Source organism: Thalassophryne amazonica, chromosome 8 (genome assembly GCF_902500255.1).
Source record: "Thalassophryne amazonica chromosome 8, fThaAma1.1, whole genome shotgun sequence".
Lineage (NCBI taxonomy): Eukaryota > Metazoa > Chordata > Actinopteri > Batrachoidiformes > Batrachoididae > Thalassophryne > Thalassophryne amazonica.
This window is the reverse complement of record NC_047110.1, coordinates 41429212-42005927: the sequence shown is the minus strand read 5'-3', so window position 1 is coordinate 42005927 and position 576716 is coordinate 41429212. Positions and strand designations below refer to the sequence as shown.

General features: G+C 41.2%; 5 protein-coding genes and 1 long non-coding RNA gene across 18 annotated transcripts; 1 reads left to right on the top strand and 5 right to left on the bottom strand.

Moving 5' to 3' along the window:
* Positions 1–65804: 65804 nt before the first annotated feature.
* On the bottom strand, positions 65805–112546 carry parvg (parvin, gamma). The gene is made up of 13 exons (XM_034176064.1): positions 112391–112546; positions 109470–109549; positions 105198–105262; positions 104570–104672; positions 101780–101923; positions 100417–100532; positions 100267–100322; positions 100133–100167; positions 99964–100025; positions 95517–95585; positions 95303–95404; positions 88647–88719; positions 65805–66176 (listed from the first exon to the last, which is right to left on the bottom strand). Exons 2-13 carry the CDS (start codon positions 109525–109527, stop codon positions 66097–66099), a joined length of 963 nt encoding a protein of 320 aa, XP_034031955.1. The 5' UTR covers positions 109528–109549; positions 112391–112546; the 3' UTR covers positions 65805–66096.
* A 21781-nt stretch (positions 112547–134327) lies between these two features.
* On the bottom strand, positions 134328–179460 carry parvb (parvin, beta). Of its 4 annotated transcripts, none has more exons than XM_034176060.1 (13): positions 179294–179460; positions 155316–155405; positions 150747–150817; positions 150547–150649; positions 148537–148677; positions 146585–146700; positions 146338–146396; positions 142650–142669; positions 142492–142553; positions 142316–142384; positions 141992–142093; positions 140799–140871; positions 134328–134968 (listed from the first exon to the last, which is right to left on the bottom strand). In XM_034176060.1, exons 1-13 carry the CDS (start codon positions 179406–179408, stop codon positions 134892–134894), a joined length of 1098 nt encoding a protein of 365 aa, XP_034031951.1. In that variant the 5' UTR covers positions 179409–179460; the 3' UTR covers positions 134328–134891. The 4 variants fall into 4 exon arrangements, with proteins under 4 accessions (XP_034031951.1, XP_034031952.1, XP_034031953.1 ...); XM_034176061.1 differs by lacking the exon at positions 179294–179460 and adding an exon at positions 164456–164617; XM_034176062.1 differs by lacking the exon at positions 179294–179460 and having other exon boundaries at positions 150547–150662; positions 155316–155385.
* On the bottom strand, positions 177936–248024 carry hdac10 (histone deacetylase 10). 2 transcript variants are annotated; one of them, XR_004562167.1, is made up of 22 exons: positions 247884–248024; positions 234198–234332; positions 233988–234084; positions 233284–233381; positions 225599–225703; positions 221760–221828; positions 221548–221674; positions 211773–211838; positions 211639–211698; positions 210879–210968; positions 210666–210772; positions 205883–205950; positions 205466–205709; positions 205246–205336; positions 204826–204911; positions 204250–204306; positions 204049–204127; positions 193121–193309; positions 192673–192832; positions 191047–191118; positions 186115–186122; positions 177936–177946 (listed from the first exon to the last, which is right to left on the bottom strand). XR_004562167.1 is itself a non-coding variant. In XM_034176059.1 (20 exons), the coding sequence occupies exons 1-20, from the start codon at positions 247940–247942 to the stop codon at positions 191093–191095; spliced, it is 2013 nt and encodes a 670-aa protein (XP_034031950.1). In that variant the 5' UTR covers positions 247943–248024; the 3' UTR covers positions 190049–191092. The 2 variants fall into 2 exon arrangements, 1 of the variants encoding a protein (XP_034031950.1); XM_034176059.1 differs by lacking the exons at positions 177936–177946; positions 186115–186122 and having other exon boundaries at positions 190049–191118.
* Positions 248025–251885: 3861 nt separating this feature from the next.
* pus7 (pseudouridine synthase 7) lies at positions 251886–292284 on the bottom strand. 5 transcript variants are annotated; one of them, XM_034176054.1, is made up of 18 exons: positions 292183–292278; positions 281589–281693; positions 277149–277451; positions 276982–277066; positions 276601–276717; positions 272708–272852; positions 265004–265021; positions 264545–264656; positions 264340–264417; positions 264014–264142; positions 261040–261165; positions 260886–260947; positions 260641–260801; positions 258375–258501; positions 255930–256031; positions 254017–254146; positions 253846–253937; positions 251886–252368 (listed from the first exon to the last, which is right to left on the bottom strand). In XM_034176054.1, the coding sequence occupies exons 3-18, from the start codon at positions 277439–277441 to the stop codon at positions 252232–252234; spliced, it is 1914 nt and encodes a 637-aa protein (XP_034031945.1). In that variant the 5' UTR covers positions 277442–277451; positions 281589–281693; positions 292183–292278; the 3' UTR covers positions 251886–252231. The 5 variants fall into 5 exon arrangements, with proteins under 5 accessions (XP_034031945.1, XP_034031944.1, XP_034031946.1 ...); XM_034176053.1 differs by lacking the exon at positions 281589–281693 and having other exon boundaries at positions 292183–292284; XM_034176055.1 differs by lacking the exon at positions 281589–281693 and having other exon boundaries at positions 260641–260798; positions 292183–292284.
* Positions 265027–268573, bottom strand: LOC117515485. Its single transcript, XR_004562166.1, has 2 exons — positions 267053–268573; positions 265027–266459 (listed from the first exon to the last, which is right to left on the bottom strand). It is a non-coding gene; the product is annotated as an uncharacterized LOC117515485 (long non-coding RNA).
* Positions 292285–309691: 17407 nt separating the features above from the next.
* On the top strand, positions 309692–570849 carry srpk2 (SRSF protein kinase 2). Of its 5 annotated transcripts, none has more exons than XM_034176049.1 (16): positions 309692–309855; positions 310064–310130; positions 486081–486232; positions 498729–498837; positions 499524–499611; positions 504246–504333; positions 504415–504521; positions 512797–512962; positions 526319–526344; positions 529946–530270; positions 537436–538323; positions 547107–547207; positions 547708–547815; positions 552685–552754; positions 566651–566743; positions 568720–570849. In XM_034176049.1, exons 1-16 carry the CDS (start codon positions 309840–309842, stop codon positions 568902–568904), a joined length of 2589 nt encoding a protein of 862 aa, XP_034031940.1. In that variant the 5' UTR covers positions 309692–309839; the 3' UTR covers positions 568905–570849. The 5 variants fall into 5 exon arrangements, with proteins under 5 accessions (XP_034031940.1, XP_034031939.1, XP_034031943.1 ...); XM_034176048.1 differs by having other exon boundaries at positions 526319–526359; XM_034176052.1 differs by lacking the exon at positions 566651–566743 and adding an exon at positions 566264–566355 and having other exon boundaries at positions 568720–568859.
* Positions 570850–576716: the final 5867 nt, after the last annotated feature.

The window sequence follows — 576716 nt, the reverse complement described above, 5'->3', positions numbered from 1 at the left end:
GATGCAATATTCATTTTTTCCCCAGTACATCATTCATACGCAAGGATAGACTTTTTTCTTCTCGACAGCAAGATCCTTCCTACAGTCAGGGACTGCCAATATAAAAACATTGTCATTTCTGGTCATAGCCCGGTACAGCTGGACAAAAGCTTTCACGGATGCCCTGGACCCTGATGCACCTGGCAGTTTGACCCCCTGTTGCTAACCAAAAACTCATTTAAAAAATTCTTTTCACAACAAATAGATATGTTCCTGGAAATTAATATCACTCTGGAGGTATAACTAACCACCGTCTGGGAGGGTCTTAAAGCGTACCTTTGAGGCCAGATCATAACATACTCAGCGTACCAGGGGAAGAAACTTAAACAATGATTAACAGACCTGTCACATAATACAGCAGAAACAGATCATTTATACGCCAGTTCTCCAATACCGGAGCTCTATAAGAAGAAATTATGGTTAAAAACAGAATTTGATAACCTATCTATTAAGCAAACTGAACTGACATTTTCCAAATCAAACATTCTATGAACATGAAGAGAAAGCTGGAAAACTATTAGCTCACCAAATCAGACAATCTAAAGCCACAAATACTATCCCTGAAGTAATCATGTCAACAGGGGTAAAATCCACCAACCCTGATGACAGTTCAAACAATTCTACTCCAATCTTTATAGCTCAGAATCAAACGGAGATCCATCTCAAATCAGCAACTTTCTGGACAGCTTGGTTGTTCCAGAAATAACACCAGAGGATCAAGTGCATATGGACAGAGACATGTTAACAGCAGAGGTGACACAGGCAATAAAATCCATGCAGAGTAACAAAGCACCCAGCCCGGATGGTTTCCCTATTGAAGTATATAAAGAGTTCACAACGAAATTGGCACCAATACTTAAATCATTATATCAAGAGATATTTGACCAACAGAGATTGCCGCAGACTATGACACAGGCAACTATTTCAGTTTTATTAAAAAAGGACAAAGACCCCACCTTATGTAGCTCATATTGTCCGGTAAGCCTACTGAATTGTGATTATAAAATCCTGACGAAGATCCTAGCTACGCACATTGAAACCGTCCTTCCTAATGATATTAATCCTGATCAAACCAGTTTTATACCGGGCAGACAATCCTTGTATAATATGCGGCGTCTAATCAACATTGTGAAGATGACAGTGCTACCCCGATTTCTCTATCTCTTTCAGATGATTCCAGTATTCATACCAAATCTAACATTTCAACAGCTAGATAGGGTAATTGCATCATTTATTTGGAATAATTTGAACCCCAGAATAAAGAAAATATATTTAGAGGTGCCCAAAGAGTCAGGGGGTCTTGGACTGTCAAGCTTTATTTTCTATTACTGGTCTGCAAACATGCAGACCAGTAATTGGGTATTTACATATAAAAATAAACAGGGCATGGAATGGGCAGAAATGGAATTACTGAGTAACCCACTACCAATACTCACCTCCCCACTGCCATATAGTCATAAGATAGAAATAAGAAATCCAGTGGTTAAAGAGTCACTAAAAATTTGGCTCCAGTTCAGGAGACATTTTGGATTAAAACAGGCCAGTTGTTTTTTTACAGTATCAAATAATCCCTTCTTCCCCCCGTTTGTATTGGATAATGCATTTCAACATTGGCATGGAAAGTGATTGACATTTAACAGTGACTTGTTTACTTACTTACTTACTTACTTACTTGTTTGAGACACTCAGGAAAGACCACAATTTATGCAACACTCATTTCTTTAGATATCTCCATGTACGTAGTTTCACTAAGCGTTCCCCTCGTTTCCTTACCTACCACCTAAAAGCCAATTAGACAGCATTTTAGAGCCCTTTGAGAAGAAATGGGTTTCAGTGATATACACTTTGATAAGGGGTTTAAATCAGATATCCTGGGAGAAAACTAAAACTGAATGGGAGAGTGATTTGGGGGGTGGTGCTGTCAGAGGAGGTGTGGAGGGACAGCCTTTCTCGAGTACACACCTCTTCATTATGTGTACACCATGGATTAATTCAATTAAAGGTGATCCATCGTCTCCACTACTCAAAGGACAAACTTGCCAGAATTTTTCTCACTAAAAACTCTGCTGAGATGCGGTAACACCCCAGCTTCAGTGGGACATGTTTTGGGCCTGCCCCTCTATAAACAGTTACTGGGGCAGTAGTTTTTAGGTCTTCTCTCATATGTGCAAAAAGACCATAGTTCCAGAAATCCACACAGCCATTTTCGGCATAGCTCCCCCGAACTGTAACGTCACAAACTTACAGGTGAATGCTTTGGCATTTGCTTCATTACTTGCTCGCACTGAATCTTTTTAACTGGAAGGCAAAGAAACCCCCATCGTTTCTACAGTGGTTAAAGGAGATGCTTTCCTTTCTGCCTCTGGAAATGCTCAGATAGAAGACAAGCAAAAGAAGCAAGGACTTTTCTGTGACCTGGAGTTCTTTTATGGACTACATCAAACTTTTCCCTTTACAATAAGTACTCTGCTCATTTAGAGGCAATTGCCCTATTTCTCAGAATTTCCAAGAATTTATGTGAAATAATGTTGTATTTAAAAATAAAAAACAAACACAGACCGACTGTAAAAAGAATGCCCAGTTTTGTGGCCCCCCTTTTTTTCCTAAGCCTCGGGGGGGATTGGTATTTACATTTGTATTTTTTGTTGCTGTTCAAGAGTCAAGCTTCAAGGTTCTTTTATTTGTCCCCAAGGGGAAATTTGTCTTGGACACACAGGCAGCCACATAAAATATGAGGTCTATTAGAAAAGAAACCGACCTTTTTATTTTTTCAAAAACTATATGGATTTGAATCACGTGTGATTACGTCAGACAAGCTTGAACCCTCGTGCGTATGCGTGAGTTTTTTCACGCCTGTCGGTTGCGTCATTCGCCTGTGGGCAGGCTTTGAGTGAGCACTGGTCCACCCCCCTCGTCGGAATTCCTTTGTCTGACTTCTTCCTGAGAGACTGGCGCTTTGCTTGATCAAATTTTTTTCTGAAACTGTAAGGCACATCCAAGTGGACACCATTCGAGAAATTCAGACGGTTTTCGGTGAATATTTTAACGGCTGATGAGAGATTATGGACTGTTACTGTCGCTTTAAGGACTGCCCACGGAGCCGGACGGCGCGCCGCGCCCTTAGCTGCCATCGTCAGCCTGTTTCGAGTTGAAAATTTCCAAATTTAAGCCTCTGTTAACCCAGGACGTCGTGAGAGAACAGAGAAGTTTCAGAAGAGTTCGGGATCAGCAGTTTATCCGGATATTCCACTGTTAAAGGAGATTTTGTATTGAAAGACGTGCGGACGGATTCGCGCGTCTCCACCCAGCCGCTCATCGCGCGGCGCCACAGCAAAACACCTCCGTTGGAAGCATTACAGGACAAGTTTGAACATGCCCAGCTGTTAAACAATTTCTTGGATAGTCACTCAACTGAAAGCCATCGAAAACCGCCTGAATCTTACGAATGGTTATCAACACGGAGGTGTTTTTCTCTGTGATGGAAGATGGTTTTTCTCCAGATGGAAGCAGCTCATATTGAGGGTAAAGAACATGGGAGGGGTCAGAGGTTATTTTCCTCGCCTGTTTAATAACAGCCTCCTCAAATATCTGCTGTAATGATGGATACTCTCTTACTCCCATCACTTTATGTGCCGTGCGCACCAGCCGAATCAGTTCTGATTTAGTTTTGACTGACAGATTACCAAACCACACAGACATTCCATACCTAATAACACTTTCAACAACAGCCTGATAAAAAATAAGCATAATTTTCTGTTCAACACCAAACACTCTCAGTCTGCGCAGGAAGTACAATCTTTGTTGAACCCGGCTGCAGACTGAGGTCACATGGACGTTCCACAGGAGGCTGGAGTCAATGTAAACACCCAAGTATTTGTAAGAATGGACCTGGGTGACCTCAGTGCTGTCAATACAGAGTGGGGTGTGGTCTCCCACATGTCCTGGGTCAAAAACAACCTCCTCAGTTTTCTTGACGTTGACAGTGAGATGATGGACTTTACACCACTGCACAAAGTTCTCCACCTCTGATGTGTACACTGATGTATCCGTGTTTGTGTCCATGAGTCCTCAGATGGCTGTGTCATCAGAGAATCTGATGATGGAAGTGCTGGAGTGTCTGCTGATGCAGTCGTTGGTATAGCGGGTGAACAAAACTGGCGAGCTGACACAGTCCTGTGGTGCTCCAGTTTTGATGCATTTTAATTCTGATAATGTATGGTTCACTCTGACCTGTTGAGTCCTGTTGGTTAGAAAAGAGTGATACCATCTGATGATATATGGCTTAACAGACCACTGAACGAGCTTATTGAGAAGGATGTGTAGCAGTAAGGTGTTTAATGCAGAGCTAAAGTCAATGAACAGAAGTCTGGCATAGGCCCTGGGATTTTCCAGATGTTGTAGGATCAGGTGCACTACTGTCAGAACTGCATCATCCGTGCTACGGTTGTCTCTGTAGGCAAACTGAAGTGTGTCTAGGTGGCACTCAGTATTCAACTTAAGCTCTGTCACCATCAACTTCTCAAAGCACTTCATTACATTAGATGTTAATGTAATGGTCTGTAATCATTGTTTTCTCTGGAGGCAGATGTTTTAGGAACTGGGATGATGGTTGCCTTTTTCCACAAAGATGGAACAATGTGGGAGTCAGCTGACCTCTGGAAGACAGGAACCCAGGCTGGTGAAAGTTCGGCCTCGCTTGTCTTCAAAAGGAAGGCTGAAATACCATCAGGGCCCATTGTTTTATTTGCTTTAACATTCTTAAAAAGCCATGTGACTTTTCCAGTAGTGATGTTAATTTGTGGCACGTCCTCAACTGTTAAATTTCTCAAGATGTTATGACAATCAGATGAGAAATTATGTAAATCATAACTCAAATAAAATATAAAGTCATTTGCCATTTTATTCTCATCTATTGAGTGTAAGGATTTCTTACTGGGAGTCATATCTGTAATGGCTTTCATCGTGTCCCACATTCGCCTTGTGTCCCTAGTTCTGAAGTCCCGTTCAATTGAGTCTGTATATTGTTGTGTGTGTGTGTGTGTGTGTGTGTGTGTGTGTGTGTGTGTGTGTGTGTGTGTGTGTGTGTGTGTGTGTGTGTGTGTGTGTTATTAAGTTAATGTTTCAGTTCTTGCTGAATAGATCTCATTTTTACAAAGTCCTTATTATTAAAAGCAATCCTGTTAAGTTTTATGCAGTCTTTGGCATCTTTTGTGATGTAGACTTTGTTGTTAGGATACAATTTTATTGTCTTTTGGGGTATCACAGCATCAACACAGAAACTGATGTAAGATGTTATAATGTCTGTGGTTTTACTTAGGTCAGGTTCGTGGAAAACCTCCCAATCTGTACTTAAGTAGCACCCCTTTAAAGTTTCAATGCTGTCATATATCCACAGTTTAACCATTTTAATCAAGGATTTAGTCCTTTTAAGGGCAGTATGATATATGGGATTAGCTGCACAATGTTGTGGTCAGACATGGACATGCCTATTTCGGCTTTCAGTGTTTACCAGTCGAGTGAGTATAAGAGAACTTGTGGAGAGCTGGATATGTCCAAACCTGTCCTCTAACACTCCGAAACGGAGGTGTTCCTTTGTCTCGGTTCATCAGCAAATTGGTCGTGACGCGCGAAACCTCCGCGCGGCTTTCCATGACAAAATCTCTTGTTAAAAGTGAAATCTGCCGGAAAATGGCTGATGTCCAGCTCTTGTGATAACCAGAGAAAGAGCACACGACGGTCTCGTATCCACAGAGCCATCAGCTTAGAAATGATCCAGTGGTTTGTGCCGCGACGTCGCAGCTCGGAGCGCAGCGCAGCGCACCGACCGTCCTTAAAGGGGTCCTTAAAGCTGTAGTTAAAGTCCTTATTCTCTGTGAAGCCCGTACAATTTTCACCAAAAGCCAGATAACTTTTTCGAATGGTTTCCAGGTGCCAGTCTCTAACAGCTTCTGAAAAAATTCTGATGGAAAAAAAGTCCTTTTCATTCCGCCATTTCCAGACAATGAAAATCCGACGAGGGGGCGGGACCACTCCTTCCACAAGGCATGCTCACAGGTGAATGATGTCACCGACAGGCGTGGAAAAACTCACGCATGCGCACGAGGGTTCAAGCATGTCTGACGTAAAAACATATGAATGAAATCCATATAGTTTAAAAAATAAATAAAAAGGACCGTTACTTTATGGACACACCACGTATAGTGCCAAATCACAACAAACAGTTGCCCCAAGGGGCTTTATATTGTAAGGCAAAAGCCATACAATAATTACAGAAAAACCCCAACGGTCAAAACGACCCCCTATGAGCAAGCACTTGGCCACAGTGGGAAGGAAAAACTCCCTTTTAACAGGAAGAAACCTCCAGCAGAACCAGGCTCAGGGAGGGGCAGTCTTCTGCTGGGACTGGTTGGGGCTGAGGGGAGAGAATCAGGAAAAAGACATGCAGTGGAAGAGAGCAGAGATCAATCACTAATGATTAAATGCATACAGAGCAAAAAGAAGTGAATAAAAAGAACCACTCAGTGCATCATGGGAACCCCCCAGCAGTATAAGTCTATAGCAGCATAACTAAGGGATGGTTCAGGGTCATCTCTCATGTTAATAAATAAGTAAATTCCCTGCTGATTAGGATGAAATTCATTCATAAATTCCCGCAACTATACCAAACTACAAAAACGTCATATAATCATTGCTCATTGAACTTCGTCATCATCAAATTGCTTACTGTGATATGTCCTGTTATTTAACTCCTGCCTGAGTTAAATAAATGTTTTAAACATGTGAAGTTGTCTGCGATTTTGTATGCTTTTACAGAGGGGGCCAGACTTGACATGTGGAACTTACGACTGGAAGATTAGAGACTGATTTTAATATTTCTTGTTGACTGACCCTAAAATTATAGATATTATAACCTTGTTATAATATCATTCAGTCATAGGTGGTGCCCCCAGTATTCGAGGTAAAATTATCCACAAGTGATCATTTCAATTATCATACGAGGTCTGTTAGAAAAGTGTCCGACCTTTTAATTTTTTTCAAAAACCTGATTGATTTGAATCACATGTGCTTGCATGAGCCAACCTTGAACCTTCGTGTGCATGCGTGAATTTTTTCACGCCTGTCAATTGCATCATTTGCTTGTAAGCAGCCTTTGTGTGAGGACGGGTGTTGTCTCTTGTCGTTTTTTCTTTGCAAGGAAAATGGCGGAATGACTGGAGCAGCGCAACTGCATCAGATTTTGCCAGAAACTGGGCGACAGCCAGGTGGAAACCATTGGGATTATTCAGATGGCTTTCGGTGATGATCCTATGGGCATCACACAGATTAAGGAGTGGTACAACCAGTTTAAAGACGTCCGCACAACAGTGGAGAGCGAGCCGCGCTCCGGGCGACCATCAACATGCTGAAATGACCAGATCATTTCCAAAGTGGACGCTGTGATGATGTGGGACCGTCGTGTGACTATCTGAGAAATTGTGGAAGAGGTGGACATCAGCACTTTTTCGGCATATTCCACTGTGACAGAAGATTTTGCCATGAAAAGAGTTGCAGCGAAATTCATGCCGATGGCTTTGGCACGAAGCTCATGGCAGAGCAAAAGCGCCACCGTGTTGAAGCCTCACAGGACATGTTGTGACATGCCCAGCTCTTCCACAATTTCTCGGATAGTCACACGACTGAAAAGCCACCGAAAGCCATCTGAATCTTCTGAATTGCATGGAAGATTTGCACGCAGAACACATTATCATTTATAGGTATATAAATGTATTCATATAAATGTATATATATAAATGTAAATGTATGGTTTTCTTCAGGGTGTATAAAGCCATATTCATTGGTGAACAACTTGATAACTGATAATGTCCTAAAACACATATTCTTCCTGGTCCTGCTACATTAGATTACAAAGTTCTAAATTTGCAACAACAAAAAATGTAACACTCAAACTCACAATTTTACAAGAACATTTCGTGGGTGGGGGTCAAGAAGCCACAAAACTTCATTTGACACCACAGATGCCACCACTTGCTGAGTGCTATGACATTTTTCATTTCTATGAATTTGAGTTAGAGCAAATTCATCTCATATGTGACAGAAAAAGAAAGGAGGTATCAGAGAAAACTGTCAAATGGGGCAGGGCATTATATCCAACCCATGCACATAAATCCAAAACTGTATCCACAAAAGTGTTATACAGTGATGCCTTTTCAATGTTTCAATGTCTCAATAATGTGTGGCAAATCTTTTGGACTCTGTCTAAGGTCTATTTGCTGTTGAGAAGGGACCCATGTGAGAGCTGGTCTCTGGCTGTACAGATTTATTATCTTCACTCTTCAGCGGCAGGCTGTGGGCAATAACTTCAATTTCCTTTAAACCGCAGTGCACAGGCAAGCAAAAGATTCTTGGTTTTCCTGGTTTCCTGAATTTTGACAAGAAAATGGGCCTGCACAGACACAGTATGCATAGAAAAATAATGTTGTTGCTATGACAGCTGGTTATTGTTAATATTGCATCATTTTAAACCTGTTTGCATCTGCCGTGTATGTAGAGTGTTGATAGCCATGCATGGCTGTGCATGTAAGATGCTGTTTCAATCTTTGAGAAAGAAAGGGCAGAGAGGGTGCAGGTTTTCTTTGCAACCACCCACTCCAGCAGGTGATTTCACTGATTAACTGATTCCATCTGCTCAAAGTGATGTTAATCAGTGAAATCACCTGCTGGAGTGGGTGGTTGCAAAGAAAACCTGCACCTTCTCCACCCTTTCTGGAACAAGTTGAATACCCTTGGTCTAGTTCTTCAGTGAGCATGAATCAAAAGCCTGGCCCAACATTTGATTAGCTGGTCCATAATGTCAGCTCGAGCCTGTCACAAATCATCACTTAAAGCCTTTTGTTTCTCCAGACCTTCTCTTACAGCAACAACAGAGTTTGCAGAGACCCAAGTACCTGAAGTGGACTGTGTTATTTAACTATGTAACAACTGCAGAGACACTGCAAACGTTAGCCGCAACTATGAGTAATAATCATTCATTACTTCAGCAGGCTTCTGTTAATCTTTTCAAACATTGTAATAATAATAGTAATAAGATAAGTCCCTTCGGCTGCTCCCTTGTTTGCATTCGGGTTCGCCACAGCAAATCCAAGGTGGATCTGCATGTTGAATTGGCACAGGTTTTACACCGAATGCCCTTCTTGACACAACTCCACATTACATGGATAAATGTGGCAGGGCTGGGATTTGAACCCGGAGCCTTCTGAACTGAAACCAAGCGCATTAACCACTTGGCCACCACCCCTGCTGTAATAATAAAAATACATTTGGTTTGCGCTTTAATAAAACTGTAAATGCATCACAACAATAAATTAAATAAAAGCCACCTTGTTTTCACTTGAGGTCACCACTGCAGATCCAAGATGGATCTACATATGGTCCTACTCAGACCCAGTGTAGGACCATATGTACATTGTCAGTGTTAATTTAACACTGGTGATTTTGTTGTGTGGGTTTGAACCAGGAACATTTAGCACTGAAAACAAGTACACTTAAACACTTGGCCACCAGCTCTGCCCTCAACAACGAATCCTCTATGAGAATAAGCAGTTGAGAACCTGGGAATCTTCAGTCTAGACTTGAAGACCTCCACTGAAGTTGACTGTCTTATCTCAACTGGTAGGCAATTCCATAGCCATGTTGCATGAACAGAAAATACCTTACCTGTCTGTGAACAGCCTGGAACCCATAATTTATCACTTGAACTTTTTACAGAGCGCTCATATCCTGATAGGTAAGAACTGATTCAGTTTTCAAGGTCATGGGTCATTGGGCAAAATCAGGAAACATATTAGAATACTGGAAAAAACCCTATTCTTTAACACCGACCAAATTTTCAAAAATAACTGTCAAAATACATCAAATTTCTTTCATATTTGAAAGCATTATGTAGGATGGTATTCTTTATCACCTGACAAAGTTTGATCCAGATCTGTTCTGAATTACAGATTTTGCGGCCATTTAATTTTAACATTGAAAATCCCATTTAAGGTATATTTTACATTATATCTTAATCAAACATACCACAATCACTCTCATATTTGAAAGTGAGGTGCAGACTGGCACTCACTATCGCCTGACAAAGTTTGATCTGGATCTGATCAGGATTGTGGATTTTGTGCACATTCAAATTTAATATTGAAAAGCACATGTGGTGTACAGTTTGCATTATATCTCAATCAAAAGTGCCTCAATCACTCTCATTTTCTGTTATGGATTTACCTACACCGCCAAAATTAGATGGAGGTTCCAATTTTATGCCTGTTTGTCTGTCTTCCAGGTATTAATCGGAAACCAAGTGCCGAAAAGCAATGACAAATTGCGCACAGCAGAGATAACCAAAAAAACTGACACCACAAAAAAAAAAAACTTTGATTCAATGGAATGAACTAAATAAATACTCCTGACGTTTGATCACATCTACAGTGCATCTATAAAGTATTCACAGCACTTCACTTTTTCCACATTTTATGTTACAGTCTTATTCCAAAATAGTTGAAATTAATTTTTTCCTCAAACGCCTATGCATAATACCCCTTAATGACAATTTGTATAACTGAGCTCTTTGGAAATTTATTGAAATAAATAACAATTAAATAAGTATTCACAGTGTTTGCCATGGAGCTCAAAATTGAGTTCAGGTGCATCCTGTTTCCACTGATCATCCTTGAGATGTTTCTACAGCTTAATTGGAGTCCACCTGGGGTCAATTTAGTTGATTAGACATGATTTGGAAAGGCTCACACCTGTCTATATATAGGTCCCACAGTTGACAGCACAAACCAAGCATGAAGTCAAAGGAATTGTCTGTAGGCCTCTGAGACAGGATTGTCTCAAGGAACAAATCTGGGGAAGGGTATAGAAACATTTCTGCTCATTTGAAGGTCCCAATGAGCACAGTGGCGTCCATCATTTGTATAGGGAAGAAGTTCAGATCCACCAGGACTCTTCCTAGAGCTGAGTGTTTAACCTGAGCAATCAGGGGAGAAGGGCCTTTATCAGCGAGATGACCAAGAACCCAGTGGTGGGCACACTTCCGATAATCCGATAACAGATAATTATCGAAGATAATGTTTTCATTATCAGATTATCTTTTTAGATAAATTTAAAAACCATCATCGGACTAATTACCGTCCAATAACTTTTAGACCGATAACGTACTAAACTAAGCTGAACAGTGAAAAACATTTTTAAAACTGTTAAAGCTGTTGAGACCTACCTGTTAAAAGTTTCCTAATAAGCATGTTGTTCTACTCTCTACAATCAGAAACCACTCTATCATCTGTAAGCAAAGGAGAACTGGTGACCAAAAAAAAAGTCATTTCCTTTAACACCATACTAACATAGTCGCAATGTCACCAAGTCATCCAGAGGCATACATGTTTAACTTATGGTTCAAATTTTAACCACTCATTTTAGACAAATTATTTAAAATTATTGTCATGTCTGAAGTTTATAAAGTGAAAATATCAGATATATGTTTTTGTTTTAAAGTAATGTGCTAATTTTTAAGGTTTTGTGAGCACATGCTGTGCCAGGCAGCAATGCATTATGGGTAGCATAGGGTAATCTCAGACGTTCATGACAGGACAAATGCATTTCAGACACTCTGTTCAGGGTCCACAGATAACAGCATTAAACTCTAGTGCCTAAAACTCTCATGAATATATTCTCTGGGTTTATAGACGTTAGTGTATTTGCGTTTGTTAAATTCCACGCATCTTAAATGTAGCAGACATGGATTATCTGGAATTTTGTTTGACATTTTTTCAAGGCCGCTACTGCCATCTACTGGCCAGGAGTGTTCATGGCAGTATTAAACGTCTGCGTACATGGCTGCTCTCAAAGTGTTGGTATTGTCCATTGTCCAGGCACTTTTTGTGTGCATATATGTTAACTTTGTATTCTAAAACTACGGTTAGAAGTAATTCCGACTCCTTATGGGTCCACACGAACGAGGTTGGCGCCATGTTTTTAGTTTTTGTGGAAGTGACGACAAGAGAATAAGGCTCCTGATTGGATAGAATTTTAATCAGTACCGCCACCCAAAGGTTTGGCAGACTAATTACAACACATTTATACGGTTCGATGTGGATGGATTTTTTTTTTAAACGACGTAGTGTGGATGAAGTTTTTTCCCCAAACTGAAAGGGTAAGATATTCGGTTTTACAAATACCCGACAACGTGTGTACATGGCCTTATGTCTGTGAAAGGCACTATATAAATAGATTTACTTACTTACTTACTAATATTGAGTGCACGTTTTACAACATCATAAAAGTTTTAAAACATGCAATTGCGATGACACTTCCAGGGCTCCGTAAAAATGCCTGTTTTTACAAATAAAAATGGAATATTTTACAAAAGCACATTTATCTTTAAACCAACACACGTCACATTAACGTATTGGTTTACATAATGGATTACTGAACCAATCACTGTTTAGCACTTTTACCCAGAATGCTTTGCGGTCTGTGTTTGTTACAAAACCTCAGTATTAGTGCCTTATTCAACATTAAAAGATATATGTTATATTTTAACTTTGTACAAATGACAGAATTGACATTAATGGAGTTATTCTATCAGTATTTTCAAAAAACCATAAGTTAGTATGACTTTATTTTTCAAGACCTCCGCCTGACCGGAGTGTTGAAATTGGTAGAGAGCTGGCTTTATCGCTGTGCTTGGTGTGAGCGTTGTTGTAAACAAGAGCTTCCAGCAGGGACAGAATGTTGAAAGAAAAATGATTATGATTAGTAAAGAGTTGATTTTGTGGGTGCTGTCAGGATTTGTCTGTGCTGCTTCCTGCAGGGGGCAGCATGGTCAAACATTCTTGCTTATTCTTTAGATCTTTTACTGCTTTTGATGCTTTCAAAAGCGAGTGTTAAAAATCAATTTCAGCTCTTTAGTAACTGCAAGTGTCCCATAGAAAACACCGGAATTTATCGGTTATCGACTATCTGTAACTTCCGATACATTTTTGGGTGGTTTATCGGTTTATCTTTATCAAAGATAACTTTTCAGTTATCTTATTATCTGTTATCAAAGTTAATTTTTTGGTTATCTGTGCCCACCACTGGTGGTCACTGTTTCAGAGCTCCAGCATTCCTCTGTGGAGAGAGAAGAACCTTCCAGAAGGACAACCATCTCTGCAGCAATCCACTAATCAGGCCTGTATGGTTGAGTGGCCAGATGGAAGCCTCTCTTTAGTAAAAGGCACATGGCACCTGGCTTGGAGTTTGCCAAAAGGGACCAGAAGGACTCTCAGACCATGAGAAAGAAAATTCTCTGGTCTGATGAGACAAAGATTGAAGTCCTTGGCGTGAATGCCAGGCATCATGTTTAGAGGAAACCAGGCACCATTCCTACAGTGAAGCATGGTGGTGGCAGCATCAGGCTGTGTGGATGTTTTTCAGTGGCAGGAACTGGGAGACTACTCAGGATTGAGGGAAAGATGACTGCAGCAATGCACAGAGACATCCTGGATGAAAACCTGCTCCAGAGCGCTCTGAATACTTTATGAATAGACTGTAATTTAGCTTATGAAAAGTCACATCTAACAGGACTTTGACCATGAATTTTTTTTTTCCTAGGTAAAAATTTGTGGAATTAAAATCTGGTGCTGGAGGAGATTTATGTTGTATGAGCACGGTGCTCTAATTTTCTTACAACACACATAGCAATCAAGCCATCTGTGATTGTCATGATCAAGTTGGTATGTATGTTTCAACTAAATCAGTCATGTAGATTGGCACACAACTATTCAGTGTCTTGTTACACAAATATTGAATGTTTATGAGTTCAATGGTACAAACATTTCACTGAATTAAATATTTGTTCCATTGAAAGAATGAAAAAACATTCATTATTTGTTTTATGTAACGGCGAAAATCCTTGTTATTTGATATTTTATTAATATATAAACAACAGAAAAGGGACTTACATTTTGTGTTCGTCACTGGTGCTTTGACGTCAACAGTCAAACACAAATTTTAAATAGGAGTCCAAAATTGTTCTCAGTCAAATTCAAAAAACAGTTAGATAGTTCAAAAATAATTCTGACAATGTAGTCCGTGATGCCGTGCACTGACTTCGTGTACTTCCAAAAAAAAAAAAGACTGTGGTCTCCTCAGACCAGCGAAAAATCACGACAGAAATTTGTCCAGCTTTTCATCCTAATTGAATCCTCATCATGCCTCCAGACAGTTTACAGCGTGGTGGATTTGTTTTTTGTTTTTTTTGTCTTTTATTTTTTGTTTGTTTGTTGTTGTTTTTTTGCGTTAGAAGAATTAGCACCGTCAATTAGCTCCTTCAAATTGTCATCTGTCAGCAAAACAAAGTCCACCATGTTTATCTAAACGCCACCCCTGGTACTGTGAGCATGTGCAGTAGTCGGGGCGTGCATTAGCACATTTCATATAATTGCACGCTAAAAAGAACTTTTTCACCGTAAATGAAACACAATGGCAAATGGTACAAATAATTCACATCATGTGACATACAAGCCACCAATCAAATGACAAGATCCACTCAGCCGTTATATAATAGTCAATAATAGCAAGCCCTTGAAGTCGGCCATTGTCCAAATAGATGTGTAGCAGATTGCTCTCCGATGTGATTTTTGACTCCTCCTTGTCACTCCCCTCCGGCGATCTCCAGCATCAAAGGCAGACTCTCTAACCACAAGGCTAAAACCCAGGCTATGACCTTGTGGCCAGAGAATCCTTTTACCTGTGACTACTATTACACAGCTCCTGCTGGCCTCTGTCACACATTTCAAAATTTTACCTGAAGATCTGTTAATGTTCTCACCTAGCATTAGCTTAACTGTGAATGAATGTTTTTGTACATATGCAACTTACTGACAATGTCCATGTGCACACAGTGCAAACTGTCAGAAGCGCACTAACTTGCACAAGGATATGCAGTCCAAGTAAAATCTGAGAGGAGCACTTACAAGTAATACAGAGACTGAGGAGAGTCCATTATTATTTTTAAATGAGAGAGATTTATGTTTTCATGAATAGTTTATAAGTGCTTACTGGTCATGTAAAAGTGCCTTGTGGCTGGAGGGTCTCCAGTTTAATCCCCACATCGAGAGGATAAATCTGGGTCAGAGAAAGAAGAAAGCAGCATTTGTCTTATTGCAGACAATTGAGTGTGGATAAGCTGCGCCTGGAAATGACAACACAGCACACACTACAACTTCCCCTGGCTAAAAATAAAAAGAAACTCAGCTACGTCTGTTTTCATCCATCAGTCAGGCAGATTGTCCATTCATAGCTTGTATAATCTATTCAGAACTTCAACTATTAAACTTAAAGTGGTAGGTCAAGGTCAAACTTGGTTAATGGTCTTTGAACATCAATTTAAAATTACAGCAATGATCCCTGAATGTTCCAGGGCTACATTCATAAATAGTTTTAATGAATGAGAGAAAACTACATGCAAATGCTCCCTTAGTATTAAAATATAATGCTATTGTAACACAAATAGACAAGTCAAATAACATTATTACAACTTCCATGTATTAAAGGAAGGGGGTGTCCCACCTCCACTGCTGGAATTCCAACATACTACAAGATTCAGATTCTTTATTGTCATTGTAACAAGTACAACGAAAGGTGAGCTGCAAGCCTTTCAGTGCCAATATAAACCTGAGTGAACCATATGTAGACTTAAAAGGTCTGGGGAAGAAAAAAAAATTTACATAAAATTTAACAGAGTGAAAAAGTGTGTTCAATGTGCAAATAAAAAAAGAAAAAATTCTAAGTACGTAGTAAGTAGCAAGAAAGAGATTGTAGTTAAAAAAGAGAAAAATATGTACAAAACTGTGGATATTTCAGTGGCAGTCGATACTGCACATAAGCAATTATTGCACTCATTTCAAGTGTGGCATGTGACCTGGCTATTTGGTTCCAGTGGCATTCATAGCTCTAACAGCAGTTTCGTTTTTCAATTGATTTGTTGACTTTTGTTTGTGTATACACCAAAGAGCAATTTGGAGAAATTGGCCTTCTTGGAGTCCCTGAATGGAGTCCTGTATATGTCTCCAGTGGGGGACTCCATTGTTCTATTAGTGGACTTCACACGTAGGCAATGACAGAGACACCTGTCAATGCATGATTGGGAAGAACGGCCTCCCTGATCTAAACCTGGAGTAATCGTTTGTTATTGGACTTCTGTGCTAGTCATGGACTGTCCATAAGGAACACCATGTTTGAACATAAGGTGCTCATAATTGCACATGGTACTAGAGCACCCTATGTTCTGGACATTCGTGTGAAGAGAGGGGCAGATCTGCCAACTGATCACCATCTGGTGGTGAGTTGGATCAGGGGGTGGGGAAGGACTTTGAACAGAGATAGTAAGCCCAAACAGATAGTGCGGGTGAATTGGAAACATCTGGAGGAGCCCACTGTCCAACAGATCTTCAACTCACACCTCCGGCGGACCATTTCTGGAATCCCTGTGGAGGTTGGGGGCATTGAACTAGAATGGGCAATGTTCAAAGCTTCCATTGCTAAAGCTACAGCGGGGAACTGTGGTCTGAAGGCCTTAGGTGCCTCAAGAGGCAGCAGCCCACGAACACCATGGACACCGGACACCGGTGGTCAGGGAAGCCGTACGACTGAAGGACTCCTTCTGGGATATGTTATCTCGGAGGACTTCTGAGCCAGTTGCAGGGTACCTACAGGCCCAAAGGGCAGCAGGCTCTGCTGTGGGGGAGGCAAAGCAGCAGGTGTGGGAGGAGTTTGGAGTAACCATGGAGAAGGACTTTTGGTTGGCACCAAGGTGCTTCTGGCAGACCGTGAGGCACCTCAAGAGAGGAAAATGGAGAACCATCCAAGCTGTCTACAGTAAGGATGAGACTCTGTTGACTCAACTGAGGAGGTAATCAGATGCTGTAAGGGACACTGAGGAACTCTGCATCAGACTTGAGCGCCCTCTATAGTAGGGGCAGAGATGGAAGCTGATGGGGGATCATCATCAATTTCCCTGGTGGAAGTTACTGAAGAAGTCAAACAACTCCACAGTGGCGAAGCCCCGGGGGTTGATGAGATTCATCCAGAAATGCTGAAGGCTCTCGGTGTGGAGGGACTGTCTTGGATGAGACGTCTCTTCGATATTGCGTGGGTGGTGGTCCCCAGATTTAAAAAGGGGGACCAGAGAGTGTGTGCCAACTACAGGGACATCACACTACTCAGCCTCTGTGGTAAAATCTACTCCAGGGAGCCGGAAAGGATGGTTCAGCCGATAGTCAAACCTGTGATTGAAGAGGTACAATGCGGGTTCCATCAAGGCTGTGGAACAACTGACCAGCTCTTCACTCTCACAAGGATCCTGGAGAGTGCCTGGGAGTATGCCCATACAGTCTAAATGTGTTTTGTAGACTTGGAGAAGATGTATGATCAAGTACACCGGGAGATACTGTGGGAGGTGCTGTCGGAGTATGGAGTGAGGGGGTCCCTTCTCAGGGCCATCCAATCTCTTTACTCACAAAGTGAGAGCTGTGTTCAGGTTATCAGTAGTAAGTTGGAGTTCCGGTGGGAGTTGGCCTCCGCCAGGGCTGCGCCTGGTCAGTAATCCTGTTTGTGATATTAATGGAGAGGATATCAAGGCGTCATCGAGGGAGGAGGATCTTCAGTTTGGTGGCCTTAGGGTCTCATCACAGCTTTTTGCTGATGATGTGTTCCTGTTGGCTTCATCAGCCTGTGACCTCCAGCACTCACTGGATCGGTTTTCAGAGTGTGAAGCGGCTGGGATGAGGATCAGCACCTCTATATCTGTGGCCATGGTTCTCAGCAGGAAACCGATGGATTGCCTAGTCCAGGTAGGGAATGAGGTCTTGCCCCAAGTGAAGGAGTTCAAGTACGTCAGGGTCTTGTTCATGAGTGAGTGGACAATGGTGCATAAGATTGGCTGGAGAATCGGTGCAGCAGGGGCAGTGTTGCATGCGCTCTACCGTACAACTGTGATGAAAAGGGAGCTGAGCCTAAAGGATGGTGTTGGCTGCAGTAAGAGCCATGAAGGTCCTCCAGTGTGGGTAGCGGGCACCCAGTGATGTTCTCTGCCATTTTGGTAACCCTCTGAAGCTCTGTTCTGTTTGCCACCGTGTAGCTGGCAAGCCACGTACAGAGGCAGTATGTGAGGATAAAAGACATGCGCAATCATGAGTAACCATGGAGAAGGACTTTCAGTCCGGCACCAAGGTGCTTCTGGTGGACTGTGAGGCACCTCTGGAGAGGAAAATGGGGATGTTATTTTTCCTGAGGATTCTCAGGAAGTTGAGTCTTTGCTGTCCCTTCTTTACCAAATGTGTGGTGTTCCTATCCTAGGTCAGTCTATTCTGCAGATGTCGTTGAAGAAGCTGTGGGGGATACAGCCTTATCGTTTTGAGCCTTATTTAGACGACAATGACAAAACTTTGGAGGAAGACCTTCAGTCTGACAACAGTGACGATGTTAGCAGAGTTCGGAACACAGAATGGTGATTATTAAAAAAATAATTAATTAATGTGTGCTGATTTCAGCATGCGGATGGAGATGATAAGCTAATGTTTTGTGTGTTTTTATTGCCAGCTATTTGGTCATAATCAACTGATAAGGCCTCATAAAAAATGTTAGTTTACCATCCTTGATATCAGAAAAAAGTGATTGAGGACGTGCAGATTTTTTATTTATGATTTTTTTTTTCTTAGAAACAGGTACACATTTCAACCCTGAAAAATGATACACAGCACCTGTGAGGGACTGAAAATAGCAGCTATATTTAAATAAATGTTGTTTCCTTCTTGAATACGTGACAAATATACTAGGGCAGCCACATCAGCTGTTCCACTGTCAATGAAAGTGGCCAAAAACAATTTAAAAAATTGATGCTGGCCAATTGTGGCATGCGGGCGAGGATGATAAACTAATGTTTTTTTTTATTATTATTATTTTTATTTTAATGGGGTCTAATAAGAAGGTAAGCTTGCAATCTACTTACTGCGTGTTTAGATCCACAGCTGTCAAACTTCTGGTTCCAGATGAAGCCTCACCCTGTTGAGTCTCGGGACGAGGGCGTGGAAAAATAGTCAGCACAGTTGGTGGCAGCAATATTTTAGGATGCTGAACATAAAACCAAGTTCTTGCCTCTTCGATGGGACAGTGTCAAAACAGCTGTCTTCAAAATGTGCAGAGCACAGGATGGATGAGTCGCTGGGTGACCCACTTATCTCTTGTGTGGTGAACTTCTTTTATAAACTCAATCCGATGCACGTGCTGTTTGAACAAAAGCCTGCAACACATTGAGTCGGCATAACTCCAGAAATGAAGCACTTACACACAGAAATATGTCTGATCCTAGTGATCTATCCAACTTTCGACCTATTTCCAAATTACCATTTTTGTCAAAAGTGTTGGAGAAAATTGTTTATAATCAACTGAAAGCATTTTTAGATGAGCATGAGATCCCTGAGGTCTTTCAATCTGGTTTTAACAATTTTCAGACTACTGAGTCAGCTTTGATGAGGATTTTTAATGACATGCTGTTGTCTACTGATTCTGGTCACACTGTTGTTTTGGTGTTGTTGGATCTGACCGTTGCGTTCGATACAGTGGATCATGAGATCCTTCTGGATCGCCTTAAGCATGTGGTCGGCATTCAGGGCTATGCTCTAGGACCCTACTTAACAGATAGGAGTTTTTGTGTAAGACTTGGAGATTTTGTTTCCTCCACAGCTCCCCTGTCATGTGGTGTGCCTCAGGGGTCCATACTTGGTCCACTTCTTTTTTCACTGCATTTGCTTCCGCTGGGATCAGTTTTTTGTTAGATTTGGGGTGTCATTTTACCTTTATGCTGATGACAGTCAAATCCGTGTGCCCCTAAAGCATGAGAATGCTTTCGGTGCCAATCAACATTAAAGACTGGATGTCTGCAAACTTTCTACTCTAATGAAAAGAAAACTGAAATTCTCCTGGTCGGGCCAAGTAAATCAGGTAGTTGTGGTTCAATAAACCTTGGACCATTGACAGAATGCATTAAATCTACTGTTTGCAACCTTGGTGTGAGAATGGATGAAGATTTTGAACTTGATAAACAAATCAGTGCTGTTGTGAAGGCAAGTTTCTTTCACTTGAAGCAGCAAGCTAAGATAAAGTCCTCACTTTCAAGGCATCATTTTGAGATTTTAATCCATGCTTTGTCATGACTCAGCTGGACTACTGTAATGCACTGTATGCTGGTATTTGGTCCTGGGTACAACCTAAAACTGCATCCGGCAGTGAGGTCTCTGTTTGGGAGTTCAGAGATTTGAGGAGAATTGGTGCTACCTCTTAATCACTGTTGTGCTTGGGTCGCCATTAGGCAAGGCGTAGCACCCACCAGCCTCCCTGTGTCAAGGGCTACTGACACACTGTTTTTGCTGGTGGTATATAAATCCCAAACTCATGGACAGCAAACAAAGTCCTCAACGGTGGAGCAGGCGGAGAAGGTGTTTCAACAACACCAAACGGCTGTGAAAGCAGAAGAAGGCTGCAGCAGAACCTCGACCCCAATCGTCTGCTTTCCCCAGCCATTGGAACCAGTTGTGGAACTGTCAAGAACCGTGGGCATGACGGAGTGCAACGTCATCCCCACACTAAACAAACACACACACAGGCATCTCCTTGCTTAGGCAATTGTTTCATTGCCATCTGCCTTCTATTCCAAGTCTTTCAGTGAATGGGAATGAGCAACGGGGGCAGGATTGTGAGTCTGGGAGCCCTTAGTTTCAGACCCGGCACGGAAGTGGCTGGTGCTTGATCAGTCGTCTGACTCCTCGGACAAAGCAGGAGGATCTTTCGGCAGCTACACCTGTGACTGAGCAGCCCTTTTTAGGACCCGCTCTGCTCACCCTGAATAGGGAGAGGGCTAGAAAAGGTGCGCTAAACATAGCCTGCTTCAATTTCGCCTGTTTGGGTAACCGCGCCCAGAGGGTCACCACTATGCAGTCAGAACAATGAGAAGATTCTGAAAATTCGCACGTGGAACATGCGCACCCTAATGGACACCACCAACACAGACCGGCCAGAAAGAACCGCGCTGGTCTTGAGAGAGCTCGCCAGGTATAACTTAGACATCGCCGCCCTGAGCGAAACAAGAAGACCAGGAGATGGTCAGCTGAGGGAAAAGCTGGGAGGATACACATTCTTCTGGAAAGGACTCCCCGAAGAAGAACCCCGGATCCACGGTGTCTGCTTCGCTATCAACAACCCCAAGCTGACTGAACTCCCGCTTGGGGTCAACGAACGACTGCTGGACAGATCATCGGCTCATCTGCTCCAAACTCAGGCTAAACATCAGGAAGAGAAGACCTGGATGCAAAACTGCCAGGAAGTACAATGTTGCGAAGCTACAGGATGACTCAATCAGGCAGGAATTCCAGCAATGGCTCGCTCAGGAGCTGCCTGTGCAGTTTTCAGCCCCCGTTTCCACCTACTGGGAAGAACTCAAGACGTCCATCAGCGCCACATGCCAGAACTCCCTTGGCTATGACCAGAAGAAACAACAGGACTGGTTCGACAGCAACAACTACACACTGCAACAACTAGTGGACCAAAAGTGCAAAGCCTTCCTGGAGTTCAAGAAAGATCCCAAGTCCAATGCAAAGAGGGCTCTACACCAACAGAAGAAGGCAGACATTCAGCGGAAAACCCGAAATCTGAAGAACAAATGGTGGACAGACAAAGCCACTGAAATTCTGTGGCATCCCTGCTGAGGTCTTCAAACTGGGCGGACCACTCCTGCAAATGCAGCTGGACCAGCTCATCGTGAAGATCTGGGTCAACAAGGAGGTCCCGGAGGACCTGAGAGTTGCGGTCATCGTGATGATCTACAAGAAGAAAGGGGACAGGGCAGACTGCGGAAACTACCGTGGCATCTCACTGCTGTCAATCGCGGGAAAAGTCCTAGCCCGAATTTCCAACAACCGTTTAAGACCAGTGGCAGAGACCTTTCTTCCAGAAAGTCAAACTGGTGTCAGGACTGGTGATGGTTTGACACATGAAGCAGGAGAAGACCAATGCAGACTCACAGGCATGGTTGGCTTAGATTGATAAAAAGCTTTATCAGAAAACCAGGCATAGGATTCGGTACACAGGTAGTCAAACTTACTGGCAGAGGTATCAGACATGATGCAGGCTGGATCAGGGCCCAGAAACAAGCAAAGTTCATACAACCGGCGTCGAGGAGTAATATAGGCAAAACAGAGGCAGAGTCAAAAAACAGGCTGAGTACAGGGCAACGGCGAGGTGGAGATCTGAATATACAAGCAAGGTCAAAAAACAGAAGAGCAAAACAGGACGAGAACAAAAGGCGAGAATTGAGCAGAGTCAACAATCGGGCCATGAGCAATGGAACTGTGAGGGTTTTAAAGAGCAGCAAACTAATCAGGTTGATGTGAAGCAGGTGTGTGGAAAGAGGTGTGGTGTAGTGAACAAAGAGGAGAGAAGAAAGGCAAGAGTGTGCGAGAGGGCAAAACAAAGCGGTGCAAAACAAGAGAAGTGAGTGACAGAAAAACTAACTAAGAAACATGACGTTCAAAAATGAATGTGAACAAAAACAAAAGGGGCAAACTAAAGAACTACCGTAACAAATCAAAAAGGGGAAAACCAGAAAACTAATGATTAAAACTAAAACTAGAATGGAACTGTAACTGAACGGTACAGAAAAGTGAATACAATGAAATGGCAAAACAAATTATCATTAATCCGCAAATAAACAAAACCCAGTGAACACAGAATAATGCAATGAATAAAACAAGATAACTGATAAACAGAAAATGCAATGAATAACAAATGGAACATAAGCTGATGAGCAACACCAAAGATAAATAATAACAAAAACCTGTGACTAAACATTATACAACAAATGTGATAAACAGGACTAAAGTAACTTAAAAGACCCAGAGTGACCAAATACAAACTACACAATAAATGATAAAGAATGAACCGGTGACAAAAGTGTAACACAAGAAAAAGCAACAAATAACTGAATGACTGCAAACTAAATGATGAGGTGCTGAATGAAAACAGTGACTAAATAATAAACAAAACAAAACAATAAACAGAACCAAACTGAGACTAACATGATAAAGTATGAACTAATGAAAAGTAAAACCAGAAAATCACAAAAGAAATATGCCAAGGGCTAAGACCTAAAACCTGAGCCGGGGCTGAGCATGACAACTGGCTTTCGTCCATCGTGAGGAACCTCGGACATGATCTTCACAGTCCGACAACTACAGGAAAAGTGCCGCGAACAACACCTCCCACTGTACCTGGCATTTATCGACCTCACGAAAGCCTTCGACAGCATCTCCCGCCCGCTTCTCTGGAAGATCCTAGCCAAGTTTGGCTGTCCAGAAAAGTTCATCAAGGTTGTACAATCCTTCATGATGACATGACAGCATCCGTGCAAGCCAACGGAGAAAGATCAGACACTTTCAGAGTCAAACAGGGCTGTGTCATCGCCCCCACCCTCTTTGTCATCTTCATGGCCACCATCCTCCACCTGACTAAAGACAGACTATCACCGGCAATCAAGATCAGATACCGGAAGGATGAGAAGGTCTTCAATCTGAGCCGACTTCGATCCAAGAACCTGACCAAGACAACATCTCTCTGTAACTTTGAGTATGCAGATGACAACAGCGTCGCATCACACACGGAAGCAGGACTCCAGACCACCCTCGAAGCCTTCGAGTTTGTTTACACAAAGCTTGGCCTTCACATCAAGCTGAAGAAAACGCAGGTTCTCCAGCAACCGCGCCCAAACGATGCCAATCCACAACCTCCAACCATCGTACTCCAGGGCCAAACCCTCAAAAATGTCGACCACTTTCCCTACCTTGGCAGCCACGTGTCGTCCAAGGCAGACATCAATGCAGCGATTCAGCACCATCTTCAGTGCGCTGATGCAGCCTACGGTAGACTACGCACTCGCGTCTTTCAGAACCAAGACCTCCAAACTGAGACCAAGATCAGAGTCTACAGGGCTATTGTCATCCCAAGTCTTCTGTACAGCTCGGAAACATGGACCACCTACCGTCGCCACATCAAAGCGCTGGAACGCTTCCACCAACTCTGCCTGAGAGGCATCCTCCACATCAACTGGGAGGACTACAGAACAAATGTCAGCATCCTTGAAGATGCCAAACTGTCTAGCATTGAATCTCTTGTCATCAAAAGCCAACTTCGCTGTACAGGCCACATAGTCTGGATGAATGAGAACCGGCTGCCAAAATAAGTCTTCTACTGCAGCCAAAGATCGGCCAAAATGGAGATCCACCATTCACCTTGGCACTCAGGCCTTCGAAGAGGCTAGGATCTCCTACACAAAAGAGAAAAGAAGAAGAAGAAAAAAGCGACTTCAAGACTCCAACAGGCAGAAACTCCCACCAACTACCACCTGTCCAACCCGCGGGAGGCAGTGTGCTATGCGACTGGGACTCCTAAGTCACCTAAGAGTCCATGCCAACAACTAGGAGACCATCATCCTTGGCAACGAGGGATAGCCACAACAACGCCGGTATTAGTCAGGCCTCACTTGCACGGCTGCAGCTGGTTCAGAATGCTGCAGCCCATCTTTTGACTGGATCCTGGAAGTGTGACCATATTTCACCTGTTCTTTCTTCCCTTCACCGGCTGGCAGTTCGTTATCGTATTGATTTAAAAATGTTATTGTTTGTTTTTAAATGTGTCAATGATCTTTCCCCACGGCATCTGTCTGACCTGCTTGTGTCTTATTCCCCATCACGTTCTCTTAGGTCATGAGATCAAGCTCTGCTTGTAGTTCCTCAGACCAAGCTAAAACTTAGAGGTGATAGAGCTTTTTCTGTTGTTGGTCCCAGATTGTGGAATGACCTGCCTCTCTGCATTAGGCAGGCGGCGTCACCTCTAGTCTTTAAATCTTGCCTGAAAACATATTTGTTTTCATTGGCTTTTGACTAGAGGGTTGATGATTTTACTGTTTTAAAAACTTATATTGTTGCCATTGTTATTTACCATGTGATTATTTATTTATTATTTATTTATTTATATCTTTGTACAGCACTTTGGTCAACCTTGTTGTTTTTAAATGTGCTCTATAAATAAACTGGACTGGACTGGACTGGACTGATCGCTAACAAAACAAATGGGACTGTTAAGATAATGGTTCTTGTGCTGATGTCACTTCCTCCTTCTTCTCCAATTTCATGACTCACCCGGATGTTCCTGTTCTTTAGTGACGCGCGGTTCAGAATCCAAATATTCATCTCTTCAGTAACCGTACACTGGGAAAGCATTCATTTCAAACTGTTGTTTAATTTTAGTCTTAAATACTCAAAAAACATTACATAATGTGTCACCTACACTTTAAACTCATATGTGCTGGATCATGCAGAGAGAAGTACCAAAAGATGAGAACAAATTTAAGCAGCCGCAGTGTTGTTGTCTTGCTAGGAGTGGCAGCGACAAGCTGACTCACGGCCTGCCAACATGGAGCGATATCAAAGCGGTACTCCTGTGACTGTCAGTCTGCTCTTTCATCTTTCTGTCTTACATTTCTGGAGGAATATGGGCAGCGGAAACCAATGACTGTCCTACCAAACCAGCTTCTTTCTGGATTTCAGGCCAACGTTTCTTATAAAAAAAAATCATAAAATTGTACCAGTTAGCTGCCTTCACAGAAGACTTTTTGAAAGCCGAGTGGGAGGTTCTCTTAATGTTTTATCACAACCTTTCACCTGTCAATCAAATCATCAATGAACAATTAGTCAGTTAATTGGATTTTCACATGTGTGCACCTGAACAAAGCAGGGCTGCTCGGCACTGAAAAGGAACTTTTATTTCAGTGCACTTCATGTGCACGTTTTTACTGTGGCACTCACGTGCACGAACATTTTCTCATGAAAGTGTATGTGTGAAAAAAGAGACTTTAAATGGAAAATAATCTCCAATTATTCTGTTATTCCATTTGAGGATTGGCTCCTTCTCAATTCAGTTTAAGAAAATCTATTACATCCAGGACTGAGAAAATACACGGCTCATAACTATTAATGTCCACAACAATGTAAACTGTTCGGAGAACCACCGTGCAGTCCCCAAAAATAGGAGTTAATAAACACCCAAATGGATGTTAAGTGGCTCTGACTGTAAGAGACTGGCACGTTCAGAGATGTTTCATCACACATAGAGCCACCCACGCTCCGCCCCTTTATGCATTAATGAGTTCAGTGTTAGCTTCTGTGAACATGGTGCCGTAGCCCAGACACTGGCTTCATTTGGGCTCTTCCAGGTCTCTATAGAAAACCAATGAGTGACCCCATGCAGGCACCATCCATTATATATACGTACACTCTACGAAGATGACCCGAAACGGTGCTATTGGGCAGCGCAGTCTCGTTTAAGGGTGGGCGCTAAAGGGTTAAAATATGATGCATATGATGCAATAATTGTACATCTGGGGACAAAAATGAGGCATATGATGCAATAATCCTACATCCGGGGACAGTCCTTGTCTGTCCCCATAAGAGACATGGCACTTTGTCTTAGTTTTTGGGCAAATTACACATCAAACAAAGTGAAAATGCAAAGAAAAAGTGACGATGCGGTGGAAAGTGGACATGCGTTGTGGTTTGTTTATGACCTGGAGCTCAAATATGTCGAGGTGGTTGTGCAGGCGAGAGAGCACAGCTACTCTGTCAAGGTGTGTAGGCTAACACTTACCGCCACAACCTCTCACATTTGCCTCGTCTTCCCTTCTCTACTGGGAACCGAAAAAACTGCACTTTTCGCGACTGCTTCTGTGATTGCAGCCGAAAACAAAACAGTACACCATTTTTCTATGAGAAGTGGTGCTGTGTTTATGTTGCGCAACGGCAGGCTGTTCCCGGAAATGGTCAAATCCCGCAATATCACGTAGGGGTTCAAACGAGACTGCACTGCCCTATTGCTTGCAAGAGTGGACATAGCTGGCAGGTCAGAGGTACAGCTGGAAGGCTGGCTGGGATGCACATAAACAGGCAGGTAATGGCAGAGTGTTGTGGAACACAAAGAAAGTGGAGCTGGAAAAGCAGGATTAAGAGTGTGGGTGCAGGACGAACCCATAGCAGGAAAGCCAGGCAGATGAAAAAAACTTGAGGCTGGTCAAGCAGAACTGCAGGAAGGCTGAAACAACAAACTGGCAACGTGTGGGCGAAAATCTGGAGGTGATACACTGCAGGGTGGTGAGTAATCTGGCAGGTGTGAAGATTAGGGTAATCAGCAGCTGCTGGGTTGATGAGTAGATAAATTCCAAGTGTGCGAGTTCAGAGAGCTGTGAGATGGGAAGAGGAATGCCACGCCCACAGCACAGACAGACACATGCACACAGAGAGACAGACAGGGGAAATGGAAACACCACAAACACAAGGAAATAAATCAAAGGCACAGCTGGAACCAAGACAGGATGTGCTTCAGAAAGTGTTTGAAATAAATCTTCAAAGTCATTGCATGCTACAATACGTCTAACTTCTACAGTATGCATACTTAGCACTTAGCACAGTTGGTAATGACAAGTACTTAAATACTAATATTTGTCAATTACAATATCGGGATAGTCATAAAGAAGTGAACAAGTATGAATTCTAGTCAAAAACCAGTAATTTTAAGTTGGCTGATCTATACAGTGGCAACATTTCCAAACTAAGACAACAACTGTACAAAACATTTACAACTACAAAAACACCTGCAACAAATCAACAACAGATAGTTGCACCAAAGAATGTCTTGATAATTTTTAAAAATGCTTGCAAGCATACATATTTACACATGTAACCTACAGGACATAGAACATTTATATTTGACTAGCCGATTACCCGCCCCAGGGTGGATTGGATGGACACTTGAATGAAAACTTCATATTCACCAACAAAGCTATCACCTCCCACCTCTCCTGGATTCCAGAGAACTGTTAGGGCATGAATAAAACTTCCTCAAGAACAGACAGCTGTTATTATTACTACTACTACAATGCCACTCACTCACTCATCTTTAACCATTTACTCCAATTAAGGGTCACAGGGGGCTGGATTCTATCCCAGCAGTCATAGGGCGTGAGATGGGTACACCCTGGACAGGACGCCAGTCTGTTGCAGGGCCACATAAAGACAAACAAACACATTCACACCTGCATGCACACCTATGGACAATTTAAAGATTCTGATTCACCTAACCTGCATGTCTTTGGATGTGGGAGGAAGCCGGAGCACCCGGAGAGAACCCATGCAAACACGGGGAGAACATGCAAATTCCACACAGAAAGGCCGATTCCCTTATCGATACCTTTTGTGAATTTTTTGTGTACTAAAAGTAGGCTTTACAGGTTTTCTATGTCAGCGGGTCAAAGAGGTTTTTCTTATCGTGCACCCGCTCTGTGGAACGGTCTTCCTGTGACCGTGAGACAGTTGGAGTCCGTGGACATTTTTAGGTCAAGACTTAAAGCCTATTTTTATTCTATTTATTATGAGTAGTTTTTATTTTGTTATCTGTTTTAGTCTTTTACTCCTGTTTTTAATTATGTATTAGAATTTTTAATTTTGTATTTATTTATTTAAATTTTTTATGTTGAACTGTTCTATGTGAGGCACCTTGAGACGGCTTTTGTTGTGATTTGGCGCTTTATAAGCCGATTAAATTGAACTGAAATTGAACAACATTTTATTGATTCTGTGTAGGCTCTCAGTTGTCCAGGTGGTTTCCATAGCAGAGAAGCTTGAATCTTCGACTGGACTGGGTTGCTTGACGTGAGGACGTTTTGCTTCAAATCACAGAAGCTTCCTCAGCTAAATTTTTATTATATTAATTTATTATTATTTTTGTTATATCAGATGTCAGGAAAACTGTAATGAACACTACATAGGTGAGACTAAGCAACCTTTAAACAAGAGGCTATACCAGCACTGCAGAGAGGTCGCCAGTGGACCTCAGTCTGCAGTTCATCTCCACCTGAAAGACACTAACCACACGTTTGAGGACAAGGAAGTTAAAATCTTAGCCAGAGAGAAGAAATGGTTTGAGAGAGGAATCAAGGAAGCATTCTTTGTAAAACAGTTGAAACCCAGCCTTAATCGGGGGCGGGTCTCAGACACGATTTGTCCCCTGTTTACAATGGGGTACTCAGGTCAAAGCAGTTTCAGTCTTTTGTTCATGGTAATGAGTCATTCACGTCATCAGGAGAGTCGTCAAGGGAACCATCAGGGGAGTCTTCCATCCCATCATTAGGAGAGTGCTAACTAGAGCACAATAGGTGCTAATTAGAGCTATTGTTTAGTCACTAGCCTATAGCAGTCGGCCTCTCAGTAGGAGGGGTCTGGTTAGGTTAAAAACACCAGCTTTTGTTGGCTTCTGGTTTATTCTTCTCCACAAGAGTCAAGACAGAAGTCAGACTACCAGAGCAAGAATTTTAGCTGAGGAAGCTTCTGTGATTTGAAGCGAAACGTCCTCACGTCAAGCAACCCAGTCCAGTCGAAGATTCAAGCTTCTCTACAACATTTTATTGAATCTTAAAGTAAATAAATACGAAATTGGTCACTGGATCCTTAAACTCTGGACATAATAAACTCTACATGGTGGATCCTTGATCTCTGGACATAAATAAAAAAAAAAACAAAATCTGTAGTTTTTGTCAAAAGCATTTCCTTTCAGACATTATTGGCATGAATATCTTTCCATACATCTGAGCTGAGCTCTTGCAGCTGGCTATGCGGCACATTAGGATGTAATTCATAAAGAATGCAGGACGTCTCATTTTGGGAGGAAAAAAATGTTTTAGTCTATTGTAGTTTATTGTCTGTATTACAGCGTTTGTAAGAGGTGTCATTTTATTCAAAGCGGCGATTCATTTTGAAGTTATTAATTCTGAGCGGACTCTGTCTTGGTAGACAGCCACGCAGCATTTGGAGCTGTGCCAACGGAACGGAGGACGATTCTCGTTTCTTGACTGCACCAAGACAAAAGTCCCAGTTAGTGACTTTAATCCACACAAAAGTGACTTTACTGGCTTTGAGAGGAGTTAAGAAGCGGACTTGCTGTTTCTGAAGAGCAGGGAATTAAAGAACCAACTAGCTAGTGGATCGAAGCATTGCTTCAATGGTTCACGGTACAAAGTGTAGTTGCACTGCAGAAACACTGCAGGGTCTGTGATCAGTGTAGAGGAATGATCATTTTCCTGACAAACACCCTCAAAAACAACGGCTGCTCTGAAGGACCGATAAGGGAATCGTTAAGCAAAAAGGCTATTGATATCGGTGAATCAAATAATTTCTTAACGATACTCCAAAAGAACCGGTTCTTGATACCCAACCCTAATGAGGACTATCACTTGCATTGTGAGGAAGCATCAGCTTGGGCATTTTGGCCACATGGGTAGATGCCTGAGTGTGGATGGATGGATGCTTGATTACATCACTGAATCTTTGATTTCCATTTCAAGAGCTGACATTCACAACTTGTTAAAAAAAAATCACATCCATAGCTGAACAACACTTGAGACATTGTGAAGTCAAAGAGTTGAGATAAATGAAAATATACAAGAACAGACACAGAAAGGATGGCAGGCCTCAACTAGTCGCTGCACATCAGCTGCCGTTCACATGCCTCAAACACCACAGCAACTCAGACATCCACATTTGTCACTACATTGTTAGGGTCCCCAACAAGCTCTGAATTTTACTTTCACTCAGCCCTTATTTGACCTGATCATTATCGACTGCACCCTGACACTGCCAGTAACTCCATCTGCCTGCTCCTCCTTCCTGCATGTTCTTCCCTTCTGCACTTAAGAAATCAATTGCTACCATCTATCTCCATTTAGAAGCCATTGTCTGGATATCCACATCCTGCTGTTGCTGAGGAGCCTGAGCTGCATCCTGCCAACATTTATCTATTAAAACTCCATTAGGCCTCTTCTCTCCTATGACTGGACTACACAGACCGGATCTTCTGCAGCACTTACACAACATTAAGATCCATCTGAGGAGGGTATTAATGTTGCTGATTCACTGTGTTCTTTTAACTTAGTGTTCAAGTCATCACTGAGTGGTGAACCACACCAAATTTCTGCTATGAACAATAAAAATACAGTATCCCCTATCAGTGTATAGGCACAACATAGTGCCAGGCCAAAGCTGAGGCTTGCTGGAGCTGAAAAAGTCAAAAAGTACACTTTTGAAGTGGAAAAATAATGGGAGCAAGCCAAATGCTACTATGGGCAACTCTGTTTTCTGTTTTGTTGCTATAGGCAGTGAAAGAATTATAAATAAATTGAAATAATTTGTTATCTTATAGCCTGTTTGCCCATCTTCCAATCAAATACATACATATTATTATTATTATTATTATTACTACTACTACTACGATGACTACTACTACTTCTCCTTCTTATTCTTTTGACTGCTAACACCACAGCAAATTATCTGTCTCTATCTCACCTGTCACCTTTTGTTTTCCACTTCTGTTTTTGCCTATGAGCTCCATCCACAATATCCTTCTTCCAATATACCTCACATCCCTCTTCTGTGCATTGCTGCAGTATCTCAGCATCCCCTCTCTAACTTTGTCCCCAGACTGTCCCTCTGATATGCTCATTCCTTATCCTGTTCATCCTCCTTACCACAGTGAAAATCTCAGCATCTTCATGCCAGGTGTTTTTTATCATTACCACTTCTTCCAAGCCACACCACATAGCTGTGAAAATACATCTGCTGATGCTACAGGACACATCTTCAGTGATGTTCCTGGAATCATTGAGTGTTTTGAGTGCTTCAACATCATACATCGGTTTTCCTCATCCAGGTGACCCAGGTTGTGGCTGATCAGACACCAACTTACTAAGCCATAGCCTTCTTCGCCATAGCCATCTGCCGCTTTGGTGGTATTGCAGATGACTGCTGTCTTCCTCACTCCATCAATGCCTAACAGACTGAAGGCTCTGGACAGGGATCGGGCTGCAAAGACCCTACATCTATTGGGAGACACCTAGCTCTCCATTCAATTTGTTGACACTCACTGACCAGTCTCTCGTACTTGGCGAGCTTCCTCTCAAATGCCTCCTCCAGGCAGTCTTCCCAAGGGACTGTAAGCTCCAACAGGACCACTTGTTTTGTGGACTCAGACCAGAGCACGACATCTGGTCTTAAGGTGGTGGTCACTATATGGTTGGAGAACTTGACTTGCTGCTCCAAGTCCACCAACAACTACCAGGCCTTGCTGTGTCCAGGATACTTGCAGATGTTATTGCAGCTAGTCTGGGCTGTTGTCCAGCTCTGATGAAGGTGATGGACTGCTTGGAGGGGTAGGAGTGCTTCGCCCACTCAACTCCTGCGGCACTGGCTTCAGCAAAGGCCTTCAGCACTTGGTCATACTTCCACCTGTACCTTCCCTTTCCCAGTGCCTTTGAGCAGCAACTCAGAAGGTGATCTAGGGTTCCACGCTTGGAGCACAGTGGACATGCTGCTGACTCCACTTTGCCCCATATGTGAAGGTTTGATCGCCTGGGAAGCACATTGTATACTGCCTGGATGAGAAACTTGATCCAATGTGACTCTGCCTTACACAGTTCCACCTATGTCACCTTCCTCTCTTACAGAACAATTCACAAAAGGAATATACAGGAAATGGTGTTGGTGCACAGGACAGGAGGGTCTTCAGCACAAATACCACACACATCTCTGGATGGAGCTGCACCTTAAACAGAGAGAAAAAACAGAATCAGGCATCAGAAAGACAAGAAATACAGTATAATTTGCCAGCATTAAACAACAAGAAAAACAGGAAATACTAAGGTGATGGCTGGCCACTACCCTAAGCTTCACTAAAAGACGCAGAATTTAGGTAAAGTTCAGGCCGCAGCATGCTGCGTTTCCTAATAAAATGAATTAAAATAGTAAAAAGAGCAGAACGATACTATGCCAGTATGCTAGCCATAAGAAAGGGAAAATAAGTGCATCTTAAGTCTGGACTTGAAAGTCTCCACAGAATCTGACTGTTTTATTGACGCGGTGAGATCATTCCACAGAACAGGGGCATGATAAGAGAAAGCTCTAAGACACGCAGACTTCTTCTTCACCCTAGGGACACAAAGTAGTCCTGCACCCTGAGAACGCAAAGCCCAGGCCGGTACGTAAGGTTTAATTAGGTCAACTAGGTAGGGAGGTGCCACATCAGGTGGACATCATTCTGAAAATCGGTGAGCGTGCTGTAGGCTTTATAATTATGATTTTTAAAACTGTATTATTATTGGGAACAGTGGGGGAATTTCCACAGTCTAGTCACATGGATAATAGCAGAATAATAAGAGCTGCACACTTTTTGTGCAAACGCGCCATTTGTCTTCAGCTGCAAGTAGCCACTTCAGTGAGATACCTACTGTCACTCGTTTGCATGTTTGGTCACTAATTCGCATCTCCAACTGCTCTGCAACAGTTGTACCCACTGAAATAGGACCCTAAGGACTGAGCAAGTTGTTATGAAGTCTGTCTTTTTAAATAATGACAGTGTTGTAGTGAAGCAGTAGAGGAAAGTACTCAAGTCACTAAAACCAAGCCTAAAAGAAAGAATTTGGCTTTAAAACAAAACCTAAAAAAAAAAAAAAAAAAGCCCCAAACTAAACCACGTCCTACAGTTGTTCACCAAATGTATTTTTCATGTTCATAATCTTACTTTGTGCAGCTCCCATTTTGCTGGAGTCCCCCCCCAATTGGTAGCTCAGCCAGTGATATCATGATGAAATCAGTAAAAATCTTTAGGATGGCTAATTTAAAGGGCATATCTCACTCCAATCCACACTATCTTTTAAAAAATGAATCATTACTTCCAACTCTTTAACTTGTGTGAGTCCTGATGTAGGTGATAAAAACAAAATTAGCCATACAGCGTCCAAAAAAAACGCAGAGCTATTTTCATCCATAAATGTGACCTAAGGTGCTGTTACCTGCTTGTAGTTCACTCCACCTGTGTTCAGTTCATGACTTACTACAGTACACAGAGTCAATCTGGGTTATTTTTCTTTCTCCAAATGTAATATGGCATTAATATGTATATGGCTTTGTCTTCCACATCAAATTGTTGTACGAGGTCTGTCAGAAAAGTATCCGACCTTATTATTTTTTTTCAAAAACCATATGGATTTGAATCACGTGTGATTACATCAGACATGCTTGAACTCTCGTGGGCATGCGAGAGTTTTTTCACGCCTGTCGGTTACATCATTCGCCTGTGGGCAGTCTTTGAGTGAGGAGTGGCCCACCCTCTCATTGTTTTTTCATTGTTTAGGAATGGCTCAGAGACTGCTGCTTTGTTTGATCAAACTTTTTTCAAAAACTGTAAGGCACAACTGAGTGGACACCATTCGATAAATTCAGCTGGTTTTCGGTAAAAATTTTAATGGCTGATGAGAGATTTTGGTCTGTAAGTGTCGCTTTAAGGACGGCCCACGGCGCCTGACGGCGATCTGCGCTCCGAGACGGCGTCGTCTCGCTGTTTCAAGCTGAAAACTTCCACACTTCAGGCTCTGTTCACCCAGGTCGTCGTCAGAAAACAGAGAAGTTTCAGAAGAGGTCGGCATGAGGAGTTTATGCGGACATTCCACTGTTAAAGGAGATTTTGTAATGAAAGAACGTGCGGGCAGATTCGCATGTCAGGCCGGACCCAACCGCGGGGGGTCGCGACAGGAAAAACACCTCCATTGGAAGCCTTAACGGACAAGTTGGAACATGCCCAGCTGTTAAACAATTTCTCAGATACTCACTTTTTGAAAGCCATCAAAAGCCGCCTGAATTTTACAAATGGTTTTCAACACGGAGGTGTTTTTCCTGTTGCGGCGCAGACGGATTTGCGGCGTCGTCACGGAACCGACTCGGCGAATTTGCCCGCACGTTCTTTCATTACAAAATCTCCTTTAACAGTGGAATGTCCGCATAAACTCCTCATGCCGACTTCTTCTGAAACTTCTCTGTTGTCTGACGACGACCTGGGTGAACAGAGCCTGAAATGTGGAAGTTTTCAGCTTGAAACAGCCAGACGGACACCACCTCCGACCACGCCGCGCCGATCCGCTTTGTGAGCTGTCCTTAAAGCGAAAGAAACTCCACAATCTCTCATCAGCCGTTAAACTTTTCAGCTGAATTTCTCGAATAGTGTCCACTCGGATATCCTTCACAGGTCCTGAAAAAATTTTGATAAAGCAACGCGCGCCGTCTCCAGCAGCGTCTCAGACAAAGGATTTCAGCCGAGAGAGCTGGACCAGTGTTCACTCAAAGCCTGCGCACAGGCAAATGACGTCATCGACACGCGTGAAAAAACTCACGCATGCGCACGAGGGTTCAAGCATGTATGGTGTAATCACACGTATTTCAAATCCATATAGTTTTTTTTTTTATAAAACTGCTGGTTAGTTTTCTAATAGACCTCGTATTTTGCGATCAGCAAATGTCTGTCTCCACCTCTTTGTAATCCACAGTGTATTCACAAAAAAAAAACTAAACAAAGGAACAAACATTGCATGTGTCTCAATAAGACAGAATAATAATGACTACATACCATGAAAGTGTAAGATTGAGTGTAATGGTATGCTTCAGTGTCTCAAACATGGATGCTCGCAATAGTCAATGTAACATTTTCCATAGTATGAGCATACATAAACTTCACAGTTTAGTGTCAATGTCTGTTGTTGTCAATGTCTGTTGTTTGACTATAGTCCAAGTCTGGGTGTCCATGACAACTGCTACAGAAAATTTCAGGCATATTCTACCTTGAACATGGCTCCAGAAATGACGGCCATAATTTTTGCCTAAAAAAAAGGCAGACCCCATGCACACTAAATTGGCCATATCTCAGAAACTACTTGGCCTACAGGCCTCAATCTTCAGATTTGTTGTTCTGAATAGTCTGGGAATATTTGGTTAAAATTTGAAGGAAATCTGAAACAAAGTGTGTGAGGCCCTCGTTGAAATGACATGGAATGACCCAAGTGGTGTCTCTGATTTCACTCCTGAGTCAGGTAGAACTGTTGTTCCACTGTGTTGCACTGTGTTTTCTCCACAGAAGAACAACGTCCCACCATCAGTCTTCTTCTCTAGACCCAGTAGCGTTTTTAACAGTGGTCACTCGTCGCCACCTTTCTGTCCAACTCCCTGACCACAGTTCCTCACATAGCATCTTTGCGCAAACACACTTGTTTCCATGCTTTCAGGAAACATACTTTGTTGAAAATTTACTCCTGGCCACATGAAAGGAAAGGACAAAATCTGTGGTTTGATCCATGTTTTGAAGACCATTCTCACATTGTGCTGGGCTTCATTTCTGCCTGTCCGAGATGCACCACACACACACACACACACACACACACATATATATATATACACATATATATATGTGTATATATATATGCTTATATATATATATATCTTGCTTGCCTCTATTGGTGGTTGGCTCTCACTGTGGTATTGTATCACTTCCTGTTCCGGAGCACAGCGGTGTTTTTCTGTATCTGTTAGCTGTTTAATCTGCGCAGTTAGATTGATCTAGATTACGATTTGTTTCCCAGTGTAATCTTTACGTGCCTTAACTAAAGCACTCCTGCTGAATCACCTCTAAATTATTTACACATTATTCACTTTGCGTGTTTTTAGGAATCCGCTAGCTTAGCGTAGCTACTAGCTCTTAGCCGATTTAGCATGGCGGCTTCTCCTGTCTCTCCCGCACTTTTCTGCTCTGGGTGTGAAATGTTTAGTTATTCCTCGGCCTCCTTTAGCAGTAACGGTACTTGTAATAAGTGTAGCTTATTCATAGCTTTGGAGGCCAGGCTGGGCGAATTGGAGACTCGGCTCCGCACCTTGGAAAATTCTACAGCTAGCCAGGCCCCTGTAGTCGGTGCAGACCAAGGTAGCTTAGCCGCCGTTAGTTACCCCCTGGCAGATCCCGAGCAGCCGGGAAAGCAGCCCGACTGGGTGACTGTGAGGAGGAAGCATAGTTCTAAACAGAAGCCCCGTGTACACCGCCAACCCGTTCACAATTATAACCGTTTTTCCCCACTCGACGACACACCCGCCGAGGATCAAACTCTGGTTATTGGCGACTCTGTTTTGCGAAATGTGAAGTTAGCGACACCAGCAACCATAGTCAATTGTCTTCCGGGGGCCAGAGCAGGCGACATTGAAGGAAATTTGAAACTGCTGGCTAAGGCTAAGCGTAAATTTGGTAAGATTGTAATTCACGTCGGCAGTAATGACACCCGGTTACGCCAATCGGAGGTCACTAAAATTAACATTAAATCGGTGTGTAACTTTGCAAAAACAATGTCGGACTCTGTAGTTTTCTCTGGGCCCCTCCCCAATCAGACCGGGAGTGACATGTTTAGCCGCATGTTCTCCCTGAATTGCTGGCTGGCTGAGTGGTGTCCAAAAAATGAGGTGGGCTTCTGGGGAAAACCTGGTCTTGTTAGGAGAGACGGCATCCATCCCACTTTGGATGGAGCAGCTCTCATTTCTAGAAATCTGGCCAATTTTCTTAAATCCTCCAAACCGTGACTATCCAGGGTTGGGACCAGGAAGCAGAGTTGTAGTCTTACACACCTCTCTGCAGCTTCTCTCCCCCTGCCATCCCCTCATTACCCCATCCCCGTAGAGACGGTGCCTGCTCCCAGACCACCAATAACCAGCAAAAATCTATTTAAGCATAAAAATTCAAAAAGAAAAAATAATATAGCACCTTCAACTGCACCACAGACTAAAACAGTTAAATGTGGTCTATTAAACATTAGGTCTCTCTCTTCTAAGTCCCTGTTGGTAAATGATATAATAATTGATCAACATATTGATTTATTCTGCCTTACAGAAACCTGGTTACAGCAGGATGAATATGTTAGTTTAAATGAGTCAACACCCCCGAGTCACACTAACTGTCAGAATGCTCGTAGCACAGGCCGAGGCGGAGGATTAGCAGCAATCTTCCATTCCAGCTTATTAATTAATCAAAAACCCAGACAGAGCTTTAATTCATTTGAAAGCTTGACTCTTAGTCTTGTCCATCCAAATTGGAAGTCCCAAAAACCAGTTTTATTTGTTATTATCTATCGTCCACCTGGTCGTTACTGTGAGTTTCTCTGTGAATTTTCAGACCTTTTGTCTGACTTAGTGCTTAGCTCAGATAAGATAATTATAGTGGGCGATTTTAACATCCACACAGATGCTGAGAATGACAGCCTCAACACTGCATTTAATCTATTATTAGACTCTATTGGCTTTGCTCAAAAAGTAAATGAGTCCACCCACCACTTTAATCATATCTTAGATCTTGTTCTGACTTATGGTATGGAAATAGAAGACTTAACAGTATTCCCTGAAAACTCCCTTCTGTCTGATCATTTCTTAATAACATTTACATTTACTCTGATGGACTACCCAGCAGTGGGGAATAAGTTTCATTACACTAGAAGTCTTTCAGAAAGCGCTGTAACTAGGTTTAAGGATATGATTCCTTCTTTATGTTCTCTAATGCCATATACCAACACAGTGCAGAGTAGCTACCTAAACTCTGTAAGTGAGATAGAGTATCTTGTCAATAGTTTTACATCCTCATTGAAGACAACTTTGGATGCTGTAGCTCCTCTGAAAAAGAGAGCTTTAAATCAGAAGTGCCTGACTCCGTGGTATAACTCACAAACTCGTAGCTTAAAGCAGATAACCCGTAAGTTGGAGAGGAAATGGCGTCTCACTAATTTAGAAGATCTTCACTTAGCCTGGAAAAAGAGTCTGTTGCTCTATAAAAAATTGAATCACTAATTGAAGAAAATAAGAACAACCCCAGGTTTCTTTTCAGCACTGTAGCCAGGCTGACAAAGAGTCAGAGCTCTATTGAGCTGAGTATTCCATTAACTTTAACTAGTAATGACTTCATGACTTTCTTTGCTAACAAAATTTTAACTATTAGAGAAAAAATTACTCATAACCATCCCAAAGACATATCGTTATCTTTGGCTGCTTTCAGTGATGTCGGTATTTGGTTAGACTCTTTCTCTCCGATTGTTCTGTCTGAGTTATTTTCATTAGTTACTTCATCCAAACCATCAACATGTTTATTAGACCCCATTCCTACCAGGCTGCTCAAGGAAGCCCTACCATTATTTAATGCTTCGATCTTAAATATGATCAATTTATCTTTGTTAGTTGGCTATGTACCACAGGCTTTTATGGTGGCAGTAATTAAACCATTACTTAAAAAGCCATCACTTGACCCAGCTATCTTAGCTAATTATAGGCCAATCTCCAACCTTCCTTTTCTCTCAAAAATTCTTGAAAGGGTAGTTGTAAAACAGCTAACTGATCATCTGCAGAGGAATGGTCTATTTGAAGAGTTTCAGTCAGGTTTAAGAATTCATCATAGTACAGAAACAGCATTAGTGAAGGTTACAAATGATCTTCTTATGGCCTCGGACAGTGGACTCATCTCTGTGCTTGTTCTGTTAGACCTCAGTGCTGCTTTTGATACTGTTGACCATAAAATTTTATTACAGAGATTAGAGCATGCCATAGGTATTAAAGGCACTGCGCTGCGGTGGTTTGAATCATATTTGTCTAATAGATTACAATTTGTTCATGTAAATGGGGAATCTTCTTCACAGACTAAAGTTAATTATGGAGTTCCACAAGGTTCTGTGCTAGGACCAATTTTATTCACTTTATACATGCTTCCCTTAGGTAGTATTATTAGACGTTATTGCTTAAATTTTCATTGTTACGCAGATGATACCCAGCTTTATCTATCCATGAAGCCAGAGGACACACACCAATTAGCTAAACTGCAGGATTGTCTTACAGACATAAAGACATGGATGACCTCTAATTTCCTGCTTTTAAACTCAGATAAAACTGAAGTTATTGTACTTGGCCCCACAAATCTTAGAAACATGGTGTCTAACCAGATCCTTACTCTGGATGGCATTACCCTGACCTCTAGTAATACTGTGAGAAATCTTGGAGTCATTTTTGATCAGGATATGTCATTCAAAGCGCATATTAAACAAATATGTAGGACTGCTTTTTTGTATTTACGCAATATCTCTAAAATCAGAAAGGTCTTGTCTCAGAGTGATGCTGAAAAACTAATTCATGCATTTATTTCCTCTAGGCTGGACTATTGTAATTCATTATTATCAGGTTGTCCTAAAAGTTCCCTAAAAAGCCTTCAGTTAATTCAAAATGCTGCAGCTAGAGTACTGACGGGGACTAGAAGGAGAGAGCATATCTCACCCATATTGGCCTCTCTTCATTGGCTTCCTGTTAATTCTAGAATAGAATTTAAAATTCTTCTTCTTACTTATAAGGTTTTGAATAATCAGGTCCCATCTTATCTTAGGGACCTCGTAGTACCATATCACCCCAATAGAGCGCTTCGCTCTCAGACTGCAGGCTTACTTGTAGTTCCTAGGGTTTGTAAGAGTAGAATGGGAGGCAGAGCCTTCAGCTTTCAGGCTCCTCTCCTGTGGAACCAGCTTCCAATTCAGATCAGGGAGACAGACACCCTCTCTACTTTTAAGATTAGGCTTAAAACTTTCCTTTTTGCTAAAGCTTATAGTTAGGGCTGGATCAGGTGACCCTGAACCATCCCTTAGTTATGCTGCTATAGACGTAGACTGCTGGGGGGTTCCCATGATGCACTGTTTCTTTCTCTTTTTTCTCTGTATGCACCACTCTGCATTTAATCATTAGTGATCGATCTCTGCTCCCCTCCACAGCATGTCTTTTTCCTGGTTCTCTCCCTCAGCCCCAACCAGTCCCAGCAGAAGACTGCCCCTCCCTGAGCCTGGTTCTGCTGGAGGTTTCTTCCTGTTAAAAGGGAGTTTTTCCTTCCCACTGTAGCCAAGTGCTTGCTCACAGGGGGTCGTTTTGACCGTTGGGGTTTTACATAATTATTGTATGGCCTTGCCTTACAATATGAGGCGCCTTGGGGCAGCTGTTTGTTGTGATTTGGCGCTATATAAAAAAAATTGATTGATTGATTGATAGATTATATATATATATATATATATATATATATATATATATATATATATATATGCCCTCCTGTGGGTTCACCACCCGCAGAGGGGGCCATGGGGGTCGGGTGCAGAGAGGATTGGGTGGTGGTCGAGGGCGGGTGGCCCGGCGGCCCGGTCCATGCTCACAGCCCCTGGCTGTTGGGACGTGGAATGTCACCTCGCTGGGGAGGAAGGAACCTGAGCTTGTGCGGGAGGTTGAGAGATACCGACTAGAGATAGTCGGGCTCACCTCCACGCACAGCTTGGGCTCTGGTACCCAACTCCTGGAGAGGGACTGTACGCTTCATTTTTCTGGCGTTGCCCACGGGGAGAGGCGGAGAGCTGGGGTTGCATTGCTTATTGCTCCCCAGCTCAATCGCCATGTGTTGGAGTTCACTCCAGTGAACGAGAGGGTCGCGTCCCTATGCCTTCGGGTCGGGGACAGGTCTCTCACCGTTGTCTCGGCCTACAGGCCGAGCAGCAATGCTGAATACCCGACCTTATTGGAGTCCCTGGGAGGGGTACTAGATAGCGCTCCGACTGGGGACTCCATTGTTCTCCTGGGGGATATCAATGCCCACGTGAGTGGCGACAGTGAGACCTGGAGTGGGGTGATCGGGAAGCACGGCCTCCCCAATCTGAACCCAAGTGGTGTTCAGTTGTTTCAGTTGACTTCTGTGCTAGTCACAGTTTGTCCATCACGAACACCATGTTCGAGCACAAGGGTGTCCATGAGTGCACATGGCACCAGGACACCCTGAGCCGGAGGCCGATGATCGACTTTGTAGTCGTATCATCTGACCTTCGGCCACGTGTCTCGGACACTCGAGTGAAGAGAGGGGCAGAGCTGTCAACCGATCATCACCTGGTAGTGAGTTGGATCCGCTAGGAGGGGAGAAAGCCGGTCAGACCTGGCAGGCCCAAACGTATCGTGAGGGTCTGCTGGGAATGACTGGCGGTCTTCAACTCCCACCTCCAGGAGAGCTTCTCCCAGATCCCGGGGGAGGTTGGAGACATGGAGTCCGAGTGGACCATGTTCTCCACCTCCATTGTCGATGCGGCCGCTCATAGCTGTGGTCACAAGGTCTCTGGTGCCTGTCGTGGTGGCAATCCCCGAACCCGGTGGTGGACGCCGGACATAAGGAATGCTGTCAAGCTGAAGAAGGAGTCCTACTTATCTTTGTTGGTAGGTGGGACCCCGGAGGCAGCTGACAGGTACCGGCAGGCCAAGCATGCCGCAGCCCGTGCGGTCGCAGAGGCAAAAACTCGGGTCTGGGAGGAGTTCGGGGAGGCCATGGAGGAGGACTATCGGTCGGCCTTGAAGAGATTCTGGCAATCCGTCCGCCAGCAATGTTTATGGTGCGGGTGGGGAGCTGTTGACCCTGACTGGGGATGTTGTCAGGCAGTGTAAGGAATACTTCGAGGATCTCCTCAATCCCATCGTCACTTCTTCCGAAGAGGAAGCAGAGACTGGGAACTCAGAGGCGGACTCATCCATTACGCAGGCCAAAGTACTGGAGAGGAGAATTCGACCGATGGTCGAACCTCGGATTCAGGAGGAGCAGTGTGGTTTTCGTCCTGGTCACGGCACACTGGACCAGCTCTACATGCTCCATCGGGTGCTCAAGGGTTCATGGGAGTTCACCCAACCAGTCCACATCTGGAGAAGGCGTCTGACCGTGTCCCTCGTGGCACCCTGTGGGGGGTGCTCCGGGAGTATGGGGTCCAGGGTCCTTTGCTAAGGGCTAACCGGTCCCTGTACAACTGCAGCAGGAGCTTGGTTCGCATTGCCGGTAGTAAATCAAACCTATTTCCAGTGCATGTTGGCCTCCGCCAGGGTTGCCCTTTGTCACCGGTTCTGTTCATTATTTTTATGGACAGAATTTCTAGGCGCAGCCAGGGTGTAGAGGGGGTCTGGTTTGGGAACCACAGAATCTCGTCTCTGCTGTTTGCGGACGATGTGGTTCTGTTGGCTTTGTCAAATCAGGACCTTCAGCGTGCACTGGGGCGGTTTGCAGCCGAGTGTGAAGCATCTGGGATGAAAATCAGCACCTCCAAATCCGAGGCCATGATTCTCGACCGGAAAAAGGTGCTTTGCCCTCTTCAGGTCGGTGGAGTGTCCTTGCCTCAAGTGGAGGAGTTTAAGTATCTCGGTGTCTTGTTCACGAGTGAGGGACGGATGGAGCGTGAGATCGATAGACAGATCCGTGCAGCATCTGCAGTGATGCGGTCGCTGTATCGGACCGTCGTGGTGAAGAGAGAGCTGAGTAGGGGGGCAAAGCTCTCGATTTACCGATGGATCTACGTTCCGATCCTCACCTATGGTCATGAGATTTGGCTCAAGACCGAAAGAACGAGATTGCGAGTACAAGCAGCCGAGATGAGTTTCCTCTGCAGGGTGGCTGGGCGCTCCCTTAGAGATAGGGTGAGGAGCTCGGTCACTCTGGAGGAGCTCGGAGTCGAGCCGCTGCTCCTCCACATCGAAAGGAGTCAGTTGAAGTGGCTCGGGCATCTTTTCTGGATGCCCCCTGGACGCCTCGCCGCAGAGGTGTTCCGGGCACGTCCCATTTGGGGAGGAGGCCCTGGGGAAGACCCAGGACACGCTGGAGGGACTACATCTCTCGGCTGGCTTGGGAACGCCTTGGGGTTCCCCCGGAGGAGCTGGGGGAGGTGTGTGTGGATCAGGAGGTCTGGGCGGCTTTGCTTGAGCTGCTGCCCCCGCGACCCGACTCAGGATAAAGCGGAAGAAAATGGATGGATGGATATATATATATACAAGGTCTATTAGAAAAGTATCCGGCCTTATTATTTTTTTCAAAAACCATATGGATTTGAATCACGTGTGATTACATCAGACATGCTTGAACCCTCGTGGGCATGCAAGAGTTTTTTCACGCATGTCGGTTACGTCATTCGCCTGTGGTCAGTCTTTGAGTGAGGAGTTGTCCACCCGCTCGTCGATTTTTTTCATTGTTTAGGAATGGCTCAGACTGTTGCTTTGTTTGATAAAAATTTTTTCAAAACTGTAAGGCACAACTGAGTGGACACCATTCAATAAATTCAGCTGGTTTTCGGTAAAAATTTTAACGGCTGATGAGAGATTTTGGTCTGGTAGTGTCGCTTTAAGGATGGTCCACGGCGCCTGACGGCGATCTGCGCTTCGAGGCGGCAGCGTCTCGCCGTTTCAAGTTGAAAACTTCCACATTTCAGGCTCTGTTGACGCAGTAAGTCGTCAGAGAACAGAGAACTTTCAGAAGAAGTCGGCATGAGGAGTTTATTCGGACATTCCATTGTTAACGGTCATTTTGTAATGAAAGAACGTGCGGGCAGAGTCGCATGTCGGGCCGGACCCGACCGCGGGGGGTCGCGGCAGGAAAAACACCTCCGTTGGAAATCTTAACGGGCAAGTTGGAACATGCCCAAGCTGTTAAACAATTTCTCAGTTACTCACTTGTTGAAAGCCATTAAAAGCCGCCTGAATTCTACAAATGGTTTTCAACACGGAGGTGTTTTTCCTGTCGCGGCGCACACAGATTTGCCGAGTCGTCACGGAAACGACTCGGCGAATTTGCGCGTACGTCTTTCATTAAAAAATGTCCTTAAACAGTGGAATGTCCGCATAAATTCCTCATGCCAGCCTCTTCTGAATCTTCTCTGTTCTCTCACGATGTCCTGGGTGAATTAAGCCTTAAATTAGGATGTTTTGAGCTCGAAACAGGCCGACGACAGCGCCTGGAAGCGCTACAGGAGGTCCCGCTCTGTGGGAAGTCCTTACACCGACAGAAACACCCCATAATCTCTCATCACCCGTTAAACTTTTCACAGAAAACCAGCTTAATTTCTCAAATAGTGTCCACTCGGATATTCCTCACAGGTCCAGAAAAAATTTTAATAAAGCAACGCGCGCCGTCTCGAGCAGCGTGTGAAACAAAAGAATTCAGCCGAGAGGGCGGGACCACATCTCACTCAAGGCCTGCCCACAGGGAAATGACGTCACCGACACGCGTGAAAAAACTCACGCATGCGCACGAGGGTTCAAGCATGATTGGTGTAATCGCCATATAGTTAAAAAAAAAAATAAAAAGGTCGGTTTATTATCTAAGAGACCTCGTATATATATATATATATATATATATATATATATATATATATATATATATATATATATAGGTACACATCAACTATGAGAGAAAAATGTGAAAAAAAAAAAACAGGAAATCACATTGTAGGATTTTTAAAGAATTTATTTGTAAATTATGGTGGAAAATAAGGATTTGTCCAATAACAAAAGTTCAACTCAATACAACCCCAATTCCAATGAAGTTGGGATATTGTGTAAAATATAAATAACAACAGAATACGATTCGCAAATGTTATTCAACCTGTATTCACTTGAATACACCACAGAGACAAGATATTTAATGTTCAAACTGATAAACTTTATTGTTTTTGTGCAAATATTTGCTCATTTTGAAATGGATGCCTGCAACATGTTTCAAAAAAGCTGGGACAGTTGTATGTTTACCACTGTGTTACATCACCTTTCCTTCTAACAACACTCAGTAAGCGTTTGGGAACTGAGAACACTAATTGTTGAAGCTTTGTAGGTGGAATTCTTTCCCATTCTTGCTTGATGTGCAACTTCAATTGTTCAACAGTCCAGGGTCTCTGTTGTCATATTTTGAGCTTCATAATGCATCGCATTTTCAATGGGCGACAGGTCTGGTCTGCAGGCAGGCCAGTCTAGTACCTGCAATCTTTTACTACGAAGTCATGCTGTGAATGTGGCTTGGCATTGTCTTGCCGAAATAAGCAGAGACGTCCCTGAAAAAGACGCTGCTTGGATGGCAGCATGTGCTGCTCCAAAACCTGGATGTTGCTTTCAGAATTGATGGTGTCATCATAGATGTGTAAGTTGCCCATGTCATGGGCACTAACACACCCCCATACCATCACAGATGCTGGCATTTGAACTTTGCGCTGGTAACAATCTGGATGGTCTTTTTCCTCTTTGTCCGGAAGACACAACATCCATGATTTCCAAAAACATTTGAAAAATGGACTCATCAGACCACAGCACACTTTTCCACTTTGTGTCTGTCCATTGCAAAGAGCTCGGGCCCAGAGAAGGCAGCGGCGTTTCTGGATGTTGTTGATGTATGGCTTTCGCTTTGCATGGGAGTTTTAACTTGCAGCTGCAGATGTAGCGGCGAACTTTGTTAATTGACAATGGTTTTCTGAAGTGTTCCTGAGCCCACACGGTAAGATCCTTTACACAATGATGTCGGTTTTTAATGCAGTGCCGCCTGAGGAATCGAAGCTCACGAGCATTCAGTGTTGGTTTTCGGCCTTGCCGCTTACGTGTAGAAAGTTCTCCAGATTCTCTGAATCTTCTGATTATAATATGGACTGTAGATGATGGAATCCCTAAATTCCTTGCAACTGAACATTGAGAAACATCATACATGGAGTCCCAGTCCGAGGGAGATTGACAGTCATGTTTAGCTTCTTCCATTTTCTAATAATTGCTCCAACAGTTGATCTTTTTTCACCAAGCTGCTTGGCAATTCCCCCTTGGCCCTTTCCTGCCTTGTGGAGGTCTACAATTTTGTCTCTGGTGTCTTTGGACAGCTCTTTGTTCTTAGCCATGTTAGTAGTTGGAGTCTTACTGATTGTGTGGGATGGACAGGTGTCTTTATGCAGCTAAAGACCTCAAATAGGTGCTTCTAATTTGAAATAATAAGTGGAGTGGAGGTGGACGTTTTAGAGGCGGACTAGCAGGTCTTTGAGGGCCAGAATTTTTGCTGATTGGCAGGTGTTGAAATACTTATTTGCAGCAGTAACATGCAAATTCATTATTAAAAAAATCATACATTGTGATTTCTGGATTTTTTTTTTTTTTTTTGGATTATGTCTCTCACAGTGGACATGCACCTAAGATGAAAATTTCTTTCAGACCCCTCCATGATTTCTAAGTGAGAGAACTTGCAAAATTCCAGGGTGTTCAAATACTTATTTTCCTCACTGTATGTGTGTGTGTGTATATATATATATATATATATATATATATATATATATATATATATATATATATATGAGGAAAATAAGTATTTGAACACCCTGCGATTTTGCAAGTTCTCCCAAATTTTCATCTTAGGTGCATGCCCACTGTGAGAGACATAATCTAAAAAAAAAAAAAATCCGGAAATCACAATGTATGATTTTTTTAATAATTTATTTGTATGTTACTGCTGCAAATAAGTATTTGATCCCCTAACAACCAGCAAGAATTCTGGCTCACACAGACCTGTTAATTTTTCTTTAAGAAGCCCTCTTATTCTGCACTCTTTACCTGTATTAATTGCACCTGTTTGAACTTGTTACCTGCATAAAAGACACCTGTTCACATACTCAATCAATCACACTCCAACCTGTCCACCATAGCCAAGACCAAAGAGCTGTCTAAGGACACCAGGGACAAAACTGTAGACCTGCACAAGGCTGGGATGGACTACAGGACAACAGGCAAGCATCTTGGTAGAAGACAACAACTGTTATGATTATTTACTAGAAAGTGGAAGAAACACAAGATGACTGTCAATCTCCCTCGGTCTGGGATTCCATGCAAGATCTCACTTTGTGGGGTAACGATGATTCTGTGAAAGCTCAGAACTACACAGGAGGGCCTGGTCAATGACCTGAAGAGAGCTGGGACCACAGTCACAAAGATTACATTAGTAACACATGATGCTGTCATGGTTTAAAATCCTGCAGGGCAGCAAGGTCCCCCTGCTCAAGCTAGCACATGTCCAGGCCCGTTTGAAGTTCACCAGTGACCATCTGGATGATCCAGAGGAGGCTTGAGAGAAGGCCATGTGATCAGATGAGACCAGAACAGAGTTTTTTGGAATCAACTCCACTTACCATGTTTAGAGGATGAGAACAAGCCCAAGAAAACCATCCCAACAGTGAAGCATGGGGGTGGAAACATCATACTCTGGGGGTACTCTTCTGCAAAGGGGACAGGACGACTGCACCGTATTGAAGGGAGGATGGATGGGGTCATGTATTGCAAGATTTTGGCAAACAACCTCCTTCCCTCAGTAAGGGCATTGAAGATGGGTCATGACAATGACCCCAAACACACAGCCAGGGCAACTAAGGAGGGGCTCCGTAACAAGCATTTCAAGGTCCTGGAGTGGCCTGGCCAGTCTCAAGACCTGAACTCATTAGAAAATCTTTGGAGGGAGCTGAAACTCCAAACCTGAAAGATTTAGAGAAGATCTGTATGGAGGAGTGGACCAAAATCCCTGCTGCAGTGTGTGCAAACCTGGTGAAAAACTACAGGAAACATTTGACCTCTGTAATTGCAAACAAAGGGTACTGTACCAAATATTAACATTGATTTTCACAGGTGTTGAAATACTTATTTGCAGCAGTAACATACAAATAAATTATTAAAAAATCATACATTGTGATTTCCGGATTTTTTTTTTTTAGATTATGTCTCTCACAGTGGACATCCACCTAAAATGAAAATTTCAGACCCCTCCGTGATTTCTAAGTGGGAGAACTTGCAAAATCACAGGGTGTTCAAATACTTATTTTCCTCACTGTAGTACACCATACTGTACTGCACTGCCATTATCTTCAGCCAAACAAATCATGGGTTTCACAATGACACCCCCTTAACAGAATAGAAAATATCACCAAATTTAGACTGTTTCAAAATCTGGAAAAATTTCTCAGTTGAAAAAAGAACATTATGTACATATTACCAGGGTTCACCCCCCCCCCACTCATGCGTCTCCTGTTTTCAAAGTCAAACGCAGAGCTTTTTGGAAACACGAAGCCTTTCAACTGTAAAATAAACTACATTTCTGAATGTATCTTCAGATACAGACACAGAAGGACCTCTGGAGGACTTTCATGGTGGGGTTCATTTTTTCCCCCTTCAGCTCAGAGCGGAGCAGAGATGTTGTTTCCAGCTGCTCCCATTCACAGCTCTGTGCCCACAGAAAGCGCTGACTCTCTGATCTCTGCTGTCTGCGATTTGATATGAAGAAAATGAAGAAATATATTTCTCATTACTTTAATTATTGGTTTAAAATTGCAAATCTATGATGCTATAAGCTTGAAATATGATCAAATTGGTACATTTTTGGCAACATTTCAGTTCATTTATCAGAAATTCTGTGCTGGGCGGCACAGCCAATTTTAACCTGAGAGCCGGGCAAAAATTTGCAGTATCGGGCGGAGCTGCCCAGCGCCGCCCACCGTGGCTAGAACCCTGCATACTACAATGTTCACACCACCTTCCAAAAAAGAGAGGGAGAGAGAGAGAGAGAGAGAGAGAGGTGGTGTGTGTGTGTGTGTGTGTGTGTGTGTGTGTGTGTGTGTGTGTGTGTGTGTGTGTGTGTGTGTGTGTGTGTGTGTGTGTGTGAGAGGGAGAGAGAGAGAGTGTGTGTGTGTGTGTGTGTGTGTGTGTGTGTGTGTGTGTGTGTGTGTGTGTGTGTGTGTGTGTGTGTGTGTGTGTGTGAGAGGGAGAGAGAGAGAGTGTGTGTGTGTGTGTGTGTGTGTGTGTGAGAGAGAGGCCAAAATCAAGAGGAACGACTCACCTTAAAGAGGCGAAGAGCTGCCAAACAGTCAAATCCACATCTGTGACTCGACCCAGAAAACCTTTCTCTAAATCCTCCCACCTTGTCTCTGTTACAACAGTTGTCCTGCTTCAAACTATACAGCGAAGCAGTTTGCACATTTTTTTTTCTTGCAGACCTGAGTGCAATGTGCGATCACACGCCTCCGTAAAAAACAAACTCAAAACTCAAACAGACTTGGCTCCATTTGTAAGAAGTGAGGCTGGGAGTTTGTTTTAGTTGACGTTGTGCTGCTTCTTTTCCACCTACCAAACTCCGAGCCGCCTATGTGAGCGCAGCCAACGTGTAGCAGTTTTGTGGTTGCCCCTCATCTCCCAAAAACTGTGTCCCAAAGTTCTTCAACTTACTCCAGTAAAACACACGGAGACAAAAAATAAATAACCCAAACATCAGTGGGGTTTTTGTTTCCGCCAAAAACAGCAGCCTTTTCAGGGGAGACCCAAGCCATTAAATTTCGCAATGCTGATTATTTATTATTTTTCCTTAGCAACCATACACAATTGGTCCACATCTGGGAGGGCGGTGCCCGAGCGCCCCCTATGGGCGCAAAGGGGACAGGACGACTGCACCGTATTGAAGGGAGGATGGATGGGGTCATGTATTGCAAGATTTTGGCAAACAACCTCCTTCCCTCAGTAAGAGCATTGAAGATGGGTCATGGCTGGGTCTTCCAGCATGACAATGACCCCAAACACACAGCCAGGGCAACTAAGGAGGGGCTCCGTAACAAGCATTTCAAGGTCCTGGAGTGGCCTGGCCAGTCTCAAGACCTGAACTCAATAGAAAATCTTTGGAGGGAGCTGAAACTCCAAACCTGAAAGATCTGGAGAAGATCTGTATGGATGCGTGGACCAAAATCCCTGCTGCAGTGTGTGCATACCTGGTGAAAAACTACAGGAAACGTTTGACCTCTGTAATTGCAAACAAAGGCTACTGTACCAAATATTAACATTGATTTTCACAGGTGTTGAAATACTTATTTACAGCAGTAACATACAAATAAATTATTAAAAAATCATACATTGTGATTTCCGGATATTTTTTTTTTTTTTAGATTATGTCTCTCACAGTGGACATGCACCTAAGATGAAAATTTCAGACCCCTCCATGAATTCTAAGTGGGAGAACTTGCAAAATCGCAGGGTGTTTAAATACTTATTTTCCTCACTGTATATATATATAATAACTTAATAACTCCCTCCTCAGCTTACAAAGAGTAGAGGTGGTGAAGGTAGATGAGTTTAAATCCTTGGGGTTAACTGTCCAAAGTAACGCAGAGTGTGGTAGAGAGGTAAAGAAGAGAGTGCAGGCAGGATGGAGTGGGTGGAGAAAGGTCGCAGGAGTGATTTGTGGTAGAAGAATATCTGCAAGAGTGAAGGGCAAAGTTTACAACACAGTAGTGAGACCAGCTACATTGTACGGCTTCGAGATGGTGCCACTCACAAAAAAAACAGGAGGCAGAGCTGAAGCAAAATTTTCAGAGTGACAAGGGATGGACAGGATTGATGAACATATCAGAGGGACAGCACCGGTGGGACCTTTTGGAGACAAAGTCAGAGAGGCAAGATTGAGATGGTTTGGACATGTGAAGAGGAGGGACCCAGGGTATATAGGGAGAAGGATGCTGAAGATGGAGCCACCAGGCAGGAGGAGAAGAGGGAGGCCAAAGAGGACAGGGTGGAAGTTACAGAGGACAGGGTGAGATGGAAACAATTGATTTGCTGTGGCAACTCCTAATGGGAGCAGCCGAAAGAAGAAGATGGATAAAAGACAACACACAAAATGCGTCACATTGTTACAAAGAACTTTCATTCTCCTATATTCACTTGAAAGTTTTAAAGATCTTAGTATATAAATTACGGCCCATTTCATTTCAAGTTTTTGTTTGACAGCCTTTGAAAAATAACTCTAACAGGTTGTGTATCTGTTTTGAAAATATACTTTGTCTAGAATTACAGCTGAAATGAATGAATGTTCAGTTGATGTTGGTTAATAAAATGGTTTTAGGCATTTATCAACGTAAAACTGCAAAACCTGGTCTCAAATATGAAGATTCACTTATTTTTTGTGTTTGTTTGTTTATTCATTCATACATCTGTTCATTCTTCCATTATAACCTGAGTATATTTATACTTTGAATTACTTGACATAAAAAAAGTTATTCAAAGTTTAATTGAAATGGGCATTTTTTTTCTACATAAAACATAATGTATTGATTCACCATAATAAACATTTGAAAGAGTCTTGGCAATTTATATTATGTCTTATTTAAAGGATGAATGAATACATCAGTGATATAAGATAATATGGTGATACAGTTTTCCGAGTGGTGGTTGTGTTGCTGCTATTTATTCTAAACAGAAACTCAGTGAAAGCCTGCAAGTGGTTTAGTTTCAATGATAATCTTTGTTGGGCTGTTGTCAGAGTGATTCCTTCTCTTCAGTGTTTGAGGGTAAAAACAAAGCAAATTCCTGACCACCTGCTCACGAAGCAGAGCCATGATTGTGTTCTTTTGAAAGACAGGAAATCATATACACGCTCTGATGGTCATCAGACCAGGATGTGTTCCCACAGAGTCGAGCATGAAGTAAATGAGTCTAGACAGGCTGCTTTCCTTTTACCTCCACAGCCAAGGTCAGCACTCGTTCACAGGTGGGTAGATGAAGTATATTGCCCAAAGACACAAACAAGTAGGAACCAAAACCAGTTCTACATACTGGTAGCCCAACCCCTTTTCCCGTCTAAGATTCATGTTTTGGTGACAATTTTGGATTCCACCATGAATATTTGGCTGGAGGTCAGTTTTTAATTTTTGAAAACATCTTGATTGTGTATTGGGGTCATGTCGGAACCGAAAAAAAAGTTGGTTTAGTTTAGTTCTGGTTTCTTTTGGTCAGACACTTTCTGTCTTTTAACCTGTTGTATATTATGGACGATATATATATGGACGGTTTATTAAGGACATAATAAAATCCATCCATCCATCCATCATCTACCGCTTAGTCCAATTAAGGGTCGCGGGGGGGCTGGAGCCTATCCCAGCAGTCATAGGGTGTGAGGGGGGGTACACCCAGGACAGGACACCAGTCTGTCGCAGGGCCACAAACAGACAAACAAGCACAGACACACCCACACGCACACCTAAGGACAATTTAAAGATTCCAATCCACCTAACCCGCATGCCTTTGGATGTGGGAGGAAACTGGAGCACCCGGAGGAAACACATGCAAACACGGGGAGAACATGCAAACTCCACACAGAAAGGCCCCGGGAATTGAACCCACGACCTTCTCGCTGTGAACAACAACAGTGCTAACCACTAAGCCACCGTGCCGCCCCACATAATAAAATCATCAGCGTTTATTTATTTGTTTGTCTGTAACAGGATTACATCAAAACTACTGCACAGATTTTGATGAAATCATCACCACAGATAGATATTAGGCCATGAAGACTACATTAATTTTTGAAGGTGATACAGATCCCGATTCTGGACCAAGATTTCTATGTATATATGCTTTGAAGGATTACGTCAAAACTACTTACGTCATAACTGCTTTACAGATTCTCACCAAATTTGCACCACAGATAGATGTTAGGGCATGGAAGACTTCACTGAATATTGGAGGTGATCCGGATCCGGATTGCTGGACGTCAAAAATCTCGGATTGCTCTTGTTCAGAAAGTGTTTATCCTGAAATTGTGTAAATTTAAACCGGTACATTACTTAGAAGGTACCTTGAGTAAATGTGGGTTACATGAATGTAACTGTAGACGTATGTAGGTGTGAGAGCTGCAAATCTCTGTAGAGTGTGATAGATATCATGAGATGTGTGATAATTAAATAAATGTGAATTACATCAGAGTCACACAGCATCCAATTTAGTGTTTCCTGTCAGATGATAATACACAGGCCTAACTGCTGAGGACACCCTTCTCTAAAAGATACAATGTGTTCTCAAAGTGCACACATCCACCCACTTGCACCTTTTACCTTCTGTAATATGATCTACAGAAATGACCTCAGATTATGTCAGTCTTGTGTGAACACAAACATTTATGCCAAAGTAGTTTTTTACCATTTATTAAAAAAAAAAGGGAGGCACAGGATGCATTTGAGAAACACTAGTGTGCATGCAAAATAGTCCACAGTGCAGATGAAAACATCCAGACACTCCTGTTTTTGTATGTCTAACAGGTGGCCGTGTCATGTGTGCAGTATGATTGATTAATAAATCCTTTATTGCATAAGTTATTCAGGTGTCAGAGTGCTTTATATGGGGAGGTGGAGTGAAATCCTCAATAATTTGCAGATTGTGCACTCCTTTTAGCTTTGCCTTAAAACAAAATCCAGACACGTCTGTTTGATGTCTACACCTCCAAGATAATGAACCAACATTGTTCCATCACAAACCTGATGCTGAAGTAGGTGTGTGGGTCTGGGAGCATGCAGTGCTGCCAACCATTACCACATCCATCACGCTATGGAACCATCTTGGGTTCTGGATTGCAGCCAGCCAAGAAGACCACTTGGCCATCCCTGCCTCCCAAAAGCATCCATCTAGCTGCTGAACCCAGATGAGAAGTGATACATGGGTGTACCCTGTACAAAACAAAATGTACCTTGTGTGCACACACAAACATTTCAAGTGTGCTATATAGTAAAACAAGGTCCCATTATATATTTTATTCTCTCCATCACTCCCGAGTGCTGCATGAATTACAGATGGGACCACAAACTGCTGAGCAGCTCCTGCCCACCTCCTTTGCTGCACAGAGTAGACTGTGGAGGTGAACAAAATTATGTTGATGCTGTTATGCTGTGGTTTTTCTGCAATATGCTTCTGAATTATGTTGATGCATCTATGATATGATGCGCCTCCCACAGAGCAGATAGATGAGTAGGCATCAGGTTAATGGTTATAAGGCCTCGTGAGAACAGAGGCCGATTCTTGAAGCACAAGAATGTGGTGTATGCCGGCTTGGGTTACTGAACTCCACAACCCAAACATCCAATCTATGCAAGCATTCAACAAACTCTGACATAGTGCGAGGCCACATCCCTGACAAATGCCAAAATTCACTGGGAAAATGCCAGTGTCACTGCCCTCATTATATAGCATGCAGTGCTTTAATTAATCAATAAATTTTTGTCTTTCAGCTGCCACTCATGACAGCCCAACGTGGCCTCATTAAACATTTGTCACTTTTTTGTAAGCCTACAAGATGGTAATGACTGTTTCAAAAAGGGTTCTGCTTTAAAGAAGGGCTAGAGGGCTCAGAGAAAAACACTGAATACTTCATAAGGCCTCACATGGCAATCAGTAACTGCCACTGGCTGCTGGAGGTTGTCACACCAGATCCAGTACAGGATCCCCTTCCTGATGCAACTCCAGTTCTACACGGAGAAATGCAAATTCTCAAGATGTCTAAAATCAACATAGGCTACAAAGAAGCTCTGTCAGTATTTACACTCCCATTCAGTGACTACTTCTTGGGCCATGAAACTAGGACGCATGAATCTCTGAATGACAAGTAACTGGGACTGAATCCTGTTAATGACCCTTACAAGTTCTTTGTCCTGTACAGAGAGCAGTGTAGTACAATTTCAATTTATTGACTTTATATAGCTCCAAATCACAACAAAGCTGCCTCGAGGTGCCTCACACAAGTAAAGTCTAACCTTACCAACCCCTAGAGCAAGCACACAGGTGACAGTGGTAAGGAAAAACTCCCTCTGATGATTTGAGGAAGAAACCTCAAGCAGACCAGACTCAAAGGGGTGACCCTCTGCTTAGGCCATTCTAACAGTTACAAAATTTTGCAAAGTTTTATAAAACAGAACGTAACAACAAAACAGAACATAACAACAAAAGATGATTTTGATGGAAAGTTTATGCAGGCATCCAGTCACAAGCAGGGGTCATCCATCATGCCGTTCAGTGGGTCTGTTCCCGCGGCACAATCTGTTCCACATCCGTTTCAGAAATTATGTGTCAAATCTCGCACATGATGTCATGAAATCACCAGTGTTAAGCTAACACTGACAGTGTTAATTTAAGGTAAAATTCATCAGCATTAAGCAACAGGAAAGCAGAGAAAATACTAAGTTGATCGGTGGCCGCTAGCCTTAAGTTTCACTAACAGACCCAGAATTTAGATTAAGTTGAGGCCAAGACCCACTCTGTTTATTAATAAAATGAATTTTAAAGGATAGGAAGCACAGTACCATGCTATGCCAGTATATGCTAGCTATATGAGATGGAAAATAAATGCGTCTTAAGTCTGGATTTGAAGGTCTCTACAGAATCTCACTGTTTTATTGATGCTGGGAGATCATTCCACAGATAAGAGTAAGCTCTGTGACCCGCAGACTTTTTATTCACCCTAGGGACACAAAGTAGTTCTGCACCCTGAGAACACAGAGCACGGGCCAGCACATAGGGTTTAATTAGGCCAGCTAAGTAGGGAGGTGCTAGTCCATGAAAAATTTCATAGGTTAGTAACAGAACATTAAAATCTGATCTCACTTGGACAGGAAGCAAATGAAGAGATGGCAAAATGGGTGTAATGTGGTCAAACTTTCTGCTTTCTGTCAAAAGTCTGGCAGCAGCATTTTGAACCAATTGGAGAGACTTAATGCTGGAATGTGGTAAACCAGAAAATAGGACATTGCAGTAGTCCAATCTGGAAGAGACAAACGCATGAATCAGGGTCTCTGCAAAGGTAATACATGGTGACATTCCCAAATTTATACACCCACCTAATTTTGTTTAAAGAATTATTGCACAGTTTCTGTAAATCCTATAAACTTCATTTCACTTCTCAAATATCACTGTTTGTCTGCTATATGATATATTTAACTTAAATTGCTGATCCAAACAACCAATGATTTATAAAGGAAAATCATGGAAATCATCAGGGGTGCCCAAACTTTTACATACAACTGTACCCCTACAATTATTGCAATCCAGGTGATCACTATTTCCTTTGTCAAAGAGGGACAAGAAGGCTTTTCTTCCAGCCTGTTGGTCTTTTTTTTTGTTTGTTTGTTTGTTTTTTGTTGTTGTTGTTTTTTTTAACTATGAGGTCTGTCCATAAAGTATAGGTCCTTTTTATTTTTTCAAAAACTATATGGATTTCATTCATATGTTTTTACGTCAGACATGCTTGAACCCTCATGCGCATGCGTGAGTTTTTCCACGCCTGTCGGTGACGTCATTCGCCTGTGAGCACTCCTTGTAGGAGGAGTCGTCCAGCCCCTCGTCGGAATTCCTTTGTCTGAGAAGTTGCTGAGAGACTGGTGCTTTGTTTGATCAAAATTTTTTCTAAACCTGTGAGACACATCGAAGTGGACACGGTTTGAAAAATTAATCTGGTTTTCGGTGAAAATTTTAACAGCTGATGAGAGATTTTGAGGTGATACTGTCGCTTTAAGGACTTCCCACACAGTGGGACGTCGTGCAGCGCTCCCAGGCGCCGTCGTCAGCCTGTTTCAAGCTGAAAACCTCCACATTTCAGGCTCTATTGATCCAGGACATTGTGAGAGAACAGAGAAGTTTCAGAAGAAGTCGGTTTCAGCATTTTATCCGGATATTCCACGGCGGCACAGGAAAAACACCTCCGTGTTGATAACCATTTGTAAAATCCAGGCGGCTTTTGATGGCTTTCAGTGGAGTGAGTATATGAGAAATTGTTTAACAGCTGGACATGTTCCAACTTGTCCTTAAGGCTTCCAACGGAGGTGTTTTTCCTGTGATGGAGCGTCGCAGCGGCTGCGAGCCGACGCTGCAATCCGCCCGCACTTCTTTCATTAAAAAAATCTCCTTTAACAGTGGAATATCCGGATAAAATGCTGAAACCGACTTCTTCTGAAACTTCTCTGTTCTCTCACGACGTCCTGGATCAATAGAGCCTGAAATGTGGAGGTTTTCAGCTTGAAACAGGCTGACGACGGCACCTGAGACCGCTGCACGACATCCCACTGCGTGGGAAGTCCTTAAAGCGACAGTATCACCTCAAAATCTCTCATCAGCCGTTAAAATTTTCACCGAAAACCAGCTTAATTTTTCGAACCGTGTCCACTTCGATGTGTCTCACAGGTTTAGAAAAAATTTTGATCAAACAAAGCGCCAGTCTCTCAGCAACTTCTCAGACAAAGGAATTCCGACGAGGGGCTGGACGACTCCTCCCACAAGGAGTGCTCACAGGCGAATGACGTCACCGACAGGCGTGGAAAAACTCACGCATGCACACGAGGGTTCAAGCATGTCTGACGTAAAAACATATGAATGAAATCCATATAGTTTTTGAAAAAAATAAAAAGGACCTATACTTTATGGACAGACCTCGTATGCCTTAGAGTATTTTTGAATCACCTCTTTGATCCCCATAACCAAAGGAAAGACTTCAGTTGTGCTAAAACTCTCTTCATTGCTCATGCTTGAGCAGCTTGTTTACTATGATTAGTTTTTGTGTTCCTGGCAAATATCAGGAGGGTTAATATTGCATTGGATGGTATGAGGCAGTACACCGTCATCTGGTTTCATGTGTAAAATTAGACAGATAATCTGTTTTGTTGTTTTCAGTGTATGAAGGTCGGCTGAAAGGTTTTGTCTCCAACATGATTATTTCAAGATTTTGAAGTGACTGTTAGGAGAATACCCACAACCCGATCCTGGGTAAGCGGATGAAGGTAAGTGAGTGAGTGTTATGAGAATAATCCTTTACTAATTGATTATCACTCCAGCAAACGGGTTTTTCCTGCAATTACAGGTGCAGATTCACCGTCAACATCACATACATTGTTGCTAAAAAAATGGTGACAATGCTTGTGTAATTAAATTATTTATTTAAAGGTGCATAACACCTTTAAATTAAATGAATAATTTAATTAGGCAGACATCCGTGTTGCACCAGCGTTGCTTTTCTCTACATGTTTCGTCCTGACCTGGGTGCACCAGATTTTTTCGGCTTGGTCACATCGATGTCTGTTTGAAACAACATGCTGTTATTGAATTCCTCATGGTGCAGGGATGTGCACATTTATCGATAAATGAGTGCCGTTTATGGCAACGCCTGTGTGGATGTCAGTGCAGTCAGGAGGTACACAGGAAGTTTGAAGGATGAAAGTCCAGTCACGATGAGTCTGCATGACCAGACCCGTAGCACACACCCCATAACAGGCACAGAAATACAGCATCAAGTGTGGGTGCGATGACATCATCCTCACAGAATTTATAGAACATGGCAACTGTCACTTCTGACCAATATGTGGACACTTTACAAAAGCTGTGCACACACTTGAAGTGGGTTCATCCTGGAAAAGATGTAATTCTTCAGTATGACAATGCTCATATACACACACACACACACACCTAAAAGTTGACAAACTCAGGATGCATTGCAGCTTCTCAAATCTGGGCACACTCACCATACAGTCTGGATCTTGTGCCCTCTGACTTTTTCAGCTTTCTCCCAAGCTGAAGGGACACCTGAAGGGACACTGTTCCACTAATGATGCCGAGGTGCAAGCAGCTGTGCATCGCTGGTGCCAAAAGAATACACCCAATTTCTTCACTGATGGGATGCACAAATCTGTCTAGTGTTGGCACCAGTGTGGGGAAAGGAAACGTGTGTTATGTTGTAACTGAGGAAGGTTTGAATGCACAATGCAGGCAATCATGAGGTAAGTGGTAGGTGCAAACACACAGGTGATTTATTGTCCAAACTGTGATCAAACCTCCTAACAAGAACAAAAACAAGGCGTGACAAAAGGGTCCAAATAAACACACAAGCAAGGTTCAAATAGAGTCACTGGAAAAATGAGTCGGTAGTTAAGGGAGTATGTGGGTACAAACAGATAAGCAGGTAAATTTGGAAAGCAGCAATATGAAACATCTGGCAAACAGGAACAGAGGTGTGGCTTAAATGCAAAATTAACTCATGAGTGAATGAAAGGCAGATGTGTGCAAATGTCAACAGACTACCTGAAGGTGGCAAAAATAAACAGCATAAGAAGTTGAGAAAAGGATAAAACATAAATGGGCCTTTCAGATTGCACTCTTCATCAGAGTCAAATAACGGCTCCCTTTGCGTCTGACGCGTCGGATGCGTCTGACACGTTGTGTCGGATGCAGCAAGGGGGCAGAGATTTCTATGTCACACTGGCTTTTCCAAAGCCCAAAAAAAGCAGAGCAATTGCCATCTTGGTTTTGTGTCTGCCAGAACCACAAAAAAGCTGGAAAAAACAACAGTAGAATGAGTCACCCATCACACTGCTGGGAGAAGCTTTTTTTCAGCAACTTTTGGGAGTGACACCAGGCCAAGGGAGGACTGATCAGACGGTGGGATCAATCGAACTGCAACGGAGGGCAGAACCACACAGAGCAGCCAGGGTTCAGGCCACATTCCTGGGCAGAGCAAGACACCTCAGCCAGGGTGACAGAGCAGACCCACTCAATCTGAAATTCCTCACATTTGGATATATACAAACACCCAGTTTGACCAACGGAGCTTAGGTCTGCAAATTTGTCTGAGGTGAGAATAATTTAAAAATAAAACATGGCGTTACTGCACTGTTGAAGGTTTAATGCTCGGCTGACGTTAGCTTAGCATCAAAATTTGCTGTGCAGACAACCTAAATACAGGCATATTTTAAAACTTCCAGTGTTGGAGCTGAACACTAAATCCTGAAGTCCAGACAGAAGAAGCAAACATCTCTTCATCTCTTCAAAATGGGAGAAAAATGTCTTCAAAACTCCACCAGAGGTTAAAGCTACAGAGGAGACCATCACCTGTTTAAATGTCCCAAGAGTCCAGCTCACCTGTCATCTCTGCAAACCAACACCTGCTGCTACACTTCTAAATAAAACAAGGGCTCTTTAAACAGCAGCTATTTTATTATTTTGAAAAGCTGTTTCCTTTTATGTGCTAACATTAAATCAATGAATCATTAAACATGTCCATGAAGTCAAAGTTCAGTCAAAAAGACAATTGCACAGGTAGAACAAGCCCCGCCCCTATTGTGCATAATTTTAAAACATTCACAATCACTGGTCAAATTCACATTTTAGAAATTACTCTGTCCTGATCACAGCATTAAAAGTAATCACATACTCTGAGGGCATAATTAAAAGTTGAAATGACTCAGTTAAAAAAAATGATTCCACCATGAGGCTTATGTCACACTGAGAAATCCTAATTAACAAGCACACTGCAGTCATTGTTACATCATCTCCTGTTGCATTTATAATAAATATTTGTATTTATTTACAGTGTCGCTTTCCCTAGTTGAAATGCAGATATGAATATCTACCAGACTTAAAAATGTACACATTAATTTCTATGCTATTTTATTTGTCTAACAATAAATGTGCACGGTTCCTTATCATGTTAATCAAGAAAACAGCTTATGTGAAACAACAGGTAAGTATGGTTTTAATTCACAGATGAAGAGAAGTTTTTAAATAATCTTTTATTTTAATTTTTTAGTATATTAGTAACAAGTGTTCTAATGTAAGAAACCTTTTTACAGTAATCAGAAATTAAGTTTGAGGTTAAAAAAACATTTGCAAGGATTTTCTTCAGAACACTGCTGTGTATAAATGGGCAGTTCTGTGACACATTTCTCCACTGCAGTCTTCCGTGTTTTGGCCTGATGCCTCATTTCTACTGGACAGCGTGAAGCTATGTCACAATGTGCAACGGTGAAAATTGGATTGGGTTGAACTTTGAGCATGGAAGCTTGACGACAAGCAGCAATGCGCGCTCCCAGCAGAGCGTCGCATCAGCTCGGCTTTTGACACAGAAGAAATGCTCAAAGAAGGCACGACGATCTCGCCAGGAAGTGAGGGGAGAGGTGCAACTTATAAAGGGGGAGTGATAAGCAGTAAATGGAGGACAGGGGTGGTTTGTTTGCCTCTTACCGCCTCTGCTTCCAATTTTCTGAGAAATCACAATTGCATTTCCGAGCAGAGGAGGTCATCAACTGTCAGCAGGAAGAGGAGCAGAGGAAAAATTTTAACATTGTTTATTGAGAAATGGCAGGATCAATGGCACTGTTGGATGGGCTGTTGAATGGGACTTTCACTGTTGCTATAGCAACAGTGAAAGTTCCATTCTTATTTCATGTAGGGATTGGGGGGGGGGGGGGGCATCCAGAAAATTACACTTTATTGAACTTGACTGACATCCAGACTTTGATGTTTTTCCAGTGCACATAGTGAAACCTGTGTATCTGCCCACGTGTGAGCAAAACAACTCAAAGTTTTAGTCCAGTTTGGACCAAGGCTTTGAACCAGTTCAAGGAACAAAATCCAAAGCAGAAACTTTTTTAATGTTCTAGAACATAAATGTTTATTTGAAATAATGGTTTTGTTTTAGGGGTTTTTCAAATAGCAACTACAATGTTCACTCTCCTCTTATGCTTAAATTCAGGTCATAACGGAGTTCATAACTCAGTCAGCACCAACATATGGGATCAGATAACCCACCCTTTTTCAAAATATATTTTTGGGAAAATTACTGCCTGAAGACCAAATGCTGCCATGCTACTCTGTACGCATCTGATCTCCTCAGGTCTTAGAAGTTAAGCAGAGTAGGCCCTGATTAGTACTTGGCTGAGAGGCTGCAAAGGAACATCAGGAGCTGTGAAGAGGTTTCTCCAAGTAGAACTGTGATTGCATCAGGAAGAGTATCTGATGTAAAACTCTACTGAAAAGTAGTTGGGACAGCTAAAAAAAAAAAGCAACAAAAAAATTAATAAATAGGGTAAACTAGGGCACAAAGTTACACGGGGACAATTGTTACTGCACAGTATCCAGATGCCACATGTGTGCATCATTTCTAATTTTAGCCCTTATAGATGCTGGACCTGTACACAGTAGTGATGGAAATGTAACAGTGCACATGCACTAGGGCTAAAACTAGAAACAATGCACACACGCAGTGTCTGAATAGTGTACAGTAACAATTTGCCCTGTGTAACTTTGTGCCAGTTTACCCTAAATGAAACTTCCTGAAGACCAAATCATGTTTCTTCGAAAGAAAATGAATTCATTTGAAAATATTGCAAATAAAAGCACACTGAAAGACTTATAAAAAGCAGTTTACTCTGCATGAAGCAGTCATGCAAAAAAAAAAAAAAAAAAGTGGTGCAATAAAAACATTGCAAGCTGGGCTCTTTTCACTTCTCATATCATAATGTCATCAGTCAGTTCTCTGTATGTAGAGCTTTATGTGTATGCTCCTGGGACCTTTCAGATAGGTAAATGACCAAATGGTCCCCAGAGATTACTGTGAAGGCACAAGGAAAGTGACTACTGGGATTTTACTGTTTTGATGGTCATAAATAAACAGAATGAGGAGTTGTTCTATAATGTGCAATAACCAACAGAGTTCCTGTTGTGGTCTCTTGGTTGAGGAGGAGAAAGACAGAAGTAAAAAGTGCACTACATCACATGGTGTGATTCTGCTGCTCGCTTTATAAATATACCCTAATGTAGTTTGTGTCAGGGTTTCCCCCGGATCCTGGTTTGAATTCTTTTAACCAGTTGTCATGTGTTAGTTATTCCACCAGAGGGCACCCTCTGTTGTTTCTCACACCTGGAGCAGATGAGTGACTGATGAAGGATAAGACTATTTAAACCCTGATTTTCTGATCAGTAGTTGCCAGATACTTGCGTTGCAGTTTGCATTGTGTGTTCCTTGAGATTGCATATTCCATGCTCCTTGATCTAGCCACGCCAGGTTCTTCACAATCCAGGACCCAGATCGTTTCCAGGAGAACCAAGCCTGATTGCCTCTCTGTGACCTTGAGCGCGTCTTCCTGCCGCCCCCATGCACTTAAGACGTCGGAGCTTCCTGCAGCTAAACCTTGGTAACCTGGCCAACTCTCTAATTCCCTTATTAAGGCAAAATGTCTTTCCTGGTGTTCCAGAATATTCCTGTGCGGCTCCCACGCTGCCCTTGTCCTTGGTTCTGGCTACCTGCACAGCAACATCACTTTGGAACTCCTCAGCTCTCTGTTCAGAGTGCGGGTCTGCTACACGCCAGTTAAGTTCCTTGTCGTCTCAGTGGGATCCTGGTCTCACTTGTTCCTGTCTGTGACTGTGCTATGATAAAGAACTGTTCCAAGAATGTTTCATAAGAACTGCATGAACTTCGATATCAAACTGTATTGAGTCCAGCTGTCCAAGTCCTACTTAACTGGAACTGTGTCACAACACGCAGCACTTGATCTCTGACCTCTGGATACAAATTAGGAACTGTGGATACAATTTATGAACTGTGAACAATTCCTGAAGTGTGAACCTTATTTCCTGAGAAGAGAACATTATTTTCAAGCCTTTGAAGAATCCTGTGTTAGCCTTTTGTGAACAGTGACTGTTTGGTGGCTTCATTGTTACGAGTGCATTCACTCACCGTCTGTGTCTTCATTCCCCTAGGTCCTGGTCTTGGAGGCGAGCATTCCTCCTGGTCCCTGAACCACTTTCCTCAGTTTATCTTCAAGACTAGCTCAGGATACTGTAACTCCATATTTCCACAGCCAGGAGGATGTGTATATGTATTTTTTTTATTCGTGTGTAAACTTTCTTTCGTACGTTTTTTTTCATTGTCGGCTGTGGTGTATGATTATATTGTTCTCATTACCATGTGAGTATATTTGTTGTGAAAACCATCATAAGATATTTTTAATTATGGGTTGATTGGTTTTCACGTGAGGGCAATTGTTAATTACTGCTAGTACTTCGACAGGTGTTTTTTGCCTTGTGCGTTGTCTGAGGAAGGGCAGTCTGCCCGAAACATCACGTCTTTATTATTATTAAAGCTTTTTTGCATGGGAGCGCTGTGGTGGCGCGGATCATTCTATTTTTGGTATAATTTCTTTTGATCCAGCACGCCTTTCATGTTTTTTGGATGTGCGTGTCCTCTCTGTATCACATTTATAAAACAGCATCATATTTTCAGATGTAATTTTCCAAGAAAAAAACACTATCTTATATTTGGTCCAGTACAGCAGTTAACTCACTCCAATCAAACTAAACAATGTCCCCAGTGTAGCATAGTAAATTCCTTCGGCTTATTCCTTTGTTCACTTGGGGTCACCACAGCAGATCCAAGATGGATCTGCTTAATTATTTGCCACAGGTTCTATGCCAGATGCCCTTCAATGACGTAACTCCACTTTACGTGGAGAATTGGCAGAAGAGCCTTTGAACTGGGAAATTTCTGCTCTGGAAACAAGCGCACTGACTCCTTGCCATTACTCACAGACAATAGACTCAAATATAGCCTCAAGCAAATGACATTTTTATAATGTCTGAAGGGTACATATTGTTATGTCACACAGCCTTATATTCAACATTATTAACTGGTATTTCATTTGGTTCTAAGTGGTGTTGGAACAATAATTTTAAGATTGAACCAAAAACTGAGAATGTTAGAATACAGATTCTCCTCAGATCAAACTGAGTGAAAAGATAGTGGAGTTTGAAAGGTCAGATTTTAACAAATTTGGCAGAATAACTGAGCATAAGCCAAGGAAAAATTTGTTAAAAATTGAGGTCACAGGCAACATTCTACATTTGTACACAATGCTTAGGAGATACTTAGAATGGCTATTCCAAGGAACTGGTTAAAGATGTACTATTGGTTACTATTAAATATTAATATGAAGTCATGCGTTACATTTCCATTGGTCACATGTCCTTTGAGCTTGGGTGACCTTGAAAGGTCAAACTCAAGGTCATAACTCTTGAACTCAAACATCTTGGCATCTTGATTAAACAAGATTGAAGGGCTATGTGTTAGTCAACAATCATTTTTTAATTTTTGGTTAAAATGGAGCAAATTTCAAGGCCACACAGAAACAGATTATATCACAAATAATTCATTTGCATGCCTGCAAATGTCAAAAGTAATGGGGGTATTTTTTTTGGTCTTGTTATAAATTTAATGTGAACCATTTTTTAATAGAGACAGAGACATGTCCTCTGTTATCTATGCTGACTTTAAACTTTAATTGTCCTTATACTGTCAACAAGATGTCTGCAGGCAACAGCATATTACTTTTTAATCAGCTATGCACAGTTCCTCATGAGTTGTTAAAGCGCCGATGTTCATTTTCCCTCACATACTTTAAAACAGCTTGGATGAGAGCATTGGTGAAATGTCTAAAATGCTGTCAGCTGTGCCATTCAAATAATTGGATGTGCAGGATTTGCAAGAGTTCGCAGACAGGAAGAATCAAAGTTTGGTCCAAGACTCCACTTATCTTCAGCTTTGGCTCTATTTCACACTCCCCTTGTGCTTCTTGAACAGTGCATACAGGACCTTCAAGGTGGCAGCAACATCCTGAGAGATGATATCTGTCACAGGATTCACACAGAGACATTTAGTTATAAAGCACCATCAGTACCCTCCAAACCACTGCAGCAGTCACAAAACGAGCGCACTTTTACTGACGTTAGGTCATAATGTTCACACGGTCCATCTTAATGGGTGAAAGGTCAAGAGGATAAAAAAAACATGAGGCTGTAATTTAATCAGTGTCTCCACGGAGAGATGAGATTCAAGTCAATTTGGCATTTTGTGTAATGCACTAACATGACATGAAGACCATCTTCTCCACTAGCTGAGTTAATTAAAGCGCACATTGTGATACGCTTTTAGACCGTTATTGCTGGGATTCCTCATTCCATCATCCATCACAGTTATTATAATGACAATTAAACAAACACTAGTAAGAAATTAAATTAGCCATTTTCTCCTGGCTTAGATGAATTGTGCCAGCTCTTATACTCACTACTGTATCATGCAGAAAATTCACCTTTTTTTTGCAACTTTTAGTATTCGTGCAAAGTCATTTAAGGTCCAGAGTGTCACATAATGGATCTCCAGTGAAATGAAAGTCAATGTGCGCCATTGATTGTTTCACATATTGAGGCTGCTGTAAGACCCCGTGTTCCCAAACACCAGACTGCAACGTGACTATAAATGACTTCAATTCAAGAACCAGATCTGGCTGATAGTTGTAGAAGTTGAGGTACCCCATATGGCAAAGTGATTCTGAAGTTCAATCCCTTTGCAACTGAACTGTTTCATCAGCAACACACGCACTGTCACTAACAGAAGAAGCCTTCATCGAAAATATGAATAAAAATTGGAAGGACAGTTAGAGAGTGCAGAGTTTTCAAACAGTCCTCTGTCATTTTTCTTTTATCTCTTTCTTTTTCGATGAGCGTTATTCCTTTGATCTTTTTTCTAAAATTTTAGAAGCTGATTGCTTTAAACCTGATCCTGGTGTCACTCATCTTTGATTATTGATCTTAAATCTTTGATCCTGATAGCTGACCTTTGATCTTGGACTCTAAAAATTAACTGCTGTCTCAATGAGAAAAAGTAATGTAACAATTTGCATAGGATTTTTAAAATGTTTTTTCAACTTAACTAGTTATTTCAGCTTAACTAGAGTAGTCTTGCAACATTAACTCAGTTGAAAGTTATAATAACTAAGTTGAAATAACTTACAAAAATCTATGCAAATTGTTACATAAATTTTTCTCGATGAGACAGCAGTTCCTTTTTTAGAGTGTGATTGTTGACCACTGATTGTGATCACTGATCTTTGAGCATAACTTCAGCTCTGTATTGCTGAACTTTGGTCCTGAGCTTTGATCCGGATAGCTAGATTTTGATTCTGATCAGTGATGTTTGCTCTTTGAACCATGGCCAAGCAGTTACGACTACAAGGTAATTTGTCTTTTTTTAATCATGACCTTTTGACCATAGGCTTGTAGGTTAAATGTACTATAAATGATTTTCTACCATTTGATGTCACACTTTTGCCACACTTCAAGATGTAAACAAAGCTTTCCTCATCAGCCACTCCTTCTCAACCCTGCCTCCTCCACACTGACTCACCTGAACAGCAGTTGGAGCTGTGTTGTATCTTTATCGAGGAGGAATAATGGACAGTTTGGTGGATTACTTAAGTGCAGAGAGTTGCCTGTCTTTGAACGGGTAAATGTGAATTTGTGTGATATTTCAGAAAGGAATTAATTTATAACCTCACCAAAGTAATTTTTTTAAGATCACATCATCAACTTGACTGTTGTTTGACGCTGAGATTTGAACAAGCGCATTTGTGCACATGCATGCGTGTCTCCGTGGTGAATCCAGCTTAATCCATCTCCGAGAGGTGGGTTGAAAGCTGGACAGAAAACAATCTGGCTTAAATTTAATTTGCACCATTCAGTTTCAGAAAAAAAAAAAATATATATATATATATATCCGGATTGCAAACCCCAGTCTGAATGAGGTCATACACACTGGAGTAATGCTCACTAAAAAAAAAAAAAATGGTGAGAATGCAGAATAGAACCATGACAATCTGAAAGGAATATGAAAGGAGCGCCATTTAAAACATGCTCATCAATCAACGAAGCACTGACACACAGGACAGTGAAGGAACAATGTGGGAAGTAGCAACATGTGGAATCCTTAAAAATGATCACATCAAAAATCCAAAATATAAAGGAAATAATATTAAACTAACTTCACTGAAGGGATGCAAAAGAAAACAACAAAAGCACTTGGTGGAAAAGGCAGAAACATGAAAGAATACCATAAAAGTGACAGACGGAGCACGTGAAACTGAAATTAAAACTAAAGAGACACCAGCACACTGCTCCAAGTGCACAATATAGATAGAGGGAATACAGGAGGCGCAGAGGAATAAACACTGACACAAGGAAAGATGCAAGAGAGATTAAAGGACCACAAGACCAAGAAGCGAAATCACAAGATGCTCTGAGGAAACGGACACAGTCAAAAAGCTGTTCACAGCAAATAGGGGCAAGAAGATGGAGGGAGAATGAAGCAAGACATGAAAACATCCATACACCCTATGTGAACGTGTGCATGAGCGCAGATCATGACATGGTGTTGGACATCACCAAGCTGTTCCAGATGTGCAGATGAGCACTTTGCATGACAGTTACTGTTACTTCTCTATTTTGTCTTTTTTTTGGGGGGGGGGGGGGGGGGTGCAGAAGAACTGCTGACAATGGACTTGGTGAACATTTGAGATTCTGAGTAAATATGGCTCCACTGTCTTGGTCAGAGTTTGGTTTGGGCATTGTTAAGATTCAGAGCAGCTCACTTTAATAGTCTGTTTTTGCTACTTGTTGTTTGCACAATTATGGTTTTATTCAATTCCAAGGTCGGTATTCAATTCAGAAACTTACACCTTTTGTCAGTCATCATTGCTGATGTGTACATAACAAATTGGGGGCTTGTCCGGGAACACCCTAAACCATTGAGTCATTTATTGCCAAATGTTTGAACATGTGGAAACGCCACATGTTTGGCTATTATTTTTTTAGAACATATCTTTATTGTTATTCAAACCCTCATCATGTCACAAATTACAGTTTTTTGTTTCTTTTTTCCTCCCAACAACTCCAAAACATACCCCGCAGCACAGTCTTCAGTACATATAATATCCCCAAAGGACAAATACAAATACAAAAAAAAAAATGAGAGAAGCAGAAAAAGTAAAAAATTACAGACAACCAAGGCTCCCATACAAATTCAGTCATCATTTTGTGGCTTGGGAAGTGTCCCCCAAAATATGTTAGCTATCCTAGGTCCAACATAATCAAAGAATGGAGTCCATTTGTCATAAAATATTCCAATTTTACCTTTAACCCAGTATGTCAGGTAGTCCATGGGCAGCATATTGAATATATTCTTATGCCATTCTGAAAGTGTTGGTGGTTTATTTGAGATCCATTTAGCAATATGCTCTTGCGTGCAGCGTATGTTAACATGTACAGCAATTTTCTTCTGAGAGTCCCTTTGATTTTGCGTGTGGCATTCCCAGAAGAAGACATACTGCGTCCAGGCCCATGTCTTCATTAAAAACTACATTTAACTTTGAGACTACTTTTACCCAGAAATCTTGAATGTGGCCACAGATCCATATAGTACTCGTATGTATATAACTGCCAACCTCCTTAGTACACTTAACACACATTTCTGACCTTTTAGGGTCCATTTTATGTAAAATTTGAGGTGAAATCTGAAGATGGTGTAATATCCTGAATTGCAGTTCCTTTGATTGGTTACATATAGATATATTACAGGCATGTTCCCAGATACCAGTCTCTGTAGCTTCATCTATCTCTACTCCAAGATCTTGAGCCCACATTTTCAGGATTGTGTCCTTTACTTTAAAGGACTTATAAAGGGCCTCATAGCAGCGTCTTACTAAAAACCTGTTGCTACATGTTTTTAAAGTAGCTGTTCAGTTGATGACATATCCAAAGTAAATGTACACCCAGTGTGATTCTGAATGAAACTTCTGACTTGCAGAAACCTAAAAAAAATGTGTTCAAGGTAGATTACATTTTAATCTTAACTGATCAAACAACATCATTTTATCACCTTCAAATCCTAACTGATCAAACAACATCATTTTATCACCTTCAAATATATCTTTCAAAGTTTTAATACCTGCATTCTCCCCAAAATAAAACCCATTATCTACCAACCCTGGTGGAAAGTCTGCATTTCTTCATATTGGGGTAATTGGTGAGAGCACATTAGTTCTCTTTTCCCATTTTTTAATCATATCCCAAGCCTTTAAAGTAGATTTAATAATCAAATTATCATCTGAAACCCCTCAATCCTTCTTGTTCAGAATGAAAGGGAGACTAGCCAATGCTAAAGGCTTGCCCATATGCTTCAATATCTAGCCATAGAGAGTCTGGGTCATTCCGTATTCAGTCTACCAGATACAGCATTTGAGAAGCTAACTGATAAAATTTAATATTAGGGACTGCCATTCCTCCCTGATGTAATGGTAATTGCAATTTTACAAATTTAAGTTGTTGTCTCTTATGGTTCCAGATAAATGTTTGTAGCCAACTGTTTACTGTCTTAATTGTATTATTATTTAATAGGACTGGAATCATTTGAAATTTGTAAAGTAATCTGGGCAAAATATTCATTTTAATCAGAGAGACTCTCCCCAGCATTGAGAGTGGTAGAGAGGTCCATCTCTCTAAGTCATCATGAATGCGTTTAAGCAACGGTAGGAAATTGGTTTTATACATGTTTTGAAGCACAGGTGTAATATAAATACCCAAATAGACAAAACCTTGTGTAACCCATCTGAAAGGTGACAGCCCAGGGGGTAAAGTATGATGTACTTGGCTCAATGGCATCACCAATGATTTATTAAAATTTATTTTATATCCGGAGAATTCACTAAATTGATTAATAACATTAAGGACTGAGACAATAGATATCTCTGGTTTTGTAATAAACAGTAAAACATCATCCGCATACAAGGAAATTCTGTGCTGTTTTTTGATTAATTGATATTCCATATATATTAGGATGAGTTCTAATGGCTTCTGCTAATGTTTGGCTAATTTGTGCAAATGTTTTCCTTTTAACTACTATTTGAATTGCTACTTGCTATTTGACCTGAAAACAGATCCACAGCAATGGATGAGTTCTTGGCATCACCAACCATAGAGGTTTTGAAGTCAACTAAAAGAAGTAAAAGCTGCCATGCAGAAGACAAGGTTGGCTAGGGAAATAGCTGAATATTATGTTGATGCAGATTTGTTTGGTGTAGAAGATCTGGTGCAGTTTCCAGTAGAGAATACATCATCAGAAATGGAACTCAAGGTAAAACTTCTGGAATTGGAAAAGCAGAAATTAGACTTAGAAAGGGAGAAATAAAAGGAAAAATTAAAGTTAGAAATGAAAAGAGAGGAAAAACAAAGACAATCTGAATTAGTCAAAATAGAAAAAGAGAGACAGAGAGAGAGCACAGATGTGGTTTGAATTACAGAAAATAGAAAAAGAGAAAGAAAAAGAAGCTGAACTGAAGAGGTTGGAGTTAGTGAAACAGACACAGAAAATTGAATCTGGAAAGATGTTCTGTGCTAGTTAAGAAGTATAGCTTGTGCCTCCATTTACTGAGGAAGAAGGTAAGTATTTCCAGCACTTTGAGAAAGTAGCTGAAAGCCTTCAATAGCCAAAGAAATACTGGCCTTTGATGTTGCAAAGTGTCATTAAGGGAAAAGCCCAACAAGCTTATTCTGCTTTGTCAGTAGATGATTGTTCTGATTCTGAAATTGTTAAACGAAGTATTCTGAGAGTGTATAAACTAGTTCCAGAGGCATACCGGCAGAAATTCAGAAGTCTCAGGAGAGCTGATAAACAGACTCATGTTGAATGTGCTTATGAGAAGAAGTTTTGTTTTGAGTGCTGGTGTACATCCATGGACATCAAGGATAATTTCAACTTAGTAAAAGAAATGATTTAGGTGGAGGAATTTAAGAATTGTGTCAAGGATGATATTAAAACTTGTCTTGGTGAGAAACAAGCACTGACCTTGGAATAAACTGCCAAGTTTGCAGATGAAAAAAATGAAAACCTGGTATGATCATAAGGCTAGATGCCATAATTTCAAGCCAGGAGATAAAGTTCTTGTGTTGTTCCCTTCGCAGACTAATCCTTTGCAGGCTAGATTTCATGGTCCCTATGAGATTTTGACAAAACACAATGATCTCAATTACATTGTGAAGACTCCGGATAAAAGAAAGTCTAAACAGTTGTGTCACATTAATATGCTGAAGCCTTGTCATGATATGAATGTTAGTGTTGCAGCAGTCAGTGGAGCTCTTCCTGCAGCTGAAACTGCTGAAGCTGAGGATGAGTTTCAAGGTGATGAACCTAGCGTTAAGGCTGAAGTTCTGTCATGTAAACTGGCAAATTCTGAACTGCTGAAACATTTGGATGTCAAATTACAGCACTTAGAACCTTGGCAGAGAGATCAGATTGAGAAATTAATCAAGAAATGTGAAGATTTATTTCCTGATGTTCCAAAAAGAGTTTCTATAGCCTCTCATGATGTTGATGTTGGTGATGCCAAGCCAATAAAATAGCATCCATACCAGATGAACCCAGAAAAGAAAGAAATCATCGAGACAGAGACTGCATATATGCTAGAACATAATATTATCAAACTGTCCCGCTCAGATTGGAGTTCTCCATGTGTATTTGTTCCAAAATCCAATGGAAGCCCAAGATTCTGTACAGCTTACAGGCAGGTCGATGCTGTAACGAAAACCGATGTGTTTCTAATATCTAGGAATGAGGATTGTTTTGATAGACTAGGGCAGGCCAAATATCTGACCAAGATAGACCTACTGAAGGGTTATTGGTGCATCTCTGCTTTTTTTACATCGTCTGGTTTGTACCAAAATGAAGTCCTACCTTTTGGTATGAAAAACTCCCCAGCTACGTTTCAATGGATAATACAGGCTGTTATTGCTGGACTGCCAAACCCAGGTGCATACATCGTTGACCTGATCACCTGGAGCAACTCCTGAGAAGAGCATCTTCAAGATGTTAAGACTTTGTTTCAATGCTTGCCTCAGGCTAACCTGACTGTTAACTTGAGCAAGAGTGAGTTCCGTTGTGCTACTGTCACCTACCTTGGGTATGTCATTGGCCAAAGTAAAGTGGAACCTGTGGGTGCAAAGGTTCAAGCCATCCTAGACTTTCCCATTCCTAATGGCAAGAAAGGTTTGTGCCGGTTTTTGGGAATGACTGGGTACTACCAGAAGTTCTGTAAGAACTTTGCTGACAGCTCTCAGCCTTACAAATCAGTAAAATTTAATTGGGATAACAGGTGCCAAAGAGCCTTCATCTGCTTGAAGTCTCTGCTTTGTCATTTTCCAGTTCTCAAGTGTCCTGACTTCAGTAAGCCATTCTGCAGTCAACGCGTGCGACCAAGCTTGTGGATCTGTGTTGTTGCAACGAAGTGACTCTGATGATATTGACCATCCTGTGGCATACCAACATCAGAAGAACTATTCTACAATTGAGAAGAAGTTGTTAGCCGTATTTTTGGCCCTACAACACTTTGAGGTTTATGTTTGTGCAGGGCAAAAACCCACTGTTGTGTACACTGATCATAACCCATTGGTGTTCTTGAGCAAGATGAAAAATAAAAATCCAAGACTGTTAAACTGGAGTTTGATTTTGCAGGACTTTGACTTAGTAATCCAGCATGTGAAGGGCAAGGACAATGTCACTGCTGATTATTCGTCACATGTTTAAATGGTGTGTGTTTGAGGCATGTCATATTATGTAATATATGAAATTTACCCGTAATTTTTTTTTAATGTAGTATGTTTGATCATATTGTATATAACAATGGTAAGAAAAATCACAATGAAAATTTTGCCCCTTGTGGTTCAAACTTTTTCCCTCTTGGAAGGGAGGTGTGAGGTGGCAGAATTCTAACACAAGGTGGAGCTCAACATTATATGCTAGTGATTGGTATAGCTTCCCCTGTGTTGATCTGTGTAATTGTCCTTCCTGTTAAGGATGTGGAATGTTCCAGACTGACTGCCTATATAAGGAGCAGGTGTGGTGATGAGTGGGTTGTGGCAGTCATCAGACAAGAGAGAATTCAACTTGCATCAACTATCTTCCACCACACCTGGGGAGAGCCATGTTGGATTGTCTTGGCTGGAGCACTGTTTGATTCAAGAAAAGGACTGCTGCCAAATGACTTGGTGAACATTTGACATTCTGAGTAAATATGGCTCCAATGACTTGATCAGAGTTTGGTTTAGGCACTGTTAAGAGTCACAGCAGCTCACCTTAATAGTCTGTTTTTGCTGCTTGTTGTTTGTACAATTATGGATGTATTAAATTTCAAGGTCGATATTTAATTCAGAAACTTACACCTTTTTTTCAGCTGTAAATGGGTTTCCTTTTGTAATATAGATGGTAGTGATGTGATGTACTATTGTGTGCCTGCACAAGGTGTTATATTCTAAAAACTGACTGGATGCTTTTTGCCTTTCCTGCCCTGCTCGACCTGGTCTGTGCAGAGTGACACAGCTTCCATTAAAAATTAACTAGGCCTGTTTTTTAGCGGAGCAAAATGGAAAGCCTCTTTTGGGACTGTTTTGAAATGTGGTACAGTTAGCCTGGTAGAATCACAAATGGCCATCATTCTGGGGGCTCCATTGTTGGTATCCCCAATAGAATCAAGGGGTAACTCATGTACTACTGCTGTTTTTATTGTAAAGTTAAAGGCAAATTGTTATAGTCCTGTCATGTGGGTCAAACATGAACATGTAACCATCAAACATTCTGGCTACTATGAGGGGAAATAAACCTGAAGGTAAATGTCAGGTCAGTTCTTGGAGCATGTGCTAATGCCATGCTTTGCCATATCTACCAGACTACAAAGCCACCTAGGTAGCTACCTGGACCATCCATACCTCTCGACAGTAACCACCTATCTACTGCAGCCATATGAAAACACGAGCATCCCTTTGGCCGATTCCAGGCCATGAGGTCCTCGATACTGAAAGCAACTGCTTGCTGGAGCGCATGGCCAAAATGTTGCACCTGATATTCCCTCATAATGCAAGTGAGACTCCGTATGTTAGTCTTCCTAAGTAGCCATTCTTGTGACACAAAGTTATTCCAGTAGTTCCTAAAGATGTAAGGGTGAAGGAAACATTAAAGGGCCAAAAAATAAAGGAGAAATAATTTGTATGGTTCCATTTCATTGAATGCGTCCAATCCTGTCTGGTCTGCAGGGGGAAGTTATAATGAGGCAACACTGTACAAGTTAACGCACTTGGAGATGAAGCATCCTCTTAACAAGCTTGTGGATTATATGGAGGGGCGGCAGAAGGGAGTTCTCAAGTCTACAGCTTCTTTTAACATTGTTGCTTTGCCGATAAATCATGTTTTAAAAGCAAAGGGGCCTTTTATATCTGTGAGTTAATTCTTCCTTGTGCAGTACTTTGTAGCAGAAAAAGGTCACAGCGATGTTGAGTTGTAGGAGGATGAATTTATGTGTGTGTTGCTTGAAGTTGCTTTGCATTTTGTCCTGATGCTTTAAATTAAATTAGGCACACAGCAGCACAAGTGTTGATCCTGGCTAAAAGATCAACTATGAACATGTGAAAAATAAGGCCTTCAACAGAAACTCACAAATGGATATTCACTGGCATATCTGAAAGTATTGTCTGACTGACACCATGAAGACTGTTTAGTTGATTATATGTTGGAAAATGTTATACGTTAAATGTATTCCTGGGGCCAGAGCTCCCGACATTGCCTCTCATCTCAGGTGCTGATGCTGCAGAAGGGTAGACAGACAAAGGAACATGACACTAGATATAGCCTCATACTTATTCACTTCAATGCCAATGATGTCAGGATGAAGCACTCCGAGGTCACAAAAATGCACATAGAGAGGACTTGTGACCTTGCCAGAAAGATGTGTCAGCATCAACAGTCTCTGGCCCCCTCCCCTCCTGGGGCAATGATGAGGTGTTGAGCAGGCTGACATCGTTAAATAGGTGGCTGGGGCAATTTTGTAGACAGCAAGGCTTTAGTTTTATTGATAGATGGCCTTCATTTTGGGGCCGCCGTGGCTTGTTGATGCCAGATGGCCTTCACCCTACTGGGGAAGGTGCTGCCATCTTGTCTGTGAACATAGATAGAGCTCTACAGGGAGGCTAACATTAGGACTTTACAGCAGGCCACGGAGCAGGTGATTAGAGACCCTGCAAGGCTTATGACAAATGTGGCTATGGAATACATTAGCTTAGCAGGGAAATTAATGCAGAAAATCCACTACAGTGATAGTGCAGTTTATGTGGCAGGGAGGAAAATTCGTACAGTTGAGACTCTGGCCTGTGTCCACAGACATGTCCATAAAAATCATAGAGGGATATGCTTTGCAAACTTAATACCTATTACTACAATGGATGATGTTGAAAGTGAGGCTGGCCCGCTGGCTGTTCCAGCAATATCAAATATTTTGTGTTTGCTACCTACAACCCACGTGGAATGTCTCAAACCTAAACCTACTTCCAGCATCTTATATATGCTACTCTGGAACAGTCCAACTATCAACCCCACTGAGGTCCTTAGTCTGGGTCTTATTAACATAAGATCACTGTCCTCAAAATCACTGTTGATTAATGATCTAATTATGCATAGCCACTTAGATATGACTGGGTTATGTGAAACCTGGCTTAAACCTATAGCTGTCCTCCCCTTAAATGACGCCTGCCCACCAGCATACACATTTAGTCATGCCCCTCGTGATGCGAAGCAAGGTGGGGGTGTTGCTCTTATTTATAAATCTAGGTTTAGTTTATTAGCTGTTGGGATCATAAATATAATTCGTTTGAACATCTGATTTTCTGCTCTGCCCATGATGCTATGTATTGCCAAGGTCACAAGAATAAATTTCAGCCGAATTACTTTGTCACTGTATATAGGCCACCTGGCCCATACTCTGAATTCTTAGATTGTTTTGGTGACTTTATCTCTAACTTGTCAACTACTGTAAATAACATTCCGATTGTTGTTGACTTGTCCCCTCTGCAGATCATTTATGGAAAGTATGGATTTATTAGGATTCCAGCAATACATTCAGGATTAGTGGAAATACCTTGGCTTTGGTTCTCGCATGTGGTATTGCTGTCACAAATATTGACATCATGCCCCTTGCATCAGTGGTTTCTGATCACTCACTTATTAGGTTTACAGTTTCACTGACGTGTGTAGTGGAACAACCACCTTATTTTTCATTGCGGTGACACATCAACTCCTCAACTATGACTGAAGTCAAAGCTAGACTACCCGATAGTTTATTTTCATGTTTGGAAAATGCCCAATCAGTAGACAGTCTTGTCGACAGCACTCAAAACTACACTCGACATGATTGCGCCACCAATATGAAAACCACACCCCCCAAAACACCTTGTCACCTTGGTTCACTGATTACTTGTGTGACCTCAAGCATAAGTCTCGAGGTCTAGAATGAAAATTGTATTTTCGTTCAATTCAAAGTATTCCACCTAGCGTGGCGCAATGCTATCTTAGACTATAAACATACACTACTGGCTACAAAGTTGGCCTCTTACTCTGATTTGATCAACAAAAACAAGCATAACTCAAAGTTCTTGTTTTGTTTGACACGGTGGCAACGCTTATTCGTGGACAACCACCTATAAGTCACTCTCCTTTTAAAGCACAAGATTTCTTGGATTACTTCAAGAAGAAAATAAATGACATTAGGTTAAACATATCCCAGTATGCCTGAACCCAGCCACTACACTCTGCTATTGAGGTGGGTGCTATCATTGAGGTTTTACCTAGATTTACAGAATTTAATAGTATCTCTGACAAAACTTGCAACGTCTACAAAAAGCACAACCTGCTTATTTGATCCGATATCAACAAAACTGTTTAAGGACCTGTGGCCCACTCTTGGGATGACTGTGCTGGAAATTATTAATCTCTCATTAGCCTCTGGATCTGTTCCTAAATGTTTCAAATCTGCAGTGATTAAACCATTTCTTAAGAAATTTAATCTTGACCCTAGTATATTGAAAAACTATAGGCCAATATCAAATCTGTCATTCTGCTCTAAAATTCTGTTAAAGGTGGTTCACAGCAGCTTGTGGACTGTCTTACTGAGATTAATCTTTTTGAGCCACTGCAGTCTGCTTTTAGAAAATATCATTCCACAGAGATGGCTCTCACTAAAGTGGTGCATGATCTTCTGCTTGCCATGGATTTGGACACCGCTACAGTTCTGGTGCTCATCAGAGGGAGTTTTTCCTTACCACTGTCGCCTGTGTGCTTGCTCTAAGGGTTGGTAAGGCTAGACCTTACTTGTGTGAAGCACCTTGAGGCAACTTTGTTGTGATTTGGCACAATATAAATGAAAATAAATTGAAAATGAACTATAAAAGCATGTTGAAGGGGAAGACCTTTAAAAGCATTTGAGAAAATCCAGGACTTTTGTGAAAAAATAATTTACCAGTAATTACTGTACCTTTACAGTTCAATACTGTTGGCTTTTCATATTAAATATCTTCAGAGTGCCACAATTACACTCAGTAAAAATACAAGCACAAGACTTGATTTGTTTCTCATTTTTCAAAAACTGAAGTAAAAAGATATAAGATTTCTTCACCGCACACAAATTCTGCTCTCAAATTTTCTTCACAAATTTGTTACCTCCACCACAGAAATAATGTTTTCATTGGCATTTGTCTGTTTGTTTGACTTTTAGCAGGATAACTCAAAAAGTAATCAAAACATTTTAATGAAATTTGGTAAGATGATATAGAGGCCGATCAAGGATTTTGTAAATGTGTCTCGGTCATGCTTCCCTAGTGGCCTGAATCTTCATCTTAATCCAGGAAAATGTCAAACACAGACATTCCTACTCCTTGCTCAGCTTCTCAAGTGCTGGAATCAGGGAATTAGATGGTTCTACAAATATCACAGCTACTGTCTGCTGAGTCAAGGTCATTAAAGTTTTCCTCACCAGTAAAGGTGACCAAGTTGCTGATTTTCACAACACTACCTAACACCCAGTCCACAGAGGCATTGAATGGTGTAGGGGCCAGAACACATCCCTGATGAACACCAGTTTTCACTGGGAAAAATTGAGTGCGTCCCTGCACCGTACAGCACTCACTGTAGCTGTGTATAGACTGGCTATGATGTCCAACAACATCTTGGTGAACCCATCAATTCATAGAATGTCCCTGAGAGCAGTCCGGTCAAACCAATCAAACACTTCTTAGAAATCATTATAGGTAGCAAGGAAGTACTTCCAAAACACATTTGTAAACAATATTTGGAGCTGTAAAGTATATGACCCCATATTGTAGTTCAATGTCTAATACAGGCCTTTATTCAAGATAAACTTAACATTTGAAAGTAGTATTTTATTGTAGTCATTCCAAGGCACACCTTTGCAATAACTATGCTACTTAAACAGCATCTTGTTATGCCACACCTGTTACACAAATGGATTACCTTGACAAAAGTGAAGTGCTCTCTGAAATGAATATTAATGTATTTGTGAAGAAAATTCCAGGGAAATCATTTTTTAGAAGCCTGTGATTTTTTTAATTTTCAATTCATGAAAAACAGGAGCAAAAATAAGTGATGTATTTTTTGAATGTATGTCTATGCTTGTAAAAACTAAACAAGTGTAGTGAGCCCTTCTGGAAATAAGCTTAGAGATTTTGTTGGCTACCCACATTAAATCTGACACACATAGTGCGAAGTTTGGTTGAATACGGCAGAACAGTGCAAAACAGTTCAAATTAGCCCACCACAAAATATCGTGGCAACGGGCAGGCATGCATGATGCCAGTGTGAGGGTTCGTGCACGTAACGGTGTCTTTTGAGCAGGAACACAGTGCGATGTGGAATAAATAAAACATAAAAACCAGCTGGTGCCTGTGGAACCACATCGTGCTGCTGATGTGGAATAAATCAATAAATTAAAACCATCTGGTACCTGTGGAACCACATCGCGCTGCTGATGTGGAATAAATCAAAAATTAAAACCATCTGGTATCTGTGGAACCACATCGCGCTGCTGATGTGGAATAAAAACAAAAAATTCATACCACCCACAGGATTCGTACCTGCACTTTACTGATTCCCAGCCTGAAACTTTACCACTGAGTTACTGTCACTGACTTGTACAGTGCAGGGAAAATGCTTGAAATCAACAAAGAGATGGACATATTTTTAAAAAATAAACCCATACACCATAAAAAAACGCAGCATTTTATATTGAAACCCTCTTATCAAGCAGACAATACAAATATGATCCGTCTGTTCCTCTGGAGATGACCCATGGTCACAGACATACAGTCATGAAATGGCATGAATAAGAAGCAGTTTGCTCTTCTCATGTCCACATCTGCTAGTGTGTGTCCAGCCGGCAACGCACGCATGTCCTGCCTGACGCGTGTCTTGTGGATGTCGCGCCGCAGCACATACCACATCATGTGAAACAGAGCTCACGTGGGTGATGTGACAGTCAGATTGCTCACTGCGTGTTGTGATCTTACAGTCCGTTTCAGCCTGGGGACAGCCTATCAGTGGGCTGCAGCAAGGGAGCGCATGCATGCTCACTGCAGTCCATAGCATATTATATCACCACAGCTATATATGCTATGGATATATGTTTTTATTTATGTCCATGAAAATTCAGTAAGTTATATCTTATATATTATATTCCAGTTCTAAGGTGGAACTATGCTAGTATACTAAGGTATATCTAAAAAGGAAGAGTAAAATAGAAGAGTAGAAAAGAGTAGAGTAGAGCCACTTAGGTGCCTGGTCTTAGACAAATTTCACTGCCACCACGACAGTGATTGTCTGCAGACCGTTGTCGTGCCAAGAGTACAAATAGCCACACATTTTCTAAGTGCCAAATGAGCGGTGTTAGATGTTCGTGCATGTCAGCTGGAATTTGGCCGACACCTGCCGTGAGAGGGATCGATGGGTTCGCACATCGCACACTCTGTCTTTCAGCCGGTGGTGTGCGCAAATAGTTGTAGCAATTCCTGCTTCAACTAAACTTCGCGCTATGTGTGAAGGGGTCCTTAAGGTTACACCTTACTTGTGTGAAGTACTTTGAGGCAGCTTTGTTTGGCACTATATACATGAAATAAATTGAAATAATTTTAAATATGTAAAGACCATCTATACCAGAACTATTGTCTCCAAATGTAAAGGGGGCAGTGGTGGGCACAGTTCTGCTAATCCGCTAAGTATCAAAGCTAATGTTTTAATTATCAGATTAGGTTTTCAGATAACTTTTAAAACCATCAGCGGATCAATTAGCTTCTGATAAATTTAGATCCGATCATTTTTAGACCACTAACATATTTTTGTAAGCATAGTGAACAAAGCTTAACAGTTAAAACCATTTGTGAAGTCTGAAGTCAAAGAATTTAGTACCTACCTGTTAAATGTTTCCAAGCAGACAGACAGCTCTATCCTCTGCAGACAGAGGAGAGCTGGTTACAAGAGAGAAAAGAACAGAAAAAGAAAAAAGATAATTTCTCTTTACACTATAATGACTTGCCAGCATATCACGCAAGTTATCAACAGGCATACAGTTTTAACTTATGATTAAAATTTTAACCAAACTAATTCCAGACAAGTTATTTAGATTAACGTCTTGTCTGGCATTTTAAAAAGTGAAAATATCAGCTATATGTTTTAAAGTAATGCATTCATTTTGAAGGTTTTAGTGTTTGGACCACACATGCTGCAGTGCATTATGGGTAAAGTTTCACAACAGGAGAAATGCAATGAGGCACTCTGATCAGGGTACATTTTAACCGCTGCACACAGACAACAGAATTACACTCTTTGTATATTGTGCCTAAAACTCTTGTGAATATATTCTCTGGGTTTATAGATGTTGTTATTGTCAGGGCGGGTGGCGACCCAACCCCAGGTGCGGTAGAACCAGAAATGCAAACTCCCAGACTAAGCTTTGGTGTAAGAGAAAACATGGTCTTTAATTCAGGCTCAGGTACAGTACACGTGGTCAGTCAGCGGAGCAAAGGTACAAGTAGGGTTAGGCTGAGACGCAGTCATGGACGAGCAGGGTTCAGTGGCACGAGCAAACATAGCCATCCGGGAAGAGGCAAGAGGCATGGGTGAGGTAACACAGAGCAATAGTTCAATACATGGCTTGGCAAAAACAGGACTGATAAACGGGCACTGGAAAGTGTACAAAGACAACAATCTGGCAGGGAAGTGAAGGACTGTGAGGTTTAAATGCAGGTGTACTAATCAGGGTGTGAGAGAAAAGATCCAGAAAGGGGTGTGGCTGGTGGACAAAGATAGTGTACTGCAAGATGGTAAGGAAGGGAGTGCACAAAGTGGAGTGATGTAATACACAAAGATGCATGAGCAGGTCCAAAGAGCATGAGCGAATGGAAACACAAACCAGACTGACTCAAAGTGTGAGAAGAGGGCACAGAACTGGTGAAGTGACATGACGGGACAACACAAACAGAGATGCGAGAGGGACGAAGGCCTGATGGCAGGTGCAGGGCGTGGAGTGAACCTAATCAAACAGGAATAAGGACAAACTGAGAAGAAACCTAAAACAGAATATAATACTACAATGAACAGGAACTAGACCCGAGCAATGAACATGAGAATTAATCAGAGAATAATAATAAACAAAAAACAAAACAAGACTGGACCTGACTTATGACTGAAATATACCAACAGATGACAAAACAAACAAAGACTAATAATTAACAGAAAACAAAACCCGATACTTAAGCATAACTGATAACACAAATGAGAACAGCAAAATAAACAAGTGAGAAACTAATGAACAATAAATTAAAATACAGCTGACAGAATGAAACTAGAACGGACCTGAACTATGGTCGAAGTATAAAAATAACAAAGAAACAAAGTGGCAAAGCAAAATAGAACATAGAATAAACACATGATGAAAATAAACAACTAATAAATCAAAGCAGGAACAGATGAGGCAAAGAAAGGGGCAAAATAGGGATCAAAGCCTAAATCAGGGCCGGGCATGACAGTTATTGTGTTTGTTTTATGTAAACATGACAGAAGCTCAGGTTTATTAAAGGTTTTCAGGGTCTATACTGTCATCTACTGGCCAGTAGATGGCAGTACTGGCCAGTTGCTGCAGTCTAAACAGCATAGAGGATCCACATGATGACAATTGTAAATGAACATTATACAACAAAAATGTACATTTTTTTTATGCTTTTCATCATGTTAATAAGAGGCTGCAGCAACTCTCTAGAGCACAAAGGTTTATGGGATATGGCCAATACTGCCATGAACACTGCAATCTATTGGCCAGTAGGTGGCAGTAGAGGCCCTGAAAACTTTTAATAAACCTGAGATTGTGGCATCTTTACTAGGATAGAGTAGGGTAGAGGATAGAGAACACCACTACAGTGGGGCCAAAAAGTATTTAGTCAGTCCCTGATTGTGCAGGTTCTCCTACATGTAATTTTCATCATAGGTACACTTCAACTATGAGAGACAAAATGAGGAAAAAAAAAAATCCAGGAAATCACATTGTAGGATTTTTATATAATGTATTTGTAAATTATGGTGGAAAATAAGTATTTGGTCAATAACAAAAGTTCAACTCAATACTTTGTAACATAATCTTTGTTGGCAATGACAGAGGTCAAACATTTCCTGTAAGACTTCACCACGTTTGCACACACTGTAGCTGGTATTTTGGCCCATTCCTCCATGCAGATCTCCTCTAGAACAGTGATGTTTTGGGACTGTCGCTGGGCAACATGGACTTTCAACTCCCTCCACAAATTTTCTATGGGGTTGAGGTCTGGAGACTGGTTTGGCCACTCCAGGACCTTGAAATGCTTTTTACGGAGCCACTCCTTCATTGCCTGAGCAGTTGTTTGGGATCATTGTCATGCTGGAAGACCCAGCCACGTTGCATCTTCAATGCTCTCACTTATGGAAGAAGGTTTTGGCTTAAAGTCTCATGATACATGGCCCCATTCATTCTTCCCTTAACACAGATCAGTCGTCCTGTCCCCTTTGCAGAAAAATAGCCCCAAAGTATCATCTTTCCACCCCCATGCTTTACAGTAGATATGGTGTTCTTGGGATGCAACTCAGCATTCGTCTTCCTCCAAACATGACGAGTTGAGTTTTTACTAAAAAGTTCTATTTTGGTTTCATCGGACCACATTATATTCTCCCAGTCCTCTTCTGGATCATCCATATGCTCTCTGGCAAACTTCAGACGGGCCTGGACATGTACTGGCTTTAACAGGGGGACACGCCTGGCACTGCAGGATTTGAGTCCCTCTCTGCATAGTGTGTAGCCTTTGTTACTTTGGTCCCAGCTCTCTGCAGGTCATTCATCAGGTCCCTCCATGTAGTTCTGGGATTTTTGTTCTCCGTTCTCATGATCATTTTGACCCCATGGGATGACATCTTGCGTGGATCCCCAGATCGAGGGAGATTATCAATGGTCATGTATGTCTTCCATTTTCTTACAGTTGCTCCCACAGTTGATTTATGCACTCCAACCTGCTTGACTATTGTAGACTCACTCTTCCCAGCCTGGTGCACATCTACAGTTTTCTTCCTGGTGTCCTTCAACAGCTCTTTGGTCTTGGCCATGGTTGAGTTTGGAGTCTGACTGAGGATGTGGACAGGTGTCTTTTATACAGACGAGTTCAAACAGGTGCCATTAATACAGGTAACAGGTGGAGGACAGAAGAGCTTCTTGAAGAAGTTACAGGTCTGTGAGAGCCAGAAATCTTGCTTGTTTGTGGGTGACCAAATACTACTTTTCCACTGTAATTTACAAATAAATTCTTTAAAAATCCTACAATGTGATTTCCTGGATTTTTTTTTTTTCTCTCATTTTGTCTCTCATAGTTGAAGTGTATCTATGATGAAATTACAGGCCTCTCTCATCTTTCTAAGTAGAACTTGCACAATCAGGGACTGACTAAATACTTTTTAGCCCCACTGTATCTGTATCTGTACTCAGAGTGGGCCTAAACTGGAAGTGGGCGTGGTTTAACCGGAAACGGATGGGGCTTAAATCGGTACATTATTTTAAGCCTGAAATTGATTCGGATTGATCAGAAGTTGTTTATCGCGGGAGTTACCTTCTAAAAATAACCCGCAATAGGCGAAATCCGCGAAGTAGTCAGCATTATTTTTTTACAATTACTATAGATGTTTTAAGGCTGTAAAACCCCTCACTACACACTTTATACACTTTTCTCAAACAGGCATTAACATTTTCTCACTTTTCTGTCCTATGTAAACACTCTCTTTTTTCTTCTGGGCAAGAAGATTATAAACAGACACACGCAGAACACAATGGGCGTGCTCTCCCTTCACTCAATGCTTCCGGGGGTACGGATGCGGGACCCGCAAAGAATCCAAGTCGTGGTCACGGAGCTCTGTGGCTGCGGTTACCGAGACCATGCAGTGGGCGCTGTGGATTTTTCCTCAAGAAGTCTATCCTTGCGGGCTGCCGGAGCGCTCTGCATCCAAACAGCGAGCGTAGTCTCTGGACCTGTTGCCAGAGTTGTCCGCAGCTCCGCACAACAGACAGGGGGGCGGTGTGAGTGGCCTGCTGCGGCGTTGACCAAGCCCGCAGACTCAGTAAGTGCATCGGAGGCAGTAACAGCAATCGCAGTGATGCCGACCGGTGCCGTGACCGGCCCGCCTGATAAGGATGCAGAACACAATGCGCTGTTAAAAAAAAAAAAAAGAAGCATGCAAAATTGCACTAAAAAAATCTGCGAAACTGTGAGGCCACGAAAGGTGAACTGCGTTATAGCGAGGGACCACTGTATTTGAAAACTATTTACAGAACAGCCTCAAAATTGTGATTCAAATCAATGATTTTGTTCACAAAAGTAAGAGAACTGTTTACAGAACAAGTTTTTTGTATGAACTCAGAATATGAATATTCTTAAGTGTATGAATGAATATTTACAGAACAGCCACAGAATTGAGATTCAATGTTATTGATCACAATAGTAAAGGAACTATTTTACAGAACAAGTTTTTATAAACTCAGAACATGAATATTCTTAAGTGTATGAAGGAATAACAACAGCCTCAGAATTGACATTCAATGTAGTAGGAAATTATGAACTACTAAGTATGCATGAACAAGAGTTGTCATACTCAACACAACTTTCTTTTTTTTGTTATTATTATTCTTTATTTTTATTTAAACTGTGATTTTTTTTTCAATTATTTATTTATTTTTACTATCTAACGTTCTTGGCATTTTTTTCCACGCAAAGTTAAACAATGTTGATTAAGGTGTCTGTGCATGTGTGTCTGTGTGCATCTGTGTGTGTGACTGAGTGAGAGGGGGAGAGAGAGGTTGTTCTGAGACTGTTTATTTTTTTAATGATCTGTGTGAACTTGGTGATTCATGCAAACAACCAGTGATGGCAAACAGGGAAATAATATTTCAGCCTTGTTCACTGTAGTCTTCTCAAAAGCACCACATTCAGTATGAGCAAAGTTTTCCAACTGCCTTTATGTCACCAGCCAAACGAAGAGCAAACAAATGGTTAAAAGACAAAAAAAAAAAAAAGAAAAAACGACCAGAGTGGAGGTGATGACTGACACAACACGAGTTGTTTTCAGCTCTGTCAAATGCACAGCGCACGTTAAGAAACAAGTTCACGAAGTAACTTTAAATCTCATACAAACAAAAACAGAGGCGAATTGAAGACACCTAAGGAGTACTAAGAGAGCAACGTGAGGTAGAGTCAAGCCAAGCACAGCTCCTGTCTGTGTGTGTGCAAGAGTGAGGTCCGGGTGCAGAGTATTGCAGAGTATTGACGAGTTTTACTGGTATCATGCTCGTGCTTGTCAAAAATGCTTTATCCATACCAGATACTCATCTGAAATGAGTATCCAGCTCAGCCCTAATGTTTACATAAAACAAACACAATAACATCATCTATAAACCCAGAGAATATATTCACGAGAGTTTTAGGCATAATATACAAAGAGTTTAATACTGTTGTCCGTGTGCAGCCTCATCAAAGCGTCTCAATGCATTTCTAAACTAAAACATAGTTTTAGCTGATATTTTCACTTTATAAAACCCAGATGTGACGTTAATTTAAATAACTTGTCTGGAATTAGTTTGGTCAAAAATTTAACCAGAAGTTAAAACTATTCGCCCGTTGATGACTTGTGTGATATGCTGGCAAGTCATTATGGTGTAAACAGAAATGATCTTTATTTTTCCTCGTCCTCTGTCACGCGGTTTCTTTTGCTGAGAGAAAGCTAATCTGACACAGAAGTGATGGCTTGTTGTGTTAATAGCTCCTAGTGTACAGAAATCAATACTGAAACGTATTGATTTTGATTTATCTGTAACTTCTGCTAAATGTTTGACAATAAAGTTTAGCTTTATAAAAGATATCTTTTCAGTTATCAGATTAACTGTTATCAAAGCTAACTTTTTGGTTAACTGTGCCCGCCACTGAGAGGGGGCATAGTCAGGAACAGTTCTTTTCAATAAAATAAACATGTATGGAAAAATGTCTTTTCTTTGAGACTAGAATTTATTTCTGCAGTTACTGTTCTAAGAATGCATTATTTGAACTTGTAGTATATAAAGTATTTATTTATTTATTTATTTATTTATTTATTTATTTTGGCTACCAAATTCAACATGTGTTTTTGAAACATTTGCCAATCAATGTTAGTTTGTTTTTAAAGAAAGTGCCAAAAAAATGTACCTTTTAAGTCATGAACATGGGTTTGTTGAGGTGATAACCAGGAGCTGCAGGTTGAAACTGACCAATGCAATGATTTTCAAAATGAGTTTTTAGAGTGCAGAGATACAATCATAATATTTCTGATGGCCGTGTGATGTACAGTAACGGTGCTCATGAATACAGATTGAATATCTTTCTCTCGGCAAACATTCCGTATCCGTAACAGCAGCAGTGAGGTTAAATCCCCGTGTCTATCAGCGGACACCCGAGTGACGTTGTCCTCTTGAGTCTGTCTCCCTCAGTGCTCCTGTCTAAATGAATGATGATGACCTCTGACTGAACCAATCATCCACAGTGATACCCATCCAGACAGGAAACACGCTCATTCATATTCCACAGCAATTCCATCTTTCCCAACAAACTGCTGTCAAACCCCTGCAGCCTCCACTGATCAGCTGAGATTAATCAGCCATCGCTGTTCCCAACCACACAGCACTCTAATTTTGGCACATCCCAATGATCCAGATAAATGGAGTAGATACCGGCTATCATCTCCATTAGTTTGACACCGCAAATGTTCCATGTAGAGTGTTAATCTGCTGCAGTCGCTGTTTTGTGCAGCGTGTCTGTGGGTAAAAATGTTACCAACAAGCAAATAAATGTCCTCACCTTGTGGTTCGACACTGGACAATTGACAGCCGGCCTCATTAAGGAGATCCAATGCCAGGGTCACATTATGGATCTGCAGTTAAGACAGATACCAAATCAATGCAACTGCACTGCAAAAAAGGGGCGTCTAAAAACAAGATAAAAACACTAATTCTGAGGGAAATGATTTTGCTGTATGGACAGATAATTATATTTGACAAGATGTCTTGAATTAAGATGATTAAATCTAGAAATAGATTAATAAATAAATAAAAGATCTTCTGCTGACTGTCAGGTCCTCAGAGTCTGTGGGACAGTTTAAGTCCAGACTGAAAACCCATCTCTTCTCCCTGGCTTTCAACACTGGCTAAGTGGTATATGCTTTGCTCTGCTATTTTGCTCTGTATTTTTAGATTTATTTATTTATTTTTTATTCATTTCCTTTGTTAATATTTTACACTTTTGTACTGCTATTATTGTGAAACACTTTGGTCAGCTGCAGCTGTGTTTTAAATGTGATATATAAATAAATTTGAATTGAATACAAATAAGCATGTCCAACACTTAAAATAAGAAATTAATCCTTAAACCAAGAGAAATTATCTAACCCTTCTAAATCTAAAGTTTTTTTTAAATCTTGGTAAGAACCAAATAATTTACAGTGTAATCATTTGTTTTAAGGGTTAATTTCTTATTTTAAGTGTTTGGCATGCTTATTTCTAGATTTGACAATCAACTTAACAGTCATCTGTAAATCAAACAAGCTGTGATAAAAAGCACGAATAACTTGTTCAAGAATTTTAAAGATATGGCCATACGCTTAAAGTGATGCACATTAATCAAATACACAGCATCTGGGAGAGAGATCTCGATCTCTCTCTTTGTCTGTGGTCCCTCAGTCACATTAATCTGTTAACTCCTTCCTGGGATCAGCCTCCTGTCTGTAGTTGTTGAATCCTCATTTCTTGAGTCAGCTGCTCTCCACTTTCACTTCCCATCAACTGTCTTTTTCAGATAAAGATTTTCCTTAAACATTGTGTCCATTAATGTCATTAGTAATCAACAATTAATGAATACTGGTACTAAGTGTTTTACAAACACATTTTTGAAGAATATTGTCTAATTACACTGGTCAACAAAATTTTTCTTGCATGGAGATTTTCAGCGGATTTTGGGCAATTTGGCAATGCTAAATCTGAATCTACTGTTAGTTTTTGCCAATCACGTTTTTGAGATATGAAAACATATTTCTTGTATCAAACACTGAAGCAAAAGCTGCAGTCTCGCACACCTCTTTGGCACCATAAATGACATTACGGCTCTCGTTCACATTTCGCAAACCTGGTTTAACAACTATGCTTTTGAATCTGCTTTTGTGCATGATTAGTGATGCAAAACATAGAGCATAATGGAATGGAGGAAGATGGAGCCTGTGTGTTTGGCATGCCGTCAGCCCTGTCGCTCGTCGAGTTTTTTGCTATTTGTTGCTGTGTTTTTGCTCTGTATGTTCTGCCGGGACACTTCAGCCTTGCTTGTGTATGGTCGCCAGTCTCTCTTGGACATTAATGGTCTTTATGAGCCGCTGCTGTCGTCTGGCCCCGGGCGGGGGGGGCCCCGGGCGGGGGGGGGCCCCGGGCGGGGGGCGCCCCGCCCCCGCCCCGCCCCCGCCCTGCTCTGCCACCTGTGCTCGCGGACGTCCCGCTCCACCTGCTCCGTTTTCCTTGCGTTCCTCTCCGGAGGAGGCGCTTTAGAAGGCGCGGAAAGCGGAGCGGTCTGTTGGTGAAACTTAAGTTTTACCTGGCAGCCTTCACTAGAGGGTCTGATCCTCGCCGCCTCTGTGATGGACGATATTTTTGGGCGTGGGAGCGCGCGCTGCGCACGAGAGGCTGCTGGATTCGTCCTGTTCCTGAACTGATGACCGGACCAGCTCCGCTAAAGCTGTGCCCGTTTGTGCCGCAGCTTCCCGCTGCTGCCTCTCGCCGGGCTGCGGAGTTTTTACGCCGGTACTGTCGTCTGCAGGCTCTCAGACGCGGTGTTTCACCTGAGCTCCTCCGGCCGTTGAAACACGCTGCGTCACTGGCTGCTGAGGAGCTGAACTTCCGCATGACCTCATTAAAACCTGCTGATCCCACCGAGATCCTTAGTTTGGGTCTCATTAACATCAGATCATTGTCTCTGAAGTCATTGCTGGTGAATGACTTAATTGTGGATCATCGTCTGGATATGCTTGGATTATGTGAAACCTGGATTAAATCCACAGCTGTCCTTCCTCTGAATGAGGCCTGCCCACCAGAGTACACTTTTAGTAACGTTTCACGTGATGTGAGGAAAGGCGGGGGTGTTGCTTTTATTTATAAATCCAGGTTTACTTTAGTAACTGTTGGGTGTCAGAAATATAATTCATTTGAGCGTCTGATTCTCTGCTATGCCCATGATGCTAAGTACTCTCAAGGTCATAAAACTGGAAATCAGCTATGTTACATTGTCACTGTCTACAGGCCTCCTGGCCCATATTCTGATTTTTTAGATGAATTTGGCACGTTCATCTCTAGTCTTTCAACTAGTGTAGACAACATTTTGATTATTGGTGACTTTAACATTCATATAAATAAGCTCTCTGATCCCCTCCGTAAATCATTTATGGAAATCATGGATGCATTAGGATTTCAGGAGTTCGTTCATGGTTCAACACATATCAGTGGTAATACTCTGGATTTGGTTCTTGCACGTGGCCTTGCTGTCACAAATATCGACATCCTGCCTCTTGCATCAGCGGTCTGACCACTCGCTTATTAGGTTTACAATTACGCTGCCGCGTTTAGTGGAGCAACAACCTTGCCTATCATTGCGGCGACAAATTAAACCTTCAACTTTGACTGAACTCGAAGCAAGACTACCTGAAATCCTAACTTCAAGCTTGATGAAATTTCAGTCAGTAGACAGTCTTGCAGATAGCCTGAATTTAGTGCTAAAAACCACACTTGATAAGATTGCGCCTCCTCTATTAAAGCCACGCCTTCCCAAAGCACAGACACCCTGGTTCAATTGTTATTTGCATGACCTTAGGAAGAAGGCTAGAGGGTTGGAACGGAAATGGCATAGTTCCAAACTAGAGGTGTTTCACCTTGCGTGGCGTGAAGCTATTTTAGATTATAAGCATGCTTTATTGGCTACGAAGCAGGCGTATTCTGAATTGATCAACAAAAACAAGCATAACTCAAAGTTCTTGTTTGATACGGTGGCATTTCCTATTCATGGACAGCCACCTGTTGGTCGTTCTCCTTTTTCAGCACAGGACTTTCTGGACTATTTCGAAAAGAAAATAGAAGATATTAGGTTGAGCACATCTCAGCATATTTTGGTTGAATCATTGTATCCAGCTACTGAGCTGGGGACTACTACTGAGGTGCTACCTAGATTCACAGAATTTAACAGTATCTCACAAGGTGTGCTGACGAAACTCGTGATGTCTACTAGAAGCACAACTTGTTTATTTGATCCTATACCAACAAAATTGTTTAAGGATCTTTGGCCCATTCTTGGGCCGACTGTGCTGGAAATTAACCTTTCTTTAAACTCTGGATCTGTTCCAAATTGTTTTAAATCTGCAGTGGTTAAACCACTACTCAAGAAATCTAATCTTGATCCTGGTGAATTGAAAAATTATAGGCCGATATCAAATCTATCATTCTGCTCTAAAATTCTGGAAAAGGTGGTTTCACGGCAGCTTGTGGACTATCTTACTGAGAATGACCTTTTTGAGCCACTGCAGTCTGCTTTTAGAAGACATCAATCCACAGAAACAGCACTTATTAAAGTAGTTAATGATCTTCTGCGAGCAATGGACTCAGATACTACTACAGCATTGGTGTTGTTGGATCTCAGTGCTGCGTTTGACACAGTTGATCATCATATTCTATTTGATAGGCTAGAAAAGTGTTTCAGGATTACTGGAACTGCTCTTGTGTGGCTGACGTCTTATCTGTCTGGTCGTTCCCATTGTGTTTTGTGCAATGACACTACCTCTGACTTTAAGGGCATGAATTTCGGGGTTCCGCAGGGATCCGTTCTGGGTCCCTTGCTTTTTTCCCTGTATATGGCACCCCTTGGGAACATTTTGCGGCGTTTCGGGGTTGCTTTTCATTGTTATGCTGATGATACTCAGTTGTATATGCCGATAGCTGCTGGAAATCCTGTCCACATAAAATCTTTACAGGACTGTCTTGCAGCAGTGAGAAGTTGGATGTCTAGCAACTTTCTACTTTTGAACTCTGATAAGACTGAAATGATGGTTCTTGGCCCAGCAAGACATCGGCACCAATTTGATCAGCTGGCGCTTAGCCTAGGTTCATGTGTTATACATCCTACTGACAAAGTGAGGAACCTTGGGGTAATCTTTGATCCTACGTTGTCCTTTGACCTCCACATTAGGGACATTACGAGGACTGCTTTCTTTCATCTGAGAAATATAGCAAAGATTCGCCCCATCCTGTCTATGGCTGATGCTGAGACTCTGATTCACGCATGTCTCTTCTAGATTGGATTATTGTAATGCTTTATTTTCTGGTCTGCCGCAGTCTAGCATTCGAGGACATAAGTTGGTACAGAATGCTGCTGCCAGAATTTTGACACAAAGTAGAAGGTTTGACCACATTACTCCCATTCTGGCATCCCTTCATTGGCTACCGGTTTCTGCCAGATTGGATTTTAAAGTTTTATTGTTGGTTTATAAAATTGTTCATGGACTGGCGCCTTCCTACTTGGCGGACTTGGTTAAGCCCTACGTACCTGCGAGGCCTTTGCGTTCGCAGGGCGCAGGGCTTCTGTGTGTTCCAAGGATGAACAAAAAGTCTGTGGGGTATAGAGCCTTCTCCTACCGTGGTCCGGCTCTTTGGAATGATCTACCTGCTGTTATTCGGCAGTCTGACACGGTGGAGATTTTTAAATCAAGACTGAAGACCCACTTTTTTAGACTGTCTTATCATTAATTTTTTAATCTGTTTGTGTTTGCTTTGTAATTTCTTTTTATTCTACTGTGTTTTATCTTTTAACTGTGCTTTTCTTGCTTTTAATTTTGAATTTAGATTAATTTGTGTTGTGAATTATGTGAAGCGCCTTGGTGCGACTTTGTCGTGATTTGGCGCTATATAAATTAATAAATTAAATTAAATTAAAACCTATGAATGAATGAGCAACTTTTGCGTAATCCATTAAGAAATCAGTTCTCAATATCCATGCAAGAATTTTTTTTGTTTGTTTGTTTGTTTTGACCAGTGTTATCATTACAGTCAAAGTCACAAAAAATATTGACATGCTAGAATTTTTATCCATATCACACACCCCTAATATGAATCAGTTTGGAGAACATGTAGTTGATGAGTGGAGCATGGACCAAAAAAAGCCATGAAATTATGATGCACATTTAGATGCAAGAGAAAGGCAATAAGGCGTGTTCCTATACGAGTTTAATCCTAAGATTTAGGAAAGCCAAACATGAATTCATTCATTCATGTTCTTGAACTCACTTATATTTTACTTTAATTAAGGGTTATGGGGTCCTGGAGCCTATCCCAGCAGTCATTGGACGAGAGGCAGGATACACCCTGAACAGGCTGCCAGGTTACTGCAGGGCCAAAAGCCAAACATGTACCCTGTGAGGCAATGAATGAGTGTTATCTTCTCCAGATGGTTAAGATAACTCAAAAACTAAACATGCTCTCATATAGTTACTCACTATATGAAATGGCTATATATATATTGAGGATGACCCAATTACATGTTGGTGAACTGAGATGCACCAAATCAATCCAGAGAGACATTTTGCTCAAAAGACAAATCTGAACTTCATACAACTATTCATTTTCTGTACCTGCTTATTCCAATTAAGGGTCACAGGGAAGCAGGAGGATATTACCAGCGGTCAGTGGGTGAGACGACGCCAGTCCATCACACATTCATTCACATCTATGATCAATTTAAAGTTTCCAATTCATCAAATCTGTATGTTTTTGGAAGTGGGAGGAAGCTTGAGTCCCCGGAGGGAACTGACACAAACACAGGGAGGAACATGCAAACTCCACACAGAAAGGATCAGGTGGAATCAATCCCACGACCTTTTCAGTGTGAGGCAACAGTGCTACTCACTAAACCACTGTGCCTCCCAGTGCTCATTATCATAACATGCATAATGGAAATTAGTGGTTGAAGTCACATGTGGCTTGAAATGAGTTTGTCTTTCTTTCTTTTCCAAGTCCGAGGTCACCGCTGCTTGTAATTATGCATCTCCCTTTACTATCTTCGGGAATATATTTTAATCCTAATATAAATATGAACATACACATTAGAAAGAAAGCATTGTTTCATATTAATTTACATTCTGTAAATGTAAATATTAGGAGTGCAGTTTTTTACCAACAATAAATGTGAAAATGTGCTGTGTGTCTCATACCAATGACTGACAGATTCACACATGATATCAGCAAAGAATTAGCAAGTGACGTTGGTAAGATCTCCTTTGGCGTGTGGATTGTTTAAATACGCACAGCATCATCTGTGAGCATATTCCTTAGTAATCAAGGGGGAAAACCTTCCTAATATTAATACTGGGAGAGTGTGTGTGTGCTTCTGTGAATTATAAGAACACTTCATCATAAATTTGGAACATGTTGAACACGTACCATCTCAGAGTGATTGGATGGGGTCAGATTGAATTCATAGAGAGGGATGAAGAAGCCCTCCAACTGTCCAATCAGCAGCAGCAGAATCACACCATCAGCAAACTACACAGAAAGGACACAGTCTCAAGATGCAGCCTCAAGGAAAATAATAGGGTTTTGTGTTGGGTTTTTTTCTGTTTTAACATACTTCACAGCTGTGTTAATGTTTTCATACCTGTTTATCCACGTCAGTCACCTGTAAACCCAATTTGGACATGTTCTGATTGATGAAGTGTGAAATGGCCTGAAAAATGAAAGCTAACAGATTAATGCTTGACAAACATAAAACCTAATCTTGGTGACACATTTACCAGTCACACTTCTTCAAAGTTTGACAAAAGTTGCAGTGTCAAAATAAAGTGTTGTAGTGTTTTTCAGCGTGTGTCATGGAATTAATCATTATTTTGAATACTTTGAACTCTTCAAATAAGGATAATACCAATTCCCCAAAGATATTTACACCTGTGTTCGATTCCCAGTCACATTGCCTGTCCTGTCCACCCAGGCTGTAAATGGGTACCGGGTTTGGTACCAGGTTTGGCATCCCATCCAGGAGGAGTCATAGACTCTCGTGGAATCTGGGGATAAGCACGGGTACGAATGGCCTCAGGGCCTATATCAGGCTTTTTCCTACATCGTGGCATTTTGACTGTTCACAGAAGTGGTATAATTAATTAAACAAGTGCTTGAGCAGTTGATTCACAGAAAAATTATCTATTATCTAACGATATTTTTTATCAGTGGGCAGAAAAAAATTCCAAAATTTCCGCTTCCCCAAATATTTCATCCTTTCGTTTTTTAGTATTTAAAATAAAACTGATTTTGAGCAATTAAAAAGCTATTATAAATCAAGGTAAGTCTGTATTAAAATGGTTTTAAATTTATTTAAGGTATTTTAAATAGCTTTAAATCTTATTGTTACTTTGATGAAAATAAAACCAATAATCTGGGTAAATTAGAGAACAGAGATTATCTTTCGTCGGGTTGTTTTGAATTGCTGTACAGCAAGTGGAAAGTGTTTGAAGTGTAATGGTTTGAACCAGTGTTCAAAGTCATAGTAGACCAATGGAAAGCCCATGGGAACAGAGAATACCTTATTTTGTCACAGCCACAGTTTGGTGTCTCTGTGTTATTCTGTTTCTGGTGTTATTCTCTTTGTGGTGTTGTTATTATTATTCTCTGCTATTCTCCCCCGTGGTAAACAGTCTCTGCCACTTTGACAATTTCTTTCATGCAAACTTCTTGCAGGTAAACCTCCTGTTTCTTGCCTTCTGGGTTCACATTTCTCCACAATTCCGTATTTGTTCACCTGCTGTTAGGTTTGTGCCCTGATTGTTTAGGTTTGCCCTGCACTCTTGCTTTTATATTCCAGTGTTTTGTTTTATTCAGTGTTTTTGACTCTGTTACAGGCCTTTTGCTGTCAGTTCAAGTGTTTGACTGCTGTCTTGGATTTGTTCACTTGGTGTGATGAATCTCTATGTACTGGCCTACTGCTTGCATTTTGGATAACCTGATGGCTGTTCTCTTAAAAAGGCTTATTTTATAGGACTGATCATAAGTCTCACTGTACTGACCAACTGCTTGAACTTTGGAGAATCCTTATGCTGTTTCTCTCAGAAACACTTTTGCCTCTTGGCAGTGGTGGGCACAGCTAACCAGAAAGTTAGCTTTGATAATCAACTAATTGAAAAGTTATCTTTTTTATAGCTAAACCAATAAAGTACCTAAAAACTTATCGGAAGCTACAGATAACCGATAACTTTCAATTTTGTCTTAAATACGCGCTTAGCTACTAAGAAGCTGATTTTGAGTTTAAACACAGCCAAAGCTTCTAACAAAACCAAAGGGGATCACAAACCTAAGCAGCCAATGAGCCAGCACTTCTGTCTTTGTGTGATCGGCCCCCTGAGGTAGAACAGCATCATTTACCTTGACAAGATACAGTGGTCCAGCGATGAGGCAGAGGTCTTGAAATGGAAAGCAGGTTTGAATTATGGTTTTGCTTTATAAATAAAATTATTCTGGATAGAATGACTGCATTAATGTAAACTCTTAAAATGTACAAAGTCATATATAACACATATCTGTTAATTAAAAAAAATGCACTAATTCTGAAGATTTGAACATTAACACACAGATGCCCAAAGGGGATTATGGGTAAACTAAGCCTCCTCTCATACTGATTGGTTGATTCATTCATTCTATGTAAAAACCAACACAAGCGAATCAATGTAACGTGTTGGTGTTTACAAATAAATGTGCTTTTGTAAAATATGTTGTTTTTTCATTTGTATAAAAAAAGAAAGAAATTTTCAAGATCCCGCTAGACAGCACCTAAGCGCACACGTGATGACATCACAACTCCATCCGGTTAGGGAGACAAGGTTTCTTTCAATAACAAGAACTGTCAAAAAACTTTCTCGTGTGTGGTTGGAATTGTGTGGCGATAGGAATCGCCATTTCAATGCTTGAATAATGATGTCAGTCACACAAAGAAATCAAATAATAGTGAAAACATGTTCGGTGCAGTGTCATAACGCAACAATCAGTCACTCCGTGAGGCGTCATAACATCCGATCAGTTAGCAGCTTGGTGCAGTGTCATAACAGATCAATCAGTCGCTCCGTGAGGCGTCATAACATCCGATTGGTTAGCGGCTCAGTGCAGTGTCATAACAGATCAATCAGTCACTCCGTGAGGCATCATAACATCAAGATAATTAGGCCGATATCAGACCCGATCTTCCCCTTCCGACAATCTTAAGGACGCCCCGACAATCGTGATGACGCTAAATATAATCTTATCAGATATTCCTGCCATGTGTGGTGTGTTAAGAAGGACGTGGGGAGCTAAATGTGACATGCAGCCAATCAGAAAGCGAGGTGGTTGACCTCGGAATGTTCGTGTGTGTTGTTTTTACCGTGTGGCTGACACCACACACTGTACACCTAAACCTGTCAGATCTATGATTTTTTTTTTTTATCTCCATGTGTGTGGTCTCTCAGATTTTGGAAACCTACAGATAATTTTAAAGTCCTGCAGTCAACAACACTGTGATATAACCGGTCGCCAGTAGATGGCACTGTTCTATGCATTTTGATGCCAATTATATCACACAGCCTGAATCACAATTTAACATACTTTTCAGGTTTTGGAGAAGCAACCTGGGCTGCTTCTGGCATTTTTACATAAAACAAACACAATAACGTCTACAAACCCAGAGAATATATTCACGAGAGTTTTAGGCACAATACACAAAGAGTTTAATGCTGTTGTCCGTGTGGAGCCTGATCAGAGCGTCTCAAATGCATTTCTCCTGTCATGAACTTTTACCCAGAATGCACTGCGCACACACCATGTCTACACTAAAACCTTTAAAGTTAGTCCAATACTTTAAAACTGAAACAAATAGCTGATATTTTCACTTTATAAAACTTCAGAGGTGACGTTAATTTAAATAACTTGTCCGAAATTAGTTTGGTTAAAATTTTAACCGTAAGTTAAAACTGTATACCTCTGGATGACTTAGGTGATATTGCCAGCATATCATTATGAGGTCAAAAGGAAATGCAGTTTTTTCTTTCATATGACCAGTTCTTCTTTGCCTGTAGAGGATAGAGCGGTTTCTTCTACAAGCAGCTCTCATCTGTTTGCAGAGGGTAGAACTACACATCAGCTACAAAACATGTAACAGGTAGGTGCTCAACTGAATTTCAATTTTAGAAGTGTTTGTAGCTGTTCTCTGTTTGTAGAGGACAGAACTGTGCATCTACTACAAAAAGCTACATCTAAATGTTAGCAGACTAAGAATTATCAGACCAAAACTTATCGGAATATAATCGGTCCAAGGATGGTTTTCAAAGTTATCTGCAAAGCTAATCCAATAATGAAAACATTATCTTCGATAATTAGAGGTTAGTGGATTAGTGTAACTGTGCCCACCACTGCCTATTGGACTGATCACCCATGTGCCTGGCCTCTGCCTCTTTCACAACTAAGCCTGTTTGCCTGCCAATTCAAACTGGGTCCTTAATACCCACTGGGATAATAAATTTGTTTTTAATCAAACTCTCGTTGTGGTTCTCTGTGTTTTGGTCCTCTGTCTAAATAAATTACAATTATCCGCAAGTACTGTGATGAAAATGTTCATGTGGAGCCTGATCAGAGCATCTCAAATGCATTTCTCCTGTCATGAACTTAATACCCACTGGGATAATAAATTTGTTTTTAATCAAACTCTCGTTGTGGTTCTCTGCATTTTGGTCCTCTGTCTCAATAAATTACAATTGTCCGCAAGTACTGTGATGAAGTTGTCCGTGTGGTGCCTGGTCAGAGCGTCTCAAATGCATTTCTCCTGTCGTGAACTTTTACCCAGAATGCACTGCGCACACACCATACAATTGTCCGCAAGTACTATGATGAAGATTTCTATTTGTTTTCTGAAACTAGGATGGGCTTTTTATTTTATCTCATTCTTGAATAAAACTGAGTGATCATAAAAGGAATGGAACATATTACACAATAAGAAAAATAATCATGTCAGTGAGCTCTGTCGTAATGTAAGTATAGCAAAAGACGTGCGCTGCAGGAGGTTTGTAAGACTACATGACAAACTGCTTTACCTTCTTCACCGTGTTGACCTTGTGAGGCTCGAGCTTTAGAAGTCGCTCAATGGGATCATCTCCTGGTGTCCGTAGAGATAAAAAAAAGTGTGTTAACTGGATGTTATGATGGTGTTTGGATGACATTTAAACTGTCACATCAGCTCAATTGGCATGCACTCATACTCACTGTCGGGATCACTGAGGGAACCTGCACCTCCAACACTGAATTAAGAAAAACAACAAAAAACAACATATGAGGAAAAAGCTGAAGTTTTCTCACAGAGGCAGCTTGAAATCACACTGGAGAAAAGGAGCGCAGACCTTTTTTCTGTTAGGACCTCTATCTGTACATTTGATTTGAGTCCTTCTCTGGTGACCTGGATACAAATCAAAAAGGGGCAATGATTTCAGAAGTTGTGATCAGGAGAAATTTCAGGCAGAGAAGACACAAAAGATGAAGATGAAACTCACCTCCACAACTATAACTTCAACCGTCACATCCTGAGGCAAATACACTTCAGGCTGAAAACATCTCACCATGGCAACCAGCAGATGAACAGTGGCTAGAAGGTCTTTGTCATGGATGACTAGCACAAAAATAGAAAATAATTTGATGGAACCAATAACCTTAAAACTGCAAATATATATATATATATATATATATATATATATATATATATATATATGTGTGTGTGTGTGTGTGTGTGTGTGTGTATATAGATAGATTTTTTTTTTTTGTCCCATAATATCAGCAGTTTGATTTCTTCTGAAATTCCTCATAATTGTTGTAAAGGAGGGTACACACCAGGGAGACTAGTGGAGACTCCAATCAACCATGGGTTTGTGGCTGTTCAGCACCTATCACTCAAAAAATTTGCCTTTAAACACATTAACTACACAGAAGGTCATCAAGCATGTGGGTCATTCCATCCCAAGTCACACAGGGGCTCCCAGGTCACCCCACAGCACTGTTCCACCTCTTTAATCTGTTCTTCCTATTACAAAGTTAGGATGAAATGACAAATATTAGGCCTGTATCTTGAAAACTTTTGAAGGTACAGCCTTAGGGATTTTTTTGTTAATTTTTTACATATTGCAAAAACGGTGCTTTGTACCAACTTGAGACATTAATAACTAGCATCCTATTGGCTCTATAGCTTTGAAAGTACCCATCCTAGGCTAACTTTTGGTATAGAAGTGGGAAAATAGAGAAAACTTTGCTGTATCCTGTGTGATTTGCCTTTAATAAATCAAATCTTTGTTATGGAATTCACCCCAAGTAAATAAGTTCTGTCAGTTTATTTTTGCAACATGTTTCAAAAATAAACTGACATTATAATGCTTGGATTTCAGTAGAAACTACATTGTCAGTTTTGTGAAATTTAAAAGTGCGTACTGCTTTAAAAAAACATACTGTCACTTGTGAAAGGGTGAGAGATGTTTCAACATCACTACAATTTCTGTAATTAGACAATGAAATGCATAACTAAGGATAAACACATGGTTTGTTTATAACATAACACCATACTTCATCACAAACAACATTTTGGATGTCTTGTTTGCACATTTATAACATTGTCACTCTTACATAGTGTCTAATGTGACTGGACTACAAAGTAAGCAGCCATCTTCTACCAAAGGTAGAGGACACACTGATCCAACTTTTGCTATCAACTCAAGACAAGGCCAGATGGCTGATCATCTGCTCGGTGTGCACCTTCCTGAACATCTCATGGCAGCTTTTAAATACCATCAAATCATGCTGCATTTCTAAATCTGTGCTACAACACATTTCATCTCTTGTTGCTGAAGCAGAGTATTCTGTGTGACTCACGTTTTACATTCCACTTGGTATTGTTGGTGCCCTGCAGGCCAAGTCTCTTGTCCAGTTCCTCTAGGATGACCTCCAGCTTGTGGATCTGACCAGCACTGGTCAATACTATGTCTTCCACAGACAGCTGCACACCAGCCAACCTGGCTGGGGAGGAAATTGCAACCTGTCTCAGCAGAATCCGACACAGCAGGCTGGCACCTCTTACACTGGCTCCATGCTTAATGGCCCTGCGGTACACCTCGACCCTGTGTCAGAGACAACCCTCACTGCTGGAAGGGCACCCATTCAATTTTCATTTTTGGGCAATACTACGGTAACAGAATTACAATCTGAGCTAATCTGTCATGGTTAGATGCCATATGTCCAGATTTTGCTGCTGTTGTAATTCCGTTGCCATAGAATTGCCCTTTTATTAACACGTCACTACACCTGCCTCGCATCATCGTATTATATAACGGCTGAGTAGCTGCTTATCATTTGACTGGTGGTTTGTATGTCATGTGACATGGATTATTCGTACCATTTGGCGTTGTGTTTCATTTACCGTGCAATATTTCTTTTTTAGCGTGCAATATTGGTGTTATATGAAATGTGCTATTGCACGCCCCAACCACAGCTCATGCTCACACTACCGGGGGTGCCGTTTAGCTAAACATAGCAGAGTTTGCTTTGCTGACGGATGACGATTTGAAGGAGCTAATTGATGCTGCTAATTCTTCTAACAAAAAAAAAAACAAATCTACTATGCTGTAAGCCGTCTGGAGGCATGAAGAGCTGGACAAAGTTCTGAAGTGATTATTTGCTGGACCGAAGAACTACACAAAGTCTTTTTTTTTTTCTTTCTTTCTCTTTTTTTTTTTTTTTTTTTTTTTTTGGGAAGTACACAAAGTCAGAGCACAGTATCATGGACTACATTATCGCAATTTTGGCCTCCAATTTAAAGTTTGTGTTGTACTGTTAAGCACCAGAGGAACACCAAAATGTAAGTCCCTTTTCTCACTCACTCACTCACTCACTCACTCACTCACTCACTCACTCACTCACTCACCTTCAACCACTTAGCTGGGATCGGGTCACGGGGCAACAGCTCCAGCAGGGGACCCCAGACTTCCCTTTCCTGGGCCACACTGACCACCTCTGTCTGAGGGATCCTGAGGCATTCCCGGGCCAGTGTGAAGATATAGTCTCTCCACCTCATCCTTGGTCTTCCCCAGGGTCTCCATTCAGGTGGATGTGCCTGGAACACTTCTCTAGGGCCCACCTCAGCTGGCTCCTTTCAATGCAAAGGAGCAGCGGCTCTACTCTGAGTTCCCCACGGATGACTGAGCTTCTCACCCTATCTCTAAGGGAGACACCAGCCACCCACCTAAGGAAGCCCATTTTGGCTGCTTGTACCCGTGATCTAGTTCTTTCAGTCATGACCCAACCCTCATGACCATAGGTGAGAGTAGGAACAAAGATTGACCAGTAGATCGAGAGCTTCGCCTTTTGGCTCAGCTCCCTTTTCATCACAACAGTATGGTAGAGCAAACGCAACACCGCCGCTGCTGCGCAAATTCTCCGGCCAATCTCACGCTCCATTGTCCCCTCACTTGTGAACAAGACCCCGAGGTACTTCAACTCCTTCACTTGGGGCAAGACTGCATTCCCTAGCCGGAGTAGGCAATCCATTGGTTTCCTGCTGAGAACCATGGCCTCAGATTTAGAGGTGCTGATCCTCATCCCAGCCGCTTCACACTCGGCTGCAAACTGATCCAGTGAGTGTTGGAGTTCACAGGCTGATGAAGCCAACAGGACCACATCATTTGCAAAAAGCAGTAATGAGACCCTGAGCCCACCAAACTGGAAACCCTCCTCCCACAGACTACACCTCGACTACACCTGTTTGTGATAGTCCATGACTATCACAAACAGTATTGGTGACAAGATGCAGCCCATGCGAAGGCCAAACTCCACTGGAAACGAATCCGACTTACTACTGAGCACCTGGACACAGTTCTTGCTTTGCGAGTACAGAGATTGGATGGCCCTGAGAAGGGACCCCCTCACTCCATACTTCCGCAGCACCTCCCACAGTATCACCTGGGGTACCCATTCATACACCTTCTCCAAGTCCAGAAAACACATTTAGACTGGAAAGGCATACTCCCAGGCCCCCTCCAGGATCCTTGTGAGAGTGGAGAGCTGGTTGGTTGTTCCATGACCAGGACAGAACCCACATTTTTCCTCTTCCATCAGAGGTTCGACTATCGGCTGAACCCTCCTTTTCAGCACCCTGGAGAAGACTTTACCAGAGAGGCTGAGTAGTGTGATGCCCTTGTAGCTGGCACACACTCTCTGGTCTCTGTTTTTAAAGATGGACACCACCACCCCAGTTTGCCACAGTGCCTAAGGAGTCCCTTTTCTGTTGTTTATAAATTAATAAAATATCAAATGAGAAGGATCTATTTTAGACATTATATATATATATATATATATATATATATATATATATATATATATATATATATATATATATATAATGTTTTTTATTCTTTCAATGGAACAAATATTTAATTAATTATGGAATGTTCCATCTTTCACCTCATGAAATATTTGTACCATTGTACTCATAAAAACGTTCATTATTTGTATATTAATGAGTGAGAATATTATTGTTTCCTCCCACAATAGTCTTTCCCAAAAACTAATGTTATAACATATCAGTATAAGCAGCAATTCTGCAGTAAAAAAATAAAATATTCATATCTATTAGGTGTGTAAGTTGAGTGTGCACTCAGTGAATCTCACCCAGCAGATGATGAAGCACCAGTCCATCAAACAGATCCTCCTGCAGACTCTGAACCACAATGTTCTCTGGTTTCAAAATGCTATTGATCCAATGAATCAAAGCCTGCAATTGATCACACATTCAGCTACTTCAGATGCTTTCATTTTCAAGCGTACTTTTTCTTAATCAGCTCCTCAAAGAGAAACAATGATACAAAAATAGATGGAAATTTATCACACATTCCATGCACTCCCTAAATTGTTTGCGCCGATTTTTCACATAAAACATGTCAGTTTGATTTCGCAGCAGTAGTTCATCCATTCATTCAGTGTTACTATGAGACACTTATGTTCCATCTTTTCCTCTCAAAGCTGTTTTAACATGTGCTCCAGCACACTGGTTGGTCCTCGTCAAGGCTCTCTGATCTGTTTCCCGTCACCTTGGATAATTCTCTTCATTAAAATTTTACTGATGCATCCACCTCTCTCTTCCGGCATCAGATATTATTCATGCACTTCACTAATGTATTTTTGGTGTCGCGTTTATCTCCAGCCCACTGAAGACAAAGGGGAACCATATATCTGTGGTAGTCCAGAATAGATTTCAGTGATAAATGATGAATGGAATTAAAGTAAAGTAATTTCTTACCTCCTTTAGCTTTTCAAATTTCGGGTCTTGTAGAGATTTTCCGTGAATGACCTTCGTCTTCTCCCCTGTGTTTATTGGAAAAAGGTCTACATGGGTCAGTTTGGATTTTTTGTTGTTGTTGTTTGTTTAATATATTATAACATCTCAAGTTAACAGTATTACAGTGTGTGCTTCATAGCTATCTCATGTTTTCTTGCACTTAAATATTTCATTTATTATCTCCATCTAGTTATGAGTTTAACATCCCCCTTGATGACAATTGGATCTGAGTAATTACATTTTAGGACTGATCGAGATTAACATTCAGACCAACAAATGCATGATTTTTTTTTTCAATTGTATTGTAGGGCATCTTACAAAAAAACAGTTTTCCTTAAGATTGCATGAAAATGTTGGATTAAATAGTAATGCATGGTGGGTCTGTGTAAACGGGCAAAGCAAAAAATTACAAATGAATTGTTTTGTTTTGTTAAATAAGGTGTTTTGGGCCTTGGTGACTTTTTTATTTTTTACTTTTTCTTTCAGCTAATGGTGAAAGAATCTAGAGATCCACAAAGGGTCGAGAGATCCACACTGGGATTTGATATAATTTTTATACCAGATCCCATAATTTTGACAAGCACAAAGTTTGGCCACTTTACACCAATTTTGACCTCCCTTCATTGGCTTCCTATCTATATGCGGTCTGATTTTAAGGTTCTGTTACTAACTTGTAAAATTATTCAGGGATTAGCGCCTCCCTACCTTGTCCTATTTACACCCTGTGTACTGCCCTGTTCTCGCCATTCTCAGGGCACAGAACCTCTTTGTGTACCTAAGGTAAATAAAAAAAAGAAGTCAGCAGGCCACAGGGCCTTCTTTTATCATGCCTTGTGGAATGATTTCCCCGCGGGCATAAAACAGTCAAATTCCGTAGACATATGCTAGTCCAAATTTGAGATGTATCTTTTCTCCCCCTTGTATGGCTAGTATACCAGTGTAGTGTGGAACTTTCCTTCCTCTTCTTTGAATTCATATTATTAGGAATGGAACAGGTCTCAGCCTCACTACATCTAAATTCTGGGTCTGTCAGAGAAGCACAGTGCTAGCTGCCAGCAACCACCTTAGTAATTCTCTCTGCTTTCCTGTTGATTTACTGCAGGTGAATTAATGCCTTAGATGTACTTATTTCTGGTCATCTGAGTCTGCTCCAGTGGCAGCTGGCCCATAGGGGGCGCTCGGGCACTGCCCTCCCAGATGTGGACCAATTGTGTATGGTTGCTAAGGAAAAATAATAAATAATCAGCATTGCGAAATTTAATGGCTTGGGTCACCCCTGAAAAGGCTGCTGTTTTTGGCGGAAACAAAAACCCCACTGATGTTTGGGTTATTTATTTTTTGTCTCCGTGTGTTTTACTGGAGTAAGTTGAAGAACTTTGGGACACAGTTTTTGGGAGATGAGGGGCAACCACAAAACTGCTACACGTTGGCTGCGCTCACATAGGCGGCTCGGAGTTTGGTAGGTGGAAAAGAAGCAGCACAACGTCAACTAAAACAAACTCCCAGCCTCACTTCTTACAAATGGAGCCAAGTCTGTTTGAGTTTTGAGTTTGTTTTTTACAGAGGCGTGTGATCGCACATTGCACTCAGGTCTGCAAGAAAAAAAAGTGCAAACTGCTTCGCTGTATAGTTTGAAGCAGGACAACTGTTGTAACAGAGACAAGGTGGGAGGATTTAGAGAAAGGTTTTCTGGGTCGAGTCACAGATGTGGATTTGACTGTTTGGCAGCTCTTCGCCTCTTTAAGGTGAATCGTTCCTCTTGATTTTGGCCTCTCTCTCACACACACACACACACACACACACACACTCTCTCTCTCTCCCTCTCACAAACACACACACACACACACACACACACACACACCACCCCTCTCTCTCTCTTTCTCTCCCTCTCTTTTTTGGAAGGTGGTGTGAACATTGTAGTATGCAGGGTTCTAGCCACGGTGGGCGGCGCTGGGCAGCTCCGCCCGATACTGCAAATTTTTGCCCGGCTCTCAGGTTAAAATTGGCTGTGCCGCCCAGCACAGAATTTCTGATAAATGAACTGAAATGTTGCCAAAAATGTACCAATTTGATCATATTTCAAGCTTATAGCATCATAGATTTGCAATTTTAAACCAATAATTAAAGTAATGAGAAATATATTTCTTCATTTTCTTCATATCAAATCGCAGACAGCAGAGATCAGAGAGTCAGCGCTTTCTGTGGGCACAGAGCCGTGAATGGGAGCAGCTGGAAACAACATCTCTGCTCCGCTCTGAGCTGAAGGGGGAAAAAATTAACCCCACCATGAAAGTCCTCCAGAGGTCCTTCTGTGTCTGTATCTGAAGATACATTCAGAAATGTAGTTTATTTTACAGTTGAAAGGCTTCGTGTTTCCAAAAAGCTCTGCGTTTGACTTTGAAAACAGGAGACGCATGGGTGGGGGGGGGTGAACCCTGGTAATATGTACTTAATGTTCTTTTTTCAACTGAGAAATTTTTCCAGATTTTGAAACAGTCTAAATTTGGTGATATTTTCTATTCTGTTAAGGGGGTGTCATTGTGAAACCCATGATTTGTTTGGCTGAAGATAATGGCAGTGCAGTACAGTATGGTGTACTACAGTGAGGAAAATAAGTATTTGAACACCCTGTGATTTCGCAAGTTCTCCCACTTAGAAATCACGGAGGGGTCTGAAATTTTCATTTTAGGTGCATGTCCACTGTGAGAGACATAATCTAAAAAAAAAATCCGGAAATCACAATGTATGATTTTTTAATAATTTATTTGTATGTTACTGCTGCAAATAAGTATTTCAACACCTGTGAAAATCAATGTTAATATTTGGTACAGTACCCTTTGTTTGCAATTACAAAGGTCAAATGTTTCTTGTAGTTTTTCATCAGGTTTGCACACACTGCAGCAGGGATTTTGGCCCACTCCTCCATACAGATCTTCTCTAAATCTTTCAGGTTTGGAGTTTCAGCTCCCTCCAAAGATTTTCTAATGAGTTCAGGTCTTGAGACTGGCCAGGCCACTCCAGGACCTTGAAATGCTTCTTACGGAGCCCCTCCTTAGTTGCCCTGGCTGTGTGTTTGGGGTCATTGTCATGCTGGAAGACCCAGCCATGACCCATCTTCAATGCCCTTACTGAGGGAAGGAGGTTGTTTGCCAAAATCTTGCAATACATGACCCCATCCATCCTCCCTTCAGTACGGTGCAGTCGTCCTGTCCCCTTTGCAGAAGAGCACCCCCAGAGTATGATGTTTCCACCCCCATGCTTCACTGTTGGGATGGTTTTCTTGGGCTTGTTCTCATCCTCTAAACATGGTAAGTGGAGTTGATTCCAAAAAACTCTATTCTGGTCTCATCTGATCACATGGCCTTCTCTCATGCCTCCTCTGGATCATCCAGATGGTCACTGGTGAACTTCAAACGGGCCTGGACATGTGCTGGCTTGAGCAGGGGGACCTTGCTGCCCTGCAGGATTTTAAACCATGACAGCATCATGTGTTACTAATGTAATCTTTGTGACTGTGGTCCCAGCTCTCTTCAGGTCATTGACCAGGTCCTCCTGTGTAGTTCTGAGCTTTCACAGAATCATCGTTACCCCACAAAGTGAGATCTTGCATGGAATCCCAGACCGAGGGAGATTGACAGTCATCTTGTGTTTCTTCCACTTTCTAGTAAATAATCATAACAGTTGTTGTCTTCTACCAAGCTGCTTGCCTGTTGTCCTGTAGTCCATCCCAGCCTTGTGCAGGTCTACAGTTTTGTCCCTGGTGTCCTTAGACAGCTCTTTGATCTTGGTGGACAGGTTGGAGTGTGATTGATTGATTGAGTGTGTGAACAGGTGTCTTTTATACAGGTAACAAGTTCAAACAGGTGCAATTAATACAGGTAAAGGGTGCAGAATAAGAGGGCATCTTAAAGAAAAATTAACAGGTCTGTGTGAGCCAGAATTCTTGCTGGTTGGCAGGTGTTCAAATACTTATTTGCAGCAGTAAATATCAGTAAAAATCATACATTGTGATTTCCGGATGTTTTTTTTTTTTAGATTATGTGTTTCACAGTGGACATGCACCTAAGATGAAAATTTCAGACCCCTCCATGATTTCTAAGTGGGAGAACTTGCAAAATCGAAGGGTGTTCAAATACTTATTTTCCTCACTGTATAAGATATACAAAAAGACTACGTGATTGATATGATTTGATTTATCAATTACATTTACCAACTCATTGAATCCATACATACCTGGAAAAATATCAATGCCCACAGTCTCTTTGTGATACTCAAAGACGTCAGGCTCCATAGTGCCTCCAAAAGGTCAAATACTGAAAACAAAACGAGTCAGAGTTTTAAAATGGTGATAAATCTACAAAAAGCTAATTTGGCTCTGAAGGCTGCTTACTCCTTTTTCATTTTGGTAATACAGATACGGCCTGCAATATGGGATTTGGAAGCACAAGCTGGTGTAAGGGGATGTGATCATCTAAAGGCTAAACTGGCGGGTTTGTGGCTAAATTCAATTCGAGAATTTAATGCACAGTTAAGCACATCGTGAGTGAGTGAGTGAGTGAGTTTGAAAGAACTTGCCAAAATTACACTGTTTTGTGTCAACAGGCTAGTTATTTCAGACAATTTTAAACATAACCTGCTGACATCTTTTTCACTTTAGGAAAATTCTATTTTGAGAATAATGAGAACAGGACGTGTGTGCGGCTGTAAACTGTCTCCCAAATAAGAAGAGAAGCAGACATTTGGTATTAAATGTTAATAATAACATTTTAAATTCTGACATGGTATTAAATATGACAGATTTGCATCTTATTTTTGTTTGTGGACCATTTATGTCTATATATTTGTTCTATTACTCTTCTCAGATCGATCATTGCCAAAACTGTGTGCATGTAAAGGTAATTCTGAAAGGTCGCAGGGGTTAAAGGTTACCAAGTACAAGCCCACCATACCATATTCATATATGAGTTTGGATGACACGGGTATGAAGCAGAGTCTTTGTACTAGTCATATGCAGAGAGGTTAAAATCAAAGCACATTCAAATGCAAAAGGTGCAAATACTTGTACAAAGCTTTTTTGAATTCTCTGATACTAAAGTCAGAAGTGTGGTCAGAAAATAACTCCAAGATTCCAGTCTTAGTTCCAAGCTGTGATATTTCATTTGCCATTTGATGTGATCTGACATGGCAGGACTGATGATGTGCAGAAAGTTTAATGGTGCTTCATCAGCTGAGACTTGCTGAAAGCAGCAATCCCTGTTGCACTTTCCACAAAAAAATAAAAAAGTCAGCTTGCTTCTGAAGGACAAAAAGAATGTTGGGAACTTGATAACTATTGAAAACAGGTTAAGACGGGACAATCAAAACTGTAATTATTATAAATTATGTTATATTTAGTGATGATTAGTTAAGAAACAGAAACTATACATTTTTAATTACAGAGACAAAATCTTTCATTATTAATCTGAGTTTACTGTAGGTCAGTAGGTAGGCATGCATGGTATTGGAAAAAAAACTGATATTGTAATATTTTTTGTGAGATATAATCAAGTAAAAAAAAAAAGAATTTGCACACATAACCTGAATGGTTCTGTTTGGAAAGAATGACTCATTAAAGAATGATTAGGGTGAATTTGTAGGGAAATGCATCTGCACAGAAGAATGTTTTGAAAAAGTTGAAAGATTCTGCTTTTGGTCAACACCAACCTTTCTGTACCCAATCTAACCACATGCAAAATATACTGAATTTTTTTTTAAGCCATTTTGCTTCTGTTTCGCTTATTTTCAGCATGTTTCTGCATTATAATAGAGCTAATTATAGATAATAGAGCTAAGTGGAGAGTTTCAGTCAAATACGACACAGTTCTTCTGTTCCAACATTTCACAATGTTGTTCATCTCTCCAGTTAGGAGACACCACAGCCTCCATGTCTCCATGTCACCCTGTCTTCTGCATCTTCTGGTGTCATATCAACCACCTGCACATCCTCCATCACCACATCCATAAAACTCCTCTTTGGCCACCCACTGCACCTCCTGCCTGGTTGCTTCATCCTCAGCATCCTTCTCCCTATATACCCTGTGTCCCTTCTCTGCACATGTCCATACTATCTCAATCTCACTTCTCTGACTTTGTCTCCACATGTTCTCCTGTGCTGTCCCTCTGAAATGTCCATTTCTAATCCTGTCCATCCTTGTCACCCCCCATCCCACCCAACAAAAAATAAAATTGTAGCATCTTCAGCACTGCCAGCCTCCTGTCTTTTTGCTAGTGCCAGTGTCTCTAAGTTGTATAATACAGTTGGTCTCGCCATTGTCCAGTAATTCTCTCAATCTTACAGATACTTTTTTGTCATAAATCACTCCTGTCACCTTTCTCCACCCTGCCTGTACGCTCTTTACCTCTTTTCCACACTCTCCATTACCTCTTCTACCATACCTCATTTGTAGATTAGTCATGGAAAATGAGAACAATGGGAGTATTTTTAATCAAGTAACCAAAATGTTATGTGACTTGTTTAATTTGCCTTACTTGACATCAGAAGTAAATGGACTGCATTTATATAGTGCTTTTCCATCTGCATCAGATGCTCAAAGCGCTTTACAATAATGCCTCACATTCACTCCAATGTGAAGTCCAATAGTCCCACAGTGTGACTATTGTGCGTGGGCATTTCATGATGAAATGATTTATTTTTCACCCCCATCAGTAAGTAATGAAACTACTTTTCAGTGTAGAAGATAAATGCTTTCTCCAGCAGTATCACATTTCTGAGAAGTCATTGTTAACTTTCAAAATGTGCTGCTTGAGATGTTCTTGGCACAGAAAAGGACGTAGCTGAACTGGTCAAACAGCTGTCAAAGTAAAAAAAGATGTTTTCGTTTCCTCAGTTTCATTTTTTAACACAAGAGCAACTCTGCAAAGATTTGCAGGGCTGCACTTCTCCCTCTGAACACTTTCAATCAAATGGTCCCAAACAAAGCCGAGCAACGTAAACATTCTGACAAGACGGATGTGACCTGGAACACATCAAAATATTGTTTGCTGGAGTGAGAGAAGTGCTTCAGCGAGCGACTTTCTGTGCGTGGCTTCCTTTTCCTGAGGTTGACAGCAAGATTCAAACAAGGCCACATAAACAAAAGTCTGACTACTCTTACCTGGAGTGCAGTTCCACAGAACAGAGTGGTTTCTGCACAACTGAAGTCCTTCACTGATCTCTGAAACTGGCACAGCAGTAAGATAAGCAGCAGAGGTGCGCTCAGTACCTGACTTCAAATGCTGGCTTTAAATGATAAAAGTCAGAGCGTCGAAAGGGAAGAGAAGCACAAATAAGAGGATGTGACGAATGAGGTTGCACTTCCTCATTTTGCCTTGAAAAAATATACCAGAGGACAGTGTTTTCTGATGTTGGCATTTCACACTTTAAGCGAAGGCGTGCAGGAAGAATTGGGCACAAATGCATTGTTTAGAAAGCACACTACAGGAGGCGCTGGAGAACGTGATACTCAAAGGCCTGAGCCACTCAGTCTCCACTCGCTCACACGTCTCCATCTGTGACCCCTGTTTGTCTGCTCCGCAGCTCTCGGCAATCTCCAGCAAATAGAGACGATGAAAACAACATGCTCTGTGTGCGCGCCTGTCACACCGAAGGAAAGAAGAACCACCCATCAGCCAGACAAAGGGGCAATATCTGACTATACAAGGTTACCATAGCAACAAAGGAAAGAGACAAGAAACTAAAGGCTCAAAAATAAACCCGTAATTCCTTTTGCTCAACCCAAATTGTAGGAATTGGGGGTGTTTCAAAGCCAATCTCACTGCCGAGCCACAGCAAATCACACAGGTACGAGGTAAAATAAAAATCTCATTCGGGTTGATTTCAAACTTTTATTTCTGGATAGACTCAAATAATGAAAATAAAGTCCATCTCGTCACAGGCTGAATTGATTCGTCCACTCTCAATAGCTCAGCCCGGGTGAAAAACGCATGAGTAGTTAAACAGTGTAAGTACATCGTAGTGTTCGCCGTGTGTGACAGCGGGGTGAGAGGAGCTGTGAGAGGTCACCGTCTGGAAGGCTGGACACAAAGGTAGTGTGACCGGGTCTCTCCAGGGACAGCACTAAAAGCAGGAAGCAAAAGTGACATTAAGACAGAATTGTTTTGAGCACAGCTAAAGAACCTTTAAAGGACATATCTGACTTCAATCAACACTTTCTTTTAAAAAAATTATATACCAGATTATGAATCTTTACTTCCAACTCTTTAACTTGTGCACGTCCTGATGTATCTGATAAAAAATAAAATTAGCCATACAGCATCTGGAAAATGCAAAGATTCGGCTATTTTTAAGCATATAAGTGACGTAACCTTAGGTGCTGACTGTTCTCTGTCTGAAGGTCACTCCACCTGTGTCCACTTCATGATTTATTCCAGTACACACAGTCAATCTGGGTTGCTTTTTTGTTGTTCTAACACAGGGGTGGCCAAGTTCGGTCCTGGAGAGCTACCTTCCTGACACTCTTAGTTGTCTCCCTGCTCCATGTCTCCCTGCTCCAACAGGTGTGTTGGAGCAGGGAGACAACTAAGAGTGTCAGGAAGGTAGCTCTCCAGGACCGAACTTGGCCACCCTGTTAACATATCTTTAATATGGCTTTAATTTGGCTTTCAAATCAACATCTTGTAGTCTGCGATCAACATATGTCCATTTCAACCTCTTTGTAACTCGCGGTGTATTCAGAAACAAACAATCAAAGATCACATACATCTCAGTAAGACTGAATAATAATGATGACATACCATGAAAGTGGTGTCTCTGATTTCACTCCTGCTGATTTCACACACAGAGTCATGTTGAATTATTGTCCCACTGTGGTGGGCTGTCTTTTGTCCACAAGAAACACTGTTCCTCCGCCATAAGCCGGTGTCGCCAACCAAACAGCCCCACCCCCACTCCCCCAAAAAATTGGTTTGCCATGCCATCACTGCGCATGCTGATTGAGTCTCTGAGTCTGACTCTCTACACCCAAAGTGATCAAAGGGAATAATGTGATTATTAACCATCAGTAAAGTAAAATCTCTTGAATCATTCTAAAGTCAGTTTTACAAGCCCATTTTACGAGGTGATAATCAGTGAGTTGCTACTAACGCTCTGAATTACGTAGGCGCCACATCACGTCAGAGTCAGACGTGCTGGTGTCGTGCTCTAATCGCTTCCCCCATCTTTTATTATGAAATATGGTAATGCTGAATTTATGTAGAAATGATTGTTGTACAAAAGCTTCAGCTATTTGTCGATGAGATAGATGATGCCTGGAGTGCAGTTTTAAGCAGGTGATTATCGGTGAACCGCAGCTGACGCTCAGAAATTACGCTGCTGAGCTCCAAAATGATGGATACGCAATGAAGGCAAGGCGGACCAATTTTTAGGGGGGACCATTCGGTTGGTGATACCACCTCCAGGTAGCTTAGCTTAGCTATCAGTTTAGCTCAGCTTGACCAATAACACAAACATTGAAGCTGGTCAAGGTCCGGCTCTCTTATTAAGCTCAGCCACTTGCCGTAACATTCTGTCCAATCCTGTGATCACAGAAGTGACTTCCTCAGCGAAACTGGCCGGTGTCCCGCACGTAGCAGCTTAGCTTAGCATGGTGTGCTGCAACGCCACAGCAAAAACTACAAACACGGTCGGTTCCACACTTTCGGGAGAGGAAACACACATTTTTAAGAATTTTCTCCTGGCCACACGAACGGAAAGGATAAAATCAGTGGTTAAATCCATGTTTTGAAGACCATTCTCACACTGCGCTGGGCTTCACTTCTGCCATTTGTCCGAAACATACTATTAAAAAAACCTCTCACTTTCATCCTCAAAGTATTATCTTTGGAAAATCTGTCCACCTAATAAGCAGCACTAGTCATGCTAGTGCATCTTCGTAAAAATACACTGTTTTTCCCCCTTCATTTCAAAAGAGGTCCTCAAAGGGGTATTACCATACATGATGTCATCAAAGTCCAGTTTTATGAGAGAACTAGCTGAGTTACCCGTTCTACGCACAGGTAATAAAGAAGAATTTTAGCCATGTCATTGTATATTTCATATCACTTTAGTTAAGGTGTTGTAAGTTGCATTGCATTGTGTGTATGTTTTGTTTTATTTTGTTTTGTTTTATTTTATTGCAAAGTTCTTTCCTTGAACCGAATAAACTTGAACTTTTCATTATTAATTTTTATAGAGCAATTTGTGACATTCATGAGACTCAAGTGAATGATGATAAAAAGGTGATAGCATGTCATATCACTGCAATGATCTGGCATGTTGTACACAGCCGGTACATTTTAACTGAAAAAGAAAACATGCTTTAACTGGCACGTGCTTCATTTTGTGTGTTTATTATATACATGTTTCTCATATATTATGTGAAAGCTAGTGAGAAAAAAATACTTCTAAAACTGAAAACACTGTTTTTGGAACCTAATAACACCTCTGAACTTATTTACAAGACATTTCACGGACGTGGCATGGTGATGTCACAGGCTGGTAGCTAGCTGTAAAACTCTGTTTCGTTTGTGTGTAAATATAACCTCATTGTTATATATTATGTAAAAGCTAGTGAGAAATCAACACTTCTAAAACTGATAATGCTGTTTTAGTAACCTGATAAGACACCTGGAGTCATTTACAAGACATTTTGCTGACGTTAGCATGCAATTCTGCTAACTCAAGCTAACTTCCTATTAAGTTAGCCAAAATCTCCTGTATAATTTCCTGTATTGCCTATTGTGTCGGTGGCATGGCCCAAGCAGAGGGTCACCCCTTTGAGTCTGGTCTGCGTGAGGTTTCTTTCTCAAATCATCAGAGGGAGTTTTTCCTTACTACTGTCGCCTGTGTGCTTACTCTAGGGGTTAGTAAGGTTAGACCTTACTTGTGTGAAGTGCCTTGAGGCAACTTTGTTGTGATTTGGCACTATATAAATGAAAATAAATTGAAATTGGAGTTAAATTTGTCTCATTAATACATGCAAATGCACAGAGGGTGATCTACAAATATTCCTTGATTTGCACAGCTTCCGCTCTTATCAAAGGTTCATGTACTCACAGACACATGCCCTCCTGCAGATGCCATTAAAAAGTAAATATTGTTTATGATTGATTGATAGAGAGGCTTCACTGAGTATGTACAAATTGTACATAATCCAATAGGATCTTAATAATTCGTTTAACAACTGAAAATTACAAAGAAGACAATGCTGCCATGGGTATTTTAGCATTGCGTTATATTTTAAGTTTTAAAAATAATTTTCATTGGCACAATATAATTTTATTCCTTATCATTTAAATAAGGGATTCATAATATTATACTGCCAATATGATGAAAATTTGAGCTGTCTAGAAATGATTTATAATTTCTCCCCCTGAAGCGAACAGATGGCCATGACTTACATTTGGTAGCGATCCGAGGGGCTTCCCCCATCTGTGCGAGGGATGCTGGGAAGGACATAACAAACAAAATAAACCAAGCTAGCAGAAAATGCTCTGAAACAGCTCATTTCTGGATAAATCTATTTCACTTGAATTTTGAAAAGGTTAGAGGGCAATAAACAAATCTGAAAGCAGTGTTTTGTAACCAGATAACACCTCTGAAGTGATTTGCAAAACATCTTACGGATATTAGCGCGGACATGCTGCGATCACAACTCAAGCAAGTGGGTCAGGTCAAGGTCACAGGTAATATCAAAACCTCACACATGCACATAGATGTCCTACTGTAGTTAGTCTGCACAATGCCATAAGAAGAAAAATATTCCCTTTGGAATTCCCCCAGGTAAATATGTTCTCGTCCTTAAATGCGGTGTCATTTTGCAACATATTACAAAAATAAACCTACATTTTAATGCTTAGATTTCTGTAAAAACTAAATTTAGTCAGTTTTGTGAAATTTCAAAGGCTGTACAGGTTTTTAGTGGAATATCTTGGGAAAATCCAGAGAATACTCTGAGGGCTTTAAGGGTTAATTAGCTGGTTATCTTCTTCTTCCTAATGTCTTGAGTAAATTCTAAATTAATAATGCACCGATTAAATTGTCCCAAGAGCAAAAATGATGAGTGCACCCCCACCACACCAAAAAAATAAATAATAATAATAGAGCCTAGCTTTTAATTTTCCAGAATGATCCTTTAATTGTCAGCAGAACTCACAGATTCACACCCAAATATGCTTCTTTTTGTCATGTGTGAGTAAAAATGGTGAGTCAAGCAAATGTTAACTGTGTTTTTGTCATTAAGAATAATTTCTATCATGGTTGGACAACAACTCAATGTTTAATCATAGTTTAAATTAGAAATCAATCACAGATATAAATAGTTGAGATGTCCAGTTCAGGTTCTTCAACCCCAGATAGAGATTCAAATGATTTAATACTGAGTGTTTGCAAATATTACATTCCAATCCAATGCATATATTTTTATTGATATTACACTTGCAAAGGCCTTTAAAAAAAGAAAAAGAAATATATTCCTCTTATCATTAACGCTTAGTGCAGCACTGTAGAAATAAAAGTAGAACACTCAGAGTAATAGAGTACCTCAGGGTCTTGTTCACAAGTGAGGGGACAATGGAGCGTGAGATTGGCTGGAGAATTGGTGCAGCAGGGGCGGTGTTCCATTTGCTCTACAGTACTATTGTGATAAAAAGGGAGCTGAACCAAAATGTGAAGCTCTCGATCTACTGGTCAATCTTTGGTCGTACTCTCACTATGGTCATGAGGGTTGGGTCATGACCGAAACTAGATTGCGGGTACAAGCAGCCGAAATGGGCCTCCTTAGGAGGGTGGCTGGTGTCTCCCTTAGAGATAAGGTGAGAAGCTCGGTCATCTGGGGGGGAGCTCGGAGTAGAGCCGTTGCTCCTTCACATTGAAAGGAGCCAGCTGAGGTGGTTCAGGCATCTGGTAAGGATGCCCCCTGGGCACCTCCCTAGGGAGGTGTTTCAGACATGTCCATCTGGAGGAGACCCCGAGGAAGACCTAGGTAGAGAGATTATATCTCCACACTGGCCTTGAAATGCCTCAGGATCCCCCCAGTCAGAGGTGGTCAGGAAAGGGAGGTTTGGGGTCCCCTGCTGGAGCTGTTGCCCTAAGCAGCTGAAGATGAAATGAGATGAGATGGCTCTTATCATTTCCACTTAGTGCAGCATTGTAGTAATAAAAGTAGAACATTCAGAGTAATACTGATTGAATGGCATGGATGAAAGACTGTGGCTGTTACGTTAAAAATTTAGTCATCTTCATTATCTCTCAGCACTCATTTGGCAAGAGATGAGGTATCTTTGGAAGTGGGAGGAAGACAGAGGACCTAGAGGGAACCCATGCAAACTCCACACAGAAAGGACCAGGTTGAAAGTGAACCTGGGACCTTTTTGCTGTGAGAAACCAGTGCTACGAGGGCTGTCAATAAAGTAACGGTCCTTTTTATTTTTTTCAAAAACTATATGGATTTCATTCATATGTTTTTACGTCAGACATGCTTGAACCCTCGTGCGCATGCGTGAGTTTTTCCACGCCTGTCGGTGACGTCATTCGCCTGTGAGCACTCCTTGTGGGAGGAGTCGTCCAGCCCCTCGTCGGAATTCCTTTGTCTGAGAAGTTGCTGAGAGACTGGCGCGTTGTTTGATCAAAATTTTTTCTAAACCTGTGAGACACATCGAAGTGGACACGGTTCGAAAAATTAAGCTGGTTTTCAGTGAAAATTTTAACAGCTGATGAGAGATTTTGAGGTGATTCTGTCGCTTTAAGGACTTTTCACGGTGCGAGACGTCGCGCAGCGCTCTCAGGCACCGTCGTCAGCCTGTTCAAGCTGAAAACCTCCACATTTCAGGCTCTATTGATCCAGGACGTCGTGAGAGAACAGAGAAGTTTCAGAAGAAGTCGGTTTCAGCATTTTATCCGGATATTCCACTGTTAAAGGAGATTTTTTTAATGAAAGACGTGTGGACGGATCCGCGTGTCGGGACGCAGCCGACGCGGTGCGGCGGCACAGGAAAAACACCTCCGTGTTGATAACCATTTGTAAAATCCAGGCGGCTTTTGATGGCTTTCAGTGGACTGAGTATATGAGAAATTGTTTAACAGCTGGACATGTTCCAACTTGTCCTTAAGGCTTTCAACAGAGGTGTTTTTCCTGTGGCGGAGCGTCGCGGCGGCTGCGTCCCGACGCGCGGACCCGTCCGCACGTCTTTCATTAAAAAAATCTCCTTTAACAGTGGAATATCCGGATAAAATGCTGAAACCGACTTCTTCTGAAACTTCTCTGTTCTCTCACGACGTCCTGGATCAATAGAGCCTGAAATGTGGAGGTTTTCAGCTTGAACAGGCTGAAGACGGCGGCTGAGAGCGCTGCGTGATGTCTCGCACCGTGGGAAGTCCTTAAAGCAACAGTATCACCTCAAAATCTCTCATCAGCCGTTAAAATTTTCACTGAAAACCAGCTTAATTTTTCGAACCGTGTCCACTTCGATGTGTCTCACAGGTTTAGAAAAAATTTTGATCAAACAACGCGCCAGTCTCTCAGCAACTTCTCAGACAAAGGAATTCCGACGAGGGGCTGGACGACTCCTCCCACAAGGAGTGCTCACAGGCGAATGACGTCACCGACAGGCGTGGAAAAACTCACGCATGCGCACGAGGGTTCAAGCATGTCTGACGTAAAAACATATGAATGAAATCCATATAGTTTTTGAAAAAAATAAAAAGGACCGTAACTTTATTGACAGCCCTCGTATCCACTAAATCACTGTGCTGCCCACAGTTGACAATGATATTGGTGAAATTAACACTTTATTCATAGGTCGGCTGGACTACTGTTGCACCTGTTACAAGTCTATGCCAGCCAAGAGAAAACTTGGATTTAGATGCAACTGTAGGTATTTAGAGTGCAAATGGCAACATTTTTGTTTGAGACCATCAGTGTAAAATAATTCCAGTTTAACAGCACATGATTTCTTGTCATTTTTGGACACTGGAATCGAGCAGATCAGGAAATAAAGCAGGTAAAATAAGTATTAAACACATTGGCCCTTTTCTCAGTAAATATATTTTTAAAGTTGCTAATGATGTGAAATTTTCACCAGATGTCAGTACCAACCCAAGTAATCTATACATACAAAGAAACCTAAACAAATAAGTACAGAAAGTAAGTTATGTTTAATAAAATGGAATTATAAAGGGGAAAAGTATTCAACACACTTCCTGAAATTTATGTAATACTTCATACAAAAGCCTTTGTTGGTAATGACAGCTTCAAGACGCCTCCTGTAAGGAGAAACGAGTCACATTGCATTGTTCAGGTGTGATTTTGGCCCATCTTTCCACACAAACAGTCTTCAAACCTTGAAGGTTCCATGGACCTCTTCTATGAACTCTGACCTTTACTTCTTTCCATAGATTTTCTATTAGATTCAACTCATTTGATTGGTTGAGCCATTCTAGCAACTTTATTTTCATTCTCTGAAACCAATTAAGAGTTTCCCTGACTGTGTGTTTGGGATCATTACTTACTGAAATGACCACCCTCATTTCATCTTCATTATCCTGGTAGACAGCAGCAGATTTTTATCAAGAATGTCCTTCAGTGATATTTGCTATTGCCGGATAGTGAAAAACAACTCCACACCATGATGTTCCCACCTCCAAACTTCATTGTTGGTATGGTGTTTTTGGGGTGATGTGCAGTGCCATTTGACCTCCAAACATGGTGTGTGGCATCCAGAGTTCAATTTTGGTCTCATCTGACCAGGCCAGTATTTCACAGGCTTGTCCAAATGTTGCGCACCAAACTTTAAATTAGCTACAACATGCTTTTTATTCAGCAATGCAGTTTTGCGTGGTGAGCGTGCATACAGGCCATGGTGCTTGAGCACATTACTTATTTTCTTGGAAACTATTATACCTGCTGATTCCAGGTCTTTCTGAAGCTCTTCACATGTAGTCCTTGGCTATTGGACAATTCTTCTGATAATTCTTTTCACTCATCTGTCAGAAATCCTGTGATGTCACCATAATCCTGGTCATGGCCGGATTATGGTGAAATTATGTTGTTTCCACTTCCGGATTATGGCCCCACAGTGCTCACTAGAACATTCATAAGCTTAGAAAGCCTTCTGTAACCGATGCCATCAGTATGTTTTGCAACAATAAGGTTGCAAAGATCACTCTTGACACAAAAGCCAGTGCATTTTGACTGTTGGTCCAAGGCCAGATAAATATGGAGGGTTAAGTCAGGAAGGTCATCTGGTGTAAATTTAAATCAAGCATGCTGATCACAAATTGAATTTCCATACTGTCAAGGCCCGGATTTACAACAGTCACCACTACTATGGTACTGCTGTCTAGCAGGCTGGCAGTGGGAACTGTGCTACTGCTGGCCAAAGAATAGGGACATAAGGAAGATAGAAATGTGGAGGGGAGCATTGGAACTTTGACTGTATGCATTGTGAGGGAGATAGCAAGCTACATTTTTTTCTAAATCATTTTGTTGAATTTACACCATCAGAAATGTTTATATTCTCATAGAATACAGTAAAATATAGTGACAGGTTTGGACATTTTTCTTCTCCCTTAGATTTTCCATTAAGAAACCTCTGGTTAAAATTAAGAAAAAACTAAGAAATCACATGTACGTAAGTATTTAGCCTTTACCATGAAGCTCAAAATTGAGCTCAGGTGCATCCAGTTTCCACTGATCATCTTTGAAATGTTTCTACAACTTAATTGGAGTCCACCTGGTGTCAACTGAGTTGACTGGACATGAATGGGAAAGCCACATACAGTACATGTCTACATGTATGGTCCCAAAATTGACAGTGCATGTCAGAGCACAAACTAAGTATGAAGTAAAAGGAATTGTCTGTAGACCTCCAAGACACGATTATCTAGAAGAACAAATCTGGGGAAGGGTACAGAAACATTTCTGCTGCTTTGACGGTCCCAGTAAACACAGTGGCCTCGTCATCTGTAAATGGAAGAAGTTCAGATCCACCAGGACTTTTCCTAGAGCTGGATACCCATCTAAACTGAGCGATCTGGGGAGAAGGTCCATAGTCAAGGAGGTGGCCAAGAACCTGACGGTCACTCTGTCAAAGCTCCAGCATTCCTATGTGGAGAGAGGAGGACCTACCAGAAGGACAACCATCTCTGCAGCAATCCACCAAACAGGTCTGTATGATAGAGTGGCCAGACAAAAGGCACTCCTTAGTAAAAGGTACATGGCAGCCCACCTGGGGTTTGCCAAAAGGCACCTTAATGACTCTCCAACCATGAGAAACAACATTCTCTGGTCTGATGAGAAAAGACTGAACTCTTTGGTGCAAATGCCAAGCATCATGTTTGGAAGAAAACAGGCACCATCCCTGCAGTGAAGCAAGGTGGTGGCAGCATCATGCTGTGGGGATGTTTTTCAGCGGCAGGAACTGGGAGACTAGTCAGGATTGAGGGAAACATGAATGCAGCAATGTACAGAGACATCCTGGATGAAAACCTGCTCCAGAGCGCTCTTGACCTCAGAATGGGGCAACAGTTCATCTTTCAGCAGGACAATGACCCTAAGGGCCCCTTCACACATAGCACGAATAAGTACAAATCAGGGTGAATCACAGCAAAACAGCCGAAAGAGCGAACCACAAAAACATCAAGCCAACGTCGGGAGGGACACACAGTCGGGCAGGTGTGAATGATCCCACCACAACGGTTTTGTGCACATTCGTGCGCATGCACAAACACAGTGCGAGCAGCTGGAACATGTTGCACCATATCGTGCTGCTGCTGTGGAGAAACAAAATGAAAACCACACACCATATAAAACACTGCAACTTCCAATATTTAATCCCTCTTATCGAACAGACAATACAAGTATGATCTCTCTGTGCCTCTATATATGACCCATTGTCAGAGACGTATAGTCATGAAATGACATGAATGAAGCAGTGCACTGTCATTATGTCTTATTATGTCCAGCCAGGTATATAAATAATTACTACAATCACCGGACACTAATAGATTAGATATTGGTGTATAATTAGTGAAAATCACTGGGTTGATATAAATAATAAATCAAAGGGGACCCAATACAGTACCCTGTGGTTAAATAACCCTGGTTAAATAAAAAATAAATGCCACTTGCGGGATTCGAACCTTCAATTTACAAAAGCTCTGATTAACAGATGGGAACTTTACCACTAAATGCCTACAATTAACAAAGAAATAAACGTATTTAAAAAAAAAAAAAAAAAGACAAATTAGACAATGTATATAAAAGGAAGTTTTCATTGTCTTTAATTATGGTGAAAAAAGCACCATAATAACTGACAAAACGGTGTTTGTTACAGCATATTTTTGGTGATACGTGACTGAAAGTGCTGTATTTGTCACACTGTTGGCTTGTCATAGTCCTGCAGTGCACTGCTCACAGGACATGCATGTTGGGCCAGGCCCGCACACGTGTCCAGCCTGACGCACATGTCCTGTCAGACAGACGTGACATTCAGATCGCCTGCTGCATGTTCGCATGATCTGATGGTCTGTTTCACCTGAGACAGCCTGTCAAAGTGTGCACTGTGTGCTCGCTTGCTCCAGCCCATCGCAAAAGCTATGTATGTTTTATGTAATTCCACGTGACGACAGCAAGCATACACACACGCATCACGGTGGATAGTTGTAAGGTCATGTCCTTCAAAACACGATATGTGTTCTACAGCTGTGACGTCCAGGACCGGACATCTCAACAGCTGCTGCTGTTGGCAGCCACCCACGCCCCCTTGTCTGTTCAGCGCACAGACCAAGATGTCACTTTCTGTTTTTGTGTTATGTGATCATTATGTTTTGGTTATTTCCGCATGTAATTGTGTATGTACTTATTGTAGTAATTATTTCTATACCTGTCCTGGCTGTGGTCTCTGTGTTTTTAATGTGACACGTCGTGTGGACTGACCCGTCATTTGCAGCTGTCACTGAGTCTCTGGCCAGCGATTAGCTGAGAGGCCCCTCGCTATGCTGTGTGCGCTCTGGCCGGTCCCCATCTATACATACATATCAGCATTTCATGCAAGTGTGCCCCCTGAAACACACACACGCCACGTGTTGTGGGGGAGGAGCGGGGGGAGCGCAAGACATGTGTGATACACATGCACACCAGATGTGTTGAGGGGGGAGCTGACACTCTGGCACGCCACATGTGTTGCACCAGTTGTGAGGGCACTTAAGACAAATTTCACAGCCAGCTTCAAAGTGGTCACTTGCTCACGATTTACATCCTGACTACGCGAATGGCCACACATTTCCTAAGTGCTCCACGAGTGGTGTTGGATGTTCGTGTGTGGTACCTGGAATCTGGCTGACACCTGCCAAGAGAGGGATCGAACTGGTACTCACAGGCACTCTCTTTCGGCCGCTTGTGTTCGCAGGTGGTTGTGGTGACAGGTGTACGAGGCGTTAGAGGTGGCTCTGATTTTTCACAAATGGCATGCAATTCCTCCTTCGTGGGCTAGTCAGCTTCAATCGTGCTATGTGTGAAGTTGCCCTAAGCACACAGCCATGATATCAAAGGAGTGGCTTCAGGGCAACTCTGTGAGTGTCCTTGAGTGGTCCAGCCAGAGCCCAGACCTGAATCCAACTGAACATCTCTGGAGATATCTGAAAATGGCTGTACACCAACACTCCCCATCCAACCTGATGGCGCTTGAGAGGTGCTGCAAAGAGGAATGGGCAATGCGCCAAGCTTGTGACATCATATTCAAGAAGACTTGAGGCTGTAATTGCTGCCAAATGTACATCAACAAAGTATTGAACAAAGGGTGTGAATACTTATGTACACGTGATTTCTTAGTTTTTTATTTTTCATAAATTTGCAAAAATACCCCCCCCCCCCAAAAAAAAAAAACCTTTGCTCATGTTGTCATTATGGGGTGTTGTGAGTAAAATTTTGAAGGGAACATTAATTTACTCCATTTTGGAATAAGGTTGTATGTATCGTAACAAAATGTGTAAAAAGCGAAGCGCTGTGAATACTTTCCAGAATGCACTGTGGGCCCTGGTGGAGGTATGTGCTCTGAGCACTTTTAGTTCTGAAGGGGAAAACTTAGTGTTGACTCTGGCCTGCCATTACTAATTACTGTCCATCTGTACAAACGTAATGTTATCCTGAAAAGGAAAGTTGAAGAGGAGATCTGAATTATATTGCTTGATTAGCTCATTTTCCACCAAATAAGTCTCCCTCTTTTGGGCATGTAGTTACAAAGGACCTTGATTTATTCTCATTGGCAGAGGTGGTATAACCAAATGGTTGAGGCACTTGGTGTGGAAGGGTCCCGGTTCAAATCCCACCCCTGCCACATTTCTCTATATAATGTGGAGTTGTGTCAAGAAGGGCATCCGGCATAATACTTGTGCCAAATTAACATGCAGGTCCACCTTGGATCTGCTGTGGCAACCCTAAGTGAAAACAAGAGAACAGCTGAAGGGACTTATTCACCTGTGCACACAGACCCTGGTGTGATCACTCAGCGGATGGGAGACCTGCTCATTGATTAACTGTTTGATCTTCACCACTGTCTATCCACATGAAGTTTGCTGCTTAAGAAAACCTTTTTTCCTCATTACTTGGAACTGAGTCCTTTCTTTGTAACAACCCTACCATCATCACGCCACACAAACTGCACTCGCTAAAGTGGCAATTGAACATCTGCTAGACATACATTAAGATTCTACACAAGCTTTCATCGGGTATTAGTACAGCATTTGCCATTCTAAATCTTTTTTATATTGTTGGAGAAACTTAGATTTGTTTTGCTTGGTTTCTCTGGCCAGGTGCTCTTTTGGTTGTGATCACATTTATCTGACAGTTCTTGGTGATGAAGTAGTTTGTGTGCATGCTTCCAAAGTAGAGGTTCTGGTTTCAAAACCACCTGTGTCCATTCTTCCTGTAAAGTGGAGTTGCATCAGGAAGGGCATCCATCTTAAAACTCCTGGCAAATCAAAATGCAGGTCCATGTTGGATCTGCTGTGGCGACCCCAAGTGAAAAAGGTAGAAGCCAAAAGTATAATGTGAATAATAATGTGTATTATGAATATGATATTTTCCAGAGTATAAATCATGTTTTTTGTTTTTATATGCTGGTGCGACTTATGTACTGAAAATTCACAAGTTTGTTATGAATAATAGCAATTACATTGAGTGTTCATATAGAACTTTCCAAAGAATCAAAGCACTAAACAAAATAAACTCCAATAATGAAAGAATAAATGGCATTAATAAAAAATTAATCCAGGCAGGTGGCCCGCAGCAGCCGTGAACTTCGCAGGCCTAACCTCCACTCACTGCGTGTGCATGGGTGGGAAGAATGTTTTTATTTTATTTCATTCATGTAACTTCATTAATTTCTTGTTTACTTTCATGGGCATGGTTCATGAACAAAAAGGAACATAAGGACGATAATTCTTGTATTCTCTGCTCATTATAAACAGAATTAAATATTAACAGACAAAAAGAAATCCATTTGTTTCCTCAATTCCAACATGGACACATCCCAGCATCAAGTCATCAAGCATCAATTAAACATGGTTACCAGTAACATGATTGTCTTACATTTCAACGGTACATTCATTGTCCTTATAATGTTCTATAGACTATCATGATTTTGCCTTTACACATTTTCTTCAATTTATAAACATTTGTACAACATTTAATTGCTTCCACGCTGCTGTGAGAGCGCATGTCAGTGCAGATGCGGTAACACCTGTCACCGTGGTCACACTGTGTTTGTGCACATGCACACAATCATGCACAAATCCATCACCGCGGGATCTGCCGCATTCTCTATGGTCGCACGGCATCCGTACACGGCTGTCCGACCATCTGTCCCTCCCAACCACTTCATGAGGTTTGGCGTTTTCCCTCATTCAGCCTGATTCAGCCTGATTTATGCTTATTCGTGCTAAGTGTGAAGCGGCCATAAGATACAACCCCTGTCAATAATTGTGGAATCACCGGCCTCGGAGGATGTTCATTCAGTTGTTTAATTTTGTAGAAAAAAAAGCAGATCACAGACATGACACAAAACTAAAGTCATTTCAAATGGCAACTTTCTGGCTTTAAGAAACACTATAAGAAATCAAGAAAAAGGGCTAAGGAAAAGCAATCGTGGACTGTAGATGACTGGATGAAAGTCATATTCAGTGATGAATCTCGAATCTGCATTGGGCAAGGTGATGATGCTGGAACATTTGTTTGGTGCCGTTCCAATGAGATTTATAAAGATGACTGCCTGAAGAGAACATGTAAATTTCCACAGTCATTGATGATATGGGGCTGCATATCAGGTAAAGGCACTGGGGAGATGCCTGTCATTACATCATCAATAAATGCACAAGTTTATGTTGATATTTTGGACACTTTTCTTATCCCATCAATTGAAAGGATGTTTGGGGATGATGAAATCATTTTTCAAGATGATAATGCATCTTGCCAGAGCAAAAACTGTGAAAACATTCCTTGCAAAAAGACACATAGGGTCAATGTCATGGCCTGCAAATAGTCCGGATCTTAATCCAATTGAAAATCTTTGGTGGAAGTTGAAGAAAATGGTCCATGACAAGGCTCCAACCTGCAAAGCTGATCTGGCAACAGCAATCAGAGAAAGTTGGAGCCAGATTGATGAAGAGTACTGTTTGTCACTCATTAAGTCCATGCCTCAGAGACTGCAAGCTGTTATAAAAGCCAGAGGTGGTGCAACAAAATACTAGTGATGTGTTGGAGTGTTCTTTTGCTTTTCATGATTCCATCATTTTTTCCTCAGAATTGAGTGATTCCATATTTTTTTCCCTCTGCTTGGTCTAAAAAAGCAACCGTTACTGACTGCCACAATTTTTTTTCCTGATTTCTTAGTGTTTCTTAAAGCCAGAAAGTTGCCATTTGAAATGACTTTAGTTTTGTGTCATGTCTGTGATCTGCTTTTTTTCTACAAAATTAAACAACTGAATGAACATCCTCCGAGGCCGGTGATTCCATAATTTTTGCCAGGGGTTGTACTGCACTGACGTTTGAGCAAAAGGTACCCATTTTCAGTTGTTGAAGACATACCATTTTGAAAGCTTGTCAACATAGTGAAGCCCAAATAAGACATTCCATTGTGTACACATGGCAGTGTCTTCCTGCAGTGTGTACAGTTGTATAAATGTTTGGGCAGCCTCTGTCAAATTAGAATGTATTTTTGATGCATCAAAGTAAAAAAATCAGGCTTTTTTGAAATAAAAATGTATGCTCTTTCATTAAACCTCTTGTATGTTCTAATTTGAATATATTGTTGCTGCATGTTTTTCATTAATTAATTTTGACAAATTCCGAATCAGTGGTGGGCAAAGTTCCACTAATCTGTTAACCGCTAATTAGCAAAGCTAACTGTTTTGTTAGCGGTTTCGTTTTTCAGCTAATTTTTAAAACCATCAGCGGGCCACTTAGCTTCCGCTAAATTTAGTTCCGCTAAGTTTGAGACCATTAACATTTATTCCTGGCATAATGAATGAACTTAATGGTCAAAATCATACGTTAGTCCATATCTGTTGCATGTTTTCTAATAGACCGCTGTGAGCTCAGTCTTCCCCCAGTGGAAAACAGCAGCCGGCTACTGTTACCAAAAAAAGAAGTAATTTACTTTTCACATGCAACAAGACAGGCAGACAGTGGGCAAGAGACATGAAAAGCAAAGTACTTTTCACTCATGGCTTTACTTATAAACAACTAATTCCGACAGTTTATCAACATTAACGGTAACTGCCATTTTTACAGAGAGAAAATATCACACATATCTTGCGCTAAATGCACTAAATTCTGAAGGTTTGAGTTTTAACAGACACATGTGCCAAAAGACATTATGGGAAATTCAAATGTCTCTTTCAATTATTCCCCCCCGCCTTCAAAATGCAAAGAACACTGCCATCTACTGGATGGGAGTGTGAATAGCGATCAACGCTGGTTGCGATTTCACTTCACAAACAGAATTTCCAGTTGTGCAAATGCCTTTTTTTACAAATGAAAAAATGACAAATTTTCAAATGCACATTTATTTGTAGAAACCAACACACATGTTACAGTAACTTGTGTGTTGGTTTTTAAAAATAAATAAACCAACCAACCAGTGAAGGAGACTCATTTTTCCCATAAAGGGGCAGGGTGCATAAAGACAGAAGCTCTGGCTTGTTTTTTGTTTGGGGTTTGTGATCGCTTTGATTTTAGGCAGAAGCCTCGGCAGTGCTTAAACTCGAAACTGGCTTATCAGTAGCCGACAGTGTACCGAATCAGTAGTAAAAGTTAGCGGTTAGCTGTAACTTCCGCAAATTTTTTTCTTAGTTTAGTGTTATAAAAGTAAACTTTTCAGTTAGCGGATTAGTGGTTATCAAAGCTAACTTTTTTGATTAGATGTGCCCATCACTGCTCAGAATATACAACCTCCCCTCCTCCCCACAGATCTTTGGCACCCTTATAAGGGGAGCTCAGACCCCAAGTTGGGATCCAAGGGGGTTAAACTGATCCCCCAACTCCAGGTCTTACAATTATTGTGTCCACTACAATTATATGATTTGCCAAATACAACTGGCTGGAAAAGTCATGATGTAGTGTTTATATTAAGGGGCATGTACTGATGTATTCTACATTTTGTGATTTACATTTTCTTGTATTTACATATTGTTAACAGAGGTTACAGAGATGAAAAATCATGCTTCTTAAATTAAAAAAAAAAATTAAATACATAATTTTCCAAGACGCACCAAAACTTTTGCATGCAACTTTAAAACAAAGAAGGCCCTCCAAAAAGCTGAAAGTCACGATAGCTACAGATTGCTAGACGTTTATCCAAAATATCACAGTCCAAATTGTCAGCTGCCAGTGGGATAAAGTGAGTTTTTCCTCCAAATGTGCACAATGTGTCATTCACATACTGGCCAAAATATTGCTGAAGAAGTGGAACTTTCTGTGACTTCATACCAAATCATCATTTGCAAATGTTTTACAGGTTTCTGGGACAGGGTTTATTTTATGGTAAGGTAAAGGTTTTGTGTCTTGGCAAATAAAGTACCAGCAGATTGGAAATATAGATAAAGACAAAATTATTAGCCTGCCTATTAAGCTTGACATTTTCTTTAAAATTTTCACAAGTGCTTTTTTAACAGAGCAAGAAATTTACAACACTATTTCTAAACATCCTAGTTTTTTGGATGCTTATATTATTTTAATTTTCACATAGAAACAAAATAATTTCGCAAAAAAAACAAAACTACCAGGGTCAAAATTAGTAGCCCCCTGATGTTAATAGTTAACTATGTGTCCTTTTTGCTGTATTTTTGCTGCAGTCATTTGTTGTAGTTTTCAACAAGTCTCAGACATGTCTCCTGAGGAATCCCAGCCCAATCTTCTTTGGCGAATTTTTCAACCTCCTCCAGATTTGATGGTTTTCTGCCATGGACCTTGGATTTAAGTTAACCCCAAAGATGTTCAGTGGGATTCAAGTCAGGGTTTGTATTATGTGTCGGACGCAGCCCGGAGAACCGACCAGCGTTTGAAGGACCCAGTATGAAATAAGCAGAGCACGGTACAACGACGATCTCACCCGTCTGGTCACAAGGTCGAGTCTCTGGCAAATACACACTGTGTACTCCAGACTTAAATGCCACCATGCTCCAATCCGTGTAGATGCACCACAGCTGTGAGTCCTGACGAGCCGCACCTGATCAGCCTCAGGTGATCAGGGTGAGGTCCTGATAAACTCAGCTACACAGCCACTCAGTCCCAAATGCGCACCACCTGGAAGGAAAACCAAAAGACAGAAACAGAAGACAAACAAAAGCCAGCCAGGCACGCCAGCCACAACAGTTTGTGCAGGGCAGTCAATAACATTCACTTTGGTCTTCTGGAGGTGGTTCTTCACAAGGAGCGACGTATGTTTTGGGTCATTGTCATGTTGGAAGACAAAGTGAGGACCCAGACCCAGTTTTGCTGCTGACTGCTTAAGGCTTTTTTACAAAATCTTCCCATATTCTTCTTTCTTCATGATTTCATCCACCTTTAGGGCCCCTTCACACATAACATGATTGAAGCCGACTAGTGCACAAAGGAGGAATTGCATGCCAATCGTAAAAAAACTGAGCCATCTCTAACGCGTTGTACACCTGTCGCTATAACCATTCACACACACAAACGGCCGAGAGACAGCGAATGCCCTGTGAGCGCCTGTTCCATTCCTTCTCTCGGCATATGTTGGCCAAATTCCAGGTGTCACACAGGAACATCCAATACCACTCACGGAGCACTTAGGAATTGTGGTGCTATTCGCGCAGTCAGCACGAAAACAGAGAGCAGGTGATCACTATCAAGCTGGCTGTGAAAATTGTCTTAAGTGCCTCATGATTGTGGCATAGCCAAGCAACACACATGTGGCATGCCAGAGTGTCGGCTCCCCCTTCAACACATGTGGCGTGTGTGTGTGTTGCACGTGTGCGCGTGTGTCGTGCTCCCCCCGGCCCACCCAACACGTGTAGTATGTGTGTGTTTTGCACCCCTCCAACATGTGGTGTGCGGGGGGGGAGCAACAGTTGCATGAAATTCTTTTAAGTATGTACAGCCATGATCACATACACATGAGGGCTGGCCTACCGCGTCTGAGCGCACACAGCACAGCGACGCCTGACAGCTGACCACCACACACTGACAGCTGGAAATGACAGCTCAGTGCACATGACCTGTTATCAAATACGGAAACCACAGCCAGCCCAGGTATATAAATGATTACTACAATAACTACATACACAATTACATAACAAATAACTAAAAAGTAATCACAGAGTAAAGAAAAGGAGCGTGACACTTTGTTCTGTGGGATGATCGAAAAAAGTGGGCTTGTCCACACAAGCCGCTGCTGTTGGAATCTTTGCACCTGGACCTCACAGCTGGAGAACATGTACCATGTTTTGAAGGACATAACAACTCTACGCCGTGAGGCATGTCCATGTGCTTGCTGTCCTCACATAGAAATATATAAAACATGTCACCTTTGCCACGGGCTGGAGCGGCTGTTCAGCGTACACACTGGCAGGTTGCTCTATGTGAAAAGGACCATCTTGTCATGGATACACTAAGCTGAATGTCACGTCACCCACGTGAGCTCTGGTCCACATGACATGGTGTCTCTCCTCCGGCGCGCTGCTTGTGGACACGCGCCGGTCAGCAGATGTGGACATGATAAGCACGCACTTCTTCATTCAAGTCATTTCATGACTGTACGTCTATGACCATGGGCCATGTACAGAAGAACAGAAGGGATCATACTTGTATTGTCCGCTCAATAAGAGGGATTCAGTAAATTGCAGTGTCTTTTTATGGTGTGTGGTTTTTATTTTTTCCACCACAGCAGCAACGTCCGCAGACAAAGGGAGTGCATTGTCCCCCTGCGACCTGGAGCCGCGAGGCACATGTCACTGAGGGATTTCCCAACACTGTAATAATTAAAACACATATCACATTTGCAAAGCGGTCACCAGTGGAACACACTGGACACGCCATGCCGGCTGATGCGTTCATGACGCAAGAGCCGACTCTTCATGATACGGGAGCCCAGCTGATGTCTTCATGAGAGAAGCACATCAGGTAATTAATGTAAAACATAAAAGGGAGAACAGTAATCATCACCACATCATTTCATTACTTCCTGGTGTACGTCGAGATGGAGACTAACTCTGCTCTTTATAACAGGAATTAAGTATTATAAATTGTGGTGTTGTATTAATTTTTTGCTCCGCTGCTGTGTGCGTGACTTTCCAAGTGCTCACACTGTGTTTCTGCACGCAAACACAAGCATGCACAATACAGTCGCAGCGGTATCGTGCATGCCTGTCCGAACATGCGTCCCTCCCGACAGCAGGTGGAATGTTTCGTGGTTCCCCATTTCGTTTTTGGTTTGCGGATTTTCTTCCAGTTTCTGTGTCTTTTGTGTTATGTGTGAAGGGGCCCTTAGGAGATTCCCAGTTCCAGAGTCACAGAAGCATCCCCACAGCATAATGCTACCACCACCGCGTTTCACTGTGGGGACTGTGTTCTTTGGCCTAAACACCTTTCCCTTCTTACTCCAAACATAAGCAATGTCTCTATGGCCAAAAATCTCTAGTTTCTTTTCATCTGACCAAAAGAAAAGCTTTCACTTGGTATAATCTCTCTCTACATTGTTTTTGGCATACTTCAGTCTGGACTGAAGGTGTCTCTACTGCAGAAGTGAAGTTTTTCTTGGTCTGCACCCTCGCAGTCCATTCCTGTCCAGGGCTCGAGTGATTGTCTTCTTTGAGACTACAATTCCTGACTTGGCTAATTTATTCACTAGTGTCTTGGCAGTTGTTCTGGGGTTTTCAGACACATCTCTCACTAGTTTTCTTTCCAGAATCTTTCGCTTCCTACCTCTCCCAGGCCTGTTCTGTACTGTGTGGCTCTCTTTGAATTTCTTGATACTTCTCACTCCAGTTCTTGACACTTGGCAACACTGTGATAACTGCTCCTGCTGTTTTGTGAGCATCAGCAATCCTTTTTCTCAAGTTTAAACTGATTTCTTTTGATGCTTTCTCAAGCGATAGCTCAAACCCTTACTGAAGTTTTCATACTGTGTGTACACTGGAAGAAAACCCTCAGTAGTTTAAACTTTGTTTTACAAGCTTTGTGCATTACAAAGTGAACTTACATCATTGCACAGCAGTAGTTTGTGCTGTGATTCAACAAAAAGGTCAGTTCTTAAGGGGGCTAATTATTTTGACCCTGGTGGTTTGTTTGGTTTTTGTAAAATAATTTTGTTTCTGTGCAAAAGTAAAAATGTTTAGAAATGCTGCATTGAAAATTTCCTTCCTCTGTTAAAAAAGCAAAAAAATTTTGAAGAAAATCTTAAATTTCATCAGGGTGGCCAAATAAATTTGTCCTTATCTGTAACTTAATTTGAATTCTAATTTTGTTTTTTAGACTAAAACGTACAGAAAAGGAAAAACACACATATTAAACATTTGCTGTCTGAAGAGGCATCAATAAGAACTCAAAGATACAGTTCATCTTCACTGGCAAAAGTATCAAAAACCTATCAGATCATGTAGATTATCACACTGAACCAGGGGATGCATTTTTATAACCCTCGCAGTAAAATACTGAATAAACTCCAGTTTTCAGTTAATAAAGGCAAGAATATTAAAATGCTTTTTGAATAAACAAAATACATTGTATAACCTGCAGCATTTTCAGACCTGTTAAATATTCTGCACTCAACTGTGACACATAAACAGCTCATCCATTTTTCCCAGTGTTAAAATTCTGCCTCATTCATTTTCCAGTGACGGCTGTGTATTCAAATGCAGGCTAAAGGTCGCAGAATATTCTGGGTTGCAGTTAACCTGCAAGGAAAGAATAGATAAATACTGACATTTGGGGAAGATTAAATACTAACATTCAGAGCTTTGTCAGGCACCTCCCCCTTGATCTTTTTCAGTCCCACATAATGATGTATTGCAGTCCCAGCTGGTCTCCGCAGTGTCCAGACTGTAATGTGTCACATCAACACAGAAGCAGGACACTACGTGTCAGAGCTGGAAAGAGGCAGAAATCACTCAGAGTTTTTGTAGTTGGTGAACAGGTTGTAGAGGACTCGGAGGGTGGACTTGAGGTTCAGGTTTACGACATCTGGAAAATAAATAAATAATGGGACCACAGATCAATACAACTCGATGGCTGAAGTTCAAGCTGCTGGATGAAAGCACAGTAATAAAATGTGGGCAAAAACTAAAAAAGAAGCTGTGAACTGGCAAATCTCCAGCACAGGTCTGGTTAAAAATCTGCAATGTTCCTGTCTTCACACTTTAATTTTAAACTGAGACAAAGAATACAGTAATAAAATTGTAAGTCCTACCAATCTCAAATGTCAAAGCAAAAATAAAGGTCAACTGGTACCTGGCAGGTTCCTTGGAGTCCGTGGTAAGGTTGTGTTAAATATAAATACAGTCTATTAGACAAAATATGATTTTACACTCACTTTCCCTGTGATTTCATTCATATGCAAAGCAGGTCACTGTTGCTATGGTGAGTTCCCCATACTGGGACTACCCATGTGGCACATTTGGTTAGTCTGCCATCCCCCGTCCTCCAGTGGGATGAACCATGTGCCATGTTTTGTTCACAAGGGACTAAAGGACTTGGAAATAAACTGGCAAATGTTTGGAAGCACTGACATAATGGAGACACATAGCAGCATCATTTCACACCCGACCAATCTCATAACTACAAGCTAAGATAAATCTCATTTGGTATCAAGCAGGTGCCTTGGGATCACTTGTAGGCTGTCAAATTTTTGTGTGCCTAGCTCAAGTAACAGTTTCTATGAGCCAAAATGATATATTTTCCCTCAATGATCCCAAGATCTAATTTGCATATCATAATACATTAGACCCTATTGATCTCAAAACAACAAGCCTTGGATGGTTTACGTGAGTGATGTCTGCCATTGTCTTCTGTCTCCCTCTAGTGTTCTGTGGTATGTTTCTAGTTTTGGATGCATTTTATAAGTAATTCCATCCATCCATCCATTTTCTCTACCTGCTTACTCCAATTAAGGGTCACGGGGGGCTGGAGCCTATTCCAGCAGTTAAGTGATTTCAGCGTTGGCTAATTTATAGAGTTCTCTGTTCTAGTATTTATCGTTAAATACCTATTGAGTTGTGGTTTTTAAGTGTATATTTAGTGTTTGATAAGTTCTGGTTATCCATTTTGTCTCTCATAGTTGAAGTGTACCTACGTTGAAAATTACTCTCTCATCTTTCTAAGTAGTAGAACTTGCACAATCAGGGACTGAATAAATACTTTTTTTCCCCACTGTATGACTGTGCATCAGTTCTGGGTTGTGACAATTTAGTGTGCCTCGCTCTAATAATATACAGTTTGAGGGAAAAAATGTGATGTTTGCACTCACTGACCCCATGAGCTAATTAATAAGGAAATTCAGTCACTGTTGCTATGGTGATCATTCTCCCACACTGGGGCCTACCCATGTGCCAAATTTGGTTACATTGGTCCCAAGGGCATCGTAGACACAGAGACAAATATTCTGATACTTTGACAGACAGAGGAGATAGTTAAGAGGGGCTTTAGCAATAACAAGTAGTGATTCCAATCATGGCAAGTAATATTTAAACCAAATAATCCAGGGGGTGGGTTGGTTACTCAGGAAAACGTTGAATGGAGGGTGAGGATTTTTCATTGCAATATTGTGGATGAGAAGCCTTTCCTTTTCAGTCCATTCACAAAGTAAGTCTTGTTTGTCTGATTCACACTTTTTTAAAGTGAAAACAGTCACATTCTCTTAATATCATGGCTTTGTTTTATTATTTCTGACCATATGTTAAAAATAATCAAATTTTGTGGTCATTTTAAGCTTCATTGCAAAATTGCAGCTCAAACATTTTTTAATGACCTCTCAAGGGCCGACTACAGTACCTTAACAGCCCACCAGGTTGGCTGTAACCCACACTTTGGGCATCATGGCACTGTGGATAAGTTGTTAAATTCTGCTTATTTATTTATTTATTTGGTTTTAGAACTTCTTTTGACATTTTACCTTTGATTGTACAAAATTAATGGAGAACTGATGGACAACAAAGAAATGCAAGAACTGTGTCCCAATCCCCAAAACAAATCACAGACATTGCACAAAATGTCTGTGAACATGTATGTGATCAGTGTCTGAAATCGAACTCCAACACTTTACAACCCTTAATGTGCACATAGTTTTTTGTGTAGCTTTGTGCTACATGAGGTCACCATCATCAATTCAGTATTTTCATCCATTAAAGCAAGACTTCCATCTGCTGGATATCTTTTAATATGACTGTGGAGCACCAACCTTTCAGAGCATTAAAATGCTCTGAAAGGTTGGTGAAAGGATCGTATGAGTCCAACACACTCATACCATCAGGCTCAGTAAGATTTTTTTTTTTTTCCTGGTTATCTTTTATTTGATCTTGTAAGAATTTAAAGTGTAGGTGACACCAAAAAATGTGCACAAATCACAAATCACTGAAAATGATGAAATGTTGATAATTTAAAAAACTCCTGAACAATAAAAGTCGATGATAAATGCACGGGTGAAGGATAAACAGCTGTCTGAAGCCTGCGCTCTATTTCAGCCCTCAGCTGCAGCCATATGGTTGCTGAGTCATCACAAGACCAGGACCTGCTGATTCAAGCCCAAATCAATTGTAAATACGGCGGAGGTCGAGCTGACGATTTGTTTTTCTAGTGTGGAGCTTTTTTTTAAGTTTAGTATGAAGCTGTTTCTGAGGAAGTTGTGGGAACACAGTCTTATGGTTTTGAGCTTTATTTAGACCACAATGAGGGAGACTAAACCTGGGAGGAAAACCTTCAGTCTGACAACAGCGACGATATTGGCAGAGCTCAGAACACAGAATGGTGATTATAGAATAAATAAATAAATAAATAATGCAAGCGATTTTGGCATGAAAGCAGAGGTGATAAACTGTTTTTTTGCCAGCTCTTTGGTCATAATCAACCGATTAAAAACAGTTAAAAACAACATTCTTGAATAGTTAGTGTACTGTATGTTAACAGCGTAATATGTTATTATTAAATATTAAAACCATTCACACAAGGAGTAAATATATAGTCTTACTTGTCCGTTTCAGTGAGCTCATCTTTAGTCTGATGAAAACGTATCCACCTTTACAAAACGACATCTGAAAATAATTTAATTCCCTATGTCCTGGCTAAAGAAAAGTCCATTTGTCACAAGTTGGGTGCCAGGTTACAGCGCCGGCTGTAATCCGTTGATGGATCAAGTCTCTGCTGTGGATGAATCCTCCTCTTGTTCCACTGAGGGCCGCTTTGTGCCGCAAGTTGAAAGACTCAAGTGCTCGTAACATCTCAGTCTGCACGTGACGAAATTATCCCATGATCCCATGGGTGGCACCAAGGGGGTGCTAGGGGGTGGTAGAGCTCCCCCTGGATTTGTCATAGCACCCCCAAGAAAATAATTCCTCATTTATTATTTTAATTTAATTTCCATACCATGTTTTTAAGGCCTTGTCCACATTGAAACTAAATTTCTGCGATACAATCTTTTCCTTTGTCATTTTCAAAAAGTGTTCCATTCAAGAAATATCTCCGTTCTCACAGATCCAGTGAAACAGCATGAAAATGCTGTAGTACATATGCCAGCCCTGTATGTGGCGCTGTAAAGCTTCAACAAAAATGGATGACGTGGGGCTAACAACAAAAGATAAAACTTTAGAAGATGGCTCACAGATTAAAAAAAGTCTTTTAATCTGACCTGTTGCCAGGATTCTTCATCACAGATGAAAACTGTTCTCCACATGACACCCTTGTTTTGGAAGATGACATCCTGAAATGCGTTAATTCGTTATGATGGAAGTTAGGGGTTTTTTTTTTAAGGTTTTTTGGTTTGTTTTTTTGAAGAGTTTTTAAAGAAGCCCCTCAGCATCTGTCTGCTCTGGGTGACTTTCTCAGCTGGTGGACGCCAACACTTTGTCCCACCACCAACAAGAAGAAAAAAAATAATATGCTAAATTAGACTGTTAAATTTCACCATGAACATGTTACAGAGGCAGGGTGATGACATCAACTTTTCAGTTTTCCACAGTAAGACACTTATGACATTTTCAGATTTATGTGATTAGATAAATATTCCACTCATAAAAGAAAATAAACATTCATTCACAAAACTGATTGTTTTACACAAGATGAGTGTAATGTGATGTTCAATGACATCACCTTCAACAATGATATCAATAATAATCAATAATAATAAATAATAATAATAATAATAAATTTCATTTATAATGCACCTTTCATTAATAAAAAATCTTAAAGTGCTACAGGGAAAAAATAAAACCAAGTATAAATAAGAGAATAAAAAATAAAATTTTGAGATAAAAACAGTCACCAGAATATAATAAATCCAAAATAAAATAATAAAATAGAATAAAAAGACTAAGATACAACAGATTCAAATTATTGAGAACTGTGATAGGCCTGTCTAAACAGGTATGTCTCGAGGATTTTTAAAAAGCTTCCACAGTTTCTGGAGCACTCTGGTGGTCATGGAGGAAGTTCCAAATATGAGGGGCAGCTGAACAGAAGGCCCTGTTTCCCATGGTGTGACGTTTGGTGCGAGGGGGACAGAGAAGATTAGGGTTGTATGAACGGAGGGAATGGGAGGATGTGTGGACAGTGAGGAGGTGTTTGAGGTATGTGGGGGCATTGCCATGGATGCATTGGTGGGTGATGAGAGCAATCTTAAAATGGATTCTGTAGGTGATGGGGAGCCAGTGAAGGTTATGGGGTATAGGTTTAATGTGTTCCTGTTGTATTGAAGCCTTTGAAGGCTTTTCCAGAGATCCCAAGGAGCAGGGAGTTACAGTAGTCAAGCCTAGAGGAGACAAAGGAATGGACGAGTTTTTCCAGCATCAATGATGACGTTGTACTGCAGTGAGTGTAGTTTCAAGTTGCTGAAATGGTTCAGTTTTTGCTGCCCGAATATCCATGAGTGAAATTAGAAAAAGTGAAGTCTGTGTTACTTAAAGAACTACCTGAGGAGCAGCAAAAAGCACAGACAAACCAGTGACCAGTGTCACTCCTGGCAATTACCCCACAAAGAACACGGCCTGTGGACAGCAATCAAATCATTGATGCTTTTGCTCTTAACCACAACAGGCACATTGTGCTGTTATGAACATATCAATGGTAGGTGAAAGATTTTCTCTGTCTGTCTTTAGCATTTTTCTCCTGAGGCTATAGGCTACATTTGTAGGTCTGTGAATATTTGTACTGAACAGTAGCCTAGGTCTGTGTGTATGATTTTGTTCATTCTGTATGTCATTAGTGACTGTCGGAGATCAGAATGTGGCGATGTGTATGCACGTCTGTGAATGTGACAAAGGTGTAGTAGAGAGCTGTCGCGTCACATGAGCCCATAGCACCTCATAAAAATACCAAGCTGCCCCATAGCACCTGCAGAAAAAAAATCTCCGGAGCCGCCACTGCATGATCCATGAAACAATAAAATAATGTGAAAATACTCAGTTTTGCCACCATGTCAAGTGGAGAAGCTGCAGGCACCGTGCGTGCGCGCTCATCAATATAAGTGTTACACCTGCCAATCAAAAGGATTCAGTGCAACTCTGACCTGAACCACTCAGTGGAAACGAGGCTGTCAATAGCCTGTAAAAATCCATAAATTATTGGGACTATTAAGATAATGGTTCTGGCGCTGATGCCACTTCCTCCTCCTTCTCCAATGTTGGGAGTCACCTGGAAGGTCCTGGTTTTTAGTGGTGCGCAGTTCAAAATACGAATATTTATCTCTTCAGTAACTGCGCACCAAGAAAGGATCAATTTCAAACTGTTGGTTAATTTTAGTCGTAAATACTCAAAAAAAATTACATATCGTGTCACCTACACGTTAATATCTGCAATGATAATATACCTTCTGGTCTGGCTTTGGGTTTCTTCAAACCTCCGTCTTGCATCAGTTCGAAAGCCAAGGCCACATTGTGGACCTGACGGGAAGCCAAACAGAAAACTCAGAATTCTGTTAAAAACCAGGGCTTTGAACCAGAATTTTTTCCTAACTGGTTTGTTCTAAACAGAAACGGTATTTTAAGATTTCTGGTTTTGGGTTCCACCTCAAAATCGACATTACAAAACTAATTGGAACAAAAAATATTCTCGAACAAGTTAATAATGTTCCATGTCAGCTGTGGGACACTGCCAACACTGTACATGCTAGACCTCTATATGGCGCTGTAACATTCCCACAAACAAACAGAGAAGATAATACAGCATATTGTAGCAGGCAGCAGAAGCAATAACTTTTAAAAACGGGACACTGATTAAAATAAAGCCTTTTAAGAGAACGAGGGGCCGAGCTGATCACCTGAAATATATTTCTTGTGTATTTAAAGTGAGGCAGTGTTTCTTGTATTTTTAAAAGACACGGCACTGTGTTGCTCTGTCTCACAGAGAAACCCACTGCTGCCCATCAATTGGCTCAGCAGCAAAAGATACAGTCCTCATGTGACCATAGTAATAATGACCCCTAACCCTAACCATAACCACAACAAGGCTGCACTGCGTATGAATGTTTAATATGCCCATGTAGGAATAGCCACTTCCTAAAACCATTTATACAGTGAGTAAATAATAAAGTCTTAATCTGACCTGTTGTCATTTCAGTCAGATTCATCATCACAGCATGCATTTCTCAGTGTGAAACAGGATGGCAGTGCTCTGTACTGACAACAATATGCAAAATGAACGACAGGTGGAGTGAACGTCACCGAGCCTTTTTCTGTCAAGTTTATTGGGGTTTTGCAAACCGATACGGTGCATTACCACCGCCAGCTGTTTGGGTGTAGCGCATTAATGGAATCTGACATCCTCACCGGGTAAACAGAAACCTTTTCAAGAATGAAATAAATAACAGCATTAACCATTAACATTATTTTTAATAAACAGTTCCGTTCCGGAACATAAAAAATACACCGATTTTGGTTTTGTTTTCATTCCTAGCAAAATACCAAATGTTTCTGGCTTTCATTTTCATTCCATGAACTGGTTCAGAGCCTTGTTAAAAACCCACCTACAAGAGCAAGTTCTTCTTTCAAAAGAACTAATCACCTTCTGTTCAAAGCTCTCAGGGGTGAGGAAGAAGTTGTACAGAGGAACAAAGTAGTCTTCCAGCAGACCCATCAACAATACCAGGTACACACCATCAGCAAACTGGAGACAAACACACAAGCAGCACACTGCATGAAGACATATCTCCTTAATCTGCATAATTAGAGTGGATTATCTCCCTTTGAAAATTATACTCAATGAATTAGTGCACAGAGGATAAGATTAGTCAGTCATTACATAACAAGAATCCTTTGAATAATGTTAATTAATAATTGGAGCCTTCAGTGACAGTTTGAACAGTAAAGCAAATTTGTCAATCCCAACCTGAGATTCCAGCTCAGTAACCTCCAGGTTCAGCTTGTTCAGGTGTTTGTTCACAAACGTGATGAGAGACTGAAATCAATATGAATAACATACACTTGAATGTCTCATCTTGAAAGGATGATTTAAAAAATAATGAAGTGGCTGTTTTATTTATGTGCATGTAAGGATTGAGGTACCGTTTTTACGACACTGAGCTTGTCAGGAGCGTGATCCAGCAAAGTGTCAAATGCGTCCCTCTCTTCAATAAACCATATACAGTTCAAAGTTTGTGACTTGAGGGCATAAGTAATAAAAATTCATGAAAAAAATACATATGATTTATGGTTGTACTCACCAAATCTACCCATCATCATTCTGAAAAATAAAAACATTAGATTTAAAAACATTAATATGTACAAATGAATGTGTCAAACGGTTAATCAGCTGTCAGCTTTAAAAATAAATTTTCTTTCAGTAACACATAATTTATTGGTCTCCTGTAATTTGTACAACCCCAATTCCAATGACGTTGGGACGTGGTGTAAAACATAAATAAAAACAGAATACAATGATTTGCAAATCCTCTTCAACCTATATTCAATTGAATACACCACAAAGACAAGATATTTAATGTTCAAACTGATAAACTTGATTGTTTTTGTGCAAATATTTGCTCATTTTGAAATGGATGCCTGCAACACGTTTCAAAAAAGCTGGGACAGTGGTATGTTTACCACTGTGTTACATCACCTTTCCTTCTAAGAACACTCAATAAGTGTTTGGGAACTGAGGACACTAATTGTTGTAGCTCTGTAGGTGGAATTCTTTCCCCTTCTTGCTTGATATACAACTTCAGTTGTTCAACAGTTCGGGGTCTCCATTGTCGTATTTTGCGCTTAATAATGTGCCACACATTTTCAATGGGTGACAGTTCTGGACTGCAGGCAGGCCAGTCTAGTACCCGCACTCTTTTACTATGAAGCCACGCTGTTGTAACACGTACAGAATGTGGCTTGGCATTGTCTTGCTGAAATAAGCAGGGACGTCCCTGAAAAAGACGTTGCTTGGATGGCAGCATGTGTTGCTCCAAAACCTGGATGTACCTTTCAGCTTTGATGGTGACATCACAGATGTGTAAGTTGTCCATGCCATGGGCATTAACACACCCCCATACCATCACAGATGCTGGCTTTTGAACTTTGTGCTGGTAATAATCTGGATGGCCTTTTTCCTCTTTTGTCCGGAGGACACGACGTGCATGATTTCCAAAAACAATCTGAAATGAGGACTCATCAGACCACAGCACAATTTTCCACTTTGCATCTGTCCATTTCAAATGAGCTCAGGCCCAGAGAAGGTGGCAGCATTTCTGAATGTTGTTGATGTATTGTTTTCGCTTTGCATGGTAGAGTTTTAACTTGCATTTGTAGATGTTGCGACAAACTGTGTTAACTGACAATGGTTTGCTGAAGTGTTCCTGAGCCCACGCGGTAAGATCCTTTACACAATGATCTTGGTTTTTAATGCAGTGCCGCCTGAGGGATCGAAGGTCACGGGCATTCAATGTTGGTTTTTGGGCTTGCCGCTTAAGTGTAGAAAGTTCTCCAGATTCTCTGAATCTTCTGATTATATTATGGACTGTAGATGATGGAATCCCTAAATTCCTTGCAATTGAATGTTGAGAAACATTGTTCTTATACTGTTGGACTATTTTTTCACACCCCATCTTTGCTTGTGAACAGCTGAGCCTTTTGGGGATGCTCCTTTTATATCCAATCATGACACTCACCTGTTTCCAATTAGGTGTTCTTTGAGCATTCATCAACTTCCCCAGTCTTTTGTTGCCCCGTCCCAACTTTTTTGAAATGTGTTGCAGGCATCCATTTCAAAATGAGCAAATATTTGTACAAAAACAAAAAAGTTAATCAGTTTGAGCATTAAATATCTTGTCTTTGTGGTGTATTCAATTGAATATTGGTTGAAGAGGATTTGCAAATCATTGTATTTTGTTTTTATTTACATTTCACACAACGTCCCAACTTCATTGGAATTGGGGTTGTCAGATTGGGTTGTGGTCAATCAGGTTTTTGTATTCATTTTAGTATTGAGTGATAATCAGCTACTGTCATTGTGTTGTACCTGTCAGAACACTTACAACTGTATTTGTTTTAAACAAGGTTTGTAACTTGATAATTGTTTGATATGCATGCCTTCATTTTGCACCCTTTAAATGGTAGGGCCCCATCACACTTAGCAAGAATCAAGCTGAATCAAAACGGAATGTAAAAAAAAAAGCAATTCGTGCCACAACTGGGGGAGAATAAGAATTGTGAAGGACAGCTGCCCGAATACCCAGACTGCGCTCCTCCCTGCCCCGACTGATTCAGGCATACGCGCCTCTGAACGCAGTACAAATGTTGGTGGAACACATTACCCATACAGCTGTCATAATGCAGTGAGAATATGACAAATGCACATACATTGCTGTGACAATGAGGTCTGATTGTGGGTGGAGGAAATATTTTCCCGCAGCACTTGAGGTGTGTTCAGGCACAGTCGAAACATTTGGCCAGGATCCCAAAAGGTGGATCATTTCGAACTGCCCTTTGAATGCTATCAGAATGCTTCGAACGCCATTTTCATGCCGTACAAATATTTAGATTGCAGTCAGACTGCAGTCTGACCGCTGTTCGATATTTTTTTGCCACCTTGACTGCACCTCCACTGTTTTGCACATGTGCAAAACATTCAGGGAGGTCACATGAATCTGCCCGATTGTTTAGACTGCTCTCAGAATGCTGTCTGACGTCCTTGAATGCACCGCGACACTTCTGGAATGTCGGTCGAACTTTCATTCGGACAAAATTTGGTCTCATTCGGATAAATTGACAACTTCAGAAGATACTGTCATTGGCCAACAAGACCCTGAACTGGAGCCCGTTTGTAGCTCTGTGGAGCGGATGTTCGTGTTGAGGCTATACAGGGTTGCTTTGTGCCATTAATAAGTGCAGTTTTCTTTTCATTGCGCGCACTGTTATGAACCTGTTATCACTTTTCAAACTGCCTAACAGATTACTACAAGCCAAAGACATGGACTTGTTACTGCATTGACTAGAGCTCTCAAGTTGAGATACGCTCAAGAGTTATTTTCCGCCGAATCTCGTCTTGCAGGTCATAGCAGTGAAATGTTTCAGAATGTCATGCATTAGCATGAGAGTGACAACATGTTGAGTCTCACACTGAATGCTTGAGACTCGAAAGGACCGCTTTTAAGAGTGAGTCTCACTCTGAATGAGTGAGACTTGAGAGCTCTGAGTGACACTTGTGATCAGTGTTTCTGACTGCGTGAGACACAGCGCACAGAAAAGGAATTTTCTTCACCGTGGGATCTCTGCGGCCCCAGTCCAAGCAAGATAAGATGCACAATTAACAACAGTCTGCGTTATGGAGAGGACACTGACACAGGAGGACTGGAGAGACCTGCCTCTACTCAAAGTAGGTTCAAAATGTATGTGTGCAGTTGTGTCTGTATATGTGTAATGGCAATGACTGCTTTGAAATGCATCCGCCGTGATGCATACTCAGAGATGCAGCTGCTGGTTTTTGTGTTTGCAACAGCACAAATATTTGTGGGTTGTCCTGGTAAAGAACCGACGCTGGTTTGCACTAGAAGGACAACTTTATTACAGCTTATTCGCTCTCTGAAGCCCGACTGACCGCTCTGCAAACGGTAGCTCGCTTATGTAGTTTGAGCGCCCTCTAGCATCATACATCTGACACCACATCTATCACAGAGTGGTTTGATATGTAATATATTGTTTTAAATTATATATATTATTCCTGATCTGGTCATATTCGCTGTTGGTTATGTTTAATGTGATGATTAGTGTGTGTAAATGCTGCACGAATATAGTGTAGGATTATAAAACAATATGTAGCATATGTAGACTACTGTATGTTAAAATTGTCCCACCATGGATTTCATATGCCCCCCCGACCCCTAAAACTGAGGTCTGGTGACGGGTCTGCGTATCAGTTCTCACTCTGTTGTGCTCGTCAGCTCTTTGGTTACCACAGATGTCTGCAGGATGCCCTCTCGTTTCTGCACAAACAAATTCAAAGTTTTGTGGAGTTACTGAACATTAACCATGACTGAAATAGTTAAGGTGTACAATACAAACCCCAAACATGAGTGATGATATTAGAGTTTGCCTCAAACACATGCATCCTGCAGCTGCAGATCCACACATTATGATGTTATGTGTTACCAGTGTGGAACGTACACCATACCTTGACCACTACCACCTGCACACAGACATGCTCAGGGAGCCTGACGGCAGCCTGAAAGTGCATGGCGAGAGCCACCAGCAGATAGACGATCGGCACCAAGTTCTTTGAATGAATGGCTGGAACAGTGAACCACGACACTATTAGCACTTTGATCCACACGACTACCACAATGATGTAATGCACAGTAATTATCAGAGAAGAAAGAAATATTTCAATACCATACAGTCATTGAACCAAGTCTGGCATTAGCGCCAAAGAGAAATCCTTAATCATTACTTGAGAAAATATGCGTGATGATAATTCTTTCCACGTGAAATGACTGATGTTATGGCCCCTTCACACATAAAACGACATTGGGCGAAAAAGCAGAAACCAGCCGAAAACTCGCAAATAACAAATGAAATGGGAACTGCAAAACATTCCACCTGCTGTCAGGAGGGACACACAGTTGGATAAACGTGAACGATACACGGCAACGGTTTCGTGAACGCAAGTGCGCGCGCACGAACATAGTGCCAGCACCTGGAACGTGTGACACCACATTGCGCCACTTCTGTTGGGGGGGGGAACACACACACACACACACCAAATAAAAAACACCACAATTTCTAATATTTAATACCTCTTATTGAGCGGACAATATAAATATGATCCTTCTGTTCCTCTATATATGACCCATGTTCATAGATGTACAGTCACAAAATGATATGAATGAAGCCATGCACTTTTATCATGTCCACATCTGCTGGCCTCGCCTGTCCAGCGAGCAGTGCGCCGAAGGACACTACATCATGTGGACCATAGCTGACGTGGGTGACGTGACATTCAGATCACCAGCTGAGTGTAAATATGATTAGATGGTCCTTTTCACAGGGCACAGGTTGCCGATGTGCGCGGTGACACGGTCAATCCAGCCAGTTGCAAAGGCGAAATGTGTTTTTATGTATTTCCACGTCAGGACAGCATACACGCACCTCCTCACGATGGAGTATTGTAAGATTATGTCCTTTAAAACACGGTATGTGTTCTCCAGCTGTGACTTACGAGTCCACAGATCCCAACAGCAGCAGCTGGAGCAGACACGCCCACCTTATCGAACAAACCCAGCTCAAAGAAAAAAGATCTCACTCTATGTTCCTTTGTTATATAATTATTTATTTTATGAATCTGTTATGTAATTATGTATGTAGTTATTGTTGTATGTATTTATTTAATTGTCCTGTTCTCTGTGGTTTTAATTTAACACGTGTGCACTGAGCTGCTGTCAGCTGGAACTGATGAGAGTATGAAAGTCTTCCCACACCATATACACTGAGTGGCGTGTGGCTCCTGTTGTTGATGGCACAACATATGTCCTCCAGCTGAGTTGCGAGTACACAGCGGTCAGCTGTTCCTTACTTCCTACATGTCCTTCCTACATTACAGCCATCCAGATGCGTGCTGCGCTGGACAGCAATTGCACTGCAGCCACCTCGCACCTGATAATGTTCAATCATGGCATGGGGGAGGGGGGACGACACCCTCCTCATGACATCTGTGTTGCGGGGGGGAGCTTGCATGATGTGTGTTGCTTGGTAACGGAGCACACGTGGGGCACATGGAAAATGTGCTGCCGTTTGCACAGCCATGTCGAAAGAGGTCAACTGCTCTCTACTCTCGTGCTGGCATTGCAAATAGCCCTGCCTCTTCTAAGTACCCCGCGAGTAGTGTTGGATGCTCGTGGGTGGCACCTGGACTCCAGCCGACTCCGGCCGAGAGTGGGTCGAATGGTCATTCGTCTGACAAGCGAATGTAGAGTGTATGTGCATTGACCGAATGAATGTGGTGACTGCTGTACGAGGCGTCCGAGTGCGGTTACGATTTCCCATGAGTGCCATTTGACTCCTCATATGTGCGACATTCTGCCTCAATCGTGTTATGTGTGAAGGGGCCTTTAAGAATGTTGAACTCACAGTCCACACTCCACTCGATGGCCCAACCGTGAGGTCTCAGCAGCTCATTGACGGCCTCCAGGACTGTCTGGAGTTTCTGCTTCTGGCCAATCTCTGACTGCGTCACCTCTGCAACATTCAGCTTCCGGCCTGAGAGCTTTTCTGTCAGCAAGAAAGAGAAGAGATAAAAATGCAGAATTCTGGTTTGTGACAACTGAGTGATGCACCAGTGAAGTCCACTGTATTATACAACCACAAAGGATAGGAAGCTCATCTGAGTTAGGAGGATCCTTCAGAAGTACGATTTGACAAGCAGCACCTGACAAAGATCCTCAAATAAGTGCAAATCTACTGTAAATGTTTTTGCTCACAAATCGCAGTCATATATCAGTGTAACAGAATGTGGTAAAAGCAATGTTTTCAATCCCTGGAAAAGTGTAAGATTTGAAGTTTTTATGTTTGTTTGAGCAGTGCTTGCATGGACTGGGTGTTCGGGAGGGTTGCGAAAGCCAGCAGATTCGGTGCTTCTTTTTTTGGAGAGGACAGTCACTTGTGATCTTTGCAAAATCAAATGATTACTTGGCTGCAGCATTTGAGAGGCTGAGCAACCAAGTTGTGTCTAGGTTTGTGATTGTTCTGGATCAAGACTAAGATCCAGACTTTTAATGATTGCCTGGACTCAGCCATCAAAAGTAGATTCATTTACTTATCTGTCAGTGACATTCATATCTCTGTGTCCTTGGCCTTTGAGATTGACAGACACCTGAGAAGAGCTTATAAACTCAAAAATTTGCTGGGCAATAGTTTTGGTAACTCTAATATTGCTGAGACTTGGAGGCTAGCCAGTGATCTAAGGCAAATAGTAGTCTTTAGTACTCAGTCTTGCCATATGATCCTTTGGCACCACTGGAATGACTTTGTGTCAAACAAATGGATATTTAGCGAGACTAGGAAGAGGAGGACCGCTTAATGTTTGAGGGAACATTAGCTACAACACTGACCATGTGGTGTCCTTCTGTGGGCATGATCCATCACACAGGTACCGCAGCAGTGAGGACCCCACAGCCTCTGTAGAAGGCCAAGGAAATGCCCACTCTCACCTGGCTGCAGCAGATAGATGGTTATTTTCAAGAGGTGGGAATAGTGTAGAGCGTTGTCTGCCTGTGTGGTTGCCATCCAGGACCCAGTAACATGATGTTGTGGATGTGGCATTGTGTGGCACCTGATCTGACCTTTATTTATTTATTTATTGTATCGGGCAAACCATCAGTGAGGGAAACTGATACAATGATCACGAAAAGTAAAAGTGCAGCGGCTTCACTCTAAAATGACAAATAAAGAAGACAGCAATCTCTTGAGAAAATAAATACTTCCTGAGTATTATTAAAAGCATGTGGACTCTAATCTGTTGTAAAAATCGGCTGCAGCATTCATCAAAGAAATGGAAAATCCTGACTAAATCCACTGTGTAGGTTTTGTGAAATGCCTTCCTGAATTTGATTTTGTACAAGAAAGATTAACATTTGCAAACATACAGTTATAATTAAGTAAGAGCACATAACTCTATTCTCTATTCCTTTAAATGAACTAAATATATTTGATCAGTATATAAGCTGTTTTGTATTCCTTTAAAAATGATCTACACCACACACTGCATTTTTAGCTTGGTACGCTATGATTGCAATAACATGTAATAAACATAAGGGGGTGCCATTTCTATACCCTACTGGGATGTATAGAAAAATGAGTGAAAACACAACATGGATTTGTGCTGCACAAACCATTGTTGTACATAGCAAGATTGTGAATCTTTATCCAGTTATCATATCTGGTTTATTTTTTTCTCTTTGTAAAACTTTGAAACTCTGAATGAAACACATTTTGGGTGAATTTTGTTGTCATGATTTAAGTGTTTGTTATAATTGTAATGATTGTGTATGCCAAATAGAGTCATGTGTGATAATTAAATGTTCCTATCAACACATGAGTTTTGTACATAAAAATGTGGTGCAGACAAAACCATTTTTTCACCAAATAACTTCTGGAGCACTTGTCCATCATAACAGTCCTCCTCCAGGTCTTTAACGATGATCCTCTCCTCTTCCAGCTCACTGTTAATCCAGTCAATCAGGACCTGGACACACATCCTAATACAATCACACCTTTCTTCTTCTTTTCTTACTGCTGTGATGTTTTAACATCTCTGATGTGGAAACCTGGAACCAGATTACCTTCAGAAGATCTTTGAATTTTGGATCTTCCCGTGATGTTGGGTCCAGCATGTTCCTCTCAGCATTTTCTTCTGGAAAACAAAAACGGGGACAAAAAGATTTGGAGTTTATGGTGACTGTGACACTGAATTAAAATTTGCCTGTCTGTCTATATGGTTGGACACAGACATGCATTTTATTAAATCACAGACATACAAACAGGCTGACACACAATTTTCTATCTTCCACGGACGTGTCAGATGTGATTCAGAGGGCATGACAGTAAAGGCAGCTCCAACTCCACCTACTTTCAGTTCCTGTTCCTCTACTGTCACATTAGTCAACTTGTGTTACAATCACCACGCATAACAGCTTCATGGTGGAGTCGAACAGGAAAGGATTTTCCTAAAAATGTGAAACTTCCTCTGCAGCTTAAACCAACTACAGTTTGTGCCAGAAGGCACATGGGAGACTCTAGCCTGGGTGTGATCTGTTTTTGTCGATAAGAGTCTTTCTCTGCTCCACTCCAACATGAAACTGGATACAGTGAGGTAAAAAAGTATTTAGTCAACTCCTGATTGTGCCAGTTCTCCACCTTAGAAAGATGAGAAAGGTCTGTAATTTCCAACATATGTACACTTCAACTATGAGAGACAAAATGAGAAAAAAAATCCAGAAAATCACACTGTAGGATTTTTAAAGAATTTATTTGTAAATTATGGTGGAAAATAAGTATTTGGTCAATAACAAACAAGCAAGATTTCTGGCTCTCACAGACCTGTAACTTCTTCTTTAAGAAGTTCTTCTGTCATCCATCTGTTACTTGTATTAATGGCACCTGTTTGAACTCGTTATCTGTATAAAAGACACCTGTCCACATCCTCAGTCAGACTCCAAACTCAACCATGGCCAAGACCAAAGAGCTGTTGAAGGACACCAGGAAGAAAACTGTAGATGTGCACCAGGCTGGGAAGAGTGAATCTACAATAGTCAAGCAAGTTGATGTGAATAAATCAACTGTGAGAGCAACTGTAAGAAAATGGAAGACATACAAGACCATTGATAATCTCCCTCGATCTGGGGCTCCACGCAAGATGTCATCCCGTGGGGTCAAAATGATCATGAGAACGGTGAACAAAAATCCCAGAACTACACGGAGGGACCTCATGAATGACCTGCAGAGAGCTGGGACCAAAGTAACAAAGGCTACACACTATGCAGAGAGGGACTCAAATCCTGCAGTGCCAGTACATGTCCAGGCCCATCTGAAGTTTGCCAGAGAGCATATAGATGATCCAGAATAGGACTGGGAGAATATCATGTGGTCAGATGAAACCAAAATAGAACATTTTGGTAAAAACTCAACTCGTCGTGTTTGGAGGAAGAAGAATGCTGAGGTGCATCCCAAGAACACCATATCTACTATCTATTTGGGGCTGTTTTTCTGCAAAGGGGACAGGATGACTGATCCATGTTAAGGGAAGAATGAATGGGGCCATGTATCGTGAGATTTTAAGCCAAAACCTGCTTCCATCAGTGAGAGCATTGAAGATGCAACGTGACTGGGTCTTCCAGCATGACAATGATCCCAAACACACCGCTCGGGCAACGAAGGAGTGCCTCTGTTTAAAGCATTTCAAGGTCCTGGAGTGGCCTAGCCAGTCTTCAGACCTCAACCCCATATAAAATTTATTGAGGGAGTTGAAAGTCCGTGTTGCCCGGCGACAGCCCAAAACATCATTGCTCTAGAGGAGATCTGCATGGAGGAATGGGCCAAAATACCAGGTACAGTGTGTGCAAACCTGGTGAAGACGTTTGACCTCTGTCATTGCCAACAAAGATTATGTTACAAAGTACTGAGTTGAACTTTTGTTATTGACCAAATACTTGTTTTCCACCATAATTTACAAATAAATTCTTTAAAAATCCTACAATGTGATTTCCTGGATTTTTTTGTCTCTCATAGTTGAAGTGTACCCATGTTGAAAACTACAGGCCTCTCTCATCTTTCTAAGTAGGAGAACTTGCACAATCAGGGACTGACTAAATACTTTTTGCCCCACTGTAACTGGTGATGCAACAGATAAAAGCTGCGCTTTGCAATTTCTCATCCACAGAAGCTTGCAACTCCTTCAGTTATATGTGTCTTGGTGGCTTCCCTCACTCACCTCCTTCCAGCACAGTCACTCAGTTTATGAGAAGGTCCAACTCCAAACAGATTTACCATACCATACAGTACCATACAGTTTGTGTTTCTTAAATGACATCCAAGACAGGTTCAGTGACTTTGAATCCAGGTATCCATTCTCATACTGGCTGTAAAAGTGATGATTTACTGTACAGTCATCAAATGTCTCTGATAATGGTGGCACATGTACATTTGTTTTTCTGTATTTTTATTTCAAAATCTGAAACATTTTGTTTTGTTGCTGCTCAGTAGCCTTGGTTAGTTTTAAATGGTCCGATTATACAAAATGTGTTAATTTACAATTATTTCTGAACATATTTTAAATTCAGTATTTAAAATAGAGTATATGCATGGCAATAATTCTGATCAGGGTTGGAGGTTTACAACTGCTGGTGAAGTACCATTCGTATGATGAACAAGAGCAATCAGATTTGTGACGTCCGCCAATCCGGATCCAAACCAAACGGTCTCCCCTAAAAATCAGTCCACCCTCCCTTCACTGTGCATGCATCATTTGCCGCAGTTCACCAATTATCACCTCGTTTTTGTTTAAAACTGCACTCCAGCTATCTCAGCGACAGATATCTGAAGCTTTGGTACAACAATCATTTCCACATAAATTCAGCATTATTTCATCATAAAAGACGGAGGAAGCGATCAGAGCGCCGCAGCTACATGAGCTGCGAGCTGATGCATTCACTGCACATCAGTCATTTCAAAACGTCACAGAGTTTCGCCTCGTTTCTGCTTAAAACTGACTTAAGAATGATTAAGAGGTTTTCCTTGTCATCTGATGGTTAATAATCCCATTAATCCATTTAATCGTTTTGGGTGAAGAGACTGTCTCAGATGAGCTGCTGAGCTCCAAAATAACACATGTGCGGTAGGTAGGGCGGACCATTCGGTCTGCTGCACCTCCAAAATTCAGTGGAGTCTTCCATGCTCTAATATCTATCTGTGGTGTAACTTTGGCGAGAATACGTGAAGCAGTTTTGATGTCATCCTTCAAAGCCTATATAAAAAGAAACTCGATCCATAATCCAGATCCGGATCACCTCCCAAATTTAATGGTGTCTTTCATGCCCTAATATGTATCTATGGTGCACATTTGGTGAAAATCTTGCTAACAGACAGACAGACAAATAAATAAACGCTAATGATTTTATTACGTCCTTGGTGGATGTAATAATATCTGATAATTTCCAAAAAACTCATTTCATTAGTATTCAACAACAAACTAAATCTGTCAGTAAGTTCATACCTTAGAACACGGGATGCTGTCTTCACGACCATCCCGACTGCAATACACACATATTACACACACGGGGGCATGTAATAAATGTCTGGAGAAGAGCTGTGAAATCTGTTTGTTACTGACAATTTCAACTCAGTTGCCGATCTACATGCACGCTACAGAGAGGCAAATAAGTATTTGATCCACTGTCGATTTTGCAAGTTTTCCCACATACAAAGAATGGAGAGGTCTGTAATTTTTATCATAGGTGCACTTCAACTGTGAGAGACAGAATCTAAAAATAAAAAAACCCAGAAAATCACATTGTATGATTTTTAAATGATTTGCATTATATTGCATGAAATTTGTATTTGATACAATAGAAAAACAGACCTTAATATTTGGTACAGAGACCTTTGTTTGCAATTACAGAGGTCAGATGTGTCCTGTTGTTCTTGACCAAGTCTGCACACTGCAGCAGGGATTTTGGTCCACTCCTCCATACAGATCTTCTCCAGATCTTTCAGGTTTCGAGTTTCACCTCCCTCCAAAGATTTTCTATTTTCTATTGAGTCCTGGAATGGCCAGGCCATCTTTTGTTTCATACGCCAACAGTTTTTGTCTTCTCATCAAGCTGCTTCCCTATTGTCCTGTAGCCCATCCGTCTTGTGCAGGTCTACAATTTTGTCCCTTGTGTCTTTAGACAGCTTTCTGGTCTTGGCTATGGTGGATAGTTTGGAGTATGATTGTGTGGACATGTGTGTTTTATATAGGAAATGAGTGCAGAATAGGAGGGCTTCTTAAAGAAAAACTAACAGGTCTGTGTGAGCCAGAATTCTTGCTCGTTGGTAGATGATCAAATACTCATTCATGCAATAAAATCCTAATTAATTATTTAAAAATCATACAATGCGATTTTCTGAAGTTTTTTAGGTTCTGTCTCTCACAGTTGAAGTGTACCTACGATAGAAATTACAGACCTCTCCATTCTTTGTAGGTGGGAAAACTTCGACAAAATTGACAGTGGATCAAATACTTGTTTGCCTCACTGTATGTATGTGTGTGTGTGTGTGTGTGTGTGTGTGTGTGTGTGTGTGTGTGTGTGTGTGTGTGTGTGTGTGTGTGTGTGTGTGTGTGTGTGTGTGTGTGTGTGTGTGTGTGTGTGTACCCATCACTGTGTCCTCAGGATGGATGTCTGTTCCTGAGGGAAGCATGGGAGCATTGATGGCATTCCTCCCCTCCTCCTGGAGATCACTCACTAAAGTCACGACAAAAATAAAATAATAATTGTACATTGGCTTTCCACAATCTCAAAGTCATGTGCATGCAGGGATGTAAGGATTTTATAAAAAAAAAAAAAAATGCTCTCTATATGCTATATCAGATCCCTGTTTTATTTTGGAGAACGGATACAAAGATTAAACAAAGCATTGACTGACTGGGGATTTTTTTTTTTTTTTTTTTTTTTTTTACAAAAACAGGAATCTCATTTTGAGATCCAAAGATCAACAACAGAAGTGTCAGGTGAAGGCTGGATTTTAAATTTATTTCAACAAAGAGGGACTTTGAAGTTGTTCGCTCCTAGTTATTTCAGGCTTTGGTGAAAGAGAACAAATGCATCAAACACAAAGGCAACAAAATTAAAGACTTACATCATGTTCGTAGACTGAACACCTACCGGCTGGTGACAAATTAAAGGAAAATCCTGAATAAAAAGAATAACTGGAGAAAGGCAAACAATAATCCCATCTGTTTGAGTATGAAAATGAAGTGGACCATAGCTTCGGCCTACAGTTACCAAATTGCAGCTGCAACCAACATGTATCGGAGATTTTGGACTGATGCTATAGACAGTGCTCTCAACCACCAATGTCAAAACAGCAAATGAGGGAACACCGTCTGGAAGAATGGTGGTTCAATCCCTGCAATAGACGTCTTGATTTGAAGAATCAATTCAAAGTTATATTTAAGCTGTTCTGGCTGTACCTGGTGAGTTAGTACCTTCCCAGGACACTTTGGGCCTGATTTACTAAGATGCCATTTAACATGTCCTAAATTGTGTGCATTTGTGCAGTGGGATGGAGAGAATGTATTGTGGATGATACACTAAAAATAACTGCAGATATGTAGTGTAGCGGATCTTTCAATGGTGATACAAGCACCAAATTTGGCACAAATACATCTTAGACATTACCCTTTTGAAAAGGCAGGGTGTCCACTTGAATTTTCAATAAGCGGCCGGGTAGGTATCAATTGAAGAATTACACAGGAGTCAAAATCAAAACATGCTCCAATCATATTGAAAACTACACCATATTATTTGTCTGATCACAGAGATTCCTAAAAGGTATAGTTTGGACTATCTGTAACTGAATGTTATGGAGTTATGGGGTAAAAACAGCAAGAATGGTGACAAAGGTCAATTTCAGTTTGTACAGGGGTCAAAAGTTAAAGTTGCTCTAATGTGGAAAAAAAATAATGCAAATTATTAGTTGCGCTCAGTGAGACCAGATTTTCCAGTGAAGGAAAGCTCAAGGAGATTGGCTATCTCTCCAACATATATGCTTGGCTCTAATGATCTCATCAAAGAGCCATTTTATGATCTCCTCCACCAAACCATCTACAAAGTTCCCCAAAAAGGCAAACTCTTGCTCCTTGGGGATTTCAATGCCCATGTTGGCCCTGTCAAAGGCCTCTGGAACAGTGTGATTGGAAAGAAATGAATTGGAAACTGCAACGTCAATGGTCTTCTCCTTCTTGGTCTATGTGCCGAGCAGGAGTAACTTGTGACAAACACCACCTTCAGGCTTCCAAACCGCTTCAAGACCACATGGCAGCACCCTGTTCTAACCATTGGCATGTACTCAACTACATCATTACTCATCTACGAGACCAGCAAGATATCCTCATCACTCAAACGCTCCCTGGAGGTGATGACTGTTGGACGGATCACCGCCTTCTCATCAGTCGACTCCAAATCTGCATCAGACACAAACCGAAGACAGCGCACTCTTTCCTAGCCGGAGGACATTTGCTATACCCACCTTGAAAGACAAGTTCATGCGTGCTGCCAATGAACAAGGCGCCTCTGAATGCCTTCACTCCATCCCACCAAACACCAATTCAATGGATGATGAATGGCAAATTCTCCGATCTGTCATCACAGATGTTGCTGAGCAAACCATCGGCTATACCTCTACGAAAATTCAAGATTGATCGAGAAATTAATGATCTAATTGATGCCAAGCGCAAAGCACAAATAGAACACGAAAAACACCCGTCATCCCAGCCAAAAAGATTAAGACTAAAACTGCTCAAGAAGCAATGCCAAATCAGATTATGTGAGATACAAAACCAATGGTGGCAAAACAAACCTGACAAGCTGCAAGATTATGCAGATATCCAAAACCTGAGCCAAAGAGAAATGCTCCTCTGCAGGACCCCTCTGATCAGCTGATAACTTCAGTTTTCTTACTGAAGAATCTGAAATCCTTGAATGTTGGAGAGAACAATTCCACTCACTACTCATCCATGAGTCAACAGCAGATGATCTTCTTTGATCTGTCCCGCAACACTCTCAGCAGCCATGGATGTCGATGCCTCGGTCATTCCAAGAGCTTCTAACAGCAATGAAGCAAATGAAATCCAACAAAGCACCGGGCCCTGATAATATTCCTTTTGAACTCCTCAAACATGGAGGATCCAACTTGAAGTCACAGCTCTGTCTCCTTATCAACATATCTTGGAAGCAAAACGTGCTGAGTGATCTGAAAATGCAATTGTCATCAAACGCTTCAAAAAGGGTGAGTGAAACATCTGTGGACATTACAGAGGAATATCACTTCTCTCTATTGCTGCAAAGATTTTCACCAGAATTCTGCTTAACCAACTCCAAACTATAGCAGAAAAAGTCTTGCTTGAATCTCAATGCGGCTTCCGAGCTTCACGAGGTAACATGATGACATGATCTTCTGCATCAGGCAGTTGCAAGTAAAGGAAACCCCTTTCCATGCTATTCTACGATCTGGAGAAGGCTTTTGACAGCGTTCCAAGACCCGCAATGTGGAGTGTCCTGCATCGCTTCAGCTTCCTTGAACACTGTTTTTTTCATTCAAGCCCTCCACCATATAATGGTAGGTCGAGTCTCTCACCAAAACATGTCTGAAGAATGCCTGATCACTGGTGGCCTCAAACAAGGATGTGTACTTGCTCCAACCTTGTTCTCCATCTACCTTGCTGCTATGCTCTATGAAATACCTGCTGAAAACCCTGGGATCAACATCAACTACCGTTTGGATGGTGGTATTTTCAATCTTGCACATTTTCGCTAAGGAGACTTGTTCAAAAGACCAGAATCACTGAACTCCAGTATGCAGATGGCTGCCCCAACCCAGAATGAAGATGAGACTCAAGTATCCATCAGTAACTTGATCAGGGCATACACCCATTTCAGACTTAAAATGAAGATAAAGTGGACAAAGGTTCTCATCCAAATGATCCCTGGCAAATCTGTGTCAAACTTGGGATGCACAGATCCACATTTTTCACTTCCAATTCAATCCTGATGCCTAAATTTGCATATCTGCCGATACCGATACTATTCCGTTAAAAAAGCTCTGTTTGCGTTAATATTATTAGAATCATTATTGTTGATTTTATATGAGTATATTTTATATCCCCAGTTATACAGCTTCATGATGAAGTGGTATAGAGGAAGATTTTCTTAAAAAGAAGACCTGAATATTCAGCTACAATTTGCCAGAAGGTACATCTAAGATGCAAGCCTAGATTTGATGTTTTAGAATTAAGTACTTTTATGTATTTTGTGGTGGTTTCGTGGCATTTTGGAAATGCAGAAATGTGCTCCTTACTCAAAATGGCACATGTACACACTCTTCTTCAACCGCTTAGTCCAATATGGCACATGTACTCGTACACAATTTTTGGGGCACCCCTTTGAAAAAAATCAAATCAAAATCAATCAAATCTTGAATGATGAGAAATGGTAGGTCTTGAAAAAAGCATAGACTTTATAGAGAAAAGACAGCACTCTCTCTGTCTCTCTCTCTCCCGCTGTCTCTCTCCAAGAAATTAGAAATGTAAAAGAATGAAATAAATCTGATTAATGGTATACATGTTTATGTACATGTAAACAGGGCCACTGCTGGGTCAATGGCTGAAGTTTAATCTCTTGAACACCAGATGGCACACCCGCCCAGAGTACATGCACCATTTTAAAGGAGCGCATTTCCAAAATGTCACAAAAAAACACCAAAAAATAAATAAACATACTTAATTTACTCCTATTTGGAGTCAGTCTGGGTAAATTGTCGCACCCTTCCTCCTGGCTCCATCACTCTTTCTGCCCCCAGTTAAAAAATCTTCATGCTCTTTAATCTGGTGCTTTTTCAAATGTTTAAGTTCCCTGTATTGTAGGTCATGACAGAGCTTCCACCTCTCAGTAGAACGGCTTTGCAAACATTGCACATTGTTGTCTTGCTTTGCGGTGTTTGTAGTATAAAATATTTCCAATCATCAGACGTGTTGTGATGAAAAGTTGGTCAGCGACAGTCAGTGCTCTGCAATACCTACCTGCTAGCTGGCTGCAAGCTGCAGAAGATGGCAAAGAAGGTATAGTTTGAACAATCTATGAGTAAATGTTATGGAGATATGGAGTAAAAACAGTAAAAATGGTGACAGAGATCAGTATCAAGTTGTACAGGGGTCAAAAGTTAAAGATGCTGCAACTTTGGTAAAACAAGATGCAAATTGTTGGTTGAGCTAATAGTGTTTTTAAAAGGAATCTGTTGCATAGCTATCACATTATGGGATAACAGATGTCAAATGTCATAGAATCCAATTGACAAAATTGTGAAACTTTGAATGTTACTGAAAAGTAACTTAAAGGCTAAATAAATCAACAAAATAATTCAATGCTTCAAAATCATCAAAACACTAATTGAAAGAAATAATTCAGAAAACAATTTGTGAAACTTCATATACAATAATGTTTGTAACACTACATTAGTGACATTTAGTGTACAGTGGGAACTGCATCACTGAATTTCTAACTACGGCCCTGATACAACCTCATAAATCTCAGGGGGATAAAAGACAGCCAATACTCTGGTAAAGTGATGTAAAAGGTATTTTCTCTTATGTGTAGTGAGGCAAGAAAACAACCCACACAAATATTGTGTAACAAAGAAATGGAGATGAGATTTTGACCCGGAAATGAAGCTCCTCCGCTGAACCCAACTGTCACTGATAACAGTATCATTGAAAAATGTCCAGCTGTCTTTAGACAGCATTTACTGCACACACGCTGACAGCAGACTTTCCCTTCTGCTGAGCTTATCTCCGCTGCCAGTTCCTCTGTGGAAACCTCGTCAGTCAGTCAAACTCCACTCTATTATTTGAAAGTAATAGTCAGATCATCAACATTATCATTAAGCCAAGAGAGACAGCAGTAACAGTAGTTGTGTACTGGCTGTCTGACATTCTGGAAGAACCCCGGTAGACCACTGCATCAGCTGTATCAGCTGGGCCAGACGACAGTACAAAACAACAGCAGCAATGAAAACCGGACAACAAGAAAGAAAATCCATTAACGCCTTTACCGACCCTAGTTGTCATTTTATAGGTCCCTCTGTGCATTCCTGTCATTTTGGGTGTGCATGAGAACAGACCAACAGTCTTCAAGAAGCAGTAAGATGGGCATTAAATTACAGGCTCAGCTACATGTTCAGTTTAAACTTTACTAGTGTCAGACTTGAATACAAGGACTCTGACTCAATCCCACTGGATGGACTTTGTGTAAAACAAACGGGTACTTAGGAAGACTCACGTTCATTGTGAGGAAGTATCAGCTAATACATTTTCAACTTTGGCCATGAGACCACTGCAACTGGAACACCCATATTTCACCTGGTTGTGGCATAAAAATGTCAACTTCCGGCAGGTGAGCATGTACAATTTGTCTGAAAGATTGGTTGATATCCAGGAATCAAGACGTTTCCATAGTGTGGCGGATGCAGCAATGCCAGTGGTGTGCACAGCTAACCAAAAAGTTAGCTTTGATAACCGTTAATCTGCTAACTGAATAGTTAACTTTTATAAAGCTAAACCGATAAATCCCTAAAACATTTAGCAGAATTACAGATAAAAGCTAAACTGATAACTTTCAGTACTGACTTCAATACATGGCAGCTACTAACACAACGAGTCAGCGCTTCTGTCTCAGATTGGCCTTCTCTCACAAAAAAGACCTGAGATCAGAGAGAACGGAGAGAGAGAAAAAAAGATAATTTCTCTTTATACCATACAGACCTGCCGGTCATTTCACTGGAGTCTTGCACAGGCAGACAGTTTTGACTTTTGGTTCTAATTTTAAACAAACTAATTGCAGACAGGTTATTGAAATTAACATCACGCCTGTCTTTTCACAAAGTGAAAATATCAGCTATATGTTTTAGTTTTAACGTAATGCACTAATTTAAAAGGTTTTAGCATTTAGACACACATGCCACATTGCATTATGGGTACATTAGTTTCCTGAAGTCAGTGGTTGGCTAGTCGGTATAACACACAGAGTTACTGAAACGCGTGGTGGGTTTTACAAATAAATCTGTATTTGTAAATATGTCACTTTTTTCATTTGTAAAAACAATAAAAGGCATTTTGAAAACTGAAAATTCTGTTTGTTAAGTCCTTCATTACTTTTAGCGAATGTGTGGCTGCTCACACTGCCCTGAACACATACATGTACTGCCATCTACTGGCAGTAGATAGCAGTGGAGGATTATAGCCACTGGTGAAATATAATATCACCAGAACACAAGTGGCCAATTGGTTAATGTGCTTGGTTTCAGTGCAGAGGGTTCCGGGTTCAAATCCCACCCCTGCCACATTTCTCCATGTAATGTGGAGTTGCGTCAGGAAGGGCATCCGGCGTAAAACCTATGCCAATTCAACATGCAGATGCACCTTGTATTTGCTGTGGCGACCCCGAGTGCAAACAAGGGAGCAGCCGAAGGGACTTACCTTTTTACAACATCAGAAAGAAAGAGTATTAAAAAATTGAGAAGTACCAATGACTGAAGGAGCAACTGGAGCAGATGTGGAAGGTAAAGTCCAAAGTGGTCCCAGTAGTAATAGGAGCACTAGTAGCTGTAACCCCAAGATTGGGAGAGTGGCTACAGTAGATTCCAGGAACAACATCAGAGGTTTCTGTCCAGAAAAATACAGTCCTAGCTAAATTACTGCGCCAAACTCTCAAACACACATACCACTCTCCCCTTTTTGACTAGGCGTGGTTTTGGTCAATGGTTGGCTTTGGTGGGGTATTAAAAATTATGACCAGATTACTGCCTCAGTAAAGGTTGAATGTTAAGATTAGAGTTGATTGGAGCTAGTGTGAGCTAAGCTATGATATCTCCTAGCATGTTAACGTTGCTAACATAAATTACATGAAAATTTTACTTTGCGGAAATACTGGAGCACACACTTCTTAACCACATACGTTGTATTATTAGATATTTGTAATAAAATGCTCAGAAAGGAAGTGTTCAATCTAATATCAGCTGTTAGCATCGCGTTATGTGAGGCTATCAATTCTAAAAGATTAGATTTTTTTTCAAGATGTGAATGATGAAATCCAAAATTGCTTTAAGTCACTCACCTGCTGTCTGACAATAAACTTAAGACTATTAGGAAACAGCACAAGTTTGATAGTTTTAGCCCAATCATACAGCAGTTCCAAAAGACCAACTTTATACAAATGTTGACTATAAAACTTGGTTTCTGTTTTAAAAAAACTTAAATGACAGTATTTTTTTTTTTTATGATGAAGATAAAAGGCAAATGTTTGTTGGCTGGTTGGTTGGAATGCTGGTGGCGTAGTGACCACTTGTCGCTGTAAAAGACCCACTTTGATTGAACATGAATGGCAGCTGGCCGCTTTGCCTCTGCCTCTTATAGGCAATGTGACCAGGGGGTGATGAGGGTCCCAGCCATGCTCGACAGCTTTGCAAACAATGCCACTAAACGCTGGACAAAGTATGTAATGAGTGACTTCATTTCCAACAGCCAATGATTTTACATTATAAAATGATTTTGTTATTGTGCAATTAAAATTTCTTCCTAAATAAATGTATTTATTTAGGAAGAAATTTTTATTCTGCACTTAAAATATAGAGATGCCAATCATTCTGACCAGGACTGTAACTCTGTCTGTACACAAATAGCTTCTAGATTATTGATACAATCGCAAACCCAGACACTGCAATTCCTCACACAGGCAGCTCATCAAGGAGCCAGTAAAAAAAGTTTTTCTTTGTTTGTCTGCCACCTCTTGACTTTTGTCTAAAATCATGCAGTGCTTCAATTTCCACTTCACATGGTACTGATTATTGCCCAATAATTGCCCAACAACCTGTGCAAAACTAGTGATTATAACATTTTGCAATATAAATATTGTATTTTTTGAGCAAGAAGCAACACTTACAATTAAGCTGAAATTGAGACAGAAGATTCAAGGCAAGAAGACCTAAAAGCTAAGGATCGCATACTGTTACTCACGAACAAAATGGTTTTGTTTGTGTTTTCACCTCCGAATGCACAGTCGGTACTTCAGGGATTTCTTTCCATAATGGGCCTGTTGCTTTTACCATGCTGCACTTCAATCATGATTCAATCTGTAGGGGCAGATATGCTATTTTTGAAGAACTAAAGCAAAGATGAGAGACAGAGAAAAACTGCACTTTTTTCACACTAAATGATGTCAAGTGTATTTTATTTTTGAAATCCAGGCAGAATGACAATTTCGTTGGGGTCCAGTGGATATAAAATCACAACTTGAAAGTGTAGAAAAGCTCCCCACTGATTTGTGATCTAACTCGTCTTTCCTGTAATAACCGAGTAGTAGCTGGAGGCAGCGAGCCGCTGAAACTCTGCGTCTGAGGGCAAATCAGCAGTGTGCTTCGTAATTACACTGCCGGCTCGCTGCATTTCATCATAATTATGCTACTTCCTCTCTGCGTCTGTGTGCACATCTGACTGTACACGGATGGAAAAACCGTATGACATTTACTGCTTCAGCCTGTATGACCATTAAAATACACAAATGAGAAGAGTTTGACACTAACATATTTCATTGCAACTCCTCACAGAACATGAAATCGCGTGTCAGAAATGCTCAGCAGAGCACACGATTGGCCTGTGCGCACACCTGTGTGAACTCTTGGCCAGGATGTGTTTCATCTTTTATATTTACATGTTCCTCAACCCTGAATATCAAAGCTAAATTACCTTGTTTCTTCTTTTTGGTCCCACACAGCAGCCCTGCCATGTCCCTAAGGGAATCGAGCAAAGGTCCAAAATGCAGGCGTGTAAGTACAGCGTGCGCTGTGTGTGTGTGATTTGCAGTCAGTAGTGTTGAGCAGTAGCAGGGGCATTGTGATGTGTTTATTTCTGTCACAACCCTCCACCCCACCTCTGCAGTCCAGTTACCAGAGAGTGCTGGCACTGGGGACGGAACAGGGCGGGGGGGGCGCTAAAGCCATGCACCTCCCACAGCACTATCCTCTGGGCTCGTGCACTGTGATCACATATACATTTTCTAATCCAACACTTAGACACAATGTGGTGATCCAATTTAGGTTATGTGGAGATGAACTGTCATCTCATTTCCTTATTACTGCATGAAGTGCAGCATTTTCACCTTCCATATATATATATATATATATATATATATATATATATATATATATATATATATATATATATAGTAAAAACTCAATTTGCAGCAGTACAGTAATTTGGCATCGCACACTTGTTTTGCCTTTCAGTCCACTGGTGTAATATACTCCTGTTAAGACATTTACACTAATCCAATAAGAAAACAGTCTGCAAACAAGAAGATTTTGTTTTTGCGCAGAAGGAGACGATGCTTCATCCAACTGCTCAGGGTTACTTCAGACTGAAATGCGATCCGAGTTTAATTAGCACACAGCAACAACAGCAGCATCACACAGACAAAATCAGCTGTAACCTTGTTGGTGCCTCTGATCCTGAGGTGGAGGGGTGGGGGGGATTACTGTCACACAAGAGGAAGATATAAATAATGCTGCAGTATGGAGAAGACTGGACCTTAAATATAGCTCTGGTTATTTTCACCAAGTTGGGCACCAGAGAGTAATAAGTCTGAGCAGACAAGAGACGACAGCCTCAGTGTGTGTGTGTGTGTGTGTGTGTGTGTGTGTGTGTGTGTGTGTGTGTGTGTGTGTGTGTGTGTTTGGGGGGGGGGGGGGGCACAGGAGGCCTTCAACAGACAGCAACGCTGGCAATAATATCATAACTTTAACACAGTCATAGGCCAGCAACTCAAGCAGATTTTACACTTATATGCCATTACAGCAAAATTAAATCCAGAATCAACACCCCCCCACACACACATATATATAGTGAGGAAAATAAGTATTTGAACACCCTGCGATTTTGCAAGTTCTCCCACTTAGAAATCATGGAGGGGTCTGAAATTTTCATCTTAGGTGCATGTCCACTGTGACAGACATAATCTAAAAAAAATCCGGAAATCACAATGTATGATTTTTTTTTTAATAATTTATTTGTATGTTACTGCTGCAAATAAGTATTTGAACACCTACCAACCAGCAAGAATTCTGGCTCACACAGACCTTTTAATTTTTATTTAAGAAGCCCTCTTATTCTGCACTCTTTACCTGTATTAATTGCACCTGTTTGAACTTGTTACCTGTATAAAAGACACCTGTTCACACACTCAGTCAATCACACTCCAACCTGTCCACCATAGCCAAGACCAAAGAGTTGTCTAAGGACACCAGGGACAAAACTGTAGACCTGCACAAGGCTGGGATGGACTACAGGACAACAGGCAAGCAGCTTGGTAGAAGACAACAACTGTTATGATAATTTATTAGAAAGTGGAAGAAACACAAGATGACTGTCAATCTCCCTCGGTCTGGGATTCCATGCAAGATCTCACTTTGTGGGGTAACGATGATTCTGAGAAAGCTCATAACTACACAGGAGGACCTGGTCAATGACCTGAAGAGAGCTGGGACCACAGTCACAAAGATTACATTAGTAACACATGATGCTGTCATGGTTTAAAATCCTGCAGGGCAGCAAGGTCCCCCTGCTCAAGCCAGCACATGTCCAGGCCCGTTTGAAGTTCACCAGTGACCATCTGGATGATCCAGAGGAGGCATGAGAGAAGGTCATGTGGTCAGATGAGACCAGAATAGAGTTTTTTGGAATCAACTCCACTTACCATGTTTAGAGGATGAGAAGAACCCCAAGAAAACCATCCCAACCGTGAAGCATGGGGGTGGAAACATCATACTCTGGGGGTGCTCTTCTGCAAAGGGGACAGGATGACTGCACCATATTGAAGGGAGGATGGATGGGGTCATGTATTGCAAGATTTTGGCAAACAACCTCCTTCCCTCAGTAAGAGCATTGAAGATGGGTCATGGCTGGGTCTTCCAGCATGACAATGACCCCAAACACACAGCCAGGGCAACTAAGGAGGGGCTCCGTAAGAAGCATTTCAAGGTCCTGGAGTGGCCTGGCCAGTCTCCAGACCTGAACTCAATAGAAAATCTTTGGAGGGAGCTGAAATCCAAACCTGAAAGATTTGGAGAAGATCTGTATGGAGGAGTGGACCAAAATCCCTGCTGCAGTGTGTGCAAACCTGGTGAAAAACTACAGGAAACGTTTGACCTCTGTAATTGCAAACAAAGGCTACTGTACCAAATATTAACATTGATTTTCACAGGTGTTGAAATACTTATTTGCAACAGTAACATACAAATAAATTATTAAAAAATCATACATTGTTATTTCCGGATTTTTTTTTTTTTTTGATTATGTCTCTCACAGTGGACATGCACCTAAGATGAAAATTTCAGACCTCTCCATGATTTTTAAGTGGGAGAACTTACAAAATCACAGGTTGTTCAAATACTTATTTTCCTCACTGTGTATATATATATATATATATATATATATATATATATGTACACACAACCCCAATTCCAATGAAGTTGGGACATTGTGTAAAATGTAAATAAAAACAGAATACAATGATTTGCAAATCCTCTTCAATCTATATTCAATTGAATACACCACACAAAGACAAGATATTTAATGTTCAAATTGATAAACTTTATTGTTTTCGTGCAAACATTTGCTCATTTTGAAATGGATGCCTGCAATACATTTCAAAAAAGTTGGAACGGGGCAACAAAAGACTGGGAAAGTTGATGAATGCTCAAAGAACACCTGTTTGGAAACAGGTGAGTGTCATGATTGGGTATAAAAGGAGCATCCCCAAAAGGCTCAGCCATTCACAAGCAAAGATAGGGTGAGGGTCACCACTTTGTGAACAACTGCGTGAAAAAACAGTCCAACAGTTTAAGAACAATGTTTCTCGATGTTCAATTGCAAGGGATTTAGGGATTCAGAGAATCTGGAGAACTTTGTACATGTAAGCGGCAAGGCCGAAAACCAACATTGAATGCCCGTGACCTTCGATCCCTCAGGCAGCACTGCATTAAAAACCGACATCATTGTGTACAGGATCTTACCGCGTGGGCTCAGGAACACTTCAGAAAACCATTGTCAGTTAACACAGGTCGTTGCTACATCTACAAGTGCAAGTTAAAACTCTACCATGCAAAGCGAAAGCCATACATCAACAACATCCAGAAACACCGCCGCCTTCTCTGGGCCCAAGCTCATTTGAAGTGTACAGACGCAAAGTGGAAAAGTGTGCTGTGGTCTGATGAGTCCACAATTCAAATTGTTTTTGGAAATCATGGACGTCATGTCTTCTGGACAAAAGAGGAAAAAGACCATCCAGACTGTTACCAGCGCAAAGTTCAAAAGCCAGCATCTGTGATGGTATGGGGGTGTGTTAGTGACCATGGCATGAGCAACTTCCACGTCTGTGATGGCACCATCAATGCTGAAAGGTAAATCCAGGTTTTGGAGCAACACATGCTGCCATCTAAGCAACGTCTTTTTCAGGGACGTCACTGCTTATTTCAGCTTTGTGGTGTATTCAACTGAATATAGGTTGAAGAGGATTTGCAAATCATTGTATTCTGTTTTTATTTACATTTTACACAACATCCCAACTACATTGGAATTGGGGTTGTGTGTGTGTGTATATATATATATATATATATATATATATATATATATATATATATATATATATATATATATATATATATATATATATATATATATATATATATATATATATATACGAGGTCTGTCCAAAAAGTATCAGACCTTTTTAATTTTTTCAAAAACCATATGGATTTGAATCATGTGTGCTTGCATGAGCCAACCTTGAACCTTCAAGCGCATGCGTGATTTTTTTCATGCCCGTCAGTTGCATCATTCGCCTGTGAGCAGGCTTTGTGTGAGCACTGGTCCTCCCCTCTCGTTGGATTTTCATTGCGAGGTGGAACGATTTGGAGCTTTGCTGCATCAAATCTTTCCAGAAACTGTGAGAGACAGCCAGGTGGAAACCATTCGGAAGATTCAGACGGTTTTCGGTGACGATCCTATGGGCATCACACAAATTAAGGAGTGTTACAACCAGTTTAAAGATGGCGCACAATGGCGGAGCGTGCGCCGCGCTCGGAGCGGCCATCGACAGGCTGAAACGACCAGATCATTTCCAAAGTGAATGCTGTGTTGATCCGGGACGTCGTCTGACTACCAGAGAAATTGCAGAAGAGATGGACATCAGCACTTTTTCGGCACATTCCACTGTTACAGGAGATTTTGTAATGAAAGACATGCAGAAGTTGGAAGTCTCACAGGACATGTTGTGACATGTCCAGCTCTTACACAATTCCTCGGATACTCACTCAACTGAAAAGCCACCGAAAGCCGTTTCAATCTTCCGAATGGTTTCCACCTGGCTGTCTCTCACAGTTTCTGGAAAAATTTGATTCAGCGCTGCTCCAATCGTTCAGACATTTTCCTCGAAATGAAAATCCAACGAGGGGGGAGGGCAAGTGCTCACTCAAAGCCTGCTCACAGGCGAATGACGCAACCGACAGGCGTGAAAAAACTCACACATGCACACGAAGGTTCAAGGTTGGCTCATGCAAGCACACGTGATTCAAATCCATAAGGTTTTTGAAAAAAATAAAAAGGTCTGATACTTTTTGGACAGACCTCGGATATATATATATATATTGGTCCCAAGTGAAAAGATGATCCCAAAACATCTAAAAATAGTCTCGGTTGTAAAATCCTGGAGTGACGAAGAATTTCAAGACAAATGTAAGATTTTGTGGACATTTTGAATTGATATTCAGTGCTGAATTAAACTGATGATGGTATTTTTAACAAGACAAAATAAAAGAAAACACACACACACAAAAACATCTAATCTCTGTGTCTTACTGATATTTGTTAAGACACAAAACATATCAAAAATAGCCTATTATCATACTATTATATATTCCTATCATCAGCTTCCATGCCTTTTGGACAGTTAATGTGTTTTACTGAATGTCGGAACTCTTCACTCAGCTCAGAAAAAAACTATAAACTGTCAGAGTTGGGTACCACTCAAGACTGGAAAAGGACCCCAAATGCAAAGTAGCCAAGATGCAGGTTGTAAGTGCAACAAGGTATTAATAAGTCCAAAAAAGGGTAAAGGCACAATAAATCAGGATGTCAAAAATCCAAGAAAGAGAAACTTTAGAAATACTAGAAATGTCTATAAACAAAGCTAGAGTAACAAAACGAAAAAAAAAAATCCAAAAAGGCAGACGGGGTGTTAAATACAACAAAAGGCGACTGTCAAAAATGTGACTGAAGTAACTTACAAACTGAAGAAGAACAAGTGGAGGCTGACAGGACACGTGGCAGAGAACTCTGGAAAGACATACAATTGACCAGCAACAAGCAGAAACTAAGACGTGACTTATATAACAGACAAATTACATACAGGTGTGAATAATGACCGGTGTTCTGTCGAGATGTGCGATCTTGTCGAACTGTGCGTCTCATCGCACAAATCGACAGTTCTGCGTCCCGACAATATTGTGCTGTAAATGCAGCGTGCACATGCAAATTTTAACTTTTTAAAATTGAAAAGACTCTTATTGCTGTTGTATTTGCATTCCTCAGTCGCTCGGTCGGGGAGTTCAACGCGGTAAAGAGAGGCATGTCGACCCGACGGGGGGAGGTGTGGAGCGGGGAAGGTGTGAAAGTCTAGGTCAGGGGTGGGTAACTTATTCCAGAAAGGGCCAAGAGGGTGCAGGTTTTCTTTGCAGCCACTGACTCCACCAGGAGATTTCACTGATTAATATCACTTTGAGCAGATGGAATCAGTTAATCAGTGAAATCACCTGGTGGAATCAGTGGCTGCAAAGAAAACCTGCACCCTCTTGGCCCTTTCTGGAACAAGTTGCCCACCCCTGGTCTAGGTAGAGAGAACTGCGCATGTGCGTGCATGCGAAGCTCACACAGACGGAGCAGGAAGGCAGACGCGATCACCAGTCATGCTGCTGACAGCCGGGACACGCCCACACGCTCTCAAACACACAGAACCCCAGAGTGACTGGTTTACAACTCAAAATCATGACATGTAACTGAAAATGAACCTAATTGGAGTTTGTGCACGTTCACATAAAAGGGGCAGGTTGCAGCACACGTCACCATTTTTCAATGATGGCGCGGTCACCTTACGTTACCGAAGAAGAATGCACGATTATTATGCGGAGCTACGAGGAATTTAAATTAATGTTAAGGGGGAAATCGAACACATCGTCTGCCAATAAAGCAAGACAGGCTTGTTGGCAACGTATTGCTGATCGGGTAAATGCGTACGTACAATTCAATTGTTCCCCAAATCTGTTACAGATGATTAACCTGTGGAATGTCTAATGTGTAAAAAAATGTGCTTCTTTCATTAATTACGCCCAGATGCAACACGATTCAGAAGTATAGGCCTACTAATAAATGTTAGGTTAATTTAATGTTTCCTAAATAGGCTACCTTGACTGTATGATTGCTATTCTTAATCCTGTCAATATGTCAGATGCACTAGCAGTGACACACGCACCTGGCAGCAGGTGAAGATGAAATATAAAAACATCCTTCAGAACGGTAGGTTTATATTCATAGCTTGATAAGCCCCACTTCGCCTAATTAATGGACATGCATTAGACCTATTTTGATATTAGTAATTACCCGCGATTGCATAAAACCCTTCTTTGATTTGCATTGCAGATAAATGGCCAGGGAAAACGACAAATGCATCCAACAGTTTAGATAGAGCAAGTACTACCTTGCGAATCATACGACATACAGTATTCTTGCTCAGATGTTCAGCATCACCGATGGAATACATAAATTGTCCACTGGCAAAATAGGCACAAGGCACATTATCTGCTCGATCGTCAGGGCATTGCTACACTGTAAAAATGACTTGTTTTTACAGGAAAACGCTGGCAGCTGTGGTTACCAGGGAATTCCTGTAAAACATACAGCAGCACAGTAGATAACATTACAGACATAATATGTATATGGATTTACAGTGAATGAACCACAGCTGACTCACATTAAAAGAACTGTTAAATCTACAATCAAGAGCTCTCTGTTTTTGTACATTTAACTGCTGTATTTTTTACAGGACTTCCCTGGTAACCACAGCTGCCACTGTTTTCCTGTAAAAACAACAGTCTTTTTTTACAGTGTACAATGGGTGATGTTACAGACTTCTGGCCCGATCAGCTGACAAAGATAACGAATTCCCTCGGCTGAGAATCTATATCTTTCATAGAGAATATCGTCCGGGTATGTCAGCGGATTCTGGCGGTCTTTAAAAACCCTCGCCCTGCGAAGAGAGCCCCTCACAATTTGTGCCCCAATATCAAACGGATCATCCAGGTAGGCCGGCATTGTCTTCGGAGTGATTGAAGGTGGATGGACAGTACTTATAAAGGGAGTGGTTAAGCGAAAACCTCAAGCTAACCGAGAACATAACCTGCTCGGAGCAGGTTTGGCACACAGCATAAATTGCCATGGCAGCATACCTCGATCAAAACCTATCCACCTTTCGTAGTACGGGTTAACCGGGAAGTTACTCCACACGTCATCAACTTACTCCCGAAGTTACCCTGATAAGCCAGTAACCCCGCTTCATAGTACAGGCCCCACGTGGGAAGAACTAGACAAGAACAGACAGCAGGTGAGAAAGACACCAGATAAAATACACACTAAGAGATAACAAAAAACTCACAATGAGAAAATAATCTAAGAAGCCATGGATGCGAGAAATAACCCAAGAGCTATATAACACAGAAAGCCCTAAATCTCAAACATGGAAGTAAAATGGACAGCAGACACAGAAAACATGCATGACACACACACACACACACACACACACACACACACACACACACACACACACACACACACACACACACACACACACACACACACACACACACACACACACACACACAGGACAGGTGTGACACATGAATAAAAACCCCAGAACCAGCGGACATCATGACATAAACATGTGACAAAATCTTCATCCTCACAGTTCTTATCAAGAAAGAACAATTTTAACTGTTTTTTTCTGCACAGTGTGCAGCTGACTAATGGACTTGTGCCTTGTCAGAGACAAACAGGCTTCCCGTCAGCTTATCAGAAAAGAAAAGCACAGACATGGACATGTGCTTTTTTAAATAAAACATCTTACATGTTTTGTTTTTTTTTACTTTGTCTTGATCCAAACAAAATGGATCATCTTCGTTCCTGCTCTCACCTACGGTTATGAGGGTTGGGTCATAACTGAAAGAAGTAGATAGCGGGTACAAGCGGCTTCTTCAGGAGGGTGGGTGGTGTCTGTCTCCCTTAGAGATAGGGTGAGAAGCTCAGTCATTCGTGAGGAGCTCGGCGTAGAACTGCTGCTCCTTCACGTTGAAAGGAGCCAGCTGAGGTGGTTTGGACATCTGGTAAGAATGCCCCCTGGCATGTCCAAGTGGGAGGAGACCCCGGGGAAGACCGAGGACTAGGTGGAGAGATTATATCACCACACTGGCCTGGGAATGCTTCAGAATCCACCCCAGTCAGAACTGGTTAATGTGGCCCAGGAAAGGGACGTTTGGTGTTCCCTGCTGGAGCTGTTGCCCCCGCGACCTGATCCCAGATAAGCGGTTGAAGGTGTATGTATGTACGAGGTCTGTCCAAAAAGTAACGGACCTTTTTATTTTTTTCAAAAACTATATGGATTTGAATCACATGTGATTGCATCAGCCAAGCTTGAACCTTCGTGCGCATGCGTGAGTTTTTTCACGCCTGTCGGTTGCGTCATTCGCCTGTGGGCAGGCTTGAGTGAGCACTGGTCCACCCCCCTCGTTGGATTTTCATTGTCAGGGAAATGTCTGAATAATTTGGAGCTTTGCTGCATCAAATTTTTCCAGAAACTGTGAGAGACAGCCAGGTGGACACCATTCGTTAAATTCAGATGGCTTTCAGGGACGATTTTATGGGGATCACACAGATTGAAGAGTGTTACAGCCGGTTTAAAGACCGCCCACAGCGGCTGGGAGCACGCCGCGTTCCGAGCGGCGATCGACAGGCTCAAACGACCAGATCATTTCCAAACTGAACGCTGTGTTGATCCGGGACGTCGTCTGACTACCACAGAAATGGCAGAAGACGTGGACATCAAGACTTTTACGGCACATTCCACTGTTACAGGAGTTTCTGTCATGGAAAGAGGAACGGAGGAATGCGCCACCGTGCCGCGAATGGCGCGGCACAAAACCACCTCCGTGTTGGTCTCACAAGACGGCTTTCGGACGGCTTTCAGACGGCTTTCGGTGGCTTTTCAGTCGTGTGACTATCCGAGAAATTGTGGATTAGTTGGACATGCCAGAACATGTCCTGTGAGGCTTCATCATGGCGTTACTTTGCGCCATGCGGCTCCGTCCCGATGCAGTGGCGCATTCCTCCGCTCCTCTTTCCATGACAAAAACTCCTGTAACAGTGGAATGTGCCGAAAAAGTCTTGATGTCCACGTCTTCTGCCATTTCTATGGTAGTCAGACGACGTCCCGGATCAACACAGCATTCAGTTTGGAAATGATCTGGTCGTTTGAGCCTGTCGATCGCCGCTCGGAACGCGGCGCTCTCAGCCGCTGTGGGCAGTCTTTAAACCGGCTGTAACACTCCTTAATCTGTGTGATCCCCATAAAATCGTCCCTGAAAGCCATCTGAATTTAGCGAATGGTGTCCACCTGGCTGTCTCTCACAGTTTCTGAAAAAATTTGATGCAGCAAAGCTCCAAATTATTCAGACATTTCAGAAACAATGAAAATCCGACGAGGGGGGTGGACCAGTGCTCACTCAAAGGCTGCCCACAGGCGAATGACGCAACCGACAGGCGTGAAAAACTCACGCATGTGCACGAAGGTTCAAACTTGGCTGATGCAATCACACGTGATTCAAATCCATATAGTTTTTGAAAAAAAATAAAAAGGTCTGTTACTTTTTGGACAGACCTCGTATGTATGTATGTATGTATGTATGTGACATTGGGGCAACACGGTGGCTTAGTACTTAGCACTGTTGGATGGGATCATTTCCCACCTGGTCCTTTCTGTGTGGAGTTTGCATGTTCTCCCCATGTTTGCGTGGGTTCCCAGCAGGTGCTCCGGTTTCCTTCCACAACCAAAGACATGCAGGTTAGGTGAATTGGAAACTTTAAATTGTCCATAGGTGTGTGTGCAGGTGTGAATGTGTTTGTCTATATGTGGCCCTGCGACAGAGGGCATCCGCCTCATGCCCTATGAATGCTGGGATAGGCTCTAGCCCCTGGGACCCTTAATTGGAGTAAGCGGTTGATGATGAATGACTGAGTGAGTGATGTATTATTGGATTAAAACTAATCTCTAGGGTCTGGTCTCTTATTTTTATATCTATTTGTTCACTCACTCCATTTTACATTAGGATGAATTTAAAAAGTTAATCACATGTACCTTCCAAAACACTCTCAGGCCAAGGATCATGCATTTGATCATAAAGATCAAAGTCCTCAGTGCTGATTGCTTAAAAAAATTGTAAATGAACTCACCAACAGATATGCTTCTGTGCTCACAACCATCACACTGAGGGACCTAAAGAGCATGTGTGTTCACGTGCGTGTCCCCAACCCTGTGTGTGCGTGGCCTTCGCTGTATGATTACTGAACGCCAAATATTCAAGGAGAACATAACTGAGAAAAGCTTATCACACAACGATCTCATGTGAGCCCACAGGGTGTTGGCCATGACTGACCTTTTCTGGATCAAATTATGGAGCATTCAAATGTCAGTACTTGTCCACTCTACTCTGCTCCATCGTACCAACTCATCTGGAGCTGCTGATCCTTCAGGACCGATCTCTTGTTCAGTCATGTGACTGTCTTCTTGGCCAATCACAAGAATCTGTTGTGTGGGCCGCTGAAGAGGAGGTACTGCTGGCCCACCACCACCAGAGGGCGCCCTGCCTGGAGTGCGGGCTCCAGGCACCAGAGGGCGCTACCGCATCATGGGAGTAATCTGGGTGACAGCTGTCACCCATCACCAAACACAGCTGTTTCTACTCAGCACCGAGGTATATCAGGAGGACGGCGTCTCCACCTCAGTGCCGAGATATCGCCTAAGACCAAGGTAACATTCTCTGCAGCATATTCTGCGATTGACAAACTTGTTAAACCTTTCAGGACTGGTGACTACTGAGACCCTCCTTCTTTGGATAAGTACTCACCTTCCTGCTGAACTTTGCCAAGAGGTGGAGGCGGCTTCTCCCCTCTCTGTACTGGGTGCGTTCATCCACTCCTGTGTGTTCTTGCTCTCTCCTGCCAGCAGTACCGGATCCGACGAGCGGAGGCAGTGGCCACCTGGGAATTCGGGACTTGGCGGTTCCAGTATTTCCAGGGTTTGGTGGCAGTGGAGATCTGGGTGGTTCCGGTTCGACTGAGACGGACGTCTCCTATCTTCGAGCCTGCCCACACGACACCAGCGGATTCGACCCTAAACATTGTGTTTGTTATACTACTCGTGCTTGTTTCAGTAGTAAATCTTGTTTTTTACTTCCTCCATTGTCCATTCATTGCGCCCCCTGTTGTGGGTCCGTGATTCCTACACTTTCACAACAGAATCAATTAGCTGACCATATTGATCCTTGTGTGGCTCTTCACTGCATGTTTCACAGAGAGACAGATTACATTTAAAATTTCAAGCATTATCGCAATCAGGGTAAATCATATTAATTTGACCAGATGTAAGTGAGGGAGGACATGCAGGTGGATGGAGTGACGGAGGAAGACACAGAGGACAGGGTGAGATGGAAACAATTAATCTGCTGTGGCGACCCCTAACAGGAGCAGCCACAATGTAAATGCTAACATACAAATTAATTATGATCAGTGAACCAAACTCAGTTTTCATCAACATGTTATGAACACTCATTTTTAATAAGTAAGCATTAACTTGAGATTGGAAGACATGCTTTACTTGATGTGTATCCCATTTAAGCCAAATTAGAAAAAAAAAAATTTTCGTACCCAGTGTGCTTTGGACATTCTTTCAGACATGCGCAGATCTGCCTCATTTACTTTGCACATTTCCGCCCACACACATCCATGGTGAGCCCATGTTTGGACTACCAGTGCTCTCTTCAACCTGTTTTTCACTCATTGTCAGCGCTGTGGGATTACTTGGGCTTGCCACCCTGATTTGATAAGTAAATATTTTACTATTTGTTAGACTACATAGAACACTGACATCTACTGGATGGGAGTGTGAATAGCGTCCAACAGACGGTCACTATTCATTGCGCTGAATCCCACTTAACAAACTGAACTTTCAGTTTTGCAAATGCCTTTATTTACAAATAAAAAATGACATATTTACAAATACACATTTATTTGTAAAAACCAACACACGTGTTACAGTAACTCGTGTGTTGGTTTTTACAAATAAATAAACAAACAAACCAGTGATGAGCAGAGGCTCATTTTTCCATAATGCCTTTTGACATCTGTGTGTGTTAAGGCTCAAACATTGAGAATTAGTGCATTACTTTAAAAGTAAAACATATGTGCGACATTTTTCACTTTGTATAAATGACAGAGTTGATGTTAATTTGATAAACTGTCTGGAATTAGTTGGGTTATAAATCAAAACCATAAGTCAAAACTGCTTTGCATTAAATGTCTTCTGTGAAATGCCTGTACTGTTCCATGTTGAAAGTAAATGACTTCCTTACAGCAGTGGGCAGTGCACTCAAAAAAATTGTTTGTGTTGGGTTTGTGATCACTTTGTTTTTACTCAGAACCGTTGGAGGTGCTTAGAATTATCTTACATCGAGAATACTGGATGCTCACAGTAAATAAGTTACTGTAATCTCATTTATTTAAGTCCTGCAACCTCAAAATAAACAAGTTACTATAATCTAGTTATTTAAGTTTATTTGACTACTGCTAAATCAAAATGAACAAGTTACTATAATCCAATTATTTAAATTAATTTGAGTACTGCACTTACAATAATGAAGTTAATCAAATCTGATTCATTTGAGTCAACATAAATTGCATTTTTAAGGCAGCAAGTTTGCATGTTTTCTTAGTAAAGTCAACTTATTATATTTTACAGTGCAAAAGAAGAAGAGGAAGAAGAAGGAAGTGTTTACACCACTGACAGCTTTGTGCTTTTCTGCAGATCTGTCTATTTGTCAAGTCAGGTCTGGCAGCACGCACTGGTGCCATGTTTCGCCACATCCACCACACTATGGACGCACCTTGGCCCCGCATGGATCTACTTGTACTTTCATGTAGTTTGTTTTTTCTTCTTCTTCTTCTTTAACTGCATGATTGTTCATTTGGGCCTCCTGATTCAATAATTAGAAAACTCTGAGCTTATTTATTGAATTTAATGGGGCGTTTAAACAATTACTACATCTGCACTCCTGCTAGTGGGGAATTACAAACACATGGAGAAGGGATTTTGCAGCTGTCACTTCAGCAAAATGCTACTGGCCTGGATTTCTGGATGGGTGTTGGAGCATTTAGAATCTAGTTTTGGCAAACACTGAGAAAACATTTAAAAACAACAACAATTCCAGATGCTTTTGTGTGGAATGGGCAAACAGCAGGGGAACCCTCTTGTACTTTAACTTGTTCAGTTTGTGTTTCAAGCCGCTCTGCTCATTAACAGCATCTATTTATGATCATGACCTCATGCAGAATGACTGTGGAGTAGAGGTGGGCGGATCGATCCTAATATCGATAATATCTATACCAACGCTTGTATTGATATTGAACGATCTTTGTGTAAAAAGATCGATACTCAAGCTTTTTTCTCTCCCGCACACACTGACTGCTGTGCACGCAGATTCATCAAAGTCACTCTCTGTCTGTAAGAGCAGCGCTGCGCTGTGTCACACAATACGGAGCAGCGCACCCTTGTGTTATGGTTTGTCAGCCCTCTACCTCAGGTGATTTTGTTTTAAATTGTGTTGAGTGAAATTTTTTAAACAAAAATGTTGATTGTGATAATATTTTGTTGTCACGTACGTTTGGCGAAATTCTATCCTAGGTCTTTTGGATCCTCTGGATCTATGAAACTTAAATATGAAAACGTATCGGTATCGATATCGGCAATACTGGGCCTGTATTTACTTGGTATTGGATCAATACCAAAATTCCCGGTATCACCCACCTCTACTGTGGAGTTCTTCTGAGGCTTGGCTTTCATCTACTCATTCTCTTGTGGCCAAATTCAAAGAAACCTGCTGAATTTATTCCAATAAAATTAAATGGCTAAACAGACCTAAAATATAAAATGACAGCAAAGTGACTTGAAATAAAAACACCTTTTAAAAAAAGATCAAATTAATGTTTTTTATGTGTAGCGTTTACACACACAACACAAAAACTGCCCCGTTAAAGAACAGCATCACGTGACTGCAGCACCATGGACAGAAACAAACAAGCGCGCGCGCACACATTTCATTAAAATCTCATTCACAACTAGTAAAATAAAATAAAGATGTTTTAGCACATGATTACCTTCTTTTGACTTTTTCTTCCGGACCAGTGTTCCTCCTAATTTTCCGAGAAAAGACTCGTCCTTCTTCATTTTTGAGGACTGTAGGGGGGCAGACGTGGTCGCAGTCCCGGACATTTGTTTTGGATTAATTTTGTCTAATGTCTCCCTCAGTGAAAGATGGTGTCTTAATGTTTTTGGATGAGGAAACAAACAAACAAAAAAGGACAAAGCAGCCGTTACTGTTCACAGCCGAACAGCTAAACGTGTTTTTTATCTGCTTCACTCTTCACTGACCGCACGCACCACAGCGCCACCACATGGCAGCAAATAAATCAGCAGATTCAATCGCACGCTCTGCACACCACAATATAAATGTACAAGTAAATATACATATGTCTGTCATGGTGTGTTTGAATGTGTATGACGTCATTATATGACGTTTGTATGACTTATTTAAGTCTTGTTTTTTCAGACTGTTTTCCTTGACCTCAACTTTTTAACCAAATTACACCAAAATCTAATCAGTCATCAAGTTACATTCCTACCAAGTTTGAAGGAAATTTGTACAGCCATTTCTGAGTTATTTGTTGAGTTTTGAAATTTGAAGGTGATGGTCAAGTGGTGGTGTTACAATCAGATGATCCTTGGTTCAAATCTTCTAGGTAGGGTCCTTGGATAAGGTCCTTAATCCCCAAGTTGTTCCCAGTGTGCAGTGATCTGAGTACCTTCCATGACAACACCCTGACATCAGTGTGTGAATGGGTGGATGTGAGACATCACTGTAAAGCACTTTGACCATAAAAGCACTATATAAATGAAGTCCTTTTACCTTGTCAGTGAAAACACAACACAATGCAACAATGTTAAAACAAGTATTTTTGTTGTTTTATCATATCCATGATAGTAGGGTCGCAGTTTACATTTTTTTATTTAACAATTTGACCCTTAATCATTTAGTAGGAACCATTTCTGAAAACAGGATTGTATGTGTGTGTGTGTGTGTGTGTGGAAATTGAAATCTGCATCTCCATAAAGTTGGTCAGCAGCAGGAATCATGAAGTGCTCTACAACTTCCTGGTAGACGGCTGCGTTGACCTTGGACCTCAGAAAACACAATGGCCCAACACCAGCAGATGCCATGGCACGCCAAACCATCACTGACTGTGGAAACTTTACACTGGACCTTAAGCACTGTGGATTCTGTGCCTCTCCTCTCTTCCTCCAGACTCTGGGACCTTGATTTCCAAAGGAAATGCAAATTTTAGTTTCATCAGAGAACATAACGTTGGACCACTCAGCAGCAGTCCAGTCCTTTTTGTCTTTAGCCCAGGCAAGAGGGTCAAGTCAGCAATCTTCCCCATGATTGTGTCGCCTACAGAACTTCTTCTTCTTCTGTGAGTTTTATTGGTGGCGGCTTGCAATCTCAGTGGACTACCGCCATCTACTGGACTGAGGTGTGATCACTTAAAAAAAAAAAGCAACCCTAAAGTCTCCTCGCAAGTTGAGTTCTTTTCAGAAAATCTATAACTGCTTTGGCTGTGGACTGAGCACCAGGTAAACTAAGTAAGTGGCGTAATGAAACAGAGGCCTACAGAACTAGACTGAGAGACCAGTTAAAGGCCTTTGCAGGTGTTTTGAGTTAATTAGCTGATTACAGTGCACCACCAGGTGTCTTCAATATTGAACCTTTTCACAATATTCTAATTTTCTGAGATACTGAATTTGGGGTTTTCATTAGTTGTCAGTTCTAATCATCAAAAATAAAAGAAATAAACACTTGAAATATATCAGTCTGTGTGTAATAAATGGATACAATACAAAAGTTTCACTTTTTGGATGGAATTACTGAAATAAATCAACTTTTTCACGATATTCTAATTATATGACCATCACCTGTATAAAACACAAAATGTGTTTGGGATTATTTTCTTAAATTATTTCACCACTTAATTAATTGACAGTAATCACTGTATATGGCAATGGTAGGTCCATGACCTATACGGGATTTAGGCGCTCCCGCCATCACGAGCCTCCTAGCTCCCTGCCCCCGTGCCTCCAAGGAAGGTTCTTTAGCCAGAGGCTAGGAGAAGGTCACTCTGATGTAAAACCTACAGCCTGGTGGTCGCCACAGCCATCTCAGCTTGTCTGTGCCACTGTGGAGTGCCACCTTGCCTAAAGAGTGGAATTGGTGTGCGCGAGCTGATCCCCACTTTAAGCAACAAGCGCAGGCGGGAAGGAAAGCCCTGCAGCGATGGGAAGAGGCGAAAACAGCAGGTGCATGATGGCACTGGGAGCTGCAGTCTCGATCCTGCATGCAGGCGGCTCAGGAGCTATGGTCGTTTGATTGCTGACCCGAGACAACAGCATCATCCGGCAGGGCCCTGGGTGACCAAGCAGCCCTGTTTAGGGATAGCCCTGCTTGCTCCACATGGAGACAGACCTAGAAAAGGTGGTCTAAACATGGCTTGTCTCACTAGACCCGGTTGGCTCACCGCTGCCAACGGGCATCACTACACGCGGTGCGAAAAGAAAAACAAAGAACCTGAAAATTGCGTGCTGGAATGTACGCACAATGATGGACTCAGACAATAGCGATCGTCCTCGAAGACGCTCAGCCTTAGTCGCCAAAGAGCTAGCAAGGCTTGACATAGACATTGCTGCACTCAGCGAGGTGCGCTTTGCAGACCAAGGGTCACTCACCGAGGAAGGTACAGGCTACACACTGTTCTGGTCAGGGAAGGCTAAAGAAGATCGTCGACTCTCAGGGGTCGGGTTCATGATTAAGAGCGCCATAGCACATAGGTTACACAGTTTGCCAGTTGGACATTCTGACCGACTCATGTCACTCCGGCTCCCCATCAACAACAAGGATTTTGCCACTATTGTTAGTGTGTATGCCCCAACCATGCAGGCCGACATCGGAGTTAAGGAGGCTTTCTATAGCGATCTGCACAACCTTCTACAGCGCGTCGACACCCAGGACAAGCTCCTCATAATGGGAGATTTCAACACCAGAGTGGGCCGCGACTCTGATGTATGGAAGGACGTGCTAGGGAAACACGGCATAGGCAACTGTAACGACAATGGCCGCCTGCTGCTGGAGTTCTGCTCTGCACATGACTTGACAATCACCAACAGCCTGTTCCAACAGAAAGAGATTCAAAGCAACCTGGAGACACCCACGCTCCAAACACTGGCACCTTCTGGACTACGTTCTGACGCGACAGCGTGATAGAAGAGACGTACTACCTACCAGGGTGATGCCTAGCGCGAATTGCTATACGGATCATCGCTTGGTCAGTTCCAAGATTGCTTTCACTTTCAAGCCCCCTCCTAAGAAGAAAGGCCCACAGTTTAAGAAGCTACAAGTCCACAAGCTGCAAGACATAGACACAAAAATGGAGTTCCAGGCCAAACTAGAGGAGAGACTGGGTGGAGAAGAAGGCCTGCCTGACGACCCTGAACGACAGTGGATGAGATTAAAGACCATCCTTCAGGAGACGGCAGCAGAAGTAGTGGGCTTCTCAGCCAGGAAAAATAAAGACTGGTTTGATGAGTCTGATGCACAGATCCAGGAACTACTAGAAAAGAAACGTGCATGCCACAAGACTTTTTTAGCTAAACCTGATGATCACTCTGCCAAGACAGCTTACAGAAATGCCTGCTCCACACTGCAAAGCAAACTCCGCATACTGCAGAACGACTGGTGGCTAGCTTTTGCGGAGAAGACACAACAACATGCCGATGCCGGAGACATGCGCTCCTTTTATGAAGCCCTTAAGACCATCCATGGGCCAGCACATCAAGTGCAAGCACCCCTGCGCTCCTCAGACGGCTCCACCCTTCTGACGGACAAGGAAACCATTATGCAGCGTTGGTCAAAACACTGTGGCATTGAACAGGTCCCTCCTCCCTTTAGAGGGGGAGACCATGATAAACGTTTGAAAAAAAGAGAGGCCTACTGGATTGAAACATTACAAACTTTGGCACCTAAGGGACTTAATGATGAACTGATTCTAAATCCGGGCACGACCCACTGGGAGGAGGCCCCGGGGAAGACCCAGGACAAGCTGGAGGGACTACATCTCTCGGCTGGCTTGGGAACGCCTTGGGGTTCCCCCAGAGGAGCTGGAGGAGGTGTGTGTAGATCGGGAGGTCTGGGCGGCTTTGCTTGAGCTGCTGCCCCCGCGACCCGACTCCGGATAAAGCGGAAGAAAATGGATGGATGGACATTTTTCTATTATAGTCCTATGGTACATGCTCTATTTCCTCTGTCTAGTTTATTTATTGAGGCAGGTCTCTTGACAAGTGTGTATGTGTATATATATATATATATGTGTGTGTGTATATATATATATGTGTATGTATATTGAGCTGTCTTATATATCCATGTCTTTAAGGTATGTAATACATTTCATTGTGGTATATAGGTATATCTATTTTGTATACATTATTGTATGAGTTTTATGGATGTGTATATTAAAAAGGTTATGTTTTTTTCTATGACAACATCCTGTGACGTAATCAGCCACACCCTATTTAAAATGGCTTTTCATTCATGGAAATGATTTGCCTGATGATGGCCTTTGGCCGAAACATTGCTTGATTACATTCACCTTTGTGATGCAAGTGAGGCAGTGTGCGAGTTTTTTGTTTTCTTGTTTAGTAGCCTTTGTGCCTTCTCTTACGCACCTGTCGTTAAGGGATGTGCCAAATGATTTCTTTTTTTTTCCAAGTTTATTAAAAAACAAAGAAACGTAAGAAATCACATGTACATAAGAATTTACACATTTTGCTCAATACTTTGTTGATGCACCTTTGGCAGCAATTAAAAGTCTCAAGTCTTCTTGAATACGATGTCATCACAAGCTTGGTGCACCTATCTTTGGCCAGTTTTGCCTGTTCCTCTTTGCAGCACCTCTCAAGTTCCATCAGGCTGGATGGGGAGTGTTGGTGCCCAACCAGTTGCAGATCTCTCCAGAGATGTTCAATCTGATTCAGGTCTGGGCTCTTGCTGGGTCACTCAAGGACATTCACAGAGTTGTCCTGAAGCCACTCCTTTGACATCTTGGCTGTGTGCTTAGGGTCACTGTACCACAGTGTGGGAGCAATAACAGAAAAAGCCCTGTCCCCCCTGAGCTTTCTCTTCGACCTAGTCACTTGCAGGAGCAGCTGGTCAGCTGACCTGAGAGACTGACTACGTACATAAGGCTAAAGAAGCCCAGAGAGGAACAATGGAGCTAGACCACAGAGGGACTTAAAAACAAACAGAATTTTAAAATGAACCCTAAAATGAACTGGCAACCAGTGAAGTGTGGCCAGGACAGGAGTCATATGCTCCCTCTTATGAGCCTCCATCAAAAGCTGGGCTGCAGTATTCTGTACCAACTGCAGTTGGGAGAGAAGTGCCTAATTTACTCCCACATACAACGAATTGCAGTAATTCAGACGAGATGACACAAAAGCATGAATAACCAACTCTTAATGTTGCCTGGAAAGAAAAGGTTTCACTGTTGCCAAATACCTCAAATGATAAAAACCAGATTTCACCACTGCTGCAACTGTCCTGCTGAAAGATGAACCGTCACGCCAGTCTGAGGTCAAGAGCACTCTGGAGCAGGTTTTCATCCAGGATGTCTCTGTACATTGCTGCATTCATGTTTCCCTCAATCCTGACTAGTCTCCCAGTTGCTGCCACTGAAAAACATCCCCACAGCATGATGCTGCCACCACGTTTCACTGTAGGGATGGTGCCTGGTTTCCTCCAAACATGACACTTGGCATTCACGCAAGAGATCAATCTTTGTCTCATCAGACCAGAGAATTTTATTTCTCTTAGTATGAGAAATTTGACCATAGCTGTGAGTGAATGTGTCTGTCTGTAAGTGGCCCAGTGATGGACTGACGGCCTGTCCAAGGTGTCACCTGCATCTTGTCCAAATACTGCTTGGAGTAAGCGGTACAGGAAATGAATAAAAACAGTCTGTAGAAATGATCTCAGGTTATGTTAATCCTGTGCAAATAAACACTTGTTTATTTTCCATCATGTCTGCAGAAAAATAAAAACATCAAAAAAGTGAAAGTTTCCCATTGTTTATGTGACGGCATCTGGAGGACAACCCAGTAGCAGCAGGGATTTAACATTTGCACTTGGATGCTATCCACGTATAATTTCTGTATCAATCTGTTTACACGCACTATGACCAGTCTCTGAAACCATGTGATCTGCCATAAATATTAGAGATCCTGTGGTAAACTGCATTGCTCCATATGACTAATCCCACACGAATAGGGCAAAGGTTTTTCATCCAGGTTTTAACATTAATTGTATTTGCAATTAAGTTTTTGTAATTACTAAAAAAAAAAAAAAGTTTGCTGTTGTACAAAAAGTAACCAATGACATCTCGCGTTTTAACTTGCAGTTTCAGCAATGCGCTTCCGTGCATGTGAGGAAAAGTTTAACAAGCACGGCTGGCTCTGCTGCACCTCCACCCCTACACCCAATTTTTCTCAGTGGATTCACACTTATCTCAGAAATGGCCCAGAAATCCAGAAAAAGTCAGAAATCCGACAATCTGTGGATGATTTTCATCCCTGTTGGTCTGCTTGAAGTTTCTTCTTCAGTGTCACCAGAGGGAGTTGTTCCTTACTACTGTCACCTGTGTGCTTGCTCGAAGGACTGGCTGGGTTCGACCTTACCTGTGTGAAGCTCCTTGAAGGACATTTTGCACGTTTTTTAATGTCCCAGTTAGCAACACATCAAAGTATTCATGATTATAAGTCTCTCCATGCACATCGCTCATAATTAGGATACTGGTTTAATGCTGCTGTGAACATGGACGTGGACTGTCTCCACCATGCTGTTTTTCAGACTGTCTGGACACGCAGATGTACGAGGGCTGTCAATAAAGTAACGGTCCTTTTTATTTTATTCAAAAACTATATGGATTTCATTCATGTTTTTACGTCAGACATGCTTGAACCCTCGTGCGCATGCGTGTGTTTTTCCACGCCTGTCGGTGACGTCATTCGCCTGTGAGCACTCCTTGTGGGAGGAGTCGTCCAGCCCCTCGTCGGAATTCCTTTGTCTGAGAAGTTGCTTAGAGACTGGCGCGTTGTTTGATCAAAATTTTTTCTAAACCTGTGAGACACATCGAAGTGGACACGGTTCGAAAAATTAAGCTGGTTTTCAGTGAAAATTTTAACGGCTGATGACAGATTTTGAGGTGATTCTGTCGCTTTAAGGACTTCCCACGGTGCGAGACGTCGTGCAGCGCTCTCAGCCGCCGTCGTCAGCCTGTTCAAGCTGAAAACCTCCACATTTCAGGCTCTATTGATCCAGGACGTCGTGAGAGAACAGAGAAGTTTCAGAAGAAGTCGGTTTCAGCATTTTATCCGGATATTCCACTGTTAAAGGAGATTTTTTTAATGAAAGACGTGCGGACGGATCCGCGCGTCGGGACGCAGCCGACGCGGTGCGGTGGCACAGGAAAAACACCTCCGTGTTAACCATTTTTAAAATCCAGGCGGCTTTTGATGGCTTTCAGTGGAGTGAGTATATGAGAAATTGTTTAACAGGCAGGACATGTTCCAACTTGTCCTTAAGGCTTTCAACAGAGGTGTTTTTCCTGTGGCGGAGCGTCGCGGCGGCTGCGTCCCGACGCGCGGACCCGTCCGCACGTCTTTCATTAAAAAAATCTCCTTTAACAGTGGAATATCCGGATAAAATGCTGAAACCGACTTCTTCTGAAACTTCTCTGTTCTCTCACGACGTCCTGGATCAATAGAACCTGAAATGTGGAGGTTTTCAGCTTGAACAGGCTGACGACGGCGGCTGAGAGCGCTGAGCGACGTCTTGCACCGTGGGAAGTCCTTAAAGCGACAGAATCACCTCAAAATCTCTCATCAGCCGTTAAAATTTTCACTGAAAACCAGCTTAATTTTTCGAACCGTGTCCACTTCGATGTGTCTCACAGGTTTAGAAAAAATTTTGATCAAACAAAGCGCCAGTCTCTCAGCAACTTCTCAGACAAAGGAATTCCGACGAGGGGCTGGACGACTCCTCCCACAAGGAGTGCTCACAGGCGAATGATGTCACCGACAGGCGTGGAAAAACTCACACATGCGCACGAGGGTTCAAGCATGTCTGACGCAAAAACATATGAATGAAATCCATATAGTTTTTGAAAAAAATAAAAAGGACCGTTACTTTATTGACAGCCCTCGTATGTCTCATATTGTAAAAACTCAGAAGACACTATTTTCAGAAGATAATGGACTCTATATAACATGCCACAATCATAACAGAATTTCAGCTGAAGGCAGAGCTGCATTGGATTTTATGCACGTGCGTGATTAGAACCTGAAGGCAAGTGGACCTGGAAATTATTCTCTAGCCAGCTATCCATACCTGAGGACTAGTTGAACTTGTAAATGATCTGTGGCAGACAAGCCAAGTGAGGACTAGTGGACCCTTCCCTTGGATGGCGATTGTGCGCGGGGCTTCTTTAATGTTGTGGAATTTTTATTTGGAAATCTTAACAACACGGTGAGTGGCATGTTAATTTTTTTCATTTTTTGCTTTGTGTTCCCTTCAATTGAGCTTTCAATGAAAGTAAAATTTTTATTTTACTTTGAGACTAGACAATTTTACTTTATGACTAATGGCCATGCAGGTGCACTAAACCTTCTCAGGGCTGCTGCTTTTACCGTGACTGCATAAAAATTAACAGTTTTCACTTAAAAACGAGTCATCATAACTAGAGCTGCCATAAATGACTATTTTGACAGTCGACTAGTCAACGATTATCTTTGCGATTAGTCGACTAGTCGGATCATACATAAATTACAGCTTATCGCATTTTATCAATACTATTCTCGATTCCGCTTATCAATCCAATTCCTTATCGATTCCCTTATCAATACTTCCTGTGAATTTTCTGTGTGCTACTCTCGTTTCTTTCTAGCAACAAGACAGGAGTCCCTGTTAGTCACTTTAATCCGCACAAAAGTGACTCACGATTGACATATTTTAATGGCTCAGAGAGGATAAGAAGCGGAGATGCCGCTTCTGAAGAGGAGCGAAGCAAAGCTCCAACAAAGCAGTGGATCGAAGCACTGCTTCATTGGTTCAAGGTTCAAAGCAAATGACTCGTCGACTACTAAATTAGTTGTTGATGGTTTTAATAGTTGATGTAGTCATGACTAGTCAACTAGCCGTGGCAGCCCTAATCATAACACGACAGCACACTTATGTAAACTTTGGAATTAATCTGTGCCTCAGTTCTTAATGTTAGCAGCTACATTCCATTCAGGCGTGGGCAGGGAATGCTTCTAACAGTCACGTCAACGCTGTTGGAAACTCAGAAGTACTTTTTGGAAGTCCCCGTAGTCGTTTGTTGCGAATGCCGTATACTTTGAAACCGGTCATGGAAGTGCACAAAGTAATCGCGGTGGATCATCAGATGGTCACTAACAGCCTAAATCTTTATTGTTACAATTTCAGTGTGAGATGTCCTTTAAGGCAGCTTTGTTGTGATTTTGCACTATATAAAACTAAATAAACTGAAATTGAATTGAGTGAGGTCACTGGTGAAGTATGCGGGTCAACGCGGCAGCGAGTGGAGGGTAGGGGTAGCACAATGTGAGGAATTTGCTATTGACATTGGGGTGTCAGGGGTGTTGCTAATAGAGGGAAATGGTGAAGCAGAGTAGTCAAATCTGTGCTCTGGTGGAAGGGGCGAAGGAGAAGTGTCACTGTCAAACCTGTTAAAAAACTGATACAGCTCATTTGCCCAGTCCTGGTCTCCAGATACTGAGCCCCTCCCACTATCTTTAGAGTGGCCTGAGATGGTTTTCAGACCTCTCCAGATTTGTCTGACGTTACTCCCTGCATGGTGCTCCTCCAGTTTTCTCCACGTGGGGCCCCTTAAGCTCTGGTCCCACCGAATAATGAAGGATGAATAATGAGCCACGTAGCATGTTTTTTCTTTGGTACGAGTCCAGTTGTTCAACAATCGTGGGAGAATAGTGGCTCTGAGAGGCTCTTAGAGGCAGAATATTTGGCTAACGAAGCTCATCTCTGAGCGTGACGCTAATTTCAAGAAGTTCAAAATTTAGCAACAACAGCATGGTGCAGTTTGTGTACGGGGTACTACGAGGACAAATGAAGATTTTAGAGGCACTAAATTACTCAATTGTATGTTTACTGGCAGTCCGGTGTACATGAAAGTAAGCACAACTTATCTATACTTTTATTTCAAGGTGTTATTAGCAGCCAGTCTGCTCTCTGTAAGCCTGATCTTGTCAGATCTCAGATGCTAAGCAGTGTGGGTCCTGATTAGTACTTGGACCTCTTCGGAACACCAGGGGCTGTATGTGCTTCTTCAGGTAAAGCTGGAGTTGCATCAGGAAGGGCATCTGGTATAGAAGTTGTGCCAAATATCAATGTGAATCTGAATGCATCCATTGTGGCGACTCTGACCAAAACTGGAGCAGCCGAACATTACCAACATTAGCTCAAATTCTTAAATTCCTGGCAGTACCAACTAATACAGCAATGACTAAAAGCAATTAGTTTTAATAGGATCTGTGACATTGCAAGAGACTACTGAAGGGAGTGAACATGATGGACCAAGATGCCACGTAGCAGCACAAACCACAGTTAGTATAACACATGAACAGTCACACAAAAGATGAACACAAATTCAGTTTTTTTTGTTTTTTTTTTAGATTTAAGCTACATTAGGAGGGGAAGTTGAGTCAGTTCAATTAAATTCAGCTTTATTCATGCAACACCAAATCACACACACACACACACACACACATACATACACATCACCCCAAGACACTTCACAAGAGCAAGGTCCAACATTAGCAAACCACATTCAGGGGTGTGTCCACCCAGTCTGGCCACCACAATAAAACAAATTAAAACAATTAACATCAGTAAAAACAAGGTGTGAGAACTTTGTTACACAAACAAAATAAAAATATTGCAGCTAGCAACCAAACTAGTCTGTCAGAATATCCATTCAATTAACACCCTCAGACAGCAGTGAGTTATTGATCAAAATGGTAATTGTAACATTACACACCGATCAGCCGTAGCATTGTGACCACCTACTTAATGGTATCTGGGTCCTTCTTTTGCCACCAAATCAACCTCAACCCATCAAGGTATGGGCTTCACTAGATCATTCCATCTGTGCCAACATTAATTTTCTCAGCAATCTGAGCTATAAGAGCTTTTCTGTCGGATCGGTCAACATGGGCCAGCATTCGCTCTTTACAGGCACCACTGAACCTTGGCTGCCCATGACCATGATGCAGATTCACCAGTTTTACCTTGATTGGACCACTTATGGTCAATACCACTACAGACCAGGAATGACACAAAAGAGCTGCTTTTTGAAAATGCTCTGTCCCAGTCATCTACCCATCACAACTTGATACTTGTCAAAATTACTCAATTCTCGATGCATCCTCATTTTTCCTGCTTCCAACACATTAGCCTGCTGCTGAATGTATCCCATCCACTGACAGGTGCCACTGTAATGAGACAATCAATGCTATTCTTTTCACTTGTCAGCGGTCACAATGTTATAGGTGGTTGGTGTAGAGATAGATTGTAATGGTGTGACATAAATTAACATTTCCCAAAGAATACAAACAGAAATAAATACAAACAGAACTGATTCTTAAGATTGTTTCAATAGTCTCATTTGCTTCACTTGTAATTTACCATGCCAAAATTTCTGATAAACATCTGATAAACCAATAAGAGGGTTATTCTGCTGACCCCTCTAACAGGAACATATTCAGTTGTCTCCTCCACTTTCTTGTGCTATGAAGGAGGAAAAAAGTAAACTTTATGTCAGAAGAGTTTTAATTATTAAATAAGTGATGTTATATTCACAATTTCTGCAGCCTAATCTAGGTCAACACTCATCTTAAAAAAACACATTTTAAAATATATACCCAAAATAGTACATAAACACTGAGTAGACAACATTTAAAAAAAAGATAAAAATCACATACAGTTGCAAGTATATGTTTACATACACCTCAGCTAAAAATATTTCAATCTGTTTTGATAACTACACATTTCAATTTACCAAAAAATATGTGCCTTAGACAGTCAGAATGTGAACTTTATTTCCATATAAAGTATTTCTTCAAGGCAGCACAGTGGCTGCCTTGAAGAAGGTCATGGGTCACAGCGAGAAGGTCATGGGTTTGATTCCCACCTGTGGCCTTTCTGTGTGGAGTTTGTGTGTTCTCCCAGTGTTTGCGTGGGTTCCCTCCTGGTGCTGTTCCCACTTGCTCCCACATCCAAAGACGCGCAGGTTAGGTTGATTGGAAACTTTAAATTGCCCTTAGGTGTGTACGGGTGTGAATGTGTTTGTCTATATGTGGCCCTGTAACAGACTGGCGTCCTGTCCTGGGTGTACCCCGCCTCACGCTCTATGACTGCTGGGATAGGCTCCAGCCCTCCGCAACCCTTAATTGGACTTAGCAGTTGAAGATGAGTGTGTTTCTTCAATATGTCAGATATTTAGTGGGTCACCAATTAACACTGAACAAAATATAAATGCACACTTTTGGTTTTGCTCCCATTTTTCATGAGCTGAACTCAAAGATTTAAAACATTTTCTATATACACAAAGGACCTATTTCACTCAAATATTGTTCACAAATCTGTCTAAATCTGTGTTAGTGAGAACTTCTCTTTTGCAGGGAAAATCCATCTCACCTCACAGGTGTGGCATATCAAGATGCTGATTAGACAGCATGATTATTGCACAGGTGCCTTATGACCCGGTCACACGGCATACGCCGATCCCTGAACGAAGGGAAAAAGTAAAAAAAATAAAAATAAAAATAAAAAAATATCACAGTTCATTGAGAAAAGGTGGACAAACGAGCTTTATCACAGAATAGCCTGCAAATCAAGAGCGCAAAGGGACGAAAGAGCAACTAAACGAAACCAAAGCTAATGTTGATCTAGACGCTTTAAATGAAACGCACCTCCATACCTCAGCAGCTGTTGTGGCCCCCACCAAAAATAAATAAATCATTTTTGCTTAAACCAAATTTTTTTTTTTTTTCTTCATGTTTTGCAAGACCTGCATTCACCTTTTGTGAGACCCACATTCACATTTTGGGAGATAGTTTTTCAACATTCACATTTTGCAATTAACAGCTTGCAAATAATTCACGATTTGCAGCTGATTCACATTTTGGGGGTTAACAACTTTCATCTAAAGGACTAAAAATTCTGTCACTGTGTAAATACTTGTAGACCTGACTGTATGTCTGATTTCTCTGTGACCTTAAAAGCTCTGACGATGTTATATATTTTATAAACAAACACTGGATGGAGTTATTTTGCATTCACCTGTATTCTGCAGTAGCTTCCAGTCAGCCTGAAGCCGGAGTCTAAGTCTCTCCAGAGTCTTCACATCCTCTGGTTCAGGAGCATGAAGCTGCCCCAGAGAGGGTGCAGGGCTCCCCAGAAGAGAGGAGGCTGTAGGTCCAACACATGCTTTCTCATCTTCCTGCAAAATGAATAAATAGAATCTGATGCTCAAGAAGGCCATCCTGCTACTAAATTCTCTCAAAAATAAAGCCAGGAACATAGTTATACATTCACAATAAATGCCGTTGTTGTCCTTTCGGCTGTTCTTGTGTGTTTGAGGTCGCCACAGTGGATACAGCGAGATCTGCATTGGTATTTGGCACAAGTTTTACGCCGGATGCCCTTCCTGACGCAACTCCAGTTCATAATAAATAGTGTACATAAACAGTGAGTTTTGTATTTTATGATGCTACTTCAGCCTTCTCACCTGCATCAGCACCAATGTGTGTCCTTGTGCCAGGCCATGCAGCAGACCACATAGTTGGAGCCACAAGCTGTCACAAATATCACAACCTGGTGTCTGAGCCAAAAGAACCAAGCTGGGGTTGTACTCATAACCAAGAGGCAGGATGATGCTCAGTACTGTGTGTATGAACCCCGCCACATCGCTGAAACCCTGTGGGAATATATACACATCACCAACATTATGCATTAGGCTGTTTTTGGTGCAGCCTGCTTTTTGTTGTTGCACACACCGTTTTGTTCTCATTGGTCACTGCCACTGTTATTGTTTGTCTAATGGTTCTTTTGTGTGTTGACCCCTTAAATCAAAGGGCAGCACCAAATCTTTTCTGCAATATTTTAAAAATATAACCTTAATGGTGTGAGTCAGCTATGCCTTACAGTGCATCCGGGAAGTATTCACGGTGCTTCACTTTTTCCACATTTTGTTATGTTACAGCCTTATTCCAAATGGATAAAACAATTTTTTTTTGTCTCAAAATTCTGCTCACAATACCCCATAATGACAACATGAAAAAAAAGTTTTTTTTGAAATTTGTGCATATTTATTTAAAAAAAAACTAAACAAAACACATGCATCACACGTACATAAGTATTTCAACCCTTTCCCCAATACTTTGTTGATGCACCTTTGGCAGCCTTTACAGCCTCAAGCATTCTTGAATATAATGCCACAGAATTGGTGCACCTATGTTCGGGCAGTTTTGCCCATTCGTCTTTGCAGCACCTCTCGAGCTCCATCAGGTTGGATGGGGAGTGTCGGTGTACAGCCATTTTCAGATCTCTCCAGAGATGTTCAATCAGATTCAGGTCTGGGCTCTGGCTGGGCCACTCAAGGACATTCACAGAGTTGTCCTGAAGCCACTCCTTTGATATCTTGGCTGTGTGCTTAGGGTCATTGTCCTGATGAAAGATGAACCGTCGCACCAGTCTGACACAATCCTGACTAGTTTCCTAAATCAGAATCGTACTGATTGCCAAGTAAGTTCTCACATACAAGGAATTTGATCTGGTGTTATTGGTGCATAAACAACAATAAAAAGAAAAGAGGAAAAAAAAATGCTATTATTAGAAGTAGTTGGTGCATAAACAACAATAAAAAGAAAAGAAAAAAATACTTCTGTAAGAAGTAAAGGAGACAAATAGACAGGCAAAACTATGTTCCCTGTCAAATAAATATAACATAGTGGGATGGGGCTCTGCAAAGGCATGCAGATGTACAGTACCTTTTCAGTGCAGTCGCCACAATGGCGACTGGGGAGTCACACAAGGTGATGAGGTTGGCCAGGACTGGGTTCTTTCTGAAGGACCAACAACCATCAATCTCCAGATTGTTCTGTTTGCAAGAGAACACCAGGTGATCGATCTCCCGTGTGTAGACAGACTAGTCCCCATCAGAGATGAGTCTGATGAGGGTTGTATCGTCCGCAAATTTCAGGAGCTTTAAAGACTGGTGGCTGGAAGTGCAGCTGTTGGTGTACAGGGAGAAGATTAGAGGGAAAAGAACACAGCCTTGGGGGATCTAGTACTGATGGACCATGTGCTGGAGACGTGCCCTCCCAGCTTCACATGCTGCTTCCTGTTGGACAGGAAGTCAGTGATCCACGTGCAGGTAGAGTCGGGCATGCCAAGCTGAGAGAGATTATCCTGGCGTCAGGCCAGGATGATCATACTGAAAGCAAAGCAGAAGTCCACAAACAGAATCCTGCAGTATGTTCCTGGTGAGCCCAGATACTGGAGGATGAGGTGGAGGGCCGTGTTGTTGTCGTCTACCGAGCTGTTGGCTCTGTAGGCGAACTGCAGGGGATCCAGGTGAGGGTCAGAGACAGCCTTGAGGTGAGGACAAGGCGCTTGAAGGTCTTCATCACTACAGAAAGTCAGGGCGATGGGTCTGTAGCGATTAAATCCTGAAGTTTTGTTTGTTATTAGGGAATGGGGATGATGGTGGAGACCTTGAAAGCATGCTGGGCACCTGGCATGTCTCCAGTGTGGTGTTCTGTGAACACCAGGGACAGTTGGTTTGCAGTTCCTCAATATGGATGGGAGGACACAGTTAGGTCCAGTTGTGTTGCGTGGGTTTTGTCTTGAAGAGCCTGTTGACATCTCTCTCATGAATGGAGAGAGGCGTATTGGAGAGGAGGTGCTGGTGGGTTGACGCTGATGGTTGTCATTGGGGATGGTAGTAAGATTGTCGGTTCCTGATGCTGAAAAAAAATCCCCAGCTGCCACCACCATGTTTCACTGTAGGGATGGTGCCTGGTTTTCTCCAAACATGATGCTCGGCATTCACACCAAAAAGTTCAATCGTTGTCTCATCAGACCAGAGAATTTTTTTGTCGTGATCTGAGCGTCCTTCAGGTGCCTTTTGGCAAACTCCAGGCAGGTCGCCATGTACCTTTTAATAAGGAGTAGCTTCCGTCTGGCCACTCTACCATACAGGCCTGAGGGGTGAATTGCTGCAGATATGGTTGTCATTCTGGAAGGTTCTCCTCTCTCCCCAGAGGAATGCTTGAGCTCTGACAGAGTGACCACTGGGTTCTTGGTCAGAGTCATATCCCCGACTAAACATAGTCAGGGATATGACTCTGGTTTATAAAGTGCAGGTTAGGCCCTTCTCCCTCGGTTGCTCATTTTAGACGGGCGGCCAGCTCAAGGAAGAGCCCTGTTGGATCCGAACGTCTTCCATTTATGGATGATGGAGGCCACTCTGCTCACTGGGACCTTTAAAGCAGCAGAAATATTTCTGTACCCTTTGCAAGATTTGTGCCTTGAGACAATCCTGTCTCAGAGGGCTACAGACAATTCCTTTGACTTCTTGCTTGGTTTGTGCTCTGACATGCGGTTGTGGGATCTTATATGTAGACAGGTGTGTGCCTTTCCAAATCATGTCCAATTAACTGAATTTACCCCAGGTGGACTCTAATTAAGCTGTAGAACATTAAATATCTTGTCTTTGTGGTGTATCCAATTGCATATAGGTTGAAGAGGATTTGCAAATCATTGTATTCTGTTTTTATTTACATTTTACACAACATCCCAACTTCACTGGAATTGCGGTTGTACATGTGATTACCTATTTTGTTTTTATTATTTTTAATAAATTAGCAGAAATCTAAAAAAAAAAAAACTTTTTCACATTGTCATTATGGGGTATTGTGTGTAGAATTTTGAGGAAAAAATTAATTCAATCCATTTTGGAATAAGGCTGTAACATAACAAAAATGTGGAAAAAGTGAAGGACTGTGAATACTTTCCAGATGCACTGTATGTTGTATAAAGTGACATATGCAAACAAGGGGATTTAAAAATTCTGAAAGAAAAAATAGAGTGGAGACACATAAATCCAAAATGGCTGTGAAGATGGCTGCCATTATGAAATGAAAATACTCAGAAATGTTCTGTCCATAATTTTAGTGTCGATATACAGTTGTATGCAAAAGTTTGGGTATTGCAAAAGTTTGGCAAAAGTTTGATAATTTTCATGATTTTCCTTTATAAATCATTGGTTCTCTGGATCAGAAATTTCAGTTAAATATATCATATAACAGATGAACACACTGATATTTGAGAAGTGAAATGAAGTTACTAGTATTTACAGAAAGTGTGCAATAATTATTTAAACTAAATGAGGCAGGTGCATAAATTTGGGCACCCTTGTCATTTTATTGATTTGAATACATTTAGCACTAATTATTGGAACACAAAATTGGTTTGGTAAGCTCATTGACCCTTGACCTCCTTACACAGGTGAATCCAATCATGAGAAAGGGTATTTAAGATGGCCATTTGCAAATGTTTTCCCTCTTTGCATCTCTTCTAATGAGTGGCAACATGGGGGCCTCTAAACAACTCTCAAATGACCTGAAAACAAAGATTGTTCAACATCATGGTTTAGGGGAAGGATACAAAAAGCTATCTCAGAGATTTCAGCTGTCAGTTTCCACTGTGAGGAACACAGTGAGGAAATGGAAGACCGCAGGCACAGTACTAGCAGGGTTCTCAGCAGGATTTTTTCTCAGCGTAATGTATGGAAAAATCACCTTAAGAAGCCGGGGCTTTGGGGACTGCTTAGGCTTTGACCCTGCTGAAGCTTTTGCTTTATGGGCTTATAAAGGGCCTTCTTTGGTGTTTTTTTTAAACTTCAAAATGTAATCAGAAATTAATCTTGAAGTTAAAAAAAAAACATTTGTAAGAATTTTCTATAGTGAACTGCGGGGTATAAATTAGCTCCTGTGCAGTGACACACATTTCTACACTCTTCCATGTTTTGGTGTGATGCCTCTTTCTTTTGGCTTTAAAGTAAGGCTGTAACAAAGATTTAAAAAACAAAACAAAACCACAAACGGCTTTACTTAACAAAATTTGGCCCTCAAAATGCAGACAACCGTGTTTCAGAGGGATATAAATGTAAAATGTTACTTTGGTCCCGGCCTCTCCTATAATACTCATGCCTGGAGAGCTGCTGCATGGCTGTGCTCAGACTGGAGCACTGAGACTCACTGGGCTAAGTTATAATTTTGGGGAAAAACAGCTTTTTTTCAGATGAGGTTGTAGTTTGTCTGTTTTACAACATTTGGAAAGATGTGTCATTTGATTTAAAATGGTGATTTGCTTTGAAGTTACTGACTGCAGAATGATACGTCTTTCCACCTCAGCAGAGAGCCGCAGCAAATCCCGCAACACACACAGACACGGAGCAGAGGATGTTATTATTATTATTTTCATGAAGGACACTAGCTTTAGTTTAGGATCCAAAGAGGCGGGAGATATTAAATGTTTCAGTCCAAGGCAGAGAACCACGTCATTAACTGCACCACAAAAAAGGCATGTTAATGACGAACAAATAAAAACTATCCATGGAGGGGGGGGCAGGGGCAATTCTCGCAGAAGAAGAGTCCTGTTTAGAGACTTTCTTTAATCAGCAGAAAAGGCAGAAATGGCTTTGGTACAGGCTGATGAATAAATTATGGATGCGCTGCTTCTATATAGGAACCAGTGGTCCACAATCAACATAAATTATGTTCCCTTTACACACCTTCCAAAACAATGTAACGGCCCAAATGCAGTGTAATTTTTTTTATTATAACAGCGTTAACTGGTGAGAACCCTGACTAGTTAAGGCCCGAAGTGGCAGGCCAAGAAAATCTCAGATAAGCTGAAGTAAAGGATGGTGAGAACAGCCATAGTCAACCCACAGACCTGCTCCAAAGACCTACAACATGAGCTTGCTGCAGATAGTGTCTTTGTGCATCGTTCAACTATACAGCGCACTTTGCCCAAAGAGATGCTGTATGATGCTGTAATGCAGAGGAAGCCTTTTCTGCGTACACACCACAAACACAGTCGCTTGAGGTATGCTACAGCACATTTGGACAAGCCAGCTTCATTTTGGAATAAGTTGCTGTTGTCTGCTGAAACTAAAACTGAGTTATTTGGACATAAAAAGGGGTGGTATGCATGGCTGAAAAAGAATTCCAAGCATTCCAAGAAAAACGCTTGCTACCTACAGTAAAATTTGGAGGTGGTTCCATCATGCTGTGTAGCTGTGTGGCCAGTGCAGGTACTGGGAATCTTGTTAAAGTTGAGAGTCACATGGATTCCAGTCAACAGATTCTTGAGAACAATGTTCATGAATCAGTGCAAAGATGAAGTTGTGCCGGGGCTAGATCTTTCAACAAGGCAATGACCCTAAACACTGCTCAAAATCTACTCAGGCATTCATGCAGAGGAACAAGTACAATGTTCTGGAATGGCCATCTCAGTCCCCAGACCTGAATCCAGACTCTCATTTGAAGCATTGAGAGGCTATTTCTGCAAAAGGAGGATCTACTAAATATTGATATATTGTTTCTGTTGGGGTGCCCAACTTTATGCACCTGCCTAATTTTATTTAAAGAATTATTGCACACTTTCTGTAAATCCTATAAACTTCATTTCACTTCTCAAATATCACTATGTTTGTCTGCTATATGATATTTAACTGAAATTGCTGATCCAAACAACCAATAATTTATAAAGGAAAATCATGGCAATCATCAGGGGTGCCCAAACGTTTACATACAACTATATTTTTGATATCTCAAGTCTTTGTTAGAGGTAGTCAACTGTTCTGATTTCCTCAGTCGAAAAACAAAACGTCACATGCAAAGCAACAGAAATTCCCGTCCTTTAGTGCCCACTTTATTTCTATATCCCGTGCAGCCTTGCAGGAGGTGAATCAATAAGGCACTACACATCTTCCTCAGTACTGCATATCTCAACAACCTATATCAAGGTAATTTTGAGGGTCACAGTCAAAACAAAATGTGAGGTGCAGAAATACAGACCACCATTTTTGATATCTAACTACTGCATTTGTATCTGTAGCCATTTGGGAAAAGTCAAATTAACAAGCTTTTGTGACAGACTGACAGTTAGGAAAGAGAGACCCAGGTATCTCCTGTGACGTGTTGCAACAGAAGGTGAGAAGTGTTTTAAGCAGTGATGGTTTTTAAAACACACAATGTTCTGTGCAAACAGTTTAAGGATAATTTTACTTAGTTTTAGGCTTTTCTGTGCAATAAGGACCTGACTCATGGATACATTTACTTAAGGCCCTGACGATTTTGCCAGCGTATGCCAACCATATTAAAAAATGCTGGCGTATGTCTAATAAGTTATGGGTAAGGTTTTTATAAGTTAAGAGCACGTTGAAGCACACTGAAGCTTGCTGATATACGTCCTAATACACCGAGCTCCTCAAAAATTTGGGGGCATTTTCTGTCAAATGTATTTGATCCATTATCAAAATGTAATAGTGCGCACTGCAAAAACTATTAAAATATGAGAAGAAAGAGTGAAAACAGAAAAGTGACAAATCACAGCCTTCTGTGGTGTCTGATTTAACAGGCTGCTTCCCGTGTCTGAGCATGGTTTGAAAAAGATAAACAGTCGGGCTATTAATCATGGAAAAGACTCCGGTCCCACATTACTTGAAACTGTGTGTCAGTGCTGAACTTTTATTCTGTACCTCTGTTACTGTGCATGTTCAGACTGCTCAGGTTTTTAATGGAAATACATTGCAATCAGATGGGACATTTTATCCGATGTGAGCGAAAATCCATTATACAAAATCTGTTATATACGGCCTTTATTACATGTAAAACAATACAAAGACATTGGGACTTTTTTTGTCTGGTGACTGCAAATATCTGGTTTATACGATGACGATTTAGGTGAATTTTACTATACATGGGACTGAACACCTCGCAAAGCTTTGACTATGAATTAACTTCCATCCCACATGGCTGACTTTATTTTCCCAAATTTTCGGATCTGTTCGGATCTGAAGGAAATCTGTACATCTTGAACCCCTCGTTGTGTCTATTTGTGCATCCAAATGCACAACAACCAAGCATTTTCAGTGAATAAATAAATAAGCTGGATTTACGAGGTCTGTCCAAAAGGTATTGGACCTTTTTATTTTTTGCAAAAACCATATGGATTTGAATCACGTGTGATTGCATCAGCCAAGCTTGAACCTTCATGCGCATGCGTGAGTTTTTTTCACCCCTGTCGGTTGCATCATTCGCCTGTGAGCAGGCTTTGTGTGAGCAGTGGTCCACCCCTCTCGTCGGATTTTTATTGCGAATAAATGTCTGAACGATTTGGAGCTTTGCTGCATCAAATTTTTCCAGAAACTGTGAGAGACCTCCAGGTGGACACCATTCGGAAAATTTAGATGGCTTTCAGCGACGATTTTATGGGGATTACACAGATTAAGGAGTGCTCCAGCCGGTTTAAAGACCGCCCATAGCGTCTGAGAGCGCGGCGTGCTCCGAGCGCCGATCGACAGGCTCAAACCCCGCTGAAACAACCAGATAATTTCCAACGTGAAGGCTTTGTTGATCCGGGATGTCGTCTGACTTCCACAAAAATGGCAGAAGGCGTGGACATCAGCACTTTTTCGGCACATTCTACTGTTACAGGAGTTTTTTTCATGGAAAGCGAAGCAGAGGATTGCGCCACCATGCCGCTCATGGCGCGGGACAAAACCACCTCCGTGTTGGTCTCACAGGACGGCTTTCAGGTGGCTTTCAGATGGCTTCCGGTTGCTTTTCAGTCGTGTGAGTATCCGAGAAATTGTGCATGAGCTGGACATGCCCCAACATGTCCTGTGAGGCTTCATCACGGTGTTGCTTTGCGCCATGCGGCTCCGCTCCTCTTTCCATGACAAAAACTGCTGTAACAGTGGAATGTGCCGTACATTTCTAAACTGGACACTGTCTTGATCCGGTATGTCGTCTAACTAGCACAGGAATTGCGGAAGACGTGGACATCAGCACTTTTTCGGCACATTGAGACAAACGTGCATACATAAAAGCTTATGCCTGCTAATTGATTAAGAATTGTTTGCATTTAGGTCAAGAAAAAGTGGTCCGATTTAAAGCTGGCCACCAAAAAACATGTTGCGGCACTTAAGCGCAGCATTAGGCAGACTGGGGGAGGCCAACGAGACCCCAGCCTGACCCTGACAGAGACGGAGGAAAAATAGCTGCGTGGGCTTTTTAAAATTAATTTTGTTTAATCCATTTTAAGAATCCGTTTTGATCTGTTCTGAATATGTGGCTGCTTATGCTTGGATGACAGCTGAGGTTTGTTTCATAATTATTTTCAGACTCAGACAGATTTTGTAGTGCTGCGCCGCAGATCCACAGACTCAGATTTGCGTACACGAGCTCAGACCAGATGTGAGCTCTGTCGTGAGATTCGTCTTAGCCTCCGCTCATGTCTAAATTGATAAATACCGAAGTTTGCATAAAAATGGTCGAACGCACGTTTTCTGCTGTACATTCGTTTGATAAATGAGGCCCAGTGCGTATAGGATTACAGCTGACGGTGCCAATGTGATCTATTAAATATTAGCTTATTGTTCTGATTGTCACATCTGGGACATATTTGAGGGACTTTGCATACTTTTTTGGGGGGAAGTTACATGCATTTGTCACAGTGTTACCCATGGATTCAGTGATGTCTGTGCATTTACACAAAGGATGTATGTCCGCATTAAAAGGCGCTGCTCCCCACGGCGTTCTACATGAGCGATTTGCAGAGTACTCAGTGCGCAAGCAGCAAACAATGTAACAACAGTCTACTGGTTGCAACGTTATACATCCATCACCACTGTGAGCACCGGTTTCACACTAGGACATAAGCAGATTTTTTAGTCACTATAGTAACTAGTTGGGTGCCAAAAATCAGCAATGGGAGACTGCTGTCACTCTGTTCCACACACTAATCTAGTGCATGCACACACAGAGTGAGATGTTATGTGGCCCAAAAGTTTATTTGGTGGGGAAAACTATTTTATGATTATGCATACAAATTTTGGAATGAATGGGACAGAATGTATAGAAAATGTTAATCAATAATACAATATACAGAATCCACAGTGTTTAAAGTGGCTCTGTTGTAAAAAGCCTGACTGATAGATGGCTAAAAGTTCATGGGGCATGGAAACATGATTATGCTGATCAATTCTGGAATGTAATGAAGGGGAAGGACACAGACAAATGCACGCATGCTAGGCATGTGGCGATTAATCGAAATGAATCAGTATCTAGATACAATCGTGTGCGATGCGAGTGCATCGATTCATTCAGTGTGCATTGATTCAATTGACATGTTACATCGCTTGCTGCCTGCTTGCATCAATTTTTTCTGAGGCACATTGAATGCACCACAGACAGGAGCCAGAAACCACATTTCTACCACAATAAACATGATGACATCTATTGTATTGTTACAAGTATTATTATTACTGCTTATCCTTGTACACGCTGTTTGATGCACATCTTCCTCCACTCGCACTCATCTTGTGTTTTTTTTTTTAAGAGCTGACGTAACGTGAATTTCTCCACTGTGAGATCAATAAAGTCTTATATCTTATCAACAGCCTTTTTGCTTAATGATTCCCTTATCGCCTCTTTCCAAACATTATAATCCAAACAAACTACAACCAACCAAAACCATTTTTTTTCACCCCAAAATGAGACATCCTGTGTTTTTTATGAATTACATCCTGGCGTGCAGTGCAGGCGGCTGCGGAGTCTGTGGAGTTACATTTGTCTCATTAATATCTGAAAGGAAAAGGTTTTGACAAAAACTAGAATTGTGTTTATTTCTATTTCTGTCCAGAGATCAAGGATTCATCATGTTCATCAAGGATCCAGTGGCCATGTACAGATTGTATTGATTTTTATTTATATCCAGAGATCAAGGATCCAGTGACTAATTTCATATTTATTCACTTTAAGACTCAATAAAATGTTGACATAGAAAACCTGTAAAGCCTACTTTTAGTACATAGAAAATTCACAACAGGTATTGATTTATAAGGGAATGGCTCAAGAATCGGATCCATAAGCAGAATCGATAATGGCATCGATATTGAAAAAATCTTAATACCAAACCCTAATATCGCAGCAAATCGCATCACATTGTGAAGAATTGAATCACCATCAAATACATATCAAATTGGGAACAGGGGTGAATTGTATCGGACTGTATCGTCAGTATCGTCATGTATCACTATATGTATCATATTGCCGGTAGTGTATCGAGGTGCGTATCAAATCGTTGTCAGTGATGAGATTCACATGCCTAATGCACGCACAAAGGGCAATTTTATATCCCCGGTGCTGGTGTGGCTGGCAAGGGATATGTTTTCTTCACAGACAGGAATCCCAACCTGTAGCAGTAGAGTAATATGTAATATGTAGAAAAGAACTTTGAACCCATGATGATCACTTAATAAAAGTATCAAACTAATCCTGAATTAGCAATCAGCACTACATGCAAACACAGAAAATGAGAAGCAACAAAAACGTTTTATGCTACAATAATGTATAGTACCTTTCTCAGACACACAGGAATGTGATATTTGGATTTTTGTTCCTCTGACTCCTTGCTGATCTGCACCAGGAGCGTTGTCCTAAAGGAGGACAGATTTTTGTTACAGTTTCATTCTGTAATGGTCAAACTGCTTTGTTCAAAGAGACAAGCTAGCTATGTTTCAACATAAATTTAAATTCAGAGAACCCAAATGATAATCACCAGTCTTCTGTGATGTAAGCTGGGGGCACACAGTCTCCAACATAGATGACCAAAACCCTGTGTGAAGAGAAAACTTTAGTAATTTTGTGACAATACACACACCAAGTTTGCAGCTGGCATACACAGATCAGCCACTCCAATAATTTGAATTATTCTTCTACAGTATACCTGTTAGGGGGTGCTTGACTTCAGTGCAAAAGGTTCCCGGTTCAAACCCCACCCTCGCCTATGTAATGTGGAGTTGTGTCAGGAAAGGCATCTGGTGTAAAACTTGCACCAAATCAACATGCAAATTCACCTTGGGTTTGTTATGGGGACCCCAAGTGAAAAACAAGGGAGCAGCTGAAGGGACTTACCACTACAGTACACCTGTTGAGAGCTGACCAAAGTTCATTCATTAGAAAGTTCTTGATTCTACTGGAAATTACAAAGTGTCATATAGCTACATCTATAATAAAAGTAACATGCTATGAAGTAAAGCACAACTGTACAAGTCACTTTATCCCTTATTTCTTGGCAATAATATAAATGCACACAACAATTCAAAATATATATATACAACATAAAATGCTTTACCGGCTGGCGAGTGCAGCTGTAGCATATTGAGCAATCAATATTGTGGATTTGGGCACATCATGAACCAAGGCCAAAGCATTCCCAATCTAAGATTCAGAAATTAAATATAACTGTATTACATCAAATCAGAAAATCAGTATTTCCTAATTCTGGTCCTCTCGACCAAAAGTGCTGCATGTTTACCATTTGTGTCTGAACTAGCCAGACCAGATCAGCCCAATCAGATGTGTTCAGCCAATCAACAGCTGGATGAACAGAACAATTCTAATTTGACTCATCATGTCCAATGATAGGAGGGAGAAATGGAAAATGTGCAGTGCTTTGGGTCCCGAGGACCAGGACTGGGAAACACCGCATTAAATCTTTTGCAGTGCAAGTAGTATATTCACAGGCACATCACACAATAGATTAATACTTTACCTCATTTTTTTCCATTTTTTTAACAATTGCAGCAAGACTGCAAACAACCTGGAGGACATCACTGTCATCCGGCTCTTTGAGGAAGGTCTCACTTATAAGGAGAAAAACATTAGAATTGAATTACATGTGGTCACGCCTCTTCCGAAATCATACAACTGTTGTGTCAGAAAAAACAAAATACAGAGGTTGTGCAAACAAACAATTGGCAGATGCTCTCTACCTGAGTATGCTGACTGTGACTGCATCAGGATCATCTGTTGTGCTGAAGCGTTCGCACCCATCCGGGCAGGTCATACCATCAGGGAGCACTAAAGCAGTCTGAGTAAGAGGACTGAAACGTTTCTGAAGCTCTGGCCACACCTTTTCCTGTGTGCTCACTGACTCTTCTGTGTCTTTGGCATTCTCCAGCTGTTCTCCACTTAATTTAATGTGACTGGTGCTTAGTGGGAAGGTTGGTAAATCAGCTACAAAAAGAAAATTAAAAATTTAAACTAAAACACAGTATCAAGTATTTTCAGCCCTGCAGCCCAATCCCGGATAAGCGGTTGAAGGTGAGTGAGTGTTCCCAGCAGTGTCTTTGGTTGAGTATGAGGGTTAGTTAAGGAAAGGCTCAAATAGATTTAAATGGATTAAATACCTGCATGTTTGAGGCTGGACCAATACGGCCGAAGAACTGATCGGACACACTGTATGGACTCAAGTGCACTGAGAGAGTGAGAGAGACAGCATTGCAATTATGGTTGTAAAAGTAAGTTTCATTTGGTTATTTTTTATAATTTGTCTAAATGTCAAATTGTCAATTTCAATTTTCAATTTATTTCATTTATATAGTACCAAATCACAACAAAGTTGCCTCAAGGAGCTTCACACAAGTAAGGTCTAGAGCAAGCACACAAGCAACAGTGGTAAGGAAAAACTCCCTCTGATGATTTTGAGGAAGAAACCTCAAGCAGACCAGACTCAAAGGGGTGACCCTCTGCTTGAGCCATGCTGCAACACAATTTACAAAACAATTTAGAAAATGTGGATATACAGGAAATTTTGCAGGTACACAGGAGGGGAGGCTTGTAAAAGTAGACACCACTCCCATATCTGGATGGAGCGGCACCTCAAACAGAGACAGAGAGAGACAGAGAGAGAGAGAGAGAGAAAAAACAGAATCAGGCATCGGAAAGACAACAAATACAGTATCATCTGTCGGCATAAGCAACAAGAAAAACAGAAGAAATACTAAGGTGATCGCTGGCCACTAACCCTAAACTTCACTAAAAGACCCAGAATTTAGATAAAGTTGAGGCCGCGGCCCGCTCTGTTTCCTAATAAAAAGAATTTAAAAGGGTAAAAAGCACAGTAACATACTATAGTATGCTAGCCATATGAAAGGGAAAATAAGTGCATCTTATGTAAGTCTGGACTTGAAAGTCTCTACAGAACCTGACTTTTATTGATGCAGGGAGATCATAACACAGAACAGGGACATAGTGAGAGAAAGCTCTATGACCTGCAGACTTTTTATTCACCCGAGGGACACATAGTAGACCTGCACCCTGAGAAAGAAGAGCCCGGGCCAGTACGTAGGTTTTATTAGATCACCTAAGTAGGGAGGTGCTAGCCCATGAACAAATTTATAGGTTAGTAGCAGAACCTTAAAATCCGATCTCGCAGGGAAGGACACCAGTGAAGAGATGCCAAAATGGGTGGAATGTGGTCAAACTTTCTACTTCCTGTCAAAAGTCTGGCAGCAGCATTTTGAACCAATTAGAGACCTCTAATGCTGGACTGCAGCAAACCAGAAAATAGAACACTGCAGTAGTCCAATCTAGAAGAGACAAACGCATCTCAGCATCCGCAATAGACAGGATGGGACGAATCCTCACCATGTTTCACAGGTGGAAGAAAGCAGTCCTCATAATATCTCTAACGTGGAGGTCAAAGGACAATGTAGGATCAAAAATTACCCCAAGGTTCCTCACTTTTTCAGTGTGATTATGACACTAAGCGTTAGCTTAGCAATAAAATAGTTTTTTTTAAAGGTAGTGTAAGCACCATTGCCTCTCAGCGAGACTGCTTTGGTGGCTGCTGTCCGCTTGCGCGTTTTGACGGATTATGAGCAAATCCAATGACTTGCAAGAAAACCTCTGACTTCAGTCCACTGTCTTAATAGCACTGTGTTAGTTTCTAACACTTCAGTTGGTGCTGTTGGTTCTGCTCCTGTGTTCTTTGCTAACATCTGTGCTGCACACAGCTGCTTTGAGTTTCATACTAAATGCTAAAAGCAAAATGCTGAGACATGAGTAGTACAACTCTGTGATTGTCGTTGGCCTGCTTCTGGTTGTGCCACGTCATGTCATTTTTCACAGTTATTGCTATAAATGCATGATCTGAAATCATGTGGTCAAAGCAGCTGCTCTGCTATTGAGCTTGCAGAGCTGACATCATGCCATTGTTGTGTTGGGTAATTTACCCGCTGGTGCCATGAATGTTGGTTTCTGAGCTGGAAGCCTGTCTGTTCCACAGAGCACTTCAGGGCTCTATGGTCTGTACTAGCGTTTCTGCAGTGGTTGCATACATTCCCATCTTTAATGCTTAGACTTCCTTTTCACTTGTAACAGACACCTAAAAGCTCCCAGAGTTATTGAAGGGAGATGACTTGTCATAACGCTCATAAGATTTGCTGTCGACAGCATTGGCAGACATGAGACTTGGTCATTTCATGATCCAACAACAATTTACTTAACTGAAAGGCATACCAACGTTTTAGTGTTTTGCAGTGGTATCTTTAATCAATTTTTTTGTGACACTGTACTTTAAATCAAATTATTCAAGTTAAACTGATTAAAACACAGTGATCCACTTAAATAATCCATCTCTCGCTGTTTTTCTCATCATTCAAGATAAAGCAATTAAGCAATTTTCGCTGGCTCCGTTTTCCCAAAGAGATATCAATGAAATCTAAGAAATCTACATTTTGACATCTTATACACAAATGGATCATCATCCTTTTTAGATATCAATGTGAACAAAACTAAAGCGATGTTAATTGATTTTAGGAAAAAGCAGGATGACATTTCTCCTGTAGTTATTAATGGACTGGCTGTGGAAGTTGTACAGAACTATAAATACCTTGGAACCTGTACTGACAGTGGATTAACCTTTGAGCACCAGATTGACCAGGTATGTAAGAAAGCTCACCAGCGCATGCATTTTTACCGTAAACTCAGGCATTTTAATGTGGACAGTACTGTTATGAAGATGTTTTATTGAATCTGTTCTTACCTTTTCTTTTATCTGTTGGTATGGATTTTTAAATCTGAAAAACAAAAACCGTCTGGATCGTATTGTAAATGAGTGCAACAAGACTGCTGGCGTTTTCTTAAATGACTCGCCATCTATATATATAAAAACATTAATTAAGGTTGATCTTGGACAATTCCAGTCACCCCCTGTACCCTGAGTTCACAATGCTTCCATCTGGTCATAGATTTATGTCTAAGAAATGTAAGACCAATAGGTCTAAGAACTCTTTTATTCCCACTGTTATTAGATTTTTAAATACTATCACATGAGTGGTTTTTAACTAGGTTTTCTTATTACTGAGTTATTATGTTTACTGTGTGGTGAGTTTTTATGCCATATTTTAGATCATGTTATGTTTATGTATGTCCAAATGTGTTCTACTGCTGGATGCACAACAATTTGCCCCTGGGGGGCTAATAAAGTCTACTTGATATTTGGATATATTACTGCAAATAACACCTCTCTCTGTTGATTAACAGAATTTAAAAGAGAACGCCTGTTTTAAAGTAGTTTAAATGTATTTGAAGTGTTTTAAAAACTGTTCAAATCAGGGTTCCACTGTTTAATTAAATCAAGTCAAGCAAAACATGTTTTTCGCTGATAAAAACAAAACAAAGACCAAATCCTGACATTTGAAAAACGGTAACAAATCCAAACATTACATTTGTCAGTTTACTTTGTTGTGGAAATGTAACAATTACTAAGAGAGCTAAGTTTGTCTTTATTTTCCTGTGTTTTCCTTTTTTAATATATGTTGGAATGTGGGATAGGCACATTCAGCACTCTAGTCAAACCTGTCCAATGTTTAACTGCATATGCTTAAAATTAAAAGAAAACAGCCCATCCTTAAGGAGACAGCCAGGATTCAAGTAAAATTCAGACAGTGTCTTCTCTAACAGTTATTCTGGCCGCAGTTGACCCTCACTGGCCATAATGCCACTGCAAAGTATTGTACACGTGTTGCAGTTACTTTTGTCTCATTTTGTCCCTGTGTACTTTTGCTAACGTCACATAATTTGATGCAAACGTTGTGAAACACTTGGATCTTCATAGTCTGATTCGAAGCTTTCTTTCTTTCTTAGTTTATTTGAATAGGGACAAGTATGTTCCATGAGTCATGTTACATACTACAACATTTTAGCAAGTGCTAATTCGCAATGTCCGTCCCTAGATGGTCTTGCATAAAACAAAACAGAAACAAAAAACAAAAACAATAAAATACATTACAACACAAAGTTAATAAGCAGTCAGTAATGGTCACACTTCTGACCTCTGATTAAAAAGTCCTGGAGTTTATGTTTGAAGAATCAACACTTTACAGGCGGACTAAGCTACGTTTAGCTAGCAACTGATAATGTTAGATATCAAGGTGAAACATGAGATAATGAAACGAGATAATTCACTGTGTTTGCAGACATCTGTGCTTTAAACTTTGTTGGCAACCAGTGGTTTTTCTCTTCTGAAGCACTCTTCAAAGCTTTGATTTGAAGCAACTATCAAAACAAGAAGCAGTCCAAACTACCTAGTTATTCAATGATAATGTTAAATCAAGGTAATCAGACATATGTGCTTTAAACTGTGCTACTAAGCAGCTGAACAATTTTGTCAATCGCTGTTTTCAAGCATTTCCATGGTTCAGTGACATTAACTTAACAGAGTAATAATACTAGACTGAAGGGCAACCTGAACATGTTATAGTGGTTGTATGCCTGTGATTGTTAAATACATTGATTATTAGTCTCATCCGACAGATGAGTTTCATAGTGAGTGAGTGATTAAGACAGGAAGGACAGAGAGAGGAGAGTGCTGAAATACAGTTAAATGCTTCATATTGTTGGTTATAATACAAATGTTTCTAAAACAATATGCACATAAAGACAACAAAAACTACACTCAAAATGTACCACAAGCCACCACATACCACCCGTTTTTTTTTTAAGTTTATGGGAGTCCATACCCCCGGGCCAGGAACCCCCCCCAAAAAAAATTCACCCTGATTTACAGCCATCTACTAATTTCAAATTGCTACCTATTATGTGATGTGTGGAACACCCTGTCAGAGTTGATCTTGGAAGACACACACATGATGGAATTGTAATTTGCGATTTTACAGTGACACAGACCTTTTACAGGCGCCGCTCAGGTTTTCAGGTCGAGGAGCAGGATCTCCCAACAAAGTCTGGACCGTTTCACACACAGACTGAGCAAGGCTAGTCAAGTTATATCCTCCCTACAAAACAGGCACAATGCAAACTGAATGAAGAATGTGTTGTCTGCTCATGTGTTTGTGGTCATGTGAGAGAGCATGTCGTGCATTCTGACAGTGACTCACTGACCTCAAGGACAACACACAGTTTACCTCCTGCAAGGTGCATCAGGAGGTGAGTGAGGTGTGCAAAGACATCTGGTGTGGCACACATTTGACCCTGGGGCAGTGGTGGAGAAGAGGAGAGGGACACAGTGACCTTCATTACTTTATTTCAGGAAACAAAGGGCCTAACATCATAAATGCACTGGCACTTTCAGCAAAGTTGAAAACGCACTTTAACAACTGTTAGGCCCTGTGCCCATATAGTGTTGTTCTCTTCTGAGTGTCACCATCTTATTTTAAATTCTCTCAATGACAATGGGGTACATGCAGCCACTTTGAGAAAAAACTGCCGTACCCAGTGTCTTTTTTCAGAGCGGACCTTTGTTTGTGCGGCTGCCGCTCAGAGTGCTTCTAAGGTGAACATCTCTCAACTTTTCAGAGGCGCTGTGTTGTCACTGTATCACTTTTTCAGGAAAATGGAAAGAGAGGATGAGTTTTGATTTGTCACACAAAATCTATCTCAATAGAGTCAAATATATCATCTTTGACAGCAGATTGGACAGATGCTCGTTTCTGGCTAGGTGGATGAGTACGTTTTCTCACCATACATAATAAACTACCCGTTTGCTGTTTATTGCTCTCAAATAAACAAATGTCAAGAGAAACACTGAAAATGCTGAAAGTGCTGGGAAGTGTTTTTAGGTACTCCCTCAGAAGTTTTCTGCCAAAAAAACAAACAAAAAAAACAAACAAAAAAACAACAACAAAAAAAGTTTTTTCAGTACCTCTGGATCCCCGATGGCTGAATCAAAGCCTCCACATACCAAGACCAGGTCTGGGCAAAACTGTAACAAACAAGCAGAGTTCACTGATATCTGCAATAACACTATCTAAAACCAGAATCTAAACTGCTACTCACCTCATATGCAACTGGCAAGAGGACATGACAAAACACAGCAAGATAATCACTGTTCTTCATTCCCACCTAGACACACATGTAAATAAAAAAAATTCAGCCAGTCATCCACTCATTTTCTCAATCAGAATCAATCAATTTTTTTCAATCAGAATGCTTAGAATGCTGTACGAATATTTAGAATGCAGTCAGATTGCAGTGAGACTGCACTTCAACCACCATCCGATATTTTTCCACCTCAAACGCACCTCGACAGTTGAGTGCATGTGCTCTACATTCGGGCTGGCTGCATGACTGTGCCCAACTGTTTAGACTACTCTCTGAATGCTGCCTGACATTTTCAAATGCACCTCGAAACTTCCCAAACGTGGGTGGAATTTACAGTCAGATGGCATTCAGGCTCATTCGGCCTCTAGTGTGACAGCGGTATTAGCAAAGTTACACATCATGAAAATCCAGTAAAAAATATTCATCTGTCCCCAACAGTACGTCTATTATGTGCACAACAGGAAAAGTATCAGACCTGCATTCTTCAAAATTCAATTGTACAAACAGAGAAACTTAACCGCAAACAGAGTTTGATAAACTATTACATTAAGCTTGATTTATCAATTAAAATGATTAAAGGAAGTCATGTTTCTAGTGTAATATTTAGCATTCGAAAAGGAAAAACAGTCATATAGCTGACATCCATTTTAGAATTAAAGGCAATGAAACAACAGAAGCACAAGTTAGTTATTGTGAGATATTGTACCAATAATAAAGATGCTCATCAACAATAACTTCCTGACATGCGTCCGTCTGCGGGAGACGATTGTGTAGCGTCCAGTTTGTTTGTTGTTTTTTTTTTTAATCATTTTATCTGTTTGTATTTTTTACTCTTTTTGTCTTTTCTTTAGGGCCCCTTCATGCATAACACGATTTAAGCCGACTAGCGTACAAAGGATGAATTGCATGCCATTCGTGAAAAATCAGAGCTGCCTCCAACACCTCGTACACCTGTCACTACAACTATTTGTGCACACCAGTGGCTGAAAAACAGAGTGTGCCCTGTGAGAGCCCATTCGATCCCTCTCGTGGCAGGTGTGGGCCAAACTCCAGGTGACACACACAAACATTCAACACCGCTCACTTGACACTTAGAAAATGTGTGGCCATCCGCACTGTTAGCACGAAAACAGTGAGCAGACGATCACTTGTCCAAGAGCCCCCACGAGTGTGGCGTTGCAAAAAGCAACACACATGGTGCATTGGTCTCACACGTGTGTCACACTTGCATTAAATGCTTTTATATAACGGCTGAGCGGATCCTTGTCATTTGACTGTGCTTTGTATGTCACATAACATGGATTAATTCATCCCATTTGTGTTACATTGCATTTAGAGTGCGGCTTGGGTCCATTTAGAGTGCAAATTTGGTTCCATACCTTTGGTACTATTGCACTCTGCACACACGCACATGTACACACACCCGTGATCCTTTTTTGGTAGTACACACTCGCACTAGCGCCGACCAGGTTGCGTGTGTGTGCGTGCACGCGGGGGGGGAGACAATGACTCTACCGAGACATAATTTGATTGAGCTAACTGACGCTGCTAATTCTTGTAACACACACACACACACACAACAAATCCACTGTGCTATCTGGAGGCTGTTAGCAGGAATAAAGAATGAAAAACTGGACTCATTTCTGACGTGACTTTTTTTTTTCGCTGCACTGAGGATGTATACAGTCTTTTTTGGTACACGCAAGCACAAGCGCCAACAACGACAATGCGGGGGACAACGACATGATGATTTGATTGAGCTAACTGACGCTGTTAATTCTTGTAACACACACACACAAAATCCACTCCGCTGTAAGCCATCGAGATGCATGAAGACCTGTTCACATGAAACGCTGACATGGTTTTTGGCTGGGCTGAGGAACTACACAAAGTGTTTTTTTTGTTTTGTTTTTTTTGTTTTTTACATATGTTTATTAATTTTCTTTTTACACAAACAAAAACAGAACCAAATATATAACAACAACAACACCCCAGCTCAAAATCAAAAAACCAAACTCATAATAAAAAAAAAAAAAAAAAAAAAAATCATGGACATTCCACTATTGGTAAAATAACCTTTGTACATCACAGAAAGCCCCGCGAAAAAATAGCTGCCAGATCCAGACCAACATACCGCAAATAAGGGTCCCATATTTTATAGAACGCATCTTCCCTATTATGTAGCTTACTCGTTAGGAAGTCCAATGAAATGTATTCAAGAACAGTCCGCTGCCACTGTGTTCTTGATGGGGCTTTGTCTATAATCCAGTTTGAGAGGACACATTTCCTAGCACAAAAAGTAAGCATCATGTAAAGTTGTCTTTCACATTTCTTCTTAATGTTGTTATTTGTCATTCCCAGCAACATATACAATGGGTTACATTCAGTAATAATAGAAAGGATTTTGTCCAATTCACCTTTTATACTAAACCAAAATTGTTGTATTTTCCTACAGGACCAAAGACAGTGAGTGAGGTTACCCACCTCTGTTTTACACTTAGGGCAGAGCGGAGAAAGGTCTGAATTAAATCTGTGACGCTGAGGAGATATATGAACACGATGCAAAATCTTAAGTTGCATTGCTTTTACCCTATTACAAACACTCAAAGACCCTGCGTTCTCCCAAGTTTCATTCCAGGCCTCGTCACTGATCACCAAAGCTAACTCCCTCTCCCATGTCCCCTTCAAATGAGCCAAATCTGAGCCTTCATATTCTCTCAATAAACCATAGCAAATCTTAACAGAGCATTTACGTTTAGGCTGAAATAGTTGTTTTTCACAATCAGTAACAGTTTGGTTGGCAAGTATAGTTGTGTTCTTTAGGATATTGGCCTCTCTTCATTGGCTTCCTGTTAATTCTAGAATAGAATTTAAAATTCTTCTTCTTACTTATAAGGTTTTGAATAATCAGGTCCCATCTTATCTTAGGGACCTCGTAGTACCATATCACCCCAATAGAGCGCTTCGCTCTCAGACTGCAGGCTTACTTGTAGTTCCTAGGGTTTGTAAGAGTAGAATGGGAGGCAGAGCCTTCAGCTTTCAGGCTCCTCTCCTGTGGAACCAGCTCCCAATTCAGATCAGGGAGACAGACACCCTCTCTACTTTTAAGATTAGGCTTAAAACTTTCCTTTTTGCTAAAGTTTATAGTTAGGGCTGGATCAGGTGACCCTGAACCATCCCTTAGTTATGCTGCTATAGACGTAGACTGCTGGGGGGTTCCCATGATGCACTGTTTCTTTCTCTTTTTGCTCTGTATGCACCACTCTGCATTTAATCATTAGTGATCGATCTCTGCTCCCCTCCACAGCATGTCTTTTTCCTGGTTCTCTCCCTCAGCCCCAACCAGTCCCAACAGAAGACTGCCCCTCCCTGAGCCTGGTTCTGCTGCAGGTTTCTTCCTGTTAAAAGGGAGTTTTTCCTTCCCACTGTAGCCAAGTGCTTGCTCACAGGGGGTCGTTTTGACCGTTGGGGTTTTACATAATTATTGTATGGCCTTGCCTTACAATATAAAGCGCCCTGGGGCAACTGTTTGTTGTGATTTGGCGCTATATAAAAAAAAAATTGATTGAAATTGATTGATTGATATAATCTCTCACTTGCAGGTACCGAAAAAAGTCACGTCTGTGAATTCCGTATTTATTTACTAACTGATCGAAGGACATTAGGTTTGATCTGTCCATCAAATCAGTGTTTTTTTTAATGGAAGTCCGAAGTCAGTGCACAGCATCAATAGACGACACGCTACAATTTGGACTTTAGCAGCAGTGGAACACCAAAATGTAAGTCCCTTTTCTGTTGTTTATAAATTAATAAAATGTCAACGATCTATTTTAGCTGTTATATGAAACAAATAATGAATGTTTTTACATTCTTTCAATGGAACAAATATTTAATTTGGTGAAAGCTGGAACAAACCATTCAACTCGGCTTCGCCTCATTGAATGGTATGTTCCAGCTTTCACCTCATGAAATATTCATACCACTGAACTCAAACATTCATTATTTGTATAATATGTATGTACACACATGAACACGTGAGGCCGGACAGCCATGTCAGAGCGCACACAGCACAGCGAGCCGCGTGTCAGCTGTCACAGCACACTGGCATCTGGATGATGGCTCAGTGCACACAACGTGTCACGTTAAAAACAGACACCACAGCCAGGACAGGTATATTAATTAGTACTACACTACCTACATACACAATTACATAACAAAAAACTAAAAGAAAACAATCACATAACACAGAAACAGAGTGACACACTGGTGTATGCGCTGAACTGACAGGGGCATGTCCACTGACAGCAGCAGCTGTTGAGGTCTCGGGTTCATTGCTGTTGCGACAGGCTGCAGCGAGTGAGAGCATGGCGCCCACATTGACAGGCTGCCCAGGTGAAACGGACCGTCAGATCATAACACACAGCGGGCAATCTGAATGTCACGTCACCCACGTAAGCTCTGCTCAACATGACGCAGTGTCTGTCCTGTGGTGCGCCGTCCACAGGACACGCATGTCCGGCCAGACATGCGCACGGGACTGGCTGGACACGCCGGACTAGCAGATGTGGACATGATAAGAGAGCACTACTTCATTCATGTCATTCTATGACTGTACGTCTGTGACCATGGGTCATCTACAGAGGAACAGATGGTTCATACTTGTATTGTTCGCTCAATGAGAGGGATTCAATAAAATGCAGTGATTTTTATGATGTGTAGTTTTATTTTTTTTTTATACGTTTATCTCCTTGCTGATTTCAGACATTTTATGCACCTTTTATGAGACAGCGATGGTAGCGCAGTGGTAAAGGTTCTGTCTGTTAATCAGAGCTTTTGTAAATTGCAGGTTCGAATCCTGTGGATAACGTGTATTTTTTTTGTTCCATAGCAGCTGCGCGATGTGGTTCCACACTCCAGCTGCTCGCACTGTATTCTTGCTGCGACGGTTTTGTGCACAAAACCGTTTTGTAAGGGATCGTTCATGCCTGCCCGACCGTGTGTCCCTCCCGAGGTCGGCTTGTGTTTTCACCAAGAATGGTGAACATGCTGCTCATGTTTGTGTGTTCCAAGACCTTTGTGTTGGGCACCTTGTCCTGCCATCTGATGTGCAGAATTTGTCTAAGGCACCTCAGATGGTAACTGTTGAGCTTTTTCTCATGTCTGGTGTAGGTGGTCCATGCCTCGCTACCATAGAGGAGTGTGCTGAGCATGCAGGTATGGTAGATGTGCAGTTTTCACTTCTCAGTGAAGCTGGAGTTATCTCAGACTCTGTGGCTTAGTCTTGCCATAACTGCTGTGGCCTTCGCAATCCTGCTGTTCATCTCTGCATCAATGGAGAGTGAGTTAGTGATGGTTGACCCAAGGTATGTGAAGTGATCCATGACTTCCAGGCTGTACCCATCAATTTCAATGATAGGGGGAGCAACTGTGCCCCGCGCCATGACATTTGTGTTCTTCAGATGGATGGTTAGTCCGAACTCCTTGCAGGCATGAGAGAGGCAACTATCAAGCTGCTGCAGACTCTCTTCGGAGTGCGATGCCAAGGCTGCATCGTCGGCAAAGAGCATCTCACGGATGAGTACCTACACAACCTTGGTCTTGGCGTGAAGTTCGGCGATGCTGAATAGCTTGCCGTTGGCCCTGGTGTGAATGTACACTCCCTCTCTGCAATTCTTCTAGGTGTACTGGAGGAGCATGGAGAAGAAGATTCCAAACAGCGTCGGCACAAGAACACAGCCCTGTTTCACCCCACTGCGAACAATAATTTAATGAGTAATGAAAATAAGAACTTCTGTCTGTGGTGCTGAATGAGAACAAGGATTCCACTGTTTTACAGAATATTTTAAAATACTTCATTGTTGAATTAAATTGCAAATCATGGAAAAGTACAAACAAAATGCTAGTCTCTCAGCAAGGTTGTTTTTGTTTTAAGCAGGCTGCGTGAGGACGGCACTGTGGCATTTCTTCCACTTAGTGATTTTTACGGCAACTGCATCAAAATTAATGCAGTCATCTCATCGCTATAAAATCAAGTTACATGACACAAAATCACACTTGTGTAACTCTAACTATTAAGACTGGTGCAGGATTGGTATAAATTGGTATATTGAAAAATACTACTCAGCTGGCCATATTTATTCAGGCAGTGATGTACCTCTAATGTAGGAATATTTTGTGATTGATTTTGATTTTAGAGTGGATTTTTTTTTAATGCCTGTAAGGCTGCCTCATTTAGCCTCTTTCATTTCTTCTGAAAATAATATTTTAAAAAAGTAATTCTTGCAAAAGAAGCAATCATCAAAAGTGCAACGGAGAGTGCAGCTCTCAGAGGCTTGATGACTAGCAATCTTTCAATATAACTGGGGTTATGAAAATGTTTAATCTTTAAGATGTACCATAGCAGATGTGTTTTTATGCACTTGGTAAAACATTATCTTTGGACTAATATGTTTGACCAACAATCTACTGCAGTGACTTCGCAAATTAGACTTGACGTGTGTCTTGTTTCTTGTATTACAATGTTAAATTTTTTATTTAATGTATGGTATGTACTGAATGATTTGTATAGTTTCATATTTAAGTTATAATGTCAAACCAATTCGATGCGCACCTCGATACACTACCAGCGACACAATACATATAGTGATACGAGTCACCCCTATTCCTGATTTGATATGTGTTTGATGGCGATTCAATTCCTCACAATGCAATAGAATGCGATTTGGTGCGATACAATTAGGCATGGGTATTGATTAAAGGATTATTAGTGTCAGATCTGTACGGAGAAATATCAGACTCAAGTGTCCGTGGGAAAAACACTGATGTCTGATATCCCCGTACAGACCGAGCAAGAGGTTAATAATTTTATTATATATATATATATATATATATATATATATATATATATATATATATATATATATATATATATATATACACAAATTTACAGTATGGCCCGAATACGCTGCTGACGGTGTTCAGCTCGATCACTTTATTCACCATGAAGAACTTGCTAACAGGTGGTCCGGTCATTAACTGGTAAGCTTTCAATCAGTGTGTTGTTTACAATGCTGTTTAGATGTTTATGGAGTACGCTCGTGTCCGACTTGGGTTTTCTAATCGTGTTGCGGACCGACTGTCAAGGTAACCGGTCCAGATACGGGAAAATATCCGACCACTAATCAGCCAATCAGAGAGCGAGTAGCGTCGGATCATACAGAAACTGCAGCTTATTGCATTTTATCGAAATCGATTCCAATATCAATTCCGCTTATTGATCCGATTCTTTATCGATTCCCTTATCAATACCTCTTGTGAATTTTCTGTGTACTAAAAGTAGGCTTTACAGGTTTTCTATGTCAACAACATTTTATTGAGTGTTAAAGTAAATAAAATAAAATAAAAATCAATAAAATCTGTACATTGTCACTGGATCCTTGATGTACAAGATGGATCCTTGATCTCCGGACAGAAATAGGAATAAACAAAATCTGTAGTTTTTGTCAAAAGCATTTCCTTTCAGATATTAATGACACAAATGTAACTCCACAGACCATGAGCTGAGCTTTTGCAGCCAGCTGCGCTGTATGTCTGGATGTATAATTCATAAAAAACGGAAGACGTCTCCATTTTGCAGATGAGAGTTCGTATCAGTTTCTGTCAGTGTGTGCATAATGTCTGGAGTTGCCTTGACAACATCAGACTGTCGGGGAGGGCAGAAAATAAGAGGGTAGACAAATGGTTCACCAAGGCCACAGAAATTCTTCTGGAGGAAAACAGCAGGGCGTTTTGACCTTCGGAGGCTGATAAGCCTGCCATGTTTACAGTTGAGCAGAGAAACACCTTTGCAGGTCCTCTGACTGACCAAATCCAATTTATGAGTATTCCCTGGTCTCTGGCATCTTCCTTTGCAAGGCGTACATTTGCTCTGAGATGTTATCCAATTTACATCTGAGTTCAAGGGTTAACGCAGTCTGAGAATGTACTGCCTTGCCCAACTCATTAATCATGGTGGTCTTGTGATGGGTCGTGGTTCTGGTAGCAGTCGTCTTGCCAATTCTCTGGTGGGTCAGGGTAGCACAGGGGTGGCCATGTTAGGTTCTCGAAAGCTACCTTCCTGACACTCTTAGTTGTCTCCCTGCTCCAACACACCTGAATCCAATGAAAGGCTCATTAAAAGTCTGCTAACGAGGCTTTCATTGGATTCAGGTGTGTTGGAGCAGGGAAACAACTAAGAGTGTCAGGAAGGTGGCTCTCGAGGACTGAACTTGGCCACCCCTGGTACCAGCCCTCCCACAATAAAACCAAATATAAATAAATCTTCAACATCCTCCACAGAGAGAACATATCCCCCAGGGTAGGTTCCATCTGGGCATGTAGGGTCCCCCAACCCTGATTTCCTTGTTGAAAAAAAAAAATGGTGTCAATAGTGTTCAGACACCAGCTGATCAATTCCATGGTTAATCCAAGCATAGTTTGAAGAATACACAGTCCAGTGAAGTTGGGACTTGGAGCAGAGATAGAGAGAGGAGGAGATGCGACCGCCCTCGCCGGAGTCCCAAGCTGAAAACCTGGATGTACCTTTCAGCATTGATGGTGCCATCACAGATGTGTAAATTACCCATGCCATGGACACCAACACACCCCCATACCATCACAGATGCTGGTTTTTTAACTTTGCGCTGGTAACAATCTGGATGGTCTTTTTCCTCTTTTGTCCGGAAGGACACAACGTCCATGATTTCCAAAAACAATTTGAAATGTGGACTCATCAGACCACAGCACACTTTTGCACTTTGCGTCTGTCCATTTCAAATGAGCTCAGGCCCGAGAAGGTGGCGGGATTTCTGGATGTTATTGATGTATGGCTTTTGCTTCGCATGGTAGAGCTTTAACTTGCACTTGTAGATGTAGAAACGAACTGTGTTAACTGACAATGGTTTTCTGAAGTGTTCCTGAGCCCACACGGTAAGATCCATTACACAATGATGTTGGTTTTTAATACAGTGCCGCCTGAGGGATCAAAGGTTACGGGCATTCAATGTTGGTTTTCGGTCTTGCTGCTTACGTGTAGAAAGTTCTCCAGATTCTCTGAATCTTCTGATTATATTATGGGCCATATATGATGGAATCCCTAAATTCCTTGCAACTGAACGTTGAGAAACATTGTTCTTAAACTGCTGGACTATTTTTTCACGCAGTTGTTCACAGAGTGGTGATCCTCACCCCATCTTTGGTTATGAATGGCTGAGGCTTTTAAGGATGCTCCTTTTATATCCAATCATGACACTCACCTGTTTCCGCTTAACCTGTTCACCTGTGGAATGTTCTAAACAGGTGTTCTTTGAGCATTCATCAACTTTCCCAGTCTTTTGTTGCCCCTGTCCCAGCTTTTTTAAAATGTGTTGCAGGCATCCATTTCAAAATGAGCAAATATTTGCACAAAAACAAAAAAGTCTATCATTTTGGACATTAAATATCTTGTCTTTGTGGTGTATTCAATTGAAAATAGGTTGAAGAGGATTTGCAAACCATTGTATTCTGTTTTTATCTACATTTCACACAACGTCCCAACTTCATTGGAATTGGGGTTGTAGATACTGATTCATGTCGAATAATCTCCACGACTACAGTAAATCAATCACAAATGACGTATTAACAGCAAGACACCAAAAAAAAAAAAAAAACTTAATAATGATATTGTGTATTTCTGTGGACTTCAATGATTTACCTTGTTCCATGGTAAGTTAATATTAAATCCAGTCCCCTGGTCCTTTCCAAAAACGTCATAATCTGATTCTCTCAGTTCGGGCCAGAATTGTTGGTGCTCAAAACGATGCCAGGAGAAGTAGAGCACACTGGGAAATGCAGAACTCAATTGAACATGTGAGGAAGTCAGATAAGCATCTACAAAACAGAGTCTTTCCCTGAAAAAAAACTCACTCTGGATTATCTTCAAAGCAGTACTGGACCCCTTGGCCATGATGTATGTCCCAGTCAACAATTAACACCCTGAACAATACAAAAACAAATGTTAGGTAACTAGTGTAACAGACACCGTGTACAGTGGGGAAAATAAGTATTTGACCCCCTGTCAGTTTTGCAGGTTTTCCCACCTACAAAGAATGGAGAGGTCTGTAATTTTTATTGTAGGTACACTTCAACTGTGAGACAGAACAATACAATGTGATTTTCTGGATTTTTTTTTTTTTAGATTCTGTCTCTCACAGTTGATGTGTACCTATGATAAAAATTACAGACCTCTTGATTCTTTGTAGGTGGGAAAACCTGCAAAACTGACAGGGGGTCAAATACCTATTTTCCCCACTGTAAGTAATTAGCAGTTTTGGGCACAGTTCAGTTAATTAGTTAACTGCTCATTCGCGAAGCTAAATTATTCATTTGCAGATTTGCTGTTCAGCAAACTTTGAAAACCATTAGCGGACCAGTTAAGTTCTACAACATTCTTTCTGGTAACTTTAACTCAGTTAACATTTTTAAAATAAAGTTTAATGGTCAGACATGCCTTTAAACCATAAAATCATACATCTTTGTTCCTATTGGAGTTTATACACCAATCCAATAAGCAAAACTGACATATCATGAAAAAGCAACAATTTGAGAAGAAGCAACAAGAGGTCAAGCCAGAATAAATACATTCATTAGAATATTACAATTACTGTCCTTTTGCATTTATATTTCTTAATATTTCTCATTACGTCTGCCAAGGGCGTAATAAAATGACCTGCGTTTATTTGTCTGTCTGTCAACAAGATTACGTCAAAACTACTGCCGGAATTTTGACAAAATTTTCACCAACGATAGATATTAGGTCACGGAAGAACCCATTAAATTTTGGAGTTGATCCAGATCCAGATACTGGATCAAGTTTCACTTTATATAGGCTTTGAAGGATTACGTCAAAACTACTTCACAGATTCTCACCATTTTTTCACCAATGATACATATTAGGCCATAGAAGACTCCATTAAATTTTGGAGGTAATGTGGATCCGGATCCAGATTCTGGATCAAGTTTGACTTTATGCTGTCTTTGAAGGATTATGTCAAAACTACTTCCCAGATTCTCACCAAAGTTTCACCACGGATATATATAAGGCCATGGAAGACTCCACTGAATGTTGGAGGTGATGCAGATCCAGATCCGGATCCTGGATCATGATTCAATTTACATAGACTTTGAAGGATTATGTTAAAACTACTTCACAGACTCTCACCTAATTTTCACTATGGATACATATTAAGCCATGGAAGACTCCATTAAATGTTGGAGGTGATCCGAATCCAGATTCTAGATCAAGATTTCACTTTATATACGCTTTGAAGGATTACGTCAAAACTACTTCACAGATTCTTACCAAATTTGCATCACAGATTAGAGCATGGAAGACTCCACTGAATTTTGGAAGTGATCCAGATCTGGATTGGAGGATGTCAGAAATCTCTGATTGCTCTTGTTTGTTTAATACTTTCTGCACTGTGTTGAAATTAAACTGCCATTTCTTTTCATTTTATTATTCCACTCATCTTGATTATCAACTGATCTTGGCATCCTAAATCTTTCTGGGAACCTCCATATTTACGATTCGACCATAGAGATTAATAATTACTTGAGAGGACATCATCATTCACTGAAGCAAACATTAACGTGGAGCTTGGGCTGCCATCTTGGGAGAGAGACTGAATAACGTTCCACAACTTAATCAAGTCAACATGTGAACAGGAGATTTTCCTCACTTTCTTTCTCTCTGCTCGGAGCAATTACAATGGAAAAGAAAAACCATAATTTCCCCTTTACATTTTAGTGGAAGGCCCAGCCATTTGGTAGGAAAGGCACACGCAAAGCCACTCTGATCTCCAAGCTGTGATCGCTTTGTCTAGTGTGCATGAATGGGAGATTTTCCTTACTTTACTTCTCTCTACTCCTGAACATTAGGCTGTTTTGACACCTCTGGCTGGTGGAAAAAAGTCTTCCCCTTTACCATTGCTGTAAATGCATGACATTAACGTGCATTAACCCCCCCAACATGGGTCCAGATGTCACTTAAATTGAGAAGAGAGGAAAAAAAAGTCTCCAAGGGCCCAATACTGCATCCGAGTGGACATCAGGAGGAAGTGTCAGGTGTGTGACGTTCCAGCACAAGTCAGAGAAGTCTTGCTTTGGACAGGAATTGTTTATCTAATTTGTGTGGTATATTATTGTTTTTTAAATAGTTGTACAAAAAAAAAAAAAAGTCTGAAACATTCCCTGCATTTTAATGTAAATAGTTGTATACGTTGTTTCCTACATTTGAACATATGGTTTTGAAATTTACAATTTATATTTGCATTTTAAGTACTAAAAATGGTTTATATTTGTGGTTTCCACAGTAAAAAAAAAAATATATATATATATATATATATATACACACTGAAAGAAAACCCTCCTCTATACCACTTCATCCTGAAGCTGTATAATTGGGGATACAAAATGCAAAAATGCACAATGCACAATTTCACCAATCACAGCCACAGAAGCCTGTAACTTTTTCTGGGTTGTCTGGATGTCTTTGTGGCTTTCCTCACTCTACTCCATCTTGTACAGTCACTCAGTTTTTGAGAACTGACTACTCCACACAGATTTACCATAGAGTGCCATACTGTTTGTATTTCTTCATAACAAATGTAAATAAAGTTCAAGACATATTCAGTGACTTGAAAATGTTCATGTATCCATCCCCTGACTTGTCTGAAGAAAACTGGCAATTAAACTGATTATTTACAGGTATTATACCAAAGGGGCTGATTACGTATGCAACCCATCATCTTGGATTTTATATTTTTAATTAATTTATATCAAGTTGTAGAGATTTACTTTAACTTTGAGTCTAAGAAGGATAATTTTAGAATTTTTTATTTTGAGAAGCCTGATTTACTTTGTGAGTTTGAAATGCTATAAACAAATTAAAATGTGTGAAATACCAAGGGGCTGAATACTTTTGCAAGCCACTGTAAATGCAGTATGTCAGAATGAAAGAAAAACTGTAATGTCACATCGCTGAGGTTGTGCTCAAACAAATTATACCAAACAAGGTAAAGTAAACCATTTTAAGATAAATTATGAAGGGAAAACCAAAAGTAGTCAAAAATGGCCAATTATACCCTGGACTCCAGGGGGTTAAATGACAATTGCAGCCCAAAAATCTAAGTTCTTTAAACTTTCTCTCTAAACTTAAGTAAAATCTCATTTGTGGACAACAGTTTGCTGGTGCGCTATGCTGGTATTATGTTTGTTACTTAAACAATGCGCCAAACACATCTTGGTGGAATGTGTTGATCAGATTGTTCAAGTAATTGAAACGGCCACCAGATGGCTAGTTTTGTGTGAGAAATTTATCTGATGGTTACTGACATGAGTTGTGGAGCTTGGTGTTGCTGTCAGTACAGCAGTGGGTCGCAAACTCATGACAATCCCTCACCCAAAATGGTAGATGAAAATATCGCAGAAAGGCACTCCTGTCCCCTATAGTCATGAATGTCAGTTCTTTAGATGTTTTTCAGGATTTTACAGTCAAAAAAGAAGCCAAAGGTAAATTCATGTCAAAGTTTGCAGGCAGTGGTAGCTTCAGCTAAATATTTCAATCAGTTTATCAGTTTAGCATTATTACAGTTAAATTTCCAGTTAGAAGATCAGTGGTTATCAGTGCTAACTTTTAGGTTAGCTGTGCCCTCCACTGGTAATTACATACTTTCAGTGTTCCAAGAAGAAGCTGGATATATTACCTGTTAAGCCCATATTTTTGCTTGGCATAATGAGCTGCAATGGCAACGTTATTGAACACACAGTAACCGCAGGCAGCACTGCGCATGCTGTGATGTCCTGGTGGTCTGTCAACAATAAAGAAGTGGCACAATCCATGTTATCATAACTGATACTGGACAATAAATGTATTTTATTTTCAGTGTCAAGTTCATTTCACATCACTTAGGGCCCCTTCACACATAGTACGAAAGTGGTTGAATTGTGCATGAAGCAGGAAACGTATGCAATTCTTGTAAAATCGGAGCTGTCTCTAACGCATTGTACACCTGTTGCTACAACTATTTGCACACACCTGCGGCTGAAAGACAGACTATGTCCTGTATGAGCCCATTCGATCCCTCTCGCGGCAGATATTGGCCAAATTCCAGGTGATACACAGGAACATCTAAGACCGCTCGCTTAGCACTTAGAAAATGTGTAACCATTCGCACTGTTAGCACAAAAATAGTCAGCAGACATTCACTTTCGAGCTGGCTGTGAAATTTGTCTAAGTGCCCTCGCGAGTGTGGCGTTGCAAAACAGCAACGCACATGTGGCATGCCAGAGTGTCAGCTCCCCCCCACAACACATGTGCCATGCGTGTGAATTGTGAGTGTTTTGTGCTCCCGCCATGCACAAGACATGTTGTGGATGGGTGGGGAATAACTAAATACCAGTAAAAATAACTAAAAAGAAATAACATAACACAGAGTGACATGTTGGTATGTGCACTGAACTGACAGGGGTTGTGTCCACCGAGATCTCTGGCTCTGGATGTCACGGCTGGGGGACACGTACAGTGTTTGGACAAACATGAACTTACAACTGTCCACTGTGATGCCCATGTCTGCTTGTTGTACTCATGTGGCCATACATAAAAACATATATTGCTGTTGCGACAGGCTGCAGCAAGCACGCACATTGACAGGCTGTCCCAGGTGAAATGGACGGTCAGATCATCACACTCAGCGGGCGGTCTGAATGTCATGTCATAACCTACCATCTCTGGTTCTCCAGACCAGGCACCTAAGTGGCTCTACTCTACTCTTTTCTATTCTCCTATTTTACTCTTCCTTTTTAGATATACCTTTATATACTAACATAGTTCCACCTTAGAATTGGAATATAATATATAACATATACCTTACTGAATTTTCATGTCACCCACGTGAGCTCTGTTCTACATGATGCAGTATCTGTCCTGCGGTGTGCCATCCACAGGACATGCGTCAGGCCAGACACACGCAGGGGGCTGGCTGGACACGCCGGGTTCAGCAAATGTGGACATGATAAGAGAGCACTGCATCATTCATGTCATTACATGACTGTACGTCTGTGACCATGAATCATCTACAGAGGAACAGACAGTTCATACTTGTATTGTGTGCTCAGTAAGAGGGATACAATAAAATGCAGTGTTGTTTTTATTTATTTATTTATTTTTAATACGTTTATCTCCTTGTTGATTTCAGGCACTTTTCTGCACCTTTTATAGGACAGCAATGATAGCGCATTGGTAAAGTTTCTGGCTGGTAATCAGGGCTTTTGTAAATTGCAGGTTTGAATCCCATGGGTGGCATGTATTTTCGTTTTGTCACAGCAGCTGAGCAATGTCATTCCACAACCTGCTTGCATGAAACCAGCAGGATCGTTCACGCCTGCCTGACCACGTGTCCCTCCCGACGTTGGCTCAATGTTTTCATGGTTCGCTCATACGAGCTGTTTCGCCGTGATTTGTGCTTATTCGTAGTCATGTTTCCCTTTGGTTAGTCATTCTTCTTACAGTGGCTCAGTAATTCACTCACTCGCATCAAAATTCAAAAAGTATAGTGTGTACTGTGGTGTAAAATGTCATAAAGACAACATTTACATATTACTCAAGCTTTGTATGTATAAGCAAATACTTGTCGAGCTTGTTTGAGTAATATAAATAAAGACTCATTCTTAACAACAGACATCCTCATATAAAGTATATATAAATTCATATTTCAGCAGAATTAATCACAAATTTACAGATATGAAACTACATCCAAACTTATTTACAGTCCTTAGCAGATGAAAGGCTGTTTTCATGTAGAACACAATCAGGATGTTCCAATAATGTGTATTTACCACTGAGCAAAGGCCACCTTAAGCAATCAAGTTCACGGCTCAGAATTCTTATTTTGCCAGCCTTTAAAAAGTTCAGCCAAATTAAATTTTAACTCATCTGCTGCTGTCATTTTCCATGCACAGTCATCTAGAAAACAGCTGAGTGAGAGATGATTGCAGAAGTACATAGTGGTTGAATGAATTAATGAAGTTCCTTAAATGATAGAACTATAGCAACATTGTGTGTTGATTTGCTAATTACATTCCATTTTTCAAACACCTGTCACCACCAAAAAGCACCACTGCACAGCTCTCCACTCACCGACTCATGCCCTATAACTGCTGGGACAGGCTCCAACTGCCCTCGTGACCCTTGATTGGAGTAACAGGGCTATTCCACAGGGCGCAATTGTACTACGATCGCCCTCGATCCAAAAAAGTGCAAAAACAAGATGAAATGGTTGAATCTGGCTTGCCTCCTAACAGGCTGGCCGAAAAAGTGCAGACTTGGCAATCTGTCCAAAAATTAAAGAAAGGAGCTGCACCCTCAGCCAAACATGAACAAAAATTGCAACAGACACTGCTTCAAAAATTTTTACCCCAATGGAGCACGAGCTGTAGTCACTACGAAGACCCCGTTTAAAGACGTTCAAACATAATTGAGGCCATTAAGACTACAAATACCAGAACGTTAGGGCCCTGTCCCACTGGCGTTTAGGAGGATTTGCAGATGGAATGCGCACAAAAGTGGCCCACATCCGCCAAACAACTGCAATAACCGTGTAACATTCCTGTATGAGTCAGCCGCCATCTGAACACGTCCGTGATCATCCGCAGAGGCGCACATGTCCACAGCCAGGATTTTTGAGCGGCTCAAATCCTGCTGCGGATGAGATCCGCATCACTGCCTGAACACATACTGAAGACATACGCAGGACATACACAACCAACGCGCCGCATATCCCCTGTCATCTGCTGATATCCGCAACCGACGGGTTGGCGTGGCTTGGCGGCGGACCGGGACAGCGTGCAAAACAGATATGACACGTGCCCAGCACGGCCACATTATGGTCGCAATTGGTATGTCGCACATGCAGACAGAGTGGGCACGGATGAAGCGAGTGCATCACGGCCGCTGTGCCCCTCATGGGGGTGCCTTCGCTTCTGTTCCCTGTTATATCCACTTTTCTTCCTCATGTATTCGCTGATCCACCCCGGGACATTTGTCATTTCTGCCCACCTTTGTTGCGGACGCTCAGCTTTTGTCTCCTCATTTCATGCGCAAATCCTCCTAAACGCCAGTGGGACAGGGCCCTTACCATACTCCTGACGATTTTGAGAATGGGGATGAAATATTTAAACAGTTCAAAATCAGATTCCAATTTCAAATCTCGTGCCCATGATGGCTGTAATGATTACGTATGCCAAGCTTGGTCAAGATCAACAAAGATGGATCAAGAAGTTACTATGATGTTTCTAACGAATACCAATTTGCTATTCAGGATTAAACAGGAAGGAGCAGCACTCTGTGGACTACAGAGTATAGAACATGAATGAATGAATGGGTTGAAAGAAAAACATTTGTTTGGGGTTTTTAATCATGACAAATTGATGTGTTGAGGTTTTACAGTTTCTCAAAAACGAGGATTTACAAGTTTCCTGTTTCATTCAAAACAAATTGATTTTGACTCATTTTAAGCTGTAGCACACCAAAGATACCGTAGTTTATACAGTTTTTAAAATATTTTGTCACATTTCATTAAACCACTCTGAAGCATTTATAAAATCGTTTACACTGGTTTACTACAGCGAAATAAATAATAGGGTTTTCAACTTATCCAAATCAAACACAGATGTCAGGAGAGGTTTTAAATATATTTAGGGCCTGATTTTCTAAGATCCCAGATAATGAGTGCTAAATTGTGTGGGCAATCCAAACTTTTGCACATTGGATGCAAACAGTTTTGTGGGTGACTTACTAAGAGTAAAAGCGCAATAGACATTGGGCGCCGGGCAGAAATGTGACATAGACAGCACTATTTAAGTAAGGAATTTGTGTATGTTAATGGCCGTAAGCGTAATATTAAATGAAATCAGCTTCTAAGCTGATTTCATTTAATTTTATTATTAAGCTGATTTCATTTAATTTCATCAAGTGACTTTTGATGTAGGTGCAAGGCACCTTTTAATCCTGATGTAATATACATGAAAGACAACTCAGTACTAAAAAAGCAATGTATTTTATTGATTTATCGACTGCTGTCTATAGTCCGGAAGCTAAGGGACAAATTTTAGGGGAATTATGCACTTTTATGCAAAAGCGCCAAAACTTCATCAGAGGTACTTTATAGTGTCCTGAAGTATATAAGATCGGGAGACATTGAATCCATAAACATCTACACTCTAAAAACTTGGGTTTAAGAGACTAACCATTTTCAGCCTTCTACAGCATATAATTCATGACAAACTCTTATCCAAATGTCTTTTTAAGTTCATAATATAAACTTGAAGGTTATGAAAAATGTATTAAGGCTAAGTAGGGATGCTTCAAATGTACTTCAGTGTGCTTACACTCTTAGAAAAAGCGTTAATCTAGGGAAAGTGACTAAATATTGTCTAACTCATTGTGATTATCAATATACCTATGCAATATAGCTGTTTGCGAGCATAGGGCAAAGGAAAGATGCTACTCATGCACGCTAACATATTTACACTCTAAAATAACAACAATGTTTGAACGGAAAGAAGTGCTTTTTTATTAATTACAAGACATCAATTTTGTTTTTATGGCCATAACCATTATTATTATTATTGTTGTTGTTGTTATCATTATTATTTTATGTTATTGGTATTAAGACGATTATCACCATATTTTTTAACTGAAAACATTGTAAATACCTGGTTGGCAAACTTCCTAGATATGCACAAATGTTTCATGAATATTTTTAATGAACTACTCTCTACAGCTTTCATGCTAGGAAGATCACAGTGACCTAATTTTATGTCTCAGAGATAGAGGCCTGTTAAAGATCCCTACAGGCCTGAAATGAGTCCTGTACCTCTTTCCATTTTGAAACATACCACCCTGCTAATGTATAAGGATGTACGAAGACGTATGACGCCGCACGATGGACGATACATGATCACATAAGCTCAGTATAGCTTTGCACTAGTTGCAGTAGCCATTCTCTACAGCTTAACAATGTCCAGTCTTGATCACTGGCCCCCTACATAATAACCATATGATCGTATTGTCATATGAATAGCAAAATATACACTGTATTATAACCATGCAAACACCCTTTAAAAAAAAAAGCAGGATACAGGGCTAAAATCAAATGTCTCCCGCTTTGACATGACTTAATATAACCTAAAGAGTCCCTGGACAAAGTTTGGCGCTTTTGTAAAAAAGTGCACGATTCTATCCCTTAACTGCTGGACTACTATATCATATTCACTATTATCATTTCTCCAAATTTGCAGTCTATTTTTAAAATGAAATACACTCTGCATAGTTATACGACCTCTGGCGGGCTGTTCCATGTATCCACCACTCTCACTGTGAATGAGAATTTCCTCAAATGCAGAAGATACCTTCTTTTAAATAATTTCATACTTTCACCCCTTCTTATGTGTTTTGAAAATGGTAGATCAGGAGTACATTCACGTGCAGGTATGCACATTGTGCTTCATTACACGCAAACTCTGCCACGTAAGCCTTTCAATTTAACAAAGAAAAAGAAAATTTCCAATTTCAGAGATTTACTTATTCTTCCATCCACAGTGTTGAAGAAATCTGGTGAATAATTTTGTTGCATTCTGCCAGTAGAACGCACAGCTGTCTCTGTGCGCGCTGTGCATGCAGTAAGATGTGCATACATCCCACTTAGCTGCATGCACCGTTTGGACCACCCACACAGGACCCAAGTTGTGCGTTTGTGTGTCTGTGTAACATAGTGTTACACATCAGTGTACTCTGTTCCACCTGGTACGTATGGAGACATTTACCCTTAAAGAAATAAATACAGGTGAGCCCCGTTAACTTGAGCAACAAAATCGAACCACGAGTTATCTGAAATCACAAGTTAATGAAGTTGACCAAAAAAATATACAATTTATTATACAGTAGTCTAAATTTTCGTGATCAATAAATTGACCACAAGTAAAGCCAAATCGCAACTTGCGCATCTGCAAATTAATGGGGTTTACCTGTACAAGGTAAACTGTTATAAATATGGCAAACACTGACAATTCATCATTTTTCTATATTCTGTATACAGGGTTGGGTAGGATTACTTTGAAAGAATACATGTGGATTACTTGTAATCTGATTACTTTTGGATTACATTTCAAACTAATCCTACCCAACCTTGTCTGTATATGAGGAGGCAGCAGACTCTGAGGTACTGGAGCAGCAGTCTGTCAAGCACAATAAATTAAAGCCAAACTCACAAAATACAGGTGCGTTTGCAAGCCTTCCTTGCGTGTGCATATGTTCCCTCCTAGAATTTTGTGCACTCATGTGGAAAAACCCCAAATTGCATATTCATAAAGGCAAAAATGCCAAAGTGACAATATGCGCCATTTCGCGCATCTGACAGACAAAATCCTCATTGCACATCATTAAGAATTCAGTATGAGAGTGTATTCATGAGTGCTATAGTGTCAACACAAAATCTGTTTCTAATTAGCTTTAAACCAGAGGTGGGAGTAAGTCACTGTCAAGTCATCAATCTGCAAATCCCAAGTCAAGTCTCAAGTCAGCTTCCAAACAACTGGTGGTCATTATGACCCGAGACTTGACTTGGGACTTGCTGATTCATGACTTGAGAAAGACTTGATGGTGACTTACTCCCACCTCTGCTTTAAACAGTACCAAATCAACAAACATCCTCTTTTAAACTAGAATTTAAGTTGCTAAATCTGAGAAATAGGTTTTGATTGTCCACTATCAGCTAAATATCACTGATTTAGACACTGTGTTTATATTGTTTTTAAGCATTTTCTGCAATTTCTAGACTAATTATTTTAGACTCAACCATGTTACCTCTTATTCCCACACATACTCCATGTTGTTCCTACTGGCATTTATTCCACTTCTTTCCAGAGCGTATCACAGAACAATGTTTTCTTCTGAGTGTTTCTGTTTTGTTTTGTTTTTCATTTCTCTTTATTGCCAGATACGTAGCGTATCAGAGGCATCTATTAATAATGTTTCCTTGAGTGATCTGTGACATGGCTTGTTAGGTGACATCCTGTGAGCTATATATTGGCACTCTTCTGTATCAGATTCAAGTCTGATGAAGGTTGGGTGCCCACAACCTTACTTGAAACATGTGGTGGCAATAAATTTGAGATAACTAGTAGCTCTTGGGGTGTGAGCTTTGTTTTTTCTATTTATGTATTATTTATTTCACAGTATGAAAACATTTTTGTTGTTTTAATGTTTTATTAAATATTATGATTGTGTGTTGTGCTGGGTTGAGTAAGACCACTCTTGCAGAACTGACGCAACACTCAGTGCAGCTTAAGTACACAACACACCGATCATATGAATGGGTAACGACAGTCTCACCTGACCAAAGCCATGCCGTTCCTCACCTTCCCCGTCACAACGCTGTCAACCAACTGCAGAGCGGCCCCTACGGCCAATTTGGCACAACGATAGATGTTCTCAGAGAGAAAAGGACACAGAGGACTGATAAGATAACAATGAAGCTGAGGACTATCTTCAACAAAACCAAAAAAGTATGAGTGATGGAGACAATTTAGCTCAGAAGCAGATCAATGGCTTGCCTCAGCTCCAATATCTTCAAATCTAACAGATGTTGATCACAAAAGTTCTGTGTTAAGATAAAATCATCAGTACTCACTGACAAAGTTCATAGCTTTTTTAAAATGGTAAACAGACTGCATTTAGACTGCACATTTCCATCTGAATCAGAAGCTCAAAGCACTTTACAATGATGCATCACATTCACACATATCAGGGTGCTGCCATGCAAGGCGCTCACAACACACCGGGAGTAACTGGGGGATTAAGGACATTGCCCAAGGGCCCTTAATGATTTTCTGGTCTGGCAGGGAATTGAACAGAGGATGTTCTGGTGTCAAGCCCGCCACTCATCCTAGCTAGACCATCACCTCCCACAAGAAGGTGAAAAAAAATAAAATAAGTGAATGTACTTCTGATCTACCATTTTCATAGATATTGGTGTGACTAAAATATTACATATTTGCTTTTAATGTACTGTAAGTCAAAATATTAAGAGAACTAACTGGGTGAAAGAAGACGTCATCATACTGCAGCGCAAACTCCTTTAGGTCCTCCAGACTCATATAAGGCGTCGTCTTCACTGCCTCCAAATATTCCTCACTGTTGAAGACATAATACATTTCAGTAAAGAATTTTTGATTTTACATTCATTAGGTTCATTTTCACATGCATAACTGTACCAGACAGGGTTCAGTGTGGACATGAAGACTGACCTGTGAGCCAGCAGGATCTCTGTCTCTGTCGCCTCACGGGCAGGAATGGAGACACAGCGGCCAGCCAATCCTTTCCTAACCAAAGCCTCATGGCTCACTGTTAGACGCTCAGGTACCTCGAGCTCCCATGATGGGCTGGGTAACAAATCATATTCCACATGAAGTATTTTGTGTTGTAAAAATGTTAATAAATTAGAGACCGGTAATGCATTTATCATCCGTTTCAAAAGTAGCATCGTGGCTACAACAATTGTTCCTGAGCTCCATCATCCAGTGAAATCTGAAATACATAAACATTATTTTTACTGCAATAAGTGAAGTTGCTATGAAAACAAATAAACATATAATACGATAATGTATATAAAATGATTTAGTCATATGTAACTATTTAATTATTTAGCCATAAACACGTCACTGGCAAGCACATTTAAACATGCAGTTTAAATTAGAATGCCAGTGGATATTCTTCTGTGGCCAGAAGAGGACATACTTTGGCTGTTTGTCCGTAACACGCAATGATTGGTCAATCATGTGCAATGACATCATCAAATGACCCACTGGGTTTTTAATATTTTCGTGACACTTTTTTTTTTTGCTACTTCTAACCCTACTCCTTCCCCTAATCCGTCACAGCATGTTCTGGACAAATAATGATAATGACTTTATTCCAGACTCAAAAGTGCATAGGTAAATGATATGTACATAGGTCCATACCTGGGCAGTTACAAACTTATACAGAGAAGTTTGTATGTAATATCCGTAACCAGTGTGTCCTGGACCTATATTTTAAGCTGGTGTCAAGAATTGCATGAAGGGATTCACAGACTTGTCTAAGCACTGCAAGTCCTCTTGCGGTTACAGAAGAATATCCACTTCAAATTAGAATTAAAATACATTTGTGAGGTTCTGTACACATCACTTCCGGCGAAGTGGTGAATCTGAGAATTCATACTTCTGGTGTTACAGACCAAACAGTCCGCCCCTAAAAATTGGCCTGCCCTGCCTCCAGTGCACATGCGTCATTTCAGAGCTCAGCAGCTTGTCTGTCTCTTCACCCAAAACGCTGAAATGGATTAATGGGATTATTAACCATCAGATGACAAAGTAAAACATCTTTCTAAAGTCAGTTTTAAGCAGAAACGAGGCAGGTTTTCGCAGAAATGAGTCAATACTCCGTGACGTTTTGAAATGACCAACGCGCAGTGAACGCATCAGCTAGCAGGTCGTGTAGCTGCGGCGCTCTGATGGCCTCCTCCGTCTTTTATGATGAACTAATGCTGAATTTATGTGGAAATAATTGTACAAAAGCTTCAGATTAGGAATGTGAATGTCACCACTGACGATTTGATATGCATCTCATACTACCAGCAATACATCTCGCGATAAATGACAATACCAATGATACAATGCAATACGATTCACCCGTTTCCGATTCAGTGCGATTTCATTAATATGTATTTGATGGCGATTCACTTCCTCACACTGCAATACAATGCGATTTGGTGCGATACGATGCGATTTAACATGATGCAAAGAAATTACACAAAATTTTAAATAGAAAATAAGAAACTGCAATTCAGTATGGTACTATGGTATTCTTCTTCTGATTCTAATAGAGGCAGAGGATTTGTTTTACTCCTTATAAGCAGCAAATTTACCAGATGCAACATTAAGGAACAAGAATCAGTTCCCTCATATGTGAAACCTGTTTGATCACACAGAACTTAAAACAGTAAACTGTAACACAACATCACTCTCAATGAGTGACATAAAGTGAGTCACTCACTGAGAGAGTACCGCCTTGCCAAAAGTAATCTGAGATACTTTCTTACCAGTCTTACCGAGTGGCGCAGCGGCACCCACAGGATTCTTTTCAAATGACCTGCGTCAAAAAAAAAGCCAAAATATCTCCAAACACCTGATTTAGGTGCGTCAAAAACGTTATCCAACTGCTTGCAGCTGTTCTCGCGGGTCTCCATTTTGAAATATAGATTTGTTGCGGTAGAAATGAGCTTTCAGGCTTCTGTCAGTGATGGTACATTCAATGTGCCTTGGAAAAAAAGTGATGCAAGCACGCAGCAACCGATGCATCGCTGTTTCAGACGACAATTGAATCAATGCACACTAAATTAATTGATACACTTGCATCACGCATGTTTGTATCAAGATACCGATTCGTGTCAATTAATCTCCACATCCCTACTTCAGATATCTGTCGCTGAGATAGATGACGACTGAAGTGCAGTTTTAAGCAGAAACAACGTGATAATTGGTAAACTGTGGCTAATGATGCATGCGAAATGAAAGCAGGGTGGACCGATTTTTAGGGGGGACCGTTCGGTCTGCAACACTGGGACTAGCCGCTCGGTGAAGACACACTCGGGCTGTATGCTTGCTATTGAAATCAGATGGTTTGGTTTTGTCTCCAAGTTGCTTCTATCAGTCATTTGATAGCTATCATTGCCTGGAACGATGAGATAAACCAAGCTGACCTGAAATGAAGCATTGTACATTACAATTACTTTATTGATGAGTTTTGTGTCAAGGATTTTATATAGTTCATGCTCTTATTATCATTTATTTTCTTTAGTTTATGCTTATATTATTATTATTTATTTTCTTATAGTTTATGCTTATTATTTTTCCTCTTTGTGAGAAGAGGAGGTTTTTAGAAAGAAAGACTTGTTGACTGCATTCGTCATTTTACATAAGTGCCTTATCCTGCTGTGGGAGCCGCAAGGTTCATGTCGCAGGAATGGAAGGTTCCAGCAGTCACCTTGTCCCGATATCTCCCTCTTGCAGACATGACTCATGTGTAACCTCTCCCGACTGTCCTTGTTTGTTTTTTCTCATGTTGAACTAAATAAAAGGCTGGGCCAGAGGAGGAGATTTTAGGAGAGCTTTGTAGCTGAGCACTTACAAGCTGCTTCATTGTTCTCCTCCTCTGCGCAGAGCAAAAAATATATATATATATTTGTCTCTCTCTGACTGGTTTCTTTTCAGTGTTTGTGCCTCTCATTTCTTTAAAAACAGGGTGCAAACCCAACAGTTTTTCTTGGCGCCCAACGTGGGGCGTCGACAGATCTTCTCGAGCGAACGGAGGGAGACACGCCGCAGACTGTGCACAGCCGATTCCACTAGAGGGATCGAAGGAAAGTCCTGAGGAGTGAATTCTCCGTCGGGCCGGTGACTATAGACGTCCACCTCCGCTCGCCGCAGTAGATTGACGACGCCTCCGAACCAAATGAGGGGCGCAACAAATTAACGTAAGTAATTACTGCCTGCCTGTGAGGAAAATATGTTGAGGAGGGGTTAGAGTCCCCATCCAGAATAAAGTGCGGGGGAGGGAGTTAGAGTCTCCGGTCCTGCCGGCACAGGTGGCGGAGGGGTTAGAGTCCCCATCCGGCTGAGAAATACAGGAGGAGTAAGAATAAATTTCAGGAGAAGCAGTTAGAGAGACGCGAATTAATTGATTATTTCAAAAGTGAAACTAAGTGTGTTTGTGGTATGAATGAGAGAAAATTCTGTTTTTGTTGTTTTGTTGTAAGGATGTTGTTGTTATTTATGTATTATTATTTTTTATTTTTTTTTTTTAGATGAGGGCTTGTCTGTAATTGCAATCATTGATGAAATCTGTAATTTATTTTGTATGTGTGTGAGAGTTGGAGCGGTTGTGGGAGTGTGTGTGTATGTGTGACAGTGTCGGACTGTATGTGTGGTATTGTTTGACTGAGTATTCCTTAGTAATGATAAAAGAATGAGACTGTGAGTGACTGAAGCACGGACAGCTTGATATCCCATTTTATCAGGGGATAAAAGTGGAGCCGTTGTCTGCAAAGTAGGTCATTTTAAGTCCATATGCACCACACTCACATATTCCCGACGAGTCTGCAAAGAGGGGGATTCCAAGGAAGGTCCGCCCCACGGGGTAGAAGCTTGACCTGAACTTTGCAGAGTGAAGGGGAATAGGTGACCAACATGGGAAACACATGCACAGAAAATAAGCCCCTACTTCAGGGCGATGAAAAATACATGCACAAACGCAATCCGGAAAATCTGAAGTACATAATTAAATGAAAAAAGAAATATGGCTTTTCAGGTAAATTGGTTATGCCAGATTGTGAAGGTTTGGTGTTAAAGCTTACAGCAGCAGCAGCAAATAAAAAGGGTAACTGGAAAGTAAGAAAAGAAGGAGAGAGAGAAAGTGCAAAAGTATGGCTCAGTGAAGCACGGATGAGAGTAGAGGCCATAAAGAGGAAAAAAGACGAGAAAGGAAAGTCAAAGGGGAAAGTAATGTTTGTAAAACCTGAAGATAATGAGACGGCCGTGAGAGGGACATTTACAGGACGTGCTGCAGACGGTCCTGCCATACGGGAATGAGGAAGATCCGGCAGCGGCGGTACAGGCTCAAATAACCGATCTAATGACCAGAGTTAAAAACAAGTTTAAACAGAAAGCGGACTATGGTAAAATAAATGCGTGTAAACAAAAGGCAGATGAGGATGTGGATGATTATAATCAGCGTTTAGGAACAGTTTTCCGTGCAAACAGCGGTATACCGCATAATGATGATCAAGCGGGAGCATATCAAAATCAGATGAAACAAGCCCTCCTGAATGGTTTGAAGCCAGAAATTAGTGCATGGATTAGAAAGCACAATGTGACCACTGACTCAGATGATATGATTAAGATACTGGATGTAACAACAAACACACCAATAAGTGACAACATTAATGAGTTACCAGAAAAACAGATAACAATCACAGTGGATATTCATGGAGCATGGTCATTACCACTCCTGAAAGAAAGACCTGGGGTGACTCTAAAGGTAAATGGACAGGACATGGATTTTCTCTGTGACACAGGAGCATATAGGACAGTGATAACAGACAGACCTCCTGGAACTAAATTTGCAAAAGAAGTCGTTTGGGTAAAATCTGCAAATGGACAGGTGAATTCAGAGAAAATATTGAAGTTTGTCAATTTTGAAGATCCTGAAACGAACCAAACTGCTTGTGTCTCTGTGGTTTATTCACCCCATTGTCCAGTAAATTTACTGGGACGAGATTTGATGACTGCCTTATCTATAGGAGTCACGCCAACAGTAGGTGGTATGAGAGCTGTGAGGCAGCCCGCTACTGTATATACAAATTTGGCCCAGGCCTGGCAGTACTCTTTGGATCTGTCGGAGTTGAGACAAACTGAACAATTATTAGAGGAAGGTCTGATGACCTGTGAAAACAGAGAACATGTAGTAATGATGTCACCAAAAGATCTACACATAACTATGCTATTCACTCCACGAAAGGATGAAAGGTATGGAGCAGGATTTCTGAAAATTCCATCAGAATTACAGACAGTAGCACACCTATACACAGACAGAAAAACCACCTCTATGTGTAGTGTAGTGCTGACCCAAAGTGCAGACAAATGGTACAGAGGAAAACCTGAGGCTGTGCCGCATATTTCACTGACAAGGGCAGACACTCAGTCCTGGAAGGACCTTGGAGGAATTGCTGAAATAGCTGAGGAAGCGACTGATTAGCATGAAGCAGATGCAGTGTCGGTGTGGGATTTCAGTCCATCCACAGGCTTGTATCAGAAATACATGTTTGTAAGTGCTTGGACGACACCGGTGATACATGAAGTAGATCTGGACGATTGAAATTTAACAACATCTGTGTTGTTGACACAGGAAGATGAGACTTTATTGGCCAAACTGCCTCCTCATCTCTGGGTGAATGCACCCACAGATGTAGGACTGTTGAAAAATATTCCGCGAGTCAAAATTAAGCCACGATCTGATTGGAGACCACGGATCAAACAATATCCATTAAAACCTGAAGCAGAAAAAGGAAATGATGACTTTTTTAGGTATCTGTAATTATTGCAGAGCCTGGATTCCATGTTATGCAGAGAAGGTGCAGAAATTGCAGGATTTAATACACTCTATACCAATGGATATGACTGACAAAATACAGTGGAATAAAGAAGCTGAAGAACAGTTTACAGCTCTTAAACAAGAACATGTGAGTTCCACAGTATTATCTCTGCCCAATTATGCCAAGCCATTCACTCTCATGGTGGACACAAAACAGGGATTCATGTGTGCAGTCTTGCTACAACAACATGGTAATAAAAATAAACCAGTTGGCTATTATTCCAAACGTTTGGATACATTCTTATCGCCTGCTAGACAGATAGCTTATACAGCAATGCTATTGTCTCAGCCATATATTACCATTGAAAGATGCAACACCTTGAATCCCGCCACGCTCCTACCTACTGAGACAGATGGTGAACCGCACGATTGTTTGGCAGACACACAGAAACAACAATTACCTCGACCAGACTTAACAGACGAACCATTTACAGATGGACTACATTACTTTGTGGATGGCTCATGTTTCAAAGATCAGAAAGGACAGACATTAACAGGCTATGCTGTTGTTCAATTACCAAATACTGTTATTGAAGCAAAACAGATCGATCATTTTAAATCAGCCCAAGCTGCAGAACTCATTGCATTAACCAGAGCTTGTATCTTGGCTAAAGGACAGAAACTGACAGTCTATACAGATAGTTGATATGCATTTTCAACAATTTGGTTCTTTGCAAAACAATGGCAACAAAGAGGTATGATAACCTCTACAGGGAAACCAGTGACACATGCAGGCTTACTCACAAATTTGCTAGAAGCAGTGACATTACCATCACCACCTGGCATTATGTAAATGCGCAGCCCACACCAGAGGTACAGATTTTGTCTCCAGAGGAAACTGTCTCACAGACAAAATAGCGAAAGAAGCAGCAGCTGGTCAATATGGCACTTCTTCTATTTACACAGCTCAGACAGACAATGAACCATTAATAGATTCTAACCTTTTACTGGATATGCAAAAACAGGCACCAGCGCAGGAATGACATTTGTGGTTGAAAAATGGGGCAACCCCAAACCCCAAAGGACTTTATTGTGTACATAACAAACCCATCCTACCCAAAAGCTTATTCAAAGCAGCTGCAACTGCGACACATGGGTTAACGCATGTGTCAACAGGGGGGATGGTATATATGGTAGACCAATACTTTAATACCTATGGATTTAATTTATACTCAAAAAATTTTTGTAAAGCCTGTGTTACCTGATTGAAACACAACCCACAGGGAAGTATAAGACCCCGGAGAGGGCAATTCCCAAAACCACAGTATCCTTTTCAAATTGTTCATATGGACTTTATTGAACTAAATCGATGTGGACCTTATCAATACGGTCTAGTATTAATTGATGCCTTTTCAAAATGGGTAGAAATTGTTCCATCACAAAAAGCAAATGCTTTAACAGTAGCAAAAGCATTGTGTAACACAATTATTCCGTATTATGGAATACCAGAGACATTGTACAGTGATAATGGAACACATTTTGTAAATGAAGTTGTACAAAGAGTAGCAGAACACATGAAAATTAAGTTAAAACATCATTGTGCTTACCACCCACAAAGTGCAGGATTAGTGGAAAGAACAAAGGGCACAATAAAAATAAGATTAAGGAAATGTATGGAAGAGACAAAACGAACCTGGATTGAATGTTTGGACCTAGTAAAATTGTATATGAGAATAACACCAACACCATCAGGTTTAACACCATTTGAGATACTTTATGGACGACCATATCGTCTACCAATTTTTGACATGGATACTAAAACAGCAGATGAGGAACAAACATTAGCAGATTTTATGAAAAAGACATTAACACAGAAAGAGATAACTTAAACACATTTACTGCTGAATAATTTTGATCTTCCACAGGACGGCCTTCCAGTAGTCCAGCCAGGAGACTGGGTGTTCATCAGAGTGATTAAGAGGAAGAACTGGTCCAGTCCTCGTTGGGAAGGTCCATACCAAGTGCTGTTAACAATACCAACTGCAGTAAAGATAGCGGAGAGATCAACGTGGATACATCTAAGTCACTGTAAGATACAGCGTGTGTTGGCTGCCTCCACAGTGTAAGGGGAAGTCTGGCTACAAAGGGAGTCTATTTAATTAGCAATAGATTGTCTCAACGCCAGTGAAGCAGGGAGATCCTTGCACTATTAGGTGAGGTTGGTTAACAACACTGTATCCTAGCAATCATGACTGAACTACAGCAGACTCCGGAGCGGCGTGCTCAGCGCCGCCGCTGCCGGACTGTTGGTAGGGCAGCCGGTTGCGTTGTGATCTTAGTGTGTTTCGTGCTCCTCGAATTCCTGGCCTGGTGGTTGACCCAAGAATTGCAGCTCACTGTGGACCGAGCCAGAGAACAACGGAAGCAACGTCAGAAGAGGTTTACTCATAATGTGAATGAGACAGATGGACACCCTCATATATACCATACTAATATGTGGTACAGATATGTTCATTTATTGGCTATGGAATTACATGTTACTAATTGTTATGTTTGTTCGCAAATGCCTATATCCTCAACACACCCAGCTCTGACGGCTAAACCGTACCCTGCTAGGGTGACAGAATGTCTTATCATACGGATGCATAATCAAACTGTATTTCGGGGGCAACAGTTCTCAGCAAATCTGATAAGAGGTAACACCACTTGCCACAGTGCAACCACTTATATGATAGGGATTTCAACAGAGGACGTACAAGCGTGCCCAAGTGCTGCTCCATTGACTAGACTGAAGGGAAACGCAAAAATATCATCACATGTTAAATTGTCATCACAACGGCCATTCCCGATTTGCTTTTACGGGACAGGGAATAAAACTGTAGGTAAAATTAAGAAACGTCTGTGTACCCAAACGTATGTTTTATCAAATAATTTAAGCCTAACCAAAACATGTGGATGGTACTTATCTTCATCACATTGGACGGGGATGTAATTATACAGGCTCCTGTCCATGGGGTACGGATGAATCATGTGCTTATGTTAGTAAGTTTTTGCTACCACCTGTAAATGGTACTCCGGTGTATGATGACATCTATTGGCTTTGTGGTTCCAGACTGTACATGAGTCTCCCACCAAATTGGGGTGGTGTGTGTGCACCTACCCAGGTGACTGACCATACATATGTGGTAGTACCAAGGACCTCCACAGAGAAGAATGGCAGCACCAGACGGAGGAGATCAATATACCCAGATGCGTTACCACATGATCACATGTGGGGCTCGGATGTACCAAAGGACCAAAAATTGTGGTCTGTAGGAGATAAAATAGCACATTCATTGTTCCCCTGGATAGGAGTGGTAAAAAATTAATTAATGATTGAAACTCTGAATTATCGATTGGGTCTGTTCATGAATGTAACTGAGAAAATAGTCGCAGCTCAAAACACTGAAATAGATGCTTTACGTACCATGGTGATGCAAAAATCGCATGGTTTTAGACTTGCTTACTGGTTCACAGGGAGGAGTTTGTGTTCTGCTGAACACAACATGCTGTACTTTCATCCCAGACTCCATTCATTCAGTGGATGTGCAGGACGCATTGGAAGAGCTGAATAAACTTTGTGATGCAATGCATAAAGACACCCTAGCCGTGAGCCGGTGGAATCCCTGGTCCTGGTTGACTTCAGGACCATGGTGGCAGTTACTATTGAAAATGGTGACACCAGTTATTATAGTCCTAATTCTGATTGGACTTTGCATGTGTTGTGTGATCCCTTGTATCAAAACAATGGTTGGCAAAATGGTGTCAAATACATTTGTACAGTGTAATCTGGCTTTCCAACAAACTATGCCAAAATATCAAGCATTGAAACAGTCAGACCTTAGTGGAGAAAACTATAATGACTGTGTTGAGAATTATGATAATATTGAAAAGCTCACAACTCCAGTTTAAGCTTGAACTGTTGACGTGATGAGTTAACACACTCTTAGCCTATGAAGCTTTAGCTGAAAATGTAATAAGACAAGTGGTTAAAGTGGACAAATTTTCTATTGAAGTGTGTTTTGGACATGACAAACTTATGTAAATAAACGATAAACAGGGAGGATTATGTCAAGGATTTTATATAGTTCATGCTCTTATTATCATTTATTTTCTTTAGTTTATGCTTATATTATTATTATTTATTTTCTTATAGTTTATGCTTATTATTTTTCCTCTTTGTGAGAAGAGGAGGTTTTAGAAAGAAAGACTTGTTGACTGCATTCGTCATTTTACATAAGTGCCTTATCCTGCTGTGGGAGCCACAAGGTTCATGTCGCAGGAATGGAAGGTTCCAGCAGTCACCTTGTCCCGATATCTCCCTCTTGCAGACATGACTCATGTGTAACCTCTCCCGACTGTCCTTGTTTGTTTTTTCTCATGTTGAACTAAATAAAAGGCTGGGCCAGAGGAGGAGATTTTAGGAGAGCTTTGTAGCTGAGCACTTACAAGCTGCTTCATTGTTCTCCTCCTCTGCGCAGAGCAAAAAATATATATATATATTTGTCTCTCTCTGACTGGTTTCTTTTCAGTGTTTGTGCCTCTCATTTCTTTAAAAACAGGGTGCAAACCCAACATGTAACAATATTCAACAATATAATGTATTGTTTAGACAAAACCTACAACAAGGGGGCGAACAAGGAGTATGCTCATCGATTTCTATTTAATCCACCAGATGGCGGATGCAGTCAGTGACCTGTTGCCGGGCAGCCGTCATCTTGCTTAGCCTTATTATGCGTCGTCAGGCATTAGATTAAACAGAAATAGATTATTTGCTGACTTAAACTTGGGTTAAAGTGATCTAAAAATGCTGTTTTGTGCAGCGGTCAGGTGCTGCGACAAGCTGACAAAGAAGTATTAGCTGGTTAAATAAAGGTTAAATAAATAAAAAATAAATAATAATAAATTGAGCTTTCATAAGTGTGTATTATATGTAATGTTAATGATCTGGAGAAATAACTAAAATTATTGAATAAAGGTTAGAAAAGGATTTATTTTTTTGTGTCTGATCTGTATTCTGTAATGTAGTGACTTCAGTTTTACTGCCTGAATGCCTTATTGTGAGAAATATCTCACCATTAGTTAAGGGATTCAATTAGAAGTCTCACTTTCATAAGTCTCAATTTATCCATTTTTAATTAGCCTCAGTTTTTTTCTTCATATAAGGTATTCCATCCTGAGATATTCTGTAAGAGCAAATTCATAGAATGGAAATGCTTTTTCTCTCAATTTGCTGGGTCACATGACAGTCGCTTTGAAATTGTATATTCTACTAATCTACACAAATGAGATCAATTTCTGTATGATATACTGCATATTCCAGTAAAGTGTTTTCAGATTTCTTTCAACTTGGTCCAGAAATGATTGAATAATCTTACTTTAACCCTGACTGGTGTCAGAGTGTTCCATGATGCATACCACAAAATGGCCGATGCACATCCAAAATGTCCTTGTATTTGGCACAACTATCTGATCTTTTTATAGCTGTCTAATTGATAAAACCATTTTATCAATTTATAGTTCGCATCTATTCGGATGGCATGATGGAACACTCTAATTTGTTGTTTGGCATCAACATACAAATACACTATAAAATTTTTACATACCGCCTTGAACGCAATGTGAGCACAACACCCACCTTATACCCACCTACCTCACTTCACTTTGCAGCCAATCACATAGCCACTGATTGACGACAGGCTAAGGTCCGCCCACATGGGGCCAGCCTAGACTGAGGAATAAAAGTTAGCGTCTGAGGAAAATCTGGGCTATTTGTTCAGGTGTTGCATGTGGTCTGTTCGAAGACCCCAGCGCTGCTAGATGACTCCCTGTTATCAGTGTAGGCACTAGGGTTGTATGCGGTATGGATAAAGCATTTTTGATGAGCACGAGCATGATATGAATAAAACTCATCAATATCTGTGCTCGTGCTGAAGGAAAATCCTGACTGGCTAACTGACTGTCTTCACACTCTGTGACTGGCCAATCATACACAGCGCCCGCCCCTCCCTACACAGACACGTCTGACTGCAGCTTCTTGCGCACACACACAGGATCTCTCTCTGTACTTGCCTTGATTCTAGCTCACGTTGCTGTGCTCCTTAATTTTTCTTCAATTCACCTCTGTTTTGGTTTGTATGGTATTTGACATTACTTGGTGAACTTGTTTCATAACATACGCGGTGCATTTGACAAGACAGAGCTGAAAGAGGCTTGTGTTGTGTCGGTCACTGCCTCCACTCTGGTCGGGTTTTTTTAACCGTTTGTTTACTGGCTGGTGATATAAAGTCAGTTGGAAAACTTTGCTTGTACTGACAGCGGTGTTTTTGAGAAGAATATAGTGAACAAGGCTGACATATTATTTCCCTGTTTGCCATCACTGGATGTTTGCATGAATCACCAAGTTCACACAGACCATTAAAAAATAAAAACACTGATCATGCCCACATCGATTTCTATTTATGTCTGGTTGTCAGACGCTAACCAAGATGGCGGCGCTCTGGCAACAGCCAGTGAATGAGCGGATCAGCCCTGTGTCGCCGACCGAATGGTCCCCCCTAATGACGCAGTTCACAAATTAACACCTCGTTTCTGCTTCAAACTGCACTCCAGTTATCTATCGCTGCAGCAGATATCTGAAGCTTTTGTACAATCATTTCCACATAAATTCAGCATTATTTCATCATAAAAGGCGGAAGTGATCAGAGCACCACAGCTAAACGAGATGTTAGCTGATGTGTTCACTGCGCATCAGTCATTTCAAAGAGTCTTCTTAAAATGGCCTCGTTTCTGCTTAACACTGACTTCAGAATGATTTAAGAGGTTTTACATTGTCATCTGATGGTTAATAATCCCATTAATACATTTGATTGCTTTGGGTAAAGAGACTCCATCTGAGATGAGCTGCTGTGGTCCAAAATGACATGTGCAAATGCAAAAGGCAGACCGATTTTTAGAGGCGGACCGTTCGGTCTGCGACACCGGTCCTGCATCTAGTGAGTAAAATAGAAATCGATGGTATGCTGATGCGTTAAAGCCAGAGCGTAAAGTCAAGGACTTGACACTGGTGCGTGGACTGTGTTCATTCATTGAGCGTTGTGCCAGGGTAAAAATATTGGACTCCTTTATGAAAACACCACAAGTCTGACCCCTTTAAAAAGTGACCAGATTTAAATTACAACTGTATCAACTGCAGTCAGAAAGCGGGGATGATAAACTAATGCTTGTTTGTTTTGTTTTTTTAATGGAGCCTTATGGTATTATTTTTAATGGAAATTATCAATCGAATTTCTGAAATGAAACAGGTAAGGTAGGTTCATGTCTCAACTGCACATATTTTGCTTGTTGCTGCCACTGGCGACCATATTTCCTGAAATGAAACAGGTTAGGTAGGTTTTGTAACACAATTCATGTCTCAGCCACACGTATTCTCTTAGTTGTCGTTGGCGATCGTGACTGTGACAGACCCAGTCTCAGCGGGCGGCCAAATGTCGCGCATGCGCAGACTCGTGTACAGGAGTCGTCAGACGTAGAGTGCTGAGCCCTTGACACCGGTTTTGTATTTAAAATATTAAAATGATACCTGCTGAGTGCTTTATGTTTTTAAACTACAACAAATGTGATGCCAAAAAAATACTGTAAAACAAAAATTATTTACGGTAGAGTACGGTGTGCACGCGCGCCTGTCAGGTTGAAAAGAACGAGTTTTATGAGACAAGGACTAATGACACGTCATTATAACTTGTAGTTATCGTTATGTTACTTACTTAAACCAGAGCAGTCGGTAATTTGCCATTTCCTCATCATAAATAAGTGCTGTTCCCATCCTCAGGTCTGTGTTGTCTGTACAGCGTAAAAGTTTTGTAGACTGAAAACCACAACCGACCCGAGAACCCCGCTACGGTGGCCGCCGAGTGTCAAACACTTTAGTTACCGCAACGCCAAAGTTGGAGAGAATAACCTGCCCTCTACTGGCGACTCACTTAAAAACAACAAAAACAAAAAAACAGTACAATCCAAAAATATGAGATCGTTGGTCTTTGGAATGCACTCCCGCTGGCATTGCGATCTGTGGACATTGCTGGGGGGTAATATAAACACACACACACACACATATATGTGTGATATGACCTGAAGAGAACTGGGACCACAGTCACAAAGATTACATTAGTAACACATGATGCTGTCATGTGTTAAAATCCTGCAGGGCAGCAAGGTCCCCCTGCTCAAGCCAGCTGTCCAGGCCCGTTTGAAGTTCACCAGTGACCATCTGGATGATCCGGAGAAGGTCATGTCGTCAGATGAGACCAGAATAGAGCTTTTTGGAATCAACTCCACTTACCATGTTTAGAGGATGAGAACAACCCCAAGAAAACCATCCCAAGCGTGAAGCATGGGGTGGAAACATCATACTCTGCGGGTGCTCTCCGGCAAAGGGGACAGGATGACTGCACCGTATTGCAGTGAGGATGTATGGGGTCATGTATTGCGAGATTCTGGCAAACAACCTTCTTTCCTCAGTAAGAGCATTGAAGATGGGTCATGGCTGGGTCTTCCAGCATGACAATGACCCCAAACACACAACCAGGGCAACTAAGGAGGGGCTCTGTAAGAAGTATGTCAAGGTCCTGGAGTGGCCTGGCCAGTCTCCAGACCTGAATTCAATAGAAAATCTTTGGAGGAAGCTGAAACTCCAAACCTGAAAGATTTGGAGAAGATCTGTATGGAGGAGTGGACCAAATCCCTGCTGCAGTGTGTGCAAACCTGGTGAAAAACTACAGGAAACGTTTGACCTCTGTAATTGCAAACAAAGGCTACTGTACCAAATATTAACATTGATTTTCACAGGTGTTGAAATACTTATTTGCAGCAGTAACATACAAATAAATTATTAAAAAAATCATAGTGATTTCCAGATTTTTTTTTTTTTTTTTAGATTATGTCTCTCACAGTGGACATGCACCTAAGATGAAAATTTCATACCCCTCCATGATTTCTAAGTGGGAGAACTTGGAAAATGGTTCTCCCCGTGTCTGTGTGGGTTTCCTGTGGGCACTCTGGTTTCCTCCCACAATCAAAAACATGCTTATTTAGGGTCTGCTCCTTTCTCTGCCCCTGACCAAGGCAGAGTCTCTACATCTGGAGATGGTAAGGGGGCCGGACTCTGGCTGCCCACTGCTCCTAGTGGTTGGATTGTGTCAATCTGTAATTAGGATGGGTTAAATGCAGAGGACAAATTTCACTGTATGTATATATGCAAGAACAATGTCAAAGGCTCTATTCTATTAGAGGCTTCATTTTTGTCATATTTCAGAGTTGGGGTTTGACACGACAGGAAGACATTTCATCTACAAATGGCCTTTTAAATAATGAAATTAGCGTAGTTTCTCAAATTTAAATATACTTGTGTACATATACTTGTAATGACCAGTTTTAACATGTTTGTCACATTGTAGTTTCCATAACAACTGTACCATTTTCCACTTCCCATATACAGGGTGAAGTATATGGGAAGTGGAAAATCTGTTTGGGGTCATTGTCATCCTGAAAAAGACACACACACACACACCCCTCAAAAAGCCCAGAACCCATAAAAATTGTAATACATCTTAAAGGTCCGGCAAATTATCATGACCATGACCCAAGACATGTTGGGGAAGACTATTGCTCCAGTTGTCTTCCCCAACATGTCTTAATCAGCCAAGGAAAAGACATTTTCCCTGGAAGCCTATTTCGCCACCAAATCATACCATTGGGAGCATAATTTTGAAAGAACATGACTTTTATGCAAGGTGACCAAAATAACTGAAACTTTGGGTAATGATTGTACAGACTGTCAAACTCCCTCTTAAACCTTTGTAGGAGTTATTACAATTTTTATCGGTTCTGGGGTTTTTTTTGGGGGGGGGGGGGGGTTCTCTCTTAGGTGGTCTGCTCTTGGGCAGGTCCAGCATGCACAACTGCACACCATCTCTCTTGATCCATTGCCATCTCCTTTATGATGTGATAGCCACGCCCTTCTTGTATGTTGTCCAGCATTGCCAACCTGTTCCTTCCTCTCCCTCTCTTTCCATCTGCTTTCCCCTCCAGCACTGTTCTTAACATTCCTTCTGATCTCATGATGTGGCCAATCCATTGCGCTTTCCTCTTCCAGATTGTAACTTTTAGGCTTCTCTTTTCTCCAACTCTCCTCTACTTCATTTCTCACGTGCTCTCTCCAGCTGATCTTTTCCATCCTCCTCCAAAACCACATCTCGCAGCTCTCTAGTCTCTTCATGTCCTCTTTCTTCAATGTCCAGGTTTCTGAGCCATAAAGGAGTACACTCCAAACTAAAGTCTTGATTAGTATCTTCTTCAGGTTTTGGTTGGTCTTTCCAGTGAGTAGCGCTTGATGTTTGTTGAATGCGTCTTTTGCCATAGCAATTCTTTACCTCACTTCTTTTTCGCTACGTCCATCATCTGTGAGCAGGCTTCCAAGATATATGAATTGTTGACTTGTTCTAGTACCTGGCCATCGATGTTGATCTGCAACTGCTCATATTCATCTTTCCCAATCTTCATTACCTTCATCTTGGTCTTGTTTATTCTCATTCCGTATTGCTCCAACACCTCATTTAGCTTCATCATGATGGTCTGGAGTCCTTTTGCTGTGTTCGCTATCATCTGCAAATCTCAGAGCCTGGATCAAGTGTCCTCCCATCTTCACTCCTTCTTCCAATCCTTCCATGGGGGGTGTTACCCAGTATATTTTTAATTCATGCTGCACCCCTTGAAAGTATCAAATATACGAGTATAGGAATGACTGAAATTTGAGCAAAATATGAAATGTTTGATACACTGTAAGGAATTCAGACAGACATGAATCATTAGCCCAGTGTGTTTTTGTAATATTTTTGACAACACAGTGAAAACATTAGCAGAATGAACATTAAATTAAAAATGATGGATTTTAATTCCTCATATTTTCTTGGTAACATCTTGTACACATTCACCAGTAGAGGGAAACAATGTTTATCTCATTTTTGACAGATTGGAAACACACTCAGGACTCACAAATGGTAGTTCTATAGGTATTCTATAGGTATTCAGCTCGCATTCTGCCTCATCCTTATGGCAACGACACTGTGAAAGGCAGGAGAGAATTCTGCAGTTTGGAAATAATTTAAAATAAAAAACTGAAAGTGGAACGCAATGATTGCACTACAAAATTGTCAGGAGGGTACATGAAGAGTGAAGACGTGAGGGTGTGAGACTTTGTTATAAGATGCTTGTTGCGGCTCATTTGAGGAGTTAACCTGAAAAGGTGATTCCTGCTGTCACTGTGCCACTGAAATTCCTCACCAAAATGAAAGCTGACAACAGAATTTAAAAAAAAGAAAAAAAGAAAGGAAGCATATTAGCTGCAGCCATCAATTACCAATTTTCTAATGTAAGGCAAGTATAAACAAACAAAGCATAAAAACAATAGCGGTAACTTGTTTTTTCTGCATGTATGTTTGTGACAGGAAGCGGTTAAAACTGAAAGTAATGTCCTGCAGGGAGTAAATGAGTAAAATAAACTCATATTGTGTGGTTAGAATGCAAATTCAAAATGAAATTACATTAGCCAAAAACAAGGTACTGAGCCATCAATAAAATGCAATCAATCTCACCTTCTTTCTTAATCAAAAAATAGTAACTTCATTAACAATCACTGTTCTCAATTATGAAAAGAAAAAAAAAGTCACAATACTTCATTACCGATGATCAAACAGTCCACACTACAGACGCAACCTCTCTGCATTTTATTTTTTTAATCACCAAGAGCGTTTCAGTTGACAGTGAGTCTACATTTTGAAAGAAAACATCTGTACAAATGGCACACTAAGCGAAAAAATTCACCTTTGCAATTTTTTAGTGCACCCTCTCAAAATGCTGCCTGATATCAGCACAGAACCAGTAAAGATCATATTTAAATTTAAAAAAATAAAATAAAAAGCTAAAATGAATGTGCTTTGTACTTTATACCTTAAGGATGCTCTCGCTGGGTGAACACAATCCAGTCACTAATTTTTAACACTCACAACAAGGAGCCACAGTGAAGGCTCTAACACTGGTCCATAACATGTCTGAGACTCAGTTTAACCAGACAGTATTGAGCTGAGTCTGTTTCTTGATGCTCGTGTCCATTTTGAGGACCTCTCGAATTGCCATGGTAGCGTAAGATGATGGAGGCAGCGAGAACTCCATCCTCAGAGCCCGGTACTTCCCTTCTGGATGTGGAAGAAGATAAAGACTGCATTAAATTATGCGCAGAGAAAATGACCTTTAAAATATAGGGCACCCATCAAATGTGAAATTAAAACTTTTCATTCATGCATTTAAATACTTAAATTTTTGCACTGAGGATTATAACAGTTGCTACAGGCACAAACATCTACAAGGTCTTAGGAAGGTATCGTTTGCAGTCACCAGTAAGTCTCATCGTGATCCATGAACAGTAATGATATAATGACACAAATCTCTAGATCATCACCCAAATGTAATCAGCTCTTCCCTGACCCAAGGGCAATCTCACACACACCTTCATTAAAATCTATCCATGACTTTCTGAGCTATATTGCCTTCAGACAACCAGAGCATTTACATAAATCAACATGCAAGATAGAGCCCCCCCAACCTAAAAAAAAAAAACCCTCAAGAAATTTTAAGATTTGTATTTCGTAGACAGACAGAGCAAAATAAACTTGGCAGCTTGCACTAGGGATGGGAATCTCAAGGCACCTCGTGATCTGATTATGATGCAGGGGGCTGGTATGCAATTATAAAATGATAATTGTTGCACCCATTTTTTTTCCTATACAATTTTTCCACCCCTCACTGTGTTATTACTTACTATTTTTAAACAAAGTGAAACCGTAATGACCCATAATTAAAATAAACAAATTAATATTTGCTTTCATTATCTTTGTTAATAAAACAAATGGAAGACTTAAGTGTAGAGTTAAATTTGCCAAAACATTTCCCAACAAAGCAAAGAAACAAAAAGGAAAAGAAATGTGCCTGTAGCAGTATTTTTGCAGTAAATGAATAGACATGATCACATTCTGTATCACTAACATAAAAATAATGACAATAATTATTAAAGTGATACTCAGAGAGTGCATGAGGTATGCCATCCTCCTTGGGAAATATGACTCATAATAATAGAAGCATTCCATGCTGTGACTGATCATTAGGCATCAAGCTAAAGTTAGTAGGTCTATCCAGCCCTGTATCCACAAATGAAATAATGGCGGAAATCAGCAAGGTTTCCCAAAAAAATTTGCTTAGCTGACCTTGAAAAGTTGGTCAAGGTTAGTCATATACAACTTACAGAAGGTCATCACATGAGCCATCAATATACCAAATTTGGTGAACCTACTGTCATTTGTTCTCAAATTAGGATTTTCACAAAGAATTTTCTAAGTTGACCTCTGACTTTGAAAAGTATGTCGGGGCAACCCATATCCAAATTCATGTGCGGTCCTCATAAGAGGCACCTATACACCAAGTTTAGCAGGTCTGCTGTCATTTGTTGTCAAGTTATTGCGTTCACAAGCTGTGTAACAGATGGATGGAAAACCAACTGCTATAAAATAATAATAGTCTTCCAACCAAAACCATCCTGTTAACTGCAAGATTAAGATATCTAATGCTTTACACATAAGATAAAGCAGACCATCCAGAGTGTTCATATTCAGTATTTACCTTTATTGAAGACAGGAGCAGGTTTGGACTCCAGCTTTTCTGTATCGGTATGTATCAGAGAAATCCGTGGATCATCATACTGAATTACCTCCCTGCAAAAAAGACAACATGAACAACAACAAAATGATGCAAGAGTATTATTAACTCTGCCATTAGAAAGGGCCTGCTAACCAGCTGACATCACTGGGTCTGAGGAGGATGCGTCTGTAGGCTCCAGCTAGGGAGTAGTCTTTGACTTTGTGTCTCATGTTGTCAATGTCCAGACCATCAGCAGAGAGCATCTTCCTGTAGCCTTCACCCACTGACACACAAAGCCAACATTACCAATACAATTTAATGTTCAAAACCACCATGTACTGTAAAACTCTTTTCTTTTCATTTTAGTGTGGTCAAGTCACTTCATTGTAGAGAATGTTGTTTGATTACTTTCTTCTATTTATTATTTATTACTTTACTATTTATTATTAACCCCGCGACAGACTGGTACCCTTTGAGGGTTCTACCCCATATCTTGCCCAATGACTGCTGGGATAGGCTCCAGCTCCCCAGTAACTTAATTGGAATAGCAGGTATAGAAAATGAATGAATGAAATATTTATTTTTCCACTTAAACTGTGGTCATCTTAAAATGTTTGTATGCAGCACTAACTTAATACTGCTCTTTGACAGCTAAGGGCCCTGTCACACATAACACGATTGAAGTCGACTGGCACACGAAGGAGGAATTGCATGCCACTCGTGAAAAATCGGAACTGACTCGAATGCCTCATACAGCTGTCACCACAACCAATGAACACAGCACATGTACTCTACATTCCATGTAACCCATTCCAACGGTGGGCAAGATGAGGTCACATGTCAGCTGATAGTGTTGGCAGCATTCGCATGGCATATCGTACGCAGATCGGACACATCATGCCATGGCACAATATGCTGCATGAAATCATCGCCCATGTCACACGGTGGCCAAACGACGCGATCGAGGCAGGCTTCGCACCAGCAGCCGAAAGACAGAAAGTGCCCTGCGAGTGCCCATTCGGCCCCCTTTAAATGTTTAAGTGCCCCACGAGTGTGCTGTTAGCAAGCAACACATATGTCATGCAAATGTGCCCCCCGCCCCCGCAACAGATGTAGCATGCAAGCAGTGGTGGGCACAGTTCTGCTAATCCACTAACTGCTAATTAGCGAAGCTAACTTTTTGTTAGAAGATTATCTTTTTAGCTAACTTCGAAAGCCATCAGTGAACCAATTAGCTTCCGCTAAATTTAGTTTCACTAACTTTAGTCCGCTAAGGTTTTTTTGCTGACATAAAAGAAGGGCAGCAGTGAACGCTGCCAGTGCACAAAACATCAGACGGTTGCCCCATGTGAAAAGCTCCATGTGATTATGCAAAAACTCAGCTGGCAATCAAACTGTCACGTCCACCATGTGCGCTATGGGGCAAACAATGCGGTGTCCTTCGGCACACTGCTCACTGGACACATGGCGCTGGCTGATGTGTCCATGTTATGAGCCCACAGCTTCATTCATGTCACACCATCAGTGTGTGTACATGCATGACCATGGGTCATGTGGAACAGGAGGATGACCTGCAATGTCCACTCTTCGTAACAGGAATTAATTATTAGAGACGGCAGTGTTTTCTTCTTTTGTTTTCTTAGTTTTTATACAGTAACAACAGATTCAAGACCAGTAACGTGACTGTTACATTTAAACACTACATTCATTGTTCCTCTAATGTTCTGAATCTATGCTTCACATTGCTGTGGGCTTCCATATATTTGTTGATTTATGTCCAGCATATGTCCAACATCTAGCTGCTCCGCTGCTGTGGGAGCGCAATGTGTTACCACACATTTCACGTGCTCGCACTGTGTTCGTGCGTGCACATGAAAACCATCCACCGTGGTATCGTGCACGCCTGTCTGACCATGTGTCCCTCCTGACAGCAGATGGAATGTTTCACGGTTCCCCATTTAGTTTTTTCAGACTGTTTCTGATTCTTTCGCCCATCTTCGTGTTATGTGTGAAGGGGCCCGAATTGTAACATGAAAAACATCTATTCACAGAGGTGCATATCTTACCAGGGTGAGAAGGATAGATAACATCAAACCCGGGAAGTGGCATCACGATATCATGAATGGAGTGGATATCAGCCTCTTCTGCTGTTAACACATGTGCTGTGGCTACACACGCATGCACACACACACACGCACGCATGCACGCACTTAATGTTAGTAAGCAGGATTTCCATCACATTAACACAACAGCTGAACTTATTATCAGACAAACAATAGGAAGAAGGGATATTCATTTAAAAACTGTCTCTATTAGGGATAGGTAACAAGGCTTAAACATGTACCATATTTCATGGTACTTATGATATAAATAGTGAGATGAAAATATGCCATGACAGGTTGTAGGAAAAGTGTTTCCCTCTGCTGTGCATCAATGATGTTTAGCACACGAGCACGATGAGTACCAGTTATGTGCACCCCTGTCCATAGCACAACTACAGAACACCGAAGGAGTCATGGAAAGGAGTTCACTCTTATTCACAAAACAAAACAAAAGTTTATAGTTTTCACGGAACTGTTTAAAAACTGTATAAGCTGTTTATAAATGATCACATGATCATTTGTGTGAAAGAGCAGACTTTAGTTCTAAACGCTAACAATCATAAAGGATCATCTTAAACTTTATGAACGCGTGGAAAAACTATGCTTGACAAAGTTTTTCATCCAGGTTTTATTCTTTAAAACACAGGTTGGACAATAAAAATCAGTCCAGGTTCAGCTCTTGTTAAAATAAGACAATTATTATTAAAGTTGTTACATTGTTTAAAAAATAAGCAAAACAAAAAAGAAAGAAAGCAACCCCAGTCAAAATTGATGAAGAGAAAAAAATTCCAGCTTCCTCCCACAGCCAAGACGTGCACATTAGGTGGATTGGAAATTTAAAAAAAAAGAAAGAATTGTCCATAGGTGTGCATATGAATGTGTTTGCTTGTCTATATATGGCCTTGCGACAGACTGACATCTTGTACAGGGTGTACCCCGCCTCATGCCCTATGACTGCTGGGATAGGCTCTGGCAGCCTGTGACACTTAATTGGAGTAAGCGATTGAAGATGAGTGAGTGAGTGAGTGTAGTTTAAAGAAGAAATGCTATGTGCAACAAATTTTAATGTGCTTTAACCTTTTAAATGTTATTTATGACCTGCACATAACATAAAATAGAACAGAAACATGAAATATTCATCATATTTAAGTAAAATTGCCTCAAGTTGTGGCTTTTTCAGTCAATTAAAAAAAAACTTCAAAAATCTTAAATTAATTTATTCCACTTCACAAAGGCCCACTGATGTATAAGAAGTACCCATCATGTGGAGCTAATGGCACCTGACAGGCTGTTGGCCCATACCACTGTTTTAAAATATGAATCGCTGCTTTCTGGTTTGTAACAAAGTCCTTCCCACAGCACTACTTGATTTGTCAGATGTCACAAGTTCAGCCTGTCAGTGCTGAAGGCTGCTGTCCCACATACTGACAGAAGAAAACAGCAGTGTGCAGATTGGAGCTGCGTCAGCTGCATTTATTAATTTGTTTAACTTCATAATAATGTTATTTATGGCTCCTTGCACTTTTTGTGTGAAGCAAACAAAATCTTTTCAGTGCTCAAATAGATTATTACTCATATAAAGGCAAAATAACGTCTCCACTCTCAACTGAGTGCGTAGTGTGCACGTTCAACTCCACACAGCATACAAACTAATCAAACGCATCAAATTTTGTGTATAAATTGTAACTTGTGTGTGTAAAGCAGCTTTTTTGGAAAACTGTGATTTGTGGCCTTTATACATTAGGATTCCATGCGAAATTCAAGAGGGGGTGGGCCATAGGTAGCACTTCATTTATTATCAAATTTTATTTTTGTTCAGGTTAAGACACTGTCAGTCGTTCTAAAAGCACAAACTGCGAAAGTCAAATTTTTAGATAAATGTAGTTGTGTGATTTTTATGAAATAGGAAGAACACCATATTTAACCCATGTGACAGACTGTGTATTTGTTCCATCATCAAGCCAATACGCGAAAATATGCTTTTTATGACTAAAATGAGCTAGAAAACGGAAATGAGAAATAGATCTCATTTAGCTTATTAATTGCACCAGATTGCATGTAATATTTCAAAATTTTCTAGACAGACAAGGGCCATAACTCTGGTAAAATGGGCCCAACTCGAACTATATGATAATATGTGTATTACCAACCTATAACAAGGACTTGTACCAAGTTTCACTCAATTCCCCCTAAAGTGTGAGAGGAAGTGATTTCAAAACACTTATGCCCTTTTTGGGAGGGAGGAAGGGGGGGGGGGGGGGAGACAGACAGTCTCTCCCTTCAGGCCTTCGGCCAGCGGGGGATAAAACTGAACAGATTGTGTGCATTTTTTAAGAGCACCATTCCTATTGACTGACTTATTGTTTTCTAACACCACAGAAAACCCAGTTTCCCCAGCCCAGTACTAACTTCCTCTGAGCACAAGGTCTCCCTCCACTGCCTTTAGGCCAAAGGCCCGAATTCTCTGGCTCACCATGGTGTTCCACACCATACTCTGGTAGCTGTGGATGTACATCAGACGGTTGTTACGAGGGATCTAAGTAGAGAGAGAAGCACACAGCAATCAAGAAGTGCAGAACAATTATTTTACTGGCTAAAAATGCAACATAAAATACTAAACTATTTCATAAATAATTTCACTGCCCTTTTCCAAAAAAGATCCTGCTTCACATTCATGCAGTTTGAACTTAAGAGGTGACCGCAATATCACTTTGACTGGCCTTTGAAAAAAGTAACTGTATTCATCACACACACACACACACACACACACACACACACACACACACACACACACACACACACACACACACACACACACACACACACACACACACACACACACACACACACACACACACACACACACACACACACACACACACACACACACACACACACACACACACACCTTCAACCGGTTACTCCAATTAAGGGCCACGGGGGGCTGGAGCTTATCTTAGCAGTCATAGAGCATGAGGCGGGGTACACCCAGCACAAGACGCCAGGCTATCACATGGCACTGTATTCATCGACGACGTCAAAATAAAATTATCACTTAACAACAAAATTCAGCATCAAATCTTTAAGCAACAATTTATGTAACATTTCGCAGCAGAGTTAAATCAAATACATTCAGTAATTAGAAAATGTATTTAATACTCAATTCAATTTATTTCATTTATATAGTGCCAAATCACAACAAAGTTGCCTCAAGGCACTTCACACAAGTAAGGTATAACTTTACCAACCCCTGGAGCAAGCACACAGGCGACAGTGGTAAGGAAAAACTCCCTCTGATGTTTTGAGGAAGAAATCCCAAGCAGACTAGACTCAAAGGGGTGACCCTCTGCTTGGGCCATGCTACAGACACAAATTACAATACAAATATACAGGAAATTTTGGGAGTCCATGCTGGTGCACAGGACGGGAGGCCTGCAGAAGAAGACACCCACTTCCATTTCCGGATGGAGTCGCACCACAAACACAGAGAGAAAAAAAAAACAATCAGGTGCCAGAAAGACAATTACAGCATCATTTGTCAGCATTAAGCAACAAGAAAAACAGAAGAAATACTAAGGTGATCGCCGGCCACTAGCCCTAAATTTCAATAAAACACCTAGACTTTAGATAAAGTTGAGGCCGTAGCCCGCTCTGTTTACTAATTAAATTAATTTAAAAGGGTAGGAGCATAGTAACATACTATGCCAGTATGCTAGCCACATGAAAGGGAAAATAAATGGGTGTTAAATCTGGACTTGAAAGTCTCTACAGAATCTGACTGTTTTATTGATGCAGGGAGATCATTTCACAGAACAGGGGCACGATAAGAGAAAGCATTGTGACCTGCAGACTTTTTATTCAACCTAGGGACACAAAGTAGTCCTGCACCATGAGAAAGCTGAGCCTGGGCTGGTAAATAGGGTTTAAGTAGGTCAGCTAAGTACGGAGGTGCTAATTCGTGAATAATTTTATAGGTTAGTAACAGTGCCTTAAAATCGGATCTCACAGGGACAGGAAGCTGGTGAAGAGACACCAAAATGGATGCAATGTGGTCAAACTTTCTGCTTCCTGTCAAAAGTCTGGCAGCAGCATTTGAACCAACTAGAGAGCCCTAATGCTGGACTGTGGTAAACCAGAAAATAGAACACTGCAGTAGTCCAATCTAGAAGAAACAAATGCATGAATCAGGGTCAATACTGCACTTATGTAAGAGTCATCAAAACTAATAGTATGGTTAGAATGGAACATGAAAAAAAAACATTTCAAATTGGGTGAGTCTGTTTGTAAACTTTTTTTTTAAGCCCAGGAGACCCCTCTTCACTTCTGCAGGGCTGAAAATACTTCAGGGTGCTACATTCAACTGCTAGCACAGATTACTCCAGGTCTCTGACCTCAAACTGACCACAGTCACTGTTATTACCATGACTATTACAGCAGTATATATACATCTTCTAATTGGCCTGTCCTGGTTTGTCCACCTGTGGGTCATGCAGGAACACATGCACACACACCTCTGGATGACCTCAGGATTTTTCTGTGGCTATGATTACAATCCAATCACAGATTTGGAGATTGAAACAGGTGGACTTAAAGTCACTAATCAATGAATCAGCTTTATGTCTTTCTAAATTAAACAGCCTGAGACATGATCAGAGCAACTTTCTCTGAAACCAACCAGGCCAAAAGCTGTGATGATGTTCTTCTTGCCGTGCATGGACAGGCCTCGCAGTAGCTGCCCCTCCACACAGCGCTTATTAGGTAGTTTTTTGAGAGCGGCCTCTGGGTCCTGAGTTTTTGCCCATGTCTCCCTGCACCGTACCAAGTACTCCTTCTCTGCTGATGGACATGAAAAAGAATGGAACAAAGACAGATGACATATAACACATACTCCTGCAAAAACACCAAAAATAATGTTCTTACCTCCAGGACGTGGCTTAAGAATCAAATCAACCACCTCACTCCAGTTATTTTTTAGGATCGCCCTGCCCACAACAACAAGAGGAGGAAACAACACTTGAGCTCTCCATCCAGACTTACAAGTCAGGCCAGTACTAACCACATGTCATGACTGTACCTGCCAACATGGTATGTAGGCACAGCCGTGGTGCCAAAGCGCTGCATGCCGTAATAGTTGATAAATCCTGTTGTCTTGAGAGAGGTCATGGCTTGCTGGACCTGTTCGTCTGTTCCTGAGATGTTCCTAATGCACAAATATATCAATTAACAATCATGTGTCAGAGTCACCTAAGACACAGTAGGTGCTTTTCCACTGCAGAGACCAGATCCAAAGTACTGCACTATGTCGCTTCCAGGGGCTACTCCTGGCATCAAGTCAAGTTACTTTAACACATTTTAAAAACAACAGAACTTCACCTGAAGTCTTTACAGTCAACAAAACTGAAATGGATAAAAATATGAGAATGCATTTCAGGAACAGTTAGAGTTAAGAGGTACATGGCAAGAATAACAAAAAGAAATAATAAAAAAAAACCAAATACATTAAGACAGATAAAAGCTACATAAATTAAATAAAAATCTAATATAGCTTATGTTTCCCTCAGCTCTTCATGTAAATGATGCAGTGACCATTTAATTGGTTTCATTTATACTTTTTTAAACAGACAGGTAAGCACCATATTTTCCGAACTATAAAGCAGGCTTCTTTTATTTTTGTTTTGTTTTTAAAACTTGTTTGACTGGTCCTGCAACTTACATACACCAATGGTATAAAACAAGAAGAAGAGGATCTGAATGAGAAGGGCACGCTGCATCTTAAGAAAATGAGAAAAATTAATACACCAAGCTCTTAATCTAAAAGTGCAGGAATAACCTTCATAGTATTCAGCACTCCACTTGTTTGCACTGTGTGGATAAGCGACAGAACAATAAGGAAGAGAGCTAGGCTAAGATAAGGTGAACAGTAATGTTATAATTATGTTAAATCAGTCGGGGTATGACGACACACAGTTCACCAGACAAAACAACACACAATATTGGGATTACGAAAATGATACAAGACTTCAACACTATTTTAAAGAAAATTTCAATGATGAAATATGACTGGAAAATAGTCTTTGACTGAAAGCCAAATTACAAAACAATTCATATACATTTTGAAATATTTTAGCCAATCATCTTGTAATGACAGTCACTTCAGTTATACTCATGGAGCATGAATTATCACACAAACTAAAAGACAATATAGGGGTGGTGGCCAAGTGATTAGTGCGCTTGGTTTCAGTGTGGAAGGTTCCCGGTTCAAACCCCACCCCTGCTACCTTTCTCCATGTAATGTGGAGTTGTGTCAAGAAGGGCATCTGGTGTAAAACCTGTGCCAAATCAACATGCAGAGCCACCTTGGATCTGCTGTGGCAACCCAGAGTGAAAAAACGAGGGAGCACCCAAAGGGACTTACTTTACTATGAAAGCACAAAGGTTTTACCACAAACTCAACTGACTGGCTTGTAGGGGTTTTCACATCTACTGATTTTGACTAGTTGACACGTTTTTCATAATATTAGTCAACTTATTTATTTATAAAGCAGCAGGCAGAGCTGCAGCCTTTATTGACCGACAACAGTATGCTACAGCACATTTACTGCTTTCAATACACACGTTCTTTGTGCTCACTCACCGTAGCTCTTCCTGGCACCTAGGTTCATGCACTCATAAATCTCTCTTTCTGTCTCTCTCACCCTCTCTCTTCTTCTGTCTCTCTCTTGCGCTCTCTGTCTTTCTACGCCTCTCTCATCCTCACACGCATGCACACTGTCCTTACAACCTGACTGGTTTGTGTGGAACCAAAGTCATAGTATGTGATGAGACACACAGCTGCTTCTGAAAAGCTGAGAGAAGATCTTTCTTCCTCATACAATTACATTAATTAGCACATTAGCATTTTATCATTCATGGCAGTCCCTTGGTGGTGAGAATGATGGTCTCTTAGTCGATTCCTGAATGGACACGTGGACACAGAAATGACTGAGCAGGCCTAGTTTTGACAGACACTGCACATGGGTAATGCGGGAAGCTTCTGCCGGTCTGGACCTTGCTCTCTCTCCCTTCCTCTTTCTTCTCTTCCTGATGATGTTCCTATGCGTTTTTTCGGAAACGTTCACTCCCATGTGGATCACTGCTTGACACATGTTCTTCCCAGGTCTTCTAACCAATTAAGCAGCTCTTGATGTTATGCCTCAATAGGTCCTTGTAGCTTTGTTTCTGTCTTCCTCTGGACATTTTCCCTTCACTCAGGTGGGAGTAGAAGATCTGCTTCTGCAGTCAGCTGTCATGAACTTGACGGGACCCACCCACTGAAGCTAATTCTTGATGACAACACTCAAATGGCTCAAGGGTCTTCTGGTGCATCACTAAATCTGTGTTAGTGAGCACTTCTGCTTTACCAAGACAATCCATCCCACCTTTTCTTGTTGCTTAATGCTGACAAATGATACTGTATTTGTCATTTTACTGATGCCTGATTCTGATTTTTCTCTCTCTTTGTGGTGCAGCTCCACCCAGAGATGGGTGTGGTGTATTCTTCTGCATGCATCCCCTCCTGTGCACCGGCATGGACACCCAAAATTTCCTGTATATTCGTTTTTGACAATTGTGTCGGTAGCATGGCCCATGCAGATAGTCACCCCTCTGAGTCTGGTCAGCTTGAGGTTACTTCCTCAAATCATCAGAGGGAGTTTTTTCTTACCACTGTCACGTGTGTGCTTGCTCTAGGGGTTGGTAAGGTTAGACCTTACTTGTGTGAAGCGTCTTGAGGCAACTTTGTTGTGATATGGCACTTTACAAATTAAATAAAATGAAATGAACCTCACAGGTGTGGCATATCAAGATGCTGATTAGACAGCATGATTACTGCACAGGTGTGCCTTAGGCTGGCTACAATAAAAGGCCACTCTGAAATATGCAATTTAATTCATGCTGAATTTTTCTTTGCAAATAAAAATGATAACCACGTATTCTAGTAAAACAGAACACGAGGGAATACAGTAAAAACAAAGCAGTAGTGATATTTGAAATATGTTAAATATGCTGACCTGAGGACTACAGTGAAGTGATTGCCTTGCAGCTCTCCCAGCTTCAGAGGATGGTTTTTGTAACAAAAGTTTCCAACCTTGAGATTCATGAGGCACTTGTTCAGATGAGCCAACCTCTCTGCTGTGATCCTAAGTAGAAATTGACAGTATTTCTTTAAATAGACATCTACCTCAAAAAAGTGATGCACCAGAAACTATTCACCTAGCAACACAACATCACAAGCACTGTCAAGATGCACAGTATCACCCTTGTGCAACACCTAACAGAGAATACAATTAATGTGCGGTGAAGTTGCAATGAACTCCTTTTGGCATTACACGCTCACTTGTGCACTGCAATCTCCTGCACAGTGATGGCTCTCTTGTCCTTGGTTCCCATGTAGGAAAACATGTTGGGTTTAAGCCTAAAAAAAGAAAGATCAAAGAAAGAAAAAGACATTTTATGCTAATTAATTAAAATCAAAATTAGAAAAGTAAATGGGCATGTTTATCTGTATTTAGTCAGTAAATGTTTCCATTTTGTGAAAAAACCTGAGGAACTTTGAAAGCACATTGATGGCATCCATGGTGTCCTTATTCTCCTTGTACAAGACAAAGTGACAGAAACTGCCACGATTTTGGGGCCAGAAGTGTTTCCTTGGAGCTTTTAAGGAGACAGAGAAAGGCATCATTTTGAAATTAATTAAGAAACTTTGATAAACTTACAAACAAGTCACACACTGAAATAAATAAATCCTGTTATACATATTTTCACTTCGTACTGTAAATCCAAGAATCTAAAAGGCATCTGACCACTTCCACACTTTGCTGAACACTTAAGTTAAAAAATGTAAGACACAGAGGTAAGACTTATTGAATTAGAATTCAAACTAATTTAAATTAAATAGAATTTTCTCTATGGTAAACTCTAATGAAAATTTGTAGCTATCTCACCAAATGCATGTCACATGCAGGTTGTACCAATTTCATCTGCGAGAAGCATGTTCTTACCTGCTGCTGTTTTGACCTCTGTCCACCCAGAGAAGAGCAAAAGGAGGGTAGAATAAAGTTACTGATAAAAAGGCTTTTGTAAATTTTGGGATGGGTGGTCAAGGTGAGTTTTGCATGCATGGGTCTGAGAGATGCAATGAATCAATCTGTTCAATCTCAACCTGTTCTAGGCACTACAATAACACTATCCCGGGTTGGTTTTTAAAGCTCCCATTCATTATTTAAATGTACAATGGATATTGTCCTGAACAAATAGAGCCGTACAAATAAATGTAATGGTTAATCCAATCCATACGGGTAGACTGAAAAATGCAAAGTAAAAATGAGGACATTCATGCAGGTCTGTTGGTTATGTTCATGCACATGCCAAGTATCTGCATTCCATTATCCTAAAGCCCAGCTACAAAAGGGTAGATAAAGTAGGCATTTAAGGGGGGCATGCAATTAAACCAGTCACTGATCATTAAATGAATAATAGTTGGGCACGAGTGTTATATAGGGATAGAGTTCATTTCTTGGTGCAGAGAATCAAGGGGGTTTCTCTGAAGTTGTATGGGAAAGAGGGGACAAAACAAAACAGGTTGCAAGTGCCAGATTTTTTGACCTGTATTTAAAAATATGGTTACTTATGTTTTATTTTGCCATTAATATGTGATTAAAATTCCTTGAGTGCTCTTGTGCTTTTCTCCTTTTCAATCTCTCATATTTTCCAGGCATGAGAGAATGTAAAGATTTTCCTTACAATAAATGCTTTTGAAATTCAGAGTTGTTTCAGTTTATTTTCTTAACATGCTAACCTTGAGGCCATAACAGGCTTGTTTTGAAGCTGTATGCTTATTGGTATCTCAATACCTGGCAACACTAAGTTCAGCCAGCAGCACAACTGCAGTTAGGATTAGAAGCTAGCTCATTATTTTCCATTTAGACCAAAGATAATAGAGAGCTATGCTTATTTTTGATGCAGACATTATCATAGAGCCAGTAAAGAAACCAAAGTCTACACTGTCAGAGGAAAACAAAAAAACACAAAAAGCCATGGATATTCTCCCGTGACCGGAAGATGACTTACTTTGGCTATTTGTCCGGATCACAATGCGAGTGGCCTGGAATACGCTGTGATTGGTCGAGCGCGATTACATCATCACGTCTCATTTTAGTGGGTCACTGGGTTTTTGCCATTTCTAACTCTACCCCTTCCCCTAACTTAACCCGCTCCCTCTCCCTTCCCCGAACCCTAATCAGAACCTCCCCAGAACCCCTGTGTTACTCTCCCTTACCCTAACCATAACCAAATTACAGATGGCAATTACATGCCATCTGTATGTATTAATCAGGCAAATGACTGACAATTAGGGGAACAGCGCAAATAGGTTTGCTGTTTAGTTCAATATTAATACATGGATAACACAGTTGTCAATTTATTCAGCAACATTTGGGTTAAAAATGTGTCTGATTTCTCACATCAATGAATGTGAATCCTCATCAGCACACAAAAGATGACAAATAGTTCTTATTCTGCCTCCATGAAAAACCTTTCATGCAGTGTGACTGATTTGTAAATCCCTGATTGCATAAATTGTATATTATACAATGTTGCCATGCTTGCAAGCATGGCAAGATTTATGGGAGGTACAATGAAGTAATGATTACCAGAAATCCTCAATAGTTTGCCATATCGGAATGCCACATGGACTGTATGCATTCATGCAGTCAGGGCCTTTTACCTTCTATAAAACAATCCATAAAAGTACATCAGGCTATATTATGTGAGCACAACTGTCTGTGTAGAAAGAACCTTCTTCTGTTTACGTCTGGCATGGAGGCTTGTAAAATAATGCATATGGAAAAAACAAACAAACACATGGAGTCTATTGAGTTCACTTTTGTGTGCACAAAATACTCCATAGGTCTGTGTACAGGTTTTAAAAAACAAGACAAACAAACCCCCACAGGACTCGTTTCCATTGGGGGTTGGCCTCTGCCAGGGCTGCGCCTTACCACTAATGAGTGAACAAACACACATACAAAAACAACAAAAAATATCCATACAGGCCTGTTTTTGTATATATGACAGGTGGACAGATCACCTGCTTTTCACAAGGAGCGCACTACTGTAAGTCACCATTTCAGTACTAGAGCTGTCCATCTCTTTTCCTTCCCTTTCTTACAATCAAGTTTATATATAGTTTAAATATAGGTGAGAGGCCGCAGGCTGACTCCAATTGACTGCAGCATGTGGACAATGTGCTTGTTTATTAAACAAGATGCGATTATTTGCTTCAGCCACAAATCTGTCTGACAGCGATCACACTCAGGCCGAGTTGGACTGTGGTCATTTGTGCAATCGCGGTCATCTAACATGGTCACATTGAGGTTGAGGGTGCTGCGTACTCAACCTTCACATGACCAGCTGCTTGTTGCAACTTCTTGCAATCAGTCGCATGGCAGCGACTCTATTCACTGCAGTCACCAGGCAACCACCATTTTTTCTGGTCACAAGGAGGTTGGCGTCCTATTTTTATTGTAGTTTAACTGAGGCCTTAGTGAAGTTGTTGCTATATTGATAAAGGACAAATAACGAGCACTGGAAACACTACTGTTTATAGGATTTGATTAGTTCATGTACTGTGCCACAGCGAGTGTGCACAAACTGCAGTGAATGACAGACACTGACCAACAGAGAATATTGTGTGTTTAAGTGTATAATAATGGCAACAAAGATTGATGATTCACTTTCCATCAACTTATCAACAAATGCACATGTACATGAAGAAGCCACAGATCTTAATGAACAGTGGGATTCAAAAGGAGAATCACACTTAACACCTGTAGGGAAGTCCAAGAGCAAAATGGTGGTTACAGACACAGACTGAATGTATACTGAACAAACCCTCCATGACTTCACCAATAGGTTTTCTGAAGAGACCCAGAACAGTTGTTTTGAAGCTCAAACAATGCTGCTCTGGGTGTCACCATGTTGGCGGCAATGACTCCACCTATCACCGTTGTTTTATATGCAAGACCCGGCATGACCTGGGTGGGATGAACAAATGAAACATGAACTCTCCCCCATCTCAGAGTTACCAAACAAAACTCAAGCTGTATTGCTTTTAATGTCTTCCGCCACCGTCGCTTAGTCAAATTAAGAGCACCTGCTTACAGCAAATTGCAGAAAAGACAAAAAGCTGTGCGCGCGTGTATGTGTGTGCAATTTTGATCATACACAAACTGTGGAGAGCTGACATTTGCCGTTTAGTATGCTTATGTATACTAAACGCCATTCTAGCCATTCCAGCAGGAGGCAGCAAATCATCTTTATATGAAAAGCGTGCATGTGATTTTATTTAGTAAGTTCAATGTAAGTACATGATTGCAAATACATTAATAAACATACATGGATGACACAAGAAAGTGAGAACACTTATTTCCACTGTGGTTTATTTAAAATCAAAGGACATGATAGAAGTAATAATAAAATAAAATAATAATACTGATAACAGTAATAGTGTGTATATAAGAACCTAAACTATTCATAAATACATTAAAAGAGTAAATTACATTAAAAAGTTGCATAATTAACAGGAAATAAAAGGGTTGAGTTCCTCTTCTAAAAATTGTTGAGATCTAATGTTCTAAAAACATTTTGGACTCACACGTCATTCCAACTCATACAAGCTTTGTTTGATTTATTACCACCCTTGAAAAATGTCAGCAACCTATTTTATAAACACTACCCAATCTAGAGCCTGTGGAGCCCTACAGACAACACATTAATTATATATATATATCACGGGTGTCACAATACATGTATTATGTACAGTACACCCGCAGCAGATCGGTGCACAGAATTGCACGCAGAATACATGGTATGACTATGCACAGTTTCATTATACACACGTGTATTTGTTCCCATAAGTTGCTGACATTTCATCTCATGGTCACAGACTGTGTGTCACTCTAGTTTCATGTTCTGTACAGGAGGGAGTGTAATTAGCCGCCTCAGTCTGTTGTCTGTGTGTGAGGCAAACAGAAAAACAACGAGTCTGGCAGTTGAAGTGAACGACTGGATTGGTCCAATCAGAAGTTTTGGAAGCATAAATGTAATTGGTTAATTTAACTTTTTCCTTCAGAAATATGAACCTAAAAAAGAAAGCGTTCTGATCTGCATTTGTTGTTGAATCACTGTCCCCAGATGAGAACAGACTGCATTTGAGTTTAGATGCCATCAATTTATGACAAAAGTGGACATTTTATATAAATTTGTGGAGAATGTCTCAAATGAGATGATCGCAAAATAGTGATACTGTGTACAATGATTTCAAATCTGTATAGAGTGAGGTTTTATGAGATCCTGTCATTTGGGCAAAACTCAAACAAACTTAAAATGGACAAAATATTGAAGCACGTCTGGCAAGATGTGTTGCACAAGATAAAAACAAAAAAAAAACAAAGAGAAAAAATGTGCTGCGCAGTAAATTTATTTCAACACGAATGACAAGAGATGTAATCCAATTAATAAAAGCTTCATGAAAACCTTTACAGTTACACTTTGTCTCACAGTGTGGATGACAGCAGCTCTCTGCTGCTCACATATTAATGCTGAACTCATATCGAACTGCAATGTCTAAAATCCCTTTTACACACGGACGGGATCTGTCCAGCGGTCCTCATGCGGTCACGAATCTCACTGCACCTCACAGAGCATCCCAAGACCATTCGATGGGCACGCAGTGATCATGGTAAAAAACGCAGCAGTCAGTGCGCGGCAACAGCAGATCCTCTGCTGTAAGATGATTGGAGTGCCGCGAACTGGACATGAACTCACAAAAAAGAGGAACATCATTTCAAAATCACAGCCAATAGGTGCACAATGACTGGGGCTGTTTGCTGTGATTTTTATGAATAAAGTTCCTTTTAGAAAGTGCAAAATGAGTCCCTTGTCAGCTGATGTCCTCAGTTTGTCAGAAACCTTTGTGCATGTTCAAATCAGAGCAGAAAGCTTTGTCTTCTACTTTTCCTGCAGCTGATGGTTCATTCTGGACGTCTGAAAGCTCCAGTGTCAATTCAGCACAAGCAGACATGCAGCTCGGCTGTCACAGAAAGCGCGCGTCACATCAGACAAGTAATCAGCGCCCTGACTACTGTTATGATGACAAGCTGTAGCACCAACTAACTAAAATCCTGTCACCATGGAAGACAAAAACGGGCTAAATATTAATCCCTTTGCCATGTTTCTGTACGTGCACAATCAGTTTGGATTATGCGTGCATGTGCTGGGTTTTTTTCCCCCCACTGACGTGACCCTGACAGCACCTGCCTGAAACACCTCACATGGAACGTTTCAATATACATGTACGAGGGCTGTCAATAAAGTATAGGTCCTTTAAATTTTTTTCCAAAACTATATGGATTTCATTCATGTTTTTAGGTCAGACATGCTTGAACCCTCGTGCGCATGCGTGAGTTTTTCCACGCCTGTCGGTGACATCATTCGCCTGTGAGCACTCCTTGTGGGAGGAGTCGTCCAGCCCCTCGTCGGAATTCCTTTGTCTGAGAAGTTGCTGAGAGACTGGCGCTTTGTTTGATCAAAATTTTTTCTAAACCTGTGAGGCACATCGAAGTGGACACGGTTCGAAAAATTAAGCTGGTTTTCAGTGAAAATTTTAACGGCTGATGAGAGATTTTGAGGTGATACTGTCGCTTTAAGGACTTCCCACGGTGCGAGACGTCACGCAGCACTCTCAGGCGCCGTCGTCAGCCTGTTTCAAGCTGAAAACCTCCACATTTCAGGCTCTATTGATCCAGGACGTCGTGAGAGAACAGAGAAGTTTCAGAAGAAGTCGGTTTCAGCATTTTATCCGGATATTCCACTGTTAAAGGAGATTTTTTTAATGAAAGACGTGCGGACGGGTCCGCGCGTCGGGACGCAGCCGGCGTGGTGCAGCGGCACAGGAAAAACAACTCCGTGTTGATAACCATTTGTAAAATCCAGGCGGCTTTTGATGGCTTTCAGTGGAGTGAATATATGAGAAATTGTTTAACAGGTGGACATGTTCCAACTTGTCCTTAAGGCTTCCAACAGAGGTGTTTTTCCTGTGGCAGAGCGTCGCAGCGGCTGCGAGTCGACACTGCAATCCGTCCGCAAACAACAACAACAATAAACATTTCCAAGGATTTGCTCCCGGTGTGTAGTGAGCGCCTTGTATGGCAGCACCCTGACATCGGGGTGAATGTGAGGCATAATTGTAAAGTGCTTTGAGCGTCTGATGCAGATGGAAAAGCGCTATATAAATGCAGTCCATTTACCATTTGTACAGATCAGTGGTTTCTGCCACTAGTCTTCCGTGTTTTGGCCCGACGCATTGTTCCTATTGGACAGCGCGAAGCTACGTCACAGCTCAGAGCGTTGAAAGTTCAAAAGTCAACTTGAAAACTAAAACGAAAAACAAAACAAAAAAAAAAAAAACTTACATTTGCGTCCTGACAGTCCTCAGTGTACCCTCTGATGCTTTGTCAGTGTTCAACAAGTTCAGAGCAGCGCAGTGAACGTGAATGAAGATGGAAGCTCTTTAGGACGTGCTCCTAAATGTGATGACTGCACATCGTTCGTGCGCACACCATCTCTCGCTCCGTTTTGCAGACAAACAATCACAATTTGTTTTTTTCTTTCTGTTAATCAGATGACAGATCGTCGTCCTGAGGACTTGGTCAGCACCGGGTCCTGCTGCGCATGGAAGTATGACTGAGCAAGAGTTTCAGTGGGAAAGTGTCCATCATCCTCTTGTCATTCCATTGAGGCGTCAGGCTGAGCGCGCAAACACACTGCGAAAGAAACTTTCCGCGCGTAACTCCCCCCACCTCTGTCCGGGTTACAATTCCATCTCTTCTTCCCAAATTCACTGCGCAACTCTTGTTCCCTTTTCTCCTCTGGAATCTGTTTCAGCCGCACGCATGTGCGAGAATGTCTGGTTGAACTTGTGTTTTTTCTTTTGTTCAATGAAAAGAAAAAAAAAAAGACTGGGTTGAACTTTGACTGCGTCAGCCTGCCGACAAGCGGCAGTGCGCTCCCGTCAGAAGCGTCGCATCAAAAGCCGAGCTAAAGCGACGCTTCTGACGCCTCTAAAAAGCAACGCATCTCACACCTCTGACGCTTCCAATGTGTGAAAAGCCCATTAATCTGCAATAATGAGCTTGAAATAGCACTGATCAAAATAATGAGGATAAAATCTGTATCGGATTCCTGATCGGGATGCAACGTCTGATTTCAATCAAGTCGGAAACCACGTGATTGGGCCCAATTTCCGATCACGTGATCGGATCGGGACATCCCTAATTTTAACAACTAACTATAAAACGATAAAGACTAATTTGTTGTATGTTGCAGAACTTAAGCCTCTGCTAGATCTTAAGATGTACGTCATATGTCATGCCAGGTGGTGATGTGTATTCATTATGTGCATGATATAACTGCATTTACATTCACTCATTCTTTGCAAGAGAGAGCAGGCAATAGAGAGGGGAAACAACCCATCACAGTTGTCACCTTGATCTAAATACTGTCTGTATACAGGCACTGAAACACCTCAATGTATAATAACATTATTAAGTGGTAATGAGGATATTAAATATGTGCAAGTTGTTTTGAAATATGCAAAAGTGTTGCATGCTGCAAGACTAACACCTTGTCGTTTCCACTCCACATACCTGCTAAAGCTTTCTTCCCAGCAACATGATAAGCCACTATGAACTTGCGACCTTCTTTCTCTTCTGTCTTTGTCTCCAGACCAGGAAACTGCATCTTTATGGCTTTGTGAACTTGTGTCCGCTTTTCTTTTGAGTCATCGATCACCTATGTTTATAAGACATTAAAAAGAACATGATGAGTTTGTGTTAAGATGGATTTAGCCATGGCTCCCAACCTGGGGCCCAAGCCTCCCATAGGGGACACCAAAGATCACAGGGGGTACCTGAAGCTTTGTCTGCTTCAAGATTATTACATTTAAATTAATTAATTAGTTCACCCAATAAGTAAATTCATAACACACTTACTTGGCCATCAAAATTAATTATAAACATAGGCTTCTTTGGGAGAACCAAAAAGAAAAAGGGGGAAACCTTTTTTTGGGGGGGGGAGGGGGTAATCTCAACTTTTCTTCAATACAAGCAGGAAGGACTCCAAAGAAAAATGTTTGGAAACCACTCGATGACAGGGTAATCAGTGTGTTGATTACCAACACTATGTTCATTATTTTGTGAAGGGGTCTAATTCAGATTCTAATTTGCCCATTCACTGGAAAGCTTGGTCTTTTGACATACTAAAATGAGGGCCTCCCCAGGACATGAAAAAGTCACAAGTGCAACATCTTAACCTGTGTCACTGAGCCCAGTCTCCAACTTCTATAAGGTCTTAGCAAGGTATAACAACTCGTAAAGTTTTTAATTTCATCATAATCCAAGAAGACATGTTGAATTCTCCCACACACTTTGTTTCAGAGGCTAGAGTGAAATAATGCTGAATTTAAGTGGAAATGATTGCTGTCCAAAAGCTTCAGATATCTGTCGCTGAGATACATGATGACTGCAGTTTTAAGCAGAAATGACGCACAGAAATGATGCTTATGCAGTGAAGGCAGGGTGGACTGATTTTTAGGGGGGGACCGTTCGGTCAGCGACACCGGCAATAGTGTTCACCTGTTCACAAACGAAATACAAACTGAAACAACAATCCTTTCTCCTTTAACTGACCATACAGGAGCGATTAAAAAAGTATTACATGTCACTGTCCACCTATTTGGTGAAAGTAAACAGTTATGGGGACTGGGGTTTGGTTCAGATTTTCTTCGCCTCCGCAGACTGACGTCAATGCCACTCAACAACTTGCAGCAGGTATTGACAATGCTGTTCATCCTTCGTTAGGATCTGATTATAATCCTGGATAAGTGCAACTCCTCGCTCAGCAAAATCACTGACAGCAGCAATGTTATCCAGGACCTGCTGTGAAGACTGGAATGAGGGGTCATCCTCCCACTCTGAGGGGTCCTTGATGAAGAAGTTCATATTGACGCTGAATGCCTCAAAAAAGCGACCTGAGGCATCATCATCATCATCTTCAACCACTTTTCCGGGTTCAGGTCGCGGGGCAAATGCTCCAGCAGGGGATCCCAGACTTCGCTTTCCCGTGCCACATTGACCACTTCTGACTGGTGGATCCCGAGGTGTTCCCAGGCCAGTGTGGAGATACAATCTCTCCACCTAGTCCTGGGTCTTTCCCAGGGTCTCCCAGATGGAACTGCCTGGAACACCTCCCTACCCGCAGTAGACAATCCATCGGTTTTCTGCTGAGAACCATGGCCTCAGATTTAGAGGTGCTGATCCTCATCCCAGCTGCTTCACACTCGGCTGCAAACTGATCTAGTGAGTGTTGTAGGTCACCGATGAAGCTGATGTTGCCAACAGGACCACATCATCTGCAAAAAGCAGTGATGAGACCCTGAGCCCACCAAACCGGAAACCCTTGTCCCCCCGACAACGCCTCGATATCCTGTCCATATCTTGTCCATGTCCATATCATACACAGGATTGGTGACAAGGCGCAGCCCTGGCGGAGGCCAACCTCCACCGGAAATGAGTCCGACTTACTGCCAAGCACCCAAACACAGCTCTCGCTTTGCGAGTACAGAGATTGGATGGCCCGGAGAAGGGACCCCTCACTCCATACTCCCGCAGCACCTCCCACAGTATCTCCCGGGGTACCCGATCATAAGCCTTCTCCAAGTCCACAAAACGCATGTAGAGTGGTTGGGCATGCTCCCAGGCACCCTCCAGGATCCCTGTGAGAGTAAAGAGCCAGTCGGTTGTTCCACAACCAGGACGGAACCCTCATTGTTCCTCTTCAACGAGAGGTTCGACTATCGGCCGAACCCTCCTTTCCAGCACACTGGAGTAGACTTTACCAGGGAGGCTGAGTAGTGTGATGCCCCTGTAGTTGGCACACACTCTCTGTACCCCCTGTTAAATATGGGGAACACCACCCCAGTTTGCCACTCCTTAGGCACTGTCCCAGACCTCAATGCAATGTTGAAGAGATGTCTCATCCAAGACAGTCCCTCCACACCCAGAGCCTTCAGCATTTCTGAATGGATCTCATCAACCCCGGGGGCCCTGCCACTGCGGAGTTGTTTGACTACCTTAGTGACTTCCACCAGGGAAATTGATAAAAATCCTCCATCAGCTTCCAGCTCTGCCCATACTACAGAGGGCACGCTGGTCTGATGCAGGAGTTCCTCAAAGTGTTCTTTCTAGCCCCAGATTACATCCTCAGTTGAGGTCAACAGAGTCCTATCCTTACTGTAGACAGCTTGGATGGTTCCTGTTTTCTCCTCCTGAGGTGCCTCATGGTCTGCCAGAAGCACCTTGGTGCCAACCGAAAGTCCTTCTCCATGGTTGCTCTGAACTCCTCCCACACCCGCTGCTTTGCCTCCCCCACAGCAGAGGCTGCTGCCCTCTGGGCCTGTTGGTACCTTGCAACTGCCTCTGATAGATAGCATATGCCGGAAGGACAATCCTAATATATTTATTTAAATAAATATATTTATTTATTTATTTATTAACACTACAAGACAGCCACCACACCACAAGGTGCATCTTCTTGCAGTAACAATATCACTCCAGCATGCAGAGAAACAGACAACAGTCTAAGGTTTCATTTTGTACTCCGAAAATCAGCATTAAATAGTGTGATTAATCATGTTTCCTTTTTCCCTTTTAAAAATTAAGCCCAACAACAACTTGCAAAGACTAATAAAGATTCCCAATTAAAAACAAACCATCCTCCAGCAACTAACAGGGCTGCAGAGCGGCCAAGCGGTTAGGCAGCTTGTTTCAGAGAAGGACGTTCACCATTCCAAACCTCCTCTGCCATGTAATATGGAGGCATGCCAGCGAGAGCATCTGGCAAAAAACTTGTGCTAAACCAACATGTAGATCCGTATCGGCTCTGCTGGGTCAACCCAAAATGAAAAAGGGAGAAGCTGACAGAACTTACCATTCAGCGACTAACAACGGGGACAAAATTACCCAAAAATATAGTTCTTCTTAAGTCTGCATACAGCAGAGGGTGACTTCACTGATTAACTGATTCCATCTGCTCAAAGTGATATTAATCAGTGAAGTCACCTGGTGGAGTGGGTGGCTGCAAAGGAAACCTGCACCCTCTTGGCCCTTTTTGGAATCACTTTGAGACCTCTGGCATACAGTAAGGTTGGCCTCAGACAACACTCACAAAGTGCTTAACATTGGTCAACTTTTTTTTATTGATTTATTTTGTAAGAACTGGACCTACATGAAAAGAAATTTGCATTTTGTCTGAATGAGCCTTTTCTTAAACTCTCTGAACATTCACACACTCTCAACTTTTTCCTCCATCTGTCTATTTCAACCTGGGACACATAATACAGAAGTCCTAAACAGTCCCTTTAATGGTGATGAACAACAACCAAAATCAAACAAACAAATAAAATACGTACGTACATACATACATGCATGCATGCATGCATACAGAAATTTCCAGTGGAAAAACTCATCATGTGCAATCTTACCTCAATAGAGACACTACCTTCTTTATTCTCAAAGAGCTGCAGCTCACTAAGCTGCTGTTTCTGGTCTTCAGAAAGCACATCAGACTCATTTGGTTTCTCCTGAGCTTCTGTGACATCCTAACGGGATCATTAAATGACATGTTCAAAGACAGTGGGACAAATGTCTACCATGCAACAGTTCTCAGATCAGTTCAAATCTGAGACTTTTAATCTTTCTTTGGTCAACTTCAAACAGAATAAAGCAAATCAAGTTAGAGCTGAAATAATGAATTATGTTATCTACAGAATGATATTACACTGCAGACAACTTCTCAAACAGCTTACTGTGGTAGCAGCAGTAATCAAGAAGAACAGTAACTTCAATTTAATCAAATGTCTCACCTCAGACTCTGCAGGAATAGAGAGGTCATCCAAATGCAACGTCCTGCCTTGTTTGTTGATTTCATGCACCACAAAATCAGAATATCTGAGAAAAAAGCCACAAAAGCCATCTATTAAGCAACCCATACTCAAGCGTTTGGAGGGAAAAGAGCCACTGGGAGACCAACCTTGCCTTCAAGATTCCTGAGAAGCCCTCATGGTTGCTGACAAACTTTAAGATGCCCACATCTGACTCAGTGAGTCCATGCTTCATCATATCAGCAAAGGTCTCTCCAGCTTCCTCTTCCTCACTTCCTTCGCACTCTGGTTCTCCCTCCACATTCTGATTGGACTGACCCACATTTTTATGATCATTGTCAACTCTGGGTCTCTTTGAAAGTGGATCGTCCTCTTGGTCCTCTGGACAGCCTCTCTTTTCTCCAACCTGCACAGGGACGAGCGTGGGCTCTGGTTCTGCCATCAAAACAGAGCTGAGGCAACTGGGGACACAGAGGAAACTGGGATAATTTGAGTACACCATTAAAGTCTGCAAACAACAGTTAACTCCCCTACGCAGGATTCTCATGCAATTAGAAAGTTAACACCCATCAAAGTCAAGTTCATATGATGTAACAGTTCATTTTAAACACCATCACAATTAGTATACTTTGGCCCTTTCTTAAATCCAGTACAAAGCAATGCACAGCACAGTATAAATGCCTTTGTTGTTTTGAGCTGATACTATTGCCATTTTCATGCACAGCGATCACACTGTTTAAATACCAAATGTACATGCACTCATCTGCGCAACCATGGGTGCGTCAGGCTTAAAATGAGGGACAGTCTGCTTCAGTGCTGGAACACACCTCCTTCATCCTTCATTATTCGGTGGGACCCAGGCTTTAGTTTTTTAATGTCAGCGTTTAGTTTGAGTTCGTTCCACCAGCTGAATGTTTTCATACAGTGCAGAAGCCGGTTTGTGAGTGTTGTTGTGGTGGAGAGATGCAGCTCCTAAGCAGTGGAGCTGGTGTGTGATATGGGGCTTCTGTCCCTGCGTGTGATGGGGCAAGTGCAGCTGCTGTCATGCCTGGCCGGCCAGGAAAAATTTGTTGGCCTCCTCCACCAGCAGCAATCCATGATCATATTGTTCCAGTGCTGTGCGCATCTGAGAAGAGAGTTGCTGCACAAAAAGTTCAGCTGGTGTGCAGCATTCTGTCCATGAACTCTGAACGGCTTGTGGTCCTCCAACCCAGAACAGCTTGCTGGCCCTCTCAGCGTCTGACAGTTCAAAGGTTTTGAGGACATGATCCTTAATCGCTGCGTATTTTGTTCGCAGCATGGGGGAGCTTTGCAGGAGCGTAATCAGCCTCGTTGCCATGGACGTAATGTTTCGTGTCGCCTGCGGTGATCTCTCAAAGCGAACTGCGCCTCGGTTTGTGCAAACCAGGCGGCAGTTTACAGAAGTGTGTCTTTGAGCATCAAGTGTGAAAAAGGTTCCAGCAGCAGGGGACATTCACGTATGAACACGCGCGTGCGTGTGACTGACTGCTCAATCATACAGCCGCAGCACCTGGTAATCAGAAACACCAGGGTTTTGAAAAAAGAGGCAGAGACAGAGCGCTATCTCTCTCTCCCTCTGTCTCGCTCTCAATGCTGAAACAAGAGACGGAAAGTTTTAAGTTTGCTTGTGACTTTCAATGGCAGTATTTTCTACTTTTTTTGTGTATTATATATTGGTGGAGTATTTAGCTGTGTAGTTAATGTTTTGTCTTTTGTAAAAATGAGAGCTCCGTCCCAGCACTGAGTCCTGGAATGCAGAGCAGGATGCAGAGACACACTGCTCCAGCAGTGGCTCCAGGCGCATTTCGTTTTAAGTGTCAAGATCAACGTTAGTTTCGATTGTTTTTTTCCCTCTTTTGTTCCTTTTGCTCTATTGATTCGTCATTCAGTGATGGGAAAAATCAAAAGCTCATTCGTCCACCTTTTCTCCACAATTTGTGACTTTTTTACATTTTTTCCTTTGTTCAGGAATCGGCATCGTATGTCGTGTGACCAGGGCTTAAGTCACTAAGTAAAGTGGAGTTGAACACATCCCAAATGCACTTGTCCTGTGCCTTTTTGATTATGCACTACAGATGGTCTAGACAAGCCCTTTCATTATACGGTCATTTACACTTCAGTGTAATGGACGTCAGTATCATGCATGACAATCATGACACCTAACTCTGACAGCAAGACCCTACAACAGGGACAGGCAACTGCAGGGTTCTCGCCAACGCAGTTGAGCATAGGGGGCTCCTATGCTGTGATTTGGGCCCCTATGCTGTGATTTAAGCAGCGTAGGGGAGCTTTTCTGTTTTGTTTTTTTCTCTCTTTTATAAAAGAACATGTCGTACATTATTTAATATCCCAGTTAGCAACACAAAGTGGCCCTCAAAATGCAGGAAATAGTGTTTCAAAGGGTTATAAATTTCAAAAGTTTCTCGAGGGTATGCCCTCGGATCCTCCTACAATTCAGTTGCAAAGCCGTGAAGCAACGCGTCAAGTGATAAATCTTTTTCCAGACCCAAACAAACAAACTCCACAGCAATGGCTGAGCCAGTCACTTTGTTTATGTTGACAGACTTCTTTTCTTGCGCACCAGAACGGATTAAAAAGGGCTTGGATTTATTTGATTCTGGTCGGGTGATGTCTGTAAATGTTGCTAATGGTACAATGCAACACTAAAGATGCCAGCTGCCATTAAACGCCACAGAAGAAGAGAGGATGCGATAGGTTTATGTCACAGAAGTGCGTTTTGAAATCAGAGCGCATTTCTGCCTTCACAAAATGCCTCAAGAAACCACAAAAATGCATAAAAGTACTTACTTTACTCATAATTGTTGTCAGTCTGGCTAAATCGTTGGACTCTGACACACTGATTAGCGCGGGGGTGCGTTTGTTTAATAACACAGGAACGCGTGTTTCTGCATTCACAAAATGCCTCAAAAAGTGCATAAAACTACTTACTTTTGTCATATTTGTTGTCAGTCTGGATAAATAGAATAATCTCATTTCCTCAGCAGAGAGTTCACGAGACAAAAACAAACATTTTCGTCATGGTAAGCGGTCAGAGCTGTTACCTCCGACCACCAGCTAGCTCTGGCATAATGTGAACCGAATGATGAATAATTTATAGATTCTTAACAATACCTGTCCCACCTGCAGTCAATGATCTAAATTAAATACTTTTGCGAAGGTGACATTAACATTATCTGTTGGGTCCACTTGGCAGTAACATGTCTAATATAGTCGCATTTATTTACCTTATCAGCTGTAGCCATCTACTTTTTTCTTTACCATTAGTTGGAAACCTATAGAAAGACAAATCTGGCGAAGTTTCAGGTCGATTGGTGGACATGGGCACACAACACTGTGGCATTCTTTCACTGTTTACACTGCGCCGACAGAACCAACGAGTGCAGAAAAAAACACGTGTTTTCTTTTCCTCAAATATCAGAGACAGATTTTTTCAAATATTTACTCTCCCACCGAAAATCCCCCTTATGAAAATACTTTTAATATATAATGGGGATGTGTTGGGACGTCATCGGTTTCCACGCATCAGACTTACACAGTGGTTAAATAGCGCCGACCTCCTTTGTTTGGGTCCGGAAGGAGATTTATGACGTCACGCATTAGACTTTGCAACCGAATAGCCACGCCCCACTAAGTTCTCACCTATTCCTGGTGACAACCCTAAACCGTGTCCAGTGGAAGACCAGAGGACTGCAGAGTTGTGCTTCGACCTTTCGTTCCCTCGATTTCACTCAAATTGTCTCTTTAATTTGAAGTGTTGCTCAGCAATAAAATCAAGTGCTGAGGTGATGAACTGGAGTAAAAACCTGCATATTAGCGGTGCTGTAAAAAAATCGATTCATGTCCGAATCACGATTCTTATTTATTACGATTCTGAATCAATCCAAAATGTCCAAGAATCGATTTTTTAAAAGCTTTTTTTTAACATTTTCTTGCTTTCTCGCTGCGTGTACTGTTTGTCAGGCAACGGCTTCCGTACTACAGCGTCCCTGGGAGGGGAGGGTCCGATGTGCTTCAAACATTCATGAGCTACAGCTTAGCATGGCGGACGAAGAGCTAATTCAGCCAGCACCGTCTTTTCTGAAGGCAAATGTTTGGGCGCATTTTGGATTTTATTATTTGCTGCGCAAGACGGAGCTTGACATGACTTATGCAGTGTGCATAATCTGCAAAATGAAAAAGTACTTCGGAAACACTTCAAATCCACAAGCCCACGTGCTACGCCATCACCCGTCTGCCAACTACTGACTAGCGCTTCGCTAAACAGCCAGCCAACTCTGAATGAGCAAAGCAGGTAAGTAAATTTACATCTAGAATCACTTGATTAACCTTGTAAAGCTGCATTTTCTTAAACATAAACTTTAAGTAATATAACTATTTCTCAGAGCTCTTTGAATCGAAAATCAATTCTGAATCGAATCGTCACCCCAAGAATCGGAATCGAATTGAATTGTGAGTTGTTTCACATCCCTACTGCATATGACTGGTCCTTCATGTCACATGGCTGCTAATTCCAGGCCCTGGATAACCACCTCCAGAATCAGACTTACTGTTTGAAGAAATTACGCAGCAAGACAAAGGTGTGGATCTGGAAAACCTTCAACTTCCTGCTGCCAAACACATGCAATAAACACTGTTGGAGGTTGATGGATGCACTAAAAGAAATACAACAGAGAATATTTTACTTTTTCCACAGTAATTGCAGCCGCAGCACCTGGAAATTAAAGTACGCATACTGTACATAATGCCACCACATTTCAGAGTATTTTGTTGTTAACAATACAAATAATGGTATGAAAATAAATATATTCTTCACCAAATTCCATCAGACTTCAACCAAGTAGGTCATACTGGTGGATAATATAAATCATTAACACATAAAATATCAACTACATTATCTGAAATGTGAGTATTGTAAAAATGCATTTTTTCCTCAAACTCATTTACAGACTTTTCTGAGGCTATGCAGTCATGGAGTCCATTTTAGCGATATTTGCTCGACTGTCACTGAAAAAAAACACTGGTGCCAGCGATGTGGCGCGAGATGAAAAATCAGTCAAGTGTTTGGGGCATTTTCAATTTTCAAAATACGCATCAAGGCTCCTACAACTCTAAATTTCAATGACTGGGTTTACACAAGCATGCCACGATGGGTCAAAACTAGCAGCACACTCAACATTTATGTTTCCTTGAGATATTTTTCACTGAAAACTTTAAATTGACTGTCAGTGTGCATGTGTGTATGCTTTATTCCAAAATGGAGTAAATTCATTTTTCCCCCTCAAAATTCTTCTCACAACACTCTATAATGACAACATGAAAAAATATATATATTTTTTTTATTTTTACAAATTTATTAAAAATAAGAAACTAAGAAATCACATATACATAAGTATTCACAGCCTTTGCCCAATACTTTGTTGATGCACCTTTGGCAGCAATTACAACCTTCTTGAATATGATGCCACAAGCTTGGTGCACCTATCTTTGGGCAGTTTTGTCCATTCCTCTTTGCAGCACCTCTCCATCAGGTTGGACGGGAAGCATCAGTGCCCAGCCATTTTCAGATCTCTCCAAAGATGTTCAATCAGATTCAGGTCTGGACTCTGGCTGGGCCAATCAAAGACATTCACAGAGCTGTGCTGAAGCCACTCTTTTGATATCTTGACTGTGTGTTTAGGGTCGTTGTCCTGCTGAAAGATGAACCGCAGCCCTATTCTGTGGTCAAGAGTGCTCTAGGGCAGGTTTTCAACCAGGATGTTTCTGTACATTGCTGCATTCATCTTTCCCACAATCCTGACTAATCTCCCAGTTCCTGCTGCTCAAAAACATTCCCACAGCATGACCTCCAAGACCTCCTGTCTTGGAGGTCTACAGACAATTCCTTTGACTTCATGCTTGGTTTGTGCTCTGACATGCATGTCATGTCAACTGAGGGACCTCATATGCACAGAGGTGTGTGCCTTTCCAAATCAGGTCCAATCAACTGAGTTATCCCAGGTAGACTCCAATTAAGCTGTAAAAACTCTCAAGGATGATCAGTGGAAACAGGATGCACCCAAGTTCAATTTTGAGTTTCATGGCAAATGCTGTGCATACTTATGTACATGTGACTTCTTAGTTTTATTTTTAATAAATGTGCAAAAATCTAAAAATAAAAAAGCTTTGACTTTGTGATTATGGGATATTGTATGTAGAATTTTGAGGGAAAAAATGAATTTCATCCATTTTGGAATAAGGCTGCAACATAACAAAATGTGGAAAAAGTGAAGCACTGTGAATACTTTCTGGATCCACTGTATATGTGACCCTGTGATAAACTATGTTGACCCCCAAAACATGAATCTACTGCAAATCGTGAATTATCCGCAAACTGTAAATTGCAAAACGTGAATACTGAAAACGTGAACGCACATCTCGCAAAATGTGAATTTCTTCACAAGTCAGGACATTTTAATACAACCACTGGCAATAATTATGGAATCACCGGCCTCAGATGATGTTCATTCAGTTGTTTAATTTTGTAGAAAAAAAGCAGATCACAAACATGACACAAAACTAAAGTCATTTCAAATGGCAACTTTCTGGCTTTAAGAAACACTATAAGAAATCAGGAAAAATAATTGTCGCAGTCAGTAACGGTTACTTTTTTAGACCAAACAGAGGGGAAAAAAATATGGACTCACTCAATTCTGAGGAATAAATTATGGAATCACCCTGTAACTTTTCATCCCCAAAACTAACAGCTGCATCAAATCAGATCTGCTCGTTAGTCTGCATCTAAAAAGGAGTGATCACACCTTGGAGAGCTGTTGCACCAAGTGGACTGACATGAATCATGGCTCCAACACGAGAGATGTCAATTGAAACAAAGCAGAGGATTATCAAACTCTTAAAAGAGGGTAAATCATCACGCAATGTTGCAAAAGATGTTGGTTGTTCACAGTCAGCTGTGTCTAAACTCTGGACCAAATACAAACAACATGAGAAGGTTGTTAAAGGCAAACATACTGGTAGACCAAGGAAGACATCAAAGCGTCAAGACAGAAAACTTAAAGCAATATGTCTCAAAAATCTAAAATGCACAACAAAACAAATGAGGAACGAATGGGAGGAAACTGGAGTCAACGTCTGTGACCGAACTGTAAGAAACCGCCTAAAGGAAATGGGATTTACATACAGAAAAGTTAAACGAAAGCCATCATTAACACCTAAATAGAAAAAAACAAGGTTACAATGGGCTAAGGAAAAGCAATCGTGGACTGTGGATGACTGGATGAAAGTCATATTCAGTGATGAATCTCGAATCTGCATTGGGCAAGGTGATGATGCTGGAACTTTTGTTTGGTGCCGTTCCAATGAGATTTATAAAGATGACTGCCTGAAGAGAACATGTACATTTCCACAGTCATTGATGATATGGGGCTGCATGTCAGGTAAAGGCACTGGGGAGATGGCTGTCATTACATCATCAATAAATGCACAAGTTTACGTTGATATTTTGGACACTTTTCTTATCCCATCAATTGAAAGGATGTTTGGGGATGATGAAATCATTTTTCAAGATGATAAAGCATCTTGCCATAGAGCAAAAACTGTGAAACATTCCTTGCAAAAAGACACATAGGGTCAATGTCATGGCCTGCAAATAGTCCCGATCTTAATCCAATTGAAAATCTTTGGTGGAAGTTGAAGAAAATGGTCCATGACAAGGCTCCAACCTGCAAGGCTGATCTGGCAACAGCTATCAGAGAAAGTTGGAGCCAGATTGATGAAGAGTACTGTTTGTCACTCATTAAGTCCATGCCTCAGAGACTGCAAGCGCTTATAAAAGCCAGATGTGGTGCAACAAAATACTAGTGATGTGTTGGAGCGTTCTTTTGTTTTTCATGATTCCATAATTTTTTCCTCAGAATTGAATGATTCCATATTTTTTTCCCTCTGCTTGGTCGAAAAAAGTAACTTCTTATAGTGTTTCTTAAAGCCAGAAAGTTGCTATTTGAAATGACTTTAGTTTTGTGTCATGTCTGTGATCTGCTTTTTTTCTACAAAATTAAACAACTGAATGAACATCCTCCGAGGCCGGTGATTCCATAATTTTTGCCAGGGGTTGTAGAACAGAATAGAACAGAACCTTTATTGTCATTGCACATATATACATACAACAAAACTTGTCCTCTGCATTTAACCCATCCTAATTAGTTAGACACAATCTAACCACTAGGATCAGTGGGCAGCCACAGTGCAGCTCCCGGGGATCAACTCCAGATGTAGACGCTGCCTTGGTCAGGGCAGAGAAAGGAGTAGACCCAAAATAGGCATGTTTTTGATTGTTGGAGGAAATTGGAGTGCCTGAAGGAAACCCACACAGACATGTAGAGAACATGCCAACTCCACACAGAAAAGCCGGGAATCGATCCCACGACCTTCTTGCTGTGAGGCACCAGTGCTAACCACTAAGCCACTGTCACTATAAATAACTTTTTGATCATTAATTGAGCAAACCACAAAAACAAGATAGAAAATGCATACATTTTCCAAAAATATATTGAACTAATCAACAACTCATGCACTTTTTTTTGTTGATTTCACCATTTATTCTGCCATGCTAAAGTCACACATTAGGCATATATGCCTAGTCGCGATATGTGGAATGCTTAAAATCATAACTGATGACAAAGCAGGATAAATATTTACATAATGTAATTTATCAAATGCTCAGTTGTAAAGATATAGCGAATATCTATTTAAATCACATTGCTCTAGAGTCAGCTGTTTTCTCCAAAATGACAAAATAATTGAAACAATCAAATGTTATATCATGTGGTGTCCCTTCATGAGATCATTCAGTTTGTCAGTTCAATTCAGTTATTTTATTCAGATTCACACAAAATGAAAAGTACAAAATTGAATATGATTATAAATGGATGGTGATACTGAAAAGAATAGTCTGAAGCAGAGCTTATAAATGACTACACCTAAAAAAAAAACACGTTATATACACTGCACAATACTTTAGTAAATGATGATAATAATAATAACATTAACAATAACAATTATATATATTATTCTATTTTCCCTAAAACATATATTAGCTGTATACATGTAACAATCCATAGGCCTTTTGACTGTACCTAATGATAATGTTCAGTTAAAAACCAAATGGACAGTTACATTATTTAAATACACAATCATATCAATGGCTTGAGGCATTATATTTATTAACTATATTGAGTGTGTCAATCACTAAGTTGTGTTATTTATGAGTGAAATCTTTCTATAGAGTGTATATTATCTGTCATGCAATAACTGACATTTGCTGACAGTGTTCACTCAGTAATCAGATAGACTAGAATTTTTTTTCTATTTGGCTGTAAAACAAAGATGTACACTTCAGCCTATTACCCAAGAATATATAATGAATACATGATAATGCATTTCTGCTAAAATGCATTTACGATCAATTCCTTCAAAGGCCAAGCTAGCCCAAGTTTTGTTAACGGTTTGCAGACAAATCATGATTTGCAGCTGATTCCCATTTTGGGGATTAACAGGATGTACCCTTCCTCACGACCAAATCTCTAATCAAGGCATCACTGTGACCCTTAAGCCTTTTCAGCATCACCAGTACTCATGCGCGGTGCGCACCTCCGGTCGGCGGCTATCAGGACGAACAAAGCCATGTGCGCAGCTGTCAGTTACGGAAGCGTATTGCATTTGCTGGATAAAAAAAATTGACCGCTGATCTCGTAATTCCGAGAAAAGATCTCATAATTACGACATCAGGATCTTGTAATTACGAGTTCAGGCTATTTTTTTTATTTATTGTGTGTGTGTGTGTAATCGCTTCCGTACAATGTGCTTCCGTACTTCCAGTCCTTCGGTAAAGACAAGCGTGAGAATTCCAGAGTCATAATCGGAAATCGGCCAATTTGTAACCTCCGACGCTGCACTGGGATCACACATCACGGCGCACTCAAAGTGTGGATTTCCCCCTAAACTGTTCCTGGATGAATGAAACTCCTCCAGCGAGGCAGGGCACGGGGCCCACAGACTGGCATACGCCCGGCTGGGAACCCCACTGCGTCCCTCAGTGGTCGGTGGGTCTGTGTGAGTGAATGCTGAAAGACGCCCCGTGCTCCTCCCTGGACATTCATCCGGGAGCATTTCAGGGGAAAATCTACACTTTGTGTTTAAACTGCAGTGTATCATCAGCTGAGCTCAGCCCACGTCTTTACTGAGGAACTGGAAGTACGAAAGTATATACATAAAACAATTTAGACACCTGATCTTTTCCCATAATTACGAGATCCTGATGTCATAATTATGAGATATTTTCTTGTAATTATGAGATCTTAATTACGAAATAGCAGTCAAATTTTTCTTTTTTTATCCAGTGAGTGCAATACGCTTCCGTAGTAACACAGTCCAATGTACAGGGAAACACTGCTTACTTTTGATGAGAAATGCCACTTACCGCATGCAGTATTGAACGATATTACACTGATTACACGTCCACTGTCGAGCACGTGCATTTGTTTGTCCCGATACCTTCCCAACAGCCCCTGTGCGCCCGAGATGCTGAAAAGGCTTATTGGAGTGAGCAGGTATGGATGGGTATTTTTCATTGTTCTGTTTTTTCACACTCTTCAAAATAGCAAATTTGTAGTAGCTAAAATTAATTCATATATCTCTTAATACACTCAACAAAAATATAAACACAACACTTTTGGTTTTGCTCCCATTTTGTATGAGATGAACTCAAAGATCTAAAACTTTTTCCACATACACAATATCACCATTTCCCTCAAATATTGTTCACAAACCAGTCTAAATCTGTGATAGTGAGCACTTCTCCTTTGCTGAGATAATCCATCCCACCTCACAGGTGTGCCATATCAAGATGCTGATTAGACACCATGATTAGTGCACAGGTGTGCCTTAGACTGCCCACAATAAAAGGCCACTCTGAAAGGTGCAGTTTTATCACACAGCACAATGCCACAGATGTCGCAAGATTTGAGGGAGCGTGCAATTGGCATGCTGACAGCAGGAATGTCAACCAGAGCTGTTGCTCGTGTATTGAATGTTCATTTCTCTACCATAAGCTGTCTCCAAAGGCATTTCAGAGAATTTGGCAGTACATCCAACCAGCCTCACAACCGCAGACCACGTGTAACCACACCAGCCCAGGACCTCCACATCCAGCATGTTCACCTCCAAGATCGTCTGAGACCAGCCACTCAGACAGCAGCTGGAACAATCGGTTTGCATAACCAAAGAATGTTTGCACAAACTGTTAGAAACCGTCTCAGGGAAGCTCATCTGCATGCTCTTCGTCCTCATCGGGGTCTCGACCTGACTCCAGTTTGTCGTCGTAACTGACTTGAGTAGGCAAATGCTCACATTCGCTGGCGTTTGGCACGTTGGAGAGGTGTTCTCTTCACGGATGAATCCCGGTTCACACTGTTCAGGGCAGATGGCAGACAGCGTGTGTGGCGTCGTGTGGGTGAGCGGTTTTCTGATGTCAATGTTGTGGATCGAGTGGCCCATGGTGGCGGTGGGGTTATGGTATGGGCAGGCGTCTGTTATGGACGAAGAACACAGGTGCATTTTATTGATGGCATTTTGAATGCACAGAGATATCGTGACGAGATCCTGAGGCCCACTGTTGTGCCATACATCCAAGAACATTACCTCATGTTGCAGCAGGATAATGCACGGCCCCATGTTACAAGGATCTGTACACAATTCTTGGAAGCTGAAAATGTCCCAGTTCTTGCATGGCCGGCATACTCACCGGACATGTCACCCATTGAGCATGTTTGGGATGCTCTGGACCGGCGTATACGACAGCGTGTACCAGTTCCTGCCAATATCCAGCAACTTCACACAGCCATTGAAGAGGAGTGGACCAACATTCCACAGGCCACAATTGACAACCTGATCAACTCTATGCGAAGGAGATGTGTTGCACTGCATGAAGCAAATGGTGGTCACACCAGATACTGACTGGTATCCCCCCCCACTAAAACAAAACTGCACCTTTCAGAGTGGCCTTTTATTGTGGACAATCTAAGGCACACCTGTGCACTAGTCATGGTGTCTAATCAGCATCTTGATATGGCATACCTGTGAGGTGGGATGGATTATCTCAGCAAAGGAGAAGTGCTCACTATCACAGATTTAGACTGGTTTGTGAACAATATTTGAGGGAAATGGTGATCTTGTGTATGTGGAAAAAGTTTTAGATCTTTGAGTTCATCTCATACAAAATGGGAGCAAAACCAAAAGTGTTGCGTTTATATTTTTGTTGAGTATATATACATATATACACACACACACACACACACACACACACACACACACACACACACGTTTATATTTTTGTTGAGTGTAAATTTGTGTTCAGCCGAGCCTGAAGAGAAGGTAATAAGTTATGAATACATCTTTAAAGTAAGGCCCAATCTCAGTTCTCTTTTGTACCCCTTCTCCTTCCCCTTGGCCCTACCCCTACGCCTACCCCTTTAAAACAAGGAGTACCGCGAAGGGGTATGATCTAGCCCTATGAACTGCAACACCCCTCCGCCTTAGGAGGAAAAAAATACTGCCCGTCTCAAACTGCCGTCTTCACTGTTTGTCAACATGGCAACCAAAGCAAAACTTGTTGCAGTAGCCTGTTTGCTCTTTTTATTTTCTCGCCTTTCTGCATAAATGCAAAGAAATAGAAGAAGTCGCAGATTTCTTGGATGCATCACAATCATGTCAGAGAATTTTGTGGCATTAACCCCTTAACGCCCAAATTTATATAGCTGTATATAAAAAAAATGTTTTGTGTGTGTTTTTGCCTTTACGTAGATGGTAAATAATGTTGAGATTATTAATTTCACTTTTGCACAAGAACTAGATAGTAATATTGGGTATTTTGGTAATGACTTTATGTTATAATGTTATAATAATAATGATGGTATGTTGCAAATTTGCGACAACAGGAATACAGGTCAATTTGGTAAGTTGCATATTTGAGTCAGAGATTGTAGCACATATGCGACGATGGGCATTAAGGGGTTAATAATTAATTTAATTAATTTGTAATTTATAATAATAATTAATAGTATTATAATAATTAATTAATTAGTAATTAATTAATGTTAATGATACTGATAATAATTAGTCATTAATAATAGTATTAATTAATATTGCTAATTGATTAATCATTAATTGATTAGCAACTAAAATAAATAAACACTTGAAATATATCAGTCTGTGTGGAATGAATGTATACATTATACAAGTTTCACTTTTTGAATGGAATTACTGAAATAAATCAACTTTTTCATGATATTCTAATTATATAACCAGCACCTGTATGTATGTTATGGACCTCATCTAGTTCTGTTAACCTTATATTTCTTTTTCAAATTCTCCCATTTTTTTCATCCAGCTCCATTTCCTTTAGAAATTTCCTTGACAAATAATATCAGTCTATTAGGACGTCAGGTTATGTGTTGCACATTTGCATGTGTGTGTTTATATTTTCCAACTTATTCCCACTGGTGAAACTTTTCCTCATTTTCTGCCTGAAAGCTTATTAGGAGACGAGTGTGCTCAGGGCTCCCCGTTTGTTTACAAAATACACACGTGTTACAGACCTTCAAATCTAACAGTAGAGATTGATATTATCCAAAGATTTATGAACATACAAATTAATGTGCTTATCTTTTATCATGATTTTCTCCATTGTGAGATATAAAAGTGTCTTATCATAGCTTTCGAGTGTATATGCATTATAACGCCTCAGCGCACGAGCAAAGTTACGATACTCTTCAGAACGACAATATACGCAACATGCATCCAGCAGCATAGACATTGCTGTCATAGGCAACTGCCTGTAAAGTTTTTTGGCAAGTTCTAACTTTCTAAACGCCGTAATTTGTAATGAAGCGCCAATTTCATTTGTCCGGCTCTGGGCGCCATGTTTGTTTCTGTGGAGACAGGGGTAAGGTCTAGAGCAGGGGTGGGCAATCATGTGCCATGAAGGGCCGAAGCACTGCAGGTTTTCCTTGCTACCAATCACCTCAGCAGGTGATTTTATTAATGTTCAGGTGTTTCAGCAGGTGATTTCATTGACAACCAGGTGGTTATGTTCAAGGGAGAAGCTCATCAGCAACCCACCTGCTGAGGTGATTGGTTGCAAGGAAAACCTGCAGTGTCTCGGCCCTCGTTGCCCACCCCTGGTCTAGAGGTAGGCGGATCGATCCTAATATCGATAATATCAATACCAATGCTGGTATTGGTATTGAACGATCCTCGTGTAAAAAGATCGACACTCAAGCTTTTTTTCTCTCCCGCACGCACTGACTGCTGTGCACGCAGATTCATCAAAGTCTACTCTCTGTCTGTAAGAGCAGCGCTGCACTGTCACACAACACGGAGCAGCACACCCTTGTATTGTGATTTTGTTTTAAGTTGTGTTGAGTGATATTTTTTTAAACAAAAATGTTGATTGTGATAATAAAGTATTTTGTTGTCACGTACAATGTTTGGCAAGATTCAATCCTAGGTCTTTTGGACCCTTAGGATCTATGAAGCTTAAATATGAAAAAGTATCGGTATTGATATAGGTGATACTGGGCCTGTATTTCCTTGGTATCGGATCAATATCAAAATTCCGAGTATCGCCCACCTCTACTACAAACCTCTTCAAACGGAGTGAATCTGGATGCACACTCCGTTTGGAGGGGTAGGAGGAGCTCACTAGAGGTGGGCGATACCGGGAATTTTGATATTGATCCGACACCAAGGGGAAGGGCCAAGAGGTAGAACTGAGATTCAGCCTAAGACTACCATCCTTGGCAATAATTTTCGACTAAAACCACAACTGGTAGTTATCACGTGCGGCTGCTTCTGCCTTTGGGTTTGAACAGGGTGGGCGGAGTTTAACGTGACGGAGCACAAAACCGTCAAGGACACAGAATTCGACACAACACCGATAGCAAAGCCGCTCTGGCTGCTAATACATTCGCAGTCGGGGGTGCAGCTAGTATTGCTAAGAGAAACGATTAGCAAAGGAAACAAAGCATTTAAAATGTAGTTAAATCTAACATGTTGTTGTACCAAGCTGAAAAGACAATTTCTACAAACCTTCATCTGGATATATTCAGCAAACTTCGAAGACCAAACATATGAATTTCTTTCACATGTGATTGATCCAGGAAACGGAAAGCAGATCCGACCACAAAGCCCTCCCACTGCAGGGGCGGGGCTACGAGATTCTGAACGAGCGGGGGGTCACTGAATACATTGCTATGGTAACAAGACAATAATGTTCTTGTGACTTAGTTGAGCATTCTGCTGATAACTGTCGAAACATAAACCATTTTAGTTATATCAATAATAATAATTATTATGATTAGTATTATTATCAGTAGTAGTACTGTTACTAGTAGTAGAAGGAGCCGTAGTTTTCGATACAAATCAAATTTTCATGGTTTCATGTTGAGATCAATTTTTGTTAGGGACTGGCTGGTCACCATCTTTGTGGGCAAAAAAATAAGAGATCTGTCCTAAGGATTATTAGATTCACACCAAACTGGAACTGCAGAAGAGCGTGATAGAAGAGGGTCAGTGTCCACTGGAGTCACTGGAGAGATGTTTGAGAATAATTTCTGTTCTAAATATCTTGGGTCTAAATTAAACTGTCGGATTGCCCTGGTCCACACCAGTTCTAAGTCAGCTGTTAGGCGCCAGCCGAGGCACCTAATATGAGTCACATCTGAATAAAAGCTCTGCAACTTTGTATCTAATTCAGTTCTCTGCACACAGAATGCTGACAAGCTGCAGTTAATCACAGGGGTGTAAATTGTGTCTGTTAGAAGCTATATTTCAAAAGGATGACCCATACACAATGTTGTTGTCCATTTGGCTGCTCCCGTTTTATTCGGGGCTGCCACAGCTGATACAACTAGATTCGCATTGGCATTTGGCAGACGTTTTATGCTGGATGCCCTTCCTGACAACTCCAGTTTTACCCGTTGAAACCCACACAGCTGCTGGTGTTCCTAAGACAGGGGTGGGCAACGAGGGCCGAGACACTGCAGGTTTTCCTTGCAACCAATCACCTCAGCAGGTGGGTTGCTGATGAGCTTCTCCCTTGAACATAACCACCTGGTTGTCAATGAAATCACCTGCTGAAACACCTGAACATTAATGAAATCACCTGCTGAGGTGATTGGTAGCAAGGAAAACCTGCAGTGCTTCGGCCCTTCATGGCACATGATTGCCCACCCCTGTCCTAAGAGGTCTCCCATCCAAGTATTAACCAGGTTTCCACACTGCTAAGCTTCTCAAATCTGATGGGATCAAGCTTATGCAGAGCAGATCGGCATATATACAGGTGATGATCATATAATTAGAATATCATGAAAAAGTTGATTTATTTCAGTAATTCCATCCAAAAAGTGAAACTTGTGTAACCCCATAGAAAATCTATGGGGTATTGTGAAGAGGAAGATGCAACACGCCAGACTCAACAATGCAGAAGAGCTGAAGACCACGATCATGGGCTCTCATATCACCTGAGCAATGCCACAGACTGAATAACTCCATGGCACGCCGCATTGCTGCAGTAATTCAGGCAAAAGGAGCCCCAACTACGTATTGAGTGCTGTACATGCTCATACTTGTCATGTTCATACTTTTCAGTTGGCCAGTATTTCTAGAAATCCTTTTTTTGCATTGGTCTTAAGTAATATTCTAATTTTCTGAGATACTGAATTTGGGATTTTCATTAGTTGTCAGTTATAATCATCAAAATTAAAAGAAATAAACATTTGAAATATATCAGTCTGTGTGTAATGAATGAATATAATATACAAGTTTCACTTTTCGAATAGAATTACTGAAATAACTTTTTCATGATATTCTAACTATATGACCAGTACCTCTGTGTGTGTGTGTGTGTGTGTGTGTGTGTATATATATATATATATATATATATATATATATATATATATATATATATATATATATATATATATATATATATATATATATATATGTATATATATATATGGAGGGAAGTCTGGGGTCTCCTGCTGTTGCCCCAGTGACCCGATCTCGGATAAGCGGTTGAAGATGAGTGAGTGGTGTGTGTGTCTATATATATATATATATATATATACACGAGGTCTATTAGAAAAGTATCCGACCTTATTATTTTTTTCAAAAACTATATGGATTTGAATCACATGCGATTACATCAGACAAGCTTGAACCCTCGTGGGCATGCGAGAGTTTTTTCACGCCTGTCGGTTGCGTCATTCGCCTGTGGGCAGGCTTTGAGTGAGCACTGGTCCACCCCTCACGTTGGAATTCCTTTGTCTGAAAACTTGCTGAGAGACTGCCGCTTTGCGTGATCAAAATTTTTTCAGAAACTGTAAGGTACATCCGAGTGGACACCATTCGAGAAATTCAGCTGGTTTTTGATGAAAATTTTAAGGGCTGATGAGAGATTATGGAGTGTTACTGTCGCTTTAAGGATAACCCACGGAGCCGGACGGCGCGCCGCGCTCCGAGCCGCCGTCGTCAGCCTGTTTCGAGCTGAAAATGTTATGTGCCGACGCGGGTTGAGGAGCGGACCTGCGTCTGACTGAACCCAGCGCTAAATAACCAGAAAGCGGTTCCAAAAACAAAACGTTTATTTCCCTTTCTGTGCAATAATTGTGTACAACATAATATATGGTTTGTCTGGCGGAGTGAAGGACGGCGCGCTCTCCAGCGCCCAAAGGGATCGAAGCCCGGCGCTTCTGGACTCAAATTCACCGCCAAAGACCCCCCAGGTGGACACGACAAACTGACTCTGTGAAGGATAGAAGAGGTGAGGTAAGTCAACAGCTACAACTAATATCCTTCAAAGGCACACACTATCAGCAACACATTCAGGTCTGAATTTAAGCTTTATGTAAATGAGCAGCTTCTCACAACAGGTGGAGGATCATCAGTCCGCACGCCATGGCCGTGAGAAGCGAGCTGCACAATTCTCATCAATGTTCAAATATACTGCGTAACAAAATACCAAATTACTATTAACACTTATTCAGACAATCAATCACCTCTGATGTGTGCTGACAGCATGTGTCCCTCACCCGTCCTCCTTCACAGGCACGATGTGTCAAACCCAGGCGCGGTCCTCAGCATCTCACAAACGAACGTCACAAGGTCGAGTTCCCGGCAATTCTGCTTGAATCACTCATGGCTTAAATGCAGAACACCATCTCATTATCTGCTTCAGCTGAAAGTCTTTAAGTCTGCACGTGAGCATCATCCACAGGTGCAGCCAATAATGTTGATGAGGGTGAAGGACTCTTCTGCCAGCACCTTCTCCACAAACAAAAACCAGTTTGCATACCATCTGGAGAGCAAGGAAAAGAAAACAACACAAAAACATCCAGCCAAACCCCCAACACACAACAGAAAACTTCCAAATTTAAGCCTCTGTTGACCCAGGACGTCGTGAGAGAACAGAGAAGTTTCAGAAGAGGTCGGGATCAGCAGTTTATCTGAACATTCCACTGTTAAAGGAGATTTTGTAATGAAAGACGTGCAGACGGATCCGCGCGTCGGCACCCAGCCGCTCATGGCCCGGTGCCACAGAGAAACACCTCCGTTGGAAGCCTTACGGGACAAGTTTGAACATGCCCAGCTGTTAAACAATTTCTCGGATACTCACTCGACTGAAAACCATCGAAAGCCGCCTGAATTTTACGAATGGTTATCAACACGGAGGTGTTTCTCTGTGGCGCCGGGCCATATATATATATATATATATATATATATATATATATATATATATATATATATATATATATATATATATATGGCCCGTGGTCTATTAGATAATAAACCCTTTTATTTTTTTTTAACTATATGGATTTGAATGACGTGCGATTACACCAATCATGCTTGAACCCTCGTGCGCATGCATGAGTTTTTTCACACGTGTCGGTGACGTCATTTCCTTGTGGGCAGGCCTTGTGTTGTGTGGGCCGGCAGAAGAGGATACCCGTTGCCTTTGTTAGATTCGGTGTTCACCCCCCTGCATGGAGCCAAAATCTTCACAAAGTTGGATCTTAGGAACGCATACCACCTAGTTCGGATCCGGAAGGGAGACGAATGGAAGACGGCATTCAACACCCCGTTAGGTCATTTTGAGTACCTGGTCATGCCGTTCGGCCTCACTAACGCCCCCGCGACGTTCCAAGCTTTGGTTAATGACTTCTTGCGGGACTTCCTGCACCGATTCGTCTTCGTATACCTGGATGATATACTCATCTTTTCTCCGGACCCTGAGACCCATGTACGGCATGTACGTCAGGTCCTGCAGCGGTTGTTGGAGAACCGGCTGTTTGTGAAGGACGAGAAGTGTGAGTTTCACCGCACTTCTTTGTCCTTCCTGGGGTTTATCATCTCCTCCAACTCCGTCGCCCCGGATCCGGCCAAGGTCGCAGCGGTGAGAGACTGGCCCCAACCTACGAGCCGTAGGAAGCTGCAACAGTTCCTCGGCTTTGCAAATTTTTACAGGAGGTTTATTAAGGGGTATAGTCAGGTAGTTAGCCCCCTGACGGCCCTGACCTCACCAAACGTTCCCTTCACCTGGTCGGATCGGTGCGAAGCCGCGTTTAGGGAGTTGAAACGCTGGTTCTCGACTGCACCGGTCTTGGTGCAGCCCGATCCTAGTCGCCAGTTTGTGGTTAAAGTGGACGCCTCTGACTCAGGGATAGGAGCCGTGCTATCCCAGAGCGGAGAGACCGATAAGGTTCTTCACCCGTGTGCCTATTTTTTCCCGCAGGTTGACCCCAGCAGAGCGGAACTATGACGTGGGCAATCGAGAGCTCCTTGCGGTGAAAGAGGCTCTTGAGGAGTGGAGACACCTGCTGGAGGGAGCGTCAGTGCCTTTCACGGTTTTCACGGACCACCGGAACCTGGAGTATATCAGGACCGCCAAGCGACTGAACCCCAGGCAAGCCCGCTGGTCACTGTTTTTCGGCCGTTTTGACTTCCGAATCACCTACCGCCCCGGGACCAAGAACCAACGATCGGATGCCCTGTCCCGGGTGCATGAACGGGAAGTCAAGACCGAGCTGTCGGATCCACCGGAACCCATTCTACTGGAGTCCACTATCGTGGCTACCCTAACCTGGGACGTGGAGAAGACCATCCGGGAGGCCCTGGCACGGAGCCCGGATCCCGGAACAGGACCGAAAGACAGATTGTACGTCCCACCAGAGGCCAGAGCTGCCGTTCTGGACTTCTGTCACGGGTCCAAGCTCTCCTGCCACCCAGGGGTGCGTAGGACCGTGGCAGTGGTCTGGCAGCGCTTCTGGTGGGCGTCCCTGGAGACTGATGTCCGGGAGTACATCCAGGCCTGCACCACCTGCGCCAGGGGCAAGGCGGACCACCAGAAGGCACAGGGACTCCTACAGCCACTTCCTGTGCCTCATCGCCCCTGGTCCCACATCGGTCTGGATTTTGTCATGGGCCTCCCGCCGTCCCGGGGACACACCACCATTCTCACGATAGTGGACCGATTCTCCAAGGCGGCCCACTTCGTGGCCCTCCCGAAGCTCCCGTCGGCCCAGGAGACGGCGGATCTCCTGGTCCACCATGTCGTCCGGCTGCATGGGATACCAACAGACATCGTTTCGGATCGCGGTCCCCAGTTCTCCTCGCAGGTGTGGAGAAGTTTCTGCCGGGAACTGGGGGCCACCGTAGGCCTCTCGTCTGGGTATCACCCACAGACTAACGGACAGGTCGAACGGGCCAACCAGGAGTTGGAGCAGGCCCTTAGGTGCACGACCTCCGCACACCCGACGGCTTGGAGTGAACATCTGGCCTGGATCGAGTACGCTCATAACAGCCAAGTGTCCTCTGCCACCGGCCTCTCCCCGTTCGAGGTGTGTCTGGGGTACCAACCCCCTTTGTTTCCTTTGGTGGAGGGAGAGTTCGGTGTGCCCTCGGTCCAGGCCCACCTGCGGAGATGCCGTCGGGTGTGGCGCACCGCCCGTTCGGCCTTGTTGAGGGCCCGGACGAGGGCTAAAGCCCATGCAGACCGTCGATGGTCCCCGGCCCCCGCATACCAGCCCGGGGAGGAGGTATAGCTTTCCACCAAGGACATTCCACTACAGGTCGAGTCTCCTAAACTGAAAGACCGCTTCATTGGACCCTTTTCCATCCTCAAGGTTCTCAGTCCTACCGCATTGAGGCTCCAACCCCCGGCCTCACTGCGGATCCATCCTTTTTTCCATGTCTCCAGAATCAAGCCGCATCACACCTCACCCCTCTGTGCACCCGGTCCGGCGCCACCTCCTGCCCGTATTATCGACGGGGAGCCGGCTTGGACAGTTCGCCGGCTCTTGGACGTCCGTCGAATGGGCCGGGGCTTTCAGTATTTGGTGGACTGGGAGGGGTATGGACCCGAAGAACGCTCCTGGGTGAAGAGGAGCTTCATCCTGGACCCGGCCCTCCTGGCCGATTTCTATCGTCGCCACCCGGACAAGCCTGGTCGGGCACCAGGAGGCGCCCGTTGAGGGGGGGGTCCTGTTGTGTGGGCCGCCAGAAGAGGAGGTACTGCTGGCCCACCACCAGAGGGCGCCCTGCCTGAAGTGCGGGCTTCAGGCACGAGAGGGCGCTGCCGCCTCAGGAACAAGCCGTGGTGACAGCTGTCACCCATCATCCGTGACAGCTGTCACTAATCATCCAATCCACATCTGGAATAAAAGCAGGAAGACACCTCCACCACACTGCCGAGATATCATCTTCTACCAGAGGTAATATCCTCAGCCTTTTTGTGGTATTTTGTAAACAGTTTATTGTGAGTGTTTGCAGGAGTACCGGTCCTTTTTGTGGAGGCTGTGCAAGACGGCACTCTTTTTCCTCTGAGGGATCGCTGCAACTTATTGAGTGAGAGGTGGAGGTGGAATTCCCACCAGGATTGTTACTGGGTGTTCACACACCCACCCTTAACTGTCTTTGCTTTCTGCCAGCAGTACCAGATCCGACACGCCCTGACGGTGGCCACCTGGGGACTTCGGGACTTGGCGGCTCCAGTATTCCTCGGGTTCGGTGGCAGTGGAAATCGTGTGGTTCCGGTTCGTTTCCAGACGGGCGTCTCCTATCGTCGAGCCTGCCCACACGACACCTTATTGATTGACTTTTGCACATTCTGTAATGTGCTGTGTTTGGTTGTGTCATTCACAACAGTAAAGTGTTATAATTTGACTCCTTCCATTGTCCGTTCATTTACGCCCCCTGTTGTGGGTCCGTGTCACTACACTTTCCCAACACCTTGAGTGAGATGTGGTCCCGCCCTCTCGGCTGAATTCCTTTGTTTCACACGCTGCTCGAGACGGCACGCGTTGCTTTATCAAAATTTTTTCTGGACCTGTGAGGAATATCCGAGTGGACACTATTCGAGAAATTAAGCTGGTTTTCGGTGAAAAGTTTAACGGCTGATGAGAGATTATGGGGTGTTTCTGTCGGTGTAAGGACTTCCCACGGAGCAGGACATCGTGCAGCATTTCCAGGCGCCGTCGTCGACCTCAAAACATCCTAATTTAAGGCTTAATTCACCCAGGACGTCGTGAGAGAACAGAGAAGATTCAGAAGAGGCCGGCATGAGGACTTTATGTGGACATTCCACTGTTTAAGGACATTTTTTAATGAAAGACATGCGCGCAAATTCGCCGAGTCGTTTCCGTGACGACTCGGCAAATCTGTGTGCACCGCGACAGGAAAAACACCTCCGTGTTGAAAACCATTTGTAAAATTCAGGCGGCTTTTGATGGCTTTCAACAAGTGAGTAACTGAGAAATTGTTTAACAGCTTGGGCATGTTCAAACTTGCCCGTTAAGGTTTCCAACGGAGGTGTTTTTCCTGTCGCGACCCCCCGCGGTCGGGTCCGGCCAGACATGCAACTCTGCCCGCACGTTCTTTCATTACAAAATGTCCGTTAACAATGGAATGTCCGAATAAACTCCTCATGCCGACTTCTTCTGAAAGTTCTCTGTTCTCTGACGACTTCCTGGATCAACAGAGCCTGAAATGTGGAAGTTTTCAACTTGAAACGGCGAGACGCTGCCGCCTCAAAGCGCAGATCACCATCAGGCGCCGTGGGCCATCCTTACGGCGACACTACCAGACCAAAATCTCTCATCAGCCGTTAAAATTTTTACCGAAAACCAGCTGAATTTATCAAATGCTGTCCACTCAGTTGTGCCTTACAGTTTTGAAAAAATTTTGATCAAACAAAGCAGCAGTCTCTGAGCCATTCCTAAACAATGAAAAAAACGACGAGAGGGTGGGCCACTCCTCACTCAAAGACTGCCCACAGGCGAATGACGTAACCGACATGCATGAAAAAACTCTCGCATGCCCACGAGGGTTCAAGCATGTCTGATGTAATCACACGTGATTCAAATCCATATGGTTTTTGAAAAAAATAATAAGGTCGGATACTTTTCTAATAGACCTCGTATACATACATACATACATACATACATTTCCTCGCAAAAACAACAAAAAACCCTCTTAGATTCCTGAGAATTGTGAAATAACTGTTACCAAGCATTTTTAAAGTGAATTTCACTCACCATTTTTCAGTGCTAAAGTCACATCACTGCCAAATAATTATGTGTTCAAGGTGTTCGAAGCAATTAAATATTAATTGAAATGTCAGAATGAGCTGCTGTTGCACATAGATTTATCTAGAACCTGTGTCTTTATTGCTGTGTTTTAACATCTTTTAACTTGTAGTTAAAAGAACATATGAGGAGGAGGACAAACATTTTTATATCTGATGAACTCTGATGAACCAGATGAAGCTGCTTTATGTGTTGCCTGTAGGATCCCAAAGAAGTGTCTGCCACCAGCTGGATTGATGATAAATTACAATCAGGTGTCTTGTAAGAATCAATTCCTTGTACTAAAACACTGAAATATGCACTTATTTTACAACCCAAATTCCAATGACGTTGGGATGTTGTGTAAAATGTAAATAAAAACAATACAATGACATGAAAATCCTCTTAAACCTATATTCAATTGAATACACCACAAAGACAAGATATTTAATGTTCAAACTGATAAACTTTATTGTTTTTGTGTAAATATTTGCTCATTTTGAAATGGATGCCTGCAACATGTTTCAAAAAAGCTGGGACAGTGGTATGTTTACCACTGTGTTACATCACCTTTCCTTCTCAATAAGTGTTTGGGAACTGAGGACAATAATTGTTGAAGCTTTGTAGGTGGAATTCTTTCCCATTCTTGCTTGATGTACAACTTCAGTTGTTCAACAGTCCGGGTTCTCCGTTGTCGTGTTTTGCTCTTCATAATGTGCCACACATTTTCAATGGGCAACAGGTCTGGACTGCAGGCAGGCCAGTCTGGTACCCGCACTCTTTTACTACAAAGCCACACTGTTGTAACACATCAGCGCATGGCCTCGATTCACCCTAATTAAATAAATACATTAATGCTGTCTCAACAAAAACCTGAGTTTTCAACTGGAGACAGAGACTGTGCTTCCACCCCCAGTTGAGAAATTCCTATGTCATCTGTGATCTCAGATAAGCTTGGAGACATCCCCCGATGGTCCAACACTGCTTCGCAGAGAAAAACAAAACTGTAAAAGTTCTGCAAAAAGAGCCTTGCCTGGTTTATCGGTTAAACTCCGGTCATTATGAATTGCATGACATTATAATTGCTTTGCGTCAGAATCTGAGCTTCTCCAGGTTAGGAGAACCCAAATTTTATGACTTCAAGCCCAGGACAAAACCTCTCCTCATTGCCAGGACCTTCTCCCATGACAAGACCTGGTCATAAAAATTTGTCTTGACAATCAGCTTTTATCTTGAGGTTTAAAGCAAAGGAACCTTTCTTTTAAAATAAAAAAAAGAATTGCATCAGTATTTCTTTTTATTCATATCTAAAAAACTTCTAATGTTGTTGGTACTGATTATTCAAACAAAATGCTTTGCATATATTCATTCCATTCTATTGATATGTGCTCCTTGCAACTGAATTGTTTAAATGTGATCTTTCTGCATTTTCAATATGTTGATGTTGAAGTATTCTGTTTATCCAAAGGATGTGTCTGTCTATTAATAATATGTATCTGTATATGTACATTTGAGTGTCTGAGAACAAATAGTATTTCAAAATAGTTAATGTGTTTGAATCATTTGTGTCTGCACTGTGACTATATAAAGTGTTGTGAAACTACACACCCTAAATGGGCGGAGTTTGATGATGTAAGTCCCCTTTAAGAAGTTAGGACAGAGCCTCGCTCATCTCTCTTCTTTGGCCCTCTTGCCCTTCTCCACTCTCTTCCTTGGCCCTCGCCCCTTCTGTACGCTCTTCCTCGGCTCTCTCTTCCTTAACGCTTAATTTTTATTTTTGGGCCAAGGCCCCATTGCTAAGCTAAGCTAAGCTAAGCTAAGCTACCACGTGGCATTCATTCATTCATCCTTTGTTTTGACAAACTTAAAGTTTAACGTGATGCTTTAAGGTGTGTCAAGTCTTTTGAATTTTTAAGAGAACTTCCGAGCTGAGCTTTTCAAATTAATAGCGAATTTACAGAAAAGCGACTCTCCTTTCTCTCGGCTCTTTTGCTTTTCAACGCTTTTAAAGTTTGAACCTTTTCCTAAATTCACAAAGATTTTTAATCTGGCTCTAACAAACTTTTTAAAAGCTACCAGAAACCATTTTCAACAAACACCTTTTACCTCTGGGTTCCTGCAAGCTGACGATGGAGCTGATTTCAAACCAGCAGCTAACCTGTCGGTAAAGCCAGCCGACACAAGCCTTGGGATCACCCTGGGGAGACCACTGAGTTAACCACTTTGACCCAAGTGAGCACGACGGAAGAACGGACAGATCGATCATCCGAACCATCTCTTCAAACAGACCAGCTAAGTGACCCAGTTAAGGTTCCAGAAAAAGGGCTTTTTGTTGTTAATGGTGTGAAGTGGCTCTTCTTATATTTTTTAATTCTGCTTATTTTTAAACATATTCATATGTTTGTTTAATAATTTCTTAAAATTAATTGACTTCAAAATTCATCACTAAATTCCAATCAGATGTATTTACTTAAAGTTTTTAAGCTTGATCTCTCTTTCTTCCAATGTCTCATGAGTGAGTAAGAAAATTGTGTCCACAAATGAACTTATTTAATCACTGTCCACAAAAATGCCAGTAAACTGTTCAGTTCTTGTATACTTGTAAATAAATTGTAAATATTTCTGCTGTGGTTCATTTTGTGTTCAGAAGGAAACCCTTGGTCAACCGTATCGTGCAAATTCAGACTTCAGATCAGAGAGTGATTAAATTGAGATTGATTAATTAATTTGAGACTGATACATTAATGAATGTTTAAATTAAAGTACCTATGCTTCAAATAGGTGGTGCCCCAAGTAATAATAAATAATAATAAACCCTAAATTAATTATTTTGGTGACTCATTATATGGGGCCTAGTCCAATCTAGTTCAGTTTGGGAGTTTAACTACTTATTCATTACGTTTGCTATAAATCTAGTGTGGAGGCTTTATAAATAAATATACTACATATATTTTGGTGTTCCCTGCGAGCCATATAAATATATTACACTACAATTTATTGGTGCTCTTGTGTGGACGCTATATTAATAAATAATGTAATAAATAAATAACACACGGAGAATGTGGCTTGGCATTGTCTTGCTGAAATAAGCAGGGATGTCCCTGAAAAAGACGTTGCTTGGATGGCAGCATGTGTTGCTCCAAAACCTGGATATACCTTTCAGCATTGATGGTGCCATCACAGATGTGTAAGTTGCCCATGTCATGGGCACTAACACATCCCCATACCATCACAGATGCTGGCTTTTGAACTTTACGCTGGTAACTATCTGGATCTTCTTTTTCCTCTTTTGTTCAGAGGACACAACATCCGTGATTTCCAAAAACAATTTCTGGATGTTGTTGATGTATGGCTTTCACTTTGCATGGTATAGCGTTTTAGCTTGCATTTGCAGATGTAACGATGAACTGTGTTAACTGACAATGGTTTTCTGAAGTGTTCCAGAGCCCACGCGGTAAGATCCTTTACACAATGATGTCGGTTATTAATGCAGTGCTGCCTGAGGGATCGAAGGTCACGGGCATTCAATGTTGGTTTTTCGGCCTTGCCGCTTATGTGTAGAAAATTCTCCAGATTCTCTGAATCTTCTGATTATATTATGGACTGTAGATGATGGAATCCCTAAATTCCTTGCAATTGAACGTTGAGAAACATTGTTCTTAAACTGTTGGACTATTTTTTCACGCAGTTGTTCACAAAGTGGTGATCCTCACCCCATCTTGCTTGTGAATGGCTGAGCCTTTTGGGGATGCTCCTTTTATACCCAATCATGACACTCTCCTGTTTCCAATTAGGTGTTCTTTGAGCATTTATCAACTTTCCCAGTCTTTTGTTGCCCCGTCCCAACTTTTTTGAAATGTGTTGCAGGCATCCATTTCAAAATAAACAAATATTTGCACAAAAACAACAAAGTCTATCAGTTTGAACATTAAATATCTTGTCTTTGTGATGTATTCAATTGAATATAGGTTAAAGAGGATTTTCAAATCACTGTATTCTGTTTTATTTACATTTTACACAATGTCTCGACTTCACTGAAACTGGGGTTGTATATTGTTTTACAGTGTTACATTCTCAAACTCAACAGTTTCACCTTCACCCAACCCAACAGAAAGGGACCTGCTTAATGCTGTCATAAAGAGTATGGCTTTCTGTGTGATGCATGATTAATGTGTGGTACAGTTTGTGACATAATTAAGCACAAAGGAAACAAATCCTCTCTGATATGGACAGGGGGCACAGTGTCAGTTACCACAGCAGCCAGCAGAGAAACAGCAGAAGTGAATTTCAGGAAACCTGTGCAGTATTTGTCAGCCATCTATTAATTAACAAGACCAATTGAAATCGAAGCTGAACATCCATCAAAGAAAATGTCTCACAGAACTCAAACAGAGGTAAGTTCATCAAATTTCACCAATTCTCCATCTCTGTTTTAGTGCAACTGACAACACAGATGAAAGTAAATCAGTGTTGATTTTTGTCTTTTTCACAGTTTGATGGAATGATGCAGCCGGCACAGAGCTCTACCCTGGAGCCTCCGGGTGAGTGGACTGTGATCCAAAAGGGCAAGAAGGGATGTGCCAAATGCTTTGATCCTCTTGCAGCCCGAGAGATCAAATTGTCCAACCAGTTTCAAGCTTTCAGTAAAGGGAAACTGCCTCCTTTGGAAACGACTTCTCATCATGCCAAGCCTCCCCAGACACGACCATCTCATTCAGCACGCGAGGCGGCCATTGAGCAGCACAGTGAGTGAACAAAGAGGGATCGCAAAGCCCTTGGTGAGAGTGGACAGAGTCACCCGCCCACTGCAGACTAGAACTTCAAGGCCACAAAAGAAACCTTGACCTTGACATACTTTTCAAGGTCACAATGGTCACAACTGTCAAATCCTTTGCCACAACATAGCTCGGCACTTTTTGCTCGTAGAAACTTCATACTTGGTGGGTACATGCCTTGGAGGAATACTTCGCATGGGTTCAAAGGCCGGTGACGTTGACCTCCGTTTCAAGGTCACCAGTGGTTGCATTTGTTTTGAAGGCTGGAGACTGTGACTGACTTTTTATGGTCACTGTTTGTCACATCCTCTAAATAAATATTATGCCAATCTCCAATTTTTTCATTGTATATCCCAGTTTACATCAAAAACACATAAGGCTTCAACCAAATACCCACCCCATACAAGTACATATTACTGCACTTTGCATGGAAAATAATACTGTGTGCTGGGCATTTCGTGATGAATGTCTGGTTGTTTTAAGAAATAGGACTGTTTTAACATTTCAAATGAGATTTCCCATCAAATTAAAAAATGTGTGAATTTGTCAAATATTTTTACAGTCCTCTGTTTTCTCACTCTCTCTCTCTCACACACACACACACAGACAGACAGACAGACACACACACACCTTTCATGAAGCAGTTTCTCTGAGATATCTCTGCAGGTTGGTCAGTAACATCACAAGGAATCATGTGATTTAAGATTGGTAGTCAAACTTTTATTCCTATGAATAATATAGGAATAAAATCTGATTTCCATTTCGGTGCAGTCCAACAGGGGAAAAGCGAACCTGGAAGCAGGTGAAAATGAAATATAAAAACATCATTCAGAAAGGTAAGGCACATTTTGCTTGGCTATATTGTACCTCAATTAGATTTTAATTGTATTATTTTTAATTGGTGTAGGCCATTAAACAAAGTAAATATTCATTCAGTGGCTACTTCAACTAATTTAAACCCCTAACAAAATGTTTTAACACGTTCTCTTGTGCACTATCCCACTTAGTGAAAACACTTGATACTATGTTTTGAAGTTATTTCAAATGAGACAGTGGAACATTCTAAAATACTAATTTAAAAAAAGATCAGCATTTGAGTTCTGCAAAATGACAGTTTTGATGACTTCCACCATTGTCTCTGTGGTGTTGTGTGAAAAGATAATTGCACTTCCTTGTGGCACAGTGTGGAAAACACAAAAAGCTCTGGTCTTAGGTTTTTTCAAGCAGCTTGCCACAATAACATGGTGAATCATTTATGGGTGCCATTGATAGGCTTGCGTAGGGTACCACATTTTTTAGGGTTGGTGCTGATTAAACCCGCTCTGAGGTTGCAGTAGGATGTATATCATGATTTAAAATGATTGAATACATGATTTCTACAGTCATCTGCAATCCAGTGGAATTCCTCTTTGATTTATCTAACAAGTTTGTGTCCCAGGAACACTACCATGATTGGCAAAAGGTGTTTCAATGCGAGGGCGAGGATTACCTTTCTAACCGCTCTGCACACTGTTGCCTGCATCCCAGATTTTATATAGGAAACTGCCATTGGCAAAGAAACGTAGCACTGTGCACATAATTTGTCCTGACATGAGTACACATCAGTGGTGAGTGATGTTGGAAATATATGGCCGGAGAATGTTATTGAGATAGATGATACTGTTTGATGAGAATCGGTACCTCTCTAACAAATATTCATGTGGGAATGATGGCACATGTAATCTTGGTCGGGAGATTCTTTCGCGAAGTAAAGCATTGCTAATTAATTCTGCATCGACATCTGTCGTGTATGGAATGAGTGGACAATCCATGTCTCCGGCTTGCCACAGGTGTGAGGAAACAGCAAGCAGGTTATGTTCACATAGTCTGCTACCATGGTGACTGACTCAGATTTTACCTCTCTTCCTGGAATGAATAACTCAGACTTTCCCTCATCTCAGGGTTAATTTACTCTGAGTTTTCACATCACCCGGTTTCTGGAATACAGCCAGAGGAGACTAAGATGAACACTCTCCAGGATGGGGAAGAAAAAAAACGGAGGCGCATTCGGATTATGGCAAACTAACAAGCACTCACGCAAACCAACTCCACTGGAGGAGACTAAAACTCAAAAAGTGATCCATGGGTGGTGAAATTTGGTGAAAAAGAATGGAGGAAGCAGAAAGGCCAATTTTTTTTGTTTTGTTTTGTTTGTTTTTTGGACATTAAACACGTTCAGCACATTTAATATCATACTAGCTGCAGACATTTTGCCTTTTTTTTATACTGCTCAAAAAATTAAAGGAACATGTTTTAATCAGAGTATAGGATCAAGTCAATTCAACTGTTGGGATCTGGTCAGTTAAGTAGCAGGGGTTGTTAATCAGTTTCAGCTGCTTTAGTGTCAATGAAATTAACAGCAGGTGGACTAGAGGGGCAACAATGAGACAACACCCAAAACAGGAATGGTTTTTATGAGTGGAAGCCACTGAAATTTGTTCCCATATCGTCTTTTGTGACAGATTTTTTTTTTCACTAGTTTTGCATTTGACTAGGGTCAGGCAGTCACCCTAAGATAAAGATCAACTTCACTTATCCCAAAGGAAATTATATAAAAGAGCTAGACAGGGCCGTAGACTGTCTTTAACCCATCAACAGAACCAGTATCTGCTCCTTTGTGGAAGGAGGAACAGGATGAGCACGGTCAGAGACCTACAAAATGACCTCCAGCAGATCACTGGTGTAAATGTCTTTGACCAAACAATCAGAAGCAGACTTCATGAAGGTGGCCTGAGGGCCTGAAGTCCTGTAGTGGGCCCTGTGCTCACTGCCCGGCACCATGGAGCTCGATTGGTATTTGCCATAGAACACCAGAATTGGCAGGTCTGCCACTGGCACTGTGGAGGCAAAAATGATTTTAAGTCAAAGTGTCTGAGGCTGTTTGTGGAAAAAGTCAAAGAATTGGCAGATTAAAATAACAGGTTTTTAATTCAAGGCCTCGAGATACATGCAATAGTCAAAAGTCTGAACAGCAGGATTTTGAATGTGTACGATCACAGAATTTCTGAGGAGATCTTTAGTACATTCAGAGAAAGGCGGAGACACAGCAAACGGTTACATACACATTTGCCAATAAAATTAAACATTGAGTTTCCCATGAATATTCTTGCTGAATAGTGAATGTTATCACAGTTTGTTTCTGCTGTAGGAGGGAAGGTCAGGCAGAAACAATGTGGTTATTAATGCAGCTGCTTAGCTAGGTTACATGGGGCCTTCAGTACAGAATTAAATGCAAACATTATAGGCAGGCTATTTGTAAGACATTAAATGAATAATTTTGACACTACAGCACGCTGTGCTTTTCACAGATCACTGAAATGGAGATTAGATGGATAAAGTTGGACAACTAACCTTAGTCGACTAAGTAGGCTTAGTAGACCAAAAGATTAGACTGCTTCATGAAACTGGGCCCTGATATGCTCATTTGTGACATATGTCACAGAAGTCTAACATGAGCCATTTCAGAATTAAAACAGGATAGTTTCCACATGTAGTCATAGAACTGAGTGACTAGAATAGCTAAAGGGATGACAGTGTCCAAAAAATTAAAAAAAATAATAAATTTATATAATTACAATTCAATTCAGTTTATATCATAACAAAGTCACCTCAAGGCGCTTTATACAGGTAAGGGCTAACCTTACAAATCCCTTCAGCAAGTACACAGGTGACAGTGGTAAGGAACAACTTCCTCTGGTGTTTTTTGAGGAAGAAACCTCAAGCAGACCAGACTCAGGGGGGTGACCCACTGCTTAAGCCATTCCAACAATAACAAAAAATTGGTTCAAACAAAACAAAATACAATGCAGAAAATAAGTCCAAAACAGATCTCATTCCAAAAACGTCCCAAAAATTTTTAAGTCAGTTTCAAAGCTCTGTTCCACTGCAGCATCCAAAACGCCAGCCATCCTCTGAGGACGGTTAGCTGTGCCATGGTCAGTGATAAAGCAAGTTTTAGCTGAAATATTGAAAATACATACATTTTTGAAACAAAAAAAAGTCACTTTGTTCATAACTGTAAATAATTTAAGTTTCTTCTTACTGTTTAACGAAATGTCAATAGTGTGAGCTGCCTGTATGACACGAAAATAAATCAAATTTATTAAAAAAATAAGTATCGCTCCACGTCCCTCTCATCCTCTCCGCGCGAATCCAACTTCAGCCGACAGGGGGCGCGCGTGTCAAAGGTACGAGCGAGCGAGCGAGCGAGCGAGAAACCGGCTCCAGCCGCCGAGCTGTCCGCGCTCCCTGCTCCTGCTGAAGAGGAGGAGAAGCGGGAAGAGGAGGAGAAGCGGGAAGAGGAGGAAACATGAGCTCCAGGAAAGGTGCGTGTGTCGTGCAGCCTGTCAGGAGGAGCTGCTGCTTGTTTTCTGCTGCTAAAATGCCGCCTGTAGATATCCGAGCAGAAGGCCCTGAAAGCACCAGCCGGCTGACCGTGTGTGTGTTTGTTCTCTTCTCCTGTGCCTCCGACATCTCTGGCCGGACTCGGATGTCGCTCCTGCCGGCGGATAAACGCCACCTCCCCTCCGACAGTGATGGCCATCCAAGCCAGAAAGAGGAGGCCGAAAGGGAAGAAGGACAAACCGGCTCAGCAGCGGAGGTGAGAGAGAGAGAGAGAGAGAGAGAGAGAGAGAGAGAGGAGATGTGTGGTTTGGTTGTGTTTTCCGCTGTGCAGTGCAGGAAGTTGTCATGTTGAGCTTTCCAACCTTCATGTCTTCACATGAGATTCCTCAGCTGTCTGAACCCACAGCTTTGACACATGTGACTGACAGCTCTTTGCTGGAGCCGGGGCACCTCCTTTTCTGTGCCCAGGCTGGCTGTGCAACTTTTCATGAATGCATTTGACATTATAGCTTTTATTGGGTTTGGCACAGCTATCCGAGCTGCAGTGTGCAAAGTGCCTGTGAATGTAGGAGCAGAGAGCGGGGGCATTACTTCATGGCATGATGCTCTCCCCGACTACAGCATCACCAAGGAAGGCATCAGGCGGTTCCAGAGGATTTGATTCTGTCTGATGCTGGATTACACAGAGCAACAGCAGAGCGTGTACACAAAATGTTCATATTCTCTTAAAAAGCACAGCAGCAACATTATTCCATACATAGATTTTCTTCTGCTTGCATTTTTTTTTAAGGTTGCAGGCGCGATGGAGGCGATCTCAGCATGCGTTGAATGAGAAATGGCGTCCATACTGGACAGAATGCCTGTTCTTCACAGGGCTAATGCATACAAAACCACAACTTACTTTTCAGTCACATTTTTCATTCTCACTGTTGTTTTGGGGCCATCAAACTCTGAGATTTGAAGAGGGGGGGTGTTAAGACTTCATTCCTCCCACCCAGGTCATGCTGATCGTGCCCATGCTCCACTTCTTTACCTATTTATGGATTGGCTGGGACTTGGCAAGTTCCCAAGATGGCGGCATCCATTGGTGCCCTGTATGAGCTTCAAAACCGTTCTTCAGAAAAGCTGTGGGTGATGTTCCAGAAGATTGGTCCATGGCTGCAACAGCTGTTTTTCTTAATCAGATGGGCAATGTTTGTAGATCATATCATTTGATTGGTACTCTTCCGACTGAATTATTCATAATTTTACAATTGAAATGATGAAACTACCAGAGTCGCAGATAAGTTATATCGATCTTCTCTGTGTTTAACAGGTTAAGCATAGGATGAAGACAGACAGTCAGTTAGCAGCTGTGTTTCCCTTGACCTTAATAATACAGTGGTGCATTGGTAATACTCCTGCTTGTTTGTCCCCAGTTAGAAACCACCTATACATCCTTTTTTGTGTGTGTGCTGTGGAGCATGTTTCACGCAAAATGAATCCATTGATCAATGATTTGTGACTAGGCCATGAAAAGATGCATTGCTGTCAGATTTGGTGCAGGTGGTACAGAAAAGCAACAGATTTCTTAGTGGCTACCGGGTCTCTGTAATTAGCAACAAGGCAAAAACACACAAGTAGAAAAACATATTTAGATGTGCAGTGATGAGATTTGGCAAGATTTATGATACAGAAAGTGTGAAGTGAGCATCATGCCACCCCACCAATAGTTGGTAGCTTAATTCCACTCATTTGCTTAAGGGGTGGACCAACATGTCTATGGGAATTTATACAGATAAAACAAGGTTGCTTTTGGGATTGATCTGGTGCATCTACATTCAGCATGAACTAATCACATCATCCTTGGTGTTTTGCTTTTATTTATAGTTTACCAAAGCTGGCTGAGATGGACTAACGCACTCACTTAAATACTCATCCACAGTTTTTGCTGTCCACCCTCATTGCTGGAACTAGGAGGACACTACGAGAGTGAGAGTGCATACCTCTGTACAGTCGCCCTGGAGGGAAAAAAAAAATAGATTCTTAAATGCATGGCGATGCAGATGTGAACAATTCTAAATCTTTTAAAAAATGTCAGTAAATGATTTAATCTGTATCTTAATAGCCAAGTGTGCTTGCATGCATGTGTATGGCTTTGATCAAGGCAAAACCGGGGAGAGCTGACGTTTTCTGTTTGGTATGATTATGTATTTTGGGTCAGGGATGAACGCTGTGAAAATGGAAAGATGATAGGACAAATATTTTTAGAGAGATTAGCGATTTTAGCTAATCAATAAACAATGAACATTGTGCTGCAATGGACCATGGAGTTCGGGGTTTGTAAGTTTTTAAATATTGTTATTGTGGTTCATGTTAGTTTAAGATTCAAGATTCAAAGCTTTAATTGTCATATGCACAGTAAAGAAACATGTTTAACGGTGTTGTTAGTGTTATTGATTTATTGTGTTTTTGTAGTACAGTTGGTTTAGTCAATTTAGTGAAGTGTTATGTTGCTGTTACCACGAGTGACTTAAGTGCCATGCTCCCAGTACCATAAGTGAAAGTGCAGTGCTTTTAATGTCTTCTGCCGCAGTCTCTGTTTGTCAAATTAAAAGCACCTGCTTACAAAAAATGCAGAAAAGATGAAATGCTCTGCATGCGTGCATGCGCAATTTTGATCAAGCACAAACTGTGGAGAGCTGACACTTGCCGTTTGGTGTGTTTATGTATTTTGGGTCAAGGATGAATGGCGCCAAAACAGAACGTTGACAGGACTAATATTTTTTGAGAAGCTACATATATTAGCTAACAGCAGTGAACAAGGGACATTGATATTTACATTCTGGACTCACACGCATATCCAGCAGGGGGCAGTAAATCATCTGTATATTAAAAGCGGGAGTGTATGCGTGTGTGAATTTAATTAGTAAGTTCATTGTAAGTACATAATGTAACTGTAAATACATTAAAAATAGATGGATGACACAAGAAAGTGAAAACACTTATTTCCATTGTGGTCCATTCAAAAATCAAATGACAAAATACAAGTAGTAATAATAATAATAATAATAATAATAATAACAACAATAATGACAATAATATTACTACTAATAATATTAATAATGGTGTGTATATGATCACAAGAATCTAAACAATTTAGAAATACATCAAGACAGTAAATTAACATTAAAATATTATGTAATTAACGGGAACTAAAAGGGTTGAGTTCTTTTAAAAACTGTTGAGGTCTGAGTTTCTAAAAACATTCTGGAATTACACACCATTTCAACTCATTCTAGAAACTTTGCACAATTTGTTGCCACCTCATTCATTCACTTCAGCGTTTACCACAGGTATCAGTCGACTCATCATCATTCTGCATGCGATGAAAATAAATCCCATGATCCACCAAGACTAAAATAAAATAAAAAATGTGAAATTACTCTGTTTGGCTTCTGTGTGGAGTGGGGAGACTGTGCGACAACATACCTGTGGTTGACGATATGCTTGCCAATATTTATGTGTTTCCAAAGGCCAAACAAAAGGGTTTTGCTGCCAGTGGAAACGCAAACCAAACCAGACTTAACAATTCTGACCAATACCATACCATGCATTACTGACCCGGACCACTCGGTGGAAACGGGGCTGCCATCATACGCTATCTAAATCACCAAGGTGTGACAGCAGCATTAATGTATTCAACGTATCAAGCGTATTTGGTGCATTTTTCATACGTCAGTATATGCTGGCTAAATCATCGTGTGACAGGGCTCTCATGCACTATTATGATGGATTTCAATTGCCATATAACGAGATGAATATTTGAATGAGGGATGTGCTGGGTCTTGGAGAACAAGTGATATTAACAAATCATGCTTTCAGACTGAAAGTACATGTCGACTAAAGAGTGAGAATAACGTCCATACTGTTCTGCAATCTATTTGCTTGCACCATATGGGATAGGGCTTGATATTGTTTCTCAAAACCAAATATGATACCTATTGATGGACTTTGGGTACTCTGTGTATCATGATATTGATACATTTATGTGTTTAATACTGCTTATATAAATCTATATTGTAATAGACAAGTGGTCTCTGTGTGTGTGCATGCATGGGTATGGCTTTGATCATGGAGAAACTGGGGAGAGCTGACATTTGCCGCTTAGTATGCTTATGCATTTTGGATCAAGGATGAATGCTGCAAAAACGGAAAGTTGATAGGACAAATATTTTTTGCGAAATTAGTGATTTTAGCCAACCAGTAACCAGTGGATGTTGTGCTGCAATGCACCATGGGAGTTTGGGGTTTGGGGGCTTTAAATGTTATTGTGGTTCATGTTAGTTTAACAGTGTTGTTAGTGTTATTGATTTAGGTGTTTTTGTAGTTCATTTGGTTTAGTCAGTTTAAGTGTCATGTTGCTGTTACCATGAGTGAAATGTGTATTGTGTTTAATGTCTTCTGCCACTGTCTCTGTTTGTGTCTAAAAATAGAAGCACCTGCTTGCGGCAGAACGCATAAAACTTAATACTGTAAAATAAATTACTATAAAACTCAATGTAGTCTTGTTTTGTCTCTCTATGAATTTGTTTAATTTGATGTACAGATGTTAAAATTATTAAGGAATTTTCAGTACAGCATTTCCAAACATCCTGATTTTATTTTGGATGCTTACATTATTTTACTTTGCGCACAGAATCAAAATTATTTCACAAAAACCAAAATCTCTATTTCTGTGTGCAAAGTAAAGCATCAAAAATAAAACTAGGATGTTTAGAAACACTGTGTTGAAAATTCCTTGTTCTGTTAAGAAAGCACTTGGAGAAAAAAAATGTAGATACTTTGGTAGATTAGAATTCTCAAATGTATAAACCCTGTGTTTCTGGCACTTGGCATTTTCTGCAGTACTTTCATTTAGTGAGACAGGTTTGTCTTCAGAGGTAACCGTCTGATTGTTCCAGAACCACAGTTCAGTTTTGGTCTGAAGGACTTGACACCGTTCACATGAGCTTTGTGTTGAAACCACAACACACAGGCACGCACACACACACACACACACCCAATAGACTTTCGTATTCTAAACTGTTTGTCTTTGGGTGTGCAGTGCTCCCAAACAGTGTAAAGGGCACAGCAAGTCCATTTCTCCCCCTTTATTACTGCTCCTGTTCTCAGTGACAAGAAGCCCCTCATTCTCATCTGTTTTTTGTCTTTGGTCTTTCTTAGCTGTCTCCTCCTTGTTTTAGCTTAAATCATAGGATGCAATCGCAAAAGGATTTCTATAACAAGGTATATGGGGAAGAGCCTATGATTTGGCAGTGAAAAAATTTTTTATTTTTTTTTTTGCTTTAAACGCTCATCTTGGGTACAGTGACCGCAGACCACACCGCTCTGTCCTCACTTCCCTATTCCTGGTCTATACATAAGTCTTGTATGTAAATATAATGCCTCCAGTATGTCCTGGGACCATTTCATGGCCTCCTCCCAGTTGGGTATAACCAGGAGGCATCCTCATCAGATGCCTGAACCACCTCAACTGGCTCCTTTCGATGGGAAGAAACAGCAGCTGTACTACGAGTCCCTCTCAGCTAGTCAAGCTTCTCACCATGTCCATGAGTGCAAGCCCAGGTACCCAATGGAGGAAACTAATTTCTATCACTTTATTTATTCTTTCGTTCATGACACAAAGTTCATAACCATAGGTGAGGATGGCTGCGTAAATCGACTCATCTCACCTTCCGGCTCTGCTCCTTCTTCACGACGATGGTCCGGTATAGCATCTGCAAAACATCAGATCCTGCCCCAATCAGTCTATCGATCTCATGCTCTAATTTACCCCCACTCTTGAACACGACCCCAAGATATTTTTAATTCCTCCACTTGGGGCAATAGGTTAACTGTCCCCTGACCCAGAGGGGACAGTAGAAAAAGGGTGGACCCCAAATCTGGACTCTCAGATTTGGAGGTGCCGATTCTCATCCCATTTGCTGTACACTCAGCTTCAAACTTACTCACTGCACGTTGGTGCTGCCTGAAGAAGCCAACAGAACTATATCATCTGCAAAAAGCAGAGATGCAACTCTGAGATCACCAAGCTGGACACATCCAGTCCTTGACTGCACCTTGAAATCTCATCCATGAAGATCACGAACATGATTGGTGATAAGGGACAGCCCTGGTGGAGACCAACACCTACCTGAAACTGGTGTAATGCCGAGAATGTGGACACAGCTCCTACTTTGGTCATATAGAGACCAGATCGCGCGTTGCATATTCCCCCCCATACTCCTGCAGCAGAGCCCCCATCAGGGACCTGGTCATATGCCTTTTCCAAGTCCACAAAACACATGTAGACGAGTTGATTATACTTCCAAAACCCTTCTAATACCTTTGCGTGGGTAAAGAGCTGGTCCACTGTTTCATGAGCAGGATGGAACCCACATTACTCCTCCTGAATCTGATGTTCGACTAACGGTCAAGTCTTCTCTCTAGTATCCTCGCATCGGCTTTCCCAGGGAGAGTGAGAAGTGTGATTCCTCTATAATTGGAACACACTCTCCATCCCACTTTTTAACGATGGTGACCACACCAGTTTGCCAATCCAGAGGTATTATCCCTGACTTCCATGCAGCATTGTATGAGCATGTCAGAAATGATAGCCTTACAAGATCCAGAGACTTCAGCATCTCAGGACGAATCCTTTCCGCCTCCGACGACTTACCACCGAGGAATTTTTTTATTATCTCTGTGACATCTGGTAGGGTAATGGCACCAGGTCTGCCTGAGTGTTCCAGCCCTGCTTCCTCAACAGAGGTGGCATGTCATTAGGGTTGAAGAAACCCTCAAAGTGTTCTTCTCACTACCTGACGATATCCACATTCCAGTTTAGCACCTCTCTTCTGAGGGAGCCGAGAACTGCCTCCCTTTCCTGAGATGCCTCACAGTTTACCAAAACCGCTTTGATGCTGACCGAAAATCATTCTCCATGGCCTCTCCAAACTCCTCCCACACCTGAGTTTTTGCCTCAACCGCCACTGAGGCTGTAGTCCTTCTGTCCTGCTGGTACCTGTCTGCTAATTTTGGATACCTCTGTGCCAACCAGTCCACTAGGGATTCTTGTGTTGATGCCATGACAAGCACTGACATCCGCCTAGCTGCAGCTCAAAGCAGCTGGAGTGCAGTGGAGGCCTTGAACATAGACCACTCTGCTTCCATGTCTCTAGCCTTGCGTGGGATGTGGGAGAAGCTTCTTTAGAGGTGTGAGTTGAAGTCTGTCTGGACAGGCTTTTCTACCAAACGTTCTCAGAAACCCTCACCATACGAGGGTAGGCTGAAAAGTTCTAAGGCTCCCCATGAAGGAGTAATGCATTAACTGCATTATAGTGAGCCTTAGAACTTTTCAGTCTACCCTCGTATATTTGGGCTTTCCGGGTCGGTTCAGTGGTTCACCCGGCCATCTCACTCTACTCATCAGCTCCACCACTCTCTTCACCCGAGTGTGCAAGACACATGATTACAGTACTGATGACATGATTACAGAATTGATCATTGACTTTTGACCTAGGGTTTTCTTTTGCCAAGTGTACTAATGAACACCCGTGTGCTTTGTTATGGACCAGCACAGAAGTCCACCAACAAAACTCCACTTGGATACAGATCAGGGGGCTGTTCCTTCCAATCACTACCCTCAAAGTTTCCCAATTTTAGTCCATGTGAACATTGAATCCCCCAGTCAAACTAAGCAGTCTCCAGCAGGAACATTTTCCAGGATTCCAAAAAGTCTATCACAGCCAGAGAAGCCTATAACGTCTTCTGAGTTGTCTGGGTGTCTTGGTGGTTTTCCTTACTCTTCTCTTTCTTGCATAGTCACTCAGTTTTTGAGAACATAGAGTGCCATACTGTTTGTATTTCTTCATAACTGATAGAAATAAAGTACAAGACAAAGTCATTGACTTGGAAATGTTCATTATCCATCCCCTGACTTGTCTGAAGAAAATTGGCAATAAAACTGATTATTTACAGGTATTATACCAAAGCCTTCCATAACTTATGCAACCCATCATCTTGGATTTTATATGTTTATTAATTAATTTACATCAAATTGTAGACATTTGCTTTCAGTTTAAGGAAGATAATTTTAGATTATTTTGTTTGTATGTGAAATGACATAAACAAATTAAATGTGTGAAATACCAAGTGTTCCAGTACCTCTGGAGGGCACTGTGTATTAATTTATATAAAAGCCAACTTTTTAATAAGTTGATGGTGTTGCCTGCTGAAACTTGCATGCAGTTGTATGTTCTCTTAAGCTCCTTTCACACTGGCGTATTCGTAGAGCTGCTTATTGTGGCGTATCGTCTACGCCAAGTTGAGCAGCTCTACGCCCACTTTTAGCAGCTCTGCATCGGGTTTTTGCTCCCTAAGCAGCAGTATGTTGAGGGCTACGTGCGTAGGATGGAAGAAATTAAACATGTTTAATTTTCTTCGGTGTAGAGCGCTGGACACAGTGTGAAGCAGGTTTGTGCAGCACAGCGTTACTGCAAGCAAGTCTGTGCAGCACGGCGCTCCTGTATACAACCAAAACCTGAGTGCGTGAATCCAGAGGAATCAGCTGGAGAACATGATCACACAGCCCACAGCGCCTGTGTGTGCTCAGAACAGGGAATCGACATCAACTCAGAAATCCAGAAACAGCAGGTCGGTCGGTCGCTCTCTCTCTCTCACTCTCTGTCGCGCTCTCTCTCACTCTCTCTCTGTCTCTCTCTGTCGCGCTCTCCCTCAGTCTCTCTCTCTTATTCTCTCCCTCCCTCTGTCGCTCTCTCCCTCACGCTCTCTCTCCCACTTTCTCTCGCCCTCTGTCGCTCTCTCCCTCACTCTCTTGCTCTTTGTTGCTCTCTCTCGCCCTCTGTCGCTCTCTCCCTCACTCTCTCTCTTTGTTGCTCTCTCTCTCTCTCTCTCTCCCTCTGTCACGATCTCCCTCACTCTCTCTCTCCCTCTGTCGTACTCTCCCTCACTCTTTCTTTTTGTTGCTCTCTCTCGCTTTCCCTCTGTCGTGCTCTCTCTCTCTCTCCTTCTGTCGCTCTCTCCCTCACTCTCTCTCTCTCTTTGTTGCTCTCTTGCTCTCTCCCTCACACTCTCTCTCTCTCTCTCTCTCTCTCTCTCTCTCTCTCTCTCTCTCTCTCTGTGTCTGATCAAACAATAAGCGCTGTGTCTCTTTAAAATAAAAGCCTCGTCGCTGCATGTCGGTGCGCTCATCAGACGACGTGATCAGATCAGTGGCTCGGAGCAGCCGGAGCTTTAAAAGTTTAGAGTCACAGCGCTTCATTCACAGCAGCCTTTACCACAGCCAGACTCAGCAGCATCTGTACACAATGAAAATGATCCATCAAGACAAAAAAAAAATGTTAAATGACTGTTTCTGAGCAGCACCACAGAGTGCACTTCCACAGAGGCAGGAAATGGCAGCTTTGACTTTGGCTACATAACTGAAACCTCATGATACAGTCCACTGTGTTGTGGCTGGCGTGCCTGGCTGGCTTTTGTTTGTCTTCTGTTTTTTTCTTTTGGTTTTCCTTCCAGGTGGTGCGCATTTGGGACTGAGTGGCTGTGTGGCTGAGTTACCAGGACCTCACCCTGATCACCTGAGGCTGATCAGGTGCGGCTCGTCAGGACTCACAGCTGTGGTGCATCTACACGGATCGGAACATGGTGGCATTTAAGTCTGGAGTACACAGTGTGTATTTGCCAGAGACTCGACCTTGTGACCAGACGGGTGAGATCGTCGTCTCGAGAGCCATCTCATCATCAGTGGATGCAGAGAACGTCCAGGTTTGATGCATGGTCTGTGAAAGAGGAGAGGGTGAGGTCTCACGCTCGTCAGCACACTTCCTGAGGTACGTCAGGTTTTGTGACTAACATTTGTACAGTCAGTAAATGTGGTGTCCCTCACACCTTATTATATTGAGCTGTTATGTTAGTCGTTTTAATCAGCTTCCACTGCAGTGGAGTTTTGTGAACAGGGTGTTCCATGCCGGCAGGCTGGGAAGCTGATTAGTAATTAAGCCAGGAAGTGTTTGCTGTTTGTACACCTTTGAGTGGTCTCTCTGTGTGTGGAGTGTGGACTCACATAATGATTTCTTCATTCACAGACTCTTTTTGTTGCGGCCACCTGGGGGGTGTCGGCGGGGTCCTTGGGTCTGAACTGGTTCTGGCTCCGGACCGTTAGTGCTGCTGGGAGCGCACCGTAATCCACCACGCCAGACCGCGCACTCTTTTGTTATATTTATCACATCACTGTTATGTTTATTAAACTCTGTTATCCTTTGTACCGTGCTCTGCTTATTTTATACTGGGTCCTTCAAACGCTGGTCGGTTCTCCGGGCTGCGTCCGACACATAACACACTGTTTTCCAAGTGCATTGATGTGTTCTGCACAGCTGGCAGGAGGGAACTGCTTTTAAATAGCGGCAAGGGCTACACGCGACTGTGTGCATGCATTAAAAAGCGAACACACGCAGCTGCAAGCAGATCTACGAACACGGAAAAAGGCTGAGTACGCATGCATTTTGGGCGTACTTAAATGAAACACAATGCCGTAATACGCATCTCTACAAATACGCCAATGTGAAAGGGGCTTTACGGGGACACAGTGATTGAATGTGAGTCAACTTGTGCTCTGTGATATCTTCATATTTTAGATAATCAACACAAATGGATCAACCACTGAACAAAGTGAGATCTGTGAGCCTTGCAGCTCTGAGTTTGCTACTCAAAGCCTTTTTGTTTGGTTCTTGGTCCTCTGTTCAGTGTCCTGACCACATGCCATGCACCATGCTGGGGCAGTGCCTGCGAGAGTCAAAGAGAAAACTTTTGACTTTGAAGCCCAGTATTGGCTTTATTTACATGGTTTATTCAAACAAAATAATATTGTATAGATGTTCTGTGCATGGAGTCCTGTTAGAGTAGGAGATACTTGGAATTGTAGTGCAAGTAAAGTTCAGACAAAGTTGACTTTGAAAGAGCATCTCTTTTCATCCTCAGAGTTTTTATCCAACTATCCTTTGAAGTGCAGGTTATTGCCGAAATGTAGTAACCCCGGCCTATTACATTCAACAGTAGAGCTCTTGTTTGGTTTGTCTTTCTTGTTGATGTGACTGGTTGTGTGTCTGCAGTGAGTTGTTGTTGTTGCTTAACCATTACATCCCAAGGTATCGTACTTAAACAAGAATAAAAGTGTTTTACTGGTTAGGTACGTATGGTGTTAAAGGTTGATTTCCCCACCTTTCTTGAAAATAACCATTTGTCTGCCACAGCCAAGGTAAATGTGGGTGTTCCATTGGCCTTCTGCAGCAGCTGTGGCCGTCAACAATGAGGCACCTGCATGCTGGATCATGACAAGATAAGCATGCCACATGGCCAAAATATCATAGATGATACTCCCTCACAATGTAAGTGACAGTCCTCATCTTAGTCTTCCTACGTTAGGGACCCTAAGTAACCATTCATCAAGACATCTAGTTGTCACATTGCATTGTTTTTCCTGAACAGGTGCTGCTGTTTTGAACAAACAGTTCCACCTTTATTCGGCTTTCTCCACTGAAGGCCAGCCAACAATTGATTGTATTCTTTCCACAGTGATTGATCTTTACACCATTTTGTGATTTTTGACTCTGGCTTTTCAGCTTTGGCTTGAGTTCCTGTACATAAGGTTTCATTAGCTCTGCCAGAGGAGGGGGCACTAGTCTGTGATGGATTTTGTATGATAATATTAAAATCTTGACTATAATTATAGGATCTTAAATGTAGGATCTCAGGACTCCACACTTAGCCCTAAAGGTCACTTGCCATGTCGGGCACTTTGGGAGTCAGATCTACTTCCTACATATCAAGTAAATCAATTTAATCAAATAATCCAGATCTAAAGATAGATAGATAGAGATTATTTGGTTAAGTGTCTGCTGAGACAGAGTCCCAATCCGACACTTGTGTTTTCTTTGATATCACACTTGTACAAAAGCATTTTGCAAGCACATTAAACATCAATCCATTGTGTATGCTTGATGAGTTATCACCTTTAATAAAAGGTACTCATTTCCGCTCACTCACTCACTCATCTTGAACCGCTTACTCCAATTAAGGGTCACAGCAGGGCTGGAGCCTATCCCAGCAGTCATAGCGTGTGAGGCGGGGTACATCCTAGACAGGACGCCAGTCTGTCACAGGGCCACATATAGACAGACTGGCGTCCACATTCACACCTGCACACACACGATAGACAATTTTTAAGTTTCTAGTCCACCTAACCTGTGTGTCTTTTAGATGTGGGAGTAAGCCGGAGCACCTGGAGGGAACCCACATAAACACTGGGAGAACATGCAAAGTCCACACAGAAAGGCCAGAGTTGGGAATCGATCCCATGACCTTCTTGCTATGAAGCAACAGTGCTAACCACTAATCCACCATGCTGCCTTACTCATTTCCATTTTATTTATTTATTTTTTTAAAGTTAAGTAGACCGAATTTATTATATTGTTCTTAATTCCATTTAGCACAGATTTGTAGGCATAAAACTAGGACACTCAGCGTAATACAATTGGGATGTGTTAGTTGTTAAAAACGTATTCATCATTGTTATTGTTGTTGTTGTTAGTATTATTGTTGCTATTATTATTAGTAGCGGCAATATGTGCAGAATGTCTTAAAAATATCTTCAACATTGGATCTTTAGACCCCCATCACACTTAGTAGGAATGAGCACGAGCCAAGCTGAATCAGGCACAATGTAAAAAAAGAACAAACTTCGTGCCACATCTGGGAGGGAATAAGAATTGCGGAGGACAGCTGTCCGAACACCCAGACTGCGCTCTGACCTGCCTTAATTTAATTTAATTTCATTTCATTTATATAGTGCCAGATCACAAGGTTGCCTCAAGGTGCTTTACACAAGTAAGGTATAACCTTACCAACCCCCAGAGCAACAGTGGTAATGCTGCATTTACACATAACGATGACAAGTCACGAATGCCACGAAGTACACATTCTTGGCCGCTGATCACGAATGTGATGATTCGGGGCAGAGGCGTCAGGTGTCCTCAGGAACTGCTGCAACCTGTTACCACACGTTACGAATAATGGCACATGTTGCCGGAGAATTATCAGGAACCATTACGCACGGTCAAGAATAGTGTTACGCGTTGTTACGCGTTATTGCGCGTAACAGCGCATCGTTAAGTTCTGTCACGTTGTGAACGAGGTGAATTGTCTCCACACACACACCCATATTCATCCAACCGAATTCAGATCGCTCCAGTTTTTCATAAGAACTTTGTGACTGCATGTGTAGTTGGGCTCTGTGCCATGGAGTGGCGCAGAGAGGAGGAGGAGGACAGCGCCAGATGTGTGGCTTCATGCGGCTCTCGTCTCGTGCATTTTCCCAAACATCAGGCACCTGCAGCAGGTGGAACACCTGCAGCAGGTGGAACACCTGCAGGAGCGTGCTGAAGAGCACTGAAATTTGACTTTTAGCGCACGCTTCTTCCTCCGCCGGACTGGAGGAGGTGCAGAGATGTCTGGCTGCACGTGAGTCTCCTGTCACTCCTCTGGATCCTCTGGCTCAGACTCGTTCTCCCACTCATCGGTTAAAACAGCAGGTGGAACACCTGCAGGAGCATCCTGAGGAACTTCAGCAGGAACTGTGGAATGACATTTGGAGCCAAGTTTAATTGTGCGCACGTGACAGAAAACTGATTTGTCGTGGCGCGCAGTGAAATGTGATGCCGCGTTACAAGTCGTGTCAAAACTTGACAGTTTCCATGTCACTTCGCAATAACACGTGACAGTTTGGGCTCCAAGAACCATCACAGGAACCACTACGAACGTTGTCACGTTCTATTAAGGATCAATACTCATCAAGACGGATCAATACGCTCAGTTGTGACCGCCACGATGTGAGACGAAATGAGGGTGGTGTGTGACATTCGTGGAAGATTTTTTGACAGGCAAAAACATGCTCCACGAATATCAAGAATATCATGCACCAACACGCACTATTAAGAAACATATTCAGATGCGTTAAGTCACATTAAGAATGTCAGGAATGTGTCACGAATGACAGAAAAATGACATTCGTAATGCGTCTTGGTTATGTGTAAATGCACCTTAAGGAAAAATCCCCTCTGAGGAAGAAACCTCAAGCAGACCAGACTCAAAGGGGTGACCCTCTGCTTGGGCCATACTACAGACACAAATTACAAAACAATTCACAAAATGAACATACAGGAAATGCTGCCGGTGCACAGGGAGGTTTCTGGAACAGATACAACACCCATCTCTAGATGGAGCCGCACCTCAAACAGAGAGAAAAGAAAAAAAGCAGAATCAAGCATCAGAAAGACAACAGATACAGTGTAACTTGTCAGCATTAAGCAACAAGAAAAATAGAAGAAATACTAAGGTGATTGCTGGCCACTAGCCCTAAGCTTCACTAAAAGACCCAGCTGCCTGCTCTGTTTCCTAATAAAATTAATTAAAGAGTAAAAAGCATAGAAGCATACTATGCCAGTATGCTAGCCATACAAAAGGGAAAATAAGTGCGTCTTAAGTCTGGACTTTAAAGTCTACAGAATCTGAGTGTTTTATTGACGCAGGGACATCATTCCACAGAACAGGGGCATGATAAGAGAAAGCTCTATGACCCGCAGACTTTTTCTTCACCCTAGGGACACTAAGTACTCCTGCACCTTGAGAATGCAAAGCCCAGGCCGGTGCGTAGGGTTTAATTAGGTCAGCTAGGTAGGGAGGTGCTAGTCCGTGACCAATTTTATAGGCTAGTAGCAGAACCTTAAAATTTCATCTCATTGGGACAGGAAGCCAGTGAAGGGATGCCAAAATGGGTGTAATGTGGTCAAACTTTCTGCTTCGTGTCAAAACTCTGGCAGCAGCTTTTTGAACCAATTGGAGACCCCTAATGCTGTACTGCAGTAAACCAGAAAATAGAATATTGCAGTAGTCCAATCTAGAAGAGACAAACGCATGAATCAGGATCTCAGCATCAGCCATAGACAGGATGGGACGAATCTTCGCTATATTTCGCAGGTGGAAGAAAGTCCTCGTAGTATCTCTAATGTGGAGGCCAAAGGATAACGTAGGATAAAAAATTACCCCAAGGTTCCTCACTTTGTCGGTGTGATGTATATGACACACAAGCCTACGCCAAGCGCTAACTGGTCAAATTGATGCCGATGTCTCACTGGACCAAGAACCATCATTTCAGTCTTATCAGAGTTTAAAAGTAGGAAGCTGCTAGACATCCAGCTTCTCACTGATGCAAGGCAATCTTCTAAGGATTTTATGTGGATGAGATTACCAGCAGTTATCAGCATGTATAACTGAGTATCATCAGCATAGCAGTGAAAGGTAACCCCAAAATGCCGCAATAAATGCTGAGGGGTGCTATATAAAGGGAGAAAAGCAGGAGGCCTAAGACGGACCCCTGTGGAACCCCAAATTTCATGTCACTAAGGTTAGAGATAGTGTTACTGTACAAAACAGTGAGAACAACTGGTCAGGTATGCCGTCAAACAAGCAAGGACATTCCCAGTAATCCCAAAATGATTCTCCAGCCTATCGAGTAAAATATGATGATCCATGGTATCAAATGCAGCACTGAGATCTAACGGCACGAGAACTGTAGTGGTGTCTGAATCCATTGCAAGCAGAAGATCATTCACCGCTTTAGTGAGAGCTGTCTCTGTGGAATGATATTTTCTAAAAGCAGACGGCAGTGGCTCAGAAAGATTATTCTCGGTAAGGTAGTCCACAAGCTGCCGTGAAACCACTTTTCCAGAATTTACAGCAAAATGATAGATTTGATATCGGTTTATAGTTTTTCATTACACTAGGGTCAAGATTAGATTTCTTTAGTAATGGTTTAATCACTGCAGATTTGAAATATTTAGGAACAGACCCAGAAGTTAATGAGAGTTTAATAACTTCCAGCACAGTTGGCCCAAGAGTGGGCCACAGTTTTGTTGGTATAGGATCAAATAAGCAGCTTGTGCTTTTTGTAGATGTTACGAGTTTTGTCAGCACGCCTCGTGAGATACTATCAAATTCTGTAACTCCAGGTAAAACCTCAGTGATGGCACCCACCTCAATAGCAGGGTGTAGCGGCTGGGTTAAAGCATGCTGGGATATGTTTAACCTAATGTTTTCTATTTTCTTCTCTAAGTAATCCAGGAAATCTTGTGCTGTAAAAGGACAGCGAAGTACAGGTGGTTGTCCATGTATAAGTGTTGCCACCGTGTCGAACAAGAACTTTGAGTTATGCTTGTTTTTGTTGATCAAATCAGAGTAATTGGCCCGCTTTGTAGCCAGTAGTGCATACTTATAGTCTAAGATAGCATCACGCCACGCAAGGTGGAATACTTCTAATTTTGAACTATGCCATTTCCATTCTAGACCTCTAGCCTTATGCTTGAGGTCATGCAAGTAGTCATTGAACCAAGGAAACTTTGTTTTGGAGCGGCATGGTTTTAATATATAGGTGACACAGTCATGTCAAGCGTGGTTTTGAGTGCTGAGTTTTAACTGTCCACAAGACTGTTTACTCATTGGGCATTTTCCAAACGTGACGCTAAGATATCAGGCAGTCTAACTTTGAGTTCAGTTGTAGTTCAGGAGTTGATAGGTCGCCACAATGATAAATAAGGCTGTTGTTCCACTAAACACGGCAGCGAGACCGTAAACCTAATAAGTGAGTGATCAGAGACCACTGATGCAATGATGTCAATATTTGTGACAGCAATACCACGTGCGAGAACCAAATTCAGGATATTTCCACTAATGTGCATCAAATCCTGAATGCATTGCTGGAATCCTAATACATCCATAATTTCCATAAATGATTTGCAGAGGGGATCAGAAGTCTTATTTATATGAATGTTGAAGTCACCAATGATCAGAATGTTATCTGCACTAGTTGACAAGTTAGAGATGAACTCACTAAATTCATCTAAGAATTCAGAGTATGTGCCAGGAGGTCGGCTGATTTTTATTCTTCTGACTTTGGCAAACATTGTGGACAGAGCGAAGAATCAGATGCTCAAATTAATTATATTTGTGACCCCCAACAGCTAATAGACTAAACCTAGATTTGTAAATAAGAGCAACACCCTTGCCTCGCTTAGCATCACGAGGGATATGACTAAATGGGTACACCGGTGGGTAGGCCTCATTTAAGGGGAGGACAGCTGTAGGTTTAAGCCAGTCCTTGAACAATTGAGTCATCTGTGCATATGCTGTGCACATGAGCCTTTGAACGCAGTACAAATGTACATGGAACACAGTAAAAGTACCTGGACAGCTGCCATATTGCAGTAAGAACAATGAGGATGCAATTAAAAGCCGTACGATGGCGGTCCGATTGCGGTTCGGCAGAATATAAATCCAGCAGCACTTAAGGTGCACTTGTGGTGCGTTCAGGCACATTTGGGACATTCAGACCCCAATCCACATGGCGGAAACATACTGAATGTCCCCCTGAGCACGATCACAATGTCACAAATGCCGTTTTCATGCCGTCTGATTGTTTAGAATGCAGTCAGACTGCAGTCAGGCGGCACTTCAACTGCTGTTCCATAGTGGTTCCACCTCGATTGTGCCATGACTGTTTTAAAACATTTGAGGCTTGTGCACGACTGTGCATGACTGCTCTGAGAATGCTGTCCGATGTTTTCGAATGCAACTCAACACTTGCCAAATGTGGGTTGCATTTACATTCGGACGCGATTCGGGCTCATTCGGCCTCTAGTGTGATGGGGGTATAACTCTCTAAGGGTTTTGGGGGCTGTTCCCACCCCCTTGACCTGCTGCCTACACCCACGTCACACACAGTCTATGAGCAGGAAGAAAACTCACATGCAGATAATCTTGTTTACTTGCATGTAAAGTGCTATGGTAAGAAATTTCCAGCCCAGTCTCACGTTTTTTTTTTTTGTGCTCCCGTGAAAAAATGGGTCAAATTTTCGTGACGGGGTTTTTGTAACTCACTGTTACTAGCCCTACTCCTACCCCTGACCCTAACCTTAACCAGCTTCACTTTTAATTTCGTGCAGCCATCACAGAATTAATTAGAATATGCTGCCGTGATGAAAATGAGGCGCTTTTCGTCACAGTATCACGAGCCAATAGATTAATGTATATTTCGTGCTGCTGAATCATGACTTGCCATGAGACCAGGTTGGAAATTTCCATCATGTGCCATCCAAAAAAACACGTGGTGCATATTTGAAGAAAAGGAGAGTGAAATATTTATTAAAGTTTTCACCACAGGGCGCTGCCTATTATTTTTTTGCATTGTCACTGCACTCTGAAACAGCAAACGCACTGCTGATGATGTGTGTAATTAAAATAGAGGTGTGTTGCACGAAAATGTGAAGCACTGTGATAATGTGCTTTTAAAGAGAACGACGTTTGCTCAGTTTGTTGCTGTTAAGTATGTTTGTTGTTTTGGTCACATTCTTCTCTATGGAGCTCCCCCTGCAGCTCGGGAGTACATACGTCACAAAACTGTCATAAAAAACTCACTGTCAGCCCTCCCTCTCCCCTCTTCTCCCGCTGACTATGTGCATTGTTTCAGAAAAATGCTTCTGCCGCCCCAGGAACATTTTTTTTTTTTACGAGATTTCATCCTAAATGCGACTGAAAATTCGGGCAAGAGAGGGGCATGGAGCACTAGTCCAAGAACACTGTTCGCTTGCGAGTGTTGAGCAGACAAGCGTTACTGTCGAGCCTTGGATCACTCACTGTGACGAAAGTGTACAAGGATATTTTTTGTCAAATATCCTCTATTTTTTATTTTCAAAGTCCAGGAAATAGTGGGCTGTCAATGGCAAACAGCTTGCAGACAAGATAAGTTTAGCCACAATGTCAAACAGGAGTTTTGGGTTATGCTTGTTTTTTGTAATAAAGTCAGAATAATAAGCCCTGTTAGTAGCCAGTAATGCATGCTTCTAATCCAAAATGCCTTCATGCCAGGCACCCAATATATCAAATATAAATGCTTTACTTGTTATAAAAAACTTGATATTGGTATATCCCTATTTCGAATTATTACTTTTCATCCTGAATCGCCACCACCCAGGCAGACAACTGTTCCTTCCCCGACTGTCAAAAGTAACATTCTCTTTGCCACAGCCAGGTGAAACATGGGTGTGTCCTTGGCCTTCTGCTGTCAGTGAGGTCCCCAAAACTGAAGCAGCCACGTGCTGGATCATGCACAGTCAAAGTGCCATCAAATCAAAGACATCAAGTCACTGCCTAAGGCCAGTGGTTGGAATCCAAGTCTCACAATCATCAAGTAAGACAGGAAGTACCCTGATTCCAAAGTCTTGAACCTTTGTTCTGCCCCAGAGACACCACCATTGCCACCTCTGTCATTTAAATCGTGATATTCACTTTACAGTAATACAAAATAGAAGTATATGAAGCAAGAATCATTTTTCCCCACAGTATAAACTTCTGAATATTGTTGTTTATTGCAGTTTGATACATGACACACACAATGCTTCCACTCTAAGGCATTAAGAGACTTCAGGCTTTGCAGCACATTCATTTCTTTGTCCTTTTTGGTGACTTGTAAGATCAGCTTGTGGTGATAAATTATCAGTTTTATTGATTACTATGTGGTATGGGAAAGGTCTGCCGGCTTCTCTACTAATGAAAGTAATTGACTCCGCCGGGAAACTCGGTGGTGGCTTTGATTCTTACAGCTGGCCAGATGTGCAGGTTGAGGTAGTGTGTCATGGATTTCTATGAGCCGCTGTGGGGTGATAAGTAGGTTATATACAGTAATGTTCGTAAGTGAGGAACAGCACAGAGATTGGATCTTGGGAAAGTAGATTTACTCGGTCAATAAGGTTTCCTTCATCTGTTCTGCAGCTTGCCTGGATGCTGCTGATATGAGAGCGCTGTCTGAGAGGAAAATGTGCAAGCTGCATGCAGAGAGCGAGAGATGGTGAGCAAGAACAGAAAAACGAAAGAGGGAGCGAGAGAGTTTGCATGTGTCTGGCCAATCAGTGGTACCAGCAAAGCTGTGGATGGAGAGAGTGAGTAAGGAGAATTCAGAGAGGGAATTAGAGGATGCCACAGGGCGGCTGAAAGCAGGAAATAAGGGTTTGCGAAAACTGCTGTGTCTGACGTGTGGAAAGCACATCGGTCAGTCGCTTACAGCAGACAGCTGATCATGATGTGTAGAAGCAGAGGGAGCAGAGAGCTCAGATTGCATATTTAAATGGTGGTGTGATTTATACAGAAAGTCTCCAGGCATGTGTTTGATTTGTCTGCCTGACTCCAAGCTGACATTTAAAATGTGTCATATCAAGTCAGGGACCAGAAAAAGAGCCATTACGTTTTTTTAATTTATTTTTTTATTTGTTTATTTACTTTTAAAGCTACCACATCTGTCTGTCATGTAAGTATTCTATGTGATGTGAAATGTGTTAGGATCAGTATGTGAGCTCATTTTGTCAGCTAGATGCCACTGAACTAGAATTAGATAGAATTTTCCTAAGTTAAAATCAAGTACCAAGCTCCCGCCAAGATAAATGAAGCATACGTGGAATTTTGCAGTTCCTTGGACAGCTGCTTCCAGTTAAATATTTCATGGTAAAGTCAATGTTAGAAGTATAAGCAGTAAATATATCATTGTCAATAGCAATATGAACCCATAGTATTAAAGAATGTAAAGCTATCAGCTGGCATCTGTAATGAAAATGAAACTTCATAATTTCACTGCTGGAAATCGATACATTTTGCAATCATAAAAAGACTACTTTTGTTTTGGATAGAAACATGAAGATGAACCCTTATGTTTATGTTAACAATTATGGTTATGGCTGCTTTAGATCTGAAAAATAAAGTTTGTTTGACAGTCTTCTGCTAACATCAAAACACATCAAATGACCTCTGGAGGACGCGCTGAAGGGACCTTTTTTTGAGGCAGAAGAAAGCACAAAAAGCTTGGTGTCCAGTTGTGGCACCTGGCCCACAGTCATCTATACAGACTGTGAAACATTTTTTTGCCCTGGCGATGCGTGTTGATAGCTCTCCGAGCTTAAAAGCAACCTCCACCTCCATCCCCAGGTCGGAATGCCGTGCATTAGTGGTGGGGGATTCTATCATCCACAAAGCAAGACTAGACACACCAGCTGATGTACTTGTGACCAGAGCATCTGACATTGCCTCTCATCTTAAAAAATGAGGTGGGCTTCATAGATAATTGGCAAAGCTTCTGGGGAAAACCTGGTCTTGTTAGGAGAGACGGCATCCATCCCACTTTGGATGGAGCAGCTCTCATTTCTAGAAATCTGGCCAATTTTCTTAAATCCTCCAAACCGTGACTATCCAGGGTTGGGACCAGGAAGCAGAGTTGTAGTCTTACACACCTCTCTGCAGGTTCTCTCACCCTGCCATCCCCTCATTATCCCATCCCCGTAGAGACGGTGCCTGCTCCCAGACCACCAATAACCAGTAAAAATCTATTTAAGCATAAAAATTCAAAAAGAAAAAATAATATAGCACCTTCAACTGCACCACAGACTAAAACAGTTAAATGTGGTCTATTAAACATTAGGTCTCTCTCTTCTAAGTCCCTGTTAGTAAATGATATAATAATTGATCAACATATTGATTTATTCTGCCTTACAGAAACCTGGTTACAGCAGGATGAATATGTTAGTTTAAATGAGTCAACACCCCCGAGTCACACTAACTGCCAGAACGCTCGTAGCACGGGCCGAGGCGGAGGATTAGCAGCAATCTTCCATTCCAGCTTATTAATTAATCCAAAACCCAGACAGAGCTTTAATTCATTTGAAAGCTTGACTCTTAGTCTTGTTCATCCAAATTGGAAGTCCCAAAAACCAGTTTTATTTGTTATTATCGTTACTGTGAGTTTCTCTGTGAATTTTCAGACCTTTTGCCTGACTTAGTGCTTAGCTCAGATAAGATAATTATAGTGAGCGATTTTAACATCCACACAGATGCTGAGAATGACAGCCTCAACACTGCATTTAATCTATTATTAGACTCAGTTGGCTTTGCTCAAAATGTAAATGAGTCCACCCACCACTTTAATCATATCTTAGATCTTGTTCTGACTTATGGTATGGAAATTGAAGACTTAACAGTATTCCCTGAAAACTCCCTTCTGTCTGATCATTTCTTAATAACATTTACATTTACTCTGATGGACTACCCAGCAGTGGGGAATAAGTTTCATTACACTAGAAGTCTTTCAGAAAGCGCTGTAACTAGGTTTAAGGATATGATTCCTTCTTTATGTTCTCTAATGCCATATACCAACACAGTGCAGAGTAGCTACCTAAACTCTGTGAGTGAGATAGAGTATCTTGTCAATAGTTTTACATCCTCATTGAAGACAACTTTGGATGCTGTAGCTCCTCTGAAAAAGAGAGCCTTAAATCAGAAGTGCCTAACTCCGTGGTATAACTCACAAACTCGCAGCTTAAAGCAGATAACCCGTAAGTTGGAGAGGAAATGGCGTCTCACTAATTTAGAAGATCTTCACTTAGCCTGGAAAAAGAGTCTGTTGCTCTATAAAAAAAAGCCCTCCGTAAAGCTAGGACATCTTACTACTCATCACTAATTGAAGAAAATAAGAACAACCCCAGGTTTCTTTTCAGCACTATAGCCATGCTGACAAAGAGTCAGAGCTCTATTGAGCCGAGTATTCCTTTAACTTTAACTAGTAATGACTTCATGACTTTCTTTGATAATAAAATTTTAACTATTAGAGAAAAAATTACTCATAACCATCCCAAAGACATATCGTTATCTTTGGCTGCTTTCAGTGATGCCGGTATTTGGTTAGACTCTTTCTCTCCGATTGTTCTGTCTGAGTTATTTTCATTAGTTACTTCCTCCAAACCATCAACATGTCTATTAGACCCCATTCCTACCAGGCTGCTCAAGGAAGCCCTACCTTTAATTAATGCTTCGATCTTAAATACGATCAATCTATCTTTATTAGTTGGCTATGTACCACAGGCTTTTAAGGTGGCAGTAATTAAACCATTACTTAAAAAGCCATCACTTGACCCAGCTATGTTAGCTAATTATAGGCCAATCTCAAACCTTCCTTTTCTCTCAAAAATTCTTGAAAGGGTAGTTGTAAAACAGCTAACTGATCATCTGCAGAGGAATGGTGTATTTGAAGAGTTTCAGTCAGGTTTTAGAATTCATCATAGTACAGAAACAGCATTAGTGAAGGTTACAAATGATCTTCTTATGGCCTCAGACAGTGGACTCATCTCTGTGCTTGTTCTGTTAGACCTCAGTGCTGCTTTTGATACTGTTGACCATAAAATTTTATTACAGAGATTAGAGCATGCCATAGGTATTAAAGGCACTGCGCTGCGGTGGTTTGAATCATATTTATCTAATAGATTACAATTTGTTCATGTAAATGGGGAATCTTCTTCACAGACTAAGGTTAATTATGGAGTTCCACAAGGTTCTGTGCTAGGACCAATTTTATTCACTTTATACATGTTTCCCTTAGGCAGTATTATTAGACAGCATTGCTTAAATTTTCATTGTTACGCAGATGATACCCAGCTTTATCTATCCATGAAGCCAGAGGACACACACCAATTAGCTAAACTGCAGGATTGTCTTAGAGACATAAAGACATGGATGACCTCTAATTTCCTGCTTTTAAACTCAGATAAAACTGAAGTTATTGTACTTGGCCCCACAAATCTTAGAAACATGGTGTCTAACCAGATCCTTACTCTGGATGGCATTACCCTGACCTCTAGTAATACTGTGAGAAATCTTGGAGTCATTTTTGATCAGGATATGTCATTCAATGCGCATATTAAACAAATATGTAGGACTGCTTTTTTGCATTTGCGCAGTATCTGTAAAATTAGAAAGGTCTTGTTTCAGAGTGATGCTGAAAAACTAATTCATGCATTTATTTCCTCTAGGCTGGACTATTGTAAATCATTATTATCAGGTTGTCCTAAAAGTTCCCTGAAAAGTCTTCAGTTAATTCACAATGCTGCAGCTAGAGTACTGACAGGGACTAGAAGGAGAGAGCATATCTCACCCATATTGGCCTCTCTTCATTGGCTTCCTGTTAATTCTAGAATAGAATTTAAAATTCTTCTTCTTACTTACAAGGTTTTGAATAATCAGGTCCCATCTTATCTTAGGGACCTCATAGTACCATACCACCCCAATAGAGCGCTTTGCTCTCAGACTGCAGGCTTACTTGTAGTTCCTAGGGTTTGTAAGAGTAGAATGGGAGGCAGAGCCTTCAGCTTTCAGGCTCCTCTCCTGTGGAACCAGCTCCCAATTTAGATCAGGGAGACAGAGACCCTCTCTACTTTTAATATTAGGCTTAAAACTTTCCTTTTTGCTAAAGCTTATAGTTAGGGCTGGATCAGGTGACCCTGAACCATCCCTTAGTTATGCTGCTATAGACTTAGACTGCTGGGGGGTTCCCATGATGCACGGAGTGTTTCTTTCTCTTTTTGCTCTGTATGCACCACTCTGCATTTAATCATTAGTGATTGATCTCTGCTCCCCTTCACAGCATGTCTTTTTCCTGGTTCTCTCCCTCAGCCCCAACCAGTCCCAGCAGAAGATTGCCCCTCCCTGAGCCTGGTTCTGCTGGAGGTTTCTTCCTGTTACAAGGGAGTTTTTCCTTCCCACTGTCGCCAAGTGCTTGCTCACAGGGGGTCGTTTTGACTGTTGGGGTTTTTCCGTAATTATTGTATGGCCTTGCCTTACAATATAAAGCGCCTTGGGGCAACTGTTTGTTGTGATTTGGCGCTATATAAATAAAATTGATTTGATTTGATGTGATCTTAGCGTGCTGCATCACAAATTAATCCTCTCAGGTTCCCTCCCCTCTCTGGGAATTAATGAGGTTTATAGCAAGCTGACATCCTTAAATAGGGGATTGGCGAAGTTTTGCAGGCTGCAAGGTTTTAAATTTATTGACAACTGCCCTCTTTTTCGGGTCGACGTGGCTTGTTGATGCTGGACGGCCTTCATCCTACTGGGGAAGGCGCCGCCATCGTATCTGCGAACATAGACATATTTCTAAAGGGAGGGTAACATTAGGAAACCACAGCAGGTCATAGAGCAGGTGATGAAAGAGACTACAAGGCCTACTATTAATTTAGGTGTGGAATCCACTATGGCGATAGTGTAGTTTATATGCGAGGATGGGAAATTTTTCATATTGAGACTGTGGCCTGTTTCCATAGATGAGAACCCATAAAGGGTTTAGAGGTTCATGTCATGCAAATTTAGTACCCATTACTACTTCGGATAATGCTATAACTAGGGATGTCCCACCAGCTGATTCTGTAACGCATCCAAAAATTCCACTTTTACTACTTTCAGCTTGTGTGGAACTTCTTTAAAGGTCATGTTGCGCCAAAATCACAACAGTTAAGATTTAGGCTGTTCGTGACCATCCAGTGATCCACTTTGTGCACTTCTGTGACCGGAAGTCCACAGAGTGCTTTCAAAGAATACAACATTCACAACAAACAACTATGGAGACTTCAGAAAGCAGAGTACTCTTGTGTTTCCGACAGCGGTGACATGACTATTAGAAGTGTCCTAGCGTGCGCTTCAGTGGAATGTATCTGGTAACGTTAAGAACTGAGGCACAGATTAATTCCAAACTTTACATGAGTGTGATGTTGTGTTATGATGACTCATTTTTAAGTGATAACTGTTAATTTTGATGCAGTCATGTCATCATGTTCCCTATGAAAAAGAATGTCACGGAGACATTCCATATACAAAGCAGCAATAAATTAGCTAACATGTGGGTTAAAATGTCTGCAGGAGCCGTTAAAACAGCACAGCAGCCGTTTTAACCCACGTCAGCTGATTTATTGCCTTCGTACATGACGTGAATTCTCACAGATCACATCTGTATGTGATCTGTGAGAATCACGTGACAGTCTGTGACAATGTATCTGATAGATGTGATTATCAGATTACTATCAGATTTATCAGATCTGATCACATCTGTGACATTTCACGTCATGTACAAAGCCGTAATTAACAGCTGAGCTGTGCGTTAAGACAGTGTGCTGGCACACACAGTCAGACCCAAATTCCCACAGACTCTCAAAGTAAAATAAAGATTTTACTTTCATTGAAAGGAACACAAAGCAAAAGACAAAAAAGGAACATTCACTCACCTAGTTGTAAAGATTTCCAAATAATAAGTACACAAGATTAAAGAAGCCCCCGTGCACGATCACCAGCCAAGAAAAGGGTCCACTAGTTCTCACTTGGCTTGACAGCCAGTGATTATTTTCAAGTTCCACTAGTCCTCAGGCACAGATGGCCGGCCAGGAATGGCCAGGACCATTTGCCCTCAGGCTCTGATCGCACGCGCATAATGTCGGACCGCAAGTCTGCCTTCAGTTCAACATCTGTCATGATTGTGGCATGTTAGACATTCCATTATTTTAATTTCAATTTATTTTGATTTATATAGTGCCAAATCACAACAAAGTTGCCTCATGGTGTTTCACACAAGTACGGTCTAACCTTACCAACCGTTATCTCCTGAAAATGGCGTGAGAGGCCTGTGTGCCCAGGCAGTCTGTAAAAACAGCATGGTAGAGACAGTCTACGCCCATAATGTTCTCAGTAGCAGTAAACCAGCATCCTGCGACACAAACAGCACGTCACCACAATTAGGTTCCAAAATCCGACATACTCTGAAAAAGTTGTTTCGGGCTGAAGTGTGTCGTCTCCTCTGTAAAATCCGAGCCATCTCTTTCAAATAAAAGCTGCGGAGCTGCGATATCAGACATAACCGCATTCATTTTGTTCTGTCTGTCATCCATTGGATGTTTTTGTTATGTACGTCACACGCCGAGAATTGCAGAGTGAGATGTTTTCCGGAAATGCACCTGTTAACTCGCTCAGGGAGAGCAATAAAACACATCAGACACCACTAATTTTGAGCGCATGTGCACGGAGATACTTACAATCATGAATACTTTGATGTTATGTTGCTAGCTGGGACATTAAAAAAACGTGTGACATGTCCTTGAAACATAATCCTAAATTGAGACATCTTACATACATTAGGATAGAACCACTCTCAAACTCTGTAGTTTAATCTGCCACTTCTAATAAGGTTTTTTGTGTAGGTTTTGTGAATATAAGCTCACTGTCCTCAAGTCACTACTGATTAATGATTTCATTGTGGCACATCGCCTGGACATGATTGGCTTTTGTGAAATCTGGTTGAAACCCCATCTCTTCAATTCAGTTTATTCAATTTATTTTATTTATATAGCACCAAATCACAACAGTGCTGCCTCAAGACACTTCACAAACCCAACACAGGAATCCTATGAAAAATGTCAGCAGCTAATTTGAACTTGTATTGTACAATGTTGAATGTGATGAAAAGGGGGAGGCATGCGCTCCCTGGATCTGCCCCTGAAATCCGCATGTCCATTTCTGTTTTTCTTGCAAATGATCATGGATTCTGCCTGAATCACAGGTAGTAGTAGGCTCAGTGTGTTGACGTTAAACAATCTTGTAATTGGTATTTACGGACATATATTCTATGGATTTATTACTCAAAAGGGCCATTAGTGGCAAACTGTGGAAAACCAGGGAAGTCAGAATTTTATTATGATGTCTTGGAATTAGGCTTGGGTCAAAGAAGGACAAAATTTATCAGTTTATTGTTAGGTATTCATTTCCAGTTTATTGTCCGTGCAAAATAGCCCAGAACCCAAATTTGCCAGTCAGGTGTAGGATGTGGCTCGAGTTGGATTGCAAATCCCAGTCTGAATACGGACGAGTAGGATGAGCCTGGTTTGAAAAACAAGTTCTGAGCATTATCTGCCAAGCAATCTGGATTGGATCTGTCTTAAGGCAGATTGCACACCCCAGTGTGAACAGGGGTCTAAACTGTGGACCTTTTCAGAGTCAATAAGCTGTATTTTGGACCACGTTGCCTCTGGGCTTAACACTCAGCAAGGCTTTAAGGGCTTCTTTTGAGCTCAGCGATGTCTGGATTTTTTTTGTGATCTTTGCCTTGTAGAATTGGAGGTCATGAAGGATTTTCCTCCTGGCTTCCTAAGAAAACATGATTTGAGCAAATCTACCAGGTTCGCACTGAAAGAGGAGACAGAGTAGAAGAGAATAAATTTGGAGCGATTGATGAGTTTTCTGTGTGTGGGGTCAAAGTCAGAGTTGTTCTTCTCATGTGATACTTCTGAACTCTGGTGCATCTTCACTTGCAGGCCAGTGGGTCATCATGGAAGGAGGAAGGGAAGACTTTCATAGGGCATGTAATTTTCTGAGACCAGGCACTTACCAGAGCTGGGAAGGGTAAAACACAAAACTACTCTCTGTTGCCATCTTCTGGTCATACTTAAACACAGCGTAAAGTGCACATAAATAAGGGTTCTGTCATTTATTCAGACTGTTGATTAAACTGGGGTAGGTTTTGCCAGAGGGACTCCTTTGGAAAATCTGTCCACCTAATAAGCAACACTAGTCATGTGACTCCATTCTTGCAAAACATGTTTTAACCATTTTGATGTATTCACCGTCAAAGTCGACAAAAAAACAAAACATAACAAAAAAACAGATTTCACACTAAAAAAATTACATTTTCCCTCATTCATTTTATTATAGAGTGAAATCAGCTCTACTGTCTTGTCAAATCACATTTTCAACTCCAATATGAGTCATTCACAGCATGATAGAGTTGCTTTTACCCTGTGATAGAATTGATTTAACATTGTGATAGAGTATATTTAAGTCTGTTTGGACTGGGACCAAATGTTCCTGGCAGAGTATATTTTACCCTGAAAAATTTACTGTGTGCTAGTTGGCCAGCTCTCAATGTGCAAAAACAATAACTATATCAAACGCCTGTTTCATTTCAAAAGACTTATGCCCCTACAGCATTGTTGAAAGGCTAGCAAGATCTTGGTCACAAACTGCTTTCTGAAGATCTTGGTCCAATCTTGGAATCGGCTGCATTTTAATCAGTCTCACACACAGAGGACTTCAAGATCTGTCAAGACTACCCGTAGTTTGGCCACTGAATGGTTGACCTCTTTTTGGTTATGTATCTTCTGTTGCCTTGAAAACATATAAATAGCTAGATGGTCAGACTTCTGACCAAGGAGTTGGTCTCAACTCATCCACGTTTTTGTCTAGTTGAGCCAGTCTTGAATATAACACTGGTCTGTCAGCAGCTGTGGTTAAGGGACAACAAATATTGAATTCGTATCAACTAATTTGCAGCACGTTTTGGTAGATACTGTATAACCCCCAATAAATGGACATGCATAAACATACTGAAACCAAGATAGCAGGTTCATTCTAAGGAGGTGTTCTCTTTGCACCTAATACTATGCACACTGCACAGTCCTGACCAAATAGAGATTTATAATGTGATTTCTAGCTATATCAGTTAATAGGATGCAGGCAGGTACAGCTACAACAAGGCAGAATCAGTGTTCATTATTATAACATTGAATTTGTTGTCAGTTTCAGTTCTTTTCTTGGTTATGTAGTCACAAGAGATTTGTTTGTCCCACTTTCACAGGGACTGTATTGGTTAGTATCTGTGTACATCCATCATCTCCACTCTGTCATGACTGCCCTTGCTATTGCAAACAAGGAATAATGAGCTAGAATGAGCAGTCTGCTGTCCTCATTTATCCATGTCTATGCAAACCTGCATTAGGTATTCTTGTGGGATCTAGAAGTGTCAGATTGCATCTAAAAAAGTTCAATCCACTTTAGTCTTCCATTATTTGACCTACATCTACATGGCTGTTTATTATTTTTTTGTTTGGATTTGTTTGTGCTGTTTGATTGTTACACCCCTATTCCACAGGACAGTGTTTTATTACGAGCCCCCACGATTCATAGAAAGTGCAAAAACAGGATGAAATGGCTTATTCCGGCATGCCTCCTATCAGGCTGGCTTATAAAGTGCATACCTGGCAAACCAGTCCAAAACAAAAGTTAAGCTGCTCCTGGCTACGTTCTCAACCAGAACTGCAACAAACACTGCTTTTGCTTCAAATTTTTTCCCAGATGGAGCACAATCAAACAAGTATTAAGCTGTACTCACTCGGACTATCCCATTTTTAAAGATGTTTGAACATGATTGAAGTTGTTAAGACTACGAACACCAGGAAGTGGCCGCGTGATGATGCCAATTTGTTGAATTGGGATGAAATTTTTGAACGGCTCGAAAATTTCACCCCAATTTCAAAACTGGTGCAGGTGATGGCTGTAATTACTGTATACGAGGTCTGTTAGAAAACTATCCAATCTTTTTTTTAAAAAAACTATATGGATTTGAATCATATGCGCTTGCATCAGCCAAGCTTGAACCTTCGTGCGCATGCGTGAGTTTTTTCACGCCTGTCGGTTGCGTCATTCGCCTGTGGGCAGGCTTTGAGTGAGTACTGGTCCACCCCCCTCGTCAGATTTTCATTGTCAGGAAAATGGCTGAGCGATTGGAGAAGCACTGAATCACATTTTTCAAGAAACTGTGAGAGACAGCCAGGTGGAAACCATTCGGAAGATTCAGACGGCTTTCGGTGAAGATACTCTGGGCGTCACACAGATTAAAGATCATTACAACCAGATTAAAGACGGCCCACAGCGGCGCAAGGCGCGCCGCGCTCCGAGTGGCCATCGACAGGCTGAAACGACCAGATCATTTCCAAAGTGAAAGCTGTGTTGATCCGCGACGTCGTCTGACTACCAGAGAAATTGTGGAAGAGGTGTACATCAGCACTTTTGCGGCACATTCCACTGTTACAGGAGATTTTGTAATGAAAGACATGCGGCGGAATTTGCGCGTCAGGAAGGAGCCGCTAATGGCGCACAACAAAAAGCACGTCCGTGTTGGAAACCATTCGGAAGATTCAGACGGCTTTCGGTGGCTTTTCAGTCGAGTGAGTATCCGAGAAATTGTGTAACAGCTGGGCATGTCACAACTTGTCCTGTGAGACTTCCAACACGGACGTGCTTTTTGTTGTGCGTCATGAGCGGCTCCAAATTTATAATATTGCCAAAATTGCATGGTAAATGGAACACAATGGCAAATGGTACAAATAATCCATGTCATGTGACATACAAACCACCATCAAATGACAAGGAATGTTCATGTGTTCTATAATTGCAACTAATGGATGTTACATTGATGCTGTGACCGAATGGGACTGAAGGACCGATAAGGGAAACGTTAAGCAAAAAGGCTATTGATGTCGGTGGATCAAATCATTTTTTAATGATACCCAAAAAGAACCGGTTCTCGATAGCCAACCCTAATAATGACCAGGTACAAGTCCCTGAACTGGAGAAATCCAAAGGTGGATGGGGGACGTGCCTATGCACCCCACCACCACAGTTCAACAGTACCGACCCAAGCAAAACACATGAGAATACAAGACGTAATCCAAGAATTAGATTAATTGTTACTGTCTGTAAAATATAAATTGAGGAAGAGGAAAAATGTAATTAATTAAACAACACAAAGACGTTCGGAGTGCAGCTAACGGCTATGTCAGCTGTGTTTCAGATCATCCCGGTAACCAGTGGCTGACAGTAGAATATTGAGGGGATAAAAGGCTGTAACATAACAAAATGTGGAAGACGTGAAGCGCTGTGAATAATTTTCGGATGCAGTGTATTTAATTTGTCTAATTACTTATGGGCTCTGAAAATGGCAGGATTGTGTATATAAATTGTCATAATTCCTAAATGGTTGATTGGATTATTTTTGTTAAACCCCCTTGATGTAAAGCTAACAATCTATTCTACAAGTGCATGTTGTTTCAAGTCCGTTATGGTGGCATACAGAGACAAAATAACTAAATCTGTTGCTGTCCCATTACTTATGGCCCTGATTGTAGCTGCGCTCTTCTTCATGCTGCTGCTTTGTTATCATAGCCGCATGCAGCTGGAAACACAAGACGAGGTGCTCATTGTTGTATGTTCCTTAGCTTGTGACCACGAATGTTTATACTGCTCCCAGTGCTTCATAAGAGGAGGAACCTCACCCCCCCCCAAAAAACACATATTTCTATTTATAATTGCTGCTTTGCCTTGGTGTTGCTTTTTACTTGTCATTTCTGCCCTGTAACACATTATGACTGCGTTGTGTCGTACTGAAGAGTGCATTGTGTGGTGGAGGCTTGAGTCTTGGTAGTGTAATTCACACTGTTTCCAACAGATGGAACCCACATCCTAATATTTTTGTCTTGGACTCAAATAATTGTCAGGATTTTCTTTTGTATATTCTTTATTTCTTTTTTGTTTTTGTTTTTCTTGGCTCAAGAAAATGTCTTTGGCTTTAATATGTTGAACTCAAGCATTTCAAGATCCACCTTTCACATTCAGTACCACCTTATGTTTTAATGGACATCATTGTAAACCAGTGAAACATGAACAACTGCCTGTGAAGAAATCAAAATAAGACATTCAAAAGTATTTGAGCCCATAAATGAAATATAATTTACTGCTTACCAGCATAACAAAATTGTTGGCAAAAAACCCTCATCAGGCACGTGTTCCAATTCCTTATTTTGCTTCCGCCTCATGTAATGTAAAAATGGCTGTTCTATGTTCCTTAACACATCTCTAGTTGAATACCAGAAGATTAAAGCATTCTAAATCTTGTAAACATTAAATTAATTAATATAATTTGAATCGATATGAATAAAATTATTAATTTATAATTGAGAGCACAAAGCATTAAAGGCCTGATTTACCAAGATACCATAAAATTAATACTAAATTGCATGGGCATTCTCAAATTTCTGATATTAGATTGAACTTTTTGCAGGAGATCTACTAAGAAAGGGCAGCACGTTGACTTAGTGGTTAGCACTTTTGACTTGCAGCAAGTCGGTCATGGATCGATGGGATCGATTTCCACCTGTGGCCTTTCTGTGTGGAGTTTGCATGTTCTCCCTGTGTATGTATCTGTGGGTTCCCTCCGGGTGCGCCAGCTTCCTCCCACATCCAAAGACATGCAGGTAAGGTGAATTGGAAACTTTAAATTGTCCGTACGTGTGCGTGCCCGTGTGTATGTGTTTGTCTGTGTTTGTCTGGGGAGGTGATGGTCTAGTGGTTAAGGTGTTGGGTTTGAGTCCAGAAGATCATGGGTTCAAATCCCCGCCTGACTTGGGCAAGGCCTTTAATCCCCTATTGCTCCCGATGTGTAGTGAGCGCCTTGTATGGCAGCACCCTGACATCGGGGTGAATGTGAGGCCTAATTGTAAAGCGCTTTGAGCGTCTGATGCAGATGGAAAAGCGCTATATAAATGAAGTCCATTTGCCATTTACCATTTATAGTGGCTCTGTGACAGACTGGCGTCCTGTCCAGGGTGTACCCTGCCTCACGCCCTGTGACTGCTGGGATAGGCTCCAGCCCCCCGTGACCCTTAATTGGAGTAAGTGGGTATGGGAAATTGATGGATGGATCTTCTAAGAAAGATTGTAGACAGCAGGATGTAAATGCAAATTTTGTGTCTGTCAAAATGAAATTCAATCAGCTCTTGCATGTATGTACAAAATAAGACACATTTTAACTGAAAATGTTATATTGAACCTTTACTAAAACAAAAATGAATGTCTTGAACATGGTTTGTCTGCTATTTCACAGGAGGTGCGAGGTGTGTGGCACAAACCCTAATTCAGCACCACCGCAGTGAAGAGCACACCTTAAAGTAAAGATAATTTTGATTAAGTTACCCTGCCATAAATAGACTCAGTGTTCATTCTTTGTGTTGCTATACTGTGGTGAGCTTGGACATACCTGTATAAATATATAATAATAATCAATAATTATCCTGCCTTCGCACTTAATTAGGCAGGTAGATAACCATCATCTCAAAACCACACCTTTGTTCCCTGAGAATCATAGCTACTACACATATATTTTATTTGTAGGTGACGCTGTCCACTGCACTGATGTTGAAACAGCAGTTTTTGCTGTGGTTGTATGTGCAACCTGAACAGAAACACCCTTGATAGGCATGTAACTTTGACGAAAAGGGTGAAATAGAGTCATGATAAATATAATTTTACGTTCTGAGTGCATAGTTTCGTTTTGTTGAAAATAGGCTGCTATAAATTGTTTAATTGAGGTGTTTTCTATGTCAAAGAAAATTTTGAATGAAAATAAAGAAATGCATACCCCAAACAGCTCACGCGAAATTACTTTGAATCAAATCTACAGGTCTCTTCATTAAAATAAAGTCTCTCCTGTTGCAGTTTGAACAATAACAATAGAGCAGGGGTAGGCAACCTGTTCCAGAAAGAGCCATGAGGCTGCAGGTTTTCTTTGCAGCCACTGACTCCACCAGGTGATTTCACTGATTAACTGATTCCATCTGCTCAAAGTGATATTAATCAGTAAAATCACCTGGTGGAGTCAGTGGCTGCAAAGAAAACCTGCACCCTCATGGCTCTTTCTGGAACAGGTTGCCTACCCCTGCAATAGAGTATGGTGAATATTAAGGGTTGTGGCGTGGGGAGGGGAACCACAACAGGACTTGCTTTGGGTGTATGGCAGAATAACCAATTGTTTTGAGCAACACATATAAATGTGTGTATCTGTCTGATTTATTATTTTTTTACGATGATACACATGGAATCACCAATAGAGGTGGGGCAATACATCGACGTCACCGATGACGTCGACGCAAAAAACTACGTCTTTTCTCATTGGATTCCATTCACATTGGAATCATTCATATAAATGCAGCTATACTGATGCACTTGCTTGGAGCCAAATATTGCAGTACTTTAGGTACACTGGAATTCTGTAATGATTTAGTGTGAGGTGGAGACAGATGGTTCCACTGTTGAAACCTAGACTGAGAGCAACCAAAGTAAAGAAAACAGTAAAAGCGACACACTTTGACCGATGTATGTGTCTTGTCCTTCGCCATTTCATATGAGGGTGTCCAGGACACACCCATAGAGCCCCTGAGTGTGCTGTTATTTTGTGGTTCCTCTGCAGCGCACTGCTACAGTAGTGTTCAGAATAATAGTAGTGCTATGTGACTAAAAAGATTAATCCAGGTTTTGAGTATATTTCTTATTGTTACATGGGAAACAAGGTACCAGTAGATTCAGTAGATTCTCACAAATCCAACAAGACCAAGCATTCATGATATGCACACTCTTAAGGTTATGAAATTGGGCTATTAGTAAAAAAAAAAAGTAGAAAAGGGGGTGTTCACAATAATAGTAGCATCTGCTGTTGATGCTACAAACTCAAAACTATTATGTTCAAACTGCTTTTTTAGCAATGCTGTGAATCACTAAACTAGTATTTAGTTGTATAACCACAGTTTTTCATGATTTCTTCACATCTGCGAGGCATTAATTTTGTTAGTTTGGAACCAAGATTTTACTGGTTTACTAGTGTGCTTGGGGTCATTGTCTTGTTGAAACACCCATTTCAAGGGCATGTCCTCTTCAGCATAAGGCAACATGACCTCTTCAAGTATTTTGACATATCCAAACTGATCCACGATACCTGGTATGCGATATATAGGCCCAACACCGTAGTAGGAGAAACATGCCCATATCATGATGCTTGCACCACCATGCTTCATTGTCTTCACTGTGAACTGTGGCTTGAATTCAGAGTTCGGGGGTCATCTCACAAATTGTCTGCGGCCTTTGGACCCAAAAAGAACAATTTTACTCTTATCAGTCCACAAAATATTCCTCCATTTCTCTTTAGGCCGGTTGATGTGTTCTTTGGCAAATTGTAACCTCTTCTGCACATGTCTTTTATTTAACAGAGGGACTTTGCGGGGGATTCTTGCAAATAAATTAGCTTCACACAGGAGTCTTCTAACTGTCACAGCACTTACAGGTAACTCCAGACTGTCTTTGATCATCCTGGAGCTGATCAATGGGTGAGCCTTTGCCATTCTGGTTATTCTTCTATCCATTTTGGTGGTTGTTTTCCGTTTTCTTCCACGTGTCTCTGGTTGTCCATTTTAAAGCATTGAAGATCATTGTAGATGAACAGCCTGTAATTTTTTGCACCTGCGTATAAGTTTTCCCCTCTCCAATCAACTTTCTAATCAAACTACGCTGTTCTTCTGAACAATGTCTTGAACGTCCCATTTTCCTCAGGCTTTCAAAGAGAAAAGCATGTTCAACAGGTGCTGGCTTCATCCTTAAATAGGGAACACCTGATTCACACCTGTTTGTTCCACAGAATTGACGAACTCACTGACTGAATGCCACACTACTATTATTGTGAACACCCCCTTTTCTACTTTGTGAGAATCTACTGAATCTACTGGTACCTTGTTTCCCATGTAACAAGAAATATACTCAAAACCTGGATTAATCTTTTTAGTCACATAGCACTACTATTATTCTGAACACTACTGTACATTGCACTATGTTGATGATACAGCATTATTGCATCGATCATTGTGTGTAGTGTATGATCAGGTTTTTGCTCCAAAAATTCAGAAATAAATAGGTAGTATAGTTTATTTCAGGGCAGCAGAGGGCAATACTGAGTCTAAAATATGAATCTCCTCAGAAAAGGTGAAATTATTATTATTTCAGGGCAGCAGAGGGAGCTGCAGAGTCTCAAACCAGAATTATCCACTGAAACAAAAAGGCAAAGTCCAAATCCTGAAAAGTTAAACTGAAAAGAAAAACAAAATTGGCCAAGAAGCAGAATGGTGAAAAGGCAGAAAGTGCACAAAAAAAGACCAACCAATCAGGGGTATCCAGGTTGAGAGACAAAACTGAGGTCAGAGAGGGAAGCTGATGTCAGACATGGAGGAGACAAAACACTCGGACAGGCTGTGGAATAATACTCACTGGGATCGACTAGAAGCTGGGCATAACATCAACATTCTGGCAAGGAATAAGCAAAGTTGTGAGCCTTTTAAAGTGCTGGCTCTGTTGTGGCGAGAAAACAATCTGAACTCTGAAGACATGCTTCACAGGATGGCCTTGCAGCATAATCAGAAATCATGGAGCAGATGTGGTGAGGAAACCATTACACTGTATCCACACCCACATGTACACACAGACCGTGACAAGAATCAAAAATTTAAATTCCTGGCAAGTAGGTACAGTAATTGGGTGTGTCATCATTCGCATGCTCATTGTATCTGGATCTCATAAATAACTTTACCTACGTTAAGTGTTGCTGAGGACCTTCTGTCATCCTTCAATGAGTGGCTAATTAATGAAAGAACTTAAAAAATATAGCGTTGCGTTTTGTACGTGTATTTGGAATTTACAGCTGACCAAGATCATATGTGACATTAAATCCATTCCAGCCTGACAACATGGCATTGCTTGAGGGCAGAGTGTGGGAAGAGAGGGAAGAGCTCACTCATTCATCTATTAATCATACACACGAAGAACCAGGTGGGGCTGTTACTGGGTTGTAATCTCACTGCTTTTTGATATGATCTCTCCGCTGGGTGCGCTGTATTAGCGCGCCCCTCCTTTCCAGCTGCACACACTGTACTTTGAATTACAAAGTGTATACATCCAAATATTGCTGCAAACTGTGTTCTCCAGGGAAATGAGGTGCGGGAAGTGCAAGCTGCTTACCTGTGCGTCTCTGGCTGAATTTACTAACAAGCAGCTGTACGTGCAAGATGCTGCTGCTTCCTTTTTGTGGTGTGTTTAGGTAAACAGGTGAAGAGATGAATGAGAAGAAGAGACTGTTGGATCAGGGTGTGAAGCACTATGAGTAGCTAAAACTGTCCAGTCATAATTTTTCACAGCAGATGGCTCAAGAAAATTAGAGGTGTGATTAAAACACTGAGAGTACCTGCTTTCCATTTAGATGGACCAATTCTAAATCCATGCATGATGTTGCAGATTTATGAAACTAACAGAGCTTTTATTAACCTTTTTAGTTAAGAAGCATGAGCACATCACCCCTGCGCTCTGCACCTTACACTGGCTCCCTGTTGGCTTTCGTGTTAAATATAAAGTTTTGCTGATTGTTTTGCACTGTATAGGCCCATTGTATGTGAGTGAGGTCTTGCAGCCGTACACTCCACATAGGGCTCTGAGGTCAGCTGACCAGGTTCTCTGGCTGTTCTTAAAGCCAGGCTTAAATCCAGAGGTGATAGAGCCTTTTCTATGGCAGTGCCACGACTCTGGAACAGTCTTCTGCTGTCTGTCAGGTCCTCAGAGTCTGTGGGACAGTTTAAGTTCAGATTGAAAACCCATCTCTTTTCCCTGGCTTTCAACACTGGCTAAGTGGTATATGCTTTGCTCTGCTATTTTGCTCTGTATTTTTAGATTTGTTATTCTTTTCCTTTTGTAAATATTTTAGTTATTGTATTGCTATCATTGTGAAGCACTTTGGTCAGCTGCAGCTGTGTTTAAATGTGCTATATAAATAAACTTGAATTGAACCTTTTTAGTTAGACCTGCTCTTCCTGTTCTAGCAGGTCTTCATGACAACAGTAAATGACTGTCGTGAATATTAGGAAATGCTATTTCTGAAGAGGGTTTTTACAAATAAGATTATACAGTATACGAATAATGAATGTTTATGAGTTGTTTTATGAGTTGAATGGAACGAATATTTCATGAGGTGAAAGATGGAATGTTTCATCTGTCATGTTCCAAAGAATGTAAAACCATTAATTATTTATTTTATATAGCGGATAAAATAGATCCCTGTCGTTTGATATTATATTCATTTATAAACAACAGAAAAGGCACTTACTTTTCGATGTGTGTCACTGGTTTTTTGACATCAACAATTCAACACTTTAAATAAGTGTCCAAAATTGTTGTCAGTCAACTTGGAAAAACAGTTAGATCGTTCAAAAATAATTCTGATGATGTAGTTCGTCATACAAAAAATTGTGTCAGAAATTTGTTCAGCTTTTCTTCCTAATAGCTCTTCATGCCTCCAGACGGCTTATGGCGTAGTGGATTTCTTTATTTTGTGTGTGTGGGTTAAGCCTCGGCCCCACCAAATAATAATCCATGAATAATGAGCCACGTATGGGTGTGTGAGCGATTACTTGAAGACTGATCCACGTTTTAAGCCGTCACATATCCGCTTCTAAGGCGCCTCTATGTGCCTCTCTGCACCTCTAGTGAGCCACGACCGACCTGTCATTTGAGCCCAGTCCAGCCTTGAGTGGCTCATGTCGCCGCATATGATCCACGTCAAGCCACATGTGATCCATGTAGCGTGACATTGGTGCACATTTAGGCATGGGTTTGGTCCAAACCTCCAACCCTCTCACACTCGGTCTTTTTAAAATGTGAGTTTCCAGGTGGAATTGTGTGTGCAAGAGGGCTGAGCCTCTCCAAAAATAGCCTCTCCCGGTCCTCGTAGCTGCCAGGCGCTCAGATAATGGGCTTTTACAGCCTTGTCCTCACCACACACATACCTCTATAATTCTCGTTAGTCCTCGTAGTAACTCGTACACAAACTGCCCCACGCTGTTGTTGCTAAATTTTGAACATCTTGAACTTACTGCCACGCTCAGAGATGAGCCTCGTTAACCGAATTATACTGCCTCTAAGAGCCAGTATTCAGAGCCACTATTCTCCCACGATAGTTGAATACCTCCTCTCGTAGCAAAACAAAAAAAAAAAAACATGCTGCGTGGCTTATTATTCATTATTTGGTGGGACCAGGGTTTACAAGAATTAGCACTGTCAATTAGCTACCGGTAGTTCAAATCGTCGTCCGTTAGCAAAACAAACTCTGCCATGTTTAGCTAAATGCCACCACCACCAGTGTGTGTGTGTGGGCGGGGTTCGCAGTGTGCAATGGTACATAACGCATGGAACCAAATTTGCACGGTAAATGGAACGAGTAATCCATGTCACATGACATACAAAGCACCAGTCAAATGACAAGGATCCACTCAGCCGTTATATAATAACTGTTCTGGGTATGTTTCTTCCGCTCAGTGCACTACACATCATTGTTGATATTTCGGTGTTGGTCTAACAATCTGAATCTCCTCCAATGAGGTTTTGAATACTGTAACACTACAACACAACCACCCTGAATTTTTAATTTTGCGTACTCTGTATGTGAGCGAATGTATATCCAATGCCCACGAGCTTTATCGTGCACTTTGAATTGTCGAGTCTTCATGGAAGATTGAAGTAGAGAAAAAGAATGCTCTTAGGCAAACCGGAGGCTATCAGGATCTCAGGCAGTCTGGCTGCCTTTAACACTTACTCACTCTCACAATTTGTGTTTTTCCACTTGAGGGCAGCACTTTATCTGCAGAAACAGACAGCAAGGGTACTGACACAAAAAGCACAGCAACAAATAAAACAAAAGATATACAGTTATGTACATATGCATGAAAATGATGCATCGTATATGCATTTTAGTGAAGCTGTGCATAACTGTGACTTCTGTCTTAGGCTTCATTTGTGCATGTCAGCATGCATGAGTATGATCCTGGACCCAAGACTCAGATTGCAAATGTCCTGGATGAAATTTGAATGTACCTGTGTGTGTGTGTGTCAGTGTGTGGGTATGTTTGCATGCGTAAACCCGTTTCTATCTATCCAGCATCCACTAGACAGTGAAAAGAAGTAGGCCGCTTAAAGATAGCTCCCGGCAGCCTCAATACTGGCTCCTAAAATATATCTGCTCATGAGAGTCATCATCTCTGCGTCCCCCTCTTTCTTATTCTTCTTTTGCTCCCTCTCATTTTGAAAATATATCAAGAATGAGCCTTTAAATTTGGAAATTGGTTTCCTGAGTGAAAATCTTAAGGTGTTTCTTTCACTGGATTGAGCTTTTTGCTTTGTGGGTTGTAAGTCTTAGTTTTAATTTTTTATCAAACTCGTAGCTTAAAGCAGATAACCCGTAAGTTGGAGAGGAAATGGCGTCTCACTAATTTAGAAGATCTTCACTTAGCCTGGAAAAAGAGTCTGTTGCTCTATAAAAAAGCCCTCCGTAAAGCTAGGACATCTTTCTACTCATCACTAATTGAAGAAAATAAGAACAACCCCAGGTTTCTTTTCAGCACTGTAGCCAGGCTGACAAAGAGTCAGAGCTCTATTGAGCTGAGTATTCCATTAACTTTAACTAGTAATGACTTCATGACTTTCTTTGCTAACAAAATTTTAACTATTAGAGAAAAAAATTACTCATAACCATCCCAAAGACGTATCGTTATCTTTGGCTGCTTTCAGTGATGCCGGTATTTGATTAGACTCTTTCTCTCCGATTGTTCTGTCTGAGTTATTTTCATTAGTTACTTCCTCCAAACCATCAACATGTCTATTAGACCCCATTCCTACCAGGCTGCTCAAGGAAGCCCTACCTTTAATTAATGCTTCGATCTTAAATATGATCAATCTATCTTTATTAGTTGGCTATGTACCACAGGCTTTTAAGGTGGCAGTAATTAAACCATTACTTAAAAAGCCATCACTTGACCCAGCTATGTTAGCTAATTATAGGCCAATCTCAAACCTTCCTTTTCTCTCAAAAATTCTTGAAAGGGTAGTTGTAAAACAGCTAACTGATCATCTGCAGAGGAATGGTCTATTTGAAGAGTTTCAGTCAGGTTTTAGAATTCATCATAGTACAGAAACAGCATTAATGAAGGTTACAAATGATCTTCTTATGGCCTCGGACAGTGGACTCATCTCTGTGCTTGTTCTGTTAGACCTCAGTGCTGCTTTTGATACTGTTGACCATAAAATTTTATTACAGAGATTAGAGCATGCCATAGGTATTAAAGGCACTGCGCTGCGGTGGTTTGAATCATATTTGTCTAATAGATTACAATTTGTTCATGTAAATGGGGAATCTTCTTCACAGACTAAAGTTAATTATGGAGTTCCACAAGGTTCTGTGCTAGGACCAATTTTATTCACTTTATACATGCTTCCCTTAGGCAGTATTATTAGACGGTATTGCTTAAATTTTCATTGTTACGCAGATGATACCCAGCTTTATCTATCCATGAAGCCAGAGGACACACACCAATTAGCTAAACTGCAGGATTGTCTTACAGACATAAAGACATGGATGACCTCTAATTTCCTGCTTTTAAACTCAGATAAAACTGAAGTTATTGTACTTGGCCCCACAAATCTTAGAAACATGGTGTCTAACCAGATCCTTACTCTGGATGGCATTACCCTGACCTCTAGTAATACTGTGAGAAATCTTGGAGTCATTTTTGATCAGGATATGTCATTCAAAGCGCATATTAAACAAATATGTAGGACTGCTTTTTTGCATTTACGCAATATCTCTAAAATCAGAAAGGTCTTGTCTCTGAGTGATGCTGAAAAACTAATTCATGCATTTATTTCCTCTAGGCTGGACTATTGTAATTCATTATTATCAGGTTGTCCTAAAAGTTCCCTAAAAAGCCTTCAGTTAATTCAAAATGCTGCAGCTAGAGTACTGACGGGGACTAGAAGGAGAGAGCATATCTCACCCATATTGGCCTCTCTTCATTGGCTTCCTGTTAATTCTAGAATAGAATTTAAAATTCTTCTTCTTACTTATAAGGTTTTGAATAATCAGGTCCCATCTTATCTTAGGGACCTCGTAGTACCATATCACCCCAATAGAGCGCTTCGCTCTCAGACTGCAGGCTTACTTGTAGTTCCTAGGGTTTGTAAGAGTAGGGTGGGAGGCAGAGCTTTCAGCTTTCAGGCTCCTCTCCTGTGGAACCAGCTCCCAATTCAGATCAGGGAGACAGACACCCTCTCTACTTTTAAGATTAGGCTTAAAACTTTCCTTTTTGCTAAAGCTTATAGTTAGGGCTGGATCAGGTGACCCTGAACCATCCCTTAGTTATGCTGCTATAGACGTAGACTGCTGGGGGGTTCCCATGATGCACTGTTTCTTTATCTTTTTGCTCTGTATGCACCACTCTGCATTTAATCATTAGTGATCGATCTCTGCTCCCCTCCACAGCATGTCTTTTTCCTGGTTCTCTCCCTCAGCCCCAACCAGTCCCAGCAGAAGACTGCCCCTCCCTGAGCCTGGAGGTTTCTTCCTGTTAAAAGGGAGTTTTTCCTTCCCACTGTAGCCAAGTGCTTGCTCACAGGGGGTCGTTTTGACCGTTGGGGTTTTACATAATTATTGTATGGCCTTGCCTTGCAATATAAAGCACCTTGGGGCAACTGTTTGTTGTGATTTGGCGCTATATAAAAAAAAAATTGATTGATTGAATTGATTGAAAGCTGATGGCAGATTTGTATGGATTCAACTAAAATATGTCATATTAATATGAGACCATTGTCAAAATATTACAGCGCTTTTAGATTTGGTCTCTACTCTAATGTGATGTAATAATACCAATGATAATAGTACTATTACTTTTTACTATTATACTACTAAATATTGGAAATAATTCAAGCATCTGGTTATTTCTTAGGATTGCTGCCCAGTTATTACATCCACTGTCCACCGTGTTGATGCCTCATTACAAACCTCATTAAATAACTAGTAATCTGGAAATGTCACATTCCCTTCTGAATGTTAGAGGGACCCAATAATGTACATATAATGATAATGCAGTTTGAAAGGCATGCTGCAATGTGAATTTTATAATGAATAAAATGTGAAGTGCATACAGTTTGTGACATACGTTTTATGGCTGTACCAAAACTACTAAATCTAATGATCAGACAATCGAAAAACGTAGCAAAAATGTAGTAATACACAAAGCTTCGAACAGACAGTCATGTTTTCCATTAGGATTGTTCTGTTGATCCAGTGGTAGGGCCCAAAAGGCCAGCCCACCCTTAGGGTCCATCACACTTCCAACACACTGTCAAAAACAAAAACAAAATTTGTGCCACATCTGGGAGCGAATAAGAATTGCGGAGGACAGCCCTCTGAATATCCAGACTGCATTCCGACCTGCCCCAACTGATTTGTGTACATACTGATCCTCTGAACGCAGTACAAATGTACACAGTAAGAGTTCCTGGACAGCTGCCAGACTGCAGTAAGAACAGTAAGAATGCACTTACAAGCCGATTGCGGTTCGGCAGAATGTATTCCAGCAGCACTCGAGGTGCACTCGTGGTGCCTTCAGGCACATTGGGGACATTTGGCCAGGGTTCGACGTAGACAGTAACATGCTGAGCATGCCCCTGAACATGATCAGAATGTCATGAATGCCGTTTTCACGCCATCCAATTGTTTAGAATGCAGTCAGACTGCGGTCAAACAGCACTTCGACTGCCGTTCGATATTTTTCCACTTCGACTGCACCGACAGTTTGGACTGCGCTCAGAATGCTGTCTGATGACCGCAAATGCACCTCAACACCTCCCAAATGTCGGTTGAATTTTCATTTGGCCGGGATTCAGCCTCGTTTGGCCTCCAGTGTGACGGGGGTATTACTTTATTCAGAAGAATTACCCAAACCTTTGAAGATACAAAGGAAGTTTGAATTCTTATCTAAAGTATTCATTAAACCAATAACATCTGAATTTTTAACAGTGTAAATTTGGATTGGAAGGGGCTCCTCTGGCTACACCCCTGTTGAAGCATCTCCATGGATGCAGATACAGTTTGTTCTGCATAATAAGAGGATGACTGTACAGAGGACAAGACATTATTCAGCTTCATTACTTACTGAAAGCTTGTGTTTTTAGATTGTGGAGAATTTAATATGTTCATTTCATCGCCCCGTTGTGTGAGTTTCTTTATTCCTTGTTTAATCAGTGGACCTACTCCAGCATCGTTGGCCCTCCTTGATTAGATTTTTTTGTTAAATCACATGCAACAACAAAAAAAGTATTTCAGATGTGCAGTGTTTATAAATGACCTCCTAATATGTGGTAATGTTGAAATATGTTTCAAACAAAACTTGAATTTCAGTAAGTGCAACAAATGACAATGTTACCCTTTCATAATATTACCTCCGCCAAGGAGGTTATGTTTTCGGTCGAGTTTGTTTGTTTGTTTGTTTGTTTGTCTGTCTGTCTGTTTGTCAACAGGATAACTCAAAAAGTTTTGAACGGATTTTGATGAAATTTTGTGGAGTGGTTGGAAATGACAAGAGGAACAAGTGATTAAATTTTACTGGTGATCACGATCCAGATCCAGGAATTTTTTAAAGATTCTTCACCATTGCGGAATAGGGGGAATTTTGACATTCTAGTTTCTAACTCCACAAAAACAAGGCAGAAAGGCTTGAAAAAAATTAGGGTGTTACATAGTCAAATGTTCAATCAAACAACAAAGTTTGGTGATGATCGGATCTGGATTCCGGATCTGGTGATCCAGAATATGCAAAAATATAGGGAAAATAGAAAATGTGTCAGTGTGAGGTGACAAATGAAGCTAGAGATGCACAACTAACACCAAATTGTAGCTGAATCTGTACTGATTCAGTAAGGTGTCATCAGATTTGATGTAGCTTCAAATGTTATGGAGCTAGATCCAGAAGAAAAACGCCATTACCGAAAAATCGTTTTTATACAATAACTTTTGAACTAATAAAGACATAAAAGTGATTCCAAGTTCTAGTGGTATGTTTTCATGCTCAAGGATGTCAACTATAAAGGAAAGAAAAGTGTATGTATCATAGTTTTGGTTGTAACACTGAATTGTTGAATAGATCACTGTATCAAGGAGGGAATCTCTTTAGGGTCAGTGACCCTATGGCCTTGTTAGTAAACGATGTCAAATACAACACACTGCAAAGAGGAAATCCCTCATGACAAACTATACAGGGCTGGGGAGCACAATGAATTTATTAGATGAAGGACTATCATTTGGCATTATTATATTTTAGTGGCAATGAATATCACTATCCAGATTACTTCACTTAGCAAAAGCAAAGTGATGAGTCAGCAGTATACTCAGCAGTGGTTAAGTTCTGGTTCAGTGCACATCACTGAACAAAGTACATAAGGTGCAAAACCCACTCCCAGGTGTTGATGAATCACGCCTAGGATCCAGAAAACCCAGAGGCTGACATCAGCACCTTACTGTCGCATATACGAGGTCTGTTAGAAAACTAGAAAACCTTTTTATTTTTTGCAAAAACTATATGGATTTGAATCATGTGTGATTGCACCAGCCAAGCTTGAACCTTCGTGCGCATGCGTGAGTTTTTTCACGCCTGTCGGTTGCGTCATTCGCCTGTGAGCACGCCTTGTGGGAGGAGTGGTCCAGCCCCCTCGTCGGATTTTCATTGTCAGGAAATTGGCTGATCGACTGCCGCTTTGCTTCATCAAAATTTTTTCAGAAAGTGTGAGAGACAGCCAAGTGGAAATCATTTGGAAAATTCAGATGGCTTTCGGTGAAGATTTTATGGGGATCACACAGATTAAGGACAGTTACAACTGGATTAAAGACGGCCCACAGCGGCGGATGGCGCACCGCGCACTGAGCGGCGATCGACAGTCTCAAACGACCAGATCATTTCCAAAGTGAACGCTTTGTTGATCCGGAATGTCGTCTGACTACCAGAGAAATGGCAAGACAGCTGGACATCAGCACTTTTTTGGCACATTCCACTGTTACAGGAGTTTTTGTAATGGAAAGAGGAGCGGAGAAATTCGCCACGGAGCCGCTCATGGCGCGGGACGAAAGCACCTCCGTGTTGGTCTCACAGGACAAGCCCTAACATTCCCAGCTCTTGCACCATTAGGAAAATTCAGATGGCTTTCGGTGGCTTTTCAGTCCTGTGACTATCCGAGAAATTGTGGACGAGCTGGACATGCCACAACATATCCTGTGAGGCTTCATCACGGCGTTGCTTTTTGTTCTGTGCCCTACGCCTCCGTCCCGACGCGCGAAGTCCTCTGTATGTCTTTTCATGACAAAAAACTCCTGTAACAGTGCAATGTGCCGTTCATTTCCAAAGTAAACGCTTTGTTGATCCGGGACGTCGTCTGACTACCACAGAAATGGCAGAAGAGTTTGACATCAGCACTTTCTCGGCATGAAAAGACGTGTGGAGGACTTCGCGCGTCGGGACGGAGGCGCAGGGCACAGAACAAAAAGCAACGCCGTGATGAAGCCTCACATGACATGTTGTGGCATGTCCAGCTTGTAATAAAATCGGCCATGTGTATGCATTTGAGTTTGATGACACATACTACATAAATTATTGGAAAGCAGATGGGAATGAGTAATATGCCTTTGTTGATTGTGTCAAATGGTTTTACCCCCATTGCCAAGGACAGGAGGGGAAAAAAGGTTTATTTTGAATGCATAAACAGCACAGCCTAAAGTGTGTGTGGATGCTGTTGTAAACCACCAAATAAAGGAAGCTGAGTTAGACCTCTTTAATTTTTCTTCATACAAATGTGTGATATTTGTTGTATCTGCACGATAAACCCACATTTTCCTCCTTTTAGCACTCTAAAAACTTCCTTTGATTTTTCTATTAATCTATGTTTCCTTGTCATTTTGAAGGTCTAAATGAAGTAAAAAAATTAATTTTAAAGCACATGTAACACACTGGTTACAAAATAGATAAAAAATGGAGGGAGCTTTTAGAATCTCTAGAAAAATAATTTTGGGATGCAATATGTAAAAATTGGACACATTTTTTTTTATACTGTAACAATCTTTAAGGGAAATCACAATTTTTACCTAATAATAGGACTTCATCAGTCACTACATCGAAGTCACAACCACTCAATCACTGATCATATGTCTTGTCTGCATCAACAAGCAGCCTGTAAAATTAAAATCAGATGGAATCATTAAATAGACGTGGAAGAGTGTAGTGTGGTTATGTAAGTGGAGAGTATTGTGTGCAACTTAATATACTGCATAATTTGAAACTGGTGAGTGACTGGATTATTAGTAGTGAATATATCATGCCATTGGCCTATGTTTTCAGTAACTTTTGTTTTTTTGTTTGTTATTGCTGAAATTAAGTACCATGCCATTGGTCTTGGTTTACCAAAATAAATATTCTATACAGTTTCCAAAAGAAAAAAGTCAAGTCAAATCAGTGCTATGCAATAGGAAAATTCCTGTTAAGGATAGAGAACCTCAGTATAATCTATCAGATATAATGATCCATGACTTCCCTCCCCCTCCCCTTTATAGTTGATTTTTCTGAATTGTTTCTCTTTTCTTTTCTTCAGATCTCTTCAGATCTTTTCTTTCAGATCCACATGGATTATGGGGAATTCCCTTTGGCAACTGAACGTAAACAAAACCACATGACCCCAACCTCCTCTCATGTCATAATAGTGAGGGGATGCCGCCTTCTGAATTGTTTGGGTTTAAATCTGTTAGGAAAAAGGCTAATCATGCCAAAAGTACATGGAATTGTTTGCTATAAGTTTGGTGAATGATCCTGTAATTATCACTTGTTCTGTTTGTCAACAAATTTGAGGGATTTATTGTTCAGAAAAGGTCAAAATGGCAACATTCTGAGAGTCTTGAAGTGTCTACCATTTTCAGTCTAAGTATGTGGAGTCCCTGCAACCCAGTCCCGGATAAGTGGTTGAAGATAAGTGAGTAAGTGTGAGTATGTGGACTGTCAATGTGAATAAGCAGCCTTTGTGCAAATTTTGAGCGGCCTGGAGTATGTAACAGCTAAGATAACTGTGGCCATAGAATTTTGACAGATTTATATATACAGATTTCGATTGCAGTTAAATTAAATATACCGATTAAATGAGCTTAGGTATTTTCAGTTGTTTCAACATACAGTATTTAATTTAGATGAACATACTTTTACATGCAGAGGGCCTGATTTACGAAAGGTTTGCTTGAGTTAAAATGTGCAAACACCGTAGAACCTGCAAAAAGACCGCATTGAGGATTGCATCTTTCAAATGTACAAAATAGTGCGTGAATACTGATGGAGAAGTATAGAGAAGGCTAGAAGGAGTTGCATTGTGTGTGTTTGTGGATTTAGAGAAAGCTTATGACAGGGTGTCAACAGAAGAGTTGTGGTAAGGCATGAGGAAGTCTGGAGTGGCAGAGAAGTATGTGAGGGTACAAGGACAAGGACAGTGTGAAAGCGGTGAGATGCCCCGTAGGAATGACAGATTCATTCAAGGTGGAGGTGGGATTACACCAAGGATCAGCTCTGAGTCCTTTCTTGTTTGAGTCTCCATGGACTATGATGTTTGCAGATGACATTGTGATCTGTAGTGAGAGTAGAGAGGTTCAGTTTAGCCTGGAGATATGGAGATATGCTCTGGAGAGAAGGGGAATGGAAGTCAGTAGGAGCAAGACTGAGTACCTGTGTGTGAATGAGAGGGAACCAGGTGGAATAGTGCAGTTGCAAGGAGTAGAAGTGGTGAAAGTAGATGAGTTTAAACACTTGGGGTAAAAGTCTGTGTAATGTAAAGCACATGATGTCTTCCTTTTGATACAGATACTAGAACAATGTTCCAAAACATCAGTGTTGCAAAGGTTTCAAAATTTTCCGTAACAGTGTTTTGAAAGATGTCTTTTTCACCTAGAAAAATTGTGCTTCTTTGGCAGCTGACTGGCGTCTAAAAAGCGTGGTTAAAACATGAGACAAAGAACACTGTCCTGGTTCTTTAGACTGTGTCACCTTCACATTTTGTCTCCCTGTGTTTGTTTGTGGCACTTACTTCACTGCCTGTCCTCATCTGACCCTGAAAAAGTGGGTTTTGAAAAATAAGTGAACCACTCCAATGCACCCTCTTATATTAGCTCATTATTTCTTTTTCTGATTGCAGAGACCCAGTATGGACTTTAGCCCCCATTGGCCCACATCCACAGAGAATGAGGACAATAGTTTGGCTCGGAGATATGTGCGCCTAATGCAGCCCTTTTATGTGAAAAAGTAGAACTGTATGGTAGTCTGTCTCTCAGGCATGGCCAATGTTTTGGATAGCTCCTTGGTATTCTTATGCTCTTTGCCTTAACATGAGGTTTGAATACTCAGATATTATTGTCATCAGACCTGGAGTAGCTGTAGTAAGTTTCAACACCTTGTGCCAGTCTCATTCATTATCATTTTGGCAGTTCAAATCTGCCTTAATGAAACAGCCGTGTGCATGTGTTATGAATCCAAAAAAATCTGTGCACATTCAGAATGTATGTAAATATATGATTTTGATACCTAAACTCAGGCAGCAGTCAATATTGTTCTTGTTCTTTTTAATTTGTGACGGTCACAGTGTCTGTGGTGTTTTTGTTTTTTTTCTGTGCATGGTAACTCGAGCAGTGGTGGCTTCAAAACTGCACATATGTTGAGTAACAGTGAGAGAAGGAAGAAGTGTCTGCTTTGACTACATTCATTTTTTACTGAAATTGGAGCAACTTCAAGTTTTGACCCCTGTACAAACTGAAACTGACTTTTGTGTTGTGGACTGCCTTTGTCTGCCACCCTTTCCTGTTTGTTTTTAACCTTGTGTGTAGTTTGTTAGTTTTCCCCCAGATGGCGCACTCTGAGCCGAGGAACACCTGCTGCTGATCATCGACACACACCTGACATTCATGAGCGGCTCATCAGCAGCGGGTTACTTAAACCCAGGCTTTCAGCTCATTGACTGCCAGATTCTTCCATTGCATCCAGATCATGAAGCTTCCATGACCTTAACCTCGTCTGTCCTGCTGCTTCCATGCGCTCTGACGTCTGACCTCTCCGCAGCTCATTCCAAGGTAACCTGGCCAACTCTAATTTCTGTATTAGAGCTCATTGATGTATTTGGTGTTTCCAGACACGTTCCTGCACAGATTCCTTGTCGCACACGTTCCTGGCTCCCACGCCACATTCTGCACAATGTTAGTTTGGAACTGTCCGGCTCTCAGCTACAGAGCGCGTAGCTCTGCCACGCTTCAGTTAAGTTCCTTCATATTCTGTGAGATCCCATTCTCACCCTGCCCCTGTTTGTGACTGTGCATGACTAAGAACTGTTTCCAAGAAGTGGCTCCTTGAACTGTTTTCCCAGAACTGTATGAACTCTGATATTGAACTACTAAGAAATGTCCAAGTTGTTTCTAAAGTCAAGTACTGCTTAATTGGAACTGCATCACATGACGCACAGCACCTGACCTTTGACCTCAGAAGATATTCATGAACTGTGAACGATTCCTGAACAGCATTTCTTATTTCCTAGACTGTGAACCTTATTTACAGAACTGTGAACATTCCTGTTTTAAGCCTTCAGTGAACTGTTTGTTGTTAAAGGCTTCAATGTTACAAGTGCAATCACTCACCTCTCCTCTGTTCTCCTAGTTTCTGTTCTCATCTCTGTGCGTCCCACCTGGCCCCAGCACCAGTACCATATACTCCAGGATTGCAGTTCTCTTAAAAGGCTGGCTCGGGAACCTGCAGCTCCCTAAAACCCTCCACTACGGGCGGGCTGACTCTCCAACATGCAGACACCCCCAGCGCAGCATTTTTATTCATCCAGTTATTGTAAATAAATATTTTCGTTCACAACCAGTTCTGTTCCTTGCTCCCAGCATTTGAGTTCGTCTGTACCAGTCCGGTCCCATCTGGACCTCTAACCGTAACGCTTTGTCACCTTTTTTTTTTTTTTTTTTTAGTTTAGAAACATTTGTGAGTTTGGCACAATGTGGTCAAGATTCACCACAACAACTTTGATATTGTGTATTAATGGACAGCCGTGGTCAAGACTATGTGTGTGGGAATGGGGCTAAGTAAATTGGCAGTGGAGTGTCTGTGAAATAGGTTTTTACTGAATTAAAATGAATTCGCTTTACCTGTTTGACCAGTTAATTTTCACTGTGCTTATGCCACTGCCGGTGTACACACGCATCAGCTGGAGAAGGGAGCAGCATTTCCAACATTCTTCTGTGTGTCACTTTTACAGCACAGAACGCACAGATCTCACATGCAGTTGTGATGGCATGAACGAAATATTGAAATGATCAAATTGGAATTGAACTTTTGTTTAAGAGTCAATCTTGTGGAATGTTGAATATCTTGCCACAGTGACATCTAGTGGCCAAAAACCTATTTAATTATTGGTTGAGCTAGTAGGATTAATAAATGGAATAGTGTTGACAGTGTTGAATGCTTGGTCTCCAAAGTAAAGGTCAAACAAGGTCTACGTCTATTGGATTCTATGACATGTGACATATGTTACCCCGTAACATAAGTAAGGATGATACATGGTTCCAACTATTCTTTTTTAAAACCGTGTTAACTCAACTAGTAATTTGCATCACTTTTTACCAAAATTTGAGCAACTGACCGCTGTACAAAATGAAACTGACCTTTGTCACCATTCTTGCTGTTTTTATCCCGTAACACCATAGAATTCAGTCACAGATAGTCCAAACTATACCTTTTTGGACTCTTTATGATCAGGCGAATAATGTGATATATTTTTCAATATGACTGGAGCATCTTTTAATTTTGACCTCTATGTATTTCTTCAATTGACCCTACTTGACCACCGATTGAAAATTCAAGTGGCCAATCGTTTTTTTCTAAAGAGGATTGTCTGAGGAGTATTTCTGCAGAATTTGATGCTTTTATCACCATTTTCAGGATTCCCCTCTAAATATTCTCTTATCCGCTGCACTATGAATCCATTAAATGCAAGTTTTACTGTACTTTTATGTTTAAGTAACAGTCACATAACAGATGAGGAGACACAACTATTCCTCCTCTGTTCTAGGGAAATGTTTGGGAGGCTGGAGCCTATTGTATCATATGTTGGATGACAGGCACACCTTGGACAGTCTGGTCCATTACAGGGCTAGCACAAACAGACAGATAATCACTTGATTTTTCTCCTGTGTGCTGTTTGGAGTCACAAATTAACATAACTTGCTTGTTGAAGAGTAGCTATGCAGATACAGGGAGGTGATAGTGCCAGCAACCAACAACTGCAACACTGTGCCACCCTAAACTTGAAAGAGCTTTCACGTATTGTCAAAACACAATACAAGGCTCTATCTATCTGTCTGTCTCTGTCTACACACACAGTGGTATGTAAAGGTTTGGCAGCCCTGATAATTTCCATGATTTTTCTTTATAAATCATTGGTTGTTTGGATCAGCAATTTCAGTTAAATATATTATATAGACAAACACAGTGATATTTGAGAAGTAAAATGAAGTTTATAGGATTTACAGCAGGTGCGATAATTCTTTAAACAAAATTAGGCAGGTGCATAAATTTGGGCACCCCAACAGAAAAAATACATCAATATTTAGTAGAGCCTCCTTTTGTAGAAATAACTTCCTATAGCTTCCAGTGTGAGTCTGGATTCTGGTTGAAGGTGTTTTGGACCGTTCTTTACAAAACATCTCTAGTGCAGTCAGGTTTGTTGGTTTCCGAGCATGGACAGCCCGCTTAAAATCACACCACAGAGTTTCAATAATATTCAGGTCTGGGGACTGAGATGGCCATTCCAGAACGTTGTACTTGTTCCTGTGCATGAATGCCTTAGTAGATTTTGAGCAGTGTTTAGGGTTGCTGTCTTGTTGAAAGATCCAGCCCCGGCGCAACTTCAGCTTTGTCACTGATTCATGAACATTGTTCTCAAAAATCTGCTGATATTGACTGGAATCCATGTGCCCCTCAACTTTAACAAGATTCTCAGTACCTGCACTGGTCACACAGCCCCACGGCATGATGGAACCATCTCCAAATTTTAGTGTAGGTAGCAAGTGTTTTTCTTGGAATGCTGAGTTCTTTTTCAGCCATGCATACTGACCCTTGTTATGGCCAAATAACTCAATTTTAGTTTCATCAGTCCACACCACCTTATTCCAAAATGAAACTAGTTTGTCCAAATGTGCTTTCGGATACCTCAAGCGACTATGTTTGTGGTGTGTACGCAGAAAAGGCTTCCTCTGCATTATAGCATCATACAGCATCTCTCTGTGCAAAGTGCGCTGTATAGTTGAACGATGTACAGAGACACTACTATCTGCAGCAAGATCATGTTGTAGGTCTTTGGAGCCGGTCTGTGGGTTGAATATGACTGTTTTCACCATCCTTCACTTCAGCTTATCCGAGATTTTTCTTGGCCTGCAACTTCAAGCCTTATGCTGCGTTTACACATAACGACGACAAGTCACGAATGCTACGAAGTACACATTCTTGGCCGCTGATCACGAATGTGATGATTCGGGGCAGAGGCGTCAGGTGTCCTCAGGAACTGCTGCAACCTGTTACCACACGTTACGATTAATGGCACGTGTTGCTGGAGAACTATCAGGAACCATTACGCACGGTCAAGAATAGTGTTCCGTGTTGTTGCTCGCTATTGTGCGCTATTGCGTGTAACAGCGCATCGTTAAGTTCTGTCACGTTGTGAACGAGGTGAATTGTCTCCACACACACACCCATATTCATCCAACCGAATTCAGATCGCTCCAGTTTTTCAGAAGAACTTTGTGACTGCATGCGTAGTTGGGCTCTGTGCCATGGAGTGGCGCAGAGAGGAGGAGGAGGACAGAGCTAGATGTGTGGCTTCATGCGGCTCTCGTCTCACCCATTTCCCCAAACATCAGGCACATTCAGCAGGTAGAACACCTGCAGGAGCGCGCTGAAGAGCACTGAAATTAGACTTTTAGCCGACTTGGTGTCAGCAATCAAATTGAATGCGGTGCAGCAGGGTTTTTTTTTTTTTTATACTTATTTATTGGGGGTTTTGCAGTAACAAAACAGACATACATGTGGGTCACTGTTTACATTTAGTTTACATTTTGTGTGTATTCTAACCATTTTTTCCAGCATTTTAAAAAGACATGTCCTTGAAGTCTAAGGGAAAAGGTCAGTTTCTCCATAATGTAGATTTCTTTGATGATGTCCAGCTAGTGATTAAGACTTGGAGGGTCAGGTTTAGTCCAGTTCCTTGTGATAGCTTTTTTCGATGCAACTGATATAACTTTAAAAAGGTACATGTCCTCTTTCTGAAAAGCCTCTTCTGTTAGAAGGCCGAGGAGATAGATTTGGGGATCCCTGGGAATTGCATATGACAAAATAGTTTGTGTTATTTCAAATACATTGTCCCAGAAAGGTTTTAATTTTGTACACGTCCAAAAATGTGAGAGTGATTGGCATTCGAGTGACCACACTGTCTCCAACACGGCTGAACAAACCCTTGTATTTTAGCTGTAATTTGAGGAGTAATGAAGAATCGCATGAGGCACTTCCACCCAAATTCCCTCCACCTTTTGGAGCTTGTTGTGGTTTGTTGTGTATTGCACATCTTCAGCTAATCACCCTCTAACAGGACAATGCTGAGTTCTTCTTCCCATTTAGATTTTATATAAAATGTGTTACCTTTTTGTTTTTGCAGCCCTTTATAAAGTTTGGATACTGTTTTACCGGGTAAAAGTTTATAAGCGTCTGTGAATACTTTCAAAAAGACATTATTTGTGCTGGGATCATCAGATTTTATTTCAACATTATAAAAATGACGAACCTGCAGATATCTGAATAAGTCTGAATTATCCAAATTAAATTCTACTTTCAATTTTCCGAAAGGTTTAAAAATATTTCCATCAATAAATGTACACAGAGCTGATAAACCTTTTTCTTTCCAAGTTGAGAATGTGGAGTCCAACTTGCCTGGTTGAAACCGTGAAAAGAAGGAGGGCCAGACCAAAATGCCGACTATCTTCGACAAATTATATTTTCTGATTATTCTATGCCATATAAATAAAGTGTTCTGTACAATACAGTTTTTGCTATTTGGCTTGTTCATACTGTCTCCCAATAATGCCATTGGTGGTATAGGCTCTGAATCTATCTCAATTTGTTTCCATCCTGATTCAAATTCAGGAGAACACCAACATGCTATATTTCTTAATTGGGCTGCAAAATAATATTCTTTCAGATTAGGAACAGCCAAGCCACCACTTTCTTTACATATTTGGAGTGTTTTAAGTTTAACCCTTGGTCTGGCACCTGCCCATATAAATCGTGAAATTAATTTGTTCCAAGTATTAAAATGTGAGTCTGGGATTATAATGGGCAGTGCCATAAAAAAATATAAAAATCTTGGTAAAATATTAAACTTCACTATCTCAATTCTTGAACAAAAAAATCCAATGTAAGTGATGACCATCGACTAATGTCCTTCTGTATCGAGTCAGTTATTTTATTAAAATTTAAGTAAAATCAAATCAATTTCATTTATATAGCACCAAATCACAACAAACAGTTGCCCCAAGGTGCTTCATATTGTAAGGCAAGGCCATACAATAATTACGGAAAAACCCCAACTGTCAAAACGACCCCCTGTGAGCAAGCACTTGGTGACAGTGGGAAGGAAAAACTCCCTTTTAACAGGAAGAAACCTCCAGAAGAACCAGGCTCAGGGAGGGGCAGTCTTCTGCTGGGACTGGCTGAGGCTGAGGGAGAGAACCAGGAAAAAGACATGCTGTGGAGGGGAGCAGAGATCAGTCACTAATGATTAAATGCAGAGTGGTGCATACAAAGCAAAAAGAGAAATGGGAACCCCCTGCAGTCTAAGTCTATAGCAGCATAACTAAGGGATGGTTCAGGGTCACCTGATCCAGCCCTAACTATAAGCTTTAGCAAAAAGGAAAGTTTTAAGCCTAATCTTAAAAGTAGAGAGGGTGTCTGTCTCCCTGATCTGAATTGGGAGCTGGTTCCACAGGAGAGGAGCCTGAAAGCTGAAGGCTCTGCCTCCCATTCTACTCTTACAAACCCTAGGAACTACAAGTAAGCCTGCAGTGTGAGAGCGAAGCGCTCTATTGGGGTGACATGGTACTAAGAGGTCCCTAAGATAAGATGGGACCTGATTATTCAAAACCTTATAAGTAAGAAGAAGAATTTTAAATTCTATTCTAATTCTATTCTAGAATTAACAGGAGGCCAATGAAGAGAGGCCAGTATGGGTGCGATATGCTCTGTCCTAGTCCCTGTCAGTACTCTAGCTGCAGCATTTTGAATTAACTGAAGGCTTTTCAGGGAACTTTTAGGACAACCTGATAATAATGAATTACAATAGTCCAGCCTAGAGGAAATAAATGCATGAATTAGTTTTTCAGCATCACTCTGAGACAAGACCTTTCTAATTTTAGAGATATTGCGCAAATCGATCTCTGCTCCCCTCCACAGCATGTCTTTTTCCTGGTTCTCTCCCTCAGCCCCAACCAGTCCCAGCAGAAGACTGCCCCTCCCTGAGCCTGGTTCTGCTGGAGGTTTCTTCCTGTTAAAAGGGAGTTTTTCCTTCCCATTGTAGCCAGGTGCTTGCTCACAGGGGGTCATTTTGACCGTTGGGGTTTTACATAATTATTGTATGGCCTTGCCTTACAATATAAAGCGCCTTGGGGCAACTGTTTGTTGTGATTTGGCGCTATATAAAAAAAAATTGATTGACTGATTGAAATGCAAAAAAGCAGTCCTACATATTCGTTTAATATGTGCATTGAATGACATATCCTGATCAAAAATGACTCCAAGATTTCTCACAGTATTACTAGAGGTCAGGGTAATGCCATCCAGAGTAAGGATCTGGTTAGACACCATGTTTCTAAGATTTGTGGGGCCAAGTACAATAACTTCAGTTTTATCTGAGTTTAAAAGCAGGAAATTAGAGGTCATCCATGTCTTTATGTCTGTAAGACAATCCTGCAGTTTAGCTAATTGGTGTGTGTCCTCTGGCTTCATGGATAGATAAAGCTGAGTATCATCTGCGTAACAATGAAAATTTAAGCAATGCTGTCTAATAATACTGCCTAAGGGAAGCATGTATAAAGTGAATAAAATTGGTCCTAGCACAGAACCTTGTGGAACTCCATAATTAACCTTAGTCTGTGAAGAAGATTCCCCATTTACATGAACAAATTGTAATCTATTAGATAAATATGATTCAAACCACCGCAGCGCAGTGCCTTTAATACCTAGGGTATTAAAGGCACTGCGCAATGCATTGGTGAAAGGCCTAAGTAAAAGAGATTATCAAATTCCTGTGTGATGAACACACCTAAATATTTTAACTGTTTTGTGTCCCATTTTAGTTTGTATTGTCTTATTAAATTACTTGGTTGATAATCGATGGTCAAGACTTGGGTCTTAGTAATATTTAAGTGATAACCTGACAAACGTCCAAACTCTTTTAAAATTGACATAAGTTTTGGAATTGATTCATTAGGATTCTGTAGGTAAGTGATAATATCATCAGCAAACAGGGCTATTACATGTTTACTATTGTGATACCTTGAATTTCATCATTTTGTCATATTTCCTGAGCCAGAGGCTCAATAAATAAAGCAAAGAGGGAGGGGCTGAGCCCACAACCCTGACGATTTCCCCTATACAATTGAAAACTAGATGTCAGATGGCCATTCATTTTGATTATAGCTACTGGATTGTTATAAAGCATCTGGATACAAGTGACAAATTTACTGTTAAATCCAAGTCATTCCAGTACTTTGTATAAAAATGGCCAGCTGACCCGATCGAAGGTCTTCTCCGCGTCTAGGCTTACTAAGGCCATGTTCAGTTTCTGTTTCTTTGCTTCCTCAGTAATATGCAGTGTTCATCTTATGCTGTCATGTGTTTGTCGGCCTTTTATGAATCCTGTCTGGTCTTCGTGTATCACCTCCAGTAAATAGTTCTCTAGTCTTTTGGACATAATATGGGTAAACAATTTGTAGTCTACATTCAAAATTGAGATGGGGCGGTAGGATTCGCAATATTCTTTGTTTTTGCCTTCTTTGGGTATGACCGATATGATTGCCTCTCTCCAGGATGGGGGTATTTCAGCTCTGTCTAATGTCCAGTTAAATGATTTTAGCAATAAAGGTGCAAGGTCTTGTTTAAATAATTTATACCACTCATTAGGGTATCCATCACTGCCAGGCATTTTAGAGTTTTTAAGATGACCAATTGCAATATCTAATTCTTTTCTAGTAATGGGGGCAGTTAGGACTTCATTTTGCGTTATTCCTAGTGAAGGCAAATCTAGTTGAGATAAGTAATTAGTGATATCACTATCCGTCACTGGAGGGGGGCTTGAGTACAATTTTTCATAATATTTTTCAAAGATAGTATGGATTTGCTTTATGTCATGAGTCAATTTACCTGAGGAGGGTCCCTGATTCCGAGGACTGCATGTTTTTGTTCTTGTGTCCGAAGACGTCTCGCTAATATTTTTGTTGCTTTGGGGCCTGATTCGTAATAGGTTTGTTTACAGAATCTTAAATGTTTTTCTACTTCTTCCTGGACTAAATAATTTATTTGGTGTTTAGTGTGTTTTATTTTATCTAACAATTTTTTGTCAGTATTGTGTATTAATTCGAGTTCAAGATTTCTTAATTTTTTTCCCCAATTGTCGTATGTTTCTCTTCTCACCTTCTGTAGATAGGATGTCCTCGAAATGAGTTTCCCCCTCAACACTGCTTTAACTGTATCCCACACCATAGTTGGGCTCACTTGACCATTGTCATTAACCTCTATACATTCTGCTATTTCCTTTTTTATTTCTTTTACTATGGCTTCTTTATTGAGTATCCCAATATTTAATCTCCACAGAGTAACCTTTGGTATGTTAGACAGTTGCAATGACAGGTAGACAATGTGGTGGTCTGATATATCAGATGTGCCAATTGAGCACTCCTTCACTCTGTGGATATCAACATTATTTAACAAAAAGAAATCAAGTCTTGAGTGCACTTTATGTGTGTGGGAGTAATGAGTAAAAACCTTTTATTTAGGATTCAGGTCTCTCCAGATGTCACATAGCCCGGATTGTTTAATTAAGGCCCTCAGATCTTTGGATCTATATGTTTTCTGTCTTTTATAACTTGTTGTGTCTAGAGAAAAATTTTGAATTGTATTCCAATCTCCACCACAGATCAGTATTCCATCACTGTTGGTGATAATTATATCAAAGAGCGATTTGAGAAATTTTCTATCACTTTCAGGTGGGACATAGACGTTAGCAAATGTGACCACCACATTACCCACCCTCCCCTTTACTATTATATACCTGCCTTCCTTGTCTGCAACTTTAGTGTCAGCTTCAAAATTTACAGAATTAGAGATAAGAGTTATCACCCCCCTTTGTCTAGTATTTTTACAAGAACCATAAAATGCATTGGTATACCCAAAGCCTTTAAATTTTTCATGCTCAGTCATCGACATGTGCGTTTCCTGTAAGAAAGCAACCTGTATTCTTTTTTAATTTTTGTGAGAATCCTTTTCCGTTTTATTGGACCACTTAGACAGTTTACATTCAAAGATGCTATTTTTATGTCATTTAACATTCAGAAACTGTAAAACTTTGTAATGCACATTTAAAACAGTGACCCCAAGAAACAAAAGAACAATAACACAAAATGGAACTAGAAAAAACATAACAGAAACTTGACTTCCAAAAAGAAGAGTCACCTCCTCTGTTCTGACCCTGTTGGGGGGTCCAGGGGAAAACCTCTCAGATAGAGAGGGCCCAAAAAGGATAGCTGATGTGTCTATCTGAGTAAACACTTCTATCCTATGTGTCCAACTAAAAATAAGTAGTAAGGGTTGCCTTCTCTCCCACGTTTGTGGTTTACCTGAAAAAAGAAAACAAAGCCGATTCGCTGCCCTTTAATCAAGAGGACGCTCCGCGTCATCCTACTCATCTGTTTCTCTCTGGAAGCTCCGCAGTTTGGTCTTAGCTCTTCGTGTCACACCAAATCTGCCGCTGTCCACTTGCTGCCACCCCAGAAGCTCCCGGAGCCGGGTCACCACGCTGGTCACGGGACAGGCACCTCCACGTCAAAGCCACGGCGCCGCAGCTCCTCATAGACGTGCTGCGTGCTGCTGTAAGTGCGCGCGCCCGACTCCCAGTGTATCCTCATTGGTGAACGGGGTTTAGAAGCGCACTCCTTTTTTTTTTTTTTTTTTTGAGTATTTTCTTGATCACGCTGTATTCCTTGCGCTTGCTTGGCCACGATCTCTGGAGGGTAGTCGTGATCGAAGTAAATAGAATTGGAGCCCACCTGAACTTTTTTCTTTTTCCACGTTTCTCTCAAGACCAGCTCCTTCATTGAATATTCCAGGAAATTGACAATGACAGCTCTTGGAGGGGCGCCGGGCGGTGGTTTGCTCGCCAGGGAGCGGTGGGCGCGCTGGATTCTCAGGTCACGAGGTATTTGCAGGTGTTCTTTGAGAAAGCTCTCAATAAACTGGAGGGTGGGCTTATTTTCCTCGATGCCCTCTGGCAAGTTAATAATACGGACATTATTCCTGCCTGACCTTGATTCAATATCAGTAGCTTTAAGCTGAAGCTTTCTCTGCTGCTCCAGACGTGCACAGCAGTTTGGTGGCTTCTTCTGCCCAGCTCTCCACTTGCGTTGTTCGTGATTCTGCTTCATCCATTCTGCGCGCCAGGCTTTTGACTTCGCTCACGGCACTGTCCAGCTTTCCGCTAATGTTGTTCCCAAATCTGTCCAGCTTTTCATGTATTTCTTGACTTAGTTTGTCCAGGTTAAGCGCAGTGCCGCCTTGAAGTTCTTCTCTCAGCTCTTTTATTGCTCTCAGTATCTCAGAGTCCGCGTCTGGCGTGGTGTTGTTGCTAGCTTTAGCTTGGTCCGAGAGGGAGCTAGCTTTAGCAGACGAAGTGTTCTTTTCTGGTTGAGATTTAGGCATTTTGGCTTTGTTTTCTAATGAATATAATCCCTAGTAACAATCTTTCCCAGTTAAAGGATTAAAAAAAAGTTCGATTTTGGGATGTTCAAGCTTAAAGCAGGGGAGAGGTTCCCGACACGTCTATCTACTCCATTTGCTCCACCGGAAGTCCCGCGGTGCAGCAGGGTTTAATTGTGCGCACGCTTCTTCCTCCGCCAGACTGGAGGAGGTGCAGAGATGTCTGGCTGCACGTGAGTCTCCTCTGGTTCCTCTGGCTCAGACTCGTTCTCCCGCTCATCGGTTACAATAGCAGGTGGAACAGCTGCAGGAGCGTCCTGAGGAGCTTCAGCAGAAACTGTGGAATGACATTTGGAGCCGAGTTTAATTGTGCGCACGTGACAGAAAACTGATTCGTTGTGGCGCGCAGTGAAATGTGACGCCGCGTTACAAGTCGTGTCAAAACTTGACAGTTTCCGTGTCACTTCGTAATAACGCGTGACAGTTTGGGCTCCAAGAACCATCACAGGAACCACTACGAACGTTGTCACGTTCTATTAAGGATCACTACTCATCAAGACGGATCAATATGCTCAGTTGCGACCTCCACGACGTGAGACGAAATGAGGGTGGTGTGTGACATTCGTGGAAGATTTTTTGACAGGCAAAAACATGCTCCACGAATATCAAGAATATCACGCACCAACACACACTATTAAGAAACCTATTCAGATGCATTAAGTCACATTAAGAATGTCAGGAATGTGTCACGAATGACAGAAAAATGACATTCGTAACACGTCTTGGTTATGTGTAAACGCACCTTTAACTAGTACTGTGCCTGCAGTCCTCCCTTTCCTCACTATGTTCCTCACAGCGGAAACCGACAGCTGAAATCTTTGAGAGAGCTTTTTGTATCCTTCCCCTAAACCATGATGTTGAACAATCTTTGTTTTCAGGTCATTTGAGAGTTGTTTAGAGGCTCCATTGGAAGAGATGCAAAGAGGAGAAACATTTGTAAACGGCCGCCTTAAATACCCTTTCTCATGATTGAATTCACCTGTGTAAGGAGCTCAAGGGTCAATGAGCTTACCAAACCAATTTTGTGTTCCAATAATTAGTGCTAAATGTATTCAAATCAATAAATTACAAATTTATGCACCTGCCCAATTTTGTTTAAATATTGCACACTTTCTGTGTGCAAAATACTAGAAACTTCATTTCACTTCTCAAATATCAGTGTGTTTGTCTGCTATATGATATATTTAACTGAAATTTCTGATCCAGACAACCTAAGGCGCAATTTAGAAGTAGAAATTGGGGGGACAAAGTGCGAGGCCCGCAGGGCCGAAGCCCATAGGCTGGGGGTCTGGGGGCCGTTAAGCCAACGGTTTCTAGATAAGCTCAGATGCATTCTGAGCATCCAGAACAGTAATTTTAATGTTTTGAGAAGACCATAAAGTGGACACCATTTGACTTATGCAATTTGAAACTGTGGATATAAGTACTTTATTCTGAGAATAGCCAGCATTGATTTTATTAACATCCTGGTGTAAATAAGGTATCACCACATGTGTAGAACTCAAAAAGAATGATAGGTTGAGTTTTCATTAAAAAAAAAACAACTGCAATGTGGTAAAATGTATTCATAAATATGAAAGAACAGGCTCTTAATAATTATTAACTATTGCATACTGTATTTTTTTCTCAAGATTTGTTTTTGCATAAGTTTGAAAAAACAACAGATCATAAGTTCAGGATAAATTACTTATCATGAATTTAATTTTCGAAGTGGCACTAATGACAACACTCATACTGAACATAATTTCGCTTGCATAGACTGATTTTGGAGATGAAGCAATAATTGCAGATGGGCTTTCTGAGGTCCCAGATAGCTTTTCTGATTTCCTTTTCTAACTTTCAGAATTTAGTAAATTAGCATATGGTCCATTGATACTTATGTGTAGACACTAGTCCCTAGAGGCAACTATTTTTGGTTTCAAATCTGGGCAAGTGCAGTCCCAGAAAATTCCGAATGTGACAAACAAGAAACAGGTGTTGTAAACAAGTCAATGCTGCTAAAAATACAAACTTGCAGAAACAAAGATACTATTCTGACATGGTTTTGTGCATAAGGCTGACATGGTTTGCACACAGGATTGGCATAGCATGTTTCAAGTACACACATATATGTCAGATATTCTGTCCCCCCTGGTTGAAAAGGTGGGGGGGACATGTCCCCCCTATCCCCCACCAAATTTCGCCCATGCAGACAACTAATGATTTATAAAGGAAAATCATGAAAATTATCGTGGGTGCCCAAACTTTTGCATACAACTATACACACACACTCACACAACAGAGAGAGAGAGAGAGAGAGCCCACTGCCTCAGAAACCTTTTTTTGTTTGTTGTATTTGGTTTAGTGTTTGCTGCTCCCAGTCAGCAACAGCCACTTTGACCAGATCCACTGCACTTCTGTTTGTATTTCGAAGTGTGTGCATAGTTTAGGTAACTGTCCAGCCATCCGTAGTTATTGCGACTATTTGTTTTGGAGTACTTAATTATTTGGCTATGCGTTCTTACAGTACATGACAGAACTACGTTACTGAAGACATTTTTGAAGTAATATGCCTGTGATGGCCAAAAGCACTGGTGTCTTTTACAGTAAAAGTTGTAAGTGTGTGTGTTGTGGCCGTCATCTGTCCCTGACATCGGTGTGTGAATGTGTTTGTGTGAATGGGTGAATGTGAGGCATAATTGTAAAGCGCTTTGAGTGCCTGATGCAGATGGAAAAACACTATATAAATGCAGTCCATTTACCATGTCTGTTGGCTTGCTGCCAGGACGAGTTTAGGTAGCGTTTATTTACCTTAAATTCAGATCAGTCATTTTTCAGCCTCATCATGAAAACTTTCTTTTTATTATTATTATTATTATTATTATTATTATTTTTTTTTTTTAATGAGGAAAAACATAATCCCAATCATTACAGCAGAATTACTGCTGTCTACTGCAGCAGACAGTAGATGGCAACTCAAGTCATAGTCATTTTTCGATATTAACAACTTGGGCAATAATTTATTTCATTGAAAGATATGACAGCGTTTTTATGTGTTCTGCACATTATATTACAACAGGAAGCCGTGGCTCTGATAGTTGTACAAAAATTAACTTTTTGTGAGGTTATAGATAAATTCCTCTCTCTAACATTGTACAACTTATAAATGTTTACATGATTATAACCACTTGACTATCTGTAATCTGTAGTCCATCTCTTGCTATCTGTGTTTTCTCATTGTTAAAAATAAAACTTGAGCATTGTGCTCATAGAGCGCAAACCTCTGCCAACACTACTTTCCAATTACACAAATTTTTACCTTGGAAAATTTTTTCAAGGTCAAAGTCCTGTTAGAAGTGTTTTTTCATAAGCTAAAATATGCTACAAAAATATAGATCAAAAGGGCTTTTCAATGTTAAAATCAAATATCTAAATCTACAATATGGATCAGATGCAGATTATACTTTCTCTATTCATTGACAGTGCAAGTTTGCACCTCATTGTCAGAAGTGAGAGTGATTGAGGCACTTTTGATTGAGATATAGTGAAAAATGTACACCAAATGGGCTTTTCAATATTAAATTCAAACGTCCAAAAAGTCCGGATCAGAGTCGGATCAATCTTTGTCAGGTGATTGGAGCATATTTAAATTGGATATAATGTAAAATATCCATTAAATGGGGTTTTTGATGTTAAATTTAAATGGCCTCAAAATTTGTAATCCGGATCAGATCCAGATCAAACTGTGTCAGTCCTGTGTCAGGATACCATCCTACATAATTTGATCTTTTTTTGACGGAGATATGATTTTTTTTAAAATTCGTTTAATGTTAAAGGATAGGGATTTTTTTCCAATTTTCCAAGCTTTTTTCTGACCTTAACCTTTAACCTATGACCTTGAAAATGGAATCCATTCTTGCCTATCACAGGATATGAATCCTAACAGTATATGAAAAATTGTGGGTTCCAGGCTGTTCACAAACAAACAAAGAAATAGCGGTGAAAACATCCATTTTGTCCTTTTTGCTGTGACAGGTGGTAAAACGTGAAACTTTAGAAGTTTTGATGGTATGTGCTGTTACACTGTTGCCGTGCTCACAGGCAGCACTGATCCAATTTGCATCATCCTATCATTGAAACCAAAGACGCTTTGGGTTTACAGTCTGCCGCATTCAGCGAACATGAATGCAGCATTGTTGTCTATCGAGATGCCTTCATTTTCACACCAGTAGCTGCATTGTTTCAGAAACTGCCTGTGAATGCTCTCCAAATTTGGTAGTTGCACCCGTTCAATCTGATTGCAGTTGTCACTGCGCTTATCTTTGCGTTTGTGTCCACATATAATAAGAACTAGTCTTAAATGCTTTTGGATGTCAGTTGAATGATCTTTTAATTTGCATTCACATATTGCCCCTGCCCAACGTTTATACAGTGCATCCAGAAAGTATTCACTTTTCCCACATTTTCTTTATGTTACAGCTTTATTCAAAAATGGATGAAATTCATTTTTTGTCTTCAAAATTCTACACACAATACCCCATAATGACAATGTGAAAAAGTTCTTTTTTTTAATTTTTGCGTATTTATAAAAAATAAAAAATGTACATAAGTATTCACAGCCTTTCCCATGAAGGTCAAAATTTAGCTCAAGTGAGCTCACCTGAGCTCAGAGATAGGTGCACCAAGCTTGTGGCATCATATTCAGGAAAACTTGAGGCTAACATTGCTGCTAAAAAAGGCATCAACAAAGTACATATTAAGCAAAGGGTGTGAATACTTATGTACACATGATTTCTTAGTTTTTTATTTTTAATAAATTTGTAAAAATTAAAAAAAAAACTTTTCATGTCATTATGGGGGTGTTGTGAGTGATTTTGAGGCAAAATAATGAATTTACTCCATTTTGGAATTAGGCTGTAACATAACATTGTGGAAACGTGAAGTGCTGTGAATATTTTCTGGATGCACTGTACACAGGGACACAGAGAGTACAGGGGCACAGGCACGCATATGTATACATGCACACCCACCCGCTAATATTGAGGTCAGACTGTGAGAGAGTGACCTCACCATCATGGCACACCCTCCAGCTGTTGCTCTCTGAGCTGCTCACTCATGTAGCAGCAGACCCATCTGCACAGAGAGATGGCAAGAAAAGGGAGAGAATGGATATCGAGGCTGAAGGGGGGGGGACACACAAATGACAGAGGCATAAATGGGGTATGCAGAAAAGGAGGAGGATGCCATGTAGAGAGAAGGGAGGAGAGTAAAAAGGCAGATCTGTGCAACGCTGCCCTGAGATACAGGATGTCGTAATAAGGCAGTTGGGGGTGAGAGACCGAAAGAGAGGAGGACAGAGAGAGAAAGAGAGAGGAGTTAACTCATTCGGAGAGGAAACTGACGGGGAGGAGAGCGCGCCGCACGCAGAAATTATTTGGTTTCCGTTTACTGTGACGAGCCGACACCCCTCTGCCTGCACAGATTGGAATGCTCCGGCTTGCTCTGGGCTCTGTTGTGCAGAGCTGCAGAAGGCCTGGTGGAGCCAGCGAGACACAGTCACAGAGACAGAGAGAGGTGGACTGACTGGATCCAGTGTGAAAGCTTGTGTTTCATCACCCAGTGTCCTCAGAGAGGAAGAAGATAAAGGGAAGACGAAAAAAAGGACTTTGACTGAAACCACGGCAAGACAGAGCGAGACAGACAGAGAGACAAGGTGAAGGAGGAGACTGAAGGAAGGAAGGAAGGGAGGGAGGAAGGAGACTGAAGCATGTGGACGGTGTCCTGACTGTTCTCTGTGACAGCTTTCACACGCAGCCAGCTTGTGCACTGCTGCCTTTTTTCCCCCCTCACCCTTTATGGATCCCTATTCTCCATCCTTTCTTCTCCTCTGAGCTAGAGGACGTGCAAAAGGAGGAAGAAGAAGAGGTAGGAGGAGGAGAAGGAGGAGGGGAGGCAGTCACCCTCACTTCTCCCTTACTCAGACATAGTGATAGGGGGAGTAAAATAACAGGTTTTCTGTTCTTACGTTCCTTCGCCGTCTCCTCTGGTCCCTCGGCCAGCGAGCGGCCAACAGGCACCGCTCATGTCCGTGAACTCAGAGAAATCCTCGTCCCCTGAAAGGTAACACATCCTGCTTTTGCTTTCTCCTCACCACTCTCTGTCATATCATCCCTATATGCCAGCCTGCGTGCCCTCCTTTCTGTCTCATAGTGATTTGGTGCCCCCCCCCCCAAATCCACTGCGTTTGTGTTCTATTGGTCCTTCTGTGCATCCTAAGCCCAGTTTTTGTCTTCATCTGTTGTCTGGGATCCCGCAATATTATATGCTGCAGTTGATTCTTATGTGGTTCCATGACACTTTTGACAACATAATTTCACTTAGACAGTCGAACAAACACACAGTGCATTTTTATAGAAATGCAAAACCGATCTTCACAGCAAGAGTGCCAACACAGATCAACGCTAACTCATCCAGCAGCAGCAAGGCAAGACAACAGCTGGCCATGTGACACACCTCAGTGCATGGCATCACTAAACAGTGGCACCCCCTGAACACCACTCAACTTCAGCAGATCACATGAAATGCACGAAGAGCAAAGTCACTTCTCACGTTGCAGACTGCAGCTAATTTAACATACAGTCACATCTGATCACCTGCATAGAAGCACAAACATGCATGTTTCATTTCAAATTGCAGAATGTTTTACGGTGCTTATTTACAGGATTGAGGTAAGCCATGATGCTCCGGCAGTTCAGGATTCATCCATTTTAGTGTCTGAATGCAAATAGCATTTTAATGATTTGCTTGTGTTTCTGCTGAATCAGATCATCTTACACAGATTTGTAAGATGGGTTTTTGAGTTTTGCTTGGTTGAACCTAAAAGGAACAATTTGGTAAATTTAGTTTGTTGTGAAGTACGACACGTTTTTGCTCCAACTTTTTTGGGGGGTGGGGGGGTGGTGATGTGATGGTGTAGCAGTGAAAACTGTTTTCTCGCAGCAAAAAAACTTGAACCTTTTTTTATATGGGTTCTGAATGGATTCACCACTGGATGACACTTTAGTCCCGCGCCAGTCTCCACCATCAGTGGGGTGAATCCTTTTACAGTAGCTTGGATGCTACCAACATCAGGAGGAGATTTGTACACAAGTTTCACAGGTGCATGCCAGAAAATTTAAATATCATGAAAAAGTTAATATTTTTTAGTCAGGTATTTCAGAGAGTAAAAATTTTACATATTCTAGTTTCAATACATATAAACTAAAATGTGTCCGTCATTTTTTTTTTATTTAAATTTGATCATTACAACCTACAGCTCCAAAAAATAGAAAATGCATATCTCACAATATTTGAATATTTCAGCAGATCAGTTAAAAAAAAGGATTTATAATACAGAAATGTATTATTAAACTCCAGGTTGCTTTGAGAGTAGCCTTCAGGTTGTCTGGATTGTTGGATCTGGTATCTGTAATCTTCCTCTTGAGAATATCCCATCGAGGGATTGTCTATGGGGACAATCAAGTGCAGTAAGACCAGGGTCAGCAAAGCAGTTACTGATAGTTTTGGCACTGTAGGCAGGTGCTAAGTCCTGAAAAAGGAAATCAGCATATCCATAAGGCTTGTCAGCAGATGGAAGCATGAGGTGCTCTAAAACCTCCTGGTAGATGGCTGGATTGACGTTGGACATGATAAAACACAGTGGACCAACACCAACAGGTGACATGGTGTCAAATCATCACCTAGTGTGGAAACTTCACACTGAACTTCAAGCAGCTTGGATTCTGTGCCTCTCCACTCCTTCTCCAGACTCTTGGACCTTTATGTCCAACTGAAATTCTAATTTTTGCTTTCATCTGAAAGAGGACTTTGGACTACTGAGCAAGGGTCCAGTTCTTTTTCTCCTTAGCCAGGGTAAAATGTTTCTACCATTGTCTCAGGTTCAGGAATGGCTTGGCACCACGAATGCAACACATGTTTCCCATTTCCTGGACATGTCTGTGCATCTTGGCTCTTGATGCACTGATCCAGCCTCAGTCCACTCCTTCTGAAGCTACCCAAATTCTGGAATCGGCTTTGGTTGACAACCTTCTCAAGGCATCCCTGTTGCTTGTACATCTTTTCCGACCACATTTTTCCCCTCCAGTCAGCATTCCATGACTATGCTTTGATCCACAACTCGGTGAACAGCCAGAGCTTTCAGCAGTGACCTTCTGTAGCTTAACCTCCCTGTGGACAGTGTCCGCGATTGTCCTCTGGACAACTGTCAAGCCAGCAGTCTTCCCCCATGATTGTGGTTGTGTGTACTGAACCAAGTCTGAGAGATTCATGGTATTCATACTGCATAAATAGTGGCTTGAAATAAAATATTCTAATATTTTGACATAGAGTACACTGTGTTGCCTGTGTTGAAATATGAATGGCAGTAAAAGTTGCACCTGCAAATACAAGGTTACGTACACCTTGGTTAAAAAAAAAGTCAGTTAATTTTTCCTCAATTGCATGTTATATTTTATCAAACAAAATGTGTAAAGTTATGGAAAGAAATAATGCTTACAAGATAGATTTACAGTTTTTCTCCATGATGTCATATATTCAGTGAGTGAGCAGTTATATACACCAAGAGGAATACCTCTTTAAAGGGCATATCTCACTCCAATCAGCATTCTTTTAAATAAATATACTCCAGATTATGAGTCATTATTTCCAACTCTTTTAATTGTGCGAGTCCTGATGTAGGTGATAAAACTAAAATTAGCCATACAGCATTTGAAAAATGCACAGATTCAGCGCTATTTTTAGCCATAAAAGTAACATAACCTAAGGTGCTGAGTATTACCTGCCTGAAGGTCACTATACCTGTGTTCACGTCATGACGTACTCCAGTACACACAGTCAATCTGAGCTCCTTTTTGTCTCCAAGTGTAATATGGTTTTAATACGGCTTTAATTTGGTTTTCACATCAAATTCTTGTATTTTGAGGTCAACAAACAACCCCAATTCCAATGAAGTTGGGACGTTGTGTAAAATGTAAATAAAAACAGCATTACAATGATTTGTAAATCCTCTTCAATGTATTTTCAACTGAATACACCACAAAGACAAGATATTTAATGTTCAAACTGATAGATGTTTTGTTTTTGTGCAAATATTTGCTCATTTTGAAATTGATGCCTGCAACACATTTCATTGTATTCTGTTTTTATTTACATTTTACACAACATCCCAACTTCATTGGAATTGGGGTTGTATTCCATCTCCAACTCTTTGTAATCCGCAGTGTACTCAGGAAAACAACATACAACATTGCATGTGTCTCAATAAGACAGAATAATAATGATTGCATACCATGAAAGTGGTGTTTCTGATTTTACTTCTGCTGTGTTCACACACAGCCATGTAGAATTATTGTTCCAAAGGAAAACAACGTTCCTCAGTCAGCTTTCTCCAGACTTGTCACTGACACTGGGGCACCGATAGTGCTGAGCTTAGCCATCGGTTTAGCTCAACTTAGCCAATAACTCAAAGGGCTGGGAGCTGATTCACATCGTGGTTGTCCTGTTAAAAGCAGTCACTTGTCGTTGCCTTTCTGTCGGACTCCATGATTACAGAAGCAGCTTCCTCAGTGAGACTGGCCAGTGTTCTGCATGTAGCAGCTTAGCTTAGTGTAGCACAAGGTGATGCTGCACCACAAACCACGACCAATTCCACGCTTTCGGTAGAGGAATTTCCTCCTGGCCACACGAAAGTAAAGAATGAAATCTGTGTGTCGATCCATTTTTTGAAGACCATTCTCACGCTATGCTGGACTTCACTTGTGCTATTTGTACAAGACGCACTATAAAAAAAAAAATCCTCGCACTTCCCTCCTCAAAATATTATCTTTGGAAAATCTGTCCACCTACTAAGAAACACTAGCCATTTTAGTGCATCCTCATAAAGCACAGATTTATCCATTTTGACATATTCACTGTCAAAGTCTACAAAAAAACACAGATTTCACACTGTAAAAAAAATTCAATTTTTACCCATTTATTTAAGTAGAACGTCTCACCAAAGTTAATATTCCTCACAGCTTGAGGTGTCTATGCGTTTATCAGCAGCAGGTGAAATCTTACTAATTTCCCCATGTTTATGACTTCATTTCACTGGGCATATGGCACCAAAAAATGAAATGCATCAATATTTTCATAATTCTTGATTTATTTAGACTAGTCAGCTCATTTGACATTTTATTTTCTAGTGATATGCACTTTAAATAACATGGAAGATTTAAAAATGAATGGAATTACTTTTCAAAGCTTCTGAATGACAAATTGTAATAATTAGGGAGAGCATTTGGCTTTACATAAGGGCTTTCCCGTAGTGCCTTTTGTGTATTTATGAGCTGTGGGAAAAATAATAATAATAATAATAAAAAAATAATAATTAAGCCAATATATCCCAGTGGACAGTTTTGTGTGGTTCCTTCTTAGGAGAACATCAAGAAACCATTCATGACACCAAAAGCAAAATTACAGTCAATTATTCAGAAATAGGAGAGTAGAACTATACAGACTTCACTTCATTAAAGAAAGAGGCACTTATTAATTTCCAGGATTGAACATTTGTTCCAATGGTCCAACAAAATGCCAAGATCACAACTAGTGAACTGATGGAGTTGGAGGTATCTGATAGAAACGTGACATCATCCACTTTGGAGGGGGCACTCTTATTATCATCATGATCCAAAAGACTGCTGATGAAGTCATTAATCAAAACTACAATTAAAAAAGAAAAGCAAAAAGTTCAGCTAATGTCCTGGTGATCAACTGTAAACATCTGTGTGGCTTATTTAGGTAAATTCTGTGTTAATACCTTCCTCCTTGAACAACAGTCATTCAGGTCACAGTGGTGAAACATTTAAATATCACTTTTCTGGCTTCAGGACCTTCATCTGTCCCATAGTTGTGGTCCTGACATCATCATAGGACAGAATATAGTTAATTCATGGGTGTTAATTTGGCCTTCTTCCTCAATGATATCTTATATTTTTGTATAACAGATTGTACAGTTGCTTGTAGGACCATGAATCTTTTTGAGAAGGCTCCTCAGGAGGAACCTCACTTGTGAAGATCCAAAACTGCACAAAAAGCCTTGGTTTAGTTAAGATTTTTGTCACTGTTCAATGGCCCTTAAGGCCCTTAAATACAGCCAAGGGTTCATCAATTAACCTTAAATTCTGCCGATTACTCATTCAGAAGCTTTTACAAGCAGTTCCATAAACGTCTGAAATGTTTTTGAATCTTCTATGCTGTTTAAAGAGGCGTTCATTTTGTATATCAATAACCCACTGAAATTTATAGTAAATGAAACATGAAATAAATCTATCCAGTATGTTTATTAAATAACTTAAAACAGAAATAAAGTAGACATTCCAACAAACTTAACACACATGCGTTGTGATAAAATAGAATTTCTGCAGTCGGTAAAATTGAGTTTGAAGGTTTTTAAACACGTGCATGTACACATGCATCTGTAACCATATGATATCCATCCAACTTCTTCCCGCATGGATGGGACTCATAAGCATTCATATTTAATCGGAGCAAGCCCACGTTTCTCTTTTAGCAAAAATGCAGAGAGTTCATCTCGCCAGGTGCTGCAGGCTGAGGAACAGGCAGACTGGATGACTCAGGTAGCCACTGATGTTGTGCCAAATATGATCAGGCTGAGGTGCTGCCATCCCCACAAGCGTACGCCAGACCTCAGACTGGCACACTCAACTGGAGCGCAGTGGGCATAGAGTGGCAGAAATAAATACACGCTAAAAATATGAGCCATTACATGGGCAGTTAGGCACAGAGGAGAGGTGTTACACTGGCATTTTCAGATGGAAATAAAAGGAAATTTAATGTGGAGTAGTCGGCGTGAATACACTTGGACTATCATGTAAGCGTGAACACAAGTGGAAAACTCATTCTTGTGTGCAGTTTGGAAGTCAACAACCAGTCATAGAACAGGATTCCTGATATCACACATGCATAGATATCCAGCACATGCTGGTGTATGGTGATGGGTATGGGCATCCCAAGAATTTCAGTAGCTCCACCATAGCACCACCAGCAAATTGATATTTTAGTTGATAGCTTCTCTTATTCTGCAATTGATCCAATCTTACAATGCCCCCATACCACATTGTTTATGTACTGCTTATGGATCGACTAAGTGAGACTGCATGACTTACATAAGAGGTCAGGTCTGGGAGCAGTGTCACCACATTCACCACACCTGTGGTGGGCACAGTTCCGTTAATTCACTAACCACTAATTATTGAAGCTAATGTTTTCATTAGCGGATTAGTTTTTCAGGTAACTTTGAAAACTAACGGCGGAACAATTAGCTTCCTATGAGCTATGAGAGAGAAAGGAAGAGAGAGGGGGGGGAAAAAAAAGAGATAATTTCTCTTCACACCATACAGACTCACCGGCATATCACCCAAGTCATGCACAGGCAGACAGTTTTGACTTATGGTTGAAATTTTAAAGAAACTAATTCTGGACAAGTTATTGAGATTAACGTCATGTTTGTCGTTTTATAAAGTGAAAATATCAGCTATATCTTTTAGTTTTAAAGTAATGCATTAATTTTGAAGGTTTTAGTATTTAGGCACACCTGCTGCAGTGCATTATGGGTAAATGCTGTTTGTACTGTCATGAACATTGCCATATACCAAGGGCCGCACATTCGCTAAAAGTGCTGAATCCACTTAACAAACAGAATTTAGAGTTTTCAAATTGCCTTTTCTTTTACAAATGTAAAAAAATGACATATTTACAAATACAGATTTGTTTGTAAAACCCACCACACGTTTCAGTAAACTAATGTCAGGAAACTAATTTGGTGTGAAGAGAAATTGTCTTTATTTTCTCCACCCTCTTCCTTTTGCTGTTCTCTTTCCTTTCTCTCTGATCACCAGGTTTCTTTTGCTGAAGGAAGGCTGAGCTGACACAGAAGCGCTGGCTCATTGTTGTGTCAGTAGCTGCTAGTATACTGAAGTCAATCCAGTTGTTAAGTGTGACGTAACGCATCATGTGATTTTCAACTTCTGGCTCCAAACAAAAAAGGTGCGCTGTCAGTAACATTGAAAACTGCACTGAGACGATCTGATCAGGCTGCACTTACACCGTTGCACACGGTCAACAGCATTAACATTGCAACATAAAACTTTGTATATTGTGTCTAAAACTCTCCTGGATATATTAACTGGGTTTTTAGACGTTACTGCATTTGTTTTATGTAAAAATGTCGGACGCTCAGGTTGTTTCTCCATTATTTTCAATGGGAGTTGCTGCGAGCTTGCGATCGCTTCCTGTTCATGTTGTTCGGGGAGAAAGTTAAGTTTGCACTTTAACATCCTGTTTATTGTAATAAATAATTTTTACCTCCGCCAAGGAGGTTATGTTTTCGGTCGCGTTTGTTTGTTTGTCTGTCTGTCTGTTTGTTTGTTTGTCAGCAGGATAACTCGTTTTGAATGGATTTTGATGACATTTTGTGGAGTGGTTGGAAATGACATGAGGAACAAGTGATTAAATTTTAGTGGTGATCCGGATCCAGGAATTTTTTAAAGGATTCTTCACCATTGCGGGATAGGGGGAATTTTGACATTCTAGTTTCTAACTCCACAAAAACAAGGCAGAAAGGCTTGAAAAAAATTAGGGTGTAACATAGTCAAATGTTCTATCAAACAACAAAGTTTGGTGATGATCGGATCCGGATTCTGGATCTGGTGATCCAAAATATGCAAAAATATAGGGAAAATAGAAAATGTCAGTGTGAGGTGACAAATGAAGCTAGAGATGCACAACTAACACCAAATTGTAGCTGAATCTGTACTGATTCAGTAAGGTGTCATCAGATTTGATGTAGCTTCAAATGTTAATGGAGCTAGATCCAGAAGAAAACCGCCATTACCGAAAAATCGTTTTTATACAATAACTTTTGAACCAATAAAGACATAAAAGTGATTCCAAGTTCTAGTGGTATGTTTTCATGGTCAAGGATGTCAAATATAAAGGAAGGAAAAGTGTATGTATCATAGTTTTGGTTGTAATACTGAATTGTTGAATAGATCACTGTGCCAAGGAGGGAATCTCTTTAGGGTCAGTGACCCTATGGCCTTGTTTAATAAAGTGTTTCATAAATGTTAAAAAATTCATATATTTGCAGTTTAGTTCAATAATAAATTGAATTTTGTCTCTTATTTGTTTTTGTCTATAAGCACATGCAATATCAATATCAGTGCTCAGATGACAGTAGCTTCTGGGAAAGGTGCAAGTTGCAATAAACTGCGATGCCAAGCGCTAAGGATACATGCTATCCAGTTACAGCAGATGAAACTTTTTTTTACCACTGAGCAAACATTACTGTTAGACTTTTTTAGGTTCAATTATTCCACGGCGTGTAGATGTTATGGCGTCAGTGACCACATGGCCTTGGCAGAGGTTTGCACTCTCTGAGTGCTTCTAGTTTATTAACAGACATGTATATTTTACCTGTGCATAATAAAATATGTAAAGTAAAAGAAAAAAAAAGTTTTATTAAGTGTTCTGACCATAGAACCAGATGAATGCGGTTAACGGAGGTGGAGGCGGAGAAGGGAGAGACGGAGGTTTGCGCACAATGTAAACAAAAACTAAAGTTAAACTATAAATCCTTAAAAGGATCAAACAGACGTAACTTTAATTATAAACTTGGAGGTCTTTGGACCCGGAAACAGATTTATCACGTGATGTTACATCAGAGCTTAACAACCAGATAATGACAGTTAGCAGTTTAGCTTTTATCTGTAACTTCCGCTAAATTTTTTAGGGGTTTATCGATTTAGCATTATAAAAGTTAACTTTTCAGTTAGCAGATTAACTGTTATCGAAGCTAACTTTTTGGTTAGCTGTGCCCACCACTGCACCACACCATGGAACTGCTCAGGGTTCTGGATGGCAGCCACTCATAGACATCTTCTCTAGTGTAGCCATATATCTGCTGCATCCAGGTGAACTGTAGCCATCCCCTCGGTCTTCTCCAGTGGCTGGGGTCCTCACCTATGTGCTGGATCATGCCCAGAGAAATGTGCCACATGGCCAAAATGTCATAGTCCCTCAATACACAAGTGATGTTCCTCATTTGAGTCTATATATATATATACGAGGTCTGTTAGAAAACTATCCGACCTTTTTATTGTTTTAAAAACTATATGGATTTGAATCATGTGCGCTTGCATCAGCCAAGCTTGAACCTTCGTGCGCATGCGTGAGTTTTTTCACGCCTGTCGGTTGCGTCATTCGCCTGTGGGCAGGCTTTGAGTGAGATATGGTCCACCCCCCTCGTCGGATTTTCATTGTCAGGAAAATGGCTGAGCGATTGGAGCAGCGCTGAATCAAATTTTTCCAAAAACTGTGAGAGACAGCCAGCTGGAAACCATTCGGAAGATTCAGATGGCTTTCGGTGGCTTTTCAGTCGAGTGAGTATCCGAGACACAACTTGTCCTGTGAGACTTCTAACACGGACGTGCTTTTTGTTGTACGCCATTGCGGCTCCGTCCCGATGCGCGAATTCCTCCGCACGTCTTTCATTACAAAATCTCCTGTAACAGTGGAATGTGCCGCAAAAGTGCTGATGTCCACCTCTTCCACAAATTCTCTGGTAGTCAGACGACGTCCCGGATCAACACAGCGTTCACTTTGGAAATGATCTGGTCGTTTCAGCCTGTCGATAGCCGCTCGGAGCGCGGCGCGCCCTCCGCCGCTGTGGGCCGTCTTTAATCCGGTTGTAATGGTCCTTAATTTGTGTGACGCCCAGAGTATCCTCACCGAAAGCCGTCTGAATCTTCCGAATGGTTTCCACCTGGCTGTCTCTCACAGTTTCTGGAAAAATTTGATTCAGCGCTGCTCCAATCGCTCAGCCATTTCCCTGACAATGAAAATCTGACGAGGGGGGTGGACCGGTGCTCACTCAAAGCCTGCCCACAGGCGAATGACGCAACCGACAAGCATGAAAAAAACTCACGCATGCGCACGAAGGTTCAAGCTTGGCTGATGCAAGCACACATGATTCAAATCCATACAGTTTAAAAAAAAAAAATAAAAAGGTCAGATAGTTTTCTAACAGACCTCGTGTATATATACGAGGGCTGTCCGTAAAGTATAGGTCCTTTTTATTTTTTTCAAAAACTATATGGATTTCATTCATATGTTTTTACGTCAGACATGCTTGAACCCTCGTGCGCATGCGTGAGTTTTTCCACGCCTGTCGGTGACGTAATTCGCCTGTGAGCACTCCTTGTGGGAGGAGTCGTCCAGCCCCTCGTCGGAATTCCTTTGTCTGAGAAGTTGCTGAGAGACTGGCGCTTTGTTTGATCAAAATTTTTTCTAAACCTGTGAGACACATCGAAGTGGACATGGCTCGAAAAATTAAGCTGGTTTTCAGTGAAAATTTTAACAGCTGATGAGAGATTTTGAGGTGATTCTGTCGCTTTAAGGACTTTTCACGGTGCGAGACGTCGCGCAGCGCTCTCAGGCAGCGTCATCAGCCTGTTTCAAGCTTAAAACCTCCACATTTCAGGCTCTATTAATCCAGGACGTCGTGAGAGAACAGAGACGTTTCAGAAGAAGTCGGTTTCAGCATTTTATCCGGATATTCCACTGTTAAAGGAGATTTTTTTAATGAAAGACGTGCGGACGGGTCCGTGCGGACGGGTCCGCGCGTCGGGACGCAGCCGACGCGGCGCGGCGGCACAGGAAAAACACCTCCGTGTTGATAACCATTTGTTAAAATCCAGTTGGCTTTTGATGGCTTTCAGTGGAGTGAGTATATGAGAAATTGTTTATCAGCTGGAGATGTTCCAACTTGTCCTTAAGGCTTCCAGCAGAGGTGTTTTTCCTGTGATGGAGCGTCCCACAAGGAGTGCTCACAGGTGAATGACATCACCGACAGGCGTGGAAAAACTCACGCATGCGCACGAGGGTTCAAGCATGTCTGACGTAAAAACATATGAATGAAATCCATATAGTTTTTGAAAAAAATAAAAAGGACCTATACTTTACGGACAGACCTCGTATATATGTGTGTGCGTGTGTGTCTATCTGTCTATTGTTTGCATTATTGTTCCCTCATTGTAATTAAGAGGAATTCAGCTCCATCTGCTTGTTTTCTTCATCTGAGTTTGGTCGAGACAACTTCATAGTCACATTGCTATTATGATTCCAGAGGATTTATTGCACAATTAATTCATCAGTGCCTAATAGTGCTGTGTCAAGTCTGTGATGAACAGTACGTTTGAATTCTGCAAGCAGAAGATAATATGACAGGATTCTGCAGCTTTGTGATTGTTACATGGACAGCTGGTTTGCGTTTTTGACTGTGCAGATACCAAAAACAAAAATTCATGTTTCTATAAAAAGACTTGCATGATTGTACTCATTCATCTATATAAATCGGCCACTGTGATGAAGGTTAAATATAACTAAGAATATGTTGAAAATATCAAGCACAGCTTTGTGAAACACTGCTGATGTGAGCTTTGGTCGCCTAAAAATGGTAATTTTCAGATAAAGCTCAATGTACAGCGTACACTGGAGCACACATTTGCTTAATTTAAGAAGTTTTATGTTTGTATTTGAGTGTTTGATAGAAAGCATGTTTTGGCTCTGTAACATTTGATGCATCATCACCACACTGTCCACTGAAATATGTGCAGTGAAATATGTTTGTTAACAAGGACGCAATAGATTGGCTGGATGAACAAGTGTATTTAGGACAAAAAGAAGAGGCTTGAGCTGTTCTTTGACTTCGCACTTAAAATCATGCCTCTTTACCTTGGCATTTTCCTTGAAGGTGGTCATGTGGTACATTTTAGTTCACCAGGAGCCTCATTTATAAAACTGTAGAATTATGGGCCTTTGACACTGAAAGCGTCAGACGCGTCAGAAGCGTCAGAAATCGGTCTAAAAAGCATTATTTTCAATGAGACACGTTGCTCATGGTTTTTGTCCATGCACATCCTTGGGTACACAGTAAAATCACCAGTGTTAAATTAACACTGTCAGTGTGGTCCTACTCCTGCCAGAGTGGGGCCATATGTTCACTGTCAGTGTTAATGTAACACGGGTAATTTTACTGTGTACCACTGGAATTACTATGTGCCAAAAGAGGGGTTACTTAGGGGGACTAAGATGAACAGCATCACATGTTGGGAGCATCTGCTGTAACATTTTGGTCACGTGATTCATCCGATGGGTGCTTGAGTGCTTTGGACCAATGGGAGAAGTCCAAAGGGATTCCCACATTTCACCTGGCTGCAGCAATTGTGCGATAGACTGGCGATCTGTCCAGGGTGTACCCCGCTTCTCGTCTAATGACTGCTGGGATAGGCTCCAGCTCCCCTTGACCATTAATTGGAGTAAGCAGTATAGAAAATAAATGAATGAATGCTGTAGATTTAAAGGTTGTCCTGCAGTAATTTTCGACTCCAGTGTCAGGGTAATATTTTTGTTTGTGTTTGCATTTGAGGTTGTCCCTTTCAGCAATGGCAAAGATAGATGAAAAGACTAGTTTTGACAACCTCACTGCTTAAAGCTTCTTTCTGACAGATTTCAAGATGCTGTTTTTAAACTTGTAACTGATGCTGATGGGCTGAGGGCTGTGTCCTCTGAAAACACTTCAAGGATTAAACAAAGGTTGAATAAGTGAACAGTCAGCGAGGGATCAAGAGTGTGCTGGTTTTTTTTTTTTACAAAGCTAATTTACAGCACATACTGTGAGGATGAGGTCATAAGGAAAGACCGGTGTCGCAGACTGATTGGTCCGCCCCTAAAAATCGGTCCGCCTTTTGCATCTGCGCATGCGTCATTTCGGACCACAGCAGCACGTCTGAGAGGGAGTCTCTTCACCCAAAGCAATCAAATGTATTCATGGGATTATTAACCATCAGATGATAAAGGTAAAACCTCTTAAATCATCCTAAAGTCAGTTTTAAACAGAAACGACGTGCAGTGAACGCATCAGCGAGCAGCTCGTTTAGCCGCAGCGCTCTGATTGCTTCCGCCGCCTTTTATGATGAAATAATGCTGAATTTATGTGGAAATGATTGTTGTACGAAAGCTTCAGATATCTGTCGCTGAGATAGATGATGACTGGAGTGCAGTTTGAAACAGAAATGAGGTGATAATCCGTGAATCACGTCATCAGGGGGACCAATTTTTTGGGGGACCGATCAGTCGGCGACACCAGTTTATGTTGCTAGAAGGTAAAGCGCTCTGTTTTTTATGTGTTGTGTGTTTATACGCAGATAGTTTTTAGGCGCTACACATTTTGAGCAGCTTTGTGGTAATTTCATTAAAGGTTTCAAGTAGTGGTCATGTAAGAAACATAATTATTCCATTAAAACTGGGTTTCTTTCCAGATGTACCTCCTGGTAGATAACAATACAAAGACAGTTGCCCAATTTCAATTATGAAATTATTGCAAAATCCTGATTAAGTACAGTCCTTTTTCTGATCTATTTATTTATTACAAACTGAAGGAGACAGTAAAAAAAAAAAAATCTTTAAAGGTGTAATGTTGTTCACACATCTTGCTCATTTATTTTATTTTTTTTTATTTTAAAAAATAGACCCTGAGATAAACTGGCAGCATGTCCAAGATGTACCACACCTATTTCCCAGTGTCTGCTGGGTTAGGCTCCAGCATTTCCATGACCCTTAACTGTAATAAGTAGGTTTAGACAATGGATGGATGGATTTAGATAGATTAGATGAAATATTTAGACTTTTCAAATTTACTGTAATAAGTTAAAATGTCTCTGTAAAGATAGCATGACCTATATTTTTTAAAGCTTGTGATTTATTTTACCTTTGCCAAACAACACAGAAGGATGGAGGTTATGTTAGGATAAAGTTTTTTTTAATCTCCACAGTCACTTCCTTCACCTTTCATGGGAAAATCTCTGACTTTTCAGACAGGTAAACACCCTAAAGGTCCTCCGAGATTTTCTCATGAAGGGTGAGGGGAGTGACTGTTGAGATGTTTTTAAAACTCTTTAAAAATGCTCCAGACCTTATGCAAGTGGTGAGCATGTAGAGAGTTGACATGATGATCTGTTTATAGCACTACTGCTTGACGCATGCTATCCTGTTTATTTCTCAGTGTGCTTCTATTGGCATTATTTTCAAATAAAAGCATTTGCTTTTGATTTAGAAAAAAATGTCTTCAGGAAGAATTTTTAAAAAACTAAGTAATTTGGAGTTGGCTTATATAATAAGGGTTGCCTTATGCTGTGTTTGGACCAGTAAGGCATATTACACCCTCTGCTGGGAAAAAGCAAGATTTTGTTTGTACTTTGTCTCCAATTGGTTCAAAATGCTGCTGCCAGAGTTTTGACACAAAGTAGAAAGTTTGACCACATTACACTTATTTTGGCATCTCTTCACTGGCTTCCTGTCCCTGTGAGATTAGATTTTAAGGTTCTGCTACTAGCCTATAAAATTGTTCACGGACTGGCACCTCCCTACCTAACTGACCTAATTAAACCCTACGTACCGGCCCGGGCTTTGCGTTCTCAGGGTGCAGGACTACTTTGTGTCCCTAGGGTGAATAAAAAGTCTGCAGGTCACTGAGCTTTCTCTTATCGTGCCCCTGTTCTGTGGAATGATCTCCCTGCATCAATAAAACAGTCAGATTCTGTAGAGACTTTCAAGTCCAGACTTAAGACACATTTATTTTCCCTTTTGTATGGCTAGCATACTGGCATAGTATGTTGCTATGCTTTTTCATCTTTTAAAATTCATTTTTATTAGGAAACTGAGCGTGCAGCGGCCTCAACTTTATCTAAATTCTGTGTCTGTTAGTGAAGCATAGGGCTAGTGGCCGGCAATCACCTTAGTATTTGTTTTGTTCTTCCTGTTGCTTAATGCTGACAAATGATACTGTATTTGTTGTCTTTCTGATGCCTGATTCTGTTTTTTTTTTCTCTCTGTTTGAGGTGCGGCTCCATCCAGAGATGGTGTGGTGTCTGTTTCTGAAACCCTCCTATGCTGTGCATGGCAACATTTCTTGTATATTTGTTTTGTGAATTGTTTTGTAATTTGTGTCGGTTGCATGGCCCAAGCAGAGGGTCACCCCTTTCGGTCTGGTCTGCTTGAGGTTTCTTCCTCAAAGGGAGTTTTTCCTTACCACTGTCGCCTGTGTGCTTGCTCTGGGGAGTTGCTAAGGTTAGACTTTATTTGTGTGAAACGCCTTGAGGCAACTTTGTTGTGATTTGGCGCTATATAAATGAAAATAAATTGAAATTGAAAATTGTACTTTGCCCTGAAGCAGCCTGAATTGAAGAAGCTGAATTTGAATTATATCAATTGTGGAATTTAAAAATTGATTTTAAATCATTTTTGTGTGATACTTGCACACTATGGTGCTAATTGTTTTTGTCCTCATCCCTACAATAAATCCTATCATTTTGTAGCTCTTCCACTTATTTATAATTTGGGTATTAGCACTGTTACATCACAGCAAGAAGGTCCTGGGTTCGTGTCCAACCTGGTCATTTCTGTGTGGAGTTTACATGTTCTCCACGTGTTTCCGTGGGTTTGCTGTGAGGTTTCCCCCTCCTCCAACAACATGCATGTTAAATGAATTAGTGACTCAAATTGACCATAGGTGTGAGTGAGGTTGAGTGTGTCTGTGTTGGCCTCGCAGTAGATTGGCAGCCTAGGTGGGGTGTGCCCTGCCTTTGATCACCCATGATCAGGCTCAGGATAGGCTCCAGTTCTGCTGCGACCCTTAATTGCAATATGCAGGTTTAGAAAATGAATGGCAGGGTCAACTGATTAAATTTTGCTGAACTTTGATGCTCCAGATCAATCTGACAAGCAGCTTAGTATTTACTTTTTTTATCCCTTTGACTGGTCTGCCACCTACTGAGCACAGAAAATATCATCATCAAATGCATGATGGAAATTAGGAGCAAGTGTGGTTGAATTTGCATGTAGCATGAAGTGAGCTTGTTTCCTTCATTTCCAAAGGTTTGCTGCTTTGTGGATAGATGAACTTAGTGACCATTAACTGGAACAAGTGGGTTCAGAAAACGGATGAAAGGATGGATGGAAGCTTTAAAATGCTTTTCTACAGAAGCTTACCGTTCTGTAAAATGAAAGACCTGATCAAAGTGAGCAAAATGCACATTGTTACTTTCCATGAGCAAGATGAAAACAATAACAGGGATTAGACGGGAGAGAGGAAATGGAATGGCATATGACGCTGTTTGAAGAACTGGAATGTTTCCAGTGAGGAAACCTCTCGGTCAATGCACCAGGCTGATGCAGCAGTCAGCAGCAGCAGGCTCATCCAGCTGTGGTGCATTGGAAAGAGTGTGGCGGACATCACGTTCACACACGCCAGCTTTGACTGCCCTGTATGTCCGCCGCCGATTTCTCTAGTCTGACCCACATTACTGGAGAAACAGTGTGTGTGTGCACGCACATACGTACCCTCTGCCATGTCACAACATGACAGCAGCTAATGGAGCGTGGCGGAGAGCGAAACAGCAAACTAGCTGCCCTGCCCTGCTTGTCTGGCATCCTGAGTATCCATCTTCAAATAAAGATGTTTTTTTTTTTTATTTATCTTTACCTCTTTCTTCTTTTTTCTTGCCTTCTGCAGTCACTTCATTTCACCATTTGCAGTATTCTTTATACATGCTTTAGTCATCTGGAACCTCATTACACTGGGACATTGTGGTTTTCTTCAGGTGCAGTTGAGGTTTGGTGGTGCTGGAAGCTCTGTGCCGGACTGCCTTTCTTGTAGGATTGTGGAAAAGCTATTGTGTTGTCTGTATGGGCTCCACAAACATATATATCACACCTACTGTATAAGGATGAATTGCTTAGTGTAATCATTAAAGAATATCATCACCAGTAAAAATTTTATGGTCTGGTGAATAAAATGTGTAATCAATCAATCAGTCAATACTTTATTTGTCATTGTCATAATACCACAGTTATAAATAACGAGACATCATTTAGAGCAGCTGATTACTGGCATAGAAGTTAACAGAAAGTGCAAATAGTGCATATGACATTAATGCCCAGAGGAATCACTTTCAAAATTGATGTTCTATGATCAGAGAAAATGGCCAGAAATATGTCGCTTTCTTGTAATCAGCGATCACGGCTTTCAAATTATGCAGGCAGGATTTCCCTCTACGATAACCTTGTGTGCTGGCTACTTTCAGATTGTTTTCATAAAATAATCTGCTATGGCCTAAAATCTTCCTGCCAAGCACGTGATTTATTATTGTGATCCTCTCGATCAGGGAATGGTCAAAAATCTTGATGGTATGATCTTGGGTTCCCGAAAGTGAACCAACATGCGTGGACCAGGATTAACAATAATGGTGTCAGTCGCTGTTGACTGAATGTAAACTGTCCAATCATGACATAACTAAACCCTTGTATTTAAACCTTCAGAGGGACATAGCTTAGTGCTCATTGTATAGCTACTTAGTCTTCTTGAAATAGCAGTCATTTGCAACACTTATTTATTACAGGCACACTAAAGAGCACTGTGACATTATCAGACATTTGGTCTGACATCCTGCTAATTTTATTCGTATTTCCAACACAACGGCCGTTCATATTTAATACTGGGAGGCTACAGCTTTACAAATGGAACTGTTCTATATTTTATTATGCAGTTATCAGCTATGATCAGTTTTTATAAAAAAAAACTTGAATATTTAAAGTTATCTTGCTTTTGCTTTTTAGTGATATGTGAAGCATATTGTATTTGTGGATTTTACAAGGAAAAATAATTGAAATAAAAGTAAAGTTCAAAGTAGGCATTTTGGTATGCATCACCATAATCTGTCTTTTGTTTCATGATTTTTACCATTTTAATGATCACATTAAAATATAGAACAGCTGTTTGCACAGAATGTAAAATCTCACTATTTAACAGAAATGGCCATTGCGCTGAAAAAAGGTGATTTTTAAAATTTGTTAACAAACTGCCGACATACGGGGTGACGTGTGTAGAATGCAGTTGTGCTCAGAACTTTACACATCATGGGCATGAACACCATGGTAATTTTGGGCTTTTAATGATGCCCTTGAACTGCTCTTTTGCCAAGGTGGAGTGATTGTACATAATACATCGTTAATGACTAAAAAAAAACTGTAATTGGGTGCATACAAGTTTGAATTAATTTTGGATTTTCTCTAATCCACACAGTGTTAACAATACATACCCGAGCAAATATATGCATATAATATCTCTTTGCCAGCATTAAAAGGATGTGCTTGACAGCACTCAGTGGACTGACCAATACTCAGAACAATGAGAAAGTCCAAAGAACTTAGTGAAGATCTAAGAAGGAGAATTGTAGATTTACAAAAGTTGGGATGGTCTCTTAGAACCATTTCTAATCAACTGCAGATTCCAAGATCATCAGTTCAAACAACTGTATGCAAGTACAAGTTATTTGCATGTGTCAGCACTTTGCCAAGGTCTGGAAGAAGACCCAAACTTTCACCCTCAGATACGAGGAAATTTTTTAGGATGTTCAGGAAAAACCAGGAAACCACCAAAGCTCTGGCCTGCCATGAATTATGGCCCCTTCACACATAGTATGAATAAGTACAAATCAGGGTGAATCACGGCAGAACAGCTCGTACGAGCGAACCACAAAAACATCGAGCCGACGGGCAGGTGTGAATGATCCCAGTGCGACGGTGTCATGCAAGCAGGAACATAGTGCGAGCAGCTGGGACCTGGTGCACCACATTGCGCCGCTGATGTGGAGAACAATAAAATAAAAACCAGCTGTAAAATTAGTGAATATTGCTGGGTTGATATAAATAATAAATAAAAAGGGGATGCAATACAGAACCCTGTGGTTAAATAACGCTGGTTAATTATGATGAATACTTTATTGAGCAAGTTAAAAACATTTATATATTGCGCACATTCATCTTTGAAAATCCGTACATTACTCAAAGGGAGTAGAATGAAGTAAAACTTATATTTTCTACCCCCTGTCACATGTTTTACTTTCGACTATGCAGACTAGAATAAAATAAAAAAAATTTTGAGATCATATATTCCTATATAAACACACACCTTGCATTATACATATCAACATGTATTTTGTTGTGAAAGTGTAGGTACACGGACCCACAACAGGGGGCGCAAATGAACGGACAATGGAGGAAGTCAAATCACAAAGCTTTACTGTTGTGAACACGCACAACAAACACAACAGATTACAATTATAGCAGTAAGCCGAATTCCAATGGTGTCGTGTGGGCAGGCTCGACGATAGGAGACGTCTGTCCGAGTCAAACCGGAACCATCCGATTTCCTCTGCCACCGAACCCCGGGAATACTGGAGCCGCCAAGTCCCGAACTCCCAGGTGGCCACTGCCTCCGCTCGTCGGATCCGGTACTGCTGGCAAGGAACAGAAACAGTCAGGTGTGGGTGTGGCCGCACCCAGCAACACACAGGGTGGAAACACCACCTCCACCTCTACTCAAAAACAGCACTGTAGGATTGGAATGTGAGTACTTATCCAACCACGTCCAATACGGTCTTCAGCTGACCTAAGCACAAGCAACAAAGTATTACTTCTCTGAATAACACAACTGGCTGAGTTCGTTACCTCCTTAGTAGAGCGATATCTCGGCAATGAGGTGGAGATGCCGTCCTGCTGATATACCTCCCTGGTGATTGATATCATCTGTCTCAGGTGATGGGTGACAGCTGTCACCCTGGCTACTCCTGTGAGGCGGCAGCGCCCTCCGATGTCTGGAGCCCGCACTCCAGGCAGGGCGCCCTCTGGTGGTGGTGGGCCAGCAGTAGCTCCTCTTCAGCGGCCCACACAACAGTATTTACATAAATACACTACCTCTATACACAAATACCCTTGCATACACCAATACACACACTAGATTCAGTGAGATTTGACAATATAACACTTTTAAGCCACTTTTTTTTTTCCCACACATGTATCATGGGCAACTCGTGTGCATTCATATTTCCCATACATTCGTTATGACCAAATAATATAACAGTTTAGATCCACAACCATGCACACCTGTATGTATACTGAGAATTGTGTTATTCAGTTTCATATTTTTTTTTATATTTTGAGTTTTAAATTTCTTTTGAATTGATGTACTGTAGTACATACTTTGATGTCCTCAGTTAAATTATTCCATAAATCCACCCCATGTCTCGTAAGGCACATTTGTTTCATTGTTGTACGAGCACACTGTTTTTTAAATTATATTTCCTTCTTAGATTGTAATCTCCCTCTCTTTCACTAAACAATTTTTGGAGGTTATCTGATAGTAGGTTTTGTTTCACTTTAAAAATAATTTGTAAAGTTTTGAATTCTGCAAGATCTCTAAATTTTAGTATTTTGGATTGTAAAAACAGTGTACTCGTATGATCTCTAAAGCCTACATTATGGATGATTCTTATTGCCCTTTTCTGTAACTTAAAAAGTGTGTCTACATTACTTTTATATGTATTACCCCATACCTCAATGCCATAGCTAATATATGGTAATATTAATGTGCAATAAATAATATATAGGGACTCCTGATCTAAGAAATGTTTGGCTTTCCCCATTATGGAAATACGTCTGGCCATTTTGGATTGTATACTAGCAGTGGGGGGTTTCCAGCACATCCTGTGATCGATTATTATTCCTAAAAATCTATGTTGGTTAACCCTTTCAATAAAGATTACTTTTGTTTTCATTTCTCGGTTTCCAAAGAGCATTAATTTTGTCTTTGAAATATTAAGTGACAATTTATTACTATCAAACCAATTTTTTAATTTAATAATTTCTATTTGCATTTCGATCACAAGTTGTTCCAGGTTTTCCCCAGAACATACTATCGTTGTGTCATCAGCAAAGAGGATAAATTTCAGTTTTTCAGAGATGAATTGCAAGTCATTAATATAAATTAAAAAAGTTTAGGTCCTAAAACGGACCCTTGTGGAACTCCACAATGTATCTGTTTAAACAAAGATTTATATTCTCCTATTTGTACATATTGTTGCCTGTTGTTTAAATAAGATTGGAGCCAATTTAGTGCAATGCCCCTTATGCCAATTTTTTCCAATTTACGTAATAATATGTTGTGGTTAATAGTATCAAACGCCTTTTTTAAGTCAATGAAGATCGCCATTGTATGTTTCTTTTTATCAATATTATTTGTTATTTCTTCCACTAAATCAATTAAAGCTAAAGTTGTTGATCTATTTTTTCTGAAACCATACTGGTTATCGTTTAATATCTTGAACTTTTCAATATATTGATCTAACCGTACTGTATATAGTTTTTCTAAAATTTTTGAGAATTGAGATAACACAGATATAGGTCTATAATTTGAGAATAGATACTTATCTCCACTTTTATATATAGGTGTAATTTTGGCAATCTTCATTTGACTTGGAAACTCTCCATTAATAAAAGATAAGTTATAGATATGACTTAGAGGTTTTGCAATTTCATTAATGACTTGTTTAATTATTGTAATATCCAACTTATTGCAATCTACTGATTTTTTGCTTTCAATTCATTAACAGTGTTTATTATTTCCATTTCGTCTGTTGCTGATAGAAAGAATGAATTTGAGTTTACTTGTTCAGTACCTATTTCTGAGGCTGAATATGGTATTTTTATTTCAGCTGCCAATTCTGGCCCTATATTGACAAAATAATGATTAAATGCATTTACTAGCTCTTCGTTGTTATAGATCTTTTTATCACTGTCAATGAAATAGTCTGGCAGGGTACTACGGTTCTCCTTTTTCCTGATGACACTATTTATTACATTCCAGAGGCCTTTAATATTTCCCTTGTTTTGTTCTAGTTGTGTTTTATAATACATCTTTTTACAATTTTTTAATACACATGTCAACTTATTTTTATATATTTTATATTTATTTTCTGATTCGGTTGTTCTTTCTTTAATAAATACCCTGTATAGCCAGTTTTTCTTTTTACAGGCATTAATTAAACTGCTTGTCATCCATGGGTTGGTTTTAGCTTGTTGTTTGATTTGGATTGATTTCACAGGGCAACATTGATCATAGAGGGTCAAACATTTATTCAAAAAAGTATTATAAGCCGAGTTAACCTCAGTTTCATCTAATATTACTTTCCAGTCTTGTTTTAATAGACTTTGTTTGAATATCATTATTGATTCATTTGTTTTTACTCTTATGAAATTAGTAATCTTAATATTTTTCTTGGCTTTCCTATAGTTATAACTTATTTTCATAGTTAAAAATACTGGTAAGTGGTCACTTATATCGTTTATTAATATGCCACTGGAAATGTCATTGATTAATATGTTAGTGAAGATATTATCAAATAGTGATGAACTCTGTGCAGTGATTCTGGTTGGTTTAGTTATTTTTGGATGGAATGACAAGCTATACATAGTATCTATAAAATTTTCCGTAGGCTTATGTGTACTCATTTTTAATACATCTATGTTAAAATCCCCACATATAAAAACATCTTTATGTTCCATTTTCATATACAAGTTATGCATTAGTTCCGTAAACATTTCAATGCTTGATCCAGGAGATCTGTAAACACACGTAATCAATATATTTGATCTGTTTTCCATTATCAATTCAATTGTTATACACTCCATAATATCATCAATAGCCAATGTCATGTTGTCAATCTGTTTTGCATGTAAATTTTTATCCACATATAATGCCACACCACCTCCATTTTTTTTGGTTCTGCTCTGTGCAAACACCTCATAATCTTCTAACATAAAGTTGTTTGTTTCATCATTTTTTATCCAAGTTTCTGAAATTGCTAATACATTAAACAAAGTACCCAATTGGTTCAAGTAATCTTTTATCTTTTCAAAATTTGCATGAAGGCTGCGACTATTGAAGTGGACAATTGACAACATCTCATTTGGTTTATTCTGAGTTGGTATTTGCTGGTCTTGATAATACATGCAGTCATCATTTATGTCATTATAAAAGTTTGTATCTGGGTCGACTTCATCTATAACATGTTGCATTTTAGATTCACTACATTCAAAAGTTTTAAATTGCATTTCTTGGTTTTGTACTTTCATTGTCCTCTATGGGCAGGGGATTGTTAATGTTTAATTTGTCATTTTGAATTGAAGGTAAAACTATCTAGATTTTCTATTTGTATTTCATTTTTCAATTCTATTTGTTCAGTTCATGTTCTTCTTTGATGCATAGTACCTTAGCTTCTTCTGGTGTACCTAATAGTTTTATGTAAACTCTGCAGTTAGAGGTCCATGTTCCTTGGATTTTGTTTTGTTTCTTTAGTAGACGGGCTTTTCTAGCTATATCTGCATTTTTTTTGGTCAGATGATCGTTTATGTATACCTTGGACCCTTTAAGTTTCTTTCCCTGCTTTAATATGGTTAACTTATGTTTCCTATTAACAAACCTTACTATTATTGCTGATTTTTGTTGTTTATCTTTTCGGGGCAACAGATGACATGCCTCTATATCCTGCGTGTTCATTGTAATTCCTTTGGTAGCAAAGAAGGTGATCACCTGCTGCTCCATTAGGTCTTTGTCAGTAGGCTCCTCTTTGTTGGTTACTACTCTTGCATATGCTGTCTCGGTTAGCTCACAGGCAAACCTCGTCCCTCCGCCGCTACCTCGGTTAGCTCACAGGCCAACCTCGCTCCTCGGTTAGCTCACGGGCCAGCTTCGCTCCTCCGCCACTGTCTCGGTTAGCTCACAGGCCAACCTCGTCCCTCCGCCGCTGCCTCAGTTAGCTCACGAGCCAACTTTGCTCCTCTGTCGCTGTCTCGGTTAGCTCACAGGCCAACCTTGTCCCTCCGCCGCTGCCTCAGTTAGCTCACGGGCCAGCTTCGCTCCTCCGCCGCTGTCTCGGTTAGCTCACGGGCCAACCTCACTCCTCCACCGCTGCCTCAGTTAGCTCACAGGCCAACCTCGCTCCTCGGTTAGCTCACTGGCCAACCTCCCTCCTCCGCTGCTGCCTCGGATCACCACAGCTCTGTGCCCCAGCTCATCGCAGATCCACCGTGCTGAGTTCTCCCGGATTATTGGACGCAATTTTCCCCGTTCGGGATCTCCAAAACTGCCGCCGCTGATTGTACTGAAGACGCTGCTGCTGCCTGGACTCTAGTTCTCCTCCTCACACACTCCTCCATCTGCTCTGGAGTTCACTCCCAAGATGTCGTGACTGCTAGCCCAGTCCCCCAGGAATTGGGGGACTGGGTGAGTGGCATTTAAAATATAAATACCACTCACGGGATTCGAACCTGCAATTTACAAAAGCTCTGAGTACCAGACGGAAACTTTACTACTGCGCTACAATCACTGTCTCATAACAGGAGCCTGAAATGGCTAAAATCAACAAGCACATGAATGTAGTTTTTTTTTAAAAAGAGAAAAGAAACGCCATGATAACTGACCAAATGGCATTTGTTACAGTGTATTTCTGTTGATACGTGACTGAAAATGGCGTATTTGTTGCACTGTTGGGTTGTCCTGCCGCGCGCCACTCAAAGGACAAGTGTGTTGGGCCGAGCCCGCGCGCGTGTCCTGTCAGACAGACATGACATTCAGATCGCCTGCAACATATCCACATGAACTGACGGTCCGTTCCTCCAGCCTGTCGCAAAAGCGACATATGTTTTTATGTATTTCCACATGAGGACAGCAAACACAAACACGCACTTGTCTGTCAAAACACAATACATGTTCTGCAGCTGTGACGTCCAGGACCAGAGATGTCTCAACAGCTGTTGGCAGCCAGCCACACCCCTGCCCGTTCAGCGCACAGAACAAGGTGTCACTCTGTGATCAGATGAGAGTTTCCGTGTTTGTGAAGCATTGTGTGTTGCCCAAAAAAGCTAAAATTAAAAAGTGAAACACAGTGCGAGTCTGAGCAAAACACAGAAGAAACAGTGGACTTCTGCTGAGAGGCTCTTCTTTCAGAGACTGTTTGTCAGTGTGACCAGGGACGGAGCTGTGACTCACCCGGTGTAAGGGGAGTGCTGAGAGCCCCTCACACCGGGCAGAGAGAGACAGCAGCTGGCTGCCGGGCGAATAGTCACTCCCCGCGGAGAGCAGCCAGCGGATGAAACGGTGTTTTACTAAAAACAGAAACACACTGCTTCGCTTTAAATGTGCAGTAAACAATTTCAGATGAACAGCATGGACCGTCTTTCTCATAAAAGGCTTTATTTACTCTGTGTGTCACGTTGGAAAGATGTAGCTTTTTTGCTAAATGGATTAGCACTTACACAGCCTGTGCACATGCTGTGGTCTTCTGTTTTTTTGTGGATGTTACAGCACCACACACAGGCCTGGCACATGTACTACAGCGTTAAACGAAACTTTGATGCACAGAATTTGCGTCGAACATTTTTTTGTAATCGAATTATTTGAATTACTCGACTAATCGTTTCAGTCCTAAAAGGAATATTTGGCTGTACAGAAGTGTTATTTAAAGACAAAGTCAGCGAATGTTGTACATGCTGGTGGTTGTGCATGTCTCTCTGAGAATCTGAGTAAAATGGGTCATTCCAGACATTGTTCAGATGAACAGCGTACTTTGATTAAAAGGTTGATTGGAGAGGGAGAACATATAAAGACGTGCAGAAAATGATGCTGCTCAGCTAAAATGATCTCAAATGCTTTAAAATGGCAACCAAAACCAGAAAGACATGGAAGAAAATGGAAAACCGGCAGTCAAATCGATCAAAAAATAGCCAGAATGGCAAGGACTCAGCCAATGATCAGCTCCAGGGTGATCAAAGAAGGTCTAAAGTTACCTGTGAGTACTGTAACAATTAGAAGACACCTATGTGAAGCCAAGCTATGGATAAGAAGCCCCACAAAGTCCCATTGCTGAATAAATGACATGCACTGAAAAGGTTACAATTTGCCAAACAACTCATTGACTGGCCTAAAGAGAAATGGAGCAACATTTTGTGGACTGGTGAAAGCAAGATTGTTTTATTTTGCATCAAGGGGCCACAGACAGTTTGCCAGACGCCCCCAAAAACTGAACTGAAGCCACAGTACACTTTGAAGACACTGAAGCATGGTGGAGCAAGCATCATGATATGAGAATGTTTCTCATACTGTGGTGTCGGGCCTATTTATCACATACCAGGGATCATGGATTAGTTTGAATACATCAGAATACTCATGTTGTCTTATGCCAAAGAGGAAATGCCCTTGAAATGGATATTTCAACAATGACCCCAAACACACCAGCAAGAGAGCAGCATCTTGGTTCCAGACCAACAAGATTAATGGAGTGGCCATCCCAATCCCTAGAACTTAGTCCAATAAAAAACTTGCGGGGTGACATCAAAAATGCTGTTACTGAGGCAACACCAAGAAATGCAGAGAATCTGTGTTCACAGGTACTAGAAGTTGGTCAACTCCATTCAACACAGATGTGAAGCAGTTCTTCGAAACGGTGGTTATACAACTAAATATTAGTTCAGTGATTCACAGGAAAGCCAAATCTTCAAGTATTTTTAAGTTTATACAGTAAATGTTTGAGTTTATAAAGAAAAATGCAGACACTGCTATTTTTTATCAACCTATTACACTGGTCAGCAATTTATTTTTTTTTTCTTGCATGGACTGATTTAGGGTAATTTTGGGGTGCTGAATCTGAATTTTTTTTCCAATCTCCATGATCCTTATTGATGGATTCCGCAAAACTTGCTCATTCACACACAAGTTTGATGCCACTAATCATGCACAAAAGCATGATTAGTGCATGATTGTTAAACCAGGTTCGCGAAATGTGAAGAAACAGCCGTAATATCATTTATGGTGCCAAAGAGGTGTGCAAGACTGCAGCTTTTGCTTCAATGCTTGATACGAGAAATATGTTTTCATATCTCAAAAATGTGATGTGATTGGTAAAAACTAACACCAGATGTAGATTCAGCACCCCCAGTTTACCCAAAATGCATTGAAAAAAAATCCATCAACAAAAAATTGTGTTGACCAGTGTTATTCCTTTTTGTTCTCTTTCTGTAAAGTAGTAACAGATTTGATAAAATTTCCTTCATGCTTTGATTTGGAATAGAATAGGCAGTGTTCCTGATCCATGCATTTATCTCTTCTAGATTGGACTACTGCAGTGTTCTATTTTCTGGTTTACTGCAGTCTAGCATTAGGGGTCTCCAATTGGTTCGAAATGCTGCAGCCAGACTTTTGACACGAAGCAGAAAGTACAACCACATTACACCCATTTTGGCATCCCTTCACTGGCTTCCTGTCCCAGTGAGATCAGATTTTAAGGTTCTGCTACTAAGCTATAAAATTGTTCATGGACTGGCATCTCCCTACCTAGCTGACCTAATTAAGTCTTATGTACCGGCCCAGGCTTTACGCTCTCAGGGTGCAGGACTACTTTGTGTCCCTAAGGTGAATAAGAAGTCTGCGGGTCACAGAGCTTTCTCTTATCGTGCCCCTGTTCTGTGGAATGATCTCCCTGCGTCAATAAAACAGTCAGATTCTGGTGAGATTTTCAAGTCCAGACTTAAGACGCACTTATTTTCCCTTTCATATGGCTAGCATACTGGTACAGTTTTGTTTTACGCTTTTTACTCTCTTAATTCATTTATTAGTAATTGGAGTGGGCTGCGGCCTCAACTTTACCTAAATTCTGGGTCTTTTAGTGAAGTTTAGGGCTAGTGGCCGGTGATCACCTTAGTATATTTCTGTTTTCCTTGTTGTTTAATGCTGGCAAATTATACAGTATTTTTTGTCTTTCTGATGCCTGATTCTGTTTTTTTCTCTCTGTTTAAGCTGCAGCTCCATCCAGAGATGGAAGTTGTATTCGTGTTGGCGATCCTCTGTTCTGTGCGCCAATAGCATTTCTTGTATATTCGTCCGTGAATTGTTCTGTGAATTGTTCTGTAATTTATGTTGCTGCTTGAGGTTTGTTCCTCACTGTTGCTCTGGGGGTTGGTAAGGTTAGACCTTACCTGTGTGAAGCGCCTTGAAGCAACTCTATTGTGATTTGGCACTATATAAATGAAAATAAATTGAAAATTGAAAATTGTTTGCAATGCATTCGTGTGTATGGAAATAAAAGCTATTTTAAGAATTTTGCGCTTCACTTACTTTTTAAACACTATTATTTTGAACACAACTGTATGTTTGGTGGAGTAAAGGTGAGGCTTTCAAACCCAAGAACACTGTACCAGCTGTCAAGCATGGTGGTGGAGCATCATGATATAGGGCTGTTTGCTGTCAGTAGTACTGGTGCATTGCACAAAGTGGATGGAATAATGAAGGAGGAGGACGACCTCCAAATTCTTCAACGTCACCTAAAATCAATAGCTCTGTTGAAACTTGGCCACAATTGGGTGTTCCAACAGGAGAATTATCTCGAACACACATGAAAACTGGTTGTGGGTTAGCTGAAGCAGGCTAACATTAAGCTTGTGGAATGTTTGCCCCAAAACCCCGACCTCAACCCTATTGAAAATTTGTGGATTACACTTAAAAGCCAGGTCAGTGCCAGGAAACCAATCTATTTAAATGAACTCTACCAGTTCTGCCAAGAAAAGTGCTCAATTATCCAGCCACAGTTATACCAAAAGCTTGTTGATGGCTGCCAAAACATCTGGTTGAGGTGCAGCTTGCTAAGGGACATTTATCCAAATATTCACAGGGTGTATGTACGTATATAGTTCAGCCTGGATGTATAATTTTGACCCTGTGTTGATTAGAAAAGATCTCAACCACCCCTGCCCATTCTCTATGTCATGCGGAGTTGCATCAGGGAGAGCATTTATCAATAGGATAAAACTTGTTCTGCAGCCAATTACATTTTCAGATTCATTCACACCATGTGACAGAATGGCAGCCCAAGCAGTTGTTGTGGTTGCTTTGCTTCCCAAACAGAATGTCCCCAGTTCAAGGTGACCTATCCCCATTCTCCTTTTATAATTTATTTTTTCAAATTACAGTGTTTCATATTGTCAAATTTACAGTAATTTCTGTGATGTATTTACATTTTTATCCTGTGTTTTTTGTGGAATTATTCTGGCAACCACAGCTATGATCCAAAAACAACAGATTTTTTTAACAGTGTGAGAGCTGAGCAGAGATGCCAATTCGGGGCAACAGATGCCAAACCACAAAACACACACAAAACTGCTGAAAATATTAGATTAATATTTTTAGTATTTTTTACCTGTCTTTATTTCTTCGGCGAAAGCACTGCTTAAATAAGTAAGCATACATAAAGTCTTGCAGTAATAAAATGCAGTAGCCATCACATCTGTTGCTCACAACTAGCTACTAACAACTCTATTTGATGATGTCATGATGCCTACTGATCATGTATTAAATATATTTTGAAACCCCACACAATGTATCTCAAACAAGCCCAAAACCATTTTTACCTGCAAAATAAAAGTCTAACTGCCCAGTCTGGCAACACTGCTCAATCTGGCAACACTGTGTAAATACAGTCCAAACTGCCAAATTGGGTGGGAACCTATCCAGTCTGGCAACACTGTGTAAACACTTCCCTGAGGTGAGAGAACTCACCATCCTGGTTCTCGGCAAAGATATTCCAAGCCTGACTCATATTTGCAATGATTGCTTTGTCAACTGTTTCCTTCACTCTTTTGGAAACAAACCTGCCATTTTCCTCATACTTTCAAGGTTTGACATTTTATAGATAAATAATGAGGTGGTCAGGGCAACACAGCTTTGTAAAAATCTCAGCACAACACATTTAAAAATAAGCTTTTTTTTTGTTTATAGACTTTAATATAGATTTCCTGAATCCTCATGGTGAATTACAAATAACGGAATTTATAAACTGTGTGTTTTAACAAATGCTACTGTAGGGAACATAATGGGTGGACTACTCATTAGTGATGTCTGTGATCATTTGCCGGTTGTTGTTGCTTTCCAGTCAGTTGATCAAAATGAAACTGCCAGTTTTATAAGGGAAGTAACTGATGTTGAAACCTCAGAATGGACTTAATGCATCAAAATTGATGTGATATTTATATTGAGGATATTGACAAATCATGAATTATTTATTCCTATTATTTCAAACTTGTATGATAAACATTGCCCATTTGTGTCAAAAATTGGAAATAAGCGAAAAATTGATAAACACAAAGACACAAAGGGACTCTAGAAGGCATGTAAAACGTTTTGTATAAGCAGTTTATAAAACTCAGAACAAATGAAGCTGAAAGAAAATATATACAAAAACAAGTGTTTTGTATATCTTATATACAAAGTGTTTGCTTGGGACTCTGGTGATGGTGCTCGCATCTCCTCTTTCCTCTCCCTCTGTGCTTTTCTATCTCTGCTCCAACCTTCAAAAGTCCCAACTTCACCAGACTGTGAATTCTTCGAACTATACTGGAATAGCATGGAATTGATCAGCTCGTCTCTGAACACTATTGACACCATTGTTTCAACAACGAAATTAGGGCTGGGGGACCCTGCATGCCCAGATGGAACCTTTCCTGTAGGCTATGTTCTTGACACCTGGGAGAAGTGGCCTGTCGCATGCTTGGCTCCACTCTCTGTGGAGGACGTCGAAGAGTTATTTTTATTTGGTTTTATAGTTGGAGGGCTGGTGCTCATTGGTTTGTGTGCTGCCCTGACCTACCAGAGAATTGGCAAGACGGCTGCTACCAGAACCATGACCCCTCACCTGTTCATCATGATTAATGAAGTGGGCAAAGCGGTACAATCTCAGACTGCGCTAACCCTTGAACTCAGACGCAAGTTGGAAAACATCTCGGGGTAACTGTCCGCCTTGCAAATGAAGATATAGGAGACCAGGGAATACTCATAAATTGGATTTGGCCGGTCAGAGGAGCTGTAAATGGAATTATTTATAGAGGAGGACTACCTCCAAATTCTTCAGCGTCACCTCAATTCAACAGCTCAGTTGAAACTTGGCCATAATTGGGTGTTCCAAGAGGAGAATGATCTCAAACACACATGAAAATTGGTTGTAGGTTGGCTGAAGCAGGCTAACATTAAGATTGTGGAATGGTTGCCCCAAAACCCCGATCTCAACCCTGTTGAAAATTTGTGGATTACACTTAAAAGCCAGGTCAGTGCCAGAAAACTAATCTATTTAAATGAACTCTACCAGTTCTGCCAAGAAAAGTGCTCAATTATCCAGCCAGAATTCTACCAAAAGCTTGTTGATGGCTGCCAAAACATCTGGTTGAGGTGCAGCTTGCTAAGGGGCATTTATCCAAATATTCACAGGGTGTATGTACGTATATAGTTTAGCCTGGAGGTATAATTTTGACCCTGTGTTGATTAGAAAAGATCCAAACCACCCCTGCCCATTCTCTATGTCATGTCGAGTTGCATCAGGGAGAGCATTTATCAATAGGATAAAACTTGTTCTGCAGCCAATTACATTTTCAGACTCATTCACACCATTTGACAGAATGGCGGCCCAAACAGTTGTTGTGGTTGCTTTGCTTCCCAAACTCAATGTCCCCAGTTCAAGGTGACCTATCCCCATTTTCCTTTTATAATTTATTTTTTCAAATTACAGTGTTTCATATTGTCAAATTTACAGTAATTTCTGTAATGTATTTTCATTTTTATCCTGTTTTTTTTTTTTTTTTTTTTTGTGGAGTTATTCTGGCAACCACAGCTGTGATCCAAAAACAATAGATTTTTTTTTTTAACAGCGAGAGAGCTGAGCAGAGATGCCAATTTCAACATGAAACACTACACTTTATCCAAAAGCTGTTAAAAAACCCACAAAACACACACAAACTGCTGAAAATATTAGATTAATATTTTGTTTAATATTTTTACCTGTCTCTATTTCTTTGGCGAAAGCACTGCTTAAATAAGTAAGCATACATAGTCATGCAGTAATAAAATGCAGCAGCCATCACATCTATTGCTCACAACTAGCTACTAACAATGCCATTTGATGATGTCATGATGCCTACTGATCATGTATTAAATATATTTTGAAACCCCATCCAGTGTATCCCAAACAAGCTGAAAACCATTTTTACCTGCAAAACAAAAGTCTAACTGCCCAGTCTGGCAACACGGTGTAAATACAATTCAAACTGCCCAATTTGGTGGGAACCTATCCAGTCTGGCAACACTGTGTAAACACTTCCCTGAGGTGAGAGAACTCACCATCCTGGTTCTCAGCAAAGTTATTCCAAGCCTTACTCATATTTGCAACGATTGCTTTCTCAACTGTTTCCTTCACTCTTTTGGAAACAAACCTGCCATTTTCCTCATACTTTCAAGGTTTGACATTTTATAGATAAATAATGAGGTGGTCAGGGCAACACAGCTTTGTAAAAATCTCTGCACAACACAATCAAAAATAAGCTTTTTTTGTTTGTAGAGACTTTAATATAGATTTCCCGAATCCTCATGGTCAATTACAAATAACGGAATTTATAAACTGTGTGTTTTGTATGGGATTGTATCCAGTGATCACGCTTCCAACTAGGATAACTACGATTACATCAACACTTATCAACAATATATTAACAAATTCTACTCTAGGGAACATAATGGGTGGACTATTCATTAGTGATGTCTGTGATCATTTGCCAGTTTTTGTTGCTTTCCAATCATTAATTGATAAAAATGATCAAAATGAAACTGTCAAATTTATAAGGAAAATAACTGATGTTGAAACCTCAGAATGGACTTAATGCATCAAAATTGGTGTGATATTTATATTGAGAATATTGACAAATCATATGAATTATTTATTCCTATCATTTCAAACTTGTATGATAAACATTGCCCATTTGTGTCAAAAATTGTAAATAAGCGAAAAATTGATAAACACAAAGACACAAAAGGACTCTAGGAGGCATGTAAAACTTTTTGTATAGGAGGTCTGTCCGAAAAGTAATGGAGCTTTTTATTTTTTTCAAAAACTATATGGATTTGAATCGTGCGCTTGCATCAGCCAAACTTGAACCTTCGTGCGCATGCAAAAGAGGTGGGCTTCATAGATAATTGGCAAAGCTTCTGGAGAAAACCTGGTCTTGTTAGGAGAGACGGCATCCATCCCACTTTGGATGGAGCAGCTCTCATTTCTAGAAATCTGGCCAATTTTCTTAAATCCTCCAAACCGTGACTATCCAGGGTTGGGACCAGGAAGCAGAGTTGTAGTCTTACACCTCTCTGCAGCTTCTCTCCCCCTGCCATCCCCTCATTACCCCATCCCCGTAGAGACGGTGCCTGCTCCCAGACCACCAATAACCAGTAAAAATCTATTTAAGCATAAAAATTCAAAAAGAAAAAATAATATAGCACCTTCAACTGCACCACAGACTAAAACAGTTAAATGTGGTCTATTAAACATTAGATCTCTCTCTTCTAAGTCCCTGTTAGTAAATGATATAATAATTGATCAACATATTGATTTATTGTGCCTTACAGAAACCTGGTTACAGCAGGATGAATATGTTAGTTTAAATGAGTCAACACCCCCGAGTCACACTAACTGCCAGAACGCTTGTAGCACGGGCCGAGGCGGAGGATTAGCAGCAATCTTCCACTCCAGCTTATTAATTAATCAAAAACCCAGACAGAGCTTTAATTCATTTGAAAGCTTGACTCTTAATCTTGTCCATCCAAATTGGAAGTCCCAAAAACCAGTTTTATTTGTTGTTATCTATCGTCCACCTGGTCGTTATTGTGAGTTTCTCTGTGAATTTTCGGACCTTTTGTCTGACTTAGTGCTTAGCTCAGATAAGATAATTATAGTGGGCGATTTTAACATCCACACAGATGCTGAGAATGACAGCCTCAACACTGCATTTAATCTATTGTTAGACTCAATTGGCTTTGCTCAAAATGTAAATGAATCCACCCACCACTTTAATCATACCTTAGATCTTGTTCTGACTTATGGTATGGAAATTGAAGACTTAACAGTATTCCCTGAAACCCCCCTTCTGTCTGATCATTTCTGAATAACATTTACATTTACTCTGATGGACTACCTAGCAGTGGGGAATAAGTTTCATTACAGTAGAAGTCTTTCAGAAAGTGCTGTAACTAGGTTTAAGGATATGATTCCTTCTTTATGTTCTCCAATGCCATATACCAACACAGTGCAGAGTAGCTGCCTAAACTCTGTGAGTGAGATAGATTATCTCGTCAATAGTTCATTAAATTTTTTTAATCTTTATATAAATGACATATTTAATGTGTCACAATTATTAAAATTATTATTATTTGCAGATGATACCAATATATTCTATTCCAGTGATAACTATAGCAAACTTATTAATGTGGTAAATAGTGAATTAATTAAGCTGAAAACTTGGTTGAATATTAATAAATTATCCCTAAATATAAAAAAGACTAAAGTCGTGTTTTTTGGAAATCATGTCAATTCTAATTTACCAATAAATATAGACGGTGTCGAAATAGATAAAGTGTCAGAAGTCAAATTTTTAGGGATAACCATCGATAGTAAATTAAGCTGGAAGTCTCATATCAGCCACATACATAAAAAAGTTTCCAAGAATGTCTCTATTATGTACAAAGCAAAATATTTTCTGGATCATAATGCATTATATTTATTGTATTGTTCTTTAATCTCTCCTTACTTAACATATTGTATAGAAATCTGGGGTAACAATTACAAAAGTTTGCTACATCCCCTCTGTATAATCCAAAAGCGGGCAATAAGAATCATCTATAAGGTAGGATATCTTGATCACACAAATAGTCTATTTTTGCAATCCAAATTGTTGAAAATGCCAGATCTGGTTAATTTTCACACTGCACAATTATTATATAAAGCCAGTAAAAACTCATTACCTAGTAATATTCTGAGTCTCTTCACCCAGAGAGAAGGAAGCTATAACTTGAGGGGATGTGGTAACTTTAAAGTCAAGGCAGTGAGAACTACCAGGAAACGTTTCTGTGTGTCCGTGTGTGGCATTAAGCTGTGGAATAGTTTGGCACCTCAGCTCAAGCGATGTCCTAACATCCATCAATTCAAAAAAAGATACAAAGAAATGGTTCTGTTGAAATACATGAATGAGGAGAGAGGTGCGTGATCGTCACGTCTTTTTAATTTATTTCTAGTTAATTTACCTTTGCTTTTTTGCCTTGTCAGCAATAGAAGGGGTCTTGCTAGGACACACAAACTTTCATAAAATACCTGGAATTATCCTGTACATCAATTTAATTATATATATCATAGCCATAATTGGAAACTATATTATAAAAAAAATGACAATAATGATAATAAAATCTTACTATATGTTTGTTAATCTAATAGATGTTAACATATTTGCATAATACCTGTTATTGCCGGTGTCGTAACCATGGTCAAAAGTATTATTTTTATACATCATGATCCTGTAGTTGAAATGCTAGTCAAATAGAAGTATGGTGATGATGGTAATAACTTAGAGAGAGGGGGAAACATGTATATGTATGTATGTATATATGTATGCGTATATATATGTGTATGCGTGTGTATGTATGTATGTATGTGTGTGTATGTATGTATGTACGTATATATATATATATATATATATATATATATATATACGAGGTCTATTAGAAAAGTATCCGACCTTATTATTTTTTTCAAAAACCATATGGATTTGAATCACGTGTGATTACATCAGACATGCTTGAACCCTCGTGGGCATGCGAGAGTTTTTTCACGCCTGTCGGTTACGTCATTCGCCTGTGGGCAGTCTTTGAGTGAGGAGTCGTCCACCCGCTCGTCGATTTTTTTCATTGTTTAGGAATGGCTCAGAGACTGTTGCTTTGTTTGATAAAATTTTTTTCAAAACTGTAAGGCACAACTAAGGACACCATTCAATAAATTCAGCTGGCTTTCGGTAAAAATTTTAACGGCTGATGAGAGATTTTGGTCTGGTAGTGTCGCTTTAAGGACGGTCCACGGCGCCTGACGGCGATCTGCGCTTCGAGGCGGCAGCGTCTCGCCGTTTCAAGTTGAAAACTTCCACATTTCAGGCTCTGTTGACGCAGTAAGTCGTCAGAGAACAGAGAACTTTCAGAAGAAGTCGGCATGAGGAGTTTATTCGGACATTCCATTGTTAACTGTTTAAGGACATTTTTTAATGAAAGACGTGCGCCCAAATTCGCCGAGTCGTTTCCGTGACGACTCGGCAAATCTGTGTGCGCCGCGACAGGAAAAACACCTCCGTGTTGAAAACCATTTGTAAAATTCAGGCGGCTTTTGATGGCTTTCAACAAGTGAGTAACTGAGAAATTGTTTAACAGCTTGGGCATGTTCCAACTTGCCCGTTAAGGTTTCCAACGGAGGTGTTTTTCCTGTCGCGACCCCCCGCGGTCAGGTATGACACCAGCAATATCAATAGCAATTAAAAAAAAAATGGTAGTAATAATAATAATAGAAATAAAAAAAAACAAAAAAATTTTTTGATTGACAATAATTATTGTCATTATTACTGTCTATTATGGTGGGAAATGTTTTTATCATCATTATTATTATTATTATTATAGATACTCATCACTAATATATGATATCAATTACATAGTAATAAAAAAGGAATATTGGTCACACTCGGTAGTCGTAATAACGTATGGGTATTTGGGGGTGGGATTAAATAAGTTCGTCTTCATCCCACCCCTTTTCGGGTTAAGTGCGCGGGTATGTATGCGTGTATGTTTGTATGTCCTGTTCTTTTCAACCCAATGTGGGTAAATGCAGATGTCAAAGAAATGCTTATTTTGTAAAACTCAAAATAAATGATTAATCAGTCAATATGTATGTATATGTACGTGTATATGTGTGTGTATATATGTATATGCATATATGTAGTATGTATGTGTATATATGTATACGTGTGTGTGTGTATGTATGTATATGTGTGCGTGTATATATATGTGTATATGTGTAGGGGTATGTATATGTATGTGTAGGTATAAATGTATGTATGTGTATATATATGTAGTGTATATTTATTTATGTGTTAGTGGGTATGTATATAGGTATATATGTGAGTGTGTATATGTGTGTGTATAAGTGTATATATGTATATAATGTGTGTGTATGTATGTACGTATACAGGTATATATGCACGGCCCAAGCAGAGGGTCACCCCCTAGAGCCTGGTCTGCTTGAGGTTTCTTCCTAAGAGGGAGTTTTTCCTCACCACAGTTGCCTAGTGCTTGCTTTAGGGGTCGGCAGGGTTAATATGGAGTGACTTGGGCCAAGTTTGCTGTCATTTGTCGCTTTATACATAACATACTTATACATGAATTGAAATGTAATTGAATATTGAAGTGTATGTCTGTGTTGATATGTAGTGTGTTGTGAATTTGTGTATATGTTGTTATGACTGTTATAATTGTTGGACTCATTCTAGCAGGGGTGGGCGTTGATAAGCTTTGCTTCTGCCCACACCCTTTCGGACTCACAGGCTTGTTTATATAACATTCACATTATTGGTATGTTTCTGTTCTTTCGGATTTGTGTGTGTGCCGAATAAATTCATTCATTCATTCATTCATACATCCTCATTGAAGACAACTTTGGATGCTGTAGCTCCTCTGAAAAAGAGAGCCTTAAATCAGAAGTGCCTTACTCCGTGGTATAACTCACAAACTCGCAGCTTAAAGCAGATAACCCGTAAGTTGGAGAGGAAATGGTGTCTCACTAATTTAGATCTTCACTTAGCCTGGAAAAAGAGTCTGTTGCTCTATAAAAAAAAAGCCCTCCGTAAAGCTAGGACATCCTACTACTCATCACTAATTGAAGAAAATAAGAACAACCCCAGGTTTCTTTTCAGCACTGTAGCCAGGCTGACAAAGAGTCAGAGCACTATTGAGCCGAGTATTCCTTTAACTTTAACTAGTAATGACTTCATGACTTTCTTTGCTAATAAAATTTTAACTATTAGAGAAAAAATTACTCATAACCATCCCAAAGACATATCGTTATCTTTGGCTGCTTTCAGTGATGCCGGTATTTGGTTAGACTCTTTCTCTCCGATTGTTCTGTCTGAGTTATTTTCATTAGTTACTTCATCCAAACCATCAACATGTTTATTAGACCCCATTCCTACCAGGCTGCTCAAGGAAGCCCTACCATTATTTAATGCTTCGATCTTAAATATGATCAATCTATCTTTGTTAGTTGGCTATGTACCACAGGCTTTTAAGGTGGCAGTAATTAAACCATTACTTAAAAAGCCATCACTTGACCCAGCTATCTTAGCTAATTATAGGCCAATCTCCAACCTTCCTTTTCTCTCAAAAATTCTTGAAAGGGTAGTTGTAAAACAGCTAACTGATCATCTGCAGAGGAATGGTCTATTTGAAGAGTTTCAGTCAGGTTTTAGAATTCATCATAGTACAGAAACAGCATTAGTGAAGGTTGCAAATGATCTTATGGCCTCAGACAGTGGACTCATCTCTGTGCTTGTTCTGTTAGACCTCAGTGCTGCTTTTGATACTGTTGACCATAAAATTTTATTACAGAGATTAGAGCATGCCATAGGTATTAAAGGCACTGCGCTGTGGTGGTTTGAATCATATTTATCTAATAGATTACAATTTGTTCATGTCAATGGGGAATCTTCTTCACAGACTAAGGTTAATTATGGAGTTCCACAAGATTATGTGCTAGGACCAATTTTATTCACTTTATACATGCTTTCCTTAGGCCAGTGATTCTCAACCGGGGTGCCGCGGCACCCTAGGGTGCCGTGATCGATCGTCAGGGGTGCCGTGGGTATTTTTCATATTCGCGATTATTTTTCATATTCGCGATTACCGTGAATTATTTGTTTTATCCACAAAGCATAAAACGACTCAGAATCTGACATCAAACGTGCTGCAGCCACGCTCTCGTCTTAAGGCGGGACAATAACAAGGAGGCTGACGGCTGATTAAAACAGTGCCGTCTTCTTCAAAAGCTGTCTAAAATGCGGAGCTGTCGGTGTGTGTGTCTGTGCCTGTGTGCGCGCACGCGGAGTTAACAGGCTGCAGACTGAGAGGGTGAGTGAGGGAGATTCCTGAATGCAGGCACGACACGTTCAGTGCGCATCGAGCGCGGAGCAGAGAGAGGATTTTAACCCGAGTGAACGTTACCAAAACGGAAACGTGAAGCTGCCTTTACTTCTCTCTGAACTTTCTCTAAAGGTGTGATTCTGCCGTTACCGTCCTGTTCACACCATGTGCGCGTCGTATGCTGAATTTATGAGATCATGAGATGAAATAAACGGTCAAAATCTTTAAAAACATATTTAAAAAATGAGAATATATGAATGAACTGAGCCGCAAAAAAAAAAAAAAACAATGTTCAGATGCACAGATCACAAAAAGCAGGTGAGAACTCTGAACTTTAACAGCTGTTATTTTCCAAAGGTATTTATTTGTTCAATCTTGAGCTTAATGTAGTGTTTAAGCACAAAACATGACTGATGAGGAGAAACAATTTCAGAAATGTAACAGAAACAACCACAAATCAGAAAAAGTTGGGACTGTATGTAAAATGAAGATAAAAATAAAAATGTTGCACCATTCCCAGTTTCTCCACTCACAGAAGCCAAACATTCTTCCAGAGTTGTGTAATTATACTACAATAGTAGAATATAAAGAAGGGGAAAAAAAAAAAAAAATAGACAATATATTCGTCAATCGCAATTATTTGTCTGACAATTAATCATCTCCAGAAATTCCTAATCGTGACAGCCCTACTTGAGATCAGAGCGCAAAATGCTTGAGGATTTTCGAAATGCGGTGTTTTCTGTATCGATTTTCTATTAATAATAATAATAATGATATTTGGGTTTTGCGCAAAACCAGAGGTAATAGTATTATAATATTATTTTGGTTGGTGGTGTGCCGCAGGATTTTGTAAATACAAAAAGGGTGCCGCGGCTCAAAAAAGGTTGAAAATCACTGCCTTAGGCAGTATTATTAGACAGCATTGCTTAAATTTTCATTGTTACGCAGATGATACCCAGCTTTATTTATCCATGAAGCCAGAGGACACACACCAATTAGCTAAACTGCAGGATTGTCTTACAGACATAAAGACATGGATGACCTCTAATTTCCTGCTTTTAAACTCAGTTAAAACTGAAGTTATTGTACTTGGCCCCACAAATCTTAGAAACATTGTGTCTAACCAGATCCTTACTCTGGATTGTATTACCCTGACCTCTAGTAATACTGTGAGGAATCTTGGAGTCATTTTTGATCAGGATATGTCATTCAATGCACATATTAAACAAATATGTAGGACTGCTTTTTTGCATTTGCGCAATATCACTAAAATTAGAAAGGTCTTGTCTCAGAGTGATGCTGAAAAACTAATTCATGCATTTATTTCCTCTAGGCTGGACTATTGTAATTCATTATTATCAGGTTGTCCTAAAAGTTCCCTGAAAAACCTTCAGTTAATTCAAAATGCTGCAGCTAGAGTACTGACAGGGACTAGAAGGAGAGAGCATATCTCACCCATATTGGCCTCTCTTCATTGGCTTCCTGTTAATTCAAAATAGAATTTAAAATTCTTCTTCTTACTTATAAGGTTTTGAATAATCAGGTCCCATCTTATCTTAGGGCCCTCATAGTACCATATGACCCAATAGAGCGCTTCGCTCTCACACTGCAGGCTTACTTGTAGTTCCTAGGGTTTGTAAGAGTAGAATGGGAGGCAGAGCCTTCAGCTTTCAGGCTCCTCTCCTGTGGAACCAGCTCCCAATTCGGATCAGGGAGACAGACACCCTCTCTACTTTTAAGATTAGGCTTAAAACTTTCCTTTTTGCTAAAGCTTATAGTTAGGGCTGGATCAGGTGACCCTGAACCATCCCTTAGTTATGCTGCTATAGACTTAGACTGCTGGGGGGTTCCCATGATGCACTGAGTGTTTCTCTTTTTGCTCTGTATGCACCACTCTGCATTTAATCATTAGTGATTGATCTCTGCTCCCCTCCACAGCATGTCTTTTTCCTGGTTCTCTCCCTCAGCCCCAACCAGTCCCAGCAGAAGACTGCCCCTCCCTGAGCCTGGTTCTGCTGGAGGTTTCTTCCTGTTAAAAGGGAGTTTTTCCTTCCCACTGTCGCCAAGTGCTTGCTCACAGGGGGTCGTTTTGACCGTTGGGTTTTTTCCGTAATTATTGTATGGCTTTGCCTTACAATATAAAGCGCATTGTGGCAACTGTTTGTTGTGATTTGGCACTATATAAATAAATTTGATTTGATTTGATGCGTGAGTTTTTTCACGCCTGTTGGTTGCGTCATTCGCTTGTGGGCAGGCTTTGAGTGAGCACTGGTCCAGCCCCCTCATCGGATTTTCATTGTCAGGGAAATGGCAGAGCGACTGTTGCTTTGCTCCACGAAATTTTTTTCAGAAACTGTTAGAAACAGCCAGTTGGAAACCATTCTAAAGATTCAGATGGCTTTCGGTGAAGATTCTGTCGGCATCACACGGATTAAGGAGTGTTAAACCTTTTTAAAGATGGCCCACAGCGGCGGAGGGCACGCGGCGCACCGAGCGGCCATCGACAGGTTGGAACGACCAGATCATTTCCAAACTGAACGCTGTGTTGATCTGGGACATCGTGTGACTACCACAGAAATGGCAAGAGAGCTGGACATAGCACTTTTGTGGCACATTCCACTGTTACAGGAGATTTTGTAATGAAAGACATGCGGAGGAATTCGCACGTCGGCACAGAGCCGCTCATGGCGCGCAACAAAAAAACACCTCCGTGGTGGAAACCATTCGGAATATTCAGACGGTTTTCGATGGCTTTTCAGTCGAGTGAGTATCCGAGAAATTGTGTAACAGCTGGACATGCCACAACATGTCCTGTGAGACTTCCGTTACTTTTTGGACAGACCTCGTAAACAGTTTATAAATATCAGAATAAATGAAGCTGAAAGAAAATTTAAGATTATATACAAAGTGTTTGCTTGGGACTCTGGCGATGGTGGTCGCATCTCCTCTCTCCTCTCCCTCTGTGGTTTTCTATCTCTGCTCCAACCTTCAAAAGTCCCAACTTCACCAGACTGTGAATTCTTCGAACTATATTGGCATAAACATGGAATTGATCAGGTGGTCTCTGAATACTATTGACACCATTGTTTTAACAAGGAAATCAGGGCTGGGGGACCCTGCTTGCCCAGATGGAACCTTTCCTGTGGGTTATGTTCTCGGCACCTGGGAGAAGTGGCCTGTCGCATGCTTGGACCACTCTCTGTGGAGGATGTCGAAGATTATTTTTATTTGGTATTATAGTCGGAGGGCTGGTGCTCATTGGTTTATGTGCTGCTGTGACCTACCAGAGAATTGGCAAGACGGCTGCTACCGGAACCACGGCCCCTCACCTGTCCATCATGATTAATGAAGTGGGCAAAGCAGTATAATCTCAGACAGCGTTAACCCTTGAACTTTGACACAAGTTGGAAAACATCTCGGAGCAACTGTCCGCCTTGCAGAGGACGATATCGGAGACCAGGGAATACTTATAAATTGGATTTGGTCGGTCAGAGGCTTTCTGTTTTCCCCAAGCTTGCGGCTGCACGGGAGACTGCTGTGGCTCTCCCACACTCATATTGCCTCAATTCAGATGACAGACTGTCTTAAATTTTAGTGTACATAAACAATCAGATGTTTATGTGTGGTGTTTCAGTTCTGATGGGTGCCATTATTACATTCAACTAGTAATAATTGTGGATTAATTGCTGTATTTTTTATCTGAGGTAATTGTGTATGATATGAATTGCCCTTTTACGGATCAATAAAGTTGTTTGAATTTTGAAATAAATTAACTAACATTATGAGATCTTGTAAGAAGCAGTATTATAGTGATTTATTGGAAAAAATAAAACCAACATTAAAGGCACCTGGAAGAAAAAGTTGTTAAAGATTATGAATTTTTACATGTGGAATGCCCCAGGGTTCAATCCTTGGGCCGTTGTTGTTTCTGTTGTATATTAATGATATATGTTTGGTTTCTAAGTCTGTGAGTTGTATTTTGTTAGCCAGTGATACGACTGTGTGAGGCTGTTCTGTTATTCATACACTTAAGAATATTCATGTTCTGAGTTCATAAAAACTTACTATGTAAAGTAGTTCCTTTACGATTGTGATCAAAAACATTGAATGTCAATTCTGAGGCCGTTCTGTAAATATTCATTCATACAGTTAAGAATATTCATGTTCTGAGTTCATAAAAAACTTGTTCAGTAAATAGTTCTCTTACTTTTGTGATCAAAAACATTGATTTGAATCTCAATTTGATGCTGTTCTGTAAATAGTTTTCAAATAAACAATAAATATAGCAACTTCTGATCAGTCCATATCATTTTCAGACTTAAAATAATGTACTGATTTAAGCCCCACCCATTTGGGTTAAGCCATGCCCACTTCCGGTTTAGGCCCTGCCAACTACGAGTCCAGATACAGATAATTTAGATGCGGAAACACATATAAAACAAATACAAATACAGCATTACAAAAGAAAGCTATAAGAGTTAATAAGATTTAGAGTTATAAGATTTTTTTTTTTCTTTTTTGGTATTTGTTGTTATGAGTGTACACACACATATATATATATATATATATATATATATATATATATATATATATATATATATATATATATATATATATATATATATATATATATATATATATATATATATATATATATTCTGTCTACACCCTTGTGGTCACACAAAACTGGGAAATTCCCTAAGAGTTTTTGTTTTGTTTTGTTTTTGTTTTACGAAAGATTTTTTTTGTTAAGTAGGTGCTTGTGTTGAATAAATTCATTCATTCATTCAGCATCACCATAGTACAGTATAGGCCAGAAGGTAGCAGTTATCAGGAGCTTCCCAGCTACAAAGGAAAACCATGACATATTTCTATAAAAGAAGCCTAGCTTCACCCTTAATTTGGAGATCAAGTATTTTAATTTTTAAAGTGAATTTTCACAGCTTGGTGAATTGCATTGAAATGCATTAAAATTTACTAATGCTGCTGAAATACTTGTGACGATCCCTGAGACAGTAATCCAACAGATATTTGGGAAAAATTGGAGGAATAAGTAGGTTAAAACTCTTTAGTAATTAAAAAAAGTTAAGTGGAAAGTGGCCTGCAGTGATCACGATCCTTTTATTTGCATTTTCAGTATTAAAATAAACTTGCACAAAGTGCACCACTGGCAACTACAAACAAAGATGATTGCATGCAGAAGAGGCAAAGTGTTTCCAGCTTAATGCTTTTCCTCGGGTCCAATCTAACAGCTCATACGTGCTGTGCACTCAACTCTCCGATCTCTATCAGTCCTCTCAGTGATGTGGCAAACTTAAAAGGGGTCTTTGATGGGACAAAACTGGGCAGAAATTATTGGGTTCTTCTGTGCTGATGTATCTAGACGTTTACTCTGGAATTCGGTCCTGAGTGCAGGACACAGTTTTGTTGCTTTGTCACGACAGAGGTGCTGTGAATTTCCACCCAGTTACAAAATCCTGTGTGGTTAATCAGTAACAGGAATCAGTGAGTCAAATAACCAGCAGCAACAAGACACCTCAGAAGTCCTGTTTTGAAGGTGATCACCACAATGATACCCTCACCGAGTGGTCATGTGATCTGCCTGCATCCACCTGATCTGCAGACAGTGCCTGATGCTATTACTGAACACAGTAAAAGGTGAAAGGTCACACCAAAGCATCAGAAGATGTCAATTTTAAAGAATGGAAAAGCTGTTAAAGTGTTAGAGTTGTGATGGAATTGTTCCCTGATAATGGAATGTTAACTTATTCACGAGTCTAACTAAACATTCTCTCACCTCTTTGTACTTCTGCTTTCCTTTCTGAAAATTATTAAATTGGAGTTGGCAAGCATTAAAAAAATCAATCAAAATTATTCTTGTGTGAGTGGTAGGAATTTTACATTATGGGAAAGGAGTTAGAAGCATATAACAGCCAGAAAGGAGTGCTTATCATTTTAAAGTTTGTCTTTCTGCTATTTTTCCCCAAGGCTTCTTGTCCCTGCTGACTCCCAGTGTTTATGTATACAGCATTCCAGTATTTCCTGTGGTTCACATCAAACCTCGCTCACTTTTCCTTCTCCTTTCTGTGCGTTCTAATCCCACCTTCTTTTCTCTCATGTTGGTCTAATTTTTTTTCATAGTTTATTTGCTGGAACCAATTTTCTTGATGCACTATATTTATGTGTTATTGGGCAGAGTTGTTGTTTTAGCTGTCAAAGTAAATTTACAACAATTATTAATTCAATACTAATTTTTAAAATCTGCACAACATTGCTATTGAAAACGAGATGACTGACTCACATATTTGCACTCTACATTTAAAAAACAATTCTTTCACAAGCATGTAGCACATTCAGTGATTAGAGCTGGATTTCTGGGATGTTTAAGAGGGGAAAAAAATGTTTTACAAAGTTGATTTGTCTTTCCATATAAAATAGATTAAAACTAAGGGAAATGCTGGGCTTTGGAAAACTATGGGTATGTAAATTTTAAAATAACACAATGCTAAAATACCCTCAGCCATATGAGCATTGTGTTCTTCATAGTTTGCAGTTGTTTAATTAATTATAAAGATCCTATTGTCTTATGTACAATTTGTACATGCTAAATAAAGTCCCTCTATCAATCAGTCAATCATTCATAAAAATTTTACATTTTAATGGCATCTGCAGAAGGCTTTGTGTGTGTTTACATGAGCTTTTGACAAGAGCGGAAGTTGTGCAAATCAAAGAATATCTGTAGATCACCCTCTGTGTATTTGTAGGTATTACTAAGACAAATTTTACCCTTAGCAAGTTAGCTTTGGGTTAGCAGACATTAGCGTTCATGCTAATGTCTACTAAATGTCTTATAAATCACTCCAGAGGTGTTATTAGTAGGGATGAGCGAGTATACCACTATCTGTATCTGTTCAACCATCTGTACTCGTAGTGGCGGGGCCTAAATCGGAAGTGGGCGTGGTTTAACCCAAAATGGGTGCGGCTTAAATCAGTACACATTTTATATCTGAAATTGATATGAAGTTTGATCAGAAGTTACTATATTTATTGTTTATTTGAAAACTATTTATAGAACAGCCTCAAATTGAGATTCAAATAGTTTTTGATCACAAAAGTAAGAGGACTATTTACTGAACAAATTTTTTATGCACTCAGAACATGAATATTCTTAAGTGTATGAATGAATATTTACAGAACAGCCTCAGAATTGACAGTCAATGTTTTTGATCACAATCGTAAAGGAACTATTTTACAGAACAAGTTTTTATAAACTCAGAACATGAATATTCTTAAGTGTATGAAGGAATAACAGAACAGCCTCAGAATTGACATTCAGTGTAGTAAATGGTAAATGGTAAATGGACTGCATTTATATAGCGCTTTTCCATCTACATCAGACGCTCAAAGCGCTTTACAATTATGCCTCACATTCACCCCGATGTCAGTAGTAGGAAATTATGAACTACTATATATGCATGAACAAGAGTCATCATAATTAACACAACTTTCTTTTTTAATTTTATGATCAAACTGTGATTTTTTTTTTCTCCCAATTATTTATTTATTTTTACTACGTAAAATTCTTGGCATTTTTTCCACACAAAGTTAAACAATGCTAATCGAGTGGCAGAAAAAACTGCTGGAAAAGGAAAAAAGTAATAAAAAGCAACAGTCAAACCAAACGGAAATAGAGAAATTAAAGGAGGACTTGCACAACAAGAGAATGCAACACCAGGGAGACACAGATAAAATCGACAGACTAACAAAAGAAAACACCATCCTCAAAGATAAATTGAGAGAAAATGAGAGGACCATCCACCAGGTAGAAAAAGACCTAAAAGACACTACAAAGGAAAAAATGAGATTAGAAAAATACTGTGATGAGCTTGAAGAAGTCAACAAAGACCTGTTAGAACAATTTAACAAGAGATCGCCAATAGCATCAGACCGAGAGACAAGACCAAAGAAACCGGAAAAAACCTTTTGATAGCGGACTCTAACAGAAGGCACATAGTCCAACACCTGTTGGAAGCAGACTGCAAAGAATGGCATACTGAAATCACCATTTACAAAACGGAGGATCTGAGGAGGATACAGAGAGGAATTTGATAACCTGGTCGTCCTCCTGGGAACAAACAACAAAAAGCACAGACTGGACGGAAAAAAGAAGCAACAGAATACATACACCTACTGGAAGAACTAAAAGGAAAGACAAACCAAGAAACCGCACTATATGTCGTGGAAATCCCCCCAATAGGGAGAAGGACAGGCAAATCTGAACAAAAGAAGTTCAGTTCCCACTTGACGAGATACATACCAAACGACATGAATATAATAAGGACACCAGCGGTGGTAAGCAGAACGCCTACAGAGGACCTACTCGATGATGACCTCCACCTGACCAAAGAAGTTGCGGCTGAGTACGCCAATCACATAGTCAAATGTGTAAATGCCGCCCAATGAAGCAAACTGCAGAAAAGAGAGGACTGCAAACTTACAATTTAGCTGACAGCCAACCAAAGTGAGGATGTACTGCAAATAATTGGGAAAAATGGATGGAGGATACAAGACATGGAAAAGAAACATAAAGTCAAAATCATAGTAGATCGCGAAAAACCAACCATGATCAAAATCTGAAGAGAACAAAGGAGCACTGAAAAGGCAGAAAGAGTTGAGGGCAATAATTAAAGAAAAAACAGAAACAACCGAGAGAAACAGAGACAGAAGAGAGCAAGCAAAGGATGTGGTATGCCGCTACTACATAAAAGGTATATGCAACAGAGGCACCAGATGCTTCTACAAACACGCCCAAGACCAAACACCAAACAGAAACAGAGAAGAAGAACAAACATGGACAAGGAAAACGACCAGACAACGAAGTACATCAAGGTATGAGGAAAATGAAAGGACACCAAACAGGATAAACATTGCAAAAATTAAATAGGACAACACCCAGAGCCCTGCAAAAAGAATAAAAAGTCCTGGAAAAAGAAATACAAAAAGAAAAGTAACATTCAGTAATGAAATTCAAATGTATATGATACCATGGATAGAAACAATAAGGGAGAAAAGAACCAAACACAAAAGAAGGAAAAAAAGCATAACCAAGGGAAGATAAACATCATATACACAAACATCAACGGCATTAGAGGGAAAATACACAGCTTATCTGAGATAATACAAACTAATAACACAGATATAGTAATAGTAACAGAAACAAAAGGAGAACCACCAATAATACCCAACTTCACATGGTACTCCAAGCAAAGACCAACCAGAACAGGAGGAGGCATAGCAATTGCTACAGCGAACAAAATAGCAAAGCACACAACAGCCCAAGAAAACCTAGAAGACAACACAATGGAAATATTTTGGCTAAAAATAGAAAACCCAAAACATAAACCAGACTTCATAGGATGCTGCTACGGACCACAAGAGACATGCCATAAGGATGAGGTGGAAAGGCAGTATGCTATAATCAAAACACAAATCCAATGCTACAAACAGGAAGGAAATGTAGTACTAGCAGGAGACTTCAATGCAAAACTGGAAATTAGAGCAGGACAATACCAACAAAAAGAAAGTAGAAACGGGAGAATCCTAAAAAACCTACTAAAAGAAGCAGACTGCAAGGCAATCAACCTCAAATCTGAAACAGGCCTGTGGACAAGAGAGAACAGACACAACAATGAAAAATCTGTAATAGACTACATAATAGCATATGAAGAAATGGAACAAAGAACAACAAGAGTAGAAGTTGATGAAGCAGGAACCCTCAGACCCAAAAACAAACATGGGGAGACAGACCACAACACGATTGCAGCTTGCATCCAAATACCAGAGACCAGCCAAAGAACAAAAAGAATTAAAAGATGGAACCTAGATAATGAAGAAGGTTGGAAGGAATACAACAAATTACTGCCCAAAAAAATTAGAAGTATAAAACCTAGTGAATACAAAGAATATGAAACAGCAATAAAGGAAGCCCTAAAAGAGACGATAGGACAAAGAACAATAAGCATAAACCAACAAAAAAGAAGAAAAGACCCAGAAACAAAAGGCCTGTGGGAGGAAGTGAGAGAGAAAAGGAAAATTTTCCAGAAGGCCTGCAAAAAGGAAAAAAAAGGAAGCATTAGAGAGCTACTACGAAGCACAAAGGAAACTAAGAAAGGCAACGGACGAGAAATATAAAAGAGAAGTTCAAGAGAACCTGAACAAAATTATTACCAGTAGAGACCCAAGAAACGACAAGTTAGCCAAGAAGGGACAGGCAGAATACAACTACATCACAAAGGACAACAGAGAAATCACTAATAAGGAAGAAACCAAATCCCACATAGCAAACTACTACAAGGACCTATACTGAGCAAGAGAAGGTAAACCGGAGTATGAGGCATGGACCAATAGAATATCGGCAGAGGTTGAGAGAGTTACAAACCAACTAAGACCGCAAAACATACCAAAAATAGACCTCGAAGAGATGCTGCGGGTAAAGAGGAAACTAAAACGGAAAAAGGCAACGGGACCAGACAACATACCAAATGAAATATTCATAAATGCAACAAATGACACTATGAAAATATACTGTACAATGTTTAATCAAACGGCACATACAAACAAAATCCCTGATGAATGGAGGAACGGCCACATTATAAGCATATACAAAGGTAAAGGAAAAAAAGGCAAATGTGCCAGTGAAAGGGGAATTACCCTCAGCAGCAACATAGGAAATTTTTATGAAAGAATCCTACACCATAGAATAAAACCCCTGATACAAATCAGTGAACTACAGGGAGGTGGTAAGGAAAACATAGGAACTGCAGACCACATTTTACTATTAGACCACCTAACACCTGACAACAAAAAACCAAGAAACATAACGTTCCTGGATGTGACCAAAGCATATAATAAAGCCTGGGCAGATGCCCTGATGTACACTCTCTACAAAAATGGACTAAGAGATAAAATATGGCTAAAAATAAAGGAGCTCAACGAAAACCTGAAAGCCTCAATAATGACCAGATATGGACTTACAAGACAAATACAGATCAAAGACAGCATCAGACAAGGAGGAGTTTTGTCAGTCATAATGTACGCACTACTAATAGACGAAATAGGCAAAGAGATCCTGAATAACAACCTTGGAATAGAGACAGGTACAGGAGAAAAAATAGGATGCCTACTATGGATGGACGACATAGCCCTCATATCAGAGACGGCCAAGGAAATGCAAACAATGCTAAACATAACAAACGATCTAGCAAATAGGTGCCACATAGAATTTTGGGAAGAAAAAAGCAAAGTTATGATGATAGGGAAACCAAAAGATGATACAAATTTCTACATAGGACCCAAGAAACTGGAAAAATCCAAATCCAAATAGAAGAAGCAAAAAAGAAAGCAGAAGGAGCCTTACAAACCATCCTACAAATAGCAGGAAGCCCGGATCTAAAAGGAATAGAAATGAGAGTTATCTGGCAACTAGTGGAATCATGCATAATCCCAATAATTGTGTACACAGGAGAATCAGTGGCAACAACAAAAAAGGAGGGAAAAATGAGGAACCAAATCTTGGACAATATTTTAAAACGATTCATAATACTACCAACAACAACACCGAGAGAAATCATGTATGCGGAAACAGGGCTCTGGGATATAGACCATATAATACAAAAAACAAGGTCAACTTCCAAAAAAGAATAAATACAGTAGGATCAGACCTAATCAAATCAAATCAATTTTATTTATATAGCGCCAAATCACAACAAACAGTTGCCCCAAGGTGCTTTATATTGCAAGGCAAAGCCATACAATAATTACGGAAAAACCCCAACGGTCAAAACGACCCCCTGTGAGCAAGCACTTGGCAACAGTGGGAAGGAAAAACTCTCTTTTAACAGGAAGAAACCTCCAGCAGAACCAGGCTCAGGGAGGGGCAGTCTTCTGCTGGGACTGGTTGGGGCTGAGGGAGAGAACCGGGAAAAAGACATGCTGTGGAGGGGAGCAGAGATCAATCACTAATGATTAAATGCAGAGTGGTGCATACAGAGCAAAAAGAGAAAGAAACACTCAATGCATTATGGGAACCCCCCAGCAGTCTAAGTCTATAGCAGCATAACTAAGGGATGGTTCAGGGTCACCCGATCCAGCCCTAACTATAAGCTTTAGCAAAAAGGAAAGTTTTAAGCCTAATCTTAAAAGTAGAGAGGGTGTCTGTCTCCCTGATCCGAATTGGGAGCTGGTTCCACAGGAGAGGAGCCTGAAAGCTGAAGGCTCTGCCTCCCATTCTACTCTTACAAACCCTAGGAACTACAAGTAAGCCTGCAGTCTGAGAGCGAAGCGCTCTATTGGGGTGATATGGTACTATGAGGTCCCTAAGATAAGAAGGGACCTGACTATTCAAAACCTTATAAGTAAGAAGAAGAATTTTAAATTCTATTCTAGAATTAACAGGAAGCCAATGAAGAGAGGCCAATATGGGTGAGATATGCTCTCTCCTTCTAGTCCCTGTCAGTACTCTAGCTGCAGCATTTTGAATTAACTGAAGGCTTTTCAGGAAACTTTTAGGACAACCTGATAATAATGAATTGCAATAGTCCAGCCTAGAGGAAATAAATGCATGAATTAGTTTTTCAGCATCACTCTGAGACAAGACCTTTCTAATTTTAGAGATATTGCGTAAATGCAAAAAAGCAGTCCTACATATTTGTTTAATATGCGCTTTGAATGACATATCCTGATCAAAAATGACTCCAAGATTTCTCACAGTATTACTAGAGGTCAGGGTAATGCCATCCAGAGTAAGGATCTGGTTAGACACCATGTTTCTAAGATTTGTGGGGCCAAGTACAATAACTTCAGTTTTATCTGAGTTTAAAAGCAGGAAATTAGAGGTCATCCATGTCCTTATGTCTGTAAGACAATCCTGCAGTTTAGCTAATTGGTGCGTGTCCTCTGGCTTCATGGATAGATAAAGCTGGGTATCATCTGCGTAACAATGAAAATTTAAGCAATGCCGTCTAATAATACTGCCTAAGGGAAGCATGTATAAAGTGAATAAAATTGGTCCTAGCACAGAACCTTGTGGAACTCCATAATTAAGCTTAGTCTGTGAAGACGATTCCTCATTTACATGAACAAATTGTAATCTATTAGATAAATATGATTCAAACCACCGCAGCGCAGTGCCTTTAATACCTATGGCATGCTCTAATCTCTGTAATAAAATTTTATGGTCAACAGTATCAAAAGCAGCACTGAGGTCTAACAGAACAAGCACAGAGATGAGTCCACTGTCTGAGGCCATAAGGAGATCATTTGTAACCTTCACTAATGCTGTTTCTGTACTATGATGAATTCTAAAACCTGACTGAAACTCTTCAAATAGACCATTCCTCTGCAGATGATCAGTTAGCTGTTTAACAACTACCCTTTCAAGAATTTTTGAGAGAAAAGGAAGGTTGGAGATTGGCTTATAATTAGCTAAGATAGCTGGGTCAAGTGATGGTTTTTTAAGTAATGGTTTAATTACTGCCACCTTAAAAGCCTGTGGTACATAGCCAACTAATAAAGATAGATTGATCATATTTAAGATCGAAGCATTAAATAATGGTAGGGCTTCCTTGAGCAGCCTGGTAGGAATGGGGTCCAATAGACATGTTGATGGTTTGGATGAAGTAACTAATGAAAATAACTCAGACAGAACAATCTGAGAGAAAGAGTCCAACCAAATACCAGCATCACTGAAAGCAGCCAAAGATAACGATACGTCTTTGGGATGGTTATGAGTAATTTTTTCTCTAATAGTTAAAATTTTATTAGCAAAGAAAGTCATGAAGTCATTACTAGTTAAAGTTAAAGGAATACTCGGCTCAATAGAGCTCTGACTCTTTGTCAGACTGGCTACAGTGCTGAAAAGAAACCTGGGGTTGTTCTTATTTTCTTCAATTAGTGATGAGTAGTAAGATGTCCTAGCTTTACGGAGGGCTTTTTTATAGAGCAACAGACTCTTTTTCCAGGCTAAGTGAAGATCTTCTAAATTAGTGAGACGCCATTTCCTCTCCAACTTACGGGTTATCTGCTTTAAGCTGCGAGTTTGTGAGTTATACCACGGAGTCAGGCACTTCTGATTTAAAGCTCTCTTTTTCAGAGGAGCTACAGCATCCAAAGTTGTCTTCAATGAGGATGTAAAACTACTGACGAGATACTCTATCTCACTTACAGAGTTTAGGTAGCTACTCTGCACTGTGTTGGTATATGGCATTAGGGAACATAAAGAAGGAAACATATCCTTAAACCTAGTTACAGCGCTTTCTGAAAGACTTCTAGTGTAATGAAACTTATTCCCCACTGCTGGGTAGTCCATCAGAGTAAATGTAAATGTTATTAAGAAATGATCAGACAGAAGGGAGTTTTCAGGGAATACTGTTAAGTCTTCAATTTCCATACCATAAGTCTAATAATGAAACTAATGAAAATAATGAAAAGCATAATCGACAACAACAGTAAACCATGGAAAAGGGAAGTCAACAAGATTAGGGAAAAACTGCAAATAACAGATCAAACAAGCAAAGGAGATATAAAAAGGAAAATAGGTGAACAGCTAATGAAGAATATCAAAGAACAAGGAGAGATCAAATCAAAGGTAAAACACTACATTGAAAATGTAAAAATGTTGGAAATAGGAAAAAGGAAACCCTACCTGGACAGACTAAACAGGATGGAAGCACATAGCATCATGATGGCAAGAACAAGAATGCTGGCAGTAAAATGCAACTATAGGAATAAATATGCCAATGTATCCTGTAGGTTCTGCAATGCTGAGGAGGAAACCCAAAAACATATACTAGAAGAATGCCAGCAAATCAATAGGCAAGAGTACCCGAAAGTAACAACTGAGGATATCTTTGAAGAAGATACAACCAAACTAAGAGAAACTGCAAAAGCTCTTACACGGATTGAGGAAAATCTAAAATACTAATGTGCTGCTCCCCCCTCAAAATGGTAGGGTAGCACCCAGCAGACCTGGGAACACACACGAGACGAGAGAGAATGTTGATTAAGGTGTGTGTGTGCATGTGTGTCTGTGTGTGCATGCGTGTGTGACTGAGTGACTGTGTGAAAGGGAGAGAGAGAGGTTGTTCGAGTGACCAGTTTATTTTTATGAACTGCAGTGAGAAAGTGTACAGCATGCAGCCATATTCAATAAGAATATTAATATAGGCTACTTTGTGTGTTCAGCTATATGTGTGTATGTGTGTAAGTGTTCTGTAAGACTGTTTATTTTTTAATGATCTGTGTGAACTTGCAAACATCCAGTGATGGCAAACAGGGAAATATGTTAGCCTTGTTCACTGTATTCTTCTCAAAAGCACCGCGTTCAGTAGGAGCAAAGTTTTCCAACTGACTATATCACCCACCCAAATGAAGAGCAAGCAAAGGGTTAAAAATAAATAAACACTATATCACCCAACCAAATGAAGAGCGAGCAAAGGGTTAAAAAATAAATAAATAACCAGACCAGGAGTGGTAGCAGTGACCGATGTGACATGAGCTGTTTTCAGTTCTGTCTTGTCAAAAGCACTGTATACGATACGAAACAAGTTCACCAAGTAACTTTAAATATCATACAAACTGAAAGAGGCGAGCTGAAGAAAATTTAAGCAGTACTGAGAGAGCAACGTGAGGTAGAATCAAGCCAAGCACAGAGAGAAAGTTCCTGTCTGTGTGTGTGGGAGAAGCTGCAGACAGATGTGTCTGTGTAGGGAGGGGCGGGTGCTGTGTGTAGCTTTTACATAATATATGTGATACATGGATATAAACACAAATGATGCAGTTTTGAAGAGACCAATGACTGACGTCAGTGTGTAGCTCTACTTCGATTGGCTGTTACCCACGTCACTCAAACACAAAACAGATCAGATTGAAACAGGATTTGACTTTTTAACCTCTTAAAATATGAGGTCTATTAGAAAAGAAACCGACCTTTTTATTTTTTCAAAACCTATATGGATTTGAATCACGTGTGATTGCGTCAGACAAGCTTGAACCCTCGTGCGCATGCGTGAGTTTTTTCATGCCTGTCGGTTGCGTCATTCGCCTGTGGGCAGGCTTTGAGTGAGCACTGGTCCACCCCCCTCGTCGGAATTCCTTTGTCTGACTTCTTCCTGAGAGACTGGCGCTTTGCTTGATCAAAATTTTTTCTGAAACTGTAAGGCACATCCAAGTGGACACCATTCGAGAAATTCAGATGGTTTTCGGTGAAAATTTTAACGGCTGATGAGAGATTATGGAGTGTTACTGTCACTTTAAGGACTGCCCTCGGAGCCGGATGGCGCGCCCCGAGCCGCCGTCGTCAGCCTGTTTCGAGCTGAAAACTTCTGAATTTAAGCCTCTGTTGACCCAGGACATCGTGAGAGAACAGAGAAGTTTCAGAAGAGCTCGGGATCAGCAGTTTATCCGGACATTCCACTGTTAAAGGAAATTTTGTAATGAAAGACGTGCGGACGGATTCGCGTGTCGGCACCCAGCCGTTCATCACGCGTCACCACAGCAAAACACCTCCGTTGGAAGCATTACAGGACAAGTTTGAACATGCCCAGCTGTTAAACAATTTCTCGGATACTCACTCGACTGAAAGCCATTGAAAACCGCCTGAATCTTACGAATGGTTGTCAACACGGAGGTGTTTTGCTGTGGCGCCGCGCCATGAGCGGCTGGGTGCCGACGCGCGAATCTGTCCGCACGTCTTTCATGAACTTCTCTGTTCTCTCATGACGTCCTGGGTCAACAGAGGCTTAAATTTGGAAGTTTTCAGCTTGAAACTGGCTGACGACGGTGGCTCGAGGCGCGGCGCGCCGTCCGGCTCCGTGGGCAGTCCTTAAAGCGACAGTAACACTCCATAATCTGTCATCAGCCGTTAAAATTTTCACCGAAAACCGTCTGAATTTCTCGAATGGTGTCCACTTGGATGTGTCTCACAGTTTCTGAAAAAATTTTGATCAAGCAAAGCGCCAGTCTCTCAGGAAAAAGTCAAAGGAATTCCGATGAGGGGGGTGGACCAGTGCTCACTCAAAGCCTGCCCACAGGCGAATGACCCAACCGACAGGCGTGAAAAAACTCATGCATGCGCACGAGGGTTCAAGCTTGTCTGACGTAATCGCACGTGATTCAAATCCATATCGTTTTTTAAAAAAATAAAAAGGTCGGTTTCTTTTCTAATAGACCTCGTACATCAATGTCTGTGTCCAAGGTCTGTGTCCCAAGAATTTTTTCTGTGAATTTCAAGACTGGGAGTAATAGGACTGGACTTGTGCTGAGCACAGACAGACGGACAGATGGACGTCTGCCTGTATTGCATAGGCTTTTCGAAGCTAACTTCGAAAAGCCTATGCAATACCAATAGCCATATATGATGGCCTCTGGTAAAAATGCAGTAAGCAAATTGATAGAATAAATAGATAAATTAATAGTGTAAAAGAAGTAATAATTCAGTGGATATTATAAATGAAATAAAGGGAAGAAAAAACTCATCTCATGCTCCAGCCATATATTGCACACAGAGTTTAATTAAAAAGTACATAGTGCTCAAGTGGGAAAACAAATAAGAGGCATGTGCCTCAATTATTGCGCACAGCAGGGGGTAATAATGGTATCACCTGCTGTAGTTAGTAGTTTCACAGCCCTGAGAAGAAGCTGTTTTTCTTCTTGGAAGTCTGAGCTGTGATGTGCCTATATCTCCTACCAAGTAGGTGGGAGGTTAAACGTGGTGGCCGGATGTAAGGGGCTTTGATGCTGTGAGCTTGTGGCAGGCAAAACGAGGTGCAAATTGAGTCCAGATCTTGTAGTTGGGTCTCAATGATGCTCTGTGGTTCTCTAAAGGTCTGTTACACTAAGCCGATGATCGGCCATCTGGCTTTGTCAGGGTACGATGACACAAGTCGATCACTGTGTTCCTACCATCGGCTTGTTTGCACCCGTCTGCACTTATTGATGGTTGCTTTTTCAGCAATTCAATATGTTGAATCGCCAGAAAAGCCGCTGGTGGTCAGGGTCTGTGAGAGTGTGCACACTGAATGGCTGTTCAGCTGTAGCTAAGCATATGATGTTTTTCTCTTATTGTATACTTCAAACTGATATGTTGCAATATTAAACATTAGTGTTTAAACCAAACAGACCATGTTGCAACACTAAATAGAGCGGGTTTACCTGTTGCCAAAAAGTCACCATCATCCACTCCCCAAGCAAGATGCAATCCCTTTAGTTTGTGTTCTGCCTCAAAATGACTGGAGTGAGAAGTTCCTCAGACGTGTGGAACTGATAGGGAACAGCCAAGCAAAAACAGGTTTCTTTCTGCTCCAGCTTCTGCCAAAGATTTGTGGAGGCCCTTTGTACCTGCTGCTGAGGTAACCAAGATCTCACCCATTTGGGGTGGTTTTGCGTTTTTTTTTTTTTTCTCTGCCTCCACTTTCTCTGTATTTTCAACACCCAAAAGCCCAGGGCTGACAAGGCAGCTTCCTCAAACTCATTTTTGATCAGTTGCAAAGATGAATGACAAGTGGGACTACAGTACAAATAGAGAAATAGAAAGAGCAAACAGTGATTTGCTGCTTTATTGCTTTGTTTACAATTCTACACAGCTTCTAGTTTCCCTCCTTGAAGGAGGGAAACTAGAAGGGGGGGCACTAGGTGATAAGTGTCACCTAGTGCCAAAGATGGCTTATGCATGCACAGAATGTATAGGCTTGATGGCAGTCTGCTGTCATCTCAGCGATGTGTTCAAATGCAGATTTTCCAGAAAGCAGGACCTGGGTGACAGTCAAATCACAGTTGATCAGCATCTCCGTGTGTCCCCACTAGTGTGCTTGGTGTGAACAGACCTCAGCAATCTGCTGTGGTGCTTTTGTGTGTCTGGTTAAAGCTGGCATACCATGATGTCATACCATATGTTATTATGCTCTCTGTACCATGGCAATAAAAGTTTGCTTGCCATTCAGAGCAAAAACTCTGTGGTTCAAATCACACACAACCCTTGTCTCCAAATGAAAATGACATTATATGAATGTGTCCCTGTTAACCCCAAAACGTGAATTAGCTGAAAATCATAAATTATCCGCAAACTCTCGCTGTTTTCCTGCTGAGCAAACTTGGAACTTTTTGGAAACATGAAGCCTTTCAACTGTAAGATAAACCGTAAATTTCTAAATGTATCACCAGCAACGCTCATGCAAGGAACTCTGGATTAATACTGAAGGATTTTGATGGAGATTTTTTTCTCTTTCAGTGGACAGAATCTCTGTTTGGCTGTCCTCCTCAGCTGTGCTCTGAGCTGGCGTTTCATAGCGTTTCGGCACAGACAATTTCAATCCGAGAGCCGGGCAGGAATTTGCTACTACCCCTGGCTTAGAACACTGCAGAAGAGAGCTCTCTCAAACAGCTCGGCTTCAAAAACCTCCCTCCTCACGCTCGGCAGCAAACAAAGCAGAGAGCATGCAGCAGCAGTTGAGAGGTTTCACAGTGGCTCCTCTATGGTATCGAAAAATGTCACGGGTTATATCTGTATTTTCTTGATACTTGAATTACTGGATTGGACTGGTCACATCTTTATTTGAAACATTCTGCGCTGCTGCTGATGCAAAAAGGTGTCATTTAAAAAAGTGCCAGCAGCCAGGAACCGGCCTTCCCCCTTCTGCTGAGGGGGGCTGAGCTCTTCACAACAACCTGACTATGGCAAAACACATAACAGACAGGAACTAACATGTACGAGTTTAGGGTTTCAGACGTTTTTGACCGTTAAGCTTTACTCACTATGCCAGCAAACAAATGTTGGCAGACTGAAAGTTAGTGTAACTAAATTTAGCGGAAGCTAATTGGTCCGCTGGTGGTTTCAAAGTTTGCTGAAAGCTAATCTGCTAATGAAAAAGTTAGCTTCGATAATTAGCGGTTAGCAGGTTATCAGAACTGTGCCTACCACTACTTCCATTCAACCCATTATGTGGCTTGTTTACATTTTCACTGACCTCTGTAGCTACCTTGCTGTGCAGAGGACCCGCTATGATAGAAACTTCCTACAGTCCTGATCATGTCATAGTCAATACTAACATCGACCCACCATGCAACAGCTGCTTGCTGGAGGCATTTTGTGGAGGAAGGTGTCCCTTTTAGTTTTGATACAAACAGAATAAATGTCTTTAACCGCAGTGTGAGTACTTAGCTTGCAGCACAGGCGTCAGTTTTTCTGTCATTATTTTGCAGCTATCGACTTGACAGTCAACTTTATTGCTATGACACTCTTTAAGTGTTTAAACAGCAGAAACAAGGTGACAGAGAAGGTGACAGAGGGAGCAAAAATGTGTTGTAATGCTGTGTCTGGCTAACCGCGACCGTTGCTGCTAAGCGCACACAGGAATGATAATAGCCCATTTGTGTGTTTATGGTATTTGGTTGTGAAGCTTTGTTTTGCATGCATGTGACAGATAACATTTTTTGGATCTGAAGGTGACACTTGATGGCTCCTTTTGTTTCCCTCATAAACACACATCAACTAAACATGACCTCACATTCAGCACTGTGCAAATATTTGAAACACTTCAAATGTTTGTTTTGTTGTTGTTGTCCCCAGTGGTTCGGGGCCACCACAGTGCCTCCAGTAGAGATCTGCATTGGGATTTTATACACATCTTGCGCCAGATGACCTTCCCAGCTCAACTCTAGTTACACATGGAGAAACATGCTCACAGCTCTTCGTGTTCCTTAGTGGTCTCCCAGGCAAAGACCGATCAAGAACAGAGCTGCAGTGGTTAATGAATTATTAATCAGTTGTTAAATTAATCCCCAACTATTTTGGTCATTCATTTCTGTTTAATTTTTAATGTCCAAATTTTCTAATTTTAGCTTCTTAAATGTGAATATTTTCTGTTTTTTCCTTTATTCCTCTCTGACAGTAAATTCAGTGTTTTTGGGTTGTACTTGAGACATTTGAAGATGTCATCTTGGACTTTGAGAAACACTGATGGATATTTTTCACCATTTTCTGACATTTTATCAAACAACAAATGGATTTATCCTGAAAAGAATCAGTAGTTTAATAATTACCCCTGCCAATGAAGATGGGCGGAGGTTATGTTGCCGCCCCTGTTTGTATGTTTGTGAACAGTCTAGAGCCCACAATTTTTCATATATTGTTATGAAATTTTTAATGAAGATTCATATCATGATGGACAAGAAGTGATTCAGTTTTCAAGGTCAAAGGCAGGAAAAAACTTGGAAATGAGAAGAATCCCTATCTTTAACATTGAATGACTTGTCAAAAAATTCATACCTCTGTCAAAAAAGAACAAATTCCTTTCATATTTTAGAAAGCACTAAGTAGGATTGTTTCCTTGATCATCTGACAAAGTTTGATCCTAATCTGATCCAGATTACAGATTTTGTGGCCATTTAAATTTACTATTGAAAACCCCTTTTAATGTACACTCAACAAAAATATAAACGCAACACTTTTGGTTTTGCTCCCATTTTGTATGAGATGAACTCAAAGATCTAAAACTTTTTCCACATACACAATATCACCATTTCCCTCAAATATTGTTCACAAACCAGTCTAAATCTGTGATAGTGAGCTCTTCTCCTTTGCTGAGATAATCCATCCCACCTCACAGGTGTGCCATATCAAGATGCTGATTAGACACCATGATTAGTGCACAGGTGTGCCTTAGACTGTCCACAATAAAAGGCCACTCTGAAAGGTGCAGTTTTGTTTTAATGGGGGGGGATACCAGTCAGTATCTGGTGTGACCACCATTTGCCTCATGCAGTGCAACACATCTCCTTCGCATAGAGTTGATCAGGTTGTCAATTGTGGCCTGTGGAATGTTGGTCCACTCCTCTTCAATGGCTGTGCGAAGTTGCTGGATATTGGCAGGAACTGGTACACGCTGTCGTATACGCCGGTCCAGAGCATCCCAAACATGCTCAATGGGTGACATGTCCGGTGAGTATGCCGGCCATGCAAGAACTGGGACATTTTCAGCTTCCAAGAATTGTGTACAGATCCTTGCAACATGGGGCCGTGCATTATCCTGCTGCAACATGAGGTGATGTTCTTGGATGTATGGCACAACAGTGGGCCTCAGGATCTCATCACTGTATCTCTGTGCATTCAAAATGCCATCAATAAAATGCACCTGTGTTCTTCGTCCATAACAGATGCCTGCCCATACCATAACCCCACCGCCACCATGGGCCACTCGATCCACAACATTGACATCAGAAAACCGCTCACCCACACGGCGCCACACACGCTGTCTGCCATCTGCCCTGGACAGTGTGAACCAGGATTCATCCGTGAAGAGAACACCTCTCCAACGTGCCAAACGCCAGCGAATGTGAGCATTTGCCCACTCAAGTCGGTTACGACGACGAACTGGAGTCAGGTCGAGACCCCGATGAGGACGACAAGCATGCAGATGAGCTTCCCTGAGAAGGTTTCTGACAGTTTGTGCAGAAATTCTTTGGTTATGCAAACCGATTGTTTCAGCAGCTGTCCGAGTGGCTGGTCTCAGACGATCTTGGAGGTGAACATGCTGGATGTGGAGGTTCTGGGCTGGTGTGGTTACACGTGGTCTGCGGTTGTGAGGCTGGTTGGATGTACTGCCAAATTCTCTGAAACGCCTTTGGAGACGGCTTATGGTAGAGAAATGAACATTCAATACACGAGCAACAGCTCTAGTTGACATTCCTGCTGTCAGCATGCCAATTGCACGCTCCCTCAAATCTTGCGACATCTGTGGCATTGTGCTGTGTGATAAAACTGCACCTTTCAGAGTGGCCTTTTATTGTGGGCAGTCTAAGGCACACCTGTGCACTAATCATGGTGTCTAATCAGCATCTTGATATGGCACACCTGTGAGGTGGGATGGATTATCTCAGCAAAGGAGAAGTGCTCACTATCACAGATTTAGACTGGTTTGTGAACAATATTTGAGGGAAATGGTGATATTGTGTATGTGGAAAAAGTTTTAGATCTTTGAGTTCATCTCATACAAAATGGGAGCAAAACCAAAAGTGTTGCGTTTATATTTTTGTTGAGTGTATATTTTACATTATATCTTAATCAAATGTGCCCCGACCACTCTCATATTTGAAAGTGAGGTGCAGACTGGCACTCACTATCCCCTGACAAAGTGTGATCCAAATCAGATCCGGATTGTGGATTTTGTGGACATTTGAATTTAATGTTGAAAAGCCTATTTGGTGTACATTTTGCATTATATCTCAATCAAAGGTGCCTCAGTCACTCTCATTTTTCTGTTATGGATTTATCTACACCACTAAAATTGGATGGCGGTTCCAATTTTATGCCTGTTGTCTATCTTCTAGTTATCAGTTGGAAACCAAATGCCAAAAAGCAATGACAAATTATTGCAAAGATAATCAAAGTTCTGTGAAAATTATGTGAAAAAGAATACAGAAACCGAAAAAGTTGGGAAAAAAAAAACCCCTGACAACACCACAAAAACTTTGATTCAGGTGCATGAACTGACATTTGATGACATTTAATTTAGTTTATATAAAACCGCTTCTAATAGGAGTTTGGCCTTGAAAATTTTTTCCAAGGCAAAAATTTGTGGAATTAGAAACTAGTGTTGGCTGAGGTTTGCACAGTGCTCTAGTTCAGTGATTCTCAACCGGGGTGCCGCGGCACCCTAGGGTGCCGTGATCGATCGTCAGGGGTGCCGTGGGTATTTTTCATATTCGCGATTATTTTTCATATTCGCGATTACCGTGAATTATTTATTTTATCCACAAAGCATAAAACGACTCAGAATCTGACGTCAAACGTGCTGCAGCCACGCTCTCGTCTTAAGGCGGGACAATAACAAGGAGGCTGACGGCTGATTAAAACAGTGCCGTCTTCTTCAAAAGCCGTCTAAAATGCGGAGCTGTCGGTGTGTGTGTCTGTGCCTGTGTATGCGCGCGCACGGAGTTAACAGGCTGCAGACTGCGAGGGAGGGGGTGGGTGATGGAGATTCCTGAATGCAGGTGAGACACGTTCAGTGCGCATCGAGCGCGGAGCAGAGAGAGGATTTTAACCCGAGTGAACGTTAACAAAACGGAAACGTGAAGCTGCCTTTACTTCTCTCTGAACTTTCTCTAAAGGTGTGATTCTGCCGTTACCGTCCTGTTCACACCATGTGCGCATTGTATGCTGAATTTATGAGATCATGAGATGAAATAAACGGCCAAATATCTTTAAAAACATATTTAAAAAATGAGAAGATATGAATGAACTGAGCCACAAAAAAAAAAACTGTTCAGACGCAGAGATCACAAAAAGCAGGTGAGAACTCTGAACTTTAACAGCTGTTATTTTCCAAAGGTATTTATTTGTTCAGTCTTGAGCTTAATGCAGTGTTTAAGCACAAAACATGACTGATGAGGAGAAACAATTTCAGAAATGCAACAGAAATAACCACAAATCAGAAAAAGTTGGGACTGTATGTAAAATGAAGATAAAAATAAAAATGGTGCACCATTCCCAGTTTCTCCACTCACAGAAACCAAACGTTCTTCCAGAGTTGTGTAATTATACTACAATAGTAGAATATAAAGAAGGGGAAAAAAAGAAAAAATAGACAATATATTCGTCAATCGCAATTATTTGTCTGATAATTAATCGTCTCCAGAAATTCCTAATCGTGACAGCCCTACTTGAGATCAGAGCGCAAAGTGCTTGAGGATTTTCGAAATGCGGTGTTTTCTGTATCGATTTTCTACTGCAATAATTGGGTTTTGCGCAAAACCAGAGGTAATAGCATTATAATATTATTTTGGTTGGTGCTGTGCCGCAGGATTTTGTAAATATAAAAAGGGTGCTGCGGCTCAAAAAAGGTTGAAAATCACTGCTCTAGTTGATAATGAAATTGTTAGTTGCACCCTGATGAAGTATGTTACAGCACCCAGCTTTGCCTCTTCCTGAAACACTAAAAGACAGAAAATAAAATATTCTAAATGCTTTTTAAATTTTTAGGAACTTTTTTTTTATCATTTATGTGTTGGGAACTTTAAAAAACTACTTTTTATGACAAAACACTTGAATGATTTACTTTTAAATTAACCAAAGGATAACTGACTAATCCTACCTCTGACTCATATTTGCACTCATATTTGAAAGGGAATGACTGATGACACTCTAAGCACTGTATTTGCCATGCATGTGACTAAATTCTAGGTTTGAAATCATTTTGATAGCTATTCAGAGGGCTCCTAGTTGATTTTAAGATGATTACTGTTTCATCTTTGATGCATCTTTTTTTTTCAATACAGGATTTCTGTTTTCTCACTGTGTGACTCGGTGGTGCTTGTTAAAGCAAACTATTTTTTAATATTTTATAATGACTTTACTTCCAATACATTTCTTAACAGCTTAGCCATATTTCCACCTGTACGGCTCTGATTTGAAATTCTAAAACCCAGTGGGGCTGCAGCGCCTCCAGCTCCCTTGCTTCCACCGTCTGTGTAAGTGTGGGCTCCTGTACATGACTGGCTCTGGGTTTGGGCTGTCACCATTCCAGCAAGTAAAGGGTGAAACATTTATGTGCACCTCATCGTGATGTATCGGCGCATGCACACTCTCTGTGGTGGAGTAATGCACTTTGTGTTTGTGTCAGAATAATTAAAACAGGAATGTGCCTTATGATTATAGCGAACCTTTATTGCACGGTTGATTTGCTGACTGTCTTAAAACTGCAGAAAATATGGTGTGCAACATCTGCTCTCATCTTGTGCATGGATATTTCCTTTTCATTCCACTTTTCTTCTTGTTCTGTGCTTTGTGTTGCATTTCTTATTGGCCCAAAAACAGGTCGTGTTTCTGTTTGATCATACAGCGCATCTCTCATCACCTGCAGCTGCTCCACGCTCACTGTGTCTGTTAGAATTGGAGCAAAGTCAATCTAACGAAGCTGTATGGCAAATGTGCTTAAAAGCACATTACTGTCTCAAAAAAATGACGAGTAAAAGCAGAAATACAAGTTCATCTAAGGAATGTAAAAGGTGTCCATCGCCTGCAATGCCACCCCTGACGTTAATATTTATGGAATCGATTTTTGGACTTTGTGACTCAATTCAGAATCATTCACGTCTGCTTAATACAGCCTTTTTTGCACTGCACCTTAGTTTGCACTCAGATTTTGCATGATGTCAGTCGGGATGTGAACTACCACATGCTCCAAATGCACTCACACTACAAGATGTAGACGGCTCCTTAGATTGTCAAAATGGAGCTCAATATTATTGAATCACATTTCTTGTTAATGTTCTAAAATTAAACCAAACTAATATAATTTTGCAGTCATGTAACTCCCCATCAATAGGTCAGGACTGGATCACTCATTATTGCTGCATAAATAACACTATTCATCTGTTGGTGCTGACACCACCGTCTAACCTTTGTCTTTTCCTGCTGCATGGCGATGAGCATTTTGTATAATTTTTGTTGGTGTTGTATTGGCCAGATGGAGTGGGTAGGACTTATTGACTTCTGCACCCGTGCAAGAGTTCCAAATTTGCCATTTTGACACAGTTAACTCACACCCAGTGTGACTCAGACTTCACAACAGTTCATAAAGCTCCACACACACTTGTTCGCTAATGAGCTGTCATTCACAACGCATCATGAAGCGTGTTATATGGAAGCTTAATTTAACTCGAATGTCTGTTTGTTTTGGGTTTATTTTAGCTAATTACTTTCCTGTGGATGGATAAGTACAAATGTGCGTATAAGTGTTGCATTTCACAGATTTTGTCTGTGTGTGTGCATGTGGGTCCCTACCAAACATGCATGTGGGTTTGTGTTATTCTTGCACACATCCCAAACTACTCAGCGTTGAGTGGGACCCTCGGCAGGTGGGTGTTAGAAGCCCATGTGACTTATGCAGGAATTCCGGGCTGGGTTTGTCATGCCCACCAGTGCTGTAGTTTTGTGACCACTGTCCCTGAGTGTGCAGTGGAGAGCAGGAGCTGCACTCTTCTCTGATCTTTCCATCCTTCTTTTCTTACCTATGGAGTACAGTTCTTGTCAATCCACGAAGAACAGATGGAGTCTGGCGCTGTGTGTGCTCCGCCTGCGCCACAGAGCCCTTCGAAAGAGGTAGAAGGGAAAAGACAAGTGTGTTGCTTGAGTGATAAAGTAAATAGGCAACATTCAAGACAGAATGTGAGGCTGCATTCTTAATTATAGTCTAGCAGGTTTTGTGTCAGTTTCTTATTTAACCACTGCGATCATTGAGATGAGTTAATGTTTGTTGAGACTTTGACAGAAGGTGGCACAAGGGCCTGGATTGACATGAGTTTGTTTTTTTGTACAGCTGGTAGTATTTTATCTGTGCACTGGCTCATCTTTGGGTTGTTGGAATTCTGTTTTTGATAAATCTGTTTTCTCCACCAAAGTAAAAAAAAAAAAAAAAAAAAAAAAAAAAAAAAAAAAAAAAATAGTTTTCCAGAACAGAGAAAGCACAGAGAAAATGAGACACAATTCAGATTCAGTTTCAGATTCTTTATTGTCATTGTAGCTTTGCAAAAGGTAAGGTGCAAGCCATTCAGTGCAAATATAAGTCTGAATAAACCACACGCAGGCTTAAAAGGCCTGGGGAAGAAAATAAAATAAACATAAAATTTAACAGAATGAAAAAGTTGTGTTCAAAGCACAAAAAAGAGAGATTATAAGTGCATTGTAGCAAAAAGAGATTGTATATAAAAAAAGAGAAACATATGTATAAAACTGTGGATATTTCCTTAGGGTCCCTTCACACATAGTGTGAATTTGGTCGAAGTGCGCATGAAGCAGGAATCGTATACAATACGTGTAAAATCATAGCTGCCTCCAACACCTCGTACACCTGTTGCCTCAACTATTTGCGCACACCAGCGACTGAAAGACAGAGTGTGCACTGTGAGAGCCCATCGAACCCTCTCACCGCAGGTGTCGGCCAAATTCCAGCTGACACACATGAACACCGCTCGCTTGGTACTTAGAAAATGTGTGGCCATTAACACGACTATTAACTATTAACACAACAACAGTCAGCAGAAGATCAGTGTTCAGCTGGATGTGAAATTTGTCTAACTGCCCCACGAGTATCGCTTTGCAAACAGACACAGTGACACGTTGGCGTGTGCGCCGACAGGAGTGGCTGTGGAGATCTGTGGATCTCGTCATCGCTGGGGAACACGTACTGTGGACGGACATGAACTAACAACTGTCCACTGTGATGCGCGTGTGTCTGCTTGCTGTCATCACATGGACATACATAAAAACATATATCACTGTTGCAATAGGCTGCAGCGCGCATGCACACCACTCACATTGACATGCTACACCAGGTGAGCCAGACTGTCAGATCATAACACGCAGCGGGCGATCTGAATGTCACGTGACCCACGTGAGCTCTGTTCCACATGACAGTGTCTGTCCTGCGGCGCACCGTCCACAAGACGCATGTCGGGCAGGACACGTGCTGTCATGTGATTCAAAGACCTTATACAAAACATGCTACATTTCTAATACAGAAATGCAGCATGTGGTAAACTCATGTTGGAATCTCAAATATCTGTTGGTGTTATATCGATTGTGTTTCACAAATGCAGACAGTCCCATGTGGGAAAGGAGCTGTAATGCTAAAAAGAAAAAAAGTCATTAAAGGAGACATTTTTTTTCGACTTAGCAGGTTCTGCATAGCACAGTTAATCTTGCTGACAGTAGTGAAGGTTTTGTATGACCAGTATGACCAAGCATGCAGGAGAGAAGACAGAATTTTACATACGTGCACATCTTGTCTTCGTGACTTGCTGTAGATCGTGGGTGGCTTTAACTTCCACAATACCCTGCTTTGTGGTTGTCTGATGTCATTGAAAAGTATAAATACAAACTGGAGTGAATACATGCAGAGTGTTATGAACGTTATTGTAGATGACTACACACCACACCCACGTGATCTGTAATGTGACTGTTGCTGAACACTGAAGGACGTTTGTATGTCTGCATAAGGAAGCATCAGATCAAGCACAAACAAGAATATGTGCATGAGTATGATGTCTGCATTCATGCTACATTTTGTGTCTTCAAGTTCAAAGTATTCTGTTGATCCTATAGAGTCTGCAGCTGTGCCACTTTTCTGTTTTTTTTAATCACAGTAGTTTTTTTTTATTTTATTTTATAGATGTACTCATATAACTGCTGGGATAGGCTCCACGCCCACCCACCCCCTTCCAATGATCCTTAATTGTAGTACGCGGTTGAAGATGAGAGTGAGATATTCTCATATACAGAAACAGAAAAAAACTGCTTAATTTTTTTTAACCTTCTCAGCATCACACACCTTTTCATACCACACTCTTTCTTCCACATCTCTGTCAGAAATAACATTTGCCATAACAATTTACAGGCCGCACGGTGGATTAGTGGTTAGCACTGTTGCCTCACAGCAAGAAGGTCATGGGTTCGATTCCCACCCGTGGCCTTTCTGTGTGGAGTCTGCATGTTCTCCCCGTGTCTGCGTGGGATCCCTCCGGGTGCTCCGATTTCCTCCCACATTTAAAGGCAAATTGCCCAGGTCTCCCTTGCAAAAGAGATCTCGATCTCAGTGGGACTAACCTGGTTAAATAAAGGTTTAAATAAATACAGTATTGGTTCAGATATAAGGTGGTCATCATTCCCTTTTTTGAAGACATAGTTTTGGTACCGTACCAGATATTGAGCGTAACATTGGCAGTCCGCAAAGTCAAGTCCAACCCACGTCAGCTGACAGCTCAGCTCACTCCCTTATATGCTTTCAGTTGGTGCGTTCCTCACAAAGCACCTTATTTAATTATCACACTGGTGTAGCTGCTTCGTCCGCAAGCTGAATTGCCACCCAGTTCCACCTCCTCCCATTTTTTCCTCTTTGTTGTCCAGCTTACTTGCTGTTGTTTTGTTGTCATTGCTGCCTGCTCTGTTCTGTTCCCTATGCTTGGATTTTTTTTTTTAAATGAGTGAATGATTTTTTTGTTTTTTGCCTAGCCTTTATCTGTTAGCCTTTCTACGTAGGCGCCTGGGGGGAGGAGGGGGGGTGCTCTCCCTGCCAGTTGTCTTTTCTACGTAAACACGAGGAAGTGTCCCAGAACAGAACCACACCCCCAAAGGTAACTTTTTGCAGTTAACTAAAGCTCTCCTTTTGACTGCAGTGGTCCTGACTGAACTTAATTTCTTTGAGGGTGTCGTGGTGGCGTAGTGGTTAGCACTGTTGCCTCCCAGCAAGAAGGACTTTTTCAAGATGGCGCCGATGTGTGGCTGGCCGTCTGTCTCTGCACAGTATTATGCTATTATTGTTATTGTTGCTGTTTTTTATTAAGAATGTGTCACCGCTACTGCAGTATGACCGCCAGTCTCTTCTGAATATCCGTGATTCAGAGATTAGGCCCGCGATCGATGGGAAAACGAAGTCGCTCCCTCCGTTACTGAAGTCGGTGCCTTACTTCTTGCGGCGTATAACTGCTCAATTGCCTCGCAAACGCCGCCACAGAAAATGGGGGAAACGCAGCGGTGTACTCATAAGACTGAGAGCCTACCTGGCGCAGCCCTCGATGTGTGATTCCTGTCGTTCCTTTCGACTTCCTCTGGGGAATGACAACTTCATCGTGTGGCGTTTTGCGGACTTCCGTTGGCTCAGATCAGCTGTCCCAGGTGCCGACTATGAACAATTCAGCTGCCAATTCAGCTGCGTATCCGTGTCTGCAGGCGAGGGTCAGTAGAGGAAAATCTCCGTCCTATCGCACGTGGCTCAGGAAATGTGGACCACACGCTGGTGCACTTCGCTCTTATAAATGCGAGGTCTCTCACAAATAAAACTTTTATTCTGAACGACTTCTTTTCCTCACGTGGGCTGGATATCCTCATGTTGACGGAAATGTGGACTAAACCAGGTGACTACAGCGCCTTCACGGAGCTCCTCCCCTGTCACTGCTCTTTCCTCTGTTCGCCTCGTGCGTCTGGTCGGGGAGGCGGAGTTGCCACCGTCTTCAAGGATAAATTTGCATGCAAGTCTTTACATGCAAATAATTATTCCTCTTTTGAAGTACAGCTGTTCCTGATGGATTTTTCTTGTCCATTATTATGTGCTGTGGTCTATCGTCCACCTAAATATAATAAGGGCTTTATTCAGGAGTTCTCTGAGTTCTTAGCTGAGTTGGCCCCCAAATATGATCACATTCTAATCTGTGGAGATTTTAATATCCACGTTTGTTGCCAGTCCGATCAGGTGGCCACTGACTTTAAACGTCTTCTGACATCTTTTGATTTAACTCAGATTGTAGATAAACCAACCGACAATGCTGGACACACTCTGGACTTGATTATCACTCATGGGCTCATAGTGTCTGTTACAGAAATATCAGACACTCCCATTTCAGATCATTTTTCAATTCTTTTTGACGTTCTTGCTCCTCCACCTGTCAGTAAGCCTCCCGCTCCACCTTCTCGCCGCAGGATTATTACTTCAACTGCTGGGGAATTTGCAACTGCTTTTGTGAATATGGAGATTTCTACCTATTATGAAGAGTCTCTCCCTCAAGGCCTAGATAGCCTTTTATCGTTTTTCCATACCACCTGTACTGGGATCCTTGACAAAATTGCTCCTTTTAGGTGCAGGTCTTCTAAACCAAGGGCTGACCCCTGGCTAAATGACACTACTCGTGCAATCAGGCAGCGCTGCAGACAGGCAGAACGTTGCTGGAAGGACATACTACATGTGTCATTGGAGATTCTTAAGGTCAGTCTTGCTCAGTATCAGAGGGCAGTGAAGGAAGCTAAATCCCAGTATCTGTCTGACATTATTTCCACAAATGGACATAGCCCTCACGTGTTGTTCAACACAATTAATTTGGTTGTGAACCCCCGCACACCTCATTTTGAAAATGCCACTGTTTCTACCTGTGAGGACTTCTTACACTTTTTTGTGGATAAGGTGATGTCAGTGAGAGCACTGAGAAGCTGCAGTATCAATCTGGATGAGTCTGTTACTACTGTGCACTCTGCAGTGTTTGATCATTTTGATCCCATCACTTTGACATCCCTCACTGACATTGTTAAATGCATGAGGGTCACTAACTGCCCTTTAGATTTTCTTCCTGCTAAATTACTGAAAGAAGTGTTCACCACTGTTGGCCCTTCCCTTTTGATTTTAATTAATATGTCTTTAAGTTCAGGATGTTTTCCTGACGCTTTCAAACATGCTGTGGTGAGACCATTGCTTAAAAAACCACGCCCTGACACTTCTGTTCTAATTTTAGACCTGTGTCAAATTTGTCTTTTATTTAAAAAATTATTGAAAAAGCTGTTTTTAAACAGTTGCAAGTGTTCTTAGATAGTAATTTTATTCTTGAAAAATTTCAGTCAGGGTTTAGAACAAGGCACAGCACAGAATCTGCACTCCTCAAAGTCCACAGTGATGTGGCTCTGTCGCTTGATGCCAAATGTCCAGTTCTTTTAGTGCTTCTTGATTTGACAGCAGCATTTGATACTGTTGATCACAGGATTCTCTTGTCTCGTTTAAAGCACCATGTTGGCATTTGTGGCACAGCATTAAAGTGGTTTAGGTCCTATCAAATGAACAGAACATTTTCTGTCATGATAGGTGACTTGTCCTCCTCTGTTGCAACCTTGTCTTGTGGAGTACCCCAGGGTTCCATTTTGGGCCCCATTTTGTTTTGTCTTTATATGTTACCACTGGGCTCCATTATGGAGAGACATAACATGTCTTTTCATTGCTATGCAGATGACCTGCAGATTTATCTGCCAGTGTCTTCAAATACAAATGACGCTATCAGACGTTTGTCAGACTGCATGGCTGATATAAAGCTGTGGCTACAGCAAAATTTTCTCCATTTGAACGAGGACAAAACTGATTACATTTTGTTTGGTGACCCTGCTCTTCTGGGTTCTGGTTTGTTGTCTGCGTCTTTGAAACCTATAGTAAGAAATCTTGGGGTTTTATTTGACAATTCTTTTAGATTTGACAAACAAATTGACCGCGTGGTAAGAACAAGTTTTTATCAGTTGCGTATTTTATCTAAGGTTAAACCATTTTTAAACCACACTGACCTTGAAAAAACTATACACGCTTTTATCAGCTCTAGAATTGACTATTGTAATGCCCTTTATGTTGGAGTTCCTCAGACATCTCTGAGTCGTCTCCAGCTGGTGCAAAATGCTGCAGCCCGATTTTTAACAAACATATCAAGACGTCAGCACATCACCCCAGTTCTTTTTAATTTGCACTGGCTTCCAGTCTCTTTTAGGGTTGATTTTAAAATTTTGATGTTTGTCTTTAAAGCCCTTAATGGCCTGGCCCCTCCTTATTTGACTGAGCTTTTGCATCCTCGTGTCTCAAACAGGTCTTTGAGGTCTGTAAATCAGCTTTTACTGGAGGTGCCCAGGTCCAGGTCTAAACGCTGGGGTGATCGGGCCTTCTCTGTTGCTGGGCCCAAACTTTGGAATAAATTGCCCCCTGAAATGAGAATCATCTCTGACTTGGAGCTTTTTTTTTTTTTTTTTTTTTTTTTTATTTATTTCATTCATTTAAAAGAAAAACAGAAAAGCAAAAAACAAAAGCAGCACAATACCAGAATGAAAAGGAGCAGAAAGAAGAACAAGTCTTATGATTTCTGCCCCTTTTAACAATACAATCTTTCAATATACAGCATCATAGTCAACATTATTTAACAGATTGCATTTCTTTAACTTGTCACATACCACTGACCCATTTCATAATTATGACCATTAATTAATAGATTACATCACTGACAGGTTACATTTAAACTTAAGACACTCCAAACATTATTAACAGTTTACTTTTTTTTTTTTTTTGACTTTCTTGCAGCCCACTGACTTACTTCATAGTTTCATACTTACTTAATACATCTAATTTAATGTTTTTTTAAATAATTTAAGCGACCTTAATTCTTTAATTTCTTTATTAAGATTGTTCCATAATTTGACACCATTTACTGCAATACTCCTTTCCTTTACTTTGGTTCTAAATCTTGGTTTTTTAAAGACTTCTATTCCTTTCAATTTATAACTACTTACTCTTTTTTCAAACATATTTTGAATGTTTGTTGGTAAAGTATTTTTATTAACTTGGTACATCGTTTGTAATATTTTCAAATCGACTAAATCATGAAGTTTAAGTACCCTATACTTAATAAACAATGGATTAGATGGATCTCTAAAACCACTGTTACTAATCACTTTTAAAGCTCTTTTCTGCAAAATAAATAAAGGTTGTATATAGGTTGTATATGTTGATCCCCAGATTTCTACACAGTAAGTTAAATATGGGACAATCAATGAATTGTACAATGTTAATAAACCATAACTATTTAATGAATATTTTACTTTATGCAAAACAGCAATGGCTTTCGCTATTTTTCCTTTTATGTAATTTATGTGTGACTTCCATGTAAGATCTTCATCAATCATGACTCCTAAAAATTTCATTTCTTTTACCCTTTGTATATCCATTCCATCTATTTGTAATGACACATTATTTTTTTTCGCTCTATCATTAAACAATATGAAATTTGTCTTATTAATATTTAGTGACAATCTGTTTATATCAAACCAATGTTTAACTTTTTCCAACTCTGTATTTATCACTTGTGCTACTTCCTGTATATCTGATCCAGAGTAAAACAGCGTTGTATCATCAGCAAATAAAATGCTGCCAAGCACATTGGATACATTCACAAAATCATTGATATACAAAATAAACAGTTTGGGTCCAAGTACCGATCCTTGTGGTACTCCATAAATAATGTTACACAATTCTGATTTGGTATTATTTATCTGAACAAACTGTTTTCTATTTTCTAAGTAGCTTTTTACCCACTGATATGCAACACCTCTTATTCCATATTGTTGTAACTTGTGGAGCAATCTTGAGTGGTCTATAACATCAAAAGCCTTTTTCAGGTCAATAAAAATACTTACAAAATAATCCTTATTATCTATTGTTGTTGATATTTTCTCTATTAGTTCCATAATTGCCATAGCTGTCGAATGTTTTGTTCTGAATCCATACTGAGCATTATTTAAAATATGATGTTTCTCAATAAATGTATCCAATCTTGTTACAAAAACTTTTTCCTTAATTTTAGAAAACTGTGGAAGCAATGATACTGGCCTGTAATTAGAAAAATTATGTTTGTCTCCATTTTTATATAATGGGACTACCTTAGCAATTTTCATTTCATCTGGAAAAACCCCAGTTGACAGAGACAGATTACAAATATAAGTAAATGGTTCAATAACAATTTCTATTATACTTTTTACAGTCATCATGTCTAAATCTTCATGGTCAGTTGATCTTTTGCTTACACAGTTTTTTACAATATTTCTTATTTCATCTTTTTCCACATTGTCCAGGAAAATACTATTGACCGTATTTACCAATGTACATAATTTATCTTCTATTATTGGTTTATTTCCCACCAGACTTGACCCTACATTTGAAAAATAATCATTAAACCCATTTGCAACTTCTTTTATATCATATATCTCTTTATTTTCCTTAACAAAGTAATTTGGAATAGTTTCTTTTGTTCCATCACTATCAATCACACTTTTTATAATTCCCCATGTTACCCTCATATTATCTTTACTCTTATTTAGTTTTTCACTGTAATAATCTTTTTTTGTTTCCTAATTATTGTTAATAGTTTATTTTTATATTTTTTGTATTTATGTTCTGATTCCTTTGTTTGCAATTTTAAAAAGCACCTGTATAAATAGTTTTTCTTTGCACAAGCATTTTTTATTCCCTTTGTCAGCCATGGTTTATTTACTCTTTTCTTACTAATTTCAATTAATTTACAATTTTTATTGTATGATTTCATCAATATTTTCATAAATGAGTTATATGCTACATTAACATCACTGACATAAACTTCTTCCCAGTTTTGATTTTTAAGGTCATATTTTAATGCCTCTAAGGCTTTTACTGACTTATCTCTTTTAAAGTTTATATCAGTTTTTTTGTTGTACCTATTTTTATATTTAAATATTGAAAAAATTGGTAAATGGTCGCTAATATCTGTCATGAAGATCCCATTCTTGATAATTTCATCTGTTCTGTTTGTAAATATATGATCAATTACCGTTGCACTTTGCGATGTAATTCTGGTTGGTTTTGTTATCAAGGGGAATAACCCCAAACTATACATTGAATTCACAAAATCACTTAATCTTTGGCAGCTGGAGCTTTCTATGTTAATATTAAAGTCCCCACACATAAAAAGCGTTTTGTTTTTAATTTGATGGAATAATTCAATTATTTTATCTGTAAATTTCACAACACAAGAATCTGGTGCTCTGTATACACAACTGATTAAAATATTCTTAGATGTTTCATGTACAAGTTCCACTGTTACAATTTCTATGACATCATTCATAATTGTCATTTCTTCAACAATTGTACACATCAGATCTGTTTTTGTATCTGTTTTTAAGTCCAGGCTCAAGACGTATTTGTTCAGGCTGGCTTTTAACACTCAGTAGCATGATGGCGCTTTATTTTATGTTATTAAATGTTTTTATGTATATTTTATTTAATTGTTTTTGTAATGGTTTTACTGCTGGATATTTGTTTTTACCATGTTTTGTTTTTAAATTTTGTTGTAAAGCACTTTGGTCACTTTGAGTGTTGTAAAGGGCTCTAGAAATAAACTTGATTGATTGATTGATTGACCTGGGATTGCTTTCCACCTGTGGCCTTTCTGTGTTCATTTTACATGTTCTCCCTTGTGTTAGTGTGGGTTCCCTCTGGGTGCTGCAGTTTACTCCATTTCCTAAAGCATGCAGGTTAGCTGAATTGACTATAGGTGTGAGTGAGACTGTGTGTGTTTGTTGAAATGTGGCCCCGTGATAGACTGCAGGGCTCTCCCCTGAAATTTAGAGCAGGGTGGTGCTAAGTAGGGGTGTCCCAGGCCCATACTCAGTATCGGTATTGGACGCTGATATGGCTATTTTGCGAGAATCAGTTGGTATTGGATTTGAGAATGGTATCGGGCCAATTCATGTTACTTTTCAGCGTTGTTGCGCTTTACGACGGCCTTAAACCGAGACGCAACACAAAAACATTGTGCCTACTTTGTAATAGAGATTTGGACTCCACCGCCTTAACACCTGTGGAGTTTTTCGATCCAGGAAAACTTCTGTGTGAAGTGTCTGTGCGCCACTGGTGCAGAGGGCTGAGTGTGGGGGGTGGGGGTGTTCCGAGCTAAAGTGTGTCCCTCTCACTCTTCATGTGAGACGTGCGATGCAGCTAGTACAGAGACGGTGACAAGCAGTTCTGTGACGCCGACAAACAGCTCAGTGAAGCCGACAAACAGCAGTGTGTTTTCAGCCTCACCGAGTCGTCAGCTGGCTGTTCTCTGATCAACTTGAGCTCTCAGAGTCCGAAAAAAACTCCATTAAAATATTTCATTAAATAATTCAGTTAATCCAATAATTCTGCGTCTGTAGCTGCTGTAGTTTCAGAAAGGTAAGATTTGTTATAGTTGCAGGTGCACCTGCAGTTCAATCAGGATGGGGGTGGACTTTGTATGATATTTTCTTTTTAGGTCATGATCAGCACTGGGATACAAGAAGAAACAAGACTGCACTGCACGCAGGACGAGAAGTGGACCAATCAGAAAGAATACAACATCTTAGTGTAGTGACGCAATGTTTAGACAGAAACTCATAGTATATATGGGTTCAGGGAGAGGGAGACGGGGTTACTGCTCAGAGCCTGATTGCTATTGTTACTTTGGCTTATTCTCTGTATTAAACGCGAGGTCAGTCTGAGAACCGCACTGAGTCCTGGTCATCTTTCCCTCTCTCATCAGTGGACGTGTGGGGTGTGACAGAGGTAAATTGTTAAACAATTTCATGTTGATGTTTTGGGTTTATAGTTGTGTGATACTGTAGTAAAAGGTCCGCTGCAACAGTTGCCCACAAATTTAAAAAAAAAAGAGAAATAATAATTAAATTAAAATCCACCCCTGCCATAATAATGAATAATAATTTCTCAGAAAAGCACACTGAGTACATCAGACAATGGTGTAAACAGTGCACACTGGCTGACCTTGGTTCATCAGCTCATCATGTCAGTAAGTCAATTAGTTCCCTACAAGTAGAACATTTCTATGCATGCTAGAATGTTTTTGATGGGTATATCCTCCTCAGACCCAAAAATCACCAAGGGCTTTTGGGCAAGGTACCTAATCCTCAAATTGCTCCATGTTTGCAATTCAGTGCCTTGTATGGCAGTAGACTAACATAAATGTGTAGGTGAAGGGGTGAATGCAAGGCATCATTGTAAAGCACTTTGAGCATCTACTTCAGATAGAAAAGTGCTATATTTACTCCTCAGCTATGGAGATTTTAAAAGCATTAAAGATATTTTACTGTTTCAGTGGAGAGAAACAGAAAAATCTCAACACAAGCAAAAGTGTATTTCCATGTTGCTGGATGCTTGGACCCTAATGACGTGAGGTAATGTGCATTAAGTCTGTTGCTGCTGCGCACTGAGGGCAGTTAAAGACAAATGTACAACAAGGTGTGATTGTCTGGGTCTGTTTATTAAGATAAAATCGTTCCCAATACAGTTTAAGCAGTGGAAATAACGTGGGTTTATTTTTTAATCAAATTGCAAGGAGAATGTGACATCCTATGGTAGCAACAGACAGGGAGGATTTCATGTGAATGCGGCAGCAAGGCATGCTGGGAGAAATGTAATAAATAGTTGTGAAGTATTTGTTGTGGTTTATTTAGTTACTTTTTTGTTGTTGTTGTTGTTTGGTTGTTCTCGTGGTGATCTAGTTAAGTTATGTAGACACATGATTGAGATGTTAAAATGAAGAAGCAACATTCAGAACCATGAGTGTAAAATTTTGTTTCACTTTCACCTCTTGTTTGACTGTTGTGATTGTGAACAAAACAGTTTGAAAAATGAACTTCTTCCAGAACAGAAAATGGGACAGGTCAAATGCTGCAACTGTATTTTATTTCAAGTAATGTTGACTCATCAAGTAAATCTTCATTGCAGTCACACAGAGGAAACTGAAGGTATTTGCTTTCTATAATCAACAGGCTGTATATGTAGTCTTTGGTTTGAACACATATAAGAACATATAAGTTAATCCATATCATGAGACTCAGTAAAAAAATATATTATAATGAGTTACTTGTCAAAAATAGAAATAACATCAAAAACACATGGAACATATTAAATGAAATAGTAAAAAAGAATAGAGTAACTAGAGATTATCCTTCATTTTTTCAGAGTAACAACTACATCACGATTGATAATGACGAGTCTATTGCTGAACTCTTTAATGAATACTTCGTTAATGTGGGTAAAAATCTTGCCAGTAAAATTGACTCATCAACTAATAACTTCTGGGTAAATAATTCAACGTTTAACAAATCTGTTTCAATGTTCATTGGTGGTACTCATGAAAGGGAAATACTTGATCTGGTTCATGGTTCAAAAAGTAAGAAATCGACTGATTTTAATAATTTGGATATGGCTTTATTAAAAAAAGTTATTGATTGTATAGTAAAACCGTTCAATTATATTTGCAATATGTCACTAAGTACTGGTAAATTTCCTTCTCAAATGAAAATAGCCAAAGTAATTCCTCTGTTTAAAACTGGTGACAAACACACATTTTCTAATTATAGACCTATATCACTCCTGCCACAATTTTCCAAAATTTTGGAAAAGATATTTGCTAAAAGATTAAATGATTTACTGAAGCATAACATCATTTGTGAAGAACAGTATGGATTCAGAAGGTCTCGAACTACATCACATGCTTTGATGGACTTTGTGGAAAGTATAGCAACTGCAATTGACAAACAATACACAATAGGTGTTTTTTTTTTATTTACAGAAAGCGTTTGACACAATTAACCATGGAATACTATTAATTAAACTGCAGAAATATGGAATCAGAGGTCTGGCATATGAATGGATAGCTAGTTATTTACAAGGCAGATTTCAGTATGTTCAATTCAATAATACAAATTCTGAACTCAGGGATGTCACATGTGGGGTGCCGCAGGGCTCAGTGCTGGGTCCTTTGTTGTTTATAATCTGTATAAATGATATAAGTTGGGTGTCGAGTTCACTGAGATGTGTCCTTTTTGCGGATGATACAACTGTGTTCTGTAGCGGTGAAAATCTTGAACAGCTTCTGGACATAGTGGAGAAAGAACTGGAAAAATTTAAGGTTTGGTTTGATGCTAATAAGTTGTCACTCAACCTTGGGAAAACTAAATGTATTATATTTGGAAATAAACAGGCACCCAAATGTAAAAATTTAACTATAAGCAATAAGGAAATTGAGTTAGTAACAGAGAATAAATTTTTAGGTGTTATAATTGATAATAAACTTAGCTGGAAACCACATATAAATTATGTGAAATCAAAATTGTCAAAAACTATAGCCATTCTGTATAAAGCCAAAGACCTACTGCCGCAAGAAGGGTTACTTACTTTATATCATTCTCTGATGGTACCATATATGACATATTGTGTTGAGTCATGGGGAAACACTTACAAATCAAATACCAATCCAATATTCCTTTTGCAAAAACGAGCCATACGAATCATCTGCAATAAACAATATCGTGAACCAACTCATTCTTTATTTGTGTCTTTAAATTTATTAAAATTCATAGATTTGGTCGATTACATTACAATTCAAACTTTATTTCGAGCGAAAAACCAAGCCTTACCGAGACATGTCCAGAGTCTGTTCCGATTGAGGGAATCCAGATATAGTTTAAGAGGTTGTGCAATTTTTATGAAACCACCAGTAAGAACAAATGTAAAGGGTTTTTGTGTGTCTGTGGTTGGGGTGAGGAAATGGAACAAATGTTCAACAGAGGTTAGAATGAGTAGTACCTTAGTAAGATTTAAGAAACTACTCAAAAAGAACATCATGTCTAAGTAAATATAAGCAAATATATTTTGATTTATATGGAATGTTCAATTTATAAGTGGGACTCATTGTATATTTGAATGTGTGGGTATGTATATGCGTATGTAGATATATAGATATGGGTAGGTGTATATGTATATAAGTGACTGTGTATATGTATGTATGTATATATTTATGTTTGTAAAGTATATAAGTATGTATATAGGTATATATGGCACAGCCCAGGCAGAGGGTCGCCCCCAGGGGCCTGGTCTGCTTGAGGTTTCTTCCTTGTAGGGGGTTTTTCCTCGCCGCGGTTGCCTGGTGCTCGCTCTGGGGGTTGGTAAGGTTAGTCCTTGCTGGCGTAAAGTGCCTTGATTCGAATTTCTTGTGATCTGGTACTATATAAATATAATTATAAGTGAATAGTATATTGATGTGTATGTCTGTGTGTCGACATGTAGTAGTGAATTTGTATTTATGTAAATATGACCGATAAGAATTGTTGGACTTGTACGAGCAGTGGTGAGCGCTAATAAGCTTTGCTTCAGCCCACACCCTTTCCGACTCACTAGTTTTGTCTGTGTTTGTTTGTGGAATTGTTCATTTTTTTCTATTTGAATATTTTGTGTGCCGAATAAAACTTTGTCACATTGTCACAACACTGAACAAAACACTGCATATATTGAACGTAACACTACTGGATCATCACAGCAGTTGTAGTCAAAATCCAGAGTCACCTTTCAGATTTTACATATTTTGCTATTTTTCTTGTTCAGAGTGAGACAGTGAACTGGAACGGCACTCAATTAAGTGCTAACCTACAACTTTGATTATATTTGTTAACCCCCATGACCTAATTAATATGCAAATTTGTGTCTTTTACTGAGTTTGGTTCATGACCACTGACATGCTGAGAACATGTAAAAACAGTGGCAAATGCATGCATACGTGCTCACATACGTTGCCCTCCAAAAGTATTGGCCCCCTTGGTATCTCACACATTTTAATTTGTTTGTTCCATTTCAAATACAAAAAGTAAATCAGGCTTCTCAATATAAAAATGCCCAAAATTATCTTCCTTGAACTTAAGCTCAAAACAAATCTCTGCAACTTGATATAAATTAATTCAAAATATAAAAGCCAAGATGATGGGTTTCATAAGTAATGGTGACATACCTTTGGCATAATACCTGTAAGTAATCTGTTTTATTGCCAGTGTTCTTCAGACAAGTCAGAGGATGGATACATGAATATTTCCAAGTCACTGAATATGTCTTGGACTTTATTTACATCAATTATGAAGAAATACAAACAGTATTTCACTCTATGGTAAATGGAGTAGACAGTTCTCAAAAACCAAGTGACCAAGACAACCAGACAACCCAGAAAAAGTTGTAGGCTCCTGTGGCTATGATTGGAGAAATTGTGCACAGTGCATGTTTTTGCATTTTATATCACCAGTTATACAGCTTCACGATGAAGTGATATAGAGGAGGATTTTCTTTCAGCAAAACATCAAATCTAGGCTTGCATCTCAGATGCAAATTGCAAATTGTAGCTGAACTTTCAGGCCTTCGACCTCCTCTATACCATGGCATAAATGGCATAAACAAATTAAAATGTGTGAAATACCACAGGGCCCAGTACTTTTGGAAGGCACTGTAGTTGTTCTTGCTTCTCCTGCCTGATGCCTATCAGTGTGGCTTATGAGTGTATCGAGGCTCAAAGTTTTTTGTAAGGATTTCCCAAAAAACTACATTGCCAGCTATGTGTGTTTGTTCATAGCTGGAAATTTAGCCTGATGTATTATGTTGCATAATGTACAACAGTGGTTCTGGAACTCTGTCTTCATGTACCCGTGTTCTGCATGTTTTTCAATTCTACCTGCTTCACTGCACTTGTCCCAGCTTGTGACTGACTGAACAGACAAGATTCAGCTGGCTAAATTACAGTCATTTCTGATGTGGAAGTTTCCCAAAAAAGAAGAAAAAACAGAGATATTGGCTGTCTCAACAATCAGGATAACTATGAAAGGAAAATGCTGATGCAAAGCTGGTCCTGTGCACAAAAAGCATTTATTTATTTCCTTTATATAGTGCCAAATCACAACAGAGTTGCCTCAAGGCGCTTCACACAGGTAAGGTCTAACCTTACCAACCCCCAGAGCAACAGTGGTAAGGAAAAACTCCCTCTGAGGAAGAAACCTCAAGCAGACCAGACTCAAAGGGGTGACCCTCTGCTTGGGCCATGCTACAAACATAGATTACAGAAATAATTCACAGAACAATTCACGGACAAATATACAAGAATTGCTGTTGTGCACAGGACAGGAGGATTGCCAACACAAACACAACTCCCATCTCTGGATGGAGCTGCACCTTAAACAGAAACAAAACAGAATCAGGCATCAGAAAGATAAAAAATACTGTATAATTTGCCAGCATTAATCAACAAGAAAAACAGAAGAAATACTAAGGTGATTGCCGGCCGCTAGGCCTAAGCTTCACTAAAAGACCCAGAATTTAGGTGAAGTTGAGGCCGCGGCCCACTCCAATTATTAATAACATGAATTAAAAGAGTAAAAAGCGTAAAACAAAACTGTACCAGTATGCTAGCCATATGAAAGGGAAAATAAGTGCGTCTTAAGTCTGGACTTGAAAGTTTCCACAGAATCTGATTGTTTTATTGATGCAGGGAGATCATTCCACAGAACAGGGGCAGGATAAGAGAAAACTCTGTGACCCGCAGACTTCTTATTCACCCTAGGGACACAAAGTAGTCCTGCACCCTGAAAACGTAAAGCCCGGGCCGGTACGTAAGGTTTAATTAGGTCAGCTAGGTAGGGAGGTGCCAGTCCATGAATAATTTTATAGGTTAGTAGCAGAACCTTAAAATCTGATCTCACTGGGACAGGAAGCAAGTGAAGAGACGCCAAAATGGGTGTAATGTGGTCAAACTTTCTGCTTCGTGTCAAAAGTCTAGCTGCAGCATTCTGAACCAATTGGAGACCCCTCATGCTAGACTGCGGTAAACCAGAAAATAGAACATTGCAGTAGTCAAATCTATAGAAGAGATGAATGCATGGATCAGGGTCTCAGCATCAGTCATAGACAGGATGGGACGAATCTTAGCTATATTTCGCAGGTGGAAGAAAGCAGTCCTAGTAATATTTCTAATATGAAGACCAAAGGACAATGAAGGATCAAAAATTACCCCAAGGTTCCTCACTTTGTCAGTGTGATGTATGACACATGAGTCTAGGCTGAGTGTTAACTGGTCAAATTGATGCCGATGTCTCACTGGACAAAGAACCATCATTTCAGTCTTTTCAGAGTTTAAAAGTAGGAAGTTTCTAGACATCCAACTTCTCACTGCTGCAAGGCAATCATTGACTTTACGACTTTCAATTTTTAAGGGCATTTTGTAGTCTGAATTTGACATCAACCAATCAGAGTAGCACCTGTCCTTTCATTTAAACTAGAACGTACCAGGCACGCAGTACTGTGGTAGGGAAGAAGCTGAGGCAAATGAAAGGATTTCTGGCTTGTTGTGCATTCGTCAGTTGTAAATTGTATATAAAAAAAACCTCAGTGTGCACAACCTGTGCACACTGACAGGTTGACACTAATGAAACCTGTCAGTGTGCACAACTGACAGTGGCCACCAAAGCTCCTTGAGGTGAAGCCTGCAGCAAGTCATGGGTTGTTTTTTTTTTAAATTGTTATTAATACCATGTGTTTGCTCTCATTTTTTAAACCCTCTGAAGTCTAGTGATGTTTTGTCAATTTTTTCATACTTTTAGTAATTCCCCTTTTAAATTATAGTTGTAAAAATGTAATGTGTGGGATATCAAAATCTTTAGAACAATCTTAACTTTCAGACTATGTGCCACATATAGCACATAGAACACTGTAAAGAAATAATTTGGCTCTAAAAATGAAATACATTTTTTTTTTATCAAATTCTTCAAATCTGTATTGAAAATACACATGTATTCATGTGGACAAACTGTTTAGGTGCTGTAATTGAGTTCACAGAAGTATAGTTCACAAAAGTAGTCTCGTATATGAAATAATTGTAGATTGGTGGAAAATAAATAGAGGTGTCTGATACATATCAAAATGATCAGACGTATCTCAGCTTTCTGAATATGTGGCACATATCTGTCTAGAACACTGTACAGACAAGTAATTTGGCTTTAAACCTGAAACAAATGAAAAGCATTTCAGAAAATTCTTCACATCTTTACTTTTGCATGCCAGAAATGGGTTTACTGAAGTCTTTGGGTCACAAAAGTATTGTAATATAAATTGTAGCTCTGTGTATGTTAATGTCCAAAATGAAATTATGTCAAGCTGCAATTGACTAAAAATGCTGTCACTGCTATATACTCGTATTACTAAATCATTTATGAATATTGTGTTTTTCATGATAAATATGAAATAAAGGGGGGAAAACTCAATAATATTAAAGATATGGATAGAAAAATAGGTTTACTTTGAACAAATTTGTAAATGAGAAGGTTTATCACCACTCTTAATGTTATTTCATGACAGTATAAACAACACATCAGCTCCTTTGAACAGATACTGTAGCCTTTGTCTTCAGCCAATACACCACGTGAGGGGCAGAGCTTCACTGGACCTCATGTATCAACGTGCGTACGGCCATATTTGAGCGTATATGGGGTGTACGCCAAAACGGCTGCGCCACTTGGCATTTATCAATGTGGTCATTGGCGTACGCTGCGCTGAAAATATACACCAGGTCGAGAGGTGGTGTAAATTATACGCCAAAATGAACCAGCACTGGAATCCACATAAAAATGAATATGATCGGCCTGATAAACAGTGCCATCATACAAATCAATGCATATGTTAGATAAATAACACTTTCCTGATTATACTACATAATAATCAATACAAAAACCCGCTTTTGTGGGATTGCTGGTCTATTGAGCACGATCCGTGGCCACAGCACTGACTGCAAAGAAAGCGCTGCTCGCCTTTTTCTCCAGACTTCGAGCCTGAAGCCAGAGCAGCGCTGAGCTTAACTTTATGTGGTGTGATCGTTTTAGACAATGAAATTGATAATTACAACTGTAGTGTTGTCATTCCCTTCGCCCGTGTTGCAATCAGGTTGTGTCGTCTCCATTCGTTTGTCACAATAAAATAAATAAAGAAATACATTTTAAGAATAAAGAAATCTGAAAAATTAGGCGTGCAAATATCCACGTCAAGAATTATTGACATGTGAAAAGAGAATACAGTGGTCACTCTCTATAACGCGGTTCACCTTTCTAGTTTTTAGTCCAATTTTGCATGCTTTTTTTTACAGTGTTCTGTGTTCTGCATGTCTGTTTATAAGAATCTTCTCGCCCAGAAGAAAAAAGAGCGCCAACAACTACTCATAACTGTGTTTGTCACTCGGAAAAAGACACCTGCAGCCAGGTGTGAGTGGAAAAAGGCGCGGCGTCAGGACGCAGAGGCGCGATCTGTGAAATACTGGTCAGTCACTATTAATAATTTCTTATGTGTCCAACCTCGTACGTTGATCATTAAAATTAAATTCGTTAGTTCTAAAAGCCATCATAATTATTTATAGGAAAACATTTTATTTTTATTTCTCAAACAAATGTTTGGACCTGAAAACAGGTTGGTCTTATTTTTCTACTAACGTTTGTGAGAGTGTTTACACACGAGAGAAAAGTGAGAAAATGTTCATGCCTGATTGAGAAAGTGTATAAAGTGGTTTTACAGGGTTTTTACAGCTTTAAAACGTCTATAATAATTGTAAAAAATAACGCTGACTACGTTGCGGTTTCACGTATTATGGACTATTTTTAGAACGTAACTCCCGCGATAAACGAGGGACCACTGTAACACTTTTTTGATTATACTATAAAACAATTGATGCGACGGCCGCTTTTGACGCTCTATTGGCACGCGTCGTGATTGGTGGGTTTCTTTTTCTTTGCCGTCTTCCTGGCTTCCATGTCGTAAAATGAGGGTGTGTCTGAAGCGGAGTCTGAATATTTATGGGCGTGTTTATTATAATTACGATTGTTTTCACCCGCCGCATTTATCAAGGTCACGTCAGGCGTACGCCGGAAATGGGCAGGTGCGCACTGCTTGATACATGTCACGGCAACTTTGGTGTACTTCAAATTTACACCGTAAATTTACGCCACAAGTGCGCAACTTTGATACATGAGGCCCACTGTGTGTGTCTGTGTGTTGCAGATGTATAGTATTTCTTGCACCTGATACACAAATACTGTCTTTCGGGTCCACACACATCACAGTGCTTCTTTTTGCTGCAACTGGCGGCAACCTAGTATGATGAAAGCACGTTGATCAGGAATTTTACAAATACTTCTTCCTTTCTCTCTCTCTCTCTATCTGTCTCTCTGTCTCTCCCTTACCCACACCCACCCACCATAAGCACGCTTATACACACACACATGTAAACGTACACAACGTGCATTCGCAAGAGGGGTGCAGTATAGGCTGCGCACTACATGCATTCAGGTTGCTTCTTGGATGCTTTGCTCATGTTGGCAGTGTCTGAGGTTCAATCTGTTAACATGCATGCTGAAATGAAAAGCAACACCCAACATAACCGCCACATGCATGTGACGCTTGCAGTGTGTTGGCCAGCATGACCACATGACCTCAAATGACATTATTTATGGGATGTGGGCACTCGGAAAAATGACAACTGTGTCAGATGGAAACTCGCAGTAACACTTCGGCTGCTCTTTGTGTCATGGTTTGGCCCTGTTCAAGGCTTTAATTCCTTCTTTCTTTTCCTCCCCTTCGGCTCCTGCTTTGTTTTATTAGTGGATTATTTTTATCATGTGTTTATTCTGTTTCATTTTGCTTTGTCACTTGGTCTCTTTGTCAGTTTGTATTTCTTTGTCATGATTCAGTTCGATTCTAGTTTTGTCCTGCCAGTTTGTGTTTTCATTTTTATCATGAGTTTATCACATTTATTGTATATGCTGAGTCACATGTTATAATTTTTTACTTTGGTGTTGCTCATCAGATTATGTTCCATTTGTTATTCATGTTATCATCAGTTATCTTGTTTTATTTATTGCATTATTCTGTATTCTCCAGTTTTTGGTTATTTGCAGTTTAATTCATAGTCGTTTTGCCTTCGTCAGTTATTGTATTCTCTTGTCTCAGCCAGTATCTGTTTTATCCTAGTTTGGTTTAATTTAAAGTTCCTTGTTTTTTCTCTCTTTAGACTTGTCACCGTATTTCTTAGTTCTGCCCCTTTTGGTTTCACTCACGCATTATTGTTTGTCTTGAAAACGTCACATTATTCAGTTAGTTTTCTGTCACCTACTTATCTTGCTTTGCACCGCTTTGTTTTGCCCTCCTGCACTTTCTTGCCTTTCTTCCCTCTTCTTTGTTCACTAAACCACACCTCCTTCCACACACCTGCTCCACATCACCCTGATTAGTCTGCTCCTATTAAAACCCTCACAGTTCCACAGCTCACTGCCTGATTGTTGACTTTGATCACTTTCTCGCCTCTCGTCTTGTCCAGTTTGTGCTCTAGTATTTTTGACTTTGCTTGTGTACTCCGTCCTCCGCCTCGCCGTAGCCCTGAACTCTGCCTGTTTTTTGACTCTGCCTTTGCTCTGCCTGCTATACGTCTTGCGCCGTTGGTACGAACCCTGCTCGTTTCTGGGCCACGACCCTGCCTGTTCCATGTCTGATACCTCTGCCTGTATGTCTGACTTCATGTGTACCGAATCCACTGCCTGGTCTTCAGATAAAGCTACTTATTCTCCACAACCAACCATGTCTGCGAGTTTGCATTGGTCTCCTACTACTTCTTGCATCAAACCATCACCAGCCCTGACACTTTGCACTGCTGTGCCGCAGGTGGACTTTAAGGTCCCAATTGTTCCTATTGTGCAGAGTAAACAGAAGTATGACGGTTTGCATTTTTGGAATGTGCCAAGTGTTCTCGTGAAGTTATCTGACAGGCTGCTTATCTGCTTGTCTAGTTTTTCTTGTTTAATCAGCCTTCAGCTACAGAATATCATGTACCTAATGAGAGCTCCACAGCCCTTATCATTAGTTTCAGACATGCATTATTTATGGATGATTTCCTGACAAAACGTGTTGATAGCACTTAAAACACACTGACAGTGTTGATATATGCTTTTAAGAAAACTTGAACTAACATTTGGTTCAGCTCTGCACTCGGCAAAGGAGCACTTTTCCTTCGCCGAAATAATCCATCCCCTTCACAGCTGTGGCATACCAAGATGCTGATTAGACAGCATGATTATTGTGGCCTTTGGCTGGCCACAATAAAAGGCCACTCTGAAATGTGGGGTTTTCCTTTATTGGGGCGGGGGGTCAGAAATCCAGTCAGTATCTGGTGTGAACACTATTTGTTTCACGCAGTGCAAACAACTCCTTCGCATAGTAGTAGCACGAGTAGAGACTGTAAGTCTGGCACAATTATATAGTTTCCACTGGTCAGTGAATTGGCCCTGAGAGTATTGTGATGCTGCTGGGGCAGACGCTGGATGACACAGGAGTTTTCTTTTGATACAGTTAGAGAATGTTTTGCAGTTTCAGGGAAACTGTTGAAGTGCTGCCAGGACACTCCTGCAAGCTTACCGGCACACCCCTTACACACCCCCAGGCTGATATTGTCTGGGCAGCTTGCCTGCTTCACATATCCAATTTGTCTTCTTAGCTGGTGAAAATCACACTAAAGACCAAATAGAAGCTCAAGTGACAAAAGCATTAAGTTGTAGGTAATATATCATCAAACCGTAAGGTAACTCAAAGAACTGAGAGCTGGTGTACTGAAACTCCATCTTTAAGGTTCTGTGGAGGCAACATGCGAGTGACGTCAGACGACATCTCAAAAATAGCTCTGAGATCTCACTTCCCCTGAGAGACAGATACTCCGTAGGAGAGGAGAGAATGAGTCAGCTGTTTGGCCAAGACGAGCCAAGATGGTGAGACGGCGAGAATAAGAGTGACGATGGAGCAGTCAGAAACAGAAACACCATCACTGGTTAAGCAGTGCTGAAGGACACCCACGGCCTGAACCCCACACCTTAACATTGAGAGTGGAGGATGTGCTGTTGTTGCTAAGGATTGTTACCTAGGTGATAACGGAATGCCTAAGGATGACTCACCAAGTATAAACCCGAGAATGCTCAATAATCTGTGCTGCTGCTTACTGCAGAGTGATATGTTAGTAACCTTGTAATTGTTATTGTCATTAACAGCCACCAAAAATCACGATGTCAAGCAAATTATTGCTCTTTGCTCAAAAAAGTATATGGATAGCAGCAGTTAATATATTGTCTTTTTGGTGGAAAATTCAGCAGGGAATGCTGGACACATTAGCCCGGGAATGTTGGGTTGAAGATGCTTAATATGCTTTTGTTGAAATGTTTTGTGTATTTTTTTATTGCATCCAACACTAAATGTATCTATTGTGAAGTAATGAAGAGGAATCAGATTTGAAATTTGTAAAATAAGTTATAAGAATAAAATCTTTGTAGATTTGTAGGTTTTTTCACACAGGAACACATGATCTTTAGTCATCCCCAAGTGGTACACACAATGAGGCTTCAACATGAAGTCTCACAAAGATATAGTCGGTGAGAATCCTACAGAGACATAGCATGTAAAGTTTGTGTATTCACGTATTCCTCATGTTATGCAGCATGAGTGAGTTCTAAAATTCAGTGTCGCTCCCACCTCACATGAACATTTGAAATCAGTGGTTCTCCCCTTCTCGGCCCCCTTCTGTAAAAAGAATATTTCCAAGCTCCCCCACCCCCCCAGCCAACACATACACACTCGGACACACAAGTACATCTTTTGTTTTCCAGAGTTTATTGACAACATAGTAATTTATACAAGCCTACAAATGTATTTTTTGAGTAAAACTAAATAATCGTGATAATCACATTTACAGTGGACTTATTAAAAGTGTCATGCATCATGTGTCTCAACCAGTGGTGGGCACAGATAACCAAAAAATTAACTTCGATAACAGATAATCAAATAACTGAAAAGTTATCTTTGATAAAGATAAAATGATAAACCACCCCAAAATGTATCGGAAGTTACAGATAACCGATAAATTCAAGTATTGTTTCTGGTACATTTGCAACGACTAATAAATTTAATTTGAGTTTTAACACCACGATCGCTTCTGGTAGCATCAAAAACGACAACAGACCCAAACAATGAGCCCACACTTCTGTCTTTGAACATCTTGCCCCCTGCTGGAAACTCTTGTTTACTACACAATTTCCAGCACAGAAGCAAGCTGAGAGCAGCCACAGCCCAGCTCTCTACCCAATCACAACGCTCCGGTCAGGCGGAGGTCTTGGGAAATAAAGCAGTGCTGACTTATGGTTTTGATTTATAAATAACATTAATACCGATAGAATAACTCCATTAATGTCAATTCTGTCATTTGTACAAAGTTAAAATATAACATATATCTTTTAATGTTGAATAATGCACTAATTCTGAGGTTTTGGAACAAACAGACAGATCGCAAAGGATTCTGGGTAAAATGGGGCTCTGATAAACACTGATTGGTTCAGTCATTCATTATGTAAACCAACATGTTAATGTGACGTGTGTCGTGTGTTGGTGTTTACAGATAAATGTGCTTTTGTAAAATATTCCATTTTTTTTATTTGTAAAAACAGGCATTTTTACAGAGCCCTGGAAGTGTCATCACAAAATGTTTTGCATGTGGAGAGAATGTGCGCATGTTTATGATGTTGTGCGCATGTTTTATTATATAATTGTGCACACGTTTTATTATATTGTAAAACGTGCACTCAATATTGTCTTGACACATAAATGTTGGCTTTACACTGTGCACGTTTTGGCCCTTTTTCAGATGATTTTTCAATTGTGCAAGAGTTTTTTGGACTGAGTTTAAGGTTAATCACGCATCCTGCATCATGTAGTGTACATGGAGTAACGAGCTGCGTTTAACATCTCACTACCACCTCCTGATCGCCGATCGTACGGTCGAATGAAAATCAAACTTGTTTAATATTATTCTGGTCAGCCGTCTTGAGGGTATCCTGCTGCTGAAGAGCTACAAGCATCCAACCGCTTGCACTGTGCATGTGCAAACACCGCAGAGCTGTCTTGTAATGTTTTTTTTTGTTGTTGTTTTGTTTTGTTTTTAAACTTTGATGTATCCCATCGAGAGTTTTTGTAAATTAAGTTTGAAAAAAAAAGCTTGCGTTTTGCTTCTGGAAACACTAGTCCGACCTGTGGTTTTTGAACGCACAATAACATAAATAACATAACATAAATCGGGTGCTCTGAACTTTTACACCGTGCAGTTTTGTGGTACAGTTTGAACTGAAACCGAGTACAGTGATTAAAAATATCATACAGTGTCTGCCCAGCTTCGGGGCAAATACTGCCATGAACTGCCATGAGCACTACTGGCCAGTACATGGCAGTAGAGACCGTGAAAACCTGCCAAAACAAAATTCCAGATAATCCGTGTCTGCTACATTTAAGCTGCGTGGAATTTAACAAACGCAAATGCAATAACAACGTCTAGAGTTTTAGGCACTAGAGTTTAATGCTGTTGTCCGTGGAGCCTGAACCTGAGGCTGAGTGTCTGAAAAGCATTTGTCCTGTTGTGAACGTACTGAGATTACCCTGTCTTACCCATAATGCACTGCTGGGCACAGCATGTGCTCACTAAAACCTTAAAAATTAGTGCATTACTTTAAAACTAAAACATATATCTGATATTTTCACTTCATAAAACTTCAGATATGACAGTAATTTTAAATAACTTGTCCGAAATTAGTTTGGTTAAAATTTGAACCACATACCAGAAATTTGTGTGTGTGTGTGTGAGAGACCGGTTCTCCTTTGCCTGCAGAGGATAGAGCAGTTTCTCATAGAAGCAGCTCTCTTCTGTTTGCAGAGGGTAGAACTATACATCTGTTAGGAAACTTTTAACAGGTAGGTGCTCAATGATTTTAAATTTTAAAAATGTTTGTCGCTGTTCAGCTTTGTTTACTACATTATCGGTCTAAAAGTTATCGGACAAAAATGTATCGGAAGATAATTAGTTTGATAATGGTTGTTAAAGTTATCTAAAAAGATAATCTGATAATGAAAACATTATCTTCGATAATTATCTGTTATCGGAACTGTGCCCACCACTGGTTTCAACGCAGCCACATGGCACGTGGAGCCAGTGCATTCTGAGTGCCAGTCCCAAGCCCAGATAAATGAGTAGGGTTGTGTCAGGAAGAGCATCTTGCGTAAAACAAGCCAAAATAAAGATGCAGAGTATAAGTCAATTTTCCATACCAGATCGGTCAAGCACCCTGTTGCTCAACAAGTTCCGGTGTCAGGAGCTCAACACTCACAGTGTAGACACACCTGTGAAGTGTGGACAACAAGACAACATCGGGGCACAGCAAAAGTTCATTACAGGTGCTACCTCCTCTAGATAACCCTCTCAACTTGGGAGAACATGTCACCATCATAATTGTTCGTGAACTCACTGAATCGGTGCCATCCACATCCTCGTTAGCCATTGTTTACATGCGCTGTGAGACGCTGGAACTCTGCTGGTGCCGCGGTGCATTCTGGGAAGCGCAGGGGCCTGCCAGGGGGATTATGGAAAATGTTAAAGTACCGAATATACACAACATCACCATAATCTAGTACAGGCAAAAAAGTAGCAGTTATCAGAAGCTTCCTAGCTCTGAAGGAGAAGCATTACTTGTTTCTATAAAAGAAACCAAGCTTCACCCTTAATTTGAAGATTAAATGTTTAACATGAACTTTAAAAGAAAGCTCCATATCATTAATTAATGCAACATTCCTGCTGGTAGTAAAATTGACGAGCATGTTTCCCATGGGGATCCACGGGCTCTAGATTGGGTAGTGTTTATAAAATAGGTGCAAAGTTTCTCTAATGATTTTAATTGAAATTGTAGGTAATTAAAATGAGAGAGTTTTGAATAATTGTGAATAATTTATTATTTGGCACATTTAGTTGATGCCATGTTTTACAACTGGTTGAGATATTTCCTTTGTTCAGAGCTTGTCTTGTTACCAGAGACTGATTAATGGTGGCATTAATCAATCAATCAATTCAATCAATTTTATTTATATAACGCCAAATCACAACAAACAGTTGCCCCAAGGCGCTTTATATTGTAAGGCAAGGCCCAATGTTCACTGGTATTACTTAATATCCCTAATTTCTCCAAAAATATTAGTCCTATCAACTTTTCGTTTTCATGGTATTCATCCTTGACCCAAAGCACTGTGGATGGACATGGCCCCTGTCTGTTCAATGCCCAGACCAACGTGTCACTCTGTGTTATATGGTCATTCATTTTCGTTATTTGTTATGTAATTGCGTATGTAGGTATTGTCGTAATTGTTGTATTGTGGTTTCTGTGTTTGTAATGTGTGGACTGAACTGTCATCCAGCTGTCAGTGTGCTGCGATCAGCTGACAGGCCCCTCCTCGTGCTGTGTGCGCTCACACCTGGCTGTCCCGCCTCCATGTGATCAGATCTGTACATACATATAAGCATTTTGTATAAGTGTGCCCCCACCCCGGCACGTCACATGTGTTGGAGGGAGCGGGGAGAAAACACACGCACACATGCACCACATGTGTGTTGCTTTTTACAGCGCAGCACTCGTGGGGACACTTAGACAAATTTCACATCCAGCTCGAAAGTGATCGTCTGCTGGCTGTTTTCGTGCTAATAGCCACACATTTTCTAAGTGCCAAGTGAGCAGTGTTAGATGTTTGTGTGTGTCACCTGGAATTTGGCCAACACCTGCCGTGAGATGTATCGAATGGGCTCTCACAAGGCACACTCTGTCTTTCAGCCACTGGTGTGTGCAAATAGTTGTTGCACCAGGTGTACGAGGCGTTGGAGGCAGCTATGATTTTACACGTTTTGCATACGATTCCTTCTTCATGTGCAATTCATGTGCAATTTGACCACATTCGTATACTATGTGTGAAGGTGCCCTAAAACATGTTATGTTGGGCTTTTTCCCCTTTGATTCATCACCTGTCTGTATGCACCCATGGATGTCATGTTAGATATAAAAACATGAAACTGTTGTTTGACCATCACACTGCTTTAAGAAAGGTCAACAGACAAGCATGCATATAACTAACTGCAACCGCTTACACTGTTGTCAAAGACAATTACTAACATGAGAAATTTGACTGGAAGTACAGTTGCTCTTTAAACAGTATGGCCACTGGGCATGAACATGACAAAGGTGTCAGCACTGCCACTGTGTGGACTTGGCATCGGGGTTTGCTTTCCAGTCATGTTACCTGTCTTTACCAGCCTTGCCTGTGGGAGTAACCTCCACCAGACTGTAGGGATAGGACCGATCCGATCCCGTATCGGTATCGGGTTCCGATACAGACGTAATTCACGTATCATAAAGTACCAATCCAACCCGGGACATTTTATGATACTGGAGAAGAGCCACTGTGAATCCTCTCAACTGCTGTTGTTTGCTTTCTGCTTGTTTACTGCCGACCAGCAGGAGGAGAGGGGAGGTTTTCTGCAGCCGGTCTGTTTGAGAGAGGTCTCTTCCGCAGTGTTCTAGCTGTGGTTAGCGGCAAATTTCTGCCTGGCTGTCGGGTTCAAATTGTCTGTTCGTCGAGCACAGATTTTCCAAAAAATTAACTGAATTGTTGCTGAAAATGTGTGCCAAATAGTTAGCTGCTTCACTGTCTTGAAGCTATAAAACGCCAGCTCACTGTGCAGCCGAGGAGGAGCCGAACAGAGATTCTGTCCGCTGGGTAAAAGTCTCCATTAAAATCCTGCGTGTGAGCGTCAGTGATGATACATTTATTTTACGGTTGAACTCTTCATGTTTCCCAAAAGTTTGAAGTTTGCACAGCATGAAAACAGCAAGAGGAAGAAAAAGAGAGAGGCAGAGGGAGAGAGAAAGTGAGCGAGCGAGACAAAAAGAGAGCGAGCGAGAGACAGACAGAGAGAGAGGGAGAGAGACAGGCAGAGAAAGAGAGAGACAGAGAAAGAGAGAGGGAGAGACAGAGAGGGAGAGAGACAGAGAAAGAGAGAGGGAGAGACAGAGAGGGAGAGAGACAGACAAAGAGAGAGAGTGCTGTCATTTCTCTTTACGTCTATAAAAATAAGGCTGTAAAAGTCTATATAAAAAAATAAAAGTACTTAATTCTTTCACCAAAACATCAGATCGAAGCTTTCATCTTAGATACACCTTCTGGCAAATTGTAGCTCAACTTTCAGGTCTCCTTTTTAAGAAAATCCTTATATGAAATAATAACAATAATGATAATAATAATATTAAAGCAATCAGAACTCTGGTATCCGATCGGAAAAGTATTGGTATCGTCAGATATCCAAATTCAGGTATCAGAATCGAATCGGAAGTGAAAAATTGTGGATCGGTGCATCCCTACCAGACTGGTGCCGTAAACTCTCAGTTGCTTCATGTTACGGAATCCAGGGATAAGCACCAGCACCAGTGGGCCTCTATAGGACTTATTTCTTGTGCATTAACATTGATTGGACTGATCACATAACCTCCACACACCTCGAGGAGGGGCAGAGGTTAGACTTGTGCCTTCCTCTCTTGATTGGTGGAGGTAAGTATAACAGTACCTTGTTTGTTTGTGGGTTAGCTTATTGTAATGCTTCTCTTCCTTGGTTCAGCTGTGTCTCTCTCTAAAGCTGATGTCTCACTGTGTGATGAAGGAGGACATGGTACAGCGTTTATGAGAGTGATTTGATTTATGTGGACAGAAATTCTCTCTGTATTGCAGATTGCAGACACGTCTCATATGAACAGCACGTGCAGATTCATGAGACAAATCTTGCACAAATAATCAGCTCTGGCTTTTCGACGGTTCCCTCTCTGATTGTGTTCATTTAAATCTGCCTCTCGCTCTCTTTTGGGCAGTGTTTTTTGCTGTCTGCTGTTTTTCATTGCTTGTTTTTTTCTGGCTCTGACGGCTCTGTCTGCTTTTTTTCCCTCATCATTTGTGTGTCTGCTTGTCTCTGTCCACAGTTGTTATGTCACTGTTTTTGTCTTTCTGTCTGCTGAACGTGTGCTGCTCTCTTAGAATGCTTTACAATTTCTCTTTTGTGTGTGTGTTTGTCATTCTGTTTCTCTTCTCTGCTGCTCTACTGCCTATGTTCTGTCTGTGCGTCTCACCACATCGTCCTCTCTCTGTCTCAGTCCTCTGTCTGCAGTGTCTTTGCTGTCTTAATGCTTTTGAACCTTGTGAAGGCCAAGTATAAAGAGATGGGCCGTATAAATTCACTGGGCTTGCAGACGAGATGGATCACACCGTACGTGACTTCTTTGGTAAAAATTCTGTCCTACCACAAGGACACAGCGCATCTGCTGTGCGTGCCTGTTGTAAAACAGCAATGAAATCTCAATATCAAGTTGTGTGTTGTCCTTCAGCCACTGCTCTGGATGAACCGTTGCTGTTGTGTTTTGGTCTCGCCACCACATTAACACTTTGGGTCCTGGATTTTCCCCAACTCGCTCTGCAGTTGCTATGGCAACAGACCTAGAGGATCCATCATGTGTCTGCCTCTGTGACCACAATTTATAATGGCTTAACGCTGGCTTTGTGTGTTCAACTGTTGGCGTGTTTTGCCTTAATTCAGCAGGTTTCCTGTGCTGTGAATTGAAGATGATAAAATGATTTGTCAAGTGTTGATTTGGGGATGGATTGATTTGATTCAGACTTCACTGAAACAGCCAGTTGTTTTATGGGTAGTCTTTGATACATGCATAGCCACGTCATCTTTAATAAAAGCATCTGAGATGAAAGATATGTAATTGGAGCGTCTTTGATTCTCAGCATCCTTTTTTCCCCAAGTTTTGACTTGATTATGTTCATGAGTGTTTTGTGTATAAAATGGCAGAAACCATTGCGGGGTGGGGGGTACCTATATTAATTTACTTGTTTGAGCTTTTAGTAAGCTGTCTTTAACACACAAATATTCAATTTCCAATGATATGTAATACGACCCCAATTCCAATGAAGTTGGGACGTTGTGTGAAATGTAAATAAAAACAGAATACAATGATTTGAAAATCCTCTTCAACATATATTCAATTGAATACACCACAAATACAAGATATTTAATGTTCAAACTGATAAACTTTATTGTTTTTTTGCAAATATTTGCTAATTTTGAAATGGATGCCTGCAACACGTTTCAAAAAAGCTGGGACAGTGGTATGTTTACCCCTATGTTACATAACCTTTCTTTCTAACAATACTCAATGAGCATTTGGGAACTGAGGACACTATTTGTGAGTGTCATGATTGGGTATTATCATCAGTCTTTATTCCAGACACAAAAGGTCCATAAAAACATATACAATCATACAAAAAAGTATAAATAAATAAGTTAAGATCTAAAAAAAGAAACTACAGTACATGACATTATTCAAAAAGTCACATATAAACTGTGACACCAATGATTCCATAATCTTGAAGTGAATCTGACTGTACTCACTGCAGGATTCACTAGCATTACAATTATGCTGTTGCATGACACAGTAAGTCTACACATACATCTATACATAAAATTCCTGAGCACAGCAGGACATGTAGGTACATCAGCATTTACAAACAAATGGCTAGCGCTACTCCATCTAGGCACTTTGAGCAGTAACCTCATACCATCATTGTATGCCACATAAAGTTTCTGTAAACTGCTTTTTTTATATCGCCGCCACAAATGGGCAGTGTACATTGGGATACAGAAGGCTCTAAAAAGTGCTATTAATACAGAAAATGAACACATACCAAATTTTCTGATCAGCATATTTGCTTGTGCATACATCATACAATACTGTCTATAAATGTCACAGTCATCAGACAGGTCATCCTGTATGAAATGCCCCAAATATTTAACCTCATTACTTATGTTAAGAGCTGTGCCAGACAGGGAGAAGTCAGGAGTCATCAACTTCTTATCTGCCTTACTTCTAACAATCATGATATTACTTTTTCTGGCATTATTATTATTACTGTCAAAGTCATACCCATACCGGGAACATATCCTTAATAACTGCTGAAGACCAGCACTGTATGGACAGAAGACCACCAAATCATCTGCATACATCAGGTGATTAATTATGTGGTCACCAACCATACATCCTGTTTTACAACTGTTTAACAGCTTTGACAGTTCATTCATATCCATTACCAACATTAAATGCATCAGACATAGTGTTACCCCATTTCACATACATTGACTGATGCCCATACCAATAGACAATATTATAATGAGGTATTTTGGTACTCCTCTGTTGTGTAACTTATGAAACAACTTCTCATGATTAACACGATCAAATGCCTTTGAGGCATCAATAAAACACATAAATAATGTGGTATTGTGTCTGTTATACAAATCTAAAATCTCCTTTAGTGCAAAAATGCACGTCAGTGCCATGTTTAGATTTAAAACCAAATTGGTTGTCAGAGGTCAAAGCAAACTCCTCCAACCTATTCAATAATATCCTTTCTAAGACCTTTGACAAAATACTAGCTAAAGCTATAGGTCGATAGTTCTCCATAGAATTGATCTTACCAGCTTTATCTTTAATGATGGGTACTAGTATGATAGATAACATTGAATTAAGTAAAAGACCATGAATTAAAAAAACAGTAAAACACATAGAAAGTAATGGACAGAGTTTCCTACTGGCATATTTCAAATGCTCAGTAGATATCTTATCCATATCACATGCCCTGTTGTCCTTTAGTGTCATAATTGCATTGTATATTTCTTGTGGAAAGACAATCCCATCCTCACTACTATGTATGTTACCCACTACAAAGGTGTTGCTTTTAACACAGTTGAATAACTCACTATAGTGCTCCTGCCATAACTTAGTGATTCCTTTCACATCACTAACACCATCAATATTGGTTGGTATTGATGTTTTACAGCTATTAATTTCTTTCCAAAAATCCTTGGCATTCTTTTCTTGTAACTTCCTTGCAAGTGAGTCAGACCTCATGATATTTTCATTTCTCTTTATATATCTTAAAGCATATTTAGGGCCTACGAGGACCCTATTGTAATTGCGCTGTTTATTATTATTATTATTATTAGGGCCCGAGTAGGCAACGTCCTACGAGGACCCTATTGTAATTGCGCTGTTTATTATTATTATTATTATTATTATTATTATTATTATTATTTATTATTATTATTATTCTCACTCTTGAAATCGAAATTTCGGCCTCTTCCCATGCTCAAAAACTCACCAAACTTTCCAAAGTCGTCCGGCCGGATCCGAAATTCGATATTTTGGGGGCGTCGCACATGCTCGCAGAAAAATCGCGAAATAGTGCCCCCTAGAAATTTTCAAAAACCCCTCCGCATTGGGCTTTTTTCATCGTAGCCTCACGAAATTCGGTACACATATTTACCATGCCAGGACGCACGAAAAAGTCTCTTACTGTCATGGTGAAATATCGACAGGAAGTCGGCTATTTTGATTTTAAGTTTCGATTTTGAGCAAATTTTTGCCATTTTTGGCCATTTCCACTACTTACATTTGAACAAACTCGTCCTAGGGATTTTATCCGATCGTCTTCAAATTTGGTAAAAATCATCACAACACAATGGTGATCAAAAGTTATCAAAAGATTCTAATTAAGTCAAAAGGCGTGGCTGCTAGGGGTCGTCAAACTTTGGCGAGCTTTTCGGAGCACGCCATTTCACTTCGAACGGCTGTCACGCCCACATACTTCATCGTAGATCCTTCAAACTTGCTGGACATGATGAGGGCTCTGCCCTCAACGTCTACATATATTAAGTTCCCACCTGCGCCATAGCGACCCCCGGTGGTGGCGGGAAATGTCCTATTTTTACTTTAAGAGGTCCTGATGTCACATGCTTAACCCAATCAACTTCATTCCACTTCTAAAACATGCAGAACAAATTGGTGAACGTAGGCGATGAACGCCGTGAAGTTACGAGTAACGGCATCCGTGTGGCCGCATGCCGAATATTGCCCATTCGCCATGAAATTACGTTCTTCATTTTGACGGCTTTAATTTTGTCACATCATCATGAAAATTGATTCACAGGTCGAGCATGACAACCTCTTACAATTCATAGGGGCGTCGCCCATGGGCGGGGCAAAATGCCTCAATAGCGCCCCCTTGAAACTTTCAAAAACCCCTCCACATAGCGGTTTTTTTGGAGTAGGGAGATGAAAATTGGTACACGTGTGACTTTCATAGACATACAAAAAGTCTCTTGCACCATGAGTCTGCTCCAAACAGGAAGTCAGCCATTTTGAATTTTCTTCTCATTTTGGCGTGATTTCCACATGTTGTATTTGAACAAACTCCTCCCAGGGATTTTGTCCAATGCACTTCAAATTTCTTTGACAGCATCCAAAGATGATACTGAACAAAAGTTATCGAAAGCTTTTCTCTATGTTGAAGGGTGTGGCCGCTATGGTGCCGCCATTTTGACCCTTTGCCATAGAACATCAAGTCATGATAACTCCTTCATGCTTTGCCTGATTGACTTGAAACTTCACATGTATGATGACGGTTGGCCCCTGAACACACCCAGCCCCTCTGTTTGTACACTGAGCGCCCCCTAGTGGATGAACAATCAACATGTCATAACTCCTTGATGCATTGTGTGATTTGTTTAAAATTTTAACTGTGTGATGAGTGGTTACCCCTGCATGCACATGCCCACATGTGGTCACAAGGGCACACACTGGCCTGGGTAGGCGGTCGCGCAGTACGAGGGCCCGTATATGACTGCTTACAGTCCTAGTTATTATTATTATTATTATTATTATTATTATTCTCACTTTCGAAATCGAAATTTCGGCCTCTTCCCATGCTCAAAAACTCACCAAACTTTCCAAAGTCGTCCGGCCGGATCCGAAATTCGATATTTTGGGGGCGTCGCACATGGTCGCAGAAAAATCGCAAAATAGCGCCCCCTATAAATTTTCAAAAACCCCTCCTCATTGGGCTTTTTTCATCGTAGCCTCACGAAATTCGGTACACATATTTACCATGCCAGGACGCACGGAAAAGTCTCTTACTGTCATGGTGAAATATCGACAGGAAGTTGGCCATTTTGATTTTAAGTTTCGATTTTGAGCAAATTTTTTGCCATTTTTGGCCATTTCCACTACTTACATTTGAATGAACTCGTCCTAGGGATTTCATCCGATTGTCTTCAAATTTTGTCAAAATCATCACAACACAATGGTGATCAAAAGTTATCAAAAGATTCTAATTAAGTCAAAAGGCGTGGCTGCTATGGGTCGTCAAACTTTGGCGAGCTTTTAGGAGCATGCCATTTCACTTCGAACGGCTGTCACGCCCACAGACTTCATCGTAGATCCTTCAAACTTGCTAAACATGATGAGGGCTCCGCCCTGAACGTCTACATATCTTAAGTTCCCACCTGCGCCATAGCGCCCCCCGGTGGTGGTGGGAAATGTCCTATTTTTACTTGAACAGGTCCTGATGTCACATGCTTAACCCAATCAACTTCATTCTACTTCTAAAACATGCAGAACAAATTGGTGAACGTAGGCGATGAACGCCGTGAAGTTACGAGTAACGGCGTCCGTGTGGCGGCGTGACGAATATTGCCCATTCACCATGAAATTACGTTCTTCCTTTTGACGGCTTTAATTTTGTCACATCATCATGAAAATTGATACACAGGTCAAGCAGGACAACCTCTTACAATTCATAGGGGCGTTGCCCATGGGCGGGGCAAAATGCCTCTATAGCGCCCCCTTGAAACTTTCAAAAACCCCTCCACATAGGGGTTTTTTTGGAGTAGGGAGATGAAAATTGGTACACATGTGTGACTTGCATAGACGTACAAAAAAGTCTCTTGCACCATGGGTCTACTCCAAACAAGAAGTTGGCCATTTTGAATTTTCTTCTCATTTTGGCGTGATTTCCACATGTTGTATTTGAACGAACTCCTCCTAGGGATTTTGTCCAATGCACTTCAAATTTCTTCCACATCACCCACAGACGATACTGACCAAAAGTTATCGAAAGCTTCTCAAATTGGTGAACGTAGGCGATGAACGCCGTGAAGTTATGAGTAACGGCGTCCGTGTGGCGGCGTGCCGAATATTGCCCATTCGCCATGAAATTACGTTCTTCATTTTGACGGCTTTAATTTTGTCACATCATCATGAAAATTGATACACAGGTCGAGCACGACAACCTCTTACAATTCATAGGGGCGTCGCCCATGGGCGGGGCAAAATGCCTCAATAGCACCCCCTTGAAACTTTCAAAACCCCTCCCCATAGGGGTTTTTTTGGAGTAGGGAGATGAAAATTGGTACACATGTGTGACTTGCATAGACGTACAAAAAAGTCTCTTGCACCATGGGTCTACTCCAAACAGGAAGTCGGCCATTTTGAATTTTCTTCTCATTTTGAAATGATTTCCACATGTTGTATTTGAACGAACTCCTCCTAGGGATTTTGTCCAATGCACTTCAAATTTCTTCCAGATCACCCAGAGACGATACTGACCAAAAGTTATCGAAAGCTTTTCTTTATGTTGAAAGGTGTGGCCGCTATGGCGCCGCCATTTTGACCCTTCGCCATGGAATATTATACTTAAACAGGTATTGAAGGCACATAGTTAACCCCATGAACTTCCTTCCACTTCTAAAACATGCAGAACAAGTTGTTGAACGTAGGCGATGATTGCCGTGAACATACGAGTAACGGCTTCTGTGTGGCGGCGTACCAAATATCGCCCCTTAGCCATGAAATTACGTTCTTCCTTTTGATGGCTTTAATTTTGTCATATCATCATGAAAATTGATACACCGGTCAAGCATGACAACCTCCTACAATTCATAGGGGCCTCGCCCATGGGCGGGGCAAAGTGCCTCAATAGCACCCCCTTGAAAATTTCAAAAAACCCTCCCCATAGGGGTTTTTTTGGAGTAGGGAGATGAAAATTGGTACACGTGTGACTTGCATAGACGTACAAAAAATTCTCTTACACCATGAGTCTACTCCAAACAGGAAGTCGGGCATTTTGCATTTTCTTCTCATTTTGAAATGATTTCCACATGTTGTATTTGAACGAACTCCTCCTAGGGATTTTGTCCAATGCACTTCAAATTTCTTTGACAGCATCCAAAGATGATACTGACCAAAAGTTATCGAAAGCTTTTCTCTATGTTGAAGGGTGTGGCCGCTAAGGTGCCGCCATTTTGACCCTTTGCCATGGAACATCAAGTCATGATAACTCCTTCATGCTTTGCCTGATTGACTTGAAACTTCACATGTATGATGACGGTTGGCTCCTGAACACACCCAGCCCCTCTGTTTGTACACTGAGCGCCCACTAGTGGATGAACAATCAACATGTCATAACTCCTTGATGCATTGTGTGATTTGTTTAAAATTTTGTGTGATTTATTTAAAATTTTAACTGTGTGATGAGTGGTTGCCCCTGCATGCACATGCCCACATGTGGTCACAAGGGCACCCACTGGCCTGGGTAGGCGGTTGCGTGGAACGAGGGCCCGTATATGACTGCTTGCAGTCCTAGTTAAAGTTTGCATTTGCCTGTTTTTTACACTCAAATAAAGGACCATATCTAGGTTTACCTGAGTCAATCCATGCTTTAAAAACACTTCTGGCCTCTGCATACAGCTCTCCCACACAGCCATTCCAGCCTGGCCTGATCCTGTGTGAGCTAGTTCCACACAGTGGCTTGCTAGAGGTGAGAAGAGCCTTCAGAACACTCTCATACATAGCATATAACTCAACACCATGTTGAGGGTCCTTACAGTTCATATCAAAGCATGAAATGGCATCTCTAGGTAGATACACATTACTGAGCAAGTTGTTTGTCTGTTCACAGTAATCAAACAGATCTTTCTCAGACAGATTAGGCCATGCTATTCTACTCTTATCTGTATTTTCATCCACAGGCAAAAGGGCAGGTATATTATTCATATTCACAAAAAAAGAGAAAGGTACATGATCAGTAGTAGCAAATTCATAATTGACCTTAATGGCCTGAATAGAATCATGAGCATCAGCCGTACAGATGCAATGATCTAACCATGAGGTTGTGTGCCATGCATCACTGATATAGGTGTAACTATCATCAGACAGAAGCACTTTACTAGATAAAATCAGACTATTATTACAACAAAAGTGTAGTAAATGTTTAGCAAATACAGAGGAGTTGTCAGAGACATCTGCATTTAAATCACCCACAATAAAGAAACAAGTAGATGCATTATCTTGTATGAAGGACATAATAAAAGACAATCTATTAAGAAATTCATCCTCATTTTCACGACACTCATATGGTGTGTATATATTCAGCATAATAAAATTCCTGTCTCCACAGGTGAACTTTATCCCCATGGCCCAGTCCACATCCAGCCTAACCACACTAACCACCTGATCATATTTTTTGTGCCATAATATTGCAACACCATATCCTCCCCCTTATTATCCTGGTGCTCAGGTCGGTAGTGGATTCACTTGCACCATAAAAATCTTTATGTAAGCAGTTCAGTTTCTCCAAATCCTGCCTAGCTAAAAAAGTCTCTTGCACACACAGTACATCACAAGACTCCAACAGTTTATCCACCACAAAGCGACGCGCTCTGTCTGCTACACTGCATTATATGATACAATATTAATCCCTGACATTTATTCATCAGGATCTGCGTAGCCATTATTCTCCAGTGAAGCTACAGGTACAGATACATTTTCAGAGCACTTCCTCTGGGTAGCGTTACCAGCCTCTGGTCCACAGGCTGAGCGGACGCCGTTAATTTTTGGTTTACGTGCCTCAAAGTAACGGTGCACATACACACCCGACGGCCATAGTTGTGGATCATATATGTCCGCAACTTCATTGCACTCTGCAGTGATATGAAACAAGTTAAATCTGCTGCGCGTAGACTCAGTCTTTCGACACGTCACAGAGTTGCCCAGTTTCTCAGTTAAATAGGCACACAGAGTGTCAGCAGCAAGATCAGGAGAGAATTTAGTGGCAGAGACACTCACCAACTTGGTTTTAACCACTGTGATGGTGCTTGCTGTGCCAGTTCCTATTATTCCCCCTTTGCGCTGCTCCCTCTTTGAATGATTTTGTCCCAGCGCCACAGCCACCTTCAGCGATTTCTGAGGCTTTGATTTCCCTTTCCTTAAAACAGTACTCCATGCCGGTGACAGGGTTGTTGATTCGAGGCCTCTCCCGGTTGTAACATTAGCTTTGCATCCATACCCGATGGCCTTTCCAAAGATTCCAACAATTGCGCTTCTGTCTGTTTGGACCCAAGCACAGCTTCTTGGCCCGGGTAGATCCATCCGTGTGTTTCAATAACCGTCAGCCGGCGCTCCAAAGCAGTGGTCACCATCTCAGTCTAAGGCACACCTGTGCACTAATCATGGTGTCTAATCAGCATCTTGATATGGCACACCTGTGAGGTGGGATGGATTAACTCAGCAAAGGAGAAGTGCTCACTATCACAGATTTAGACTGGTTTGTGAACAATATTTGAGGGAAATGGTGATATTGTGTATGTGGAAAAAGTTTTAGATCTTTGAGTTTATCTCATACAAAATGGGAGCAAAACCAAAAGTGTTGCGTTTATATTTTTGTTGAGTGTAGGAGACGCTTGGACTCTTCAATCCCCGCCTGACTGGAAAATCACTAAGGGCCCTTGGGCAAGGCCTTTAATCCCCTATTGCTCCCGGTGTGTAGTGAGCGCCTTGTATGGCAGCACGCTGACATCGGGGTAAATGCGAGGCATAATTGTAAAGCACTTTGAGCGTCTGATGCAGATGGAAAAGCGCTATATAAATGCAGTCCATTTACCATTCAATCCACTCACATGAAAAGTTGCCTGTAGCCAACAAGACAATTTGATCCTGCGGCAATGTTCTCATCTTGGCAGAAATAAAGTGTAGAAACTCATCCTCCACTATCACTCTACCATTAGTAGTTTCATAAACTTCAGGTTTTTTACGAGAACTGGCAACACAAGTACCACACGCTGCTGCTGCTGCTACAGACCTGTCGCCCACTGAAAATGTGTGACGCATTATGAAGCACAAAATACGACAACAGAGACCCCGGACTGTTGATCAACTGAAGTCGTACATCAAGCAAGAATGGGAAAGAATTCCACCTACAAAGCTTCAACAATTTGTGTCCTCAGTTCCAAAATGCTTATTGAGTGTTGTTAGAAGGAAAGGTGATGTAACACAGTGGTAAACATACCACAGTCCCAGCTTTTTTGAAACGTGTTGCAGGTATCAATTTCAAAATGAGCAAATATGTTTTTATTTACATTTTACACAACGTTCCAACTTCATTGGAATTGCTTAGGAAAAATTTTACTTCTCTTTTAATAGATTGATTGATTTATAAATGAATATTTTTTAGATTTAAAATTTTTCTCGAAGATTCAAAATTGAAGGATTCAAAGAGTCTTTATTGTGAATTTGCTAAAATCTGAAATTGAAATTGCTATATGTATACGACATACAGGAGAATCTAAATTTGGTTTCTCTCTCACCTTTGTAATAAAAGAAGAAAAGAATAAAATAGCAGTATAAGAGATAAATAGACAAACGTTTAAAAGCATTTAAATGTCAACAGTGGTGACAATAATAATGTGCTATAATTTGTATTAATAGTTAACATGTATCCTGATCAATCATCGTTATCATTTCCTTTGTAAATATACCACTTTAATGATTCTGCAACCATTATTTTAAGTGGAACATGGCCCGTGGAGAGGAGCACTGAGAAATGAACGTAGGGCACCATGTTAACAGTGGTTTTATAACAAGGTGATGCAAATAATTGTGGGCTGTGTGCACCTTCTATTTTATAAAATTTATTTCTAGTGACTCTTGTTATCTGTGCCAGTTTTTTTGTTTGTATGTGTGTTAGGGTGGTCCTGAAAAACAAACTTCAAGTTTTTCAAGGTGCTTCTTCATTTGTTGGTTCATTTAGGGGTAAAAATAAATTGGGTGAAATTTCATGTCATTTGAAAAATATTAACCATTGCTGCCTGTTTTTTGTGATGTGCGAGTGACCTTTTGAGTTATGGACTCGATCTGCCTCAGGTTGCATTTTTGAGGCATTCAGTGTTGACATGGACTTCGTCATCAAGGACCCCTCAGACTGGGAGGATGACCCATCATTCCAGTCGTCGCAGCAGGTCCTGGATAACATTGCTGCTGTCCATGATTTTACTGAGCGAGGAATTAGACTTATCCAGGATTACAATCAGGTCCTTACAAAGGATGAACAGCAGCGCCAATACCTGCTGTAAGTTGTTGAGTGGCATCGATGTCAGTTCCCGGAGTCAAAGAAAATCGGAACCAAACGCCACTCCCCATGACTGTTTGTTTTCACCAAATAGATGGACAGTGACATGTAATGCTTATTTATCTCTCCTGTATGGTCAGTTTCAATTTGTACTTCATTTGTTAACAGGCACATTACTTTTGCTACTTTGTGGTAATATGCTCAACCATTACAATTTCCATCCCGCGTGCACCAGTGGTTAGAATAGGTGTATCGAAATACAGTTTTACACAAAACATTATCTCATCAAGATGAACATTTTTGTCAGGAAGCAAATTAAGAAAGTGACATTTTTATTTTTGGCATACTGTAGAGGACCACCCGTGTGTGTGTGTGTGTGTGTGTGTGTGTGTGTGTGTGTGTGTGTGTGTGTGTGTGTGTGTGTGTGTGTGTGTGTATTAGCCCTTTAATAGCCTCACATTTTTCAATAGAATGTGGTAGATATATCAATATGCTCTACTAAACTGATGAGGTGACCATTAAAGGGTGAAACATGGTCGTAGGTTATGTGTCAGTCAAGAATAAAGTGGTTCAATTTTGGGAGCACATATAAAACATCTCACACACACACACACACACACACACACACACACACACACACACACACACACACACACACACACACACACACTCACATTTTCTTTAACAGCATGGCATTGGCTCTATTTGGTTGTTGATAGAGGTGTTGAATGTAAGTACGCTTATCGTTTGTTTTTTGGCATAATTTGCGGCACCCCTTTTGTAACACAGGTTTTAGAAGATAATCACCTTTCATCACCTGTTCGATGAGTGGTGTCTGTGTGACGCAAATCAGCAGCACAGGCAGCAAAAATTGACATTTAATAGTACCTAGTTCTTTTTTCAATATTGGTCATCTGCACTTAAAGATGAGTCTTCAGTGTCATTTGGTGAGTCACAGCTACAGTTGGACCTGGACGGGGTTGCACTTAGCTCACCAAAGTGCACCTCGACATATTTCCATTGAAACGTTGTGTGACCTTCACATTCTGATTTCTTCACAGGCCTGAGACCCAGCAGAAAGCCCCAGTGAGTGCTCCTTCTCCCCCGCCACCCCCTCCGCCTCCTGCTGAGCCAGTGGGGCCTCCGGAGCCAGAGGAGGAGATCCTGGGCTCCGATGATGAGGAGCAGGAGGACCCAGCGGACTATTGCAAAGGTCAGATTGAGTGACACAGAAACGTCGCCAATTCATCCACTCTGTACAGATGTACAGATGTCTGTCAGTGCGTACCAGCCTGTCTGACTGCTTTACTTATCCTTTCTTCAGTGTGCTCAAAGCTGTGAGGATGCTTCCATCCCTCTGTCTCTTCCTCTCCTTCATTTCTCCCTTTAATGCGATTAGCAGCAGCATCACTGGAGTCATTAATGAGACCTACTTTGCTGTTCAGACACCAGTGTTTCAAGATTGTCTTGTTGTTGACAGATATGAGTGACACTGTAGTATCCCCAAGGTTTTTTTTGTGTCATCACACTTTATTTGATGTACACTGCTATACTAAAATGGCGCACACCTATTTGGTAAACACTACATATGATTGCACAACAGTTATCATGGGAAAAAATAGTGCATGTCCTGCAACTGCAGTAGCTCTCATAGTTGCTGGTGCAGACACCGGAGTCTTATCTTTCCACTCACTGCGCAATTAAACTGTATGAATGCATGTTTCACCACAATCCTACAGAAATGCAAGTCCTGTTGCAAAGTGTGTGACTGGACTGCATTACAAACGTGTCTTAATGAGATGAGACAGTAACACAGCAGTTTGAGTGTGTTCAAAATATTCGCAACGTTATGTGCCACGTTTCTCGTATTACATTGTAGTGTGCATTGCATGGTCTTACATAGATGTTATTACAAGTAGAGAGACACATGCAGAGACGCACATGCACCCACACATATTCGCACTTGAGCAAAACAAAAGAAGCCAAAATAAACAAACATAATGACCTTCCCACTTGACAGGTGTGCACCAGATGTCCAGAAATTTGTGTGAGGAGGAGATGCTGAGAAAATGTTACAAAAAAAAACCCAAACAAACCATGGTGCCTTCAAGGAACCCGATTTCCAATGTGCGCACCATGTCCACAGTGTTGGAGTGACTACAAAGAGGACAAGGTGGACGGAGAAAATATTGTCCTTGAAATTTTACTGCATTCACGCAACGTACAGTATAATTCAATGTGTACACCTGTTGCTACAAATATTTGCACACACAACGCCTGAAAGACAAAGTATGCGCTGTGCAAACCCATCGCACCCTCTCACGGCAGGTGGTGGCCAAATTCCAGGTGACACGCATGAACATCTCACACCGCTCGCATGGCATTTAGAAAATGTGTGGCCAGTCGCACTCTTGGCACGATAACAGACTCCAGGCAATCACCTTCGTACTCACAGAGAAATGTGTCTAAGTCCCACACAAGTGTGGCTTTGGTGTGTGCACTGAGAACTGACAGAAGGTGTGTCCTCCCACTGAAGCGGCTGTGGAAATCTGTGGATCTGGACAGTCCAGCTGGACACCATGTAATGTGTTTGGACAGACATGGACAAACAACTCTCCACTGTGATGTGCGTGTGTCTGTTTGCTGTTATCAAGTGGACATAAATAAAAACATACATCACTGTGGTGACATGTTGCAGCGAGCGCGCATGGCACGCACATGGACAGGCGATCTCACCGTCACGTCATCCAAGTGAGCTCTGTTCCACATGGCGCAGTGTCCTGCTGCTTAAAGACGCACCAGAAGATGTGGACATGAATGAGACAAGTGAACTGCTTCTCATCCATGTCATTTCATGACTGTATGTCTGTGACCATGTGTCATTTACAGAGGAACAGAATGGATCATATTTGTATTGATCGATTGATAAATAATAATACTTCCATGTCCTTCCTGATGTGAAGCAGATTCCCACATCTTTCAAAGAACAGCTCCGTAGTTCAGTGGTAAAGTCACTGACTGGCAATCAGAGCTTTTGAAAGGCGTGAGTTCGCATCCAGTGGGTGGTGTGTTTTTCTCTTTTAAAAAAAAAAATTATTCCACATAAGCAGCGCGATGTGGTTCCACAGGTACCGGCTGATTTTTATTTTTTTTTATTTATACCACATAAGCGGTGCCATGTGCTGCACCTGGCACTGTTCTTACTCGAAAGATACCGGCGCGTGCACGAACTTTCGCACCGGGCTCGTGCATGCCTGCCCATCAGCACGATGTTTTGTGCGCGATTTTTTTGCGGTAATTTCAAACTGTTTCACGCTGCATCACCGTTTTCGTCCAAATGCCGCCCAAACGTCACACTATGTGTGAAGGGGCCATAACATGGAGTTAGTCCAACACAAAATAATTGATTGATCTCATTATACCAGTCAAAATTGTTTAAAATGACTTTAGCTCAGACTGACATACAGTTGTATGCAAAAGTTTGGGCACCCCTGATAATTTCATGATTTTCCATTATAAATCATTGGTTGTCTGGATCAGAAATTTCAGTTAAATATATCATATAGGAGACGAACACACTGATATTTGACACATGAAATGAAGTTTCTAGTATTTACAGAAAGTGTGCAATAATTATTTAAACAAAATTGGTCAGGTGCATAAATTTGGGCATCCTTGTCATTTTATTGATTTGAATACATGTAGCACTAATTACTGGAACACAAAATTGGTTTGGTAAGCTCATTGACCCTCCTTATGCAGGTGAATCCAATCATGAGAAAGGGTATTTAATGTGGCCATTTGCAAATGTTTCCCCTCTTTGCATCTCTTCTAATGATTGGCAACATGGGAACCTCTAAACAACTCTCAAATGACTTGAAAACAAAGATTGTTCAACATCATGGTTTAGGGGAAGCATACAAAAAGCTATCTCAGAGATTTCAGCTGTCAGTTTCCACTGTGGGGAACATAGCGAGGAAATGGAAGACCACAGGCACAGTACTAGTTAAGGCCCGAAGTGGCAGGCCAAGAAAAATCTCAGATAAACTGAAGCGAAGGATAGTGAGAACAGTCATAGTCAACCCACAGACCTGCTCCAAAGACCTACAACATGATCTTGCTGCAGATAGTGTCTCTGTGCATCATTCAACTATACAGCGCACTTTGCACAAGGAGATGCTGTATGATGCTGTAATGCAGAGGAAGCCTTTTCTGCGTACACGCCACAAACAGAGTTGCTTGAGGTATGCTAAAGCACATTTGGACAAGCCACCTTCATTTTGGAATAAGGTGCTGTGGACTGATGAAACTAAAACTGAATTATTTGGACATAAGGGGCGGTATGGATGGCTGAAAAAGAACACAGCATTCCAAGAAAAACGCTTGCTGCCTACAGTAACATTTGGAGGTGGTTCCATCATACTGCGGGGCTGTGTGGCCACTGCACGTACTGGGAATCTTGTTAAAGCTGAGGGTCACATGGATTCCAGTCAATATCAGCAGATTCTTGAGAACAATGTTCATGAATCAGTGACAAAGTTGAAGTTGCGCCGGGGCTGGATCTTTCAACAAGCCAACGACCCTAAACACTGCTCAAAATCTCCTAAGGCATTCATGCAGAGGAACAAGTACAACGTTCTGGAATGGTCATCTCAGTCCCCAGACCTGAATATTATTTAAAATCTGTGGTGTGATTTTAAGTGGGCTGTCCATGCTCGAAACCAACAAACTGAGATGTTTTGTAAAGAAGAATGGTCCAAAATACCTTCAACCAGAATCCAGACTCTCACTGGAAGCTATAGGAAACGTTTAGAGGCTGTTATTTCTACAAAAGGGGGATCTACTAAATATTGATGTATTTTTTTTCTGTTGGGGTGCCCAAATTTTGCACCTGCATAATTTTGAAAAATCCAAATTTTTTTAAAAAATCCTTTAAACTTCATTTCACTTCTCAAATATCACTGTGTTTGTCTGCTACATGATATATTTAACTGAAATTTCGGATCCAGACAACCAATGATTTATAAAGGAAAATCATGGAAATCATCACAGGTGCCCAAAACTTTGCATACAACTATATGCTCATAGTGCTCCCAAGGAGTTCCAGATATTTTATTTGCCAACAACAAGGGAGCAGCTGAAGGGACTTACTTATTGCTCTTTGAAAACACGCTATGCTGTCATTATGTCAGTAGCTACAATGATCTTAAAATGATGATGACAAAAATATTATGATATTACCATTTACTGTGATATTGTCTGGCTCAATATATCGCCGAGTAAAATTTGTTATCATGAGAGGCCTGTCCATGCAACATGGCTCCTGAAATAAGGTGCGGCCTCACTTCCATGCACGGCCCCACTGACATAGCAAGCACTACAGACTAACCTGTGGGGGAGGACATATACCAGGGCAGGACCATTAGTCCATGCCGCCAAGGGTGAGAATAACCTATGAGGGACTGCAGACAAAACATCAAATGACATTGTGCACCCCACCCCCTGCCCTTACTCCATGCACGCAGGAATGAAGCTGCCTTGTGAGCATGAGGCATCAGACACAAACCCCCAGCCCCAATGTCAGAAAGAATCCAGAACCCCACAAAGAGAGTGGATGAAAACCCATCCTGGGACCACCTAACAGTGCAAGAACTGGCAACATCCCCATGCATTACTGCACCCACTGGTCCAAGGTTCCCATATCAGAGCAGAGGGACCAATCCCCCGCCTCCCCCGCCACCTCGCAGTGCTCGACATGCACCATACCCAGCCTCCTGTGAGTTGACCTTTACCGCCAAGCCCAAAGGGGGCCCGGACACACCACAACAGCCCACCCCCCAACCTATCAATCCAGCCCACCCCCAACACACATACATCTGAAGACTACAGTGTAACAGCACCACCACTACAGAGCACCTGCTGAAATATTTAACAGATTTATAGATATTCTTTATGGTATGAGCCTGCCATGACACATACTGGAATAATATCCACAGAAATGGGGTATTAATAAATATAAAAAATTGATTTTAAGAATACTACTAACATGTAAAGCCCTAAAACGGTTGCTCTTTCATTTATTTCAGAAATTTTTTAGCAACTTTAAAAGCCTTGTAATTTGGGTACCCCTTTGGATATTGTTGTCATGAAAGATGATTTTTTTTATTATTATTATTATTAATAGTGATTGTTGTAATAGTTCTAGTTGCCTTCGTAGTTCCCTCTCTTCATTGTTACTTGATGGAGTGGTTGGCAAGTGTATTTTTTTTTTCGCCAAACATGTTTGCACTTTAACCTTTTACGACTATTTTTAAATTCATGTGCTCAAAAAGAAGTTGTCACACCTTAAATATTTAGTCATATTTGGATTTGGTTTTACATATTTCTTTTGATTCCATCCATCCATTTTGTAAACCCACTTGCTCCAATTAAGGGTCACGGGGCGGGGAGGCGGTGGGCTGGAGCCTATCCTATCAGTTATCGGGTGTGAGGTGGGGTACACCTGGACAGGATGCCAGTCTGCCAGAGCGCCACATATAGACAAACAAACACATTCACACCCACACTCACACCTAAGGACAATTTAAAGTTTCAGGTTCACCTAAACTGCATGTCTTTGGATGTGGGAGGAAGCCGGAGCACCCAGAAAGAACCTACGCAGACATGGGGAAAACATGCATACTCCACACAGGATGGACGGGAACTGCTCTCACAACCTTCTTGCTGTGAGGCAACAGTGCTAACCACTAAGCCACCGCGTAGCCTGCTTCTTTTGATAAGGGTTTTTTTTAGTTTTTTTCATTAGTTTGTGCTGTTTTGGGTGATGCTGTTTTCATATGTTAGCTGTAAGCAGAAAATCATATGTTTCATTGTTTTCCACAAGCAGACAATGAAAAATTATGCCACCACTGTCTATGAGCAAGGCAGTAGCCCACTGTGATGTAACTTGTCACCAAAAGTTTAAAATTTTCTCCTTTGACAGGTTATCATTTCATATTTAATGAGGTGTTTTAATCAGGTAATCAGGTATACGTGAACAATTTGTGTGATTTACAGAGAAGAATTACAGTAATCTGCAACCTCACATAAACTTAACTTTTGAAGCAACCAGGAAACCCAGTTTCCCGATTTACTGTAACTTTGTGCAGAACACTAAAACTCTGTTGTACCTTTCAATTAAATTAATTATTGCTTTGTGTTGTGTAGTTCAAATTGAAAAATGATCATGTCTCACATCATCATCTACAGCCTGCCAGTATAGATGACAGTAACTCTGCTGTAATGATGACTATATGATTGGTTTTCTACAGTGAACATGTGAGCAGGCATAAGAATTTTCAGGATTTTTCCAGAAATCCTTTTTTTTTTTTTTTTTTTTTTTTTTTTTTTTTTGGAAAATCTGGATGAAGGATTACTGACTTTTCAGGAGTCTGCTTGGCTGCCAAAATAAGGCTTAAAATGGGTCTAATTTTACCGAAAGCCCAGGAGCTCCTGCAGCGGGCCCCAGACGTATGCCTGGGGCATCAGTATGTCTGAGCAAGACTTTGAACTATTAACTTATGACCACTGAACCAATAGAATTTGGAAATCTTCTTCAACTCCTTGGTGAAACTAGAATGAAAGATATCAGAAGCTGATGCACACCCCGTGTGTTCTACACACCACAATATCAATATACGACTATGTATGGCTTCTGTATGACTACATTATGAAGTCATTCATACAAATCAATCACAAATATTTTGCTTGCCAATATGTTTTAGTTGATCCTTCTGTGCTTCTTGGTTGTTGAGATATACAAAAAAGATTTTCTTTTGACCACATTTACCTTGACCATTATCCAAGTAATATTCGCACCAAGTTGGTTCCATCTAGGTTTCTTGGTTGTTAAGATATACAAAAAGGAATTTTTTGCACCATGTTTGTCTCTAGATATCTATCAAAGTAATATTCCCACTGACTATGACGAAAGTCCATTCAGCTGTTATTGAGTTATCTTGTCCACTAACTCACAGAGTTTATTAATTATAGTACACTGTTTCCCATTTATCCAGAACATCAAACTGTATTGGCATCTGTTCCAGGCTTTACTCAAACTCTACATCAAGTTGTCTGAAAAGTATTTGTTTGAGTGATTTTACTAATAAACCCCTCAACAGTCTAACAAACATGAGCAAAAACATGTAGCTGTAAAACCCTGATATGTCCACAGTTGTTATTCTGTATGACATTGGCATGATAAGTAATCATCTTTGATGGATGAGTTCTGTGAAGATTGTAGTCATAGAAGTCAATACTGCTTGCATAGACATTGATGATTAAGTGTGTAATTTATAATAATAGTAATACCTGCCTTTCAGATTTGATCCTTGTCATTAACAAGGTGTTTTCACCTGCAGAACCTTGGAACTGCTGCTTACTGGAAGATTTTTATTTTTGTGGTTCACCAGAGGTCATTCCACAGGCAGTTCACTGTTGTTGCATTTCTTCTAAAATTTGAGTTTGATATTAGCAGCAGAACATTTTGTCTATATCTCCATGCTTTAATGCATTAAGTTGGTGCTCATATTTGGCATAAATTTTCAAATAGATGCACTTAAGCTGCATTCTAAGCCAACTTCAAACTCCAGACGTTCCAGTCACTTCCTCGAATAAAATACATTGTCCTGACATTTGAAGTCGACTGAAACTGGAGTCAGTGCAAACTACTCAGATTTCACAGAAAGCCATCATTCTGTCACTCAGTGTGGCAGCGCTGTTAAATCAGATAACTCAGCTAATAACCATATAACGTTATTTTCCTGCATGACATTGAATGTAAAATGCTACAAATACAATAAAATGGGTTATTTGTGTTGAATGATGTGGAAAAATATGTGATCAATGTTGCAAGATGTCTATGTGTAGAAAAATGGCATATTATGCCTGTCTGTAATGAAGTAGTGCGTGAATCAAAATAGGTGTCAATAATTTACTAGTGTTGATTATTGAAGGCCTGAGCACATTATAGTAAGGCTGCATGTCAGGCCGCTTTTTGGCGATGCAGCAGAAAGATTTATCGGTAAATCAGCAAGCTCTCCCACAAGCTCAATTTTTTTATCCTGTGCTGGGGGAGATATGCATGGTGAAGTGAAACAGAGAACAATTTTTATTCAAGAACGCAGATGAGATAAATGCTAAATGGACTGCATTTATATAGTGCTTTCCCAACTGTATCAGAAGCTCAAAGTGCTTTACAATAATGCCTTACAGTCACCCATTCACACAATCACACTCACACACCGTTGTCAGGGTGCTGCCATGCAAGGCGCTCACTACACACCGGGAGCAATTTGGAGTTTAAGGATCTTGCCCAAGGGTCGGTAGTGATTGTCCGGCCAGACGGGGGTTTGAACCAAGGATCCTCTGGTCTGAAGCCCACTGCTTAACCACTAGACCATCACCTCCCCGCAGATCTAGGCTCGAGTATCTCATGTGCCTTCTGGCAAACTGTAGCTGAAGTTTGGCATCTTTTAAAGATTATCCTCTATTCTACTCAACCTTGAAGCTGTATAACTGATGATGGAACAAACAAAAGTTGCTCTACACCCACAAAAAACAGCCACTTCTTTCAGACCTGTCTTATTGGCTTCCCTCACCCGTCTCCTCTTTGCACAGCCACTCAGTTTTTGAGAACAGACTACTCCAGACATATTTACCAAACAGAACCATATTGTTTGTATTTCTTAATGAAGTCCAAGACATATTCAGGGACTTGGAACTGTCAATTCCCTGACTTGTCAGTAGAAAACTGTAAAAGTGGGGATTTGTATTATGAATGGCAGTGAAATTTTGTTTGTCCAGTTACATATTTCCTGTAAAACTGGAGAAGGTGCTGTGTAGAAAAATGGCTGTAATCCCTTAATGGTTAATGCAGTATTTTTTGTTGAACCCCTTGAAATAAAGCAATAGTCCACACTACAATCACATCTTGATTATTTCACTTCAACTGCATTGTGTTGATGGAAAAAGGCATCATTGAAAATATTGTGTCACTGAAAATACTCATGTACCCGACTGTAATATTAATGGATGTTTTTAGGGAAATGGGAATTTATTATTTGGATGTTTTGATGTATAGCTTTGTAACACAACATTGATAATTTGGCCAATGAGTTTATCCTCAGAGCTGATTTTTGTCATATTTTCAGACTTGGATATACCAGTGTCTTACTAAGGATGGGTCCAAATTGAGAAGAAAACAGTTAATTTATCTTCATTTGTGTCTACATAGTAGGATGAGCTTGAGATTCATCACGTCACCAATCCAATCCAATCCACTTTATTTATATAGCACATTTAAACAACAGAACAGTTTCCAAAGTGCTGCACATAAAAATGATTATACAACTATACAAAACAATAAACCCACTCAGATACTAATAAATAAATAAACATAAAAACAATAAAACAATAAATAAATAAAACACTAGGCCAAAGACAACAGAGGACCATACAACTCATGCAGAGCTAAAAGCCAGAGAATAAAAGTGGGTCTTCAGACGAGACTTAAAACACTCCATTGTGGGGGCTGTTCGAACGTGGAGAGGCAGAGCGTTCCAGAGTCTGGGCCCAGTCACAGAGAAGGCCCTGTCCCCCCTGGTCTTAAGTCTCGTCCTAGGCACCACAAGCTGGAGCTGGCCCTCAGACCTCAGAGCACGCGCTGGGGAGTAAATTTGGAGGAGGTCTACAATATATTGTGGGGCCAGTCCATTTAAAACTTTAAAAACAAATAATAAAATTTTAAAATCAATTCTAAAATTAACAGGGAGCCAGTGCAAAGACGCAAGAATAGGTGTAATATGTTCATGTTTTTTGCTCCCAGTCAAGAGGCGTGCAGCAGCGTTCTGGACTAACTGCAATCTGTGAAGTGTATTTTGATTAATTCCATAAAAAAGTGAATTGCAGTAGTCCAGGCGTGAAGAAATAAAAGCATGCATGACACGCTCCAAGTCAGAAAAGGATAAAATTGATTTAATTTTGGTTAAAAGACGACGCTGATAAAAGCTGGATTTAACAACCGCCTTGACCTGCCTGTCAAGTTTAAGATCAGAGTCCACAATGACGCCAAGGTTGGTGGCTGTGGGCTTCATGTGTTGACTGAGAGGGCCCAGGTCTAATCGAACTGTGGAACCAACACTGGGCCCAAACACCATCACCTCGGTTTTGTTCTCATTTAAGCTAAGAAAATTTTGAGCCAACCAAGCCCTGACATCTTCCAGGCACACAAGCAAGGGTGTCAGGGGGCTGCTAGAGTTCTTCTTAATAGGCAAATAAATTTGAGTATCATCTGCATAAAGATGATAAGATATGCCATGTTTTCTAAACACCTGACCTAACGGGAGAAGGTATAGGGTGAAGAGAATAGGCCCAAGAATAGAACCCTGGGGGACTCCACAGTTCAGAGGAACAGAAGACGAGGTGGACTCCCCCAGCCTGACAGTAAATGAACGGCCTGTAAGGTAAGAATGGAACCAGTCCAAGGCTGTCCCCCTGACACCCACACAGTTCTCAAGAAGAGATAAGAGTTGCATGGTCAACTGTGTCGAAGGCAGCAGTCAAGTCTAAAAGTACCAGAATGGCGGAATCACCAGAATCAGTGATTAAAAACAGGTCATTAAAAACCTTTAAAAGTGCAGACTCCGTGCCGTGAAATAATTTATAACCTGACTGAAAACTGTCTAAAATGTTGTTCGTTTCTAAAAACTCTTGTAGCTGTACAAGAACAGCTTTTTCCAAAATCTTTGAAATAAAAGGAAGCTTAGATATGGGCCTATAATTAGAGATAACAGAGTTATCAAGACTCGCTTTCTTTAAAAGAGGCTCAACTACAGCCTGCTTATAAAATGCAGGAACTTTTCCTGACATAAGGCTGCTGTTGACCAAAACAACAACATCAGGGCCGATAGTTCCCCAGACCTCTTTAAAGAGTCGTGGGGGGATACAGTCTGAGGGACAAAATGAAGGTTTGAGATTTTTAACAATATTTGATAAATCTGAAAATAACACAGGTTCAAACCGGTCTAACACAGCAGAACAGGTGTGAGCCATGATTGAACTGGCCGAAGTGACAGTCATCCCAGCCCTAATACTGGCGACCTTATCACAAAAGAAATTTAAAAAGCGATTACAAACAACTTGAGTTGCTTCCAAAGTGGTGGATTGGCCAGGGTTTAACAAAGATCCAATAGTTTTAAAAAGCACACGAGGTTTGTCCCAGTTATCAGAAATTAGATTGGAAAAGTATTTTGCCTTTTCAGACCTGACCATATTTTGGAATTTTCTCTAACTTTTTTTAAGAATTTGATAGGAGACGGTCAATCCATCTTTCTTCCACTTGCGCTCCACCCTCCTACACTCACGTCTGGCCTGTTGCACAGTTTCATTCAACCAGGGCTCCTTTCTGGGTTTAGGGCGCATAGCTTTGAGTGGAGCAATAGTGTTCATAATGGTATTGCATGCCAAAAGAAAAGTAGATGCAATTTGTTTTGTATTTTGGCATGTGACAGCTACATTGTTTTTTGAGGCCACAAAAAGGGAGGAGAAATTATCTCCCGCTCCTGGCCTCAGCTGCCGCCGATAGCATGCAGAAACACTGGGTTTATTACTGCTGTCCAAAATAAAATAACACTGGACGGTGATCAGAGAACACTGCATCCAAAAGCTGAACATTACTGACATCAAAACCATTAGTTAAAAGCAAGTCCAACCTATGACCAAATATGTGCGTTGCTTCAGTAACATGTTGCATAAAATTAAAGGTATCAATCAATTCTAAAAACTCAGTAGCCAAAGGCTTGGACGGACAGCAAACATGAACATTAAAATCACCCAGAAGTAAGATTCGATCATACTGTGGAATAACAGCTGCAAGCAAGTCAGAGAAATCCTTTAAAAAAATCTTTGTTGTGCTTGGGTGGGCGATAGATAAGTGCGCACAACACAGGACTGCGGTGTCCCAGTTCAAAGCAGCATAATTCAAATGATGAAAAACATCCAGGCACAATACTTTTATATGCCAAACTGTCTCTGAAAATAGGCCACCACCCCGACCACTGCTTCTTGGAACATTAATGAATGAGCAGTTCGAAGGAACCAGGTCAACAAAAGCTGAGGACTCACCCGCAGAGATCCAAGTCTCAGTCACAAACAATATATCCAAAAAGTGTGTGGAGAACAAATCCTGCAAAATGAAAGTCTTGTTCATCACGGAACGCGCATTAACTAGCGCACAGTTGATAATCTGTGTATTAGCCTCCGATGCTACCTGGCTAAGGCCTCGGAGGTTGGCGTGGTTTATGCCTGGAGAGACTTCAGCTCGATGTGGCTTGGTGGTACGTAGTGTCCAGGGCTCCACATCAAGCGGAGGAACCACAGGAACCAACCAGGCGCCAGAAAAGTTCAAGGTGCGGCGCGACATGAAACGACGAAAACAGTCCACACCACTGCAGTATCCACCTCTGTTTTGTGGTTTGTTTGTTTTTTGGTGGTGGTGGTGGTGTTTATTTTTTACTTTTCTCTTGGCACTTTATTCAAAACACTTACTGCTTGTCAAATTGTTTTTCAGGTTTCTAGCTCTTAGTTCTACATGTTACTCACAAATGGATTTTGTGTCATTGTTCAGTTATCACATACAGTTACCTGTAACCTTGATCTTCTCTCTCTATCAGGAGGGTACCATCTGGTGAAGATAGGTGATTTATTCAACGGGAGGTACCATGTGATCAGGAAGTTGGGGTGGGGCCACTTCTCCACCGTATGGCTTTGCTGGGACATTCAGTGAGTCATGAGTGCACACACAAGATCTTCTTGCAGTCATTTATGTCACTTCACTCTCCGGCTCACTCGCGTGCGCGCACACACACACACACACACACCTGTTGACAGCATCTGGCACGTTACCACAACAACGGTTGCAACCAACACCGGCTCGCGCAGTCACCAGAGCCATCCATTTACTCCATTTACTCCATGACATTGTTTCTGTGTTAATGTGGCAACCAGGATGGAAGGATGTCCTCAGCACAGTGTCACCTTTCACTGACTCCCACAAACTCATTTACTCTTGTCATTCGTGTTATTTAAAGTAATGGTGACCATAAACTGGCGAGTGGGAGACTGATTGTTTTTTTTTTTTAACCCAGTTTATTATTTATGTTTAAATTAATCTGCCACTTTTATACCCTGATAAGCAACAAGTTCAGTAGTTTGCCTGTTTTTCTTTTAATTTTGTTAAACATTGACATTGTAAAATCAGTTTTTGACATAGCTGTTCATGATTCACTACACATGATATTTTGCATTTGGAGGTGAATGTTAATCCCTTCGATAATGTCAGAATTTTAATTCCTGTTTTCTCCTCTGTAACAAAGACACATTAAGGAACATTCTGGCCTGAATGACCTGTCTGCTGTGTGTGAGTCATACTGAACGTGAATTGTGTGTATGTTTGTACGTCATTGCAGAGTGAAGAACTTTGTGGCGATGAAGGTGGTGAAGAGTGCACAGCATTACACCGAGACGGCTCTGGATGAGATAAAACTGTTGCGATGTGTGAGAACCTGACTCCTTTGACTTTTTTAGTCTTCATCTGTTTTATTTGTTTATTCTTTATTTCCTGTGTGTCACAGATTTGATGCTTCTGCTTTGTTACTTTGGTGTTGCTCAATTTCCTTTTGTTGTTTATCACTTTCTGCCATGATTGAGACTTTTTTTGACTTATTCCTCACATTGTCTGTTCTTTTGCGCCCTTCCTATCTCCCTTCCATGCACTTCCCTCGGTTAACAAGATAATCTTTATCTTACATGGTGGGTTTAGGGGCACTCGTCTCGGAATCAGTTGTCAGCATCTTCATTTCTCACATCCATCTTCCCTTTCCTTTTTTTTTTTACCTCAAATGTTTTTTCTGCTTTTTCCTTCATCTCTGTTTCTTCTTCTCTGACTTTTCTCAGGTCTGTCCCACTCTCTCCACCTACCATGATTATTTTCTCTTTATTTTTCAATTTTCAATCACTCCTCACTCTTATCTTTCTATTTCTACTTTATACTTACAAGGGGCAACTGAGAGGTTTTGAGCCTGACCCAGAAAAAGTAGGGTGCAGTTCTCTATGTTTCACATTCTGAGAAACCAGCACTTCTCAACATTGCACCCAATGAGTCAAAACTTCACACATTCTTGAGAATTAGTCCATGTAAAGGGGGATATATCGAGACCAGAAAAATGAAAATGTTCATCTTTATACTGTATATCCAATGATACAATCCTCATACAATACTACAACTTTTCTCTCTGCACCTTGTCATAAGCTTTCTCTAAATCCTAAAACACACAATGCAACTCCTTCTGGCCTTTACTGTACTTCTCCATCAACACTCTCAGAGCAAACATAGCATCTGTGGTGCTCTTCCTCAGCATACAAAAAAAAATAAAAAAATACTGCTGCTCACAGATCTTCACCACTTTTTTAAATCTAGCTTCCACTACTCTTTCCCATAACTTTATACTGTGTCTGATCAACTTTATGCCTCTGTAGTTATCGCAGCGCTGCACATCACCGTTGTTTCTTAAAAATAGTACCAGTACACTTCTTCTCCATGCCTCAGGCATCCTCTCCCTTTCCAAGATTTTATTAAACCATCTTGTTGAAAACTCCACTGCCATCTCTCCTGAGGCCAACTAGAAGAAATATAAATCTAGGGTATGTGGGTAGGTAGGTAGCGGTTTGTTTGTTTGTTTGTTTGTGTTAGTTTTTTTGGTCTTTGGTGCGAGTGCCGGCCACACAGAATCTCAGATTTTATTTTGTTTAATTTTTGTTTAAATATTTTGGGATACGTGCAGTGTGTTTTAATATCTTTGACAGGAACAGGAGTTAAATTCAAGTCTTGGTGGCTTTCCTCACTAGTCTCCTTACAGCATGGTTCCTCAATGTTTAAGAACTGCCTACGCAACACAGATTTACATAGTAGAGAAGCTTGAATCTTCGACTGGACTGGGTTGCTTTTGAGCCGCTCAAAAATCCTGGCTGCGGACATGCGTGCCTCTGCGGATGATCATGGATGTGTTCAGGAATGTTACACGGTTATTGCGGTTGTTTGGCGGATGTGGGCCACTTTTGTGCGCATTCCATCCGCAAATCCTCCTAAACGCCAGTGGGACAGGGCCCTAAGGTGGAGATGAAATGCAGACTGAGGTCCACTGGCGCCCTCTCTGCGGTGCTGGTATAGCCTTTTGTGTAACAGCTGCTTAGTCTCACCTATGTAGTGTTTGTTACAGTTTTCCTGACATCTGATAGAGTACACTACATTGCTCTGTTTGTAACTAGGGATCCTGTCCTTAGGGTGAACTAATTTCTGTCTCAAGGTGTTAACAGGTTTAGAGTAAACTGGGATTTACTTTAAACCAGTTTAAAGTAGCCGTTACACAAAAGGCTATACCAGCACCGCAGAGAGGGCGCCAATGGACCTGAGTCTGCAGTTCATCTCCACCTTAAAGATACTAACCACACGTTTGAGGACAAGGAAGTTAAAATCTTAGCCAGAGAGAAGAAATGGTTTGAGAGAGGGGAGAAGGCGGCATTGTATGTGAAACAGTTGAAACCCAGCCTTTACCGGGTAGGGGGTCTGAGACACGCTTTGTCCCCTGTTTACAATGGGGTACTCAGGTCAAAGCAGTTTCAGTCTTTTGTTCATGGTAATGAGTCATTCACATCATCAGGATATGCGTCAGGAGAGCCGTCAGGAGAGCCATCAGTCCCATCATTAGGAGGGATAGCTACCCTGTCATTAGGAGGGTGCTAACTAGAGCACAATAGGTGCTAATTAAAGCAAGTGTTTAGTCACTAGCCAATAGCAGTCTGCCTCTCGGTAGGAGGGGTCTGGTTAGGTTTAAAACTCCAGCTTTTGTGGCTTCTGTTTGTTCTTCTCTACAAGGGTCAAGACAGAAGTCAGACTACCAGAGCAAGAATTTTAGCTGAGGAAGCTTCTGCGATTTGAAGCGAAATGTCCTCGCATCAAGCAACCCAGTCCAGTTGAAGGAACAAGCTTCTCTAGTATGGAAACCACCTGGACAACTGAGAGCCTTCACAGAGACTCAGATTTACCATGCTGAACAATGCTGTTTGCATTTTTTTTAATGGTTGATTGAAATGAAGTCCAAGACATGTTTTTTCACCTTACGCTCGTCTCCTAGTCTTCTTTACTCTGTCCCGATGTCACACCCAGTAGCTTCCAAGCGGTCTCCCTCACCACATCTGCAGTAGCTGTCCAGTTGTCCAACTTCACTTCACTTCCATCCAGTGCCTATCTCACCTCTTCCCTGAATTTTACATGACAGTCTTCCTTCTTCAGCTTCCACCATCTAATCTTTCCTTTAGCTCTCACTCTATTGCTCTTCATCATTGACAAAGTCATCCTCCAAATGACTAGACTCTCCCCTGCCACCACCTTACATTCCCAATTTCTTTTAGGTTGCATCTCCAACATAGAATGTAGTCTACCGGTGTGCACCTTCCTCCGCTCTAATATATCACCCTGTGCTCCTCTTTCTTCTTTAAATAAGTACAGTATTTCCCAGTGTATATGTTGTGTGACAGGTTACGTTGCACCTGTCGAAAAATGAAGAGGTAAAAACATATACAAGTCACACCAGAGTAGACTGCAAGTTGTGCTTTTTTTGTATGTGGAACACATTTTTAAACGTTTCCCTTGAGGTGACTTTTTAAAATTCCAAGAATAAGGAAGATGGATGGATAAATCTGTGACGAACAACATATTGGATGTTAACTGATGCAATTTGATAAACAGAAAATATCAGTTGGACACAGATGCAGACTGGAACAGTGTAATTTTGCAGGACATCCTCGGCTTGTGGTGTGCAGCATATGCACTTTTATATTGCAAAAATAGCCTAGATGGACAAATAACATGATGGACAACATATTAGATGTTATTTAATGCAGTTTGGACAACAGAAAATGTTAAATGGACATGGATTGCTGACCCACAACATTGCAAAGAGAATAAAAATGAGACCATTTGATTTTTTTCTTCTTCTTTTTTAATCTGCTAGCTCTGTCATTGAAAATTTTTGTGTATTGTTGTAGCGTACTTATTATTCGAGTTTATTTTGTTTTGTGCATTAATTCCTGGGAAAGCCCTTTTATTAATAGTTATTAACGAATGTGTGTTTTTTTTTTTTCGGTATATAAGTCCCATTGGAGTATAAGGTGCAGGACCTTCCAACCTTCCATCCTTTCTGCAAAATCTACCACTATCTGTCCTTCCACATTCTTTTCCTCGATATCATATCTACCCATTACGTCCCCCTCAACTGCTCCCTTCACTGAGATGCCCATTGCTCATTCACCACACTGTCATGCTTGGGTGCACTCTCCTTCAGCTCATCTAACTCACTCCAGAATTCTTCTTTCTCCTTCATCTTTCAACCTACCAGTGGGGAATATGCAGTGATGATGTTCATCATCACCTCTTCAAGTTACAACTTCACACTTATCACCCTGTCAGACCTAACTTTCCAACACACTATAAATATGTTTTTCCTTTAGTATGACCCAACACCATTTCTCCTCCCATCCACACCATGATACAACAGTTTAAACCCACCTCTGATGCTTCTGTCATTACTTCCGTTCCGCCATATCAGCCAACTCTCTCCCTTTACTAGTCATACTGCCACCATTCAAAGGTCCGACTCTCACTTTGACACTTCTTACTTCCTTTCTTCTACCACTGCCTCTGGACATTTGTGTTTGATTGACATGTTGTATGATATTTACTTTGGAAGTGCAACTTATCCTAAACCGGACGGTACATTTCAATGAAATTTCACACAAAAGTAGCATGCCATGTGAAGATGTACATGAAGGAAAATGATTCGGATCCATTGTCATCAAGGGGAAATAATTGGACTTTTGTTGTTTTGTTCTTTAATGCATCATATTTGTCAATGACATGTAAACACATCTGTTGGCCTCTTCAGTATAGTTGGATAATTCTGGTATTTCATGACAAACCCTTTACTGTCACAGGTACACGGTTTAATGCATCTGAGCAAATAGTATGACAGAATGGAGTGTAGTATTTTGTGAGCTTTTTCAGAGATCACTCGTTGACTGTCCTGTCTTTTTAACCCTCTGTTTGTTGTCTTTTTTCGTTTTGTGTCCTGAAGGTAAGAGAGAGTGACCCCAGTGACCCAAACAAGGACATGGTGGTCCAGCTGATAGATGATTTCAAGATCTCTGGTGTCAATGGCATACGTATCCTTCTCAGGTCTGAGTTAGAGCCAGCACGAGTGTGACAGAACCATGATAATGTTGGCTCTTGACTCCTCATCCCAGATGTGTGTATGGTGTTTGAGGTGCTGGGTCACCACCTGTTGAAGTGGATCATCAAATCCAACTACCAAGGCTTGCCACTGCCATGTGTCAAAAGCATAATCAGACAGGTAATAATGCAGAAACAAGCACAGTGCACAAGCTAAATGAGTGCTGATTCTCTTACTGAGGAGTGAAAATGTAAATGGGCCAAAGTTTATTGAAATTAATATGTTTGGGTAAAACACACAAAGAAAATTCATTACATCTGTTATGTCTCAAGTTAGCAACATTTACAATATAAAGACAGTGACATGACTTCTAATGGTGTCGTATTGTTAATATTTAATGTGCCTAATTATGAAAAAACTACTTAAGAAATTTCGCTTTTTCAACTCTGGTATTATTGTTTCTTTTAGCCTGCCTCCAGCAAGTTATAAGAAATCAACTTAATCACTTTTTTCCCCACAATTGAGTTATCAGAGACTGTGTTGTCCTGTAGCTAGCATTACATATACAGATAAAAATTTTTTTAATGTATTAATTTCTTGAAAATGAGGTTTCTCACGTTCCTTAATCCACTATCTTGGATAGTTAACAGAATTAATAGTTAAAAGAATGGAAATTTAATAAATCTATTAAAAGTCTCACGTTTGTTTTTGTTGTTTTTATTAAATGGTATTTGGATATTTAAAATTTTCTTTAAGTTCAGATGTGGAAAAATAATGTAAAACATGTTTTTATAAAAGTTTTGGTTTTCTCTGTCACATAAGTTTAAAATGAGCCATTTCTGGCATCAGTGTTGCTTGGAGCATAATAGTTTTGTAGCATTGACCTGGAATTATATAGCTGTTTTACATGAAACCGGGGCCACACTAAACTGTGAATGGTTGCCATAACTGAACTTTGCGAAATATGACCTCATTAGTATAACAAACGATTTTAAGTTCAAGACCATCCGTGCCCATTCTGCATCTAATGTGGAGTTGCAGGAGGGAAGGGCACCCGGCATAAAACGTGTCAGTTTAACATGCAAACCCATGTCAGATCTGCTGTGGCGACCCCCAGCAAACAAGGAGAAGCCGTGAGAAGTATATATAAGACATATATTTGAGAAGTACTGATTTAGAGACATGACTCTGTGGGAAAGGTGTGGTCATACAAAACGACAGAGATGAAAATGGAAATATGAATCTCATCCGAGTGAGATCATTCCAGGGATTAAAGTTCTCCATCACTGCAACAGATTTCCATCAATTGGGCTGCCAAAATGCAGTGTTCATGCTGATGGCATCCTGATGCAAATTCAAGGCGGACTCAAGGTATAAATTGTATTGTTTTTACAAAATTTACAAAACGTTTTTACGGTTGCAAACAGTATTTCTTGTGGGAAATAAATTTTGAACATGTTCAAAATTTCTTGGTAAATGTATTTTCCCACAAACTGTTGCAAATCTTTGTGAAACGATTTCAGGCATTTGTAAATCGTTGTAACACGTGTCACTAAAGTTCTTTTTGGTTCCAACAAAGTAGGCAAATCCAAAATTCACACTTGGCGCTTGGTGAGATACTAGCCTTAGTGTCACTGTGTTTCTCAGGTGTTTTTCTTGTGAGGAGTTGTTTAGTCCAGTCAGGAGCCTCCTACTTGTAAAATGCTACTTTGAGATGAGTAGAAATTACAAGAAACTGTTCTCCACTTCAAACTAAAATCTTTGAGACAGAAACAAAGGAGAGAAACAGTGGAACAAAAACAACAGCAACCTCTCTGTCCTGGAGGAAGACAAGCATCAGACGAGTGCTTAATTTGGCTGTGAGGCAAAGCGTAGGAAGGAAAGAGAATGAGACAGAAGAACTGATCACAGAAAAGGCTGTATCTGTGTTTGTGTGTATGCATGCCTGAACATGTGTTTCTGTGCACAGTCCTTGCAACAGTCATTTTCAATCAATCAATCAATCAATCAATCAATCAATCAATTTTTTTTTATATAGCGCCAAATCACAACAAACAGTTGCCCCAAGGCGCCTTATACTGCAAGGCAAGGCCATACAATAATTATGTAAAACCCCAACGGTCAAAACGACCCCCTGTGAGCAAGCACTTGGCTACAGTGGGAAGGAAAAACTCCCTTTTAACAGGAAGAAACCTCCAGCAGAACCAGGCTCAGGGAGGGGCAGTCTTCTGCTGGGACTGGTTGGGGCTGAGGGAGAGAACCAGGAAAAAGACATGCTGTGGAGGGGAGCAGAGATCGATCACTAATGATTAAATGCAGAGTGGTGCATACAGAGCAAAAGAGAAAGAAACAGTGCATCGTGGGAACCCCCCAGCAGTCTACGTCTATAGCAGCATAACTAAGGGATGGTTCAGGGTCACCTGATCCAGCCCTAACTATAAGCTTTAGCAAAAAGGAAAGTTTTAAGCCTAATCTTAAAAGTAGAGAGGGTGTCTGTCTCCCTGATCTGAATTGGGAGCTGGTTCCACAGGAGAGGAGCCTGAAAGCTGAAGGCTCTGCCTCCCATTCTACTCTTACAAACCCTAGGAACTACAAGTAAGCCTGCAGTCTGAGAGCGAAGCGCTCTATTGGGGTGATATGGTACTACGAGGTCCCTAAGATAAGATGGGACCTGATTATTCAAAACCTTATAAGTAAGAAGAAGAATTTTAAATTCTATTCTAGAGTTAACAGGAAGCCAATGAAGAGAGGCCAATATGGGTGAGATATGCTCTCTCCTTCTAGTCCCCGTTAGTACTCTAGCTGCAGCATTTTGAATTAACTGAAGGCTTTTTAGGGAACTTTTAGGACAACCTGATAATAATGAATTACAATAGTCCAGCCTAGAGGAAATAAATGCATGAATTAGTTTTTCAGCATCACTCTGAGACAAGACCTTTCTAATTTTAGAGATATTGCGTAAATGCAAAAAAGCAGTCCTACATATTTGTTTAATATGCGCTTTGAATGACATATCCTGATCAAAAATGACTCCAAGATTTCTCACAGTATTACTAGAGGTCAGGGTAATGCCATCCAGAGTAAGGATCTGATTAGACACCATGTTTCTAAGATTTGTGGGGCCAAATACAATAACTTCAGTTTTATCTGAGTTTAAAAGCAGGAAATTAGAGGTCATCCATGTCTTTATGTCTGTAAGACAATCCTGCAGTTTAGCTAATTGGTGTGTGTCCTCTGGCTTCATGGATAGATAAAGCTGGGTATCATCTGCGTAACAATGAAAATTTAAACAATACCGTCTAATAATACTGCCTAAGGGAAGCATGTATAAAGTGAATAAAATTGGTCCTAGCACAGAACCTTGTGGAACTCCATAATTAACTTTAGTCTGTGAAGAAGATTCCCCATTTACATGAACAAATTGTAATCTATTAGACAAATATGATTCAAACCACCGCAGCGCAGTGCCTTTAATACCTATGGCATGCTCTAATCTCTGTAATAAAATTTTATGGTCAACAGTATCAAAAGCAGCACTGAGGTCTAACAGAACAAGCACAGAGATGAGTCCACTGTCCGAGGCCATAAGAAGATCATTTGTAACCTTCACTAATGCTGTTTCTGTACTATGATGAATTCTAAAACCTGACTGAAACTCTTGAAATAGACCATTCCTCTGCAGATGATCAGTTAGCTGTTTTACAACTACCCTTTCAAGAATTTTTGAGAGAAAAGGAAGGTTGGAGATTGGCCTATAATTAGCTAAGATAGCTGGGTCAAGTGATGGCTTTTTAAGTAATGGTTTAATTACTGCCACCTTAAAAGCCTGTGATACATAGCCAACTAACAAAGATAGATTGATCATATTTAAGATCGAAGCATTAAATAATGGTAGGGCTTCCTTGAGCAGCCTGGTAGGAATGGGGTCTAATAAACATGTTGATGGTTTGGATGAAGTAACTAATGAAAATAACTCAGACAGAACAATCGGAGAGAAAGAGTCTAACCAAATACCGGCATCACTGAAAGCAGCCAAAGATAACGATACATCTTTGGGATGGTTATGAGTAATTTTTTCTCTAATAGTTAAAATTTTGTTAGCAAAGAAAGTCATGAAGTCATTACTAGTTAAAGTTAATGGAATACTCAGCTCAATAGAGCTCTGACTCTTTGTCAGCCTGGCTACAGTGCTGAAAAGAAACCTGGGGTTGTTCTTATTTTCTTCAATTAGTGATGAGTAGAAAGATGTCCTAGCTTTACGGAGGGCTTTTTTATAGAGCAACAGACTCTTTTTCCAGGCTAAGTGAAGATCTTCTAAATTAGTGAGACGCCATTTCCTCTCCAACTTACGGGTTATCTGCTTTAAGCTACGAGTTTGTGAGTTATACCATGGAGTCAGGCACTTCTGATTTAAAGCCCTCTTTTTCAGAGGAGCTACAGCATCCAAAGTTGTCTTCAATGAGGATGTAAAACTATTGACGAGATACTCTATCTCACTTACAGAGTTTAGGTAGCTACTCTGCACTGTGTTGTTATATGGCATTAGAGAACATAAAGAAGGAATCATATCCTTAAACCTAGTTACAGCGCTTTCTGAAAGACTTCTAGTGTAATGAAACTTATTCCCCACTGCTGGGTAGTCCATCAGAGTAAATGTAAATGTTATTAAGAAATGATCAGACAGAAGGGAGTTTTCAGGGAATACTGTTAAGTCTTCTATTTCCATACCATAAGTCAGAACAAGATCTAAGATATGATTAAAGTGGTGGGTGGACTCATTTACATTTTGAGCAAAGCCAATAGAGTCTAATAATAGATTAAATGCAGTGTTGAGGCTGTCATTCTCAGCTTGTGTGTGGATGTTAAAATCGCCCACTATAATTATCTTATCTGAGCTAAGCACTAAGTCAGACAAAAGGTCTGAAAATTCACAGAGAAACTCACAGTAACGACCAGGTGGACGATAGATAATAACAAATAAAACTGGTTTTTGGGACTTCCAATTTGGATGGACAAGACTAAGAGTCAAGCTTTCAAATGAATTAAAGCTCTGTCTGGGTTTTTGATTAATTAATAAGCTGGAATGGAAGATTGCTGCTAATCCTCCGCCCCGGCCCGTGCTACGAGCATTCTGACAGTTAGTGTGACTCGGGGGTGTTGACTCATTTAAACTAACATATTCATCCTGCTGTAACCAGGTTTCTGTAAGGCAGAATAAATCAATATGTTGATCAATTATTATATCATTTACCAACAGGGACTTAGAAGAGAGAGACCTAATGTTTAATAGACCACATTTAACTGTTTTAGTCTGTGGTGCAGTTGAAGGTGCTATATTATTTTTTCTTTTTGAATTTTTATGCTTAAATAGATTTTTGCTGGTTGTTGGTGGTCTGGGAGCAGGCACCGTCTCTACGGGGATGGGGTAATGAGGGGCTGGCAGGGGGAGAGAAGCTGCAGAGAGGTGTGTAAGACTACAACTCTGCTTCCTGGTCCCAACCCTGGATAGTCACGGTTTGGAGGATTTAAGAAAATTGGCCAGATTTCTAGAAATGAGAGCTGCTCCATCCAAAGTGGGATGGATGCCGTCTCTCCTAACAAGACCAGGTTTTCCCCAGAAGCTTTGCCAATTATCTATGAAGCCCACCTCATTTTTTGGACACCACTCAGACAGCCAGCAATTCAAGGAGAACATGCGGCTAAATATGTCACTCCGATTGGGGAGGGGCCCAGAGAAAACTACAGAGTCCGACATTGTTTTTGCAAAGTTACACACCGATTCAATGTTAATTTTAGTGACCTCCGATTGGCGTAACCCGGTGTCATTACTGCCGACGTGAATTACAATCTTACCAAATTTACGCTTAGCCTTAGCCAGCAGTTTCAAATTTCCTTCAATGTCACCTGCTCTGGCCCCCGGAAGACAATTGACTATGGTTGCTGGTGTCGCTAACTTCACATTTCTCAAAACAGAGTCGCCAATAACCAGAGTTTGATCCTCGGCGGGTGTGTCGCCGAGTGGGGAAAAACGGTTAGAAATGTGAATGGGTTGGCGGTGTACACGGGGCTTCTGTTTAGAACTACGCTTCCTCCTCACAGTCACCCAGTCGGCCTGCTTTCCCGGCTGCTCGGGATCTGCCAGAGGGGAACTAACGGCGGCTAAGCTACCTTGGTCCGCACCGACTACAGGGGCCTGGCTAGCTGTAGAATTTTCCACGGTGCGGAGCCGAGTCTCCAATTCGCCCAGCCTGGCCTCCAAAGCTACGAATAAGCTACACTTATTACAAGTACCATTACTGCTAAAGGAGGCCGAGGAATAACTAAACATTTCACACCCAGAGCAGAAAAGTGCGGGAGAGACAGGAGAAGCCGCCATGCTAAATCGGCTAAGAGCTAGTAGCTGCGCTAAGCTAGCGGATTCCTAAAAACACGCAAAGTGAATAATGTGTAAATAATTTAGAGGTGATTCAGCAGAAGGAGTGCTTTAGTTAAGGCACGTGAAGATTACACTGTGAAACAAATCGTAATCTAGATAACTAGATCAATCTAACTGCGCAGATTAAACAGCTAACAGATACAGCAAAACACCGCTGTGCTCCGGAACAGGAAGTGATACAATACCGCAGTGAGAGCCAACCACCATTTTAAGTACAGAGTTTAATATATGTTCAGAAATAAATGCAAATGAACCAAATTTGTGGGATGAAATTCAGGAGTGAACAACAACAACACAGTACTTTAGTGTGCTGAAATAAAAATACAAATATAAAAGCACTTTTACAGTGATGCCTTATATTCACCCATTCACTGATGTCAGGGTGCTGGCACGCAACAAGCTCAACTGCACACCAGCAATAATTTGAGGAATAATTTGAGACACGGGCCTTAGTCATTTTTCAGCCTGATAATAATTTGAACTGAGGATCATCTGGTCACAAGCCCACCACTTTAACTACTTGACTATCATATCTCCACAAGTTCACACACTTAAGTAAAGCACAATATTTTGTGCATATTCTTAGGGCCCGGTCACACCTTGATGATTTAACCAGCGTATGCTGACAGCCCCGTTTCCACTGACTGATCTGGGTCTGTACTGCACGGTATGGTACGTGTTGGAACGGTTAAGTCTGGCTTGGTTTGCGTTTCTACTTCCAGCAGAACCCTTTTATTTGGCAGGCGGAACACGTAAATGTTGACATGCACGTCATCGAGCATGTGTACAGTGTCGCACAACCTTTCCCCTCCACATGGCGGCCAAACAGAGTAATTTAACTTTTTTTTATTTAATTTTATTTTTGCCTTGGTGGATCATGCTTGGTGGATTTATTTTCATCGCATGCAGAATGCTGAAGTATTGACTGATGCCTGTGGTAAACGCTGATGTGAATGAATGAGGTGCTGTGACTCTTTCAACTTTTAAAATAAGCTCATTTTCTTGTGGCACAAAGCACTGGCGTCCTCTCATTCAAGCTGAGAAACAAAACAGAGGAACTTATTTTACGTTTTTTCAGCCACAACAAGGAATTAAAGTATTTTCACAGATCGTTTTCCAAAATCAGAACGCTTTATGTGGATAAATTTTCATCAGGCTGTGATGATGAATCTGACTGAAACAAACAGCTAAGATTAAAACTTTATATTTTACTCTGTGTGTGAATGGTTTAAATATTTGAAACAGTCTGAACTGTTGAGGTGACTGCAGCTTTGAGCCAATCAATGGACAGCGTCAATGGACATATTTCGACTTATGAGTAATCTACAAGAAACGTATGTCATCACATAACTTACCTACAACTTATGTCCTGCGTATGCGGGATGTATCAACCATACACTGGCATACATCGAAAATATTGTGCATGTCCAAAATTTTTAGATGTACTTGCCGTATTTATGTCGTATATCAGTGTGCTTCAACTTGCTCTTAACTTATGCAAAACGTGCCCATAACTTATTAGATGTATGCCTGCGTATGCATATGCTGACTAAATCATCAAGGTGTAGCAGGAAAATGGACATTTTGCATTTAACATTCAGAAATGCATTTTTTTCTGTTTTGGTGCAGGCTAGGTTAAGAACAACAATAATCAGTATAAGATAAATTTCCACTTCAAAGAAAAGAAAAATCTGGCATCTTGTTTTCAGTGACATCATTGCTGCCTGCTGGCTGACAAATCCATGGGATATGTACAAATTTTGCAGTGCTTTTTGTATATTTTGTGACAAATCTTTCATGAGGATAACCTGGAAAGTGATGATTTACTGAAAATTTGTCAGTGACCCAGTAACTGGCATGTCTACAACATTTGATGTTTTTTTTTTTTTTCACTTTGTGAAAACATTTTGTTGCTGTCATTCTGTAACTTTAAGAATTTTTTTAATATTATGATTCTGCAAAATTGGTTCATTTGCTTTTATTTGTGAAGATATTTTAAATTCTTGAATGTGTTTGTAGGTCTTGCAAGGCCTGGACTACCTCCATGCAAAGTGTAAAATCATCCACACGGACATCAAGCCGGAGAACATCCTGATGTGTGTCGATGATGCTTTTGTCCGGCGCATGGCCATGGAGGCAACTGAATGGCAGAAAGCTGGAGCTCCTCCTCCCTCCGGATCAGCAGGTAAGACGCTCAGATAAGTTTATTCACAGGAGATATTCACAGCATGTAGCAGTCATAATAGTATGTGAAGCAACAAAGTCTCAGTTTTTATCAATATTGCCCCTGTCGAGGTGTCTATGGGCAGAACATTGAACTCCAAGCTGCTCAACTGAGGCTTGCCCAGGGACTCAATAAAACAAGGAATAAATTAAAAAATAAAATGTTCACAAAAACATCTTGTGAAGTAAGATTTCATTGTGACTGTGCAGCTAATGAAGGTGAGCAGTGGCCACAGTGCAACAAGATTACAACAGCAATGGTTTGTTTTGAAAAATAAGAATCATAATTGTTGCTCATTATCATTATTACTGTTAATATTATTTAACATAATATTTTACGGATCTATACGAGTGAAAGATTTCCTATTTTTCCCCCAGGACAGTTCCATATTTTTTGGGCCCCTTTTACTGCCCTGTCTTATTTATTTTTAAATGAATTCCGAGTTGTCTCATACACCGGTGCCCTTCCCTTACCAGTAGCGTGCCTAGATAGAGAGAGTGGCGTCAACTCAGAACATGGCGCCATTTTGGTTCCAACTGCACTGAACTACTGAATGACCCTTTAATGTTTTCAACATTTTTTTTATCATTTAACCATATACAGCAGTGGTCTCCAAACTATTCCAGAAAGGACCGAGAGGGTGCAGGTTTTCTTTGCAGCCACTGACTCCAGCAGGTGATTTCACTGATTAACATCACTTGGAGCAGGTGGGATGAGTTCATCAGTGAAATCACCTGCTGGAGTCAGTGGCTGCAAAGAAAACCTGCACCCTCTCGGTCCTTTCTGGAATAGTTTGGAGACCATTGACATACAGCAACGCAATCCATGTACAGGTGCTATCAAAATAAATATAAAAATAGTTAAGCTATCAAATTTACATAAATTTACAATTTATGATGATTTATTTAATTAATTAAAGCGTGATTTATGGAGCTGCATAGCTGTAATCCGTGTCATACAATCACGTGTGTGACAGTTTTAAAGTTCTACATCTCTGGATTATGCTTTGTTGTGGACTAATTGCACCCTCAACAAGCTTTTCTTTCTACAATCATCACCTCCAAATCAAAGGTAAGCTGTATAACTTCCTCTTTTACCGACTTCATGCTGTAAAGTTGCGGACTTTTCTGATCCATTTTTAATCAGTGCACACTGTAAAATGCGTAGATGTTCAGCAGAACATCTACGGGGAATCCTGAATCTGGACGTGCGCCTCATTAATGACCTGCCTGACGTGTGCGTCAGGCTGAGGCTCCGAGTCTGAGCACGATGTGAAAAAAATAAACGGTCAGACTTTTAATCACGGAAATGACTCCGGTCCCACATCCGAGGGGTTTAGTGGAAATACACTGCGATTGGACGGGACATTTTATCCGATGTGAGTGTTGTACAAAATCTGTTATATACGGTGTTTATTACATGGAAAACAATACAAAAACTTTGGGCCTTTTTTTTGTCTGGTAACTGCGACTATCTAGTTTATACGATGACGTTTTAGGTGAGTTTTACTGTACATGGAACTGAACAATAAATTTACCTCTCAAAGCTTTGATGATGAAGTCGCTTCCATCCCACACAGCTGACTTTCTTTTCTTCTTTTCGGATCTGAAAGGAATCTGTACATCTTGAAGCCCTTGCTGTGTCTATTTGTGCCTCCAGATGCACAATAACCTGGCATTTTCAGTGAATAAATGAATAAAATAGCTGGTATTTACGTGCATAGATTAACAGTGAACGATATTTTGAACCCAAGATGGCACCATGAATCACGTGACCGATTTTTTCGACTCGTCATGTCGCCACTCTCTCTATCTAGGCACACTACTTACCAGGACATACATATCCTGTTCAGGTGTGTGGTATTTTTTTTTTTTTAAAAGAGCACAAAAACCCAGCAGTCACACAAATTATGCCCTTCCCTTATGAGATTGTTCTATGTCACAATGTGAGAGAAGAGAAATTTAAAATCTTCTTGTGCAGAGTTAAGTGACTCTGGTGTCACAGTGACTAACTAGGTGGTGGTGTAATGGTTTGCACATTGGACTAGGATGCCAACGATCCGGGTTAATTTTGAAATTACAGCCAAGCTCCCAACTGCCACTTTGAACAGGTGTGCTGGGGAGGAGTGACAGACACGTGCCATGGGCCCTTTTGGAAGTAAGCTAAGTCCTTTCGTTGGCTACCCACGTTAAATAACAATCTTCTTCTTCAACTCCTCGGTTGAGGTAGCAACAGATGCATATGATGCAATTACTACATAGAGGTGTCAGTGCTGTATGATTCACCAAATTTTTGTAGTCTTTGTAATTCGAGCATGTGTGATGAACACATTTCAAATGAAACAATGAATAAGATTAATAGTATTATTTACATTATTATTTATATTCAGCAAGATTTAATGCAGAAGTGCTAGCTCAGTGTGTTTACAGTGAGTAGTTCGGCAAGACAAAAAATAGTTCAATGTGGGATTTTTGGTGAAACTGTGGTATCTCAGGGGAAATAGAGAACACAGAAATTACAGAGTATGTGTGCGTGTGTCTGTGAGTGTGATTTTTGCAAAGCATTTGATTTAGTTGATCGGACTGCTCTCTGAGACATCCTGAGAATTGTTGGGATCTCCAAGAAGTTACTGGACATCATAGCCAGCCTGCACACAGACACTATGAGTGCTGTGCGGAGTGGAGGCAGAGACCCAGAGTTTGTCCCAGTGAAAACTGGCATTCGTAAGAGGTGTGTTCTGGCTCCTACACTGACTGAGTGTCTGGTAGGGTTGTGTAGACCAGTGATTTAGGTGCTTTTGCTGGTGAAGAAAGGTTCACTGTGCTTGACTTCATGGACGATGCTGTGATCTTTGTGGAATCATTGGATAATCTGACTGCAGAAAAGCTGAGTGAGGAATCAGAGTGTATGTGTTTGCAATTGTCCTGGATCAAGATAAAGATTAAAGCTTTTAACGACATCCCAAATGCAGCCATCAGAAGTGTATCTGTATGTGGTGAAAGAGTTGAGAAATTCACTTATCTCAGCAGTGACATAAATTTTCTGGCTCCTCTACCTTTGAGATCATGGGAATAGCTGGGAATAGCTTATGAAGTCATGAGACCGCTGGACAGAGGCGTTTGGCATTGCTGATATCTTTGCGGGAGAACAAAAGTCCAAGTCTTTAGGGGCCTGGCACTACCCGTCTTCCTATATGGTTGTGAGACTTGGATACTAACTAAGGTGACGAGTAGATGACTGGAGGTCTTTGGTATTAGATCTATTCAGAGGATGGTTTGGTACCACTGGAGTGCCTTTGTATTAAATGAGTGATTCCATAGAGAGAGACTAAGATGAGGAGTATCACTTGCATTATGAAAGCGTATCAGCGTTGACATTTTGGCCATGTGGCGTGTTTCTTTGTGCATGATCCAGTGTCCAGGTGTCTGAGTGCTGAGGACCCCATTGGCTGGAGACAGCAAAGAGACACCCATGTTTCACCTGGCTGTGGCAGATAGATTGTTATTTAAGAGAATGCAAGGATGTACCCCTTGTCTGACTGAAAGACTGTAAGAGAATTTCACCATATAATTACTGCCAGTGTCCCAGTTCATGATCTAATGAGTGACCAGACTGTGTATTCTGTGTGTATTCCTCAAGAGTTGCTTTGATAAAACACAGATCACTTATTGCATGGACCACTTTTGAAACCTGTTACTGCAGAAATAGAATAGCTTCCAAATTATGCATCTGCAGGCGTACCATCTGGTGTTCAGACAGTTACACTTATTGCAAGAAATTTTAATTTGCACTCTTTAACCTTAAGCGAACCCCAACCCAACCTACATGAATTTAATTATAGCTCTAATTGCATATGTGATTTTTAGCATTCATTTCTCTCATCAGTTGGAAAATCATTCATGCATTTGACTTTCTTTTAACTTTTTTCTTTATTTTTTTATTTAAAAGAAAGCAGCACTGCATAATGTGCCATTCATTCAAAGCAGCATTTACTGTCATTAAGTATTGTAGGTATCCCAGCTGTTGATTGTGCAATTAAATTTCAGTTTGTGATTAAAAAAGAGTGACCTATGTGTCAGCTTTCATCAGAATTAGGTCATATTCATGTAAAAAAAATTAATAGTAATTTTTGAAATGCAAAACTCATCATTTTTGCTTTATGCCCTGTTTAATCGAGAAATACAGGAAAGAGATCCATGGAGTAAAACATAAAAAAGCCTTTTGTGCATGCACAGTTCCTTGGCTTTTTGTGCCTTGCAGAGATATTTCGGTCTTATTTCTCTTCATCTTGAGTTCCAAAGTTCTTCCCTTGAAGATCTTAAAAGAACAGACTTAACAAACTTGGCATGAACTCTGTCCTCTTGGTGAACCCCCCAAGAGCTGTCAATTGTTTGCATCAGCCAGCAGAGTCTTTTTAAGCCTCGGAGTAACCAGTTATAGTTCTTACATTTTTCAAAAAGTATTCAGATACAATGACTTCAGATATCAAACTAGAAGGATTCCATCCTATAAAATAGGATGACAGATTCTGACTGTGTTGCAGGATCTAAAATTAGTAGATCAACATTAATGTTATGAATAAATGTTTCACTTAAGTTCAGAGATATGCCATATAACTGAATTTATTCATTCATTTGAGACATAAGGAAATTATGCATACTTCAGTGAATCTACTGCATGTAAGGCAAAACTCAAACACATTGCATTATTTATGTGTGTGTGCAGCTAATAGTTATTTTGATCACTGGATCATTTACAGCTGTCACAACAACTAATCAGCTAATCATCATTATAGTTACTAATATTTTACAACCCCGATTCCAATGAAGTTGGGATGTTGTGTAAAATGTAAATAAAAACAGAATACAATGATTTGAAAATGCTTTTCAACCTATATTCATTTGAATACACCACAAAGACAAGATATTTAATGTTCAAACTGATAAACTTTATTGTTTTTGTGCAAATATTTGCTCATTTTGAAATGGATGCCTGCAACACGTTTCAAAAAAGCTGGGACAGTGGTATGTTTACCACTGTATTACATCACCTTTCCTTCTAACAGCACTCAATAAGCGTTTGGGAACTGAGGACACTAATAGTTGAAACTTTGTAAGTGGAATTCTTTCCCATTCTTGCTTGATGTATGACTGCAGTTGTTCAACAGTCCGGGGTCTCTGTTGTCGTATTTTGCGCTTCATAATGCGCCACACAGTTTCAGTGGGCGACAGGTCTGGACTGCAGGCAGGCCAGTCTAGTACCCGCACTCTTTTACTATGAAGCTACACTGTTCTAACACATGCAGAATGTGGCTTGACATTGTCTTGCTGAAATAATGAGGGATGTCCCTGAAAAAGACGTTGCTTGGATGGCAGCATGTGTTGCTCCAAAACCTGGATGTACCTTTCAGCATTGATGGTGCCATCACAGATGTGTAAGTTGCCCATGCCATGGGCACTAACACACCCCCATACCATCACAGATGCTGGGTTTTGAACTTTGCACTGGTAACAATCTGGATGGTCTTTTTCCTCTTTTGTCCAGAGGACATGACGTCCATGATTTCCAAAAGCTATTTGAAATGTGGACTTATCAGACCACAGCACACTTTTCCACTTTGCGTCTGTCCATTTCAAATGAACTCAGGCCCAGAGAAGGTGGCGGCGTTTCTGGATGTTGTTGATGTATTGCTTTTACTTTGCAAGGTAGAGTTTTAACTTGCACTTGTAGATGTAGCGACAAACTGTGTTAACTAACAATGGTTTTCAGAAGTGTTCCTGAGCCCATGCGGTAAGATCCTTTACACAATGATGTCGGTTTTTAATGCAGTGCCGCCAGAGGGATCGAAGGTCCTGGCATTCAGTGTTGGTTTTTGTCCTTGCCGCTTAGGTGTAGAAAGTTCTCCATATTCTCTGAATCTTCTGATTATATTATGGACTGTAGATAATGGAATCCCTAAATTTCTTGCAATTGAACGTTGACAAACATTGTTCTTAAACTGTTGGGACTATTTTTTTCACGCAGTTGTTCACAAAGTGGTGATCCTCGCCCCATCTTTACTTGTGAACTGCTAAGCCTTTTGGGGATGCTCCTTTTAAACCCAATCATGATACTCACCTGTTTCCAAACAGGTGTTCTTTGAGCATTCATCAACTTTCCCCGTCTTTTGTTGCCCCGTCCCAACTTTTTTAAAATGTGCTGTAGGTATTCATGTCAAAATGAGCAAATATTTGCACAAAAACAATCTATCAGTTTGAACATTAAATATCTTGTCTTTGTGGTGTATTCAGTTGAATATAGGTTGAAGACGATTTGTAAATCATTATATTCTGTTTTTATTTACATTTCACACAACGTCCCAACTTCATTGGAATTGGTGGTGTAATTCTGTATGCAACTGTGCAGAATGTACGTATGGGGCTAGCATACTGTGCGCTAGCTCTGACGTACCTTTCATGCAAAATCACATCCAAAGTTCAGGTCGACATTGTCATTTGCATGAACAATTTAATGATATGTCATTGTAAAAGATTGCAGATGCACAAAGCTAACAGTAACCCAGTGTTTTAAAATGTCATCCTAGCTAACTAACCGGCATAACTTTAGCTAGTTACAGTAGGTCTTTGTGATCCACTTTTACTTTTGGAGCTGCCAGTGGCCACCAGGGTGTTTTCTTTTCAGAGGCTCTAAGGAAGTTGTGCTCTGCTGGTGCACTAACTCTGCCTTGCATATGTTACACCTCAGTAATTTTAGGTTGTAGCAAGGAAGAAGTGAGGGCTGGTATGAAGAGGATGAAGAATGGAAAGGCAGTTGGTCCAGATGACATTCAAGTGGAGGCATGGAAATGTCTAGGAGAGATGGTAAATGGACTGCATTTATATAGCGCTTTTCCATCTGTATCAGACGCTCAAAGCGCTTTATAATTATGCCTCACATTTACCCCGATGTCAGAGTGCTGCCATACAAGGCGCTCACTACACACCGGGAGCAATAGGGGATTAAAGGCCTTGCCCAAGGGCCCTTAGTGATTTTCCAGTCAGGTGGGGATTTGAACCCATGATCTTCTGGACTCAAGGCCAACACCTTAACCACTAGACCATCACCTCCCCCAAAGATGGCAGTAGAGTTTCTAACCAGATTGTTTAATAAAATCTTGGAAAGTGAGAGGATGCCTGAGGAGTGGAGACGAAGTGTGCTGGTTCCTATTTTCAAGAACAAGGGTGATGTGCAGAGCTGCAGTAACTACAGAGGCATAAAGCTGATCAGCCACAGCATGAAGTTATGGGAAAGAGTAGTAGAAGCTAGGCTTAGAAAACAGGTGAAGATCTGTGAGCAGCAATATGGTTTCATGCCGAGAAAGAGCACTACAGATGCAATGTTTGCTTTGAGAATACTGTTGGAAAAGTACAGAGAAGGACAGAAAGAGTTACATTGTGTGTTTGTGGACTGGAAAAAGCTTATGATAGGGTGCCAAGAGAAGAGTTGTGGTATTGTATGAGGAAGTCTGGAGTGGCAGAGAAATATGTTAGGGTAGTGCAGGACATGTACAAGAATAGTGTGACAGCGGTGAGATGCGCAGTGGGAATGACAGACTCATTCAAGGTGGAGGTGGGATTACACCAAGGATCAGCTCTGAGTCCTTTCTTGTTTGCAGTGGTGATGGACAGGTTGATGGATGAGATCAGACCGGAGTCCCCATGGACTATGATGTTTGCAGATGACATTGTGATCTGTAGTGAGAGTAGAGAGCAAGTTGAGTCTAGTCTGGAGAAGTGGAGATATCAATCAATCAATCAATCAATTTTTTTATATAGCGCCAAATCACAACAAACAGTTGCCCCAAGGCGCTTTATATTGTAAGGCAAGGCCATACAATAATTATGTAAAACCCCAACGGTCAAAACGACCCCCTGTGAGCAAGCACTTGGCTACAGTGGGAAGGAAAAACTCCCTTTTAACAGGAACAAACCTCCAGCAGAACCAGGCTCAGGGAGGGGCAGTCTTCTGCTGGGACTGGTTGGGGCTGAGGAGAGAACCAGGAAAAAGACATGCTGTGGAGGGGAGCAGAGATCGATCACTAATGATTAAATGCAGAGTGGTGCATACAGAGCAAAAAGAGAAAGAAACAGTGCATCATGGGAACCCCCCAGCAGTCTACGTCTATAGCAGCATAACTGAGGGATGGTTCAGGGTCACCTGATCCAGCCCTAACTATAAGCTTTAGCAAAAAGGAAAGTTTTAAGCCTAATCTTAAAAGTAGAGAGGGTGTCTGTCTCCCTGATCTGAATTGGGAGCTGGTTCCACAGGAGAGGAGCCTGAAAGCTGAAGGCTCTGCCTCCCATTCTACTCTTACAAACCCTAGGAACTACAAGTAAGCCTGCAGTCTGAGAGCGAAGCGCTCTATTGGGGTGATATGGTACTACGAGGTCCCTAAGATAAGATGGGACCTGATTATTCAAAACCTTATAAGTAAGAAGAAGAATTTTAAATTCTATTCTAGAATTAACAGGAAGCCAATGAAGAGAGGCCAATATGGGTGAGATATGCTCTCTCCTTCTAGTCCCCGTCAGTACTCTAGCTGCAGCATTTTGAATTAACTGAAGGCTTTTTAGGGAACTTTTAGGACAACCTGATAATAATGAATTACAATAGTCCAGCCTAGAGGAAATAAATGCATGAATTAGTTTTTCAGCATCACTCTGAGACAAGACCTTTCTGATTTTAGAGATATTGCGTAAATGCAAAAAAGCAGTCCTACATATTTGTTTAATATGCGCTTTGAATGACATATCCTGATCAAAAATGACTCCAAGATTTCTCACAGTATTACTAGAGGTCAGGGTAATGCCATCCAGAGTAAGGATCTGGTTAGACACCATGTTTCTAAGATTTGTGGGGCCAAGTACAATAACTTCAGTTTTATCTGAGTTTAAAAACAGGAAATTATGTCTTTATGTCTGTAAGACAATCCTGCAGTTTAGCTAATTGGTGTGTGTCCTCTGGCTTCATGGATAGATAAAGCTGGGTATCATCTGCGTAACAATGAAAATTTAAGCAATACCGTCTAATAATACTGCCTAAGGGAAGCATGTATAAAGTGAATAAAATTGGTCCTAGCACAGAACCTTGTGGAACTCCATAATTAACTTTAGTCTGTGAAGAAGATTCCCCATTTACATGAACAAATTGTAATCTATTAGACAAGTATGATTCAAACCACCGCAGCGCAGTGCCTTTAATACCTATGGCATGCTCTAATCTCTGTAATAAAATTTTATGGTCAACAGTATCAAAAGCAGCACTGAGGTCTAACAGAACAAGCACAGAGATGAGTCCACTGTCCGAGGCCATAAGAAGATCATTTGTAACCTTCACTAATGCTGTTTCTGTACTATGATGAATTCTAAAACCTGACTGAAACTCTTCAAATAGACCATTCCTCTGCAGATGATCAGTTAGCTGTTTTACAACTACCCTTTCAAGAATTTTTGAGAGAAAAGGAAGGTTGGAGATTGGCCTATAATTAGCTAAGATAGCTGGGTCAAGTGATGGCTTTTTAAGTAATGGTTTAATTACTGCCACCTTAAAAGCCTGTGGTACATAGCCAACTAACAAAGATAGATTGATCATATTTAAGATTGAAGCATTAAATAATGGTAGGGCTTCCTTGAGCAGCCTGGTAGGAATGGGGTCTAATAAACATGTTGATGGTTTGGATGAAGTAACTAATGAAAATAACTCAGACAGAACAATCGGAGAGAAAGAGTCTAACCAAATACCGGCATCACTGAAAGCAGCCAAAGATAACGATACGTCTTTGGGATGGTTATGAGTAATTTTTTCTCTAATAGTTAAAATTTTGTTAGCAAAGAAAGTCATGAAGTCATTACTAGTTAAAGTTAATGGAATACTCAGCTCAATAGAGCTCTGACTCTTTGTCAGCCTGGCTACAGTGCTGAAAAGAAACCTGGGGTTGTTCTTATTTTCTTCAATTAGTGATGAGTAGAAAGATGTCCTAGCTTTACGGAGGGCTTTTTTATAGAGCAACAAACTCTTTTTCCAGGCTAAGTGAAGATCTTCTAAATTAGTGAGACGCCATTTCCTCTCCAACTTACGGGTTATCTGCTTTAAGCTACGAGTTTGTGAGTTATACCACGGAGTCAGGCACTTCTGATTTAAAGCTCTCTTTTTTAGAGGAGCTACAACATCCAAAGTTGTCTTCAATGAGGATGTAAAACTATTGACGAGATATGCTTTGGAGAGAAGGGGAATGAAAGTCAGTAGAAGCAAGGCTGAGTACATGTGTGTGAATGAGAGGGAGCCCAGTGGAATAGTGCAGTTACAAGGCGCAGAAGTGGTGAAAGTAGATTAGTTTAAATATTTGGGGTCAACTGTTCAAAGTAATGGAGAGTGTGGTAGAGAGGTGAAGAAGAGAGTGCAGGCAGGGTGGAGTGGGTGGAGAAAGGTGGCAGGAGTGATTTGTGACTGAAGAATATCAGCAAGAGTGAAGGGGAAAGTTTACAAAACAGTAGTGAGACCAGCTATGTTTTATGGTTTAGAGACGGTGACACTAACAAAAAGACAGGAGGCAGAGCTGGAGGTGGCAGAGCTGAAGATGTTGAGATTCTCTTTGGGAGTGACAAGAATGGACAAGATTAGGAATGAACATATCGGAGGGACAGTTCAGGTGGGACGGTTTGGAGACAAAGTCAGAGAGGCGAGATTGAGATGGTTTGGACATGTGAAGAGGAGGGACCCAGGGTATATAGGGAGAAGGATGCTGAGGATGGAGCCACCAGGCAGGAGGAGAAGAGGGAGACCAAAGACGAGGTTCATGGATGTGCTGAGAGAGGACATGCAGGTGGTTGGTGTGACAGAGGAAGATACAGAGGACAGGGTGAGATGGAAACAATTGATCTGCTGTGGCGACCCCTAACGGGAACAGCCGAAAGACAAAGAAGAAGAAGTCTTGTAAAATATTCCCACTTTGTTTTATAGATCGACACGGTTTCACCTCTGACATTTTCTTTAGGTTTTTTTACAATAAGCTGTTTTTTCTGACTTGTTAAAAATCCCACGAGTTCAAATGACTATTCAACAATGAAACTTCTTCACAGTTATTCTTATTCTCAGTAATGTTTACTACCTGTTTGAGACCGTGTGTGTGTGTGTGTGTGTGTGTGTGTGTGTGTGTGTGTGTGTGTGTGTGTGTGTGTGTGTGTGTGTGTGTGTGTGTGTGTGTGTGTGTGTGCGTGCGTTGAAAATTCTTGTGACAATAAAACCTCAATAATACAGCAGTAGAGGATCTTGAAATGAAGATGAAGTGATTTTTTTTTTTCTTTTGGTCCGAATGATCACAATAACTGATTAACAAATTATGGTAAACATTCCATACACTGTTTCTTACATGGGCATGCAAAAGATTCAGGTCTGGGCTCTGGCTGGGCCACTCAAGGACATTCAGAGAGTTGTCCTGAAGCCACTCCTTTGATATCTTGGCTGTGTGCTTAGGGTCATTGTCCTGCTGAAAGATGATCTGTCGCCCCAGTCTGAGGTCAAGATCTCACTGGAGTAGGTCTCTGTACATTGCTGCATTCATCTTTCCCTCAATCCCGACTAGTCTCCCAGTTCCTGCCAATGAAAAACATCCCAACAGCAAGATGCTGCCACCACCATACTTCACTGTAGGGATGTTAATGGCTAGGTGATGGGTGGTGCCAGGTTTCCTCCAAACATGATGCCTGGCATTCACACTAAAGTCTCATCAGACCAGAGAATTTTGTTTCTCATGGTCTCAGAGTCCTTTAGGTGCCTTTTGGTAAACTTCAGTTTGGCTGCCATGTGCCTTTTATGAAGGAGTGGCTTCCGTCTGGCCACTCTACCAGATTGGTGGATAGCTGCAGAGATGGTTGTCCTTCTGAAAGGTTCTTGTCTCTCCACAGAGGAATGCTGAAGCTCCAGCAGAGTGATCATTGGGTTCTTGGTCATCTCCCTGCTGAGTAAAGCCCTTCTCCCCCAATCACTCCGTTTAAACGGGCGTCCAGGTCTATGAAGAGTCCTGGTGGATCTCACCTTCTTCTATTTACAGATAATGGAGGTCACAATGCTCATTGGGACCTTCAAAGCAGCATAAACTTTTCTGTACCTTCCTCAGATTGGTGCTTTGAAAAAAAAATCCTGTCTCTGAGGTCTACAGACAGTTCCTTTGACATCATGCTTGGTTTGTGCTCTGAGATGCACTGTCAACTGTGGGACCTTAGATGTAGACAGGTGTGTGCCTTTCCAAATCAGGTCCAATCTCCTGAATTTACCCTAGGTGGATTCGAATTAAGCTGTAGAAACATCTCAAGGATGATCAGTGGAAACAGGATGCGCCTGAGCTTAACTTTGAACTTCATGGCAAACGCTATGAATACTTATGCATATGTGATTTCTTAGTTGGTTTTTTTTTTAAATAAATTTACAAAAATCTCAAAAAACCTTTTTTCACATTGTCATTATGGGGTAGTGTGCGTAGAATTTTGAGGTAAAAAATGAATTGAAAAATTAATGTAAAACTGCAGCACTGGATACTTTCTGGATGCACTGTAAACTTCATACTTATCAATGTATAACAAAAACCTCCTACTTCTTTGTGTTTATCGGTGAATTGCAAACCAGCTTTAGAGGTGTATACCACCACCTACTGTATCAGAGTGGGTAAAATACAGAATTTGAACCAGTAAAATGAAAAATAAAATAATCAAAATGTGCAATATATATCTTAACACAACACAATCTTACAGCACTTTTAAAAGACTGAACAAAAGCAGTCTGTGAGTGCTTTTTTTTCTTTATAGCCTAAAACCACTGATTCCATTGGTCTGCTTACATTTTTTTTCATGAAAACATAAAATTTTGTGACTATTTTTCACCCGGAGTACCTCTGCTAGTCGAGTTAATTTGCCCTGTGATTGCTGTTTTGAATGGGCGCATGTGCGGTCACTGCAGTGCAGATTTATCACTGACACACACCAGTATACTTTACATGTAGTCAATGAAAACACTCGCTGTCTTGTTCACATTTAATACTTCATTTGTAATTGTTGTTGAATACATTGTGCTATACAGAAACTACCTTTTAGACCATGTTGAAGTTAAGTGGCCATTGTGAACCTGACATAATGTCGGTGTTTTTTATTTGTTTGCACCTCACTCACAGATGATATAAGAAAGACTATTTACATAATTACATGACCTCTTTTATTGCACTGTGTATTCAGGTAGGTGACAGAGTGTGTGAATCCTCTGATTGTGGTTTTTCTTTCTGTCTGTCAGTTAGCACAGCACCCCAGCTCAAACCGGTGAGTACAACAGATGTGAGTATGAAATGAGACACACACACACACACACACACACACACACACACACACACACACACACACACACACACACACACACACACACACACACACACACACACACACACACACACACACACACACTCCCCTTGCAGTGTTTCAGACATGTGGTCATGTGACAGCTAGATGTATGAAAGTTCAGAGGGAGCCAATACATTTGTAGTGGATGGCCCACCGTGCTGTGCACAGACATTGATTGTTTTGTCCAGATGACAGGATTCTTGAATAGAATATTAAATTCATCAGATGTCACACTGTCCTAGTTTCTACATCTTCAACATTAGCAAAATGCCCCGCCCACCTGTATGTAATGTATAAAGCATGGTGATAGAATTTGAATTAAATTAATGCCCACAGTGGTTGAAGACTCCACACTATGCACAAAGGAACTTATTCTGGTTACGCCTCTACAATGGCCTTATTCAGAGTTGTGTTATTTGTATGGTATGTAGAGCTGCAATGATTATTTGATTAATTAGTTATTAATCAGTTGTTAAATGAATCAGCTATTTTGATTAACTTAAATCCAAATTCTCTGATTTTTAGTTTCTTAAAAGAGAAAACATTTTTTATTTGACTTGTTTCTTTACTCCTCTCCAGCAGTATACTGAATAGCTGAGTTGTGGAGAAAACAACACATGAAGGCATTATCTTGGACAAAGGAAAACTGACATTAGGGGTATCATGGTACACAGGAATGGTAAATGGTCAATGGACTGCATTTATATAGCACTTTTCACTCAAAGTGCTTTACAGATAATGCCTCACATTCACCCCGATGTGAGGCTGCTGCCACACAAAGCACTCACTACACAACGGGAGCAACTAGGGGATTAAGGACCTTGCCCAACAGCCCTTAGTGATTTTCCAGTCAGGCTTGGATTTGAACCGAGGATCTTCTGGTCTCAAGCCCGTTAACCACTAGACCATCACCTCCCCTAGTCAGGGTTCAGTTCACACCTCGGTTTAGACATCACGGTTCAGTGCGAGTTCAGTTTTCAAAAATTCTTCAAATCTTTACACAGTAGCTGAAATCTTTGAGTAGCAGGGAGCTGTCGTCAGACACTTTAGCACTGTGAGACAAAATAAACTTTTTTCATGAACAGACGTTCAAGAATTGAATTATATCTCTCGTCCTTTGTGTTGACATGAATTTATTCAGCAGTGAGTTGTATTTTGTTTTTTGTTTGTATGTCGCGTGACATGTTGAGCCAGACCGCATTCAATAATTTGCGCATTTTAAGTTTATTTGATTTTTACACAAATGACCACATCTCATAAAAATAAAACCTCACTCTGTACAGTGTCGCTATTCGGCGAACATCTCATCCAGAAAATGTTACACTAGTTCATATCAAATATCTGCTTTTGTCATAAGTTGGTGGAGTTGTCTGTCTAAAATTGAATGATCTAACTCAGAGGTGGCCAAGTTCGGTCCTCGAGAGCCACATTCCTGACACGTTGTCTCCCTGCTCAACACACCTGAATCCAATGAAAGGCTCATTAAAGGTCTGCTAACGAGTCTTTCATTGGATTCAGGTGTGTTGGAGCAGGGAGACAACTAAGAGTGTCAGGAATGTGGCTCTCGAGGACCGAACTTGGCCACCTCTGATCTAACTGATCACATCTGGGGACAGTGATTCAACATGAATATGGATCAGTACACTTGCTTTCAGGTTCATATTTTGAAAGAAAAAGGTAAATTAACCAGTTCAATTTTTGTTTCCATAAAACCTAAAAAACATGCTGACATTTGTTTGTAATAATTAAGAAGCAATGCTTTCCCAAAACTCTGCTGCTTTTATGCATTGGGTGGGGGGGGGGTCTGCCCGCCCGAGCACTATTTTTGGCATCAAAACAGGGCCGTAGCACCCGAACCATAATAGCTGGTGCACATGTGATGGCAGATTTCAAATCTGTGGATGTTTTTGCCCTAGAAAACATCTCCAGATCATTTTCAATGACCTTACCTTGATGAAATACGGACAACAAATTCAGTGCTCAGTGACAATGCATTGAATGTCATACATGGAAGCTGGACGGATTCATACTCGCTCGGCGAAAACGCCATCTGGTGGAAATTGGCGGTATATCACAGATTGGCGGTCCTAATTAACTGCAAAATGTGGGCAATTCAGGGGATTTGTGAAAAAGACATGATGTGCATCTGTAACTACAGAGGATATGGGAAGATCGAGAGCGTAGTTGTGTGAGGTGAACAGATCCAGAGAACACTGAGGACAAAAAAATGGGACCTCCACGTTTAGTATATGGATATATAAATTTGCAAAAATCTATTAAAAAAACCCTTTTTTTCCACATTGTCATTATGGAGTATGGTTTTGTGTGTGTGTGTATGTGTATGTATGTCTGTATACATACATATACACATACATATATGTATGTATTTGAGCTGTCAAAGTTATTCCGTTGACACAAATTCCTTTTCAGGCCACTAACTTTTAATGCGCGATTAACACGCTCACCTTCTCCGACCCTCTGCCTGTGCAGCAATGTGTGGATCATAAAGCAGAAACAAGCCACCTTGAGCAAAAATGTTCGATCAAGGTTTTGGTGTCTTTTTTTTTTTCTTTTTTTTTTTATCTCTATCGGATTAATTAAACCCAAGTCAACAAATAAATGCATGCACGTTGTCTGCTTTGGTATAAACCCAGTGGCTGCTCTTCAAACAGTGTGCGTCTTGCTGTTTTTCAGAAGCATGGAGCAGTCATGGGCTCAAGAGCTGCATGATGAAAGTTTAAAAACACACATCGCTTCAAATACACACCAAGTCTGTTTCTGGTTATATTACTTTCCTCCTGGCCAATCACCTAGCTGTTTCCACAAAAAAGTCACATAATAAGTTAGAATACGTTTTTCCTCACGTTATCAGTTTAACTCCTATTACACAGACAGCACAGGCACTGTCCCACACAGAGGTGTCAAAAGAGCCCTGCCTCCCTTGTTAAAGGTCCACTTTTGAAAACATCTTTTTACAAATAACAATAATATTTGGAATAATGCAAATTAATATATTTTTAACCAATAAAACATCATTCAGTCGTTATTAATCTGACTTTAGTAGTTTTACTTCTACTTGTACAATTCTGTACAAAGTAGAATTGATGAGAAAAAAAATAATCCGTTTATTTAAAAAAAAGTGTGATTACAAATATTAAGAAGCATTTTGGATTGAAGATAATAAAATGTGTGATGAATTTGTGGTTAATCACAAATTAACTATCATGCAGTCAATCATGATTACATTTTTTACTTGGCTGACAGCACAATATATATATATGAGAGAGAGAGATATGCAGGATCACTTTTTGTAATTTTCCTCAAGATGACAAAGGAATGGACTTTGGAGATGTTGGACTCTGTTATTTTGTATGTCCCAGTCAAAGAAGGGCAATGAAATTAAAACTGTGACAACACGTACTGTAGATAGCTGTGCTTGTAAAACATTTTGTGTACCTCGTAACATGCTTGCGTTGTTAGCTTGCCCTGACATCAATGTTTGTGTCTTTTGCTTTTTTCTCAGGTGGGGAAGATCTCAAAGAATAAGAAGAAGAAGCTGAAGAAGAAACAGAAGAGGCAGGCAGAGCTGCTGGAGAAACGGATGCTGGAGATTGAGGCCCTGGAGAGAGAGGCAGAACAACGTGAGGAGAAAGTCAAAGAAGCAGGAGACAAAGAAGCAGATGAACATGACTGTCTGTCACCTGCGGTGCCTCAACCGCCGCCTCTGGCCTCCACTGTGGCTCTGGGAGAAAGTGAGGAGGAAGATGAAGATGAGGAGGAATTGGAAGATGAGGAGGAGGAAGAAGGGGGAGAGACAGCGAGGCCCATCAGACTAACCAATCACACATGTGAGTCATATTGGTGTTCCCCAGGTGGTGTGTTGTGGCTTTAATATAAGTTTATTAAAACTAAGACGTAAGTGTTCACCTCCATAATCACAGATAAAGCTTACAGTAGTGTTCAGAATAATAGTAGTGCTATGTGACTAAAAAGATTAATCCAGGTTTTGAGTATATTTCTTATTGTTACATGGGAAACAAGGTACCAGTAGATTCAGTAGATTCTCACAAATCCAACAAGACCAAGCATTCATGATATGCACACTCTTAAGGCTATGAAATTGGGCTATTAGTAAAAAAAAAGTAGAAAAGGGGGTGTTCACAATAATAGTAGTATCTGCTGTTGACGCTACAAACTCAAAACTAATATGTTCAAACTGCTTTTTTAGCAATCCTGTGAGTCACTAAACTAGTATTTAGTTGTATAACCACAGTTTTTCATGAATTCTTCACATCTGCGAGGCATGGAGTCAACCAACTTGTGGCACCTTTCAGCTGTTATTCCACTCCAAGATTCTTTAACAACATTCCACAATTCATTCACATTTCTTGGTTTTGCTTCGGAAACAGCTTTTTTGATGTCACCCCACAAGATCTCAATTGGATTTAGGTCCAGGGATTGGGCAGGCCACTCCAAAACATTAATTTTATTGGTTTGGAACCAAGATTTTGCTCGTTTACTAGTGTGCTTGGGGTCATTATCTTGTTGAAACACCCATTTCAAGGGCATGTCCTCTTCAGCATAAGGCAACATGACCTCTTCAAGTATTTTTACATATCCAAACTGATCCATGATACCTGGTATGCGATATATAGGCCCAACACCATAGTAGGAGAAACATGCCCATTTCATGATGCTTGCACCACCATGCTTCACTGTCTTCACTGTGAACTTTGGCTTGAATTCAGAGATTGGGGGTCGTCTCACAAGCTGTCTGCGGCCCTTGGACCCAAAAAGAACAATTTTACTCTCATCAGTCCACAAAATATTCCTCCATTTCTGTTTAGGCAAATTGTAACCTCTTCTGCACGTCTTTTATTTAACAGAGTGACTTTGTGGGGGATTCTTGCAAATAAATTAGCTTCACACAGGTGTCTTCTAACTGTCACAGCACTTACAAGTAACTCCAGACTGTCTTTGATCATCCTGGAGTTGATCAATGGGTGAGCCTTTGCCATTCTGGTTATTCTTCTATCCATTTTGATGGTTGTTTTCCGTTTTCTTCCACACGTCTCTAGTTTTTTTGTCCATTTTAAAGCATTGGAGATCATTGTAGATGAACAGCCTATAATTTTTTGCACCCGCATATAAGTTTTCCCCTCTCCAATCAACTTTTTAATCAAACTACGCTGTTCTTATGAACAATGTCTTGAACGTCCCATTTTCCTCAGGCTTTCAAAGAGAAAAGCATGTTCAACAGCTGCTGGCTTCATCCTTAAATAGGGGACACCTGATTCACACCAAAATTGACAAACTCACTGACTGAATGCCACACTACTATTATTGTGAACACCCCCTTTTCTACTTTTTTTTTTAACTAATAGCCCAATTTCATAGCCTTAAGAGTGTGCATATCATGAATGCTTGGTCTTGTTGGATTTGTGAGAATCTACTGAATCTACTGGTACCTTGTTTCCCAAGTAACAATAAGAAATATACTCAAAACCTGGATTAATCTTTTTAGTCACATATCACTACTATTATTCTGAACACTACTGTACATATACACAGTATAGTATAGTGTGTGTGTGTGTGTGTGTGTGTGTGTACAACTCGAATTCCAATGAAGTTGGGATGTTTTGTAAAATGTACTTAAAAACAGAATACAATGATTTGCAAATCCTCTTCAACCTATATTCAGTTGAATACACCACAAAGACAAGATATTTAATGTTCAAACTGATAAACTTTGTTTTTGTGCATTTTCTCATTTTGAAATGGATCCCTGCAATTTTGAAAAAGCTGTGACAGTGGTATGTTTAACACTGTGTTACATCACCTTTCCTTCTAACAACACTCAATAAGCATTTGGGGTACTGAGGACACTAACTGTGAGTGTCATGATTGGATATAAAAGGAGCATCCCCAAAAGGCTCAGCCATTCACAGGCAAAGATGGGGCAAGGATCACCACTTTGTGAACAGCTGCGTGAACAAATAGTCCAACAGTTTAAGAACAGTGTCTCTCAATGTTCAGTTGCAAGGAATTTAGGGATTCCATCATCGATGAGTCCACATTTCAAATTGTTTTTGGAAATCATGTACGTCGTGTCCTCTGGAAAAAAGAGGAAAAAGACCATCCAGATTGTTACCAGCACAAAGTTCAAAAACCAGCATCTGTGATGGTGTGGGGGGTGTGTTAGTGCCAATGGCACGGGCAACTTACATATCTGTGATGGTACCATCAATGCTGAAAGGTACATCCAGGTTTTGGAGCAACACATGCTGCCATCCAAGCAACGTCTTTTTCAGGGACGTCCCTGCTGATTTCAGCAAGACAGTGCCAAGCCACATTCTGCACATGTTACAACAGCGTGGCTTTGTAGTAAAAGAGTGCAGGTACTAGACTGGCCTGCCTGCATTCCAGACCTGTCACCCATTGAAAATGTGTGGTGCATTATCAAAATACGCCAACGGAGACCCCAGACTGTTGAACAACTGAAGTCGTACATCAAGCAAGAATGGGAAAGAATTCCACCTATAAAGCTTCAACAATTAGTTAGTTCCCAAATGCTTATTGAGTGTTGTTAGAAGGAAAGGTGATGTAACACAGTGGTAAACATACCACTGTCCCAGCTTTTTTTGAAACGTGTTGCAGGCATCCATTTCACAATGAGCAAATATTTGCACAAAAACAATAAAGTTTATCAGTTTGAACATTAAATATCTTGTCTTTGTGGTGTATTCAGTTGAATATTGGTTGAAGAGGATTTGCAAATCATTGTATTCTGTTTTTATTTACATTTTACACAACGTCCCAACTTCATTGGAATTGGGGTTGTATTTTGTATATAGTTCTGTCTGTTTTCTTAACTTGTATGATAGAAGTTTCAGTGATTTTCCTCCTACCTCTTAGTAATGTTGGGTATATCATCTTTATATTGAAATCATGTGTGCATGCATGATGTAAGTAAGTTCAATGTAAGTACATAATACAATTGTAAATATGTTAAAAATACATGGATGTCACAAGAAAGTCAAAACACTTATTTCCATTGTGGTCCACTTAAAAATCAAATGACAAACTGGAAGTAATAATAATAATAATAATAATAGTGTGTGTATGATAACAAGAACCTAAACCATTTATAAATACATTCATACAGTAAATTAACATTAATAATATTACATAATTAGAAAGGGTCGAGTTCCTCTTCTAAAAATTGTTGAGGTCTTACAACCGCAGACCACTTGTAACCACACCAGCCCATGACCTACACATCCAGCATGTTCACCTCCAAGATCATTTGAGACCAGCCACTCGGACAGCTGCTGCAATAATCAGTTTGCAGAACCAAAGAATTTCTGCACAAACTGTCGGAAACCATCTCAGGGAAGCTCATCTGCATGCTCATTGTCCCCATTGGGGTCTCCACCTGACTGCAGCTCATCGTCGTAACCGACTTGAGTGGGCAAATGCTCACATTGGATGGCGTTTGACTGCTGATAAACTCTATGTGAAGGAGATGTGTTGCACTGTGTGAGGCAAATGGTGGTCACACCAGATACTGACTGGTTTTCTGACCCCCCCTCCCCAATAAAGCAAAACTGCATATTTCAGAGTGGCCTTTTATTGTGGCCAGCCTAAGGCACACCTGTGCAATAATTATGCTGTCTAATCATCTTGATATGCCACACCTGTGAGGTGGGATGGATTTTCTCGGCAAAGGACAAGTGCTCACTAGCACAGATTTAAACAGACTTGTGAACAGTATTTGAAACAGGTCTTTTGTGTATATAGAAAATGTTTGAGATCTTTGAGTTCAGCTCATGAAAAATTGGAGCAAAAAAAAGTGTTGCGTTTATATTTTTGTTCAGTGTATATATACATGCACAATATTAGGGCTGCGTGATTGGGAGCGCGCATTGTGATTCCGTTGTTGTCAGTTTCAGTGATGTCTCGTACAATTTTACTTCATCTGTGACAGCCTCTTGGCCCCATGTCCTCACAGTGTACAAGCACCCACCCCAGCACCTTCATCTTTTTTCAGTCGCTCTCCCCCACAGATGTTCTTTGTTATTGTTGTTTTGTTTTGTGGAAGTGCTTTACTTCACTTTTAAAGGTTGCTAACCAATTTTCACAGAATCCATTGAAAACGCAATACCTCACCCGGAATAAAAAAACATAAAAATGTTTTTGCCATCTGTACAAAAAGCTGTGCAGTAGATTGGGTCAGGGGTGGGAGCTGTCGACTGTCACATCTTCCGCCCTCACAGAACTAATTTGGGCCCTAACTGCTGACCAACCAGGCAGAGCTGAGTTGATCTGTCCAAAATTTGCTCTCTGTCTAATGCAGCCAGGTGTTTTGTGGTCATTCGCTTGTCCTGATCCAGTCACTGTGGTTCTCAGCAATCATGTCACGTCTGCAGTGACAGCTGATGCTCCCTCACAATACATGTAATAGGCTTCATGTGGGTTTCTCAAAGTAACCACTTGTGTGTCGCAAAATTATTCCAGTGATACTAGAGGATGAGGTGCAGCAGGGACGTGTTAAAAATGCAAGATGCAAAGTTACTGGGTCCAGCTGTCACAGCTTGCCAAGAAAAGATTGGAATTAGCTGGAAATAGATATTTATGTCGATTCCGATATTTAAGAAAGCAGGGCTGATACATACGCGCGCGCGCGTGTGTGTGTGTAAGTAAGAATTCATCAAAACAGAGGTATACTGGTTTACAACTGAGTTTATAGTTTGGAATAACACTTTGGGATGATAGCTGCTAGAAATAATGTGAGATAAAGATTGAGCCTTCTGATACTTGGTTAGACTGTCCCTCAGAATGCCCAGAGATCCCTGTAGTTTGTCCTTCTTCCACCTTCATACACTGTCTGCAGGTTTACCTGAGGGCACGGGTTGTGGCATTTAATGCTGCATTTACACATAACGACGACAAGTCACGAATGCCACGAAGTGTACGTTCTTGGCCGCTGATCACGAATGTGATGATTCGGGGCAGAGGCATCAGGTGTCCTCAGGAACCGCTGCAACCTGTTACCACGCATTACGATTAATGGCACGTGTTCCTGGCGAATTATCAGGAATCATTATGCACGGTCAAGAATAATGTTCCACGCTGTTGCTCTCTATTGCGTTCTGTCACATTGTGAATGAGGCGAATTGTCTTCACACACACACCCATATTCATCCATCAGCTGCTGAACAATTCAATTCACTCCGGGTTGGTCCTCAAAATCTGCAGCAGAAGAATTTGGTGACTGCATGCTTCGTTGGGCTCTGAGACATGGAGTGGCGTAGAGAGGAGGAGGAAACTGAGAGAGCCAGATGTGTGGATCCATGCGGCTTTTGTCTCGCTCGTTTTCCCAAACATCAGGCACAGCAGCAGCGGGTGGGACACCTGCAGAAGCACGCTGATGAGCATTGGAACGAGACTTTTAGTGGACTTGGCGTCACTGTCCTTCTTCAGCAATGAAACTGAATGTGGTGCAGCAGGGTTTAATTGTGTTCACATCAGAGAAGAACGCTGTCATGCTCTTAAGGATGACCACTAATCAAGACGGATCAACACGCTCAGTTGTGACCTCCGTGACATGAGGCGAAATGAGGGTGGTGCATGACATTCGTCAAGATTTTTTGACAGCCAAAAACATGCTCCACGAATGTCACACACCAACACGCACTATTAAGAAATCTATTCAGATGCGTTAAGTCACGTTAAGAATGTCAGGAATGTGCCAAGAATGACGCAAATATGACATTTGTAATGTGTCCTTCCTATGTGTAAATGCACCATAACCAGGGATCAGTTCTTGATTTGGTGATTTTGCACTGAAAAGAGGAAACATAGTGCAGAATCGCTGAACACGTGGAGTGGAAAGAAGAGAGAATGTTTTCTGGGAGTAAGGGGGGAAACCAGTCCATTCATGGCATAAAACTGAGAGTCCATGAATACAGCAGCAAATTCCCCAACTGTCGAGGAGGTGACCAAGCGGCAGAGACAGGCAGGAATAAGCGGCTTGCTTGTAGATGGAGCATATAACAGGATGATGATCTGAAATAGCAGTGTCAGATATTTCTCTGAAGGAAACTAAGATCATGGTGATGCAAGGAGGAGCTCCAACATTATTTTTTTTCCACTTCTAATTTTTATAATAAGCTGCCGCGGTGTCTTGGTATTTTACGATGTCGTTGCAACATTTATAAAAAGTTGCAACGCAAGTTGTGATGGTTTTAGGTTTCCAAAGAAATTGCATTAACAAGTGAAAATTGCACAAATAGTTGCAGTCATTATTTTTGAATAATGCATTAAAAACTAAAGGGAAGATGATTCACTAAGACATTTTATTTAAAGCTATCATCTTTATCTTTATTTTGTATTGTAAATTTTTTTTTTGCTCTCTAATACTGGTAGCAGTATCAGTCTCCCCCCAAGAAATCTATATTGGTATTGGCTCTGCCAGGGCACACGCACTCCAGTTGTATGCCCAGCCATAGAAAGTAGGGAAAAAACCTTTTCTGCCGTGTGTCAATGTTTATTTGTGGTTCACAGCTTAACCGCTGTGAAATAATCACAAAATAACATTTTGTTTGTCTGATTCGCAGTTTTGTTGAAGTGATCACTGCACTCTCTGTGACTCATCACTTTTTCACTTGCTGTGACTGAAAGGTTCTCAGTTCTGGTTCTGTGAATGGTGGGGATGAATGCAGCCAGACTTCCATGATGAAGTTAAGCTCCATGCAGTACTCCATGCAGGACTTTACATGCTGTTCATTTTGAACAAAATACAAAAACAAATCTCATAACATAAAAACTCATAAACAATTTTACAGTTTTTTTGTGGTCAAGTATGAATGATATAGCGTAACTAACGAATGTTGGGAGAGGAAGTTTTGTGCTTTATACAGATTTGTGATAGCTTTAAGAAGACTTAGTGCCTTTTATGCCTTTACTGCCTTTGGTCACACTATGTATATCTGTTTATTGTTTCCATCACAGGTGCGGCGCCTCCCCAGCAGCAAAGTAAAGAAGACCGCAACACTGATGATGACCCTGATGGGGAGGTGGAAGAAGATGAGACCACGCCCATCGTTGAAAAAGAGGCCCCCCTCGTGCTTCTGTCACAGGATGGTGGTGGAGATCCCTTGCAAGCAGGTGTACAGGAAGAGGTTGAGAAGGTAGAGGAGGAGGTTTTGAAGGGGGTACATGATGACAATGAAGAAGCAGAGGTGGTGGATAAGGTAGAGGAGGAGGAGGAGGAGGCAGAGGAAGAAGAAGAGGAGGAGGAGGAGGAAGAGGAGGAGGAAGCAAAAGAGAATGAAATAGAGGAGACTACATGTGGGAGCAAATCAGAGGAGGAAACAGTGGAAGAAGAGGAGTCAAAAGAGCAGCAGGAGGAGGAAGACAACGATGATGCCGATGATGATGATGATGATACAACTGCTGCTGACCTTCTTACAGACACCACTTCTCCCATCAAGCTCCACAACAACAAAAGCAGTTCAGCCAACACCAATGGCCATGTTCTTTTGGGGTCTGACAAACTGACTATAAACTCTGGCACTCCTCTGACCCCCTCACCCACCCCAGAGCCTCTCCTCTGCCCTCTGGTGGAGTCAGAACTCAGCTACACAGACAGAGAAAACTCTCTCAGCTCTGGTTATGAGATGTTCAATGGTGAGGTGAGTGAAGCAAGGCTGACCAATGGCTCCAGTGAGCGTCATCTGGGTACAGTACCCATTTTCCCAGACTTGCCTCTGGATCCAGAGCCAGGAAATAATGTTTCAGTCAGGACAGAAGACACTGGAGCTGGACCATCACCTGATAGCACCGACGGTGACCGCAGTCGCACTGTGTCTTCCTCAAGTACAGGAGAAACTCCCAAAGGTCAGACATACGTAGATTATACTCCAAAATATTGTAGGCTTTGGAAAGCCTCAGAAACCCTCTAATATGCAATCAGTGAAATAGATAGATAGATAGATAGATAGATAGATAGATAGATAGATAGATAGATAGATAGATAGATAGATAGATAGATAGATAGATAGATAGATAGATAGATAGATAGATAGATAGATAGATAGCTTCCATTCTGAAACTCAAATAACACTGTCACACCTCCACACAATCCTGCAGAAAGGAATTTGTTTGAATGTAGTTGATGCTGACACATCTTCCTTTTCTTTGTCTCTCTCAACATATGTGTGGTTTTGACGTTACATGTATCTTCACATATGATGGTTTATTTGTTTCACTCATTTCCAAAGCCTCGGCCTGCTGGCAAACAGGGCCACTGCTTGTTGACATAAACATATGAATACACTAAGTGAGTGTGTGCCACAAAAAGGATAAAATAATATCTAAAACATTACAACACAGTGTTTACTTTGCATTTTATACTTGATGGACTGATACCTAGTACATATGCTCATTACTCCTTTTGTGTTATTGTGGACACATGGTGCTGCATTCACATGTTGATATAGTAAAACCATCATCCCGGTTATTATAACAGAATCACTGTTGTCTGCATCAAGAGACAGGAGGCAATGGTGAGGTGATGCAGTAAATTTGCGGTGTTAATGAAATGTCAATGAGTTAGTTAATGTAAAGATACAGTAGTGCTTCATTGTTTTGCTCAGCTTTAAAAGGTAAGTTCTTGTGATGTTAAAGCTTAATTCCCCTCTATACTGTCACACAGTATAGAAGGGAAAGACCCTTAAAGTAGGGACATGGAAAGACCCTTAAAGTAGGGACATGAAATGTGCGAAGCATGCGAAGAGCTGAGAAGCTGGAAAACATCAAGAGAGAGATGGAGAGAAACAACTTGAACATGCTCGGTCTGATAGAGACCAGGTGGAAGGAGACAGGGGATGTCAGCAGTGACAAGTATAGAGTGATCCATTCTGGAGGAAAACAGAGCCAGCGGAGAGTAGCGATATTACTGGACCAAACAACTAGTTAGAGTGTGAGTGAAGTGGAATGCATCAGCGACCGTCTGATGAGAGTGAGACTGAGAGGATCCCCAGTAGACATAGTGGTGATTGTAGTATACATGCCAACAACAGACTACGAGGATGAAGATGTTGAGGAAGTATATGAACAAGTGGAGGATGCGATCAGGAAGGGAAGAGGAGATGACTACGTCATTGTAATGGGAGACCTAAATGCGGTGGTGGGAGAGCAAGGTGAGAATGACGTAGCTGGCAAGTACGGATTAGGGAGCAGAAATGACAGAGGACAAATGCTACTCGAGTTCTGTAAAAGAAATAAGCTCTGCATTACAAATACATGGTTCAAGCATAACAAACGTAGGAGGTACACATGGAAGGCCCCAGGAGACGTGAGACGAATGCAATTAGATTACATCATGGTGAAACAGCGGTACCTCAACAGTGTAAAGAACGCCCATGCCTTTCCTGGTGCAGATGCGGATTCAGACCACAACCTTGTTGCAATGAAAGTCAACCTGAAACTCAAGTGACTGAGAAAACCAAACATCCACAAAAAGTGGAACCTGGAAGCTCTGAAAGATGAATCCAGAGAAAAACTAAATGACAGAGTCAGAACCAGACTACAGAGCAACCAAAACACAGACAGGTGCAAATGAACAATGGAACATCTTAAAGAAAGCACTTACTGAAAGTGCAGAGGAGACCATTGGAAGAGAACAGAGGAGGAGAGCAAAGAAACCGTGGGTGACAGAAAATATGATACGAAAGATGGACGAGAGGAGACGGTGGAAAAATGTGAACACAGAGAAAGGAAAGAGGATGTACAGAAAGCTTAACAATGAACTGAGAAGAAATACAGATGCAGCGAGAGAAACGTATTGGGAGGAACAATGCAAAGAGATAGAAGACTTGGAAAGAGCTGGAAAGATTAACAAAATGTACCAGAAAGTGAAAAAACTGACCTGGAAAAACAAGAATCAGTCAACGAAGACCATCATGAGTAAGCAAGGTGTACTATTGACAGAACCAGAGGAGATCACTGAGAGGTGGAAGGAGTACATAGAGGAGCTCTACAACAAAGAAGAGAGGCCTGAGCAAATTGAGATGGAAGAAGAGGAAGAGGTAGAGAGGGACCAACTTGGCCCGGACATCTTGAAAGGTGAGATACTACATGCCATACAAGAACTGAAGACCGGCAAAGCAGAAGGTGAAGATGGCATCCCAGCAGAGATGCTAAAGGCACTGCAAGATAAAGGAGAGGAGCACCTTATCACTCTGTGCAAAACCATATATAACACTGGATCATGGACTGAGGACTTCCTGCGCAGTATCATCGTGCCACTGCAGAAGAAACCCAATGCACAGAGATGTGAAGAACATCGAACACTCATCCTCATCTCCCATGCATCAAAGATCCTGTTGAGAGTAATTAACAACAGACTGAGAACCAGAACGAAGGACTACATTGGATGGGACCAGTTTGGCTTCCAGAAATGGATGGGAACAAGAGAGGCAGTGGCCATCATGAGAACATTATCAGAGCATAACATCGAACACAACCGAGATGTTTATGTTTGTTTTGTCGACTACGAGAAGGCATTCGATCGGGTGGACTGGACGAAACTGATGGCTGTTTTGAAAGACCTGGGAGCAGATTGGAGGGAGAGGAGATTGATCAAAGCCCTTTACATGGGACAGACGGCAACAGTGCGAACTGACCAGGGAATGGCTGGACCATGTATCATCGGAAGAGGAGTGAGTGCGACAGGGCTGCCTACTGTCTCCGCTGCTTTTTAACATCTTTGCAGAGACAATGATGAAGGAGGCCATGGAAGGATTGGAAGGAGTGAAGATAGGAGGACACTTGATCCAAGCTGTGAGATTTGCAGACGATCAGGCAATGATAGCGAACACAGCAAAAGGACTCCAGACCATCATGACGAAGCTAAATGAGGTGGTGGAGCAATACGAAATGAGAATAAACAAGACCAAAACGAAGGTAATGAAGATTGGGAAAGGTGAATATGAGCAGTTGCAGATCAACATCAATGGCCAGGTACTAGAACAAGTCCAACAATTCAAATATCTTGGAAGCCTGCTCACAGATGATGGACATAGTGAAAAAGAAGTGAGGAAAAAAATTGCTATGGCAAAAGACGCGTTCAACAAACATCAAGCGCTACTCACTGGAAAGACCAACCAAAACCTGAAGAAGAGACTAATCAAGACTTTAGTTTGGAGTGTACTCCTTTATGGCTCAGAAACCTGGACATTGAAGAAAGAGGACATGAAGAGACTAGAGAGCTGCGAGTGTGGTTTTGGAGGAGGATGGAAAAGATGAGCTGGAGAGAGCACGTGAGAAATGAAGAAGTATTGAGGAGAGTTGGAGAAAAGAGAAGCCTAAAGGTGCGTTTACACATAACCAAGAAGCATTACGAATGTCATTTTTCTGTCATTCGTGACACATTCCTGACATTCTTAATGTGACTTAACGCATCTGAATAGGTTTCTTAATAGTGCGTGTTGGTGCATGATATTCTTGATATTCGTGGAGCATGTTTTTGCCTGTCAAAAAAATCTTCCACGAATGTCACACACCACCCTCATTTCGTCTCACGTCGTGGAGGTCGCAACTGAGCGTATTGATCCGTCTTGATGAGTAGTGGTCCTTAATAGAATGTGACAGCATTCGTAGTGGTTCCTGTGATGGTTCTTGGAGCCCAAACTGTCACACGTTATTACGAAGTGACACGGAAACTGTCAAGTTTTGACACAACTTGTAACGCGGCGTCACATTTCACTGCGCGCACGACGAATCAGTTTTCTGTCACGTGCGCACAATTAAACTCAGCTCCAAGTGTTGTTCCACAGTTCCTGCTGAAGCTCCTCAGGACGCTCCTGCAGGTGTTCCACCTGCTGTTGTAACCGATGAGCGGGAGAACGAGTCTGAGCAACCAGAGGAGCGAGAGGAGACTCACGTGCAGCCAGACATCTCTGCACCTCCTTCAGTCCGGCGGAGGAAGAAGCGCACGCACAATTAAACCCTGCTGCACCCCATTCAGTTTGATTGCTGACACCAGGTTGGCTAAAAGACTAATTTCAGTGCTCTTCAGTGTGCTCCTACAGGTGTTCAACCTGCTGCATGTGCCTGATGTTTGGGAAAATGCGCGAGACGAGAGCCGCATGAAGCCACACATCTGGTTTTGTCCTCCTCCTCCTCTCTGCGCTACTCCATGGCACAGAGCCCAACTACGCATGCAGTCACAAAGTTCTTCTGAAAACCTGGAGTGATCTGAATTCGGTTGGATGAATATGGGTGTGTGTGTGTGGAGACAATTCACCTCGTTCACAACGTGACAGAACTTAATGATGTGCTGTTACGCACAATACGCAGAACACTATTCTTGACCGTGCATAATGGTTCCTGATAATTCTCCAGCAACACGTGCCATTAATCGTAACGTGTGGTAACAGGTTGCAGCAGTTCCTGAGGACACCTGACGCCTCTGCCCCGAATAATCACATTCGTGATCAGTGGCCAAGAATGTGTACTTCGTGGCATTCGTGACTTGTTGTCATTATGTGTAAACGCAGCATAAAAGTTACAATCTGGAAGAGGAAAGCGCGATGGATTGGCCACATCATGAGATCAGAAGGAATGTTAAGAACAGTGCTGGAGGGGAGAGCAGATGGAAAGAGAGGGAGAGGAAGGAAGAGGTTGGCAATGCTGGACAACATACAAGAAGGGCGTGGCTATCACATCATAAAGGAGATGGCGATGGAACGAGAGAGACGGTGCATGCTGGACCTGCCCAAGAGCAGACCACCTAAGAGAGACTATCACACAATTTATTCCTGTTTAATGTAAAATCAAAACCAGGTGTCTCTGCATTAAAATAACTAATCTTACTCTGTGCCTTTCAGTGTCATTTTAAACATTTGGTTTGACCTTGTCAATGCAGCAAATGGAAAATTTTTAACTTTTGCAGGCCGTATTGCTGCAGTGTGTAACCGTCACTCTCAGCCAGTTGTGGTGGTATTTTGCAGCTTCCTCTGTGTGACCATGTAGCACCTTGTTTTCCTCAAACCTGCTTGGGGTACGATCTCACTGGCTGCGACTGTTGGTGAGCAGTTGGTGACACGAATTAGCGACCAAACGTGAACGAGCGACAATTTCACAGTTGGTATCTCACTGAAGTGGCCACTTGCACCTGAAATGATGACACGTTTGTGCACAAAGTGTTCAGCTTTTATTATCCTGCTGTTATCCATGTGAATAGACTTTGGAAATTCCCCTGTCTGTCCCCAGTAATGACAAAATTAAATAAATAAAATAATAAAGAAAGATGATAATAAAGCATAGTAACTCCACAGAGATTTGGGGGGGTTGGAACGGCACACTCACCATCCATCCATCCATCCATTTTCTTCCGCTTTATCCGTAGTCGGGTCGCCGGGGCAGCAGCTCAAGCAAAGCCGCCCAGACCTCCCGATCCACACACACCTCCCCCAGCTCCTCCGGGGGAACCCCAAGGCGTTCCCAAGCCAGCCGAGAGATATAGTCCCTCCAGCCTCCTCCCAGTGGGACGTGCCCAGAACACCTCTCTAGCGAGGCGTCCAGGGGGCATCCAGAAAAGATGCCCGAGCCACCTCAACTGACTCCTTTCGATGTGGAGGAGCAGCGGCTCGACTCCGAGCTCCTCCCGAGTGACCGAGCTCCTCACCCTATCTCTAAGGGAGCGCCCAGCCACCCTGCGGAGGAAACTCATCTCGGCCGCTTGTACTCGCGATCTCGTTCTTTTGGTCATGAGCCAAATCTCATGACCATAGGTGAGGATCGGAACGTAGATCGATCGGTAAATCAAGAGCTTTGCCCCCCTACTCAGCTCTCTCTTCACCACGACAGTCCGATACAGCGACCGCATCACTGCAGATGCTGCACCGATCCGTCTATCGATCTCACGCTCTATCCGTCTCTCACTCGTGAACAAGACCCCGAGATACTTAAACTCCTCCACTTGAGGCAAGGACACTCCAACAACCTGAAGAGGGCAAAGCACCTTTTTCCGGTCGAGAACCATAGCCTCGGATTTGGAGGTGCTGATTTTCATCCCGGACGCTTCACACTCGGCTGCAAACTGCCCCAGTGCACGCTGAAGGTCCTGATTTGACGAAGCCACGCTGAAGGTCCTGATTTGACAAAGCCAACAGAACCACATCGTCCGCAAACAGCAGAGACGAGATTCTGTGGTTCCCAAACCAGACCCCCTCTACACCCTGGCAGCGCCTAGAAATTCTGTCCATAAAAATAATGAACAGAACCGGTGACAAAGGGCAGCCCTGGCGGAGGCCAACGTGCACTGGAAACAGGTTTGACTTACTACTGGCAATGCGAACCAAGCTCCTGCTGCGGTCGTACAGGGACCGGATAGCCCTTAACAAAGGACCCCGTACTCCCGGAGCACTCCCCACAGGGTGCCCCGAGGGACACAGTCGAACGCCTTCTCCAGATCCACAAAACACATGTGGACTGGTTGGGCAAACTCCCATGAACCCTCGAGCACTCGATGGAGCGTGTAGAGCTGGTCCAGTGTGCCGCGACCAGGACTAAAACTACACTGCTCCTCCTGAATCCGAGGTTCGACCATCGGTCGAATTCTCCTCTCCAGTACTCTGGAATAGACCTTACCGGGGAGGCTGAGGAGTGTGATCCCCCTATAGTTGGAACACACCCTCCGGTCCCCCTTCTTAAACAGAGGGACCACCACCCCGGTCTGCCAATCCAGAGGCACTGTCCCCGATTGCCACGCGATGTTGCAGAGGCGTGTCAGCCAAGACAGCCCCACAACATCCAGAGACTTAAGGTACTCAGGACGGATTTCCTCCACCCCAGGAGCCTTGCCACCGAGGAGCTTTCTAACCACTTCGGTGACTTCGGCCTGGGTAATGGATGAGTCCGCCTCTGAGTCCCCAGTCTCTGCTTCCTCTTCGGAAGACATGACTATGGGATTGAGGAGATCCTCGAAGTACTCCTTCCACCACCCGACAACATCCCCAGTCAGGGTCAACAGCTCCCCACCCGCACCGTAAACAGTGCTGGTGGAGAGCTGCTTCCGCCTCCTGAGGCGTCGGACGGTTTGCCAGAATCTCTTCGATGCCGACCGATAGTCCTCCTCCATATCCTCTCCAAACTCCTCCCAGACCCGAGTTTTTGCCTCTGCGACCGCACAGACTGCGGCACGCTTGGCCTACCGGTACCTGTCAGCTGCCTCTGGGGTCCCACCTACCAACAAAGATAAGTAGGACTCCTTCTTCAGCTTGACGGCATCCCTTACTTCCGGTGTCCACCACCGGGTTCGGGATTGCTGCCGCAACAGGCACCAGAGACCTTGCGACCACAGCTACGAGCAGCCACATCGACAGTGGAGGTGGAGAACATGGTCCACTCGGACTCCATGTCTCCATCCTCCCCCGGGATCTGGGAGAAGCTCTCCCGGAGGTGGGAGTTGAAGACCTCGCTGACAGAGCGTTCCGCCAGTCGTTCCAAGCAGACCCTCACGATACGTTTGGGCCTGCCAGGTCTGACCAGCTTCCTCCCCTCCCAGCGGATCCAACTCACCACCAGGTGGTGATCAGTCGACAGCTCTGCCCCTCTCTTCACTCGAGTGTCCAAGACACGTGGCCGAAGGTCAGATGATACGACTACAAATTCGATCATCGACCTCCGGCTCAGGGTGTCCTGATGCCACGTGCACTTATGGACACCCTTGTGCTCGAACATGGTGTTCGTGATGGACAAACTGTGACTAGCACAGAAGTCCAACAACTGAACAGCACTCGGGTTCAGATCGGGGAGGCCGTGCTTCCCGATCACCCCCCCTCCAGGTCTCACTGTCGCCACCCACGTGGGCGTTGAAATCCCCCAGGAGAACAATGGAGTCCCCAGTCGGAGCGCTATCTAGTACCCCTCCCAGGGACTCCAGGAAGGTCGGGTACTTTGCACTGCTGCTCGGCCCGTAGGCCGAGACAACGGTGAGAGACCTGTCCCCAACCCGAAGGCGTAGGGACGCAACCCTCTCGTTCACCGGCGTGAACTCCAACACTTGGCGAGAATTGTGCTCCTTGGTATTAAAAAAAAGAATATTAAATGCATAAGACCACAAAGCTCAAATGGGAGTATTGATATCTGCTGCAACTGTTGCCAGGGTGGCAGCAGCTCAGCAGAATTGGCTGTTCCTCTCTGAACATTTCTGCTGTTGTGGCATGCTCGCCAGCAGCTTGTGCATGTGGCCCGTCCCTCCTGCAGTTCTTTCACAAATCTCTCACTTTAGGAGTCCCACTGAGTACATTCGGAGGGTCACACAACACCAACGAGAGCTCTGGGATGAGGCTTGTCGCCTCGCTAACTTTGAGCAGTTCAAAATCCAGGCGTGACACTCACGACACCATGTGAAGGAAGAGTCTCACCCAACAAACGTTGCGCAAAATCAAGTGATTTCCCTCACAATTGCCATTTGCAGGCTGTCCCAGCACAGTGAGATATGACCCTTCCACAAACCAATACCAGGTTTCTCTCATTTGAGTCCCGAGATCAAAAAGATAGAAATTCTCTGATCCAAAATAGAATTTGATACATTAACCTGTGTAATAATGTTTACTGTATGTTTTTTTGGACTCTTGTTAATCACATGCTGTTTGATTGTTCACTTGCAGTCAGGGCCAGAGCTGCAGACCTCCTGATCAACCCACTAGACCCACGCAACTCTGACTCTATCCGAGTCAAAATTGCTGATCTTGGCAATGCTTGCTGGGTGGTAAGACAGAAGAGATTTGTGTGTACAAATGTGTGAACGTAATGATTTGAAACTATTGACAACACTAAAGTGTGGGTTTTGTGATTGCAATTGATCCTGCAAGTTTTTTAAGGATAGTTCCTTTACACTTGTTGAGAGCTGTCCAGGGTGCTGATCAGACCTTGAATACTTGCTGTGCATTTAAATGATGGTGCCAGTTATACACCACCTCAGATTAGTGCTTTTGATAACAATTTAGGCTTCATATGTACTTTTGGAAAGTTTTTTTGTAGTTATGAAAACTCTGTGGATGTGTGCAGGGCAGGATGAGTATTAATTATATTGCTGCCAAAAAAAGCATTACCTCAAGACACATGACTATTATGTGGAATATACATTTTTTTACTCAAAATTCTCTTACATTTGATATAAATAATGTAATTTTCTTTCACAAAAATAGCTGACGGTGATTCAGGCTCCTGCTAAGTATTTTAAGAGTATTTTTTCTGTCCTTTCGTCAGCACAAGCACTTTACAGAGGACATCCAGACAAGACAGTACCGCTCCATTGAGGTCCTGATAGGAGCTGGTTACAGCACACCTGCTGACATATGGAGCACTGCTTGTATGGTGAGGAAAACGTGCTCTACATACACGTCTACACTGACATTTACATGGCACAGTCCTGGCAACCCTATATTTTAAATACAGACAGCAGAGAAGGAAATCCTCATGAAAAAGATGTTAAATTTCAGGTGCAGTTTGCCACAATACATATGGGAAACACAAGCTTAGATTTTGGCTGTTTACTTATATCAAATGTCCCTTTGTCACTCCACCGTGAAGCGGTGACTGATGATGCAACAAACAAAAATTATGCTCCCCACAATTTATCCAGTCACAGCCACAAAAGCTCCAGTTCCTTAAGCGTTGTCATGGGTGTCTTGGTGGCTTCCCTCAATAGTCCCATTATTGCAGCTTTTGAGAACTACCTACTCCAAACAGATTTACCGTACAGTAGTACTGCATGATAAATCTGACAGTACAGAAATACAAACAGTATGGTACTGTACCGTACTGTTTGTACTTTTTAATGATTGATGTAAATACGTTCAACATACATTCTAATTCAATTATGTTTTCCGCGAATCTGATTGGTTAAGCATGTGAGATTTCAGACCGTATAATATCGGGTTAACGGTGGCAAAATATTCGGACATTTCACATTTGGATGTGTTACTCCGCGCCCTGACCGTTGTTCTGATGAGATGTCATTCCTGTCCTCCACACAACTGTGCATGCGCATGCATGCGCAATGTTGTCGGGACATGGAACTGTCGATTTATGCGATGAGATGCACAGTTTGGCAGAACACCGGCTGAGCGCGTTGCTAGCTGTTAGCACTATTAGCTGAGAGTGAAAGTTGTGTACCGCCGACACCGAAATGGGTGAATTTAAGCTACCATACGAAAGTATTGATGTGGATTCTGATACAGAATTACCGTTTCACATTTGATGGATTTTCACATTTGATGGATTACTCCGCGCCCTGACCTCTGTTGGAGTGACCCTGCCTCGGTTTGACGGTAAGCCTCGCCAACCGAATTACCTACAGAAAAATAAACAGTGCAAACGATGGAATTGAATTTGAATGGGAATAACCCCCTTGTATCTGATGATTTGCAGACGTTCATGCTGTTATACGGTCACAAATAGCCGACCATATAACCAGCATGAACGTCTGCAAATCATCAGACACAATAGAGTTATTCCCTAATTTAGTGACTTGGAAAGCTTCATTCGTCCACCCTCTGACTTACGTAAAGAAAACTGTCTCTAAATGTGATGACTTACGGTGAATTCATAGAAGGGTGCCAATAATTGTCACACACACATTTTACAGACGTTTTTTTTAATTTCACTGTATGAACATATTTTGTTTTGTTGTTGCTGTTCAATAACTAACTGAACATCATTTAAATTCTGCACATAAAATATAGGGTGCCATTAGTTCCAGTGGTGGGCACAGTTCCGCTAATCTGCTAACCACTAATTATCGAAGCTAATGTTTTCATTATGGGATTAGCTTTTTAGATAACTTTGAAAACCTTCAGCGGACCAATTAGCTTCCGCTAAATTTAGGTCATATCATTTTTAGACCGCGAACATATTTTTGAAGCCTCTTATTAACATGATGAAAAGCATAAAAATGTACATTTTGGTTGTGTAATGTTCATTTACAATTGTCGTCATGTGGATTCTCTGTGTTGTAGACCACAACAACTCTCTGGTGCGCAAAGGATTATGGGATATCTCATTAGCGCGAACACTGCCATCTACCGGCCAGTAGGTGGCAGTAGAGACCCTGAAAACTTGCTAAAACAAATATTACAAATAATCCCTGTCTGCTACGCTTAATCTGTGTGGAATTTAATAAATGCAAACTGAATTTCAGACATCTTATATATATATTACTCTGGAACAAAGAGGACAAACAATGTTGTAAAGGACCATAAGCAGGACGTTAAAGAGCAAACTTCACTTTCCCCCAGAATGACATGAACAGGAAGCAATTGCAGCTCACACAACCTGAGCTTTTGGCATAAAACAAACACAATAACGTCTACAAACCCAGAGAATATATTCACAAGAGTTTTAGGCACAATATACAAGGAGTTTAATGCTGTTGTCTGTGTGCAGCGGTTAAAGTGCAGCCTGATCAGAGCCTCTCAATGCATTTCTCCTGTCGTGAAACTTTACCCATAATGCACTGCAGCATGTGTGTCCAATTTTCAATTTCAATTTTCAGTTTCAATTTATTTTCATTTATATAGCACCAAATCACATCAGAGTTGCCTCAAGGTGCTTCACACAGGTAAGGTCTAACCTTAATAACCCCCAGAGCAACAGTGGTAAGGAAAAACTCCCTCTGAGGAAGAAACCTCAAGCACACCAGACTCAAAGGGGTGACCCTCTGCGTGGGCCATGCTACAAACATAAATTACAGAACAATTCAAAGAACAATTCACGGAGGAATATACAAGAAATGCTGTTGGTGCACAGGACAGGAGGGTCGCCAACACAAATACAACTCTCATCGCCGGATGGAGCTGCACCTTAAACAGAGAGAAAAAACAGAATCAGGCATCAGAAAGACAAGAAATACTGTATAATTTGCCAGCATTAAGCAACAAGAAAAACAGAACAAATACTAAGGTGGTCACCGGCCACTAGCCCTAAGCTTCACTGAAAGACCCAGAATTTAGGTAAAGTTGGGGCCGCGGTACGCTCCGTTTCCTAATAAAATGAATTAAAAGAGTAAAAAGCGTAAAACAAAACTGTACTAGTATGCTAGCCATACGAAAGGGAAAACAACAACACAGGTTTTAGTGTCCAAACACTAAAACCTTCAAAATGAGTGCATTACTTTAAAACTAAAACATCTAGATGATATTTTTACTTTATAAAATGCCAGCTGTGACGTTAATTTAAATAACTTCTCTGGAATTGGTTTGGTTATAATTTTAACCATAAGTTAAAACTGTATGCCTGTTGATGACATGCGTGACATGCCGGCAAGTCTGTATGGTGTAAAGAGAAGTTGTCTTTATTCTTCCACTTCCGCTTCCTCCTCCTCCTCTTCCTCTTCCTCCTGCTTGTCCTCCTCAGTCACTAGGCTTCTTTGGCTGAGAGAAAGCTAATCTGGCACAGAAGTGCTGGCTCGTTGTGTCAGTAGCTGCTGGTGTGCTGAAATCAATGCTGAAAGTTATCGGTTTAGCTTTTACAGTGAGGAAAATAAGTATTTGAACACCCTGCGATTTTGCAAGGTCTCCCACTTAGAAATCATGGAGGGGTCTGAAATTTTCATCTCAGGTGCATGTCCACTGTGAGAGACATAATCTAAAAAAATATGAAAATCACAATGTATGATTTTTTTTTTTATAATTTATTTGTATGTTACTGCTGCAAATAAGTATTTGAACAACTACCAACCAGCAAGAATTCTGCCTCACACAGACCTGTTAATTTTTCTTTCAGAAGCCCTCTTATTCTGCATTCTTTACCTGTATTAATTGCACCTGTTTGAACTTGTTACCTGTATAAAAGACACCTGTTCACACACTCAATCAATCACACTCCAACCTGTCCACCATAGCCAAGACCAAAGAGCTGTCTAAGGACACCAGGGACAAAACTGTAGACCTGCACAAGGCTGGGATGGACTACAGGACAACAGGCAACTGTTATGATTATTTATTAGAAAGTGGAAGAAACACAAGATGACTGTCAATCTCCCTCAATCTGGGATTCCATGCAAGATCTCACTTTGTGGGGTAAGGATGATTCTGAGAAAGCTCAGAACTACACAGGAGGACCTGGTCAGTGACCTGAAGAGAGCTGGGACCACAGTCACAAAGATTACATTAGTAACACATGATGCTGTCATGGTTTAAAATCCTGCAGGGCAGCAAGGTCCCCCTGCTCAAGCCAACACATGTCCAGGCCCGTTTGAAGTTCACCAGTGACCATCTGGATTATCCAGAGGAGGCATGGGAGAAGGTCATGTGGTCAGATGAGACCAAAATAGAGCTTTTTGGTATCAACTCCACTTACCATGTTTAGAGGATGAGAACAACCCCAAGAAAACCATCCCATCCGCGAAGCATGGGGGTGGAAACATCATACTCTGGGGGTGCTCTTCTGCAAAGGGGACAGGACGACTGCACCATATTGAAGGAAGGATGGATGAGGTCATGTATTGCGAGATTTTGGCAAACAACCTCCTTCCCATTGTAAGAGCATTGAAGATGGGTCATGGCTGGGTCTTCCAGCATGACAATGACCCCAAACACACAGCCAGGGCAACTAAGGAGGGGCTCCGTAAGAAGCATTTCAAGGTTCTGGAGTGGCCTGGCCAGTCTCCAGACCTGAACTCAATAGAAAATCTTTGGAGGGAGCTGAAACTCCAAGCCTGAAAGATCTAGAGAAGATCTGTATGGAGGAGTGGACCAAAATCCCTGCTGCAGTGTGTGCAAACCTGGTGAAAAACTACAGGAAAAGTTTGACCTCTGTAATTGCAAAGAAAGGCTACTGTACCAAATATTAACATTGATTTTCACAGGTGTTCAAATACTTATTTGCAGCAGTAACATACAAATAAATTATTTAAAAAAAATCATACATTGTGATTTCCGGATTTTTTTTTTTTTTTTTTTTTTTAGATTATGTCTCTCACAGTGGGCATGCACCTAAGATGAAAATTTCAGACCCCTCCATGATTTCTAAGTGGGAGAACGTGTTCAAATACTTATTTTCCTCACTGTATCTGTAACTTCTGCTAATTTTTTTAGGGGTTTATAGGTTTAGCTTTAAATAACGAACTTTTCAGTTAGCGGATTATCTGTCATCAAAGCTAACTTTTTGGTTCGCTGTGCCCACCACTGATTAGTTCTGTCCAGGGGTGTAGATACTCGTTAGAGACTTGTCATCTTCTTGTAGGCATTTGAACTGGCAACTGGAGATTACCTGTTTGAGCCCCACTCTGGAGAGGACTACTCCCGTGATGAGGGTATGTCTAAAATATGACGCATGCACACACAAAACATTTTGCACTTATTCACATGTTGACAAGCTCATTCAAAAATAACTTATGTTGTAAAACTTATGAAGGGCTCCAGTGCATAACCCAGTAAGGCCTTTTGGTCTCAACTAAAAGTGTGCGGTTTTAGAGATACTGGGTTTTGCATCTGAACCCTTCATATTCTGCTGATTTTAATGTGGATGTTGAACTTTGTTGTACATTTTAGACGTGCAACACAAACAGAAAATGTGTTGATGTGGTTCAGAGGAAATGCATTTTTATATTTTTAATGAATTTAAGTATAATTATGTCGAACATGGATTAAAAATTACCTTAACCAGGTTCAACCGACCCTCTTCCCAAATCCAGCTGTCCATTGCTGACTGAAAATCCTGTGCTTTAACTCTACTGCTGTGCCTCCACTCATCCACATACCCAAGTTATTCTGCGTAATTTTCATACTGTATACAGTATCTGACAAGCGTGAGTCCACTCCGCTGCAGTATCCCTTCGTATCACTTAGTTAGTAACAGTAATTAGTGTAGCAACCCTTCAGATATGTTCAGGTTGAAAATGTTGTGAGATGCTCTGGGTTACTGACTGTTTGTAAATGCATTGTTGTGTGTGGGGTAAAAGACAGGTATGTGATTGGACCACATGGGGAGGGGGCCGGGCTAGAGAGCAGGAGTATAATGTGTTGGTGTGTACGTGCAGATTTGCCACCGTGTGTTCAGCCTGTGTAGTAGCAGCTCGTTCAGAGACACCTGTATTGGCGTGGTTGCGGCCGACAGTAACCATTAAGTTTCCATAAAGAGACGGTTGTTCACGTCTATCTCGTCCATCCTTTCGTCACGTCCAGCAGGACGCGACACTGGTGTCAGAAGTAAAAGACCGGAGTTTCTGTTGTTTATCTCCGTTAGCCGCTCATAGCCAGGACCGGCAGTATGGCCAAACAGTGGGGCAAGACCGACCACCGATGTGTGAAGGAGGAGGTGATGGACAGTGATTATGGAGGCGCTTCATGGTATATGACGGACTCTGGCCCTGCTTCTGAGCACGTTGCTCGCTTAAAACAGACCGCTAGGAAGCTAGCTGCTGATGCTGGGTTCAGTTCGGGTGTGGGGGACCGCGCCGGAGCCAAATCTCCAGCCGGCGACGTGCGGCCGAATGTAAACAAAGATAGCGGTGCCCTTCGGCTCGAAGTGAAAACACCGAAGTACTCCGGTAAGGTGGACTGGGAGGCTTTCCATGCCCAGTTCGAACTTTTAGCACGGGCTGCGGGCTGGTCTGAGGACATTAAAGCACTTCAACTTGCCCTTTGCGTTACGAAGAGGCCCTAACGTGTTTGCTGCTGCTAAGCCCAGCTGAGAGGGACAATTATGGAGCTTTAGTGGGGGCCCTGAAGAGGCGTTTTGGACAGTGTAACCAACCCGGTGTCCTGCGTTCAGAGCTGGCAAGCAGGCAGAGACTGAATGGGGAGCCACTACGTGCTCTAGCCAATGACATTGAAACCTTAACTAGAATTGCATATTCCCACATGTCTGCTGATGTGCAAAGTGAACTAGCCAGAGACCAGTTTATCCGAGCAATCACTCCCGGAGAGCTACGCATGCAGACACAGCTGGCACATCCCCGCACTCTGCAGGAGGCGCTGGAGCTGGCCCTAGAGAGAGAGGCCGTGGGAGCAGCTGCAGAGAACATCCACGTCGGAGCTGGCCCTGTTGTGAGGAGTGTGATGCAGGAGACCCCAGGCCAAGAGAAACCGGCATGGGCTGCTGAGTTAACTGAACTGATTCGTGCGGTGTCGCTGCAGCCACCTTGCAGCAGTGCTCGTCCTCACTCCCGCTGGGGCCCCCCTGTGTGCTGGTTGTGCGGTCAGGCTGGCCATATCAGCGTGCGGTGCCCCAGGCAAGTGGGGGGGGGGGGCAGGGAAACGATCCGGGGTCTGTGTAAATGGGACGACACAGGCCCTTGCTCCTGTGTCCCACTTGCCCCTGGTGAACGGAGCCCAACCGAAGGGTCGGGGGAGCGGGGCTCCTCTTCCCCCAGAAGCAGATGACGTCACAGAGTCTGCACGTGTGGTGGGCTGGACGCACGCGGGGAATGTTTGCCATGTTCCCATCGCTCTGGTGGGTACTCCATGTGTGGCGCTTGTCGACACGGGCTCCACTGCTACTTTGATGCGCCCTGATCTAGTTCCAGTTGAAACCTGTTTGGAATCTACTGGAGTAAAACTCCGGACAGTGACTGGTGAGCTGGCCCCTATGCTTGGTAGAGGGGTGGTCACTATTCGGGTGGGGAATATGTCTGTGAACTTTGAGGTGTGGGTTGCAGCTGTCCAAGATCCATGCATATTAGGACTGGACTTTCTCCGAGCTGCTCGCTGTGTGTTGGATCTGGGAAAGAACACACTGACTTTTCCCGAGGGCCCCACAGTTGAAATGGTGCACCCAACACAGACCCCATGCCCTCACCCAGCAACCTCGAGAGCTGCAGAGGCTTTTGACCCCCCTTTTCATGTTACTTCCCCAACTACCTTGCCCACCACACCCCAGTCCCCAACCCATGTGCTTCCCCCTGCCCTTGTCCAGCAACCTGTGGGGGGAGGGGTAGACAGACTGGCAGCAGTGAGGGAGATATGGGGGCGGAACAGAGAGAACTTGGAACCCCAACAGCAGGAGGAGCTGTGGGAGTTACTGTGCGAGTTTAAAGACATTTTTGCACTGACAGAGAATGAAGTGGGCCTGACACACCTGGTGCAGCACGAAATTGACACTGGGGACGCACTGCCAATCAAAACGCACCCTCGCCGCCTCCCTCTCACCCATCAGGTGGCTGCAGATAGTGCAATTGACGAGATGCTTAAGACTGGGATTATTGAGCCCTCTGACTGCCCTGGGCCTCAGGGGTTGTGATGGTGAACAAGAAAAAGATCCAAAAAAATGCGATTTTGTGTGGACTATAGGCCTTTAAATAGCTTCACAAAAAAAGACTCGTACCCGCTGCCTCGCATTGACGAGTCTCTGGACTTGGTGTCCGGCTCGTCCTGGTTTTCGTCATTGGACTTACGCAGCGGGTACTGGCAGGTGCCTCTTAGCCCTGACGCTAAACCAAAGACTGCTTTCTGCACCAGTAGAGGGCTGTGTCAGTTTCGTGTCCTCTGCTTCGGACTGTGCAACGCTCCAGCCACTTTTGAACAGCTGATGGAAAAGGTGCTGGCTGAAATCCCACGACAGGAATGTCTCGTATACTTGGATGACATACTTGTCCAAGGGAGCTCCTTCAAGGCCGCTTTAATGTCCCTGCGCCGGGTTTTACAAAAGATAGCAGCAGCAGGTCTAAAACTCCACCCTGACAAGTGCTGCTTTATGAGAAAAGAACTGGAGTTTTTTGGGCAGAAGATTAGAGGAGAGGACATAAGCACCATGGAGGAGAAAGTGCAAGTTGTAAAGAACTGGCCGACCCCCTCTAATCTGCGAGAGCTAAAGAGCTTCATTGGACTGGCATCCTACTACAGGCGGTTTGTACGTGGCTTTTCTTGTATAGCTGCGCCCCTGTTTCACCTGCAGTGTAAGGACAGTGACTTTGCCTGGACACCAGAGTGCGAGCAGGCCTTCAGCTGCTTGAAGAAGGCCTTAACGGAATCTCCCATTCTCACCCCTCCAGACCCCAACCGGCCGTTCGTTCTGGACACAGACGCCAGCGATGTGGGAATGAGAGCAGTGCTAAGCCAAGTGGGGCAAGAGGGAGAGAAAGTGGTGGCTTACTTTAGGAAGACTTTCAATAAAGCTGAATGCCGCTATTGTGTCACACGCAGAGAGCTCCTTGCTATTGTGAGAGCTATAGGCCACTTCAAGTACTACCTCTGCAGCCGGCCCTTCACTGTGCGAACTGATCACGCAGCCCTCCAGTGGTTAATGTCCTTCAAAGAGCCGGAGGGGCAAATCGCACGCTGGCTGGAAGAACTGGCCCCGTATGTCTTCCAGGTGGAGCACAGAGTGGGAACTCGTCATGCCAACGCAGACGCCATGTCCAGGCATCCCTGTGCACCCGATGGCTGTCGTCACTGTGAAAAGAGAGAGGCCCGGGAAACTGAGCTCCGCTTTGAGGAGGAGCAGGGCCCCACACAGCACGGTGATGTGCTGCTCTGCAGAGGGACACAGGTGGTTGACCCCCTGGAGTGGAGAGCACAACAAGAACAGGATCCGGACTTACAACCAGTGTTGCAGGGGGTGGAGTCAGGACAAAAACCACAGTGGGGTGAAATTGCAGGTTGTTCTCTCGTTACTAAAGGACTGTGAAAAATTTGGGGCTCTCCGGGTGAAGGACGGGGTGCTCCAGAGGGCCTGGAAAGAGCCAGCCACTGTGGAGGAGAGGTGGCAGGTAGTAGTCCCAAGGGCACTAAGAGAGTCAGTGCTAAAGGCCTGTCACGGATCTGCTGGAGCAGGTCACTTTGGAGTCTCAAAAACTCTTCGCTGTCTCCGGCAGAATTTCTACTGGGGCCAGCTCAAGAGGGATGTTGAGGACGTTTGCCGCCAGTGTGACCTTTGTACTGCTCACAAGGGTCCCCCAGACCAGTCCCGTGCCCAGCTCCAACAGCTGGCAGTAGGTGCCCCTGTGGAAAGAGTTGCAGTGGACATAATGGGCCCATTTCCTCGTACTGACAAGGGTAACCGCTATGTCCTAGTTGCTATGGACTACTTTACTAAATGGCCGGAGGCCTACGCCATACCAGATCAAGAGGCCGGGACTGTTGCAGATGCCCTGGTCGAGGGCATGTTTTCCAGGTTTGGTGCAGCAGAGGTCATCCATAGTGACCAAGGACGAAACCTTGAGTCTGGTGTTTTCTCTGCTATGTGTGAGCAACTAGGCATGCAAAAGACTAGGACTACCCCACTACATCCTCAGAGTGATGGCCTAGTTGAGCGATTTAACAGTACACTTGCAAAACAGCTCGCCATACTCACTGCCGAGCACCAGCGTGACTGGGACATGCACCTCCCACTTCTCCTCATGGCTTACAGATCTGCTGTGCAGGACTCCACCCTGTGCACACCTGCCCTTCTCATGTTAGGGCGAGAGCTGCGGATACCAGCAGAAATTGTTTTCGGCAAACCCCCGGACACACCAGCTGTTCCCCCGGGACCAGAGTATGCAAGGAAGTTCCAGGACCGAATGGAGTCAGCCCATGCTTTTGCTCGTGACCAGCTACAGAAAGCGGGCATAAGGCAGAAGAGAAACAATGACATTAGGGCCAAAGGAAAGGATTTCAAGGCTGGGGACCTGGTGTGGGTGTACAGCCCAAAAAGAAAGAAGGGACGATGCCCTAAGTTAGACTGTCATTAGGTGGGGCCTTGTGAAGTACTAGAAAAACTTAGTGAGGTGGTGTATAGAGTTCAGTTGCCCCCTAGGGGTAGATGGGTGGCCCTTCACAGGGACAGGTTGGTCCCGTACAGAGGTCATGCACGCCCCCAACACCGCCCTGCTCCCTCAAGCCCTTCCCAAAGAGGCCGGGACGGCACACCCCCAGATTCTCCCACTGTTTCGCCTCCCAACTACCTGCAACCTTCCCCATCCCCACACTCACCCCCCGCCCACCAGCAGGTTCAGCCCTTTATGTTCAATGCCACTAGGCCCCAGACAGAGAAAGCCCCCTAGTCACCTCAGAGACTTCCTATGTGATCCCTCGGGGCAAGGGACTTAGTACGGGGGGGCAGTGTAGCGACCCTTCAAATATGTTCAGGTTGAAAATGTTATGAGATGTTCTGGGTTACTGACTGTTTGTAAATGCATTGTTGTGTGTGGGGTAAAAGACAGGTATGTGATTGGACCACATGGGGAGGGAGTATAATGAAGGAGTATAATGTGTTGGTGTGTACGTGCAGATTTGCCACTCTGTGTTCAGACTGTGGAGTAGCAGCTTGTTCAGAGACACCTGTATTGGCGTGGTTGCGGCCGACAGTAACCATTAAGTTTCCGTAAAGAGACGGTTTTCACGTCTATCTCGTCCATCCAGCGACATTACTTTATGCCTAAGGTGAAAAATGTTTCTTCTTATGAACAGTCAATCAAAAACAAAATACTTTAGAATGATGAAATTGAAAATACAGGATCCAATGAAGGTTTTGAACCAATGCAAAGTGGAAGACGTCTGAAACAGTTGTGTTCAAAATATTAGCAGTGTGCTTAAAAAAAAGTGAGTCAAGTTCAAAATCATATAATTCAAATAATTAGCTTATTTGAATTAGCTTATTAAATAAATAGCTTCAAATAATAGCTTTTATTTCCATACACACAAATGCATTGGAAACACTGCACATTCTATCAAAACACAAAGAAAAATTTATCAAATTTATTACTTTACATACGAGGTCTGTGAGAAAAGTATCCGACCTTTTTATTTTATGCAAAAAATATATGGATTTGATTCATATGTTTTTACGTCAGCCAAGCTTGAACCTTCGTGCGCATGCGTGAGTTTTTCCACGCCTGTCGGTTGCGTCATTCGCCTGTGGGCAGGCTTTGAGTGAGCACTGGTCCACCCCTCTCGTCGTCGTTTCATTGCGAGGAAATTGCGGAATGATTTGGGTTTTTTTTCCATCAGAATTTTTTCAGAAACTGTTAGAGACAGGCAGCTGGAAACCATTTGAAAAATTTATCTGGCTTTCGGTGAAAATTTTACTGGCTTCACAGAGAATAAGGAGTGTTACTACAGCTTTAAGGATGGCCCACAATGGCGGACGGCGCGCCGCGCTCCGAGCCGCCATCAAGAGGTAGAAACCACCACATCATTTCTAAATGGATGGCTGTGTGGAGCCGGGACCGTCGTGTGCAATTTCTCTGGTTATCACAAGAGCTGGACATCAGCCATTTTCCGGCAGATTTCACTTTTAACAAGAGATTTTGTCACGGAAAGCTGCGCGGAGGCTTCGCGCGTCACGACCGATTCACTGATGAAGCTAGACAAAGGAACACCTCCGTTTCGGAGTGTTAGAGGACAAGTTGGGACATCAATCAATCAATCAATCAATCAATTTTGTTTATATAGCGCCAATCACAACAAACAGTTGCCAAGGCGCTTTATATTGTAAGGCAAAGCCATACAATAATTATGGAAAAGCCCCAACGGTCAAAACGACCCCCTGTGAGCAAGCACTTGGCGACAGTGGGAAGGAAAAACTCCCTTTTAACAGGAAGAAACCTCCAGCAGAACCAGGCTCAGGGAGGGGCAGTCTTCTGCTGGGACTGGTTGGGGCTGAGGGAGAGAACCAGGAAAAAGACATGCTGTGGAGGGGAGCAGAAATCAATCACTAATAATTAAATGCAGAGTGGTGCATACAGAGCAAAAAGAGAAAGAAACACTCAGTGCATCATGGGAACCCCCCCAGCAGTCTAAGTCTATAGCAGCATAACTAAGGGATGGTTCAGGGTCACCTGATCCAGCCCTAACTATAAGCTTTAGCAAAAAGGAAAGTTTTAAGCCTAATCTTAAAAGTAGAGAGGGTGTCTGTCTCCCTAATCTGAATTGAGAGCTGGTTCCACAGGAGAGGAGCCTGAAAGCTGAAGGCTCTGCCTCCCATTCTACTTTTACAAACCCTAGGAACTACAAGTAAGAATGCAGTCTGAGATCGAAGCGCTCTATTGGGGTGATATAGTACTATGAGGTCCCTAAGATAAGATGGGACCTGATTATTCAAAACCTTATAAGTAAGAAGAAGAATTTTAAATTCTATTCTAGAATTAACAGGAAGCCAATGAAGAGAGGCCAATATGGGTGAGATATGCTCTCTCCTTCTAGTCCCTGTCAGTACTCTAGCTGCAGCATTTTGAATTAACTCTGGCCCCCGGAAGACAATTGACTATGGTTGCTGGTGTCGCTAACTTCACATTTCTCAAAACAGAGTCGCCAATAACCAGAGTTTGTTCCTCGGCGGGTGTGTCGCCGAGTGGGGAAAAACGGTTAGAGATGTGAACGGGTTGGCGGTGTACACGTGGCTTCTGTTTAGGATTACGCTTCCTCTTCACAGTCACCCAGTCGGCCTGCTTTCCCGGCTGCTCGGGATCTGCTGGAGGGGAACTAACGGCGGCTAAGATACCTTGGTCCGCACCGACTACAGGGGCCTGGCTAGCTGTAGGATTTTCCAAGGTGCGGAGCCGAATCTCCAATTCACCCAGCCTGGCCTCCAAAGCTACAAATAAGCTACACTTATTACAAGTACCGTTACTGCTAAAGGAGGCCGAGGAATAACTAAATATTTCACACCCAGAGCAGAAAATTGCAGGAGAGACAGGAGAAGCCGCCATGCTAAACCGGCTAAGAGCTAGTAGCTGCACTAAGCTAGCGGATTCCTAAAAACACACAAAGTGAATAATGTGTAAATAATTTAGAGGTGATTCAGCAGAGGGAGTGCTTTAGTTAAGGCACATGAAGATTACACTGTGAAACAAATCGTTATCTAGTTAACTAGATCAATCTAACTGCGCAGATTAAACAGCTAACAGATACAGCAAAACACCGCTGTGCTCCAGAACAGGAAGTGATACAATACCGCAGTGAGAGCCAACCACCAGTAGAGGCAGTCCTGACATGCCCAGCTCTCCACAATTTCTTTTATACTCACTCAACTGGTAAGCACTGAAAGCCGAGATAGGCATGTCCCAACTTGTCCTCTAACACTCCGAAACGGAGGTGTTCCTTTGTCTTACTTCATCAGCGAATCGGTCGTGACGCGCGAAGCCTCCGCGCGGCTTTCCATGACAAAATCTCTTGTTAAAAGTGAAATCTGCCGGAAAATGGCTGATGTCCAGCTCTTGTGATAACCAGAGAAATTGCACACGACGGTCCCGGCTCCACACAGCCATCCGTTTAGAAATGATGTGGTGGTTTCTGCCTCTCGATGGCAGCTCGGAGCGCGGCGCGCCGTGTGCCATTGTGGGCCGTCCTTAAAGTTGTAGTAACACTCCTTATTCTCTGTGAAGCCCGTAAAATTTTCACCGAAAGCCAGATAGATTTTTTGAATGGTTTCCAGCTGCCTGTCTCTAACAGTTTCTGAAAAAATTCTGATGGAAAAAAAAGCCCAAATCATTCTGCCATTTCCTCGCAATGAAATGACGACAAGAGGGGTGGACCAGTGCTTACTCAAAGCCTGCCCACAGGTGAATGACGCAACCGACAGGCGTGGAAAAACTGACGCATGCGCACGAAGGTTCAAGCTTGGCTGACGTAAAAACATATGAATCAAATCCATATATTTTTTGCATAAAATAAAAAGGTCGGATACTTTTCTCACAGACCTCATAAAGTGAAGAAAAAGGAACATTAGCTTGGTCAAAAACATAGCAGTGTACAAAGTCAAATGGAGAAATGCTTGAAGATATTAGTCTTCCTATGAATCACTGAACTAATATTTAGTTCAGTTGTATAACCACTGTTTGTGAGAACTGCTTCTCATTTGTGTTGCATAGAGTTGGCCAGTGTCTGGTTCCTGTGGACAGGTATTCCAGCCCAGGATGATCAGACAGCATTCTACAATTTCTTTGGATTTTTTGTTTTTGCCTCATAAACAGTATTTTTTTATGTCACCCCACAAATTTTCATTTAGATTAAGGTCCTGGGATTGGGCTGGCCACTCCATAACATTAATTTTATTGATCTGGAACCAAGATGCTGCTTGCTTGCAGGGCATTTCCTCTTTGGCAGAAGGAAACATGACCTCCAGGTATTGATGTTTTCAAACTGATCCGTGGTCCCTGGTATGTGATAAATAGGCCCAACACCATAGTATGAGAAACATCCACATATCATGATGCTTGCTCCATCATGCTTCACTATCTTCACAGTGTACTGTGGCTTCATTTCAGTTTTTGGGGGGTCGTCTGACAAACTGTCTGCGGACCCTAGACCCAAAAAGAAGAATTATGCTTTCATCAGTCCACAAAACGTTTTTTACTCAGATTCTCTGAGAGAAACCCAACAAACAGCATGCACAACATTTACTGCCGTTGTCCTTAAATAAGGGCCACTTGTAAGGGTGTAATAAGGGTCACAGAAAGAAAAATTCTGACTCTGCTATTTTCTTTAACAGACTAATACTCCTTTGTCCTCACTTTTGCTAAAGTAGTATCAAATTTGATCATTTTTTTTCTTAATGTTTTGATTTGGAATAGAATGTGCAGTGTTCCTAAAGTACAACCCCAGTTCCAATGAAGTTGGGACGTTGTGTAAAATGTAAATAAAACAGAATACGATTTGAAAATCCTCTTCAACCTATATTCAATTGAATACACACAAAGACAAGATATTTAATGTTCAAACTGATAGACTTTGTTGTTTTTGTGCAAATATTTGCTCGTTTTGAAATGAATGCCTGCAACACATTTCAAAAAAGTTGGGACGGGGCAACAAAAAACTGGGAAAATTGATGAACACTCAAAGAACACCTAACTGGAAACAGGTGAGTGTCATGATTGGGTATAAAAGGAGCATCCCCAAAAGGTGCAGCTGTTAACAAGCAAGATGGGGCAAGGATCACCACTTTGTGAAGAACCATGTGCAAAAATAGTCCAACAGTTTAAGAACAATGTTTCTCAATGTTCAATTGCAAGGAATTTAGGGATTCCATCATCTACAGTCCATAATATAATCACAAGATTCAGAGAATCTGGAGAACTTTCTACACGTAAGCAGCAAGGCCGAAAACCAACACTGAATGCCTGTAACGATTCCTCAGACGGCAGTGTATTAAAAACTGACATCATTGTGTAAAGGATCTTAGCGCATGGACTCAGGAACACTTCAGAAAACCATTGTCAGATAACACAGTTCATCACTACATCTACAAGTGCAAGTTAAAACTCTACCATGCAAAGCGAAAGCTATACATCAACAACATCCAGAAATGCCGCTGCCTTCTCTGGGCCCAAGCTCATTTGAAATGGACAGACACAAAGTGGAAAAGTGTGCTGTGGTCTGATGAGTCCACATTTGAAATTGTTCTTGGAAATCATGGACATTGTGTCCACGGACAAAAGAGGAAAAAGACCATCCAGATTGTTACAAAAGCCAGCATCTGTGATGATATGGGGGCGTGTTAGTGCCCATGGCATGGGCAACTTACACATCTGTGATGGCACCATCAATGCTGAAAGGTACATCCAGGTTTTGGAGCAACACATGCTGCCATCTAAGCAATGTCTTTTTCAGGGACGTCCCTGCTTATTTCAGCAAGACAATGCCAAGCCACGTTCTGCACAGCATGGCTTCATAGTGAAAGAGTGCGGGTACTGGCCTGCCTGCAGTCCAGACTTGTCGCCCATTGAAAATGTGTGGTGCATTATGAAGCGCAAAATATGACAATGAAGACCCCGGACTGTTGAACAACTGAAGTCGAACATCAAGCAAGAAAACAAGGAAAGGTGATGTAACACAGTGGTAAACATACCACTGTCCCAATTTTTTTGAAACAGTGTTGCAGGCATCCATTTCAAAATGAGTAAATATTTGCACAAAAACAATAAAGTTTATCAGTTTGAACATCAAATATCTTGTCTTTGTGGTGTATTCAACTGAATATACAGTAGTGTTCAGAATAATAGTAGTGCTATGTGACTAAAAAGATTAATCCAGGTTTTGAGTATATTTCTTATTGTTACATGGGAAACAAGGTACCAGTAGATTCAGTCGATTCTCACAAATCCAACAAGACCAAGCATTCATGATATGCACACTCTTAAGGCTATGAAATTGGGCTATTAGTAAAAAAAAGTAGAAAAGGGGGTGTTCACAATAATAGTAGTGTGGCATTCGGTCAGTGAGTTCTTTAGGGTTTTAGCGGGGGAAAATTAAGCGAAAGAAAGAAAGAATAAATGAAGCAATAGATCGAAGCACTGCTTCAATCTGTGAACCACTGCCTCGATTGGTTCAAGGTTCAAAGCAAAGCTGCGCTGCAGAAAAATTGATTACGGACCCGCTGCATGGTCTCTAATCAATGTAGAGAAATTATCATTTTCCTGACAAACTCCCCCCAAATAACGGCCACTCTGAAGGACCGATAACAGAATTGTAAGCAAAAAGCTTATTGATGTCGGAGGATCAAATCAGTTCTTAACGATACCCGAAAGGAACCGGTTCTCGATACCCATCCCTACTCTCTGATCAGATCTCATCTCTGATGATGGGCTCCACGCTTCGATCATCTTCATGCAGTTCAAAAAAGAGAAAAACTTGAAGCGCTGGTCCAAGACGCCTCATTATTTTGACGCACCACACACTAACCACACACACTAAAATACTCCACCACATACACTAAAAACACACTCTAAGCATGACAAATATCACACAACTTTCACATACCAAACTGTCTGATTGCCGTCTGCTTTTCGCTCCACATGAAACCACAGTTTTCTTTCCCTCAGCAACCAAATTATGTGGATTGGGGATCACTGTTTATTAGGTAATATATTTTATGCCAGTGATAAAGAAATTTTTTTTACTTGACGTTTGATGTTGGAGACAGAGAGATGGAAGAAAATTCCCATTTGCAAAACACACACACACAAGCACAGACAGGTGGGGTCTGTGGTTTGTCATCAACCCATGTGGAGTTGGTGATTTTGATTGGTTCGCTTCTGAGTTTTCCACCAGTGATGAACTAGGAGTCATGTTTCTTCAGAATGAAGGAATGTTGTTTTTGCTGTGGGTGTCTGCAAAACGCACAGCAAATATGAGCATATTATCCAGGAAAAAGCATTGTGTAAATTATTAATCATAATTCAAGTTATACTTGGCCTATTAACAAAATTTAAAAAGTGGTATACAGGTTGAATTCCACACATTCAACACACATTCAGAGACCCAGAGTGGAGCGGATTGTGTGCTACATCCATTTAATTAGGTCATGTGACTTTGACCCAGAGACGTGTCAGTCGACTCCAGAAGGTTAAGGATCCAGTCACGGGTTGGCATCATTTTAATAGCAGTTCAAGTGGCGGTGAGGTTGACCACCAGTGTGCTTCAGTATTAAAGTAAATCACCTCCAGTCAAAATTACCATCCAGTACCGTACGATTTCTATTTATTACTGATAGATCTGAATACTTGTTTCGATCCTCTGTCTTGTTTGCATGTTTAACAGATTTGGAAGCTTCATCTAAAATGTAGCTTCAGACTCCTGTTGTAAATCCAAATGCATTCCAGTGTGATGTTCTCAAAGGTTTCTTCTGCGGAGGCACAGCTCACACTAACACAGATTTTCTCCTGTGCTGTCTGTGAATTTATCTCTTTCCTACCCCTTTCTTCTGATTCCATCCCTTACCCCTCCACACTCTCCTCTGTCACTTCCTGTTCCATTTTCTTTTAACTTACCTTCATCTTCTTGATAATTTTCTGACCCTACTTTATTCCGGCCTATTGCTGATCTCCCTCTTTCTCCTTTAATTCCCCTCTTCCTTGATCCTGTCTTTTGCTTCTTGACTTGTCTTTCTCCTCCCTCCCCTGTAGACCACATAGCTCACATCATAGAGCTGCTGGGCTGTATTCCCAGGCATTTTGCACTCTCCGGAAAATATTCCAGGAGTTCTTCAACCGAAGAGGTAGCGCTGGCCAGGAAGCTAGCACGACTGAACACACCGTGTACTTAGATGGACAAAAATGGACATGACATACAGGGGGTCGACATATAAGCTTCAGGACCAATTTACTGATTATCTGGCAGTTATTGGCAAAATTATATACATTCTCAGTCACCACTTGTGTCTGTGGTATCCAAGGCAACGGTGGTGTGTCAGTCCCATGCAGCCAGTGTATATGCATGTTCATGTGTGTGCGTGGTGCATGCTGTAATGCTGAACCGTGCCTGTCCCCTCTGTGATGTATGTGTGGTGGCAGACCACATCGCTCTGATCATGGAGCTCCTCGGGAAGGTCCCACGCAAAGTGGTCACTGCTGGGAGGTACAGCCGAGAGTTTTTCTCCAAGAAAGGTAAACGGTACCAGACAGCAGCTGCTTAGATGCAGAACAGGCCTTCTCAAAGCATTAGCGGCACCTAGATCGAAAACCCATGTCACAGTTTCTGAACTAAACAGACTTTCAGATGGCCCGCATTTATCAAAACTGTTAACTGTGACAATTTGAAGAAATTAAATACATTAAAATGTGAAGAGAAATTACTAGCACAATTGTGACAGTTTTGAAGAAAAAAAAAATTATAATTAAGTTAATTAATTTCATTCATTTGGAAAAAAGGCTGTTACATCAAAAAAAATGTAGGAAAAAGTTGCAGAGCTGTGAATACTGTGCAGGTACACTGTGTCACAGAAAGACAGTGAAGAATGGGACTCTGTGTGAACCATGGACGTTCACAGCACTGGAAAACAGGTGTTCATTAATGGACATTTTGAATGCTTCACAGTTCTGTGTGAGTTTATCTAAGTTTATCCTCATACACAGAATACTCCATGCAGTTGTAACAGATATCATTTTGGAAGTATCCTGGCATGTGAGTGTTGATTTGGTTGCAGTCTGCAATCTCACCACCAGATGACGATAATTCTTACCCATTGAAAATTTAACAGAACTCTTCATATTATATATATATATATATATATATATATATATATATTAAATTGCCAACATTCTTCTCCCTCTGTGGAGTTTATTGATGGTTAGCAACCAAACTGTGTGCACAATACTGCCACCAATTTTCAATGTGAGGAGCATCATGATTCGTGAAGGGTGTCGAAATGGATTCAACATGTGAAATTGCATGAATACGTGGCTGAACGACATGCCTGTTTTTTTCTCCCAACTGGCTCATTCACCTATTTTTTAACGGCAATCTTAAGAACTTTGATAAATGTGGGCTTGGCTTTATTTGCCTAACTGTTAATAATGTGAAGAAGTTTGGTTTTTGTTGTTTTAGTAAAATCTAATCAGATAATTACAAAAAAATTACAGCAGAACAACAGACAGCCGGATATTTGGCCTGATGTTCAACAAGAATATAAATTAGCCATTAAAGGACAAATGGCAAATTAAAGTCTGAGTAGTTTACACAGGCAGTTGGAACAATAATGTTACGATTGGCTTACGGTTACTGCATCTAAGACCTGAATGATTCTCTTCTTTGAGCCTGTAAGTGTTTGGGATTTCTGCGTGATAACCTCACACACTCATTTATTCTCTTTTCTCTCCATGTCCCTGCCTTTCTGCTTATATATTCTTCATAAAGTGTCATGAGACTTAAATAGCCTCTTTGATGTTGTCTCTATCCGAGGTCTGAGCCTGCATTTGATGTCTCAGTGTTCTCGCTTTTATCTCATGGAGCTCCGTTAATCTGCTCTGACTTTCCCGCTCTGCGGACTTCTCCTGTCTAAGCCAATGCCGTGCTGTCCAGCACTTTCCTTCATGTGCACTGATTGTAATAAACTCGGACTGAAAGTAGATATTTGATTAGTCACACTAACACACTCTGCCTTCTCTGTAAACATGAAAAAATCTTATTAAGACCAAATTTACATGTTTAAGTGCTTTGTCTTCTCAAATCTCTTGTTCAATATATTGGGCATCATGAAAATGGACTACTTATCACCTTCTCTTGTTTTCCACTTGGTGCAGAGGTTAGGTGCCATGGCAGCCATGGATTGAACAGGGCTTTTGGTCTGATTTTTTCCCATTAATCATTTGCCGATGCACCTGTCAATCATTCTCCTGGGCAGTAATGAAGCTCTCCTTCTAAATTTCCATCACCGTTCCTATCCCTTTTGTTTCCCGGGGTTTTTGACCAAGAATCTGCAGGTTTTTGTTTCCACCATTACAGCTGCTAAGTCGTGGTCCCGTCTGTTTTATTTGGAAGTCATCCTGCAGATCCTTGATCCTCTGTGGCATGTGATTAAACTGCTGCACTTCCCTCCCTGCCACGTGGGCTGGTTGACTTGTGTGCCTTTTTCCCCCTGCAGGCGAGCTGCGACACATCACCAAACTGAAGCCGTGGTCTCTGTTCGACGTGCTGGTGGAGAAATATGGCTGGTCGCCCGAGGACGCCGGCCACTTCACTCACTTCCTTCTCCCCATGCTCGAGATGGTGCCCGAGAAGAGGGCTTCAGCCAGCGAATGCCTCAATCACCCTTGGCTCAACTCGTAGCCACAATTTCAACTCCAGCACCCTCTTCCCCGTAGGCTTACCCCCCCCCCCCCCTCCCCCCCCCCCCCCCCCCCCGCCCCCCCAAAAAAAAGTAGCCCCTAGTGGCAGTATCTGGAATAACAGCACAGAAACTAGTATCAGAGTTGGAGGAAAACAAAGTGTGAAGATTTCTGTCTATTTTTTTTTCTCGCTCATGCACTTACATGCTCATTTTGGGGAAGCTTTAGAACCTCATAGCGCCTGCCGTCCTGTCCTAAAAAGAATGTAAAGACAGCTGGTGCAAGTCAGCCAAACTGAGCTTATTGAGGTAATAAGTCAAAATATACAAATAAGAGTTTTTCCATCAAGTTTTCAGCTGGACATATTTTATTATCCCATCTCATCCCAGTCTTCTTGTCAGATCTGTGGATGCACACGGGGCAACTGATGTGTTTTTAGCACCCCGTCGCTACAGCCCGATGTCCGTCAGCTGTCCGGGGTCTCAGAAACACACAGTAATGGATTGTTCGAGTGCATGAGCACATAGAACCTGGCATCTCACTTCAGTCCAGAAACACCATCATCCTGCTGTGGATGAGGCACTCACATGGAACTAAAGTACTATGGTTGAAGAGGTTCTTTCCTGGACACCATTCCAAAAACGCTGTCAAACAGATAGTTTATAGGACAGCCAGTCCTCCAGGGAGCACCACATCGACAGTTGGAAAGCTACGAGAGGAGCAAATCAGTAAACTACAATAATTTAACCGCAGCAAAGGACAGGTTGGTCGATACAGACCTTTTAAAATGCATGGACAGACTGATGGATCAGCATGAAGGGTTCTGGCAATGTGTTTAGGTTGTGCATTTCATTAGTTTGGTTTGCGGTTTGATCACCCCTCTTGGACACTGTGGAAATATGAAGAATTTTTTTTGTGAAATTGTTGGTCCAAGAAAGGTCACAGTGTTTCAAGTCTTCTCTACTGCAGGTTTTGATGATCTTCAAATCTTGATGCTTGGTCATCATTCCTGACGTTTACACTTTTACTCCAACAAGTCTGTTGATTCTTGCTGTGGTTCATTTACCAGAACTGATTAGTATCATCCCTATTTTATCCCACCTGAAAATAGAAGGATTCCTGTGAATTTCCAGAAAGCAGATGGACACATGGAGGTTGCACTTGTCTTTGTAAATGTCCTTCAGGGATTTGAAAACTTTGTACATAATACTGAGACCTGGCAGCGCAGATAAGGACGTGGATAAAGTTTCAACACACAAGCATCATTCCAAAACAGAGGCCGTTGTTGGCGGAACTTGAATTTCTCCAAGCAGCCTAGAGGGAAGTTGTGACTGCGCTACCCAGTGGCTGTATGGGAGTACTGCATGGCCACACATTGCTGCTGCTCTCAGTGCCAACGCTCCAAGACGTTCCACTAGATCTCACTTATCTGTCTGTCTCACACACACAAAGTCTCACGTCATCACTATTAGTCCAGTTGCCTTTTTTCGCAATAAATTAAAAAGATGAGTATAATTAAATGGTGAGATATTTTTAAAAAACTATTTAATTCGTTAAAAAATAACTTTCTCTGGTTGTTGTGACTGTGACTTTTTTTCTTGTCTTATACTGAGGTGATTGTGTTTGTCTCATAGAGATTGTCTACATTTCAGTTACTATTATTATTATTAATATTATTATTATTATATATATATATTTTAAGTTGTCACCTCGCCCTCCTTACTTGAACAGTGCTGCTCTGTTTGGGCTCTAGCTGGTGATGAAAAAAAAAAAAAAATCAAACATTTTGCAATAAAAAGGTATGTGATGGGTTTTGTTTTGTTGTTTTTAGCACCAAAGCATCCCAATCTTACTCTTCAGCCATGCTGACTGTTCTTCCTGAAAGAATTATGTTTCATGTCTGTGTTTTTCATTGACAGATTTAATAAAATTGTAACTTAATGGAATCAGTTCATTAATGTAGGACATTTTTCTGTAAAATTGTGTATTGGAATCCACAACAGGAAGGACCATTGTGTGTTCATTACGTCCGCCAAGGACGTAATAAAATAATCAGCGTTTATTTATTTATTTGTGTGTCTGTGAGCAAGATTACGTCAAAACTACTCCATGGATTTTGACGAAATTTTCACCACAGATAGATATTAGCATAAGGAAACGTAAACTCAATTATATTTTGGAGGTTATCTGGATCCGGATTCTGGATCACGTTTAACTTTATTAGCTTTGAAGGATTAAGTCAAAACTACTTCATGGATTCTCACCACATTTGCACCACAGATAGAGGGCATGGAATACTCCACTGATTTTTGGAGGTGATCCGGTGTCTCTGAACGAATGGTTCCCCCAAATATCGGTCTGCCCTGCCTTCACTGCGCATGCGTCATTTCTGAGCATCACCAGCAGTTCACCGATTATCACCTTGTTTCTGCTTCAAACTGCACTCCAGTCATCATCGATCTCAGTGACAGATATTTGAAGCTTTTGTACAACAATCATTTCCATAAATTCAGCATTATTTCATAAAAGATGGAGAAGTGATCAGAGCACCACAGCAGCAAATCCAAGACTGATGTGCTGGTGCGCCTCCGTCATTTCAGTGCGTCAGTTACGACTCACCCATTATGGCCTCGTTTCTGCTTAAAACAGCCTCATTTCTACTCAAAACTGACTCTAGAATGATTTAAGAGGTTTTACATTGTCATGTGATGGTTCATAATCACATTATTATTATTTGATAGCTTTGGGTGCAAAGAGTCAATCTCAGATGAGCTGCTGTGGTCCCAAATGAGGCATGCACAGTGAAGTCAGTGTGGACCAAAAGTGGCTCTGCGGTCGGTAACACCGGATCCGGATTCTGGATTAAGATTGCTCTTTATTTAAAATTTGAAGGATTACTTCAAAAGTACTTCACGGATTCTCGCCAAATTTGCACCACACATACAGTAGTGTTCAGAATAATAATAGTGCTATGTGACTAAAAAGATTAATCCAGGTTTTGAGTATTTTTCTTACTGTTACATGGGAAACAAGGTACCAGTAGATTCAGTAGATTCTCACAAATCCAACAAGACCAAGCATACTTGTTTCCCATGTACCAATAAGAAATACGAGGTCTATTAGAAAAGTATCCGACCTTATTATTTTTTTCAAAAACCATATGGATTTGAATCACGTGTGATTGCGTCAGACAAGCTTGAACCCTCGTGCGCATGCGTGAGTTTTTCCACACCTGTCGGTTGCGTCATTCGCCTGTGAGCAGGCTTTGAGTGAGGAGTGGTCCACCCCTCGGCGAATTTTTATTGCCAGGAAATGGCGGAATGATTTGGCCTTTTTTCCATCAGAATTTTTTCAGAAACTGTTAGAGACTGGCAGCTCGAAACCATTAGAAAAATTTATCTGGCTTTCGGTGAAAATGTTACGGGCTTGGTAGAGAATAAGGAGTGTTACTGTCACTTTAAGGACGGCCCCCAGCGGCTGTGGGGCACTCCGCACTCCGAAGCCGCCATCGACAGGCTGAACAACCATTTCATTTCTAAACGGATGGCTGTCTGGATCCGTGACCATCGTGTGCCATTTCTCTGGTTATCACAAGAGCTGGACATCAACTATTTTCCGGCAGATTTCACTTTTAACAAGAGATTTTGTCATGGAAAGCCGAGCGGAGGCTTCGCGCGTCACGATGGATTTGCTACTGGAGCGAGACAAAACCACCTCCGTTTTGGTCTCACAGGACGGCTTTGAGATGGCGTTCAGACAGCTGTCGGTGGTTTTTCCATCGAGTGATTATCCAAGAAATTGTGGATGTGCCTGGACATGTCAGAACATGTCCCGCGAGGCTTCATCACGGCGTTGCTGTGCGCCATGTGGCACTGCCGCGACATGCGGAATTCCTCCGCACGTCTGTCTCAATGTGCCGAAAAAGTGCTGATGTCCACGTCTTTTCACAATTCCTGTGCTAGTCAGACGACTAGCTGTAACAGCTGCAGACAATAAGGAAAAAACATGCAACTGTTTTATCAAGCCTTGACAATGTCAACAAGTCAAAGAATTATCTTTTTAGATGGCTCAAAATGCTTTCTGCAGCTGGGCCGTGCACGCACGCGAACAGCTCAGCTGCAGCTTCCTCTGTGATTCAATAGGTGATTAAAGCCATTTTCAACAGGCAATTTGCAGAATAAAATGATTAATCCGCCACAAAATAATTATTTTATATACGCAGCATCCAGCGCAGAGCGCATGGCAGCCAATAGAACAAAGAACGGCGTCCAGCTGTGAACACAGCGCATCTGATTTGCATCCGCCGCAAATCAGATGCAAATCAGACCTAATAAAAACGCTTTATTCGTGGCCAATCTGTATGCAGTTGCTACAACTTATTTTAGTTCGTGATGTGGACATGATGGGCACAGCAAAAATATCCATTTTAACACACTGTCCAGTCCGCTCCCAACCGCAAATCCAGGAGATGATGGCGAATATACAGCGCATAGATTGAGTATGTTGTGTATGTATTGAGTATGTATGGCTTATGTAAGGCGGATGTCATCCACATGCCAAAATTTGTGGCAGCTCAAAAATCCTGGAAACGGAACAAAAACGTACCTGTGCGGAAAAATTGCGGACGTGAGTGGGTGTCCGGCCGACTCATACAAGCATGTTTCACGCATATTGCGGATGTTAAGTGAATATGAGCACTTTTGTGCGCATCCCATACGCAAATTCTCCTAAACGACAGTGAGACAGGGCCCTTAGGGCAGTGGTGTCAAAGTATTCCAGAAAGGGCCAAGAGGGTGGAGGTTTTCTTGTCAGCCACTGACTCCAGCCAGGTGATTTCACTGATGAAGTCATCCCACCGCTCAAACGGATGTTAATCAGTGAAATCATTGTTTTAGGGCATGGAAGACTCCACTGAATTTTGGAGGTGATCCGGATTGGCGGACGTCAGAAATTTCTGATTCCTCTTGTTATATATAATAGCCAAATGGCCTCTGTATGTGTACGTGCGTGTGGATGGCTTCAATCACACCGAAAATGGGGAGGGCTGACATTTGCCGTTTGGTATGCTTATGTATTTTGGGTCAATGATGAATGCTGCGAAAACGGAAAGTTGATAGGACTAATATTCTTGGAGAAATTAGCAATTTTAGCTAAAAGGAAACAATGGATGTTACGCTGCAATGGACCATTGGGAATTTGGGGTATTAAAGGTTGTTATTGTGGTTCATGTTAGTTTAACAGTGTTGTTCGTGTTATTGATTTATTGTGTTTTGTAGTTCAGCTCGTATAGTCAGTTTAGTTAAGTCTCATGTCGCTGTTACCATACGTGAGAAGAGTATTGCTTTTGATGACTTCTGCCACTGTCTCTGTGCATGTCTAAAATTAGAAGCACCTGTTTGCAGCAGAATGCAGAAAAGACAAAAAGCTTTCTCTGTGTGCATGTAACTTCGATCACAGGCAAACTGGAGAACTAACATTTGCTGTTTGGTATGCTTGTGTATTTTGGGTCAAGGATGAACGCCACCAAAATGGAATATTGATAGGACTAATATTTTTAGAGAAGCGACAGATATTAGGTAACACTAAACAATGGACATTGATAATTACATTCTGGACTCGCATGTCATTCCAGCAGGGGAGCGGTAAACCATCTTTATATGAAAAACATGAGTGCGTGATTTTATTTAATAAGTTTGATGTAAGTGCGTAATATAAGTGTAAATATGTTAAAAATACATGGATGACACAAGAAAGTGTAGACACTTCCATTGTGGTCCATTTAAAAATCAAATGACAAAATAGAAGTAATACAAATACTGATAATACAAGCGAAGCGATGCGCAGCAGCGTGAAGTTCGCTCATGGTACAGGGAGTCCCAAACAGGAAGTGCCAAATTTCGAGTCCATAGTGAAACAGGAAATGTCAAACACTTCCTGGATCGATACTTATTGTATTGACAGATGAGATCTCATGGAATCTTGCGGGAACTCAGTGACAAGTCCACACTGAAACAGGAAGTACCGAATTTTGAGTCCACAGTGAAACAGGAATGTCAAATGTTGAACAATTCCTGGCATGGGTGGAGCTAGAGCAGAGGCCAGGGTTGCACTGGACTCCCCTGAAATCTGATTGTACACAGATGATTGATATGTCACGGCACTGCACGTCTGGTTGAAAAGAGCTGCATTTTGAAATCAGTGAGTCATACTGACTGCTAGGTTCCTCCTGTCCAATAGTTGGTGCTGTGTACCACAAAAAGTTCTAATCCACCTTAGTAGAAGAAAAATGTTTGCCTCAGATTTGAACTGAACACGCTGTTTGAACCGTGGACTAATAATGACAACAAAGTTATATTGGTGAGTAAACTTCCGTATTTTATGACAGAAATGAGGTCCAGGATGTTAAAAGCAACATTTCTCCTTTAATTCGGCTGTCTTATATATACGTGTTTTTCCAGTGATTTTTAAACGAGCAGGCAGCTGTTGATTAAATAACCTCTTAATTTTGCTGTCTGAAGGACTTAAATAACCTCTTAAGAGTGACGCCAGGATGATGCATTTCACTTAAACATATACATGCCACGCAATGTTTCTCAACTGTACTCAAAAGTATTGGAACACTTGGTATTTCAAACATTTTGTTTATGTCATTTTAAATACAAATACACAAATAAATCTAAAGTTATCTTCCTTAAACTCAAACTGAAAGCACATGTCTGCAACTTGATATAAAGTAATTAAAAATATAAAATCCAGCTTCCTGATGAATGGTAGGATTTTCTGAAAAAGACCTGAACGTTCAGCCACAATATGCCAGAAAGTACATCTGAGATGCAAGCCTAGATTTGGTTTTGGTGAAAGAAACTTTTGTATTTCATCATAATTAATGGAAATATTCATGTTTCCATCCCCTGACGTGTCTGAAGAAAACTGGCAATAAAACTGATTATTCTTTACAGGTATTATCAAGTTTTAGAGATTTTCTTTCAGTCTGGGTTTGAGGAAGATAATTTAAAAAAATGTTATTCTTTATATTTTTTGTATTCTTGTATTTGAAATGGCACAAACAAATTAAAAATTAAAATGTGTGAAATATCAAGTGTCCCAATACTTTTGGAGGGCACTGTATCCTAACCTTGTGATGAGTGCAAAAATGAGTTTGGTATTATTACTGTTTTGTTTAAGAATGTTTAATTTTCACTGTTGCTGCACGTTGGATGTGAAATCATAGTCATATCATATATCATATTGATATGACAATATTGAGAAATGATCATTTGGCCATATTGTACAGCCCTACTGTCAACTAGCTGAAAACTTTGAATATTAATTTACATCTACATAAAAAAAATGCTTAAAGTTGTAGGGGGTTAAGAAAGCTGTAATTAGGGGATCTGGGCGGTGGAGCCCCCCCCGCCAGAAGATGAAAGGCAAAAAAAGAAAAATGTTTAAAAAGGCGAAAGCTTGAACATTTTTACCCATGCAAATGCTCTCCTGAAACATTTACTCAAAAAACAATCGGAAGGACCTGAATGACATGGTGAGATGCTGAAGAGTTTCACTTGTTCATGTCCACAACATATACATGTTAATAGTGTATATATAACTTAACAATTTATTAATACATTAAGAGTAAATTAACATTTAAAAATTACATAAATAATAGGAAATAAAAGGGCTGAGTTCCTCTTCTAAAACTACATTCTAAAAAACATTCTGGACTCAGACACCATTCCACCCTTGAAAAAAGGTCAGCTACCTATTTTATGAACACTACCCAATCTAGAGCCTGTGGATCCCCACGGGCAACACG

Excerpts from the sequence above, each read along its gene's own strand:
- parvg (XM_034176064.1), bottom strand. The coding sequence starts at position 109,527 with ATGGAGCCTGACGTCTTTGAGTATCACAAAGAGACTGTGGGCATTGAT. Across the intron at positions 104,673-105,197 it reads AATTTGAAAAGCTAAAGGAG|GCTTTGATTCATTGGATCAA; the intron begins GTAAGAAATTAC and ends GATCAATTGCAG. Across the intron at positions 100,323-100,416 it reads TTGAAGTTATAGTTGTGGAG|GTCACCAGAGAAGGACTCAA; the intron begins GTGAGTTTCATC and ends ATTTGTATCCAG.
- parvb (XM_034176060.1), bottom strand. The coding sequence starts at position 179,408 with ATGTCCGGGACTGCGACCACGTCTGCCCCCCTACAGTCCTCAAAAATG. Across the intron at positions 150,650-150,746 it reads AATTCAAAGATCTTCTGAAG|GTCCTGATTGACTGGATTAA; the intron begins GTAATCTGGTTC and ends ATGTGTGTCCAG. Across the intron at positions 142,554-142,649 it reads AATGATGATGGGTAGATTTG|AGAGGGACGCATTTGACACT; the intron begins GTGAGTACAACC and ends GGTTTATTGAAG.
- hdac10 (XM_034176059.1), bottom strand. The coding sequence starts at position 247,942 with ATGGGAACAGCACTTATTTATGATGAGGAAATGGCAAATTACCGACTG. Across the intron at positions 204,912-205,245 it reads AAAAAATGGAAAAAAATGAG|ATTGGGAATGCTTTGGCCTT; the intron begins GTAAAGTATTAA and ends TCTGAATCTTAG. Across the intron at positions 192,833-193,120 it reads ACACATTGGTGCTGATGCAG|GAAGATGAGAAAGCATGTGT; the intron begins GTGAGAAGGCTG and ends TTCATTTTGCAG.
- pus7 (XM_034176053.1), bottom strand. The coding sequence starts at position 277,441 with ATGGCAGAACCAGAGCCCACGCTCGTCCCTGTGCAGGTTGGAGAAAAG. Across the intron at positions 264,418-264,544 it reads GTGCTTTCAAAGTTCCTCAG|GCTTAAACCCAACATGTTTT; the intron begins GTTTTTTCACAA and ends TTCTTTTTTTAG. Across the intron at positions 260,948-261,039 it reads CCTACATACCATGTTGGCAG|GGCGATCCTAAAAAATAACT; the intron begins GTACAGTCATGA and ends TGTTGTGGGCAG.
- srpk2 (XM_034176048.1), top strand. Across the intron at positions 499,612-504,245 it reads AGATAAAACTGTTGCGATGT|GTAAGAGAGAGTGACCCCAG; the intron begins GTGAGAACCTGA and ends TGTGTCCTGAAG. Across the intron at positions 504,522-512,796 it reads TCAAAAGCATAATCAGACAG|GTCTTGCAAGGCCTGGACTA; the intron begins GTAATAATGCAG and ends ATGTGTTTGTAG.